Genomic DNA, 429262 nt, shown 5'->3' with positions numbered 1-429262 from the left:
AGACGGGGGCCGAGAATATGGATCCAGTACCGGGATGTTAACCCAGCTTCCACGCAGCCTCAGTGGTGAAGCATGAGGCTTTGTGGAATAACCAGGTCAAGGAAGGATAATAGCTAAGGGACAGATCCTTAGATTCAGGAGCCCCGCGTGACCAGACCATTCCAGAACCATGCCCAGTCTCAGTGGATGCCGAGTCTCTGTGGATTCCAATCCTGGCAGCTTTGTTCTGCGATGTCTGGTCAAGTGAAATATTGTGCACAGGGTGATTCGTGCAAAGTCGCGCTCTCTGCCTACTCTCCTTCTCCTGCTCTCCGAAAAACCCAAAAAAGAAGTATCAGTGTGTGAATTATTTCAGAGGGGTCTGGCTCCCCTCTTGAGCATGGACAATGTCAGGAGGGAGGAAATATGGGAGGGGAAGGAGCTGGGGGTCAGACAGGAAAGGACCCTCCTCTTCTCAGGACCTGTGCTGTGTACATAGGCATGTGGACTGGACTCACGTGGTCCTTTCCAGCAACGAACTTGGAACTCTTTTGCTAAGTTTTGTTCATTTGACTCCCGCCCCCCGCCGCCCCTCTCCCGTCCCCGACGACGTAACTGGAACAATTAGAATAGTCTCAGACACACGTGAGGCAGTGAACGCCCACTAATTTAAAAGCATGCCCAGCGCCTAGGGCAGTGCCTGGCCCAAGGTAGCCACTCAATACATGTTTACTTGATAAATGAGGGGTAAATAAATAAATAAATCAGAACTGGCCTCTGATGGTCACTCCAGCCCCTTTTAACTTGGTTAAACCCGGTGGTGGCTTAGTTGCTAAGTCACCCGGTGGTGACTCTTGCGACCCCATGGACTCTAGCCCACCAGACTCCTCTGTTCGTGGGATTTCCTAGGGCCTGGCACTGGAGCGGGTTGCCCTTTCCTTCTCCAGGGGTTCTTCCCAACTCAAGGATCAAACCCGCATCTCCTATACTGCAGGCATAGATTCTTTACCACTGAGTCACTAGGGAAGCTCCTGATTAAACATATAAGTGTTCATATAGCCAAGTCGCAGGAGAGAAGTTTTAGCCCAGCGTAGACAGAACCTACCTCTTACTTTAAACTTCTCAGAGAAAGAACGTGTTTCAAACCAGACCACCCAGCTGGCCAAGTGTCCCAGGTGCTACACTGGGCTTAAAATGCTCGGATTCACTATGACAGCCCATATGTAGTTCATGTAATTTCCTGATGGAAACCCATCAGGACCTAGCATCCAAATTCAGCAGTCAGCCTGGTGACTGATCAAAATCAGTAGGAATCAAACACATTCTAGAATTTCTGAAAGCTCATTTAGGCCATGTACAAGTTTATTGGAGAGTCGTCTTCATGATGACAAGTAGAAGATCCACATACCTTCATTTTTTACCTATAAGCATGTGGTTTGCAAACCCTAGATTTAAACCAGCTTTAGTTTTCCGCATCTACCATTTTCCTCTCCATTTCAGCTCAGTAAGCGTGGGTTGAACAATTACCACGAGACTAACCTGGTGCTTGGGTGCTCTGGGGCACGGTGTAATCGTTTTATTGACTTGGGAAAACACAAAGACTCAAAATCAATTATTTAAAACAACAGCATGAGAAGAGGCAACATTCAGATGACATGTTGGTTATGAGCACGAAAGGACCAGAATTTCCTCAGCAGTGACACAGGACTGGGAGCCCTGCTGTAAGATGAACTTTCCTGCCCATACCGAGCAGATGTCAACACCTTCAGGGAGCGGAAGGATTGCCTAACAGTAGCTATTTAGTGTGATAATGGCGTTTGATAGTTTGGACACAAACACCATTGTCACACTCCACAGCTCTGCTAAGGGAAATCGGTAGCCGTGGAAGTGTTAATTTCACTTGCACCTTCCACCAGAGTCTCTGAGCATCATCAGAGAATCTCGTCAGTTTCACGGAGAGACCTGAGCAAAGAAAAAAGAGGGATAACCGGTTGGGAGCATCTTGAGCAATGGAGAGAAAGAAAGACGCTGGACTTGCGTGTGCTGCAACACACATGCTAATAAAGGGATCCGTTGCCTGTGATCTGCGGCCACCCGCAACAGGAAGGAAGACTTCCTGCAGAAATGGATGGGAAATCTGGTTGCATCAATTTTCTGAAAGGGCGAAGAGAGAAAAAGAATCCCTAGTGGGAACTGATTTTAGAAAACAAATACTTAGTGGAAGACAACATCATAAACGGTAATAACACGACTGGAGTAATGGATCCTCCCTGACTCTCTTCCTCACCTTCTACCCCAGTCCAGCATCAGTAACTGGGGTCAGCCTTGCAGTCTGAGAACAGTTATGCTGCATGGGGACCTAGCGTTTAGACAAGCTGTGATCCACTCTCAGTATGGCTGTTGGATACAGAGGCGTTTACAGGGGCTCAGATGTCGAATCTCACCGCAGTGGTTTCCCGTCACAGTAGCGAGTGGGAGATGGTGGTGGGGGCTGGGGGCGGGGGGGCAGAGGAGGAACATGGAAAGAGAGAACTATTCCATTGTGTTAATAATTCTCCTTTTCTAGCCAAAGGGAGCCTCTTGTGAATAAATCCTCCTGGTTTACTTGATTTCCTGTTGAAAATGGTTTCTGCCTAATATATGCACTCCTGCCCACAATGGAGCATGAGAGGAAATAAAGCATTTTATCTAATCCTTTCTTTCCCCCAAATGCTGGAAATGGAAAAGGGTAGAGGCCAGTTTACTCTTTCCCCAGGATAACTGAGTTGTTAACCAGAGCCTTGCTTTGGGCATAAAATCAACCCATTCTTAATAACTGGAAAATGAAAGCTTCTGCATTTATTTTTTTTTTCCAGTAAAAATGGCCCTTATTCACAGGCAGGCCTTGCAACAGCCCTCTTCAGCCTGGGCTGTGTGGTTGTGAGCATACCATAAAAGCCACTCAGCTTCTACGGTCAGAATGTTGATCCCTGCCTCTTTTTTTCCTTTCTAGTTTTATTGAAATGTAAAACATATTCATTTTAGGTGTACAACATCAGCGTTTTTTTTTTTTTTTGTTTGTTTTTTTTTTTTTACTGTGTTCATGTGCTTATCTTTCCCTTAAGGACTGACCTCCTTTGGTTCCTGTCTGAGACCCTGGATCACCTTTACAGGGTGCAGAGCGTCAGCAGAGTCCCACCCAGCCCATGTGAGGTCTGCTCTCTTCAGGGGGAATTCTTCCCCTGGGCACTACTCCCAGGACTCCCACTGCAGACTGGCTCTAGAGTTCCAGCTGACCCCGATTGCTACTGCAAAGCCCTGGCATGCTGGGTGCGGCTGCTCATGTGATGAACCATCTCTGGTTTTTCCCCTCTCCTGATGACTTAGCCAGGTTCATCTGCTTTGTCTTTACCTGAGGGACATAGAACAGAAACCCCTCTTTCTGGTCACTCCAGGGATGTACCTATCATGCTGAGAGGCTGCAGAAATCTTAGCTCAGTTGGAAAGAATCATTCACTAGTGACAAAGGTCCTGGTAGGACACGCTTGGAGGGTTTTCTGCCAGACAGACTCCTGAGGTCATTTCACTTCTCAGAGCCTCCCAGCAATGTCTGACCTCACTCCCCGTCTCCAGGTGAGCCCCATGCGGGTCAGTCTTTCATTAACCTGCAAAGACAGAAGGTAGAAGCGTAAACAGGGAAAAGAGAGAGGAGGCAGTGAATGTGTTAATGGTGTCGCCTCCTCTAAACAAACCTCGACTTCTTCGGTCCAGGAAATTCATGGCCAGGAAAAAGTCCTCAAGTTTGTAGAAAAGATTTTCTTTTCTACCCATTTGTAGAAAGGTTTACCTATCAGGTTGTCTACAGGGCACCGTTTATAACAGTAAAAACTGCAAGCAACTGTCCAATTATAAGAGAAGTATGACATATTTACAATACATCCTAGTCATTTAAGGTGATGTTATAGAAAAATGGTTGTTGACTTGGAAAGAGGTTCAGTGAAGAAGTAGTTTGTAAAACCATTTTAAATGCCCTTTCTGTGAAAACTGGTATATATGCCTGGGGCAAACACATCAACTATTAACCCTGGCTATGTCACAGTGGTGGAATTACAATGTGTTTTTTTTCTCCTTTTGGGTCTCTGCATTTATTCATTCTGCAATGAATGTAATGCTTTAGTAATGAGAAAAATAATTAGAATGTAAACATCTTTAAGAACCTTTTTTGGGGGCGTGGATTCCTAATAAAAATTCCTTATTGCAAAACACTCCCCTTAAAATTGGGAGGTTAGAACTCACCCTCTTCTACCCTGCTTGCCAACAAGCGTGAGAAGTTAGCGCTGTGCTGAGAGACGGAGCTGCAGGCTAGTTTCCTAGCAATTATTAGCAGAATGCTTTATTATACAGTATAACTATTTTATGGTATTATGGCATCAATCAAACACATTTATTGAGTGCCTATTATGTTCTTGGCCTTGTGAACAATTTTAAATTATAATGGCCATCATCTTTTATTACTCCTTTGCTTCTGCAGGAGTGGTTGAATTCTGTCCACCTGCAAAGTAGTTTAAATGGGCAAGTCAAATGTTCTCATTTTTTTTCAAATGCCATCCAATCATATGTCACCAATAAAAAAAAATTGCAAGTGGTTAATGCCAGGATCTACTTGGATATAGTTTTTAAAATTTACATAGTCACTTCTCATTCTGCAGGTTTAAAAAAAAACTTTCATATTTTCAAATTTAACCCCTGAACTTAAATAGCACCAGTTAATGAAAAACTGAACGTAGTTTATAAGCTGGTTGGGAAATCATTACACCTGCTATTTCCTATGGAAAAAATGAATCCTTAAAGGCAAAGGGGTTGGAAATTAATTCAGGGTGAGGCATCCACATGCCAGCAGTTTTTTCACAGCTAGTAAAGGCCTTGGGGGATCTTGTTAAATTTCTCTCCTCTGATCTCAGCTCCATAAATCTCCCACCATCTCTTCTTGAGCCTTACTTCCTGAGATTTGCTGAGTCCCAGGCATCCCTAAACAGCTGTTCATTAAAATGAAATTTCTGAGCCGTGTCCTGGGCTCCCCTCCCTCACCTTCCCAACCTGGACAGAATCTCTAGATGTTTCTAGTTGCCGTGGTCAATTCAGATTGCTGTTTTCCTATTGAGCTAGCGGGTATCAAGATCGGGAGAGACTGGATTTTGCTCCTCTTTTAAAGTCAAGGGTTTAAAAAAAAAAAAAGAAAGTCAAGGGTTTGTTTTCTTAAGTGGGGAATAGGCAGAAAGGGGGAGTTTGTTGAGGAGAAGGCCTTCACAAAGCTTGAGCCTCTAGTGAATCCACCAGCCTGTAAGTATTCTGTGGGCATCACAGCTCCCTGAAAGATATCTTGGATTTACAAGCACCCAGAATATCACAAAGCTCCCTGTGCTTCCTCGGGTCAGATCGGGGCGTGGGCAGCCTCCCTGCTCCCACGTGTCGTGCCCCAGGGTCTGAGAACCTCGCAGGGCCGACTCCAGAGGGCTGAGGAGAAAGTGCTTTGGGGACCATGCAGCGTCAGTTCGCTGCAAACTTACCCCTTCAGCACCTAAAAAAGATTCTTAAGAAGCAAGTGAAACACGGAGATGCGCTTTTTAAAATTCCACATTCGCATTTCCTGTCATTTCAAATAGATGTGTTAAACACATCAATTTGAGTCTTGTAGGCTATTATAGTCTAGAAGACAAAAGAAGTCCATAACATATGCCTGAGTCTTGTCATTCTGAAAGCACATGGAAATTTAAAAATAGAATGTTCTTTTCAATAGAGGGCAAGGAAGTATTTCTTTTTTCACTGAAATCTACCTTTTGTTCAGTTGTTCAGTCGTGTTCGACTCTTTGCGACCCCATGGACTGCAGCACGCCAGGCTTCCCTGTCCTTCACCATCTCCCAGAGTTTGCTGAAACTCAAGTTCACTGGGCCAGTGATGCCATCCAGCCATCTGGTCCTCTGTCACCCCCTTCTCCTCCTGCCCTCTCCTGCCTGAAATCAGGGGAATCTGGAAAGCTTATGCATGTATCTATCATGCCTGCTATCACCAGAGGTGAAGAACGAGAATCATCGGGCAAATTCTCAACCAAGCTGGGGTCTCAGGAGACTTTTTTTTTCAATATTGTTGGCTGCACCGGGTCTCAGAGGCAGCATGTGGGATCTAGTTCCCTGACCAGGGATCGAACCCTAGTCCCGTGCACTGGGAGCTCGGAGTCTCAGCTGCTGGGCCGCTGGGGAAGTCCCTCAGTAGACTCTTCTTAAAGAGAACTGCTGAAGTCTGGGGATTCCTAGGAACCAGTGTCATTTCTATGCAGGTGCCCAGCTAATTCCAGTGCTGTCCAGGGAACAATCCTAGTTGGACAGAGGAAGAATTCCAATGTTGGAGTTTTAGAAGTAGAAGAACAAAACATAGGGAGCCTTTCGGCCATGCTTGCTCTGAAAGAAGGGAGGGTTTCTGGTCAAATAAACGTCCGAATGCTAGTATCCTATTGGTAGACTCTCGTTCAAAGGCCTTACGTTATTGATAAATCAGACCATCATAAAATAGAAATTGGCTTCATATATAGCCACTCCAAGGCCAGAAATAAAAGTCCACAACCCCTCCACGTGTGCAGAGTCACTTCAGTCGTGTCCAGCTCTTTGTGATCCCATAAACAGTAGCCTGCCAGGCTCCTCTGTCCATGGGATTCTCCAGGCAGGAATACTGGAGTGGGTTGCCATGCCCTCCTCCAGGGCATCTTCCCAGCCCTGGGATCGAACCCGAGTCTCTCACATCTCCTGCACTGACAGGCGGGTTTTTACCACTAGAGCCACCTGGGAAGGATCTTCTCTCCCTCCACTGGGTGGGCAGAAGCATCTTTAGGAAAGTCTCTGGTTTTCTTAGGCTTTCTGAAGACAGAATAATCATGGCGGATGAATTAAAATGTGGTGTGTGTAACATGACACATTGCTTGGGGGTCTTTTTAAACACCTGGGTCGCACCTCACCCCCACTTCTCACAGTCAGTGTTCCCCCCGCAAAGGAACAGCCCGAATCGCACAGAAGCTTTGGAAGACGCTGGCAAGTGTGTGGGGACGCACTTACCTTCCAGTCCGCGCGGGCGTCTCTCCGCCCTGGGCCCCTTCTCTGCCAGTGGGATGTGCCTTCTGCGGGCTGTGTGGGGGCAGCTGTGGGCGCCAGCCCTGAGCGTCTGGGGTTTTAAGCCTTTCCCCACTCCCTTTATGGGATCCAGGGGTTTAAAGTAAACAAGTTTCTTTCTCTTTCTGATAAGTCACATTAAAGGATCGATTTGGAGGGAGGGAGGGAGGCCACAACCTTAGCCCTTAGTCATCACCACCTTTGGTCAAGCTCGCTAAGCCCGGCGGAAGGCCCTTACCCCTGCCTAACACATTCCCCTCAGACACGCAGGCTTCAACCTGTTTAACTCTTTCTTCTCAGGAAGACTGCAGTCTATTACCTTGCACCTCCTCAGAATTCTAGCTCTAGAAAAGTCACCTGATCCTAAGAGCCTATTAAGCATACCCTTGGCTCATCCTACTTTCAGCTCTTGATCAACATTTGGGAAGCCAGTCTGACTCTCCTCTTGGACCAATCGTTTCTGACGTACTTAGAATCTACTTATTTGTTCTCGCCAACAATTATTAAGCGCCTCCTTATCTGCTCAGCTCTGGTATCGCAACAGTGAGCAAGACAAACGGAGTTCACATTCTGTATTTTTTTTTAAAGATAGATAAAAAGAGACATGCAAAACTAATAACATCAGCAGGGCTGCCTCCCCTCCCCCACCCCTAGCGCAGGGGGTCTGCAGCTGCTACTTGTTAATGTTTCTGATCGTTTCTTTCCCTCCTCAGCCCACTTTGTTGTTTTGCCTTCCTACCCCGTGAGAGCAAGCTGTTTGTCACTCTCTAGTGATAAATGCCGTCTGAAGTGAGGTCTGGTTCTCCTGGTCAAAGCCCACGAACCTCTGAGGAGAGGAGGCAGCCTTCAGTAGCCGGTATGTTGCCATTTCCTTACACCTATGTATGGTTATCGTGTTACATCTCAGGTAAAAGTCGGAGGGCAAGCAAAAGTGTGCTCTGGCTTTTCTTCTTCTTTCCTGAGAACTGATCTCAGGAAATGAGCCCTGAGGTTGCCTCTCTTTTCGGGTCCCTTCCCTCCAACCACTTGAGGTCAAACTGAGCGCTCGCTCCTAGGAGAGACCAGGGGCTCCAGGAGGGCTGGGGCCCCGTGGGGCTGGCACATTCACATGGCAGAAGCCCCAGGTCCACCCTGAAATGGGAAGAGCACCGCAGCGGGCCCAGAGGGGTCGCCCAGGCTCCGGCTTCGTTCGCCGGCTCTGGCCTCACTGTGAGGCCTCGCCAGCCTGCCTGTAGAAACTTGCTTTGTACTTTCAAAAGCTGCTCCTGGTTTCAGGAACTATATATATATATATGTTGTTTTTTCAGAATTACTGTTGACTTTTCACCTTGTCAGTGAGATGAAATCTCAGTCTCCCTGTATAGATATTCTTTCAAACAGCAGGAAAGGCCCCCCGACTCCCAGGCCTCACCACAGGGACACCCAGGTCCCTTTCACCAGCTTCTCTCGGTCTCTGAAAGTTGGTGTGTTTTTGCCAACAGTTTTCCTTTTGTTTGGAAAACCATGATGAAGACAAACGTTCGCCTTTCAGATGACTTCCTTTAAATTCCCAGCCATGGTACTTGCAAGGAGTTTGAATTTCAGAGAAAGGGTACACTTTGCCCCATTTATAATCCTATTTATAAATTTATAAGTTTATAAATTTATAAACTTCTTCCTGCAAATCCCAGAATCTCTGCCTTGGCTGCTTTAAAATGATCTTTTTTTTTTTTCCTTTCTTAAATTAAAGGGGATGCATTCTTTTAAGATGAAATGGATTTGAATCCTGCAAGGTTGAAGTTCAGTGTGGCATGTCTGAAATCCCTGATATTTGTACTCAGGCACAGGCTGCAAAACAGAGAAAAACAAAATCAGGTAACTTTCCACCGGGGCTGCTGGAAGCCCGCCCGCCCCCCGTGGGTGAGTGACTGGTCTTTTCCTGCCTGGACTGCAGGCTTTTTGAAAAGGAAAAGAAGGTAATTAGTTCCAATGAAGAATGCTAAACTCTCGCCATGAAGAAGGCTGAAGTTTGAGAACTGGAAATCCTGGGTCTCATCCGAGATTCTTTACCATTCAAAGTTTTGCCTTTGAAAAACACACCTCATATTTCTGAGTTTCCTCTCCGTGTAGCAAAGCTGAGGATACTAGCTTGTCATTTGCTCTGAAAGCTTAGGCGACCTGGGAGGTGCATTCATCTTTGTTAATGAAGAGAAGCAAAACAAAGATGGACACCGAGAAGCTACCAAGGTCTTGAACTGCATTGACTCACTGTTCGTTTGTTGGCTGGTAAAGAAAAAGAGGCCCAGGGAGCTGAATTTCCCACATGAGGGAAAGAGAATCAAAGCTACTTTCAAACCAATGTCCTAACTCAGGACCCAGGAAAGCCAGAATGTTGACAGTCCTGATTCTATCACTGCGGTCCCACACCAGCCCCTTCTCCCACTGAAGCTCCTGCTCTTATGGGTGGAAGTGGGCTCAGAACACCATTCGGCATGGTGGGGGCAGGGACCTGACTCCTGGGGGGTCAAAGCGGATGGTCATCATTTGAGTGAGCAGTACGTGCTCCCAGAGTGCAGTTACAAACTAGTTGCAGAACTTATTATGCTACTTCTGAGCTAAACATTTCAGCACATGTCCCTGGGAATAGGAGTTTCCTGCTTAACCTGAGTACCATGACCAGAGCTACATTAACAGAATTCCCTAATTGTTGTTTCGTTGCTCAGTCGTGTCTGACACTGCGACCCCATGGACTTATAGTCTGCCAGGCTTCTCAGCCCATGGGATTTCCCATAGCATCTAATATTTAGCTCATTTTCAAAATTTCCCAATTATCTCCAAAATCTCTTTTAGAGCTCTTTTCTTTCTTTTTAAAAGCTATGATCCAGGCAAGATTGATGCCTTGCATTTGGTGGTTCTTTCCTCACTTTTCTAAATCACAAAATTAATCGAGATGCTGTCTAGCACTCTGCCAAAGTGTTCTGTTTCATCCCAGTTCTTCTGAAGGTTGGCCACTCCTCTGGGACTGCTAATGAGACAAGGTGTAGAATGCAGGCCCTTTAACCTTCTGCCTGGCCTCTCCTCACGGCCTCCCTGCTCTGAAGATAAGCAGATACTCTCAGAGTAAATCTTCCTTCAACATCGAACAAGAATCTTCAATGAGTCCTCACCCATTCATTCATTCAAGAAGTATTTGTAGAAAGCCACACTGTCCATGGCATCATTCTAGATACTGGCTGTGCAGAAGCAAAACCTACTCAACCAACCAAGAAAATCAGGCTGAACTGGCCTCTCCCATGGAGTTTACATCCAAAAGGAGGTGAGCCATAATCAAAATGAAGTCAGAAGCGGGTAGTGAGTTTAGGGAAGGATGCAGGTTGAAAGAGTGATGGCCAGGGCCCTACCATTTGAACAGAGAACAGACAGAAATTAAGAGGGAGCCGTAAGGAAGAGGATTTCTAAGCAGAGGGACCTACACGCTCAACTGTGTCTCAAAACGGGAAGGAGGCCTGTGCCGCCCGTGCGGGGGCGCTGGGTCGGGGGTGGAAGATGAGGTCGTGCGGCTGATGCTCGTCTGGTGTTTAGAGCTCCAGCGTGGGCTTGGCTAGCCACTATCCACTGTAGGCAGGCAATAAATGCTTCATTTTAACCACGTTTATTACAGTAACAAAGAGACAACTTGGAATTGGAAGAATTATTCAGAAATTAGTTCCATCTCAAGGTCATTTCCTAATTAATTGAATCTAGCAATTTTTCAGATATGAACACAGAAGACTTTCAAGATGGTAAAGTGTGGGGGAAACTGTCTTTCAAAAACAGTGAAATGCAGTCGTCTGAGTACCTTTTCCTCTCTGCCTATGTTTGCTCATGTTCTTGCATAGTGTCGTTATCGACCCTGAGGTTAAGCTGCCTGGGTTTAGCCTCCAGCCCTCCCACCTTCCAGCTGCGTGATCTTCAGAGAGGCACCGGACTGCTCTGTGCTTCCCTTTTCTCATTGATGAATTTGTCTGAATAACAGTACCTGTTTCATAAGGTCACGGTGAGGATTTAGTGAATTAATATGCATAAAGTTCTTAGAACAGTGCCTGGCACAGGGTAAATAAGTAAGCCCTGTTAAGTGTTGTTGTTATTAAATCCTTAGAACATCTTTGATCTATTTCCTGATTTTAAAATCGAAAGAAGAATCATCAAAGACATAGCTAATACAGGTCAAGGCAGGGACTTGAAGCTCAACTTTTTGGAAGGCAACTCTGCTGTTCTCTTCAGCTTCCCTACCTAAGGAAGCTGAGTTTCAATACTCGTGACTTTGTTTTTCCAAGAGCAGCTCAATTCTGGGCACTGGGGACAAACTCTTGTGCGTCACACTGTTTGTACCCCGGTCCATGACCTCTGTCCAGGTGCTCCGTCGTGTTTTACAACCCACTAACCTGTCACCTTGAGGGTTTCTACACCGGTGAGCACGAGACTGTGGAAGGACAGAGCGAGCCCCTGCTGGGGCTCAACGGGGTTCCCTGAGAATGGATCTCAGCAGCCAGGAAGCTCTGGGCCTCCTTTCTTGAAGGGAGTAGTGGTTGTGATTCCTTCCTGCAAGGGAACCCAGTGCCCAGGCCAAATGCTGAGTCACAGACACAGATCCTCAGGCTAGAGGGGCCAATCTAGCTCTTCCCCTTGCCCTTGGTGACTTTCAAGAAATTCTGATGGCACCATCTTCTCCCATCACCAGAGACTTCATATGGAAGAAGCCAAGTCATTTCATGAAATGCCACATGAAGACAAGATTTAGCTGATGCGTTTATTCATTTGTTCATGGTCTATCCTAGGTAGCTCTCTACTTGGATTTGGGTTGGCATCACAAAATCATCTCTCCTCCATCCCACCTTCCCACAAACACTGTGAAGCTCCTAAGTGTAATCCCAAAGTCATCTAGATGTCTAAGGGTTAAAGGAACAGAGTGAATGACTATTGTGATGTGATTGTGATATGTTTAAAAATAAATACGTATTTGGTCTTCATCCCCAAGTCTGGCACAGAGCTCCTACAACTCTTGAAATTTCCTAAGTGGTAAGAGCTCTAAAGATGCCTTTTGTTACATTAATGGAGTGACTTTTGGAACCTAGGTAACCAAAAGAGGAGGGCTGGTTGCCAGAGGCCCCAACCACATGATTAGAGAGTGGGACTTTTAGGGTCACCCCTGGGCCTCTGGAGAGAAGGGTCAGATCAATAGCCAATAGCCAATGATTTAACCAGTCATGCTATGTAGTGAAGCTTGCATAAAAATTCCGAAGGGTGGGGTTCAAAGGGCTTCTGGGTTGTGTGCATGTCAGAGGTTTGGGAAGAGTGGCTGGCGGGAGGAAGACACGGATGCTCTGTGCTCTTTTCCCGCCCCTTGCCCTGCAGATTCCTTCTGTCGGACTGTTCCTGAGCTTTATCTTTTTTTTTTTTTTTTTTAAATAAGAAACAGGTATCTAGTAAGTAAAATGTTTCTCAGAGTTCCATGAACCAATCTAGCAAATTAATGCCATCCTAGGAGCAGGTTCTGCGAACTTCTGATTGCTCAGAAGCACAGATGACAACCTGGACTTGCAACTGGGGTGTGAAGTGAGGCGGAGGGTGCATCTTGTGGGGCTGAGCCCTTAACCTGTGGGGTCTGATGCTGTCTCCAAGTAGATAGGGTTAGAATGGAATTGTAGCACACCCAGCTGGTGTCCAGGAATTGCTTGCTGCTGCTGCTGCTAAGTCACTTCAGTCGTGTCCGACTCTGTGCGACCCCACAGATGGCAGCCCACCAGGCCCACCATCCCAGGGATTCTCCAGGCAAGAACACTGGAGTGGGTTGCCATTTCCTCCTCCTCACTGCATGAAAGTGAAAAGCGAAAGTCAAGTTACTCAGTCAGGTCTGACTCTTAGCGACCCCATTGACTGCAGCCTACCAGGCTCCTCCATCCATGGGATTTTCCAGGCAAGAGTACTGGAGTGGGTTGCCATCGCCTTCTCCATGAGAATTGCTTGGTGGTGTGAAAACTCCACCCGATGTGATCGGTGGCCCAATCTCAACCACATACTCTGGACAATCTCAAATGAACCCCAGGTTGGCGGTCTCTGTTATAATTTCCTTGAAGGCCAAGGCCTGTGTGGACTAGTTTACAACACACATCCTCGTGTGGAATCCTTGAAATAGAAACTTGGGAGGAAATTCAGAGCTACTTACAGAATCGTCGTAATGCGCCTTCTCTTTCCATTTCCCTTTAGATCTGTCTTGGGCTGAGCAGTTGGGGTGCAAGTTCTGGGAGCTCATGATGGGATTGAAGAGACTTGGCTTTAGAATTACTAACTCTATTGCGATTACATGCATGGCCCCATAGTGGACTGTAGAGATAGGACTCTGGTCAGAGCAGGAGTCTCAGACCTGGCCCCAGCCAGCCTTCTGTGGGAGGGGCACTTTAGAAAGCTGGATCTGGGCTTGGGCCAGACCCTGTGAATACAGAGGTCCCAGCCTACCTCAGTGGTCAGGCTCAGAAGGGTGTCTTTAATTCAGCCAGCCACGGGGAACCAGCAGGCCCAAGGTGGTATTTAGGAGACAGCATCTGCTAATTTTGGGCACAGAGGTGTTGGGGGAGGCACACAAGGCTGAGATCCAAGCTGTGGGGCACAGAGGATCATGGGAGGCAGAAAGGATCATGGGAGGCAGAAAGGATCATGGGAGGCACAGGGGGATTGGGGGAGGCACAGAAGGCTGAGAGCCAGGCTGTGGGGCACAGGGGATTATGGGGGGCACCAAGGATCATGGGAGGCTCACATAGCTGAGTTCCGGGCTGGAGGCACAAGGGATCCTGGGAGGTACCGAGGGCCAAGCGCCCACTGAGGGTGCAGAGGACGGTGACAGAGTGCGGGCTGGCTCTGCTAGTTGCTTGATGTGTAGGTGGGAAGTGGAGAGAGGAAGCAGCTCCCAGGAGCAGGAGTAAAACAGCAGCAGTGGGATTAGTCAGGAGAGGACAGCTCCGGTCAGGGTCTTCGTTCAGAGAGATGTACTGCGGGTAGTGCTTAAGAGCAGGGGATTTGCAGGCAGAGAACCTGAAGTTTGAGTCCTCTTCCTGCACTTATTGGGTGGATTTGAACCTAAATTTGCTATTCTGTAAAATTCAGAAAAGTACACCTACCTTCCCAGACTATGGTGAGGATTAAATGCATATGTGCTCAGTCGTGTCTGACTCTTTTGTGACCTCGTGGACTGTAACCTGCTAGGCTCCTCCATCCATGGGATTTTCTAGGCAAGAATCTGGAGTGGGTTGCCATTTCCTCCTCCAGAGGATTTTCCTGACTCAGTGATTGAATCCGCATCTCCTGCATTGGCAGGAGGATTCTTTACCATGGAGTCACCTGGGAAGCCCGAGGATTAAATGAGATGATATTTATAAAATACTTAGGACAGTGGCTGGCACATAGTAAGCACTCAATTAGCATTATTATTACTATTGTTAGGGAGATATGATGGAGAAAATATTGAGAGAAAAGACATTCAACTGGCTGTTGGTAGGGGCATGAGATGGTTTATCCTGGGAGACCACAGGCCTAGTCCTTCGTGGCTCCTGCTCTCTTTGTATCTCAGACCATAGACTCCAGTGGCTATAAATTCCCTTCCATGCTTTGCTGGGGAAGAAGGACCCTTGGGTCAGAGGTTTGGGGCCAGCTCAGAGGGCAAGTCTGGCCGTTGGTCTGAGCCCCAAGGATTTCCCTCTGCCTGAGGCTCCCAAGTGACCAGGGCAAGTTCCAAATAACAGATAAAATGCAAATTAAGGGGTAGCATTATCCCTGTCTGTCTGTACCCTCTCGCCCAAAACCATTCCTTCTCCTATTGCTCAGATAGCTGCTTTGGCCTCCTCAACCTCTCCCCGCCTTTGGCTTTAGCTGCCAAGAGCCCAGCCTGAGTTGGACCAGACGCCAACAGGACAGACCAGGCAGCCAGAGTCCCCAGCTGCTGGCTGGGCTGCCTACCCTAGCTCCGCCTCAGCCCTCCCTGGCCCTGGCTCACAGGCCCAGAAATGGATGAGTTGTCTTACGCTGCTCCTTGGGTTGTCATCGGCAATCCTTCTGTACATTTCTCAGAAACAAAAGACAACATCCCTTCATCTACTTGAGAGTCTCTTTCTTTCTTGGGTTCTGTAAAGCACATGCTGCTCTGCAAGACAATATAGAACTGGGATTATTTCTCCAAGATAAAAAAGAAAATTTGTTTCACTGAAATCTAATTTAGTCCCCTCTACTTCGTTTTCAAGCTTCTGCACAGAAAATAGCTTTGTTTCAATGCTGAATCACAGTGTAATCCTGGAAGACATTTTCAATGGCAAACTCAAAGTATGTTGTGCCTACAATGCAGATAACGCAGTGCGCCGACACCATGCCCAGCCGTCACTGAGCTCTCATCAATGACAGTGACATCGTCTGCCGGCTGCCCGAAAGCACTGATAATAGCAATAAATCCTACAGGCATCCTAATTTCAGAGATGCTGAAGCGTGAGGGGGGAAGGTACACTTTAATAGACAAAAGACAATTGTTTTGCAAAAATACAGTACTTTAGCAGCTTGTATTTCTATTCAATATTCTATCCTCAACACACTTCCATGTCAATATCTGTATCAACACTCTTAAAAATAATTTTGGATACCATTTTCTTTCATTGTGTTCCATTGACTGAACTTATTATTCACCAAAACTGTATTTTGAAGTAAGGTGGTGTTTCCTTTTTTATTCAGAATTGTTGATAATGATGCAAATACCATGTTTAAAGATAAATAATTGCACACATCCTCTGTAATTGCTAAGACTTTGATACTTAATGTTTGATTAACTTTTTAGTTTGATACCAAGAAAAATGAGCAAAAGTATTTCTTGTCTATGAGATTTAAAGTGTTACAAGGTGATCTTTCTATATTTCTATATTAGTTTCCATGTTAGAAAGTCACTGTTGCAACTCAGCTAATACCTCCTCAGACCAAGAATATCACAAATCTTGTTATATGTATCAAGAAACTCTCTCTCCTCTATTAGACTTGTCAGATTTAGCAACTACAAACATAGAATGTCCAGTTAAATTTTAACTTCAAATATATATATTTTTAGGGTAAGTATGTCCCATGCAATATTTGGGGCTTTCTCATACTAAAAATTATTCATTGTTTATCTGAAGTGTGAATTTCAGATAACTAGGGATGCTATATTTTATCGGAGAAGGCAATGGCACCCCACTCCAGTACTCTTGCCTGGAAAATCCCATGGATGGAGGAGCTTGGTGGGGCATAGTCCATGGGGTCGCTAAGAGTCGGACAAGACTCAGCGACTTCACTTTCACTTTTCACTTTCACGCATTGGAGAAGGAAATGGTAACCCACTCCAGTGTTCTTGCTTGGAGAATCTCAGGGATGGGGGAGCCTCGTGGGCTGCCGTCTATGGGGTCGCACAGAGTCAGACACGACTGAAGCGACTTAGCAGCAGCAGCAGCAGCTATATTTTATATGGCAGCCCTATCTAAACATATCCCAGGAGCCTTAGGATCCTGTGTTACTTAATCCACTGACCTGGCTCAGTTCTTTTTGGAGGTTGAAGGTCAGTGTCCTTAGAGTTACATCATTCCTTGAGCACAGATCAGATCAGATCAGATCAGTCGCTCAGTCGTGTCCGACTCTTTGCGACCCCATGAATCGCAGCACGCCAGGCCTCCCTGTCCATCACCAACTCCCGGAGTTCACTCAGACTCAAGTCCATCTAGTCAGTGATGCCATCCAGCCATCTCATCCTCTGTCGTCCCCTTCTCCTCTTGCCCCCAGTCCCTCCCAGCATCAGAGTCTTTTCCAATGAGTCAACTCTTCGCATGAGGTGGCCAAAGTACTGGAGTTTCAGCTTTAGCATCATTCCTTCCAAAGAAATCCCAGGGCTGATCTCCTTCAGAATGGACTGGTTGGATCTTCTTGCAGTCCAAGGGACTCTCAGGAGTCTTCTCCAACACCACAGTTCAAAAGCATCAGTTCTTCGGTGCTCAGCCTTCTTCACAGTCCAACTCTCACATCCATACATGACCACAGGAAAAACCATAGCCTTGACTAGATGGACCTTTGTTGGCAAAGTAATGTCTCTGCTTTTGAATATGCTATCTAGGTTGGTCATAACTTTCCTTCCAAGGAGTAAGCGTCTTTTAATTTCTTGGCTGCATTCACCATCTGCAGTGATTTTGGAGCCCAGAAAAATAAAGTCTGACACTGTTTCCCCATCTATTTCTCATGAAGTGATGGGACCGGATGCCATGATCTTTGTTTTCTGAATGTTGAGCTTTAAGCCAACTTTTTCACTCTCCACTTTCACTTTCATCAAGAGGCTTTTGAGTTCCTCTTCACTTTCTGCCATAAGGGTGGTGTCATCTGCATATCTGAGGTTATTGATATTTCTCCCGGCAATCTTAATTCCAGCTTGTGTTTCTTCCAGTCCAGCGTTTCTCATGATGTACTCTGCATAGAAGTCAAATAAACAGAGTACAGAGGTGATTATTTCAGTAAGTGCTTCAGATGAACCTAGCTCCAGGGCAGGAATGGAGATGCAGACACAGAGCGCAGACGTACAGACAGAGCGGAGGAGGGGGCAGGGGACCTGGGAGATGCGGCTTGACATAAACACACTGGCACGCGTGTACAACAGCGGGAAGCTGCTGTTCAGCATGAGGAGCTCAGCTCTGTGATGGCCTAGACGGGTGGGATGAGGGTGGGGCGGGGAGAGGCTCAAGAGACCCGGGGATACACGTATACATACAGCGGATTCACACTGCTGTAGAGCAGGAACCAGCATGACTTACACAGCAATTACATCCCAATTGCTAAAAAGCATTGTATTTAAGCTTGGCAGTTCTGTTCCGTGGAAGCTGACATAACCAGGAAGAGCAGGGAGAACTGGGGAAGGACCAGTAGACTCAGAGTACTAATAAAGAGACTTGCGTCCCAGCTCAGCCCTTGCCGCTGTGTTAGCTTCATCTCCCAGGACTTCCATTTTCCTACATAAAAGTATTAAGAATAGTATGACTCTCCCTGGGTTGCTGTGTAAAACAGCAGTGGGCTGATTTCCATGAAAAGGTTTACAAACTCCAAAAACATTGCGAGCTAAAACTCAGGGGGTAAAATCCCATGAGGCCAGAGCTTTAGAAATACTGACTTTCCCCCAGGTTGTGCTTCTGTGATCTGTCTACCAGGATCTGTGCAGCTCACCATCATTAACCCCTTCCCCTCCACACACACAAAGCTGCCGTGAGGGCCCTCCGAAAAGTCCCAGCTACTCTCAGGGATGGTTTAGCTGAAGGTGCGGGCACACAGAAGACCAAGGGGGCAGTCCTCTTCCCCAAAAGCTTCAGGAAAAGCATTCAAGTAGATTCTTGTGTTTTAAGGGCAGGACTTTAATTAGGCCAGGTTTTATGGGATGGCTTATTCAATCAGGACTGTATAAAGGACATTTGAAAATAATCAATAACCCAGACAACGGTTTGGAACCAGGAAAAAAAAATCAATTAAATTAACCTCAAGCATATTGGTTATTTTCGCTGAATTTGTGAATTGGGGAAGATCTCAGCTAGGACCGTCAAAAGGAAGGTCAAACTTCAGCGTTTTGTTAAACTGATGTCTCAAGGGGACTGAGGAACAACAGGCATCAGATGAACCTTTAGAACAGACGGCAGCAATCCCATGGACGGAAGAGCCTAGTAGGCTACAGTCCATGGGGTTGAAAAGAGTCGAACGCGACTGAGCAACTTTCTTTCTTTCTTTCTTTCCCTGGGGGCTCAGACGGTAAAGAATCTGCCTGCAATGCGAGAGACCCAGCTTTGATCCCTCGGTCAGGAAGATCCCTTGGAGAAGGAGATGGCAATCCACTCCAGTATTCTTGCCTAGAGAATCCCATGGACAGAGGAGCCTGGTGGGCTACAGTCCATGGGGTCGCAAAGAGTCGGACACAGCTGAGGGACTACACTTAAAACTGATCAAAATACGTGTAGTTTTGGGCCAGAATAGGCATTCTTAAGCAGCCCACAGAGCCTCAAATCCAGACTTTCTAACATTAGATAATTAATAAAGTCAAAAGAAAAAAAGATCCAGGGAAAAATATTAGCAATCCAGACCACAGCCACATTTCCTCAGTTTAGAAAACATTCATATAAATAAAAACTGAATAATTCAAGGTGAAAATGAAGAAAGGGAAGAATATGAACATGGAATTTACAGAAAAGTAAACACAGGAAAACATGGTTAGCTTCATTCGTCATTATAGAAATGCTGACGAGAGATCAATTCTCAGTGAATTCATAGGTCAAAATTAAAAAGCTGGTCAATATCCAGTATTGGTCAGGCTGTGGGCAAGATGCCATTCTCAAATGCTGTCGCTGGAAGTGTTACTGGTCTACTTTTTAAAGGATAATTTGACAGTGAATTAAAATTGGAAGTACACCCCTCTTGGTGCAGTAATCCTATTACCGGGAATCTATAAACACGGTCACAAAAGCACACTAAGACATGTACATAAAAGTATTCAGTGCAGCACTATTTGTAAGATCGAAAAACTGGAAAGCAGACTGAAAACCGTGTGGCTGCTGTGTCCTGCTCAGTTGCTTCAGTCATAGCCAGCTCTTTGCCACCCCAGGAAGCATAGCCTGCCGGGCTCCTCTGTCCATGGGATCCTCCAGGCAAGAATATTGGAGTGGCTTGCCATTCCCTTCTCCAGGGCATCCTCCTGACCCAGGGATCAGACCCGTGTCTCCTGCATTTCGGGTGGATTCTGACCAATGAGCCACCAGGGAAACCCCGGTGAGAGTGCAGGTCATTCCAAATCGCAAGGCAGTTTGGAAATATCTATCAAAATTACAAATGTGCATAGCTTTTGACACACAATTCCACTTTCAGGAATTTATCCTACAGTGTGCAAAATTGCAGTGCTGTTTATATGGCAAGGTACTAGAACATATCAAATATCTATTAGAAATATCAAATTAACATAGGATATATTTACAGAGCAAAATATTCTAGAGCCATCAAAATCATGAGAAGTGTGTGGGGTTTGTTTTTTTTTTTTAAACAAAACTGATAAAACAATTTCAAAGATCTATTCTTAAAAAAACTCTTAGAACAATCTTAAAGTTTTACACAGTAAAGGAAGCGGTATACCCAGCAGTGCGTGTGACCTATTTCCATTTCAGTACACCCAGGGCGGGCGTAAACTGTGTCCGTGTTTGTCTAGAAGGATGTCTTAGCAACTGCTCGTGATGGTTTTCAGGGGAAGGCCAATGGTGCCTTGTGGTCTGAGCGGTAGAGACCTCTCAGCTAAGACTTCGTCTCCAAAGGCCCCGATAAAGTTCAACACCTTGGCTGAGAGGGTAGCCCATTCATCCACTAGCACTTCAGTGTAGACTAGTTGATCGTAGTCTCAGCCAGAAACAGAAAGGAAAAGGATCAGACAGTAGTAAGATCTGACCCTTTCTGGTGCTGCTGTTCTATCCACAAGGTTCAACATTGAAATAATAAAAAGGCGCACACAGCAGCTGGTGAGAGCACAGACCTAGTGTGTGCTGGGGAGGGGGTCCTCACAGCATGTGGCATCTATAAATGGCAGTTTTGATAGTACTATTATGGTTCCCTTCAGGGTCTGGAGTTTCTGGAAATGTGTGTAGAAGAAAGAATCACTCAGAATATGAGAAAAATTGGGTCTGGGCCCCTCTGCCACGACAGGTTGTATGACCTGGCAAGGCAGCTTTCTGACGCAGTGTCCACGTCTGCAAAGTGGGGCTGGAGTAATAATAGCTGTGATGTTTAAATGAGACGTCATACAACCAACTAACCTGTACATGAGTATCAGAGCAAAGCCTGTGCCCTACTCAACAGTGAAAACTACCAGAGTAAAAAAATGGGGAGAGGAGCTGAACAGACTTTTTTCCTAAGAAGGTGGGCAGGTGGCCAACGGGCACATGAAAAAATGCTCAACATCACTAATTATTGCTGTTGTCGTTCAGTCGCTCATTCATGTCCAACTCTTTGTGACCCCATGAACTGCAGCACGCCAGGCTTCTCTGTCCTTTGCCGTCTCCTGGAACTTGCTCAAACTCATGTTCATTGAGGCAGTGAGGGCATCCAACCATCTCATCCTCTGCCATCTCCTTCTCCTGCCTTCAATCTTTCCCAGCATCAGAGTTTTTTCAAATGAGTTGGCTCTTCACATCAGGTGGCCAAAGTATTGGAGCTTCAGCTTCAGCATCAGTCCTTCCAGTGAGTATTCAGGATTGATTTCCTTTCGGATGGACTGGTTGGATCTCCTTGCAGGCCAAGGGACTCTCAAGAGTCTCAAAGCTACAGTGAAATCACTTCAACTTGTTAGAACGGCTATTGTAAAAGAGACAGGAAATAACAAGTGCTGGAGAGGATGTGGAGAGAAGGGAGGCCTCATATGCTCTTGGTGGGAATGTACACCGGGGCAGCCATTGGGGAAAACAGTATGGAGGTTCCTCAAAATATGAAAATAGAAGTGCCGTGTGACCCAGCTATGCAACCTCTGAGCATTTGTCCAAAGGATGTGAAAACACTCATTCTAAAAGACACTATGCACCCGTATTTACATTAGCCGAGACATGGGAACAACCTAAGTGTCCGTCGACAGATGAATGGAGAAAAAAAGTGTGGTATGTCTGTAAAATGGAATGGTACTCAGCCATGAAAAGATGGAATCTTGTCATTTGCAAAACCATGGCTGGATCTTGAGGGCATTATGCTAAGAGAAATAAGACAGATGTTGTTATTTATACTTGCTAAGTCGTGTCTCACGCTCCTGTGACCCCATGGATGGTAACCCACTAGGCTCCTCTGTCCATGGGATTTCCCAGGCAAGGATACTGGAGTGGATTGCCATTTCCTTCTCCAGGGGATCTTCCCAATCCAGAGATCGAACCTGAATCTTCTGTATCGGTAGGCAGAGTCTTTACCATTGAGCCACCAGGGAGACACGATAAGTCAGATGGAGAAAAACAAACCCTCCATGACTTCAATCAAATATGGAACATAAAAAGCAAAATACAAAATGAATGAAGAAGCCAAACCAAACAAAAACCAACAGAGACACAGAGACCAGAGCAGTGGTTACGAGAGGGGTGGAGCAGGGTGGGAAAGCGTGAAATGGGCAAGGGGGCCGCTATGCAGCGATGGGTGGAAACACAGGTTTTCCATCCACAGGAGAGCACACCCCAGCGCATCAGAGGTAGAAATACAATGTTGCACACATGAAACCCAGTGTTTTAAACCCGTGTTACCTCAGTGAAAAAAAAGACCTGTGCCCAAAGTTCTGGATAGAGTCATTTCTCCACGTCTCCACTACGTTGCCTCTTGCTCTTTCTTCCTCTTTCTCTTGATGTTTAATTACCAGCATCTTTTATTGGAAGCTGCCTCTCCTCCTCTTTAGAAACTGGTGATGCATGACCAGCAGATTTATTTTTGTGAAGGTAACATGTGGCTTTCCCTTTGCTGTATTACGCTGCTTTCCCTTTGGCACGCACCACGCGCTGGCGATGCCCACCGCTGCTCTTTTTTGCTCATTTCTTACTTTTGCCTAACAGATGTGATGGCACGTTTAACTGGGTCTTCTCTCTCCCTTCTCAGCCTAGGGCAGGGGGTAACCTCTATTGAATGCCTGCTCTGATCCATTCATGGAACCTTCAGTGAAAAGTGAGACCCCAGCTCCCAACCCCAAGGCAACCATTGTTTCTTATATGGACTGTGAACATGGTCACACGTCTGTGCATCATAACCATCTTTAAAATACAAGTTGAGGCCACATTATTCTGAACCTAGCTCTTTCATCTCACAGCATGTCTTTAAGATCACTCAGTATCGGTGCGTGCAGAGCCTCTTTCCTTGGCTGAGTAATAGGATGCTATGTGGGACTTTTCCTATTGCCCTATAATTGCAACCAAGGCCCAGAGCTGTCGATGGCCACTGCCAGGGGTCCAGGTGTTCGAAGGGGAGGTCCCATGGGCTTCCTGGCACCTCCTCAGAGGAACCACCCCTCACCCCCACTCCCCCAACCCTGGCCTGTGTGGGGTGAGCCCTAGGGCTGGAAAGAGGCAAGGGGCCAGCTTGGGGCTGCTCACTGTACTTGGGGAGAAATCATACTTGCTAGCCCACCCCGTGCGTCCCACCCCAGGCCAAGTGGGTGGACGGGCGGAGCCATCCCCAGGAAGCATCGAGAGGGCTCGCTGAGGGGAGGGGGCCTGCTGGTTGACCAGCCTGGTGCTCGTTGAGTCACAGGACAGACAGCTCCCGGGAGAGAGCTGGACCACTTGACAAGCCGTCTGGCAGCTTGCGGAAAGGCGGTGGGTGTCAGGGCCCCACAGGGTGGAGGGGCCGTGTCTGGGCAGGAAGGGAGGACAGCCTCACCTTCCCAGTTTCCCGAGCCTCAGTGCTGCAAGAGGATCCACCTGAGCTTTCCCTGAACCTCGCCATGAGGCTCAGACCAGGAGACATGGGGCAAGGCCCCGCCGTGCCCTGGGAGGGGCTGGGGGTGTGCACCCTCCAGTCGGGGCCAGCAGGAGACTAGGCACCCCTCCCTGGCACAGCCCAAGCGCCAGGGGCCCAGGGTGAGGCCGAACCCCACTGCCCTGAAAGCCATATTCACCAGCACTCAGAGACCACCAGGATCTCCAAAGACCCCTCCCCCAGTGGAGCAGAGACCAGGGACCCTGGCCACTAACTAGTCGTCAGGGAATGAGAGGACTCTGCCAGCTGCTGCTCCTTCAGCCCCTAAACTAGAACACGGAGGGGAGGAGGGATGCCAGGAGAGGCCTCACGGCCCCACTCCTGGGGGTAGAGGGAGGGGCCTGAGTCATTAAAGAGGTTGGAGTTTCACAGGGAACAGCGCACAGGCAAAAACGGAGTGTTGCAAAGCCTGCCCAAGCAGGCATAAAGGGATGGTAAAGAGAGCTCCCCAACTCAACGGACGTGCCTTTGAGCAAACTCCAGCAGATGGTGGAGGCCAGGGAAGCCTGGCGTGCTGCAGTCCATGGGGTCACCAACAGCCAGACGTGACGTAGTGACTGAACAGCAAAAGGGAGATTATGCATAGGCTGGGTGAAAGCAGAGACTTGGCGGGGGAAGAGAAATGTTATGTCGACACTCCACGACCTGAGTTCTCGATCAACTCCTTCCGTCTGTGTGTCCCTTGTAAGAGTACATGGAACTTGTCTAAAATGTTCCCCAGATTCATTCGTCTTTTCAAACTATGCTGCCACCAAGTCCCTTTATCCTCCTTGAGCTGTGTCTGGTTTGAGTTACAGCGCCGTGCTAAGAGTCAGATCTGACTTTGTGTGACCCCATGGACTGTAGCTCACCAGGCTCCTCTGTCCATGGGATTCTCCAGGCAGGAATACTGGAGTGGGTTGCCACGCCCTTCTCCAGGGGATCTTCCTGACCCAGGGATGGAATGCAAGTCTTTTATGTCTCCTGCATTGGCAGGTGGATTCTTTACCACTAGCACCTCCTGGGAAGCTGGTTTGAGTTAGTCTCTGGGTAAATTCACATCTCTGAGATGTGAACATCCAGAGCACATCTCTGAACGCAGCCTCTGCCTCTTGGACTGTCGTCCTGACTTAGAATCAAGCCCTTTGGCAGCCAGAAGCTGCGTGTCCCAGACCCACGGGTTTCCCCTTGCTGATGATCTGAAGGTGGCCGGCTCAGCGTGGGGGCGTGTGTGTGTGTGCGCGGGGCGGTTTCCTTTCATTGTGTCCATTTCTGCAAGGAGGACTGAGTCTTCCACACAGAGCACTTCTTCCCACTGCTGGCTCTTTAGCCATATCCTCTCCCTCTGCGTCTCTGGGGCAGAAATGCTCCTGCTGGTGCCCTTTGAGGTTGTCTGGGCTCCTCTGTGCCACGCTGCTGAGCAGAGGGTGGGTGGCCAGGCAGGCCCGTGCGTTTGCTTGTGACATGGACGAGGTTGTAACTTACAGGACGAGGGCCTCTGAATTCACTGATCTGTCCTGGGTGACACCATCTGAGAAGCCACAGCCAAACCTGTATCACCTTGAACGCCTAGAAGAAAACCCGATGACCATTTAAGAGAAGCAAGGAGAAGTCGGTTGCTTTCCAGAGCTTGGAACACAGCGGCTCTACTGGCCGCCGGGCCGTGGTGGCTAAGGGCAGGCCCCATCACCAGGCGCTCTCCCCTCGCTGGTCAGAAACCCTGGAGTCTTATTGCTGCTGCTAACAAACAACAGGGATGCCTTGGTGCTGACGCCCTCTGAGCCTCTCAGGGCGGGATCATCCCCCGCCTTGGAGCTCATTTTGAAGCCCACAGATATGCAGCAGCAGAGACAGACAATTCGCAGTAACATTTAGAAAACCCAGTTTCTAGCCATGTGCAACGAAATGATGATTTAATAGATGGAAATGTCGGGCCCGAATATTTTTAGTCTTCCCGTTGGTGTGTGAGTCATTTGGAGTGACAGATTGCGTTCAGAGGGAGAGCAAGGCTCTTACAGAACCCCACTCCTTCCCTAGTTTATTTCCTAACTTTGACTCTGGTGAACCTTCTCGATGATCCTGTGGGAAGCGGCCTGCAGCTTTCCGACCTCCCGTTGCACACACATCCCAGATCAATCACCCAGAGCTGCAGCTGGGCCCCCCGTGAGCTCACGGGTCAGGTCCCTTAGAGGGAAGAGCAGCTCCCGCGAGCTGGCCCTGCCGTGCTGGCACGGTGCGCGCTTTGGGTGGCAGTGGCTGTTCCAGCCTGTTGGTTTCCGTCCCCACCATCTGCAGCTGGCTCTGGAGGAAGGCTTCTTACTTCAGTGGCCTCAGGCCCTGGGGAGTCTTTCGCTGGAAGGTGGCATCGGCCTCCTCTGGAGCTGGTGGCGGGGAGGGGTGCTGGCAGCTGTGACAATGCTTGGACACCCCCACTCTCGTCCCTCGTTCCCAGGAACGAGGCTCCCAGGAGCCCCAGCGGGTAGAATCAGGGCCTGTGACTCAAGTGGTGCTTCTCAACTTGGGCCACAGAATTTGATTCCCGAGGGGCGACTTTTCACTCCCCGTGTGTGGAGCTCAGCCCCAGAGCTGTTCTCATGGTGAAGAGCAACACCAGGGCACTGCTGTTTCTTCTGTTTTTTGTTTTGTTTTGTTTTGTTTTAATTGTGGCTTCAAATTTCTTTGTTAAAAGAAATATGTATTTGGCTGTGCTGGGTCTCATTTGTGGCATGTGGGATCTCTTTCCCTGACCAGGGATTGAACCTGGAGCCTCCTGCGTTGGGAGCATGGGATCTTAGCCAATGGACCACCGGGGAAGTCCCCCCAGCACCATTTCTGAAGGGACGAGGGCGGAAGGGAGGGGAAACCACAAAGAATTCTTCCTGGAGCCCATGTTATTGGTTCATCTCCAGGGTCTACACCCTCACTAGCCCCAGAGAAGAAATAAAAGGCTGAATGGATGCCTGAGAATGTGAACTGGGAAGTACTGAAGACAAACGACGGGAGACTAGTGAGGGGCTGTGCTGGGTGAGCGGGCTCGGGCGTGTCCTCTCCCCTTGTGAGCTGGGTGCTTCGGGCAAGACGTCTCCCCTCTCTGAGGCTTTGTTTCCTCACCTGTAAAGCTAGGGTTTGGAACAAGTACTTCCTACTGTTCCATTTCTAAACTCCTCTGAGTAGATGGTTGCTATGCCGACCCGTGGCATTTGGCCATTTCTCTCGCTTCGTGTGTGATTCCAGTGCTTTCTTTAATGGCTTAAGCTAGAGAGCAGTTGTCCTTGAACAAGAACTCTGGGGCCATCAAATAGAGGTTGCTTGGTGACGGTCTGTGCAGCGAGACTTTCTGCTCAGCGTGAGGGGAAAGGCAGAATGTTCCAGGACATTCTCTGATGCCCACAGTAGTTCGTAGGTGGGTGGATCAGGGAGGGGCAGACGCACAAGCCTGGAGCGTTTGCTTTCTGATGTGAGCTGTAGGCGTGTGATGGAAGGGTAGAAAGCAGAACCTGGCTTTCGAGATTTAAAGAAAAAATTGACTTTTCCCGACCCCGCTCCGTCCGGCATTGCCCAACACTCTCCAAACACCACGGGAATGCTGTTTGTGTGGAGATGAAGAGAAGCTCTCTGTTGACTTGATTTCCAAACCCTGCCTTTTGGAATTGACACAAGGAGAGGGCGGATCGCTCGGCAGGCTTGACCATCCGGTCAGGCTGCTCCAAGCCCCGATTCCAGCTCTCTGGCTCCATGTCCTCAAACAGAAGCTATTGAAACATGTATCGACAACACAGATAAAAAAGGAGAGGAACATGGGCCTTGAACCCCGGGGCCAAAAGGCTCATTGCAAACTGGTCAGCCTCTCTCTGTGGTTTCCAGCCCCCAGGGGTGAAGGACCACAGCTCTCCTCCTCCCCTGACACAGCTGCTTGCATGGTCTGTCCCCCGCAGGGCACAGGGCCACTTCAGGGACGTGTCATCCGCGCTCCAAGTTGCCCAGAGCCCCAGATTTGCTGTGACTGCAGACGGAGCAGAGATGCCCAAATCAATGCAAAGACAGCGTGGTATTAAAGCACCAACTCTGAAACCAGACCACCTGGTCTGTGCCTTATTGGCTCCATGATCTTGGATGAGGGTTTTCTTTTTTTTTAATCTGTGTACCTTGATTTCCCCACCTGCAAAATGATAATAATAACTTACCTAGTGAGGGTGTTTGGAGGATCAAATGTGTTCATGATTCTAAAGCAGCTTAGAACACCCCCCTGGCACATCGGGTGTTTCAACTGAATCAGAGGTTCTGAAACTTCTGCATAAATGAGAATCTCCAGGAGAACTTATGAGTGGCAATTACAGGGCTCCATTTTCTGAGGGCTTTGGGTGAGAGCCCAGGGTTTTTATTTTCGGCACCTGGCCCTGGGTGAATCGGAGGCAGGTAGGCAGCGGTGCCTAGTCCCTGCTGCGCCCACCTCTCCTGCCTGGGCAGTAGGAGCCCCTTCCCTTGGCACTGGCTCTAACTGCCCTGGGGGCGGCTCGAGACTTTGCAGGTGGCGTGTCTGGGTGCTATGAAGGTCTCCCTCTGCACCAGCTGATCTTTTGAGTTCAGTTCAAGTGATCGTTCTTCCAGGAAAAATTCTTTTTTTTTTTTTTAATGTGTACAGCATTGTAGTTTGACACCTATGCCTTACACAGCGTCAGTCTCAGAAGTCGAGTTAGCACCCACTGCCACGCCACTGACTCCCGTCACCCTGGTCACCCACCGCCTAGTCCTCTGTCCTCTGGTAACCACTGATCTTTCTTCTTATCTGTAAGGGTTTTCTATTTTGTTCATGTTTTTGGTGCTTGTTTTAGATTCCACATATGAGTGAAATCCTAGGGTGTTTTATTTAGCATAATACGCTCAAGGTCCCGCCACATGATTGCAGATGGCAATATCCCACTTTTCATGGCTGAGTAATATTCCGTTGTATGCATATACCAGGTGTCCTTTATTCATCTACCCTTCAGTGAACATTTAGGTTTGTTCCATATCTTGTCTAGTGTAAATAAAGCTGCAGTGAGCACAGTGGCACAAGCGTCTTTTTGAATTAGTGTTTTCAGATTCTTTGGATAAATACCCAGAAGTAGATAGGTGGATGAGATGGTGGTTCTATTCTTACTTAGCCTTTGGAGGAATCTCCATACTGTTTTCAAAGTGGCCACACCAGTTTATAATTGCAGCAGAGGACAAGGGTCCCCTTTTCTCCACATCTTCTCCAACACTTGCTGCTTTTTATCTCTTTGATAAAAGCCATTCTAACGAGTCTAAGGCCATGCCCCATTGTGGTTCTGATTTGCATTTTCCTAACGGCTGCTGGTGCTGAATATGTTTTCATGTGTCTACTGGCCATGCACATATCTTTTGTGAGAAAATGTGTATTCAAATCCTATGCCCATTTTAAAAATTGGATTGTCTGGTATGTTGGTAAGTTGTATGATTTCTTTATATACTTTGGATATTCACCCCTGGTCAGATATACGACTTGAAAATATCTTCTTCCATTCAGGAGGTCACCTCTTTTTTGGGTGATAGTTTTCTTTGCTGCGTGGATGTATTTTATTTATTTTTTTTAAGTTCTATTTGTTTATTTTTGCTTGTGTTTCCCTTGCCTGAGGAGACATATCCAGAGAATTATTGCTAAGATTGATGTCAAAGAGCACGCCTGTTTTATTCCAGGGCTTTTATGGTTTCAGGTCTTCCATTCAAGTCTTTATTCCACTTTGAGGTGATCTGTGTGGCATAAGAGGTCTAAGTTCATTCTTTTGCATGGGCTGCCCACTTTCCCAGCACCATTCACTGGGGTGCGTGGTGCCTGCTCTTTCTCCAGGGCACATTCTCACCGCCTTCGCTGTAGGCTAACAGCCCACACAAGTGTGGGCTCCACTGCTTGTGTGGGCCAGGGCCAGACTGCTTTGGTTACTGTAGCTTCATGTTTGAAATCAGGGACTGTGATATTTCCAGCTTGGTTCTTCTTTCTCAAGACTGTTTTGGCTGTTCAGGACCTTTGGCTTGTTTCTCTATACATTTTATAAATTATTTATTCTAGTTCTATGAAATATGCCACTGGAATTTTGATACAGCTTGCACCAAATCTGTAGATCCTTACCTGAATTTTTGACAGACACTGACCTCTGGGCAGAGTCACAAGCCCTTATCTGCCATTTCAAATTCATTTTTTATAAAGGTGAAGCAATCCCATTTGGGACAAAAACCTTGTCAGATGGCAAAAACCTGACCCGACCTGACTTGGGGCTATTTATAGTGCTTGTTTATCCCATCCGGTGTGTGCGCTCGCACGCTTGGCTGCAGGAATGTTGATGGGTGACAGTGCATGACCCTACCCGCTACCGGCGGCATCACGTAAGGGTGGCTGTTGTTTAGTTGCTAACTAGTGTCTGACTCTCTGCAACCCCGTGGACTGTAGCCCACCAGGCTCCTCTGTCCATGGGATTTTCCAGGCAAGAACACTGGAGTGGGTAGCCATTTCCTTCTCTAGGGGATCTTCCTGACCCAGGGATCAAACCTGAGTCTCCTGCATCTCCTGCACTGGCAGGCAGATTCTTTACCACTGAGTCACCTGGGAAGCTCATTCCATAGGTATGATATCTATATATATAGAATTCTCGTTTGCAGATTCTCTCTCCCTCACCTCCGCTGGGTCACTTCCTTTTCCAAATGCAGAGGTCTCCTCCCACGCCACGCACCAGCCCCTAAAGGACACAGCTGGGCTGCCTTCAGGAATCATCTGCCCCTGTGTCTTTGCTTCAGACGCAGCTCAGGCACCTGAAGGTCTCCAGGGAAACTGGCATCTCTTGAACTAAAGTGTTGCTGACCTACGAGGCTTGAAAACCCTGAGAAGGATGAAAAGCAGAGTGAAAAAGGCACTGTGTTCATTTGCTATTTCTTTAGGCCGCAAAGAGAGTCGGCAGGCACCAAAGCAGCCGGGCCGAGGCGGCACGACTCTGAGCAGGTCCCCTCTGCAGTTTCGGGTCTTTTGCTGACCGTCTGCCTGTCCCCTGTCTTGTTCTTTCGCCAGGAGCCCCAGAGACTCTCTCACAGTCAGCTGGGTCTGGGGTCCCTCGCCAGGGTTGTGAAGTGGAAGATGCTTGTTTGCCCGACCAGTTTGATTATTACTCAGGAGTGGACCAAGGCGGGGAACAGTGAGGGTCATCCCGGCTAAAGCCCACAGATGACCTCCAAGCACTCGGGAACCTGCAGCTTCACCCTGCTTCCCCAGGCACCTAACCAGTTCCCTCTGACCCAGCCTTACTGAGCACCCAAGGGACAGAGAACACTGATGTCACCTATGCTTTCAGGGTGCTTACGGTGATGAGGAGGAAGACAATAATTATACAACGAACCACAGCAAGAGGCAGAAAGGGGCAGAGCGCTGTAGGTTCAGAAGTGAGATGAAACTTCATTGGGTTGGAAGGAATCAGGAAAGGCTCCCTGGAGGAAGGGACATCTGAGAGGGACTCTGAATTTTAGGTAGATTTGGACATGGGGGAGGTCATTCCCAGGAGAGAGAACTGCGTGAGCAAAGGCAAGAAGGAAGGATTGGATGGGCTGCGTATGGGGGGCTCATGTGTTTGAGGGAAGAGAGGGGCAGGGAGGGAAACTGAGTCAGGGACCTGCTCACCCTTGGCTTGGAGTGCTTGACTAGGGGGCTTAGACGTTCATGAGCTAACACTGGCAGCCTTGATGGATGATTTCCGCCGTGGAGGGCAATGATGCGAGCTGGGCTCTCAGAGCTGCGCACACACTGCACGGAGGGAGGGGAGAAGGGCAGGGCGGGGGGGTGTGCTCAGGAGGTCGACTTGGGCAAAAGCTCCCGAGGCGGTAAGGCGCGGAGTGGCCTGGAGGGGAGCGAGCCACCGAGGGAAGCACGCACGCGCGCCCCAGCCCCGCCCCCTCTGCGGAGCCCCCGCTGGTCGGGCCTCTGCTCCCCAGTCCCACCCAGACCTCCTCTTCTGAGGTCCCCGGTCAGTTCCCTGTCGCCAGCTCGTAATCACTTAGGTCCTCACATTGGAGACCTGCCGGCAGTGCCTAACACGTGCCTGCCCGCCGTCCTCAAGCCGTCTTCCGGCCGCCAAGACCACACGGGCCCTGCTTTGTTCCCGCCTCCCCGCCGCTCCTCCTCTCGTGACTGTCTCAGCCTCCAGTCCGGGAATCCCACCTCCTCAGTCTCAGCTTGAAATTCCATCGACCGGCTGATGGCGCTGAAGTTGGTACCTCCAGCCTAGACATCTCCCCAAGCTTCTGCGTTCAACTTTGTGCTTGCCTTGCTCAGTTGGGATGTCCAACAGCTGACTCGGCGTTAGCATATTCCAAAAGGGCCTTGCCCCTGCATCCCTGCCCTTCTTAGGGCCTTTGTGTTTGGTGCGCCTCTGTTTGCACCTGGTCTTCCCCAAGTAGCCACAAGACTCACCCTTGCCTCCTTGAGATCTTTATCCTGAGCCACTGTGACTAATTTATTTTTTGGCCTCTCTGCGTGGCATGAAGCATCTTAGTTCTCTGACCAGGGATGGAAACTGCCCCCTGCGGTAGAAGTGCAAAGTCCTAGGCCCTGGGCCACCAGGGAAGTCTGTTCTGTCCAGATTCGCGTCCTCCCACGCCATCTCCTCCTTCTGTTTGCTTTCTTTGGTTTCACCAGCGTTTAATGCAGTGCACTATTTACTTATTTATGCATTGATTGTCTGCCTCCACTGGAATGTATATTTGTTGGAGGGAAGGATATTTGTTCTGAATGGTTATATTTCCAGTTGCTGCAAGCGTGTGGCACATGGTGGCATGTTTATGGATGGACGAGTGAGTGGAAAGGGAGCTGGGGAGCAAGGCCATGCGAGAGGTCACACTTAAAGCCCCAGGCTGGATGCTTGGAAGACACCAGAGCAGAACACTAAAGACCCTTAGAAACAGAACTCTGGAAGCAGAGGGCGCTTAGCCTGGGGCTGTGTGAGTCTGAGTGACTGGGGGATCTCACGAGGAGGTCCGCGGGTGCTGGAGGGAAGGGTTGAGGGTGCCGGGAGAGGTCGTGGGTGAGGCAGATCTGGTCACTGCTCGTGTGGTGGTGATGACTTTAAGCCACAGGGGAGGTAGGGAGAGCGAGAGAGAGTGAGACAAAGGACACCAGGGATGAATTATTGGGAAACACCTGCATGAGGAGAGTGGCTTGAGAAGGAGAGAACAACCAGGAGAGGCATATGTCATGGAAACCAGGATTGAGCTTCAAGGAAGCACAAACTGTTGACAACAGTGCAGGCTGAAGACGGGGAAGGCGGTGCTGGGGGCGACCCCCTGGAGGCCTGTCCTGCTGCTCAGGTGCCCTGTACGGCCCTGAGCACCACACAGGCGCTGACGGGCAAGTCGTGGATACAGGCGCTGACGGGCAAGTCGTGGACACAGGGGCTGATGGGCAAGTTGTGGACACAGTGATTGACCAGCCTGGCGGTGTGATCAGAGCTGGGCTGGAGTCGGGCTGGCCAGCATGTTGGGCAGCTGGGAAAGGGAGAGAGAGAAGTGGACACGTGCCTTGCTGTGGCGACCATCCAGGCCAGTGGAGTGGTCTGGGAGAGAATTTTAAGGGCTGATGGCTTCCACGTTCAACTTGCAGAGCAAAAAGAAAGATCTGGCTCCAGGTCACCCGGGCCCGTAAGTGTCTGGGACCTCCAGACAGACGGCCGTCGCTGGTGACGCAGGAAGAGCAGCAGCGCATTTCTCAAGGTCACGGTGCTCCCGCCTCTACAGCTAATATTTGCCTCTTATTGACCCAATACCCAGCCTGTTACTTTTTAACTGGAGCCTGGGGTTCAAAGGCCTGACTTTTGTTTGACTACGCCTTCGGATGGGGAGGGCATGTCCCTTGATAAGCTCACCTGATGAACAAGCAAGGATCTTCTGAGTAAATAGGATCTTCTGAGTAGATACAGGCTGCACAGGGACAGGACGGAGGCGGGCCCGAGTGGGGAGAGGCTGGGGGTCGGAGGGAGAGGACCCTGCTGCCAGAGGCACTCCTCTAATTTGTAAGAGAGCTGAACGACTAGAATTTGAAAGACGAATCCCAAGCTCTCCAGCACAAATAGTATTAAAGGGTTTTAGCAATTAGCTTATGTTTATCCAATAGAAACACTTTTAAAAAAGGCACATCCTGGTGCTCCATCACATAGTTCCCGAGGGTAGAGAACCCAGCCCCCCGGTCTCCAGGTATCTACGGCCCGTCATCTCTGTTGGACTAAGGGATGTTCGTGTTGCCCCTGGGTCTGGAAAATGTAGGGCCCTTGCTTTCGAAGGTGGAGAGAGATCTGTCCTGGGGCAGAGAGGCAGTGTGGTCCTGGGGCTTCCCTGGAGCAGGCTGTCTTTGCAGGTAGGGGTTCCTTGTGTGGGGCTTCCCAGGTGGCTCAGGGGTGAAGACTCTGCCTGCCAGTGCAGAAGATGCAGGAGACATGGGTTAGAGCCATCCCCGGGTCAGGAAGATCCCCTGGAGAAGGCAATGGCAACCCACTCCAGTCTTCTTGCCTGGAGAACCCCATGGGCAGAGGAGCCTGGCGGACTACAGTCTGTGGGGTCGCAAAGAGTCGGACACGACTGAGTGACTAATCCACAACATCTCTGTGTTTGCTGGACATTGTGGCTTGAAGCAGGGCCTTTGCCCTCAAAAGCCCTCTTCCACTCACTTTGCTGCGGGCTTCCCTGAGAGCTCAGTTGGTAAAGAATCCGCCTGCAATGCAGGAGACCCCAGTTCAATCCCTGGGTTGGGAAGATGCCCTGGAGAAGGGAAAGGCTACCCACTCCAGTATTCTGGCCTGGAGAATTCCATGGGTCCAAGGGGTCGCAAAGAGTCGGATACAACTGAGCGACTTTCACTCAGATGCCATCAGGTCAGTCTTTACTCCTGTTGGTTTAAGTCTAAGCCTCACCTTTGGAGTCTGTAAAAACATCTAGAACAGGTCACACATTTGGTGTGATCAGTCATGTGCGTCTTAGTGTGAACGAGTGCCTGGGCTCTTCCCTCGGAGAGGAGGTTTGGTGCAGAGGGTGGAGGGTGGGCCAGAGTGAGTGGCTGACGGGAGGCTTTGAGCCAAACCACCTGGGTTCAGATCTCTCCTCTGTAAGACTCTGGGCCTCCTGGTCCGAGTCCTCGTGTGTAAGTTGGCGGGGACAGTATCTACCTTATTAGACTGAGATTTATGGTAAGCAATAGTACTACTATCCCAAGAGAGGAATCATAGACTATGAAAGCTCGGCAAATGGCAGGAAGGGCACTCTCCGAAGGGAGATTGATTCTGCAAAGAGGTGCTGAAGGCTGCCTGAACTCCGCTTCCCAGCCTCCTTTGCGGTTAGCTGTGGCCGTGCGGCTGGGGGGGGGGGGTCTGTCCCTCTGGTCCTCCTCCTCTTGCACAACCTTACACAGGCCGCCCCTCCCCTTGCCTGGGGGCTGCAGAGGGTCCTGAGACAGGGGATGGTGGAGGGGCGTCTGGGAGCAGCCCCTCACCTCCCAGCCTGGAGTTTACCGTGCAGACAGTAGGGCGTGCACTGGGGTGGTGGCTGAGCTTGGTCGCTCAGCCGCGTCTGACTCTCTGCGGCCCCCTCGCCTGCAGCCCGCCAGGCTGCTCTGTCCCCGGGATTCCCCAGGTAAGGACACTGGAGTGTCCTCCTCCGGGGGATCCTCCCAGATCAGGGCTGGAACCTGTGTCTCCTGCTTTGGCAGGTGGATTCTTCACCACTGAGCCGCCCGGGAAGCCCACAATTGTGCAGCAACCCCGATTCCCACAGCTTCTGCGCCCAGTGCTGTGGGGCCCTTACCCTGCTCGAGGGCTCCTCCTGCGTTTTGAGGAGGGTGTGGGGACACCTGGAGTGGCGGTGGGCTCTGGCCCCTGCCAGCAAGAGACGGTTCCCTGAGTATGTTGACCACAACCTCTTCCTGGCTGGGATGAGACTGCGTGAGGGAGACTGAAGCTTTTTACACCATCCTGGTGACCCGGCTCAGGTGGGAGGCTGCCTGGGGTGCCCCTGGTACCCGTCTGTGCTCTGGTCCTCTGCCCCCCCAGAGACCACCCTGCACTCTGCTCCACCATGAGGGGTTTAAGAGAATGAGACCAGCTCAATGTGTTTGCAAGGTTCCCTTGACAACCAGGTTCCCCGCCTGAAGCAGGATGCTGAGGGTCTGACCTCGACCCTGGGCCTGACCTCGCCAGAGGTGGCCTCGAGGCTGAGGGCGGCTGCCCGCTTCCAGCTGGGCTGTTGGTGGCCCTCCTCTCTCCCCCGGGCCTGGTGGCGAGCGGCCCCTCTGCGGCAGACAAGCTGCTGAAGGGAGGAGACGGGGTCAGAGAGGTCACACCAGCCCCCAGGGACCCACGGGGGCAGTGCGAGAAGCTGATCGGCCCCTCCCTGGGGTCTTCGGTTCCCACGGCCATCATCCTGGGTCTCTGCAGGGCCGCCCCTGAGAGCAACAAGTGAGGTCAACTGCACTGGGCACCCGGGGAGGAAGCGAGGGCAAGAACTGGGGACTCACGCGGCCAAGGTCCTTCTGGATCGAATATCTGGCAGTCATGTGATTAAAGCGTGGTGAGCTCCAGGCACGTAGCAGTGCAAACGGTCTGCCTTTAGCTGGTCTGGCTCTTCAGTCTGAACAAGGCCACGCAGGGTTGAAAACTGGTAACTTCACTCTGGGAAGTGTATGTAAAAGTCCCACGTTGCGGGACTGCTTAGAAGTTGCCAGAACGTATGATTTCCCTTTAATCACAGCAAGACCTGCCTGTCGGCTGTCGCTTCAGCATCTTCAGTGTGCAGCTGGGGGTTTCCTTCCCACATGACCCTACACCCCTTCCAAACGGGCCTATCTGTAGACGAACTTCTCCCGCAGAGAAAAGAAGGCTTTCCCCAAGCACTGGGGGAGATGAGCGCAAGGGCTCGGGGAGGAAATGTGTGCCCTCCCCTCCTACCATCAGGTCCCCTCTCTCCAAGGCTGTGTCTGTTCCCACAGCCAGTGAGGCCCCGAGGCTGCAGAGCTGCAGGCGATGGTGCCCCGTGGATGTGTGGAGAGGCACCGAAGGGGTAAGTGGGCCGGATATCCGGCCAAGGAGGGGATTCAGATAGAACAGGTAGCTCAGGCTTCAAGATAAAGTGCAGCAGGCAGACCCAGAGGGGCCAGGATCTGCTGCTGTTGAGCGCAGGGGCCGGGGCTGGGCTGGGACTCGAGGGTAGCCTCTGACCTGCTCTCTGAAGCCCCAGGTGTCGAGGGGGCCTCGCTCCCGAGGCCCAGCTGAGGGGAGATGCCACTTCGCTCGGAGGCAGGGGGCAGCCTCTCCACTGCTTTCTGGTCAAGCTGACTCTGTGACTTGCTGCCAGGATGGACTTGGACTTGGTTGGGAAGGGGAAGGAGGCGCTGCCTGGGGTTGCAGGAAGGGGACAGGCTGATTGGGCCACTTGCCCTGTTCCCCAGGCTGGCCTGCGGTCAGTCCTACAAAGGGAGCCTTGATTCTGCACTTCCTCAGCCCCCACCAGCAGGTGTCCCCCAGGTGGGGCCAGGATCCCCTAGTCCCCTGATGGAGTCCGTCTGGGTCAATAAAAGCCACCATCATTTTGTTCTCCTGTCCAGTCCAAGTCCTACAAACACTCGCTTAGAGACCCCGTGGCCCGGGTTCTCTGGGAGAGCAGTGTTGAGAGGCGCCGTCTTCCGGATGGGGACGCACCAAGGGGATGGGAAGTGGAATCTGCCCTCATACGTCCAGGGGCCCCTCTGGATGTGGTACCCAGGACCAGCCACAGTGATGAGAATTCCCGGATGCCCACGCTTACCACCAGCTTTTACCAGGAGGCTTTGGAGTTTCAGGACTGCCTAGGTCACCTTTGGAGTTCAGAGCAGGGTAAGCGTTTACTAACCCAGCAACCATGTAACTGATGTATGATTTATTCCTCTATTTCATATAAACTCATCATGTGTGTTTCTGAGGATGGCCATACACGAGTTCAGGGCGGCTCTATCCGCCGACATCTCCCTTGTGTGTTCCCGTGAGGCTGGAGGAGGCTGCAGGAACGCAGAAGTCTACCGCCAGCTTTCCAGCAGGACATGGCCTACTGCTAACCGAAAGAGACAGGGAGCGAGAGGCCAGGACGAAATTACATCCTGCTCGGACGCTACCTCCCGGCAGTCTCTGAGGGCACAAGTTAAGGCCAGCAAGAGGTAAGAAAGAGGAACGAAATGTGAGGAGTCCTCCTGTTTTATCAGGGAATTGACATGATAGCTGGATTTTCTTTCTGAGAACCATCTTAGGCTTCATTACTGAGTCTCATTAACGAACATAAATTGAGGGTGAGTTGGAGGAAAACCAGAGATGAAATATGCCTTTCCAGTCATGGACTTTATACTACCACTTGGGTAATCCATCAAGTCATTAACTCTTAAATAAAAGACAGATGGATAAGAATAGAGGTACATCCCATTAAGCTCAACCCATGTGTTCAGGGAAGTCTTTAATGATGTTTTAAAAGATGGGGAACTTCTAGGGAGATGCTTCTAATGAGCATATTATCTACAAAGTTGCAGGCATTTGAATATCACCCCCCAAACAATTAAGACGAAGAAGCTTTAAAGCAGACAACCTGTAATACTTGATGTAGAAAAAGTTCCAGCTTCCACAATCCTTTATTAAATATTTGACAAGTCGCATCACGTCTTTACAATGACTTCATTTTGTCACATTACTCTTTTGTTCAGTCAGGAAAACAATCCACAATCTCTCTTTAGGTCTCTCAAGAAAAACGAAAAGCAAAAGGAATTTGTTCAACAAAACGTTTCTACGTGTATCAAATTCAACTATATTTTAAAGCTATTCTGATTGTGAAAATGAGCATTTAGCCAGACGATGTCTTTTAAAAAATTTCCAAGTTGTTTGGTTTTTAATCACCGTATCAAATAGTACTTGGCTTTTATCAGGAGGTGAGGTTATAATAAAGTTATGAAACATCGAGAATTCATTTGGAATGCTTGAAACTGTTCACCTTAAAAGTCACTGTTTTTTTCATGTTTTGTTTGATAATAGATGCTGAATTAAGAGATGACAGCATATTCTATCATCGTCTCCCTTGGGTTCTCTGAGAGTCAGAATTCTCAGGACACAGCTTGGAGAAAACGGCAGCAGGACTAACCTCACTCCCTTTCAAAACCAGATTCCTCACGGTAGGTGTAAACGCTACACAAATACATACAGGTGTACTTGGACAGCAGATGTTGGGGTATGTGTTACACACGGAGTAGGGAAGGAGCAACAGTTACGCAAAGTTAACATGAAGGGAACCGTGACAATCCAGGTGAAATCAGTCTGAGGGAGACGGGCAGTGGTTTCTGTAGGAACGCAGATTCTGTCTGTGGACACAGGGTCACGGTCATGAGGCTTACGATGCACTGATACACGTCGCGAAGGTAGCACACAGAGGCCTGTCACCAACGCCGTGAGACTCTACCATCACTCGTACAAACACAAAACCGACTGACGAACAGACATGCGTCCTAAACATGCGTTGCTCTGCAGGTAACACCTTTAACGAAGGGGAGGGGTCTAAACGAGAGGTTTTCTTGGATGATTCTGTACCAACAGAAAGCTCTCCTTTCCTATAAAACATACAAGCCCACATCCTAACGCTACAGCTTTGTCTCTGACGCGCTGAAAACACTCTGGGGACCGGGGCGGGGGTATGTGAATGCAGATGTATATACACTGTTCGTTAAGGCTTTGATAAATTAAAAAAAAAAAAAAGTGGTCCAAAGTATATCACATTTTGCTTCCCAGTTTTAAAATCTAAAGTACAAAGTGGAGTTTATTAAGGATTATTTTAAAAAACACATCTTGGACCTAAAATTGGCAGTTTTGACTTACCAGGGTGTACCCCAAAGTCTGAATAAGACAGAGGTAGTGCAGGACCTCCTGGGGGCCGGAGGGGGGTCCCCTGCACGGCTTCGCCCCCTGCCGGCAGGCAGGAGACGACACCGGGGTCTGCCAGGGCTGCGGAGTCGGGGTAAGGAGGCAAGAGGGGCCCAGTGCACGGCTGGGCAAGGGCTTGAGGACTGGTTAACCCAGGTGCTCTCTCTATGGATCCTGACATTTCAGAGGCGAGATACAGGACTTAGAAAAACAGCGGAGTCACGTGAGAAACAATTAGTAACTGTGAGGACAATTAGTAGTTGGCGGCACACGAGCTGTTTTCAAGGGAGCCAGTTTGGACCTGGCAAGTTCGCACGGCAACGGTCCATGCTGTCCATTGAACGGTGTGAGATGCAGAGAGTGGTTCAAGTATTTTGCGAACCATCCTTCTCAGAATCTGTCCCTGCATCCTTATGTGGGAGGAACAAACCATGTCAGGTTGCTTGAAGCATTTGTCATATGGCCTTAGGGTATCTGGTGGGAGCTACCAAAGCACCTTGGTAAGTAAAGGGATCATCACTCCCTGTCGCAGAGGCGGCAGGTAGACGAGCAGACCCTGCCTGGAGCCAATCCCTACCGGGCAGGACTCCCCAAATTCACTGTTAGGCCGACAAGAGAGGGGGCTAGAAACACACAGGACTTTTACAGGTGACTGGGTTAGCTGATGTTTAAAAACCTTTCAACCACATGCAATATTGCAAATTCTGGAACTGACTTCTTAATCTCATGGCAAAATGGCCCATAATGGCTCTTTTCCAGGGGACTAGAGAAACTGGATCCCAGTCATTTCTAGGAAGGCATCACTGTTAGAGCAATCTGGGGTGGCGATGCCATCCTCCGCCCCCAGGCCTGCTGAGCGGGGTGGACAGAGGCCTCTGCTCTGCCCGCTGTGCCTCTCCCTTGCCGCCTCCTGAGGCTACAGCGTGAAGGTGGTGGACAGCGGTCGTCAGGATCGAGAGAAAGCAAGGTACGTGGCCCTCTTAGACAAACAGTGAAGCGCTGAGAGTTGCTGAGAACTGGGGAAGCTTATTTGGATTCAAGGAAGCCAAAGCCCCCAAACTCTAAACCCAGCACTTTCGAGCTGTCACTGAAATCAGATAATAAGGGAGAGATGAACCAAACCGTCATTCACAATTACCGCCTTCCAAGTATTCACGGGGGTCTATTTCGGTAATTCTTATCTGTTCTTGGCACAGAAATGACCTTAGAATGGGTTTTCTTTCGTGTTTTCAGTACTTTGCCTAATTTGCATTCGGTGAACATTCTGATTTAAGAATTTATGAAATGACAGAAGAATCCCAGTTCTTCGACAAGGATTGTTGGATTTCTTCCCTATAATTACACACTTACAAAACCCATCGCAGCACACTGCTCTCCCAGGCTGTGACATGAATCATAAAAAGGAAGCCGAGGGGCTAAGAGAAGAAGACACTTGTTACATCAACTGAAGGGAGAAATTCCCACCAAGAGGTAAAAATAATGAGCAATATGGTTTTTTTCCCCTAATTACTCAATATCTAGGTTTTCTGATCACTATTGGATTTTTAAAAATCAACGTGAGAAGGGAACCCTCAGCTCTGTAGAACTCCACCTTCTTTTAGATGCCAAGGGCTCTGTAGCCCCAACTCAACCTCAAACATTCGTGGCTTCCCACAAGCCACCTGGAAGATCCTAAGTGGAGGCCCTGAAACCACAATTCTTTTGGTCTCATCTACGACTGGCAAGCAATATATCCAGTTTCCCTGGACAGCCGCCACAGGGTTTAGGACAACACAGGTTAAGAAGGACAGAAGGGTTTGCTAGACCCCCTTGCCCTGCCTCAGGCATTCTCTCAAAACACAATTCTGCAACAAGGACTCAAGAGTGGCCAAGAACCTGAATCCTGCAGAACTCTCCACCCCCAGCAGGGTCAGCTGGAGAGCCAGATGTCAGGGCGTCAAATCAAGTCTCTCTGCCCTTTTAATCTAGCACGTGACGGACACAGCTTGGGCAGAACATGGTATGGAAGCATGCAACAGGTCATCGGGAACAAAACCCGGTTAGATTAAGTGTCTAGTAATCTTTGCAGTGGAGTAGAAATCACAAAATGCTTGGTGAGGGCAGGTCTCTAGGCTCAGCTTTACAGCCAGGGTGTAGACACCAGCAGCCAGATTCACAACCGATAGATATTGCACCGGAAAGGCGTGTGCCGAGAGAAGAAATCACACTCAGTGCTATGATTAAAAACAAAGCCAAAACAAAGCCAGGTATGACCTCCATGTGGTACATAAAGTGCCTTCAGAACTGGTGCGGTTACAACAAAAGCCGTGTGTTCAGCTGCCATTAGCAAACTCGCACACGCAGGAGACTGCGCAGGCCCGCTTTCTGCAGCTTCCAACCACTCGGCGCCAAGCTTCATTGGAGTGTCTCTACTACAACAGCAAGGAGGGAAATACGGTAGGAGGACTGTACAGCATCGGGAAGGGCTAAGCAGCCTCTCTCACGAGAAGCGATAGTGCAACCCTGCCTCAAATGTCTCCAGCACACGCAGTTACTTCTCAGGAATAATGGCGTGATTCCTTCAAGTCAACACAGATTTTGTCATGCTATGTTACAATTCTCTCAGTGTGCAGCTATTATGCTAAATCTGAACAACAAAAAAAGTAATATCCAGTTTTCATTCTGAGCATGGAAAAAACTGTCATGATGCCTAATGTTAGAGTATTTGTCTGCAGAGGGATTTTGGACAGAAGTCAGTCTTCCATAGCTAATCCGGTAGGGGGTAGGGCTTTCCAAGTACTTTAAAAATAAAAACATCACCGACATTAAACCTGGTATGAAATTCAAATACAAAAAAAAAAAATATGCTCACTTTTCCAAGTACATGAGACATCTTTAATTGTAGTGAAATAAGATCTGCAAATCGGTCTAAATCATTTTAAAAAGTAAACATGAGTTGTAATACTATACCTGTAGAGTGATTAATTCCATTCGCTGTCATTATAAAGTATGGAAAATATTTATTAAGGGCTTGGCCTACAGAGGCGCAACATAAATAGAATAAGTCCTCCTGAAATGTAATCAGTATACACATCAACCAGTTGGAAATGGGTGGTGGGAAATGCAGGAACGCCACCTGGGACGGGGCCTCCCTGTCGGCCGTGGGCAGGGCGGGGGCAGGGGCTCTGCTCCGAGACCCCTCGCCGCGCGGCTCTGCCAGCGTCTCTGCAGAGTCTGTCAGGCAAATGGAAAAGCGCGAGCAGGACTTGCTCGAAGAACAGCCGCCCCGAGGCAGGCGCGCCTAATCCACCCCCTCGAAGCCTTGGGCGTTTTCCACAGCCATGAGGAGCTTCTCTCGTAAATCTTCGAAGGTTTCATACGGAGGTAAGTCAAGGCGATTAAAGCTGCAAAAGTAACAACACAGCAGAGGTAAACACCAGCATGTCTGCCCGTGAGCTGCACCCGGGCCTCCCCGACTTGGCTTAGGAGCACACTTGCTGTTTGAGCAGGACTGCAGAAGCCTCAGCACAAAAATCCTAATCCAGTGGTGACTGCCCACAGTGCACCCTGCAGGGGGCGAGAAAAGGATCTCGAATTGTCTGTAAAACCTCTCTACTACCGTCGGCCGTGGATCCTAGAAACCCACGCTGGGAAGGGAAAAGACAGGCAAAGTAACTGGCGCACACGCTGAGGCTTCCAAACTGTGGCCACCCGAGGGCTTTCCGCAGCAGGACAAACGGAGGCTGGCTGATGCCCCCCCATCTGCCGCTATTCTAGGCAGTCAGTGCTTCTGCACGCAGCGCCTGCTCTCAGCGCAGCCCCTCTGAGCAGGTCGCATTCCATTCTGCAGATGCGGGTGTTCTGCAGATGCGGGCAGCCGGTGGCCGTGTCCCAGCCTCAGCCCTGACAGCACCGCAGACCTGAGACCGGAGCCCAGGCCCCCGCAGCTCTGGGACCGACACGGAGCAGCCCTCAACCCAGAGTCAGGCAAGCCACTGGCGTGTGGCGTGAAGAGCTGCCTTCACACAAAGCCCCTACACAGCTGGAGGCCTTGGCTAGGGTGGTACAAGTCACCCTGGTGACAGTGAGACCTCCAGACACACGTGGCCTCTGTGAGCAACGATCACACGTGTTCACAGGATTGAGTTCAAATCCTGTCTCCGCCACCTGCAGCTGTGCGGCCTCAGGTGAGACAGTTCCCCCTCTGTTGGCTCTTCTGTGAAATGGGGAGACCGCTGCATGGTCAGGTGCTGGGAGGGTCCGATCACACACATAAAGGGGTCTGGCACACAGCGAGCGCCCACGGGCAGCCACCACTTCACCACTCACTCACCGGTCCCTGCCCCCGCCACACCCCAGGCACAAGGACCTGGAGCCCCAGACAGACCAGGGAGGCGGCTGCTGGCAGGCCTCCGTTGTGACGATGGCCACACCTGCTTGTGGCTTGTCTCATGTGTGTACGTGCGCACACACACACGTGCACGCCTTAGCTCATCATGCTTTCGTAAGCTAACGTTCGTGGAGCGTTTGCCCGCACCAGCACTATTCGTGGTGAGCGAGTGCAAGTTGCTCAGCTGTGTCTGACTCTTTGAACCTCACGGACTATACAGTCCATGGGATTCTCCAGGCCAGAATACCGGAGTGGGTTGCCCTTCCCTTCTCCAGGGGATCTTCCCAACCCAGGGATCAAACCCAGGTCTCCTGCATTGCAGGTGGATGCGGATTCTTTACCAGCTGAGCCACCGGGGAAGCCCAAGAGCACTGGAGTAGGTAGCCTATCCCTTCTCCAGCGGATCTTCCCCCCACCAGGAACTGAACCTGGGTCTCCTGTGCTGCAGATGGAGCCACCAGGGTGCGATTCCTTGATCACCTCAGCGAATCCTAGCATCCACCTGTAAGGTAGGTGATGCTGGATCCCTACTTATAGAGGAATCCAAGGCACAGAGAGGTTAGGGAACTTGCCCAAAACCACCCAGTAAGTGGCAGAGCCCAGATTCAGCCCCAAGCTGGCTCCAAGGCCCGGAGACTGTCAGGCTGCCTCAGTGTCTAGAACTGTGCATGCTCGGCACTGGCATAGGTTTCCAAGGATGAGTAGAGCATCTTCCTGTGTTTTAAAGCCAATGACTGTCAGCAGCAGTAAGACCCGGGCACATGAGCAGGGTGGGCCCTTTAACAACTGCTGAGTGTCTGATAAAGACACATTGAGCTCTGAGATTTTTTAACATCAAAATACACAGTAGAGCAGAACACTGTGCTTCTCAAACCAGAGGTCTCAAAAACTCAGGAATCCTGAAGGATTAAGACGAAAAGATGTTTTCAATGTTTGCCGACCTCAAATGTCATTTCACCAGCAACAAAGACCCCACTCTGCAGCTACGCTTAAAAGAGCCTTTTCCCAGGAGGTGGCTGTTGTCTTGATTTTAAGCTGGTATTTCACAGTCCAGGGCCTGCAATCCTGAGGGGCTTCAAGAGTCTGTGGCCATTTTAAAGACGGTCCATAGATTATTCAAGCTTGAGAAATACTGGAATGATGGGGGAGAGGGCAGAGAGAAGCAAGTCGGGGAGTGTGAAGAGCTGAGGTTTGGGATGTTGTCAGCTCTCGGGGTGTCAGTTGCTCCGCTGCTGAAAGGGGACTCGCAGGACCCACCTCTCAGAACCGCTGTGATGGTGACACAGGTTCACACACAGCGCTTGTTAGGGCGACGCCTGGAACACGGGAAGTGCTCAGTGTTACCATTCCTCTGATGCTGAGACACGGGTCTGGCTCTGGCCTGCCACCAACCAGCTGCATGACCTTCTTACCCTCAGGGGGTAAGCCTTGCTGTGTGGAAGATGTGTGGGCTGAAGGAGATTATTTTTAGGTGGGTCTGTGCTGCTTAGTAAAGAGGAATTTTAAATCCATGAGCAGTGACCTTTGATAGAACAAAGGAATGCAGCCGCTTCATGCTAGACACTCCACAATCATATGCGAAGAACCAGCTCCACCAAGCCCTCGCTCTCCTAGGAAATCAGGTTTTAATCTTGAAGCTTCGTTGTGTATTTTATATTTTCATCAAACACGGAAGAGCTTAAACACACATATGGCTAGATTTTATTTAGCCACATCTGTGGTCGTCGCGGGGAAGTCTGTTCACAGTGAACCAAGGATGAAGCATGGTCGTCGTGTTTCTGTGTTTCAGCAGAAGCCGGGGCTGGATGGGAGGAGAGCCACAGCAAAGAAAAAAGAGGAAATCCCACGTTGCCAGCCCTGGGTTGTCAGTGGATCTAGTGCCCTCCTCGGGGCCTGGGGAGAGCGGCCCTGGGAGAAGGCCCTGGACGCTCTCCTCCTGGGACACTTGACGAGCAGCAGGGCTGCCTTCCTCCCGGGGTTGGCCTCTGTCCTTCCAGAAGATGAGCAGCGATTCTGAACCCTGCCTGTCCTTGCCAACCACCCGGGTGGCTCTGCAATCCCACGGCCCTGGTCATACCAGACCAACTGGGTCCAAACCTCCGTGAGTGGGACCCCAGGGCCACTGTTTGTATTAAATGCTTTCTAGGGGGTTCCAATGTCCAGCCAAGGTCGAGAGACACCGGTCAGGGCCTTGTCTGGGCGGCCCTGTATTTTAGTGGCAGCTCAGCACGTGGACTCAGAGACAGAAGAAGTGTTCAACGGCAAGATATCTGTCTGTGGGTCAACAGTAGGATGTGGGATGAGCACTCAATTACTCGGTTGTCTTTGAAGAGTCTGGAAAGAAAGGGAACCATATTCCCGTGGCAGCAGCTTAACTGTAGCTGTCAGGGTGGAGATTCTAATTTGGGCAGACCTGACTTCAAGTTCTGAGATTCGGGAGCCTGTGAATTCAGACCACAAGATTCCCAAGAACCCACAGGGATACTGCCGTCTAGGTGCAGGGCCTGCCCCATACGAGATGGCCACGCCCAGTGGCGCCGCTGTGACTCCTCTTTGGGAGCTCGGTCCCCATCCTGACCATCCTGGGGCTCACCCCAGCGCTGGCAGCCTTTCAGAGGAAGGCTACTAAGCCCAGAAAACCACACTGCATTCTGAAACTGGAATAGAAGCTCCAAAAGGCCAAAACATTGTCCCCCGAGAATAAAGGCAGACGGTCAAGGACACCAACTGCTCCAGTGATCGAGCAGTTTTAGCAAGACTCAGCCTACTCTCCTGGCGCCTACGGGCAGGGACCACATCCATTCTGCTCGGAGTTCTCGGAATGGTACAAACGTCGGGGAAAATGTGCTTTCCGGCAAGGCGACAGAATCGAAGAGAAGCAAAAAAACCTTGCACAGCCCATTTCCCACAAATGCACCTGAATGAGACCTTCCTCTGAGCCGTGCCGGGCAGTGCGGGATGGCCCAGCGACTCTGGCAGCCTAAGCTTCTTGTGGGGAAGGAGGCTGGGGGGCTGACCATCCACAGGACCCCCTCCACCTGCTTCCTATGAATAAGAAACCAAAGCCTCAGTGGGGGAAACCAACCCGCGGGACCTGGGAGCCAGATTGAAAGCTCCTGAGGTCCTCTCTGTGGGTCTCAGGAAAGTCCTCGAGGGTCCCAGAGACCCTCCTCCTCTCCCCCTGTCCCTTGGAGGCCTTCTGAGTGCCACTGTGCTAAGCCTCCCTGGGCAGGGGTCCTTGGCCGGACCTGTGACCCCTCTCTGTCACAATCACATTACTAAATCCTGGAGACTCATGGGTTCTGGATAGCCATGGAAAGTCTTTTAAAGACCCTGTTGCTCCAAGAAATCTTGTTCATGGTTCTAAACCAATTTAAGGCTGGAATAAGACCTCAGCCTGCTCAGAGGCTGGGTGTTGTCACAGCCACATAGGGAGATGATACAGTGAAATCTCTGCTTCCCAGAATATTTAAGGAAAGAGGGGGACTGGAGGAGGAGCACCCCAGGGGAAGCAGGAAGGGGGGATTTAACCCTTCATTGTCAAACATACTGGGCCTTTCAACTCCTGGTTGAACCTAATCAGCACCAGTATGACGACACTCTCACCTGCATGGCTGACATTTCCCCCTCTAAATGCTCAATGGGCAGGGAGCACAGCATGTGACCCTCTTGCCCAGTATTACCCATGGCTAAGCTTTGAAAAACAAGTCCGTCTGTCGACAGTGGGTGGTTTTCCGTCACTCACCACGTGTGAGCTCTGGGCAGTTTTTCAGGACTTCCCCATTGCTCTATTGTAAACAGCTGAGGACCATTGGAACCTGGACAAAAGAAAGAGAAAACCAAGTGCTGAGTGCTCAAGGCCGCGGAGCGAGACAAGGAGGGGCTGGAGGAAAGGAGGGGAGGGGAGGGCAAGGCGTGCCTGGGGGAGCCCGGGACCCCCTCTGCAGCTGTGACGTCACAGTGTGTGAAAGAGGGGCAGCCACGGTTCTGCACCACCTCAGACCTCAACTCACGTCACCATCAGGACGGAGCCGCGCCAAGCTGAACAGAGCAGACACGACAACATATGGACGGGCAGAAGCTACAGCCTTTCAGCCCAGCCCTGCAAGCTTAAATTTAAAACTACTTCTGGGCGGGGGGCGCTGGTGGGGACATAAATATCATGACCTTTAATATGCAGAGCAGAAAGTGATTTTTTTAATCTACAGGAAACACTGAAGAATCCTGCCTTGTGGAGGGGTGCGGTAAGTTTAACGTTCAGCTTACAACGACATGGATGATTCTGCAAAATCTAGTTGTTTTGGAAAATATACCAAAAAAACAAAAGAGAAAAGAAAGAGAAGAGAGGACCAAACTTATGGTTCTCTGTACAAAAAGTAAAAACAGTCCCCTGCTTTTATACAGAGCTAACTACACAAACAGAGGATGAGATGGCTGGATGGCATCACTGACCAATGGACATTAGTTTGGGTGAACTCTAGGAGTTGGTGATGGACAGGGAGGCCTGGTGTGCTGCGGTCCATGGGGTCGCAGAGTCGGACGTGACTGCGCGACCACAGCAACACAAAGAGCTGAGGATACAGCATGCTGCCACACCCTTCATGTGGAGTGTCTATGGGTCCAGGCAAAACCCACTCGGCTAGAGGCCTGGGGGCAGTCTTCTGGAGCCACAGCCGATACCCAGTAAACACTCATGGGGTGAGGGGAGGGCAAGACCTCTTGGTATCCTGCTCACCATAAAGCTCGGCAAATCCATTCATAGGTACTCGGGACGTCCCTGTGACAAACTGCAGTAACCGGATGCGCTTCTCGGCGTCCATCAGCAGCACAGCCTGCGGACGGGGCGAGGGCAAAGGTCAGCACGTGCCACGGGATGTGCAACGCGGACCGGCAAACCTTCATCCTGCGTGCACTGAGGCGGAAGTCCTAGACGGTCTTCCACCCGGACGGGGTAAGGCCGGGAAGCATTTTTTTTTAATGGCCACAACACTGGCTTCTAATATCAGAGACCGAGGGATCACAATGTCCCTTTCTTCATGTGCCCATTGGTCAAAAATAAGTGGTTAAAAAAAAGGCGAACTCGTCGATGGCACTGAGCTCATGTTTCTGTGAGGCTTGCCGGTCCTCTCAAGCCAATCAGAAACACACGTGATCCTCTCAGCCATTAGGAAACACACACAGTTTGAAAAGCGTCAGCTCCAGGGGAACCCAGGTTATGAGGCAGGATTTCTGACTGTGGAGAAATTCTCTAAAGATAACATTTTAGAAAAAGAGAAACGGAAGCCAGGCTGGGCCTCTGAAATAACCGGTGTATCTTACTTATCTGGATTATTCTAAGAATCTAGTTGGCTTCGCTAGTAAAGTCACTTGAATTGATATTAAAAAAAAAAAAATCCAAAATCAAAGCTGAGTTGAGACCTGGACTAAGATTTTAGGATTTGATGATTCTGCTTTCTTCCTGTTCTCTCTACTTATCTGCCGCACTTGAAATCTTATTAGTAACAGATATTTAGAAATTAAGATAATTCAAATAGATTTCTTATTTCTATAAGTAAATAACCAGCGCTTCCCCCCCACCCCTGGAATTGTTCTTTCAAAGTCAGTTTACACTCCCTTCTTCAGACCTGCTCACTATTTCACTTCTCTCCTAAAATGAACAGGATTTTAGAGAGTAAAATCCTGTTCATTTTAGAGAGTAAAATCACTGACCTTTAGAGAGTAAATCAGATTTCATTTGCATCTCTGATTGAAAGATGTAAAGATCAAAATGGTTGTTGGAATTCACAAAAACAGTTGAGAAAATGGTTTTTTAAACCAAAATGGCATCTTGGAAAAGCCAGCCCCAAAGCATGTATTTGTCCCAAGAAGCCTTTCATTCTTATCCACACTCTGGAGGACTCGTTCCAATTCTCGAATCCAGCTGTCTGCTTTTTAGGGTCACCCTACTCACCGGTTTCCTCAGACAAAAGCACTTGAGTAGGTGACCGAGGAAGACAGCGTGGCTTTCTCAGGACCAGTGAGGACAGGCATCCACCACGGCCACAGAGAGCAGCGGGAAGGGCTCTGTCTGGCTCAGCAGGCCTCTTCCCTCCCCAGCAGGCCTCGGAGCCCCAAACCCAGCGGCGGACCTCGGAAGGCAGCACAGGCCCTGGGCCCCGGATTTACCTTCCAGAACCACTGGATCACGGGGTGGTTCGGGCAGTAGCCATTCTTGTAAATAGAATGTTGTCGCCAGTCGTTCACATCCACGTCGCCAAGGCCACACATCAGCAACTGGAGGAGACAGACCAGAGGTGAACAGGGTGTATCGTGAAAGCTGAAGAAATACACATGGAGAAAAGGCCTTCTCTCAATGCCAGCATCGCGTCACGTGCAAAGCCAGACGATCCAGTGAACTGTAAGAACAACTGAAGGGGAACACGTGTGCCACACCCTACCTGCCGCCTCGGGTCAGAGACAGAGAGGTAACGAGGGGCCCTGAGTCCAAAGCCTGGACGGACCACCGCGTCTCATACTGGAAATGAAAAGTCCAAACTGATCGCCCTCCTGGCCCCTCTGATCTCAGCTCAGTGCCCACGGATTTGCTTATGCTCTGTTTACATCTGCTCGTGACGCTGGCTGGCTGCTCTTCTGAGAGGTTATCTGTCTCAGTGTGTGAAAATACCTCTCCACCCACAACAGAATTTGTACTTTATGATAGCAAGAACGTGTCTTCCCCAGACGGATCCACCAGCTCAGGGCATCACCTCACCTCCTGGCGAGCAGACCCGTCCTGAGGCTGTGATTGCTCCTCTGCCTCACCGGCCTGGGTCCACTTTCCTTACTGTCTAACCCTCTGCTTCCCAGGTGGCTCGGCGGTAAAGAATCCGCCTGCCAACCTGGAGACATGGGTTCAATACCTGGGTTGGGAAGATCCCCGAGAGAAGGAAATGACTACCCACTCCAGTATTCTTGCCTGGATTCCATGGACAGAAGAGCCTCACGGTCTACAGTCTGTGGGGTTGCAAAGAGTCGGATATGACTTAGCAACTAAACCACCATCACCAACCCTCGGCAGGGCAGCTTCCTGTGGACAGATGAGTGATATTCCCACAGAGGCACCAGCAGAAAATGGAAAAACAACTAAACCAGAGGCCTGAAAGGTGGGCTCGTAGGCCTGACTGTGCTCAGAACCTGCTGGATAAACCTGTGAGGTCATTGGCCTCTCCCGGCCTCAGTTTGCCCACCTTTCAAACGAAGGGCTTCCTCGACATGCTTTCTATGACATCATCTACCCGGACATTTCCATTTGAAGGTAGGAGAAAGGAAAGCCAGTCCCCAGGAGCCGCTTCACTGGACGAGAGCCCCCGAGTCCCGTCAGCAGCCTCTGCACAGACACAGCCTGCCTTGTCCTGCTTCCCTTGACACAAAGGTGAAGAGGTCCCTCTGCTCTGCAGACGCCCCGCTCTCTACATCACTCTAAGAAGCTGGCACAACCTGTTGTGAAGCCACCTCCTGCTACCACCGCCTTGCTGCTTTCTGGTGTGCTTCCTCCCTCAACACGACCCCTTCAAGTTCACGGCGACCTCTGCTCTAGGAGCCGTCATAGACGCTCAGGCTCACCTCCGGGCCGAGCCCCCCTCAGCGCTCACAGTGGGTGCACAGAAAACCCGAGTCCTCAGCCGGCCGCCACCCGGGGAGCAGGGTGGTGACCCTCCCCTGGCTGCTGCCACCCCAGCTCTACTGGAAGCAGCAGTTTCCCCGCCAAGCCAGGCCCGGCGGTGAACCAGCTCAGCGCGGCAGGCCTCTGTCTGCCGCATCCCGACCTGCCCTCTCCCAGGAAGGAATACACAGGTAACGGCTACTGTTCCCTGCTCCCCAGTCGGCAAACAGGCCCCCGAGAGACCTGCGGTAGAACTGACCTAAGCTTACTTGCTAGGACACTGCGGATGGGAGAATATTACAATGTCAGCAGTGAAGCAACTTAAATAAAATCTCCTTTATGTAAAATGTTTACAAACCTCCAGTTCATTTTCATCAAAGATTTTAATCAAATCAATAGGGAGCAGTTCCGTGAATCCCTGAAAGAAAAAAAAAAATCACTCTCAATACCTTTCTCTCTGAAAGAGACAAATTTTACAGGGCCAACCAGCTTTGTGTGGTTATCTAGGAAAAAACACATTGTTCCCTGATGATTTATAGCTATCAGTGACAGTATTCAGTGATTTTAGTTCCAATAAAAATAGCATAATCACAACATAAAAGATTTAAAGAGCGGCAGACTCCAGAGGATTCGGGTACTTGAGTAATTCCTAAAACACTATGAAAATATGAGTTGCTGTAAGCAGGCAGCGGATTCCAAAAGCCATTTATGACACACTGCCGGGAGTCAGCGGAGAAGGCGATGGCACCCCGCTCCAGTACTCTTGCCTGGAAAATCCCATGGACGGAGGGCCTGGTGGGCTGCAGTCCATGGAGTCGCTAGGAGTCGGACACAACTGAGCGACTTCACTTTATTTTTTCACTTTCATGCATTGGAGAAGGAAATGGCAGCCCACTCCAGTGTTCTTGCCTGGAGAATCCCAGGGACGGGCACGCCTGGTGGGCTGCCGTCTATGGGGTCACACAGAGTCAGACACGACTGAAGCGACTTAGCAGCAGCAGCAGCTGCAGCAGCCGGGAGTCAGGGTGCCCTCAGACACACAGGCCATAGGCGTGCAAGCGAACCGTTTACAAATAAGGTACCAAAGGCAGAGATGAAACCCCAGAGGCGGCCGTGTGATCAGCAGAGAGGAGACAGGGAGTACAGAGAACCAGCCCAGTGCCCAGCTTAGTTGGTTAGTTATCACTAACTGATGGCTCAGACGGTAAAGAATCCACCTGCAATGCAGATGTGGGTTTGATCCCTGGGTCAGTAAGATCCCCTGGAGGAGCAAATGGCAACCCACTCCAGTATTCTTGCCTGGAGAATCCCATGGACAGAGGAGCCTGGAGGGCTACAGTCCGTGGGGTCGCAGAGTCAGACACGACTGAGCGACTTCACTTTCACTGACTACTGCACTGATCCAGGACGGATGCTCCGTGCTGCTGGCCCGTTTCTGCAAGTGAGATCACCTGGAGTGAGGCCAGCTGGGTTTCTTGTGTAATTAAGGTATGAAACCTGCGGTTCTCAAGAGCGTTCAATACACACGTTACACCCAAGGTCCCAGAATTTTTCCGAGTGCCCTGCCTGCTGCTGCTGCTGCTGCTGCTAAGTCATGTCAGTCGTGTCTGACTGTGTGTGACCCCATAGCCGGCAGCCCACCTGCCTAGGTTGGTGCTTTATTCACTGTGAGCAGGTAAGTGGGTGAGGGATGAGCTTGAGAGCATCAGCCAATGAGAACCCAGCGTCGGTTCAGTGAGAACGGAAGCCTGGAGTGGACACCTGGGGTTTGTTCTCTTTAGGACTTAAAAAGAAACTGCACTTCGGGTCACAGTGAGCCATTTAAAGAGATGACGGACCCTGTTCTCTGTGACGGGCCTCTCCTCGGGGGCCTTGTGGCATCACTGACGTTAACTACCCGGGTCTGAGAAGTAACCGCTTCACACTTTAATAGGGTGAGGAATTGTTCAGCCAGCCACGAAGAAAGAGCAGGGGATTAAAAAAAAAAAAAAACAACGTCCGACCGATGAAGGGGAAGGCACCGCTCCCGGGGAGGGATGGTATGAATGGAAGCTGCCCAGGTCCTCCCATCTCTCAGAACCCTCGGTCACTGCAGCAAAAGGCTGAGATGCTCCCAGCCTTCCCGGGCACCACTGAGACCTGCAGGACGATGGTTCTAGCCTCTGTGGGGGGAGCCTGCCCTCTGGATCAAGTCTGTAAAGGTTTCTCTTTAAAAAACAGTTACAGCGAATTAGAAACTAAGAGCAGCGAAGCTAGAAAAGTGAAAGTGAAGTCGCTCAGTCGCGTCCGACTCCTCGCGACCCCATGGACTGTAGCCGACCAGGCGCCTCTGCCCACGGGACTTTCCAGGGAAGAGTACCGGAGTGGGGTGCCATTTCCAAAGCAAAAAATGGAAGGGCGGCAGGGCCGAGGCTCTCACTCCTGTCCTGGGGCTGGAGGCGGTGGGAGTGGGGTCCCCACACCTGCGCCCGTGTGGGGGCGTGTGATGGCCCCCCGCCTCGTGCCCACTCCCAGGAGGAGGGTGGTCCTCTCCCAATCTCAGGGCGCAGGCCCGGCTCCCAGTGTGCCCGGCTCACCTCCAGGAAGGCGTTCATCTGCTTCTGGACCCTGTTCACGAACCTCCACTGGATGACGAGGCTGCGGGAGGAAAGGGACAGCAGTTAACCAGCCCTCACCCCGCTTTCATCCCTTCCCGCACGGCTGCAGCAGCTGCTCGTCGCAGGGGAGGAGCAGGGCCCGAGGCGGGCCAAGGGGAGGGCGGGGCCGCCGCTGCCGCGCCCTGGATGCTTTCCAGAACAGGGGCACGCGTGGAGCCTCGAGTCTCACTGAGGATTTAAAAAAAGTAAGACTGGTTCTCCCCTCTCCCCTCCACCAAGCCTCAGTTTACCAAAGCTGCTTTATAAATGTGACTGTCCAGAGAAAAGGGAATATGGGCTTTGAATACAAACATAACTGGGCATCATGGCACATACACACAAACCCACGTATGTACATACCCACACTTACGTACAACCATGTACATATTTTCAAGGGGAATACCCAGCACAACATATGTGATTATATGATATTTCATTCTAGTATCCAATGTGCTGGTTTTCAAGGAAGACATACAATTTATCAGCATTTTACCACTAACATTAATACTTTAATACCAACATTTGGAGGACTGGTGGTAAAAAAACCTCTGAGTCACAGAAATCCACTGAAACCATGCTCCCTGTGACAACGTTTAGCGCACAGCAGCATTTACTGCCAGGCGAATCTGCTTTGGAGTCCACCTGAGGCGCTCTGTCGTGAAACAGCACGGGGACCTCGTCACCAAGGGCTCTCACTTATGCGGGCGGTGCGGGGGGGGGCGCCATGGCAACGGCACCCGGGGACCAGCCTGCCGCCCGCTCACTGCTCAGCATTTCGGGGGCTCCCTGGCTGTGCTGTGATCACCAGGCAACAGCCTCCTGCACCGGGGGTGCAGGGGGCACAGAGAAGCTGGGAGTTCAACCCGACTTCTGGCGGTGAAGCCAGTGGAGACGCTGCCTGAGGCCCTGCCCCCGACCCCGACCTGAAACCCGAAAGAATTAACTGCAAAGAAAGACGCACAACATGTATCACGAGGTCCAGACCCTCTGACTTCTGACCCTAGTCCCCCTGGGGTGGGGGGCTGCCAGAAGTCGACTCCAAGTCTGTGCTTCTGAACGAAGACAATGGTGTCCGCCAGAACACCATTTACTTGTGGAGACTGTCCAGTTCAGCCAAGTGCCAATTAACGTGCACAGGCAAGAACTGCAGTATCTTACTTCTAGCCTTTGACTAAGAGTGCTAAGTTTTCAAACTTGCGAGTGGAGAAGTCCGTCCTTTGTCAGGGTCTCTAGGGACTCGACGCTCTTCCCTTCTTCCTAATTAGAAAAGACAGTAGGCTTTTCTCTGCAGATGCTAAGGAAGGATGCTCAGATCCTCGGCCAGTTCTCTCAAGTCCTGTGATCCACTATAATGAGAGAGGAGGCAACCTGGCCTGTTGAGATGATGTTCTGAATGCAAACAAGTTCAGGCCATGGCTGTAACTCACTAGATGAGCAGAAACTAAGACCCTGGGAGCCAGCCACTGTTCCGCTGACCTGCCCAAGGTTAGCGAGGGCAACCTGCCAATCCTTGGAGGGTACCAGAACTGTGTGCTTGAGGCACGCATATACACCAAAGAGGAAAATGCAAGCTGCCCAACAGAGAAGGACCTTCTGGCCACTACAGCTGTCCTAGATTTCCAAAGGACCCAACATTTTGTTCCCCCAATGGAGGCTGAGGTTGAGTAAAGAAAATTACACACGTCAGGAGCGATGTTTCAGCACCTGCCGAATTCTCCCTATCCATTTTAACTCTTTTCCTACACTTTCATCATGGAAGAGAAGTCAGGAGAGAGAGGCAGTATCCTCTCTTTGGTTGTCTCTAATTTTACCCCAACTGGCTTTTGACACTGTGTTCCATCGCTGTAATTCTCAGTTTTAGACAGGACGCCCACCGGCTCCCAGAGTATCTGCTATGTTACTCAACAAGGACCCTTCTCTCCTCCCACTGCTCCTGTCTGGCAGCTCTAAGAAGTCATGACACAAGTCACACTTTCCATCCCGTAATTCAGCATCCGATGAGCCCAAACCAGAAAGGAACCCAGGCTGTTAAGAGGATGTCCACGGCATGCACAAGGTGTTCTGGCGAGGGCAAAAGAAAGGGCTGTGTGTACGTACTCGATGTACTCTCTCTTGTTTTCGTTCGTTACCATTATTTCTGACCCGTTGGGCTTCAGATCCACTTGATATGTCTGCAATTACAAAGATAAAACAACGATCACCATCATGAAGCTATCTTGCATATTATCACTGAGTAATAACGTCTCACTATGAGAGGAACGTAAGTAAAATTTATTCAGAACTCTTTACCAGAAAATGGGCTCTGTGTCCAGGGGAGTATCTAATGAGGCCTTTAAATTGTTAAGATGTTACACGCTTAAAGATGTTATCATCGAAGGCAAATGATTTTATGGTTATTTATGAGTTTTAATTATCCTTCATACATTAGCAACAGTGGAGAACAACACTTTTTTTCATCTGCTATTGACTTACCAAGAAATTTAATTATGTTTCACAGAAAAGACAGGGTACATCCATCAAGATTGCAGAGATCCCAATTTGTTGCTGAAAATTAGATTTTATAGCCGTAAAAAAAATACGTGGAATTTCTTTCAAAGGGGAAAAACACAGGGACTTACAAGAGAGAAGCTGAGGAAGTCAAGTGAGGGATGGACCCACCTGCCCCCGGAGAACCCCCACCTTTCTGTGCATCAGGCACCACCTCGGGCTTCCCCCGTGGCTCAGCGATAAAAGAATCTGCCTGCAGTGCAGGAGACGCAGGTTCGAGCCCTGGGTCGGGAAGATCCTTGGAGGAGGGTTTGGAAACCCACTCCAGCGTTCTTGTCTGGAGAATCCCATGGATGGAGGAGCCTAGCAGGCTACAGTCCACGGGGTCACAAAGGGTCGGACACAACTGAAGGGACTTAGCAGGCACACGACACCGCCTCCCGGCTCCCTGTCCCAGAACGTCCCCGCCTCCATCAGAGCCGCCCAGGAGCGCAGAAAGCAAAGACGCCAAACCCAAGGCAGAGTCTCCTCCTCTGCTAGCCCTGGCTTAACATCCGAGTGGACAAAGCAGTAAGTAGCAGAAGGGAAGGAAGAGTCTACTGATCTAACGGGAAAGTGTTTACTCTCGTGGAAATTCCGGGGAAATAAAGAGGAAAAAAATACCACCCACAGCTCCCCTATTCATGGATAACCACTTTTATATTCTGCTGGGAGTCCTCGCAGTCTTTTCCCCACATGCATCTGGCTATGTCCAGGAGGAGGCCAAGCCTGAGGGAGCGGGTTTTCCAGAGTAAACGTCCAGGTCACATCCCTCACGCGGGATGCAGTCACAAACCCCTGCTCTGACACAGGTCCACTTTCAGCGACCCCACCCCAGCTCCAATACTCTGGCCACCAGATGAAGAGCTGACTCACTGGAAAAGACCCTGATGCTGGGAAAGACTAAAGCCAGGAGAAGGGGGCAGCAGAGGATGAGATGGTTGGATGGCACCACCGACTCCATGGACAGGAGTTTGAGCAAACTTGGGAGATAGTCAAGGACAGGGAAGCCTGCTGTGGACACCCCTTAGCAACTGCGCAGCGCAACAGAGTGCCTCAGCCCTGCCACACACACCCAGGAGCAGACCGGACGTCTCTGGCATGCCTCTCACACCCTCCTCCTGTCAGCATTTCCTCTGATGGTGCGCCTGACTGTTGTTCTTTTTCACGTGGAGGCAGCTTATTCAATCTAGGCCTGCGGATCCTCGGTCTTGGACCTTCCTGTGTTCTTCTTCCTCCTTTTCTTCATTGTCTGGGAAGGGACCTAGCTTCTCTCCCACATGACTGAACCCCACTTTCTACAACGTCAATACGATGCTTTCCTGTCCCCAGTATGGACTTAACTGCTACTGTATTTTTATATTTCTTCAAATCCTTCCTTCCCACCGGGCTCCCTTCCACAGCTGTCTTCCAGCCTGTCCAGTCACCACCCCATCCCCCTCCAGCGGGGATCTGCTCTTGTCCCGTGTATGTCCCAGCACTTCTTGAGGATATTGAACAGTTCTGCTTAGGAAGTGGGATGGCAACAGGCATCAAGATTTTAAGGTGCAAATCCCTTCTTATAGTTACTTCTCTTTTAGGATTTATACCAATGGTAAGATATTGGTACAAAAATGTGTATTTCAGGATTACAGGCCTCATACTGTTTATATGGTGAGATGCTGACATAGCTTAGATGCTGACCACTAGGGCGTGGCTAAAATCTGGTTGGTCTACGGGGCTTCCTTGGTGGCTCAGCGGTAAGGAACTCGCCTGCCAGCGCAGGAGACACCCCACATGCGGTGGAGCAACCAAGTCTGTAACTGTTGAGCCTGCGCTCCAGAGCCCACGCGCCCAAACAGAGAGGCCACCGCGGCGAGCAGCCGGGGCGGCGGGACAAAGAGGCGCTCTCCGCTCACCACGACCAGAGAAGAGCGCCCGCAGAGCAACACAGGCCCTGTGCAGCCACAAATACATAAAAGTCATTAAAAAAAGATGTTTGGTCTATGGAATGAAATCCAGCGTAGCTATTAAAAAATGGTATTTACTGACATGGAAAGCTACCTAGGATTTATTAAGTTAAAACTGTGCACATTCTACAATTCCACTCCTGTAATTAATAAATAAAAATACCTTGTGTGTTTACAGAGAACAATTCTGGAAGATACAAACCAAAATTTAATGGTGATTTTTCTCTAGGTGGTACGAGTGAAGGGTGATTTTAATATGTGTTTACTGTACCGACTTTATTACAAAGATCAATATTTTATTATTTTTATAATCAGATATATGAAATTATTTTTGAAAGTAAAAAAAAAAAAAGAGCAGACTGTACTATCTGTGCTAGGGAAGGAATTGCTGGCCAGGGCAACTCTGGGTCACATGGCTGATCAGGGCCACAGTTTCTCCGGGGGGCAGTGATGGGGGTTCGGGGGCGGCAGGCCCTTCCCTGGATAAGGTGAGTCCTCCCAGAGCCTCAGCTGCCCCCCTCCCTGGCCTCACACACCCCTGTGGGCAGGAACAGCTGTTATTCAAACTCCATTAGAAACTCACGTCCTTTGAGTCAGCGATGCCATCCAACTATCCTCTACTGTCCCTTCTCCTGCTGCCCTCAATCTTTCCAGGCACCAGGGTCTTTAAAAATTCCACTTTTTAAAAACAGTTGTCGTCTTGTGTCTGAACTCCTTCCTTAAGGACCCAACACTAACAAACTAACACAGCGCCTGGCACACAGAGGGGTCAACAGTGCTGATGGAAGAAAACTTCTTTCTTGAAGTCTCTTGGCCCAAGTACGAACTCCTCTCTTGTCTTTGTAAAACAAGACCACGAAGACCAGCAGAACCTCTGGGATGCGGCTCTCACAGAACTGGACCCCACTTCTTTGCTAAGTAACAACTTGGGGACCCACACAGGTCTCCCCAATCTTCTGGCAGACGCTTTAGGACAAAGGTCTGAGAAGTCCGCAGAGACACTGGGTCCAATCGGGCGTGCCGGACCTGGTCAGTCTGGCTGCTTCTCCTCCCGCTCCTGGGCGCTGCTGTCCCCGTCCTCCCCAGGCTCCCCCGGCGATCAGCGCCTCTTCCCACCTTCACGCTCCCCGCAGCTGCCCCTGCCCATCTTCCTGACCCCGTCTTGGAGGAGCCGCCTCCTCCCTGGGTTCTTGGTCTGGCCTCTCCCCTCTCTCTCCCCTCCTGTTTCCAGTGTCTGTCTTTCCCCGGTTTGCTCTCCCCCACCCAGTGCTTCTCAGCCTTTTTCCCCAGTCAGCACCCCCCGAAGAGCCTTTTTAGATGCCACCCCCCCTCAATTGCCCCTTTCCTCTTGTGCAATCTTACCAAAGACGCCTATGGGACACTAGCAGTATGTTCTGTGGCCCCGTGGAGGACACAAGCCATTGTGATGGCTGAGACCTCTTGTCCTCTAAGAACAGGTTTTTGCCCTCAAAGGAGCACTGTCATCCTAACTGGAAACGTGTGCCTTCGCCCAGCTCAGGCCAGGCCCCAAAGAGCTCTCCTGTGCGGCTGCCGCCCAGTCTCTGCCCTGCCCCACTGCACAGCTTCTCACACATCCCCGCGGCGGGCGCCTCGCCCATCAGGCGCTGCTTTGCCCGCGGCGGGCGCCTCTCGCCCATCAGGCGCTGCTTTGCTGGTCCTGCAGTGCAGAGTTTCTGCGTGTCACGGCTCTGAAAGCATGTCTCCTCCCGGTGGGGCACGTGTGTGTGGGGCGTACATGAGTGCATGGTTTACATCTCTGGTTGGTGTATGACGATTGTTAAATATTGAAATTTGTTCACTTGAAACATTTTTAATAGGCCCCCCACCCAGCAGCTCCAGATTCTCACCAACCAGAAAGAAAACAAACCAGAAAAACATGGCAACAGCTGCAGTTCCATTATACAAAGTGACAGCCACCACCAACGATCACGGGCTGAAATTTCTAATTACAGAAGGAGAAAAAGCTTAGAGCACTGAGGAAGGCTGACCGCATGCACATCTCGCTTCTGTGGGAACTTCACTCCACTGAAGGAATGACTTTACTTTTTGGTACAAGGAGGTGTGGGCTCCCTTTTGGGTTAGAAAAACTGCAATGCACTGCAGAGCCAAGGAAACCATAAACAAGATGAAAAGACAACCTTCAACATGGAAGAAAATAACTGCAAATGAAGCAACTTACATAGGATTAATCTCCAAAATACATAAGCAGTTCATGCAGCTCAGTATCAGAAAAATAAAACGGCGGCTTTGCAAAGGGCTGGAGAGGGCAACGCCTGCACAAGCCTCTTGCTGATGTCCACGTTTTGGGCTCAACAACTCTGTTCTGAGCACCGGCCTTGCAGCGGGCACTGTGAGCTGGTGAGTGCACAGCGGTGAGCAACAGGCAGCCCCAGGACAGCCACCACCGGGCTGAGCCGACGGGCGAGGCAGATGTGGAACATGCAACTGTACCAGATGAGACAGATGTGGAACATGCAATCGTACAAATGAGTGGAAAGGCACTTATGGTACCTGCCACAGGGAGACATGAGAGACCCTCTGAAGGACTGGGGTCTGGGGTCAGAGCTGGCTGTCTGAACCGAGGCTGGGAGTGTGTTCCCCACTGAAGGAATGGAATGTGCAAAGGTTCTGAGGCAAGAAGGAGCTTGGTGTGTGCAACAGGTCTCATGGCAGCAGACCCAGAAAGTATGAGAGGCAGCAATGACGCAAAGTGCAGCTGAGACAAGTATGCTGGGCCTGGCCACGCAGGACGTCACGGGGCACATACAGGGTTTGGGGCTTTATCTCGACAGTGACAAAATGGGAATTCTCTGTGTGCTTTCAGCAGAGGAATGACATGATCATCTCACATTCTGCCAAGACCGCTCTGCCACTGTAGGAGGTCAAGGTGGATATAAAAGACCAGTTAGACGTCTACAAGGGGGGGCTTCATGGTGAAGAATCCGCCTGCCAGTGCAGGAGACACAAGTTCAATCCCTGATCCAAGAAGATCGAAGATCCCATGATGCTGTGGATCAACCAAGCCAGTGTGCTACAGCTACTGGGCTTGTGCTCTAGAGCCCGGCGACTGCAGCTGCTGAGCCCATGGGCCCTAGAACCTGTGCTCCACAACAAGAGGAGGCACCGCGACGAGAAGCCCACACCCTACAGCTAGAGGGCAGCCCTGCTCGCTGCGGCCGGAGAAAGCCCGAGCAGCGACGGAGACTCAGCTCAGCCGGGAAATGAATAAAGGTTTATATATGTATATAATAGATATCACTATATATTATGTGCGACCCCATGGACTATATAGGCCATGGAATTCTCCAGGCCAGAATACTGGAGTGGGTCGCCTTTCCCTTCTCCAGGGGATCTTTCCAACCCAGGCATCAAACCCAGGTCTCCCGCATTGCAGGAGGATTCTTTACCAGCTGAGCCAGAAGGGAAGCCATATAATATGTATATGGTAGCTTACCCTCAGGTATTCGTGAGGGGGCAGACAGGGAAAACAGAGAGAACTGACAAATAGCAGGGAGTAAAAACGAACAGGGCCTGGTGAGGGACTGAATGTGGGAGATGAGAGCTAGGTTTCACTCTGTATTTTTTCCAGAATACAAAATAGATATGCTAGTTCCTTGTTAATCAGGCTTAGCTCTCTCAAAAGGAAAGGCAGTACTTTCACAAACAGGCTCCTAATCATCATCTTACTCATCTTGCCAGTCTGTTCTGCTCACATTACTCTACCTGATTCAAGCCAAAGTCAGAAACATCCACATTAAATGAGGAGGCTTGAGAACTGTCTGTAATGAATAATTGACATGAATTATGACGATCATCAGCGCCTTTATCAGAAGTCTACTTAAAACGCAAACATTTTCTGTTTGGTTTGTGCTTGTTAGGTAGAAACAGTTACATTTAACTGTAACTGAGGAAGGTCTCTCAGGGCGTCTGCATTGAATCATGGCATCAGTAATGCCTTCTGAACTGTGTTATTTAAGTTAGTCGTATGGAGTCCTATGGGCTTCCCTGATGGCTCAGCAGTGAAGAATCATCTGTAAAGCAAGAGACGGAGGAGACATGGGTTCGATCCCTGGGTTGGGAAGATGACCTGGAGAAGGAAATGGCAACCCGCTCCAGTATTCTTGCCTGGAGACTCCCATGGACAGAGGAGCCTGGAGGGCTACAGTCCAAAGGGTTGCAGAGTCAGATAAGACAGACCGACTTGACTGAGCATGGATGGAGCTCTGTAAGTGGATATACATGAGACCCTTCCTTTTGCATTTGACAGTCCAAGACTGATTTTAAGTCTTCTTGGCTCTTTCGTCTCCCTCCATGTGTTAAAAATGCAAAGAAGACATACTTTCAGGATGATTAGCCATGTGTTGCTGCTGCTAAGTCACTTCAGTCGTGTCCGACCCTGTGTGACCCCATAGATGGCAGCCCACCAGGCTTCCCGTCCCTGAGATTCTCAAGGCAAGAACACTGGTGTGGTTGCCATTTCCTTCTCCAATGCATGAAAGTGAAAAGTGAAAGTGAAGTTGCTCAGTCATGTCTGACTCTTGGTGACCCCATGGACTGGAGCCTACCAGGCTCCTCCATCCATGGGATTTTCCAGGCAAGAGTACTGGAGTGGGGTGCCATTGCCTTCTCTGAGCCATGTGTTACCCTTTAAAAATTGGCAGTCAAGACCCTTAAAAAAAAGGTCCAGCTTAATAAGAAGTCACCACAATTCCAATTACATTTTGTTTTCTCACACTTGGAGCTTCCGTTACTTCTAACATTAAAAAAACGAGATCAGTTCGGTTCAGTCCTTTGCTCACTAAGCATGCAGTAGGCATCACTACACGCTGGGCCCTGGAGAAATCCAAGAACCTTGAGGGCTCAGGGGAGGCAGCTGGTCAGTGGTGGCTGGAGGTCAGTGTGGGGAGGGCCCCAGAGGTGGGGGGGTGCTTCAAGGAGACAGTGCCACGTAGACTGCGGAGGGCAAGGGGCATCTTGGGGGGCAGCACGGCAGGCACCCGTGGCTGTGAAGGTGGGAGGAAGGAGGTGTCAGGAGGGAAGGTAAAGGTGCGCCGTGCAGGGAAGGCCGTGGCTCACACTGAAGGGCACAGGACGGCCAGTGGAGGAGATGCTGAGCAGAACGGTTCCGCATCCAGGTGTGCTTTCCACAGTGACCACATCCGGAGCACACGTGTGGGGGCATCAGGGAGAGGACTGGAGAGGGCACGACGTGGGGACCAGGGGCCTGAGCGAGGGGAGGTGTGGATGAGGGAAGCGACGAGGACGTGGTGACCAGCTGCACGCAGGGTCGGGACGTGGGAGGAAAGAGGGAAGAGGCCAAGGTGGAGGGGGTGGGGCCACTGATCAGACGGAGGCAGGGGGTGGGGCTGGGAGGAGGAAGTGGCTTTAGTTCAGTCTGGGGACCTGCGGGTCTTTCTGGAGGGAGGAGGGGTTTAAGAGACCAAGGGGAATCTGAACACGAGAGGAGGGGTGTGGACCAGAGATAACAGACTGGGTGAGCAGTGCAGAGGTGGGTGGAACCTGAACCACACGGTGGGTGAGCGCTGGGGTCAGGAGCAGAAAAGAAGCAGGCAGAGGAGCATCCACGTCGTAGGGCTGACAGAAGCAGCTGGTCTGGGAAGAGCGGGAAGGGTGAAGGGGGGAGGGGTGACGGGGGAGGGGCTCGAGGGAGGGTGAGGGGTGAATGGGGCGGGGTGATGGGGGAGAGGAGGGGTGACTTGGAGGGGCTCAAGGGAAGGGGGAACAGAAGAAGGAAGCAGATTAAGGGCAGGAACCCATTTACATTTAGTCCTTGGGGGGCTACTGCTAATCTGGATGGGACACCTTAGTTGGGGACGGGTGTGCAGAAAAGGTCTCCCTCCCCGTTCCCCACAACAAGACTCCCACAGGGACAGGCGGCGCCCACCGTCTGTGAGGAGTTTTGGTCACGAAGCACAATATGCAGCAAAAAAAGGATGGGAGGGCAAACGAGATTCTTAAAGGAATCACTGATTGTTTACATTTATCACAAGGTCTCTCTCATCCCTGGCGTTTGAAATTTTATGAGCCTCAACTCTGCCAGCCAAGAAGGAACGAAAACACAGACTCCCCAAGTCCCGCCCACCCCCAGGCTCACACTCGTGACTGCTCTTGGCTCAAGCATATGTAACATTAATCCTGGTATCTATGTGATCACCTTATCGCTGAATAGTTTTTGCCCCCACACCTCTTTGTCAGAAACTCCTTTTTATCCAGCGGCATCAGCTTCTTTTTTCTAAGACTATGAACCCCAGAGGGCAGGGACCTGATTTCCCCGCCTCACTTATAAAACTGAGCCCAGCATCATGAATAGACAGAGATGTGAACACACTTTTGGGGCGGTGGAGGACACTTTCAGTAATCTCTGATGCAATAAAGAACAAACTAACATCATCTTCCATAGTCAACCCTTAAAATGGGCTCCCTGACCTCATGAACGTCAAGGCTATGAGGCCTGGTCTGGGAGATGGAACTCTCTCTGGACTTTTGTGAAAGGACGGGAGCCGGGGCTGGATAACATCTTGAGAAGACCCTCCCTGGCCCTGCAAGCAGTGTTATCATAGGGGACAAATGAATCAAAGGTAACACATCCCCTAGACAACGTCAGGGTGATGACGAGAATTCCAAGCAGGCAATTTTCATCTCTGAAATTAATCTTTACAGTTAACATAGCCTGAGCTATGGTTTTTTCAGTAGTCCTGTACAGATATGACAGTTGGACCATAAAGAAGGCAGAGAGCCGAAGAATTGGTGCTTTTGAACTGTGGTGTTGGAGAAAACTCTTAGAGTTCCTTGGACTACAAGGAGATCCAACTAGTCCATTCTAAAGGAAATCAGTCCTGAATGTTCATTAGAAGGACTGATCCTGAAGCTGAAACTCCAATGCTTTGGCCACCTGATGTGAAGAACTGACTCATTTGAAAAGTCCCTGATGCTGGGAAAGATTGAAGGCAGGAGGAGAAGCGGACAACAGAGGATGAGATGGTTGGATGGCATTACTGACTTGATGGACACAAGTTTGAGTAAGCTCCGGGAGTTGGTGATGGACAGGGAAGCCTGGTGTGCTGCATCCATGGGGTTGCAAAGAGTCAGACATGAACTTAACTGAGCCACAAGGACAGTACAGGTGCCAAGCAAGGAGGTTAGAAAACCCTGAGCCTGCTGAGCCCCAAAAGACAAATTTCATCATGACAAGGGAACTATCAAAGCAGAGGGAACAAAGTCAAGGTCCCCAGACATCACCTCTTCCCGGTCACATATTTATATCACTAAGCAAACACGGACACTGTATCTAAATTTTAAAACCAGGGAGCCAACATTCACATTCAGATCTACTTTAGCTGAGAAGCAGGTACTACTTCATGCCCCAGAGGCCTTAGAATTTCTCTGACTTTGCAGGAAGAGAAATTCTGTGGCTTCCCTGGTGGTTCTGACAGTAAAGCATCTGCCTGCGATGCGGGAGACCTGGGTTCGATCCCTGGGTTGGGAAGATCCCGTGGAGGAGGGTGTGGCAACCCACTCCAGTACTCTTGCCTGGAGAATCTCATGGACAGAGGAGCCTGGTAGGCTACAGTCCATGGTGTCGCAAAGAGTTGGACACGACTGAGCAACTTCTCTTTTGCAGGAAGAGAGGCAGCTGTAACTGGGATTAGCTTCCTGGCGTGACACTAAGGCGCTGGTGTGAGATGGTGATGAACACCCGAAGCTCCTGGTGGCCGTTTTCAATTGTCCAGCAAAGTTGTGGTGCAGCCTGTGCAGAAGCAAAGACTCTGAAAGTCAAGGGCGAGTGCGGGTGGCCGCCTACAACACATACCTGCCCAAAGTTCTCTTCATCAATGCAGAACATAAGGTCCAGTTCAGTTGGGTCATTTTCTAAGATCCATTTCAAAGAGTTGTAATATTCGCTATCCTATAAAATTGACACAAAAATTAAAATAAAGTATTTTTTTCAAAACAAACACTCATTTGACTTCTTTAAATGATTATGTTCTTCCAGTGTAATTCCATTCACAATCTCAAGAAATGCACTAGTTACTGATATCTTGTTTCCAGCTCTGCCCCACCCAACTCTCCCCTGCTGAGGGTTGTAGTTGGATCCCATCCTCTGAGAAGGGGAAGTGGCCTGCTCCGCAAGGCAGTCAGGAAATCATACAACTGGGCCTGTAGAGCTCAGTACACTCCCTGTCTCTTAAGAGTGAAAATATCAGAGGGAAGTAGGAAGGACAGAGAAAGCCCTAATTAAACGCCGGTGGTTTCAAGCTGTGCCGCTTCCTGGGCTTCTATCACTCTCTGCAAGTCACTGTGAGCAAAATTCAGAACACAGGCCCCAGAGCCTGGGCTCCAAGAAGGAAAAAGAGAATGTGGGCGCCTACTATCCCCGTGGGGGATAAAATTAATTTAGACTTGAAGAGAAACTTCTGTACTCCTAGCTTCCTCATTGCACAGTAACAAAAGCATAAAGCTTAAGTTAAAGGTGAGAGCTGAAGAGAAGCTTGAGATGGGTAAGGTGGATACGCAGAGCTACGGGCCCACAGAAAAACCAGCTGAGTGGCCTCGCATGCACGCTGGCCTTCTGCCCTCCCTCCATACCCAGAGGCTGTGCCGTGGGCCACGAGTACACGGCTCACGGACCCAACTCCACAGCACGCGCAGGCAGTGCAGCGGCAAGGCTGAGGGAAAAAGATGCTTCCTGATGGCCCCAGGGAAACCCTCCCCCGGCTCCCAACCCCGTGGAGGTGAACGGTGGGGTCACAGGTAAATTAAAAGAAAAACAGAAGCAAAGGATACTGGGAAAAGAGCATCGGATTTTGCTTTTACAGAAAATCCTTTCAGCTTTGAAAGGGTCAGCCTAGATTAAAAATGAGTAAGTTGAATGCAACATGAAAACCCAAATCAAAAGTCGGCAATTACTGTCTAATTTTTCACTCTTCTCCTGCAATGTAGTGGTCATTTACCCTTCTTCCATGTCTAGGATGACTTCAAATATTCTTCCCTTATCTACTGTTTGGCCTGGTCCCCTGCCATTTTTTTAGGTTGGAAAACAAAGGGATGACAGACGAGCCTGTAACCTGTTTGGTATTAGCAATTTCAATTTCAATGGGCAATGATGAGGTTTCTAGATGACCCTTGGGTTTAATTTGGTCTACCTAGTCCTGGGTAAGCAGAGGTAACTGAGTTGTGTGTGTGTCCACCGGAAATACCATGACTCTAGGAAATGTGAACAATGATTTGCTTATTTAAAAAGTTACAGAGATCAATTAACCTCTTGAACAACTAAATGTTCCCTGGTGCTCATACTGAACGAGGGTGCCCGTAAAAATCGCTGTGACTAGCACATGGCCTCAACTCCCTTTCTATAAAGCACAAGCAGCTCACGATGTCCACTGGAGTAACCCGTGTTTACTCACCACAGATTCCATGTCATTCAGAGTTATCTGCTTTCCCAGCATCATTTTATAAAACGGTCGAATGAAGAAACCTAAAACGTGGGGAAAACTGGGTTAGTTTCAAATCTTTGATGATGCTGTGCATCAGGGCACAAACTAAAAACTAACCCGCTTTCATGTGAACGAGACACCAGGGCAGAAGAATCGAGGGCTCTCTGCAGCCAGACATGGGCCTGGTGTGCATGGGGGTGGGGAGCGGATGGGGAAGCGGGGCAGTTACACTAACAGGGATTGCCCAGCGGAGAGTGGAGGCCAGAAAGGCTGCTGTGAGACGGCCAATGAGCTTCAAGCACAGGCAGGAACCTGCAGTGCAAATGCGCGTGTGCCCGGGGCGAGAAAGGCACTCCTGGCTAGGGGGGACAAAGCGGGGGCTCGCCGGGACAGTGGCACAGGGTGCCCTGGCTGGCAGGCCGGGAGGGACTGGGTAGTGGACACAGCGCTCCCACGAGGCACTGCAGAGTCTGGGCTGCTGCCCAGGGGCCAGGGGTCACCAACACGCCAGGAGGGAATCCTGTCTGCGTGTCAGTGTCATCGCTGGCGCCGTGGTGGGGAGAGGAGGACAGGGTGAGAAGGGAGCGTGGGAGACCGTGGAGGAGGCTGTGCGGCCTTCTGGGGGAGGAGGGGGCCTGAGCAGGGCGATAGCAGTGAGGAACACCCCCCGTGGTTCCACAGGGGCCCCCCACACCCGTGCCAGGCCGGCCTGTGCTGCACACCTCTCAACAGGACGCGGGAACCTCGGTCCCCCTCCTCCACCTTCAACCCCCATCCTCAGCCCGCCCCAGGTGTCCCCAGGCACCCACCCCCGGCAGCAGCTCCTGCCCCCTCGGGCTCAGCGTAGCCCTAAGACGAGGCTCAAACCCCGCCGGTGTCTGGGGAGGGAAGAAGGTGAGGCCCCAGATGGGGCTAGGGGGCCGACACTGACATGCTGCGTCTCTGCTCTGCCTCCAAGGGCAGTCACGGTCTTAAGGAGCACCTTCGTTATGGGCAAAGCATTAAGAAAAGAATCCATTGATTTACAGAGAACCAGTGAGAATCTTCTGCTTAAAATCTATGATGTGAGTAAGACACCTCATGATAGACCACAGAGAACACTGTCTTATTACCTTCAACACTTTTAAAAATAACTTACCATCTAGAAGTTTCCCATGAAATACTGCCAGCCCAGCAACTCTTCCAATGAAAGTGAAATAGGACAAATGATCTTCATTACAGAGGCCTGAATTGGGATTGATCTGAAGTGTGTAGTTGTCCCTTTTGGGGAGGAAGAGAGAAAAAAGAAATGTAATCAAATCAATTAGTCCTAAAGGAAATCAAACCTGAATAGTCACTGGAAGGACTGACGCTCCAATACTTTGGCCACCTGATGCCAAGAGCCAACTGAGTAGAAAAGACTCTGATGACGGGAAAGATTGAAGCCAAAAGGAGAAGGGGGTGACAGAGGATGAGACAGTTAGACAGCATCACCAACTCAATGGCCGTGAATTTGAGCAAACTCTGGGAGATGGTGAAGGACAGGGGAGCTTGTCCATGAGGTTGTAAGGAGTTGGACACTATTTAGCGACAGAACAATAGCAAAAGAAATGCAAGCATCTGAATTTTCTGTCTCTGCCTGTCAATAGGCTTTCAGACAGATGAGGTGAAAAAGCTAGAGAACAGGGTTTATTTAGAGGTTAGCCTCTTTCCATGACCAAGGACGGAGATCTACTGGAGCTGGTGCGCATGCCCTATTAAGGTAAACCTAAGGAACTGTGGACATCTGACTGTGCTGACTGACAAAAACGTCAGTTTCTTACGGTTCGGCCGAGTACCTTTGGAAGATGAGAAACAGCACAGACCACAGGGGCTCGACAGGGACTCCCTGCCACAGGAGTGCTTAGGTAAGGAAGAGGGTCTGCGGCCATACTCCTCTGGAGGGGCTCGACAGGGACTCCCCGCCACAGGAGTGCTTAGGTAAGGAACAGAGTCTGCAGCCAGGCTCCTCTGGAGGCCACTCTGGGATGTGGGTGAGGTGTGGGTGTGGTCTCTGATCCTCTCCTTTTTCATGGCTTTTATCAGTTTTACAAAATGGGAAATTCTTGGCCAGAGCACTGAGAAGAATACCGAGGCTGCTCTTTTCAAACAGCCCTCAGGAGACTGGCACCAGGGGGAAGACGTGGGAGAAGTCTTGGCCCCAAAGAGCACAGGCTGCTTCTCAAGGTCGACGACTCTCCTACTGAGGACTGGGCCCAGCCTGAGGCTTTGGAGAAGCCACAGCCTGGAGGATGAGACGGGCGGCCTTGTGCGCAGCTTGATTCCCAAGAAAGCCTCAGTCTTCACGCCCGGCAGTGGTGAAACCCTAATGCAAGGGGAAGGCAGGGCCTCACCTCACAGGCCCAGGACAGTCCTCTGGGTCCTAAAGGACGGATCCTCAATTTCCCTTTAAGTAGTACAATGTCAGAAAACTATTCCTGTTCATGAGACAATGACCTTCTGAATTGTGACAGTGACAAATTCCCCGAATTAGCATAACAAATGAACAGTGCTGTTCTTTACGATAAGTACCCAACACATTTTCCATTTCAATTACATGAACCCAACAGACAAGGGAAGAATTATTTTTGGGTGTTCACATTGTACGGTATTTCACTGTGTGGAGCCAGAGTCTGTTCTAGGCGTCAGGGAGGAGGGTGGGCGGGGCTGAGGTCGGCAGTGTTCATTCACCTCACACGAGGGAGCGGCTTACTCTCTCGTCATGTGCTTTGTTGCTCAGTTATGTCTGACTCTTCACAACCCCATGAACGGTAGCCCACCAGGCTCCTCTGTTCATGAGGATTCTCCAGGCAAGAATACTGGAGTGGGTTGCCATGCCCTCCTGCAGGGGATCTTCCAAACCAAGGGACTGAACCCAGGTCTCCCGCATTGCAGGCAGATTCTTTACTGTCTGAGCCACCAGGGAAGCCCAAAAATACTGGAATGGGTAGCCCATTCCATCTCCAGGGGAATTTTCCTGACCCAGGAATCAAACCGGGTTCTCCTGCATTGCAGGCAGCTCCTTTACCAGCTGAGCTACCAGGGAAGCCCACTCTCCCATCATCTCATCTCTCTCATTTATTCATGAGGAATAAACCTGGCTCAGTGGGGGACACATTCTGAAATGCACTCCAGACACTTACGTTGCCGAATACTCGAAGAGGCCGTAGTAAGGGTTGAACATCTCCTTGGACAGTAGGAAGAACCACTCTCTGGCCACGCCCCCGTAGTCCAGACCTTTCTCCGATTCAAACTCAATCCACAGCCTAGCTTTCAGGACATCTGGTCTTTTCACAGACATGATTCTCCGATAGGACTCTTCAAATATGTTATTTCTGTGAAGTTTCATTTCAAACCTGTTTGGAATATCCGCCTAAATTAAAGGAAAAAACAACAACAAAAAAACGGACACACAGTCAGAGAGTAAATACACACCTGACTTCCTAACAGAAAAACAACAACGAGCAGAAATGATGGCAGCCTTCGAATAAACAATCAGGGACAAATGGCTCCAACTGGGACTCTGCCCTTTCTAGATTTTTCTTCACAGACAGAAAGCCTCCTACGTCAGGAGGAGACACACAGCACCCACGAGCAGCTGTCATCCACTGAGTCAGCAACACGTGCTGCGGAGGAAACTACGCTGAGTAGAGACAAATCATCCTGTCCCGCTTTTATGAGCAACTGAGGGGCCCTTATCCACCCGCTGACAACTGAAACACGGTCAGCGCTCTATATTGTTTCAGTCAAAGAAAGGGACTTCAGTCCAGATGATTAAAACCCATAGACAATCCCCACCTAGCCAGGCTGGGATGACTCTGAGCCCTGGTAGGGGCTCCGGCTGCAGGCGTGGGTCCACGATGCTTAGAAGCTAATTCTATTGCCAGGGTGGGGGTGGGCAGACTCTCATGATCAGGCCAAGGGCCACAGCTATTCAACGGTAAACATGAAAATTAAAAGGCACTTGACTGAAGTTGTGAATAACTGCTTCCTGGCTAAGCAGGCCCCGGGTCGGCTCTGTTATAACAATGGATTTGCAGAGTCGGTTTCCAGGCAGAAGGTACCGTGGAGTTTAAGTGCTAGAGTGAGACAGGGTGGGGCCCTCAGAGTCATCACTTATCCTCAGAAGAAACGCAGGTGACTCACAAAGAAACACGGGAATTCCACGGGTTCAAATTTGAGTCATTCTGAAATGGAGGCACCCAGGAGCTCCTTTTTCTTAAATTTTTTTTTTCCAGGAGCTCCTTGATTCGGGGTGATGGAAAAGAGAACAAAACCCTTAGGGGGAGCTCCCCGAGGCAGAGGCTGGGTTCCAGACATCCCCAGTGCCTAACCCACAGCAGAGTGGGGAGAGGGCATAACTGAGGGAGTGGAGCGGGCTGGGGCAGGCGGGCGGGAAGCACAGGCAGACAGGGAGATCTGAGCTGTGGGAGACACACCCCTTTTCCCAGTGAGCCGAAGCCAATCAACAGTGACCTGTGCGAAAACACCCCAGAAAGTGAAGGCACAAAATGAGAAGACTGGGAAAATCCTCACCAGACAGGTGAAACCAAAGTGAAACAGAAAACGCAGTGTTAAAGGATCTGGGGAGATATGTCAGTAGAAAATATAATATTATAATTTAAAACACTGCCTACAAAAAGCCTTACAAGATTTCTTGGTTTTGCCAGAATCTTAATGGGTTTCCCAGTGAGAATTTTTACTCTGAAAATGACATTTGGTCTTAATATGCCAGAATATTATAAATTATATTTATGTTGTACATATTGGAATTTAAAGGGACAGACTTGAACATTTTATAATTATAAATTGAACATTTATAATTTATAAATTTATAATTCATATTTAATAAAACCAAGGTTTTATTAAATAGGGTAACCATAAGCAACTGCATAGGCTTCTCCAAATTTTTTCACTTGGTCCTGAATTATTGTATATCTCATAAAATCGTTTCTATCTTTTTATGTATTACATAAAAAATTACCTTCCGTGATTTAATATGTTTTGAGTTGGCCAAAATGTTTTTCTGAAAGATGATATGGAAACACCCGAAGAAACTTTTTGGCCAACCCAATAATTCTAAGTTAATATTCACTTAGAAAGATGGTAACAATAACCCTGTGTACGAGACAGCAAAAGAGACACTGATGTATAGATCAGCCTTATGGACTCTGTGGGAGAGGGAGAGGGTGGGGAGATTTGGGAGAATGGCATTGAAACATGTATAATATCATGTATGAAACGAGTCGCCAGTCCAGGTTCGATGCATGATACTGGATGCTTGGGGCTGGTGCACTGGGACGACCCAGAGGGAGGGTATGGGGAGGGAGGAGGGAGGAGGGTTCAGGATGGGGAACACAGGTATACCTGTGGCGGATTCATTTCGATATGTGGCAAAACTGATACAATATTGTAAAGTTTAAAAATAAAATAAAATTAAAAAAAAAAGGAAATTCAGATCGGAGATCCAGGTGGATTAAAGTGCAGTGAAAAAAGGAAAGTAGCATTTTTGGTATAGACATAAAAGTAAGAAACAAGTTCTCACTGAAGTAATTTTGGTAACTTACGAATGACTAAGGCAACATTTTTGGAAGACATGTACTCACAGGTTTCTTTAATTTCTTTCTAAAGTAGTCATATTTCTGCTTAAATTCTCTGGAGTAAGGAACAGCCTGGAAGACAAATGTATACATATAGATAATATGAACAATGCAGTTGAAATTTTACGTACACGAAGCCGACGTTCAGAAAGTTTCATGAATCGTGAGCCTTAGAATTGTCACTCCTCATATGATCACTGAAGTTTACATGATGCCTACACACCACATGGGAAGTTCTAGAAATGATTAAGACCATTCAGCACTGACTGAGGCTTTCATCCCTGAAAACAATACGGATGTTCAAGAAATCACTTAGAGATATTATCAGTTCAGTTCAGTCACTTAGTCGTGTCCGACTCTTCGCGACCCCATGAATTGCAGCACGCCAGGCCTCCCTGTCCACCACCAACTCCCAGAATTCGGTCAAACTCATGTCCATTGAATTGGTGATGCCATCCAGCCATCTCATCCTCTGTCGTCCCCTTCTCCTCTTGCCCCCAATCCCTCCCAGCATCAGAGTCTTTTCCAATGAGTCAACTCTTCGCATGAGGTGGCCAAAGTGCTGGAGTTTCAGCTTTAGCATCATTCCTTCCAAAGAAATCCCAGGACTGATCTCCTTTAGAATGGACTGGTTGGATCTCCTTGCAGTCCAAGGGACTCTCAAGAGTCTTCTCCAATATCACAGTTCAAAAGCATCAATTCTTCGGTGCTCAGCTTTCTTCACAGTCCAACTCTCACATCCATACATGACCACTGGAAAAACCATAGCCTTGACTAGGCAGACCTTTGTTGGCAAAGTAATGTCTCTGCTTTCCTTTCAAGGAGTAAGTGTCTTTTAATTTCATGGCTGCAATCACCATCTGCAGTGATTTTGGAGCCCAAAAAGAAAAATCTGACACTGTTTCCCCATTTATTTACCATGAAGTGATGGGACCAGATGCCATGATCTTCATTTTCTGAATGTTGAGCTTTAAGCCAACTTTTTCACTCTCCTCTTTCACCTTCATCAAGAGGCTTTTGAGTTCCTCTTCACTTTCTGCCATAAGGGTGGTGTCATCTGCATATCTGAGGTTATTGATATTCTTCCCGGCAATCTTGATTCCAGCTTGTGCTTCTTCCAGCCCAGAGTTTCTCATGATGCACTTTGCATAGAAGTTAAATAAGCAGAGTGACAACATACAGCCTTGACATACTCCTTTTCCTATTTGGAACCAGTCTGTTGTTCCATGTCCAGTTGTAACTGTTGCTTCCTGACCTGCATATAGATTTCTCAAGAGGCAGGTCAGGTGGTCTGGTATTCCCATCTCTTTCAGAATTTTCCACAGTTTATTGTGATCCACACAAAGGCTTTGGCATAGTTAAAAAAGCAGAAATAGATGTTTTTCTGGAACTCTCTTGCTTTTTCCATGATCCAGCGGATGTTGGCAATTTGATCTCTGGTTCCTCTGCCTTTTCTAAAACCAGCTTGAACATCTGGAAGTTCACGGTTCACATATTGCTGAAGCCTGGCTTAGAGAATTTTAAGTATTACGTTACTAGCGTGTGAGATGAGTGCAATTGTGCGGTAGTTTGAGCATTCTTTGGCATTGCCTTTCTTTGGGATTGGAATGAAAACTGACCTTTTCCAGTCCTGTGGCCACTGCTGAATTTTCCAAATTTGCTGGCATATTGAGCGCAGCACTTTCACAGCATCATCTTTCAGGATTTGGAATAGCTCAACTGGAATTCCATCACTTTCACTAGCTTTGTTCATAGTGATGCTTTCTAAGGCCCACTTGACTTCACATTCCAGGATGTCTGGCTAGGTGTGTGATCACACCATCATGATTATCCTAACTTATCTAACCCATGCCTAAGGTCAGAGGCGGTGGCTGGGAGGAGCAACCCCACGTCTGAGAGATATTATACATAAACTAAATAGACTTTCCATGTGACTTCTGTCTGAATGTGCATCAAGGTGCATTGTAATCTTTTTATGGATTGTAGTTTAGATACGTTATTGGCTACCATATACTTTAACACACAACTCCAAATGAGCTGTACTGTCATTTAGAAAAGACTGACTGTGCTTTAACAATACTTGGGAGAAAAAGTTAACAGCAGAAAGGCAAGTGAACTGATTCTCTTGTCAAGGAATAAAAAACTGAGTAGACAGCATGCTGGAAACGTCCTCATTTTAGGAGCTGATTATTTAGTGGTTGTGGGCAAGGATCTCTTTAGATCTGGAAGGCTGTATCTATGGAGCAGAGGGATGATACACAGAAGTGAGCTCGGTAACTGAGCTAACGTTATTCATTCTGGGATCTCTTCAGGTAAAGCAGTATCATTTCTATATCGTCATTCAAATATTCCCTACTTGTTACATTGTCAGGTAGCTTGTAGTATCTGAGAGCCCTGACTTCAAGCTGTTGAAAAGGCTTACAATTCTTTTTCTGAAGCAGAAAGGATTGGCTTTTGCATACACATAGACAAAACTGGACAGCCTGACACTCAGAAGAACTCCTTGCTTTCTGGAGCAGAGTGTGAGTCTGGGCAAGAATACTTCTGCTGGTATCATTTTGGACTGCATTAATGAAATATACTGATCTTTTGCAAAGGGTTTCCAGACTCCAGACCTTATGCCTTGGCCACACTTATTCCTGACCAGAAAAAGCGAAAATGAAGAGCAAGAGTTTCTTCCCTTTGTACTGCCTAAAGACATGACCACACAGACAATAACTAGGCCAAAACAAAAATAAGTAACTGCTGTCACAGAAAGCCATGATCATGTCAGTATTCTGCCTTGTAATTCAAGAGCCAAAGACATTACATTCATGCGTCTTAAGAGCATTTTGAAGACAACTGGATGCCGAGGGGGAGAGGCAGAGAGACAGACTAGAGGTTGGGGTTGGGAGATGCAAACTGTTACCCTAGAAACGATAAACAACAAGCACGGGAACTATATTCAGTATCCTGGTATAAATCATACATAGTTTATATATGTAACTATACATACATATTTATACATACACTCAGCGTGTGTATAACTGAGTCACTGCCGTACTGTGGAGACTGGCAATACTGCAGATCAACCATACTTCAATTAAAAAAAAAAGACAACCTACACCACCTGTGGTTTGTTCTTCATTTTTAGTTTTTAAGCCAGTCTTTGTTTACTTCTCCACTGAACGTCAGACTTGACTATATATCATGTTTATTTTGGACGGTGTTTAGTCTGATGAAATAATGTATGAATTTTGATTCCAGAAAAGGTAGAGATTTTATCACCATCTGGACAACCACCAACATAAGGAAATGGATACAATGGTCTGACATAAGCCAATAAAGACATTATCATGCTTTTTGCTCTATAGCTTTTTTAGAAGCTACTGTGAGCAACGGGCAATAAAAGCTAAATGAATACCTAAGTAAATGCAAGGCAGGCAAATGACAGAATTCCTCTTACATGAGGTGGTTGGGGAAGGCGGCTCTGGGAAAGAGAAACCTGAGCAGAAACGAGAGTGACAGGAGAGAACAAACCATGACAGTGAAGTGTCAAAAGGAAAAGTATTTGTCTGAGGTTCTCAGGTATGATCAGCTGTGAAGAAAATTAAGCCTGGAAAAAAAAAATGATTTCCTTTTATGGTTTCCGGCCAGCTTCAGAAGCCCAGATTTGTAGGACAGACTCCCTGCCAGCTAGCTCTGTCACATGACCTCTCTACTCTCGAATGCTTGCTCAGTGAAGTCGAAGGACTCAACCAGTCAAATTTTAAGCCTCTTCCATTTCCCCAAATATGTCATTCCCAGTAATTATTTTTTGTTTCCTCATCTGCAAACACTGAAAAAAGGCTTGAACATTCATCACTGTGTATGCAAGTCCGACAGTATCTTAAATGACAAGTTTCCCAAGGAATGTATTTCAAAGTGTTGCCCCCAGCCCATGGTACCTCCGCCCCTGTCTGGCTTATAATCTGCTAGCTGCTGACTAGCTGTGGGTGGAAATCAGTGCTGAGATATTTCTGGCCTTTCTTCTTTTGAGGAGATGATGCATGAAAGCTAAGAAATCTACCTCCTCCTCTAATACTCATATTTTCTCTCTAGGGGTCGTTCTTATAATGGCTTTTTATATCCTTCTCCTAAAAAGATTCCAACAATCTTTGTGATAGAAGAGAATGACATTTCTGAAGAGAATGACATTTCTTGTAACAGACAGGCCAATTTATTTATTCTCTTGTGAAAATCTGGCATCTTATTTTCTTATCCACAACATAACTTTTACATAAACCTATTTAAATAACGAAGGTATCCATTGATTAAAGCTACCCTCTATTAAATAAGGTTTCTTTTTTGAAGAAAATGAAAATCTGACGCTGTGTAAAGTGGGTTCTCAGTATTTGCATGCATCATTGTCCACTACTGACCCTGGAGCTCCTGGCAGAGAAGGGTCTGGGCCTGACACAGAGACGTTGGTAGGGCCAGGAGAGCTGAGGCTCCGGCCTGGATTCTGACGCGGACTTTAACTTTCAGCCACACAAGTAGCTTCTGAAAAAGTGGGAATCACAACTACTTCCCTACCATCCTGAGGGGATTGCTGTGAGTTTCAAAGCAGTTGGTTATATAAAGTTCTTGAACAGGTACAAAGCGTTACACAAGCATGAGATAGTGCTCTTAAGAGAAGCAAGTATGAACAGCACTTCACATTTCCAGGGCCTTTAATGGTGACGCCTGGCATACCAAGAGCATACTGAATCACAATAATGTCACAGAAGGGTCCCTTCTCCCCCAGTATGTAGACATTTTTAAAACCTGGGAAAAAGAGAGAAACTCTAGGTACCAGATAGGCAGAAAGACTCAAAATTATAGAACTGGGGTTTGGACCCAGCCTTGGCACTTGGGCTTGAGTTTTTAATCCTCACATGGGCACACAGAACATGGCCTACATTCTGTATGACCCAGGGGATCAGAACACGGCTCCCTGCACAAGACCCTCATCCGAGAAGCATATAAGAAAATTCTACCCACAGGCCTGGGGAAGTTGCAAGGAAGCTTACTTTCCGTCTGGGATCATAACTGGGAGAAAAATAATAAACAAATCCAGACCTCTAATAAACTCAGACTCCAAGCCTATACACCAGAGTGAGTGTGAGGCCCACAGTTATAGTAACTAAGGGTGCATAAATATAAACTAAACAGTAAACAGTTAGTACAGTTCAGGACATACGAAAGACCCATAAGATACAAAAATGAGTGCATATGCACTTCAAAACAAAAATTAGACACTGAACTTGACAATCACCTACCACTGAGGAGAGTTTACAGACATGAGTGGGAGATTTAATCCCACTAAGACCAGAGGTAACAATAAATGTAAAAGAGGCTATGAGATAAGTATTCAAGAGTGATTTAAAAGCTGCAAGTATGGGTAGAAAAATAAATAGAAGCAAACAACAGGACAGAATAACAGTAACTAAAAAGGCCAAGCACATTTTAAAAGATCAAAGAGAACTTTGAGCAATTAACTCAGTCACTGAAATAATAGACATAATGAACTGATACAGAGTAGATGATAAAAAGCTTAAAAGGTAATTAACTGGGAGAGCTGAGCCTGCAGTATGGCAATAAGACAGACAGAAGATAGACAAGCTCAGAAATAAGACAGAATATGAAATTGAATCAAATACCTGGTATGAGTTACTGACACAGATAATAAAAATGGAACAGGTGCAACGTGCAAAGGAATAACTGCGGGGAACTTTCCCAGATAAAGGAAAGATGCAATCCCCACGACGAAGAATCATGATAAATCCAAAGTAGAATAAATAAAAAGAAACCTACACTTACATTCATGATAGTAAAATTGTAGAAAGTTAAAGACAGAGAAAAATTAAAAATCACTGGAGAAAAGAGAGATTTACTCATCAAAAAATGACAATCAGATTGACAACAAACTTCTCATCATCAGTTATGGAGGCTGGAAGAGGGAAAAAACAACTTCAAAGTACTGAAGAAAAGTAACTGTTGAGCAAGAATCCTGCAGTCAGCTAAACTATCATTTGACAGACAGGTAGGTAAGCCCCTTCTCTCTCACACTCTCACTGAAATTGCTGACCGAGCAGAGGTTCTCAAACTTGGGAGGGCATCAGAATCCTTGGGGGGCGGGGGGTGGGGTTAAAATATAGACTGCAGGGCCCACACCAAAGTTGCTGATTTTCAGTAGGTCTGAGTTAGGACCTCAAAATGTGCATTTCTAATAAGTTTCTGAATGGTTCTGACTCTGTTGATCTATAGGCTACAGTTTTAGAATCATGAACTAGAAGTTAAACTTCATTAAGGAGAAAACTTAACCTGGAAAAAAGTAAATGCAAGAACCAAGGGTAGACATAGAAATTTGATTACATATAAGTAAATTAAACAAACATTGACAGTTAAAAAAAAAAGAAAAAGAAAATGTTAACGATTATTTGGCAAGTTTTTGGTGCTTCCCTGGTAGCTCAGCTGGTAAAGAATCCGCCTGCAATGTGGGAGACCTGGGTTTGATCCCTGGGGTTGGGAAGATCTCCTGGAGAAGGGAACAGCTACCCACTCCAGTATTCTGGCCTGGAGAATTCCATGGACTGTATAGTCCAGGGGGTCACAAAGAGTTGGACAGACTGAGTGATTTTCACTTTCATTTGGCAAGTTTAAAGATAAAGTAGTTTTAAAATTCCTTTGAACAATGGAATGTGGGACTGAGAAGAACAGCACTTTAAAAATTTTTTTTATTTTATATTTTATTTTATATTAAGGTATAGCTGATTAACAATGCTTTGATAGTTTTAGGTGAATAGCACAGGGACTCAGCCATACATATACAAGAATCCACTTCCCCCCAACCTCTCCTCCCTTTCAGTCTGCCACAAAACACTGAGCAGAGTTCCTCGTGTTATATAGTAGGTCCGAGTTGGTTATCCATTTTAAATACAGCAGTGTGTATATGTCCATTCCAAACTCCCTAACTATATCTTAGTTTGTTCGCTAAGTCTGTGAGTCTGCTTTTGTTTTGTAAGTAAGTTCATTTGCATTATTTCTTTTTAGGAAAACAGCACGAAAGTTCCCCAGAGTTGTATATTATCCAGGAAGAGAGACAGAGATTAATTTTGGCATTAAGTCAAGTATGTTGGTTAAAAGTTTTAATGTGAGCACCAAAAGAACAGAAATAGAGAATACAACTTCCAAGTATAGAAAATGAGAGAAAATAAAGACTATTCTATCAGTCCAGCAGAAAGTAACAAGAGACAGAAAAGTTAAGAGACAGAAAAGATATATTAAGCAAATACTAGAGAAGCAGAGTGAACACAGTGACTGACGAAGCCACAATCGTCATGAGAGATTCTGACCCAAACTGACTTGATTACATTTGAAAAGCCAGGAAAAAAGTCATGATGGAAATGGATACTTTGAACACCACAGACTTGATCTAACAGGCATATAAAGAACTCTATACCCAGGAAAGACAGAATATACATTCTTTTGAAATACAAAAAGAGCAGTAACAAAAAATGGTCAAGCTTCCAAAGAAGTTTCAGATATCTAACAATATTCCCCAGACAATATTCTCTGACCATAATTAGTAAGAAAGAGGTAAAAACCCTCCCAAACTCTTAGAAACTAAAAAGTTTATTCTAAATAATTTATAAGCTAAGGACAGAAAGAAATCATTGTGGAAATTCCCAAAAATTTAGAACTGAATTAAAACAAAAATCACTTATCTACACTAAGGTGATGATTACCTAAAAAAACATGCTCTCACTGGGAGAGATACCACTACCTATAATTAAAGAGTAAACAAATCTCTTTTATTAGAAAATAAAGAAACAGAGATCTTCCCTCATAGTAAATCTATCTGGATTTATGATGCTAAATAATTTCCAATAGTAATGAATAAAAACTAACAAAGTTGCATGAAGACAGATGATCAGTAATTGATAGACACTTGAAAAGGCTTCAGAATTATTCAAAAGTCCTCTGCTGCTTGAAAAACAGCACCGTTTCTTGAATTTTCCTTGTTTCTCATGATGGAGAAGGGAAAATACTACTCTGACTTATTGTGACTGTGAATATATCAAAAGGAACCCATGGCAGTAAGGCAGGTATTTGTTAAACTACATGAAGAGTAGCTGATGTCTGTTTTGACACAGGTATTATTAGGCATTTTGCATTAACCAGCAGCAAAGCAGCTGAACAAATCCAACAAGTAGCTAAAGGGAAGTCAGGCATCAAGGTGCATTTGCCCTGTATTATCATCTAAGTTTTCAAATGGACATAGAATTCAAAACATGATTTGGAATGAATCAGATTAAAGTCACAAAATTAGTATTAAAAAGATTTTTTTGATGTGGACCATTTAAAAAGTTTTTATTGAATATGTTATATGTTTTGGTTGTTTGGTCTCGAAGCCACATGGGATCTCAGCTCCCCAACCACGGGCTGACCCTGTACCCTCTGTACTGAAGGTGAACCCTTAAACAACTGGCCACCAGTGACATCCTCAAAACTGGTATTTGAAATACACCTCTTGGTCTCTTAGCTCAGCACTCAATGTAACAAACTTTACTTCCTTTAGCTCCTCTAGTTTTTAAAAGATCCTTGTTTGTAATCTGCTGCTGACTCCAGCATGGTTCCTACAATTTCAACAGTCCCTCCCTGTACGTATGTAACCACTGACAGAAGACTGGTGCATTCTCTGTGACCACAGTGGCCTATTCCAGGCTCCGCCCAGGTGTCTGAACAGGTACTTTTTAACTGCTGAATGACAGGCAGACTATCTGCCTGATGAACATACGTGAGGGGGCTATTAGTGGGTCAGCAGAGGTAAGGATTCTTAACTCTACCAGCTCTGGAGCTCAGCTACAATCTCACCAAACCTCTGCAGATTTTTAGAGCTGGAAGAGATTCAGAATCCAATTTAAATTTGTTAGCACGCATATACTACCTGTGGCCTCAAGAAATGTCAAAACTCTACAAATCCAGGATGAGGTTTTGCTTCATATAAAAAGGAAGGGAGGACATTTTGGTTGTTGTATTTTAATCTACCCTCCTATAAAACACAAAAGAGAATGCTTAGTTTTGTTACCGCTAGTAAGTCATGTTCTCTTCCTTTACATTGAAAGCTCTATGAACAGGCAAATGCAGCAATCAATGTCTCACCCAGAAATTCCAGGAAGGAGGAGATGGGAGTGATGTTAAATTTCCCAAGGACACCAGTCAGGCCCTTGGTACCGAGGGAGGCAGGAATACACAAGAAATATGTGCTTAGATGCAACCAAAATACAATGAAGAGTCAGAACTTTAGAATACTGACCGGACCAGTAATAGCTGGGTTCTGCAGTCTTGGGTCTTCCCACTGAGTAATTTTGCTATCTGAAAATATTGAAAAGAAATAAAAAGGCTTATTAGTTCAAATCTATTTCATGTTAAAAAAATGTTTTAGAAAGAATTATTTCTGGATTTTCCAAAAGCTGCCCAGTTCCCCATCCTGACCCCCGAAGATAAACAGCTTAGTATTTCAGGGTTAGAACAGAACAATAGGCCCCTCTGATACTGGCTAGTTAAAAACAACCAATCAAAAATGCACAACTAAAGTACAGCCATTTATTCACACTTTCTGGCAAACAATCTGCTGGAATTTCAATTATAAACCCCTGTTTCTTCAAGGATTTATAACTTGATCTTGATTTCATTTAATTTTTAAAAAGGCATAAAAATTCTTAGTCCCCCCAAAGTTAACATGGAGACATGATTTTTTCTCTATTCCCTTTATTTATGGTGCTGCACACTGCTTTTGATGAAAAATCCTGAACAAATGAATAATCCATTACATGTTTCACTCCGATGCACAAAAAAATCAAAACAGCTAAGGCAAGCTGAAAAAATGAGAATTAAATACAGCAGAGGAGGATGCCAGAGAAAAGATTCCCTTCTGGCCAAGCTGGAGAGAAGTGGTTCTTTCTCCCAAATGAGTCAGTGTCAGCGAGACTGGTCGATGGCACCTATACCACCGTTTCAGTGGTAAAGGGGGAAACAAACAGGTGCCCAGTCACTTGGGATTTGTGACGGTGCGTTTGGCTCAGTTGGTAAAGAAGCTGTCTGCAATGCAGGAGGCCCGGGTTCAATCCCTGGGTGGGGAAGATTCCTTAGAGAAGGAGATGGCAACTCGCTGCACTATTCTCACCTGGAGAATCCCACGAACAGAGGAGCCTCTCGGCGCACTACGGTCCATGGAGTCGCAAAGAGTCGGACACGACTGAAGCAACTTAGCAAATATTAACTAAAATGACTTTATGGATCGCTGTGTGTGTTGGGGGGGCAGGCAGGGATGGACTCACATGAAGGATATGGGGAGGGGAGCCAGGGGAGTTTTAGGAAATCTAAGTTGGCTTTAAAAAAAGGAAATTACTGGTTTGAGAAGAATATGCTATTTCTGGTATACTTAGTAAGTGGACCGATAAGAATAACTAAAATATTTGGTTTCAGTGACTATCCCAGGAATTTTTTGAAGTCTAGTATGGTAACCAGAGCAGTGGTAAAGTATTAAAATAAAACTACCAAAGCACATGACAATTGCAGATTCTAACAATTCGGTAGGAAAGTTACATGAAATATTTAAATGTTTTAGAGAATGCTGATGGAAGTAAAAGGCATTTTTGGGTTCCTTACTTTGAAAACAGAAGTTTTCAGAAAGTAAGAGGTGCTACTGTGATGCAGAACAAGAAAAAAGAAAACCAAACAAAGGAGAAATACAGCTGAGTAAAAACTGCCTGGGACCATGTATTGACTGGGCACCATTATCAAAGCAGAAAATAATGAACTGCTACCTACATATGACAACTCCCGCTCTGTCCAGATGGGAACACTGAGCTGTCATCCTTGACACCTGCATCTGGATTTTCCATGGGTAACACCTCAAACCCAACTCTGCCAGAGTTGAAGCCATAATCTTCCAACACCAAAGCGGTTCACAGAGCCTTGTCTTCCTTGCTAACAGCATCACAATCCATTCCTGGTGCAAATCCGAACCTGCCACCCCCTGTCCTCCCCTCAACCTTTCACCACGGTGGTCACCACTGTTCCCACCTCTCGCTGAAAAGGCTTCTCTGTGGAGCACTTGCCTCTCCGTGCACTTCTCTCGAGGTTTCCCTGGTCTAGGCTCACTCACCTCTGTTCAGAACTTCCTTTACAGCTTTGCCAAGAGACTCTTTATAGAGAACAAATTTGACCACGTCAGTCCCTTCTGGATAGTCCCTCCGGTGCTCTGGTCTGGCTGTGGAAGGGACCCGAGTCCTGACACCTGGCAGGCTCCTGCTGAACTTGACCCTGTGTCAGGCTGGCTCGTTGCACGCTGGCGGCTTGCAAGCCCACTGTGCTTCTCTAATCACGGTGCCACCCACTTTCTCCCTCCTGAAACCTCTCTTTGTTGGGCATGCCCGACTAAACCGCACTCATTATTTTGGATCCACTGGAAAAGTCACCCATTCCACAAGGTCCTTCTCTTGCAGCCTCCCTCCCCACCTGGAGCCCAGCACTTGGACAGAAGAACAGGCTCACTCCCCTAAGGCAGCACTTAAATACCTCCTGGCACTCCCGACCTACTCGAGCTGAGCCCAAGGCGGACAGGGTCCGCGTGCTGCTCATCTCTGCAGCTCCCTCTCCACCGCTGAATGCATTTCCCAGCACGCAGCAGGAGCTTGGGGTTTTTTAAATGACCAAATGAAGTGGATGGTGAAAACAAACTCCTTTTTAAAACAGTCTAAGCTTTCAGAACTACACACGGTTCTGTATGGTTATCATAATCATAAATTTTGCACTTAGGAATTATCAACATAAGAATGTCGGTGGCCAGTTACCCATTTGGTCCTGAAACGTTTGAACCTAAACTTGCTTTTTGTCTTTGAGCCATAATATTTCAAATCAAGGGGCAAGAATGAAGTAGAAGAATGAGACTTAGTCCATTTAGATACTATTAACGGGTTTGGTACGGCTTCCCTGGTGGTATAGATGGTAAAGAATCTGCCTGCAATGCAGGAGACCTGGGTTCGATCCCTGGGTCAGGAAAATACCCACCCGGGAGAAGGGAATAGCAATCTACTCCAGTATTCCTGCCTGGACAATCTCATAGACAGAGGAGCCTGGCAGGCTACAGCCTATGGGGTCACAAGAGTCAGACACGACTTACTGACTAAACCACCACCACCACCACCAATGGGTGTGGTACGACTGAAACGAGATGGAGAGCACCCCTGGAATCTTACTCTCTAGCTCTGTGTTGATATACAAGCTGCCGGTGGCCACCTACTCAGCACCTGGACACCTCAGGTCTTTAAGAAGAACCGTACAATTCCTGAGAGACGTAGGGCTCAGTTAAGACCTTCCCTTAACCTTTTACACCAGGCTCGAAACATACAAACTGATCAAGTGAAAGCGTCAGTTCCTCAGCCGTGTCCGACTCTTTGTGACCCCACGGACGGTGTAGCCCGCCAGAGCCCCTCTGTTCATGGAGTTCTCCTGGCAAGAACACTGGAGTGAGTAGCCATTCCCTTCTCCAGAGGATCTTCCTGACCCAGGGACTGAACCCAGGTCTCCTGCATTGCAGGCAGATTCTTCACTATCTGAGCAGCCAGGAAGCCTAATCTGATAAATGTCAGCCAAATCAATCAAGGACTCTGAAGACATTAGTATTGAGCATTCATGCTCTTCTGAAATTAAATCTTTAAGATTTTTAATCTTAAATATGTCTCACTTCTCAAGAATTTATGAAGCCGAAAATAAAAAACCTAATGAATTAGCAGACAAGTGCACTGCCGTCTCCTACAGTCAGTGCACAGTCACGAGTCCCAGCAAAGCGGAAGACGGATGACTCTGAGCACCTCCCAAGATGCCCGCTCTCACAGCCACGCGGCGCAGCGGGGATGGCCTGGTCTCTGTCCTGCGGGCAGCAGCAGAACAAAGTGAGATGCTAAATTTTGCTGGAACTAAGATTCGGGAAAAGTGTTTAGAAGGAGAAACTGATTTGGAAGGTAAGGTAATTCCAGGTAATTCAACCCATATTGGTTCTTTGTACCTGATCAAGTGTCATAAAAGAAAAATAGGTATGCTGCATTTTTCAGATTAGACTTTATTTTTTCCAGAAAGGCAATGAATGGAGCTCTGTTTAATTGATATGTACCTCTTTATTACTTCCCATTGAATAAACCTTGACAAATTAGGGAGAAATGGCAGAAATGTTACATTACCAGCTAACATGTGTGCGTGCCAAGTCGCTTCAGTTGTGCCGACAATTTGTAACCCCATGGACTGTAGCCCGCCAGGCTCCTTTGTCCACGGAATTCTCCAGGCAAGAATACTGGAATGGGTTGCCATTTCCTACTCCAGGGGACCTTCTCACCCAGGGACTGAGCCCCGCCTCTTGCATCTCCAGCACTGGCAGGTAGGTTCTTTACCACTGGTGCTGCAAGTATCATATTGGCACAGCTCAGGCCAGCCAGGCTCTGTCTGTGGTCTATATCCTATCACCTGAGTCCCGGGAGTTAAGAGGAGGCGGCTCCCAAGTGCTGTGTGGTCTGGAGAGGAACCGGGAATGTTGGAGAGGAGCTTGGAGGGACTGATTAAGAATTAGGAACCGCCCAGGCATTTAGCAAGTGACTACCCTCTCCAAACCAGGGGCTTCCTGGTGGCTCAGCCAGTAAAGCATCTGCCTGCAATGCAGGAAACCCAGGTTCGATTCCTGGGTCGGGAAGATTCCTTGGAGAAGGAAATGGCAACCCACTCCAGTATTCTTGCCTGGAAAATCCCATGGATGGAGGAGTCTGGTGGGCTACAGTCCATGGGATCGCAAAGAGTCGGACACAACTGAGTGACCTCACCTCACGCTCTCCAGACAGGAGCAGGGGGCAGGCCTTAGGGTGGAGGCACTGTTTGGCTGCTGCCTCTCAAGCCAAGCTCTCTCCATTTTCTAACCACGGGCATCAACTTCCCAACAGCACTGGCACCACCGGCCGAGTCACCACTTGTCAAGCATTTACTTCACCACGCCTCCAGAAAACCAGGCCATGAGTTTTCATATTTCTAATGTATCCCAGTACAGCACTTTGCAATTGTGCTGTGCTTGTTCCTGGGGCCTCGCAGGACATCAGGACAAGCTCTCTTCAGGTTGACCTGGCATCAGATCACCAGCTGGAACACGGCCGCAATGCTGTGTGAGGTCCTTTCTGAGCAAAAGACCAAGGCTGTGTGATGGGTTAAGCCTTTGTTTTAAAAAAATGGTCATTATTACTAGTATCTCTCTTTGAAAAGTGAAATGGTAATGCATGAAAAAACAGCAAACAAGGCTGTCTTTTGTTTTTAGTGGGAAAAAGGCGTGTGACTATTTTAAGCAAATGATGCTAAGAAACAGCAGAATTATAAATAGAATATTAAGGGGAAAGTGGGAGGACACACACATCCTAAAGCACTTGCGGCAGCAATTTCACACTCCTCAGAGCTCCGGGAGCGGCAAAAGCCAGCATCACTACTGGCCAAAGACAAAAACGAGGCCTATGTGCCTTCAACTACCTAATGTTAACCAAGGGTAACACGCAGCCCTAAACATATCCAGGACTTGTACTATTCTGATTGAATTCTGAATTGCTGGGCTTCTTGCTTAATTGGATTGATAAAAACCCGTCAAACTCTGTGCCCCAAAGTTCTCTCTACGGTGCACGGGTGGCTTAGGAACCCGGGGAGAGGACCTGGGATTTGAGGCAGTGACAGGCTCCACCTGCAGGGGGACCCGGGCCAGACCTCCCGGTCAGCTCAGCAAGGCGCTTAGCTGACCAGTGCAGTGAGGTCAGAAAATGTGAGAAACTTGATGAAAGTGAAAGAGGAGAGTGAAAAAGCTGGCTTAAAACTCAACAGTCAGAAAACTAAGATCATGGCATCCAGTCCAATCACTTCATGGCAAATAGATGGGGAAACAATGACAGACTTTCATTTTTCTTGGGCTCAAAAATCACTGCAGATTCACTGCAATTTCAAGCCTGCAATTAAAAGATGCTTGCTCCTTGGAAGAAAAGCTATGACCAACCTAGACAGCATATTAAAAAGCAGAGACATTACTTTGCCGATAAAGGGCTGTCTAGTCAAGGCTGTGGTTTTTCCAGTAGTCATGTATGGATGTTAGAGTTGGACTATAAAGAAAGCTGAGCATCGAAGAATTGATGCTTTTGAACTGTGGTGTTGGAGAAGACACTTGAGAGTCCCTTGGACTGCAAGGAAATCCAACCAGTCAATCCTAAAGGAAACCAACCCTGAATATTCATCAGAAGGGCTAATGCTAAAGCTGAAGCTCCAATACTCTGGCACCTGATGCAAACAACTGACTCATTGGAAAAGACCCTGATGCTGGGAAAGATTGAAGGCAGGAGGAGAAGGGGACAGCAGAGGATGAGATGGTTGGATGGCATCACCGACTTGATGGACATGAGTTTGAGCAAGCTCCGGGAGTTGGTGATGGACAGGGAAGCCTGGCGTGCTGCAGTCCCCGGGGTCACAAATAGACACAACTGAGCGACTGAACTGAAGAAAATGTGAGGCTAGGCAACCTGGTGTAGACGTAATGCTCACATTTACGAACCAAATGAAAACAAAGATCAAAATACTATCAGATCACACATGTACATGAACTTTAAATCTACTTGAAGACTCCTTTTTAACATACATTTTTCAGAAGGTTTAAGGGATATACTAATATGATCCCATGGAGAAACACTCCAATAGGGGGGAGAAAAAAACCCCACAAAACTAATGCCTAAAAGCAAACCTTTATTAGTTTAACTTTTAGTTGGCACAAGACATCACACGTTTATTCACAGGAGCTGGAGCAAATGTCTGCAGCAAATGTACTACAATTTCAAGAAAAGAACTGCGTATGTATTAGTGTGCTGGGTGCAGGGAAACATGCTGTGAATAGAAAATAAGTCAGAGCGGGCATCTTGCCATGAGACCCCTGAAGGCAGAGTTTTAAAAAACGTGACGGCTGCTTCAAGCACTCCTCATTCCATAGATTTCTGACCTGATCATTACTTCTCATCTTATTTTCTATTACCAGAGTATATTTATTAAAAGCGCAAAAGTCAAGGGGTCGTCAATCAGAAAAAAAAAATTTTGCAACTAAAAAAAAAAAAAGTTAATAGGTCACAAGGTCAAACTGGGATGGCTGCTTCAAGCGAAGGCGGGGCATGGACAGTACCGTACGAGGGCACTGAGTCTCTGGCATCGTCCTCGCCACATAACACCTGGCTGCCTAGATGAAGAGTAAGATGATACAGCTTTCACAGCCACATCTGAGTTACCCTCGTCCCCATCTACGTGCCCGTAACAGCGCCTACTTACTGTGGTCAATGTAAAACGTCCGGCCATCCAAGTGGATCCTTTCTTCCCAGCCAGGCTGGTATCAGGGAAGAAAGACAGAGAAGACAAACAATAGCCAGCAGTTCCAAAATCAAAGGCAAAATTTAGAGACCCTACACACCTTCTCCCCAGGGGGTACATTTTGCTATAAAGAATAAATGAAATGGAAACATTTCAAATGAACTGGTGACAACAGCCAGCAACACACTTCAGCGCACGTTCTACAGTCTCAGCTGCACTCGCTGGAGGATGAACAGGGAACAGGGGTTCTTATCTCAAAAGCTTCAAAGGGAAACTCCGGCACACTCTGAGACAGTTGAGCCTGGGGTTGAGCAGTTCATTTAATTAAATGTATATTTACTGAGTACTAAAGGGAGGGGGAAGGTTGATATAAGATGTGAGAGATGGAGGCTATGTCCATGTCATCAGGTGGTTGAACAATCTAATGTAGTAATTCTCTGTTGTGAACTCTCAGGACTCAGGAACCAACAGATCTGGATAATTTTTCCGAGGTCAGTCCAGTGTGCTTTCATTATCTGGACTGTGCCCTCACCTTCTAAACCCTCTCTCCAGTCTCTCCTCTGGGCTCTTTCCATCTAAACCCTGGAGCCCAACATCTGAGGAGTGTGGGACATTTGTATAACCCGATGAATAAAGACTTCACTCTGATCTTTCGAGCTTCAAATTTGGCTGTATATATAATACCATACAGTAGGCAATAGAAAGGTTCTTGGGAAATAATCACCAAAAAAATTCCCAGCACCTTTCCACTTTAAAGTAGTCTTGGAGTGGGCACCACTCCCCACCTTTCAGCCTGTGTAAGGGTTTTTAAAAAATGGGGGGGTGGGGGGTGGGTCAAGAAGAAAGCATGGAGAAGGTTTCATTCAAAATTTAACTTGGAATGAATAGCTCGTTTCTCACTCAGGCCCCAAAAGAGAACTGATGAAAAATTAGATTTATAAACAGTCATCAACAAGGGAGAAAAACTTAAAATATCCGCAGGATAAATGACTTAGAGAAACCTTCTGCGATTACTTATGCCTTTTTCTCCCAGTTTTTAATATTTTTATTCCTATGACTAAATCAGCAGTATGGATGGAAATCAATGGTTGCTAAGCTACAAAATAAATGTGGGCTGCTTAACTCGTCACCTGCAGAGAAAGCCTCGAACATCCCAGCGGCAAGGTGTACCTTCTACTAGCAAGAGGGCAGCCATCCCGACACCTCTCTCAGAAGAGCTATGTGCGCTGTGAACTGTGTAAACTGACTCTATTAAGAACTTACAGACCAAAGGGACTCAAAACACCCGGAGAAGGAGAAGATCACAGGGCTTCCCTATCAGTACTGAGCCCGTGACTCAGTAAACACTTTCAGACTGGTCTGCGGGTCTCCAGTGTACTCACAGGAAGAGGGCCAAGGTCATTGGGGTTTAAGGATGCCTTTGACCGCATGTGTACTGGAAATTTCAGGCGTGGATCTTCCTGAAAGAGAAATGCAAAAGGCAGAAGACGTTAGGAGTGACTGACTGTGAGCAGTACTGGTCCTCCCCTTCGGGAGGTGTGTGCTCCACAGTAACCAGGTTGCCTGTACTCGGGGATGCACTCCTGCTGCGTGGGGGAGGGGAGGATCCCACCTCAGTGTAGGATCCCACCTCAGTGTAGGAAGCCTGACTCCCCAGCTCTCCTAAACGATTTCACTCTTCCTCCTTGTCCTCGATGAAAGGAGGAGAGTAAGAATGTTTAAGTAAAAGGTTTTCCCAAGATGCGGAGCAGATGAAGAGGGAGAGGGTTCCAGCAGTGATGTTACCATGGAAACCAGAGTGGAGGATGCTGGTGAAGACGAGGCCTAGTCCACAGGGAGGGGCTCCCTATGGACCCTGAGCCCTGGCATGAGCGCAGCTAGCCTGTTAACAACAGCCTCTCCATCAGCACTTGAGTCTGCTGTTGCTCCCTTCCACCCTCTCTTCAGCTAAAGCTGAGAGTTTGAAATCTCCTCTGACAGCCCAGGCATGTCCTGCCCCAGGTTAGCTGGCAACATCTTATCAAGTCACATCCCTGTGAAAGAACTTCACTGGGATTCTTGACCAAGTTCTACAAATTAGATCTTAAAAGTTCACAAAATACTTTTCTTAAGGGATACGCTTTATCAGATACCACAGAGAACCACTGAAAGAAAAATACATGCCCTGACATCTTGGGTCATGCTTTGTAATTTACCAAGAGCAGTCAGATGTACGATCCTGCAGTCACCTTGCTAGGAGGTTGGGCACATAATCTCTGCTCCCTTAGACAAGGAAACTGAGTCTCAGAGAATAAGAACTTGCCCAGAGGTTCTGGTTTTGAGTCTAGCAGCTGCCCCTTCACTTATACAGACCCAATTAAAAATGCAGGGCAAGCTAGGGAATCCCTATTTTAAACTCAAAAGACTAGAAAACAAAACGATAACATTATTAACCAAATAAGCCTAATAGAAAAACAAAAAGTCATCCTAAAATCTTAAAAAAAAACAAAACAACCCTGTATTTAAATAATGTTAAAGCCTTTGTTGCTCTTAAAATTACTAAAAGGTTTTCTGCCTCAGCATGTTCCCAAGTCAGCAAGAAAATGAAATAGTTGGTATAAAACTGGGAAAATAATAAACCTCACTTTTTGCTGGAGATACGAAGTTACATATGCTTATATACCAAGACTGTATTAAACATCTCCTGGGTTATGGAGTGTGACTGCTAATGGGCATGGGGTTTCCTTTGGCGGGATGGAAATGTCCTACAACTGATGATGGTGATGGGTGCACATGTGTGTGATGCTCTAAACATCATTCCGAGGTATATTTTAAACGGGTGAATTGTATGGGATGTGCACGATACCTCGACAAAGCTTTAAAATTTTAAAAATTTTAAAATTTTTAAAAATTTAAAAAATTAAATTTAAATTTAAAAATTAAAATGTTTCTCCCAAATGAACAGTATAAACCCTTAGTATCACCAGGTAATAACAAAGTGACAGATTTAGGGGGCTGGCAAGAACAACAACAACAAAAATCACACGTACACAAATCAACCTGTGCTTTCTGTCAGCCATAAGCAAACTGTTAATAGAAGCAATAGATAATATTAGCAGTTTTTGATGGAAATTGATCTTGAACCTTTTAAACGGATAATTAGAGGCCTAAAAAAACTCTAGTATTCTATAGCATACTGGAACACCTACAGTTTAAGTAGATATACAAGTAGCTTTGGGATTTAGAAGGTCCAAAAAGCTGATCATCTGGTAAACATCTGTGACTGTTTTGTCATGCAAAGAGGAAAACCTTAGAATGGTGAATTCCACCAAACAGCTCACAAGGCTAACTGTGAGCTGGCCCAAGTAATGTCCCCACCATGGGGAACCCCGGGCCCCCCACAGCCCTGGATGATGCTGGATTCAGAGAAAGTCTGAGGCTGGGATCACAAGGCTGGGGCTTCTGGATGCTCCATGCTTGGAATTACACATGCAGGCTACTGTGAAAAACACCCAGCTCTTCTGGTAAAGAGCTGCTGATTGAAAGAAGATAAATAGACAAACAAAAAAACAACTGCAATTAAACAAAAGTGACCAACTGGGGATGGGGAAGAAGCATGAAGAATAAAATAAACTGCGTTTCCCAGGTCTGCTACAATGGCCTGGCACGGAACCTGGAACTCAGAGAATGTGAGGGCTGGAGGCACCTGTGTGTGGGGGGCGGGTCACGTGATTCTATTATACTAACAAAAATCAAAACACTGGCAGCAGCTGCCATCCATCAGGCTCTGCGGGCTCAGCCTAGGGGGCCCTGCGGAGTCGCCCTCCCACGGACTCCCCTGACCGACAGAGGGCGCAGCTGGCAGGGCAGGAAAACAGCCAGGCCCCGTGTGAGCCGGGACAACCGGAGGGACGAGTCAGCCGGAATCCTAGCGAGGTCCCGGACAAGGTGAATACGAAAGAGTGAAACCCACGACAAGAACTGGGCTGTTCTCCGTTGCCTCGGCACAGGAGGAGCCCGCCTTCACAGTCACATCAGTATTTCACAACTGCTTCCCTCAGATACAGTTGAAAGGCCCTTTAAACAGACGGCAAAAATCAACATTAAAAAAAAAAAAAAGAAAAAAAAAGTTTCGGGGAGTTCCCTAGCAGTCCAGTGGTTAAGGCTTCGCCTTCCAAGGGAAGGGGCACGGGTTCGATCCCTGGTTGGGGAACTAAGATCCCACATGTCTCCCCTACCTGCAATTTCTTAGTGGACTTATTAAAAACAGATACAGTAAGGGCATGCTGACTGGTTGAAAAGACAGTGGTGCTTTTTCCAGCCTGGAAGGGAGCAACCACCAGGCCTGGACTACAGTGACTTTTATTGGTTTAGACCTGGGTAGAAAAGAAAACAAGCCTAAAACTTAATTAAGGTATAACCTTTCTCATTACGGAAATAAGGTGATGCTTTGTCCTGTAAAAGACATAAATGTGTTCTCACACACATGCTTTGAGCTGCTTCTTCAGCAGAAGAAACAGACACACTGAAGCCCCGTGTAATCTCTTCTCACCTCCCTAGGGGTCTCCCCGAGATCCACAGCCCCCCCATCCCGGTGGGGACTAAGAGATGCGCATTTGACTATCTGACTTGATTGCCGACAGCAGGCTGGCACCCTGCCTCCGTGATTCGTGAGTGCAAGAGGCCCTGTTTTATTAATAGACTCAAAGAGTGTGTGTGTGTGTGTGTGTGTGTGTGTGTGTCCGACTCTGCGACCCTGTGGACTGTAGCCCACCAGGCTCCTCAGTCCATGGGATTCTCCAGGCAAGAATACTGGGGCCAGTTGCCATTTCCTTCTCCAGGGGATCTTCCCGACCTAGCGATCGAACCCGCATCTCCTGCACTGGCAGGTGGGTTCTTAACCACTAGTACCAGCCTGGGGAAGCAAAGGGAAGGTTCCTCTATCAATGTATACAAAGGAGAAGCTTCTGGTTCGTGCACGGGGTGCAGAGGGAAGACGTCCGTTTTCATCCCTCTCAACCTGTCTGACCAGTTTTTCTTTCTTTTATGATAATGCTCAAATCTAAGAATAGGTGTTCTCTCTTTAAAAAAACAAACAAACAAAAACAAAGCAACCCCCAAAGTAACTCAACACAGGTTTTAAGCCGAAAATTATCTTCCCGTTTCTGCCCATCCCTCCACCTTTTGTCAGAATAAACACATATTCAGAGCGTGTGCTCCACAGTCAGCGCTGCGGATGGGCCTTTGTTTAGCAGGGATATCGCAGCCGTGTCAGGACATCCGCGCTGAGTGGGGAAGGGTGGTGACGGCTGGTGGAACTCTCTGTTGCTACCTTCAGGATTTTCATGACAGCAGCCGTGACAAAACGTTGTTTTAACAAATTGAAATTTGAAAATCAGTGAGTCACGAGTATCTGGTCGAAAGGGGCAATGGGAAATTCACACTGGGTTTCATTCAGCAACAATGCAGGCAATAAATAAAGAGGGTGCTATTTAAAAGCAAACCTGCCGAGCTGCGATTACACTGCAGTCATGGCGTGAAAGGCTGTGAAAAGGTTAGGGGATTTGATTACTAAGCTAGTTCAAATTACTAAAATCATAGCTTATGTTGGCAAGCCACAGTGGCTCCATATACTAATCCATCTACTTTTACAATATTCACCCCCTATTTCTGGAGCTCCCATTTCTGGCTGAGGAACTGAAATCCCAGCAATGCTGTAGCAAGTAGAAATGGGTTCAGTAGCAGGACTGCTTACAGGTTCTATGTCCCTGGGGCGGGGCGGGGGAAAAGACTTTAAAACCAATCTCTATCACTCTATTTTCCAAGGAGTTTCCTATCTATTACTCTCCTGTTGCCACAAACCCGTAATCTTATCTTCAGATGAAACTGCTATTTATTATACGTCTGAGAAGTAGTGATGAGTTTACCAAACGAATGCTACCAGATCTGAATTTTAAATTCTCTCTGCAGGTTATTCCTTTACTTCAAAATTGGAGTGGTTCTCACCAAGGGGTGTTGGGAAATGCCTGGGGGCTTCCGAGGTTTTCAGTATGATGGGTGGGGAAGGGGGCAGTGGCTATTAGGATTCGGCAGCAGGGGCCAAGGATGTTAAATGTCCTGCAGTAACAAGCACAGTCCTGCCCCGAGTGCTAAGAATGTCCTCGTGAAGACACACTGTACCATGATCCGTGAGATCTGAGAGAACCTAATCCAATTCTCAGGGGACTGAATTACCATCGTGCCATGGGCAGAGTGTAAATAAGGGACTGAATTACCATCGTGCCATGGGCAGAGTGTAAACGACAGTCCAGGCCACTTGGGCCCAGGTCTCTTCCTTCACATGACACTGCTGTTCTAGCAACTGGGTATATTTGGTGTCTTCTCTAGAAGTGGGAATTTAAAGCATGTGTTGACTCTTGGTCCAAGACCAAGGAGCCAGGGCCAGTGACAACCACCAAAACTCAACCGGATTTCACGTAATCACCAGTTCTAAACAGCAGTGCAGTACATACAAAGAGCAAGCCCAACTCCATTCCTGGATAGTCAGCTGGGGATATAAGGGCAGGAAGGAAAACAAACCTTCGGGAGCATCAGAAAGTCAGAAACCTGAGGACCCACTTCAGATTAGCTACTGGCCTAGAGATGAAACAGCAGAAAAACAGCACTGACTTTAAAAAGAACTCTATGCTACCTTCAATGAGCCACCACTGACTGCCCTGAAGAAAGAAGAGCGAACAGAGGAATGTAGAGATACGCGTACGGCCTTTTCATTAATCTCATTTTTCTCAAAGTTAATACAACACATATACTCTCCCTTGTGCATGATTCAGGGGTACAAGGACGAGCACTGTTATTAAGGAAAAAACTGCGACAAGATGATCACAAAAAAGAGATATCAAATTTACAAAGTCTCCTAACCCACGATTAAGAGAGTGTAATGTAGCAATGGAGTGTGAAATACTTATCTGATGCAAACTGTGAACGCTAAAAGGACACATCAAATAAAAATAAAGATGGGGAATGGCAACACAGATGCAAAAAAAAGGTGACGCAGAAAAATTCTTTGTAAAAAGATTGGAATTCCTAATAAAGTTACAGCATCCTAAGACAGGAAGCAGCAACATCAAAATTCCAGCAATATGGAGCACTACCTTTTTTTCCAAACTATGGTAAACTGTCAACAGTGGAGCTTCCCATGAGTCCTCTGAGGAAAAGGCATCAATACCCAGGGTGGCCGTGAGTCCGTGCCCGTAAATCACCCACTCCCACCAGCCCCTACATGCGGAGTTGAGGTGAAGGCTCAGGAGACCCTCAGGGGATATGCTATAGTGCTAGGAAATTTCTCAGCAAGCACCATGGGCACCGAGTCAGGGACGGATGCCAGACCTCGGGGCGAAAGTGGAGCTAGACAAAGCAGCGGCCTTACCCACGTCGTGGTCTTTGTGTTGTGGTCAATGAAGAAGGGCCGGCCGTTGGGCGCTATCCTCATCTCCCAGCCGGGCGGCAGGAAGCTCTGTGTGACTTTGTGTTGTGGTTTGGGGGAGTTGTAAGGTGATGGCTGTGGGGACTGTGGGTTGGAAAGGGTATCTTTCACAGCCCGACGTACGGGTGAGTCCTTGGCGCCCTAAGGAATAATAATGAGTGTTAGAACTCTCGTCACGCGCTGCTTCAGAGGGGTCAACACGTCCCCGGGGGTCAGGGAACGCTCCCCTCTCTGAAATGGGACCGGGGGAAACGCCTAAAAAAACCTGCGTCTGTCATCTGCTTACTTTAAAAACAATCTAACTGTGATGTTTCCTATTGGTTCAATACACAACAATATTAAGTGAGTATAACCACCCTCCTTTGATAGCTGCTCGGTACATAACCCCAGATACTTTTCGGTAGTAACCATTATGGATGGGGATTTTACAGAAGGTGGAGAAAAACGTGGCCCTGCTCTTAATGAGCTCACAGTCTAATGGAGACGGACTGGCAATTTCTGGAGCAGAAAAAGAAAAAGCTCTATCGATGGAGACCAGCACCTGGGAGGGCACAGTTGTTCACCAGGACACCCACATCGCAGCCTGGAGGAGGCATCGCCCTTTGCCACTCATCAACCTCCTAAACCCGGGCGCAGGGAGCCCGCAGCCATCTTTAAGATGCCCGTCACGTTTACAGCGTCAAAGGTTTGGTCTCCTGCCTTTGTGATATTAAGGGATGTTGCTAAGACCACACAAACGGGAGGGCGCAAAGCGGATGCCCAGCAGTGACTCAGAGATGCAGACACGCGTCAGAAACACGAGGCCCACACGATGGAAGACCCTACAGTAGGGAGGAAGGAAGAATGATCGAAGCGACAGCTGTGTGTAAAAACTCAGCGGAAGCACTGGGATTGGAAAGAGCTGCTGTGCGCGTCTCATGAGGTAACAGGCAGTGAGGAGCGGAACACAAGAATGGAGAGTTCGGAAGAGAGGAGCCCACGTCCAGCAGGGGCTCGCCGTGGCCGCGGCCCCGTGACAGTGAGAATCAGTGAGAGTCCAGGGATGGGAAGCATGGAGTGAGGCCGCAGCACGAGGACACCCCTCACCACGAACACAGCGACGGCCAGAGAGGGGGGCGGCCGCCCCGCGCCCCCGGCGGAGAGAAGAGGGGGTGAGGAGGGGTCAGGGGAGCCGAGTAGCCGTCTCACCTCCAGCGGGGCGGATAAAGTTACTGTTGGCGAGCTGAGGCTACGAGGCCGGCGGATCTGAGGCTCGATTAGGTGGTTGTTACTGTTTGTGGCGGATCCGGACGCGCCGTCTTCTGCGAGCTACGTTGGAGGCAAACACAAGTTAGCGGCGTGCGAGGCGCTCCCTGCGCGGGTGTGGACCCAGTGACAGCGCGGCCAGCGGTCACGAGAGGGCGCCTGTGGGAAGCGTGGAGGAGCCGACCCGGAACAACGGGGCGGGGCGAGGGATGGGGAAACACTCCAGGGAAGTAAGTGAATCACGAGCCGGCAGAAAAACCAGCCTCAGAGAAAAGGGGGGCTGGAGGGGCGCTACCCGCTGGGATCAACAGGCTCTTCCCTTGAAAATCTCTTTTGGTCACACACACACATATATATATATATATATATATATTTTTTTTTTTTTTTTTTTTTTTTTAATAAAATGGACCCTCTAGGGAGAGACTGAGTCAGGGACTGAATTCTTTCTTAGGCCAATACTATGTTTAAAGTAATGCATTTGCAAGAAAAGATCTTCTTTTGACATGGGTTCCGCAGAACGGTACCTAAAACTCGGGAACGCAGGGGTCGTGGACGTCTTGGCTTCTGAGCGCCTGTGACGGAAGCTGCAGGGCAAACCGCATACCTGCACGATAGGCCGAGTCCAAGTTGTGGTTCGATTGTTATGATTGACATAGTATGTGCGTCCCTTAGCATCTTTCCTCTCTTCCCAGCCCGAGGGCAGGCCCGGCGTGGTGTGTACATAGGCCACTGATGGCTGTTTGTGTAAGAAATCATCATTACTGAGTGTCCTGCATTTGCTTTTATCAGCTTCATAAAGTCATACATACCCCGAGGATTAGCTCTGCTAGACACAGTGAGTTAATTCTAGTGGTACCGGAAACACGAGTGTCCGGAAAACAGCAACAGGTTTCCAACAGCTTTAAACCCAGTGTGAAATGAACCCCCACCCAAGCTACAGGGTCAAAACCTCACAGGACCCAATTCCAGGCCACGCAGCCTCCAACATAGAGGGCTGCTGCCAATGTGATCATATGGAAAGAGAAGACGATGCCAGTTTGGTTTAGCTACCAAATTTTACTTCAAGCCACGTAGAGCTTAAAAGATGTTTCAAACTGTCAAACGTTATCGTCTCTGAGAGGGATGCTCTGAGTATCTCTTCCTCAATCTAGCTGCCACAGGGATGTTCTCCTAGCTTATCCCTAAATTCTTCAACACCTTAGGGCCCTTATACTATGTAACTTTCAGGGTCAGGGAGTGGGTGAGACATAGAGTCTGTTTTCTATGAGACCCCCTTTTATACTAGTGACCGACCAGAACATCTCAGCTGCCCCAACCCAGGAGGAGGCAGGCCAGAACTCCCAAGGAACCTGACGGTGAGGCTGTATTCTTCCCCATCTTCCCATGTGGGATTTGTTTCTTTAGAGGGTGAATGGAAGGCAGGCAGCTTCCAGGCTGAGAGAGAACGTCCGGCACTGAGGGACTAGATTTGGACACACCAAAGGAGTCGCTAAAGGAGTCCTGTGAGCTTCTGGCTTATAAGAAGCAGTCTGAAAATGCAGGCGGGATGGAGAAATACTGGGAAAGCAGGATGTCTCCATGACTCATGGAGGCCAAGAGAAGGATGTTTGAGGTCGGTGCTGCCCAGTAAGTCCTGCAGGTATGGACGCTGCATACAAGATCTGCAACTGGGGTAGGGGTGCTGCTCAGGAACAAGAAGCCTTGGCAGACATGGCTCTTGACAGAGTGTAAAAGAAACAAGAGGCCTAAATTCAGGAGTAATCTCTTACGTGTGGTTACAAAAGGGAGCCACTTCCTTTAGGGCCCATCTTCCCTAATTAGGATCTTCTGAACCTCCAGATGTTTCACCAGGTATATTTTGTTTGTTTGTTTGTTTAAAATATACTTTTTTAATTGAAGGATAATTGCTTTGCAGAAATCCGTTGGCTTCTGCCAAATATCAACATGAATCAGCCACGGGCATACATATGGTGTATTTTCTTGATGAGGTTGATGATGTTAACCTCTCAGCCCGGCTTCTCCCTGTGTCCATCCCATCTTTCGTGTTCACTACCAACAGTGCCTCCTGGTCCCCCAGTCCACTGCGAGACCTCGAACTGAAAAGCATGATCAGGGAGGCTGCTGTGGAATCTGGGGACTGCAGGCAAAGAGGCTTAATACTCCACCTCATGAATTCAACAGAACATTCCAAAAAAAAAAAAAAACATCAAAAACTGAGACCATGAAGTGGCTGCCTTAATACTTATTTCTAAAACACATTAACCCAGCAGGGCAAGTGTATCTGCACGACAACTTTGTGCTAAAACCTCAGCAACTATTTCTTGACATTATTCCAGATAAAGTCCCCAAGGCCCCATAATGGTAATTTCAAGACTCTGACAACGCAGCATCCTGAACTAGGTGCAGGGATACAACAAAAGTGGAAGGAACACCAGCACGCAGGCTTGACCCTTCTGTATTAAAGGCAGATGAACCTGTCTATGGCTGAAAGCTCTTTTCGCCCTCCTCCTCTCACTGTGGCACCAACATAAAAGAGCTGCTTCCAGGCTACTTTTTATCTGGGCGGTATGGCAATGGACTCTGCTGACTCGGGTGGAACCCGAGTTGCAACCTAAAAGTTAGTGGCCAATTAGTATTTTTGGCCAAATACACGTTATCAAGCGCTGACCTGTTGTTTACACGAGGACCAAGTGTGTTTTGGTTGAATGGAATACCAAGTGGAATTTGCTGCTTTCTTCCTCCTCGAGTTATTTTTTGGGGAGAGGCAATTAGATAAGCCTTTGGAAAACTCCATTCTGGAAACCTTAAGGATAGTTTTATAGTTATGGTATCCCTGGAAAGGACGTTTATGGGAAGGCTAATAAACAAAAATAACTGGGATGTGTCATGGATAATCTCTCAGGACTGAGGTCTAAGGCTGGGAGACTTCCAGCAGAGTCGTCCAGCAACCAGGTTACCTTCATAGAGCCACAGTTAACAGAACTAATCAGTTTATGGAAAAGTAGGAGTGTCGTAGAGAACATGGCATTTGAGTCACAGGTGCATTCTACCTTCTACGGAGAAGTGACTTGGCAACCTATAATCTAGTTCCACTGATGCAAGACGGTGTCATTAAAATGGCTCTTTATAGGTGTCTTTCCAAATGGCCCTGAAGAACAACCTGTGCAGACGACTCCATTTGTGACTCAAAACAACGCCTCCTGCAGCTGGGGAGAAGCGGGGCTCAGCTTCCATGGAGAGACCGTGGCAGTGGCCCAGCCTGCAGCCAATGTCAGAGTTTCCTGCAGTGTGTGTGCACACGTGTGTGTACGTTGTATGTGTGCACGCTGTGGTGTGTGGGGGTGTGTGCACGCGTGTGTGTGCATTTGTGTGTGTGCGTGTGTGCAGGCGTCTGTACTGCTCCTGCACACGTGCATCCCGTGCCACCTCAAGAAACAATAATGGGGAGACAACTGAAACGCAGCTGGTCAGCTGAACCCAGAATTTCACAGCACTCTGTCTGCATCTACCACTGTCTTTCACAATGTCAAGGAGCCATCTGACCACAGCTTCTGGGTGGCTCCATTGAGTTCATTAAAATGAAGCGCTCAATAATGCTAAAGCTGTAAAAGTTTCAAAACGCTTTTAAAGATGATAAACAGCTTGGTGCTATCACGTATCCTCAAGATTTGCTCAAACCCTGCCACACTTTAACCTCAGTGGAATATTAAGGGGATAACCACCCCCAAACTGTGCTATCCCTTTTCATTTGCTCTCACAGAGTGGACACTGGCTCAGCCAGCTGGACAGTGACACCACCGTGTATTCACTTGTCACATGTCAGAGCTGTGGGTCCGCAGGTGAGAATTGGGGCGTGCTGACTGTAACAGAGACGTGAAAGCCCTGCATGGAGAGAGAGCAACGCCGGGACGGGTAAGGCCACGGGACGAGCAGCTGCCGAGGGGCGGCGGCCGAGGGCTCATCTTTGCGGGAAACACAGTACTCTGGTGCGTTCACATCCCAGCATCACAATGTAACCAGTATTACGTAATAACCAGTATGTCCCAGGGAAATGACCCAAGTGAGTATCAAGTCGATTAAGTAATATGTATACGAGCTCTCCATTTTCCCCCCCTGTGTGTGCCTGCACCCACAGGTAGGTACATCTGTGAGAGCACAGAGGATGGAGGGGTGGGGAGTCCCAGGGTCGCTCCAGGCTGACACGGCACACTTGGGTGTTGGGGTGGACAGGGAGGAGGTATAAAAGATGGGAAAATCCATGGAGGAGATGGAATTGGAAAAGCAAAGGCTATTGGTAACAAGGGCTGGTGAGGGTGGGAAAAAAAACAACCCAGACATGACTGTTTCTCATGTAGTCACAAAGGAGGTTGGCTTACTTGACCCAAAAGATCACCAGGTATGCAGAAAGCCTGAGTAGATAAAACACTTATCTACCCGCTCTTTAAAGATAAGAAACAAAGACCAAACTGCTATTTTTAGCTCACTGCTGGGGGGAGGGGAGGGCACAGGCAAGAAGCGTCGCGGTGGGGCCATGAGGACCCCACTGGATGGGTGACCCTGCCCTGCCAGGTGCCTGGCCTGGGATGATCCGAGCTCAGTCCATCCTGTCACTGGACACCATCAGCTATCAGGACACTCACAGCAGGTCCCGAGGCCAATGAAGCGCATGACGGGGTAGATGCTCACTGGCCCCGCTTCCTGTTAAAACCATTTCATGAAGTGATCTCATCCACCTCGCAGCTCTACCCCCATGGAAATGACTAGTGCACAATAGGAAGCTCTCTAGGTCATCTGGAATTTCTTCAATTCTCCTGGAGGGTGAGCCTGGCCCACCCAACAGGCGCTCTTCACATCAATCACTGCGGCTGGATACCTTAAACTGGCCTGATTTTTGCTGACTGCCACTTCGATTTTCCAGGGTACCATGCTGAGCTGTCAACTCTAACAATGTAACTAGATTGCTCCTTTAAATCAACACCCTGCAGAAAACCAGCAATCGTATATGTATGTAAAGGTGTTCTTGAGTAATAAGCAGCTATAACAAACATACAAAGGTGAAACAACAAGGAAAATTCTTCAAACAGCCACAGCAGCACCAACCTTAAACTATAAGCTAGCCTGTGTTTAGGGATCAAGGAGAAAACTGGCGAGGCACACAGTCATGCGCTACCCACAAACATGAATAACAGGAATTATTTAAAATGAAGAGTACACTTGGCTTAAAAACACTTGGCTTAAAAGCACCGTTTTTTCCTTGATCCTTTCAATTTCTTAATTATACTTTCTCTCTCCTCCTGAATTATATTCATATATTCTCCTCCTGAATATCCATTGTTCATACCTTTGAACCTGTGAGTTGGGGGCCCTGGCAACAGAGAAAGGTCACTGGTTCCTGCTCGTGATACAGAACATCTGAGTCAGCCTTTGAAATGCAGCACTGGGAATGCATCACTGAAAATTCACATGTACAAGTGTGTGCAATCTCTGGGGCTTCCTTGATTTTCCTCCAACCAAAATATTTTACCCATGTCTTCTAAACACATGGGGGAAACTTATCAGGAGTACAAACACTAAAAGGCAGAAACAGGCTCTAAAAGGTTCAGATGAAAACTTAAAGCTTGACAGCTCTTAGAACTACATGGGACTAATTCGTTTTACCCAGTACCTTCAAGGAATGTGAAAGTGAGGTTTTATTAAAATAAGAAATGTGCAGCTCCGTGGCACATCAGAAGCTGCTCTTATCAAAACAAAGAGAAAAAACTGTATGTTTACCATTACCCAAATATTAAAACCGACCCACAGTTTTGCCAAGAATGTCTGAACGAGGTTGTCATTACCGTTGGCGCCTCACCACCAGTGACAGTTGATGAACGTGCTCTCCCAGCTGGGGCACTGGGCTGTTAAATGATAATTTACATCAGTGAAATGCATTCTGGGAGGCCGCCCACTGCTTACTGAATCAGCGATCAGAGCTGGTGCAGCTAGCAAGGCAGGTGACACGAATCAGAACCTCTGCAATCCACCCGGGACAAGCAGAGTGGAGCGACCACTGATGACCAGAAGGAAGCGAGGAACAGGGTCACCTGCCCACCCAGAGAAGGCTCAGGCTGCAGCCCTGATCTGGGTAAACGATGAACTGACAACCTCAACAATGTGAGATATCTTATGAAAAAATAAAGAAAGCACCACAATCGTGCCCCCACTGTTAAACAATTAGCAGATTCTTAAATCTGCTAATTTAAAGAATCTGCCAAACTCAAAATTCAAGAGGCCGCTGGTGATCAGTGAGTTCACAGTTTCATAGAGCACAAAGAAAAAGGGAAAAATCAATGGCTCTTTTGGCCAATACAACTGACAGTGATTTTTTAAAAGGAAAGAAAGCGCCATTAATTCATCAAGGACAATCACAGAATCATCTGAAGAGAATCCCACTGGCCCACCACAGCTGATTGTTCCGTTTTGGGGGGAGGCCTGCGCTGCATCCCAGAAAGGATACTCTTGTCAAGCTTCTGACCTACCAGCCCTTTCCATGTAGCCCACAACTGAATCTAATCTGTTCATCAGTTGACTAATGTATTTATTAATTCATTCTGTAAACATAAAAGACTTAAAAATCTAGGCAAAACACATCCTGTGAAGTTGAGCAGAAATGTATACAACAGGGAAGATGCCATGATTGCAAAAACTGTTAAGTGCAATCTTTCTTTCCCTTCAATTTCAGATGCAGTATTAGTGCTGATGATGATCAAGGATTTGTCATAATAATAAAAACTGGTCAAGGTCAAACATTAAGTTGAGCATGCTAAAAGCACATAACATTTTCTCCTCCAAAACAAGAAACAAATTTACATAAAATTCATTTTTAACGTGTACACTAATACCTCCCCAGGCAGTCCTGGTCTGCCTCCCAATCAGAACATTCATTTTAAGTCCTATATAATTATTAACACCCTTTACATGTCCATATTTGCTGCTAGCTATGAAAACTAGTGGGAAAGTGGAAACAAATTATAGCCAGGTCTTGAGTCAAGGGAGCTGTCTTTAAAGAGAAGCTACAGAAGCTCAGTGGGTTAAGAGTTAAGCCTGTTAGTAATGGAAAGGGCTCCTTTCTGCCCACCCAGAAGAGTTTTTCCTGTGTTCTGGAGATACAGGTCACTTGAATACAGCTTTGGGGACCAAATTAAGTTTTTAAAAAGGAACTGCTAATGTTTAGATCAAGTAGGCGTATCAGAATTGGCATTCACCTGGATGGACAAGCAAAGCAACGGGGTTTTTAGCATTTCCGAGACTCTGGTGGCAGTGGCGACTCTCTATACTGGAAATCCACTCTCCCTGGGCAATCTGCTAGGACATTTTAATGTCTCATGTGTATGGTAAGTAGATTTTGCACAGGAAAAACTCTTCCTTGGTAGCTCAGATGATTTTAAATAAAAGCCGAGAGAGCCAACTGGTGGCTGGAAATGAGTGTGGGTTACCGGCGGGAGGTGAGCCTGCTCCGCGACTGCGTCGGTGACACTGCAGGACCTCAGCCTGGAGGACGGCTCTCTCTGCTGCAGGAGGAAAGCGCACAGAGCATCAGGAACACACACGCTGAGAAACCAGTTTCCCTGGTTTAAAAAACTGACCGCTCAAGCCTACTGACTGCTCTTTAATATTAGAAGGTAATTCGATGAAACACCATAGTTTTGGAGTAATGAACATAATCCTCTAAGTCATCAAGTATCTTTCATTGTCATTCTCAAGTGTCTCGAGCGATAACAGCCAAAAATAAGAGGCCAAAACATGAAAGGGGATGCCACAGGTAATGCTGCTCCATTGATGGAAAAAGAAGCTTTGAGAAGCAGCCTCTGGGTAAATTCCAGTGGGACAGGAATAAAGGAAACGATACTAACCTAATAGTTATTAAACATTCATTGACTATTCTTATCACTGACAAAGAAGCAGTTGGATTCTATTTCTAGGGGAACTCACATATAATCTTAGGCTTCTTCTGAAGGGCTAGGGATTAATACTTTCAGCTTCTGAATGGAGATGAAGTTGTTCAGAACAGGAATGAAGGAAAATAGGTGAGGTTAAGCTAAAAAACAATCTAGAGATAATGTATAATATGTTCCTCTCACTTGTTTGCATAGGTCTATATGGCTTTACAAAAAACAGACTCACAGATCAGCAGCAGGTCACACCTGCAAGTCAGGGGTCAAATGAGCAAGAGGTCTGCACAGGGGACAAGTCTGCAGCATCTCCTCACTTCTAGTATTTTCCAGTGAGGAAAATGGGGTGAGGCAGAGACAGACTCTGGTGGTGCATGGCAGGCTTTTCAAGTCTTTCCACATGGTGAGCATGAAGGATTCATGCTTTAGTAAAAGTTCATGCTATTGTCCTTGAATACAGACTGATTCTGGCAAGCAAAACTGGACAAGAATCTCCTCTTTCCTAAATACTTAATAGTTGAACTGGACTCAACACAAAATAATTCTGTCACTTATACTTCCATCTTAAAGATATTTTATAAACTTAGAATGAAGGAGTTCCCTATTACAAGTCACTGAAATGATGGTTTTCACTTGGTAGACTAAAGGGATACCATTGTTACGGTTCTGGCAGCACTTACTCCCTTTTACAAGGTTTTAAATACATGACTTCCATGCTTATGCTGTTTCCACAGCAACAGTTTTATCAGTTCAAATACCCCATGTATGCAAACTCTTTGTTTCCCCCTGTCCCTTTAGTACTACATTTACATCTCAGAGTTATTTCTCTTTCTGAAAGATACTCATAGAATTTTAATACAAAAGCACATTAACTGAGTAGTCACTGTAACTCCTGATGGGGCCAAAGGTATCTTTTAAAATAAAAACACACAGCTGAAGGAGTGACAGTCTTGTGAGTACCTACTAACTTTTACATTTTATGCAGCCCTCCTGTTCGTTTACATGTGATTCGGCTGTAATGATGATTATTTTTCTAGGACGCCATTTTCAGCTGAGGGACTACCATCATTTACTGCAGTGCATCTGCTGGTTCAGTTTCTCGAGAAATACTGAGACTGCGTTGCTTCTCAATTTTATGTACAAGCAAGAATTTTCTATGGGCTTTTCCTGCAGTTTTGTGTTGTCAAACACAGGTCTTCATGGCTGATTCTGCTGACTCTCAATGGGGCTTAACCCCACCTCAAGTGTCTAGAATGAATCTGCTTGACAGCTGAGAACTCAAGTTCAAATGCTACGCTAGTGGCCGTGTCACAATTTCACAGCCTTTCTCTGGGACTTACAAGATGTCTTCTGTCTCCCATCCTAACCTGTCTTGGATGGATCACTTAACCATCATGCCTTCACCTGTGAAATGAGAATGATAAAGCACACAGAGTATGATGTATGAGATCAACGTGGAGGCCCAATGGCTCTCAGGTCCCACTGTGAAATACCAACTTGTGATGAAGGTACTGTTTCAGGAATCTTTTGCTGGGAAAAGAAATTCTACGAGATTAATGTTTAATAATACAGAAGTCATAGACGAGTTATCTATGAATCAAGAAAGCGCTTCACCTGCTTGGGCTATGTTTGGTATAGTTTTGCTTCTCCCATGGAAGAAGGAACTTGGAAAATGTCAGAATTATTTGGGGGCTAGGAGACCTTGGTTGTTATTTACAAACAAGATTCTCTGAAAAGTGACAACAACAAAAAAAATGATAAATATTCACTCAACTTCTCAAACAAGACCATGACTTACAATCAAAGACCCAAACTGCTCGCCGTTGGAGTCGGGAGTGACCTGCAGCCTTCTGCTCAGCTCCTCGGACAGCTCCTGGGGGCTCGTCCGGGACACGGGCGAGGCCGGTGGCGGGGGCAGCGCCAGGCTGAGCGAATCTCCGCTCATGTTCACTTCCTCTGAAATGGTCTCCCAAGGCTGCCGGGAAGAGACGCTGTGGTGAGTGCTGGAACGAGGGACCCTCTTGTCCCCGCCATGGTAATAGCCATCCTAACTGTCGTTCACATTGACTGAGGGTCTTCCCAGCATCCGTAAGGAAGATAAGGCTCCCAGCCTGATTAACAGATGAGGAAACTGAGGCTGAGGGAGTAACTGGTACCAGGGAACAGTGATCCAAGCAGGCCTGGCTCCAGGGGCTGTGCTCTCAACCCCTTTGTAACAGCACCTCTCTGAGCACTGGCTTGCTTCTAGACTCGATACTACCTGCACGGGTTAAAAAATATCCTCAGGAATTTACCATTTTCATGAATTTTCTTTTACTCTAACCATTGAGGATTCACAATGAAAATACCAGAGATGCTATAAACTGTTAGTAAGCACTGGTATCAATTAACTTTTCATGAATTTAATACGGCATCATCCATTTTGCTTTTCCAGTTTTGATCACTGGAACATTTTGTGAATGATCTGCCTAACATAAGAATGGATTTCCAATAAGTAAACCGAGTTGTTAAGGCAGTACTGAAGTTACGGCAATTACTAATTTCTTGTTCAATTTATACACATTTTCCCCAGAGATCTGCCATAAGCATTTAAGGGTGAACTTATGAACATTTATGTTCACCCCAATTTGTATTTTCTTGGTAATAACCTATTTCACCATGTCAAAACTACTCAAAATTATATTTGGTACCCAAAGAAGTTACAGGGCAGGGTTCCATCAACTGCTCAAAGATGATTACCATGTTGCTGTTTAATAAGATATGTTTAGACTATGGGGAAAAATAAAAGTATAAAGTGAAAATATATTAATTAAGTGCTAAAAAATGTCATGCACTTTCGTAGTGATGTAAATTATGCATGCTCGAAGATGGCCTCTAGAAGCACTTTCTAAGTTAGTAAATACCCCAATGGTCCTCAACTAGCTAGCCGACTGTGCTCTTTTCCTTCAGACAGCCTTTACTGAGACAACATCGGGAGCCCACAGACAGGGGGTGCTATAGGGGTGAGCAGGCGGGGCCGCACCTCAGGGCCCTCCCCGCCCTGGAGCCCGCGGACAGGGGGCGCTGTCGGGGGCTAAGCAGGCGGGGATCTGCAGGGAGTGAGCAGGCGGGGCCGCACCTCGGGGCCCTCCCCGCCCTCGCTGGGCTCTGGCTCCAGGTCCTCGCTGATATGTCTGCGCGAGCGGAAGCGGCGATGCGCGGCCTCCTGGTTGATCTGCCGGATGTTGCTGTCGGACTCGGACGACACGTCCCTGGGCGCACACGGAGCGAGGGGGCGAGACAGAGAACCGGTGTTGATACCTGGCCCTTCAACCCAAGCCCGACACTCACCCAGGGCCCGACATGGAACACGACGTCAGTGCTCTCCCGTTCAACCCTGAGAATCAGCTGGCCACTCAAAGGAGAACCTGCCAACATCTCTTGGCTGGAGTATACTTCCAGGTCGGCTTCATTGAAATAAACACAGTTTTTAAATGCCTCTGCCACAATATTTTTGAGTATCTTTCAGGGATATACTGTAGCAGTACTTTATGGTGTTTAAGAAAGATGAGAAATCAAAGTCCTCCATCCAGCTGCCCCATGAGAAGCGAGGCTTTCTGAAGGAGAATGACAGGCGAGCTCACACTGGTGGCCAGTTAGTGGCGACCCCTCAAGGAGTCCAGCAATGACAAGGCCCCAACTTTTGGTCATCAGCAATCAACCAGTAAGTACGGTGTCTGGAGGACACGTTCCGGATTCAACATGAACTTTTTCAGCCACTGTGGCTTTCATCTTGACAGAACCTCACAATCACGACATTTTTTAAACTCACTTTTAAACTCCCTTTAAACTCTATTTTAAAATTCACACAAACATCAGGCAATTACCTCCCAAATCAACTAGGATCTGAAGAACACTGTAACTTCATAGTCTTTTTTTTTTTGTCATGTAACTCTTAATTTAGGATTTGAAAAGCACTGATTCCGTCTTTAAAACTTCTGCAGTAAATTACAGGCAATTCTCCTTTGGGAGAAATATTACTTGGAGGCTTTTAAAGTAGAGGTTTAAATGTCAAAATGTTTTTCAGAGAAAACGCTTACAGACTCTTTCAATAAGACACCATGATGTTGCAAATTAATATTTCACAGTAGCTGAAAACATTATTTCAGATTAACTGAAATCCAGTATTAATCAAAGGCCCTCATTATCGATTCTCCTTAAAACACAGGTTTTAAGACATTCTAATGCAGTCTCAGACATGCTATCTTCCCCCAAAAGAGCCTACTGGGCCCTGTAACAGTGAACAGCCTGCGATAAGCAGCACTATTTGCAAATAAATAGGTGACTCTTTATCACCAGCTTCTAAGAGTCTGAATAGTTCCACCAAAAATCTTCACAAGTTTTAGCTTTACTGGTAAAGTGACAGTAAGAGGTTGGCTTCTATTTAATCCATATTAAATCAATAACTCTTAATAAAGATCTAAATGACGTTTTGCTGTGTGTACACAACCGATACATAAATTCTTAAAACCTCTCAGAAATACCTATTTTGCATATTTTATAGCTGTATTAAACTATATCTGAAAAAAATGACATAATTAAGGCCACAAAGAAGCTAATTAAAATCAAGGGACACACAAGTATACTAATACAATTTATGAAACTATCAAAACAGAATGATAAAAAAGTAACACTCTCTTAGATATGTTCGAGAATATAATATTATCTTTAGGATTTTACATGGCTACAGTGGTTTTTACAGGATATTCAATTCAATTTCACTTTATAATGGCTTTATTTAAAAACACTATATATAAAAGTTGTATGAAAATTTTATATCTTCACTTGAAATATCAGTTGTCACTTAGTCAACAGCACATGCATGTTCTGGGTTGTAACACTTGAATTGTTACAGGGATTTCGGAGACATTGAGGAAAATAAGGTTTAATATTACTGTATCTGCATTTTCTCTCTGAGAAGTATATAAAATTCTATTATTCTGAAAAGGTTTTTTTTTTTTTTTAAGGGGTGTTTAAAGTCAATTATGTTAATCCTCCTTATCCAACATGCTCAAATAATTAGTAATCAGTGTGAACTAGAAACAACTAAAAAGCATAAAGAAGAAAGACACCTCTGATTCTGAAATTCCAAGTCTGGGCTTTTTTATGGTCTTTAGTGACGAAATGAAAATATTCATACAAGTGAGGCCTTTGGCCCTTAATTAAGCAATTGAATGAGAGGGTTGACGAAACTGACAGGAAGTTTAAATGGTCACTAATGGGAAAATGAACTTTAAAAATAGGTCTGAGCTGACAAAACAGAAACATGATTTTACTGCGGGCAGGGAAAAAAAACCTAAGGAGTGGCTCTTTCAATTTTCTTCATTCATTAATTTCACATATATATTTTTCATTTGACTGTCACAGGAAATATACAAATTAATAAAGACAAGAAAAACCATACATTTATCAAATTCAGTGCCAGTTAAGATCAGTGTATCAGATCATTTACATCCTATCAGTGACTGTCAGTGACAAATGATGACCTGAGTCATCAAGAGATGATTAAATGATTGCTAAGATGGGAGAAGTAGAGTGGTTTAGAAAGAAGTACTAAAAAAGAGTTAAAATGAGTGTTTCACAAGTTCATCTTCATTTATAATCTTAATACGATTCCTTCATCATGTTTTTGAACTTCTGCTTTTAACAGTAAAAAGTTTATGGTTTACATTTAAATAGGACAAGGACAAATCTAAAATTAAAGGTGTTTTAAAAAGCCACTATCTGACCTGAGAGGCCTGGGGGAGTGTTCCGTGGTCACCTTCCGTCCTAATCTCTGCATCCAGTACCCGACAGTTCACTAAACCACGCATCTGATACCCACTTTCAGAAACGACTCATCTGCAGTCACTCATTCAGTTAAAAGCTCCTACTTTGTGTCAGGTGCTAGGGGTTGATCTGTGAAGAGGAAACCACAGTCCCTGCTCACACAGGCAGTAAGAGAATTATGTGCTCTGTGTCCTCGTGGGAAAGCGTCCAGCTTTGCCTCTGAAGGTTGCTGGGGGGAGGGGCACATTCTGGTTTTGTGTTTTTGGAGGGGACTGAGAGGCAGCAGACCCACAGGGCTCAGGAGAGAAAGTCCTCAAGGGCAGCCTGCGTGATCAGACGCTCTGTGTTGATGACCGTGGGCGGCAAGAGGCAGGGAGGGCAGGACCCTGTGAGAACAGCCTGAGGGCACCGGGGAGCCGAGGAGGACTTGGTAGGGCCTGAAGTCTGGGTAAGCAAACTGGGTAAGCACTGAGACTCCCCAGGAGGGCCACCATTCTCTGTAAAATGCAACCATCACTTCATTATCTGACTTCCTCGGGTCAGATATAGCCTTTGAATAAAGACACTTGTTAATATCCGCCCCCGCCCCCATCCCTGGAATGCTTATAGGATTCTGTGAAAACTGATTTATGAAAAAAAAATCATTTTTCAATTAAAACAACATTTTAAAATCATCTGGAGGGCTTGAGGGCTCTGGTCAAGCCAAATCAAGTTAAGGACAAAGAACCTCAAATTCTCAAACGGTTCAACAGGAGGTTATCATGGAAACCAACCCTTTTCCCTCATCTGAGTCTTCTCTTGCTTTCTAGACGTCGTTCCTGATGGGAAAGAGGCAGCCGGTAAGTTGCACCCAGAGCTCTGCAAATGTCCCTTCCGGTGAGCCGGCTGTGCAGACCATCACGTCACTGCCATCTCCCTAAACTACACGTGAACCTGAACTTGGAAGAACCACAGTTTCCCAATTTGTTTCTGGACTCCTGAGGAGCCAGCATTTACATAAGTTACAGCTTCTGTTTTGGTTCAGTTCTACAGGACACTGAAGGTGGTGTGTTTAAAAAAACGTATGAAGTGTTCCCTAGGGATTTCTCCATTAGCTTCACCACTCTCTGAGGCAGAGAAAGTAAAAACTGTTCCCACTTACCCCCCAAACAGAGACTTCGGTCTGCGTAATTATTCATGACAGTGAACATTTCTCTCTATATATCTTGGTTATTAGTCTCTGTGAGCTCCTAGTGGTCACTTTGTTTTTTTTATAGAGATCACATGACACTAGGGTCCCCATAAAGTGTTATTTTCAGATACTGATCTTTAACAAAGGTAGATAAAGGTACTTTGCTCAGGGTGTTGCTACCAAGAATCTTGATCACTACATGTAACCAAGTCCAAGGTGGTTACTTTTTTTCTTAAACTACAAATAACTAGAATAGTCAAATGACTTAAAACAGTTTTTAACAGCTTTGGTCATTGATTAAAGGGAAATAGTAAAAACAAATAAATTAATTAAAAAACCAACGAAACCATTTCCATTTATATTTCTATGTGGAAAAAATTATTACAAAGAAGAGTTTGACATCATCTGGATGTTGGGATACTATGCCGTCCCGGCAGCAATGAGCTGGTGCTCATGCTAGGTGGTCCAAAGCTGCCCACGGGCACCTGACATTAACGAGAACCCACTCAGGGGCTTAGGAAGGACTGGCCTTCACTGTTGCAGGTTCTGCAAGCTTTTCCTCTAAATCAAACACCACCTAGACTAGACTTCTTGGCAACCCTTCCCACCCCCCAGTCTTATGCAGACTACCGCTGCCACTTCTAAAGACAAAAGGGTTATTGACAACACCATCCATCATCTCGCTAACACTTGTTCAAAAACCATCGTCAGCAAATTTCCTTCAGAGTCTGGGTTAAAGAGAAAATTATCTCACCTGATATACTTGCCTGTATACTGAAAATTATACAATTTACTGATAATTACTTCCTTGTCTTGTCTGCCGGGGAGCTCACCTTTTTTAGGATAGCCTTTTCCTTTTACATTTTTAGTACTTGTTTTTGTCTTTTATTGTATATTAATAGTTTTAGGTCTTGCTCTATACTATCATTTAAAAGCAAGCTGCTTCAAATCCTTTTTTACAGTCATGAGGTTTAATTAGTGTTTGCTATTATTAAACCAAAAACTGTCCAGTGAACAAAATAATAATCAATTCACTGTGTCCCTGAGGCTGGCAAGGGACTAGAACGAGGAGTATTACAAACTGTGAGTTAGCAACCCTCCCACCTGCTTCTAATGATATCACGGGGGTGATCTATAAATTTCTCAAAAAGGGGAAAAAAAAAAGTTTTGAGAGGGTTTCTAAATCAAATAATTATGGAATAAAACTCCAAAAAGTTAAAGAGGAAATGGTACAGTCAGTATGTTTGCTGAAACTGAAGAAGGGAGCAGAGATGTAATCACCATGCATTAAGCTAAACCTAAGAAAAATGACCTTGGTTTTACATCTCATAAATCTACATAAAGATGACATGCAAAATAAATTAGTGCATATTCACAGCAGGAGACCATGATACGGAGGCCAGAGCTTCTTTATAACCTGATAGGTTCTGGTAGGTTCTCACACCCTCTACGTACACCAAGAGGACTCCCGCCGCAATGCACAATCACGGGCTTCCACTGAAGGAAGACGCGCTTCCCAGCTTTGTGCACAGGGCTGCTGTGTGGGCACCTGTCTGCAGAGCGTGGGGACGGCTCGCGACCACGGACGGCACTCACATGAGGCTGGGCCGGTGCCACTGGGTGGTCCGGTTGTTGTGGTTGACGTAGTACGTGCGGCCCAGGTTGTCCACCTTCTCTTCCCACCCGGGGGGCAGCGGAGGCGGGGGCAGCTCCTCCTGGTGCTGAGAAGCCGAGTCATTGGAGTCAACGACTTCCCACCCGGGCTGTGGGGCAGAAGAGAGGGAGGGGCGTCAGGCTGGTTCGCTGGTTCCAGGGCATCCGTGCCCTGCGTCCTGGCTCCTGTGGGCTCCGGCAGTGGCTTCATGCGCCATGTTTCAAGAAATTCTCAAAACAAGGCGGAAAAAATGTCAATTCGAAGAGAGTCACAAAAATGCTCTGAGCCATGGCCAACGAACTGCACTGCCCTCCCCAAGGACAGTGGTGCGGGTCGTGACATGGACAGGGATCCAAGCAGCCCCTCACGTTACCTAAGTCCCATTACACTCTTTCATAGTTCATGTTTGTTATTTTGACCTGATGGCCTCTGGGGCTGTACAAAGCCATGCCAATCATATGGGTCACGCTACAGCTGTCGTCTTTTCAACACCTCCGGAAGGTAGGAGGGAGCTGGGAAGATGAGCCTCACAGCACGTGCGTTCTTGCAGATGCCATGGACAGGCCACCAGGAGGCCTGGGGCACTCTTGCTCCCCAGGGAGGACCACGGGAAGGTGGCCCCTGGAGGAGGGGGAGCTCCCTGATGCCCCTCTAGGGAGGACTAGCACGCACAGCAGCCAGGAACAGCCTGGAAGCTGCCTCTTCCTACTTGGCCATTCCCCACCTGCTGCCGCCGCGTCAGCAGCCTTCACAGTCCCCGAGTCAGAGGTACTCTTTTGCAACACATATTTTCGGCATTAAGTATTCCTTCCTGACATCCCCTAGTAAAGTCACTGGAAAATTAACTAATTCACAGTTGGAAGGCTGGAGGAGTGTTAAAAAAAAAAAAAAATTCCTTGGATTTGAGATAAAAATGTGTGGATGTGCTTATGAAATCTTAACAGTCAAGACTACCTACCACCCACTTCAGTCCTTCTCCCAGAGACAGATGAAAGCCTGCACATGAAATACTGCTTGGAAATAGGACCTCTGGGTCTGGGGGGGTGGGTGCAGTTACTTGCCCATAATGCATTATTCACACACCATGTATATGCAACAGCTGCAAACAGATGTGCAAATAGGCCACAGAGAGGTCTCGTGAACGGACATTCTTGGAACACGAGAATGTGTCTAATGAAGCAGCACCGTCTGGAGCCTGTGCTGCGAAGGTCCGATAGGACCCATGGTAGACGTATGTGACAGCAAAGTTAAAAAGTGGTGTTTTCTATTTTAACTTGCCAAGAGGGAACAAAAGAAACTTCCCCTGGAAAGCTAACTGCGGAACGGCCTATCTAGAGGAGAGCGTTTCTAATGCATGCGCTCACCTGCAGGCCAAGCGAGTGAGAGACTTGGAACAGCCTCTACATCATTCACCCACTTTGAAGCAATTCCAAGTGCTACAGGGAATTTATTAAGCGCTGAAAGTCCAAAGAAATAAGAAAATTAAATATGTGGGGGAGAATTTCACACAGTGGTGGGGCTGTTAATAGAACAGGGGTTAGAGCAGTTCATAAAAAGACACCTCTTCGATGATTTGTGTTATAAGGTAAAATGAAAAGCTTACCTTTTTTGTTTTTTTGTTTTTTTGGTAAAAGCAAAATATTGGTAGATCCATGGAAGATGCAAATTCATGAACACATTTAAGTTCCTTCATATTTATAAACATTTAGTTCCTTAAATTATAAAACCTTCATGTAAAATATCCACATGCTCTTACGGAAGGAAAACAAACCACGGCCCGGAGTGCCTGGCTTACCTCCATCTCATCCCGCTGCTCACTGTTCTCTTCATCTTGGCCTCCGTTTTTGGGCATATAGGCCATTTTCAATCGCAAAAATCCCTTAACCCGAGATTTATGACTGCATGATGGAAGAAAAATTTGTTACAAAGGATGTGACTTGGTTTGACACTTCATATTTATGATGCTTTAAACAGATGTAATCAGTTAATATGTTGAAATCTTCCTCAGAGAAAACCAAGGCCAAAGCATAAAGAATGACTTGCAGCCTAAAAGCCTCACCTTCTTGGCCGGAGGAGAAAGTCCTTAAATGTGTAGGGTCGCTCCATGGTTGGGTCTTCTGTCTAAAGGAAGAAAAAGTAAGTTTCGGTGCTCCCAAGGGTCTCGTATGTCGCGTCCACCCACCTGGACTACCGAGAACCCACCTGCATGCTTTAGAATGTGCTCGGCAAAGACAGAGCTGGCTCCTCAGACAGTGCTGACAATTAATCACACACTTCATAGGTCACAGAACTTATCTCCTTAAGACCCGCTAGATGTCACTATCAACACCCATTTTTTAGAAGCCAACCCCAGCCTTCCACAAATTTACAAAATTATAGCTGTTACTGCCAAGTGTAATTTCTAACTGCTGGGTGCAGGCCTCAATCTCATGCTGCTGATTAACTCTGGAGAACCAGGGGTCACTGGTGCCTGCCTGCCTGTCCCTTGTGATTCAAGAAATCTAAGAGTGAGGTTAACAGGAAAATATGCAAGATCAATCTGTGAATGCAATTTTATTTTACTTTTAACATTAAAATATGTCCTCAGCCTCAGATAACTGAAAGAGCATCTCCTCCACAGAGACTGTCCTAGGCAGCATCATCCATCAGCCTTTTGCTGGTGCTTATTTCAAGAAGCTATGAATGTAATTGTGGTATTTATTCATTTAAAACAGAAATTAGTATTTTGTTGTACAAAATCAGAGGTCAAAGCAAGTAGGAAAAAAAATGTTCCTATCTCATTAATTTAAAAATACACCAAGTGGGCTTTATTCCAGGGATGCAAGGATTCTTCAGTATTCACAAATCAATCAAAGTGATATAGCATATTAACAAACTGAAAGATAAAAACCATATGATTATCTCAATAGATGCAGAGAAAGCCTTTGACAAAATTCAACACCCATTTATGATAAAAAGTCTCCAGAAACCAGGCACAGAAGGACCATACCTTAACATAATAAAAGCCATATATGACAAACCCACAGCAAACATTACCCTCAATGGCAAAAAATTGAAAGCATTTCCTCTAAAATCAGGAATAAGGCAAGGCTGCCCACTCTCACCACTACTATGCAACATAATTTTGGAAGTCCTAGCCACAGCAATCAGAGAAGAAAAAGAAATAAAAGAAATCCAGATTGGAAAAGCAGAAGTAGAACTGTTTGCAGATGACATGATCCTCTACATAGAAAACCCTAAAGACACCACCGGAAAATTACTAGAGCTAATCAATGAGTATACTGAAGTTGCAGGTTATAAAATTAATAGACAGAAATCCCTTGCATTCTTATACACCAACAATGAAAAAACAGAAAGAGAAATTAAGGAAACAATCCCATTCACCACTGTAATGAAAAGAATAAAATACTTAGGAATAAATTTACCTAAAGAAACAAAAGACCTATATATAGAAAACTATAAAACACTGATGAAAGAAATCAAAGAGGACACAAATAGACGGGGAATGTAGCATGTTTGTGGATTGGAAGAATCAATATAGTGAAAATGAGTATACTACCCAAAGCAATCTATAGATTCAATGCAATCCCTATCAAGCCACCAATGGTATTTTTCACAGAACTAGAACAAATAATTTCACAATTTGTATGGAAACACAAAAAACTTCAAATAGCCAAAGTAACCTTGAGAAAGAACGGAACTGGAGGAATCAAGCTTTCTGACTTCAGACTGTACGACAATGCTACTGTCATCAAGACAGTATGGTACTGGCACAAAGAGAAATATAGATCAATGAAACAAAATAGAAAGCCCAGAGATAAATCCACGCTCCTATGAACACCTCATCTTTGACAAAGGAGGCAAAAATAGACAGTGGAGAAACGACAACCTCTTTAACAAGTGGTGCTGGGAAAACTGGTCAATCACGTGTAAAAGAATGAAACTAGAAAATTTCTAACGCCATATACAAAGACTCGAAATGGGTTAAAGATCTAAATATAAGACCAGAAACTATAAAACTCTTAAGAGGAAAACATAGGCAGAACACTCTCTGACATAAACCACAGCAGGATGCTCTATGACCCACCTCCCAGAATAATGGAAATAAAAACAAAAATTAGCAAATGGAACCTAATTAAACTTAAAAATTTATGCACAACAAAGGAAACTATAGGCAAGGTGAAAAGGCAGCCTTCAGAATGGGAGAAAATAATAGCAACTGAAACAACTAACAAAGGATTAAACTCCAAAATGTACAAGCAGCTCAATACCAGAAAAACAAACCCCCCAATCAACATGTGGACCAAAGAACTAAACAGGCATTTCTCCAAAGAAGACATACAGGTGGCTAACAAACACGTGAAAAGATGCCCAACATTGCTCATTATTAGAGAAATGCAAATCAAAACCACAATGAAGGATCATCTCACGCTGGTCAGAATGGTCGTCATCAAAAGGTCTACAGACAATAAATGCTGGAGAGAATGTGGAGAAAAGGGAACCCTCTTACACTGTTGGTGGGAATGCAAACTGGGATAGCCACTATGGAGAACAAGGTGGAGATTCCTTAAAAAACTGGAAACAGAACTCCTATACAGCTGAGGAAATACACACTGCACACACACACCGAGGAAACAAGAACTGAAAGAGACACATATCCCCCAGTGTTCACTGCAGCACTGTTTACAATGGCCGGACAAGGAGACAACCCAGATGCCCACTGGCAGACGGATGGATGATGAGGCCGTGGTGCACGTACACAGTGGTATCACTCAGCCATAAAAAAGAACACATTCCAGTCAGTTCCAACGAGGGGGATGAAACTGGAGCCTATTATACACAGTGAAGTAAGCCAGAAAGAGAAACACCAGTATAGTATATTAACACACATATATGAAACTTGTAAAGATGGTAACGACAATCCTATATGAAAGGCAGCAAAAGAGACACAGATGTAAAGAATAGAGAGTTTCTGACTATGTGGGGGAAGGCGAGGGTAGGATGATTTGAGAGAATAGCATTGAAACATGTATATTACGATATGTAAAACAGATGACCAATGCAAGTTCGATGCATGAAGCAGGACACTCAAAGCCAGTGCTCTGGAACAACCCAGGGGGACGGGGTGAGGAGGGAGGCGGGAGGCGGGTTCCGGATGGGGGACACATGTGCACCTGTGGCTGATTCATGTTGATGTATGGCAGAAACCACCACAATGTTGTAATGTAATTAGCCTCCAATTAAAATAAACTAATTAAAAAATTATGTAGTAAGGGTAAACCACAAGTTATAATATTTTCTAGAATTACTATGTAGACTTTTATATACCTTGCAGCCTGAGTTGGATGTAATTGTGTGTAAGAGCAGGGACAGATCTAGGTTCAAAGCCTGGTTATAGCGCTAATAACGCTGTTGCTTACTCTCTTTTAACTTCAGTTTCTTTGTCTATAAAATGGAAATGTTCATGCTTATTATTAGAATGTTGTGACGCTTGAGTGAGTCAATGTATGTAAATCCACAGTGACTGGTATGTTCAAACATAGCAACTATTATCAGTAGGAATAAAACTAATATTTTTATTGAAATATATATAATAATTTTATTAAAAAAATAAAAATATTACATGCAGTAAAACTTCAAATACCTAGGCTCCTTAATTAAACACAATTTAAAATACCTTTGCAGCAAGAGGGACACACCACAGCAAAATGATTTATTATAAATCAGAAGGGCATGTGTGTGCATTTATATTTGTAATATTATCTTCTATATCATTCTCTGCTTTAAACTTTCAATGGCCTCCTATTCTGCTTATAATAAGCTGAAAATTCTTCCTTATGGACCTACGAGGTTAAACGTGGTCTGGTTCTTCACTATCTCTCATCTCATTGGGAACCAGTCTCTGTATTCACCCCCGACTCCACTGGGAGACGGTGAAGGACAGGGAAGCCTGTGGTGCAGTCCCTGGGGTCACAGAGTCAGACATGACTGAGCGACTGAACCATCACCACCCCTCCTGACCTCATCTGTCCTGCATGCATGTCGTCTAACCCCTCCCTCACAGGTCCTTCTGCTGGACATCCCTGACTTCAGACGGCCACGGCGGTCTCCATTTTGCCATCCAAGTCCAGAATCCCAAGTCACATCCTCAGACTTCGCATCCTAAGTCACCATCACAGCCTCCCTTTCTCATCTTCAATTGTCCCAATTTAATTCCACTGTTTTATGTATTTATGCTTATTTATGTATCTACCAGTTTATCATCCTATCACCTGCAGAATACTACCTTGTAAGATCAGAGACTTGGATTTGCCTGCCACTGTATTCTTGGCGCCAAGAGCACTGTCTGGCACAAAGGAAGCACGAAGTAGCTGATTAATTCACCTGATCTCCAGTAAACTGCTAAGGCCACAAAAATCCATCCCCACTAAGCAAAGTCAGCTATATTCTCAAGACTTTTTTCTGAAGTTAGACACACACACACACACCCCCCAAGTCAGAGCTTACAGGGACTCTAAAAACAGAACTGTCCATACACTACACAGTTTAAATGACAAACACCACACAGACTTAAGAAGTAGACATCCCAGGTCTGTGCTCTGGCTTTGCTACCTACAAAGCCACGTGGCCAAGGGCAAAGTCTTTACTTCTCTGTGCCTCAGTGCCCTCATCCATGGAGTGGGGCGGTAACAGGAGCTTATAGAATTGTCACAATTAAATCGATCAACTGAGCTGGTCCATAAAAAGTCCTCACAAGGGTTCCTGGCACACTTAACAAATGTCAGCCATTATCATCATCAGCCAATTCTACATTTTCATGTCACTTGTGAACACTATCAATGCAGTGCTCTGCAATAAAGACAGGGCATTAGAAGATGAGAATTCACCTCCATGGAAATTCTCCAGCATGAACAAGATGGTCATCTCTGACAACAGGATTCTTCCTGGCACTATTCAGTTCCTGCTGGATCCCAGTCCCTGGAGAAACGCCCAGGGAAGACTCCCTGAGAGTGTTGCTGGGAGAAAGCCATCTCAAACAGCTTGATGCTAACAGCACCAGTGGCCAAAATAGATGCTTCTACCGCCTACCCCAGGCCACGAGCATTCAAAAAAAATCTTTTGGTTACACAGCAATTTCACCTTATAAAGATTTATTGCTTTAAACAGAACTGCAGTTACTTGACATATATGTAAATGTGAAAAATAACTTTGTGGGCAAGTGGAAGGGAATGGCCTTATCAGGACCCTAGACTCAAAAGAGGGATGCAATGGCTAAAAGCACCCAAGCCTCAGACTGAGCCCCTCTGCCCCCCTGACTGCACCACAGATCAATGTTGGAGACCTCTGGTCTGATCAGCCTGCAGATCACTGTGCAAGTCACCGACCTCTGTGCGCCCAGGGGTCCCCACCCGTAAAATACAGGGAATGGACAAATGGTCTCTCAAGTCCCTCTAACCTCTATGATACTGAATTCTGTACACTTGAGACAGAACCATTACCCTGGTGCCAGCTGGAATTATAAGAGGGGTGTTTATCATTTGAGTCACCTTCCAGTACAGTTAAGATGACAAACAGTAGTGCTACCATCCCGACGCCGCCTCACTGCAGGAAAGCCATAAACTCAAGGCAGCCCTGGTTGCCTGGAGTGGCACCTGACTAATACAAGAGAAATTCGTGTTTTGAAACAGCTCTCTCTACCTCCGTGTGTTTTCCACAGATACAGAGATTTTGCATCTGGGAGGGGTGATGGGAAAGGGCTCACAGGACAGGGAAGACACTGATAGAAGAATCAAGACAAGTTTCAGAGGTGTAAATGGCAAACACCTGCCAGAAATGTCATTCTGTTGTTAATACAAGTCTTGGAGCTATTTTGGTCTCTAAGTAATTATTAAGGAGAAGTCATAAAATATTGTCTGAACTTTTGGGGAATGACACAAAGAATTTAATAAACATGTAAAAAATGATAGTGTTTCTTAAAAAAAAGGTCAGAATAGGATAGTTATAGCTAAGGTCACTTTTGGTGATGCACTGGAGAAATAAAATAGAGGAGCTTTGTTTCAGCTGCAGTACAGACATCAGGAGAGCACAGCCTCTACCTCCGCCACGTGCATCGTGCTGCCCAAGTCTCCCAGGCAACACACACGTCGTCATGGTCGCAGTGCCTCTGCTTAGTGAGTGCCATGGACAGCTAATGCCAGCTAGTGCCATGGACAGCGAAGACGCGCTTTCACAGAGCTGGATGGAAACCTAGCATCATCTACATGAATACTCTTGTTTTATAGGTGAGACAAACAAGAGTCCCATAAAGGATTACTAACTTATTAAGGTTACCAAGGCAACCTACCCATCTCCAGGCTCCGAGTCAACTATTCCTGAGAGATCTTTTAAAGCTTGACATTTGGAGACTTCTGTGAATAGGAATCTATGTTTTCTTAATTTTCAGATCCGCATAAAAGGTCAGACGACTAACCTCATTTACTCTCCCTGTTTCCTCTCTTTTACTCACTCCCAACCTCAACAGTGGGCTTCCCAGATGGTGCTAGTGGTAAAAAACCTGCCTGCCAATGCAGGAGATGCTGGTTGGATCCCTGGGTCTGGAAGATCTCCTGGAGGGAGCACGGCAACCCACTTCAGTGTTCTTGTCTGGAGAATGCCATGGGGGGAGGGGCTAAGGTCCACAGGGTTGCAAAGAACTGGACACAACTAAAGTGATTTAGCATGCATGCACACTCAATAGTAAGTAAAACGGAAAAAAAAAAATTAAAGATGAGTGGCATATTTGGAACAGAAGCCAAGGAAACAGAGGTCCCTACCATTTTAAATTCCCTGGGTCTATTTCCTATCCTTTTTTCCCCCCTTCCACAAGTAAAACTGGCAGAACTGGCCTGAGAGCCAAGAATGAAAATGACTGACAAGTCAAAATCATTTTCTCTCATCTGGAAGCATTTGATAAAGCACTGGGGAATTCATAATCAAAGGGGGGAAAGATGCTACTTTTCCTTCTCATTATGTCTCTTTACTCCTTCCTGTTTAAGGGCAAACATGGAGCCAACGCTAGCCTCCTGGGGCCACTGTGGTCACTGACGGGGGTACTGATGCTTTAACACGCAGAGTGCATCTTGGCTTCACACGGCCCTCCCGGCCTGGTCTCTCTGTTTCCAGGGGCCTCCTTTGCTTGTCTCCCTGGCAGGAGAACTGCAAGCCGGACCGTCCCAATGGTCCCCAAGGCCCAGCAGCACACACAGTTAATTATCTGGGGACCCAACAGTGGGCAATGGGCTGAGGAGCACTGCTGTGAATGCTCTGAGATGCTCAAGTGCATATAACTTGGCTCGTGTGTCTACAGATGGGTCTGCTCCTAAACCAGAATAAACTGGAAGTAGGCTTGCCCTGACCCTCTGGTCTTCCTGGTAGGCTTCTCGAGGTAGGGGAATTTACAGGTGTGAGTGAGGACAGCTTAGGAGAGACGTTCCTAAGGACTTAAGAGCACGGTTTTACACTGCAAATGCCAGTATCCACCAGCAGCTGTATTCAGGTAGGGGGAAAACTGAATCCTGACTGATAATTCTGGCTAGTGGTAAAGAATTCACTTGCCAGTGAGGAGATGAAAGAGACATGGGTTTGATCCCCAGATTGGGAAGATCCTTTGGAGGAGGCCATCATAACCCACTCCAGTATTCTTGCCTAGACTATCCCATGGACAGAGGAGCCTGGTTGGGGGCTACAGTCCATGGGGTTGCAAAGAGGTGGACACGACAGAAGCGATAGTACGCACATGTAAAACTTGGGTGTGAGAACTCCTCCACCCCCAGCTCTCTCCAACAGGCAGAATTACCAGCTCAGGAAAACGGAATTCAGAACCATACAGTTTTCACCTAAGTTGGGGGAATCTGGTCTGAAAGAGGGTGCCATATCGCCACATGTAGCTTCTAAATGTAAACTTTAATGACTTGAAATAAAATGATAAATTCCATTCTTTAGTCACATTAGCCACATTTCAAATGCTCGACTAACACGTGTTTATGGCGATGGTGGCCCTGCTGAGACACGTGAGGGAGGAACTTGCGTCACTGATTTTTCCTCAGAGATTAGAATCATGTCTATATCAGCAAACATCTGTGAAAGGAATAAATCCTCTATCAGGGAATGGGGCTGTCTGGAATTAATTAATAACCAGATGCCCAATCTGATTCCTCAGAGTCTGAGGAGGCCTAGGCAGCACCTCACTACCACAGGACTGCTCTGCACTACCATCCCTCATGACCAGTGAGACAACTTTCCTAAATTCTTTTACCTAAAATTTGATATTAAACATCACTGAATCCACAGGCCATATAGCCTTGACAGTGGTCAAGTAGCTATTAAGAAAAGAGAATCCATTATCTACCCACAAAATATATTCAAATGCTAGCATCCATTTCACATACTCACACCTGTGTTATCATACAACATTAACTGTGCAATTTCCCCATGAGGGTCCTACACAAAGGATCGAACATACACTTGAGAGCACCTCAAATCCTGGGGTCAAAGCCGTGTCCACTGAGAACACGCCGGCTGGGTTCCACTTCTGCTTAGAGGATGAAGACTGCACCTTCGCCTCTCCTTTTGCGTCCCGTGTGACCCATCCTGAGGACTGTCCTGGGCTCCACAAAGCCGGTCAGTCTTAAGGAGGAGACACGGTGCTCCAGGGCACACTCATCCTGGAGACCCGACACCGGTCTCCTTACTCAGCTGGCTCAGCTCACGCGCAAGGCCTCAGCCCTCTCTGAGCGCTCACTGCTCCACTCTTGAACCGGTGGGTTTCTATTCTGGCCTGGAGCCTTTCCTTCTCTGAAAGCTCACTCTTGCCTCCGCCCAACTCCAAAGGTAAAAACATTCTCTCTACTGACTTGTCTCTGAAGAGAAACACTCTTCTATCCTCTGAGAGCTCCCCTCAACCTTTCAAAACCAACCCATGCCTGTTCTCTCAAACAAGGAACTGCTGGAGCAGGTTGTTCAAAAATTCCAGCTGCACCTCTTAAGAGAATATCAGTACATAATTTGCCTTGACTATGATGTATGTGTGTGTTTTGATATTTATTTATTTGGCTGTACTGGGTCTTTCTTACGGCATGTGGGATCTAGTTCCCTGACCAGGGATTGAACCTGGGTGCCCTGCTTTGGGAGCATGGAGTCTTAGCCACTGGACCACCAGGAAAGTCCCTGTAATGCGGTTTCTACGTTAGGGAAACGGGTAGTTGGGGACACCCATGTGAGAAGCGGCCAACCAACCAACACTGTCTAAAAATGTGAGGTGATTACAGCTTCAGCCTGAAGAGCATGGACAGAAGACCCACTGATGTAGAAATACATGAACAATCTTTCTGCTCAAGGTGGAGACATCCCCACGCTCTCAGCAGGACCGTAAAAGGACAATCAGCGTTCTGAAGGCTCACGGAATCCGTCTTGTGCATATGACCACTTTCGTGGTATCTTGAAGCTTCAGGTTTTTATGCAGAAATAAACAAAGATATTCTAATGCCACTACTGCTGTTTCCAATCTTTGGGAAGGGAACGAGCTTCAAACCTTTCATCCCCAATAGCTCCGCTGAGTAAACAGGAGTAAAGTGCTTGCCGTCACAGTCCTTCACACCAGACCTCCAAGAGCTTCCTGGGTAAGACGGCCTTTCTTGGTCTCTAACAGAGGGTGAGAGCTGCAGCTTCAACACAGCGGCAGGCTCATACTAGGTGGTTTGGGCCACTTTAGTTTATAGACGATTTATGCTATTTGCTCACATTGAGCATTTTTTAATAATGTCCTTGGAAGGCAGAAACATTTGACTTAGTCTCTCTTAGTTGCTATTGTGGGGGATTCCTTGGTGGCTCAGATGGTAAAGAATCTGCTTGCAATGCAGGAGACCTAGGTTTGATCTCTGGGTTGGGAAGATTCCCCTGGAGAAGGGAATGGCTACCCAATCTCATATTCTTGCCTGGAGAATTCCATGGACAGAGGAGCCTGGCGGGCTCCAGTCCATGGGGTCTCAGAGAGTGAGACATGACTGGGCACAATGAGGAGGTGCTACTGAGCTTCATGATGCCCCGTGGCAGGGGGAAGAGAGCCGGAGCACGAGGCCATTTACCTTTCGCCAGGGAGGCCTGGGCCCCCATTCGATAGGTACTGGAACACGCGGGAGTCACCCTTCAGCTCAGTCACGGTCAACAGCCCCCGTCCTTTTGCTACACATTTGAGCAGAGGCTTACTAGCAACAGCACACGTGCTGACCCAGTATCGTTTCTGAAACCAGAGTCTTTGCAGCTGACAAGTTCACTTAGGACCAATAGCATCTTTTCTTTTGTCTCTGTGCCAACCGAGAAAGCCATAACCAAAGTCACGGAAACACAGTCTGTGCAGATGAAGTGCAGGAGAAACAGCATGTACAATTCCAGACAAAGGGAACACACACGTGATTAGAGCCGAAGGATGAACTTGAAAGCAAGGACATTCCAGTGACAAGGAGAAGGGGTTTGGCAGAAGCAGGCAGCTGTTTTGTATGACGTGACAAAGGAAGATGAGATAAGAAAGTAGCTGGCGACGCTGATAGGTACCTGTAGATGGTTCAAGGACACCTGTTTTTACAATTAAAGTGATCTCCTAGCCTCCTGAAAGGACCACCTTCTAGAAGGGGTCATGCTCACAGTATCTGTGTTTCATTTCAGCCTTCTCCACAGTGTGGAGGAAATACTGCCCTGAAAATACCCCGGAATTGCAGACAGAAACTGCTGTTCACTGCACGCGTTATAAAGCAGGCAACCGTTCTTACCGGGAGATGACTAAGGGGTATGTCCACCTGTCCCAGGAAGTCGTCCCGTGTCTGTTAAGAAGAGAGAAAATAATTAGTGTTTTCATCTATTGAGTGAGTGTCAACGTTCTAAAACGTGTTTCTTTACAAATAGAGAAAGGTCCAGGGCCTGACCTGGGAGAGTGGTGGGGATGGGTTGAAAGCAGAGGCCCAGGTGAGCCACAGATGGTTGTTGCCTTGGAGATGGGTGAGCCCAAGGCCTCACACACCTGATCTTCAGCTGGCAGACATCCTGCAGGGCATCGATCACCCAACAGACTGGAGACAGAGCCTGTCTTGGACTTGGGGAGCAGGCAGTCAGCCAGGGAAGGGATACCTGGGATTCCAGAGGGCCTGGGGGCACAGCTGGCCCAGTTTAAAGAGAAGTCGGTAAAGAAACGTTGGGGCCAATTTTCATGAATATTTGTAAAGTGTAATAAATCAAAGAGCTCCTTGAGAGCTGAGTCTTGGCAAAGAGTATAGAAGCCAGTTACTAATACATCTTGTACATTACTTATTAAAAAAATGGCCCTGAACTTTCAACCTAGTAATTACACTGCTTCACAATCTAAGTTCGTGGATTATCTACTGGTTATAATTTTGGACACATGGTACTTCTTCCTATCTACATCTACTGCACAGGCCTCAATGAAAATTTACATGGATAAGCTCACATGTGCCCTTTCAGACTCTGGGAGTCATGGTAAGTCTTAAAGTCAGGGTCAGGGGCCCTGGCCTGGACCCTGGGGTGTCCAACAGGCCATCGGACACAATGTCCTGCTTTAGGGGCATGTGTGTCACAGCCCCCGATACCCAGATGGGCCGCGATGTGAATCGGAAGAAACATGACGATGACGTCCGCCACCCTCGACAACCTTATCAAAAAAACCACAAAAACGCCCACATGCAAATGCCTATCATAGAAAGTTCTTCACAGACATCATCAGACTTGTCCCACTACCAGCTTGAGGAGGAGCCCAAGAGAATCCAGAGCTCCAAATTCCAAACTCTGGGCTCTTATTTTCAGTCTTTACTGTGAAATTTTCTAATTTATAAAATGAACTTTTCAAACGCACTTGAAAAAAATTCTCTTGCATTTAAAAAGTGGCAGCAGGTAAATGTGAACGAGATTTACTGCAATGATTTGCTCCATACTTAGAATGTCCTTTTAAGTAATTTAAAAAATCTGATTGACTAGAAAGCTGTCTATCTCCTCTAGATTACGTGAAGGGTAACGAAAGATCAACATCACCACTGGCTGAGTGTGCCAAAGCCTGAGAAGAGTCCCCACCCTTCTGATGAGGCTCTGTTTTCTTCTATTTCCTCAGATGCATCTGCCTCCGCCCACCATGCACAAGGCCGTGAGGTGCCAAAGATGTACCTCTTAACAAGCAACAGTCAGCACAGACATCTTCACTGTCCAGACAGTTAGGGAGCAGTCCTATTCTGAATGAGGCTGATTTAATTGTGTACGTCAGTTAATTCCACTAATAGCAACTCAGAGCTGTCTGCCTCCTGACTATAGACCGTGTGTCTACCTAATGAGAGTGATGAGGTTCTACGCTTGGCCCTCTCCTGGCCGGCTACTGGTGCTGGTGCTATGAGGGAAAAGGACTCGGGGAGGCCACCATCAGGAGGAGACAGTTTGATCCCAGAGCTCTGTTTCATAATCTGCTCTCTTTGGCTACCCTATCAATTGTTAACTTCAAGTACATTGTCACAAAAATTCACAAAACATCCACATGCCTGCACTGTTTTCCGAGGGAGATGTTAGACTTCTAAACCCATCAGATGAGCTCACCATCTGAACTAGAGGCAGGTGCTGGCCCCTAAGGGCTACAGTAGCAAAGCAGGTGCTGCATCAAGGGCACGCCAAATCCTCGGTGAGCAGCTGTAGTGGATGGGCACGATTATTATGCCCATTTTACAGATGGGGAACCCAGAGACCAGAGAAGTTCCTAGCTGGGTAGACTGGTTCCAGAGTCTGGGCTGTTAACCAATACTTTGTCCTGCATCTCGGTAACAGCAGGACAACTTGGCTGGGCACCAGCCTTGGGCTTCTCCATCAGGATGCTGGCTCTCAACAGTGTGGATGAGAAGGGACTTTGATGACAGCACAGTATATGAAGCTTTGGGGAGGATGGTTCTGCCTAAAATGCCCATCTGGCATGTTATCTTTAACAAAACCTCTTGTTCCAACTTGGCTCCATGCCTCAAAGGAGCAGTTTTATGGATCCCCATGGTACTCGCTGCAAAGCTAGATGGCTTCACTTGTACCTTAACAATCTTTCTCGTTACATTAAAAAATAAAAAGAAACGCAACAATTCCTATAACAGAAGACGACGAGGCAACCTCACCATTAAACACAAGGCTCTTATTTTCTGGTTTACATCAAGGGTAACGGTAATAAAATCATTTTAAAAATAAAATGGGGATCAAGTGTATAGAACAGCACATGGTCCAGAGGAATTGGCTTAAACAAGTGATTCACTGGGCACTGGAACATGCTGGTGAGATCCAGGTTTCAAAACACCCCACTATTGCCAGAGCCACAGACGCTTCAAGCAGCGTAGAGTATTTAGATTAGTAACACTAGGCCAGTGATAAACGCGCCTCCGGTATCACTACTGAGCAGTGCTAGGAGCGACCAGAGAGTCAAAATGCGCGGCCTCTGCGCCACAATGAGAAGCAGGGCCATTTCCAGGACACCAGGGCGTGCTGACACAGCAGGGCCCCCACCTGCGGGCCTTGGAGAGCCAAGGTTTGAGGTCATCACAACATCCTGAGGTCACCACTGCCACAAGATGACCTGCACCCATGTTATGAAAACACAATATTCAAATCATTTAAATAGTTCCCATTATAAAATGACTTCCACCAAGCATCATGTTAACCCTTGTTGTTATTTATTCAGTCGTGTCCAACTCTTTAGTGATCCCATGGACTGTAGCCCGCCAGGCTCCTCTGTCCATGGGATTTCCCAGGCAAGAATACTGGAGTGGGCTGCCATTTCCTTCTCCAAGGCATCTTCCCCACCCAGGGATTGAACGTGCATCTCCTGCATTGGCAGGTGGGTTCTTTACTGCTGAGCCACCTGGGAAGTTCCCCTGCCAACCCTGCTGCTGCTGCTGCTAAGTCGCTTCAGTCGTGTCTGACTCTGTGGACCCTGTAGACGGAAGTACAAAAACCGAAGTAGTATCCACTTCACACAGTGCACACTGGCATTTCTTGTGCTCATTTTAAAGTGGTAAATGCTGTCGATTTCAACCTCAATTACCTGTCATGCTGTTCCAGAGGCTGAAAATGTGCAGGCTGGAAACACAATTATAAATGTTCCCTTCTGACAAGCCATCAAATATTTTCCCAAGGTAATGACAACGCAAACTGGAGCCCTTGAGATGTGTCGCATAAGGGGAAACAAAAATCTATATACCATTACTAGAAAGGTGAGATATACCAGACACTATCTCAGAGTCTGTGCTCCAAATGATGATTAACTACATATAGGCCACTCTCCCCATGCCCCTTTAAAATAACTGTTCCTTTTTAAATAAGAACAGACAAGGGTCCGATGTCCATGGAGAGGTGTGTGGGACTGCCACTGGGCCCCGAAGCCTGGGGACCATCACAGCAGCTCCAGGGAAACCCCAATGCAGCCCTCAGATATTTCTTCTGGTGCATACTGGGCGGGAGCTCCCAGCCTTGAACTGGACACCAGGATTAGCTGTCCTCACAAAATAAATGAGCGTCAATTTCTCAAAGAAAACACCCATTCAAGAAACAACACAGACGGCTGGTCTTCAGGTTGGCACTGCACTTGAAGGATGTGATCTGAATCTTACTATGTACTGATGACCAGAGGTCACCATGCAAGCGCTAGGCTAGGGCTGTGCGTTTCACATCCAGGCTGCAGGGGAGCAGGGGGACTCTGTGGGGAGAAGAGCCTTGAAAGTGAGGGGTGCTGGCAGGAAAAGCTTGGGTCAGCAGGAAGGCTTTTCAGGAAAGGCTGTATCAGAAAGGACCGGTGATTCTCAGAAGGCAGAATGACCCGCAAGTAACATAGGAGCTATACGTGAAGGCAGTGTTTTTGTTTTTAATTGTGAGTTGCAATCGCACTAGTAATTCATAAGAAGCATCAGTGTAATGGAATAGAAAATATTAAGAGTCTCACAGGAAATATAAGTACTGTTTCAAGTAATCTGTTTCAGTTACATACATATATGAATGCATGTCCTAAATTGTTTTGTAAAATTCATTTATTATGCCCTGCCACAATCACAAGTTTGAAAGCTACTCAATATTGGCCAATGAAAACCATCCAGTGCTACCAATGTCACAGAAATCATTAAAGAGTGATAAGAAAACTATCCTGAGAATTTCTCAAGACAAATGCAAGAGAAGTAGAGAGGAACCAGGCATCAGCCGCAGAAAAGGAATTTAAGAGTAAAGACATGGAAAGATTGTTGTTTAGTTGCTAAGTCATGTCCAACTCTTTTGCGATCCCATAAACTATAGCCCCGCCAGGCTCCTCTGTTCATGGGATGTCCCAGGCAAGAATACTGGAGTGGGTTGCCACTTCCTTCTCCAGGGGACCTTTTCTGACCCAGGGATCCAACCTGAGTCTCCTGTCTTGACAGGCGTATTCTTTACCACTGAGCAACCAGGGAAGCCTTATGGAAAGATTAGATCTTCATATATTATAAATCAAGGTAAACCTCCCAGCTCTAAATAGCGAGACAGAAAAACAACCTTTGTTTTGCTGCTAAACCAGTAAACACTGCTTCCTGGTGAGGCACACAGCCCGACCAGACAGGGAAACAGGTTCTATTTTTAGAGTGACTTCTGAAGCATGTACTTTGAATTATTTAAATAATGAATGGCTTGGCAAACTTTTGCAAAAGCTTTTAGACAAAACGTCACAAACGTAGTGACTCTCAACAGTCTACTGTCTGCAGAGTCACCTGGAAGTGGAGATGTACTGAATTTTCGGTGCTGTCTCATTCCTCAAGGGAGCATGAGACGCCTTTGCCGTCACGTCCGAAAGGATGGAGGAATATCCTTTCTTACACATCCTCCATGCACTCCAGTGTCTGTCCTCTGAGAGCAGAGCTGCCGCAGTTTAGGAAAAGAGCATGAGTTTGGTTCCACCCACCCCACGCACCACACGGTCCAACATTTTACCACCTGGTGCCTCTGACTTCCAAGCCTTTCTGACTTTGAATTGTTTCAAAATACATGGTCAAAGTTACCTTAATCAAACAGCCAGGTGGCATTCCACCAAAAAAATAAATAAAAAGGTATACTGATGACAGCCCCTGAACACACGTGCTCTTACCAAAATCCACTCGACATGCACCAGAACACAAAATCCAAGCAAAAGGGATTTTTTTGCATACCGTTTTAACCCTACCAGCCTCTCTGCCATTTAGTTTTTAGAGGTCAGGGCTGAAACCTCCCATTCACTAAAACAGAACAGGGTGTGTCCTGGAGACGCCGGCTCTTATTTCTAACAACAAACAAGACCTCCCCATCAACAAGATGTCAGAGCAAACTCGCAGGACTTTTATAGGCTCCCGTAAACTCACGCTGGGTAGGCGAGCAGAACCAAACCTTGCTGGCTGGATGCATGGTCATGAGCACCTCTATTTTAAGGGACACACTGCTTGAAATTCAGAATTCAAGAAGAGAGGTGGGGAGAGAGCAAAGAACCATCCCGCTGGCAAAGACTACACCAGCTGAGCAGAAGGCCTGGCTTCAACGAGGAGCATGACCAGATCAAGGCAAACTGGGCTGAGAAGCCAGAGCCCTGGAGGCTCCGGGGCTCCCGGCTTCTCCAGGGGTGTCCTGCTTCAGATGGGCTTGACGTCTCCCCTCCCTCTGGGGGAGGGGTGGTGATGATGGAGGAAGCTCAAGGGCACAGGCCAGTCCTCCCCCCACTCCAAGGGTGAGCATCTTCCAGGCCAGGGTTCAGCTGAGGGCCACAGGAATTACAGCCTTCTGCCAAACCTGATACTATGAACTTACGATCCAATAAACTCTGGGAGTACAAACACTGGGGAAGAGACTTGGGAACCAGACGCATGAAATGTGAGCAGCTCTGCTGAGGTCACTTCAAGCAGGGGGTCACTCCACTGTGCCCGGCCTGAAAGGCACAGAGTTGGTGCCCTCACCACCTAAGGATGGAAGCTAATCGGCCCTGCGCTCGAGAAACGAAACAGGAGCCACACCTAGAACGCGAAAACTTGTTAAGTCCCGTTTGAGAAAAATAAACAGGTAGAATTAATTCTAAGGATGTATTTTTAGTTGACCCAAGATATTCAAAATATTATCATCTCAACACATAATCAACATAAAGACCATTAACGAAGACTTTGAAATCTGGCGTAGGTTTCTTGCCTACAGCACACCTCGCTCTGGACCATCTGGGTTTCAAGTGCTTTGTAGCCACCACATACGGCGGCCATGGCGACCACACCTCAGAGACACGAATGGACGGCAGCAGGGATGGGGGCAGGGCAGGGGGCCCGGAAGTGACCGATTCTATCCGGGGTCAAGGGCAGGCGTGACCTCACAAAGGAGGACATCTTCACGCGGGGTCAGAAGCAGGAGGCTGCCAAGGGGACAGATCGGGGTGGAAAGAGGATGCTGAAAAGCTGGATCTGGGGAGAGGCTCGGGGGCCTGAAGAGAAGATCAGGGTAAGGGGGGCCTAGGGGCGGAGGGGAGGTGACGTGGCCCCACGCGGTGATGGGGAGCACGGCACCCTGGGGCTAGAGGACACATGAGGACGTGAGGGAGGGAAAAACTGGCGAGGACTGCGTTTAGAAAGGTCCACGGCCAGCGGGAGGGCGAACTGACTGGAGGAGAGGACTCTGAGGGAGGTGTTCAGGAAGAGCTGAGTTGTTCAGATGAGACCAGGCGAGGGGCTGGACCACGTGGGGGTCCCAGGGTGGGGCTGCTGGTTCACAGCATCCCTCTCCCAGACCATCCTGGACAGCTTGGAGGCTGTTCACCGTGTGACCAGGGAGCAAGTACAGTGATCCCTGTGAGGTCCTGACCGCTGTGCCCGTGGGAGCCACTGTCACGGTCAGTATATGGCCACAGGGAGAGCAATGGCTGGGACGTGACGAAGGCAATCCTGGAAGTCAGTGGAGGCAAAGGCCAGGGATGGGGAGAGGCATGGCTGGGCTTGGGGGTGCCTCCCACCCAGGGCAGAAGGGCTGCCTATGGGGTGTGGGGGCATCAGCCCCACAGGGCCCCTCCAGCCCAGACGTGCTTGGTAACACAGGCTGCGGTCTACAGGTGTGTGTCATTTCAAAGAAGGGAGGTGGCCACGGCCAGACACCCCTCCACGGCCTGGGGCCTGGCCTGGTGCTCTCTCACATGTGCCTCAGAGCTGCCCAGCTGCACAACAGCTTCCCACCAACGGCCCTGACAGGTTCCTATAAGGCTAACTGATCTCTGTCAAAAATGCCCCTGAAGAAAATCTTGGGCATCACTGTCATTCCTTGTGAAAGGAATGGTAAATTTGCTGAATAAAGTATCAATTTTTAATGACTATGACCTGCTGCGATAAGATAAACATTCACATATATTCTACCTGTTACAGAGCAAACTGACCTGACATTAAACTTCAAAGTTAAAAGGAAAATGTGTCACTGGGTTCATTTAATGACACGATACTGTTTCACTTTGCGCTTCTGATCTGATCATGCAAAGCTGTTTTCATTTCTCAAGATTTCAGGATATAGTGATTCTTCGCAGGGTAAGGGTCTCATTCCTTCTCTGGAGAAGTTTAAAAATCAGTTTTTCTGCAAGCAATTTTAACGACAGATTAAATGCATAAAGAACAAGAGAAAGTAAAGATAATTCTGGATTCTGTACTTTATCTGTGAACTTAGCTACCAATAAACTGATTTAATTATCTGATTCACAGGTACCTTCAGTAACCAGGATGCAGGGTAAAAGAATGGTCAAGTGATAGAAGAAAGTGGGCCTAGGGACACCATGGGTTCAATGCCGTTTCTATAGTTTGATTTCATTAACAAGTTTACTGGTCAAAGGTCTTCCTCATACTTGGAGGCATTTGGAACCAGCAGTCTGTCTCCTTGCTTGGCCGACAGTAGTTTGGCCTATGGAATATTGTCCTCAAGCAAAAACAGATCACATGGAACATAAGTGCAGTGTGGTATCTTTCTTGGAATTTTAATGAGTGATGACTCTGAAATGGAGATAAACAGGCTTACACAGGACACTGACTGACTCCCCTGGAGCTCTGGCATCCCAGGTAGTCCTGATGAGTCTCTTTCTGCATTGGCTGCATTTTGGCTGAAAGCCCGTCTCTGGCCAATGGACTCCATCAAAGACTGCCTGGGGGAGAGTTCCCAGTACTCTGGGAACTTCAAGACTGCAGAGTTCCCAGTACTCTGGGAACTTCAAGACTGCAGAGAATAATAAGCTTACATGCAGCTCATCAATCATGTGTCAGAAACTGTTTCTGGCAGGTTGAGAAACCTGCCCCAGGTCACTGATCTAGTAGAGTAGCAGCCAGAAGGTGAACCCAGGCAGGCTGGCTGCGGGGTCCATGCAGCACAGGGCTAACCTCACACTCCATGCAGGCTTCCCCACCCCCAGAAGGCCTCAGTTTGATGTGTTGCAGACCCCAACTCCAAACCCTCTCAGCTTACATTTGCCAGATACAGTCCCTGCAATCTGTAAACTCCCAAGGAACATACTCTACGAACAGTCATGTTCATATTCTTATATGCATTCTTCTCTCTTTACCTGTATTTTAAAATGAAAGTGAAATGAGTAAACTATAGGTTTGAAAGAGAAATGGCAAGGAGCTGACTACTACTCCTCATTCTTTTACTGATCCCTTCCCTCTGCCCCAAAGCTGATCTCTTCAGACTGCAGCAGGCAGACTCCTGAAGATAAACGAAGACTTTGCGGGGGACCCAGGAGGGGACAGTTTTAGAGAAATCATTTTCTCAACCCCTCCAAATGGCCTTTTCCCTACACTCTGCTGCTGCTGCTGCTAAGTCGCTTCAGTCGTGTCCAGCTGTGTGCGACCCCATAGACGGCAGCCCACCAGGCTCCCTCATCCCTGGGATTCTCCAGGCAAGAATACTGGAGTGGGTTGCCATTTCCTTCTCCAATGGAGGAAAGTGAAAAGTGAAAGTGAAGTCGCTTAGTCGTGTCCGACTCTTAGCGACCCCATGAACTGCAGCCTACCAGGCTCCTCCGTCCATGGGATTTTCCAGGCAAGAGTACTGGAGTGGGGTGCCATTCCCTACACTCAATCTGCCTGAAAAGAGCCTCTGTCTCCTGCTGCCTTGCCCTTCCTAAATCTCAACTCCCTTCTCCTGCTTTCCAAAGAGAGGTGTGCTTCTCACCCTTCCTAATCCCACCAGGGCGCAATTTGCTGGGTATAAAAACCTCTGAAACCAAAACGAAGGACAGTTTGAAAAGGCACAGCTCCCAAGCTGAGGGCACAGGAGAGAGACCCCTACCTTCCCTGGAAGAGGGGCCCACAGAATGACAATGCCTTGCACGTTTACAATCCATCCGACTAATTCTCTTGTTTAAGAGATGAAATCAGATGTTTAAGTGACAGGTAATAAGCCTGATATGGCTGGCTCAGGTTTAGCAATAAGCTCTGATTTGGTTAATTCAATTTTATGGCAGCTATTTTCCATAAAAAGAGCTGGGTCTGTGATCACAAGATGAGGAAACCAAAATACTGGATATGTTATGAAATATATTTAAAGCTCGCACACAATACTTCATATACTAAAAATTACATCTTTTGCAACTACTTGACTAATAACTTATTGAGTTACTGATAAATAATAGATGTCATCTTAAAACATGTGTGAGAAACAGTTCTTCAGAATTATTTATTAAGGTTTACTGAGCAAAAAACGTTTGGCGACTAGACTTTAAAGCATACAGTTGATTATAAAGTCAGGCCATTAACTAGGTGGTTATTTAAAAAGTTTCCCTCATTAAGTATCTAAAGCTCATTAAGTATCTAAGTATCTAAAGCTTCCTCCTTCAGGGCGCAGGAATGCAGCCATAAAAACAAAAAGCTTCTCCTTTGCACACTACACTGTTGAGAACAATAGCCTGGAGAGGAAACCTTCAAAGCTTTGTGAAAAAATGAAGCAAATATTTACTTGTACCTTTACATTATACCATTTAATATAAGGAATTGGAAGGATGAGGAGAAATGTCCATTTAAGATCCCAGTAGGTGTGAATTTAAGACCAGAGAGGGGTCCCCTCTTCTCCTCGTTATAACCTGGAAGGACATCCTGGAAAGCAAGGCCTAACGCCACCTCCTCCTCCTGGTCGTCTCTTCAGGACAGAGTACTAGCCACAGTACCTGAGTGAAGCCCCCCTGAGCAGAAGGAGTGCAGTTGACCAGGGGCTCCTGGCCTGGTTGGACGTTACCATCTCCTGGGAGGCTCCTGAATCCCTGCTCCCCAGGCCTCACCTGAGACAACTGCATTTCGAGCAGAGGCCCCAACCCAGGTGAGTTTTAAAAGCTCTCAGCTCACGCTTATTTGAGGCCTGGGCTGACAACCGGTGAGTAAATCTCTTGGTTCTCCTTCTTCTCAAAAGAGCAACTGTGATTCCCTTGACACTGGTAGAATTACACTGATTAGCAAACTGATAATAAATGCAGTCTCCCTTCCTTTGTGCCTCTGTTGTGCTCCCAGATGAGAACCAGCTGGATTGATTTACACATGCCTGGGCCCGGAATGTGGGTGAGATGGGGTGGGGGTGGGTTTCTGGCCGCCCCTGGATGGAACCCTCTGCTGATAGGGCTGGGAGAGTAACAGGAGCAAGACCCACAGGTGCTCGGACAAAGCACAGAGGTCTCGCTGGTCAGGGCCAAGGGCTATCTGCTCGGCATTCTAATGCTGGGGCTAAAAAGACAAGTCCCATTTCAAAACAGAATTGGAGAAAGTGATCTGGGATCCCTCCTTTTGGGAGGGACCTCAAAAGTCATTTACTGAAAAATATCTGAGACTCACCTCTCTGTCCATCCCTCAAGTGGCTGCTCACCCGGCCTGGTTTTGAACATCATCAGGGATTAGAAGCTCACTGGGTTGGCTGAAGACTTCGGACCCATATATACCTAATGTCCCATGTCTATCTAGAAACTGCTGAATAGCCACAGGCAAGTTTCTTAACAACAAAGGTCGATTTTCTCATCTGTAAACCATGGATAGTAATGACTGTATTTTGCATAGTCACTGGGTATTAGATGGGACAATTAGATTCAATAACCTAGGACTTTTCACCCTCAGCATCGCTGGCATTTGGAGCTATATAATACTTTGTTGGGGAGGGGAGTGTCTCTATTCTATGCATTACAGGGTTTCAGAAACACCTGGCTTTACCCACAACATCCGTAATACACAAAAGCAACCCCAGCCCCCGAGTCATGACCATCGGAAATGACTCCACAAACGGTCATGTCTTGGGGTGGGGGTGGATGGCACAAGTGCCCCCGGTTGAGAACCGGTGTGCAAGTCCACTTCCCTCCCCTGTACTCATTCCGCAGGCGCTCACGGTATCTTTTGGGTAATTCTGTAGGAAGGTTCTTATGATCTGGTATTCATTTTTCAACTCCTCCCTTTTGAAGCAACAGGGAAAAAAGAAGTTTAACTTTCTATACCAAGAAAGTGGCAAAGCTGAGATCTGAACACGAGTTTTCTCTGACTTCAGTACTTTCCTTTGTTTCGACATGGCACTTCTTAGGGGCCAGCTAACTCTGGACATGGGGATGGGATGGCTTCATCATTTATTTGAAGAAAAGTTCCATCCTCATCAGTTCTAGCTGATTTCCCTCTCCTCCCTCCCTCCAACCCAAGGAATTTCAAATGACAGATCTGCTAGCAAAGCTTCATGCACAGGACTATTTCCAAATTAATGGGTAAAGCAGAGAGACAGGCAGAGGTCACTGTGTGGCTGCCAGGAAAATCCCCAGGAAGCAGAGATTGAAGGCTGAGCTCCTTGCCTGAGTGAGCTGTGCTTAAGATCAACAGCAGGAGCTACGCCGTTAACAGGAAGGAACTGAAGCTCTGGGCCAGAAATGTTTCCAGACAAGGGAGCATGTTGTAAAGAGCCCAAACTCAGAGCACCCAGTGGGGCTGGCGTCCAAGCCAGGAAGGCCCAGAAACACGGTGGGGGGAGAGTGTGCGCGTACCTTAGGTTAAAAACCACAGGGGAGAAAGATGCCCCCAACACGCCCTTCAATGTCACATCAAAAGTCTGGATCCCTCAGACCACGAAAGGCAGAAGCAGCATCCTGGGCGCCAGGCCTTCAGTCTACTGATGCCTCACAACACAAGGGAAGCCTGGAGGAAGGCTGTGACTTTCCTAAGAATCACGAGGGATGAACACTCAAGGGCTCGCCACGCCGTGCCAGAAGTGGACACACACCCACGTCATTTGTAAAACCCACTAGCCCCGGAGCCAGGAAGAGACTAGCGAGGCTGCTCATGCTGATTTAAGTGTTTACTTAAAATCTGCCCTCTGTAGGGCTTCCCTGGTAGTCCAGTGGCTAAGACCCGTGCTCCCAACGCAGAGGACCCGGGTCTGATCCCTGGTCAGGGGAATAGATCCCGCATGCCAACGAAGATCAAAGATCCTGAGTGCTGCAACTAAGACCTGGCACAGCCAAATAAATAAATATTCTAAAAGTAATGAATTCTGAACCCTACACGCCTCTCCTGCTCCACCTTACCCCGGCCCTGAAACCCACCTTGTTGCACTGTAGGCCCTGCACCGACAGCTCAAAGGAAGTGTGCGTGCGTGCATGCTAAGCTGCCCAGTCATGTCCGACTCTTTGTGACCCTAACCCTATGGATGGTAGTCCGCTAGGCTCTGTCCATGGGACTCTCCAGGCAAAGGTACTGAAGTGAATTGCCATGCCCTCCTTCTGGGATCTTCCTGAAAAAGGGATCAAACTCGAGTGTCTTGTGTCTCCTGCAATGGCAGGGGGGTTCTTTACCACAAGCACCATCTGGGAAGCCCAGGGAGGTACCACTTTGAGAAGCACACAGCTTCGATGCACAGGTTTTAAACTACGGGCGTGGTGCACCAGGGAAAAGAACCCTCAGGGCCCAGGGCCGGCTCCTCGGGAACTAGCGTGACCTCGGGCTCTAAGCTCTCCCTGGACCAGTTTTCTCATCTAGACAATGGGTGATGACCACTTGTTAATTCCTGCTTCATAAACCATCACACACTTCCGATGTCAGTGTGTGTGGAAGGCTTGTGCGGGTTATTATAGAATGGGCTTAAACTGCCTTATATTTTGACAGTTGAGAAATGGGAGGAGTTTGGGGGGGATTCCCTGCCAATAATCAGCCAATGATAAACAAATGGCTATTTTTAGAAACTCGTCTGGTCTCCAGTCAAAAAACTTGCATTTCAAAGAGCTCAGCACAGACAGTCTGAGAAACCCCGTTCCATCCGAAGGGGAGTACAGAGGAAAGAGCTTTAAAAATACAATGGACTGTGGTAAAGCTAATTATCCCTTAAAAAATAAACACATGAAAAAGAAATGTAATGTCAAGGACTGAAGGAAAGCTAAATAAGAATTAAAAAGTTTAGTCTAAGCTTAGAAATGGATTTTTTTTTAATATAAAGATGATCTGCAGTGAGGCTATTCATCAACTTATAAAGAAGTCATAGAGAAGAGTCTGTTTATGTGTGTTGGTTGTTCAGAACATTAAACCCATAATCCTAAAGAAAACTATCATCAACAGTAATCCCTAGACTACACAACGAAGGCTCAGGACATCTATGAAATAACTGCAGCAAGAAGCAACACTAACCCCCTTCCGTTATCCTCTGATGCCACCCCCAGCTTCTCAGCCAACACCTCCCACTAGCTGGGGCCACGAGGGGCCAGGATGAGCCCCTACTGACATCACCACCCTGCCACCTTTCCAAATGCACACCGCTGGGCACTTCGCTAAGTCTCCTGCAGGGACTGGCAGGGCAAGGGTTAACGACTCTCACAGAAGAGGTGGTCATCTTAAATGTTAATGAGAACTCTGCATATTACCCACCATGGTAGTTCCATGGCTTATTTTAATAGGAGTTACGATTTTCCCACAAAGATCTTTCAGTGAAACTGAGGTTGAAGGAATGCTCCTGCTTTCCGCTTGGGATCTGCAGATACCAGCTTGGAAAGCACAGGCATCCCATCAGCAGTTGCAGGGACCCTGGCAAAACTGTTGAGCAGTGCTCTCTCTCTGACCTTGAGTGAGCTCCTTAACTATCAGCGTGAAACGCCATGTGCAAAACTAGCAGCACGCTGAATGAACGAGATGCCTGACAAGTGCGTTAGATCACTGTTACTCTACAGGGTACCTCCCTCCCCAGAAAGAGGCGTGGATTGGAGAGTGTCTACGAGCTGGTCTATGTGTTCACAGCCATAAACTGTACGGAGGTATATAAAAAAAAGGCACATAAAAATATAGCTACATTCCCATGTAATTCCTAACCTTCTCATGGGTCAAAGCTTTGGATTTCATCAAAATTAAACATCCAGTGACTGCATTCCTGGGCTAAAACATTAATTACTGGAACATGGAAGTAGGTATCAATCTATAGGAATGGCCCCAGGAACTGAATACTCTCAGGTAACCAGATATAAAGTAAACACTTAAATGAGCTTTAAACTGGCATGCTTTTATCTGTTCTCTCATTGAGTTTTCCCACATAGCTAAAAGGAAGAAGTAAAGGAGTTACCTGGGGCCCTAACTTACCATGGAATCTTAGATTCCATGGAGAATTCTTAGATTTCTGTGTCTTATCACCTCCATTATAAAATACAGTAATTCTAAGCTTCTTAAATGTGTACAGTTCCCAGAACTTAAGAGATAAACTAACTGTACCTGTTTCTCTTGCCCTTCGTGTCAATTTTGGACACAAATATTAACTCAGAAATTTCAACAGCAGTCTGTAAATCAAGCAATATGTACCACTTTTTAAATCTGAAACTGAAAGAAAAACCTAGAACAGGAGACAGGGTGGTGTACTGCCCAACTCTACTCCCTGGATCACACTTAATCACAGTGGAGCCTCTCACACACAGCAGAGTCCGGAATACACTGGAATCCAATCGTATTTACTAAACCGAGTGGAGCAGGGGCTGTTTTGATTACCATGTGCAAAGCATGACTTCCACAGACCGCCTAGCTTTCTCCTCCTTCTGGGAAGCCGCTGAGGATCAGACCCTGTGTACAGCAGTACTGAGAGAGGGGGCAGTGGCTCTGTCTGACTTTCATTCTGCTCCCAGCCTGTACCATATTTTGATGGTGAATGGATGCAGTTACTTAAGTTTCCTCATCAGCAAAGCGGAAGATGACAACAGCAACACTGAGCGGTGGCGTGAGAACGCACAATAACTTTCATACCGAAAGAACCAGGAGAGCATTAGATGTGCCAGGGCCATCAGATGGGAGGGAGTATTAAACTGAATATATTTCTCAGGCACAAAGTGCAGCAAACACTTCTACTCTACTGAGGCTGAGGGTAGTAACCCTCCTGGATGTCTGCATGACACAATTCATCTGAAGCAACAAACCAACAATTACAATTAGTATGTATGGGACACTTACCCTGGGCCCAGCACATTCTAAGTGCTTCACGTCACTTATCTCCCTCAGTCCTCCTGACAAGCACGCTATGGGCATGCAGACCGAAGCCCGGGAAAGGCTAAGCAGTCTGTGCAAGGTCAGAGGGCCGGCAAGGAGCCCAGGTGTGAGCTCTCACCCAGCATGCACGCTCTCTGAAGAGTCACGGTATAACCGAGTCTTATGTCCTTTCGCTTTTCGCAGGATAAAAAGTCTTCTTTCTTAGCCCAGTGCTAGCTCACCCTCACCCATTCCTTCAGGAGCTAGTCTGTGGATTATGCGTCAGAGCATAAGGGGACCACAATTACATGTTGAGAATAAATTACAAAGCTGAACCTTGCTTTGGATGCCATTCTGAGAAAAACTGAGAAGAGTTACCCATGACTCTTAAAACCGTATGAAGGCCAGAGGTCTTTTCTAAACTCTCCACCACCCTCATCCCAATCCATCTCTAAGACAGGCCAGCAGCATAGGGGAGGAGATGGCTTTTCTAAGCAATGCATTTATGACCTATGTATAACCTGATGATATCTGTCTCAGGCCTTATCTGTAAAAGCTGTCCATGTTTTTCCCTACCTATCCAGAGAAAACAATCGGGGGCATTTCAAAGTCACAGTAATGGAGATTAGCTTCAAAGTGAAATTTTCCAAAGGAAACCAACAAATCCCATTTATACAAAGGCACTGAAAAATGTTTTTGATTCATTAGTGCACACTATTCCATTTCTCTTTTTAGGCAGGCCTTACAAATAGCTGTGACAAGAAGAGAAGCGAAAAGCAAAGGAGACAAGGAAAGATATAAACATCTGAATGCAGAGTTCCAAAGAATAGCAAGAAGAGATAAGAAAGCCTTCTTCAGCGATCAGTGCAAAGAAATAGAGGAAAACAACAGAATGGGAAAGACTAGGGATCTCTTCAAGAAAATCAGAGATACCAAAGGAACATTTCATGCAAAGATGAGCTCGATAAAGGACAGAAATGGTATGGACCTAGCAGAAGCAGAAGATATTAAGAAGAGATGGCAAGAATACACAGAAGAACCGTACAAAAAAGAGCTTCACGACCCAGATAATCACGATGGTGTGATCACTGACCTAGAGCCAGACATCCTGGAATGTGAAGTCAAGTGGGCCTTAGAAAGCATCACTATGAACAAAGCTAGTGGAGGTGATGGAATTCAGTTGAGCTATTCCAAATCCTGAAAGATGATGCTGTGAAAGTGCTGCACTCAATATGCCAGCAAATTTGGAAAACTCAGCAGTGGCCACAGGACTGGAAAAGGTCAGTTTTCATTCCAATCCCAAAGAAAGGCAATGCCAAAGAATGCTCAAACTACTACACAATTGCACGCATCTCACACGCTAGTAAAGTAATGCTCAAAATTCTCAGATTTGTTGTTCAAACCAAGCCAGGCTTCAGCAATATGTGAACCGTGAACTTCCAGATGTTCAAGCTGGTTTTAGAAAAGGCAGAGGAACCAGAGATCAAATTGCCAACATCTGCTGGATCACCAAAAAAGCAAGAGAGTTCCAGAAAAACATCTATTTCTGCTTTATTGACTATGCCAAAGCCTTTGACTGTGTGGATCACAATAAACTGTGGAAAATTCTTCAAGAGATGGGAATACCAGACCTGCCTCTTGAGAAATTTGTATTCAGGTCAGGAAACAACAGTTAGAACTGGACATGGAACAACAGACTAGTTCCAAATAGGAAAAGGAGTTTGTCAAGGCTGTATACTGTCACCCTGCTTATTTAACTTATATGCAGAGTACATCATGAGAAACGCTGGACTGGAAGAAACACAAGCTGGAATCAAGATTGCTGGGAGAAATATCAATCACCTCAAATATGCAGATGACACCACCCTTATGGCAGAAAGTGAAGAGGAACTCAAAAGCCTCTTGATCAAAGTGAAAGTATAGAGTGAAAAAGTTGGCTTAAAGCTCAACATTCAGAAAACGAAGATCATGGCATCCGGTCCCACCACTTCATGGGAAATAGATGGGGACACAGTGGAAACAGTGTCAGACTTTATTTTTCTGGGCTCCAAAATCACTGTGGATGGTGACTGCAGCCATGAAATTAAAAGACGCTTACTCCTTGGAAGGAAAGTTATGACCAACCTAGATAGCATATTCAAAAGCAGAGACATTACTTTGCCAACAAAGGTCCATCTAGTCAAGGCTATGGTTTTCCCAGTGGTCATGTATGGATGTGAGAGTTGGACTGTGAAGAAGGCTGAGCGCTGAAGAATTGATGCTTTTGGACTGTGGTGTTGGAGAAGACTCTTGAGAGTCCCTTGGACTGCAAGGAGATCCAACCAGTCCATTCTGAAGGAGATCAGCCCTGGGATTTCTTTGGAAGGATTGATGCTAAAGCTGAAACTCCAGTACTTTGGCCATCTCATGCGAAGAGTTGACTCATTGGAAAAGACTCTGATGCTGGGAGGGATTGGGGGCAGGAGGAGAAGGGGACGACAGAGGATGAGATGGCTGGATGGCATCACTGACTCAATGGACGTGAGTCTGAGTGAACTCCGGGAGTTGGTGATGGACAGGAAGGCCTGGCGTGTTGCGATTCATGGGGTTGCAAAGAGTTGGACACGACTGAGCGACTGATCTGATCTGATCTGTGCCCAAAACAAAACAAAACAAAAACACCTTGGTATCTTGCAGTCAAGAAATCTAACAGCTTTTCGTATCAGTCCATGACACTCTCCCTGTGAAGGGGACAGAAGATGGCTCATGGACAAAAGCTCTGATGTGGCGCCTTTCCCAGTCATTTGCTGTGCTGGGTGCGCACGCTGTGTGAGCAATTAGCATCTCCGCGTGGGAGGAATCTTTTCATTCTTAAAATTCAGGTAAGAACTTTAAGAGAATCATCAACTCCGGGATGACTGTTGTTCAAACCAAGATGGGCCCTGCCACATGCCTTGGTCAGCCTGATCGTGCACAGAGGGGGTGCACGTGTGCATGTACATTATGGTTTAGCAGCAATAATATATGCACACCTTGTGGAGACGTGATTAAAGATAATGGTTATGACTGTATTCCACTGTCGTCGTTAACTGTGATGGCTACTCAATCCCCAGTCGAGGTACAAGTCAATCCTAGACATAGGCTGCAAAGGAGCTATTTGTTGATTTAATTTTGATTTTTACTGGAAAAAACACACTACACTGCAATTTAAGAAGCCCAGGAAACAAAAGAATGAGAAGATGTTGTCATATAAAATGAAATTCAGAAGCTTGGTTGATATCCAAGGTGAAACAGTATCTCAAGAAAGGTCGCATTTGTCATCATGTCCTTGTCAGAAGGGACCAGGCAGGACAGTATTTGATTACTTAGGGTGGTTGCTAATCAGGGCCAATAAACCCACCCAGCCCACAGACGTTTGTTTTTTTTTTTGGAAAGGAAAAAAGGGGAGAGAGAAGGAAAAGATAAATTTTAAGGCCATGTTCTAAGCACTTTATATGTATTATCTCATTTCAGTTCAGTTGCTCAGTCGTGTCCGACTCTTTGTGACCCCATGAACCGCAGCATGCCAGGCCTCCCTGTCTATCACCAACTCCTGGAGTCCACCCAAACCCATGACCATTGAGTTTGTGATGCCATCCAACCATCTCATCCTCTGTCGTCCCCTTCTCCTCCCACCTTCAATCTTTCCCAGCATCAGGGTCTTTTCAAATGAATCAGCTCTTTGCATCAGGTGGCCAAAGTATTGGAGTTTCAGCTTCAACATCCGTCCTTCCAATGAACACCCACGACTGATTTCCTTTAGGATGGACTGGTTGGATCTCCTTGCAGTCCCAGGGACTATCAAGAGTCTTCTCCAACACCAGAGTTCAGAAGCATCAATTCTTTGGTGCTCAGCTTTCTTCACAGTCCAACTTTCACATCCATACATGACTACTGGAAAAACCATAGCCTTGACTATCCAGACCTTTGTTGACAAAGTAATGTCTTTACTTTTCAATATGCTATCTAGGTTGGTCATAACTTTCCTTCCAAGAAGTAAGCGTCTTTTAATTTCACAGCTGCAGTCACCATCTGCAGTGACTTTGGAGCCCCCTAAAATAAAGTCAGCCACTGTTTCCAGTGATTCCCCATCTATTTCCCATGAAGTGATGGGACCAGATGACATGATGTTAGTTTTCTGAATGTTGAGCTTTAAGCCAACTTTTTCACTCTCCTCTTTCACTTTCATCAAGAGGCTCTTTAGTTCTTCTTCACTTTCAGCCATAAGGGTGGTATCATCTGCATATCTGAGGTTATTGATATTTCTCCTGGCAATCTTGATTCCAGCTTGTGCTTCTTCCAGCCCAGCGTTTCTCATGACTTTCTCATTATCTCATTTAACCATCCTAATAACCCGGAGGGAGGTACCATTATTAGCCCCCTTTTGAAGATGTGAGAATTGTGCTTTAGAAAAAATTCAGTGACCTGCTCACACCATCCAGTCAGCACAGCCAGGATCTAAATGGTGATGGACCCAGGATTTAAACTCGGACTTGTCTCATCTTTTCATGTTGTCTCTGTGAATCTACTGAAGACAACCAGGGTCCTGGAGTAAAACTCAACAGCAGACAACCCTGGACTCTTATCAAAATCATGCACTGCAACTCAGAGACATGTAGTTTCTCTTAAAGTATATACAGAAAAGATCATCATTTTTTAAAGGGATATTATCATGGTTTTCACTGAGATATGTGACACTCATGTAAATTCCAAGTTCCCCAAGTGATAGAACCTAATATTGTAATAGATGGATTCTACTGTAAACTTACATTTCTTAAATTTTCTTATTCTGTATCACTGGTCTACAGAAGTGATTGTGCTTGCTGACACAGAGGAAAATTCAAGAAACTGAATTGCTATTTTACTGGAGAAAGATACTGAAGAATAGACACTCGCAGCGTCAAAGTCCAATAGGAAAGAAGATGACATCCAAGAAGGCATTCCTGCAAGAGGCAGCTTTTGGGAAAAGACCTGGAGGTGGCGGAAAACAACGCAATGGGGAACAGCTATGTGGTGAGTGGACACGGTCGTCTGAGTCTCCCCGGGTCAAGCGCTCACGCTCACAGAGCCATCCTCACCCAGCACACAGGCAAGGGCTCGAGCAACCACTGTCGGTACCACCCCTGGCTCTTGGGATCTAATATGACCCTTTTCTCAGGACTCATTTTACATGCACGTCTTCCCTTCCAGCAAAATCACAAACAATCCCAGGGCAGACACAGTTTTATATATCTGTCTCCCACTGTGCCTAGGCAACACGTGGTGCATTTTCAATAACCACTTGATTTAATTTCAAGAATAGAACGACTCCTGTAGGACAGAATCTGAAGCCTTTGGCTCTCTCTGAAAGCCATCCCGGGTATTGAAAATGGGGTACAGGAAGCTGAATAATGATCCACAAAGACATCAGGTCCTAATTCCTGGAACTGGTAGATATCAGCTTATCTAAAAAATGGTTTTTGCAGATGTGACTAAATTAGGGATCTTGAGACAGATTATCCTGGATTATACAAGTGGGCACTAAATGAAATTGTAGGTGTCCTTATAGGAGGAGCAGGGTTCCCTGGTGGCTCAGAGGGTAAAGAATCTGCCTGCAATACAGGAGACCGGGGTTCGATTCCTGGGCTGGGAAGATCCCCTGGAGGAGAGAATGGCTACCCACTTCAGTATTCTTGCCTGGAGAATTCCATGGACAGAGGAGCCTGGTGGAGTCCATGGGTTGCAAAGAGTCGGACACTGAGTAACACTTTTAATATTTCACTTATAAGAGAAGTATAGGAGGCGACTGAAGACCGAGGAGGAGGTGGCAGTGAGACACAGGAGGCAGAGAATGGAGTGATGTGGCCACAATTGGAGGGATGCTGGCAGCCAAGAACCTGGAGGTGGCAAGGGACTGATCTCCCCTGAGCCTCCGGAGGAGCACTGACCTGTGACATCCTGATTCCAGTCCAGCGATTCTGATCTTAAATTTCTGGCCTCCAGAATTATGAGAGAATTCATTTCTGTGTTTTGAGGCCAAGTCTGTAAGTAAGCTGTTGCCACTGCCACAGGAAACTGATACTGTTTTAGGAAGAGGAGAACTGGAGGGCTGGGAGAGGTCTTGTCCTCGGACCCACAGGGATGTTCTTTGTGAATCCAGCAGGGACTGAACTGCCAGGGGAATCCTGTTCGAAACCAGAGAACATCCCGACCAACAGTGATATGAGACGCCATTCAAACCTTTATCCTGGGCACCACCAGAAATAAAAATGCTATTATGGGTCAAACTCCAATTCTGTGGGAGTGATCAGGACACCTGAAGGTGTGCCCCCGATATTATCTCCCCAAGAACACATCCCTCGGGTTTACACGCACACACCGTGCATTCTTCCTACCCTGCCCAGTGCTTCTGGCCTGTGCACACGTGCTGGGAGGCACTTTCTTTCCGGAAACACAAAGACAAGACAGGCAAAAAAGGAAACACCTATCTATTCCAAACCCCTTCAAAAACCTGCTTAGAACAACTATTTTCCCCCACAAAACGTAAAGGATTCCGAAGGGAATCTCTATTACCTGCAGGTAATTTCCTCTTTCAACATCTGAAGTCCTCCTCCATTTCTATTTGCCTGCCCTGAGAGCCCAGGCAGAGCTATGGCTGACTGTCCTACGTACATGAGGTGCATGCTGAGTCGCTTCAGTCGTGTTCGACTCTTTGCGACCCCATGGATTGCAGCCCGCCAGGCTCCTCTGTCCATGGGATTCTCCAGGCAAGAGTACTGGAGTGGACTGCCATGCCCTCCTCCAAGGGATCTTCTCAACTCAGGGATTGAACCTGAATCTCTACGTGTCCTGCATAGGGGTTCTTTACCACCCAGGAAGCCCACTGCAATCATCTTTCTTTGCAATGTTATACAAAAGCACAAAGCAAAATACATTAATATCCCTTCAGATTCTGAGCTCATTAAACTGTGGTTTCTGAGGCCCCGATCAACTGAGATATTTAAGTACTACTAAAGTACTTTTTTTTTTTTTCCAGTGTTTGAAACTCAAGTTCTTTTTTTTTTTTTTAATTAATTTTATTTTATTTTTAAACTTTACATAATTGTATTAGTTTTGCCAAATATCAAACTGAATCCGCCACAGGTATACATGTGTTCCCCATCCTGAACCCTCCTCCCTCCTCCCTCCTCCCTCCTCATACCATCCCTCTGGGTCGTCCCAGTGCACTAGCCCCAAGCATCCAGTATTGTGCATCGAACCTGGACTGGCATCTCGTTTCATACATGATATTTTACATGTTTCAATGCCATTCTCCCAAATCTTCCCACCCTCTCCCTCTCCCACAGAGTCCATAAGACTGTTCTATACATCAGTGTCTCTTTTGCTGTCTCGTACACAGGGTTATTGTTACCATCTTTCTAAATTCCATATATATGCGTTAGTATACTGTATATTTGAACTATGATTTCCTTTAAAATAAAGCCCCACTGGCCATTCGAATACGTGAAGGTCTGTTGTGGGTGCTGTTTTACTGCTATTGTTTTAAAACCATTTAATAGTTTAAAACCGAAGATAAACGCACAATGTGAAATCACTCAACTGCTTTTACCTCTGACCTCAAAAGTTGAAAGGAAGAATGAGGCTAGTCTGGCAGCTTCATCAGACGTCTTGCTGTGAGAATATCCAAGAAAACCCAGTACCTGTGGCACAGAAGTCGCACACGCTGGCAGCTGCTTGTCTTTGACAGAGCAACCATTTCTGCTCATTTCAGTGCTGCCGTATTTTTATTTAGCCACTTCCTAAGAAATCTGTGTCAACAGCTGCTTGGTTGGAAAATAAAAGACTTAACAATTACACTTCAACTTTAAAAAAAAATAAAAAGCAGAGAGATAAAAAAAAAAAAGACTGAATTTGGAGCCATTCAGTGAAAGTGCTTCCCCCTCAATCCCAGATGCAACTTGTTCTTAAAAAAAAAGAGAGGAAACCAGAATGAATCTACGTCAACCCAAATTTAACAGGCTTGATAAGACAGCCCACCAAGACTTTCTAAAACTTCCTAATCACCTTGGTTATTCAAATTAAAGAAGAAAATATTACCAGAAGGTGGCAGGAAGGAGAATCCTTCACTTTATTTTGGGAAAAAGCAGAAGGTGGGGTGTGCATTTCCATGATACTGATTCATGACCAGATTCCCCAAGTGCTAATGTGAAGGCTGGTATAGAATGGGATGCATGTCACTGAATACAAATAGTGCTGAAATATTTCCTAATACCCAAACCCTTACTCAGGGTAAAGAGATCTTATAAACAAATGATGAAAACTCATTATTACACGGCAGAGAATACATGAGTCAAAAGCAGTGAGATGTTTTGCAAAGACTAGGTTATGTTAACTAAAACTTAAAAAAACCCCGCATTAAATAAGCAGCTTATTAGTACACATCACAACGCACATACGCATGCTGATGCACCATTTAGAAGCGAGAGCTTCACTGTACACAGCTTGGGTTATTAAAATTACTGTGCTTTCTAGTCACACTGAAGCACACAACAATTACCCCATATCCAAAAGCTGACATCTTCTTGCTATTCCAAAAGGGGATTTATTACTTTTTAAAAAGGTGATCTGTTATTTAAATTAAAACCCAGCTAGCCTGGTGCATTAACTTCACTGGCGCTGATTTTGCCAGGAACAGAACAAACCATTTCTCATCTTAGCTTCATAAAATTATTTTATTAAGAAACATGATTCGACTGTTAAGGAAGAATCCAAAAATGCACTTATCCCCCAAATGAAAAACAAACCTGTGCACAGCATGTACTAGGTAGCCACCAACCGAGTTTTCTCTTTCTTTTTCTTTTCTTTCTGACAAGATTCTCTGGGCCACTAGTCTCAAATTCTGGGATGTCACCCAGCTGGATATGATACAATCTAGCAAAATGATTTGGGAAAACAATATTCCTCTAGGTATACCCTCCTCCAAAGTCAGCATTAGTATATTTCGGGCTTCCAATAGACCAAACTTATAAAAAGAGTAAAAAATTACATAGGGTCAATTCATTTGTTTTTAAGATAAATATTCTATGAATCAAAAGATCTCACTTTTCAGATTAAATCTTATTTCATAGGCATTCACTTACTTAGTACCACTGTATTGTAATCCAAAGAAGATTAATACTGGGGAGCTAACATTCCATATACCTATTTGTACTAAAGTGAACATATAATAAATTCATTGAGTAATTAATGAGCATTAATCACATATAATGGAGAAGGAAATGGCAACCCACTCCAGTATTCTTGCCTAGGAAATCCCACGGACAAAGACTGAGCCTACTGGGCTACAGTCCATGGGGTTGCAAAGAGTCAGACACGACTTAGCAACTGAGCTGAGCAATCACATACCATGTGGCACTAGTTGGTAAAGAAACCATCTACCCATGCAGGACACTTAAGAGACCTGGGTTCAGTCCCTGGGTTGGGAAGATCCCCTGGAGAAGGGAATGGCTATCCACTCTAGTATTCTTGCCAGGAGAATTCCATGGACAGAGGAGCCTGGTGGGCTACAGTCCATAGCGTCACAAAAAGTCGGACATGACTGAAGTGACTTGGCACACAAAGTATTTAGTTACTAGACAATATGGGTAAAAGGAAGAAAACCCCTTGACCTCATAAGTGCTTAGAGAAAGGGATGTAGACGGAGACACATGTACAGAATCATCTGTGAATACAAGGTAGGATGTAACGTGAGTCACGAGCAAGGCAAGAATAAAGCTCTGACTTGGGTGGGATGGCCACACAGGGGTGGGGGGGTGGTGGTGAGGGGACCCCTGGGATAGGAGGAGGGACTGGGCGGAGGGGCCCAGGCCGAGGGCAGAGGACAGCAGGAGGCGCCGGTCAGGCTGAGCCAGGGGAGGTTCGGCAGAACGGGGAGACCAGGAGAGCCGAGGCGGAGGGCCACCCTGACACACGGGCCTGGGGCAGCGAGGCCAGCGGCACCTGGGGCATCCGGAGTCCACCTAGAAGGGGACGGGGAGCCACAGAGGCGGCGGGGTGCGTGCAGGACGAGGCTCAGGGGGAGCCACTCAAGGGCAGCTGGTCTGTGGAGTCCCTGTAGCCACTCAGCTCACAGGGATGCGCTCCGTGTGCCTTCACCGAGAGGCCGCCGGCACCCACCGGCCAACACCCAACAGTGACGCATTCAGGTTCCTGTCCTGCTGTCAAGGTGTGAACCTCGGTGCCTCTGGAGACCCTGCAGGCCTGTGACCTTTCACGTTACTTTCTGCACTTCAGGATGACAGGCAACTAATGGCCACATGGCTTATTCAGTCTAGCTTCTTAAACTGGTTCAGTTCAGTCGCTCAGTCGTGTCCAACTCTTTGCGATCCCATGAATCGCAGCATGCCAGGCCTCCCTGTCCATCACCGACTCACGGAGTCCACTCAAACTCACATCCATCGAGTCAGTGATGCCATCCAGCCATCTCATCCTCTGTCATCCCCTTTTCCTCCTGCCCCCAATCCCTCCCAGCCTCAGAGTCTTTTCCAATGAGTCAACTCTTCGCATGAGGTGGCCAAAGTACTGGAGTTTCAGCTCAGTCCTTCCAAAGAACACCCAGGGCTGATCTCCTTTAGAATGGACTGGTTGGATCTCCTTGCACTCCAAGAGACTTTCAAGAGTCTTCTCCAATACCACAGTCCAAAAGCATCAACTATTCGGCGCTCAGCTTTCTTCACAGTCCAACTCTCACGTCCATATATGACCACTGGAAAAACCATAGCCTTGACTAGACGGACCTTTGTTGGCAAAGTAATGTCTCTGCTGGTTATACCCCAAGTAAGAGTGTGGTTTCCCTGATGGCTCAGCGGGTAAAGAATCTGCCTGCAATGCAGGGGACACAGGAGATGCTAGTTCAATCCCTGGGTTAGGAAGATCCGCTGGAGGAGCAAATGGCAACCCACTCCAATATTCTTGCCTGAAAATTCCCATGGACAGAGGAGCCTGGCGGGCTATAGTCCATGGGGTCACAGTCAGTCAGACGTGACTGAGCACATTGCCACTCTTAAGAGAAGACAACCTGGGTTGCTTCTTTTTAAATAAGGAGTGTGTGTGTGTGTGTGTGTGTGTGTGTGTGTAAACTAAGTGCTAGGAAGCTGCTGGCAAATGTTCACTATATTCATGGCGGGGCAGGGGATCCCTGAAAATTCCTGATTCACTTTTTAACAATTATTTGCGGCAATTTTTGCTTTGCACTTAGTTTCACCCAACTATGCTTTAGCTTTAAAAACTGATATATGAAGTCAGCTTACTGGAGAATACCAAAAAAAATGCATGCTGCCTCTCTTAAGCAAAGATTCCACGCCACAGGCCAAATTCCATTCACTGTATGCCAATAAGCTGGTACAGTGGGAAAATGAACCAGACTCCATCATGCTCAGGGCTCAGAAAATAGCCACTTGACATGGACTTGGACAGATTCAATTAGTCCATTTGTGGTGTTGGCTTCATCACACCACACACTCACTCACTGATTTTAACACGAGAACGTCATGCACCAGTCGCAAAAACCGTTCTCTCTTCTCCCTAGACACAGACTCTCCACTTCCTGGCCTCCGGGCAGGCAGGCAGGGCCACAGCTCGTGTCGGCCAGGGCCTCTGGGAAAAGGGACAAGCAGCACCTCCTAATTGGGCTCCTGTGCGACCTTCGCTCCATCTGGGTCTCTGTGTGACCACATGGGTGGGCACTGCCTGCTGACCCGCCCTGGCATGCGGCACAAGCGAGAGAGAAACTTTTGGTGTCAAGCCAGTAAGATCTGGGGACACCCTAACAGACCTCTCTTTCTCAAAGGCCATCACCGCCGGCGCGTCCCTCAGTGGACATACAGTGGACAAATAGGGTTCCGCTTTGTGGGCAGAGGACGAATCTCCATGAGACAGAATATTACACATCTGCGTAAACAAACAGCTCCTTTTCATCAAAGAGAAACTGGCTACAGTTTCAGTCCACATTCCAGCAGTACTAACCCTGTGCTTCAAAGTCACAGTAATATATGTTCTCACTCTAAACTGTAAAGGACATTGCCAGGATTCTTTTCTTACACATCATTTCTAATAACGCCGCCTTATACAAACACTATTTTCATATGCAACAAGATAAGGGATTATCTGGCTATTTTTAGATGCTCTACCCACTCTGAGTCTGGCCAAGGTTGTTTATATACATTTGGAGGAAACTCCAAGCTTTCATGCTGGTTATTATTTCACATTTGTCAGGGGTGAGATTTCGTCAGCAATAGCAATACATCATGCAGATGACGGGAAGTTTAATCTATTTTATCCTGCGTTTATGAAGCCTAGTCGAACAATGGGTTTGGATCTATTTTAGACTATCCAGTCAAACAATGAAGGGGGAACTATTTTTAATAACAAATCCTTTGCACTAATAAAGATTAGCAAAAGAAATCTGGCCAGTGTACTTCCCCACTAAACTTCCTGATTACTAAACTGTGTGATAAATAGTTGGTCTGTTAGTCATTTCTTTGCATTTTCATTCATTCAACAAATACTTGTTTTGTGCCTGCTTTGTTTCAAGCACGTAACAGGCTCCAAGCATCCAGAATTGAACGCCAATCTATGGGTTTATAATATTAATTTATTAAAACATCTATCTGAACACTGGATACCTAGCAGTTGTCGATATTTTGCTTTAATAGTACAGAAAGATGCTTATTAAATGTGCCACTTTTAATTGCGACGTGAGATTATTGAATAAAGAATGAAGTTCCTGAAAGTCGATTAATTAAGGAAATTCTGAGTATCAGTGGGATACAGCAAGACCTCAGGTTCATGAGAGCAAATTCAGTTAATTTACAGGAGAACCTGAAAATTTGCCAAGAGCTGTATAGTTATTCACACTTAGCACAGAGAGATTTCAAAGGACTGTATAACTCTGGTAAGCCTACGATGCTTCCCTGGTGGTTCAGTGGCAAAGAATCTGCCTGCTAATGTAGGAGACTCGGGTTTGATCCCTGTTGGGAAGATCCCCTGGAGAAGGAAATGGCAATCCGCCCCAGTATTCTTGCCTGGACAGTCCTACAGACAGAGGAGCCTGGTGGGCTACAGATGTCGCAAAAGAGGTGACTTAGCAACTAAACAGCAACAACAAGCCTAAGACACGCAGAATCCACAGAAGACATCCTCCTGCCTCAGACACTGAAGACACTCGATGGGGACATGGTGGTGATGAGTGTCCAGTGGAGGCCGCCTCCCCGCGTCGCCGAGGGCATCTCTTGCTTCGGGTCCCGTCGCCATCAGCAGCTGCCAGAGCAGGAGGACGGGCTCTGACTGTGCGTGGCTGACTCACCCCGAGAGGCGCGTGCTTGGCAGACGGCATGCAAGACACACTTTGGTCTGCTCACAATCTTATTTTAAAAGCACCCTGAAGAGCAGATTATAGCCTTCAAAATGCTAAGAATTCCATAAACGGAACAGTCAGGCTCAACCTTTTTCCAACCCAGACCTGACGTCTCGTTGGCCTTGCACACAATCAGCAGTTCCTGAGGCTGAAGCTGCCCCCTCCTCCCTCGGCTCCTCAGCCCCTCCCAGCAGAGCCTTCCCAGGTGCAACTCAGAGTGAGGAGACCAGAGCCAGAGCCTTGAATCTGAGCTAGTTTATTCACAAAGTAATCACCCGTGAACACTAGCCATGTGTTATCACATTTACGTTGGGAAAACATTCACAATGGATAGAGCTCTCATCCCTGCAGCAACGTGGGTCACTCATTCATTTATTTTTACAACTAATCTAGACAAAGGAATATGCAGACTGACTCAGTGGTACTGCAGCAGGAAAGTTTCAACTGACAGAATAAAATAGCAATTCTGATTATAACCATACCTAAACCCAGGATATGGTGCCTAATTATGGGCCTGTTCTTTTGTCAGGGTACGTACATTTGTACCTCTGGATGCGTGGTACAAGGAATCATGCTGAATTTACACTGAGAACACAGTATAACAGGAAAATCGAATGCCTGATACTTCAGTTTTTCTAACTGGACCCAGCACAAATTGGTTAGTTCGCCGAGCTGCTCAGTTTTTAGGTAGCAAGTTAGTAATATTTATCTAGACTGCAGAGAAAGTGATATAATGGATGTTCGACATTTAAACACATTTTCACTGGGACCTCAATATTAAAAGCACCCTCAGTGGTGCTGTTGGTATATATTTGGTCAGCATCTGTTGCTGGGCCTTGAAAATAAAAGTCAATATTTAACCGAAACTTACTTTATTTTGCCAACAGCAAAAGGGAGGTCTTAAGAAGACGATACACTAAACTGTAAAACACAGTTAAACCCCTAAGTTTTCTTCTTCCCTCATAAAATAAAATTCTGTAATAAAACTCTTACTAAATCATGTCAATACCCACCTCACAGCCTTACATAAACTGTCTGATACTTGTCTCCACAGTTTAGTGCTTTAAAAATTTTACTGCACAATATGAAATTTTATGGTTGTAGTCTCTTAAACTAGGAGACTACTTATAATTATTCATGTTTCTGTTTTGTGTACTAAAAAAAAAGTCCTACAATTAAAAGTGAGGAAGAAAACAGAATAGAAGCCGATGCTTTCTGTCTCTTGATGGTTTGGCACACAGATGTGTTCTCTTTAGTTATGAAACCTTAAGGTATGTCACTACATTTTCCACAGTGAACCCTGAGATAAGAGGTAACATGAGCCTTCTCCACGGCCCACTACTAAATTTTTCTCAAAGTTGGTAGAAGAACAGCAAGATTTCAGTGAGAACTACTGGGTGGGCAAATTAGGCATGGATGACCAAAGCTCTACGGTAATTTGACTTTAAAGCTTATTTGCTTGTAATACTTGAGATCATGCTCAGCTGTAAATGAAGCTGGAGTACGAACTAGGCACATGATAGGCACATGACTTCTTGTTTTGTTTTGTTAATGGCTGTCAGAGGACTCGTCCCACCATCTGTGTTAGGCAGAGCAGGCGGGCTCTGCCCTGAGCTTATTCCTTGCTCTTCCAAGTAAAACACAGGCCCGCGCACGCACACAGCTGATGAAAGGACACTAAGCAGAAACCCTAACCCAGGGACTCAGTCGTCTACCAAGCCCAGGGTTTTCTATTTGACCAAACATTACGCATAAGGAAGCAAATGGAAGTTTGCGCTATGAAACTCTTTTTAGACCTCATTTTGCAACACTCTTTATATAGCAAAGATTTATGAACAGCCAGAGAACATGAAAAGCAGTGTGAATGAACAGAGGTTTAGATTCTGCTATGTAAGGTCAGGACACAATTACTTCAATTTATTCAGAAACGTAGTATAGACATGAAGTCATGATCATGAGGGCAAATTCACCCTTCAGGATCCCTGTAGGACCCTTGCCCACAGTCTCACTCTGTGGACTCCGTGGGCAGGAAGCACATAGTACAGGAGATATGTATATTCCACTTTCTTCTTATGGATTTATTTTACATAAACTTATTTCCACTCCATATTTTAAACACAATTACTGACCAAAGCCTTGTCCTCTATTTGTAAGTCAAGCATGCAGTTGTCTGAATTCCTTGGCCGAAGGCAAACAAAAATAAATGAGACTGGAATGTCAGGCTGGCTTAAGAGCTGCCTTTTTGATCATATAGACCTTTATTAAGCTCCTTATTATTTGTACAGGAGAAAGTTAAATGAGGCCAAAGTTATACAAACTTGAACAATGTCAAACTAGAAGTGTCCAGTAAAAAAAGTCAAAGAAGAAAATGTCTTAAAATAGCTTTTAAGTTCTTCAATTAAATATTATCAGCACACTTAATTCCTTCTGTGTAAATGTTAGCCTCCAGGTGTTCATTCTGGGTCGATAAAAAGGTTATCATCATTAAGGTCACAGAACAATATTCTCATACATGCTTGGCCTTTTGGGAAAATCTCTACTGGCCACCACACACGACCTCTGAATCACAGAAATTTCCAAATGCAGGCGATGCACATGAACAACAGCTCACGCTGTCATCACCGCAGCTCCGATGTCCAGCAAAGCCCCAGTGGTGTCCTGCATTTGACTGTTTACCCAAACTGACCCGTCTGAATTAGCAGTACCGTGGGCGATGCATCAGCAGTCAGGTCAACATTCCAAGTTGCTGGGATTATCAGTACCTTCAGGAAATCCTCAGTGTGCTAGGCTTCACTCTTCCACATACCAAAAGAGTTTGTTTTCTATTGTCACTATATCCACAAGATAAAGAGTATGGGCTGTATAAGGACTGTGCGCTATTTTCATAAGGTGCCCTTCTCTTTAAGACACTGTCCACTGACGGAGTTTGTGACCGAGTTAAATGCAAACACATGAACAAAGCTGAAAAGAACACAGTATATTATATAAAGTAGTTTTTAGGTACTTTATATAAAAAGGACAGCACTTTTTGCCGATGCCAAATTAATGTGTCAAACATGGCACATTTACTGGAATATTGCCCATACTGTGGAACACTGAAAACCAGGGTGGTATCTCCTTACATTCGACACAACACAGCACTTGTCTAGGCACAGACTCAGCAAATGTTCATCGAGTTTATTATATGGGCCTACATTATGATTTATATAGTATTTTAGAAATTCAGAATTGTCTATATAAAAGTTCTAATGAATACAACCTCTGTTCTACCCTATACTTAAATAAATATACCTGTGGTGACTGGAAACACTGATGTTGTGTGCCTAACCACGTGCATCCACATGCAAAATGCTCCAGTATTTCTGAAATATTGTATAGATAATTAAGAACTTTAAGGTATGGAAATTGTGTACAGTTACTTATAAAAGAAGTTAACTTTTTTCATAGGTGTGGAGACTGCACCTTAATAAGTAATGTCCTATTTACTGTGTAGGGCTTCCCTGGTGGTTCAGACGGTAAAGCGTCTGCCTACAATGCGGGAGACCTGGGTTCAATCCCTGGGTCGGGAAGATCTCCTGGAGAAGGAAATGGCACCCCACTCCAGTACTCTTGCCTGGAAAATCCCATGGACGGAGAAGCCTGGTAGGCTACAGTCCATGGGGTCGCAAAGAGTCAGACACGACTGAGCGACTTCACTTCACTATTTACTGTGTAAGCAGGATAAGAGCTTATTAAAACATGCTGTCTGAGTAAGATTGAAAGGGTAGGGAATTCCCTGGCGGTCCAGTGGTTAGGACTTGGCTTTTCAATGTGGGGTCCCGGATTCTATCCCTGGTCAGGGAACTAAGATCTTGTATGCCGAGTGGCATAGCCGGGCTGGGGGGTAGGGATGGGGGTAAGATGCTGAAAGAATGAGGAACAAACCCAACAGAAATCTAGTTCATCTAACATTTAATTTCTACATTCTGCTTTCATAAAATCGCTTGATTAAAAAGTTTGATTCTTGCAAAGAATCATTTGTAAGAGGAGGACAGGATTTAATATCTGTAAAACTGACTTCTCCATGTCTAGAACAAACTAGACTAGAATCTAGAATGTCTCTTAAATAAGAGTTAGAAATACCTGGTATGAATGAAAGCTGTCCATTCTATCAATTTTACAGGTAAGCTATTATCAACTGCTATCTTATTTGAGCCTGGTCTCAGATAAAGGCCTCATTGAAAAGGTAGGAAGTAACCATATGTTAGAAAAATCTAGAAGGCAAAACATGGAAATTTACCTAGTGAACTTTAATCTTAACAATCTGGACAATTATGATTGTCCAAACATTCCCAACAGACAACTCAGATTACTGAACACCATCTATCCAAGGAGGAAGAATGACTCCTGATCTGCCTGAAAACAAAACAGTAACAACTTATATTAAGTCCTCTGCTACTGCTAAGTCACTTCCGTCGTGTCCGACTCTGTGCGACCCCATAGACGGCAGCCCACCAGGCTCCCCTGTCCCTGGGATTCTCTAGGCAAGACTACTGGAGTGGGTTGCCATTTCCTTCTCCAATGCATGAAAGTGAAAAGTCAAAGTGAAGTCGCTCAGTCGTGTCCAACTCTTAGCGACCCCATGGACTGCAGCCTACCAGGCTCCTCCGTCCATGGGATTTTTCCAGGCAAGAATACTGGAGTGGGGTGCCATTGCTTTATTTAGACATTCACAGAAGAACTTGATAACATAAAAGGCCACTTTCCCTGGAACTGACAAATAATAAGTCAAGTTTTTCTATTAAGTACTTTAGGCATATTTAACTCATTTAGAGAACATGAATTTATTGTCTATTATCTTTAATACATAATACTAGGTGGTAAGTGATGTTAATTCTGAGCAAATCAGTGAAAATGAGGCAAAGAAAAGGCAAAAAAGAACCAACATATAACCCAGAAAGTTACCAGGCATCTTCACAAACACCCTTGCTAAATTTCTTTCAAGGTGCATACGTGCTAAGAAGCTTCAGTCATGTCTGACCCTTTGTGACCCTATGGACTGTAGCCAGACTCCTCTGCCCGTGGGATTCTCCAGGCAAGAATACTGGAGTGGGTTGCCATGGCCCTCTCGAGGGAATCTTCCCAACCCAGGGATTGAACCCACATCTCTTACATGTCTTGCATTAGCAGGCGGGTTCTTACCACCAGTGCCAGCTGGGAAGCCCTCTTTCAAGGTGTGGGCTGAACAATGAAAACAGAAAGACGTCCAAGGTTTCCAATAAGAAGAAGGGAACTGAAGTTCACCAAAATGACTCTGCCATATCTAGTAATGTGATCATGGCTGGATTAAGGAGATTTAAAGGGGCCCAGAATTAGATTGGAGAAGGCAATGGCACCCCACTCCAGTACTCTTGCCTGGAAAATCCCATGGGCGGAGGAGCCTAGAAGGCTGCAGTTCATGGGGTCGCTGAGGGTCAGACATGACTGAGCGACTTCACTTTGACTTTTCACTTTCATGCATTGGAGAAGGAAATGGCAACCCACTCCAGTGTTCTTGCCTGGAGAATCCCAGGGACGGGGGAACCTGGTGGGCTGCCGTCTATAGGGTCACAGAGTCGGACACAACTGAAGTGACTTAGCAGCAGCAGCAGCAGCAGAATTAGATGGAAAAGAAAAAGCAACACTACTAAGAATCAGTACAAAATTAAGATGAATCTGAAGAAATATGATGCGCCTGAAAGCTGTTATCCAGGGAGTAAGAAAGGAAATTGGCAAAAAAATTCAGGTAACTAGAAATTAATACAAGGAGCCTCACATAACTGCCCTCTTATGACTTCTCCTGGACTTTTTCTAAAGACCAGAAATTAATGGGAAAAAAACTACAGGTGGGTGGGGATTTAATACATCAACAGGCCAACCATACAAGGATATCATCTTGAGAATCTTTCTGTATGTGACCAAAAATTGCAGAGGAACTCTGTTATAATGAATCAGATTGTAAAGAAATGTTCACAGGCTTATTGGAGAGGGAAAACATAACCTACAGCTGTCAGGATAGCTGTGTATAAAGTTTTAGTAATTTATCATACTGTAAATTGAGTTTCTGTGTTTCTTCTGTATGTAAGTAAACAAGAAGCTTGGGGAATTCCCTGGCAGTCCAGTGGTTAGGACTAGACATTTTCACTGCCATGGGCCCTAGTTCAGTTCCTCTGGGGGAACTTATATCCCACAGCCAAAAAAAAAAAAACTCACTGTGCTGAGGTCCCAAGTTGAGTTTGTGTCTGAGCCTCTGTCTGAGCTGGGCTTCCCTGGTGGCTCAGATAGTAAAGTGTCTGCCCGCAAGGTTGGAGACCCGGGTTCGATCCCTGGGTCGGGAAGATCCCCTGGAGAAGGAAATGGCCACCCACCCCAGTATTTCTGCCTGGAAAATCCCATCAATGGAGGAGCCTGGTGGGCTACAGTCCATGGGGCCACGAAGAGTCGGATATGACTGAGCGACTTCACTTTAAACAAGAAGCTTGAGACTAGATTCAAGAGTATTAATTTACCCTTTACCATTGAGGCAAAACATTTTCAGGGTATGTCTTAACCTACTATTTTTCAGCATAGGTATATACATATATTCAGCCTTCATTTAATAAAATTCCAAGAACAAAGATGTACTATCTAACATTTGGTATGTAGGTCTTATCTTTTCAAACACCATGTGCATTTCCTGATTGCAGAGGCCATGTATTCAACTTCAATTCCCCTCATCACAGCCATTAGCAGAACCAGACATATGGAAGGATGTTTAGAAATTGCTAATGACTCCTCTGATATGAAAAATGCAGCGAGCCACTCAAAGCTAAAAGCCATTGTGTCCAAAACAGTCTTTCCAATGACTTAAGTTTCACGTTTTGCTTCCCTTACTATACAGCTACCCAAGCCAATTCAGGGAAATTGTAAACAAAAGTGAAGTGATAATTTATATAGAAAGAAAAACTGAAGCAACGCATCACAGTTGTTTGAATCAGCATCAAGAGTGAAGCAAGAAGGCTGATGAAGACCTGCTCATTTATGACAGGAGTGAAGGGCTTCACCCGGGAGTACGTGCAGGGCTACTTGAGCAGAGCAGCTAATGGTTCTACTGATCGTCTGTACAATCGAACAGAGCGAAAATGGAAACGCACGTCAGCAATCAACTCAAGTAGTCATCTGGTTAAAGAAGAGAAAACATTCTACTATCCTTGGTGTATGATAATCCACTGGAGATACGTGAGACAGAGGCAGGGCCCCCCTGCAAACCAACACAGTGGCATCAGGACCACAGTCCAAGTTCATGGTGAACAGAGAGGATGGCTTACTAGGACCACGGACCTCGTGCCTGGGGGAGGGGCAGCCAGGATGCCGTGTGCAGACGGTTTAAATACAATCCCAAACAACACTGCACTATCCAAAGGAAATGCTGCAACGGGTAAGAACATCACGTTCCTTAGTTCTCAAAGCAAACAGGTTTCAGATTCCCTAAACTAAATACCCTTTTCCACTTCCCCTGACCCTAAGGTGATTATGTCACTCACTGTTCCCTGAGTAAGTCAGGGGTAGAATGGTCCTTTCGCTGAAATTTTGTCTTGAAAATCATCTTGCCATAGACCAATCTGCAGATCAATTTTCATATTAGCTTTCAAGAGAAACTCTGAAAGATGATCTTAAATTACAAAGGAACAGCTCACTGATTCTTTCCAGCTCTCGATTTGCCACTTTGACTTTTGAACTGAATTTTTAAGTCAATTTTTGCCACATTAAAACCAAGAGATGCTTTGCAATTAAATCTCAAAAGCAGGATAAATATGTTTGCCTACAATGTTCTCTTCCAGCGAGTTCAAATTCTGTTATTACTTCTCTTCAGCAAAAGATGAACCAACTGCAGCATTTAACCCCTGAATAAAAAACTTTTTCAAAAAGTTTTCTTTGTTTATATTCATTTCTTTGGTGACTATAAGGAAACTCTGAAGTATTTGGTCAATTAGAACTGAGTATTTCAACAAGAGTTTGGGCCACATGTAATTTCAGGATAACTCATGTATCCACCAAAAAGACTACAATTTACTAACTTTAATCTACTAAATTTAAAACAGTTAAAGGATTTACTAACAGAAAAGTATTTACTAACTTCATGAAGCATTTATTTTGGTGATTATGCAAACAAACAGATATGACTTGCCTTTTTTTAAAAAAGATCCAATAGGGGAGGGAGGAGGGAGGAGGGTTCAGGATGGGGAACACAGGTATACCTGTGGCGGATTCATTTCGATATTTGGCAAAACTAATACAATATTGTAAAGTTTAAAAATAAAATAAAATTTAAATTAAAAAAAAAAAGATCCAATAAAACAACACAAATCTTGACAAAAACAAGATACCATTAGAGCATGCATAGACTTGACTATGAATTCCACCATGCTGAAATGTCAGAATTTCACAGCACAACCATTCCGGGCGTAAAAGGGCATCAAGACTGCATTAGAGTCACGTGGATTTTTTGTGTTTCGAAATATGCCTGAGTACATCATTTCCCTGGTCTGCTGGCTTCTGAGGGGCTCTCTGAATGAGTCTGTCTACTGGAGACAGAAATCACTTTAACACCCATCCACAGGCCTCAGCACCAGAAGAACGTGGTAAGCAGAAACACAAAATCGGAGATTCACACAGTGTAGGAAGGGGAACCCTGCAAAAAGGATAACTGGGTAACCATCCAGCACCTTCTTTTCAGCACTGATCAATTAAATCCTTTGCTCAAAGCATCTACTTGGAATTTTTAAAATTATATAGCTCTTGACCCTGAAATGTACTAGCATGTGTGTGTATGTATGTATGTGATACATGTACAGAGGGGAGAGCAAGCACAAGAATTCCCTGCGACAACACACACACACACACGGAGAAACAGCAGGTCACCAGCGCCTAGAAGTGCCAGCCGGGTACCCAGCCAAGGAGCGTTACCAATCACCCATCGGTTACCCGTAACTCGACAGTGCCCACAGCATTATTCTCTATGGCAACAGTGGAAAAAGCAGGTTCACAATTAAATAGAATATCCAGACACAAGGTTTAGCAAACTAGTTTAAATGGGAAGCATCAATTACATACAAGCTTTTCAGAGCAATAAAATTAAGTATTAGACAAATCATCTCTACTGAGAATAACAAGATGATGCAAAATCAGCCTGCCAAGAAGACCAGATGTTGCCCCAACAATGGAGATAAGCACTGATGGAAGCGCCTGGCATGTCTGTGGATGGACAACCGTCCCTTCCCCCAGGGCTGACTCAAGTAACTCCAGCCCCCAAAGCATTTTATCCCACACAACCTTTTCCTGTATTGATAACCATGTGCAATGGTGTCATAAAGATAGATTATTCATATCACTACTATCATCCCTAAATTTCTCTTCTTACTAATACAGAGTTCCTGCGAATTTATTATACTCTTTGCTTCCAGGACTGAGACACGAGAAATGTCTGCAGAAACCTCCAGGCACGCGGCGCCAGGGTCCTCTTGGTGAGACTTCATCAGACCTTCCCAAAGTGGCCTGTGTTTTGCTCTCCCCAGTAGGTTTGCTTGTCAGGCCCAGGAAAAAACGTTTTAAACGTATACTGATGTGTGAATTAGTCTGTTAATAAGGCAGGAGGAGAAGGGGGCGCCAGAGGATGAGATGGTTGGATGGCATCACGGACTCGACAGACAGGAGTTTGGGCAAGCTCCACAAGATGGTGAAGGACAGGGAAGCCCAGCATGCATGGGGTTGCGAAGACTCGGACACGACTGAGCAACAACAAAGAACCACAGACTGGGTGGCTTACCCGACAGAAATGTATTGTCTCATAGTCGAGGGCTTCCCTGGGGGCTCAACTGCTAAAGAATCCGCCCACAATGTGGGAGACCTGGGTTCGATCCCTGGGTTGGGAAGATCCCCTGGAGAAGGGAAAGGCTCCCCGCTCCAGTGTTCTGGCCTGGAGAATTCCATGGACTGTACAGTCCATGGGGTTGCAAAGAGTTGGACACGACTGAGCGACCTTCACTTTCACAGTCATAGAGGCTGGAAGTCCCAGGTCAAGGTGTCAGCAGGGTGGGCCCGTTTTGTGGGTGGTAAAGGAGAATCCGTTTCAGGCCTCTCCCCCAAGCCTCAGGTAGTCTGCTGACCATCTTTGGTGCTCCACGGCTTCTGCTGCATCACCCTGACCTCCACCTTCATCCTCACATGTAATTTCTCCCTTGGGTTTATATCCGTATTTCCCCTTTGTTAGAGAGACACCAGGCTTACTGAATCAGGACCGATCCGAACGATCTCACCTTAACTGTGTCTGCCAAGACCGTATTTCCGAATGAGGTCACATTTTTTGTTCCTGGAGTGAGGACCTCAACATCTCTCTTTGGGGGGACACAGTTCAACCCATAACAATTAGTAATGGTGAAATGGGCAGGGGAGCTGCTTTCCCAGAAGGGGCGTCTCTCAAGTCAGGCGAACGGTGTGTGGCTGGGGCGCTGAGCGCGGGGACCCCTGTAACAGGGAGGACCGTGTTATTGCCCCCAAGCCTCGTGACGATTAAGGTGGGTAAAAGGGCAGCGTCTGAGTCCTGCAGGCTCTTCTCCAGTACCCCACCTCGCCGCCTCCTGGGCAATGGCAGGCATGCCTTGCTTCTGTCTGAAGTCGCCACGGGGCCTGACGGAGCCGATGATGGGCTGTGTGCCAGCAGTGTGCCATCAGCCACGCTCCTCGCCCCACGGCAGGGACGGAGGAAGCGCAGCACCCCTATGTGCTGACGCTCGGGGGACCTCGGTGACCACACCGAGCCTTGCTCCCCTGCTAACAGATGCTGGACATCTATCGCGAGCAAAACAAATACATCAATCTTCACAGTCTAAGCCACGGAGACTATGTTGCTGCAGCACAACCAAGCTTGAGACAGATGGGATTCCCTACTTTGAGTTTATGCTCTCCGCAGTCCTTTGGGTTTCTCTTTTTTATATGTAACCAGGGGAGGGAAAGCCCATATAAAGTAACAGGCCTAAATGCAGAAAGCTACACAAGTCTGAGCCACCGGGCCCCACCCACTGAGAGCATTCAAACTCAACAGTGACATCAAAGCCTGCCAGAGAGCTAGACAGATCCAGTCCCGAGCAGCTCAGAGCAAAACTCACTTATTCATGCATTCAACCTTGCGGTGGGTGCAACTTTTTAATTTAAATCCACTGGACTGAGGCAAAATGAACTGAGTGATCTTTTATTTAATTTCAATCATTGCAATTATTGATAGTATTTCCCAAACCTTTTATTTTGCACTGAATAACTGTTTAAATTTCCTGGAGTGTAAATTTCAGGGGCATTCTAAAATCAGATTGATGAACAATGAGCCACCTAAGATAATGAGAAGTAGTTAACCCTCCTTTCTAAGAAAGAGTCCTTGCCTCCCCTCTCTGAAGGGCAGAACTGGATTTACCAGCAAACAGACAGCACTTTAACCAGGTTAGAAAACACTCCTTGTTGCCAGAAATGAGAAGATCAGATGGAAAAAGAAGTAAGTAGAAACTACTGCTCACATGGATGTACATTCTGCTGAAATTGTAAAATAGACATGTCCATCAACTTTATGTTTCTTAAAATTCTTACTTTTAAAATTGCTTCAATAGGTCAGCTGTAATATACTAAGGGGGGAAAGGCCTGCCCCCCGCCAGACACTCCCACCTTTACAACAATTTTGCAAAGGTTAGGGGAAACTTTTATCGCCTTGTTTATGAAATGTGGCTTTTCTCAACATTGTTTGTAGGCCTGGAGAGCAGGAGCGGGACTCATTCCCTAAAGATGAGAAAAGATGGTATGAGATGAGTAAGGGAAAAACCTCATGTAGAAGTTGAGAGGAAAACACGATGAGAAACGTGCCAGAGTGGCCGGGGTCACAGAATGAGAGGCAAAAGCACTTCAGAAGGTTTCAGGACTCCCCACAGCAAAGTCAAGCTAATACATTTCCCTGGAGGTCCCACCACTGGCACCAGGGCCATTCCGTCCAGATTAAAGAAAAAAAAAAAAAACTGAATTATAGCAGAGTTCAGGAAGTGGCACATAAGTGGAAAGTAGTTAATTATGAGGTAAGTCATTTTTTGATTATCCTTTAACACCAAATTTCACTGCTCATCTTTTCAATGCTTCTCATATATGTAGCAGAGAATACAAAGTGATTATCTCTGGGGGATGGGACTTCAAGGAATTCTGGTTGGTTTGTTTGTGTTTACTTGTGAATTTTCCCACGATTAATATATATTAATTGTGGTTGAATGAGGGAAAAAATGAGAAAATAATTTGAAAGGACTATTTCTCAGCTTTGTCCTCATTTTCAATTCCCTCTGCCTCTCCCCTCACCCCCACCACCCATCACCTCCCCACTGTGAGTTCCTAGTGAAAACACACCAGCAGCTTTCTAGAAAAGCTTCAGGAAGTCAGCCTGTCTTACACAATTTTTCAGCCGCCAGAGATCTCTGCCTTTTTAAACTGTTTATGTTCATGAGGTTTTTGTGGCAAGAATACTGGAGTGGTTTGCCATTCCCTCCTCTAGTGGGATTTGTCAGAGCTCTTCACTATGACCCATCTGATTTGGGTGGCCCTGCAAGGCAAGGCTCACAGCTTCACTGAATTATGCAAGCTCCATCGTCATCAGAAGGCTGTGATCCACGACAAACCTAGACAACGTATTAAAAAGCAAAGACATCACTTTGCTGACAAAGGTCCATCTAATCAAAGCTATGGTTTTTCCAGGAGTCATGTATGGATGTGAAGATTGGACCATAAAGAAGGCTGAGTGCTGAGGAACTGATGCTTTCAAATTGTGTTGCTGGAGAAGACTCTTGAGAGTTCCTTTGACTGTAGGGATATCAAATCAGTCAATTCTAAAGGAGATCAATGCTGAATAATCATTGGAAGGACTGATGCTGAAGCTCCAATACTCTGATCACCTAATGTGAACAGGTGACTCATTGGACAAGACCCTGAGGCTGAGAAAGATTGAGGGCAGGAAGAAAAGAGGGCGGCAGAGGACAAGATGGTTAGATGGCATCAGCAACTCAATGGACATGAGTTTGAGCAAACTTTGGAAGATAGTGATGGACATGGAAGCCTGGCGCGCTGCAGTCCATGGGGTTGCAAAGAGTCAGACATGACTGAGCGACTGAACACAACAGGCCTAGGCCTATTTGTTCCTCCTAAGTCCTTTCCACATCTGGTCCCCCTAAATTGCCTCTCTGGAGTGCCCGCCAGCTCCTCTTTGTTTATTCAGATTAAACTATTAATGCTACAGCTCAGCTCAGACTTTCCCCCTTTCTCTAGCTGGTACCCTTTCCACGGCCCCTGCTAAGAAAGCCTCCCTAACCTGGCCGGCCTCACGGGTCCTCTTTTCATCACACATGAGGCCAGGCAAACAATGCCACTGTAAGCACAGAGGCACACCCAGCGCCCTGCAGATGCGCTGGAAGGGAGGCCTGTTCTCAGAGCCTGCTTCGCGGATGGAGGGTGTGGAGTCTTGCCAAGAACACTCGGCCCAGCTTAGAGGAAAGACCGAGAAATTCAGAGGCTTTCTCTCCACTCGAAACCTGTGCATTTCACAGTGTATACAATGTGGTCTCCTCTAAAGAGACTCTGACGTACGTACCACCTGGCCCTTTACAGGAAAAATCTGCTGACTCCTGGTAGAGAGCATAAAACAAACTCTTAGTAAACCAAGCAGAGTCAACTGTGTCACGTATCGCGGTCCACATTCTGCCAGAACCTGCACTGACGAAAAATCCTGCTGACACCCTAGCGAACGGCATCTACACGCCTGCTTCACCCACCCCTCCAGCCCTAGTTCTCTGCTCACCCACACACCTAACGACCTACACAGGCCGATTCACCCGAGATACTTCTCTCCTCCTCCAAGGCCTCCTGCTGGAAGGGCCCTCTCTGCCTTCGGCCCACATATTCTTCAAGACTCCACTCCCTCCTCTGTTCTTTTGCAGACTTCAGGCGATCTCGATGGTGAGAGCTGGAGCTTTTCACCCATCTCTGTCTCCCTCTTGAACTCTTACCTCCATAACTGGTACCCACTGCCTTGCATGCATCTTTTCCATACATTTTCCACTTTTAGATCTTTTCCACCTCTCCCCAGACTAGAAGCTCCCTGAGGGCAGGTGCCAGACGACTTTGAACTCCCTCACCTGAACTAATGAACATTTTTAAAGTAAAAGAAGCCCAAGTATATACTTGCTGTGTGAACAGTTGATTCTGAAATTATGTCTTTGAATTCCAAATTTTTCAGCTTCACTTGAGAAGAGACAGATATGTGGACACAGAGAGGTTTGATGGCAGAGACGGAGGGAGGGAGTAGAAGACGGGTCAGCGAGGGCCTGGCAGGGAGGGGGCGGAGGACGTCCTGGCTGAGCCACGGGGATCAGGGTCTAGACAAGGGCACGGGACCAGGGATCGTTTGCCGGGCGATAGGCGGATGGATTCAAGAGACGCACAAGGTGAGAGATGCCCCTCAGTATATGAGAGGCACTGGGGGTTAGCAGAACGTGAGAGGAGAAGATCTGAAGCTCCCAGGATAGCACTTTGGGGCAGCGATGAGGACGATGGATTAGGAGAGTCGGTCTGGAGACGCTTAACAGCCTGACCAGTCAGGTCACCACTGTCCTGAATGAGAGACTGGCCACAGCAGTGGTGGGGGCAAGTCGGGAGGGGCCCTGCAGGGGCAGAAGGGGCAGGCCCGACCACTGGCTGGGTGTGGGTGGAGCACAAGGGGCCTGCAAAGTTTCTGATCTTCCAGTGGCTTTGGCCATACTGAGAGGTCAGACCCCAGCTCCAGACCAAACTGCATCATGTACTGTGAGTTGCAAAACACACAGATTTCCAACCTGTGTAATGGAGAGACTGCCTCTCTGAATCTCATGGGCACACCTGAGCGTCAGTGCTCTCAAAGAAGTAGACAGGATTGTGGACACACTGCATTTTTTTTGGTTATGAAAAAGAAAGCATACTTGATGTTTCTCCAACAACGGCTTTGCAGCTGAAAATAACTAAGCTAGGGAGAAAATATTCCCAGGTTTTCAGTTTTGAGTGAGGCATCGTTCAACATCTCAGCCTAAGATTTCTCAAAGCGGGTCATGGACCACCTGCATGGGCATCACCCGTGATGCTTATAAACACTGAAGTTTTTGACCTTAACCCACACGTAGCCAATTTAACCAATGAAGATACGACAATCATCGAGAAGTAGTTAAGTAAAGGCAAATGTTGGCAGTCTCATAAGCAGCTTTGGGAGCAAAATTTAAAAGCCACAGGTCTGAATTACCTCCTTTATAAAACCCACTGAGAAACAAGCCAAAAATGCAAACGTAACCAATGAGCTGGCCAATAGTCAGTATCTAGCAATTAGTACTGGATGACGACAACTGTCATTAACAAGTCGAGATCTACCACGTGAACAAGAGGCCTGGTCCCCAACCCTTCTTTTCACTGCTGCCAGGCTTCCCGAACCAATCTGACATGCCCAGAGCAAACGACCCCAGCCACAAGCTCCCCACCCCCAGGACCCTCAGCCTAGAGCCGGCTTTTCTCTGCTGCGTCAGGGATTGTGTCAGAATTACCATCCTCTATTTTATCTGTTGCTTCTATTTTCACCAAAGCATTTTTTCCCCCTTTCCCCTTCTTAATGCTCTCTTCCCTCCCCCAGGAGGGAACCCACACCATCCAGAATTCAAACCTTAGCCCCCAGGGCAAAGTGGGCTCAGCAATGCCAAGGCTAACGTGCCTTCCTTTCAACAGCCAAGTCCCCTTTCTCCTCCTTGTCCAGTGCTCTTACCCAGACCTGCCATAAATTCCCCCTTATGACCTGGCTGCCCATCTGCCAAGCAAAAAGCCAAGGGTAGGATAGCCAACCTGGAGCCTGGCACTAAGAAATAAATACTCTCCAGGGAAGAAAACCAACTCTCTTTAGACAGAAACAAGCAGCAGGACATGGTCTACCCCAGCAAAGGGCCTATGCGCAAGGGTGTCAGGAGTGGTAAGCATGGACATCCAACACATCCTGACGATTTCACAGGCCAGGCCCACCTTAGGCACAGCTCAGACCAAAGAGGTGGGTCCTTATATCCTGGAGTCTTCCTTAATCACTTAAGCCTGAAATCTTTCTCAAGCCATCATCTGGGAGGCTGGGGGTGGGGTGGGGTGGTGGTGGTGTGTGGATGGACCGTTATACTTTCTCTAGTAAGCATTTCCTCAGGAATAACAGCATAATCAACCACACTTGTACAGCACATTAGCATCTCCAGAGCTCTTTAAGCGATCTCATTTATTCCTTACAGAAACTTGAACGCGCGTGCTGTCACTTAACAAATAAGGAAGTGGGCTCAGAAAAGCAACATGACCAAGGGTCACAGAAACTGCCAGCAGAGACAAAGGGCCTTAAATCGAGTGCTCTATTTATTTAAAACACTCCAGCAGGGCTATTTTTAAAACTGCAAGCAAAACCTCAACACAAGGCCAGATTTTTTTTTTTCCCTTGCTACTGGACGTGAACAAGAATCTTTAACAAAACATTAGCGTGAAAAAGTGTCAAAAGAGGCCAGAGAGTTAACCCAACCAGTTGCTCCCACGGGGGTAGGGGGGGCCCACATACACCATGGCGACGACAGGCGGCTGAGCCTCGTCACCAGGGACACCAGCGGCCCCCAGGTGATCGCAGGGTGCAGTGGGGTGGGGGCCTCTGCTTCGTAGGGTGGTCCCACCCTTCTCCAGGCGAGGTCAGGGCACGGGTGGGGGGTGTGGCTTCGAGGCAGCAGTGGCAGAAAGGCTGGTGCTCCTCCGTTCAGGTCAGCCACTCAGCCGTGTTCGCCTCTCTGCGACCCCAGGGACCGCAGCATGCCAGGCCTCCCTGTCCATCCCCAGCTCCCGGAGCAGCCCCACGACGTGGAGGTGGTTCTGGCCCCAGCCAGAGGACCGACTGACACAGGTGCCAGATGGCGGTTTCCCCCAAAATGAGCGCTCGCACAGCTTCGTGTGCAAGATGTGCAACCAGGGCTTTGTATCTTTGCAAGTTACTCAAGAAACATGAAATTCCTTTCATGTCGAACCTGTTTTTGGGGGGTGTTTGTGTGTGTGTGTGTGTGTGTGTGTGTGTCGCAGTGGTTAATCACATGGCATGAAGAAAATCCACCGAAGTGCGCAGGTGTGCTTGTGGCTGACGTCATTTGCTGTGATTTTAAACGTTAACAGATTTTGCTTTAGAGCAAACTTTAGGTAAGTGGCATGTAACATGAATCAAATGACTGGGGAAACTAAACTGATTCCACTCACTGAGCACCTACTAAAAAAAACAAGACAAGACACACTTTACCAACAGCTACGGCTACAAGGGCCTGTGGGACGAGGTCCATGACGTTTTACTGGAGCCTGACATTCACTAGCAATTCAGAGGAGAAAGTGAAGACCATCATCCTATATCAAGCCATTTTTTTATGATTTGGAAGAGGTCCTTCACCACCACTTACTAAACTGGATTTTAAAAACTGCATCTTGGGGCAAGGCCTAGGTAAAGACCGCTTCTCTCAGTGCCACTTCTGACAGCATGATGGATTCCTTAAACTACACATTTCTCTTCCCCCTTCGAGTTGAACAACTCCATTCCGACAGCGAGACGCCCACTCGCTCGGCTCGTCGGGGCCGCTGCAGTTGCTGCTCAGCTGTCTGAGCCAGTGTATCCCTGAGCTATGTGGTCAGCCCATCCTGAGCACGGCGGCCCTCCTCCAGCTTCCGGGAAGAGCAGCTGTCCGAGCCCTTCACCCCACAGCCCGCGGGGCTCACCTACATGAGGCGGCTCTGATGACAAGCAAGGGTTAAACTCCCCACGGCTGCATGTTAAGGGAGCTTATCTGTCACAAAAAAAAAAAAAAAAAAATCGACCCAGAAGTTTAGGGGCTTAAAACCACCAGAGCCGTTTAGATGGTCCATCCAGCCTTCACTCAACTGTCGGGCACTTTGGTGGGGATACTGGAAGGCTGGAACTTTTCTCCATGTGGGCTTCTTCACGTGGCAGCCGGATCCTAGAGGCACACACTCCCCAAAGGCAGGAAGCAGAAGCTGCCAGGTCTTTTAAAGACTAAACGCTGAGGGAGCCCAGTGTCCCTGCCTCTGCGTTCACAGTGCTGGCCGATGCCAGGGGAGGGGAGACACACCGCCTCGTGATGAGCAGGGGTGGTGATCCCGGCAGCCACCCTTATCTTCCACGCGGTCTTCTCATGTTTTCTCGAGGAAGGATGTCTGCCTACAATCTTCTGGATTTAACCAGGGTCAGGATGAAATCTGCACTGAAGGTCAAACAGCCGACTACCACTGTAGTCCAAAAACGGAGCATGTTGCCAATTGGAACTTACTGAATGGATAGATACATTAGCCCAACTCGTTACGAGGTCATAAAGCCCTATCTACAATACCCAACTGTCAACAACCATACAGGGTCACGCAAATGGAAAACAAACAAGACCAGCTTACCTTTCTCTGCCCGACATTTCAAAAGTGAAGATGGAATCTAAAGACACGTAAGGAAATCTTTATGACCTCACACATTCCTATATGTCCTGTCTTTAGGGATCTCAGCAGAGGCTAAATATGCGACACAGAATTTAGGAAAGGAAATAAGAACTGCCTTTTAGGGGGAAAGGGAGTTTGAGATTAGCAGACACACAGTACATATCCTATGATGGATTATCAACAAGGTCCTACTGTTTTAGCACAGGGAACTATATTCAATATTCTGTGATAAACCATAATGAAAAACTATATGAAAACGAATGTAAATATGTATATAACCAAATCACTTACTGTATAGTAGTAATTAACACAACACTCTAGATTAACTCTAATTCAATAAACAGAAAAATTTTAAGCGCCTCCCTATCATTTTCATCACAAGCGCGGGCGGCTGCGACAGCGCACTAAGCGTGGCCGAAAGGAGCCACCCCACGTCCGAGGTCAGGGGCTAGAAGCCGGGAGGACCGCATGCCCGAGGGGCGGTGGCCAAGAGGAGCTACCCCGCGTCCGAGGTCAGGGGCGGCGGCCGCGAGTGCCAGGCTGCGACAGTGCAGGAACGGCCGAGAGGAGCTACCCTCCGTCCGAGGTCAGGGGTGGCAGCCAAGAGGAGCTACCCTACGTCCGAGGCCAGGGGCGGCAGCCAGGATGAGCTACCCCACTCCCAAGGAGCTGTGGCTGCGCGGGTGCAGGAGGGCCTAGAGGAGCTATCCCACGTTGAAGGTCAGAAGGGGCGGCAGTGAGGAGATACCTCTCGTCCAAGGTAAGGAGCAGTGGCTGCGCTTTGCTGGAGCAGCCGTGGAGAGATACCCCACGCCCAAGGTAAGAGAAACCCAAGTAAGACGGTAGGTGTCGCAAGAGGGCATCAGAGGGCAAACACACTGAAACCATACTCACAGAAAACTAGTCAATCTAATCACACTAGGACCACAGCCTTGTCTATCTCAATGAAACTAAGCCATGCCCGTGGGGCAACCCAAGATGGGCGGGTCATGGTGGAGAGGTCTGACAGAATGTGGTCCACTGGAGAAGGGAATGGCAAACCACTTCAGTATTCTTGCCTTGAGAACCCCATGAACAGTATGAAAAGGCAAAATGATAGGATACTGAAAGAGGAACTCCCCAGGTCAGTAGGTACCCAATATGCTACTGGAGATCAGTGGAGAAATAACTCCAGAAAGAATGAAGGGATGGAGCCAAAGCAAAAACAATACCCCGTTGTGGATGTGACTGGTGATAGAAGCAAGGTCCGATGCTGTAAAGAGCAATACTGCATAGGAACCTGGAATGTCAGGTCCATGAATCAAGGCAAATTGGAAGTGGTCAAACAGGAGATGGCAAGAGTGAACGTCGACATTCTAGGAATCAGCGAACTCAAATGGACTGGAATGGGTGAATTTAACTCAGATGACCATTATATCTACTACTGTGGGCAGGAATCCCTTAGAAGAAATGGAGTAGCCATCATGGTCAACAAGAGAGTCCAAAATGCAGTACTTGGATGCAATCTCAAAAACGACAGAATGATCTCTGTTCATTTCCAAGGCAAACCATTCAATATCACAGTAATCCAAGTCTATGCCCCACCAGTAATGCTGAAGAAGCTGAAGTTGAACGGTTCTATGAAGATCTACAAGACCCTTTAGAACTAACAACCCAAAAAGATGCCCTTTTCATTATAGGGGACTGGAATGCAAAAGTAGGAAGTCAAGAAACACCTGGAGTAACAGGCAAATTTGGCCTTAGAATATGGAATGAAGCAGGGCAAAGGCTAATAGAATTTTGCCAAGAGAATGCACTGGTCATAGCAAACACCCTCTTCCAACAACATAAGAAAAGACTCTACACATGGACATCACCAGATGGTCAACACTGAAATCTGGGATTATATTCTTTGCAGCCAAAGATGCAGCTCTATACAGTCAGCAAAAACAAGACCGGGAGCTGACAGTAGCTCAGATCATGAACTCCTTATTGCCAAATTCAGACTGAAATTGAAGAAAGTAGGGAAAACCCCTAGACCATTCAGGTATGACCTAAATTAAATCCCTTATGATTATACAGTGGAAGTGAGAAATAGATTTAAGGGACTAGATCTGATAGATAGAGTGCCTGATGAACTATGGACGGAGGTTCGTGACACTGTACAGGAGACAGGGATCAAGACCATCCCCATGGAAAAGAAATGCAAAAAAGCAAAATGGCTGTCTGGGGAGGCCTTACAAATAGCTGTGAAAAGAAGAGAAGCGAAAAGCGAAAGAGAAAACGAAAGATATAAGCATCTGAATGCAGAGTTCCAAAGAATAGCAAGAAGAGATGAGAAAGCCTTCCTCAGTGATCAATGCAAAGAAATAGAGGAAAACAACAGAATGGGAAAGACTAGAGATCTCTTCAAGAAAATTCGAGAAGCCAAGGGAACATTTCATGCAAAGATGGGCTCAATAAAGGACAGAAATGGTATGGACCTAACAGAGGCAGAAGATATTAAGAAGAGGTGGCAAGAATACACAGAAGAACCGTACAAAAAAGAGCTTCACGACCCAGATAATCACGATGGTGTGATCACTGACCTAGAGCCAGACATCCTGGAATGTGAAGTCAAGAGGGCCTTAGAAAGCATCACTATGAACAAAGCTAGTGGAAGTGATGGAATTCCAGTTGAGCTATTTCAAATCCTGAAAGATGATGCTGTGAAAGTGCTGCACTCAATATGCCAGCAAATTTGGAAAACTCAGCAGTGGCCACAGGACTGGAAAAGGTCAGTTTTCATTCCAATCCCAAAGGCAATGCCAAAGAATGCTCAAACTACCACACAATTGCACTCATCTCACATGCTAGTAAAGTAATGCTCAAAATTCTCCAAGCCAGGCTTCAGCAATACGTGAACTGTGAACTTCCAGATGTTCAAGCTGGTTTTAGAAAAGGCAGAGGAACCAAACATCAAGTTTCCAACATCCAATGGATCATCGAAAAAGCAAGAGAGTTCCAGAAAAACATGTATTTCTGCTTTATTGACTATGCCAAAGCCTTTGACTGTGTGGATCACAATAAACTGTGGAAACTTCTGAAAGAGATGGGAATACCAGACCACCTGACCTGCCTCTTGAGAAACCTATATGCAGGTCAGGAAGCAACAGTTAGAACTGGACATGGAACAACAGACTGGTTCCAAATAGGAAAAGGAGTAGTCAAGGCTGTATATTGTCACCCTGCTTATTTAACTTATATGCAGAGTACATCATGAGAAATGCTGGGCTGAAAGAAGCACAAGCTGGAATCAAGATTGCCAGGAGAAATATCAATAACCTCAGATATGCAGATGATACCACCCTCATGGCAGAAAGTGAAGAGGAACTCAAAACCCTCTTGATCAAAGTGAAAGAGAGTGGAAAAAGTTGGCTTAAAGCTCAACATTCAGAAAATGAAGATCATGGCATCTGGTCCCATCACTTCATGGGAAATAGATGGGGAAACAGTGTCAGACTTTCTTTTTTGGCGCTCCAAAATCACTGCAGATGGTGATTGCAGCCAAGAAATTAAAAGACGTTTACTCCTTAGAAGAAAAGTTATGACCAACCTAGACAGCATATTCAAAAGCAGAGACATTACTTTGCCAACAAAGGTCCATTTAGTAAAGGCTATGGTTTTTCCTGTGGTCATGTATGGATATGAGAGTTGGATTGTGAAGAATGCTGAGTGCTGAAGAATTGTGATGCTGAATTGTGGTGTTGGAGAAGACTCTTGAGAGTCCGTTGGACTACAAGGAGATCCAACCAGTCCATTCTAAAGGAGATCAGCCCTGGGTGTTTTTTGGAAGGAATGATGCTAAAGCTGAAACTCCAGTACTTCGGCCACCTCATGCAAAGAGTTGACTCATTGGAAAAGACTCTGATGCTGGGAGGGATTGTGGGCAGGAGGAGAAGAGGACAACAGAGGATGAGATGGCTGGATGGCATCACTGACTCGATGGATGTGAGTCTGAGTGAACTCCAGGAGTTGGTGATGGATAGGGAGGCCTGGCATGCTGCGATTCATGGGGTTGCGAAGAGTCGGACACAACTGAGCGACTGAACAGAACAATCATTTTGAAGAGCAATAGGGACAGCGTAAAGGAATAACGTGTGTAATTAAATAGTTAATAAAGGGACAAAGTATGTAATTAAATAGTTCATCCCACTAGGGGTCTGTAAGTAAAAAAATATGGGAGACCCCTGTAAATGAATGGTTACTCAAGAGAGCAGCTTTGCTTAACCATAAGCCCAAGCAGGCTTGCTTATAAACAAAACCATGCCACAGAAGCACAGGACATGCCCCTGGACAATAAAACAATGGAGACATGAGACACGCATCCTGCCAGCGAGCTCAGCAAGTTAGGGATCCCTAGGACGTGCTCTCTGAACACATAAAACACAGTAATTTGTGGACCTGGCTTGGGCACGTAGGGATAGTAAAACTCCCCTGCTCAACCTGGAGGAGGAGCTGGTGATGGACGCAGGACGTCCACTCAAGAAAGAGGAAGGCGTTCTTCTCTCCCTCCCCACTTCTCCTTCGATTATAAAACTGTATCCCCATGAGTGATCTTGGGGCCTGGCACCCTCCTGCCCACCTGCCTGTGAGCCTCAGAAGCGTCCTATTCTAACAAATCACTTCCCATCTCTCACTTTGCCTCTCGCTGAATTCTTTTCTGCGCTGAGACACAAAGGACCGTGGTACTGGAGGCTCTTCAGAGCCCCCGAAACGACACCCAGATGGTTTGCAGAGGCACAACTGGAGTGAGGAACCCTTTATACATCTCAAAGGTGGTATCAGGTGCTAAGTGCTCTTCCTCCAGAAAGTCAGATGACTTGTATTTTTAAAAACAGCTACTTTTTTTTCCCTAGGCTCCAGAGAAGCTGGATCGAAATTCGACTTTTTTGATCTACCAAGGTGCTTCCACGTGAGCTATGGACAGGACACAACCTCTGACGTGAAGGCGCTGGGGTCTGGGCTCATCTTCAACGGCCCGAGGACCACCCCCTGCTTCCCTCTCTGCGCTCAGTGTCACTGTGATCCCCCTTCGCTCCCCCAGCTCCCTTCACAGGACCTCTGCGGGCAGGAGAGCAGGTTTCTTCTGCCCGCGCGCTCTTCTACCCTCGCAGCTCACCTGTCAGACCCGGCCACACTCAGCCACTGAGAGGGCCTCCCCTGGCCACCCTTCTTCACACAGGCCTCCCCACCACTCTGTCTCAGCCTCCTGTTTACCTCCTTTGGCATATTTACATAAATGCTCACTTCATTTAGTTGTATCTTTTTACCATCTAGCATAACTAGAGTAACTGGAACACGAGCCTCCCAAGAGCATGGCCGCGTCTCTCTTACGGAACACTTGCACCTCCAGAGCCGCATCTAGGAGGTAAAAGGGATTCAGAAGGGTCACGGATCCTCCCTGACCTTCGGGTTCATAAAGGAAGCAACAACAAGCAAACCACAAACTGCTCTGGAGTTCATTAATTTTTTTTGTTAAAGGGAGGAAGTTGCATTAAATAATATTAATTTCCTGCCAGCTTTACCACTGAATTATAGCTTATTCCACAGCTGTTACCTAGAGACTTGGGTTTAGTAAACAGATACTATTTAATCAGTTAAATTTCCAATAAATTTAACACTGCAAAATCTTAACACAAATAAAGATTTGTCTGGGGTAAAAAACTATCCCTGATCTTATATTACATTTTAAGTATCTTAAAGGCATATAAGAAAAATCTAATATATGGAAAAATCAGAAGTAATAAAGTCTTTATATTTTTCATACACTGGAATTTATCGTCTATACCAGGGATGATGTCCAATCTATAACAAACTGCAGTCCTATGTTTGAAGTTGTAATTTGCTGACAATCTCATTTCAAGCACATCCAAAATTAGCAACTAATTCTTTACACATACTTTATTAATAGACTCCTGAAATTCAGAGATAAGAGAGAAGCACACTCAGTGTGAAGTAGGGAAAACATACAAAAAGAAAAATAAAGGCTCACTTTAATACAATTATTATCAGATAAACATAATCAATGAGGTTAACTCAATTCCTACATTTTTATCCTATTCAACAGCAAAAGACACAATATGTGCAATTACATAACTGTTGATAAAATTACTTGATATAATCAACTGTACATCATGGTTTATAATTTGGTTTTCATACTTTACAGAGCTAAAGGGTGACTTTTAAATTTTGACAACTCTTTGGATTTAATGAAAATCAGAAAGAACTTTCCTAGAAATACATCTAGGGGAAAGGCAGCCACTATTATAAAGTGATCTTCGTTTGGCCTTTAAAAAAGAGGAGAATAAATCATTTTTGCTACACACCAGAAACTAACACAACATTGTAAATTAACTATAGTTCAATTAAAAAAAAAAAAAGGAGAATAAACCATCAAACCCTTGAAAGTCCTTAAAATCTGAAGTTGCCGACACATGGTAGTTTAGTGACTCATAAAATCTTTTCTAAGAAAACTTTTCATTGATTTTTTTCATGGTTCTTCCATACAGTCCAGTAGAAAATTCATTAACCCTAAAAGGATAAGCACAAAACCCAGACAGCAATAAAAATTAAGATGAACCACAAATGTGTGCACGAACATAAAAGCAGATGACAGGTTTGCTGGGCCCCCAATCCCTAAACACCTGGGAAGAACTTACATCTCCTTCAGATGGAATAATTGTAAAAAGAACTCACACTGATCAAGCACTAATACACTGTATGTGCCAAGAACTGTGCTAAACAGCTGGCACAGATTCTATCCCACTGCATTCTAAAATCTTAAAATAATCTGATTCCAGACATGCTCCAAGGAAAAACAAGAATAAAATAGGCAAAGGGACTGGAAAGACAAAAGGCAGATCACATGCTTTATTCAAGAAGAAGGACTCAAATCCTTACTCTCAGCCTCATTCTATAAACAATCCTAACAAGCTTGCCTAAACACCTGCTGAGTCGTTAGCAGGTAAAAGGAAGGCAGGTTACTATACTGATGGCTATGCTGCTGCTGCTGCTAAGTCGCTTCAGTCGTGTCCAACTCTGTGCGACCCCATAGACGGAAGCCCACCAGGCTCCCCCATCCTTGGGATTCTCCAGGCAAGAACACTGGAGTGGGTTGCCATTTCCTTCTCCAATGCATGAAAGTGAAAAGTGAAAGGGAAGTTGCTCAGTCGTGTCTGACTCTTCCCGACCCCATGGACTACAGCCTACCAGGCTCCTCCATCCATGGGATTTTCCAGGCAAGAGTACTGGAGTGGGGTGCCATTACCTTCTCCGATACTGATGGCTATAAAAAGTGGTAATTGACGAGCAAGAAAGATGGAAAATCAACATAAGCAGCAAACTCGTCCCAAAGATCATGGGCGTCTTGAGAGCTTTAATGATGATGCAAAATGTATTATATATCTTATTAAGCCCTGATGGCATCATTAAGAAAAACTTCCATAAAGAATGACTACATTATACAATAATCCTTTGCTGTGAGGGTAACAGTCAAAAACAAACAAAACAAAACATAGAGATATGCTTGGAATGCTCAACTTCAGACAGCGCGAAAAGGAGTGCAGAAGCGTGTGAACCGTCCTTGGAGAGCTCACCTGTGAGGCCCCCAGACGCGGCTGGAGTAATAAACACTCCCTGTGCTGGGCGCCGGGCTTCCCGCGTGGCGCAAGTAGTAGGGAGTCCGCCTGCCAACGCAGGAGACTCAAGAGACACGGGTTTGATCCCTGGGTTGGGAAGATTCCCTGCAGTAAGACATGGCAACCCACTCCAGAATTCCTGCCTGGAAAACTCCATGGATAGAAGAGCCTGGTGGGCTACAGTCCATGGGGTCACACAGTGTCAGACATGGCTGGACACACACGCATGCACCAGGCGTAGCAGGAACAGCAGTGGTTTGGGCACCAGGCCTCCTGGCATCAAAGCTCTGCGACCCTCTCCCTGTGTGCCTTCGGATAAGCCATATGCTTGTTTGTTTAAAAAACGAGACACTGGTGCAGCTAACCTATAAAATCCTTTTGCATTTTTAATATTCTGCTTTTAAACATTACAGGGAAGAAAGCACCTATTACCACTTCTTTGAAATTCATGAAGGCTTGACGCCTTGTCAACACTTCCAAGAAGTGGAGTTTTCAAAACCACAAAAATGCACTCTGTTAATATTTACAGAAGGAAGATAACTTTCGTTCCCTGGAGAACAGTCACATTTGCAGGTAAGACCTAACAGGGCAGACCGGTCTTGCCTGTCTAGAACCGGGACCCCACTTTCACCTGCTCGTGGCGGTTGGAAATGCAAGAGAAAATTATTGCTTTCCTTTCGAAGCAATTTGGGGAGAGAAATTTTTCTCCATGTAAGTTGCAAATATCCAACTGTAACACACTGTTGCTCTTAACACGTAAGCCTCCTTGGAAAGGAAATGTACCTTGTGGACTAAGCCACAAAAGGACAGCCCACTTCCAGGATGGGCCACCACACAGACAAATGTATATTTGGAGGGGGTGATGAGGAAAGAACATATAAGAATAAATGCACTACATCAGTATTTACACCAGGGGTGACTGATTAACTCCGAGCCGAGATTAAGGTGGTCACTAGTACTAACTTCTTAAACTAGTTGTTCTCAACCCTGGCTGCACGTCAGAGTCACCTGGGTGCCATCCCCCACTCCCAACAATCACCCACACCTGGCCATGGGGTCCTTTAATGAGCTGGATAATCAGAGTCGATGAGATTCTCCTTACCAAATCGGAATCATCCTTGGCAGATTTCATTCTGTTAGGAGTCTGCCTATGAATAGGCAGAAAGAGCAATACATTGAGAGAACTGAAAAATCTGATGACCAGTGGCTTGTGCTGGACAGAAGGTTAATTTTAATACTTAATTCTTCCTGCTGTGTTGAACTATTCAAACCCCATTCTGAATGCAGGGTGTGGAGAGAAAGGAAAAAAAAAAAAAAAGGCCCTCAGTAGGCCTAGAAATGCTTGTGAGAACCTAGGATGATTTTCTGAGTTGTGAAGCAATGGCTTTTTAAGCTGCTATCCTGTAGATAAAGACCATTTAGTCCTATCCCGCCCCCAACACAACCGACCTTCCCTGCCCCTCCACCCCCCCACCCCAACCCCCACTTCAGGGAAGTCTTCCCGCATCTGTTTTGCTTGGCAACACACACCAGCATTCCAGCACAGGCCACCTGGCCACCGAGACAAGGTTGCAACACATTCATGTGGCAAAATAAGAAACCTGCTCAAAAGGAAAAACTATCTGCCCGGAGGGTTCTGGGAGCTCAGATCAGCGGACTGCAGGGCTCCGCTCCCTAAGGGAGGCGCCTCCGAACCACTTGGTACCCTGGCCCTGACCCCTTCCTGGTCGCGAGGCTGAGACACTGTTCCCAGGCCCGCTCTCTCTAATGGAACTTTCCACTCTCCGAGGCCTCCGTCGGCTTCGGCAAACCCAGCACCTCTGCACAGGCCTGAAGACGTGGGTTCCGAGAAATGAGGAGCCACTTTCTGATGCCTTAGGCAGGACGTCAGCACAAAACACTGGGGCTTGGTATTTCCCTTTGTTTCAACCCATGTTATCAGGGAAACTGTTGCTGGGACAAAGGAGCATCAATTTCCTCAGCAGCGACTTAAGAATACTCTCCCGGGCTCACATCTTCTCCCTGCACCGAGGCTGTGACCGTGTTTCAAGGCCTCCGTCTGTCAAGGAAGCACACGATGAACCAGAGGACAAAAACAATGACCTCAGAAACCGGGGAAAACAGATGCAGCAAGCCCTGCTCCGGGACACGACTTCTGAAAGGCCTGCCTTTCTCTGGGGGTGAGGCCTGCAGGCTAAACGAGCTATTTTAAACGCTGCAGATCTGCTCTGCAGCCCACACATTATTCATCAATGGACAATATGCCTTACAATAAATGCAATCTGCAAATCAGGAGCAGACTGCCTGGTGCAAAAGTGCAAAAAATAAACCCACCCACATCCTGCTGTGACACAGGCAGCAGAAAGCCTCTTGAAAGAACACTTGCTTAAGGAGAATAAATGCTTCCCATTTTCCAGGCCCTGCGCCACCACAGGGACGGTCTCCTGTACTCAGGTCTGACGGTCTGAGAACTGAGGCTAGACTAACCAGCCTGAGAAAACGCACGACTGTTCCAAGGTTCTGGAAGAGGAAACGCAGCCAAGGTTGGGGCTCTGCCCACCCTCTAAGGGGACGGGCGCAGCTCTGAGGCCTCCCTCTTTCCGCCTGCAGGCCCCGTCCAGGAGCCGGTGCGGGCCCTGAGGATGTAAACAGGATCGCACGTGCCATCAGCAGCCTCCTCCCTCCATACGACACCCACCCCACCACCACGGGCTTCGAGGCCTGGACACCCTGTCCCTCTGCACCCGCTTCAGCCCTGTTCACCTCCACACCCATCCTCCTACCTCCAGCCAGGTGCTGGCAGAATAGGTCTGTGGAAGGCAGGCAGGTAGGAAAGGAAGGGATTCACTCAACTCCACATTTGATGGCAAGAGAGGAATTATTCATGCTGATCACCACACGCCCCCACCCCCCCACCTGCCAATTCTTTAACAACCGTTGGCATTAAGAAACAACAGGTTGAAACTTGCTAACTGTGATCAAGGAATTAAAATTATTGGGCAAATACTCAAATCACATCACTGGTGGTTTCTACCTTCAGTCTTTCAAAACATGGCTCCTCCCGCTGACCCACTGAGACAAATCCCGGTCATCTTTCTAGATCTGGTTCCGATCTTCCCCTTCCATGACATCACTTCTGTCCATCATGACCCACAGTGTCCTGTCCTATGTATAAGCATGCCTTAATGGTTGGACTCTAAGAGGCTGGGAAGACTGTTCTGTAGAACTTTCTGTTCAGTGGATAGGACAGCTCAGATGAGGCACGTGTGCCCAGCAGAAGCACTGACTCAGGAGACCCCACACAAAGCAAGCACTGGTACCCGCCACAGGCAGCGGGCGACAGACTGCTCACAGCGCTTCGCACGCTGCACGTTCAAAGATAATTACTGCACGCTTGTGAGACACAGAATATTCTCAAGTATGAAAATAACACCCTCAGTTTCCTCATCTTTAAACTAGAAGGGTTAGGGTTAGGGTCTACATAATTCTTAAGGAAACTCGCATCTCTAAGTTGATAAACACAAAACAAAACACGACCCTTGCTGCATATACCCATCAAAGGAGAGCACTGGACTGCAGGATACAGGAGCATCTCTTGCTAATATAATTTCAACCAAGGGTGTAGGCGGGCCCTTAAGCACACTGTGTTTATATAAAACGATTTTCCGCACTTTGTCCTTTGCTACAGCATCTGGGTATCCTCATAATATATATGTGAACACGTAGATTATTGTATCAGGATTTTAAAAAGAAAACAACAAAACATGGCTTCTACCATAAGAGACTGAAAGTGAAAAAGTGAAAATTAGTCACTCAGTCATGTCTGACTCTTTGCGACCTTGTGGAGTGAAGCCCACCAGGCTCCTCTGTCCACGGAATTCTCCAGGCAAGAACACTGGAGTGGGTTGCCATGTCCTTCTCCAGGGGATCTTCCTGACCCAGGGATTGAAGCTGGGTCCCCTTGCAGGCAGATTCTCTACCATTTGAGACAAGAGGTTAACAAACTTAAATACTGAAATTACATTCAAGTGTTTAAAGTTATACTACAATTAAGCATCTCTTTTTTCAAGTGGAAAAGCATGATCACGAAGTGCACACTGAACAGATACTAAGCTTGAGGTGCTTTTACTCTTGAGAAAGGTACTATAAAGAACCCAGAACGAGGCTGTTAGTATACAGTGTTCAACCCAGCCCAACTCCTTAGGAAAGTGAAGAGCCCCACAGCGGACCTTCTAGCCTGAAAACCTCTCTGCTGTGAAGACAGGCTAGGTTCTTCGGCTGGAGCTCAGGACACGTGTTTCAGTTTTTCTACTCCATCTTGACTTTTCTACTCAGCTCAGTTTTTAAACAATCGGACCACAGCAGCTTTTCTGTCCTCCTTGAACAGTCAAATACCTAGCTGGGTATTTTAAAAGAAAATGGAAAAAAAAAAAACCCTCAAGTATGATAATGAAGCTTTAAAAAGTCACTCAAGGAACTGGATGAGTGATGACATATGTGGGTCATTAAATATATTTTAAAAGTTTGTCAGTTCTGGATTATCCCACAGAGAGTAAGAATAAAAAACCATACATCTATCAAACTATTTGAATCCTTACATACCCAATATAATGACATCCTTACCCTGTCTGAACCTCCCAGCAAAAGGTAAGCAACAAAAGATCACGGATTAAAAGCAGATTCCTCAGAGTTATTAGATGAGAGATGTAAATGCCACCTAACTTGCCCTGATGTATAAAAATGAAGCCCCAAAAGAAGGCTATGTAAATTCTGAAAGGCAAATTCACCTGGGGAAACGCTGGTCTTTTCCCGCCTGGAGGGACTTTCTGCTTACTATGTATAGCTCATAATATTCAGTACAAAAATAAACAAGTTGTTTTAAAGAACAGATAGTTGGGGCAGACACCTGAAGGAATCAAAACCAAGTATTTGAACACTAAGTGTGCCCACAGTGGGCTTCACTTGTAGCTCAGTCGGTAAAGAATCTGCCTGCAATGCAGGAGACCCGAGTTCAGTTCCTAGGTCTGGCAGGTCCCCTGGAGAAGGAAATGGCAACCCACGCCAGTAATTCTTGCCTGGGAAATCCCATGGAGAGAGGAGCCTGGAGGGCTATAGTCCCTGGGGTCACAAGAGTTGGTCAAGGCTTAGCGACTAAACCACAAGTGTGGCCACAACAGTCAAACCAGAGAAAGCAGGGTCCCTTTCAACTCAATTGATGATACTTCCATGACCTTTTCCTTCCCTTGAAGCAGTCTAGTCCAAAGTGTCAGAACAGCCCTTGGTTCTAAAATGATCAGGGTATAAAAAGCAGGCTTGGTGAAATTCAATCTACTTCATCCTGCAGCCTGAAGACTACACTTCCTGTTAAGATGTGGTGATGCCTGGAGACCCCTGAGGAGTCCATTCAGGACACAGCACAAAACAGGCAAGACACTGACCATTTCACTCAGGCCCACCATGCAGCCCACTATTTCACTGCCATTCCCTCTTGCCCAAGGAAGGACAGCGAAATAAGTAAAAACAAGAGATTTTAAAAAGGAACATCCATTGGAAACATCATGCATCCGTGATACATACTGTGTTGAGATTATTTCTGAAAATCTTTCCACCATCTCCATCTGCCCAGAAAAAATCACCAAGCTCCTAAACGACACATTTTAGTGCATATTTTTAACACTCTGTCCTCTCAGGCCTTTTTCACCTTAAACTGGAGCTGGCTGCACATCGTGGGTAGACTGCTGTCCTCTCTTGTGGAGGACATGGACTGTTAGGCTGCCTGGTACGAATCAAGGGAACTAGATGATTGCAGACAGGTTACCAAGCCTCTCAGTAATCACCAGCCAACTGTGGAGTGGGCTTCCTGAGCTGCTTTCGGCATTCAGAATGGAAACTTAGATATTCTGGTATTCGAGCATTCAAGCAACAGTTTCAACACCTTCCATGAATTCCTGCTTTTTCCTCATTTTTTGCAAATGTCTTAGAGTTTAAAAAGGACAATGTATTTCTGGCATTGATCCATTTCAGCATCAATGCAGTTGATTACTTTTATTAAAAAAAATCTGCTTGATCAAATTCCACAGACTCCTATTCAGAATTTTTACCATCTGAGCTACAGGGAATTGACTATTTAGATTAGCCCCAATTAATTTTAAACTATCAACTATACAGAGACACGTAACGTTGATTAAATTTAAGGTAATTCTTACATGGAGTAAATATCTTCCAGTATTGTGAAGTTTTGAGATAACAATTTTCTTATTAGCATGTATTATAAAATTGTAGTTTTAGTTCAATGCCGAAGAACTCTGCCTCCAAGCTTAGCCAAGAGAAGCAGCTGCAGCGTTTATGAAAACCCTCTAAAAGGCAGTATCCAATAAGGCCTATTCCCAAATACTGCCCTCATTTGTAAACCACACAACGTGGAAATTTTGTACAGATAACGTTAGATTCCTGCTCAAAAGCCACAGCCAATAAGAAGGAAAGACAAACAACTGGAAACATGGCCTGGTTTAAAAAAATATATATATACATATAGATAGATACACGCATATACATAGCCAAAACGACATGGCAAACCAGCAACATGTCTGAAATGCCAGCAGATATAACTATGTTTAAGTTTCAAAATTCAATCGCGCAAACACAATTAAAGGTCCTGTTGTCCGAGGCAGAGTGACAATCTAAATGCAGTGTCCTCAAGGCCTGTGGCACCACAGGGCACTGTTAGGCCTTGTGACGCTGACTGAGGGGCAAACACTAGGGAGGCCTGAGATGACAGTACACGGGAGATGAAAGCCAGTCACCGAAGCAAACGATTCCAGGTGTTCCTTAAGTCTCTGTGGCCCTGTGTCTAACGCCCTGTGATCAAAACCCGACTGTTCACAGCAACCGAATTACCTCCCTTGGGGAACAATCTGTACCTTACAGAGATGTGGGTAACAAAGGAAAAGGCCAACACAGCGCCTCACTGGAACCTCACCATAAGCCCGCGAGTTGGGTGTTTTTAGCCTCCTTTTTCACTGACAAGGGAGAAGGCTCAGAGAGGGAGTCTCACCTCCTGGGGCATGTCAGGAATCTGCAGAGCCCAGTCCACTAGGCCAGTGCTCCAAGGCACCCATCGAAGCCGCCATCTCCAAAATCTTCAGCATTAAAACGTCACATCACAGAAAGCACTGAGCTGCTACACAGGTGTTTGACGTGCAAAGATATAAACATATTTTTTAAATTCCCATCCTGCTGCTGCTGCTAAGTCGCTTCAGTCGTGTCCAACTCTGTGCAACCGCTATAGATTCCCATTCTACATAGATACAAAAAATGGTAGATAGAATGTGACACTGACATTAGGTGTGTGTCATTAGTTATCACACCTAATGACAGTTTCACATACCTTCACTGGAAACAGTAAATCAACAGTTTTACCATATGGTGGTCGGAAAAGCTGAGCGAGGCAGTCGGATGGTTCTATTAAGTGAAATAAAGGCCAGCACCGATCCAATTGTGAAGTGCTACAGAGATGTGAGTGTCACCTGCAAGCCCTTTGTTTCCGTGTGTACACACCTATACATTATCACGTACACTTTTCACTAATCCCTCTAAGGTAAATTTCAAGTTACATAATATTGGAACACAGCTGTATACAACCAGGTTGAGCGAGACCACTGAAAAGAAAACCTCACAGAATCCGATCAGAGACCAAGTCAGTGCAAGGACGACCAGCTACTTTTTAAACCTCTACACTTTGGTGGCGGTGCTTTTAAATAAAGAAAGAATGTGCCTGCAATGCAGGAGACCTGGGTTTGATCTTTGGGTTGGGAAGATCCCCTGGAGAAGGGAATGGCTACCCACTCCAGGATTCTTGCCTGAAGAATTCCATGGACAGAGGCGCCTGGCGGGCTACAGTCCATGGGGTCGCAGAGAGTCAGACACGACTGAAGGACTAACGCTTGTACATATTTTCCTAGAATTAATCTTTTAAGGTAAAAAGGAGACACCAACTAATACTAAAGTCAAAAATGTTCTGTAGAGTCGAATCGCCCTGTCTAAAAGAGACCTAAACTAAATTCTCCCCAAACAAAAAGAGCTGGGGTGTTCCTCTGCCATTCAGTGAAAGGAATTGGGAATCACAGAAGATTGCCATGCCGCTTCTGTGACATGTGTATCCACGGGAAGGGCACGGGGGGAAATTTAGAGAACCCAGGAAGAAGTAGAGGAAGCACGCTCTTTCCCTGTAGCCTGTGGAGTGGGTGTCAGAAGTGTTCTCCCCCGCCCCCCGGCCCTTTGATCTCTGTTTACATTTTGAATTCTGTGTCAGCAAGAAACAGAGAGTCCCAGAAACTTTCCAAGGACTCAGTGTGATGTTATATACACGGTGGACCTTAAACATGTAATGACATTATTAATGGGATTAGAAAACCGGCTCCTGAAACTTGTAGGATGCAGAGCCAAGCAGTTGCTATGCACGAAGGCATCGAGCAAGGGCACAGAAACCCTGATAAACAGGATCCCTCTGCCTCAGAGTCACTATCATGCAGTTAGGAGGAATCCAAAACACTAATTCAAGAAAGTAACTAAATTATTCACTAAATAACCATTAAAATGTACAAAGTAAACTGGTAAGGTATCAGCATTTTGAAATATTGTAACATGGTAACTAATAACTCTAAAAAAATCAATTCTATCTTACTTCACAGACTGGGTAGAAAAAAAAAAAAATCAAGGCTCACAAGAGGTCCCTGGAATCTGATTAGCATTTTTTTTTACAATCATGTTGCATTTTAAATTTATTCGTGACAGTCATGACAGGATGTCTGGGAGGCACTGAGCAAAGTTCTCAACAAAATAGCCTTGTAATAAGGTCTAAGGCATGGATCGTGACATCTGAGCACATTCGCAAAAGGAATCTTGAAAGGTTTTCCCCATCAAGAAAGATTTTTGACATCATTCAAAAGACCTGACTGTAATCGATTTTTCATGTAAACTAATAATGAAATGCCCTTCTGTCCAAAGCAGCAGATATTTGAAACGTCAAAAGAGCTTGGTGGCGGCCAGACTGTAGACGCCCAAGTGAATGTTTTCCCTCAAGATAAATAAGGCCGTGGCAGCTGCTGCCTACACTTAACACCCCTGCCCATTTGAAACACGTACAAAGTGTTGAATGGAGCCGACAGTTTTGTTATGAGACAAGTTTTGTTTTTGCTTCTCGAAGAAACAAGTTTTCACTTAAAAGAAAAAGCCAGCTTCCTACCAACCCTTCACAAATTTATAGAAGTGTACAAAAATACAAATTCAAAAATAAAAACTACTATGCTCTAGATGGAACTTACTTTCCACAAAAAGCTCTTTATTCTAGAACTTACATTTCCAAATGTGAAGAAATTTTATTTTCCACTCTAACAGCCCTTGAAAGTTAGAATGGCCCTTGCATGTAAATTACACACAGTGTTTGGTATGTTCCACTTGTTTTTTTAATCCCGGGAGAAACGTCAAGCCAAATGAGACTGTAATTATAAAAATCCATTTGTCCTCAACACCTAACTGCAAAATGATTTAAAAGTCTGATAAGTTGTCAAAACTCAGGATATGCATGTTGTCAATATTCACGTGGTAGGTGGTCCAAATTCAGCATGAAAATATGCTGCCCAAAGAAGTCTACACCTGTCGTGATGGTACTTTCTTGGGATGAAGGTTAGATGCTATTATCAGAATTTTGTTGAAATCTGTACCACTGTATAAAAACGGTATTGGTTCAGACCAAAAATACAGCATTTTCTAATGAAAGGGCTAGAGATAATAAAAGAAAAGGGTGTATAAAAGGGAAAAGAAGAAGAAACGGTTACATTAACAGTTATAAAGTTATATTAACAAGAAAAATATATTGACATTTAGCACCTGATTATATGCCTTCAAAATACTGAAAGACAACAATGGATCATTGATAAAACTTACTCATACGGCCAAAAGTATTTCTCGACACAAAATAATAAAAGATGATATGGTTCCACAGCCAAACTCAGTCATCCACTTTGAAAAGTCGCAATTCCCAACTGAAACCAAACACAAAGTCTCCCAGACATTTCACTGCCATATCCTGAAATCCAGCCGTCGGAGGAAATTCAAGGAAAACAACCCCAACTCAGAATACAAGGAGCTTGTCCTTTGGAAAAAAATAAAGCACGTGGCTAGTGATTAGTAGTAAAAGAAAGCTAACTGGTGAAACTTTGCATCCCATGACCAACTATGAAAGCTGCAGAGTCATCATTTGCCTGGTGGAGTTAGCAGCTGTCTGTCTGTACTCCATTTCACTGAAAGGGAGAGAGCAAGAACACAGGAGCAATGAAGGCCAAAATCTGTTGCTGGGCTTCCGTTTCCACAGCTGGAGGCTGGGCACTTAACTATTCTATGTACAGCAGCCCAGTTTAGACACTCGAGTGGGCAGTGTTCAATTGCAGGGGTGCACAGTCTGACCATTAACAAGCCCCCAGCAGTTTCCCCTCACCTTGGCCTCACAGGCCAATCTGCTTCAAAGACACATTTCCTCCCGGCCCACAACTGTGGCTACCTTTGTTCACTATAACTTAATGGGACCAAAAAAAACCCCCAACAAACCCACAAAGACAATACATTATACAACCAGGGCCGGCCCTGTACAGCTAAAAGGCCATGAGGAAGAATGGGTCCAACTTGACATATGCTTAATTATGAAGCAACCAGACACATTTAACCTGAGATTCTCTCACCTGGATTAGAAAGGATTATTTTTTAAACGCGAGTGTCCTCACAGCTTGTATCTGCAAGCAGCTTTTTAATGCATTTCCAACGTCAACACGCTGGGGCACTGCACATTAACTCAAAAAGTAATGACATCTTAAAAAGTCTTTTATTGAGAAGGGAGGGAAACGGGGGAAAGGGTTGTCTGGATTTTTCAAAACAGAGTTATGAGACTTTGAAGACCTAAGGCTACGATATTTTCTAAAATCGGCTAACTAGTTTCATGGACTTCTACCAAAGGCGGGACCACAAATCGTGGACCCAGAACCCGGCCAAACACACTAAGTTACTCTGGCCCAAAGCAGGGAAAGTCCCTGAAGGGAGGAGGATGTTGTTTATTTTAATTCCGCTGCAGAATACGCCTGCTGGGCTAGAATCGGCCCCTTCCTCGTGGGGACATACGGTATCGCAGGCTCACTTACCGGGGCGCCGGCTCCCGTGGAAGCCGGGCCGGCCGCTGCGGCGTCCTCCTCGGGACTCTGGGGGGCTTCCTCGGGCCCCCGAGTCACGAGGATTCTGAAGTGCTGCTGCCCCGCGTTTTGATCCTGCCTGATCTTAAACGTGCAGCCCTGGCCCTGTGGTGACCTCTCGGCCACCGCCTCGGTCCTGTGGGCATCGGGAGCCACCCTGCGGCCCCGCGGGGGCGCCTCCGGGTCTGGGTGGCCGCGCTCCTCCGGGGGACTCCCGCGCTCAGCCCGGGGCTGCGTGGGGTACGAGCTGCTCCTCTCCAGCCGGATTCGGGGATACCTCACCAACCTGTCCCCCTTGGTGCCGGTGAAGCCGAAGTTGAAGTCGCCGCTCGGCGCGGGCCCGCCGCCACCGGCTGGCGGCTGCTGCAGCTGGAAGACAAAGCAGCGCTTCCCGGAGCTTCCAGAAGCATCTGGAACGTGCTGCAGGGACCAGCGCCTGGGCTCGGGCGCCGCCGCTGCGGGCCCAGCCTGGCCCTCGGCTCCCGAGGGCATCAGCTTCACCGGGCGCACATCGGCGCTAGACGCGCGGTGTTGGACGCGCACGGCCGGCAGCTCGGCCTCCTCGCGGCCGTCGGGGCCCGGCGCTCGGCGGCGGCCACACGTGCCGTTGAGCTGCGGGCCTGGAGCCCCGGGCCCCCCGGGAGGGGAGCCATCGCCGCCGCCGTCGTCGAGGCTCTTGGCCTCCGGGGGCTCCCCCGGCGGCTCCGTGCCCGCGTCGCCGTCGTCGGGGGCGCCGTCAGCCGCCTTGCGCTGCAGCGAGATCTGCACGGACGAGCTCCGCGTGGGCCGCGAGTCCACGGGGCCCAGCAGCTGCGGGATGAACATGGATGTGCTGCGCTTGAGCGCGCCCACGCCTCCCCGCAGGCCCGTGTCCTGCGCTCCGCTCGGGGCCAGCGCGACCGCGCCGCCCCGCCGCGGGAGCGTGTGGAATGCCATGAAAAAGTCGTCTTCTCCCTCCTGGTCTAGGATCTCCGACTCGGGGGCTGTGTTGCTGCGGCAGGAGCCAAAATGAAACCGAAGCCGATGGGCCATGGTGCCCAGAGGGCCAGGAAGGGACAGGGCGAGCGGCAACAACAGGCCTGGCGCTGCCAGCAGTCAAACCCCAAAGACACGAACTCCAAGGAAAAGCGTTCCATCTGCCAAAGCGTGAGCACTGCGGCACCAAGGGCGGCAGATAGCAGAAATAACCCAAGTGGCAAGCGGCATTCCAGGCATGATTGGATAAGAGCAGAAAGCTCTCATCCGCACTGTGACAGAGGGTAGGGTGGCCGGAACCACATGACCGCGGTCTCCCTCTCCAATGCCAGCTTCTGGACTTAGTGGAGTTTTCTTCCCCCTCTCGCTCTCATTTTTTTTTTTTAAACAGCAAGAGCCTGAAACAGCACCTTCCCAGCTGCTGCTTTTCCATCAGACAGGAGTGGCCCCAGCAGGGAGCTCTCACAGCTGACTAAGGCAGCAAACAGAGTCCGAGCCATGCGGCTATAAATCTCAGTGCAGCGCGCTCCCTGGACAGTTCTTTCCAAACCGAGCTGGGCACCCGGGCGCTGTCTCACCGATGCGAGAGAACTGGCACCCAAGGCAGAAGCACACAGAGGAACCCCCTTCCCATCGAACCCAACAATGACAAGTGAAATTGCAGGGGCTGCAGGAAAGCCCTTTCAGGAGCAATCGGATGTTACGTGCCCCTCTTACGTATGATATCACCACACTACCACGATGGAATGCAAACTAATAAAACGTACTATAAATACGATTACACACCCCACAGAATGCGTGTCCCTTTAACGTTAAATAATTAGAACATGATCTACAAGTAACAAAATAGCTGAGTGGAGGGAGGAGGGCGAACAACTTACTGCCAGTTGGGGTCTGCCTCTGGCTACCACCACATGTTTTTTATTTGAAAGATGGGGAGGGCGGGGGACACAATCTCACACATAATATGATTCTCAGATACGGCAGTGCCAGAGGAAAGGAACCCAGCTGGAGAAGACATTCCCCCCTGTATGCCAGATAGCAGAAAAAACAACATCCCCCCACTCAAAAAAAAAAAAGGGGGGGGGGAAAGACAGTTGAAGAAGTGTGTTGCTTGTGGCTTTTGTAATAAATTAACTTAAATACCATGCAGAAAAAAAGTCTGCCTGGAGCTGACTGTTTTCCAGTAAGAAGTCAGCAGTATCACCCCAGTTGGGTTACAAACAGAGAATCTTGTTTCTTTTGAAGGGCCAGAAAGGACCTAAGTAATAAAAGTGAAAGTCCATGTTCAAAAAACTGTCATCGGACTTGTAGCTAATTTGGATATATTCTGTGTGCTTTAAACATACTCTTTTCTGTGAGCCAGAAACATCAGTTATTTTAAAAAAGAGGTTTATTTAGGAGGGAATAAAAAAAAAATGATGGGGGGCAAAGGGGGAATACCAAGCTGCAAAGGGTGACAAAAGTTTATTTTAAAATCCGCAAAGCATGGCTCTGTCAGCAGCCCTGGAGTCCAGGGTGTGGAGGATTAACCCTGTGTTTACATGCATTCAGACCTGTTTTCTAAAGGCATGGGTTTTAAATGCCAAAAATGATCTCTATGAGAGAAATGGAAGCCAGTTTGTTTAACGCGAAAACTGCCAAGCACCACTACAGTCACGTACTGTCTTAGCCGGATTAATAGCCAACAAAGAAAAAGCCACCAGCAGCAGCATTCACTGCACAGTAACAACACTGCCGAGGGCCTGGGGCAAAGCTCGGTACATAAAGCACAATCTTTCAGATAAAGTTTGCATTCACGTGGGGTTTCTTAGAGCTTGGCATTCACTCAAAGCCCTTTTGGGCTTGAAACTCTAGTTTAGGGCTCATGGCAAGGCCATCTCCAGTCATTCTTTTAGATAATGGAAATGGAAAACAAAAATTTTTACAGTGTATTTCTTTTAGTAGAAGGAAAATAATGAGTTAGAATCCATCTGACAGGAGGCAATTTTTCCACAGTGTTGACCCTTTCTTCACCTTCAAGTGTTATTATACTCAATAAATGAGAAAGGAAGAATTAGTCTGTGGCTGCATGTATATCTCCAGGGACTTACTGTTACTCACTGAACGTTTGCTGAATTCAGTGTTTTCTGGATAAGAGATGGAGTGCCAAGAACTGTACTCTCAAGCAGAATTTCTCACTGGATTTAACAAGAAAATAACTTCACACACAGAGCAGAAGTGATTTAGCCATTCAGTACTACTAAGTGTCACCTAAGGTATAAAATGTCAAGCTCGATGCAAAGCCACAGAAAATCCACATATTTTAATAGAAAAAGCTATCAGGATGGTGGGCCAACATCTTTGATTTTCTAATTTGGAGAGTGATACCAGGCACAGGAGATCAAATATGCTCCCAAGTTCCATGCTAAGGGTTAAGGCTTGGCTGTTCTCCACCACTGGCTTCCCTGGTGGCTTAGCGGTAGAGACTCTGCCTGCCAATGTAGGAGATGTGGGTTTGACCCCTGGGTTCAGAAGATCCCCTGGAGAAGGAAATGGCAACCCACTCCAGTATTCGTGCCTGAGAAATCCCATGGACAGAAGAGCCTAGCAGGCTATAGTTCATGGGGCTGCAAAAGAGATGGATATGACTTGGCGACTGAACAACGACAAATTCACCACCACTGGCCCGAGACTTAAGAGACTAGCAGTTACATAATTACATAAGGGCTCTAGACCTCAGTGCTCTCATTTGCAAGGACAGGACATTAAATGAGATATTATAAGTCTCCTTCAGATCAAATATTCTATAAAACTCAAGCTATTCAAGTAGTTCCAGTTGAATTCTGCAAAAAGAAGGGTTCATAAGGACGTTTATTTTAAGCAAATAATATATGGTTAAACCTCTGTATCTATGTTCTACATTCATGGATTCAACCAACCGTGAATCAAAAATATTGAGGAAAGGGAGTAATTCCAACAAGTTCCAAAAAGTAAAACTTGAATTTGCCTCATACAGGCAACTATTTACATAGCATTTACACTGTATTGGGGTATCGTAAGTAATCTAGAGATAAATTTCAAGCATACAGGAGAATGCGTTTAGGTTATCTGCAAATATTACACCATTTTATATTAGAGACTTCAGGGTCTTTGGATTTTGGTATCTGCAGGAGTCACGGTACCAGGCTCCCCATGGAGACTGAGGGATGAGTGGACATTAAGTTTCAGGACATTGAGTTCAGGAACTCAAAAGCAGATTTGTGTACAACAACTACATTCACTTATAATGTAAGGTTCGCCAAAAAGTTTGTTCAGGTTTTTCCATAACATCTTACAGGAAAACCTGAACAAACTTTATGGTCAACTCAATACCACTTCTGAGAGTACATTAAAAGTTAGTATGTATCATGATAATATTCATTTTCATAGTTGCAAACCTTGCCTTGTGATTACTTGCTGTATACATTCTAGGGAGTTAATTCTGGCAAAGTACTTAAAGCCAGATTTGCTTCTGAAATTGCATTTCTAAAATGAAATCTAAGTTGTATCAGTTACATACCTGTGCACACACACAGAATACACAGCTACCTACCATCAATCTATATAAAACGTTATTTGCAGCAAACTGATGCCTCAGGCATATCTCTGGTTCTTTGAAGATACTTTCAATTAAAATACTTTTTAATTTTACCTATTAAATATATTACCTTTTTGCTGTATACTGTTAATTAGATTTTTGTTTTCCCAAAGAGATTTGATACTGAACGTGTCACAATCACGCAGTTTGCCTTATACATAAAAACCCTGGAAGGGTCATTTACATGAGTGATGGCCTTGATCATTATGAACATTCAGCTAGTAATGGGACAAAAATGGTCTTTTTGAGGGACATGTATACCGACAGAAGTACAACATAGATACAGATTCCTAAAGTACGGTGCTCTAAAATATTCAGTTTTTGTAAAAAAATGAAGCCAAAATTAAAGATTAGGACCCACTTACCAGTCTGTTTTCATCAAATACTTCAAACAGGAGTCTGTGATTAGATGGATTTACCTAATAAGGGACAGAAACAATATGTTTTAAATGGGCAGAAATAATTCCAAGGAATGAAGGAAGGGCCTGAAAGAATACAATACTTTATATAACGCACTCAGATCAGCTGCACAGTGTAAACAACCTGCTCTTCCATCAGACTTCTCTATTACTGACTTCTGTATTATTCCATGCCTAATATTTAGACACATCAGAAGAAAATGGCTTGAAGCGCTGCTTTTCTAACATAAGAAAGGATACTTCTAAATGGTTTTTAACAGTTCCTAAACCTCCCCTAAAAAGGCACCCTCATGCCTGTACACCAAGGCTACACCCTCATAAAGGTCTACGCCTGAGAAAATTTCTTAGGCAACGATCAAAAGTCATGAAGGAAATAGTAAAAGGCAGTATTCACCGCTGTGTGCACGCTTTTTAGGCACCATCTCCTTATTAAATAGCAAAACATATGTCCCATTTATTCTCAAAGCACCCTTGTGATGTATACAACTGTTGCTCCAATTTCACAAATGAGGAGTTGAGACCAGGAGGGTAAAGTAACTTGCCCAGGAGCCCACAGCTAGTATGCAGGGCAACCAGGAGCTCCACCAGGCCTGGCCCAAGTGTCTACAGAGCCCACGCTTGGAGCCATTAGAGAAAAGAGAAATAAAAGATAGCCCCTCTTCCAGCAATGGCAGGGTCAGTGTCAGAGCCCCTGGGCTTTTGGTGTCTTTTTGCTTCTTTCTGTCTCTTTCCCCAAACCTCACTGAAATAGCAGGAATCGTTCTTCAGACCCAAGTGTCAGGTGCAACACGTTCTCATTTCTATCACTGTACATAAATCCTGGAAACGACCTTCCTCAGGAAGGACTCCTCTCTCACTAGCAGAGCCCGTGGGGAGTGTGAATCCTCGGATGGCTTCTCCAGGGTCAGAAGGGCTGTCAGTGGCAGAGCTGGGGATGGGACCCAGGTCTCCCATCACTAAGCCTCAGCTGTCTCAGAAGGGAGAAGTGAAGGAAAGAACACGGCTTGTGCTCCTGACCCCTTGGCTTGCTCTTAACCTGGTGATGGAGCAAGCAGGTTGGCCGGGGGCGGGGCGGAGGGTGGGTAGTGTCTGTTTGAAAGCTCAGTGGACCAGTGAGTCCACACGCCGTGACAGGGGCTGGGATGCAGTAGGCACTCAAAAAAGGTCTGTTCAATGAACGGGACAAAGAAGTTGTTAAATGTGCCCCCCTCCCCCTGCCAAATCAAGTTTACGTATCTTTAGGACTAATATAACTTGAAAAATATCTTGAATGTACTAAAATTTTTAGAAATGTGGCCAAGGTGTTTAATTAATTTTTGTTTCCCGCAAACTGAAAGACGTCTAAGTAGTTTGGAGTATTACAAGTGGAAAGCTGTATCTGAGAGTGAGTTACGGGCCAATAACACCTATCTGCCTCCATTACATTTTCGGTCTTTAACAAAGTAATTTAAAAATGTATCTGGTAGTGAAACAGTGTACAAGCCCGTGTGTCCCTCAGTTTCAGTAGAGGCTAGACATAGGAGCTTACCAAGTATTCAAATATCAATGCCATATTTTAGCTCTGAACATAATAGAAAACAGATGTCATATATAGTGATCTATGTTCGGAGCACATAAAATATATAAAATACTGTTGTGACTGAAAGGAAGAAATCAGGACCATTATCATCAGTCTAATGGCAATATTGTGCTTTGGGAATCTATACCACTCAGAAGATCTTATCTAGAATACTTCTGGAGGTAGAGTATTTTTAATAACACAGCTATTCAGACAATTAAAATTAACTCATCTTGAAGAGAAAAAAACATACTTTCCATTAAATAACTGAGCAGCTTAATAGTTTCAAAATTTTAATACCAAAAAAAAAGCAATGACCACATAAACTCACTGAAAAGTAATTTCCATTAATTTACAGAATTCAGTCATTTCTACATGTAGCTCTTCTAGATATTAAATATAAAAGGTTGAGGAAATTTTACCTAATTTGGTGATATTTAAACTTCAGATGTAGTTTTATATTACACACATATGCTCACACTTAATATCTGAATTGTAAAAATTTTCTTTCCAAATTGGAACGTGATTAGTAAATTTCAGGCTTCTTTTTAATCATGCTGCTTCTATTGAGCTTATACCTCACTGAAACAATTAAGCTACTGTTTTAATTTTACTTTATTTTTTAAAGAAAAATTTGCATAGGAAAGCTAAACTTTGCTATTTGGATAACTTTCTTTTTGTTTCCCTCAAAGATCCCCAAATGAAACAAGTCCAGATTTTGTTACCACTAGTTATAGCTTTTAAAAATTTGGGATACACTAGAAAGCTACCCAACCTTTTCTCATCTTAAAAGGAATCTCAATAAAAATTTAGTAGCTGTAACTGAGTGAGTCTGTTGAGATAATATATCAATCTAGTTATCAATAACAATTATGATCCCTCACCCCAAGAAAAGAAAAACTTACTCTAAAATAAAATTCTTCATTCCACTTTGGGTTCAGCGTCTGGAAGAGAAATCATCTTGTAATTTCTTTTACAGTCTTTGGAACGTTAACAGTTACTGGTACAGTGCAGTCCACATATTTGCTTAAACTTTTTTTTTTTTTTCACTAAAAACATAGCTAAGAGATTTTCAAAATGGCAATTAAAGAAGCACTTAAGTTATCTGAGACTATTCTATACACCAAACTAGATGGGGAGGGGATGTGTGTATGAAACGGATAAGAAACCATAAATTTCATGCCATCAACCAGAAAGAATAATGTCAGACGCCTACAAAGAGCCATCACCATGAAAGTCAAGATATTCTTCAAGAAATTAACATTGATATAATTATTCAGTAAAGAAGAAATGGACTTTTTTCACTTCCCTCAACCTGCTACAAATCTGTTTTGGAGAATCATGAAGCAGGTGGCAGAAGGGTGACGGTATTCACTATTTACACAAATACTGAAATCTAAAGACTATTTTATAAAGAACAATATTGATGATCAGATTATATAACATGCAAAAACTGCCCGTTATAAACCGAAAGTGAACTCTTTCTCCCTAAATAACTAGGTTTACAAATATTCACCTACCGATGTACTTCAATCCTCTTCTCTGTCCATCCACACCCATCCATCCATCCACCCATCCATCCATCCACCCATCTATCTGCCTGGCAATCCACATAAACATACATCCTCTGGAAGACTACATATACACATGTGTTTGTGCATTTGGACAAGCATTATGCTCTGAAATGAACACATCTCTCAAAAACTGTATGTAAAAATGAGACTGAAAAATCACCCCCTCACCAAGGACTACAGAGATTTTTTAAGTTAGAATGATATTTGCCTTTATTCATCTATCTTTCTGTAAAAACTAGTGCAAGAAACAGCAAAATAATAACAACACAAAGCATCATAAAAAACAAGCATAGGATGTATACAACACTGAAATGGCATTAAAGAAAAAAAGAGTCAGCAATTTCGCCACCCACAGCTCAAGGGGGAAATCTAACCCTAAATAAAAGGGGCTCACGCTTCTAGTTCCGGATGGAGCCTGGGATGGAAATGAGTGAACGCGAGCAAGAGGGAGGAAGGGGAGAGGTGCTTGCAAGCTCGGGGCTGCGGGGGCTGCAGAGGGCCAGGAGACCCACTTCGGGGAGACGCGGAGGGGGAGAGGCAGAGGACAGGTGGGGTCGGGAGCAGACAGGTGAGGCCATAGAACGCGTGCAGTGCCAGGCACCCGCCCACGAGGAGCAGAGGATGATGCAAACGGTTCTTCAACACCCCGCGCCGCACAGAAATACTAACCGAGCCGGGCACACAGCGCAGCCCTCTCCCGTGGGGCGGAGGAGGGGGCCCTCGCCTCGGAAGGAAACGCGGTTCAGTGCCCCCCGATCGCGGCTCCGGTTCTCCGCTCCTTCTGAGTCCCGCGGGCAACCAGGTCCCCGGCTGCCTCCCCCGCCCAGCGACAGCGCCCAACAGGGAACAATGGCCTCCGTCCTTCTCAGGAATCCTCCCCACCCATCAAAATACCGGCCCCTGCTCTCCAAACTCTCCAGATTTTCAGGGCCAGTCGGAATGCCAGGTGGGAGACACGCTAGACTGCTGTCTCTTCCTTTCACAAAATGACCTGGCAACAGACCCCGGGCGTCTGCACAATAGCAGGAAGAGTTACCATTTTTTAAAAGCCCTCGCGCGCTCCAGGAATTGCTTATCACTGGATGTATTAGATTGTTTACCCCACAAAGATAGGAAAGGAAAAATAACGGGGATCCATAAACACTACTGAAGCACAGATAAGAACAGTACTTTTGGTAGAAAACATGCACCTTCAATAAATGCCCCGAATATTCTGGGGTATTTATTTATTTGGGGATAAATATATGATTTAACAGATACATATAAAAACATGAAGTAGATGTATTAAGATATAAGTATAGATATAAATCTATGTTCTAATGTATTTTATAGATGCATATAAAAACATGGAAATATGAATTAAGGTATAATTATGGAAACAAATCTAATGAGCTCATGCATGTAAAATTTAGAAAAGTGAGGCATACATACACACATACACATACAGTTTTATTGTTAATATTTTTTATTTGTTTCCATGTAGCTAAGCAAGTATTTTGCTTCCTTTGGTAATACCTGTTTTAAGCTAAACCATTCCCGTTGTTGCTACCAAATCCACAAGCCACTCCATTTCATTAAATATATTTTAAATGGCTTTAAATTTCTTTTCATAAACTAACGAGTCAACAAGAACAAATCCATGTTTTGCTTTATTCTTTGCAGGGAAAAAAACTGCTACTGGTAACAATGCTTCTTTGAATACTGCTTTTATAGTAAAAAATCCATCTGCCAATCCAGGAGATATAGGAGACCTGGGTCTGATCCCTAGGTTGGGAAGATCCCCTGGAGGAGGAAATGGCAACCCACTCCAGTATTCTTGCCTGGAGAATCTCCATGAACAGAGAAGCTTGGAGGGCTACAGAGTCCATGGGGTCATAAAGAATCAGACATGACTGACCATGCATGCACTTAACTAAAAGCCAAAGCCAGTGTCTTAGATTAATATTGAAAAGTTTGATCTCTGCTGAATTTATAGATTTCATACTAAGAGAGCTTTAAAATAAAAATACTGCCAGCTTAAAACAAAAACATCTACAAAGCTCAAAGACATAATTAAATCAGATTAAATTATGACTTAAATGATGTTTAATTAAGGATGGGCACTTACCTTTTTAATTGTTTTTGTTTGTACCAAAGCAAGTTCCCGATTCTCATCCGCTACGTACAGTGAAAGTTTCACGTATGGATCACTGCAAGAAAAAACAGGATTATACTTTTCAATTTAAGAATACAAAAAAGAAAGCAGCCATAACCTAACTGAAAATGCAAAAATGTCAGTTAGTGACCCAGTTTATGTAAATGTTACAAACTAAGCAGTAACATTTTCAGCATGCTTACCAGGGAAACATACTGAGAAAAGTTCCTGACCAAGGATGTTTATTTAAAACCAAAACTAACATGAAACTCGTATTCTAACTTTAAAGATCACCTTCTCTATTATTAAGTTAAAAGAATTAATTTGCTGTAGTTTCTTTTTTCTAAGCACATTCAGATTCTGGAAAGATTATAATTAAAATAATTAAAAATTATTAAAAGGCATATAAAATTTGTCCAGATTAGCAAAATCTAGCTCAAAAATTTAGTTTGCATCTTATTTTTATTCTGATTTCCATTATGTTGGTAAAAATTATTTTTCTTTCAGTGGAGGTAAAACAGGCATTGTTTATCTAAACCAACAAGTATCACCTTATAGAGTAAAAGACAGACACATATATAAAAAATTAAAGCCCAGTAAGTCAATAAGAGAGTTGCCCAAAGTTACAGACTGCAGTAAAGTCTTTTTTTTTTTTTCAGTTAACTTTCTTTTTTTTTTTAATTTAATTTATTTGTAGTAAAGTCTTGATTAAATTTCAGGTTTCCTGACTACAAGTTCCAGAGTTCTAATCATTTCCTTGGGAAACTAAAAACTTTTAGCCAGAAAGTATACTGAAAGGATACTTAATGTGGATTATCTACTTAGAACTTGGTAAATCCACTCATCGTATGTTCTAGAGTTGCTCATACTAGGATAGCTCAAATCTAGTTAAGCTAAAAGAATCTGGGATCCAGGGTCTTCTGTTTCACACTTGGAATCCTTAAAATCATAGAAAGGGCCTTCATGTATTCAATCCCCAAATTTTCACACATCTAATTATCTATAGCCGATAATTTATTTTCTTCCAATTTGAGAATTATCCTTTAGTAGTTATACACTGCGGAGAAGGCAATGGCACCCCATTCCAGTACTCTTGCCTGGAGAATCCCATGGGTGGAGGAGCCTGGTGGGCTGCAGTCCATGGGGCCGCTAGGAGTCGGACACGACTGAGCGACTTCACTTTCACTTTTCACTTTCATGCATTGGAGAAGGAAATGGCAACCCTCTCCAGTGTTCTTGCCTGGAGAATCCCAGGGACGGGGGAGCCTGGTGGGCTGCAGTCCACGGGGTCACTACAGGTCGGACACGACTGAGCGACTTCACTTTCACTTTTTAGTTTCATGCATTGGAGAAGGACATGGCAACCCACTCCAGTATTCTTGCCTGGAGAATCCCAGGGACGGGGGAGCCTGGTGGGCTGCCGTCTATGGGGTCGCACAGAGTTGGACACAACTGAAGCATCTTAGCAGCAGCAGCAGTTATACACCGTGACTATTAACTCTTATTTTGCAACATCCAAGGTATTTCTAAAGATTATACGGAGCATTGTAAAATGCTAAAACATTGGTTTTTATTCTATAGCTCAATAAATAGGCTGTGAGGAAAGAGAAAGTGACAAAATGCAAAGTTTAGTACTAACAGAACTGTACTTGATATCCGAAAGACAGAAATCAAGAGTCAGTGAAAAATACTGTTGGTGTACGCCTGTAGTATTTATTGCTCATAAAACGCATCTTAGTGGAAGCTACAACACATCTCCTTAAACACAAAAAAACCCACAATAGAATTTGCTCTGTTATATTCTGAGTAGATATATATATATATATATTTTTTAACATTCTGGTTTAGAAAAAGGTATTAGTTAACCCTCTGTCACTTATCCATAAACCATAGATACTTTTTCACTAAAGGACATCTGACCAGACACACCTACTCCTTCTGATCTGGACACACTCAGCCTCAGAATAAAGACGAATCAAGAGCCAGGATGTAATCTAGGTTTAAAGACCCCGAGACCATCTTCCTAATCAGAGTGATGGTCTGGGCGATGATCAGGAGATTATTTCTAGGGTCAGTGTTTCTCTGGCTTTAGCATATGAGAATTGCTGGGGAAAAGGGACAGTTTAAACACAAGAGTGCTTGGGCTCCAACCCCAAGACCCCACAAAGGTCTAGTAGGTCTGGGGTGGGATCAAAGAACTTGCGTTTCAAACAAACACCCAGTGATGCTGCTGCTCGGGATTCAGGAATCACACTCTGAGAACTACTGCTCCACATGGTATCTGAAAAGAGTATTTCCCAGCTATAGACACCAATTTTCTATTTCCAGCCACCAAGTTATTGCTAAAAAGAGCTCACGGCCTGCTATCTCTGTTATCTCAAGAACAGCTCCCAGTCTGCCACAGAGGTGCACACACGCTCACACACACACACAGTCCCACATTATGGAGAAGACCATGACCTCTGCTGACCGCTGTCTCTTCCCTCCATGCCCCTTGGCTTTCATGATTGCTGCCTGTTACATAACTGCTCTAAAGAGCCAGGCACTCACTCTGATGGGGCATCCACCTTCTTCCTCTAATCACCTCCTGACCTCAGTTTATGCCCCCTTGAAGAGTTCACAGTGAGGGACACATGCAGTTGAGGGTGTGGCCTCTGAGTCTGGGACAGTGTCCCCTAGCCGTGATGAGGAAGGCTTGTCTGCGTCTGTCTTGAGTGTGCATCCAGGCAGAGGCAGGTGCTGGGTGACTACCTGAAGGTCTGACCAGGAAACTTCCTGGAAGAGAATTCAGGGTGAAGAGAGAACCAAAGGCCAAGGTGTGGGAGCTAGAGAAAGGAGAGGAGGGTGCACGTTCAAGGGGAGGGAGCACAGGGCTTGGGTAGGCTGCTGGAAGGACAGGGGGTCCAAGAGCCTGGGGGTGGTGGGAGGGAAGCCCTGCCCAGGGGCTCTCCCTTTCCGATGGCACAGCTGCACCACCGCCATCAACACGTGTCTACAGAGACCACACTGCCGGCACGCTAGTGCTAGTGAGCTGGGGAACCGGTGGGCAACAGCGAGGACTGAATCATCAAAGGTCAACATGGACATTCATGCATAAAGAAGATACGGCACGTATACACAGTGGAATACTGCTCGGCCATAAAAACAAGAATGAAATGATGCCATCTGCAGCCAGCATGGATGCAGCTAGAGATTATCATACCAAATGAAGTCAAAAAAGGACAAATACCATATGCTACCACATATATGTGGAATCTAAGCTATGAGACAGAGTCAGCGACGTAGAGAATAGACCGGTGGCTGCCAAGGGTGGGGGTGGCGAGGGGTGGACTGGGAGCTTGGGATTAGCAGGCGCAAAGTGGCACATCCAGGATGGAGAAACAAGGTCCCACTGGGTAGCACCTATGGGTGCACATATATCCCTATAGAACCTATATTCCTATATACCTGTATTCCTATAGAATGTAGGAACTATAGTCAACATTCTGTGATAAACCAGGAGGGAAAATATGACAAAGAAGGTATGTATATATCTATTCTAGTTGTCATGTATGGATGTGAGAGTGGGACCATACAGAAGGCAGAGCACCGAAGAATTGATGCTTTTGAACTGTGATGCTGGATAAGACTCTTTGAGAGTTCCTTGGACAGCAAGGAGATCAAACCAGTCTATCCTAAAGGAGATCAACCCTGAATATTTATGAAGACTGATGCTGAAGCTGAAGCTCAAATACTTTGGTTCCCTGATACAAACAGCTAACTCATTGGAAAAAGACCCTGATGCTGGGAAAGATTGAAGGCCAAAGAAGAAGAGGGCAACAGAGGATGAGATGGTTGGATGGCATCACCGATTAAATGGACATGAACTTGGGCAAACTCTAGGAAATAGTGGAGAACAGGGAAGCCTGGTGTGCTGCAGTCCATGGGGTCACACAGAGTTGGACCTGACTGAGTGACTGAACGACAATACGCACACATGTATAAAATTGAGTCACTTGGTTGTACAGCAACACTTAACACATCATAAACCAACTATGGTGGTGGTGGTTTAGTTGCCAAGTCGTGTCCTACTCTTGCGACCCCATGCCAGGCTCCTCTGTCCATGGGATTCTCCAGGCAAGAATACTACTTCAATTAAAAAATTAAAACTTTCGTAAAAGATAGTTAAAAAAAAAAAAAAGATTCATGAATGGCCCTTAGTTCAGCTGAGTGAGGATAACACTTTCCCATTTCACCAAGGGGAAGGCTGGAGCAGAAAGGTGCGATACGGACAGGGCATCAAGCATCAGAGAATGAGCAGGGAGATGCCAGCGCAGCCTGAGCAGCCGTCAAATCCGCCTCAACTACGAGCACATGGAACCAGCACCACCATCCCCACTACCACCAGCCCAGCACCCAGCCGCCGTCAAGCATCCATCTGCACCTGACCAATACTCGTATGTAGCATCTCCTCCACTCCCACCATAAGCTTCTGAAGCTGGCACATGTTTCAGATGAGAAAATGAGAAAAATCAAGCAGCTTGTCCATGGTTAAAAAGGAAGGGAGGAGATGGGAAGGAACACAGGCATCTTTGCGCCAGGATCCAACCCTCTGAGTGCACGGATCCAGCCTTCCCGCAATATGCTACGCTGACCACCAACAGAGCTGCCTGAAGAAATGTTGAGGGGCAGGAGTTCTCAAAATTCTGCTGAGTTGGAAAACCTTATGTGCTGTAACTGCCATTATGACCTAATCTGTATCTTACTTATTTATTCATTTGGCTGCACCAGGTCCGAGTTGCAGCATGAGGGATCTTTAGTTGCAGCATTTGAACTCTTGGTTGGGGCACATGAAATCTATTTCCCTAACCAGGGATCGACCCCAAGCCCTCTGCATTGGGAGCTCAGAGTCTTAGCCACTGGACCACCAGGGGGCTGTTTTAGCTAGCTTATCTTATTTTCTTGTCCAACTCTGGTTGGGGGAACAACCAGACTTGGGCGGTGTCTTTACCTTTAAGGAAGATCACACTTTTGAGATCTTATCTCCTCAACACTCCAAATAACCAGCTGCGTGACCTTGAACAAGTCACTTGAGTGCTCTGAACTTCGATTTCCTATCTCCCAAATCAAGAGGCTTGGACTAAATCAGTGGTTTTCATACGACAGATGCAGCAGAGCCCTAGTTCTGTGCAACTATCTCAGGATAACTACAGGTTAGAATTTGCACCTTAATCTGTCTTATACATTGGTTTTTCATATTAGAATTTTTTTTGGCTGGGGTTCTATAACTTAAAAAATTAAAGCCACTGGACTGGTTAGAATATTCTGAACCTCAGAACAATTAGAACTTACTTTTCTTCTTTCACAGTAACAATAGCCCAGCCCATTTTAAGAAAATATGGACTGACTTCCTGAAGATAAACTAGGAAGAGAGAATAAAACTCTACTCTCTCCATCAGGGCATGAAAGGTGAAGTCCACAGCAGTGAGTATAAGAAACCACTCCTGATCATCACTTCAGTTCAGTTCAGTCCCTCAGTCATGTTCGACTCTTTGCAACCCCATGGACTATAGTACCCCAGGCCTCCCTGTCCATCACCAACTCCAGGAGTTTACTCAAACTCATGTCCATCAAGTCAGTGATGCCATCCAACCATCTCATCCTCTGTCGTCCCCTTCTCCTCCCACCTTCAATCGTTCCCAGCATCAGGGTCTTTTCAAATGAGTCAGTTCTTCGCATCAGGTGGCCAAAGTACTGGAGTTTCAGCTTCAGCATCAGTCTTTCCAGTGAACATTCAGGACCGATTTCCTGTAGGATGGACTGGTTGGATCTCCTTGCAGTCCAAGGGACTCTCAAGAGTCTTCTCCAACTCCACAGTTCAAAAGCATCAATTCTTTGGTGCTCAGCTTTCTTTATAGTCCAGCTCTAACATCCATACATGACCACTGGAAAAACCATAGCCTTGACTAGACGGACCTTTGTTGGCAAAGTGATATCTCTGCTTTTGAATATGCTGTCTGGGTTGGGCATCACTGGGGTGATATTTTATACATGTTACCCGCTTCTAACACCTTACGTACCAGGTATCGAGAACACATCACCTGGGCAACAAGCAAAAGAAAAGCATGAGGTGTGGGTGTGCCTGGGGTCAGGCTGAGGAGCAGCGAGCCTCGTCACCAGCTTCTCGTTCACTGTCTTCACCTCAGATGACCTTCATCTGAAGGTGATGCTCTGCGGGAGGGGTGGGAGGAAGACTCCAGCTCCCGAGACTTCTTCACACTGATCCACAGAGGCCCCCCGATAAAGGTGGCAGTTCCGGAAGAACCTACTGCCCTCTGAAGGATACTTATCAGACCCTTACTGTCTCCACACCTTTACTACAAAAGGTCAGCCAAATCCCGAGGCTGATGGTAGGTTATGCTCGAGGCTTCCCTCCCCCTCGCCGAGAACACCAGAAGGTCTAGGAAAGACACATAAAGAAGCGCGTCTGCACCTTCTCTTATGGGGAGTAGATATAGGGTACAGCTGTAAGGGTAGAGGGTTCTGGTTTTTTAATGTTACTTCCTATATACTGAAGATTTTTGTTGCTTTTATTAACCATTAATACATAATACTTTTACAATTAGTAAAAAAAAAAACAAAAAAAATCTGGAAGGGCATGGAGGGAAGTAGGCAAGACGACTGTGGGTCTCCTCCATTGGTGCGTCTTCATCGGTGCCTGTGACCATCTCCACTGGAGTCTCCAGTCTCAACTTCACCAACTCTCTAAGTGACCTTCAGACAGTCACTTAACGACTCTTAACTGCAGGTGGTTTGTCAATGAAATGGGAACAATTCCTAACTCAGAGTATCACTGTAAGGATCAGAGGATATTATGTACTAATATTAGTGCCCACTTCACCAAATACGCAGTATAAGCGCCCCATAAATGACAGCCGTAACCGTGATTCTGTTTTTCCCTCTTTCAAGACTTCTGAGGTTCTCTGTTGCTTCTTCGAAGCCCCTTGCTCCTGAGGTGATGGCGGATCTGACCTGACACGGATTACCTCATAGTATAAATTGGTGCCAAACACAGCACCTTAAGTACTCCGTGCCTCCTCGTGATTCATGCTTGTGGAAGCCCTAAGGGGATCTGGTGGAGATGAGCAAACTGGTCGTCTTATTTACAACAAAGCTCATTGCAGTTTACTCTTGACAACCAGTTACTGGTGTGCAGTACAGCTCGGGCCTGGCATTAACATTCCTCTCTACGAAGCTCGATGCTGTGTGGATTAGAGAAGACATTCTTTTTGTCAAACCTTTTGTTTTCTCTGCTGCGTACTGAAGCTATTGAGGTATTACCTTCTTCTTTTCAGCTCTTCCAAGGAGACAAACTGATATTAGGATTCAAATAGCATCCTAGTACTAACTGAGTAGGGCTTCCCTGCTGGCTCAGCAGTAAAGAATCTGCCTGCAATGCAGGACATGCTGGTTCAATCCCTGGGGCGTGAAGACCCACTGGAGAAGGAAATGGCAACCCACTCCAGTATTCTTGCCTGGCAAATCCCATGGAGAGAGGAGACTGGTAGGCTACAGTCCATGGGGTTGCAACACAGTCGGACATAACATCGAATAAACAACAATACAGTAACTGAGTACTTGCTGTATTCCAGACAAGGACACAGGCATCACAGATAGAAGACACTGGCCCATCTGAATGGGGCACAGAACCTGGCACACACTGTGCCAAGTACTCTGGCACTCAACACTTATAATATAAAGACTGCAGGGCTACAGGCCTGTTCTGATCTTAACCAGGTGCCAAGAATTCAGAGACGGGTCTCATTCTGCCTTCGTGGCCACTAAGCAAAAACAGCACACATGAGGTCATTTCTCAGGCAGAGGTGGAGATAAGACTTGCTGGGTTCCCCATTGCTCAACCTCCCGGGCCACACTCAACAAGGACAGTTAGGCCTGATGTGTCCCTAAAGAGGTGACCCCCCCCCCTCCATCTGAGTCACCCAAGTGCTCTATGATAAACCGCAGAGTGGAAAGGCGAGTCCTGTTGCACCGATTACTTGCTCATTTTTTGCAGACTGGTCTTTGATGAGACCGAGGTACTCTTTTCAAGGAGGCAGGGGAGTGGGGGACCGGGGAAGAGAGGAGGGGGGAGCTGCCTCCACTGGCGAAGCGCTCTGGGGGTTAGGTTCAGGCTGCACCACCAGGCCAGAACGGCGGTGCCATGTCCGCCAGCTAGAAACCTCTCCTTCCGAGAGGCTGGACTATTACGAGAACAGTGAGAACAGGTTTCGTTTTTCAACCATGCCTCCTGTGGGAGCACTCCACCATCACCTGAAGGAAGCAATCATTCTTTCCCATAAAATGAAGTTGCTTAATATGCTGCCGGGACAGTATGTAAAAACATCCCGTCTTTGTTCCCTGTGAGCAAAGAGCTGAGTCTAACTTAGCATATTACGTAACACTGTAAGTCAAATTTATTTTGACTACCTGATGTATGATACACTAAAACTTAGCTAACCCAGAGAAAATTTCATTGGAAAACCTGTATTGCTGAAGGTTTCTGCATACCTTTCCACTTTTACTATCACAGTCAGTGTTACATAAGTTACTAGTATCTGTAATAAAGAAATAATGCAAGACACTCACAAACCAATAAGGAAAAATGTTAGCTAGAAACCGTGAGGTAATAAATCACATGAATATAGGCGATCATGTAAAAATGGAAGTTTTCGTCTAACAAGGGGCCACAGATTCAAAAGCTAACACTTTCTAAAAAGAGGCAGACATATTAATACTCTACTACTGCAAAAAAATTATCACAAGTTTTTCTAGAAAGCAATATGGCAGGAGGTATCAAACATTCAAAGAATTGGTGCCTTTGATTCAACAAATCTATTTCTAAGGATTAATGCCAAAGAAATAATCAGAGATGTAGGCAAATATTTATCTGCAAAAGATACTCATTACAGCATCATATATAAGAAAAAATTAGAAGCAACTTTCCAGTCCAAGAAAGAAGTGATTAAATAAATTATGGTGTAATCATCTGCTAGAATATTATAAACCAGAAAATCGTCATTTCAAAGAATATTTTTCATTGGGAAAAAATAATCATAGTATAACATTAAGGAATACGCACGGTCTAAAACTGTGACTAATTCTATATATATGCAAAAGTAATTGAGAAAAATGGAGCTAAAGTTAGTCCTTCTTTCTAGATGACAACTTTATGAATTATGTTTATTTTCCTCTTTGTGGTTTTTATTTTTGCTAGATTTTCTACTGTGAGCAAGTACTACTTTGATAAGTACAAAAATTATGAAAATAACAATAATAGTTACATATGTGCTTCAACTATAATATACTCTTCAGCAAGGCATGAAACCTTGTAATTTCAAAGTTAGCCTACACCTTAATAAAAAAAACCCAAAGAGCTTCAGATGTTTTTTCCTACCCAGAAAATTGCCTTAAATGGGTGACTACTGAAGATTTTTGAAAGAAATATGCACATACCTTCCAACCCTTGACATTTACTGAAAGGCATGAATTACACTCTGAAATACATCACTTGTCACCAACACTGACAGTAAGTTGCTCTTAAATATGTATGACCTTTCAACAAATGCCAGAAAGGAATGGGTCTACTACAGACAAATGCATTTTTAGTTTTGTCCAAGGGAGCTCAAGAGGCATTAGAACTTTATATTATAGCTTAGGTGGAGGCATAATCCTCCCAGACTTGAAAGCCACCGTAATCAAAACAGCATGGTACTGGCACAAAAACAGACGTGTGGATCCCTGGAACAGAACAGAGAGCCCAGAAATAAACCCACACACCTCTGGGCAACCAGCCTTCACCAAAGGAAGAGAGAATCTACGATGGGGAAAAGACAGGCTCTTTGCAAGCAGTCCTGGGAAAGCTGGACAGTCGCATGTAAATTAACGAAGTTGGAACTCACACTACACACAAAAATAAACTCAAAATGGCTTAAAGACTTAAAGATGTGACACCGTAAAACTCCTAGAAGAGCACATAGGCAAAACATTCTCTGACATAAATTGTAGCAATGTTTTCTTGGGTCAGTCTCCTAATGCAATAGAAATAAAAACAAAAACAAACATATGGGACCTAATCAAACTTACACACTTTTGCACAGCAAAGGAAACCATAAACAAAACAACAACCTATAGATTGGAACAAAATATTAGCAAATGATGCGACTGACAAGGGCTTAACTCCCAAAATATACAAGCAGCTTATACAACTCAATAATTAAAAAAAACAATAACAAAAAATGAGCAGAAGAAGATCTAAATAGACATTTCTCCAAAGAAGACATACAGATGACCAACAGGCTCATGAAAAGATGCACAGCATCACTGATTATTAGAGAAAAGCAGATCAAAACTACAATGAGATATTACCTCACACCAGTCAGAATGGCCATCATTAAAAAGTCTACAAATAACAAAAGCTGGAGAGGGTATGGAGAAAAGGAAACCCTCCCACTCTGTTGGTGGGAATGTAAATTGGTGCGGCCACTGTGGAACCAATTTTTAAAAACTAAAAACAGAGTTGCCATATTGATCCTGCAACCCTACTCCTGGGTATATATTAAAGAGAAAACTATAATTTGAAAAGATCTCTGTACCGCAAAGTTCATAGCAGCACTATTTACAATAGTCAAGTTACAGAAGCAATGGAAACGTCCAGCAACAGACGAATGGATAAAAAAGATGTGGTGCATACACACGGAATACCGCTCAGACAAGAATGAAGTCATGCCGCGTGCAGCAACATAGATGAACTTAGAGGTCATCCTACTAAGTGAAGTCAGAAGGAGAAAGACAAATACTGTACGATATCACTTACCTGTGGAATCTAAAATATGACACAAGTGATCCTATTGACAGAACAGACCCATAGACATAAAAAACAAGCGTGGTTAACAAAGGGGAGGGTGGGTAGAGGAGGGGCAAATTAGCAGACGCAAACCACTCTACACAGAACGGATAACAAGGGCCTATGGCGTAGCGTGGCTTCCCTGGTGGCTCAGTGGTAAAGAATCTGTTTGTAATGCAGGAGGTGTGGGTTGGCTCCCTGAGTTGGGAAGATCCCCTGGAGAAGGAAATGGCAACCCGTTCCAGTATTCTTGTCTGGGAAAGCCCATGGACAGAGGAGCCTGGCAGGTTACATTCCATGGAGTCGCAAGAGTCGGACACAACTTACTGACAAAACCACCATCACCACCACTGTATAGCCCATGAGCTATATTCCATATTCTGTGATGAACCATGACGTCGAAGGATATGAAAAAGAATGTATGTGTGCGTATAACGGAATCACCTGACACCAGAAGCTAACGCAACACTGTATATCAACTATATTTTGACTTAAAAAACAAAACAAAACTACAGTTTGGGCATATTCTGTGACGCTGCTGAAAAACACACTTTTGGATATCTCAGGAATGATTCTGTTGTCTGGAGCAGCTGGTGGTTTACTTCATCCCAGTGCCTTCCCCGTCACTCAAGGCTTGAAATGGCTGGTCAGGATGAACCCTCTCCTCATCCCTTGCCATCTAAAACAAGGTTACTCAGTGGTCCCAACCCTGGATCCCAGGGACCCACGGGGAGCAGGGCGGGGTGGGGAGATGGGAGTACTGTAAGTGAACTGCTTATCTCTGACACATATTTACACAGTTCTGTTTATCTCTATGTAGATATGCACCAGCTCATGAAAATATTTAAGCTAAAACAGTGTGCTTTTTTAAACAATTTTAATTAAAACCAATGTATTCTTATCTTCTGGTAGTATAAATATCATTCAGTAGTATAAATATCATTCATTCATGTCCAGACAGCCGTCAAAGGAGGTTGACAGTTGTGATGTGCCTTTATCTCCAGCATTTTCTCTTATGTGTTTTTCCCATGTATGTGCAATCATAAGAGATTAAGAAAACACTTTTCTTTTATGCTGCTGCTGCTGCTAAGTCGCTTCAGTCGTGTCCGACTCTGTGCGACCCCAGAGACAGCAGCCCACCAGGCTCCCCCGTTCCCTGGGATTCTCCAGGCAAGAACACTGGAGTGGATTGCCATTTCCTTCTCAATGCATGAAAGTGAAAAGTCAAAGTGAAGTCGCTCAGTCGTGTCCGACCCTCAGCGACCCCATGGACTGCAGCCTTCCAGGCTCCTCCATCCATGGGATTTTCCAGGCAGGAGTACTGGAGTGGGGTGCCATTGCCTTCTCTGTTCTTTTATGCTAGTAATAGCTTAATAGAGCCAAGAGAGATAGCAACTCACAAAGTCCTAAGGGAACAAGGCACCCAGAAACTGCTCCCTTATCAGAAATTGTTCAGTAACTAATCCCTCAATAGAGTGTCCATCATTACAAAGGACTGTGGTAGGCACCAAGGGGGAAGGTCAAAGAAATGGGGGGCGGCGAGGTAAATAGATATAGAATCTGCCCTCAAGGAGGCTGTCTACCCCTGCTCCAGAGAAACCAAAGTCAGACAAGAGTGAATGCGTGTAACGCAGAGGTCACCTTTATGAAAGTTGGCTAGGCAGACATATTAAGAATTCAAAAAGTCATAAATTTTTATGATTTTTCTCAGATGATCTGAAATGCAGGGACAATCTTATGAATACAAACAGCAACTTGCAGTGTTATTTATTAAGTGCTTTCTAACTGCAGAGTATTGTGCTTGGTGCCTTATGTATACATCATCTCGAGTCCTCAGAATGACCTGGTAACAAGCAGCCATGAAATTAAAAGACGCTTGCTCCCTGGAAGGAAACCTATGACAAACCTAGACAGTGTGTTAAAATGCAGACGCATCACTTTGCCGACAAAGGTCCATTTAGTCAAAGCTATGGTTTTTCCAGGAGTCGTGTACAGATTTGAGAGCTGGACCACAATGAGGGCTGAGCTACAAAGAATTGATGCTTTCGAACTGTGGTGCTGGAGCAGACTCTTGAGCGTCTCTTGGACTGCTAGGAGGTCAAACTAGTCAATCCTAAAGGAAATCAAACCTGAATATTCATTGGAAGGATTGATGTGGAAGCTCCAATACGTTGGCCACCTGATGCAAAGAGCTGACTCACTGGAAAAGACCCTGATGCTGGGAAGGACTGAAGGCAAAAGAAGTGGGCAGTAGAGGATGAGATGATTAGATAGCATCACTGACTCAATGGACATGAATCTGAGCAAACTCTGGGAGACAGTGAAGGACAGGGGAGCCTGGTGTGCTGCAGTCCACGGGGTCTCAAAGAGTCAGACACAACTCAGCGACTGAACAACGACAAGAAAGCAGGATGTTAGTAATCCCCGTTTCACGGATGAAGAAAGGACGATGTCCTCATACATATGTGCACACGTGAAATGCCATGGAGCCGTTACAACGGGATTGACGAAATACTTGATGTAGTTGCCTGTGCTCTGTTTACAAAGAAAATTTAAAAAATATAATCAACCTATATTAGCAAATAAAATTAAACTATAAAAGCAAGCAAACTTACTGCATTATAAACATATCAAACTATAAAATAGTGTTTATTGCTGCATTTACAAGACCATGAGTGATTTTTTTTTCTTCCTTTCATATCTCTCTATACTGCAAATGATGGGGATGGTCACTATTTAGACTGGAATGCTGAGGCAGCGAGGTGATACAGCTGGTCCCATGGCCAGCCTCTCCCCGCCCCCCGCCCCAGTGAACTCCCACTGCAAGTGGTCCCCCAAAACAGCAGCAACCAGAAAACTCAAGTGACACATATCATACTTATGTCAATATAGTAGGGAGGGGTAGAAAGCACTTCCAACTTTAACATCAACCTCTAAGTGAACAATCGCCTTCCTTTTTAAGTAACAGAGCAAAGACATCTCAAAGAGCCTTTAAAGAAAGGTATATAAACACCAAGTGGAGTAAAAACAAACGCCCTTCCTTAGCATCCCTGTTATGTATCCTGTGGGTGAAACACGCTTCATCGCCACTGCAATAGGGTCTATTTGTGGGGCCACTGAAGTGATGTTTAGTCACCATGTCAACACTGAGCATCTCCTTTATCATCCCTTTAGGGGTTTTTAAAAATCCACTCTGCCAAAGGCGGCCCCAAAGTGTTCTCCCCCATGAACATTTGGAGGGGGGAGCAATTCAAATCATTCATTTATAAGAGAAATGATCCATTTTCCAAACTGGTTAGAAGAGACTGCACGAAAGCATATCTTCTGAAAATGTAGTTCAGAAATACATCACATGACATGCACATCCTCAAACCACAAGCACACAAACAGCAATTATTCAACCACTTGAGTGCTTATGAGTGAATGGCCAAAAGTAGTGATTCATGAAGAGATGTTGTAAATGTGGATTTCTCAAATTAGAAATGGTACAAGAAAGTTAAAACCACTTTGGATCATTTTCTCATGGCATATAGTAGTCTCGTCTCTTAATATGCAATAAACATTACAGACATCATGGAAATCTTTGGCCAAATGAGATCACTATTTCAAATACTACAATTATACATGCCATTAATTTCAAACTCCCATATGACAGTTCAGAGGTACTTTTAATCACTTTCTTCAACTTTTATATGAATGGTCATGTCTGTTACCTTCCCACAACTAGACCAGCATAAAGTGGTAGATAATAACCTGAACCCCTAAGACTCTTACCTCAAGGACTGTGGAAACTATAACCATAGGAATGTGTACAAAACTATAACCAAAGGAGTACGTACTTGTATTCAGACCAAAAATATAGAGAGCTCAAGTTCACTTTATATAAACTTTAAATAGTCCTTAAAGGCCCTGGCTGAACAAAAGTCTATATATGAATCATTTCCTCATTATCTCTTATCACAACCCCACAGACACTGTTTCATGAACAGACATTTGTTAAAAAAAAAAAAAAGTGATTTTTAAACACACACACAATAAAAGAAGTCGTACTATTGTTACTTAAAAGAGCATTTGGTCTTTGTCAATAAATTATTTGTGTGTATTTAATTCATTAAAAAAAGGTCCCAGAAAAATGTCCAATGGGAAATAAATATACTCACAGGACAATACAGAATCAGCATAATATATGCCTGTTTTCAAATTTACCATACAACTAAATTCATATTTCATTTTCAGCTTTCACTGATGTTAAGTATTTATGTAGGTATCCTACTTATTTATGTAACTGGAATAATTAACATAACCCTAAAGCTGTAAGTTTTCAAAGACCAAGTTATGCCTAATATAATTGTAAATTCCCTTACCAAATGCTCCACAGAATTAATTCCTGCCTAGAGAAGTGTTACCAGCTGGAAAATATTCATGTGAAGTGTTTAGCACCAAGGGTAATAAACTTGTAGCAGAAGTGAAGGGGCAGGAATCCCAAGAGGCTGTTCAGGCAGGAACTCTACAGGCGGGGCAAACGCGTTAGTAACAGAAGCAGGAATGAGTCTAAGGAAGAGCTCACTACGCAGGACTCTCCCATGTCTCCATCAGAGAGGAGCGCCTCAACCCTGCCTTTGGGCCCCTGCTGGCAAGAGAATCCTGGGCTGGTTGGTAGTAGGCTTGAATCTAAGGGGTCCTATGGGTCCTAAAGAACTGTGGGACCTAAATGCTCAATCTTCCCCAAAGAAGATCTTAGAAAACCAGAGTCCGAACCTACTATTTAAGCAGTACGCTGGGCTTCCCAGGTGGCGCCAGTGATAAAGAATCCACCTGCCAATGCAGGAAACCTAAGAGACTCGGGTTTGACCCTGGGTTGGGAAGATCCCCTGGAGGAGGGCATGGCAATCCACTCCAGTGCTCTTGCCTGGAGAATCCCATGGACAGAGGAGCCTGGCGGGCTGCAGTCCATGGGGTCACACAGAGTCGGACACGACTGAGCATCTGAGCATACCATAAGCAACATGTGCTCTAAACTCTAGCAGAAAGAGAGAGGAAATGTGCTCGACCTGGTGGCTGTCCAGGCCAGAGAAGGAAGTCCATGCCGGGCACAGGGAGAACCACCACGTAAGATGTCTTGCGTCGCAAAGAACGTGAATCCTATGACAAACGAGGAGGTTGCTGAGATTTATCATGGAAACGTTTCTTTAAATTCAAGTATAGTTTTGGGGCTTTCCTGGTGGCTCACAAGTAAAGAAGCTGCCTGCTAGTGCAGGAGATGCAGGTTCCGTCCCTGGGTCGGGAAGATCCCCTGGAGGAGGAAATGATAACAATCCACTCCAGTCTTCTTGCCTGGGAGAGCCCATGAACAGAGGAGCCTGGTGGATTACAGTCCACGGGGTCGCAAAGACTCAGACAAGACTTAGCAGCTAAACAACGATAGTTGCCTTATGATGCTTTAATTTCTGGTGTACGGCAAAGGGATTTAGTTATAAAACATACAACAGTTTGCCTCTGTTAAATCCCAACTCCCAATCCATCCCTCCACAACCCACCTTTCGGTAACCACAGATCTGTATCACTGAAACATTCAAATATTCCCCATAAGTGCCTCCTCCCCCTTCTTAGAACAGTCTCCTGCTCACCTTTGCCAGGGACCTGTGGAAGACTTATTCATTCTTATGCTCACTTGGCAGGACCTACACTCTGGTGGTGTTTGCTCACAGTAATGATTAACTAGAACAATCTGGAACACCTCGGCATACCCTCCCTGTCGTATGTGCACTCAGACAAGGCCTCCGCTACGACGCAGACACTTGGCTGCCAGCGCCCAGCATCACCACAGCGGCCGGGCTGCCTGTAGAAGGCCTGCAGACGCGAGGAACTCCTGCGAGGAGGTTCTCACTGCGTGCACGCGTCAGGGCCGCCTGGCGGGCTGGGCCCAAGCCCCGAGTTTCTGATGCGGATGTGAGGCTCGACCTGATAACCTGCGTTTCTAACAACCTGCTCACCTGGCACCCCAGTTTGGGAAGCACAGAGGTTCTGCCTTGTCTTCCTTCCTTCTCCAGGACCCAGTGCAAGGACCCCATTGAACTCAGTACCTCTGCCAGCCTCCAGGCCTCCATTCCTGAGAAGACAGGCGGAGTGGAAAGACAGCCTCCTCTCAGCTGGGCATTGAGGGCTCTGCCTGTCCTGCTGGGCTTCCCCTGGCCACTGCCCACACTTCCTGGAATCACAGGAAGGGCAGCTTACAAGGCCGACCTGTAATTACAGTTTACAGTCGGCGCTGCGTTGTTTTGTTCTGTTCGACGTTGGGGGGTGGGGGTGGGAGCCGAGGAAAGGCAAGTCAGTTCTTGTCCATTTTTAAGAACCACCACCTTGTAATAAGAGGACAGTTTCAAGTACCCTGTAATTATAACAGCCCATCAGGAACTCCATTCTAAAGGAAACAGGGTGGCCCTCCCTTGCAATCCAGTGGTCGGGAATCCGCCTGCCAATGCAGGGGACATGGGTTTGATTCCTGCTCCAGGAGGATCCCACCTGCCTTGGCGCAACTAAGGCCGAGCGCCACAACTACTGAGCCCTCCCTCTAGAGCTTTCCACTGCAGCTACACCCTAAAGCCAGCGCTCTGCAACGAGAAAACCCCTGCAGTGAGAAGCCTGTGCTCTGCAACTAGAGAGCGGCCCCCACTCACAAGTAGAGAAAGCCCGCGTGCAGCATCAGAGACCCAGCACAGCTAACAGTAACTAAATACGTGCTTTTTAAAAAATAAAGGAAATGAGGCAAGGGGACAAATTCTGAGGCGTGACCCCTCATCAGTTTGTTCTGAGTCTGGTGGACAGTGATACCCACTCATTTAAAAGTCAAACCAACTCAAACTTCTTGCAAACATACATTCGTGGGACGTTCCTGGTGGTCCAGTGGTGAAGACTCTGAGCTTCCAATGCAGAGGGCTCAGCTTGGATCCCTGGTCAGGGAACTAGACCCCATGTGAAGCACCACACACACACACGCAAAAGATACATTCATAATTGCTCTTAATTATATTTCTTTTTTTAAAAAAAATAAACTATCTCCCTCCACTCTCCCAATTTATAAAGTCAGTAGCCTAAAACAACAGGTAAGCAGACACCAAATCACACTAAATCACCAAGGATTCCCCAAGTCACCATTCTGACTCCGAAGTCCATCCCTTCGTTCACTTCACCTGTGCCCTCAGGATGCAAAGAAGCAACGCTGTTCCAGCAGGACTTTGAACTCGATGCCAAAGTGGAACCAACACTGAGCTGCGTGGAACTAGAAAAGAGGGCGAATTCTAAGGCAGACGACTACTCAGGGAATTCAGCCTTTATTAACTACACAGGGAGAAAAAGATACTTTTAATTAACTGTGGAAGAGCCCTGGGTTCTCAGAGCACAGACTGTTTGACGTCTGCTCTGGGTGCCAGGGGGTCTCGGGACCCCTGGACATCCGAAACAGACACTGCTGAGACCCCCGTGCTGGGTGCTCAGCCACAAAGGTCTCCAAGAAGGAGCTGCCATGCAGATGAGTGAACAACAACTGGGCCGACAGGGGCCCACTTTCCTGGGCAGGCAGGGCACGCGGTGAGAGAAGGAGGACAGCTCACCAGCTCCTGCACACAGAAGTGCTGAGCTCTCACCCAAGCGTTCAGTACGTGCCAAGCACTGTCCTAGACTTCTGTACGCTCCTTCCTTTAACGTAGCTAGGAACATTCTAGACTTCTCAGGGATGGGAGTGATAGTGATACCAGAGGTACCTCGGGGCGGACCCTGAGCCCAGTTCAGTTTTCACTGTAAGACTCTGTCTTTCTTCTCCCGGGCAAGATTTCTCTGAGAGGAAGGCATTCCTGCCGCAGAGGAGGCTAACACGAGACATGGCATGGTCTCGAGAGGTGGCCCAGGCGCCAGCCACTCAGCGAAGCAGCTGCCGGGCCATCAGAGAGTCAGGAGGCCAAGGTCTTGAAACTGGCACCGGCCTGAATGCAGCGAGAAAGGACCAGGGAAACCGCTCCCCAGGTTACGGGCTCCATTGGGTCCCCTCAAAATGGTGTGAGATCCTAATCCCAGAGCCTCAGAATGTGACCTTATGAGAAAAAAGGGTCTTTATAGAGATAGTTAAGTGAAGGGGAACTCATTGGGTCGGACTCTAATCCAGTCTGACCGTACTCTCAGAAGCGGGGAAAACCCGGGCAGACGCACACACTGGAATGAAGACACAAGGGAGACGATGGCCACGTAAGCGGAAGGATGCTAACAAGGACTGCCTCCAACACCAGAGGAGAGAAACTCGAGGAAGGTCTCCCTAACCCTGGGGACAGCATGGCTCTGATTTCGGATCTGCAGCCTCCGGAACTGAGACAATACAGTTTGTTGTAAGCCACCCTGTTTGTGGCACTTCACTCTGGCAGCTTTAGGAAACAAGGCATCCTTTACTGGAAACCCTAGGGGCCAACTGTGTTCCAGAACTTCTTTCTCATTTTAGATGGTCCTGACTATTCCAGTTACTGCATAACATCCCCAGTGGGGGTCTGGGGGGCAGGACCCATCACCAAATATGTATAAATACTTGTATTATGTGTTTTACATAAAACCAGAAATACTCTCAAGTCCATTGAGGTCAGGTTTTGCCACCAAATGAGTTTCCTACAAAGCTACAACAACGTTTTCTTTCCAGGGCTTTTTGGATCTTTGAACTGCATGGGATTATGGACCTGTACTAAGTTCGATTCCTGGGTCGGGACTATCCCCTGGAGGAGAGCATAGCAACCCACTCCAGCATTCTTGCCTGGAAAATTCCATGGACAGAGGAGCCTGGTGGGCTATAGTCCATGGGGTCTCAAAGAGGTGGACACGACTAAGCGACTGAGCACACATACACACTAAGCTGTAGAACAACACTTAAAATATGTCGATGCCACCTTGCCCACCACATTCAGACTGCCCTCCAAAGCACAAAGAACTGCCTATGGAATCCTAGAATTGCTCCGGCAAACAAAAAACACTTCCCCAATTCTCAAATAAATTGGCCAAATATTTAAAGTTCTGTCTTCAAGGCTATTAAACACACAAACAAACCACCAGAGACTTGACCTTTCCATGATGGTGAGTCCTGCACAACATCACCATAAGGCTTTTTAGAAGAGAATTTCAGAAGAGCAGCAAAAGCAATTTGCTTCACAGCCTTATGACCGGAAGGAAAAGCTACAGTCAACTGAGGGAGGGCTAGCTTATGACAAAGCCCCGCCCCAACGGCAGAAAGATGAGCACCACGCAGCACATGTTCCCAGTTACCCAGACAGACACACGGCAGGTCCTCACATCTGGGCCTCCAGGGCCCATGTGCTGTCAAGAAGAGAATTTATAGAAGAACTGAAGTCTTCATCAACAGTAAAAATCTCGACTGATCTCCTCACCAGCATGAACAGCACATTTTCAAAGCAGGATGAACAAGGAGATTTTCCCCTGTATTCAGGTATTTTAAAATCTTCCCTTCAGGTACCATGTTGGATGAGACTGGATACCAAAGGATCTCTAAAGAGAGCCTGGGGTAGGTTCTAGAATTACAGAAGCTGTGTTTCGTACCCACACCATGCCCACCTTGTCAGGGTGTTATAGCTTATGCTACAAGAAGACTATGCTTTATGGATATATGTGTTTCTCCTGTCCCCGTGACCCTAAAGGAGAAAGTACCAAATCATCATGGCCTGATCTGATCTGAAGGTCACGAGGACAGATTACGACAATCTACACAGAATAAATCTACATAGAATAAAACACAACTTTCCCAGAATAACTATGGAGGTCAGATCTCTGGTATACTGAAACTTGTTTCACTTTTGCCCCATGCTTAATCCATCACTGATGAGAGACGTCTTAATACATCTTTTGTTACCTGAACGTTATTGACCAGAGACGTTTCAGTACTCACCTACATAACAAATTGCTGGCCATAAGCACTAGTTTCTGCAAAACAGAACACGTCAGTAATGAGTTAAGAATTTCTATTAGGCAATAAGTGCAGAATCCAATTAAACTACCTTGTCAATAACAGCCATATGTGTTTGAGTCCCCAGATACATCAATCTACCACCTTCAAAGTTAGCCCACTCACGCCTGGTACCTACGCGCTTATGGGAGATCCCTTCTCTCTTCCCCTTCCTCCTGTGGAAGTGCTTGATCTTTCCAGGCTTCAAGCAGCCAGTATCCTTCCTCATCTTCCTAGAACACCACCCTGTAATAACCAGCCTCTCTGTGCTCTGCATTCCGACAGTCATGGCTGTGGAGGCTACTCCTCCGCGATGACTTACATGCCTTTCTGTATTGATTGTCCTTTTTCAAGTGTGTAAATCTTAACACTCTTGAATTAGGTGCACGTCTCTTATGGCCAATATCTACTTCTTAGGCTAGACTGCCTTTTCCATAGGACCTTGCAGAGAACACGCCCTCAGTAAGTATTCCTTCCTTCCTTGACTTCCTACTCATCATATCACAGGGTAACTTCTCCCCAGGGTCAAAGGTTTTCTTGCCTCAGCTGCCAAAACATGGAATTCTCATCACATACCTGATACTGATCAACTAGACACATGTGTTTTCCATGCAAAATTTCCTTTAATTAAACTTCCTTTATTTTTTTCACTTTTCCACAATGTGGGAGCCACAGGGTCCTTTCCTACATTGTCCTGCGTTATAAGCTCAAACTCAAAGAAATAAAACAAAACAAAAAATCTCACAGTGAACCTCATTTTCAGCAATAAAACGACCTAATACCCCAAACTAACAGTAGTGGGGCTTCCCTGGTGGCTCAGAGGGTAAAGAGTCTGCCTGCAGTGAGGGAGACCCGGGTTCGATCCCTGGGTGGGGAAGATCTTCTGGAGAAGGAAATGGCAACCCACTCCAGTATCCTTGCCTGGAGAATTCCACGGACGGGGGAGCCTGGAGGGCTACTGGCAGGGGGCGGGGGGGCGGGTCACAAAGAGTTGGACTGAGCGACTTCACGAATGCCAAACTAACAGTATGACTCACCTTTGATTAACAAAAGCAAAAACTTTTAACAAATGAATCATGCAACTGACACACTCTTGTATGAGAAAGTTAAACATTCAAATCTAAAGGACACAAAAAATGTTAATGGCTGGGGACTAACTGAGGGAGATGATAACAGTTAATTCCAGACACCCTGATTACACTGTTGATAAGCACTTATAAACTGGAGAGTTCATATTTTTAACATGTATCACTAGCTCATTATGCACCATTATGAAATTTTTATTCCAACTGTACAAGTTCTCAGTATTTTTTTCCCATGCTTTTGTTGTCTGCCCCTGATCTTTTCCCCAAGCCTGAAAAGGTTTCCTTTCAAAATAAAGACATGTAAACCTCAACATGGATGTGAATTTTCACACCCCAAACTCTTAAACAGCCTTTAATAAAAGCACATAATTGAGAAAACATTCATTGTAATTAGCCTCAGAATTTTTATTGTAGTGCAGCTGATTCACAATATTGTGTTAGTTTCAGGTGTAGAAGAAAGCCATGCAGTTATATAACGTATTGGGTTGGCCAGAAAGTTTGTTTCACAAGCTGTTACAGAAAAACCTGAACCAACGTTTTGGCTGTGTGTGTGTGTGTGTGTGTGTGTGTATTCTTTTGCAGATGCTTTTCCATTATAGGTTATTACCAGATATTGAATATAATTTCCATGCAGCTGACATGGATGGTATTATCCAACAGTGATCACAGTCGCATCAAATATAAGCCGCTTGTGGATGCGGCTGGAGTCACCACGAAAGTGAGATGCGCTCTCTCTCTTCCTTGGGTCACTGGGGGGAAAGTGAGTTAGATGACCCCAAGCAAGGGGAGCGTGCAGGTAGCACGGTCCTCCTTACAAATGACCGTTAAGCCCTGCCCAGACTGTGATCTGAATGCGAGACACAGCTCTGCATCCTAGCCAAGTGCTGCTTATTAGCGGCTGATTCGATTTACACCCCGTATATTCTATAGTCTGCAATTCTGAGAAAACTTGAAAAAGCAATGAGGTCCTACAGAGAACACAGAAGAAGAAACAAGCCCTCTGCTTTTACGTGATTGGCAAAGAAGTTCTACAGAAGGGTTTCGAGCACTCTGCCAGGCAAAGCATTCACCCGAGGACTCTGTGTTAATGCTCTGTGCTTACGGAAGTGTGAGGTGAGCCCTGACGATCTGCATTTCTAACAAGCTCCCAGGCCAGACTGCTGGTGGGTGTAGCAAGGCTCTAAGGGTGATTAGAACACAGCACTCAGGAGTGAATTGCAGGTGTGGACAAGCGCACGGGTCTCATATAAAGAGCTCAGACCAGGACACCCAGGCCGGAGAAAAACATGTTACATGCTGGTGTCCCCATCTCATCTTTGACTTCTTTTCACTCTACAGTGCTCGCTGGGTGTGCTCACACCCCCTTATTCTCCAAGACTATTAACAGCTAAGGGGTGGCCAAGTTGACTGGAGCTGGTCTCTAGAGCTTGAGCACCAAAGCAAACAAAGGAATCTTCTGGCCATCCCAGCCCAGTGGTGACGTGCCTCACGGAGGAAATCTGCCGCAAGCCTCACCTCTTCCAGTCCACATCTTCTTTATGCAGCCGAATGACAACCCGATTGCCCAAGCCACACCCATGGGAACGTGGTTCTTGGTAACCTCAGAGATAAAGTCCAAAAGAACGTGGCACCTGCAGTCAGCCTGGCTGTGGCTTCTGCCTACCCCTCGGAGATCATCTTCTGTGTGCCTTGCACATTTAGCAAACACTATGCTTTTCCTCCTCTCCTAGAAATGTCCTGATCCCACCGTGCCTGCACCAACCCTCACTCAACCTGAAAGACCCATCTCAGCTGTCTTTGCGAAGGTTTTTTTAATGCCAAACCCACACCTGCTGGCAGAAGACAACCAGTATAGCCGTGGCTTACTTGTGTGACTGTTAATGGGACGGGTCTAGGAGCTCCTTGCAAACAGGGCCATGTCTCGGTCACTCGCATATATGACATTCCTGGCGCACAGTAGGTCTGCCTTAGAGGGTTCAGTGACAACCCAAAGGCAGATTAGGCATGGAGGGTTAGGCGAGAGGGCGGGACACCTTGAGCTCTGTCGTCAGCAGAAACTAAAGTGTCACCACACGTACACGGAGCACGGAGACTTCACGCGCTGGGCAACAGCCATCTCTATGAAAGTAGGATACTGGCCAAACCGGGGCACGTTGGATGGAAGTAGAACAGCCTCGCTCACAATTTCTCTGTTTTCTTTTTTTTCCTCATACCATGACTGAAACAAAGAAATCCAACAGTAATGGAGCAGAAGCTGAAAGTGAAGGATACCTGTTCTGAGGGGGTTTGAACAGGAGGCAATTAATAAAGGATTCAGGTTAAGTAAAACCACAATGGAGCATGAGACCGTGGCATGCTGAAGGCTGAAAAGCAGAGTGGCAATTAGGCAGGGAAAACCCACAGGAGGTAAAACACTCTTCACGTCGGTGAACAACTTGTAAGGAGCTCCATGGAGCTAGTCCCCGGGGGACCAGAGATCTTCGTGTAACAGAAGCAGGGAGCTCGACCCTGATCCATGGGAAAAGCCTGTGGGAAAGGCCGGTGATGAGACCTCCAGAGTCACGAGAGCCACCCAGCCAAGTCCATTCTGCTAACGCCTCAAGATGGTGCGAGGTGAGCTCCAGACAACTCACCTCTAGGTACTGACAACTCAGAAGAAATCACAGCCTCCAGATGACTGAGTCAGGACCCCAAGGACACCCAGAGGCTCCCTTCACAGCCCATCCAAAGGCTGGAGCGTCTGGTTTCCTCTCTGCTCCTCTCAGCCCATTCACTGAGCACCTACGATGCCTCGGGCACTGGTCTAGGCCCCTGCGATTCACCGGGGAAGAAAGGATTTCTTTGTGAACTTCACCCTCCAGCAAGGGGAGGCAGGTGGTAAGCACACAGACGACAAACACTAAGAAGACGAGAGATGCAGTGGCTTCCCTGGCGGTCCGGGGGCTATGACTCTGCGCTCCCCATGCTGGGGGCCCAGGCTGGGCTCCTAGTCAGGGAACTAGATGTTACATGCCGCAACTACGAGTCCGAATGCCACGGCTAAAGGTCAAAGATCCCACGTGCTACAACTAAGACTGGGCACAGCCAGATAAATGGATAATTTTTTTAAAAGACACACAGCAGGCAAAGAGCACCGACATTGGGAGGTGGAGGCAGGCACGGATTGTTGTTCAACTGGATGGTCCCGGAAGCTGTCTGAAAGGGTGATTTTTTAATAACTTGAAGAAAATGACAAATTATTAAGTGGAAGACCCTCACAAAAATTTAACAATTGCACATTTGACAAAGATAGTTTTTTTTTTTTTCTCCTCCTTTAATGGCTGTCCTGGTTTAGTTGATTTAAGGCAACATAGCTGCAGTCCATGGGGTGGCGAAGAGTCGGACACGACTAAGCGACTTCACTTTTACTTTTCACTTTTATGCATTGGAGGAAATGGCAACCCACTCCAGGGTTCTTGCCTGGATAATCCCAGGGATAGCGGAGCCTGGTGGGCTGCCGTCTATGGGGTCGCACAGAGTCGGACACGACTGAAGTGACTCATCAGCAGCAGCAGCAACATAACTGGGGGCTTCCCTAGTGGCTCAGGGATAAAGACTCAGTCTACAATGCAGGAGGCCCAGGTTTGATCCCTGGAGCCCCTGGAGGAGGGCATCACAACCCAGTCCAGTCTTCTTGCCCAGAGAATCCCATGGACAGAGGAGCCTGAAGGGTGGCTGTTCATACAGTTGCACAGAGTCAGACACAACTGAAACGACTAAAGAGCAGCAGCAGCAACGTAACTGAGGGCAGGCGCCCTAGAGTCAGACACCAGGTTTGTTTTCTGGATCTGCCACCCACACCTGGAAATACTCAGATGTCATGATTGTAATCCACTGATCTCACCAAGAGGAGAGTGAAAAATCAGGCTTAAAACTCAACATTCAGAAAACGAAGATCATGGCATCTGGTCCCATCACTTCATGGGAAATAGATGGGGAAACAGTGACTGACTTTATTTTGGGGGGCTCCAAAATCACTGCAGATGGTGACTGCAGCCATGAAATTAAAAGATGCTTACTCCTTGGAAGGAAAGCTATGACCAACCTAGACAGCATATTCAAAAGCAGAGACATTACTTTGCCAACAAAGGTCCATCTAGTCAAAGCTATGGTTTTTCCAGTGGTCATGTATGGATGTGAGAGTTGGACTATAAAGAAAGCTGAGCGCTGAAGAACTGATGCTTTTGAATTGTGGTGTGGGAGAAGACTCTTGAGAGAGTCCCTTGGACTACAAGGAGATCCAACCAGTCCATTCTAAAGGAGATCAGTCCTGGGTGTTCATTGGAAGGACTGATGTTGAAACTGAAACTCCAATACTTTGGCCACCTGATGTGAAGAGCTGACTCATTTGAAAAGACCCTGATGCTGGGAAAGATTGAGGGCAGGAGGAGAAGGAAACAACAGAGGATGAGATGGTTGGATGGCATCACTGACTCAATGGACATGAGTTTGAGTAAACTCCGGGAGTTGGTGATGGATGGGGAGGCTTGGCTTGCTGCAGTCTGTGGGGTCACAAAGAGTTGGACACAACTGAGCAAATGAACTGAACTGAACTGAACCTCACCAAATTACCAATCCTGTACTTTCAAAATAGCAGTAGTTTACAAGGCTTGGTTCTATAAAATGGTAAAATAAATTCTGACTTAAAAATGAGAGTTCAGTGTTAGACGTCACTCAACAGGGCTCCACTTGGCAAACAACAAAACTTGTGTCATGTCAGCAGTGCAGCCACGAGGTCGACCCTCTGTCTCTGTATCCAGGCTGCCACACGTCTGAGAGGGTGGAATAACTCATCCATTCTGGACTACTCCATAGATGTACCTGTCCCTGGCTTCCAACATTGGCAAGAAAAGATAAGCATGCTAGGTGAGTGGAAATATTTTTTTCCAGGAAACATCTTTGCATTCTGGTCTAGAAGATAAATGGCAGCACTGTCCCTTCTGAGCACAATAACCTGCAGCCTTCTATGGGGAGGAGTTGGTAGAGCCTTTTTAAAGCAGGTTTTCTGACCACTATTCCAGTGTCGGCCACAACTTCCAAATGAACCAAAAGACAGTCGTACTGGAAAATGCTAGAAGCTGCCTCGTGAGACAGCGACAGAGGAAAAAAAAAGAAAGGCCTGTCCGGCCACGCCATTGTTATTCCCTTGCTTGGTTATCACACTGACACGTTCCCTTGGTGACTGTTGGCCATTGTTATTCCCTTGCTTGGTTATCACACTGACATGTTCCCTTGGTGACTGTTGGCCATTGTTATTCCCTTGCTTGGTTATCACACTGACACGTTCCCTTGGTGACTGTTGGCTGGAGCTCCCTTCGGATGCCGAGTGGCCCACAGCCCAGGTACCAGCACACACCTGGCCCCTCCTGCTGCCCCGGGCCTCCCCAGCACCCAGCTCCTGAGTGGCCCCCCAGGGGCTCTGTGCACACTTGTTGAATAAATAACTGAGCTTCACCTCAAGACTGGGAAGCCACTTAGAGACTTACTGGCACACTCTTCACCCGGAACTCACCAACTGCTTTTTCTTTCGTTCTCTGCCCACACTTCTCCCCTCCCCTAAAAAAGCAGCAGCCAAGCCAGATACAGAGCACAGCAAGAGGGCGACCTCAGGATGACGCAGGGGACACCTAGGCTGGGCAAGTGCAGGAGGTCTGCAGCTCTGGGCCAGGGAGGGGCAGGAGGCACCCCACCCGCCAGAGCGCCTCTGAGTCTCATCGTCAACTGTGGGTCTCAGCCTTAAGCGGCTTATTGCCTAACTAAGATGTTGGCTTCGTCATCAAAGCTTTCTGTGCTGTGTCATGCTCCAAATCTCATTTTCCCTGTAACATCCCTGCAGCGGGTGATGCCTCATCTCCTGGGGTCTGCGGGTCCCCGGAAGTGACTGGGCCCCGTTTCGGTCTCACTCTCATTCTCTCTCTCTCTGACAGGCATACTTTTTAGCTGATGTAATCATCCTAGCCGTTAAATTCTCTTTTTCCTTCAGAAACAGGGCTCCTCTGGCACGCATGTGCACGCATACACAGGGAAAAATCACTGTGTGGACTCCCTGTGAATGAACAAAGAATTGAAAAAAAATTCTTAACTGGCAAATGAAATCGGGAAACATATTTTTCCCAGTCTGCTTACTCTCACCAATCAATTAAATGTTAATTGTCTTTGATGGCCATCCCCACTCAGCTCCATGCTTAAGGGCAGCTAAAGTTTGTATTTAAGAAAATCAACCCAGTGAAAACAAGAATGAGACAGGGGAAGAAACAGTCAGCCTTTTAAAAAGAATCTGAGCTCCATAAAAACTGCGAAGTGTAAGTGAAAAAGAGGTCTCCAGCACAAAGATACTTAGTAAATATTTGGTCAGGGACAGACTCAAATAAGAAGACAACAAATTATTTTAAAGGAATGAACAAGGATACTCAATAGCCTTGTCGATGAGTTAAGATAGCCACACAAATGTATTACCAGACAGGTCAGTGTCCTTCAGACATACCACGCACGAACCTCACATGCAATCATGCCCTTGAAAACCTCAACACAACGGGGCAAGAAAGAAAAGGTGGGAGACATTAAAATTCCTTAGAGCCCACCACACTCTTTCCTCTAACAAAGCTGGAGACTTTCTTGAGTCTCAAGCTTGTCTACACAGCATGGCAGATCTTGGCCAAAAATCAACTCGCCAAGCCTGTTAATTGAGCCGCACGTTCAAATCAAATCCCTGCCCTGGAAAACGTTCCCAAAGGTCCCAGCCCCAGGGCCACTCCTGACCTCTGCTCCGGAATCTGTGACCAGATGCCCTCTGTAATGTGACGAGGTTTCCAGTCACTGGCCTGAGTCAGAGGCACTTTATAATCACATGTGATCCTGTCACCCACAGCGGGTGGATGAGTAACAGTGAAGCGAGCAGGACAGCTTACATCACTGCAAGTGGTGATTTTTAAATGTGTTTCTATTCAACCCCAGTTACCCTACTAGAATCTATCCTCTCTGAGTTGCCACTTAGTCTGGAGCGACAACCGCTAACTGCCTCTGGGAGGAGATGCCCCATCACACGTCCACGTGCCATTCCAAACATTTCCACGGACGCCTCTGTTTTCCAGGAGTTGTCTTCTGGGCTGATGTCGACGGGGAGCTGGAATTTTCCCTTTTCCCCAGTAACTGCTTGTAAGATGAGTACGCGGCTCACGTCGGTCTCAGCTGAGGGTCCAGCTGGTGGTTTACCTGGGAAGATCTCGTGACGGTTTTGGTGACAACACTAAAGCAGGAAGCAGTTTCTCTAAGATCTAGATCTCGGGCCTCAGAAACGAAGCTGTCTTTGACTCCAGGAGGGCAGTGGGGGGGCTCGGTCAGACAGGCCTGATCCCGAGTCCTGGCCGGCGGGTGTGATGGCGCCTGCGACCCACACCCACACTGGACGCTGAGAAAGCCAGGCCACGCTGGGGGGCACACACACGGGCCACGGGTGTGTCAACTGACCCTCTGCGGAATTTGGAGCCGCTGAAAACACCTGAGAAGCTGGGCTTCAGGCATCACCCCAGAGGTGAATGACCTCAGGAGCCCCTGGGATCCTAGGCGAGAGACCAGTCCACCTGGAGAACCAGAAGTCCTGGATGTGGGCAGCGCGTGAAATCACTGCTAACTCAACACCCATGAGGAAAGCAACCACAGGGAGGAACAGGCTTCCGCCCAGGTGAGGGGAGTGACTTCACCTGGAAAGCGATTTGGAAAAGCCCTCCGAGGTACAAACACTGTCTGGAAAAAATTCAGAAACACAAAACATCCCTCCCACCCCAGGGCAACCGCCATAACCCAAAGTCTTATCAACCGCCTCTAAGATACTGTCAGTAAGGACACAGGGCTCCCCACACCCACCAAACAAACCACTTTAGAATAAAATTCTCACATTCCTCAAGTAGCAAAGCCCTACCATTCTGCTCCTGCCTTCGTTTGATATCTTTTCATTATACTCCATGGTAATAAAAGAATGTCCTAACAGTGTTTTTTAACATAGGTATATATGTAGACCTATGGCTGCTTCATGTAAGGTTTGACAGAAAACAACAAAATTCTATAAAGCAATTATCTTCCAATTAAAAAATAAAAATAAAAAACAAAAATAGAAAAGAAAAAACTCAACATTTAGTTGCAGTACAAGACTCCAAAAAATATAAAACAAAACCACCTTTAAAACAAAACACAAAAAAACACTGTACATGAGAATCATTCCCCCTGCTTTTCTCTGGTCCAAAGAGAAAGCATTTCCTTTTTCTCTCTTCTTAATTTCACCATCGTCCTTCTCAAATTCCCATGGGAATGAAAGTTCACCTTTTCCTCCTCACAAATATTTAAAGGGGATGGGGGAAGGCACCACTACACAAGTTCTTTAAATTCCCTCACAGTTTCAGTTCTTTGCTTTTTTTTTTTTTGATGGGCACCGTCTAACTCAAACATATGTAAACATCATACTTCACAATGTGAACTAAACAATAACTCAGCTTTGGCTACTGGCTTGGCTATTTCATTTGCTGGTACCTTTTTATCATCTTAAACAACTTTTAATATTAGGTACACTTTTTTGAAAGTTACCTGGCTCGTTAATAAAAAGGTGCAACCTGCACTCCAATTCATTTAAGCCACATACCGACATACACGAGCTGGCTAACAGTTTATGAATCATCATCAAACGAGACAGTAAAGAAACAAAACTCACGTGTTAATCATAATACACATCCGTACGTATGAGCAGTGGTAGTGGGAAAATGATAACAAAACCTCAAGGAAAAACTAGCTGAGTATGTTCCAGGCTTAACTGTTTGCTCTCTCCAACCAATAATAACAAGAATAATAATAATAAATGCATTAAGATAAGTCATGGAAAAAAAAAAGATAAGTCATGTAAGTTAAATACTAGTGAGAAGAAAGATTTCTATCATTACCAACCAAAACTTCAGGTATAAACCATAAATCATTTCCTAAGCAAGCCATTTTACGACCTGAGATGTTATTTCATCTGAGGCCAAGTGTAGTGGCTCCCTCTTCCCAGTGAGTTTCCTAAACCAGAAATACTCAGAGAAAACACAGATCCAAAACACAACAGGAAGAAAAACATAACTGTTTCCTCCCCAACCAGTGATTTCTAAATCAGAGAACAACATTCACAGAACTCCAATGATCGACACTTTCCATTATTTCCCGAGGAAAAAAAATATGGGTATCCATTGTGTTCTCATCTTTGGAATAAAAAATGTACACTTTTCTAAACAGCCGAAACAGAGATAAGAAAGCCAAGAGCAGAGAATCAGGACTATTCAGCCCACAATTCAAGTTTCGTTTTTTGCCATCATCCTGTCTATGCAGACATAGAACAAAACTGATCAACTACAAGGAACTCTGAAAAGCACACACAATAATTTACAAAGGGAAATCTTGATGCTAGAACTACTGTTGTAAAAAGTACTATATCAAGCGCAAACTCCGTGCCAACAGCGGATGCTATGCACTCGCATAATAAAAGCAGACAGTGGTGTCTTTGTTCTTACCTATAATTGTCCTCAAGGTTCATGAAAACAAGCCATCTCTCCTGCCGGCAAGTGTCTGGTGGGGCTGTCACTGCAGTCACCCAGTTGAGAGTCCGCCTCAACGAGCCCTGGGCTCCCAGCCTCAGGTCCCCTTGTCCTCACACCTCTGCCGATCCTTGGGGACCACGGGCAAGTTTTAACACAACTGAGGAAGAATGCCCCGAGCTGGCTACTTATACCGGTGATTCACTTCAATGACAGCTAGACAGAAATGCTTGTTGGTGGAAAAGGAGTCGAGTCAACTCCACCCCTACCGTAAGGATTAAGTAACTCCACCCAGCTCAGCAATTAGCTTAAGCAGCCACTCGGTTCCACAACGTGGAGCTACCAGCAGCATCGCTGCCCCCACTGGCAGTCCTCAGTGGGTAGGGAGACAACGCAGGGCTCACCAAACAGGATGGGCAGTAGCCAGCGAACACACAGTTCTGTGAATAACTGTAACCTGGGCTGGGGTGCCTGCTCATTTAAAGCCGTATCCAAGTTTTCTGAGCAGACAGGCATACAGGTCTGTCCCTCACTGTTGTTTGTTTTTTAAAACATTTTCTTTTTTAAATTTTAGTTTTACTTTTCTGCCATGCTGCACAGCATGGGGGATCTTAGTTCCCTGACCAGGGATTGAACCCACACTGCCTGCATTGGAAGCATGGAGTCTTAGCCACTGCACCACCAGGGAAGTCCCTGTCCTTCACCTTTTTACAGTGAACTTTGCGTCTACTCAGTTTCTGTGTGGGAAGCCCCATCATATGAGGCGGGCTGACAGCGCAATCTGTGGGTCTCCCCCAGAGAGCTTAACCAAGTCTTGACGTGGTGAGAAGGCCAGAGTAAACACAGCTATGACACAGACTACAGAGCTTCCCTGGAGGCTCAGAGGGCAACGAATCTCCCTGCAATGCAGCAGGCCTGGGTTCAATTCCTGGGTCAGGAAGACCCCTGGAGAGGGAAATGGCAGCCCACTCCAGTCTTCCTGCCTGGAGAATCCCATGGACAGAGGAGCCTGGCGGGCTACAGTTCGTGGGGTTGCGAAGAGCTGGACACGACTGAGCAGCTAACACACACGTGACACGAACTACAGCACCAAACAGAACTGACGGGCTGGTGTCATGTGAGACAGACCCTCGCTCTTCAGGCCCACCATCCCTGGTGTGCAAGCCCGTTTTGGGGGAACTCAGGGGGTGCCCCTCGATATAGGTCAGGGCAGTGAGTGGGGCCGGCACAGCCCAGCTGGGTGCTCTCCAGCACTGCGTGCTGTGTAAGCGGCAGGCACAGTTCACCCACCTGCCCACCCTTCACTGAGCTCTTCCCTTGGCTCGTGTGCTCAGTCGCGTCTCACTCTCTGAGGCCCCATGGACTGTAGAGCCCACCAGGCTTGTCTGCCCTGGGCATTTTCCAGGCAAGGATACTGCAGTGCGCTGCCATTTCCTACTTTGGCTTGTGACTGGCACCCAATTACACCTCTTTGCTCTTGCTTGAAGCACATCAACAACTCCAGCAGGGGGCAGCTGCGACAGGAAGTGCCCCCACTTGTAGCAAAAAGCTAGCCTTCCACATGAACTCAAATGTTCCTGGTATGTCCGCTGAGAAACTATAGCCTAGACCTTCACGTTTCCCACAGGTGCCCGGTCAACAGAACTGGTCACCAGGGGAGCCGGTGCCCTCTAGTGGCTGGGAGGATCGCTGAAGGCTTGCAGGAGGACTGGGTTACTCCCAGAAGCCCTGGCCCCAAACACCCTCAGAGAGGCACTGACAGGCAGCACCTTCTGCTTTCTAAACAAGAAGAGAAATAGCCCCCAGATTTTCAGTACTGAGCATGTGAGGACACACAAATGCTAAACAGCAGGAATTCCATCTTCTTAATGGTAGCTACAATTATAAAATTAAGCTGTTTTACAGAAAGAGACACATTTAGAGAACAAACTCACGGCTGCTGGGGGGTAAGGGATAGTTGGGAGTTTGGGATGGACAGGGACACGCTGCTATATTTAAAATGGATAACCAACAAGGACCTACTGTATAGCACACGGAACAGAGAGGATGAGAGAGGGGTTTGTGAAGAATGGATACATGTGTGTGCGGCGGAGTCCCTTCACTGTTCATCTGAAACCATTAGACCATGGTTAATCAGCTATACCCCGGGACAAAATAAAAAGTTTAAAAAAATTAAAGCTGTTTCAAATTCACACAATGACTGGAAGGTTAAAAAAAAACACACACACAACATACTACATGAAATTAAAGACAAAAGGCACCTAAACTCCCTTGGATGAAATATTATCCAACTGTTACGGGCTGAGTCGCATTCCCTCCCCAAATGCTAATGTTAAAGCCCTAACCCCAGTTCCTCCAAAAGTGACTGTTTGGGGTCAGAGCTGTGAAAAGACAACGGAGCTAGCAAGAAGTTGCTGATCCAGCGTGACTGACGCCCTTCTAAGAGGAAATTTGGACGGACAGGCACAGCAGGAAGACAATGTGAAGGGAAGGGAGGAGACAGGGTGGCCGTCCGCAAGCCAAGGGGAGAGACCTCAGGGGAAACTGGCCTGCTGACACTCTGAGCTCAGGCTTTTAGCCGCTAGAATGGTGAGACAAGCAATTTCTGTTGTTTAAGCCACTCAGTCTATGGCACTTTCTTATGGCAGCCTGAGCAAACTAATATTCTAGTTAAATGATGATTTCATTCCAAGTATTAATACCAAAAAATGAAGACAGAATTCAGATTTCTGATTAACAGCCATTCTCTCCCAAATTCTTCCTTTGAGTGTTTACTCCCTCCTTGTCCACTGAGGTTCTGCCTTGAAAAAAATGCATGAGAAAACCCTTGTCCTGGAAGAAGAGGGTAAAATGCCTACAAACCTCGCCAAGCCCACTTCTGCCCCCTCCATTCACAGTCAGGCTGACTGAGCAAGGCGTCTCGATCCACATCTTACCTCCAGCTGAAAATCAGCTTCTGCCCAACCTCCGCTAAGAGGGCATCCGAACCTCACAAGTGACGGTCTTAGCACTCAGCTAAGAACTGGTAACAGTGGGGGAAACGCTAGAGGTCTTCTTAGTTCAAGTCCCTCAGTCTAGAGAAGAAGATTAGGACCCAAGCAGAAGACCACCAGGATCTCAGAACTAAATGCTAAAGCAGATTCAACCCCGACACACAGTCCTAATCCAGTAGTTACCAGCCCAGCTCCTGCTACACTACTAAATGATGGCCTGAAATGATCAAATCTCTCCAATCTCACAAAGAAAACCTGCTGGTCCCTGGAGCAGCTGCAGTAAAGAGACGAAGATACAGACACTGGATGACGGGTGGAGTATGGCTGAGGTCAGGGACTAAGTCTACAGGCTTTCTTAACCTGGGCTCCACCACCATTTGAGGTCAGGTCATTCTCTGTCGTGGAACGCTGCTCTGCGTGTTGTAGGATGTTTAACAGCATCCTTGCCCTCTACCACTAGACAGAAGTTCTCCACAGGTGTGAGAGCCAAAAACAGCTCCAGATATGGCCAAGTGTCCCCTGGGAGGCAAAAAAAACATCCCTAGTTGAGAACCTCCAGCTTAAAAGGACAGAACTAGGACTTCCTTGGAGGTCCAGTGGTCAGGACGCTATGCTTCCCATCCAAGGGGCTATCCGTGGTTGAGGAAATAAGATTCCACGTGCCCAGCGGTGTGGCCAAAATATTTTTTAAATAAATCAAAGGACAGAATTCCATGCAGAGCAAAGAAGTTGGTGGCACTGGAGAAGCAGGGGGAAGTAGCTTTTGAGGAGATACAGAAGAAAAAAGGACTGATGCTGTGGGAGATGAGCCAGGATCAAGGCAGAGGGAAGGCACTGAGTAGCAATTTCCCCACCTGAGGGTCTGTTGCAAAACAGAAGTAGGTCATAGGGTCATAGGGTGAAGAGATCAGACAAGGAGTCAGGAATATCCAAGTCTGGGGCCACAGGAGAGCAGAAACAGAGCAGAGATGAGTCAAAGACGTCTCAGTAAAGAGAAGACCGTAAACAGAGTGGCCCCAGCAGGCACAAAACTCGAAGGTTCCTCCTGCAAGTCGGAGGGTCCGGGAAGGGGGTGGGGAGGCTGGTTGGGTGGATGTAATTGGAGCGCCTCAAGGCGTACAGACACAGCACCAAAGACATGCTGCAGCTTCCAAGGTCACTGTGGTCAGCGGTAGCGCAGATCAGCCTAGTCACTGATGCTGAAAACAAGGAAACACGCTAGAATCAGTTGCAATAAAGTAAATAAAAGGCGAAGAAAGCCTAAAGAAGGAGATACCCCTGAGAAGGAAAGAAAGAGCCTGTTGACAATCCAGAGGGCTAAACACCCATACCCTCTGACTTGATTCCAATCCAAGGAATCTTTTCCAAGGAAACAATCAGGTGTGTAAGTTGAGGATCAAGAAGTTCATTACAAAAATAAACAAAAAACTGAGCAACCTTAATGTCCAATCATAGAGAAAATAAATCACAGCTTTCTGCAGGCTCACATGCTCAAGGAATATTTTAAAACATGGGAAAACACTCACCATATAATGTTTAAAAATGTAAGCTATAAAACTATACATGACATAACCCAATTTAGAAATTGTACATATTTACAGGCATACACTTTTAAAGCACCTGAGTCAGTCTCTACCAAGGGAATAGCAGTCGTTATGAGATTTCCAAGGTCAAAAAAAAAAAAAAAAACCGTAAGAAAAGAGGGTGACTGTCCTGGAGAAGCTAGCACAACAGAAGGAGTGATTAGAGAGGAAAAGAGGGGTCCCAGAGCCCAGAGACATCAGAGTCAAGGGCTATGTAACAGTGGAAAAGGAGTGTGCTGAGCAAATTCAGGCCTCCCTGGACTGGGTAAAGAGGAAGGTGCTGGTGTCTTAAGACGGATACATGAGTTTCACAATGTTAGCAGTATGCAGTTAGCAAAGGGGGTGGAAGAAACAGTAGCCTTCCTTGGAATTCCCCAGAGTCCCTACTGGCGAGAGGAGGCTGCAGGAGGCACACCTGTGAAGGAGCAGGTGTGGGTCGACCAGAAGTCTGCCAAGAGGAAATGCTGCTTTGCTGCTTCTGTCCTTGGGGTTTATTCCTCTATATTTAAATTTTAAATATATTAAAAACTTCATGGCAATTCTTTAATTCTCTATTATTTACACAATTAAATGCACAACCTTCATATGGCTCCTAGTAATACTTTTGATATATACTCTGTATGGGAAAACCTGGATGAACTTGAAATGGCAACCCACTCCAGTATTCTTGCCTGGAAAATCCCATGGACAGAGGAGCCTGGCAGGCTACAGTCCATGGGGTGGCAAAGAGTCGGACATGACCAAGCAATGCCACTTCATACGTAAAAAGTAACTAAATAAGTTCATATGAACAAAAGGAATTTTTAAAAGTATGGAAGCTGACTTCCTTCAAAACAAAATCTTACTAAGAACAGAAAATTGGAACTTCAGGGTAGCATTCCAAAGACTTTTTGGTGTTTCTATTTTACTTGCTTTTGGTTTTAATCTTAGCAAGATTTGTCAATCACCAAGATCAGAGAGATTTTTTTTTCCCCTTAAAAGCCAGTGTGAACACACCCATACTCTTTAGTCTTTAAAAATACACTTCTAAAAATAATATTACACGTTTTCATCAAAAGTTTACCACTGTAAGGCAACTATCCTCCAATAAAAAATACATTAAAAATGTTTATCATAAAATATTTGTTAAAAAGCTTGATTCTAAACATTATAGCATTATTCCAAATATATAAACTGTTTCCATATACATATAAAAAATACAGCAAGGAGAAGAAGGAAATAAAATTGTAACCAACAACCTCTCTCTGGCTCTTCAGATTACAGGTGAATTTTGCTTTATACTTAATCTTTTCCAATGTCTACTTCCTTTATACTTAGGAAAAAAAGAATTATTTAAAAATTGCTAAGAATATACTATCACTTATTTATAAAGAATGAGTAACAAATGAAGAATCCACATGCTGGGGGAGAAAAAAAAAATACCAAGTGTCTGTTCTGTTCAAATCCAGCCACAGTTAGAAGAGAAACTGGGACACTTGGAGGGGGAGGAATAAATTGAACCAAACAAAGATGACATGACACAGGCAGAAATCTTTACATAACACAGGCAAGGTTTGGTGACTGTAACACGGTCGTGAATTTCCTCACAAGGTCTTAAATCGAATCCTCCTCACTTGGGTTAGCTTTTTCTTCCAAAAAAGCCTTACAAAAAATGATGAGGTGGGATTTCCATGCTTCCCAGCAGTTAATGCAATCAAGTCACCAGTGACTTTATCGAAACATCTAAAAAGAAAACTGTCTCATCAAGTAGGGGGAAAGGTCTCTTGAATCGTTAATCATCGCTCAGTAAACATCATATCCTGCATTTACGCTGCTCAAGGCATCGGCCAGGACCCAGTGGTGGGTACCCTCCAAGCATTTATAACCTCACAAGCTCACAGACACGCTGCCCAAGTTACGAAGCTCTTGTGTTCCCTCAAGGAACAGGGCAGCCACTCAAAGAACCCAGACACATTTTCACATGGAAGAAATACCTTGTTCTCGGCGGTAGTCCTTTGATGTAAAGACCATCTTAATGCAAATGACTCTCCTAAAGGCCTATCCAACCCTGCTCTCTCTCTCGAGCTCCATTCTCATTTATCATCATCTCTTTCAAGTGTCCACGTGGAGGCCGAAGAGACCCATGAGCTGCTGATTCTGCCTCCACATCTGTTCCCAGCCAACCCTCACATCTCAGTGGTCGCCAGCTGGCCAGTTCTTCAAGCTGGAACTTCCTGGACTCTGTTCTTCTCTGTATCCCTCACACATCCAGTCCATCAGGAGGCCCTACAGACTCGGTGACCAAAACAAAACAAAACAAAACCAGCCATCCCCTTCTCTCCATCCTGATGTTAGTTACCGCCCAGGTGTTCAAGCTGTCCTCTTGCAAAACACGGGCTACCGCAACACCCTCCAAACTGGCCTTGAGGGAGGGCCACTCTCACCTGCAACAGCGGTCACAGCAGGCCACTGCCCTGGCTGGCTGGCAGCTCTCTCTGCCAGCTTTCTGTAATCTTAGGCGTAAAATGCAAATTCTTCACGGTGGCCCTCACAGCCCTCAAGAGCCGCGACTCCTGTCTGCTTACTCCTTTCCGAAGCCCCACTGGCCATATCCATCTCTATCGATCTCGGAAAACACTCAGGTCTGCATGACTCTTGCACCCACTGGCTGTGCCTCCTTCTGAATGCTCTCCCCCAGATCGTGGGGCGGGCTCTTGTCTACTGATTGAGGTCAGAGCTTTTATGCTGGAGGGAGCATCAACTGGCACCACAATTTGGGGAAGCAAACTGGTAACATGTTCCAAAGGATTTAAATCCTGATATTTTTTTAATTCAGTACTTCCATTTCCAGGGAGGTACAGAACTTAATACAACTTAAAATTTCTTGCACAGATATTCACTGCACCTTTTCTTTCTTATATGAGAACAGGACTGAAATGATTAAGACATTGTACTCTGAGAAAAACAGAATGCTGTATATCACATGTGGGAATTTTAAGTGACAAAAAAAACAGGCTATGAAAATCTACTTACATTCTGAGGTTAATTATGCAAGCCTGGTGTGCTGCAGTCCATGTGGTCACGAGGAGTCTGACATGACTGAGTGACTGAATACAACACGTGTAAAAATACACATTCTCTACCAAAAGGAAAATGTCAAAATACTGAGAGTGATGTTCCTTCTGCTGTTGATAGATTTTTTTTTCCTTCTAATGTTATGTGTAACTTTCACAATTACAGGGAGAACACTCTTTACTTTTAACATAAAGAAATAATGCTACCTAAACAGTTGTTAGCTTTTCAAGGAAACACAAAGAAGGCACGTTTAAAAGCACCATGTTAAAATGAAAAGTTTCTCGATAAGATATGCAATAATTCAAATGAGAAAAACAGGGGTAACATATCACAGACAAGGACTCAAATCTCCTATTCTACAGATTTCTTACAAACCAATGAAAATTTAACAACCATAAGGAAAAACAGAGAATGCAAATGAGCACCACACAAAGAGGAAATACAAACACATGAAGAGCTATTCGACTTCACTGATTGAAGATACAAAATATTTCACCTTCCATAACGGCAAAGATTAAAAGATGGATAACATGCAGTAATGTTGAGGATGGAAAAACTTGAACTCTCATAACTACTGAAGTCAGAGAAGCTAGTGTAAAACTTGAGAGGGCAATTCCCCAGTGTCTATAAACATCATACTACATCCTAACCACTGGACCGCCAGCACAGTCCCCCGGAAAGACTATTATCAGTCAAACAGAAACAGGACGAATTGGATGGATGGAAAAACAAACCAGAGCCTCCAAGCGTGCAGGAGAGAGCGGTATGGATGGACATATTCTCTGGGTGCCAGAAATTCAGCAGTCAGTTGATACAAGGGACTGGAGAGACCCTGGGGCAACTGTCAGGGGGATTAACGGTGAAACTCTGCGTCCTCTAGCTTCTCCGGTCACTGCCTTCTTCATGCAGCTGAAAGCAGGAAGGCGGCCCTAAGTCTGGAAGCGCAAGGAGCTAAAGATGGCCAGGAGGGACCCGCAGCAGCCACAGGTGGACGGCTACCTGCGGGCCCCTCCCACCAAGCCCCGCCCAGGGCCTCAACCTGACGCTCACCAGCGTGGGTACAAACAAGCCCACGGGAGTCACAGACGCCAAGATCCGCAGACAACCGAGAATCGTCAAACGTGTGAGGAAAGCAGGCCGTGGAAAAGCCAGGCCATGTAATATCAGGTCACGACCTTGGAAAGGGAGTGTGCAAGCAGACTTGGAAAAAGAATTGCAAAGATGTATAATCGATGTCCTGACAAAATCTGATAGGGTTTCCAGACATCAAAACAAGCACAGGCTGGAAAGAGAAAGAAACAGAACTTGAGGTCTGAGAGGAGGAACCAGGGTTTTTAACTTCAGGCTGTAGCGCGGTTCAGCTTGCTCCACACGCGTGACGCGGGGTTAACCCTCACCACGGGTGGGTCTTCCCCCGGCTTCCTCCTGACCTACCATCATCCACACCAGCCTCCGCTCCGCCCCTCCTGACCCGGAGACCGCGTGCTCTCGTCATCTCCTCCACGTTCACGGGCGAACACTGAGAAGCAGAGTCTGCTTCAGCTTGGGTGCTCTGTGCTTTTCCACTTCTTACTTATCCTGCACTCAGTTTCTCAGAGAAACCCCCTCGAAGCCGATGCTAACATAGTGCTAACCCTTCCCGTTCCATGGTTGCATAATACGACACAGTACGGATAGTCCATTTTTCAACCAACAGGCATTGGTATTTTCAGGATCTTGCCACTAAAATCTTACAATAAACATCCTTTCACAAATGCTTCTGTGTACACACACTTCCATGTTTAGAAGACAGACAGGTAAGGCTGCTTAGGAGAAAGGAATATTAATGTTTCACTTTAATATGCACTGCCAGTCTGCTTTCCAAATAAAGCATGGTGATTCACATTTCCATCAGTATTATGAAAATAACACTATTACATCCATGCTAACAAGAAGTGCTATTCTTTTTTTTTTTTTAAGCCAGTCTGATGAATTTAAAGTAATGTCTCACTGCTGTTTTAGTCTGCAATTCCGTAGCAAATATCGACTATTTTTTGAAAGGTTTCCTGGCTTCTCTGCATTTGCTCTCTGGGAATTGCATGTTTATATTTTTTGTCCGTTCTCCCCAAGCTGTGTTTGTCTTGTCAATTCACAAGTTACAGACAGTAACCCCTTGACTGTCATACGTGTTATACACTCCCCTCCCCAACTGTCTGGGTTGCAGGTACTGGATCTTGCTTTAAACATTCTCCTTCACTCCAAGATTATGCAAGTATCTTCTTATATTTCCTTGCACATTTGAACTGCTGGTTTGCATTTAAGTTTCTGAAGATTCTGGAATTTATTTCTGATTATAATGGAAGAAAGAGGTCCGTCTCCCCCACACCTCCTTCCTAAAGAGACGGTTGTGCCAATACCATCAAATAGACGAACCATCCAATAAATGAGGTATTCTTTTCTCAACAGAACTGAGCTGTTCAGTCTCATGATGTGTTAATTTCTCTTGCTTCAGGATACAGAGTCCTGGGTGCTCTATTCTGTTCTACTGAACCATTTATGTAATCCTGTATCAACACCACACCGATTTGACCGCAAAGACGTTCTTATTAGCACAGTAATAAGATCGCTACTGTGATCACTTCTCAGCTAACTTTGTCCCCTCTGTTCACGGGTTTTACTCTCCATATTTGTTCGTGCTCTTCACAGGTAGTATGCGTTTATTTTTCTATATAAACTTTAGAAATATTTCATTTAGTTTAAAACAAGGAAAACAGGAAAAAACGACTGCCTTGGAAATTCTAAAGGCAACAGCAATAAATGTATTAATTTGGGGGTAACTGATGTGTGTATGGTATATGCTTTTGTTTTACATCCTTCACTACAAAGAGCAGACGTGCCATTCTTGGTCAGTTTCTTCCTAGGTTATTCGCTGCTGTTGAGAAAAGAGATGCGTAACTTCCATTCCCAGGTGCTCATTTCCAAAACAGAGATGTGATCATTTTTAAAGACTTATTTTATCCAGCAATCATGATAATTTTTCCAACTGATTTTAGATTTTTTTCCCCAACATAAGCTCTTGTGTTTTCTAGACCTGCAAACATTTCACTAACAACATTCACTATAACCTCTAACACAATATCAAACTGTACAAGCAGACATCTTTTTATAATTCCTAATTTCAACAGAAACAGTGTTTTGGCTTTTAGGGGCGTGTCTGCTGTTAGTTGGTTTTGGAGAGTAATAAATAGCCTTTAAGTAATTTCCTTTCATCCTTATTGGTTTTTTAGATTATACTGGGTTGGCCAAAAGTCCACTCAGGTTCTTCTGTACCATGTTATAGGAAAACCTAAATGAACTTCTTGACCAACCCAATAATATATTAGGGATGGCTGCTTACATGATCAAACGGCTCCTCTCCTCTGATCTGGGCACAAGCTCTTCTCCTTTAATACTCTGGGGTACAAATGTGTGTGATGGCGATCAGTATCCCTAACACCATCGCCCTAGCATTACTAGGATAAACTATTAATCACGGTGCCTCTGACCCACTCAGGAGTCGATCTGTTAGTAAGTTATTTTGAATTTCTGCATTTGCTTTGATAGATATAACATTTTCTGATTTTCAAGCTTAGATAAAACTCAGCTGGAAACCCATGGAATGCTGATGCCTTTTTCAATAGTCATTTTTAACCACTTTTCCTACCTCTTCTAGACTAACTGGTCTTCTCAAGGTTTCTAAGCTTCTCGAATCCATTCTGGTCACTTGTATTTTATTAAGGAATCAACCTTGCATTTTCAGATGTGCTTCAGAGGCTGCAGGCAGCGCTTCCCCAGAAGCCAGTTAATGCCCCTGGTGGCTCCCTTCTCTTCTGCATTCTCTATCTCTGCCTTTCCTTTACCTCGGATAGGATGAGGGGAGCTTAGTTTACTGGTCCTTTCAAATAAGCAGCTACTGGATTTACTTATCCTTTAAAATGTTATCTTCTGTTTTGTTAATTCTAACTTTTATCTTCATGTCATCTCTTAATTCCTTTTTCCTAGTTCTTTCTTTTTTATTTAGTTGGGTTTTTCCCCCCTAAATGTCTTACAATGCATATCCAATTCTCGTATTTTTCATCTTCTTAAATAATGAAGGTAGTTACCCAGAAGGTGATATGTTCTGCAATGTTTAGAACATTCATGAAAAACAAGAAAAATACCTAAGATGACAATTTTAAGAGCCACAATACAAGTAGGCAGTGGAATTAGTCCACTAGTTGACATCCGATGAGCAGAGGATGGATAAACCAAGGGAAGAAAGAGGAAAAGTCATCATCATTCCCTTAACACAGGCCAAGTTCAAACAAAATTCTATCACTCCCTTACTGGCAGGTTTTCACCCTGAGTTTCACATTTTGGGAAAAGTGATTTAATTCACAGATGGGTTTTTCTTTTTTAACTACCACCAGAATAGATGTTACCATCAGTATACCTTTAGCCTAATATTAAAACGTCTATCTGTAGTCAGAACAATGTTCTAAATCTAGGGCACCAGAAGAGCCCGAGTCAACAAAAATTTGTCATGATCGTGAACTTAACACAAGAATGCGGCCTGTCACATTTGAGCTTCGTCTTCAGGGCGAGTTGATACAAAACTCTCAGGTGATCAGAAGTAAATATTCAGAACCCACTCTGTGCCCAGGTTCAGCAATGTAAGAAGCAACCTTTCCTGTGTGATTGCTTCAGGCGGCAACTCTTAAAAATCGACGCCGAAGGGACAGAGAGAGTGTCTGCTGATCCCAGGGTGAGAGGCTCTGACCTAATTCGACAAGTGTCTGAGGCCAGAAGCAAAGCTGCTACTATTTCCTAGTCCTCACTACAGGGAACTTTAGAAGACTTACAAGGGCCCAATCTGGCCTGGGGAACTTGAAGACAAAGCTCCAAGAAAACCACTTTCATTTATGCTCTACTAATTCAGAATTATTTTTATGATCTGGAAAGAGTTCGGACTCACGTTTCCATTTTTAGACCCTAGGACAACAGGCGGAGAAGGAGGCTAACCCTACTTATGGGAACAAATTTTAGAAGCTCTGACTCATGTGTAAACAACCAATGTGCTAATAATTTATCTGTTGGTTTAAAGCACACACTTCTATTTGGGTTGCCACCCTATGTCCTGGTAAGAACTGAAACCAGAAGGAGGTTTTTTTTTTTTTTTTTTAACGTGTTCTATGTTTAATTTTTTTCTCACTCTGTTCCTGAATGTTTTCCCCAGTGAATCCCAGTAAAGAAAACATTATTATTAAAGCCTCATTATAATAGGAAGTCTTCAGTAATAGGACACAATGTTCTCAAGGATCTCCAAGACTAGTGAGGAAATCCGATTTGATGGACATGAGTTGGAGCAAGCTCCGGGAGATGGTGATGGACAAGGAGGCCTGGCATGCTGCAGTCCATGGAGTCACAAAGAGTCGGACACAACTGAGTGACTGGACTGAAGTTCCCTTTAGACTATACGCACTGTTTCTGGGAGAAGGACCACAAGTTCACCACAGACCACATCCTGTCCAGGTGACCTGTGTGTCCTATCAACAGTCAGATGTCTGACAGCAGTGCCTCTGTGAGCAAGAGGCAAGGTCAGGCTGTGCCTGGACCCCTGAAACATGGCATAGGGTTGGCATGGGGGCCACTGCTACTAAGTCTAAGACACGCTCGGAAGGCACAGCAGGGCTTGGGGGCCCTAGACTGTCAATTCTATACACCTGTATGCATGTAACCCTGCCTGCCTCAACCCAGTCTTCACGGGCCGATGCTACTCCAGAACTATGAGTCACTGGTTCATATTCAAGTCCCAGTATCGGCTATAAACAAGCAATTGTTTTCAACTCTCCAGCAAGACAATCTTTAAAATGAGGTCTTTGGTTGGCTGTCTTTTTTTTTTCTGCACACCACTCTGGTTTTCATCTGTCAAGATGAAAGGGAGACACCTGTGTTTGCCAAAGTTCAATGGCAATCAGCTGCTGGCCATGGTCAAGGAATAATCTGGTTAAGCTGGTTGGAATTTCCAGCTATTCTCCTATTATCCTTTGAAGTACTGAAAATTTCACTTTCTGGTGGAAATATTTCAGTTTCTATTCTTAGCAAACAATTACATGCTAAAGCTAAAAATGAAGAGAGGAGATGGCGGACCTGGAGTGTATTTTCACAGTGCAAAGGGCACGAGGGAAGAAGGGCACTCGGAGGGGCTTGTTTGAGTGCAGGGAGGGGTGGGAGGATCATACCCAAAGGTCACCCCATCTTCCTATCACACCACGGTGCCCAGGTGGGATGGGACAGCTTCCAGCCAGCTTGTTAGTGCTGCTGTATGTGCCTGAAGAGCTCAAGGACAGATGGACCCCGGCCCCTACCCAAACCTAAGCACCTGTAATGCCTCCAGGCCAGCCAGCCACTCTGTGTCACTCCAGTGGTATAGCCTGTCCCCTCACCTCCGTTCTCACTGCCCTCTCTCCGCTTACTCTGTGTCACTCCAGTGGTATAGCCTGTCCCCTCACCTCCGTTCTCACTGCCCTCTCTCCGCTTTCTTATATTATTGCTGCCATAAATCTGAGACCATAACACCGGTTCTCTACTCTCTAATTACTGTGTTAGACAGAGATGGATTCATCCCCTCCTCCAAGAACTGAAATCTGGGAACAGGAGGCGGTTTGGTCCAAGTGGAAAACTTGATGTAACCTTTAAAATGAGTTCACTAAACTCAGCTAACCACACTTCTGCTGCAAGTTTCAACGAATCCTACACTCAGTGCATAAGGGAGCATCATGGATTCCTCTGAGGATGCCCCGATTTCAATTAGGAGGGATGAAAAGAACTCAGGAGGCCTGCACGCAGAGGCTGGTATGGGGACAAGGGCTCATCAGGCTATCAGGGCTCAGACACACAGGAGACAGAGGACCTGGGGCACAGCCCCAAGAATGGCACGCTGGGAAAGAAACTCAGGACATACACAGGGAACACAGGCTGTTCAACTGGCCAGGAACAGAGCGGTGGAAAGGGAAGTGAGAGGGGAATTGGGCTCGACCAGAATATATTCATGGACAGAGGAGCCTGGCGGGCTATGGTCCAAAGGGTCGAGAAGAGCAGGATGTGACTGAGTGACTAAGCACGCACGTGTGCAGAACTACACTCTACCTCAACAGAAGGAAGAGGGCAGGAGACCTTTCTCGCAACCATTTTCTTTCTTTTCTTAATTGCTGGTGGTTTCCATTATTTTCTCCTAAGTCTTCAACCAATGACTAATGGAAAGCCCTGAAATTTCAAGAGTCTACTTCCCACGTGTTTTCTATTCTTATTCGACACCAATTAACTTAATCATCTCATTTCCTTCTCCCAATTTTCAGACTCCATGGAGCCTGTATCAGTTGCTTCTCTCTCTCTCTCCCCTCTTCCCTCCCTCACACACACCCCTCCCTCTAGGCAAAACAACCCAAGCTACTTCTGATGATAAAACAAACTTTCAAATATTTTTACCCGAAACACTTCTCCTAAATATAACTCCCATCATTTTGAACAAGGCCAAATATTTTTGCCAGGTGACTGTATTTATCTTTCTTTAATCTCTGTTATTCCTCTGGCCCTTTGTGAACACAACAGATTACCAGGAGGGTTAGTTACCTCAGTGTTTTTAAGTACTAGCTAGATGCTGGTGACCACTAACCCGCCTTAGTTCATTAGCAATTAATTAAGAGAAATAATGATCTAACTAGTAAGAAGCACAAACGGGCCACAGTGAATAAGGATATCTACCAGTGATTCTACATGCTTACTATACTTGATCTTAGACATCTTAGAATATCTCATGATTACTCATAATATTTATTCAAATAGTTTCACTGTCAACCCAAATATCTTGTATCAAAGAGCTCATGGGCTATTGGATATCTGCATCTGATACACATTCTCCTTGATAATAACATTGAGTTTCTCTTTCCTTTTTATTTTTTAACCTATTTTTTCTATCCTTTCTTCATTGTATTCTTTCAGATTTACAGTTGGAGAGTTTCATGTCATCTGCAGACTATTTGAATTTGATCTCCTTTCTAGTGTTTTAATACCTTCCTCCTTTCTTCAACTTTTACATGACTGACTCTCACAAAGATATATAACACTCAGGAAACCTTTTATGTGATGAATGTTTAACGCTATCAACATTATGGGAATTCTTAACCTAATTTTCAAACCACTAGCTAAAGCTCAAAAACATACGCAATTCCCAAATAGCATGACCTGTCAGTCAACATAAAGTCAAATATCTGTAATAAGAGTAACTTTCATCTATTTAGAGGCCTATTCATTCACTTGGTTGGAGTGATACCGAGATACCCTGCCCAGTGAAGATTTTAAGGTTTCTATTAGTCTAAGTATCTAGAAGTCAAAAGACTTAATCCTCTTTGTATTCCAGACCGTCACCTGTCACATGTACACCAAAAGCAAAAAAAAAAAAAAAAAAAAAAATCTTATAAAAAAAAAAAAAAATCACCTTGAACTACTGAATATTTTATGAATGTATTAGTACCTAAAAAGTGGAGTGCAGATGTTAGAAAGGTCAGTTAGGCCTCCAAATTCAAAAAAGGTTGAATTTTTTTTTTTTTTAATTAGAAGTCATTCTTTGGAACTGATTATTGTCTGTGGCTTTTTTCCCCCCATAGCAGTTGACTTCAACTGGATTCAACTAAAGCAGGATAAAATTTACTAGTACAAATTGAAAATACCGAAACTTTTTCTGTAATTACTTGGGCCCCTATAATTGCAGCACATAGCTGTTATTTTTCAAATGCTGCAGGTTTTTAGGGTCTGATTCACTATCTCCTCAGACAGTCTGGCAAGACTTAATTTATCTGAGAGATCAACTACCAGAGAATTTCATTTAATTATATAAAAAGCAAAAAGAATTTGAAAAATGTTTTACCAGTCACAGTTATTTTAACATTTACTAATTTGAGTGCCGCTAACATCATTCAGGAAAAAAAAAAAAAAGATCGTCTGTTTCTTAGCATAAAAACTGCCTGCCTTTTAAAAAAACTCTAATTCTTGTACATTTACCAACACTGCATATTATTATACTAAAATCTTCCCTCCAGTGTACTAAACCTCAGCAATGAATCTAGATAAATTATTACTTCTGCTTTCCAAAAATTGACCTTTCAAAACTGAAATGTAAGTGAGACTAGAAATACTGAATCCAACAGTAGAAGGATCTTGCTTTTATTAAGACAATGATTTCACCCCTTGTAGTCATTTTAGCTCAGAGAAGGCAATGGCACCCCACTCCAGTACTCTTGCCTGGAAAATCCCATGTATGGAGGAGCCTGGTAGGCTGCAGTCCATGGGGTCGCTGAGGGTCGGACATGACTGAGCGACTTCACTTTCACTTTTCACTTTCATGCATTGGAGAAGGAAATGGCAACCCACTCCAGTGTTCTTGCCTGGAGAATCCCAGGGATGGGGGAGCCTGGTGGGCTGCCGTCTATGGGGTCGCACAGAGTTGGACACGACTGAAGTGACTTAGCAGCAACGGTCATTTTAGCTGCCAATTCAGCTTGTGGACAACTTAGGGAGTAATTTCCAATTAAGTTAATAGTATACATTGAGGCCAAATACCAGTTCTCGTTACAGGTGTGGATATAGATACAGCACACAGCAGTAGTGGTGCAAAAACAATGGAACCAATAATAGTAACAATAAAGAGGAGGGACTCTTACACAACAGCAGGCGTCAATGATGTGAAGATGCAGGAAAAGTCACGAAACAAAAGAGCACTGGCCTGACAATGGAACCAATAATAGTAACAATAAAGAGGAGGGACTCTTACACAACAGCAGGCGTCAACGATGTGAAGATGTAGGAAAAGTCACGAAACAAAAGAGCACTGGCCTGCCGTGAGAAGCACGACAGGATGAAGGCTGCGGATGGAGGCCGAACTCACCAGAAAAGACTCTGCCCCTGAAGAGATCAGCGATGAACCCCTTATGGGCGGGGGCAGATCGCGGCAGGGATGGGCAGACGGGAGGGGTGGGTCGGGAGGAGGGTGCGTGTCCCCCTGTTGGAAGGGACCTTCACCACCCTTGTGGATAAACCACAGCTGTGTCTGACGCAGCCACTCTCAAACTTGACTGTGCATGAGTCATCTGGGAATCCAATTAAAAGGAGGCTCCGAGGACTTCCCTGCCGGTCCAGTGGTGGAGAGTCCGCCTGCCCACCCAGGGGACACGGGTATGATGCTTGCTGGTCCGTGGGCCACACCCGGACTAACACTGCCTTGGAGGACACCTGGCCAGCAGGGAGGGGGGAAGTTTAACCAAGACATTTCACCTGCTGGGTGGGGCACGGAAGCGCTGGGTTCATGGCTCTCCCCTTACTTTCTGGGTCTCTGGTTCTTCGTCTGTAAGAGGAGGAAGATGGCTCCACCTCCCAAGTCTCTGTCTAGCTTTAAAAACGCAGAGCAGGGAGGGAGTTTATAGCCTAAAGAGTCACCTCTTCAACCTGGTGTCCAAGGGGAGGCCAGCGTGGGAGGGAAGGAAGGGCTACTGAAGAGCTAAGCTCCCACAAGACAACAGAGGAGGAACTCAAGGACTTGCCTCTTTCATCTTGTCCCCTCATCCCCGCTGGAATGTTTAGATAAAAATACAAAATGACGTGCACGCAAGGCTATTTACTGCCAAACAATGGACAAGTCTGGGGACAATCTGCATGTCCACCAGCAGAGGACTGGCTGAATAAACTGGGACCTCCATACGAGGTCCTACTAACACATCTGGAAAAATAATGATACTGAGTGAGCCCTAGGACACAGTCCTAAGTGAAGAAATAAACAATCAGGGTTCAGAACAGGATATATGTTCTGCTCCTCTATAAGTAAGAAGGAATACAAAATATATGCATATGTTGAATCTACATTTCCAAAAAGGCCAGTGGACGGAGAACCTCAAATCTAACAAACAACAGTTACCTGTTGGGAGACAGAGATGGAAGGTTGCCTTAATACAATAGTCCTTTAGTTATCACTTGGTCGACTAAAAAAGAAAATTAAATTTAGAAAAAAAAAAAAAGTGGAACAAATAAAATAATCTATCAAGCTGGTGGTGCAATCATACAGAGAAATATTTTTTTACTTGCCTTTGAAATGTACTTTTTTTAAAGTTTTTTTTAACTTTTTGAGTCAGTCTTGGCAATTCAGAGGTAGTACAGCACAGTATAACTGTGTGCTCAGTCGCGTCAGTCATGTCTCTTTGCGACCCCATGAACTGTAACCACTGGGCTCCTCTCTCCTTGGGGTTATCCTGGCAGGAATACTCCAGTGTGTAGCCATTTCCTTCCCCAGGGGATCTGCCTGACCCAGGAGTCAAACCTGCGTCTCCTGCACTGCAGGTGGATTCTTTACACCTGAGCGAGTGGGGAAGCCCTAAAATATATTTTTAATCTTACATCCCTAATGGGAAATAATGCTAATATTGAAAGAATTGCAAAGAAATATTAAACTACATTCAAAAGCAATAAAATGGCAAAGTATTAGTAATTGTTAAAGTTGGCTGATGGAATTTCATTATGCTGTTTGCCATCATGTAGTTTTCCCTGTTATTGTGTATATCTGAATAATTTTTTTAAAATCAACTTTCTAATCAACCTTTTTTTATTCAACATTAACACACACTCACAGGTTGACACCAAAGCCAACCTTTGTCCATCAAGGTGAAAGTCAATGTTCTCAATATACCTGCCAGTGGGAAGGGAGGCTGCCTCCTACTATAACGTATTCAGCATCTGAACAGATCTGACATTATTCAAATACATCTCATATTATCTCATTCCGTTTTCACAACAAAATTGCAGGATGACAATTATGCCCATTTATAGCTGAGGCAACTGCCTCAAACTGATCCAACATCAAGTTCTTCTACTTCCACACCCAGTGCTTTTTGGACAGCCCCTCGGGACCCACACGACAGAGCCCTGGGGCGGCAGCTCTGGGCCTAAGAGCTCTGCCACCGATTTCAACCAAAACTTTAAAAATTCATGCCAGTTTTCATCTACTCCACAATACACCCATGTCGGTTTTCACACGAAAATAACGTGTTTGGGGACATCAAATACGCAGTACAGCAGACCCACGTGTGTGTCCTGTGTCTCCTTACTCCAGTGTTAGAGGCACTGAACTCTGGAAGCCTGCAGTGAGTCAGGGACATCTGTCACCCAGATGCCTCTGGAGGCCTGACACAAAAAAGGGCCCACAGCCCATGCTGGGGGCCTTCCCAGCCTATAGCGTTTCAACCGGCACCTACAAATACACTCTCTGTGGATGTAACTTTTTAACCTGAAAATTCTGTCTAGTCTTTTCGATATATCACCCAGAATTGAGTCATTGCAATGGCAGGCAAATTAAAATCACATGATATGGCTTGAAAAATTGTTCCTACAGATTCGGGTGTATTTTTGGAAAGGGGCACTTCTAATGATCCTAAGAAAAAAGCTAAGAGGCAAACAAGGAATTCAACTTTGCAGCAGCAGCCTACCCCAAAGAGAAACAGAACAGTAACACTTACTGCTGCTGCTGCTGCTGCTAAGGCGCTTCAGTTGTGTCCAACTCTTCGTGACCCCATAGACGGCAGCCCACCAGGCTCCCCCCTGGGATTCTCCAGGCAAGAACACTGGAATGGGTTGCCATTTCCTTCTCCAATGCATGAAAGTGAAAAGTCAAAGTGAAGTCACTCAGTCGTATCTGATTCTTAGCGACCCCTTGGACTGCAGCCCACCAGGCTCCTCTGTCCATGGGATTTTCCAGGCAAGAACACTGGAGTGGGGTGCCATCGCCTTCTCCGATAACATTTACTACTATATCCTTTAACAAAATGACAGCAAGTCTTTAAAGATAAAGGTTTATCCTTAGAACAGACTTAGAGAATTATTGCAAAAATAGTACACAGAGTTACCATTATTCTGTATCTGGTTTCTCCTATCATTAACAAGTTACATTAGCCTGGTACATTTGTTATAATTAATGAATCAAGGTTAATATATCATCATTAAGTAAAGTCTATACCTTATTACATTATATCCTTTTCTTCCCTACTGTCTTTTCCTGTTCCAGTATGCAATTTTTGTTTTCTTTGGATTTTAAAGTCAACCACAGGAAGGCTATTTAAGCAAATATAATAAGTAACAAGCATAAAAGACTAAAATGATGTTTCTCAAGGCATGCGAAACCCAAGAAAAATGCAAAATCGTGAAATCACCACCAAGTCTCAGCTCTTCAAAAGACCAACCCTGATCAATAGCTACAGTAATATCTCAGGGCTTCCCTGGTAGCTCAGCCATAAAGAATCTCCCTGCAATGCAGGAGTCGGGGGTTCCATCCCTGGGTCAGAAACATCCCCTGGAGAAGGAAATGGTAAGCCACTCCAGTATTCTTGTCTGGGAAAACCTGTGGACAGAGGAGCCAGGCAGGCTACAGCCCACGTGGTCACAAGAGTCGGACATGACTCAGCGACTAAACTTACCACCACCACCCACCGTCTTAAGAGAACCTACATTTATCAAGTATATAATGAACTTCCATGTATGAAGACTGAGTTGTTGCATGAAAACACCAACCTGGAAGTCAGTTCTAGGTACCACAAGTGGTACACTCACACTAAGCTGAGCATCATTTAAATCAGGTCAACAAATAGCCTTTCAGGGGCCGAAGCTCACAGAACACCTGTCTGGGTGTGTGAGCCACTGTCCCATTCCCAGGCTTAGTTTCGTCTCATTAAGGCGTCAAGAAGTCAACACATAAAAAATTATTAACCTCGAAGTTTTCAAAGAGCAAGGCAGAGTGATGACAAAAGGTGTTGAAAATGAACACATGACTCACGGAAAGTAAATTCAATAAAAGGATAAAAAGTTCCCCAAGAACTAAATTGAGGGAGGAACCCCATGAGAATGATCAGAGAAGGGAAGCTCATTTTTCTGGGCTAGAGTTTATCTTCGGAGAAGGCAATGGCAACCCACTCCAGTACTCTTGCCTGGAAAATCCCATGGACAGAGGGGCCTGGTGGGCTGCAGTCCATGGGGTCGCTAGGAGTCGGACACGACTGAGTGACTTCACTTTCACTTTTCACTTTCATGCATTGGAGAAGGAAATGGCAACCCACTCCAGTGTTCTTGCCTGGAGAATCCCAGGGATGGGGGAGCCTGGTGGGCTGCTGTCTATGGGGTCGCACAGAGTCAGACACGACTGAAGCAACTTAGCAGCAGCAGCAGAGTTTATCTTGAAAGAGAAAGTGTTAGGCTAAACTGGCTCTTAAGGTCTCCTTCTGTATCTAACATTCCACAGTCGTCTCTGATTACAGTCTCCGCAGCGAGGCTGATGGCAGAGACACCCCTGTCCTGTTCCCGGCCACAGAGGGACTCAGACAGCACAACCACTCGGACCCCTCTCCCCACCAGCGGCCGTGGAGTGATTTCCTCCACAAACGGACAGTGCTTTTCCTGCCTGACCACAGAGGCGAATCCTCTGTTCAGGTTTATAACTACTAAATAATGTTATAAAAAGGCACTTGGCCAATAACGTGAACTGCAAAGAAATGCTTTGTATTGCTGCTGTCTTATATAACTCACAGGCTCCACTAATTTGTCATGAGGAACTCAACCTGGCCCAATGGAGCACTCCTGCAAAAATCCAACTTTTACTCTTTATGAATAGGCTACTCAGAGCATTCAGATTTTCCACAGCATTTCTAATTCTGCACATTCCTTAAGGCAAGGTTGGGCAGCGTCGGCACTACTGTGGCTGGCTGGGGGCACATTTCTTTGTGCTGGAGGGCTGTCCTGTTCACTGCGAAAAGTTGAGCGGCACTGCTGGATTGTGCCCACTGAAGGACAATCAAAAGTGTCCCCAAATGTTGCTAAATGTCCCCGGGGGTGGAGAGGAGGCTAAGTCAATCTTGGCTGAGAAGCCCTTGGAGCAATTCATGATGAATATAAATAAATATAATATGATCCCCATAGCAATGCACGATCTCAACATGGATTACATGACTTCTTAAAAAAATATTTTATTAGACCCTACAGACGAGTATTTGTCTCAGAAAGCATCATCACTGTGGGTGCCCAAAGAAGCAAAATCATGTTTTCCCCCTCAACTGTTACGAGTTAGTACTTTTAATATATAATAGACAGTAAAAATATAAAATAAAAATTAAAAATATATAGGCGTGATGATTTCCTAGAAACAAAGGTCAGAAGCCAGCCTTCACCCTCTCCGTCCCAGGGCTCTACAGCCCGCAGCCAAACCGCACTAGCACAGGGCAGAAGCTGGCCTGGGAAAGAGGCCAAGACGGACAGCTCATGACCACTGGGCGCCACCCAACCCACCCACATGCCGCCCCCGAGGGCCGCGGGGCGTGCTGCCCAGGGTCATTCTGCCGCCACTCCTCCACCATTCAGACCCCACTCCCCAGAAGACAACGACGCCAGGGGGAGAGGAGATCCCGTGGGAGGAGGCGCTGCCCTTACAGATGCTTTCGGCGAAAGTGTTGAGGTTTCTTGATATGTCACTCTGCTTAATCTAGGGGTGGGGTGGAGAGGAATATTTTATAAACAACAGCCAAACAGGATGAGTAAGTTCTTAGGGGAAACCTGAGAGACTGTGGGTTGCTGCCACTGGATTTGTAAAACCTGGTTTTAAACCTTCTTATCGTTATAAAGGTCACTTCTCCTTTTTGTGAGGAAAGGTTCAAAGCTGATTTCAACCACTTTAGCGCATTTTAGCTGTCAGTGTGACCGTGTAGAATTCATCTCCGCAACCTACTTCGGTCAGAAGAAAGGGGCTAACTCTCCACCCTGTAAGCTCCACCCGAATGCCTCTTTCCTTCGTGGAAGCACGCCAACAGGTGTCTTAGCAGAAAGAAGCTGGGAAGCACAGATGGTTGCCAAGGTGACTTGAAAGAGACCCAGGCAGTCAACACCTGCGGCTGGGCGATGCCCATCACCCAACATCACCCTCACCTGGACAGAGGCCCCCAAAGCAGGCTCAGAGGAAGGGCTTACCAGGTCAGCCCTGGATCTCAGGGCCTCAAAGCCACCCAGGAGTGCTCTATCACACAGGCCGCTCTGCCGATGAAGCTCTTTGGTTCCACCTCTTCTGGCTCCGCCAACCCCTCCACCACCTCCCCCCACCAAGGGAAACCACACACTTCAAGAGAAAACCAGCCGTGCCCAGCTCTTACAGGTGGGCAGACAGCGGGCAGAGAGAACCACAGAGGTCAGCCTGTGGGGCACTCACCAAGCTAGATGCTAATCACGGCACAGAATCACTTACATCAAAGATCATTAACCAGGCGCCCAGGCCCCTCAGCAGGGGTGAGAGTTCACAAGCTGCAAGACGCATTTAGATAAAGCTGCAGCCTTTTGTTGCCAAACACCTGGTTTGGGTCATTTCGGGAGAAGGGCACTGCAGTGGCCCCGGGGCGCCCACACAGGGGCGTCCTGGGAGGCAGGGGGCAGGTCCGGCCTGCCTTCCCCTGCTGCTGTTCACCCAGAGCTGCCGCTAAGTCTCTAGGGTTTATTTCCTTTCTTCCTTCTCCCTTAGGAGGTGTAACTGTCCCTTAGCATGCAAGGGAGAGGGCAGTGAAGGAAGTATAAACAGGTAAAGTCTGGGCTGGGGCAGGAGCGGGGGGGTCCTGTGTCTCCTATTTCTCGTTTTCTCCGGGGAAACGTCTCCTTTTAAGGTGATTGTTTCGACTCTACAGTTGCAAGTCCCACACCAAGAGGGTGGCAGGTCCGTCTTCATCAGAGCTGCTGTGGTGCTGTTTCTCCCACCTCCGGGGACCCAACGCCACTCGGCTCTCAGGGACAATAGGTCGCCACCAAGCCCACAGGGTCAGAAGTTCAAGTTCTCGCCTAACAAGGAGCCAGGGCTGTGAAGATTCCTGACAAGTGTTCTTTCTGATATGCCTCAAGCGGCTGCACGTGCTCCGGCTTCTTCCCTTCAGGACTCACGAAAATCAGGGCCAGCCCCCCTCTCACCCTTTGTCTCGGGCAGCCTGAGTTTCTCGGCGTTTATGGACGGGCTCGCCCCCAAAGAGCAAGCACTGCCCTAGTTTCTCCATCCCGGGATCACCCAACTCCATTCTATATTTGCCACAGAGCCATTATTTGCGTCTAAAGTGTCAAAACAGCAAACCACATTAATTCCTGCTAGTGAGATTAACCTCACCTGGGAAGACAATGGGTTCTCGGAGATTAATTTCTGGGTTTGTAACGAGGTGTCACGTGAGTGCTCGAACAGTCTAGAAAATCTAAGTGCCGGTTTTCTTCTCTCTCAAAGGGAATACAAGTTTCTATGTCTGGAGGCTGAGGAACGTGGGGAGAAGACAATGAACAATGATCTAATCATCTGGCACCTCATTTACAATTTTTAAAAGTTCATAACTGATTATACATCCATATAAGAGCAAAACCGTGTAATCTCTGAACACAAGTGAAAAACTAAAGTTAGGAGTCATGTGACTCATCCTCCAGCACTTCCTGTAAAGGTTATAAAACAAACTAGGAAGACATTTATACCCCAGGAGGTAAATCTAGAATAAAGAGGTGGACACCTGTCCCACCACGACCTCACTAGTAGCATCGGCTATGATTTAAACTGAACTTCATGCACAATGAGGTAAAAAAAAAAAAAATTAATAGACGATCTGTCCTCATTTCCCCTGGGGTTTTGTACCAAATTTCCAAACTCTGCATGACAGATCCCTTCCACTGTGTCTATTTTCAACATTTCAGGCACACAGGGATGACAAATGCAGTAATTTATTCATAAAGGGGCCGCTGGGGGAGGGAGGCACCGGAGCAGTAGCTGTATTATAATTTTTCAGTGCACAGAGAAGAGGTTTCCAACAAGGTGAGACGGGGGAAACAATTTTTCACTGTCTATGTTTTGATTACTGAAGCATGCAAAAAAAAAAAAAAAAAAAAAACGTTTTATGGACATGAAAGAGGTGGGGGGAGAGAAAAAGAGAAAGAAAAAGGAACAGAAAGAGGAAGGAAAGAGAGGGAAAGGAGGAGGAAGGAGAGAACGAGACATGAGGAAAGAAGGAACAAACAAGTCTCCAATCCTGGCACATTCAGATTAAAGCTAAAGGATCTATCAGAGAACATTTTCCTGATGTTAATGTTAACCAAGGAAAACAGACTCCTTTGTGGCACTTACCCGATGCCAGGCAGGAAGACCTCGCATTAAAGGGGATAGAGCGAGGCTGGTGGAGATGCAGACGCTGTCGGTTTCCCTTAACAACGGCGGCAGCGAGCAGAAATCCCCTGCTCTGCCCCGTGCCCCGCCGACAGGTGATCAGCAGCCTGGAGCAGGACGTGCCACGTCCGAGGGAGGGGCCGGGGAGGGCGTGGCGCCGCCGCCGCCCAGGTGGAGCCCCGCGGGATCCGCCCGCCCCCGACACTCCAGCAGACAGGTCGGGGCCCCTCGCTGCAGCCTGTCTGGGCTGGGAGCGGATCCCGAAGCCTGCCTCGCTCAGATTCGGAGCGGATTCTGATGTGGGGAAGAAGGAAGCGGCTCTTTCTTCGGAGAGGGCAGAGACTACCACGTCTTACAACATACCGCCCCCGACCCAGCAAAGCAGGGAAGTTAACCCCCAACTCACAGAAAGAAGGGTGCATACCTGCCCACCCCGCCCCCCCCCGGCCCCGCTCCCCAGGTGACTCTGGGGCCTTTAGAATCCCAAGGCACACCGCGAATGTCTTGTTTGGAAAATGAATGCTATTTTCCCCCTCTAGATGCATTGAGAGGAAGGGTGTTCCAGGAAAGAAGAAAGCCCTCTAGATACTGCTGCTTAAGCAATTGCTCAATTGTCATTACATATTCGGAATGAGCATGTATTTCCAGACAACATTAATTTTGGATTCCATCTCCACCACCTTATCAGCTGGGGGTCATCAGGCAAAGTTCTTGGTCTAAAGTGCCTCCCACTTCCTCATCTATAGAAATGGAGCCTTGAAACCTCCTTCAGGGACTGTTATGAGGCATCCCACATGGAGAGACAGACAGACAACCTTCAGCAACAGAAGATCTAAAAGTAACGTCCAAAGTCAACCACAGCCACCCCGTCACCTCCCTCAGCTAAAAACTGACCCCACCCAAGTCCAGCAGCAAACGCTGGTTCTCCTACGAGTTCAAACCAATGTCTCCAGTAAGTTACCGGGGGTTCGGGGGTGGGCTCGGGGAGCCCAATTAAAAATTATTTCTCCACACAATGGTCAAAGAGCACGTGGCCTTTCAGCACCAATCCTGCCAGGGACACCAAGCTGCAGCCCAAGTTACAGGAGGTTTCTGCCCCCAATTCCCTCCAACTTCCCAATTCAAGAGCACATCCATGTTTGAGAGCAAGGAGTGTTCAGGAAAACAAGAGGCTCTTAATTGAGCCAGAAGGTCTTTTTCCTTTAATGTTCCCCTTTAAAAGGCAGTTATTTCTCAAAATGGGACTCACAGGTTCCTTGTTAAGACCACTCTTTAATCTGAGCAGAAGACAATGGCTTGAGTACCCTGTTCAAGGCTACAGCTTTCAGAGACCCTGGCGGGGGTGGGGGCACGCAGAGCTCTGCTGGGCCAAGAAGCTGCCATCGCCATCTGGTGGTGGCTTATGCACACTGCAGTTATGAGCCATGTACCACCCCCGGTCCAGTCTCCAGGAGGCAGCCCATCTGAACCCCTGGTGCTTTGATGGCTTCAGGACAACTTTGGCTCTCCCCAACCCAATTCATCTTCCCAACCTCCCTCACTTGCTACCACCTCATTCCCGCATCCAACACCCAGTGATTAAGTTACCAAGAATGAAATTCCCGAGACCGACAGGGAAAAAAGAAGCAAAGAGCCAGGGTGCCCCCCTTCCCCCCCGCCCCCCACAAACCTAACAGTGGTAAGAGCCAATCCTGATGAAGAAATTAGGAGGCAGGACTTCTGCAACCGAATGAAGAGACCAGCTGAAGACCCAGGATGCATCAAAGAAGAGACAGCCCTGACCAGTGAGCCAGCCAGCCGTGGGTGGGATCCCAGAGGAGAGCATGTGCTGGAAATCCGGTCACACACAAAGGACTACCCAGCAGGTGGCACTTCCAGAAATCACTCTTAACTACTTCCCTCCTCCAAAACCTTCATCAGTCTTGGGTAAATACATCTAAGTCCAGCAGGTCCCCGAGGGCAGAAGCCAACCTTGGGAAGAAATGTGCTGGAGGAAGCTGAGGGCCACGGAGAAAGAAGAAACGAGAAAATTGATAGTTCAATGGTGTCACTGGAATATACTCTAAAATGCTGCCAGCGATTTCTAAGCAAGAACTGAGGGGGAAGGCAACACACGGGGGTTGTATGAAAAGGCTGGGTGACCAGCTGTGCCTTAGCTGGCAAAGTCCTCTCCATGTACCAGCAGCATCTGCTTAGAACAGAAGATGATGCCTCTTTGAGTCACAACAGAACAGAAGAATTCTCGGGACTTTATGCTACTTAAAACGCCCTGCCTTTTCCACCCGGGTTGCCCTAAGATATTATTTGCAACAACTATAAAATTAAGTATCTGATTGCAATTTAGTTCAGTTCTACTCATTAGAATTAGACTCATTCAAGAGGTACATTTTATTTTTCAAAGAGGTTTTCTTTTTTTTAACTCTTAAATGCATTTTATTGCATGAAAAGTTACCTCCTTATAGTTGATTTGACTATTTGTCTCATTTGTTTCTAGCTTAATTTTACTTTAGTCAAAAAAAATGTATTTTTAATGAGTTTGGCCCTTTAAACATTTTTTGGATCTCATTTTTCTTTTTCTTTAAATTGGAGTATAACTGCTTTACAATGTTGTGTTGGTTTCGCTGTACAACAAAGTCAATCTGTGAAATGTATGCCTATAGGCCCTCCCCCTTGGCCCTCTCTCCCACTACTGTCTTTCCATCAGATGTAAACATGTTTGGAAGTGGCTCGTATATAAAATAGCTTGTGTCAAAAAAAAAAAATAGAGGCCACACAGGTCCTCCCCCGACCCACATATACGGGCCTTGCTCTCTCCTTAGACCCTTCACTTTAAAAACCTCTGCAACCAACTCAAGCTGACCACGGTCACACAGGCTGCTGTGTCGTGCCAGAACACAAGAATATCTGACTTGGATACCGCTTCTTTGAAACCACCAGAAGCTAGGCCAGCAGGCTGAAACACAACTCTATACACACTAAGGGATCTCCCCCGCTCCACCCCCACCTATGTTGTTCCAGGCTGAGCTCAAATTAGTAACTGATGATAAGTTCCTGCAGGCCCAGGTCTGTGTTCTCCTGGCTCCCGGCACAGCGCCTTTCAGCGTGAAGAGACGCTGGCGGAACTCCAAGGAAAGTCAGCTATGAGCACCTGCGGGCTACATCCATGCGAAGCAACCCAGCATAAGCACCGAAGTTTGTGCTGGGCTGGGCAGGGGGCAAACGACCCAGTGGACACATCAAAGCTCTTCAAGGTGGCCTAGCAAAAAGACAGTATGGTGGGTGGTCAGCTGTCAAAGGACTGCTAGGAATCACTAAATTAAACTGGAAAAGCCACGAGTCAGGAGACCCAAAACCAGCCCGAGTGAGGCCACCGAGGACCATCTCCACTTGACGGAAGGCAGCTGAGTATCTTAACCTTTCCCAAATCAGCAAGCCTCTCACAGGAAAGTCATCAAGGACTGTGCCTGCCACTGTCTCCTCTTGGGACCCAATCAGTGGTGCACCTGGCTTGCAATCAGCAGTGCTGAGACTCGGAAATCATCTGTGATCCTGGATGTTCATTTAATCTTCCTCTCGAAATGCCTTTCTGTAAGGTACAGCTTCTCATCTTGCAGTGAGTGACCAGATCCCAGGTCTGTGTACACAGGAGCAAAGGCTGGAAAAGCCCAGTCAGCAGCTTGTTCAGCAGCTGTGTTTAAGCTCCAGCCCTAAGCCGAGTACCATGCTGGCCCTGGGGTTTCCGGGGTAGAAAGGCCTGTCGGAGACCACCTCTCACTGCCCATTCAGGACTTATTTTTCTGAAATAAAAAACATCATCTGTGCATACCATTTACCACGGGTTTATGCACTGACTTCTAGCTTAATGTAATTGCTTTGTAATGAGCTTATCGCACCAGTAAAATTTTAAGCTGCTGCACAGCAAGGCCAATGTCTTCTTTAGTAATTCACCAATTACCTTGGAGCCAGCCTTCTTGGAGACAGCCTTGGCCCAGGGAACTTAGCTGCAAAACCTCACTACACACGGAAACGGTGTTTGAATTTTGAAATCACAGGCATCATCGACAGGCCCACCCACCGGCTCAGAGCTTCACTTGTAACATCATTCTGGAAAAGCTTCATTATTTAGCTTCCCCTTAGAAAAATGAGGCTTCTAACCGCAGGAAAGTGTGAGAAACAGCACTGTTGCCTCTCCTGCTGCTGCTAAGTCACTTCAGTCGTGTCCGACTCTGTGCGACCCCATAGACAGCAGCCCACCAGGCTCCCCCGTCCCTGGGATTCTCCAGGCAAGAACACTAGAGTGGGTTGCCATTTCCTTCTCCAATGCATAAAAGTGAAAAGTAAAAGTGAAGTCGCTCAGTCGTGTCCGACCCTCAGCGACCCCATGGACCGCAGCCTTCCAGGCTCCTCCATCCATGGGATTTTCCAGGCAAGAGTACTGGAGTGGGGTGCCACTGCCTTCTCCGTTGCCTCTCCTAGAAAAACCCAAATACACCAGAAAAAAACACTATTCATTGATATCAAGGGCAATGAAAAATCTCAGCCATTATAACTGTCAATAATCCAGTCATCAGAAATCTACTTGACAATAATATAAATTCACTGTTTTAATTCTCTTGAAGGCACAAGATGGGTTTAACTATAGGGGAAAAAGGTCAACTACAAGTTTACATCAACAGATTCTCACTCAGATGCAATTTTCTAAAACTGAAATAAACCTTTTCAATTTCTACAATAGCAATGTTGATTTTTTTTTTAAACAGAAAAACTACACATACACACAGGCAAAGGAAAACAATAAAGACCCAGGAATCTTGTCCTGTGAACATTATTTACAGATTTATATTTTAGACTGTCTTCTATATTTCTACATGTGTAGATTTCTTACAAAAGAAACAGAATCAAATGATACAAAATGATCTGTAACTTACTTTTTCACTTAGTGTTTTCCTAAAATGTTTTCCTATCAATAAATATTTACCAGAAACATCATTATTTATGGCTTCATACTATTCCAAGATATATACCATAATTAAACTAATTTAGATTACTTTAAGAGTCTTCTCCAACACCACAGTTCAAAAGCATCAATTCTTCAGCGCTCAGCCTTCTTCACAGTCCAACTCTCACATCCATACATGACCACAGGAAAAACCATAGCCTTGACTAGATGGACCTTTGTGGGCAAAGTAATGTCTCTGCTTTTCAATATGCTATCTAGGTTGGTCATAATCTTCCTTCCAAGGAGTAAGCGTCTTTTAATTTCATGGCTGCAATCACCATCTGCAGTGATTTCGGAGCCCAAAAAAAGAAAGTCTGACACTGTTTCCACGGTTTCCCCATCTATTTCCCATGAAGTGATGGGACCAGATGCCATGATCTTTGTTTTCTGAATGTTGAGCTTTAAGCCAACTTTTTCACTCTCCTCTTTCACTTTCATCAAGAGGCTTTTTAGTTCCTCTTCACTTTCTGCCATAAGGGTGGTGTCATCTGCATATCTGAGGTTATTGATATTTCTCCCGGCAATCTGGATTCCAGCTTGTGCTTCTTCCAGCCCAGCGTTTCTCATAATGTACTCTGCATATAAGTTAAATAAGCAGGGTGACAATATACAGCCTTGACGTACTCCTTTTTCTATTTGGAACCAGTCTGTTGTTTCATGTCCAGTTCTTGAGAGTCCCTTGGACAGCAAGGAGATCCAACCAATCCATTCTAAAGGAGATCAGTCCTGGGTGTTCTTTGGAAGGACTGATGCTAAAGCTGAAACTCCAGTACTTTGGCCACCTCATGCAAAGAGTTGACTCATTGGAAAAGACTCTGATGCTGGGAGGGATTGGGGGCAGGAGAAGGGGATGACAGAGGATGAGATGGCTGGATGGCATCACCGACTAGATGGACAAGAGTTTGAGTGAAATCCGGGAGTTGGTGATGGACAGGGAGGCCTGGCGTGCTGAGATTCATGGGGTCGTAAAGAGTTGGACATGCCTGAGCGACTGAACTGAACTGAGGTCGCTTTATCTCTTTCTTCATGGTAAACAATGCTTCATCCTTAAAACTCAACCCCTGGATATATAAGGAGATATATATATACACGCACACGTCCTTTGAAATATAAGGATATAAGACTTTCTTCAGTATTCTCTTAGAATTCAAGTATGTTAGCTAATCATCAGGCATGCATGTCTTTCTTTCTCTCTGTTTGATAACAATAATATATTTATAGAAGAAAATTTAGAAAGCAAAAAAAGCAAAAACAACTGATGATCTTACCACCTCGATATGATGTGGGGATTTTGTATGCACTCTTTCTAGTCTTTCCTGTACATATATATTAACTTTTTTTTTTTTGCCTAAAGGAACACTTAGTTTGGTTTTATTGGTTTTTATCTTTCTGGAGAGAATTCCATATAAAATAGTCAATTCCCTTACTTTAAATTTACTAACGTGAATCACAAAATTTTTATTCAATAAATACGAAATAGGGACATTTCCCTGGTGGTCCAGTGGTTAAGACCGTCCACTTCCAGTGGAAGGGGTATGGGTTTGATCCCTGGTCAGGGAACTAAGATTCCACATGCCACCTGGCATAGCAAAAAAAAAAAAGTTTACAACAACAAAAAAGAAACAGAATACACTGAATTCTCTCCCTATGGAGACAGGGAGGAAGAAGACAAGGACGGGAAAAAGGTACAAAACGGAAGAAAAGGCAAAGAGGAGAAGATATAAAACCCCCACCACCCCCGTGGGTTGCAGGCTTCACTCTGAATTCTCACTGCCTTGCAGGCCACACAGTGAGTTTCATGTCAACAGAAAAAGCCAAAACCCCTGGCCGAAGAGCAAATCACCCCTCGCTAACTAGGATGTGGCCAAAATCCCACCTCAACACCTTAATCCTGTTTTCTTACGGTTCACCACTGAACTTGATAGCTGCTGTCCACTAAAAACAAGGCTCAGCCTGAAAGTTGGGAACTAGGTTTCATTGGGGAGCCTTTAAGCCCACCAGGCAGTCTCTCAGATAGCTCTAAGGACTACTGTAAGAAGGAAGGGACGGGCCAGGATATACTGAAGTTTGCAACCGAAACCATCAGTCAGCATCAGAAAGATTGCTGCTCATCAAGTCATTGAGTTCAGTGCTTCTCTAAGCACCGGCTTCCCTGGTGGTTCAGGCAGTAAACAATCTGCCCCCAAGCGGGAGACACAGGTTCGATTCCTGGGTCAGGAGGAGGGAATGGCAGCCCACTCCAGTATTCTTGCCTGGAGAATTCCATGGATGGAGGAGCCTGATGGGCTCCAGTCCATGGGGTCCCAGAGTCGGACAGGACTGAGCAACTAACACTTAACTCTCAGGCCACTGTCCCGTTCTCTCCGCTTCGGGGTGCACAGCGGAGGGTGGATGCTGTGGCCGATGGCTCGATGGGCACGTGGTTCTTTGTTTACGGATGCGGCAGGCAACACTCCTCATCCACACTGCTAACTCCTTCGGCTAGGAACTGTCAGAAAGACCTGTCCTGAACTTGGACAGCTTCTGCAGAGTCCAAAGCTCAAAGCAGTCTCGCTGAACAGGATAAATATGCCCAGGGCAGATCCAGCCGGATTCACACTCACTCGAACTCCAGGCTCAATGTATTGAAATAGCTTCCTTCCCTCCATTCCCCCACTTGTATTATTTCATCTGCTCTGATGTAAAGGTCATCGCCTGTGGTTTCAGTTCTGGTCAGAATGAGGGAAGAAGAGCTAAACCCCAGAGCATCCCAGGGGTTTGGGGTTCAGGTGGGAAAGCAGTCAGAGGTGCTGAACTTTTAAAGACAAAAGATCCCATTGCCTTTCAAACACCAAATAGAGAGAAAGGCAGCAGAAATCCAATGTGGGCTTTATACACAGTCTAAAAATAGACACTTGAGGCAGAATGGTTTCTTTCCAGAACAATTTTAAAGATTCCCAGGAGGTGACAGGTGCTGAGTAAATACCAGATGAAGACAAAGACTCTCAGAGCTGGTGGGGGAGTACAAAGCCCTAGTCTGGCTTCCTGTCCTCTGCCTGGCGCCCTGGATGGCTGAAAGATAAGTCTTTCTTTCCCCGGCCTGCTGCATAACAAAGGGGCCTGGGAGAGAAGGTCAGGGCTCCCTTACCGTGCAGGAGAGCAGTGCAGAGAAAGAACCAACTCCCCACTTCTTTCCTGCCGCACATTCGGATTGGAAGAACATTAAGCTGTGCAACCATTTTCCTTAGAAAGACCATGAATGGATGAACCCGCCCGCCAGACTAGACATCCGGGTCCCTTGTGCAGAGACCGTCTTCTCCTTAGGCGTGCCTGTGTGCTCAGGGCTTTCCCAGTGGCTCAGTGGTAAAGAATCTGCCTGCAATGCAGGAGTCCCAGGAGATGGGGGTTTGATCCCTGCGTCAGGAAGATCCCGGTGGAGGAAATGGCAACCCACTCCAGCGTTCTTGCCTGGAGAATCCCATGGACAGAGAAGCCTGGTGGGCTACAGTCCATGGGGTCACAAAGAGTTGGATACAACTGAAGTGAGTTGGCAGGTGCACTGAAGTGTGCATTTACTCAACTTCCGTCCATTCCCAGGAGTGGGATGCTCTTGGGAAGGTCAAGAGCAGAGACTGAAGGTCCTGGAGAGAGCCCTGGGGCTGGTCCTCGTCACTGGAGCACAGACTGTGCCATGCTCAGGGGGCCCAAGCCCTCACCCTGCCTCTAGCTGTGATTCCAGGACAAACGGATGAATCTCACAAGGGAGTCCTGACACCAGTGTGTTTCTGAGGCTCCCCTAAGGCAGGGCCAGGCATGAGACCTCCTGGCCCTAGGGTCTCTTTCAGCTCTGAAGCTCTACACATGTACTCTGCCTTACATCTCTCCTTCCCCCGTAGGTTAGTGAAGCCCTGAGGAAAGGAGAAAATGACGTGTGTCAGATGTGGGATCACACATCCTCTATGAACATCACTCATGGAAAGGACCGAGTGCAACGTCTGGGCATAATAAAGCTCAATGAACTTACAGCCCAATTGCAGTTTCCTAAACTTCCATTTTTTCCCTTCCTGGCTTACAGGGACAACTGAAAGACTGTCACTCGCTGGTCCTACAGGAATGAAGTCACTGGCGAGTGCTGTCCCTGGCCTTCCATACACCCTGGCAGGGGGTTCAGGATGGAGATCGGGGACGGGGCACTCTCTGCTCTGAGAAAACATAACAGGCCTTCAGGAGAAAATTTTATTAACCCAATTTCTTCCATCTCCTCATGCCTAGAAAAGCACTAAAATAATTCATGGAGACACCTGCTCTTCTTGACTTAGCAGAAGCCTTCTACTGTGATGTGCGTCTGGTTGTGTGTTGCTGTTGCTCAGTCATTAAGTTGTGTCCAACTCTTTGCGACCCCATGGACTGCAGCACGCCAGGCTTCCCTGTCCTTCCCTGTCCACCACCTCCTGGAGTTTGCTGAACTCAGGTCCATCAAGTTGGTGATTCCATCCAACCATCTCTTCCTCTGTTGCCCCTTCTCCTCCTGCCCTCCATCTTTCTTAGCATCAGGGTCTTTTCCAATGAGCTGGCTCTTCACATCAGGTGGCAAAAGTATTGGGTTTCCAGCATCAGCCCCTCAGTGAGTACTGAGGGTTGATTTCCTTTAGGATGCACTGGTTGGATCTCCTTGCAGTCTTTGCCAAAATTACAATCCCCCGATACCAAGCAGGGTCCAGTGGGGCTCCTGGGCACAAAGCCTTTCTGCGTCCCCCATTTCTCTGATAACAGGGAAAGTCATCAATCAGCTTCCATGACCTTCCCTAAGTTCCAACGGGCAGATCCAAATGGTTATTAATTAGGGAAAGGAGGAGATAGGAAACCAACGAGAAACCATCAAGAGCACCCTTGGGGCAAGGTCCTGTTTCCCCATTAAGGGATACACACAACAATATCTTTGAGCTATTCTGCAGATACTGAAACCTCTCCAGGTGGGAGAAGTTAACAATTAACACGGTATGCTGCCCACAAGCATGTAGACCCCAGACCAACTGGAGCATGAAGGTCGACGATGCCGACTCCTACATACCTCAACACCAACCCATCAGAAGAATGTCCACAAGCTGATCACATCCTCTTTGAACCATTACTGTAAAACCTCTCACTATCCTCTCCAAGCTGGGATACATAGTTTTGAGGCAAGAACCAGCTGTGTCTCCCTTTGCCTGGCAAGTAATACATCTATCCTTTTCTAACTTCACCCAAAACTCTCGTCTCTGAAATGTGATTCAGCACCCATGCACACAGAAGAGAAGCTCTTGGCATAGCCCCCCCACCCACCCTCACCTCTCCAGAACAGTTGCTCAGACCAATCTGAGAGCTTGTCTCCCGGGCTAGCGGCCTCAGTAAGTTCCCCAATAAAACTGAAACTCACAGCTCTCATGCCGTGTGTGCGCCTGTGTTCCAGGTGACAACAACCCTAAGGAAATACTTTTTTTCCCTTTACAACCTTTCTTCCCCAGTCCCCACCCTGTGCATCGAATTTTCCATCCAGAAGCTGCGCCTCCTTCTCGGGTTCCTGTCCCCCAGCTCCACGCCACACCTGCCAATGCGGCTGAGTAACTTTTCCAGGCATGAGTGCAGAAACGAAGTGCCCCGAGGAGGACAAACGTCAAGTCATCACAATGCTCCTCTGGGTTCCCCTGGCCCGTCTGCAGTCATCTCATGGGAAGCTGATAAAGGCTGACCATCGAAGACCACCATCCAGAGAGACAGGAAAGCAAGTTTTTTCCTAGAACCCTCACTATGCCCAGTGCTTCCTGCCTACAACAGTCCTGCCCACTGTCCACCGCTTAACATCTTTCCAAGCATCTATTACTTCAAAGATGACTTTCTCACATAAGGACAGGCCTAACCATGTCAGCCAGAGTTCTCTTCCTGAAAGTAGAGAACCAGGGATCTGAGCCCTTTGCCATGTCAAGACCATCAGCGACCTTCAGCCTTTGCTGGTGGCACAGAGCAGGACTTCCTAGCTCATTCCAAACCCCTGGGGGGCTGTGAAAACCGATGCCCACATCTCACCCCAGGCCAGCTGGATCAGACTGGCTGGGGGCTGGGCCAGGGTGCCCCAGGAGCTACGCAGGCACTGTGGATGAGAACAGAGCCTATGCCCCCTGGAGTCAAAGCTGGTTCTGCCACCTCCCTGCTGAGACTTTAGGCAAGTGGCTTACCCTTTCTGATCCTGGGCTTTTCTCCACTGGAACCCGCAAAGACTAGTTTCTGTCTCCTAAGGTTGATATCATGATGGTGATCTAATTATATTGCATAAAACCACAATGTTTCAAAATACAGGTCTTGGACTCTGTTGCTTCATCCATAAATGATAACAAAGGACAGAAAGCCCTCCTGGGAACTTGAAGAGGAAGTGAAGACAGGAGGGTGAGTGAGTCATCGGGTTTGACTTTTTTCCTTAATATAAATGAGTGATTTATTCCACAACAGGGCATTTTAAAGAATGCCCCATTCCTCTGCTCACAGGTCAGGGAGTGACCCAACAGAAGGCAAGTCCTAAACTTTGCCAGAGCCACCCTCTGTCATGAATGGGAGTCTAGAGCAACCATTAAAGAGAGAAAAGAAACCTGGTTGAGAATAAAACCAGCACAGAAAAGGAGAGCCAGCAGAGCAGATGCTGACGTCAGAACACAGGATTCAGCTGGGGTTTTTTTTTCTTTCTTTGTTTAAAAACAAAACAAAACACTAACCTTTAAAAAAAAAATAATGCATTTAATTATGGCCACACCCCATGACACATGGAACTTCCCCGACCAGGGGCTGGAACCTGGGCCCCCTGCATTGGAAGGGTGGAGTCTTAACCACCGGACCACCAGGGAAGCCCCCGGATTCAGCCGTTTTTTAACAGACACTTTTGGTTCTTTTTAATCTTTTCTGATTAGATCAACAAGGGAATGTGCATTCTTGTAACCTCTTCACTTCACACAGGTATGAAGTTCATCTTTTGAATAAAATAGCCAAACTGGGAGGGCTGGCTCCTGTCATTTTAATCAACATTTGCTAGCGGTTACACCCACTTCAATGCCCTCCAGTAACAGATTAAAGGGGAGCCACTTCATCACCCTCATATCAACATACTGCTATTAAAATTCTCCCTTTCTGAAAACATGAGAGCTGCAAAAGCTTTTCCGCTAGAGCTTCCGCCCCTTCTCTTGCTGTAAGTGAAGGTTGCTGTCTCTGTGCGCTTGATCGTCACTGGGATTCCCTCTTCCCTGAACTCCGTGCGTGCTCTCCGATGATCATTCTCCAATTAGGTGACAGGTCGTTTCCTTGATTTGCAGGCCATCATTTTCTAGGAAGAAAACGCGCTCTTTCGCTGTTCTTAGAAACTGGCAGGGTTATCCCCACTCTTTTTTAAGCTTTCTGGCATCTTTTTGGCCATGCACACTCTTCAGACAGAGTTGGCCTGCTCATTCATAACGTCTCTCACCGTTTGTTGTCACTGAGGTGGACCAACTTGAGCCTCTTTAAAAAAAAAAAAAAAAAAAGATTTGTGGATATTGCTAGGTTTAAACTGTGTGTTATGGGAAAGGGATCTTTCCTTTTGAAATCTTGCCCCAGCAACTGTTGCTGACTCCAAGCTCCAGATTAGAAAAGCCCAGCGAAGTGAGCGATATTCAGACCACAGACCCGAGTAACCTCACCCCAGGGTCCCTTCACAGTTGACCTCCCCATCACTCCCGTGGCACCAGCGTGAACATGTGCACCCGCTGAGCGGCACTGCGCACTGCCCTCCAGCACAACTGCCTTGAGACCAAGGTGTGTGTGTTCAGTCGTGTCTGACTCTTTGCGACCCCATGGACTGCAGCCTGCCAGGCTCCTCTGTCCATGGGATTCTCCGGGCAAGAAGACTGGAGTGGGTTGCCATGCTCTCCTCTAGGGGATCTTCTCGACCCAGGGATCAAATCCAGGTCTCCTGCATCTCCTGCACTGGCAGGCGGGTTCTTTACCACTAGCACCACCTGCGAGTACCTAGAAACCAAGGACCATTGCTAATTAGCATCACTGATTAGTGACTGCTGACAGGGTGTGGTTTCCTGTTGCCAGAGATGGGAGAGCGGGGCTTGGAAAAAGAACACCTTTGACTCAAAAAACCAAGACTCTGAAAAACCCTTCTGGAAGACACCATGCTAATCATGAAGAGCATCTTTAAACATTGACCCAGCTCCTTTAGAAAACTGTGAGCCACGGTCCCACGTGCCCCCTCAAGGCCTCTGGGATGGTCCAGGGAGCATCCCCAGAAAGACCTCACCTCCACACTCCAAACCATCCAGGAGGATGCTGGCAGGAAATCATGAGTCAGGAAGCCCTGTGAGAGGGTAAACCCCACCCAACCCCAGAACTTTCCTTGCACAAAAGACAACACCACAGCAGGGCACGTCCCCAGAGATGGCGACACCAAAGCCAGGCACACCTAACCTCCCATGAAAGTCCCTGCTACCAACACAGTCAATCCTGAAGGCTGCAGAGCACAAGCCTTCTTCCCTTCAGTAGCTTTTTCCTCTTTAACTGATTTTTTCTTTCTATAAATGAACATGGAACTCCTCTGACATCAGAAACTGAAATGAATAGACTATAAAAAGGAAGAGGGTGGAAGAAAATTTCTTAAAACTAATTTTTTTTAGGCTAAAAAGGGTTTTCACAAATTTAGAGTGAGCTGAAGTAAAACTTCGGTCATTCACATACAAAGAAGCAAGCTAAAGTGATACCCACAAGGGCAAGAAACAGTCAGCCGTAGCTAAGAAGCCTATGGGTACAGTCAGGAGCTTTGCAGGCAATACTCAACTCAATCTGCTAGACGAGATGCTCCAGCAAGAGCTCTCAGCCAGGAGGGGGCAAGGCGGGCTGAGATGTGGCTCAGGTGATGGTTCATCCGACCTAGAGAGCTCACTGGAGGATGGCATCGCTGACTGCCAGCTAAGGATTCACTCGGTCCCAACATGAGCGCACCTGAATGGGCAAATGTTCGCACTGAGGATGAAGGATGCTCAACAGGTGATCTCCACCTGGAGCATCATTTATAACCAGTAGCAACCAGATTCCGAGGAGCAAGAGTCCTCCAACCAGGACTCCCAGTGGCGGGGGGTCGGGGGGTCAGGGGGTCGGGGGGCAGGCATCTTTCAAGGTGGTTTCCTCTGCAGTTGGCCCAAGACTTCGATGATGAAAGGGGTGTGGAATTTAAGCTCTGAGCAGGCAGGGCCTCAAAGTTCCCCTCCTGCCCATGCCTTCCATGGTGCATGGAACGTTGCAGGGGCTCAAAACCATACCTGGAAAAAAATCAAGATACAAAACGCAAGAGTCTGGCTACAACAAGAGTAAGGTCCTGTGCCATCACTTCTGGCCAAACAAGAAGGCCATCTCTAAACCAAGGCCAGGCTTCTCTGGACCCCGAGGAGACGGTGACCCGCCACTCCACATAATGACTCTGTAGCATTCTCAGACACACTACTTGGCCATAGAAAAGGCTAAGACAAAGATACTTATGAGGGATGAGCTGGAAACGGCCACAGCGTACTGGGGAGTTGAGAGAAGTTCACAGGATTGTAGGGTGGGACTCTCATGCCCCCGCCCAGCCCCAATCTCACACACACGTGCACGGATCTGGGGGTAGGGGGTATGTTCAAAGGATCTACCTCAGTAAGCTTGGGAGCGAGGCAGAGAGGGGCTTTTATTTCCTGTCTCTTACGTGTCTACTGAGACTTCCACAATTAACAGGCACCAATTTCTGTATCACTTAAATATGTAAATTTGAAATTAAACAAGAACAACCCCCCCGCCCCCACCGCTCTGCCTTCCTCATTATTAAACTGGAAAACCATTTATGATGCACTGCCCATTAGCACTGTGGGGTTTCTTTTTGGGGGAAGAAAAAAAAAAGGAACAGAATTGAGCCACCTCTATCCAATTTTTTTTTTAACCTGTTTGTTCTTACTATTTGAAGCCAATTTCCAGCCCAGCTTAAAGGACTTAAAAGCCTCTCGGGCATGGCGACATTTCTGTTGCCATCCTCACTGTTATGAGGGACTCTCTACTTGGTCCGCTCTGTAAAGAAAGCCTCAGGTGGACCACAAATGCTCAAGAGGATAAAATAAAGCCAGAGGGAGGCAAAAGGCAGGGCAAGCTGGGCGAGGCTGTGACCCAGGGTGACAAGACACGTCTCCTGCAACAAGGGTTAACACCCTCTGGACGGCTGAGCCTGTCTGCAGTCCGTGGAGCTCACACCACCTCTCAGACCTCTCCACCGGAAGGAAGTCCCGTCCCACTGAGGCAGCATCTTCTCAGCTGAGGCGGTTTTAGAGCTTTGCTGCTGCTGTGATGACTCACCTCACGCTTTGGAGGAAGGCCTTTTCCAGGGGAGGGGTGTCTGGAGAAAACACAACAGCCCTTGTGCTCATCTCTCATCCCAGCCCTGCTGGGGCTGCGAATGTCAGCTCACAAGAGCCCTCCTGACAGCCCTAATAAACGGGAATGTCTTCAACTGAGAAGGAAATAAATGAGTACAGTGCCATGACAAACGGACACACGATTTTCCCCCTGATCTTTCTCCCCAGTGCCTCCCAATTTTTTTTTTTGTCCCACTGAAAGCCTTTATGGCTTTCCTCGTGGTATTGTGTCTTGTCGGTATTTACAGACATGAAAAAACAGTGCAGGGAGAAGAGAACAAGCAAAATGAGTAGAGAAATGACCTGCGTTGTTTTCTTCTGGGGCTGTCGGAGCCACCCCCTATTCTGTTGAAATAAGCCCTGGGCTGCAACCTGCCCACTCAAGTAGGTCTCCCACAAAGATGCACCCTTCCCAGCCACCAACAGAATGTTATCTTAAAAACCCCCAAGCACACCTGAGAGAAAATTAGCCAAGCTTTCATTAGAAAAAAAAGTTTATTGGTGCTGCTATTGTTCTTCAAGGGTCACTGTCATCAATCTGAAAAGCACTGCTGTCTACATGCATCATTAAAAACTTACCTACAGGGAAGAGATGACAAGAGAAAAATTTTAAAACCCTCTAGTCTTTCCTAAGTCTGTTTTTCATGTCATGGATTGCTTTCATTAACTTCTCCATAGTGCTAAAAACTCCCACAACCTCAGACAGAAGCATATGCAAACTATATTTTTTTAATTTCCAAAGCCAAATATAAATATTTTTGAAACCATCCACACCTGTCTCCCACATGAGCATGGATATACATAACTCTTTATATTACTATCTCTCTATATTAAGAATGTCAGTCTGGAAATTCCTTTCATAAGGAAAAATGCATTTTAAAGGTCTGATCCATAAAAACGTGCAACTGAAAATTCATTAAATCCATTTTCTCTTTGGGCCATACTGGACCTTCATTTGAAAATGTTCATTTCTTCTCAATATTTATTTATTCCTTTATAGTTCATGGCTTTGTATTGTGATGACCTACAACTCTAGGAAATTACTTGGCAGAGAAAGGGAAGGAAAAGAAGGAAATAAAGCTTAATGCTATGTACCATCTACTTTAAAACCGTGTAGAAAGTATGGACCGCTTAAAGTAAAACCTTCATTCCTCTGTATGTCACTATTGAGAATAATTCAAATACCTGCCAAACAAGATTTGAATTTTTAAAATTTAAAATGAACTCCTAAGCATTACTAGATATGAAAATTATTTCAATAGTCCAGAACGAAAATGCACCTGATGGTCTGGCCACCAGAGGGAGCTATAATTCCCCCACACACCTGAGCGTAGATACACAGGATTCAGAAACCTTCATGGTCCGGGACGCTTCACAATGCCTCTCCTCCAGCGAATTCTACAAAGTCAGAGGGGTTAAGGGTGAGGCCCTCCTTCAAATTAAAGGCAGTTGTGGTAGCTTCAACATAAGAAGCTAAAAGTCATGTAGTATGTCCTGGTAGAGGCTTTTTTATGTTACTAAACTGTATAAACTAAATATTGTAAAGAATGAGGGTCTTAACAATACATACAGAACAGTAAAATAAGAAATTATGAGATGAGAAGGTAAGGAAAACCGGAGGATATACTGAAGAAAGGAGGACCAAAGAAAAGGAAACTGACCAGGGTGGGGCGGGGGAGGGAAAGGTGCGGAAAGCGCATGCGCACAGCGTGACCGCCCAGTGACCGCCCAGCACCAGGCCGAGCGGACCACGCGCTGCCCCACACCCGGGCCAGGTGGGCGCGGAGGTGGGGAAAGCCGCCTGCGGGCGATCTCCCTGGGCATCGTCGTGAAGGAGATGGCTGTGCAAGAGGGGAAATGGTGGTCGTCCGGGGCGCCAGAAGCACGGATCTGAGAACAGCTCTGGGGGGCAGGGAGCCGAGGCCAAATAGAGGGCGCAGACAGAGGGCGCCGGAGTCAGGACCACTACAGGAGCGATGGCTGAAGGGCCCACCCGGAGCGGAATGCGGTCTGTTTGAGAGGGAGCACTCTCTTCATGGGGTTTCCCTGGTGGCTCAGCTGGTGAAGAATCCACATTCGCCTGCAATGCGGGAGACCTGGGTTCCATCCCCGGGTTGGGAAGATGCCGGGAGAAGGGAAAGGCTACCCACCCCAGTATTCTGGCCTGGAGAATCCTTGTGGACTGTATCGTCCATGAGGTCGCAAAGAGTGGGACACGACTGAGCGACTTTCACATTCTCTTCATGTGCAGAGGGGCAGGGGAAGAGGACTGACCTGAAAACGTGAACTCCGCTCGGGAAGCCCTCTGCACAAGCAGGAACCAGGAAGAGCTGGAGGGATGGGACAGCCAAGGACAACGCCCCAGGGCCTAACCTGGAGGCCCTGATACACAGACAGTGAAGCCGTTGGCTGAGAAAGATTAGTCCAGAGAAGGAACAAATATTTTGACATTTCAGGCCAAGATACTGGTTTGTTGTTGTTGCAAACAAAAGAGCCTGATTCAGGTACCTGCTCATTCAAATCTCATTTCCAGCACATGCTGGTTCTACTACATACTTAATAACAGAGGGAAAATGAAATCACACTGCAGGGAGCCAGTAACCCATTCTGGAAGAAAGGAATTTGCACATTTTTTCTTTTACAATCTTTTCTTTTACTGTCCAGACTGTGCAGATAACATAGAAAGTCACTTCAACAAAATTAAACCACTGTTTGCAAAGAATTCCCGAGTTTCGAGTGAGTGAGAGAGAGAGAGAATATATAAGCAACTCTGTCATTTTCTCACTAGCAAAAAGAAAAAGAAACTGTGACAAAGTTATGATTCATCCATTCTGATTTCTCAACCAGTTGCCCACAAACTTGAAATGCAGTATTTCTTTTGAATGCTTCTCTACCTTCCTACCATGAATGCCTAATTTCCAGCAATTAAAAATAATAGAGACTTTAAAACAATAATCAGTTGTTCAAAAGGGGAAGCACAACAAGCAACCAAAAACACAGTGGAAACAAACCTTGTAGCTTATTCATGCCGAAGGAATGTCAGCACACACTAACTGAGGCACGGCTGAGCATCCAAGAATTGACGCCTCTGACCGTGGTGCTGGAGAAGACTCCTGAGAGCCCCTTGGACAGGAAGACCTGACCAGTCAATCCTAAAGGCAGTCAACCCTGAATATTCATTGGAAGGACTCATGTTGAATCTCCAATACTCTGGCCACCTAATGTGAAGAACCGACTCATTGGAAAAGACCCTGATGCTGGGAAAGATTGAGGGCAGGAGAAGGTGACGACAGAGGATAAGATGGTTGGATGGAATCACTGACTCAATAGGCATGAGTGTGAGCAAACTCCAGGAGATAGTGAAGGACAGGGAAGCCTGGTGTGCCGTAGTCCATGGGGTCACAAAAAGCTGGACATGACTGAGCAACTGAACCACAACAACATACTTTTGCATCACTGGTGTTGATATTATACAGTAGGAGTGCCAGTTCTTTTAATAATTTACTGAGGAGTTACACATTGCGAATTCCTTATTAAACATTACTTGTACTAAGGTCGTAAGTTTAAGAAATACTCAGCAGAGAAAAGCAGCAGTATTTTATGTTCTGCATCTGCTGGGATTCCTATAAATAAAACTTTATTTCTTATAAATGTATTAATATAAAGCACTGAGAAGTCATTTTCTCTAAGATAAAAACATTTTATACTCATTTGTAGACTTTAAAATCCACAATGCCTATCTAAAATGTTTGACAAGCTTTGGAGAGCAAAGGAGGAAAATCTACTGCCATATCTAGGAACCTGACTCCTCCATGCCCCAAAAGTCAATACTGGCTGAATTCCTGTCTGTCATTGATCAACTAGCAGCTCAACAAAATAGTTTAATCTGGAAATCATGGCCAAATAATATGGGCGCTCCCAGGGCTAGCAAACTATGGCCCACAGGCCACTGGTACATGGCCACGCCCATTCATTTACTGTCCTGGCTGCTTTTGTACTATCTTGAGAAATCGTAGGCCCTGCAAAGCCTCAACTATTTAATCTCTGACCCTTTACTGAAAGGAGTTTGCTGGCCCCTGATTCAGACTGCCTATAGCACTTAGAGCTTGTATTTATCGCTGAAGAACCTGCCAGATTGGTGAAATTTCTAAGCAGTCTTAAAAACTTTATGTTCCACGTTCCTGCCCCAAATATTTCATGCAAAGATGCGCACAATAAAGGACAGAAATGGTTTGGACCTAACAGAAGCAGAAGATATTAAGAAGAGGTGGCAAGAATACACAGAAGAACTGTACAAAAAAGACCCAGATAATCACAATGGTATGATCACCAACCTAGAGCCAGACATCCAGGAATGCAAAATCAAGTGGGCCTTAGGAAGCATCACTAAGAACAAAGCTAGTGGAGGTGATGGAATTCCACTTGAGCTATTTTAAATCCTAAAAGATGCTGTGAAAGTGCTGCACTCAATATGCCAGCAAATTTGGAAAACTCAGCAGTGGCCACAGGACTGGAAAAGGTCAGTTTTCATTCCAATCCCAAAGAAAGGCAATGCCAAAGAATGCTCAAACTACTGCACGATTGCACTCATCTCACACGCTAGCAAAGTAATGCTCAAAATTCTCCAAGCCAGGCTTCAACAGTACGTGAATTGTGAACTTCCAGATGTTCACAATTCTGGATATATGTCCACACACTGGATATAGAAAATGCAGAGGAACCAGAGATCAAATTACCAACATCCGTTGGATCATTGAAAAAGTGAGAGTTCCAGAAAAACATCTACTTCTGCTTTATTGACCATGCCAAAGCCTTTGTGTGGATCACAACAAACTGTGGAAAATTCTTAAAGAGATGGGAATACCAGACCACCTGACCTGCCTCTTAAGAAATCTGCATGCAGGTCAAGAAGCAATAGTTAGAACTGGATATGGAATAACAGACTGGTGCCAAATCAGGAAAAGAGTACATCAAGGCTGTATATTGTCAACCTGCTTATTTAACTTATATGCAGAGTACATCATCAGAAATACTGGAATGGCTGAAGCATAAGCTGGAATCAAGATTTCCAGGAGAAATATCAATAACCTCAGATATGCAGATGATACCACCCTTATGGCAGAAAGTGAAGAAGTAAAGAGCCTCTTGATGAAAGTGAAAGAGGAGAGTGAAAAAGCTGGCTTAAGACTCGACATTCAGAAAACTAAGATCATGTCATCCGGTCCCATCACTTTATGGCAAACAGATGGGGAAACAATAAAAAAAATAAAAGACTTTTATTTTGGGGGGCTCCAAAATCACTGCAGACGGTGACTGCAGCCATGAAATTAAAAGACACTTGCTCCTTGGAAGAAAACCTATGACCAATGTAGACTGCATGTTAAAAAGCAGAGACATTACTTTGCCAACAAAGGTCCATATAGTCAGAGCTATGGTTTTTCCAGTAGTCATGTATGGATGTGAGAGTTGGGACTATAAAGAAAGCTGAGGCCTAGAAGAATTGATGCTTTTGAACTGTGGTGTTGGAGAAGACTCTTGAGAGTCCCTTGGATGCAAGGAGATGCAACCAGTCCATTCTAAAGGAAATCAGTCCTAAATATGCATTGGAATGACTGATGCTGAAGCTGAAACTCCAATACTCTGGCTACCTGATGCGAAGAACTGACTCATTTGAAAAGACCCTGATGCTGGGAAAGATTGAAGGTGGGAGGAGAAGGGGATGACAGAGGCTGAGATGGTTGGATGGCATCACCAACTCTATGGACGTGTGTTTGAGTAAGCTCCGATAGTTGGTGATGGACAGGGAGGCCTGGCGTGCTGCAGTCCATTGGGTCGCAAAGAGTTGGACACGACTGAGTGACTAAAGAACAAAGAGAAGCATCCAAAATGAATTCTGGATTGTGCTTTTTTTTCTTTAATATTTATTTACTTGGCTGTGCCGGGTCTTAGTTGTTGCATGGGGGATCGAGTTTCCTGACCAGGGATAGAACTTGGGCCCCTTACCTCAGGAGCACGAGGGTTAGCCACCGGAGAAGTGCCCGGACTGTGCATTTTTAGAAGCATTACTTTCAGGTATAACCATTTTTCTCCCTTGAATGATGCCATTTTTGTCAACGCAGGTGCACAGGGAGCCGAGAGGGCACATCGTCAAGGCCCCCCCGGGGCTTCACTGAGAACAGGTTGATGGGGCAGCCGTCGCCCAGGGAACCATTCACAGTGAGAGATGCCTCCCTTATCTCTCTGGTCACGTGACTATAGCGGTGAGTGCTCCGCCAGCTGAATGCTGGACCTCCCTCCCTGCAATACCTACTGGCTGTGTTCCTGGAGGCTAGGTTGTCAGCTCCATTTCTGCAAAATAAATATTGTCTTCATCGTCTTACACATTCCGAGACGCTTTCACTTCTGACTCATCTCAAGCTGGCAACATTCCCTTCCTTGTCATACTTTAGTTCCTCACACCCTTCCCCCCGCCCCCAAAGGGAAACCTCTGGGAGACAAATACAGAATAAATTTCAGAATAAAGCAAGAGAAGCGTTGTTGGGGTGCAGGTGGCGGACACAGGCAGCTGAGCAAAGAAGGAGAGGCGGGAACGAGGGGCGGGAGGCGGCCAGGGACGGGGTGAGGTGGAGGAAAGACTTCGCGTCCCCAGGACGAGCGATGTCGGGCAGAAGATCCAAACTTCACCGCCACTCCCCAGAGGCATCGTGGATTTCCGCTCTCACTGGTGCCCCTTGTAAATAATTACACTAGGGGATTAAAATACTGCCCACAGCTCTTTAGCTGCTTTAAAATTTTTTCATTTTCTCAGGCTCCACCCTGGTCAGATGAACAAAATTTATTAAGCATCTACTATGTGCAGGGTGCCTTCATATTTCTGTCTCTATGTCATGTCCAGTGCTTTTGCGACCCCATGGACTGTAGCCCACCAGGCTCCTCTGTCCAAGGGACTTCCCAGGCAAGAATACCGGGGTGGGTTGTCATTGCCTCCTCCAGGGGATCTTCCTGGATCAGGGATTGAACGTGCTTCTCCTGCACTGGCAGGTGGATTCTTTACCACTGAGACACCTGGGAAGCCCTCCCTCATCTTCCTAAAACACATCCAATTCTCTGCCCTGGAGACTCGGGGACCAGACAGCATCATTCATTGCTGCTGGAGGTGAAGGTGAGACATCCTGTAATTTTCCCTCCTCTCTCTGTTAAGCCAGGTGGCAGAGCCCAAGTTCCTCAGATGACAGATGCCAGCACGTTCGTGTGTCTGGAGTCAAGGCAAAGGAGGGGGCTGTGAATGCAGGCTTCTCATGAACGTAACAGTGAGGGTGGTACAGAAAGAGGGCCTGTCTCCTTCACCTGCTTCATTTACCAAACCCAGAAAGACACAAAGGCCAGTTTACAGGACTGTATATTTAAACTGATCCGATAGTCCCTGCATTCCGAATCGGTGCCCCTTCCAGCACAGCCTCTTCAGGGAATCCAGACCATTCTAAACATCCGTTCTTACTGCACTGGCTCTAGGACAGCAAGCCTTGGGGCCTAACACAGGGCAGAGACATGCTGGTCCCGTGCACTGACCCACCTGCCACTTCTCCCATTTCTGTCTGGAAAACCCGGTGGCCTGAATGGCATGCAAATGAAGCCTGGCATATTTTAAAAGGATGCTGCATCTATTCATACATACAAAGACTGGGAGATCAGCACACATTTGTAATAAGTTGTCTCATTTCACCCCAGGTCATCCTGATGCAGCTCTTGATATGAAAATCTAATCAAACTCTTTAGATGGATGGCGATTATTTATCTTTTTTAAATTGGAGAATAACTGCTGTACAGTGTTGTGTTTCTGCGGTGTGACAACATGAACCAGCAATAAATGTACGTATATCCCCTCCCTCCTGAGCCTCCCTCCCACTACCGAGGGATATAAAACTTAAAGAAAACATAATATAAAATAGAATAGAATAAAAATAATAAGTTGTGTGGCTGCTGTGGAAATGTCTTTATTTGGGAGGAAAGGGTGTGATAACATCCTTTCGGGGTTTGGGGGTCAGGGGAGTACGATTAGAATGAACAGCCTGTGAGCGGGATGCTCTGGGCTCCCACATGACTAATTGTGAGAGCTCAGATTTTAAGCAAATACTTTTGGCCCACAGGCCATTAGTGTTGATGCTATGATGCCCAGCAATGCCCTAGATAGCTGAGGCTGCTCCAGCAGGCCTGCACAGAGAGAGGGGCAGGTTTGCGTGGAGCTGGCAGGCCACAAACAGCCTCGGTAGAGCAGAGGGGCCCCGCCTGCACCCAGGCAGGCACTGTGCTGCAGGCAGGTCAGCTCTACACGCTGCAGACCACGCAGGGCAGAGGTCAGCACCAAATGCAGGTCATCCCTCCAGAGGCCTGAGGGCCCCGTCAGTGGAGAAGGCGAGCTGCTCAAAAGATGGCAGGAGGTGTGGGGTCCATGTTGGCCTGAGGTCCCACCCAGAGGGTGTCCACCAGCTCCAGCCACTCCACCTCACAGGAACATGAGCCAAGATGTCTAGGTTGCTGAGATTTTTTTTCCAGAAACCTGTTTTTTTAATATGAAATTTCCCAAACCCATTGGCTCAAAATTTTTATTTCCTTAGTGTACCATGGCTCGTGGTGGCTCAGACAGTAAAGAATCTGCCTGCAATGCAGGAGACCTGGATTTGATCCCTGAGTCAGGAAGACCCTCTGGAGGAGGGCATGGCAACCCATGTCAGTATTCTTGCCTGGAGAATTTCATGGACAGAGGAGCTTGGCAGGCTATAGTCCATGGAGTCTCAAAGAGTCAGACACGACTGAGAGACTAACACGTTTCACTTTAATGTACCACAGACCAAACAGACGCACTTCTGGGTTCAGCACAGAACCCCCACTATACAAACCCTGACTCTATACAAACACTGGTCTCATTGCACCCTAGAAGCACTGGCAGTTTAGCAAAGGGACCCTCAAGGCACTGATGGCCTCGCGGTTTCTCCATCTGTTAGAGGAGGAGAGTTCTCTTGTTTGCTGTTTTCCAAACGGGGCAAAGGAAAAAACAACGTCTGACCTTTTGGGAGAAAAAGCAAAGTAATACTTAAAATTTACATGTCTCTAGTGCCAAACTGTCCCCTCGCCCATTTCTTGTTGGCTACCTGGGGGCAGATTTAATTTGACAGTGGAGGGAACAGACTTTAACCCGGGGATGGATTTTAGCTCCATCAGTTACAGGACAACCAGATGCTGGGTCCTGCCTGATCAAACAGCACCCCTTTTCCTGAACTACAGGTCTAAACTGGATTTGATCAACCTTTCAGATCAGCTCCTAATGTACAGGAAACCCAGGAGAAAGAGGGGCACAGTATTTGATACCAAGGGAAGCAATCAAATGTGGTCAGAGAGACAATGCACTGATCCCTCAAGGTCATTCAAAAAGGGGAGACAAGACTGTTCTAGATTAACAGGGTCTTAAAAGACCTCACAGCTAACTGCAACACACGACTCTCAACAGAATTCTGGGTTAAACAGCCCAATAGTAAAAGGCATTTCAGGGCTTTTATCTGGAGGAATTCAGATCATAGACTAGGTAAGAGAGTCCATCAGGCAATTACTGTTAATTTTGTGAAAACCGCATGGTGGTTAAAAGGAATATGTTCTTCGCTTTTGTTCTTGCCTTTTTTTCCCCTAGAGACACAAGCTGAAGTATTTAGGGGCTAAATGTCATGCTGTCTACAATTCACTTCAGGAAAAAAAGCAACAGACACAGCCAATGTGGCAAAGAGTTAACAACTTAACCCTAGACTGTGGGGATGGGGGTGAGCTGGTGCCACCAAGCTATCATTACATGGCATTAAGTCCCCATTAGTCTCAGCTGCTAGTAGAGGGAAGGACTTTGGCTACATCCCTCCAATGTCCAAGTCCGTATGTGTTTTAAACTTCACCAGCTGCCAAAAGAAAAAAATGACAGCAACTCAAACAGGTATAATGTGAGGCTATACCAGCTCAACACACAATGGAGAAGAAACTGTACTAAAGAAGCAACTCCACAATATGTGTCTTGGAGCCTCCCACACAAAAACTTTTATAAAATTCTCTCAGTAACCTCCGATACCAGATGATACTATCCTTATAGGAGAAAGCAAAGAACAACTAAAGAGCTTCTTGATGAAAGTGAAAGAGGAGAGTGAAAAAGTTGGCTTAAAACTCAATATTCAGAGAACTAAGATCATGGCATCCGGTCCCATTACTTCATGGCAAACAGATGGGGAAACAATGGAATCAGTGAGAGACTTTATATTTTTGGGCTCCAAAATCACTGCAGATGGTGACTGCAGCCATGAAATTAAGACACTTGCTCCTTGGAAGAAAAGCTATGACCAACCTAGACTGCATATTAAGAAGCAGAGACATTACTTTGCCAACAAAGGTTCATCTAGTCAAAGCTATAGGTTTTCCAGTAGTCAAGTATGGATGTGAGAGTTGGACTATAAAGAAAGCTGAGCGCCGAGGAATTGATGCTTTTGAACTGTGGTGTTGGAGAAGACTCTTGAGAGTCCCTTGGACTGCAAGGAAATCCAACCAGTCCATCCTAAAGGAAATCAGTACTGAATATTCATTGGAAGGACTGATGCTGAAGCTGAAACTCCAATACCTTGGCTACCTGATGCGAAGAGCTAACTCATTGGAAAAGACCCTGATGCTGGGAAAGATTAAAGGCGGGAGGAGAAGGGGGCGACAAAGGATGAGATGGTTAGATGGCATCACCGACTCAATGGACATGAGTTTGAGTAAACTCTTGGGAGTTGGTGATGGACAGGGAGGCCTGGTGGGCTGTGGTCCACGGGGTCACAAAGAGTCGGACACGACTGAGCAACTGAGCTGACAGCTGGTTTGTCTTCACCAAAGCTGCTCAATTTGAGGAGCAGCTTTGTGACCCCAAAAGCATTTCACCCACCCTAACCTCAAATAAAGAGTCTGATCATAATTAAGGAGGAAAAAGAGGGAGGGTAGATCTAAAACTTGCATTAAATGTTCCTAATTCAGTCACCACTTAAGCCTATGACTAAAGGTTAAATGCCTCAAGATACAAGCTTAACTGAAAAAGAACAGTTTGAAACCCCAAAGATATTTTAAGTTAAAAACAAACTTAAAAGATCTTACTTAGCAAAGTACGTCTATCTGAAATCTAATACTTGATGGTCTTTCTTCCTCTTGCATGCTCGGTCATGTCCGACTCTTTGCGACCCCATGGACAGTAACCCGCCAGACTCTTCTGTCCATGGGATTCTCCAGGCAAGAATACTGGAGTGGGTTGCCATTTCCTCCTCCTGGGGATCTTCTCAACTCAGGAATCAACCCTGTGTCTCCTGTACCAGTAGACGGATTCTCTACCACTGCGCCACCCAGGAAGCCCCCTAATACTTGATATTCACACACAATTCTAGGAACTTGGTTAGCTACCATCACATACACTGGCTAGTTCCTTAAATATGCTTTTTAAAAACTGTCTGGTCATCAAATCTAACAGTCATCTAATCCAATGGCCCATCTAATAAGCTGAACCTTGGTCACTCAACATGAGTATTAACCTACCATGGGAAAGAACTCTGAAATCAGATAAATCTGGACCCAACTGGTCCCAACCACTCACTAGAGTGGTTTCATCTTGGGCTGATCACAATGCCTCTGAATCCTGATTTCCTCACCCAAAAGATGGAGACAATTATCCCCTCTTTGCAAACTTTAGGCAGATTCTGATTACTTCATATTACACTCCACGCACTGGGCCAGCCAACTCCAGGAGCACTCCAAACTGTCTGAAAAACGTATGTTTAGAGCCTAGACACTTGCTCAGCTCAGAGCTCTCAAACATACTGGTGATATGTAGACTTTGCAGCTTATCTTTTTTGCCTCATTTTCCTTATCTGCAAACTGAAAAGACCAATAGGGCCTGCGGCATAAGGGCTTTAGGGAGAATCCAGCCCACTGTGTAAATGGGTCAGGTCATGCCTGGCACGAAGGACACAATCAATAAACACAGGCCATCGTGACTCGCTCCCCGCCTTCCTCGTACCCCACTTTGGGAAAGCATGGGCCCCCAACTGCACATATCACGTGGCCAAACACCAGGACTCGCTCAGTCTGCCACATCAGAAAGTGCCTAAGTCTACAGCCGTACCACCCTGAACACGCCCAGTCCCGTCTGATCTCAGAAGCTAAGCAGGATGGGGCCTGGTTAGTACTTGGATGGGAGAATGCCCGAAAGGCTTCCCAGGAAGTCAGCTGTCCCACCTCTCCACTGCTGGTGAAGAGCCCAGCTCACCGGTCCCACCTTTCCTGTCTGGACGGACGGCCATGTGCTCCCCAAACCATGACTCACTCCCTTTGCCCCATCCTGACCCTAATACTGAGGGTCAAGGTCAGGGTTTTGACCTTCCATCGCAGTCCCAGCTCAGCCTCACGCCCCCCACACAGAAGTTTCTAGACCCACTGCCACAAGAACGTGTGTTCCCTGCTGTGGGCTTGGGAGCGGTGATTCTGCCAAGACACCAACATCAAACAGAGACCCTCCGTTGGCCACCCTGCAGGGCCCCGAGATGCTCTTCTGACACCAGCCTTTGTGCTCCCTCCCCTTCACTCATTTTGCGTCAGAGTCCCAGGCAGGCTCCCTCCACTGGTCTACATGGACCCTTCGTGAAAATTACAAAAAGTACCTGCCCTGAGTGGCAGAATTGGGGGGTGAGGGCGATGCCTGATGAGCTAATAGCACCTCTGAGAATGAGAAAGGGGACCTTCCTGGAGGAACACCAGGTCACCCTGCACCACTGCTACCATCATTAGACTCTACTACTGAAGTCAAGCCAAGCCAACTGCCCTGTGCAAGATCTCTGGGCTTATTAATGAGACTAAGAGCTACAGCCTCTGTGCTGAGATGAGGGGTCGGGGGGCGGGGAACTGGCGGAGCCAGGATGGCCCAGGGAGGAGAGTCGTTTCCTCCTCTTGGGCTGGGGAGCCCAGCAGAGGTGTTGCCACCTGAACTGGAGCTGGGGAGCTGGGAGAATGGCCCCAGGAAGGATGTGAGCAGACCCCAGGCAGAGGGGAAACACCGCCAAGGCAAGAAGCAGCACATTTCAGGCATTTAGAGGACTGTGGGCTTTCAATGAAGGGGCAGGAAAAGGAGGGGAGGGGAGAGATGAGGTCATTGTCCACCCCTTCTTCAGAATCCACGATGTGCTGGTACCCTGTAAGGCAGGGGGAGTCAAAAATAAGTAAAAATAAACCCTCCCTGTCAGAAGTTAAAAATGTAGTCTAGGAGAAAAAAACAGTTATAAAATGACAGCGATGATGCACACAATGGTCCTTCCAGGTCATAGGGCCTATGGAAGGACGTGACCTGCTAGGGGACTGGGGGGACCAGAGGAGGTGACGACCAGCGGGGTGGCTGGCAGGTGAGGGGGCCGTGGGGGAAAGGCAGGCGGCGGCCCGGGCGGGACCCGAGCAAGTGGCAAGCTGACCGGTGAGGGCTTGACACACCTCCTTACCAAGGGACCGGAAACCGCCACCTTAACAGGAAACTGGGTTTTCAGCCCACAGATGAGGGAGGATCAAACCACACAGGAAGAGTTACCTGTCCAGGTCTGCGCCTCAGCTCAAAACGCTCTGCAGCAAGCTGGAGGGCGAGAGGTGTGGCGGTCAGTGAGTCACTCGAGGAAGCGAGTAGCAGTAGTCCGTCCAGCGGCACGGCGTCCGGGAGCCTCCCGGAGGGCGGAGTCTCCTTGACCCGGAAACGCCGTGCTCGGTCCCACAAGACCACCCATTTCCAAAACGGAAGCGGGAACCCAGTGTTTTCAACACGACTTTACGTCCCTTTGGACGTGTCGCTGGCATTTTACACGTGGCCTGCTTTTTGAAAGAGTCCGATTTTCCTTTGCTCACGCTTAAAAAAAAAAAAGCCTTTCAAAAAGCTCACACAGCATGTCTGTCATAGTACGGACCATAAAGACGGGGTGTCTCTGCCTTGGGCGACCACTGTCTCCATCTGGACCCCGGGTCCTGACGTCCCACTTGATTCAGCACACCACACAAGGGTGTCCCTGTTGAGATGACAGATGATAGGGCTGCCCTTCTTCCCCTGAAGGCTGGGCCCAAAAGGAGGCATCTTTCTCTACTACAGCCATTCTCCACACACACCAACTGCTCAGAAGTCCCAAGGGAGCAGGAGCTCAGTTATCATCTTCCAACAAAGGCCCTTTCAGTCAAGTGAGACTTTGCTGGACGGAAGCTGCAAAGTGACCCTGTGTCCTTGGCACTGGATTGGGAGGATTTCAGGTGCAGCTGCGTTGGCCACCCGAGCCCGGAGGCAGGTCCAGACACTGGTCCTCAGGGCTGCAGCCTCAAGCAGCCTCCGAGGGGCCGGGAGCCCATCCGGCAGGGCACTGGGTCGCCCCCAGCAGCATCACCTACTCCGACCAACACACCCTCCCCTCCCGCCACCCACCATGACCCCCATCCTCAGGCCAAGTGACCTAGACAGCCTCCTGTGACTCCAGACTATAAATCCAAATCCCAACACGTCCAATCCTGTATCATTTCTATCAAATCCAAGTTTCCGACAATGCCACTGATGAAAACTGTCCCTCCTCCATCCATCAGGGCTCCCAGCTCCTACCCAGCCCTCCTCCTTCTGTGAAGGGAGAACTGGGATCGTGCAAGGAAGAGGTCCCCAACCTCCTGGATATAATGCCTGATGATCTAAGGTGGGCTGATGTATGTACTGCTACTAATAATAGAGATAAAGTGTACAATAAATGCAATGTACTTGAATCATCCCTTAACCATCCCCTTCATGGCCTCCCCACCATCCATGGAAAAACTCTTGCACGATACTGGTCCCTGATGTCAAAAACACTGGGGTCAGCTGCTGTGAGGTGCAGAGGTGGAGGGGACATTCAGTGACAGGGGCTGAGGGAAAAGGGGCCTGCTGGGTTGTGGTTCAGGATGACGCGGAGAAAAGGGTCTCACTCCGGGGAGTGAGAAGCACGGAAGGCACTACAACATCGGCCACGCTCACGGCTGTGCCCCTGCCGCCCTCAGGACACATGAGTGGTACCAGTGGATCAGAGTCACCCTGGGGTTCCCTCCGACCCCCGGAAACTGCCCTCCCTGCTCCCTGCTTTCTGCTCATGTACCGGAGGTGACTCGGAAAGAGGTGCTCCAGGGAATGTGGAAGAACCTTCAGGTCACTGGGCAAATGATAGGGTGCGAGCCGGCGCCCTTCTCCTGGGAGGGGCCAGCGTGGAGTGGCCCTGCTCCGTCCCCCAGCTCTCCCAGGGCCACCCACTCACCGGCAAACGGGTCTTTGGAGAACGGGGGCACCTAAGAGAGGAGGAGAGGGAAGGAGGGGGGCAGGCAGGTGTGTGCGGAACTCACTGAACTGAGACAGGGAAGGCAGAACCGGATTCAGAGCTTCTGACTCATTTTCTGGAACCCAGTCTGTGAAGCCGCGACACTGCTTCTTTCCACTGAACGTCTTGAGGCATTATCTATAACTCCTCTCTAATCTGTCCCCGAGAAATGATCCCTTCTCTTCTCGTATAAATGATAACAATTCAAGGCTCAGCTCTGCTTGGCTCTTAAAAGATCTGGAGCTCAAGTCCGCTCCAATTTTAACCTCAGATCTTCTGAACAGGCTGAAAAACATAATCTGAATCCATTTCAATTTTTTTTTTTTTATGAAGAGTTTTGGATAAAACAAAACGAAAATGAATTTAAGGAAAAGTGACTGAAATTTTCCAAATCCAGCTCCTTCCTTCCAAACCCTAACATTTGATGCAGAGTCAGCGAGAACGATAGGCATTTTTTTTTTTTTACATAAAACACAATCTACTCGTCAGTGTGCAAATGCGGAACGTGAAAAGCCAACCAGCCCAGTTCTGTTCTTGATGCTGGTGCCTGTTAAGTAGTAGAAGAAAGATACTGAAAAGAAGCCTCTGTCTCCAATAAATGTCTCGTTTAGTAAGAGGGAAGTGAAGCGTTAGAGCATTGGTTCAGGCGCGTGGTGAGCTGCTCAGGGGCTTCGCAGTCACATGAGGAAGAAGCTGCAGGTGGATGCGTCTCCCAGCCCAGCACCTGGAGCTCAGGCTGGCGGCAGCGCCCCAGAGCGCGTCTTTTCCTGGAGAGACGACTCAGAAAGCTAACCCTCCGTCAGTCATCTGGGCACACTGAAGCATGAGAGATTTTTTAAAAAATATTTCCCCGATATTGAACGTGCATCAATTTTACTTATTTATAGGCGATACTGCAGCATCAGTTTCAGGGCCCCACAATAAAGCAAATATCATCATACACTGAGCCACACAAACTCGGGCTTCCCATGACATATCACACAGTTACTTTTAGTCTATTAGATGTGCAATAGTTATAAATAGTCCATATATTAGTTATTTATAGTCTGTTGGATGTGCAATAGCATTCTTTTTGTAAAAAGTGTAAGTACCTTAATTTAAAAATACGTTCTTGCTTAAAAAATAATGTCAGCCATCGTCTGACAACATAGTTGCCACAAACCTTCCATTTGTTTAAAAAAACAACAAACAAACAAACAAAACAGTACTCTGCTGCTGCTGAGTGGCTTCAGTCGTGTCTGACTCTGTGCAACCCCATAGACTGCAGCCCACCAGGCTCCCCATCCCTGGGATTCTCCAGGCAAGAATACTGGAGTGGGGTGCCATTTCCTTCTCCAATGCATGAAGGTGAAAAGTAAAAGTGAAGTCGCTCAGTCCTGTCCGACTCTGAGCGACCCCATGGACTGCAGTGCAATAAAGTGAGATATGCCTGGATTTCTAATTGGTCATTTCGCCAGGTGCAAGTCATTAGTAACTTAGTGATTTCTTTGCTAAATAAAACTCAAAGCAGGCATGGTGCGACTTCCGTGGGGATCCAGTGGCTAAGCTCCACGATCCCAGTGTGGGCGCCCTGGGTTCGATCCCTGTTCAGGGAACTAGATTCCACATGCCACAATTTAAAGAGTTCTCATGCCGCAACTAAAGGCCCCACACTGCAACTGAAAAAAGATCCTGCATTCTGCAACCAAGACCCAGAGCAGCCTAATAAACAAGTATTGGAAGAAAAAAACCAGGCCTGGTAACAGCACAGCGTATAAAAGAGGTCTGACCAACGGCAGTCAGGGGCTTCAGTGGGGTGTGGGAGGACGAGCTGAGCTGGACAGAACGAGCCTCGTCACGCAGCATCTCCAGGGTCAGGCTGAGGCCCTGAGGCCAGAGCATCACCACGGGCCACCATCCTGGGGACACAGACGATGAGCCAGGGTTTCGACGAGGTGATTCCAGCAGCCAGCATGGCCCTCGTGGTTCAACCCCATGGGGTACCCAACGTGAAGAGGGTGTCCTGAGAGGGGGCCAGCGATCTGTTTCAGCACCACTGGCATATGTGGCAGGCCACTGGCAGCCCTTCAGGATTTAAGAATTAACCTTTCCTGTTTCCATTAAACAGGGAAGATAAATTAGATCAACTTCTGCTATAGGCCAAAAGTTCAAAAGGGCTTTCTTCTCTGAAATCTGGTTCAAATTCTAGCTCCCAGCAGCTCTAATCCTTACTCTGCTCCCAGGTCTTACAACTTATGGCAACACACTGTCAAGAGTCAATAGGGCTGACTGAAAAATACAGGAATACCAGGTGCAACACCCAAATTAAAAAGCTGAAACACCCCAAATGATTAGGCTGCCAGTGCTTCTGTAAATGCCACTGCTGCTGCTGCTGCTGCTAAGTCGCTTCAGTCGTGTCCAACTCTGTGCGAGCCCACAAACGCAGCCCACCAGGCTCCCCCGTCCCTGGGATTCTCCAGGCAAGAACACTGGAGTGGGTTGCCATTTCCTTCTCTAATGCATGAAAGTGAAAAGTGAAAGTGAAGTCGCTCAGTCGTGTCTGACTCTTAGCGACCCCATGGACTGCAGCCCGCCAGGCTCTCTGTCCATGGGATTTTCCAGGCGAGAGTACTGGAGTCGCGTGCCATTGGAATCACCAAATCTCTTAATTCCAAAATTACACATGTCAAAAAATACCCAGTTCTCCCAGGAACAAAATGATCCTTTGTTTCCCTCAGCTAGAGTTGATTAAAAAAAGCACACACACACACACCAACAGGAATATATTAAAATGAACACAAACATATTCTCAAACTTATTTTTCTGCTGCAGAAAAACAGAAACATCTGAATCTAATTTCCTCATTAAACCCATGGGAAGGCCAAGCCAGCCCAGCTGAGACAAGGTCTATACCCCTGCAAGAATGTGGGCCCTGAACCAGTTGCATCTGCATCGCCTACTCAGTCAGAAACTGGTGGAAGGGGGCAGCAATCTCTGCTTTAAGAAGCCGCCCCCCTCCCTCCGGGTGATTCCCATGGATGCCTGAATTTGAAAAGTTTTTGCTTAAACTCCAGAAACCTACACAACAACAAAGCAGACATACCTGGCTCCGAAGATGTCCTTCTTGGCGAGATCAATTCCAGAAACAACCTTCACTCTGAGAATACGCGACTCTCCCTGTTGGAGAGGGGGGAAAAAATAGATTAAAAAACAGACTTTTGATCCATCGTTTTCTTACCCAATACACAAAGTCAATGATTCCTCTTCGGTCTAGTGGTGGGATCTGGAACAAAGCAATGGGTGATTGATCCTTCCTTAGACTAAATTCCAAAGGCAGTATTCCTGTTCTGAAATCCTACAACCCTTAGGATATACTGCAAAGACTGAATAAGCAAGTGGATGTCCTACAACCCTCGACATTTAGAGCAACCAAGTTAATTAAGCACAAGTTTAATTCAAACTAGGTCATGCAGATCAATTATTTCTACCATTGATAGGAAATATTTCCCAGCTGTAGCAGGAACACAGCCGCACACATGAGACCACTGAGATGATGCCCAAGTGCAACAAGATCCCATAAATTCCATAAATAATTCCTCCTTTGAAGTTAATATACATGTGTGTGAGGGCCGAGAGAGGAATTTCACATGGTAAAAATCTCTTCTCAAAATTACAGTTTCAAAATGTCAGTGCTGGCAAGCAAAAATAATGTCTCGTGCCAGTAAAAAAAAAAAAAAAAAAGGCATCACCCCAAATGGAAATGACCCCAAACCATCTCAGAAGCCATTCATTCATTCATCTGCCCGCTTATTCATTCATTCCAATGTTTTCTAAGCAGCTCCGAGGCAGTGCGCATGGAGCTTGGACTTGAAAGTGCTGATGGTCCATTGAGAGGGATGCGCAAAGCGATAGCACAGGCCCACGCGGTGGTGCCATGGCGGGAGAAGGGCTAGTCTGTGGCTAAGGCATTCGGGACAGACGAGACGGCTTACAGGGAGGGGAAGACAGAAACCCAGGGTGACTCTCAGGCTCCGGTTTCAGTCACTAAGTCTTAACATAAATCAAAACAGAGGATTCAGTTGGATTCCAGGTGCCATATGAAACAACCAGATGGGGGGGGAAGATGACTAAATAGATAAATAGGAGAGACACCTAGTCTTGGCTAGATACTTGGGAGTTTTCAGTGTAGAGTTGACAGGTAGAGCTCAAGATGTGTGAGAAGTTATCCAAGAAGAGTGAGAACAAAAAATAGCTCTGGATGGAGCCCCACGTGCAGAGGGGCAAGAGAGAAGTAATCCGAAATTTGTCTACCCAATGTGTTTAGAGAAGACATAGGTGAGGGAAAGAAACCCTTGAGTGACCTGTAGGGTCTGCCATGTCAACGGAGATGAAGGCAGGGTGAAACAAAATACGGGAAAAGGGTGCTGAACCCTTGTCCACTAGCCGCTCAGATCAAGGACACATACGTGCAATTGAACACATTTGAGAACCTTTCCCTTCCAGGATTCTTTACCCCTCCAACCGTCACTCCGAACAGAAGGCTGCTCGCATGCAAACACAACAAGGGACACAAACATGTGTGTCTTATTCCCTTTCCAGAGGCCTGCAGTCAAGCCGGACAGGATTTCACGCTTTCCAGCCTGCGTGAAGGGCTTCCCTGGTGGCTCAGAGGCAAAGCGTCTGCCTGTAATGCAGAAGACCTGGGTTTGATCCATGGGTCAGGAAGATCCCCTGGAGGAATGGCAACCCACTCCAGTATTCTTGCCTGGAAAATTCATGGACAGAGGAGCCTGGCAGGCTACAGTCCATGGGATCGTAAAGAGTCGGACACAACTGAGCAACGTCACTTCACTTCAGCCTTCACGAAAGGATTCAACCAGGTCAGAGATAACTAAAACAGGGCCATACTACCGGACCTACTAAAGCTCCCAAGGTTACACAGCCTTCTCTTGGTCCTTGAAGCAGGTGCTGAGCACGCTTCCCTTTCTCTTACACAGTCAGGTCACCACCAATCATCAGGGATTCCTTCTTAGCATGTTCTCTAGGCTAAGGCTTTCCATTTCTCACAGCAAGCTGTACCTGTAGCCATCATTTGACAGGTCCTCTGGCCAGCTCAGATGGTAAAGAATCTGCCTGCAGTGCGAGAGATCCAGGTTTGATCCTTGGGTTGGGAAGATCTGCTGAAGAAGGGAATGGCTACCCACTCCAGTATCCTTGGGGCTTCCCTGGTGGCTCAGACGGTAAAAAAAAGAATCTGCCTGGAATGTGGAAGACCTGGGTTCAATCCCCGGGTTTGGAAGATCCCCTAGAGGAGGGCATGGCAACCCACCTCAGTATTCCTGCCTGGAGAATCTCATGGACAGAAGAGCCTGGCAGGCTACAGTCCACGGGGTTACAAAAAAGTTGGACATGACTAAGCAACTTTCTTCATTTTCTGGCCTACTCAGCTCAAGTAATGCCACAGTTTAAGTATCTTTTACACGTGGATCAAACTTTGGCAACACACCTGTGGAGAGTTCCTGGTACACCTGGGAGAGTTTATGACCCACTTATAATACCTGTGGGCTTCCCGGTGGCTCAGTGGTGAAGAACCTGCCTGCCAATACATGAGATGTAGGTTCGGTCCCTGGGTCAGGAAGGTCCCCTGGAGAAGGAAATGGTAACCCACGACAGTATTCTTACCTGGAAAATCCCATGGACAGAGGAGCCTAGCGCCCTACAGTCCATGGGGTCACAGAGAGTCAGACATGACCAAGCACTCATGCACACACAAGTACCCATAGCATACCAGTTGAGAACCACAGGTTAAAATGAAATCCTCTTTTGCCAGGCAAAGAGGTTAAGACTTTACTTGGGGGAATAAGGAACCATTCAGAAGAAGAAATGAGGACAAGGAGATGAACATATTTTTTCTATCACCTTGCCTCCCCGTTTCAACTCTGCCATCCTCTACCAATAACAGATCCTGCAAATCAGCAATTCTCCCCGACACCACTGTGCACAGAAGGGATGTTGGCTGGAACCCCCAGAGGATGGATACCATTAAAGGAAAGCACTTCATCTCCAGGCTGGTCCTGGATGCTGGCTGAAGCAGATGTGTGATGTAGCAGCAGGAAGGTAAAAGGACCTGTGAGAAGCGGGGAGGAGGAGGAAGGGTCTGCAAAGCAGTAACTCCTTCCAAAGACCAACTCAGAGCAGCCCAGCTAGTTATGCACTTGTGGCTGATGTGGGGGCATCAAGAAGGGACAAGAAGGGACAGCGTGATGGAAACCGAGATACAGTCAGCCCAGGCACAGAGGAGGAGACAAGGGTTCTGGTTAGAAATGCCCTGTTGCACATCCTTTGGGGTTTTGAAAATCCTGGACAGAGTCCTGGACTTTCTACCAACTCCATAGGGGGTTCAATGGAACCTTGACTGGGTTCTAAGGAATAAGATGAGCCCTGCTAACAGCAGTTCCCTTGGGTTTAACATTGGGTGGATGTTCTTACACTGGACAGACCTTCTCTGCAAAAACATACATTTTAAAAATCAGAGAACATATCTACAAATAAATGAATAAAAATAAGTTTAAATTAATGGATACTTAGAATTTTTTTATGAAAACTGATGTATTCATCAATAAGCTTGAACAACTGTTCTAAGATTTAGGGATACAGCCATGAAGACAGACAGAACCTCTACCCCACCCTGCCCACATTTTAGTGCTGAGAGTGTGCTCAACCACATGGAGAAACAAATCCAGAGGCTCTGAACACATTAAACTTTTGTACCTACACTGATTCAGTAAACAAATTCTCACCTAGGAATCAATCCTAAGAAAATAAACACGGATACATGTACCAAATCCAAAAAAAAACTAGATAAGTCATCAAAGCATTTATGTAAAAGACACAAAAGTAGACATTTAAATATTCATGGCAATTCCACGCAGTGGGCTATAGTACTGTCATTAAAAATGTGTGCACTCTGTCAGGATCTTCATTCATCCCACAAGTTTGTATTAAGCAGCCACAGCTGCGGGACTCATTACCTCGGGATAGAGATGCGACAAACTGAAGCTCCCCCCACTTAAAGTAACCCACAGTCTAGCGAACAGAGAGGTGGGGTACAAGCAAATCCAAACAAACAAGCCAGATGATATCTAATGGTGGTGACTGCTCGACTACAATAGCACAGTTGGAAAAAAAAGCAACCACGAGGAGGGAGGGAGGGAGGAGATCTACGCCTGGTAGCTGGAGAGGTGACATCTGAGCTGAAAGCTGAAGAAGACAGCAGGTGCTGGGCTGTGGGGGGCTCAGGCAGAGATGCTGGCAGCTCCCATCGCCGCAGAGGACAAGTCCAAGGAGAGAGGCTGTGGGGGCGGGGGCAGCATGGCCGGCGGGGTCAGAGTGCGGTGGGCCAGCCTCGTGGGGGTGGGGGGCATAACTGCAACCAGCTTTGGAAAGTTTCAAGCAGGACAGTGACAACATTTGACTTCAGTTTTTAAAAGACCCCTTCAGTTGCTGGGGGACAGTCACTTCAGGGGACCAAGACCAGGAGCAGGGAGACCAACTACAAGGAGATCTGGAAAGAGAGGGCGGGGTTTCACATACGGCGGAGATGGAGAGGGGACCAGATTTTGCCCACAAAATCATGTTCAAAATAAACTATTTGTTTTTTCTTTTTTTTTTTTAAGAAAGTTACAAAACGGTTTATACAACTGAGTTAGAGACCAGCACGTTGTTGAACAGGCTGTTTCCCCTTTCGACTAGGACTGGCAAGGAGACTACACTTCCCAGCACACCTTGCAGTTGGGTGCGGTAATGCGACTAAGTTCTGGCCAATGAGACGTGGGCAGAAATGCTGGCTGCATTTTCCAGACAAGGTCGGTAAGACCCTCCCGCTCACCCACCTCCAATCTTGTCCCCCTTCCCCTGCCCAACAGAAAATTCTGAAGGCCAAGAAGGCGGCGCATCTCCCGCCTCACTCTGCCCCTTCCACCTTCACCTACCGACCCTTCCCAGGCAGTGAAGTGCAGACTTGCAGAGCTTACTCTCACTGAAAGCTGCAGGTTGCTTTAGCTTTTAACCTGCCTTCACAATACAGTCGCATTTTAAAATAAATATCAACTATATATTCAGGCACACGCAAAGCCCTAGAAAGGGTGATGATAAGAATGATCATCTCTGGATAATGGATAACTTCTTTTTGCTTATTTGCATTTTTTTCCTTTTGAAACATTAAATATTTTTGTTTGGAAACTACATTTATGTAGAAACTTCAGAAAATACGAAAGGGGTAAGAACAGAAAATTTAAAATCACAGGCTTAGGAATACAGGTTTCCATATTTTTGAAATGAAGAAACCTTTTGTCCCAAGAAAACACAGCTACATGTTGTATTTTAGCTAACTCGCAAAGGCACAGAGGTGTCTATTTGGAGGATAAGAAAAGAGTTCTCATGTAATATGGAGTCAACAGCTGGGAGATAAAAGGGAAGAGGGCCTTTATTGAGCGCTTCCTATTTACAAGCTGTGGTTGCAGGAAATTTCACTTCGCCCTGAAGGTTAGGAGCGGGAGAGCAGGAAAGAAAATGCTACTCTTAAAAAAAAATAGTTTCTGGATTAAACATCTAAACGTAAGATCAGAAACTATAAAACTCCTAGAGGAGAACATAGGAATGCAAACTAGTACAGCCACTATGGAGAACAATGTGGAGATTCCTTAAAAAACTGGAAATAGAACTGCCTTATGATCCAGCAATCCCACTGCTGGGCATATAAACTGAGGAAACCAGAATTGAAAGAGACACATGTACCCCAATGTTCATTGCAGCACTGTATATAATAGCCAGGACCTGGAAGCAACCTAGATGTCCATCAGCAGATGAATGGATAAGAAAGCTGTGGTACATATACACAATGGAGTATTACTCAGCCATTAAAAAGAATACATTTGAATCAGTTCTAATGAGGTGGATGAAACTGGAGCCTATTATACAGAGTGAAGTAAGCCAGAAAGAAAAACACCAATACAGTATACTAACACATATATATGGAATTTAGAAAGATGGTAGCAATAACCCTGTATATGAGACAGCAAAAGAGACACTGATGTATAGAACAGTCTTATGGACTCTGTGAGAGAGGGAGAGGGTGGGATGATTTGGGAGAATGGCATTGCAATATGTATAATGTCATATATGAAACGAGTCGCCAGTCCAGGTTCGATGCACAATACTGGATGCTTGGGGCTGGTGCACTGGGACGACCCAGAGGGATGGTATGGGAAGGGAGGAGGGAGGAGGGTTCAGGATGGGGAACACATGTATACCTGTGGCAGATTCATTTTGATATGTGGCAAAACCAATACAATACTGTAAAGTTAAATAAAATAAAGTAAAAAAAATAATAATAAAAAGTTTTTTACACACAGGTTTCAGACATTCAGTAAAAACTTCTTATCTTTGCTTCCTCTCAATAACAAGGTTGCACACAGATAAGCAGCCATCACCACTCTGCAAGGAAACACATGACCAGGTATATGACTCATTTATCAGATGTATTGGGCCCCATGCTGAGCAGCTACACTCTCTGAAGCATTTTATTACTTTCATAAAATCTATGCATGACATTTTAGTCCCTGGTTATGACTCCCCAGAATCAAATATTTAACTAAGGTGGATTATGACAATGAAAATATTATCTGGAGATGGATTGTATGAGGCAGAGAAGAAGTGAGGCCAGATAACCCAGGCTATCCCGACTTTGAGGGTTCCTCCCATTCTATTAATCAACTGTCCTGCATTGGTATTTGGTAACAAGGATTCTCTGCATTTGACATGTATTTCTCCTTCCTACTTAATTTTCTAATTCTTCATCGAGATATTAAACAAGGCGCTCAAACCATAAAATGGATGGTATTCTGAAGGCTTATTTTGTAAGTCAGTTGTTTACAATTCAGTTCAGTTCAGTCGCTCAGGCGTGTCCAACTCTTTGTGACTCCATGAACCGCAGCACACCAGGCCTCCCTGTCCATCACCAACTCCCAGAGTTTACCCAAACTTAGGTCCATTGAGTCAGTGATGCCATCCAACCATCTCATTCTGTTGCCCCCTTCTCCTCCTGCCTTCAATCTTTCCCAGCATCAGGGTCTTTTCAAATAAGTCAGCTTTTCGCATCAGGTGGCCAAAGTACTGGAGTTTCAGCTTCAGCATAAGTCCTTCCAATGAACACCCAGGACTGATCTCCTTTAGGATGGACTGGTTGGATCTCCTTGCAGTCCAGGGAACTCTCAAGAGTCTTCTCCAGCACCACAGTTCAAAAGCATCAATTCTTCAGGGCTCAGCTTTCTTTATAGTCCAACTCTCACATCCGTACATGACTACTGGAAAAACCATAGCTTTGACTGGACAGACCTTTGTTGGCAAAGTAATGTCTCTGCTTTTTAATATACTGTCTAAGTTGGTCATAACTTTCCTTCCAAGGAGTAAGCATCTTTTAATTTCATGGCTGCAGTCACCATCTGCAGTGATTTTGGAGCCAAAAAAAATAAAGTCAGCCACTGTTTCCACTGTCTCCCCATCTATTTGCCATGAACGACTCAGTAGCCTGCTCATATAAACTGTGTGTAAACAATGACCAGATCCCCACGCCCACCCACAAAACCTCTTAAATACAGCATCTATCAAAGTGCTTCCTTTGGTAAAAATAAATCTCAAGTCCAACTCAACACAAGACACTAGAATTGACCTTTTCTCCATGAATCTGCCTTGAGAAGGTGAACTTTAATCCTTTATTTCCGATTATATTTTATTCCCAGTTCTTAACAATGGCAAAGGATTCCCACCCCAAAAAGGTGGTATCTGGGTTGCGAAATAGTGGTCTTACTCCACAGGGATCCACTGTGACCCCACATATCATACACACCAGCTGTCCATGTGGACAAGGAAGTCTGGCGCCAGGGTACCTCTTAATTGTTCTCCCCTAAATGAGTTTATGTCTTTACCTTCCATATTCTACAGTATATTTGTAGTTCTAGTTATTATTAACACTTGCAGTAAACACTCTAGATTAAAAGAGATAATTGATAATTCGTATCTAAATTAATTTATGTCTTTACCTTCCATATTCTACAGTGTATTTATAGTTCTAGTTATTATCTAGTTATTATTAACACTTGCAGTAAACACTCTAGATTAAAAGAGATAATCGATAATTTTGTGCCGCTCAAGTATCTAAGTTATATATACATCAACTAACTTTAGTTGCCTTAAAAAAATAAGACAACATGTGGGAAGTGTCCACATAGTGCCTGATACCCGGAAGATACCGTTCATCTCTCCATTCCCACCTGGCTCTTGCCCCAACTAGGAGACAAGATCGTGTTCCAGATGTTTTTGAAAATCCTGCACCGGCCCATCACCCCACATTCTCATCATCGCCAACTCTTGCTATATCCTATCCTCTCTACCTCCTTTCTCCCCTTTCTACCCCAATTCCTGTCCCCTAAACCTGTGCCCCTATTCACTCTCTTGAGGGGTTCGCTGATCTCACAACGCTGGTAACTTTTCTCTCTCTCTCCCTGTGCGTTCTCCACTTTGACCTAATGACACACTCAACAACAACGATGTGTTGAGTGACTCATCTTCAAGGCATTTTCCTAGCAGAAAGGAGGAGCACAAAACTGAGCAAGACGGTCTTCTCTGCTGCTCGGGGCCTAGCAGTCAACTGTGGGGGTTAGACACACACACACCTGAAATACGCCTAGGATACAGGGCTTACACAGAGGAAGAGATGTGTGTGATGAGAACAAAGATGGAGGACGGAAAACAAGAGCAGCTCAACACCAAGACTACACGTCCAGCTCAAGCTCACGTGATAAAGATGACAGCAAACAGCCCCGGCCCACAAGACTATCCGCGGTAGCTGTTCACCAGTGTCAGTCTGACACATAATATATGAAACAAGCGAAGTCCCAAGGATATCAGTTGTGGAAAAAGCTGCAGAAACACTGGATCCTGCACAATCTAAATTCCTTAACTTCTACTAGATTACAGCCATTCTTCTACCCAACAAATAGGAGGAAGTGAAAAGGATGGCCCTCCAGAGCAGCATCAATGTGAACGCACAAGGTGACTGACTTTCAGAAATTATGTTGTGTGGCTTTAAAACAGGTTCACAAATTCTTGAAATTCCTTGAAGAGGGAGGGCTTCATTTCTCTCCCTGGCAAGGGGTTGGACTTAGCCATGTCTTTCTAATAAGACCATGGGGGAGGTAACAGTGTGTAACTTTGAAGATTGTGTCATAAAAAGCACTGTGGCTCACTCTCTCTCTGAGATCATTCATTCGGGGGAAACCAGACACTGCCATGCGGGGAGGACTCTCAAGAAGCCTGAGGAGAGGAGAGGTCCCTGCAGAGAGGAACGGAGGGCTCCTGCCGACAGCCACGTGGATGAACCTTCTTGGAAGGGGGTCCTCCAGCCCCAGTTAAGCCCTGTGATGACAGCCCTCCTGGCTGACATCATGACTGCAACCTCATGACAGATCTTATATGCCAGCAAGGCATGAGTCAGAGGCACCCAGCTAAGCCATTTTTGATCTCTGGATACACAGAAACTAATAATCCTTATTGTTTTACGATGCTAAATTTGGGGATAATCTGTTACACAGCAATAGAGAATTAACACGCAGGGAGAATCCCATGCAACAATGGGCGTCTGATTTATCTCCTTGCTAAACTGAGATTTTCCAGTAATTGGGACAATGTCTCAACACAAGAAAAAGAAGTAAAGGCTACTGCCATAAGTCATACATCGCTGTTGCCTTTTTTTTTTTTGTTAGACAGTCATATTTTCAACCAAACCTCACGGCTGCACTGTCTAATATGGCTGCCACTAGCTATAAAAAGCTATTTTAAATGTAATTAAAATCAGTTAGAATCCAGTTTCTTGGCGACAGTAGCCACATTTTAAGTGCTCAACAGTCCCATATGCCTAGTGGCTATTGTACTGGACAGCACAGAGAACGTTTCCATAATCACAGAAAGTTCTACAGGACGGTGCTGCTCTAAGGGCACCAATATAGGGCAAGAAGGGAGCAGCATCTGAATAATGTCCTGTGGCAGGGAAGATAGGAAAGAAGGATGGGAGGGAGGAAGGGGCCGCTATTCTTACCCTAATTACAACTTAGAACACAGCAGAAGAGTTAAACTATGGGACCCAGCTATCTGGAAATGAGAGAGGCATTATGGTCATCACACGTTCCAGGGTCAAGGTCTCTTTTGAAAGATGAAAGACCAGCACGCAAATTACATGCTTATCAATTAAGAGCTATGAAGACTAATAAAGCAAATACTATGGCGTATAGCACGGTCTTTCTGCATCGAGACATTTTAAAAATCGTTATGTATGTAGAGGCATAGCAGCGATGGTGATTTCACAGCCAGTGTCATGAAGATCTGGGAGTTTTAGCTGATGAGGCCAGAATCATAGCAAGGTTGCAAGTCTTGCAAAATAGTCATAGAAAATGCATTTGGGAGGCAAGAAAAGAGGTAGAACTTCAACAGGGCTTCTCGGTCCCTTTAAGGGAATTATGGACACCCTGGAACACAGAGACAAAAGGCTGGTTTGGACTGAAAACAGTGGGTGGAGTCAGGGTGGCCGACCACCCTAGAGGGAGCCAGACCAGGTCCCAAGGATGCCCTGCAGGCAAAGGAGATGGCAAGATGGGAGGAAAGTCTGGAAACAGTTACATTTGGGCAGACTGGCTGCAACCATATCACCTGCTCCAGAAAAGCAACGTTGTAGCAGAAGACAAACTGCCCTAGAATCGCATTCGAGCACGCATATGATTTCTGTCACTTCTTGAAGCCAGTTCTGCATGGCCTGATAAATGCAGGTCTGTCTCAGGCTCTCCTTTCCACCCTCTCACCAAATGCTGTTTTGACTATTATGCCCTTTGTTTCATTTGGTGACAGCACTGGATGTCTGTGACTTCTGGCATTTCCAGTGGTCACCCCAAGTTCCTTTATCGTCATCACTATTGCACATCGTTTCACCTGGAAAATCCATCCCTGAAGAAGAGATGAGGGAGCAGATGGCCTCAGGGGTCACTGCTAGGCTGAGGAGTCAGCAGCAGTGGGCGGCAGCCAAGGTCAGGGACAGGCCTACTGACGTGTGTTTCCATGGGCCTCGCAGCTCGCATGACTCAAATGCACGCCTCAGCAAGAATGCAAACTTGTGGATAGGTTTTTACACTGGCTCTCAGTTAGAAATGTTAAATCCTCAAATGCCAAGAATCCACAGTAATTCAGTGATGACAGGGGGGAGGCGAGGAAGGTGTCCGTGAACAGCATCCATGGGATGAAGGTGCTGGCGAGAGTCCCACTTAAAGGATGCAGTCACTCTCCTCCACTAATTAAAAATTCTCTTTTTACCAGAAAGACTTGGTAAAACTCCATGTAAAAGGTCTTCAAAGAATCCAGTTATCAATGGTCTTTTTGTTCCAAACTTAATCATAAGACAGGAAACATTTTTAAATTCCTTCCAGATTGCTAAGAGAAGAATTATCTTGTGGTTCTAGTTCTAAAAATGATAATAAACAATTGCACTTTGTTGAAAGCCAAAACTCATAGCTCCAAATCTAAAATTATATATATAATATACATATTTGTATTAAAAAAAAAAAAAAAAAGAAGGCTGAGTGCCGAAGAATTGATGCTTTTGAACCGTGGTGTTAGAGAAGACTCTTGAGAGTCCTTTGGACTACAAGGAGATCAAACCAGTCAATCCTAAAGGAAATCAACCCTGAATATTCACCGGAAGGACTGGTGCTGAAGATCCGATACTTTGGCCGCCTGATGCGAAGAACCGACTCACTAGAAAAGACCCTGATGCTGGGAAAGACTGAAGGCAGGAGAAGGGGACAACCAAGGATGAGATGGTTGGATGGCGTCACAAACTCAATGGAATGAGTCTGAGCAAGCTCCAGGAGATGGTGAAGACAGGGAAACCTGGCGTGCTGCAGTCCATGGGGTCTCAGAAAGTCGGACATGATTGAGCAACTGAACAACACAATACACATATTTTTAAAATAACTCTATACACTTTTTCTGGCTGCACCACATGGCTTACAAGATCTTAGCTCCCCAATCAGATATTGAACTTGCGACCTCGGCAGTGAGGGCATGAAGTCTAACCCGTGGACCACCAGCAAATTCCCTAAAGTTCTCTATTTTTCATGGTAGTCATACCTGACCTCTCACAATAAAGTCTGGATTTCTGCGTGGAGTGTGTTGCTTTGCCAGGAGGAACTGGCAGAAGGTTTGGATTTCGGGAGGCAGAGACTCCCAAGAATCCCCAAGAAGACAATTCCCAGGTGAACCCCATGGCCCCATATCTGACCCTCACCAAGTACAATGGGAAGCAGGACTCATGTCGGAGAGCCCAAGAGCTCTCAGCAACTTGACGAGGGCACATAGGAGCAAAGCTGATTTTAAAAAATCCGGTGTTGTCTGTTAGATTTTATTGTGAAAAAATGGCCTGTTGCGTGGATTTGAAGACACAGGGCTGGTATCTTGACTCTAATTTGTATCTGTTCAACTTGCTTTGCTGTTGTTCAGTTGTTAAGTTGTGTTTGACTCTTTGAGACCCAATAGACTGCAGCATGCCAGCTTTCCCTGTCCTTCACTAGATCCAGTAGTTTGCTCAGACTCATGTCTATTGAGTCAGTGATGCCATCCAACTATCTCATCCCCCGTTGCCCCTCTTCTCCTCCTGCCTTCAATCTTTCCCAGCATCAGGGTCTTCTCCAATGAGTCAGCTCTTTGCATCAGGTGGTCAAAGCAGTGGAGCTTCAGCTTCAGTCCTTCCAATGAATAGAGTTGATTTCCTTTAAGATGGACTGGTTTGATATCCTTTCTTCTCCAGCACCACAGTTTGAAAGCATCAGTTCTTACCTACAATTAGTCAAGTGACCTCGGAGAATAATGAGTGTGACCTCAGAACAAGGGCTTAGTTTGAAGATCCCAACACGGGTTGTGCTCATCTCTGCAACAGGGTGACCCTGCCACTACCTCTGAAGTACTCAAGCTCCAGGACAGGCCTTCAAAGAGCAGCCCAAACAGAAACCCCTCCGGGCTTCTATCTCCTGTGCTCCAGATGGCCCATCTCCACTTCCCTCCCCAGGCTGCCCTGACCACACACAACTCAGAAGGGCGGACAATCAAATTCCAGCTGTGACTCACGGAGATAGCACCCGAATCACTGCCACTGGAACTGTGGATGTTCCCAATCTCTGTGGCCACATACTTGCAGATAATGTCTTGGTTTGGCCCCACAAAGACTTTATTCACTACCAGATAAACCCTCACAAGGTAACTATTCCTAATTCCTAGAGAAGTCTGAAGAGTTTAATAACTGCCCGCTCTTGGGCTACAATTAGAAGCCTTCTTGTGCTAACACTTCCTGACTACATGGAGTCAGCCTGTCTGTGTTGGAAAACAACTAGGAGACCCAGAGTCCCGACACAGAGGAGTGGAGGTGGCAACAAGGAAATCCGGGCTCTGCAAACTGGTTCCACCAAGTCCCCATCCCGTCACAAGAAACTGAAACTTCTGGTCATTTCAGAAATTACAGAATCAGAGACGGGCAAAGTTCCCAGCGTTGAAAGAAGTTATGAATCACATTATAAATTATACAGACTGGGCTGATGGCAGTTCCTCCCTCCGCCAGCTCCACCAATTTGATGCTATTTTTGCTCAGATCTCCTCCTTACTTGTCTTTAGGTGTCAGCTTAAATATCACATTGTCTGAACATGTCCTTCCAGATCTCCAAGACTCGGTAAGTCACCCCTACAATAAGTTCCCACAGGACCTACATTTCTCCTCTCACCATTTTTGTTGCTAGCTTTTTAAAATTAGCTATAACGGCCAATGCCAGGAAAGACTGAAGGCAAAAGGAGAATGGGGCAGCAAGGGATGAGATGGTTAGATGGCATCACTGACTCAGTGGACATGAATATGAGCAAACTCCAGAAGATAGTGGAGGACAGAGGAGACTGGCGGGCTATAGTCCATAAGGTCACAAAGAGTCAGATATGGCTGAGCAACTGAACAACATCATGGCCAAGGACGATGCTCTTGCAGAGCAGAGGCTAGACAGATCTTGGGAAGTAACAAGAATGGTCCACAGGCAGCCACCCAAGGCCAGAGAGACACGAGCCACCCTCTCCCCTTGCTCAGGACTGTCCTCCTAGACTCTAGCAAAGAGCTGGGTATCCCCCATGTTTCCAGGGGGAATGAATCAGGGATATTTATCTGAAATTCTAGAGTGAATCGCTAAATATTTTCTGGACATTTAGAAAAGAACAATCTCCAGTGGAGGTTTGCAAAGAATATAAGATACATGCACGCTTTTTCCCTTTTCTGAGAAGGCAAAAAGTTCAAGGGCACACTGCATACTAGTGAACATGGACCCTGGCCAGCCTTCAACCAGAACACTCTGTATTCTTCTAGACAAGATGATGACGGGAAGGTGAACTGATGCTAAAGTAAGGGTGGGGCTGAGTTGCATCCTGCTGCTAACTCCTATCCAGAGCCTAATCACTGGAAAAGTCTAGGGGGCCCCCAGGGCTTATGTCAGGGGGCTCTTATGATTAGCTCTACTGTGGGCAACATCGTGAGCCAGGAAAATTTGGAGGAGGTTACTGACAGCAGGCTAATCCAATTTGCAGCTGATACACACAGCCAGATAAAAGGTCAGAAGATAGGATCAGAATCCAAAAGATTTCATCAGAATGGGTGACGAGGCCAAAGCTGAGGATGGAGTTTTATGGCTGTGAGCGCTATGTGTGCTTAGCTGCTTAAGTCAATGCAGAGCGCAGGATGGAAGAAACAGGATGGGAGAGCATCACAAGTGCAGGTAGGGGGGTCCTGGGGGGCTTATTTTGTCTTCAGTATGACTCACCTCTGGGACAGTGTAAGCCACAAGCATCAGTCCAGGTCCTGAGCAGGGAGCGTCCGCACCCTGTGCCCCGGGCCAGTGGTGGTACGTGCAAGCCCAAGAGGCATGACTTGACGGAGGTGGTTGCTTAGTTTCTTTAAGTAAATAGGACAAAATCTATGCGCTAGAACACTGAACAACCGTAAGAATGGGAATACACTCTATGTACAGATTTGAAAATCCAAGATGTGCTCTCACATGAAACGACTAAGTGGAGAACACACAGGTGACGCCATTCTTTACAGAGAAAGGGGACAGAAGACGTGTGTGCGGGTACACACGTGAGCGATGTGTCTGTGTGTCATGAACTCTGCAAGGACATCGGAAAACGGTACCACTGGCTGACTCTGAGGACAGAAATCAGATGGTTAGGGACAGAGGTAAACAGGACAGATACACACACATCTTACTGCACGGCCTTTACGCTTTTAATTTAAAACCACTATATTAACAATGCAAAAAATTGTTTTTAAGTACCCAGGATAGTTAATAAACGAACATCATAGGAAGACTTACAAATGTTTGACCACTCCCCTTTAAAAAAAGGGGGCAGATTCTTTCTCAGGAAGGCGGTGAGTTGGCAGAAACCAAGTCCTTGTATTATGAGGCTGCAGAGGACAAGCCCTGACCCCAGGAGTGAAAGCTGCAGGAAGGCAGATGCACCTGGATGAGGGAGGAACGTCCGGCCATTAATGCTGGTCAGATACGGAGCAGGGGGCCTCCCAAGGCCGACAGCTGGCCAGTTAGTGCCAGAGAGACAGCGAAGACGGGACCGCTGCCAGAAGGACCCCCAGGGAGGAAGCAAAGGAAGCAGTCGGTCCCCGGCTTCCCTTCCCAGCTCTGAGATGTGGCTATTTGAGACTGGCATACGGGGGGCCAAAAACTCATCTGAGATTTATGCAAGATCACACACCACCTGAAGCATGTAGATGTATAACTTCTCTAAGACAAAACCCAGGAGTAAGAATTACAGTCTCGTCCACCTCACAGGGAAACACAAGACTGTTGATACATCTGGATGTGTCCTAACTCTCAGCCAGTCTCAAAACATCATGAATGAAAAAACCATTAGAAATGAATGAAGGATTTCCCTGATGGTCCAGTGGTTAAGAATCACCTTCCAATACAGGGGACACGGGTTCGGTCCCTGATTGGGGAAGATCCCACATGCCACGGATCAACTAAGCCCTTGCACCACAACTCTTGAGCCTGTGCTCTCGAGCCAGTGCTCCATAACTAGAGAGCAGCCCCAACTTGCCACCGCAACTAGGAGCCCATGTGCAGCAAGGAAGACCCAGGACAGGCAACAATAAAAAATAAAATTTAAAGAAAAAAGACACGAACTAAGAGCATGTGTAAACAGTATCTTTTTTGGGGGGGGGGGGAGGGGTGGGGTCCTGTTTGTTGTTCTTACTCCACAAAGGATTGATAGCAGATATAACTGGCTCTATGTGTGATGTTTAAAATCACTTTATGAAGAATGGCAGTACTTCTTCTACAACAGGCTGGTCTCAGAATCATTCCAAGAATTAACACAGGGGAAAAGCCAGGTAATAGGACAGGAGGTCCCTGGTTCAAGGAGTAGCCAGAGTTAACTTGAATGCTGCAGGAAAAGCTTAACTCAAACAACAAGGAGGAGAAAACTCTCCAGCTGCAAAGGGAGAGTCAAGGCAGATCTTGCCCAGGGAAAAGCTGCCCATAGAACTAGGCTGTCCAGTCTGAAACTCTCTAAGAAGCCACAGGACCCGGTGCCACAAAGTTTGGAGAGCTGCAGGCATCAACCAAGGGATCCTGGAGGGCTACGAGGTTAATGGCGCTTCTGTAACTGTCAGGGCCTAAGGTGATCCCTCCTGCCTCCCTCCCCTTCTATCATCATCTGAGGCTAAAAGCCAGCACCACACCGTGAGGGATGCTCATCTGTAATTTACCTACGAGGAATCAGGACACCTGAGACAACATCCTCAGGGTCACTGAAGCTTCACTTTTAAAAGGAGACAAGCATGCCGGCTGAACTGATCTCATGTCGGGCAGAACCACTGCTTCTAATAGCTGGGCTTCCTTAAAATGTGCAAATGTGTGTTATCAGATTTCACATTTCAGCTGAGCCTCATTACCCAGCAATGCCACTTTACCACAAGGACATAACTCATACCAGCAACTCATTAATGAGATAGCGACTCTGAAAAATGCTATTTCAGAGCTTATCAGAATTGTGCTAAATTATTTTTTCCTGTTTCCTCCTAAAAATACATAAGATTATTTTTAAATCAGTGCTAACTTTGATTTTTTTTAAAGATATCAAAGTCAAGTTCTCTAGCTTTTTCAAACTACAAAATAATCTCAACTACCACGTGGGTCTGTGCTGTTTCAAAAAAAGAGATAACGAAGTAATGCCAGAACGAAAATCACAAATGCATGTTACTTCCAACACAGCGCTTTCAAAGGAAAAAGAAAATAAGAAGGTTCAGGAAGCTGTTTTTCAGACAGCTGCAGGAGGCTAGGTGGTGTTAGGGTACTGCTGCTACTGCTAAGTCGCTTCAGTCGTGTCCGACTCTGTGCGACCCCACAGACAGCAGCCCACCAGGCTTCCCCGTCCCTGGGATTCTCCAGGCAAGAACACTGGAGTGGGTTGCCATTTCCTTCTCCAATGCATGAAAGTGAAAAGCGGAAGTGAAATCGCTCAGTCATGTCCGACTCTGTGTGACCCCATGGATTGCCGCCTACCAGGCTCCTCCGTCCATGGGATTTTCCAGGCAAGAGTACTGGAGTGGGGTGCCATTGCCTTCTCCGGTTAGGGCGCTAGTTCTCTGAAACACCATGTGAAATATATTTTAAAATATTTATTCCTTTTACAGTAATATTTTATGAAGTTTGATTACTTTCAAATGGCCCTAATATGGATTTCACATAATATAGGAAGGAAGAAATTTCAGTATGAAGTTCAAACTTGCTTTCATTTGTTTTTCTACCTTCAAATGTACACTTTCACGCCTCTCCCTGTATCTGAAGAGCATCGGAAACATAGGCCCTCATAAATATTTGATGGATAGCTGGGTATGGAGAATAATATTTGGCTGTTACACTGGCAGCAGCTTCTGAACATCCGGCAAACTGCAGCTTCCTGGTTCCCAACTGAGAGCTGGGACTCAGCAGGTGTTAAAAGTTAAGAGGTGTGATTGTCACCTGGTTCAGGCCCTGTGGTTTCAACACACAATCCCCTGTTTTCCTCCTCATCCCCAATCCTCGGGCTCAGAAACAGAGTTTTGTCTGAAAGCAGCAGAAGGCTCTAACGAATCCATCAGACAAACAGGCAGGGCTCGCTCTACATGGAAACGAGCTCAGTCTCCATGGAGATGGGCAAGGCGAGGGCCATCGCACAACATTTTCAGTTTAGGGAACTTTTCTTGGACTTGAAGCCTTTCTTAAGGCCTGTATCTCAGGTCCACTTCTTTCTAACAGTTTTTTTTTTTTTTTTTTTTTTAAATTTTTAATTGGATAGTTGCTTTACAAAGTTGTGTTAGTTTCTGCTTTACGACAACATGAATCAGCTATCGGTATACATACGTCCCCTCCCTCCCACCCCGTCACAGAGCACAGATTTCATTCATTTGATCGATCTATTTCCATTTGATGCTATTTCTTTCTATACTTGAAATTAATATTTAATTTTAACACCAAGCACCTTGCACTTGGTTTGACAGTCAATATATCGCTCACCGAGAGACAGACATCCTGGAATGTGAAGTCAAGCAGGCCTGAGGAAGCATCGCTAGGAACAAAGCTAATGGAGGTGATGGAATTCCACTTGAGTTCTTTCAAATCCTAAAAGATGATGCTGTGAAAGTGCTGCACTCAATATGCCAGCAAAGTTAGAAAACTCAGCAGTGGCCACAGGACTGGAAAAGGTCAGTTTTCATTCCAATCCCAAAGAAGGGAAATGCCAAAGAATGCTCAAACTACCACACAATTGCACTCATCTCACATGCTAGCAAAGTAATGCTCAAAATTCTCCAAGCCAGGCTTCAATAGTACATAAATCATGAACTTCCAGATGTTCAAGCTGGATTTAGAAAAGGCAGAGGAACCAGAGATCAAATTGCCAACATCTATTGGATAAAAGAAAAAGCAAGAGAATTCCAGAAAAACATCTATTTCTCCTTTACTGACTATGCCAAAGCCTTTGACTGTGTGGATCACAATAAACTGTGGAAAATTCTGAAAGAGATGAGAATACCAGACCTCTTGACCTGCCTCTTGAGAAATCTGTATGCAGGTCAAGAAGCAACAGTTAGAACCAGACATGAAACAACAGACTGGATCCAAATTGGGAAAGGAGTACGTCAAGGCTGTATATTGTCACTCTGCTTATTTAATTTGTATGCAGAGTACATCATGCGAAATGCCGGGCTGGATGAAGCACAAGCTGGAATCAAGATTGTGGGGAGAAATATCAGTAACCTCAGATATGCAGATGACACACCATTATGGCAGAAAGTGAAGAAGAACTGAAGAGCCTATTGAGGAAAGTTAAAGAGGAGAGTGAAAAAGCCGGCTTAAAACTCAGCATTCAAAAAATGAAGATCATGGCATCCAGTCCCATCACTTTATGGCAAATAGATGGGGAAACAATGGAAACAGTGACAGACTTTATTTTCTTGGGCTCCAAAGTCACTGCAGATGTTGACTGCAGCCATGAAATTAGAAGATGCTTGCTCCTTGGAAGAAAAGCTATGACCAACCTAGACAGCATATTGAAAAGCAGAGATATCACTATGCCAACAAAGGTCCGTCTAGTCAAAGCTATGGTTTTTCCAGTAGACAAGACTTTAGTGACTGAACAACTCCCAGTGCAGGGGGCATGGAATTCAATCCCTAGTTGGAGGGGTAGGGGACGTTTAAAAAAGGTGGCGGGGGGGGGACATTTAAGACAGAGTGTTCCTCTAAGCATTTACCAGGAGGGGCGCTGACTGTGGAGTTCTCTGGGTCTCAGTCATGATGCTCCTTGCAGAGGTGAGGTGTGGGGCTCTGAGAGTCTGAAAGGCGGTGTCTGGGGGGCAGGTTCCACAGCAGCCTCGATGGGACAGGAGGCGGCACCAGGGCACCAGGCCCGACCTGGGCTGCACTTTTCGGGGAGTGAGCCAAAGCCACTCTCCTCTTCCCTGTCAGCTGGGGGAAAGTTACCCTCAGGGCAGCCAGCACTTCCAGAACTACTGGTGCCCTTGAGGTTTCCAGCTTTATCTCACCTTTATTGTTTAGTATATTCATCTAATCATTAAAGAAGGCTTGCATGTAAGGAATTAATGCCTCTTGGTAAGACTTTCCCCCAGGGGGAGGGCGTTTTAACCTTCCTGGGGCATTTTTGAAGTGAAGTCAAGTCAGTGACTCAGTCCTGTCGGACTCTTTTCGACCCTATGGACTGTAGCCCACCAGGCTCCTCTGTCCATGGGATTCTCCAGGCAAGAATACTGGAATGGGTTGCCATTTCCTCCTCTAGGGGATCTTCCCAACCCAGGGATCAAACCTGCATCTCTTGCGTCTCCTGCAGATTCTTTACCACTAGCGCCCAGACGGGTCACTAAATGTGAAGGTCCAGAATCAGTGTGAAAATACAGCGGTCACTGAAGCACGGTCACTGATGGGATGGGTGTGAGAGAGAAGCTGTACTCTGGTGATGGCACTCACCATTGTACGTGTATGCGCGCACACGTGTGTGTATAGGTAGTGGGCGTGGCCTGGACTTGGTGATTAGTATTTTAAGTCATACTGGACACACAGGGACAAGTGTGAATAGTAACGGAGTTGACTCAGTTTTGAAATGAGCCTGTGGAATCTGAGCGCCAAGAGAGGACTATGGCAGAGGGTGGAGTGGGGGACAGTGATCACAAGAGAGCCCTGGCCTGATGCTGACCAGGGCTGTCTGAGGGCTGATGGATCAGCACAGGAAGAGAATGAAATACTGCAGTGTTGGGGGGGGTGATTCAAATATATTTTTCATATATATATATATACATACACACACACACACATACATATGTGATGCAGTTGAGTATCAAAGCATCTATACCATGGGATAGAATCAGCAAGACTGGGTAAATATAAGATGACATAAAGAAAACAATCTATGGAGGCATAAACTGCTTCTACCTCCTCATGAAAACAGTTTCTCATTATAAAAGTTTAATAAGTGCTTTTCAGAGAAATTAAAAAACGCTGAACTACTCAGGCACGGTGGACACGAATCACACTCAAAGTGAGAGGAGTCCCTCCTTTCGCCATGCTGGAGGAACTGTTGGAAGAGTTTGGGTTTCTGTTGGCTCAGATGGTAAAGTGTCTGACGGCAATGTGGGAGACCCGGAGTTCAATCCCTGGGTTGGGAAGATCCCCTCGAGAAGGAAATGGCAACCCACTCCAGTACTCTTGCCTGGAAAATCCCATAGACAGAGGACTCTGGTAGGCTGCAGTCCATGGGGCCACAAAGAGTCGGACACGACTGAGCGACTTCACTTTCTTTCTTTCACTTTCTCCCACACAGTGATTCCTGGTAAGAGTTATTGCGAAGCTTTGAGGTGTTGGAACAGAGGAAGGAGATGAACACTGAGAATCTGTTCAGTTTGGAGTACAGATCCCAGTCTTTCTTCCCGCATTGCTGGCTCAGAGAGAGAGAGACTCAGGGATTCGGGAGGAAGGGAGGTTAGGGTCGGAGATGCGGATCTGGGGCCCCCTGCATTTAGAAATTTCATTGGCACCTCTCACATTTTCTGTCCAAGTTTTCCCTGGCAGAGAGGACTAAGCCTGTCCCTGAAAATGGGAGATCTTAAAGCAGATGCAAACTGCCTGTTTGGTTGCATGATGCTTTGTTTTAATAGAATATTCTTTTTCAAACTTCATGGAGCTTCAGAATCACCTGGGAGTTTGTATGTGCAAATCACTGGATCCCAGCCCCAGGGATTCTGTTTCTGGAGGGTTTGAGTGGCACCTGAAAATAGGCATTTCCACCAAGTGGCCAGGTGATGCTGGGTGGTTGGGGGTCCACACTCTGAGAACCACTGCCATATCCATCAAGACTTTTCGAAGGACTGGTACTCCAGGAAGATGCTCCATGCCAGCCCTGTGGCTTCTCAGCACCTTTTCCTGCATAGAACCTTGCAGGGACCGCACACTGGTCCAGTGTGGGAAACGCATGAATTTCATGGCTCTGAACAGCCACTTGAAGGGCAGGTGGCTGGTGCTCTTCTGCACCCTCAGGGATTTGTGGGGAGGGGAGGAGAAATGAGCTGGTCCAGGCTGTAGAAGGGGTCTGGCTCCAGGGTCCCTCTGAGTGGACCAGTTGTATCATGAGCTTTATCATCCTGTGGATGGATGGTTGGTTCCTCTCATTTGATAACAATTTTAAGAACTTTAAAATCACCCTCATAAGCAGGACAGGCTCTTTATAGATGGACCTGAAGGACAGCAGAGGCCTTGCAAAAGGTATAAAATGTGTCTCTGCAAGGGACAAGATCTCATTTAGAAGCAGGAAGAGTTTGGCATGGGTGTCTCCTAGACCGTGTGTTGGTAGATTCAAAGGAGAGGCAAGTTGGTAAACTGTTCGATTCAGTTCAGTTGCTCAGTTGTATCTGACTCTTTGCGACCCCATGGACTACAACACGCCAGGCCTCCCTGTCCATCACCAACTCTCGGAGCCTGCTCAAACCCATGTCCATTGAGTCGGTGATGCCATCCAACCATCTCATCCTCTGTTGTCCCCTTTTCCTCCTGCCTTCAGTCTTTCCCAGCATCAGGGTCTTTCCCAATGAGTTGGTTCTTTGCATCAGGTGACCAAAGTACTGGAGTTTCAGTTTCAACATCAGTCCTTCCAATGAATATTCAGGACTGATTTCCTTTAGGATTGACTAGTTTGATCTTCTTGCAGTCCCAGGGACTCTCGAGAGACTTCTCCAAGCACACAGTTTAAAAGCATCAATTCTTCTGCACTCATCCTTCTTTATGGTCCAGCTCGCACATCTGTACATGACTACTGGAAAAACCATAGCTTGACTCTATGTCACTGGGAGAATGGAGTCTTAACAACTGGACCGCCTGGGAAGTCCTTTAAATGTCACTTTTAATGTCATTTTTTTTCTCTGTGCAAGCAAGTGTTCCTTTTCTGTCCCTTCCCATTTATGTAATGATACAGCTGGAAGGAGGTTTATCAGAAAGCATCTGTTGCTTTCTGAGTGGTTGCACTCAGGATAAAGGTTCGTCTCCTTGTACATGTGAGACCATGAGCAGTGCATCATCAGGTCAAGGGATATTTAAAGTCTTAGCAACTTCTTACAGCAATCTGATAATGAGATCTTCAAACAGCCAAAGTACGGATTCACCTTTCTTCTAAGAAAGATCTAAGAAGCCGCTATTCATTGGTCTACTGTCACAAAGCCATAAAATTAGATCAGTGCTGTGGGCTGAACTGGGTGTGGCCCTCCTCTCCTCTACTCCCACCCCAAAATCCATATGTTGATGCCTCAAATCCCTGCCTCTGAGGGTGTGACTCTATTTGGAGATAAGGCCTAGATGGAGGTGTTTAAGTTAAAATGAGGCCACTCCAGTCTTACAAGTCAGCCCCCAACAACGTAGAATCACCCAGCCCAACAGTCCCTGATGGCTCAGTGGGTAAAGAATCTGCCTGCAATGCAGGAGACGTGGGTTCAAGCCCTGGGTCAGGAAGATCCTCTGGGGGAGGAAATGGTAACCCACTCCAATATTCTTGCCTGGGAAATCCCATGGACCAAGGAGCCTGGTGGGCTAGAGTCCATGGGGTCACACAGAGACAGGACACAATTGAACAACCAAGCACACAAGGGTCAACGGCGTCAGCCTGCAGAAGCCGTGTTCCAGAACCCGAGCCGGTACAACCACATTCTTGAAGGGATCCACTGCAGTGCAAAGCATCCTGTTTCTCGGCAAGAAAACCCTCCCAGTCCCGGGGCCTCCGGCACCAGCCTAAGCTCACTGGGCTCCACCTGGATCCCGAGACAGCGAACCTCAGCCTCCAGCACGGAGCCTCCGGGGTCTCTGCCTCCAACCGCGCCCACCTGGGTCCACTTGCCCACCCACCTCTGCTCCACACGTCCTTTCTGGAAGCGTACACAATTTGCAGGGCCCAGTGGAAAATGAAAGCATGGGCCCTTTGTCCCAAACTTTCAAGACTCTGAAATTTCAAGGGCGTTAAACCGAGCACAGGGCTGGCAACCAGGCTGGAGTGTGGGGACCTGCGGGGCCATAGCAGCCCTGCACCAACTCCAGGCCCTCCCCACCTCTGCGCCAGCCCATCAGCACCTCCTTGACCTTCATCCTTTTACATATGTTCCCCCTGTGTCCGTGTCACACTGAAAGCATAGCTCAGCACAGAGGACAGGCCCCGGGGCGGGCCAAAACTGAGCTTCCCACCTCCACACCACTGGGTCCCCTGCTGACACAAAGAGCTCACTCTGCCATTCTATCCACAGACCATCTGGCCAACCACCCAACGCCCCATCCCTTCCCCTCTTCAGAGGTGACTCTGGAACCTTCCTCCCTGGCTCAGATCCTCCTTGATCCTGCCTGATGTCAGGGCCCAAGCCCATGGGCACCTCTGTTCACAAATGGGCACGAGATCCACAAGCATCTCCACCCACGCTCCACCTCGGCTACCCAGAAATGCTCTGTTTCTCAAAACCCCCTCTTCAAGCTGCTCGTCTCTCCAACTCACCTTTCTAAAATCAACAGACCAACAATGGGAGGAAGAGCTGAAGTTAACAAGTTAGCTAGAAGGGTAGCTACACAAAGTCTGGCACTGATTTGACACTTTGGTACGTTCTTAGCCCTCACCGTCACCCTGTGAGATGGGCATGACTCCTCTAATCCTGTTCTCCAGGGAGAAAAGCAATGCTGAGTGAGTTTGAGAAAACTGGTCTTGATGGACTTGCCAGTGAGCAGTCCAGGCCCCAGGTACTTGATGACAAGCAGAACTGTTGCCATCTGAGTCTAGGAAAGACAATTTCAAACTTGCCAATAATCAAAAGAATGCAAACAAAAACAAGCATACACTTTCAATCAAGCAGATTGACGACAAGCAAAAACAATAACCATATCCAGACTGGTAAGAGTGTAGAGGAGACAGGTACTGTTAGAAGTCAGATTAAAAATTGATGTAATAGTTCTAGAAGGCAATCTAGTAAAATATCGATATATGACCAGCCTAGCTTTGAGCAGCAAAGACTCTGATGCCAACAGTCCACTTTTTGCAGAAAGACCCAGACAAATAGGCAAAGATGTAGTTACATGAATATTCATCAAGGCCAAAAAAATTCATTAAACATCATCTGGGAATGATTGGATAACTGTCATTATTATTTTTATTATCGCCATCAAGTACTGTCACACCTGGGTAAAGTGATCATATTTTGAGACATAACTTCATTAAATCCTCACAATTCGTTAGATTTTACAAATGAGGAAAATGTTGCCTAAATCATTAAACTGACCAGTCATACAGCTAATGAGCAGTTCAGCTGGAATCTGACTCCAGAATCGGGACCCTAGAGAAAGCATGCAGAGCCGTGTCTAGTGATACAGAAAGATGCCCATGATGTACTATTCGCAGCAAAAATGTAAATTTCATTAGAACAGAGCAAAACTGGGCCTCCTGGGCGGTGCAAGCGGTATAGAACCCTCCTGCCAAAGCAGGAGATACAAGAGACACGGGTTTAATCCCTGGGTCAGGAAGATGCCCTGGAGTAGGGCATGGCAACCCACTCCAGTGTTCTTGCCTGGAGAATCCCATGGACAGGGGAGCCCGGTGGGCTGCAGTCCACAGGGTCGCAAAGAGTCAGACATGACTGAGCACACACAGCAGCACAGAGCAAAACCGGATTCCAGATCGAATTCTTAAAAATGCCAGGCAGCGCTGGCTGTTGGCTGTCTCCACGACTCCCAAGCCACCCTTTCCCTTCTCTGCTGTGGGACAGTGGGACCAGCATCCTACAAACTGCATTTCCCAGCCCCGCTTTCTGGCCAGCTTCCTGCCGAGAGGAGAGAGACATCTGCCCTGCCTTGGTCAGTGCCGCCCTGGCAGCACCAGAGACCCAGCTTCTTCTGTCCTTCAGCGTCCCCCCGCCCTGCCCTGCAGTGTCTGCCATATGTGGACAGCACTTCTTCCGCAGGGGTCAGCGCCATCCTGGCTGGGCTGCCCACAGTCCTGGGTTCAGGCCACTCCAGTTCTGCCCTGGGGTCCCCCAGGCCCGAGCGTGGTGCCTCTTTCCTGCAGATATTTTGTTCTTTTAGCTCCCACCCCTGTGTGGGCAGCTCCCAGGGTGAGGTCCCCTCTGTTGGATGCTGACTGGCAGCACTGCACGTGCGACTCGACACACCATTTTGGAGCTCGCTCCGTGCACCGGGCCCCCCTCCAGGTGCTGGGAACTCAGTACCACCAAGATGGGCCCAGCTCTGCCCTCAGAGCAGCTGCCTCCCAACCAGGATGGTGGTGTGCAGAGAGCGAGGTCCAGGCATGCTAAAACTGCAACTGCTCCTACCTCAGTCCAGTGAGATGGTGGGTCATTTATCCTTCTTTTTTATCCTATGATTTCTGACTTTTCAGTGAACAAATACTTTTATAATCAGGACATCCAATAAATAACTTTAAAGTAAAGTAGATAACCTGATGCTGGGAAAGATTGATGGCAGGAGGAGAAGGGGACAGCAGAGGATGAGATGGTTGGATGGCATCATCGACTCGATGGACATGAGTTTGAGCAAGCGAGTTGGTGATGGACAGGGAAGCCTGGCGTGCTGCGGTCCATGGGGTCGCAAAGAGTTGGACACAACTGAATTGAACTGAGACAACCTAGCATCTTCTCTGAATGCCATAATGCTTCCAAGAGGTTGGTAAATAAGAACAAACTGGAAAATAAAAAGATGTTGCTCTCAATATATAGTCGTAAAATAATATTTGGGGCAGAATATTCTGTTTTGGTCCCCCCCAAAAAATAAAATCAAGAGATTCATCCCAGATACAATTCCAACAACAAAAACGTCAACAGAAGCACTCTGTCTATTTCCAGGTGGAAAACCATGACTCACTAATACCTAAAGGAAAGCTGTGAGAACCCTAGACAGTGTCGTAAAAAGCAGAGACATCACTTTGCCCACAAAGGTCCATAGAGTCAAAGCTATGGTTTTTCCAGTAGTCATGTACGGATGTGAGAGTTGGACCACAAAGAACGCTGAGCGCCTTTTTGAATTGTGGTGCTGGAAAAGGCTTGTGAGGGTCCCTTGGACAGCAAGGGGATCAAACCAGTCAATCCTAAAGGAAATCAACTGAATATTCATTGGAAGGACTGATGTTGAAGCTCCAATACTTTGGCCACCGGATGCAAAAAGCCAACTCATTGGAAAAGACCCTGATGCTAGGAAAGACTGAAGGCAGGAGGAGAAGGGGACAACGGAGGATGAGATGGTTGGATGGCATCACCGACTCGATGGACATAAGTTTGAGCAAGCTCCGGGAGACAGTGAAAGAGAAGCCTGGAGTGCTACAGTCCATGGGGTCGCAAAGAGTCAGACACAACGACTTAGCAACGGAACAAGAACAAAGCAGTGTTTTAGGTCCCTATTAAGCACAGGGAAAGGCCAATTTCCAGATAATGTTAGTTAATTCCCCTCGTACCCAAGTGGGGACAACGCAGAGCCTTATGGTACTAGGCCTGGGTATCTGCAAAATTCTAAAGCGGGCCCTCGAGCCTCCTGTCCTTGGACAGCTGTAGAAATCCTTTGGCTTGCCTGCCACACACCCACCACTATGGCCCCTTTATAAGGACCACTGGCAGCAAGGATTGATCCTACTCCCTGACGATGCCTCCATCCGTCACAGCTTCCAAAGACACGAACACAGGACACAGGCCGGCCCGGCCCATGGGGGTCCCCAGAGCACTAACATTCTCCTGCCCCTTCACCCTGGGGAGCTTTACTGGATGACCTTCAAACAGTATCCCATCATCCCTGGCACTGGGTCTGTGAAATACCGTAACCCAGAGACCCTTAGAGCCTTTCCCAGAGCCAACTGTCATCACTGCTGATAAGAAATATGGAAGGAAACTGCCCTTTTCCCAAAACAATTCTGAAAAGTACAGGAATTTCTAGTTCAAGAGATAATACTGATGCCATACCCCCACCCTTTGGAGAGAGGGGGCAGCTGGGATCCAATGAGCGTGAGTCATCTGACATCACAACAGAGGAGGGGCACTTCCAGCTCTACGACCTCGGACACATGAGGGAGCCTCAATTTCCCTCTCAGCAAATAGAAACAGAATCCTCTATCTGGGAGGGTTGCTAGGACAGCTGATAAGGCACGCAGTAGCTAGGACAGTGCCAAGCACACAGGAGGATATCACCACGGTCATTTCCAACTCAGAACAGGGAGCCGGGTCTCCTGACCGCTAACCGGGTGCCTGCCCACTTTGCACCTCTGACCCAGTCATGTAGTCTGGTCTCCCCTCTCCCAACCTCCATTTCTAAAGACTCTGCCAGCATCCACATACTCATGGCTTGATAGTCAACAAACATCTGAGCTAGAGGACACTGTTAAATGGAGTTAGAAATACTAGAGAGATAACGAAAGATGAGGCCTGTCATTTTCAAGTTCCCCTTTCAAGTTCCTGTCCAAGGAGATGTGAAATTAAATTTTCATTTCAAGAGTCCTCATTATCTGGGCCTCAACATGCCTTAAATATCTGACATTTTAAAATGGCAAGTGGAAAGATCTTTTCCTGAACATGCAGACTCCGTTGAGCCATTAATGAGAAATGTTATTAAATGCAGTTGTCTCTACAAAACAGAGAACAAGGTAAGATTCCCCAAACTCTCTTTTGGACGGCTTGAGTTTCAAACTCTGCCATTCAGACATTCTCTGAGGTTTACAGCATTGGGATCCATTTGTGAGACTGTAACAAGTCAGAGGAATCGGTCAATATGAGCTCCCTAAACACCCCAACAGGAGGACACAAGATTCTTCCTTCAGAAAACCAAACAAAATCACAGACATTACATTAGAATCAGACTTTTAAAATGGGTGGTTCAAATTCAATTAGAAGTTTTGGGAGGCGGAAAAGACAACGGACCAGACGCCTGCCAGCGCGACATTTATCTGAAATTCGCCAGGACGTAACCTCACACTTGCTTTCACAAATCAGGGCTGCACTGTCTTCACAGCCCGTTTCATCAGATGGCAGCTGGGCACATAAGAGCCCAGCCACGCTTTCCAACCACCGGCATGGAGACGAAGACCATTTCACATTTTTAATTTGGAAACTGGGGACAAGAGATGGAAATTTCCCCAATATTCCTATTAGCTACACTCAGTTTAAGTGATATATACAGATAAAACACAAGGATGTATTACTCATAACACTAGACACATGACATACTCATAACACTCATCTAGAGGGAGAAACAGAATTTCTTCATATGAATCCCAATTATTTTTGCACACAATCAGGAAACCAGCGTAAACCATCGCCAAATGAAGCAATACAGCACTTGAAGGTTTTTAAAAGAAAAGACTGTACCTGGACTCTATCCAACAAAAGAGGAATCTTTTTTGCCTCGTTTCCACATCACCCCTGATGTTATAGAGGAATTTTATTTTATTCTCTAATTCAAGATTACTCGTTTCATCATCTCCCCCCTGCCCAAATCAATCTTGCTCTCTGTGACAATACTGTGCAACAGTTCCTGTTTTCGCTAATCAGTAATTCATATTGCTTTCTCTCCTAGCCTTACGGTTGAGAGACAATAAAAGGTGCTTTGAAAACACGTTGCGAAGCCCCCTGTAAGGTAACTAACTGCCCTCATCACCCTTTATCTGCAGGTGAGCCCTCCTCATGCAGGTCAGCACCAGCAAAGCGTCAGCCCTTCCTTAGAGGCCAGAGATGGGGAGACATCTGGCCAAGACCACCTTCCCAACCAGCCCAACAGGAAAGTGTCGCTGTTTCTCTCCTAACATGGGATAAAACCGAGGTGGGAGGTGTGGGGCTCAGGCTGGAGGGGGCCAGATCTCCATTAAACCCAGGGCTCTCTGCCCACCAAACCCATGCTCTTCCACATGGCACTCTCATCAGAACCACAGACCACCAAACAGTCGTCTGCAGCATAACGAAATTCTGAACCCTGCCTCTAAGGCCTCCAAGAGTCTCAGAAAAATAACTGACAACTCTGAGCGAGGGCAACTGCACCTGTTTTATCTCCAGCGGAGACGCACGGGTGACCGAGGGCTGCACAAAGACTCCGTTCATCAGAACTTTGCTACAAGAGGGAGGAGGGGCGGACTGGATGGATTACACGAGGCAGGCATTCCTCCTCTGAGAAAAACACTTCAAACACGCCACTGTGTGTGGTGTGCTCGAATCCTGTGCTCCAAAATGGACAAAAGAATCCATTGATCACTCGACAAAGGAACCAATCTGATTGGAGTTTTGACTGCACGCGGCACTGATCTGCATTTTTGTAATATGATGCAGGAACATACTGTGTGTTCCCTCATGCTCATGGTCCTTTGTGGGGCAAACAGTGGGCTTTTATAAGCCTTGGGAATTATGATCTAATCCAGTAAAGAAAATTTCACCAACCCCAGCTCGAGGGGTTCCTTGGTCTGTGCAACTAATTTTCAGCCTTCACTTTTCATGCACATAATCCCCTGTAGGACTGCAGGCGGGGGACTCTGTTCTTGAACACACGGAAGTCCTCTGGAGCCAGCTGTGGGTGCCTTGTCAACCCATCCACCCTTTAGATGCTGCAGCCTTGTTCAGGCCACCAGCATCTCTCGCCTCGATGACTGGACAAGCTCCTAACTGTGTCCCTGCCTGTCTGCCCTCGCCCTCTTTCAGCACAGTGAAGGCTGAACCAAGGCCGCTCTCATTGTTTATTTGCTCCGTCCTGTTCGACTCTGAGTCCCCAAGGACTGTAGCCCACCAGGTTCCTCTACCCATGGGATTCTCCAGGCAAGAATACTGGAGCGGGTAGCCATTCCCTTCTCTAGGGGATCTCCCAGACCCAGGGATTGAACCCAGGTCTCCTGTAATGCACACAGATTCTTTACCATCTGAGCCACCAGGGAAGCCCCGAACCAGAGTGACGGAGCCAAAACATAAATATAATGCTAACACCCTTTGGAAAACTCCCCCAGCCCCAGGGGCCCTGATGACCCACAAAGCCCCAACCTTCACCTCACCAGCTCAGCTCTCTCCATTCCTCCCCCACACCCCACACGTGGTTGGGGTGGGTTGGGTTGGAGAGGGGAGCCCCACCATCCCTCATAGACTTCCCCCTCTTTTAGAGGTTAGCAAGGAAGCAGATGTAAGAGCACAGCTGCTCTCAAGTTGAGTTCTCGCCACACAGCTGTTCTTACTCAGCCAGACCTATAGGGCTCGACCAGAAAGCAGAGCGACCTGAGTTATTATCAAGTAATAAAGACAAAAGACACCCTTCTGTGACCCCTAAATCTATTCCTAACAACCACAGACAAAGAGGGCTTTTCACTTTCACTTTTTTTTTAAACTTTTTTCACTGTATTTCATTTTTAAAAAAAACCAAATATGCTTGAGTTTAAATATACTTTTCTGATTATGAAATTAATAGAACGGAATATCTACTGAATCTACCAGCCCACCTCCCTACCTCATCCAAAGTTTCAGTTCATGAAGGATTCTCTCCCACAAAATCAACAGCCAAGCATACTGGGAGGCCTGTAACTGAAGGTCTCACGCTCAGTGGGGGCAGACAAACAGGAATCAGCACGCTCTCCTCCCAGCTCAGCCCTAGGACACCTGCAGCAGGCATACGAAGACTGCAAAACACAACCTCTGGCCATTCAAACAGCAAATCACAAGCAGAATTTGCATTGTTCAAGGGCCAAGTATTCTAAGTGCAAGGGTAAGTACCAGCACATCAGCTTTACGGGAGGTCTTTCGGGGACTCCGTCAATCCAGTAACAAATATTGCTGACACTTGTTTTTGCCAGATCAGACATCATTCTAACCTTGAATTCAACATAAATACACAATAGCAGATAGCAAACATTTAAGAAAAACAATACGGGAGAAATTCTTTAAAAAAAAAAAAAAAACTCATCCATTTCTTGACTTTTATCTCCTCCCTGTGAATTAATGAAATCAGGTTATGATTCCATTTTAGTGGCAAACACTCTCAGCTTGGCTACCTGGGGATAACCTGTTCCGTTCGGGGTTGTACATTTCGAGGGAGTTGGTGAGACAAAGAAGCGCCCGCAGGGAGGTACGAGAGCAGTGCTGGGTCTGGAACAGCCTCTCCTCACATTCCTGATGTCTCAATGCCCGAGTCCATGGGCTTCTCTGGGTCCTTCTAGAATGCTCCTGGTCCTTCTCTTTCCAGCTACGTTAAACCTGAAGAGTTTACTCAAACCCCTCTTACTCCATAACCCGTCCCGCTCACTATTTCAAACCGTATCGAAGTCTCCATCCCTGAAAGACCACTGTATCCTGGTCAGGAGCTCCTAGACTGCCACCCCTTCATTCGCCATTTCCCGACTTCGACCTCTTTGGGTCACCCTGTTAGGGGAAACACACTGACTGAAACCACCCACCCTGGCCAGGCACCGCAGTAACCATTTGCATGAGTTGTTTTACGACAGGAGGTCCGGGTAAGGAACCCGGAACTAAGAAGCCTCCACCAACCGGAAGACGTCAGGAAGGGTCAAAAGGAGACACCACCTGTCCGACCACCTCCCAGAATCCTTCTCTCTGGCATCCATCTTTCTGAACAAGGCGTGCACCACCAGGAAGGACTCTGAGCCAGAATGACTGGCTAAAGACAACCCGGAAACTAATCCCATCATCATAAAACCTGAGACTGCGAGCCGTGTGGCAGAGCAGTTCTCCTGGGTTCCCTTCCCCTCCTGCTCTCCACCCGGGTGCCTTTTCCCAATAAAATCTCTTGCTTTGTCAGCACATGTGTCTCCTAGGGCAATTCATTTCCGAGTGTTAGACAAGAGCCCAGTTTCGGGCCCTGGAAGGGGTCCTCCTTCCTGCAACAACTCTTACCTTACCCACAACCCAGCATGAACCTGGGAAGGGAGAGGGCACTTAGGAAACAAACAAGCAACCGCACCAGCCCCCGAGAAAGCAAACCATTATTTGTCATTAAAACCCCTTTATAGGTAGCCTGGTCAGCAGGAGACCCCACTTTCTCTGCTCACACAGAACAGTCATCCCTGAAGCACTTTCTCTGCCGACTGATTAAGTGAGAAAACCGCTTCCCACAGAGAGCCGAAACTGTTACTAACATCCGCAGCAAACACAGGAAACACCCTCAGCATGTGAGCAGTTATCTTCATTATCTACTAGCTTTACCTCTAAGACACAAACATTTCAAACTGAGTTTACACGGATTCCTTTGATCCCGAAGTGGATGTGGGGACTACAGTGTTCAGCCGCCAGGAGGAGCAGGCATTCAGCTTCCTGGCCAATCACTCCAGAGGCTTTTACATCAGTGAGCGCGATGTAAATCCAGTGTCTTCTTCAGGAATCCCTAGGCAGTGACCCTCTGATTAACTTGTGGTCTCTCTGCTGGAGACATGCTCCTGTTCTTCCCACACAAGGTGTGGTTTCTGGCTTCTCTTTCATTAAAACTCTCATCGAAGACAAACAAAAAAGATCCCACAAAGCAAGGGGTGAAGGATATTCAAGCCCACGCACCAGGAATACAAATGAAGAAAACTTTGTCAATGTGTTAATTTCACCAGAAAAGCCAAGAACCAGTGGGGAATTTACTAGAAAGAGGCTGGCTGCAGCCAAGTATGCCAAAGGTTAGTTTTTGTAGAATGCTTGAGATTACAACTTGGAGTTTTACAATCTGCACCAACAGAGGTTCAAGGGAAAAAAAAAGAAAAAAGGTGATTTTTCTCTCTCAGTTCAAGGTCAGATGGCCTCCATCTCAAAGTGAATTTAGAATCAGAAGAGCAAACCAAAAAAGACATCAAAGACGCAGCTCAGCCCTGCCTCTAAGAAGAGGCTCACACACTCATGTACAGCCTAAAAAGCACACTCCCTCAATAGGAAAAACATCACGGCAACCCACTCCAGGACTCTTGCCTGGAGAATCCCACAGACAGAGGAGACTGGCGGCTACAGTCCATGGGGTCGCAGAGAGTCGGACATGACTGAGCGACTCAACAATAAACATTACGACGTGAGGCCAGAATCACCGCAGATCTCACGATACTGAGAAGATGCACCATGTCATCAGTCCTCCTCCACATTCACCTCCCCCTTCTTTCATTTATTCATGGCATTGCAATGGGGCTTTACTCTGGACGGGTGGTATTACGCGTCTAGGTATTAGACGCATAAGATGGCCCGTCATTGCTTTCAAGGAGACAGAAATGCAGAAGCAGGCAATTCCAGCAACACGTGAAACCCTTGAATTGAGGGTACAAAGGGCACAGTCCCCTCACAGCCACACCAGTTCTGAAAGGAGAAGGAGTAATTCTGAAATTCCACTTAAGAAGTGGAATTCCTCTGCTTGATTGGTGTGACACATGAGAGCAGAATTAAGAATATGAAGCTCGACTCTCCCTACCTCACAACCTCATCCCCAAAGGGGAATGCAAATTAATACCTCTCTCCGAGACTCGTTATGAGGATTACATGAGCTCCTACTCTACTCGTAAAGTGGTCTGAACATGGGCTAGCACAGAGGGTGCGCCTAACACCCTGGCTTCTCCACCATCACGTGAAACCCAGATAAGGCAGTTTCGTGTGGATGAAATGGAAAGGGTACCTCTGCTTCATTATGAACATTAGCGTATTAAGGAAAAAATCAATTTGCAATTTAGGAGTTTAGCTTCTTATTTAAATACATATACCTTTTCCCACAAAGGTACACACACACACACACACACACACACACACACACTCGTAAATGCTAAGAGCACCTGATCCAAAGTAACAAGATTTGAGTTCAAGTCCTGACCCACCACTTGATCTGGCACATGGTTTGTGAACAAGTTCCTTTACATTCCACTAGCTCTGACCTCATCTATAAAGGGAAGAGACATCCACCCCCCAGGCCAGAGTCAAGGTTGCTGCTGCTGCTGCTAAGTCGTTTCAGTCGTGTCCGACTCTGTGCGACCCCATGGACTGCAGCTTACCAGGCTTCTCCGTCCATGGGATTCTCCAGGCAAGAACACTGGAGTGGGTTGCCATTTCCTTCTCCAATGCATGAAAGTGGAAAGTGAAAGTGAAGTCGCTCAGTCGTGTCTGACTCTTAGCGACCCCATGGACTGCAGCCTACCAGGCTCCTCCATCCATGGGATTTTCTGGGCAACAGTACTGGAATGGGGTGCCATTGCCTTCTCCCAGAGTCAAAGTGGGGCCGTGGAAAACCCTTGGTGAGGTCTGCAGCTCTGCAAACAGAAGTTAAAACGGTTCAGCAAGAAACTTGAGGAGCTCATTCTCCTAACTAGCCCTTTTGCTCAAAACTTCAAAACGGCTTTTTAAAAAGGTAACATTTCAGTGTATAAAACCGTAAGAATTCCATGAGGGTCAAACAGGATCTCCCAAATAAATCCGAAAAGATACCCAACGCTCAGCTGTCACTCCTTCTCCTTCCACGCTTCGTTTGACGAGTATATACCGACTACTACCTGCCAGGCCTAGAGGAGCACCACGGATCACTGAAATCTGCAGAGAAGAGAGGCCCCTCCACCTGGTTTGGGGAAGCACACTATGGTTTTTGATGCCCCTATTAAACTATTAACCTCCTAAATATGAGTTAACCAACATTCACTATTCAAATTGAATGATTTCCTGATCAATCTGTCTGATCTCACTAAGGATCTCAAGCCTCTACCCTACCATATATATTACAGTCACTTTTCACAAACTGTCTTGTAACTCTGACATTGTCCACAAACAAAAGCGTTAAACCAAAAAAGCAAATCACAGATACTTTCATCACCTTCAGGAAACAAATCAAATCAAAACAAAAACTAGAGAGTAACACCAAGACCTTTCTGACACCCAGAAATGCATCTGGGATCAGTTTGAGGGCTGGCCATATGCCAAGCACCATATATTTATTAATATACTTATTAATTCCTTAAATTTCATGGCTCTCGGTTATATGATTAAGGCACTTTCTGGATGAGGAAACTAGATAATGTACAGTGAGTTAATTAACTTGCTAGGAGCATTCTAGCACAGGGTAACCCTATGGCCCTTGGCCTGCCATGTCCTCTGCCTGCCTTTTGTCTGCAGAAAAACTTTAGCCAAAAAACAAGTTTAATCAGACGAGTGAGAAAATGCAGAAACAAAGGATAACAGTCCAAGAATAAATAGTAATAGTTTGGTCAGTAAGCATAGTCAAGGACCTTCAGTTCCTCTTCATGGGCTACAGATAATATTCTGAGTCAGAGCACATGAGCTGTCTCGTAGGTACTGAAACCTCCATCAGGTGAAAGACATTAACTACATGATGACCAGACTGTAGCCAGGCCATGTGGTTTAGCCATTAACTCCTGTCCGGCTCTTGCCATCCCATGGACTATAGCCCACCAGGCTCCTCTGTCTATGGGATTCTCCAGGCGAGGATACTGGAGTAGGTGGCCATTTCCTTCTCCAGAGGATCTTCCCCACCCAGGGATCAAACCCAGGTCTCCTGCATTGCAGGCAGATTCTTTACTGACTGAGCTACGAGGGAAGCCCCAGCCATGACATAAGCTGCCACAATTCCGAGAACTGGCCTTCAAGGAATGCAAACAAACCAGCTCTGGAACTGAAGAGTAGCTGTACTAAGACAATCAAGATAACCCTGGTCAGACCCCCGATAACCAATTTCAAGAGGACTGTCAGAGCTGACTGCGGTGGTTCTGTGTGCAGCCCCCTCCTTCCATCTGTAAAAGCTCTGGCCCCCTTATTGTCAGGGGTGGTGGGAGGAGTCGGCCTTGGACGGGAAACCCACCCCCACCAGCATCCAAAATAAAGCAAACTTCCATGCCTCTTTACTGGCTTTTGAGCTTTTGAGGAACCAGACCCCACTTTCAGCAACATAGCCTTACCATTACCCAATCTGACTGATGAGGGTTCAAAAGTAAAGACCCTAAATTATTCAAGTGCTCTTTGTTATACAGCAACCAAACAGGAAACCGCTGGCTCCGTGGCAGTGCTATATTCGAGAGTCAGCTCCCATCTGCAAAACAACCTAATCGTTTACATACGGCGTCCCTTGGCCTCATTCCCGTGGGGCAGCCTCACATATAATTCATATAATCCACTCTAAGGAAGTTCCACAGGTCTCTCTCCCTTTCAGTGAGTGGCGAAACAGCACTTTAGGTGGTGAGACAGTAAGACTCAGGATAAGGTTAAAAGGCTTTAGAACACCTAGGACTAGCTAACCCTAACCCTAACAAGAGACTTGGCCAACCAGCACTGAGTCAGGAACTGCCATCTCCTCTGGTAAAACCCAAGCTTTCAGAGTCCTTTCGGCTTCACTCCTCTGCTCCAGAGATGAGGAGAGGGAGCCAGACAAGGATCCAGAGCCGATGCAGGGTTCTGCTGGCAGGAAGAAGCGAGGAGGCCTGTTTCAGAATAGAAAGTGGATGCTCTCTCCCACCTTTTCAGAATGTCTTTATATAAGAACACGTCTCAGGGACTTCCTGGCAATCCAGTGGTTAAGACCTCACCTTCCAACGCAGGGGGCACGAGTTCAATCCCTGGCTGGGGAGCTCACATCGCACCTGCCTCAGAGCCAAGAGGCCAAGGCGTAGAACAGGCGTACAATGGAAGCAGTATCGTAGCAAATTCAATTAAGTTGTTTTTTTTTTTAATGGTTCACAGAAAAAGAATCTTTAAAAATATATACTTCAAAAAAACAAAAAAAAAATCTCAAACAATGTAATCAAATTTGTTGAGAAACTGGTCCAAAATTCTAAGTAGCTCTTCCCAGAACTATCCAAGAACTCCTCAATCCAAGAGTCCAAGGAGCCACTGTACGTGAGATAACACGAAACAGAAGCGCCAAGAGCATGACCTGGTGAAAAGCATCGGGCCACAGCTCCATCAGCAGTCCTGCTGACCGTCAGCCAAGCAGGTCACAATGAGGCCCAGAGGTGAATCTGGTTCAGCGAGGGTCACAGGATCCACATTTGGGTTTGTCTGTGACGCATCTTCCAAGAGTTCTATGAAGAACACATACAAACACAGCTTAATGAGATCATCTGTGGGTCCACTCTCCCCCCAGCTGGAAGGGACTTAAGACTCTAACACTTAATCCCTCCAACTGAGATGGGCCTGAAAAGTGGAAACCTAGTTGGGTCTTCTATCTTAGTGGAGAAGCTTCTAGAACAATGGATGAGCTGGATCCATTAGGTGTTGCCATTCTTTTATCTGATCTTAGAAAACAGAGCTATAACCAATTCCAGGGCAATAGGCATACACTCGGAGGCCAGATGTGGAGAGCTCTGAATCAAGTGAAATCAGCTGCCCTGAATCAAGTCCTGTTTCCCCTCACTGTGGATAACTGAACATGCACGAGGCCCAGGCTGGACATGAACTTCTCAGTTAGACTCCACATAAGAAAACACGTCAACTGTCCAGACGGCTTTCTCAGGACATTCTCCATCAGCAACCTGGACTGAGCCAACGGCATGAATATATACAAGTTCAATAAGGCGATCAGGCACAAGGCTATTTGTTAAATCTCACCTGGGTCATCTGTTTCTTCATTTTACTATTCTGAAAACATGCCAGAAAATCTTACCCCCTGCCAGATCCCCTCTTCTAATAAGAAAAACCTTGTACACGCATGACAGGCGCTTCATAGCTTGGAACTAACCACACTGTACCGGGTGCTCGCGGCCGAGGGGGTTACTGTAGGTGGGAAATCATTAACCATGTACAGTGAGAGCCAGTGCCCAGTAATCCAAAGGCCAGGCTCGGCCAGGAAAAACAAAAGCATCGCTGCCCTCAACGGCCGTGAGAGAGGCTGTGTTTTTACGATCCAGGCATCTCAATGGGCTGTTCAACCACAGAACATTAAGCAGGGAAGGTTTTCAGTTCACCGAATCCCAACATTGCACAGTGATAACAGCAAACACGATTGGAAAGGGAAAAACCTGCACACCCGGAAAGGCCAGGCTGGGTCTCCGGCACCAATTCATCAGGTAATCAGATGACAGAACAGAGGCAACCCAGTGCGAGAGGGAACGGCAACAGGCAGCGCCTGCATTCTGTCTGTGTGACGGAAGCTACCGGTCTTTAACTCAAAATGGAATCTATCATTTTGGACCCCAGTTGTCCAGAGCCTCATCCGTATTATGTATTCAGAGGCAGTTGGACATATAAATTCCCATTCACCCCATAGAAACCATTTCAGAGTACGGGTTCTTCCCCCTACCCCCATCCCCTGGTTAAGTTTCCTGGGAGAAGAACAATTTCACAACCAACTACAACCAAGGATGTTGAAATGAATAAATGAATTATGATAAGAAAGGTACAAAGAAGCTGGCACTTCCGTGCAGCCACATGGCTACATGTTACGCTGTGTTAGTCGCTCAGTCGTGTCCGACTCTTTGACCCCATGGACTGTAGCCCACCAGGCTCCTCTCTGTCCGTGGGATTCTCCAGGCAAGAATACTGGAGTGGGTAGCCATTCCCTTCTCCAGGGGATCTTCCCAACCCAGGGATCAAACCCAGGTCTCCCACACTACCATCTGAGCCACCAGGAAAGCCCATTTCATGCAGCCACGTAACTGTCTAACATCAGAACAGCACCCATTTCACGCAGCCACGTAGCTGTCTAACATCAGAACAGCACCGCCCGCAGAGCTTTTCATGATGCTGGGAATGTCCTACATGGTGACTGTCACATGCAGGTACCGAGCATCTCAAATGTGCCAAACACCAACTGAAGACGCAAGTGTTAACTTTCATTTAGTTTTAATTATCTTAACTTGACTAGCCTCACATGCCTAGTGCTTCCTGACTGGCAGGTGCAGCCCATTCCCAGGAAACGGCAGAGGATGCCAGAACATGCAGTGTTATCAGAGAAAAAGCACAATGGCATCAGGAGATGAGCAGAGGAAAAGGTCATAAGTGGGAGCAGCAAAAAACAGTCACCAGGTCTACCTAACCCACCCCAGGAAGGAAACAGAAACTCACAGTCACCAGCAAGAGAGCATGGACAGGCTGGGTGGGCGGGAACCCCCCCAAGGGGCTGGAGTGGGGTGAGCGAGTGCCCCCAGGGGGATGAGATTCCCAAGAGGGGCTAATCAGCTTGGGTAACTGCTACATGGAAGCCTAAAAAGGATGGAATGACTTGGGAAAAACTCGCAATTTGGAGGCCAGCCTCTCCAAGCAACAGACCTTCCCAGACTAAAGGGGGCAATTAGTGAAGATGGGGGGAAGAGCGTGCAAAGCAAAAGAACAGCAGATGCCAAGTCCCCAAGACCGGAACTCACCTACCCTGCCTGCTGGCAGGAGGGACAAGCCCTGGGCAAGGGGGTGCCCCCACGCAGCTGCTGAAATGGGACCAGCCCAAAGTGAGACACGCTCCAACTGCGAAATACCCGCCACATCCCAAACACCCAGTATAAAAGTATAAAGACGATCTCAATTTTTTTGTGAGTACTGAGTCCACGCTGAAATATTTTTGATAGGATGGATTAATGAAAACATTAAAACTCGCATCATCTGTGGTTTACAAGACTTTGCAGGGGGACCACTAGAAAAGGCGGGGTACACACGTGGCTCGCGTTCGTGGCTCACATTGTCTTTTCTTGGCAGCACCAGGGCAGGGCAGAGAGTGGAGAGGTGGGGCTGGGGGCTTGGGGGCCGATCACAGGAGGCTGAGAGCCAGGCCCAAGCTTTGGGATCCAACTCTGATGAGGAAGGGACGGGATCTCATTTCTCCTTTGGAGAGATGGCTGCAGACAGGAGGTGGCGGGGGGAGGCGGGGAGGCGGGGAGGCTGGGCTGGAGACAGGCTCAGCGGCCACCCCTCCTGCCGGAGGCCAGAGACCTTAGGAGCCCAGGATTAGAGTCACAGTGCTTGGGCTCAAATCTTAATTCCAACACTTAGAAAATGTGTAACTAAGGACAAGCTACTTAATCTCTGTGTCTGAGCTTTGTCATCTGCAAAACGGGATACTAACAGCCTTCCGCTGGAGTTTAAGACATGCTTTGTCCAGCGTTTAGAATAGTGCAAGGCACGTAGTAAGCCCTCAATAGGTGTTCTGTGATTACGATCACTGGATGAGGAATATGAAAGAAGATGGCAAACTGGGTTTTTAACTAAAAAACTGAGTAGGCGATGGGAGGCAAGACTTTGGGTGAGGAGGGGGCAGACTAGGAAGGGAAGTATTGAGTTGGCCAATAAGTTCGTTTGGGTTTTTCCGTAAGATATGATGGGAAAATCCAGAAGAATTTTTTTGGCAACCCAATACTCTTGCTTTGGCCAGGCTGCATTTGAGATTCCCATGGACCATCAAATGGACTGTCAGGAGGGAAACTGGCTCTAAGTGTGAGTTCAGAGGCAAAGGGTGCAGGTTTGTAGTACAGTTTGAGACACATCAACTCACTTGCTGACGTGTGCTTAAAGCTTTGAAACGCCATGGGACAGAGTACAGAAGAAAAAAGGGGGGGGGGCGACCCTGGGCGCCTGGAGGCCTGGAAGGAGAGGAGGAACCAGAGGGCAGCTGAGAAGGAATGATTCATAACACAAGGGAAGAAAAGACCAGCAGAGGAGCTGGGAGGCCTTCCAGGAGCAGAGAGAGCTGTTTCAAATGCAGCTGGAGGAGGAGGAAGACAGGAGAGACCACACGCAGCACCTGGACGGCGCAGGCAGGCAGCAAAGGCTGGTGTCCCACCCAGGTCACAGCCACCGGTCACCCTCGTCATTGGAGGAGGAACAGACAAACTGACAAGCTTGGAAAAAAGGTAAGAAAGTAGACAGCAGCGAACAGAATCTATTCTCGAAGGGATCACCTCCTATCAAGTGAAGCACAAGAGGACAATGGCTGGAGAGGAACACGGAATTTTTAAGGAAAATTTTCAGAGAGAAACATTACAAGGCCTGTTTATATGCCATTTGGAAGAGTCCAGAAGAAAGGAAGAAATGAGTCATCCAGGGGTAAAAAGAGCGAGCTTCAGGAGAGGCATCCTTGAGAACGTGACAGAAGATTCCTTGTGGGGGGAGGGCTGGCCTCAGACAAGAGCCAGCCGGGCTTCAGCTCCTGTGGGGAGCAAGGCAGCAGGAAGAAGACGCAGCTGGAGGGAAGAAGTCTGACACCCTGGCTCCCTTCTCTCAATGAACAAGAAGCGAAGTCCTCAGCTAAGAAGAGGAAGAGGGTGTGGAAGAACTGATGAGTGATCAAAAGTTATGAAAGTTTTCTTGCAGCTGGTGAAATGACCCAAAAAGTGTAGTAAGATGCCCGAGAGATGCCCATGGGAGGTGTGAGGTCACAGATACGATGGATCCAGTTAACACTGTCTTGGGAAAATGAGTTTAACCCAGAATGCGGAGTCTTAACCAGGGCTGGTTGCGGTCTCCTTAGGAAGTCTAACAGAATAAGAGGATCCAAGTGGTCTGGGTATTCTCGAGAGGCGCCCACAAAGTCTAGGCTGCCATCTCAGGGCAAGAGGTGGAGGTGACCACTAATGAAAAGGAGGTGGGGGTCCAGAGAGCCACCAAACTCTGGATTCTGAAGGGAGAGTCTCACGTGGGAAGGACGGGCATGGAGATCTGAGAGCAGGATGTCTTAAATCACGATTCCAGAGGTTAATAGAGACAAGATCTAAAGACAGTCAATACAAAGAGAGGCAGAAAGGTCACCGGAGCTGATGAGGTCAAGAATTGAGAGGCCAGGTTGCCAGGTGGATGGACGGACAATGGTGGATGGAGACTGAGCTTGGGCAGGAAGGCGTCAGAGGAGGAGGTGATCAGAAGACCAGGACAGAATGAGGGAGGAAGTGGAGCTACGGCTGATGGTACAAGTTTCAACAGGAGCTGAAGTTTAAAAGAGGGGAAGGGAGGTCAGCTGGAAATGGCAATAAGGAAAAACCACTCCTTGAGAAGATACAGGAACAGGCAGCCAGGTTTTCACAAGAGCAAAGAGGTGATGGAACATTTTCAGAATGCGGGGAACATGGGAAAGAACGATGTAGCCAATGCATATATTGTAGCAGGTGGCCATACTTTGTAATGGGTGGTTCACCTGGTGGTGAAAAATAGAGCAGCCAGGTGTAGCCTCCTATCTCAGCAGTACCCCAGCACACCCCATTTGCAAAGTTACCACACGTTTCAAGCCTCTCAAGAAGGGCAGGCTAGAAGTATAAAGGCGATGGCAGCCCCAGGGTTCACTAAAGTACATTCCCGACACTTGTCAGTGACTGACTACAGCCAAGCTGGTCACCAGCTTGTTAGAAAAGAACAGAACCATCACCTCCACTCCAGCCCTACAGCAGGACACCAAAGTCAGCCACCACTAGAGGGCGACACAGCCCCAAGACTGGAGCAACTCCCGGGCACCAACTTGGATAAAGCTGTAAGCAGCAGCAGACACTGATTGACATCTCTCTCACATTCATAATTCAGTTACTTCAATCTTGAAGACCGAATACTAGAAAAATACAGAGAGGCCATGGGTACAGATACGCACGGAAAACGGTCTCAAAGGTTTTAATGACCCTATTTGCAAAACAGAAAGAGACAGACATAAAGAACAAAGGCGTGGATGGTCGCCCACTCCTTGCAACCCCACAGACCGCAGCACGCCAGGCCTCCCTGTCCCTCACTATCATCTCCCGGAGCTTGCCCAAGTTCATGTCCACTGAATACCAAGAGGGAAAGGCAAAGGTGGGAGGAACTGAGAGCCTGGGATGGGCACATACATATTATTGATATTATGCATAAAATAAATAACTAGTGAAGACAAACTGCACAGCACAGGGAACTCTGAATGCACCGTGGAGCCCGGACGGGAAGGAAGTCCAAAGGGAAGGCACAGATGTATGAGCATAGCTGATTCACTTTGCTGGAAAGCAGAAACTTAGAACACTGTAAGGGAGCGATGCTAGGCTAAGTCGCTTCAGTCTTCTCTGACTGTGCCACTCCACGGACTGCAGCCCGCCAGGCTCCTCTGTCCATGGGGATTCTCCAAGCAAGAATATTGCAGTGGGTTGCTATGTCCTCCTCCAGGGGATCTTCCCAACCCAGGGATCAAACCCAGGTCCCCCGCATTGCAGGTGGATTCTTTACCGTCTGAGCCACCAGGAAAGCATACTCCAGTAAAAATTAATTTTTAAAAAGGTCTCAAAGAATTTTCACTAACCTGGTCAACAGTAGTTCACCTCTAGCAAAGTAAGGAAGTGCACCCAGAAAGGGTTTATTTTCACTTTTCCGTCCATACGCTGTGTTTCTCAACAGTGCATTCACGCACGCTTTGTATAACTTAAAAATGCATTAAAACTGTGACAATATAATATATAGATACAAAATTTATCACATTAAACAAAACCTTAGGAAGCAGTAAAGGAACTAGAGAGACTCCAAAACAGCAGTGTTCAACAAAGATCTAAAGTTTATCACATCTAAAGCTATATTCTTTTCCAGAGGAAAATAAGGCCCCTGGAGATTAAGTAACGTGGTCAAATAACAGGGGCAGAATTGAAGTAACAGCCGACTCTCATCCCAGATCCTAAGACACGGGAATTCTCTCTGTGCTCCGTCCTCTACTAAACCTTTAGCATTTAGTGTTCAGTCATCAATTCTCTACTTCTCCAGGTCTTCATGATCTGTGGTTGGCTGAACCCAGAGATATGGAGGAACCATGGATACAGAAGGATAACTATAAATTACTCATGGATTTCTGACTGTTCAGAGGGTTGCCACCCCTAACCCCTGTGTAGTTCAAGGGTCAACTGTACGGGGTTTAATATTACCCATGGTTTCAGGTGTCTACAGGGTTCTTGGAAGGTATCCCACATGCGCAAAGAAGGTCTATTTTATCAAGAATTTCCCTACAGAGGGCGGGAAACACAGCTGGCCAGCAAACAGCAGAGTCAGGATTTAAACAGAGGTCTGTAACCTACACCTTCTCTAACCACAGTCCTGAGCAAGTGGATCAGACAGCGTTCTCTCTTTACGTCTCCTGATACGAATCCCATTCCATCCTCAGCCCCTCTCTGCCCTTGCTGTCTGGCTTTCACAAGATTCCGACGTTTCTATCTGGGTTGCCCTATTTAGCCGACATCAGAGGAGGCAGAAAGACGCCTCATGGGCCTGGGTCCTAAAGAGAGCGGGTGAGCGGAGGATTCAGGGACAGGCAGGTCAGACCCTGGCAAGAAGAGCATTTCTTCCTCAAAGGACTGGCAGGTAGAGGGAAGGTCTTCCAAGGTAGGTTAAGGAAGACTGTCAGGTGTCTGATGATAGAGTGGCCAACACTGTGCTGTAATTACTGCTGTAACTACTTAATCATTGAGTATGATTAAGGGAGGACTGGAGAACAGAGAAGAACAGATCTTGGTTCTCAACACAGCTGTTTCAAAGGTTCACCTGTGTCGTTTTAAAAACATACACCAGTGCCCAGGCCTGCCTGCCCCTGGACCAGTGAAATTGGGGTCTCTGGGCATGAACAGGGCCTCAATAAAAGCTTCAAACTTCCCCCAGGCAATTCTAAGGTGTGGTCAGGACTGAGAAGCACTGAGTCAAACCAACAGCTAAGAGAACTGAACTTGGGCAGGATCAAGGGTATGGAGGCAGGACTGCAAACTCTCAGAAGTCCAGCCAAAGTCAGGAGTATGCACGTGTCATACAGGTACACAGCTTGGTGACCTTCACCAGCAATTTTATGCAGCGAGGAACAGAAAGAACACCACAGCAAGGTCTTCCAGGGCAGGCCAGTGGGTCCGGGGTAAATGGGTACGGAGTGGGTGCAAAGGCACCGTGGCTGCAGCTGATACAGGAGACCATGCTGAGCACAGAGGTGAGGCCCGAGTACAGCTGGCAGGCAGGGAGAACCCAGGGGGCGAAGGGACCAGGCTGGGGGCAGGCAGGGCTGTCAGAGCAGCCTGGATGCCTTGTCAACACATGGATGTATCTGAGTGTCCCTACATCCCCACGGCTCTGGTCCTCCCAGATGTTTCTGAGACCACTGGGACCCCTGGGACAGGAGGAGGAGGTGTGGACAGGAGGGAAATGAAGCAGAGAAGTAATGTCAGAGAGAGAAGACTGCAGAATCTAAGAGCTTAGAGGTCAAGCATCTTCAGTGGAAGCCGTGGCTGAATTAAAGAGAAATACTATTGAATTTACTGCGGTAAGAAATGTCAAGGTCAGCGGATAAGCCCATCCACAGGGATATCTAAGACCCTTAGGATGATACAGGGCGTGGGTATGGATAGAAACCAAGAAATGTGGAGGTATGACCTCAGCAGAGTGGAAGCAGGTGGTGGGACGAGGTCAGGACCTTCGTAAGATATCCTGCTTGTACTGAGGGCCAGAGATCATCTGGAATCTGTACCCCGGAGCTGGAAGAGGAGCCTGCCCAGGAAGGAGGGAGGGAGCAAGGTGCTGGGCCACAGTCACCGTAGGGGAAGGAGCAGCAGCTCCCTCAGCTGATGTTGTTCAGTCGCTCAGTCAGTCGTGTCCGACTTTCCATGACCCCATGGACTGCAGCACGTCAGGCTTCCCTGTCCTTCACCATCTCCCGAAGCTTGCTCAAGCTCATATCCATCGAGTTGGTGATGCCATCCAACCATCTCATCCTGTCGTCTCCTTCTCCTCCTGCCCTTAATCTTTTCCAGCATCAGGGTCTTTACCAACGAGTCAGCCAAAGTGTTAAAGCTTCAGCATCAGTCCTTCCAATGAATATTCAGTTGGAAAATGAGCAAATCACACAGGGTTCTCTTCAGCCTTAATGGTCTCAGTCACTCTCTTGGGAAACTTTGAAAGATCTGGTGCAAAAGATGACTCAGCCAGAAAACAGCAATGAAACCAAACAGAAGGAATATGAGTTCCTAGAGTCGTGAACAGGCCTGGAAAGTGGCTGTGTTCTTAGAACTAGTTACTTGGGAGTTTTTTTGTTTTAAATCAGAGGGAGGGAAGATTTTAATTGGTCAAAACAAGAAAAAATGATTTTTTAACTATTAACAAATTTAGCACATGGATGAAGCAGAACTGTTAGTTCTACAAGTAAATGAGACAAAAAAAAAAACCTATGTAAAGCCCCAAGTTTCCTTCACCAACTCGGTTCCGATCTATTCATAAATGTTTTCGACAGTGAACACTCACAGGCCCCTGAAAAAGCAATGATTAACATGTAGGCAATGGATCTTCGCTGCTGGTCCAGTGGTTAAGACCCCACGCTTCTACTGCAGGGAAAAGGTTCAATCCCTGGTTGGGGAACTAAGACCCCTCATGCTGCACAGCAAGGCCAATAAATAAACAAACATGAAGGAAATGTTGAGTGAATCACACGGCACACAGAAGAGTGTGCCTGTGTTGATAACAGTATGTTCCATGAAGCAATTTGTGGTTTCGTTTACCGGAGCACATGTGTTCCATGCATCATGTCAAGTTTTAGATTTATTGGAACTTTCTGGTAACTCTTGCTTGAGCTTTGGGAAATATGCCATGAATGAGAAAGGAAGTGACGTGAAGTCGTTATTGAAGCTGGAAGGGCACAAAGGACTGTGGGCAATGAGCCTCGAGCACGCAGCGCGCTCTTCCCTGGGGGTTGTCACTCATGGCAAGTGAGTGTGCAGCGGCTGGTCTTCTTTTTGTTTGTTTAAAGGGCGAGAAAACACCTGAATAAAAGGGGAGGCAGCCATTAACCAGAGGTTCAGATCAGATCAGATCAGATCAGTCGCTCAGTCGTGTCCGACTCTTTGCGACCCCATGAATTGCAGCATGCCAGGCCTCCCTGTCCATCACCAACTCCCGGAGTTCACTCAGACTCATGTCCATCGAGTCAGTGATGCCGTCCAGCCATCTCATCCTCTGTCGTCCCCTTCTCCTCCTGCACCCAATCCCTCCCAGCATCAGAGTCTTTTCCAATGAGTCAACTCTTCGCATGAGGTGGCCAAAGTACTGGAGTTTCAGCTTTAGCAGTATTTGTTCCAAAGAAATCCCAGGGCTGATCTCCTTCAGAATGGACTGGTTGGATCTCCTTGCAGTCCAAGGGACTCTCAGTGTCAATAAAGAAGGGAAACTTTCTGCATATGTCACAGGCAAAGGCATCGGGGTAACCAAAACCACACTCACTACTATTTCAAACAATTCAAAGGAAACACATTCAGAAACGCGATCTTTCATACCTATGGGACTCAGCTTCATTAGCTTATAATTTTACCATTCCCACTGGGATCTGGCTCCCCAGTAAAGAGTGAAAAATGGCTGCCTGCTTCCTCATAAATAAAGACTAACGCACAGGAGCGACGTGGCCGACAGCCAGACTCAAACGTGTGCTTAAGTCACATTTGAACATGATAAAGAATGAACTGACTACAGATTATCTTGAACATAAGTTATTCTAGACAGTAATAGGGAGAGGCTGGTTTTCCTGCTCAAAGCAAAGAGGGTCTCCATCTTCAGTAATATATGTGCCGATTTAAATCGGCGTGTGGAAGCATGGCCTTACGTGGGCACTTGGAAAAATGCAAAGCAGAGAAGGAAGAGGCTGCGTCACAAACCCCTGGACTAGCGGAATCTCAGTGCTAACTCTTACTTCAAACCTCAAATATTTACTAAGTACTTATTTCCCCTTAGGTATTCGGGGCTGAGCAATGCTTCTTTCCCACCCCACAAATTCCTTTCTGGAGTGTGTGTGTGTGTGTGTGTGCGTGCGCGCGCGTGTGCACATGCGTGGGCTCAGTCATGTCCAGCTCTTTACAACTCCATGGACCATAGCCCACCAGGCTCCTCTGTCCATAGGATCCTCCGGGCAAGAATACTAAAGTGGGTGGCCATGCCCTCCTCCAAAAGATCTTCCCAACCCAGGGACTGAACCCAGGTCTCCTACATGGGCAGGTAGATTCCTTACCACTGCACCATGCTGGTAAGGACAGAGTGCCAAAGCACGCCCTCCACGCAAGGCAAGAAGCAGCATCAACCCTGACGTGAGTTTGGATAAGAAGCCGGCTGGGTCAAGCCAAACCCCTTCCTCTGGTTCCACCCTTCCCACCACAGAAAGACCTGTCCAAGGAGGGATCCGCCTCTAGCTGGTGAGGCGGCCCAGGCCCGTGCTGGTCCTCACTGGGGTGGGCATGGCGGGGGTGGGGTGGGGGTGTTACATCTGCCTGGATCCACGTGACCAAGTCCACAGGCCCAGCCACAGAAGCCACGTCCTCCTGTGTCAAGCTTTGGAACAAGTAAAGGTGATGCTCTGGTCCTCTGTCCCCAGCCCCTCCCCCACAGAGTCTTCCTCAACTTCTCTGATGGGGTGCTTTTCCCGGACCCCTGAGTGCTAGCTGCTGCTGCTCAGGGCAGACGGCTTGGGGCACGGGCAGGGAGCAGGGTGTCCAAATTTAGAGTGCAAAGACTCATCTGGAGAGGACAGTTTAAAACACAAATTCCTGACCCTAGGCCCATAAATGCTGATGCGGCAAGCCTAGGGAGCTCTCAGAAAACTGTACCTCTGACAACCACAGCTTAACCAAAACCACCCTTGAGAAAGCCTTGGGGCAAGTTCGAGGCTCTTTATGTCTGAGCTTAAGAAACCCAGTATGTTAACAACAACTCTGATTTTCCACTTCTGGAAGTGAAATGATGTTATGGCCAATTTAGTGACCCATAGACAATGCTCACAGGACAAAACTACAGGGAGCAATGCAATTCTGAGCGTGCTAAAATAACCAGACACGTCAGCTCATCACTGTGCCCAGCTGGACACCAGCCTAAGTCACTCAGGGCCCAAGGAGGCGTGCCGCGGACGATGCCAGGCCCTCACACGGGGCAGGGACCGCCGAGAGGGGGCACGGCAGTCTGGGGGCAAACTTGGCAGTACTGGGTATGACTGAGTCATCTAAAAATCTTTCGGTCTAAATGCATTTCCCCTCGGATAACCTCCCACCTCCAACCCAAACCTGAAGTTCCAAAGACAGAGTGTTGTCTCAGGCCTGCCAGACAGACACAGCACATTGATTTTTCTAGTCTCTTAGCAGAAGCAAAAGAATTGTGTTCCAAGGTCTGACGGTCAAGGTTGCACAAAACGTGACACTCTAACAGCTAACCTGGTATGAACGATCCTCCCGGCTGTGCTCTCCTTTACCCGCACTCAAGTCCCCTTTGTCCCAACTGCACTGCTGTGCGCCCTGTCCATCCGGGACGTGTGCGCTCTCCTCTGAGGAGCTATTCAACTGAACTGACAAAGAAAACAAGTCCTTCTTTTCTTTTTTCTGGCCACACCACATGCATGTGGGATCCTGGTGCCCTGAGCAGGGATCAAATCCCTGCATTGGCAGTGTGGAGTCTTAACCACTGGACCACCTGGGAAGTCCCAGGTCATTCTTTCAAAAGTCCTAAAATCATATCATAATTCCTGGTTCTCCATTAAGATGGTGTTAGCACCTTCCCCAACCCAAGCACTGAAAATCACAGTCTGATTATTTTTCAAAAACTTCTGCAGCCATGAAAAACCTTTACATTAATCTTGGGAGGACTCCTGGGCCTCTCTCGTCCTGCTTTAACATGTTGCATTCACGAGAAGAACACAAGGTAAGGCTTCGTGCTTCCACAACAAACCAGTCTTCACGAAAAATCCAAACCTAAGCAGATTCCATCTCTCCTAGTCATGGCTTCAAAAACCTCCACCATCCCCCAAGCCACCGATGAATTCCAGGGTGAGCTCAGACACATTCCAGAAGGTATTTCCAGTCTGTGGTCTTAAAGCACCTACTGAGTACCCAGAATGGCAGGGTTGGGGAGGGGAGGAGAGAATCTAAGGTAGATACCAACAGGAATCAAGTGAAAAGACAAAAAAGCAAGCACCGGAACCATTTCCTAGTGTCAGAAAGATGAAGGCTCCTGTCACGGCAGGCAGAATAACGCCCCCAAAGACGGCCACGTCCTAACCCCAGGGACTCAAGACAACCTCAAGCCAGAGAGAGAAGGGGAGTCAAGGCGGGTCACCAACCAACCTTAAAATAGAGTTATCCTGGATTATTCAGATGAGCACAATGTAATCACAAGGGCTCTTCAGAATGGAAAAGGGAGGGGCTTCCCTGGTGATTCAGGGGTTAAGAATCTGCCTTGCGGTGCAGGGGACACAGGTTCTGTCCCTGGGTGGGGGACTCCAATCCCTCATGCCACAGAGCAACTAAGCCAGTGCCTCGACCACGGAGGCCACGCGGCACGATGAGAGTCTGCAGCGCGGTGCAATGGGCCACACCGTGGACCCAAGACCCGGCATGCCTGTGACTGAGGGCTGGTTGGAGGGCCACAAGGCTGGCTTTCAGCACGGCAGAGCGAAGCCGTGAGCCCATGGATGGAGGTCTCCCACGGAAGCTGGAAAGGGCAAGGGCCTCAGGCCTGGAGCCCCAGGTTTAATACAGCCTTGACAACACCTTGATTTTAGCTCCGCGAGACCCACGTGGGACTGCTAACCTACAGAGCTAGGAGATCTGCAGTTCATGTTGTTTGAAACCACCAAATTTGTGTTGGTTTTCTACACTAACCATGGAAAACCCATCTTCAGTGCCACAGGAGGCCTCTGGCTCCTTTTTCTGGTCTATGGTGAGTGCTAGGCAAAAAGACATGGGGGCTTCCCAGGTGGCGCTCATGGTTAAGAACCCACCTGCCAATCCAGGAGACCTAAGAGACTCAGGTTCGATCCCTGGGTCAGGATGATCCCCCAGAGGAGAGCATGGCAACCCACTCCAATATTTTTGCCTGGAGAATCCCAAGGAAGGAGGAGCCTGGCGGGCTGCAGTCCACAGGGTCACAAAGAGTCAGGCATGACGAAAGTGACTTAGCACACATGAGCAGGCAGAAGGGCATATGGACTTGAAAAAGCAAGAGAAAAAAGATGAAGGCTTTTAGAAAAATCTTCCAAGTGATTCCAACAGGGGAAAAAAAAAATGCCTTTACCTTACCAACACTGCCAACAGCAAAACTGTCACTGGGAGCCATACTTCAGCTCCCCGTGTAAATAACAACAAGTCTGCCCAAGTGCAAGAAGCTTGTGAAAACACATTTTCTAATATGCTTGATAAATTTTAATTATGGAAGGGTCATTCAAATATTTAATTAAAAGATAGCAAGGCCCTGAAAGCTCAGAGATGGCATGTCTGCCTTGTCTTTGCCAGTGTGTTTACTACAGATGTTCGAGGAGGTGTGTGTGTGTGTGTGGACAGTCGCTCACTCATGTCTGACTCTTTGCAACCCCATGGACTGTGGCCCACGAGGCTCCTCTGTCCCTGGAATTCTCCAGGCAAGAAGACTGGAGAAAGTTGCCATTCCCCCCAACCCCCAACCAGATCTTCCTGACCCAGGGATCGAACCTGTATCTCTTGCGTCTCTTGCATTGGCACGCGTGTTCTTTACCACTAGCAACACCTGGGAAGCCCGTTAAAGGAGGGATCTCCCTGCAACAGAAATAAGGAGATGCGACCTACCTCGGGTCTAGAAGTGTACATATACACATCTTCTTGGAAAATGAAGACTAAAGCTAGAGTGCTCAAGCCCCAAGTCCGGGGCTCAGCTCCGAGAACACCTCGACCTGGGCTCCTCGGCACGTAGATCTGACCCCTGACCTTCCTACCTCAATCTGTAACTTGTCCCTGCATCCATTCTTGCCATCCCCCCGACCCCCTCCCACTGTAATCCATTTGAGATCTTTTCTATTAAATCAGATGATGCCACTTCCCTGCTTACAACCCTTCAGTGCTATCTCACACCATCTTGAATAAAGTTCAAATTATCTGCAGCTCCACAAGGCACCACCCAATGTGGCTGCTACCTAGGTCTTTTTTCTTCCCAGTGCCCCACATACTATTTCAGGTCCTCCAACCCACCAGAGCCTCCCAGCTTCAGAAAGCCCTCTCCTGCCTCTGGGTCTCAGCTGAAGAGTCACTTCCTCACGGAGGTCTTTCCCAACACATCCCCTGCCAAACACAAAGCAAAACCCAGCGTGCAAGCGCCCAGCATACTCCCGCAGAGAGATTTGCTTTGACAGCCCTGTGTTATTTTGTAACCCCATCTGCCTTTTTCCATTAAGGTCTGCCCCCAACCAGAAGATACTCTCCATGAAGACAGAAACCCTATCTGAACACCATGGCAGACTAGACATTCAGTAAAGCAGGTTCACTCAACACACGAACTCCAGAAGGTTCTTATATCTAAATACTATGTGGTTTTACAAAATAAATATTCAGCTGTATACAATGAAAACCCTATTTCATTTTACCCATCACAAACTGAAGTCAGCTAAAGAACAAAGACAGGGACTTCCCTGATGGTCCAGTGGTTAAGATTCCAGGCTTTCAATGAAAGGGATGCAGGTTCAATCCCTGGTTGGGGAACTAAGATCCCACACGCCTTGTGGAATGGCCAAAAGATACAAAAAAAAATTTTTTTTTTAAAGAATGAAGACAAACAGGAACCACCACCAACATTTCTCAGTTAAGTAAAGTGACAGAGTGGGATTTTTTTGTGGCAAAGCAAGTTAATTCTCATTTCGATTTAAACTTGTTTAAACTGGAAAGCTTCTCAAAGAAAAGCCACTGGACTTGCCAATTGGTTAAGCTGAAGAAACTAACACTGAGCAGAATATCACATTTTAAACTCAGAATGTGGGCCCAATACTGGGAGGGAAGCACTTTCCTATGAAACCCACCCGCTGGAAACCTGACAAATCTGCACAGTTGTAACAGCATGAGTTGCCAACGACAGAAAGGATGTGCAGAGACAGGAGAACAGAACCGGGACAGCAAAGCTTCCTGTTAAATGACTTAAAGCAGCACGCGCCACCGGCTGGGAAGGCTCTAATCAAAGATGAACTAAAACAAGTGTCGGCAGGGACATGGAGGACTCACACGCCACTGGGCGGGGGATGCGGAATGTGCCAGCGGCTTTGAGAAAAAACCTGTCAGTTTTTTCAAAGGATTAAACAAAGGTCCGTCTACTCAAGGCTATGGTTTTTCCAGTAGTCATGTATGGATGTGAGAGTTGGACTATAAAGAAAGCTGAGCGCCAAAGAATTGACGAATTTGAACTGTGGTGTTAGAGAAGGCTCTTGAGAGTCCCTTGGACTGCAAGGAGATCCAACCAGTCCATCCTAAAGGAAATCAGTCCTGAATATTCATTGGAAGGACTGATGCCGAAGCTGAAACTCCAATATTTTGGCCACCTGATGCAAAGAGCTGACTCATTGGAAAAGACCCTGATGCTGGGAGATTGAAGAAGGGAGGAGAAGGGGACGACAGAGGATGATATGGCTGGATGGCATCACCGACTCAATGGACATGAGTTTGAGTGAACTCTGAGAGTTGGTGATGGACAGGGAGGCCCGGCGTGCTGCAGTCCACGGGGTCGCAAAGACATGACTGAGAGACTGAACTAAAACACAGAGTCAGCACATGGCCCAGCAATTCCACTCCTAGGTATAAGCTCAATAGAAATGCAAACATGTTTGCAGAATAGCTCCTACGAGACCATACAAGAATATACACGGGCTTTCACAGTAGCATTATCCACAGTTCAAAAAAGTGGGAACACCCCAAATGCCTAATCAACAAAGCGGTTTTACAGCAGGGTTGTAATAGTTATATTACAGACTATATTCCACACCATGAAACATTATTCGACAGTAAAAGGAAATGAAATACTGACACAGGCTACAACATGCATGAGCCTTAAGAACATGCCGAGCGTAGGAAGCCAGTCACAAAGGACCAGAGAGTGTGTGGTTCCATTTCTGGGAAATGTCTAGAACAGGCAAACTCGTAGAAACAGAAGGCGGATTAGAAACTGTCTCTTTTCTGGGAAGGGGATGTGTGGAGGGTCCAGAGGCTGCCCCCCGGACCATCCCCAGGCCTCTCAGCAGAGATCACTCCTGTGAGTCCTGCCTTGGCACAAAATCTACCTGGAGTCTCATCTATTCTGTTTCTAATTAAAGATGGTCTTGTGACCACACCTGGGCTCAGTGGGGCGGGGGATGTGTGGGAAGGAGAGGTCTGGAGAGGGGGTTTCACTCCAGGTAATAAAAATACTTACAACTGTGCTGATAGTTGCACAACTCTGTGAACCGCACACAGTGAAAGCCAGTGAGCCGCACACTTTAAACGGCTGAGCTGTATGGTTTGGGAATTTTGTGTCCATAAAGCTGTTTTTAAAAAACGGCAAGTGCGTTACAACATTTAGTTCATTAAATATACTTCTAGTTAAAGGCTAACAGTTACAAAAGAAATGTTCTTGGTCAAAGCGACATTTGCCTACATGTTCCCGCATTCACATAGTCACAGGCATATAATGACAAAAAGTTCAAAACTGATTTATAGTTTAGAAAAGGAAAATGAGTAATGTTCAGCCTCTTATAAAACAACCTGAGTTAGGAAGGACCAAGAGATGCTAGAAAAACATCACTAATATTTCAACATCACCTTAAAAGCCTAAAACAATGGTTTAGCTATGAGTGGAGGTCCATCACAACTTAAACAAGACTCTGGTCTCTGCTGACATTGAGCTCACTCGAGGACCCAGGCCCACAGCACAGCTGGGCTGCCCTCTGGACCATCCCCAGGCCTCTCAGCAGAGATCACTCCTGTGAATCCTGCCTTGGCACAAAATCTACCTGGAGCCTCATTTGTTCTGTTTCTAATTAAAGGTGGTCTTGTGACCACACCTGGGCTCAGTGGGGCAGGGAGATGTAATTCCACCATCTATCCTGAAGAGTGAAAAAGTTGGCTTAAAACTCACCATTTAGAAAACTAAGATCATGGCATCCGGTCCCATCACTTCATGGCAAACAGATGGGGAAACAATGGAAACAGTGAAAGACTTTATTTTGGGGGACTCCAAAATCACTGCAGATGGTGACTGCAGCCATGAAATTAAAAGATGCTCGTTCCTTGGAAGAAAAGCTATGACCAACCTAGACAGCATATAAAAAAGCAGAGACATTACTTTGCTAGCAAAGGTCCATCTAGTCAAGGTTATGGTTTTTCCATTAGTCACGTATGGATGTGAGAGTTGGACTATAAAGAAAGCTGAGTGCAGAATAATTGATGCTTTTGAACTGTGGTGTTGGAGAAGACCCTTGAGAGTCCCGTGGACTGCAAGGAGATCCAACCAGTCAATTGTAAAGGAGATCAGTCCTGAATATTCATTGGAAGGACTGATGCTGAAGCTGAAGTTCCAATACTTTGGCCACTTGATGTGAAGAACTGACTTATTGGAAAAGACCCTGATGCTGAGAAAGACTGAAGGCAGGAAGAGAAGCCAGAGGATGAGATGGTTGGATGGCATCACAATCCAACGGACCAGAGTCTGAGCAAGCTTTGGGAGTTGGTGACAGACAGGGAAGCCTGGCATGCTGCAGTCCATGGGGTCGCAAAGAGTCAGACACAACTGAGTGACTGAACTGAACTGATGTTGACACCCCTAAACACCAAATCTCAAGCTCTATTCCTCGGGGCCAACCCTCCAGAGAGAGGCACTTGCATTCACTATCCTTTCCATAGGTACACAATTCCAAATCAAGGCACCAGCCAGCTACCTGTGGGAAAGAAGGACCTGTACTCTCCCCAGGCACCTCCAAGTCATCCAATCAAAGATAAGCACAGTATCTGCTCCCCTCTCCTCCTCCCCAGCCTCTGTATGAATGGCTCCATTATCCACCTAGACACCCAAGCCATCAATAGAAACCCAGAATCATCTCCACCCCAGCCACATCCATCCAAACACCAACCCCCTCCACAGCTCTGGAACTGGTCCTCTTCTCCAGACTCGAGCAGCTGCAGCCCTAGTTTAGGACCGTGGTCTCATCTGGATCATCACAAAATCTTTGGAAAACTCCATCAGCCTGCATCTTGCCTCCGCTCCAAACCATCCTGTGACACCGACAGCTGAGTCTTTCTCAACTGCTATTATCATCGCTGCACTGCCTGTGATCTGCCCCCTTTTCACGTCTGGTCTTGCTCTCCTCTATCCCCACGTGGCACACGGACACGCTAAACTGCCACTTTTCAATCATGCCACGCACCCGCTCCTGTATCTCCAGACACGCTATTACTACTGTCTGAGAAATTTTCCACTCTGGGTGATTTCTCCCCAATATTCAGATTTTAATTCAAGTGCTTGCTCCCCTGTGAAACTCTTCCTGCAAAACTCCTTTTTCTCAGAGCAGCCCTCATTAATACCTGCAGGGCAGCTCGAGCAAACCTGGTGGGCAGTGCTTAGCACACCCTCCTGGTCCCCCTCACCTGGCCTGGAAGCTTGCTGAGGGCAGGGGCTTATCTTTTTCCAATCACTGACTGTTTCTCAGACCTTTTCTTTTTTTCAGTTATATTTCCAGATTACTTTCCTTTACAGGTTATTCAATTCAGTTTAGTTCAGTTCAGTCGCTCAGTCGTGTCTGACTCTTTGCGACCCCATGAATCACAGCACGCCAGGCCTCCCTGTCCATCACCAACTCCCAGAGTTCTCTCAAGCTCACGTTCATCGAGTCGGTGATGCCATCCAGTCGTCTCATCCTCTATCGTCCCCTTTTCCTCCTGCCCCCAATTCCTCCCAGCATCAGAGTCTTTTCCAATGAGTCAACTCTTTGCACGAGGTGGCCAAAGTACTAGAGTTTCAGCTTTAGCATCATTCCTTCCAAAGAACACCCAGGGCTGATCTCCTTTAGAATGGACTGGTTGGATCTCCTTGCAGTCCAAGGGACTCTCAAGAGTCTTCTCCAACACCACAGTTCAAAAGCATCAATTCTTCAGCACTCAGCTTTCTTCACAGTCCAACTCTCGCATCCATACATGACCACTGGAAAAACCATAGCCTTGACTAGATGGACCTTTGTTGGCAAAGTAATGTCTCTGCTTTTGAATATGCTATCTAGGTTGGCCATAACTTTCCTTCCAAGGAGTAAGCGTCTTTTAATTTCATGGCTGCAATCACCACCTGCAGTGATTTTGGAGCCCAAAAAAATAAAGTCTGACACTGTTTCCCCATCTATTTCCCATGAAGTGATGGGACCAGATGCCATGATCTTCATTTTCCGAATGTTGAGCTTTAAGCCAACTTTTTCACTCTCTTCTTTCACTTTCATCAAGAGGCTTTTTACAGGTTATTACAAAATACTAAATTCCCTTTGTTATAAATACTTGTTGCTTATCTATTTTATGTATAGTTTGTATGTGTTAATCGCATACTCCTAATTCATCCCTTCTCCCTTTTCTCTTTGGTACTGGTAGTTTTCCTATGTCAGATTTTTTTTTTTGTTATTGAATGAATGAGAATATTAATCCAAAGCTGACATTTCTTTTCCTCTCTTATTAAAAAAAATTTTTTTAAAGGCCTCTAATTTATCTGCATAACTATATTCTCCATCAACTTTCCACGTTTTTTTTTTTTGGTCTGTATCATGTGGCTTGCAGGGTCTTCGTTCCCAGACCAGGGATCGAACCCAGGCTGTGCTTCTTTGGAAGCACAGAGTCCTAACCACTGGACCAGCAGGGAATCCCGTCCAGCTCCTTGGATAATCGTAAAGACTGTGTCCCACGGGAAAGACAGTACTACTGGAACCTTCACATATATTACTACATGTACACACTCTGCCAACCCATTGAAATATGTATAATTATCCACTTTTCACAGCTGAGGAAACTGAAGCTCTGCCAATTTGTGTCATATGATAAATCTGACAAGGCTAGTAAGTGACAAAGCCAAGATTTAAACCCAGATGGTCTTACCTCCAAATTTAAGCTCCACTACTCCACAATTTGGTGATTAAAATAATAACATTTATTATTAAGAAAACCAAGGCATACTTAGGAATTTTAATTTTAGAAAATTTACATCACCTGTTTCTCTACAACCACAACCTGAAACAACTTTGGAGTCAGACGGCACTGGGACTCAAAATCTCTTCTGGTAAGACTGTCATGACCCAGTCTGTCATAGCACAGTGCCTGCTCCGTAAACATCTGCTTGATGACGGACTCTGATGTCTTTCCAAACAACACACTGTGTCTCAGGCTGCTGTCTATCACCCACAGACAGCTACCCAGTACCTTTTTTATTGGCGGGGGGTGGGTGGGGGTAGGTGGGGGTGGGCATGCCATGCAGCGTGTGGGATCTTAGTTCCCTAACAAGAGATCAAACCCACTGCCTTGGAAGTGTGGATTCTTAACCACTGACCACCAGGGAAGTCCCCTCAGTGCCTCTTCTAATGCACCAAGCTTGAACCAATCATGTGTCGGCTGATCCCACAGCTGGTCTGCTGATCCCAGATCACCGTATCCAGGTGATGCTCCTCCTATCACACAAAGAGCTCCTTCCTCTTTGTCCGTGGCTAGCTACTATGAAAACCATGTCTTGTATCAAAAATCTGCCTCCATTGGGCCTACCATTCCCTGATTCTGCCTTCATATCAATTTTTGATATCTGGGTGTTCAGTTCCTCTGGTTTTGATTACTCATGGTGGCTCAGACAGTAAAGCGTTTGCCTACAATGCGGGAGACTCACATTCGATCCCTGGGTTAGGAAGATCCTCTGGAGAAGGAAATGGCAACCCACTCCAGTACTTTTGCCTGGAGAATCCCATGGATGGAGGAGCCTGGTGGGCTACAGTCCATGGGGTCACAAAGAGTCGGGCACGACTAAGTGACTTCACTTCCACTTTCATTTCCTGTTATGGACTGAATTGTATCTTCTGAAAATTCACAGGTTGAAACTCTAACTTCCAGAACCTCAGAAGGAGACTGTGTTTAGACAGAGGTTGTTTAAAGAGGTACCTATGTTCACATGAAGTCATCGGAGCAGGCGCTCATCCAACATCATCAGTTGGATCAAGCAAGGTGTCTGTATAGGAGGAAACTTGCATGAAGGAAAGACCATGTGAAGACACAGAAAGAAGACAACTATCTACAAGCCAAGGTGAGGGCCTAAAGAAGAAATCAAGGCTGCAGACAAACTTGACTTTGGACTTCCAGCCTCCAGAACTTCGAGAAAATAAGCCTCTGTTATGTAACCCACCCAAACTGTACTACCTTGTCATGGCAGCACAGACAGGGTTAACACGTTTCCTTATCATTCTCCGGCCACGTCAGCCAAGACGCAGAGAGGGAAGGGTTCGGGGACAAGTTCAGATCCTGTCTCAGCCCCTTTCTAACCCTGTGACTTGGGGCAAGTGGTTGAAATTCTCAACAAAAAACAGGCAGGACACCATGTGCTGTACATGACTGTTGAGAATTAAACGTGATGGAGAGTGTTAATGCATTTTATTTCTATAATAACAACTATGGTTTTAAAAAACTTACCATCTGCCCTGCACTACTCTCAACACTTTACATACATTAATTCATTGGATCCTCCACAGATATAGAGAACTAGCGGTTGCCAGTGGAGAGAGGGGAGGAGGAGGGACAGACGAGAGGTATGGGATTAAGTGGCACAAACCATTAGGTATAAAATAAGGCCCAAGAATATATTGTACAACACTGGCAATATAGCAAATACATAACTAGAAATGGAATATAACCCTTAAAAGTTGCAAATCACTATACTGTATACCTGTAACACATATTACTGTAGATCAACTGTATTTCAATTTTGAAAAATTATTTAATCCTCGTAACACCCCTGACATGAGTTCTTCCTCAGCCTGCTTTATAGAAGATTTGCCCAAACTCACATGTGAGAAGTAGAAGGGGCCCTTAGCCAGGCAGCCTGGCCCTGACTGTGACCACCGCCCCTGATTCCTCCACCCAGAGGGCGAGGTCTGCATCTAACTCTTGAATCCCCAGCACCTGGTTCTCAGGAGACTAAACAACTGGGCACCTGTAACCTCTCCAACAGCAGCAGCTTTTAGGAGAGTTTTGGTAACTGCCCCAAAGTGGCAGGTTCCAAATTATCTTAAATACCTAATGGGGCTTCCGCTAAGATATTAAAACCCTGAGCTAGAGCTAAAGAGGCAAGACTTAAGAGCAAATATAAAGGAACTCCCATGACCCCAGAATAAATTCCATCCACAGTTCTGGACACAAGGTCCCCGTCAGAAAACTGACCTGGATGGCATCTCAGGACCCGAGGCCACCCCTGTAGCAGGGACACCCCCGCATGGGGAGGTCATCCCCATGAGTGCCCCCTGACACCTGGACCGGGTTTCCAGGAACAGGCAGGCCTTTCCTCTCGCTGGACACAACCAAAGCCAGCCTGAGGACGGCTCCTACTACTGGGCAACGTGGCCTTTGCTGTGCTGCGAGCCGAGGCAGCCAGCACTGGCTCCTCTGGCACATCCCTTTCTCAGGACAGCTCTTGAAATCTAATGTCTCTGGAAGGCTGACCCCCGGAAAATGCAAAATGAGTGCTTGACAAGCTAAGTCAGTCAACATCACAGACTATGACCCCCACCAGATCATTTCTCACGGGCCACCTTTTGTATTTCTTTCTTCCAAAAAGCACCATTTGAAAACACAACAACAAAAACCCTGGAGTCATTCAATTTGGATCACTAAAACTAAGATGTAGTGAGAGGGTTTGGGCTGTTATGTGCTGGAGTCAGCTTCACAGTGTCACACTGACCTGTGACAAAAGGCCAGGATCAATACCACCTATTTTCTTAATTATTTTCATAATATAAATAAGAAACAGAAGTGAAAAAATAAACACATGGCCCAGGGAAAAAAAAAGCAACTTGGGCCAGAAAACATTACCAATGATCCCCAAGCAAAACAAACAGATTCCTTTGTTAATTTAAAAGATTTAGACTGAAATCTTGATTTTCCGTAACATTCTTTGAAAATGTCAGTTACTCAGTCGTGTCCGACTCTTTCTGACCCCGTGGACTATAGCCCACCAGGCTCCTCTGTCCATGGAATTCTCCAGGCAAGAATACTGCACTGGGCTGCCATTTCCTTCTCCAGGGGATCTAAGTATTTATTAAGCTGCTACTATGCACTGCCAGGTCCAGAAGCCTCAAGAAAGAATAAGACACACTTCCCTACCCTCAAAAGTCTCAGTCTGCTGGGGAAGGTCACGTGCTAACTGAATAGTAACCCAAGCATAGCCAGTACCGTAATGTGGGGAAAGCATGAGATGGGGAGGAGGGATCCTCAAAAGCAACTCCAAAATGAATGAATGCTATACAGCGTCATGAGGGTTCGTGGTGGCATTCCTGGGCATCAGACGTCTCACCCTATGGTCTCTTTGCTGCCAAATTTCCAGAAGCCAAGACACGTCTGGGGTGACCATTTCTTTCAGCTGCCAGTCACATAGCTGTCAGCCTGCCCCCTCCGTGCCCCTCTCCCCCAGGTAGCTGGTGTGTATCCACACCTCGTAAGCCAGGACTTTTCATCAGTTCCCAATGCCTGCTGGAGGCGTCGCTGGCGGCTCAAAGGTAAAGAACTGCCTGCCAGTGCAGGAGATGCAGGTTGGGTTCAGTTTCTGGGTCAGGAAGGGCCCCTGGAGAAGGAAATGGCAACCCACTCCAGTATTCTTGCCTGCGAAATCCCACAGACAGAGGAGCCTGGTGGGCTTACAGTCCATAGGGTTGCAAAAGACACGACTTAGCAACTAAACAACAATGCCTGCTGATCTAGACCTTCCCTTTTGGCTCAGACAAAAAGCGTCTGCCTACAATGCAGGAGACCAGGGTTCCATCCCTGGGTCGGGGAGATCCCCTGGAGAAGGAAATGGCAACCCCCACCAGTTCTCTTGCCTGGAAAATCCCATGGACGGCAGAGCCTGGTAGGCTACAGTCCATGGGTCGCAAGGAGTCGGACATGACTGAGTGACTTCACTTTCACTTTTCCTAGAAGGAGATGAGGGTCCACCAACTTACCTGTTACTATCCCACCTCTAGCTTTCTCTGCTTTTCCGAGAAGCTCAGCACACCTGTCTGCTGTAGAGGACACGGCTCAGAATGCTCGCAGGCAGAATAGTTGTTACAGCAACGATGGGCACATCAATCACCATGTATGCACATGGTAACTTATGTACACAGGAGCCCTCGATTTGTACCACTGTACAAGACCATGAAAATGACCTTGCAAAGTTATCTTATCAATGGAAAAAACCGCAATTGTCCCGTGACCTCTAAAAACTTGTTAAAATATTAAAAACTCTTGTCAGGTTGTAAGTGCATGGGGAAATTTTTAAAAACAGTAAAACTCCTATCATTTGAAACACTGAGCACTGAAATGTTTTCTTTGTTAAAAACATATCATGAATAGTTTAAAAATGCCAGCTTCTTAGAGCATAATTGACAATACAAGGAAGCACCTTGCCGATGCCTTGTACAGTCAGGCGTTTACATCCGAGGGTTCAATATCCTTGGATTCAGCCAACCACAGGCTGAAAACATTTGGTTGAAAAAAATTCCAGAAGGTTCCAAAATGCAAAACTTGAATTTGCAGCGTGCCAGCAACAATTTACATAGCATGTACACTGTATTAGGTATTATAAGTAATCTAGAGATGGTTTCAAGTGTACATAGGTAGATATATGAGGTTATATGCAAATTTATGCCATTTTATATAAGAGACTTGAGCATGCCTGGATTTTGGTATCCTCATGGGTCCTGGAACAAATCAATTCCCAGAAGATATAGGGGGACAACTGTATTTCTTAATTGAATTCACACTAAACGTTTTGAAGCAAACAACCCAAAGGCACTTAGTACATTCACAATGTTGTATAAGCACAACCTCTATCTAGTTTTGAAACATTTTCATCACTCCAGGAAGCCCTGTACCCATTAAGCAGTCACTCCACCCTGAATTTCCCTTCCAACGTTTAACTCCTTTGCTGCATCCTGGTCTTAAGTTAGCCTATTCCCTCGCAATTTTTGACGTTTTTGTAACATGTCACACTGGTTTATCACAGGACAAGGCAGAAACCCTAACACACACTTTGCTGTCTGTGCATGAACTGAGTGTCGTGTGCAATGACCAATCACCAAGAGACTACAGGAAGTGGTGTGATTGGTCACTGACCACAAGGCACATCTGTTATTTCTATAGCGATTTGTGAACTGAAACATGAGCACTAAATTGAGTGTTCTTTATGCAATTACTCACAGTTCAGTTAACACTGGAATGACTGAAATTTGAATTCTCTTAAGGGACTAGTATTATTTAATGCATGGGAGAAGACAATGGCACCCCACTCCAGTACTCTTGCCTGGAAAATCCCATGGACGGAAGAGCCTGGTAGGCTCCAGTCCATGGGGTCGCTAAGAGTTGGGGCACGACTGAGCGACCTCACTTTCATTTTTCACTTTCATGCATTGGAGAAGGAAATGGCAACCCACTCCAGTATTCTTGCCTGGAGAATCCCAGGGACAGAGGAGCCTAGTGGGCTGCCGTCTATGGGGTCGCACAGGGTTGGACACGACTGAAGCGACTTAGCAGCAGCAGCAGCAACAAACTGCTGCATCACCAGAACTGTGCAAAGTGAGGAATGTCTATGTACGTGGGCATACAGGAAATCAAGGGCTTTCCCCGGAGGCCCAGTGGTAAAGAACCTGCCTGCCAGTACAGGAGATGTGGGTTCGATCCCTGGGTCCAGAAGAACCCCTGGAAAAGGAAATGGCAACCCACTCCAGTATTCTTGCCTGGAAAATCCCACAGACAGAGAAGCCTACTGGGCTACAGTCCATGAGCTTGCAAAAGAGTTGGACACGACTTAGCAACTGGACAACAACAACACAGTAATGTAAACTTATATACACACATTTATGCACACTTCATAGATTGTGTATAGTTAGTAGTGTGAGAATGAGCAGCACTGCAGTGACTCAGTGTCACCGAAGAAATCAATACGCAAAATGCAGGGCCTGCACTCCGTCCCACTCAGTGGGTTCCGGACCCACAGTCACTGAGTGCCCAGGAGGCACAAGCCAGCTCAGCCCGACCCTCGTGAAGGGCATCTTTGATCTTTCTCATCCCCTGTGACCTCAGACACCAGATCACAGGCTGGTTTGGGGCCCGGGAACAAAGGCTGAGCAGCTGGAACAGCAATGGCCATGTGCTCAACGTTTCCATATTATATTTGTATATGACCTACGTTATTTGACCATACATATTATTAGAAGGAAAACAAAATGACCTCAACATTGGGCCTACTAGAGGGCCCTGAGCAAGAATTCCCTAAAAATGCATACCATTCACTGTACAGAATTTTTGTCATACATATGCAGAGGCCAAAATTTTCAGGTTATAAAATGGCAAGTTAAGTTTCAGGTTGATGAGCTATTACAATAACTGTCTTTTTTTTTTTTTTTGTCTACTTCTGTAGACAGACACATGGGCTCAGTTCTCCAAGTGCTTGACCCTCCACTTGGTACCGCCTCTGACGCAAGGGATATGTTATCCTGGTGCAGTGTTGGGAGGGGGAGAAGGAGGAGCCAGAGGAGAAAGGAAACTATACACCCAACATTATTTCCAAATGAATTATTGGCAACTTGGAAAAAAAATGTTTAGGAAAAGAAAAACAGAGAAAAGGATAAAATCGGGCTTGGGATGAAGTCACTACATAACCAACCAATCAAGGAACACTATACACAGACTTCATGGTTGTTAAGCTCCCTGGCAGGCAGATCGACATGGGCAGCTCAGTAAGAGGGTTAACCACTTGCTTCTAGACTAATTTAAGATAATATCCCCATTCATTTCATCATGAATAATTCACCCACTTTCCAAGAAGCACCAGATTAAACAGAAAAAAGTCTTCTACACTGGCTCCTCCCCTTCTCCTGGTTTACTGTTGACACCTGCTACAAAATAATTGGCAAGGGCAGAACCAAGCATCTGAAGAAGTTTAAAAAGGCATCTGTCCTCCGACAAAAACTCATATACCAGAAACAGAATTTTGAATGCAGTTGTCGCTCTCACGATGCCATTCTGTGGGCTGCTGACGTGCAGATACACAAACACCTGATTTGCACACGGAGGCCCGCAGGTCCTCAGTGCGATGGAAACACGGTGGCAAAGCGACACTTGAGTAAACCTAGAAGCACTGATTTGAAACCTCAGCCCTCATTACCCAAAACAAAGCATCAGCTCTTCCCGCGAGCAGGCACCCCAGACACCAAATGCAAATTAAGCCAACAGGACAAAACCCGTATTCAGAAGGCGCAGATTGCAAAAGCCTTGTTCTGAGCTCAGCCATTCATGGGCCCTAAGGAGGACACGGCCCGGGAGAAACACAGCTGGGCCACACTCAACATCCCCAGAAACCATGCTTCTTTTACAACCGAAGTGTTTGGTTCCACTTATCTTTCTCTTTAATCAGTTTCTTTTCCTACTTGGCTCTGTAACGATGAAAACTGTCACTTCATCTAAAAGAATGAGACAGGCGTTCCCTGCTTGCATTTTTGAAGCTACAGAGAAACCTCTTAGACTTAAAATCAATTTTTTTTTAAACACCCTAAAAGAAATGTCATACGCTAACATCCATTTCCATTAACTCCTGTAACAGAGAGGTGGGTAAGAAGGTCTTCTCTTAGGTTTTTTCCAAAAAGCCAAATTACCTATGGATTGAGAGTTTGGGATTAATACATGCCAACTGTTATGTATAGAATGAATAAACAAAGTCCTACTGTGTAGCATTGGAAATTATATTCAGAAACCTGTGATAAACCATAATGGAAAAGAATATTTGAAAATGTTTCTGTACGTAAATTGAGTCATTTTGCTGTACAGCAGTAATTAACACAACATTACAATTCAACTATACTTCAGTAATAAATAAGTAAAATAAAGGGGGCTTGATGGTTCTGGGAGGAAAGAAAGTAAGCCAAAAAATAAGGCTTTTTAGATATTTGCCACCATCCACAGGGTTTACTCCCACCAGAGAATATGGCTTACACAAGAGTCAAAATCTCCCCCAGTGGAGAAACAGGAATATTTTAGCCAAGTCTCGGTCTGGGCAGTGTCTCCAGTGTGGGAGGGGTGCTCAAAGAGTGCATCACACCCACCCACAAAACCCGGCTTTAGGGTAACCTGCTGGTGTGGAGGGGTACAGGACCTGTCCTTACAGGTCTGTCCACTGAAGCCTAAGTGTCACCCGGGAAAGGAAGGCCCTTCCCACCAACTACCCTCACGAGCAGGTGCAGGAAATGCCCACCACACTCGTCACTGCTCTGGCCTCCTGAAGAACTGGCTTTCCGAAGCCACCGTGTAACATCATAATCCTCAAATTTCAAGAGAAATTTCCAAATCAACCAGGATGACTCTGCCAGGCAAGCATGTGCCCTTCGCCACGCAACCCCTGCTAGACCTCACCCCCAGCCAGACCTCGGCCCCCAGTCATACCCCGCCCCCAGCCAGACCTCCTCCCAGCCAGACTCTGCCCCCAGACTCCGCCTCCAGGCAGACCTCCTCCCATCCAGACTCCGGCCCCCTCGGGACTCTGCCCCCAGCCAGACTCCGCCCCCACCCGACTCCGCCCCTAGCCCGGCCCCGCTCCCCCACCCAGACCCTGCCCCACACCCCCAGCATCAGGCTGGCAAAACACTCCAGCATCTATTCCGGTGAACACACAGCTGCCAGGAGGACGTGGGGCCTGCCTTCCTTCAACTGAGCAGGCCTCACCCCAGCAATTGCTCTCCTTGTTCTGGCTGCCAGGAAACTGAGAACTACCTGAAATCCATTTCCTAGCCCTTCCTTCCTGGTTCTGTTAATCATTCTCATTTTATTGGGCCTGCACTTTTATTGTAAGCTGTCCCATTATTTTCTACAGCAGGTAGCATACCAAACAACCAAAAGTGGGACATCACCTCTCTGACCTGAGGCTAGGTGTCCTTGAAGGGCTTTTCTGCATTGCGCATGGACCCTAATGTAGCCGCTCAAACTACCCCTCAATCTCAACACTCTCAAGGACCACGCCACACCTCTTTGGGTCTACTTCAAGCTCCCAGGCCAACGTTTAAGGATATAACACTTTTCCATTCACATAGAGATAAGAAGCTGCAGAACAAAGAATAACATGAATCCTGGAGAATCACAGGAACATCATGACTCAACCTAGGTGGACAGATGCAAGAACAAAGGATTCCGACAGTAAGAAGTTTGTCACAGCCAAGGACACCGCCTTCCCGTTAAACATAAAAGAAGTCTGAATTCTATCTCAGATAAGGTGGGTTCTTTGGAACCCTAGTTCATCATCTTCTCAGTCTGCTGGCTTCCTGAATAAAGTCACTGTTCCTTGCCCCAACAACTCGCCTCTTGATATGCTGGCCTGTCATGCAGGAAGTAGCACAAGCTTGGACTTGACAACATGAACACCTCCAAACACCTGTCACCCTCGTCTGGCACACTGTCCCAGGTCTGTATCTGAGACCACTCCTCTCTTCTGATTACCATCTGCAGACCTGACTCCCATATGTGCTACTCAGAAGAGAAGGTCCTTGGGCTCAACTAAACCTAACTTTAGATAGCATGTCACACACGCCCTGACTCACTCCAACCAGATAAAGACCCGAGAATTCCTGCTATTGTGCTGAGGATGCGACTTGGGGCTCTGACTTTTGTCTCCGACATCCTTTGCGAATAAAAGAGCAGGGCACTTGGCCTGGAGCTGCATCCATTCAACCACACAGGTCAGTTGTGTGTTCTCCCTTTACTCCTCGTGGGAACGGAAGGCTTCTCCCACTTGGAATGGCCCATGTGTTCACAGCCTGCTTGCAGACTCCAGATGAATTCTGGCCAAGGATTCAGCAGCTCTGTGTTCTAAACATCACTTAGCACAGAGCTGGCACCGCTAATGCACCACCCCTGACAGTAAGTTACAGGAGTCTCATTTCCCTCCCATCAGAATAAAAAGCCACAGAGCTGGAGGGTTATGTCCTATGTCTTGGGAACAAAACAAGCCATCATGCATTCACCTCATTTTTTCTTTCCACTTTTTTTTTTTTTTTTTTTTTTTTGGTAATTTAAGGAAGATTTCTAAATGGTTTGCCACTTGAGATGTCATGGTTTGATCTGCAGTTTTATGAAGCACTGACCTTAGTGCTCTGAAGATTAGAACCTTAAATGGCTGATGTTAAATCAGTAGAGGAGAAAAACCCCAAGCTTCTACCTGCCACCTGCTGTTCTTCCACATGCCAATTTGCTGCACTGATACCAATTTTGCAAGGCTGAGAAGAGTTCATGTCTGGACACAAACACATCCTGTGATTGATGGACATCAGGACAGACGATCATACGGTTCCACCGTGAGAGGAGTAACTCATGACAGCATGGAGAAGCAGAGGGCTGGCTTCTGAATGCACCGAGGCTCCTTGTTTGAAACAAAACTCACCACAATGCAAAATGTAGCTTTATACAAAAGCCAGGGCAGTGAGTTTCAGATAAAGACAACCACAGAATGACTTTTATCATCAAACCTCACTGTAAGGTAATTCAGCATCAAACATAATCCTCACACAGCTATTGGTGATAAAGTACCCCCTGGAGATGGTGGCTCAGATGGTAAATAAATCTGCCTGCAATGCAGGAGACCCGGGTTTAACCCCTAGGTTGGGAAGATCCCCTGGAGAAGGGAAAAAGAATGGCTACCCACTCCAGTATTCTTGCCTGGAGAATTCCATGGACAGAGGAGCCTGGCAGGTTACAGTCCTGAGGTTGCAAAGTCCATGGGGTTGCAAAGAGTCAGACATGACTGAGCAACTAACACTTTTACTTCTCACTTTCAGAGATGAAGACAACATAAATAACAAGACTCAGACACTAACAGTAGGTTCTACCAGGGAGTTCCACTGGGAAGAGACCAGCTCGTTCCAGTAAAAGCAGCCCCCAGATGTAAACACTTGGCATTCCCGAAGCCTAAGGCCTAAAATTCTACATCCAATGAGACAAAGCTTTCTAACAGAATTTAAAGTGTGTTGGCATGCCTTGTTTTTTTATTTTTGTTTTGGGGGGTTTTCTTTGCTTCTTTTTCAGTCAGACTTCACGTGGCATGTCTTCCTTCCCTGGTGGTTCAGATGGTAAGGACTCTGCCTGCAAAGACTCTTAGTTTTTCACCTGGCATGCAGGATTTTAGTTCCCTCCCAGTGATTGAACCCATGCCCCTTGCATTGGAGTGTGTATGTGTTAGTTGCTCAGTCATGCCCAACTCTTTGCAACCCCACAGTCTGCCGGGCTCCTCTGTCCATGGGATTCTCCAGGCAAAAATACTGAAGTAGGTTGCCACGCCCTCCTCCAGGGAGTCTTCCTGACCCAGGGATCGAACCTGCGTCTCTTGCATCACAGGCAGATTATTTACCATCTGACCACAGAGTCTTAACCACTGGGACTGCCAGGGAAGTCCCAGGCCATGCCTTATTTTATGCTCAAATAAGAACACTAGAAAATGCCCCCAGTGAAAAATAGAAGAAAATATGGAAATGATTACAGGGAACCCACAGAGACATTCAAAGTCCACTGAGGATTTGCAGCCCCACTGTCTCAGCATCCAGGAACCACGTGGGTGAGGGTTCCGTGTGATGCTGGGGGGTGGGCACCTCCAGCCAAATGCCCTCTCAAGGCTGTCCCTCTGCCCTTCAGGCCAGACTAGGGGGGTGAAGGGGGATCTGCAATTAGCCCCACCCACCTGTCCAGACCTTACCTCACCCCACTGCCCCCCACCCTGGGCAAATCCAATTATGCCACATTCTCTGAAGGGGCCCTGGTATTTTCCAGCCTCACCCCTGTGTCCACACTACCCCCACCGCCTGGGATTAACCCCCTCATCCCCACCCCACCTCCATTTTCTCTTCTTTCAAATGCCTGCCCGCCCTGCAAAGCCAGCTCACAGCACAGCCTCGTCTGAAGGGACAGAGCCGCCCCCTTTCCTGGACAGCACAGGCCCCAGGCTGCCCTGGGCTCTGCGACAACACAGACGTGCGCAAGAATGAGTGAAGCAACCAGTGAGCAAATAAATCAGGGAGTGTGCGAGTGAGCAGGTGTGAGGGGAGGGGTGAGCGAGTGGGGAGGGGAGCGGAGGAGAGGGGGCAGGGGCGCGTTTTCTCCCCTGAGGGCACACTCCTGCAGCACCAGCCACTATACAGCCTTTGCTCCCTTTCCCAGCAAGCACGGAGCAGCCAGGCCCTCAGTAAGGCTCCCCTGGATAACCGTGGCCCTCCTCACCCGGCTCCATAACCCTGGGAGCCAAGCGCAGCCTAATAAACAGTGGACAACCAGCCCCTCAGGGACTAAGAACTCAGACCAATGACATCACGTTGGGAGGAAGGAAAAGAATGAGGAATAAGGGTTTCCCCGGTGGTCCAGTGGTTGAGTCCACTGTGCAATGCAGGGGACATGGGTTCGATCCCTGGTCTGGGATGATCCCACTTGCAACTGAGTCCGTGCACCACAACTGTTGAGCCCATGAGTTTCAACTACTGAAGCCCATGTGCAACAAGAGAAGCCACCACAATAAGAAGGCCGCACACCACAACTGGAGTAAACCCTGCTCACAACTGGAGAAAAGCCCGCACAGCAATGAAGACCCAGCACAGCCCAGAGTAAATATATACATAAAACTATTCAAAAAAAACAAAGAGGAGTAAAAACCTCCTGAACTACAGCTTAACCTGTACCACATCTAGAAAGATGTCTGAGTCTATATATATTTACAATCAGTGGACAATCTGAAATTTTCAGGACACACCTAGAGCCTTCTACGCGGTCAGCCCAGCAGTTGGGAGAGCCTCAACGCTCCCTAAATTTAAAACCACCACCAAGCCTTTGTTTTTAAACTCATAGGCCATGAATGGGCTTCCCTGTGGCTCAGCTGGTAAAGAATCTGCCTGCAATGCGGGAGACCTGGGTTCGATCCCTGGGTTGGGAAGATCCCCTAGAGAAGGCAAAGGCTTTGCACTCCACTATTCTGGCCTGGAGCATTCCATGGACTGTATAGTCCATAGGGTTGCAAAGAGTCGGACACGACTGAGAGCCTTTCACTTCAGGCCGTGAACAGGGAAATTCTCTTTGAATTTTTCTTTCAGATTTTCTTTTTTTTTTTTAATTTTAAGTTGCATTTTATTTTTTATTTTTTTCTTTTTTTTTTTTATTTTATTTTTAATTTTATTTTATTTTTAAACTTTACAATATTGTATTAGTTTTGCCAAATATCGAAATGAATCCGTCACAGGTATACCTGTGTTCCCCATCCTGAGCCCTCCTCCCTCCTCCCTCCCCATACCATCCCTCTGGGTCGTCCCAGTGCACCAGCCCCAAGCATCCAGTATCGTGGATCGAACCTGGACTGGCGACTCATTTCATACATGATAGTATACATTTTTCAATGCCATTCTCCCAAATCTTCCCACCCTCTCCCTTTCCCATAGAGTCCATAAGACTGTTCTATACATCAGTGTCTCTTTTGCTGTCTTGTATACAGGGTTATTGTTACCATCTTTCTAAATTCCATATATATGTGTTAGTATACTGTATTGGTGTTTTTCTTTCTGGCTTACTTCACTCTGTATAATAGGCTCCAGTTTCATCCATCTCATTAGAACTGATTCAAATGTATTCTTTTTAATGGCTGAGTAATACTCCATTGTGTATATGTACCACAGCTTTCTTATCCATTCATCTGCTGATGGGCATCTAGGTTGCTTCCATGTCCTGGCTATTATAAACAGTGCTGCGATAAACATTGGGGTACACGTGTCTCTCTCCCTTCTGGTGTCCTCAGTGTGTATGCCCAGCAGTGGGACTGCTAGATCATAAGGCAGTTCTATTTCCAGCTTTTTAAGGAATCTCCACACTGTTCTCCATAGTGGCTGTACTAGTTTGCATTCCCACCAACAGTGTAAGAGGGTTCCCTTTTTTCCACACCCTCTCCAGCATTTATTGCTTGTAGACTTTTGGATCGCAGCCATTCTGACTGGCGTGAAATGGTACCTCATAGTGGTTTTGATTTGCATTTCTCTGATAATGAGTGACGTTGAGCATCTTCTCATGTGTTTGTGAGCCATCAGATTTTCTTTCTAGACGTTTGTGACAGAAGTGGCGGCAACAGTCCGCACTGCAAGCCTACATGCTTCTCATGTGTTGCTAAGACAGCTCCAAAGGCACGGGGTCTGCCTTCACCCCCACACCCCCAGCTGCCTGGTCTCCAGGCCCCCCGGGATCCCATCGCCCCATCCAGTCCACCCGTGGGCCATGTGACCCACTAGCAGAGAGGAAAGCCAGCTCTGCAGGGGTGGCGTCCATGGAGCAGGGACAGCTGGGCCCTGAAGTGTGATCAGCTGAGAAGCAAGGGGCGACGGGGTGCACTTCAGCCAGAGCACGTGGAGCGCACCAGAGCACCAGGTAACACAGGAGCGGCAGGCCAGGAGGGCCGGGGCGGCCAGGTGAGGCTGCCCTGCAGCTGAGAAGGACTTCTCACAAGCTGCACCAGAGACCTGGGCCTTTACTTTGCACAACATGGAGACAGGCACCGGCCACCCCAGTGACAGCACCAAGGGACAAGGGGAGGGGGGCGTTGGGCTTCAAGAAACTGTGCCACGGGCCTCCACCGTTCCGGAAGCGCCTGGGCTGGGGCTGCACATCCCCCGCCAACATCATAGGAGGCGGGCAGCAAGCGGTAAAGACTGGCTCCCACGTGCAACATCCAGTAGGCGTCCTCCAACTGGAACCAACGTCAGACCTGCGTCTACACAACGCAGACCATTTCCTTAGTGCGTCAGCGCTGGTTATGTTTGGACAGTGGATCTGAGCATTCTCCCCCAGCGAAAATCATAGGATGTTTGACCTCTGTGTTGTATCAGCAGATGATACAAAAGGACAGGCCAGAGGAGGGCGGGCCCCCAGCTGTGTCACATGCCTTTACATGACAAAGCTTCTTCCAGTGAAATACCCACCATGGAAATGAACACATGCAGGCTTGAGAGACTTGGCGGTATCCAGCTTCATTTGGGGTGGAGTGGTAGTTTTTTATTTTTTTTCACCCAGCCTGAAGATAACTATTTTGTTACTCCTGCTTTTCAAGAAAAACCTGCTGCGATACCAGTTAGTCTAAGGGACAAGGACAATTATGAAATGTTAGTACTCACCAGCTATGATAGATTGGAAGGCTGAGTCAGGACAAGTACCCACCACCATGCCTTATGCATTTTTCACCAAATAGCTTGCTGTTACTCAAGATCACTGTGGAATGAAGACTTCTTGAAAAATTCCAATGTGAAAAAGCACCAGGCTAGACAGCATGGAATTTAATAACAATCACTATCTGCAGCAAAACCCACGTTGCTGAGAGCTCACAGCCTGTGAGGGAACCTACCTACAACCATCTCTGCTTCACGGAAATGTCCTCCCATCTAAGCAACACTCGCAACAGGAATCCCTGACTGTATCTTAAAACAGAATCTGTTCACATGCTGCTGACACTCCACTGAAAACAGGGAACGCATGGGATCTTTTCTCTCTGGTACTAGGGAAGTGAAAAAGAAAGTGTTAGCTGCTCAGTCACGTCTGACTCTTTGCGACCCCATGGACTGTAGCTCACCAGGCTCCTCTGTCTTGGAATTCTCCAGGCAACATTACCGGAGTAGGTTGTCATTCTCTTCTCCAGGAGATCTTCCTGACCCAGGGATCAAACCCACATCTTCTGTATTGTAGGCGGATTCTTTACGACTGAGCCACCAGCTGCTAAGTCGCTTCAGTCGTGTCAGACTCTGTGAGACCCCATAGAAGGCAGCCCACCAGGCTCCCCCGTCCCTGGGATTTTCCAGGCAAGAACACTGGAGTGGGTTGCCATTTCCTTCTCCAATGCATGAAAGTGAAAAGTGAAAGGAAAGTCGCTCAGTCGTGTCTGACTCTTAGCGACCCCATGGACTGCAGCCCACCAGGCTCCTCCGTCCATGGGATTTTCCAGGCAAGAGTACTGGAGTGGGGTGCCATTGCCTTCTCCGTGAGCCACCAGGGGAGGTACCAAAATCCATGACTTCTTAAATCCCACATAAATCAAAAGGTTGACGCTTTGCCCTGCACCTACCTAAAATGCTATTGCTTTTGTGCTGCTAAACAAACGGCAAGCTCTTCTGGATCAAGAATTTTCTCTCACTTATCTCCTCTTATCACTCCTGCCAAGTGGCTGATGGAGTCAGTCCAGAAAGAGCAATTTCTGCTCACCTTCACTTACTCAAAGCGGTCTAGCAGCATTCCTCAACGACCTCTGAACCTCATGCCTTTCCCCTGAATCAGTCCCCTCAGAATCGTCTTGCCTACTGCTCTCTACCTGTCCTGCTCAGCACTGTGATCTCTGCTATGCCCCTCATAAGACCTGGGCCTTGGCATGTAGTCAGGGCTTCCTTGGTCATTCAGATGGTAAAGAATATGCCTGCAGTGCAGGAGACCTGGGTTGGAACCCTGGGTCAGGAAGATCCCCTGGAGAAGAGAATGGCTACCCAATCCAGTATTCTGGCCCTGAGAGTCCCATGGACAGAGCAGTCGGATGAGCTGCAGCCCATGGGGTCCCAAAGAACTGGACACGACTAAGCGACCAACACTTTCACTTTCGGCACATGGTGCCCCACCAGACCCGCTTCTACTTCCCAATTCCAAGTAACAGATGCTTGGCAATCTCTCTTGCATTCTACGCATAAACCCACCCCCTCATCCCAACCTCTAAATTCCCAGCAGATCTGAATCATCTGGGTCCCACGATCCTATCATTTATCTCGTGTGCAAAACCTCCAGCTGGTGTGTCCACATTTTTAACCATGTGGCCAACACCCTCCAGCTGGTCGAAGTATCTCAAGCCAGGGAGGAAGATGCTGCTGGTGAGTCGTGGCACCTGCCCTGACCCCAGCCCCTCTCATCTTACCTCTCACCCATACCTTCAACTTGGTTCCTAGAAGGCTTGTTTGCCACGCTTGGAGCTGACACAAAGCTACGAAGATCACTTAGTCCGTGGAATGACAGAATGACCAGCTCCAGAGATGACACTGAACAAGTGGATCTGACCTTCCCTACCTGAGCCACAGAGCAACAGTGTGGAGGCATTTGCGGGGGAGCAGTCCCACACCCACCCCGGGGGCAGAGGGGGCCTGGCTCTTCTAAGAGCCCACAGTGCTGAGTGGTCATACGGGAGCTTCTGCGGTCTTGGGCAACATTCACAACAACCCTACAGGCTTTTTTACAGGAAGACAAAATCTCGTGCCATCGTGTATTAGCGGAACACAGCCCAGCAGCTAAGAAGGCAGCCTCTGGAGGCCTCCGCTAGGATGGAAGCCCTGGCCCCTCCTCCTCCTGGCTGCAGGAGCATGGACGAGTTATATAACCGTCTCCGAGATGCCAATGGCTCATCTGTAAAATGGGGATAAAGCTAATACGTACACTCCTGTCTCACATGAAGATTAACTGCATATTAAATGTAAATCCCTGTCAAGCCCTGAGTAGCGGTGCCTGGTACGGAGGAAGCATCGATGAACAGCGGAGATACAGCAGTTGATCATCCTAACCCTGGGTGCTAACCACACACCAGTCCCCACTGGCCAAGCGACACATACAATCTCACTTCCCCTTTGATAAATGAGGACCCAGGGATCCTTTTATGGGGTCCCAGAAGGTTCAACAATTTGCCCAAGGATAGAGAAGTGCACGTGAACGTGACATCTCAGGGACTCCAAACCCTGAGCACTGTCCACTCTGTTGCACTGGAAGGTTCTGGAACCTTCCACAGTGCCAAATTCTGGTCACCACACATGAAGAGAGATGCAAACTGGCAGCCAGTCAGTGGAGGGCCTGGTTCTGGTGGAAAGGGTTCCACAGGTGGGCAGGAAGGACCTGGGAAGGTCGTCATGTGGACATGGGCTCAGCCTGGCTCTCTCTCGGCTCCTACGATGGAATAAGGGTGAGTGTGTAGAACTGACAAGAAGGCTGATCCCTCCTGTACTAGTCTACCACGGCTGCCATAACAAAACACCACACATGGGGTGCCTTAAACGACAGGAATTTATTCCTCATGGTTCTGGAGGTCAGAAGTCCACGATGAAGGTGTCCACACGGCCGCTTTCTCTGGAGGTCTCCCTCCTGGGCTGGCAGATGGCCATGTGGTCGCTGTGTCCTCACAGTGCCCTCTCTCCTGTATCCTGACCCCTTCTTATCAGGACACCACTCAGTCTGGACAAGAGCCCACCCTAAAGGCCTCATTTTAGCTTAATCATCCCTATCTCCACCAAGTCACGTTCTCAAGAACTGAGGATTAAGGCTTCAACATAAGAATTCGTGGGCTGACCTGATTCAGGCCATGACCACCCCTCAGAAGAAGAAAGACTTTGCTATGTTACTATCCCACGTCTGGAATGAGGGGCTTCAGGAGGAACCGGACTCCCAGCCAGCAGCGACACACAAGCATCAGCAAGACAGTCACTGAACAGAGAGGTTTACCTGCTTGGATGCTGGGCCACACCATCTCCACTCAGGCTCTCATACAGACTTTAAGTCCACGAGTCAATGGAGTTTTAGGTCGCTGTTTTCTAAGCTTTTTAAACAACACACCTCTATACAAACAAACAAAAAAATTCTACAAAAAGAACAAGCAACAAAGTCAGAGATTGCAACGGCAGGGCTTCCCTGGTGACTCAGTGGTGAAGAGTCTGCCTGCAACCGCAGGAGACACGGGTTCCATCTCTAACCCAGGAAGATCCCGCATGCCACAGAGCAACTAAGCCCGTGCACCACAGCTACTGAGCTTGTGCTCCAGAGCCAGCAGCCGAAAGGACTGAAGCCCATGCGCCCTAGAGCCCATGGTCTGCAGCAAGAGAAGGAACCCACACACGCCAACTAGAGAGCAGCCCCCGATCTCTGCAACTGGAGAAGAGCCCGTGCAGCAGTGAAGACCCAGCACAGCCAAAAATAAATATTGTTTTAAAAAAGGAAAGGAAAAAATAAAAAAATAATAAAAAAAATAAAAAAGGAAAGGAAGTTGCAAGGGCAATAAGATAAACCCATAAGATATTCTCTGGATAATACCACTAAGATGAGAAAGAGCCATTCACCAAAGAACAGAGAAGGAACCCACAAAGTTCACAGGAGCTTGGGAGCCTGTCACATTGCACTCCCCTCATGATCCAGTGACAAGGACTTTCAGGCCCCCCACTCCCAGAATAATTTACACTTAGAGGAATACCTCCTTACAAGGCCCCTCAACTGTTCACATACAGTTTCACTTGTGAGTCACTCTCGGGAGCTCTGGGCAATGACCACTAAGTACAAACACAGCCTCGAAGGAAGAGAAGGAATAAAAGGTGATGCTGAGGGCATGGCCAGCGTTCCACCCAAGACCTGAAGAACGCCCCCGGGTTCTACAGTTCTGTCCAAAAGGCTGGCGGCTCTTACTTGGAGCTCCTGTTCTCAGTGGATGCAATATCTCCCATTCACCTTTCTGAGATGCATTTCAAACCATCTGAACCTGGGGCCTTCTAAGATTTCAATCTCATGATCTTACGCATCATACCATCTTATTCAGTGCCCATCAGCCACTTCTAAAAGCTTTCTCTCCTAAATCAACAACTCATACTAGTCACATTCTCTTCAGGTTTTTCCTATGAACCAACTAGAATTATGAGATGAAACCTGAATGGAGGAGGAGGCGATGTATATGAACGAGGCTTTCTCTGAGGCCAAATGCTGCAGACTGGAGCAAAGTGTATGTATTTTCTTACTACTAGATGGGAGCTGTACAAAAGTGAGGCTGCCTATGTTTTACTTCTGTATCGACAGCACCTGGAGCAAAGTCCAGCAAACAAGGAGTGCAATAAACATTTGTTGAATTCAAGATCTGGCTTTTCACAAATACATTGGAACATCTCATAGCAAAATATCAAGTAATAAGAGTAGTAATAAGCCAGGATCAACCTAACTGCTATACTTCAACAAATTTCAATTTCAGCTTCTCCCTGGCCAAGGAGCCAACAGAAACCAAGTTTCTGCTCACACTGATGTCTGGAGGAAAACATTTAAGAAGTTATGAGATGGATATTGAGTAATAAACACACACAGCTGCATTTATGCAAAAATGCAATAGTGAAGTCCTCATGGTTCTTTCTTGTGGCCTCTATTAACATAGCGAGGGCATATAAGTAACAGTAAACTTCAGCTGGGTGAGGCCCATTCTAGGCAGAGTTTTGCAAACAAGGGCCAAATGGTAATAAAAAAAAAAAGCACCAATCTAATTAATAGAAATTAGATGGCCTGTCTTTAAAGCAAACCATTCTCATTGGCAAGCCATAATCAACTGAGGTATCTCGCTGAATTCCACAGAACCTGTGTTGGCCAGCCTCCCTGGTGACCCCCATCATGGGGCGATCCTGATGGGGAGGTGAATTTGCCTCCTGAATGCACACCCTTGTGTGGTCACCCTCCACAATAAACAGCAAGGACATAAACCGAGAGGACATTGTGGAAGTGACCGGGGGAGAGGAGACCATAAAACACGTGGCGGCTGGCGCCTCTCTTCTGAACCACGTGCTAAGGACGGACGGCTGCCATGCCGTGAAGGTGTTCCACACAGCAAGGAGCTGGCTCCCTGGCAACAAGCGCTAATTCGCCAGGCGCATACGTGAGACAGCTGGGGAGCAGGTCCTCCAACCCCCTTCAAGCCTTCAGATGACCCCAGCCAAGGCCAGTGTACAGATGACAACCTCGAGAGACACCCTGAGCCGTCACCACCCGCTGGAGCCACTCCGGGGCCTCCTGACCTGCAGAAATGGAAGAATGATGTTCGCTGTTTGAAGCCACTGAGTTTGGACTCACTTGCACTGCAGCAATATATAACTTGTAGAGATTTTGGTAACTGGACTCACTTGCACTGCAGCAATATATAACTTGTAGAGATTTTGGTAACTGGACTCACTTGCACTGCAGCAATATATAACTTGTAGAGATTTTGGTAACTGGACTCACTTGCACTGCAGCAATATATAACTTGTAGAGATTTTGGTAACTGGACTCACTTGCACTGCAGCAATATATAACTTGTAGAGATTTTGGTAACTGGACTCACTTGCACTGCAGCAATATATAACTTGTAGAGATTTTGGTAACTGGACTCACTTGCACTGCAGCAATATATAACTTGCAGAGATTTTGGTAACTGGACTCACTTGCACTGCAGCAATATATAACTTGCAGAGATTTTGGTAACTGGACTCACTTGCACTGCAGCAATATATAACTTGCAGAGATTTTGGTAACTGGACTCACTTGCACTGCAGCAATATATAACTTGTAGAGATTTTGGTAACTGGACTCACTTGCACTGCAGCAATATATAACTTGCAGAGATTTTGGTAACTGGACTCACTTGCACTGCAGCAATATATAACTTGTAGAGATTTTGGTAACTGGACTCACTTGCACTGCAGCAATATATAACTTGTAGAGATTTTGGTAACTGGACTCACTTGCACTGCAGCAATATATAACTTGTAGAGATTTTGGTAACTGGACTCACTTGCACTGCAGCAATATATAACTTGTAGAGATTTTGGTAACTGGACTCACTTGCACTGCAGCAATATATAACTTGTAGAGATTTTGGTAACTGGACTCACTTGCACTGCAGCAATATATAACTTGTAGAGATTTTGGTAACTGGACTCACTTGCACTGCAGCAATATATAACTTGTATAGATTTTGGTAACTGGACTCACTTGCACTGCAGCAATATATAACTTGTAGAGATTTTGGTAACTGGACTCACTTGCACTGCAGCAATATATAACTTGTAGAGATTTTGGTAACTGGACTCACTTGCACTGCAGCAATATATAACTTGTAGAGATTTTGGTAACTGGACTCACTTGCACTGCAGCAATATATAACTTGTAGAGATTTTGGTAACTGGACTCACTTGCACTGCAGCAATATATAACTGATTTTGGTAACTGGACTCACTTGCACTGCAGCAATATATAACTTGTAGAGATTTTGGTAACTGGACTCACTTGCACTGCAGCAATATATAACTTGTAGAGATTTTTGTAACTGGACTCACTTGCACTGCAGCAATATATAACTTGTAGAGATTTTGGTAACTGGACTCACTTGCACTGCAGCAATATATAACTTGTAGAGATTTTGGTAACTGGACTCACTTGCACTGCAGCAATATATAACTTGTAGAGATTTTGGTAACTGGACTCACTTGCACTGCAGCAATATATAACTTGTAGAGATTTTGGTAACTGGACTCACTTGCACTGCAGCAATATATAACTTGTACAGATTTTGGTAACTGGACTCACTTGCACTGCAGCAATATATAACTTGTACAGATTTTGGTAACTGGACTCACTTGCACTGCAGCAATATATAACTTGTAGAGATTTTGGTAACTGGACTCACTTGCACTGCAGCAATATATAACTTGTAGAGATTTTGGTAACTGGAACTGGTGTGCTGCTGTGAGAGAAACCCAAACTGTGTGAGTGGTTTTGGAATCTGGCAGCGGAGAGAAGTTGGAAGGACTCAAAGGACAAGCCTGCAGCATTCTGATAAAGCTTCGTACAACGCTGACCGTCTTTCAGGGGACTGGGACTTACGGTGTCCTGTGAGGGAAATGCTGTTAGAAGTTGTAATGAAAAGAATCCTTATTATTTAGTGAAAGAAAGGTCAGCAGCATTGCTGCCAGCCTGATCTAAGGAAACGTCCAGGCAGAGTGTTGAAGGTGCCACCGATAGAATCTGCATTAAGAACTGAGAACGCCTCCTCAGAATCATGCAGACCAACAAAAAGGCTCCTCCGAAGGAAGCCTGTGGCCCCTCAGTGCTCTCAGAAAAAGCCCAATGAAGAGAACTGCTCATCTTGAAGAGATCAGAGGATATGACTTCTGTCTAATAAAGTGAACCCCCAATAAGAGTCATAGGACATCCACAACATTTTTAAAAGAAGTACATTAGCAAGAACAATCAACAGCTTGGATTGAAATGCACAGAGACAGTACAGAATAAAATTCTTTTGGCAAGAGGCTGAGAAATTTACGCAGTTAAAACAAAGGCTAGCTTTCAGGACTATGACATAGTAATTCTTTAAAATTTTTAATTTAAAATAACTGATTAAATTTTGAGGTTACTCAGCAGTAGAAAACTAGTATAATTAGTAATATACTTTTCCCCCAAACATAGAGTAATTCCCTTGGATTTAAAAATTCATTTTTAATAAAAAAATAGTCAGCCAATTTGTAGAAAATCTGGTTATACTTAAAATATATCAGGCATGTGACCATATGTCCTATATAATATGGCAGAACAAGGAGGGGAGGCTAAAAACCAAGGACAAGAATTGTTCCCTAACTTTCTTAGAAAGTGAAATTGTTTCCTAAATAAGTACAATAGGCCCTCTGTATCCACCGGTTCCTTATCCACAGAGTCAGCTAACCATGGATTAAAAATATTCCCAAAAAAGTCCTACTGTTTACATAGCATTTACATTGTATTTACAACTATTTACACAGCACTTACATTGTACTGGCTATTATAAGTAAGCTAGAGATGATTCAGAGTACATAGAAGGATGTGGTTAAGTTAAATGCAAATATCATGTCGTTTTATATAAGGGGCTTGAGCGTCCACGGATTTTGGTATCTGATCTCCCGGGGGTACCAAGGTAGGATTATAATACATTCATGTCATTAAAAAAAAAAAAAAATACCTTAAGCTGATATAATATAAAAGCATCCGTCTCTCACCCTGACCTCATCCGGCCAGGTTCCCCGTTCTCCACCAACCTTTTCCCACTCCCTCCCCCACCTCCCCACCACACAGACAAAGCACCACAGGCAGCCACTATATTGCTAGGCTTCCTGTCAATCCTTTCAAAGCTCTTTTTGCAGATACAAACAGATATTAACATCTCAGTTTATTTTCTCCCTCCTGACCCAGCAGGTGGTTTATTTTACAGACCATTCTGCACCTCAGAGAGTTTTAAGTTACCTGGAGAGCCGTCCACTCAAGGGTCTCTGACAAGAATCTTATCCTGACGGTCTGGATGATGAATACTATATGGTGCTCAATAAAGTTAGACCCAAACGTTTGAAAGGATTAAAAGCTAAAGAATGTATGATATCCAACAGCTCAAACTTCAATATCTATAAGCAAAATTCTCCAAAACCAGGGAGTCTACCCTCATGCTGTGAAGGTTATAACTCAAAATCACAAGTAGTCAGTAGGAATCTTAACCATTCCTTGCCAAGGAACCAGCTGTAAACTCTGCTAAACTGAACAACATAAACTAACGCAAATGACTAACAAATACACTTGTCTCCATCCAACCCCTAGAGTTAGGTTCCTGAAAACTCCCTTAGGAGTCTCTTAGGAGAATCTATGCTTCATGAGAGTATAATAAGAGATTCCTTTTTCACTAGGGAAAGACTGGTTGCAAAGATTCAGCTTGGAAGAAAACTATGAAAGCTGTGCTTTGACTGAAACAACACACTAGAGTATCAGCAACATTTCACAGAACTTATAGACACTGGAACCTGTATTTGCACTTACTTAATTTCCCTAGTTCATATTACTGCACTGACAAGTGTCAAGGTTCCAAACTCTGAAGTCACCTCCGACGTTTCAGATCTGAACTTTGCCTCTCGGGCCTCCAGCCCCTGTACTTTCCCCGCATTTGCCGCACCATCTTGCACACTCCCCTCCCTCTTGCTAGCCTCTTGCCTCTGCAGCACACCAGCAGAGCAGCCTGGATTAAGTTTCTGGAAGATGCTTCTACTGCATCACCATCAGCTGATCCCAAGGACCCCGCTGCCTGGAGGACCAAGTGCACACCGCTGACTGCCACACACAGCCCTCCGTGACTGGCCCAGCGCACACTTCTATGCACACCCACCACAGTGGTCCATCCTTTGACTCTAGAAAGATCTGCCAGCTCTGTGGCCCATGCCTGTGCCTCCATACACAGGGGTTCCTCATCTCAAACTAGTAACCACCGTTATGGGCTGAATTGTACAATTCAATGGATTTTAATATATTCAGAGTGAAGCAACCAAGATAACTATCAAATTTTAGGACAGTGTCACCACCTGAAAAAAAAGAAAAACTATACCCCTCTTCCGCCCCCACCCCCCCGCCCCCCAGCCCTAAACAACCATTAATCTTTCTGTCGCTACGGATGCACCTATTCCAGGCACCTCACATAAAGAGACTAATATGCGGCCTTTTGGGACTGGCTTCCTTCACTGCACGTTTTTAAGGTCCATCTGTGCTGTGATACATGTCAGCACTTTACTCCTTTTTCTTGCTGAATGATGGGAGGTATGTTTTGTTCACCCATTCATCTGCAGATGGACACTTGAGCTGTTTCAATTTTTAAACTCACCTAATTTTAAAGTCTTACCTCTAATGTGAGCATTAGATGTGGATTCCCTTCCTCTCCAAAACCCAAGACCTCATGTAAATCATCTAGGATGAAGGCCTGGTGTCAAACTGTTAACACAACAAGCATTAGCTATTATCTTAATTACTATGGTGGCTCAGATGGTAAAGAGTCTGCCTGCAGTGCAAGAGAACTGGTTTGATTCCTGGGTTGGGAAGATCCCCTGGAGAAGGAAATGGCACCCCACTCCAGTTCTCTTGCCTGGAGAATCCCATGGACAGAGGAGCCTAGCAGGCTACAGTCCATGGGATCGCAAAGAGTTGGACATGACTGAGGGACTTCTCTTTCTTTCTTTCTAATTACTATGAACCACTGTAGCACTTCCTGTTTATACAACTAACTGAACCCCTTATGATCACTGCCTTTCTGTGCTCATTCATTCAATCAATGAACATTCATTGAGCATCTACTATATGAAGGCACCAAGGCAGAGCTCATATCCTCAGCTGACAAAACAGGTATACCTTCTCTTGTCTTATAAATCTTAATCCAGGGTATGCTACTACTTACTTTTGACTTAGAATTTAAGTTCCTCCTAAAAATGCATACATTCTTTGACTTATCAAGAGAAAACAGTAGTAAATCAAAGGAAAGATCACGATGAATAAAAACACTTCCCAGTGCAACTTGTAACATGGGAAACATTAGGGAAAACAGTCCAAGAATATGTAACAGACAAGTGATACGGGAACATCCACATAATGGAATACTTTATAATCACTTATAATAAAGTTTACTAAACATTTTTTAAAGGAAATGTTTATTTTATAAATTAAAAAGGCAGTGTAAAATGCATAAAGGGTACCGTTTTAATGCATAAAAGAAAATTGGTTATAAAACTACTACAATCATCAAAAAATAACATCAGTTGACTCTGGTTGGGTTACTTGAGATTTTTATTTTTCATGTCACATTTCCACCTAGGAACACATATCCTTAACAACATTGGCATATTTAAGAACTGGAGTTTCTACTTGAATCTGAACACTTGGGAGCAAGGGGGTCAAGGGGAGGAGCGCCAGCAGGGCGGGGCAGTGGACACGGGGCTCACTGCGCTGCACCAGGACTGCGTGTTTTGTTTGTGCGCTTTTCCACGTGTTGCATTTCACGGTAGAAAGACTCAAAAATGCTTACGGTATGCTCCCTGAAGGCAGGTATTGTGTCCAATTAAATCATTACATTTCCCACATACTTTGCACAAACTACTTGGCTTAGATGGTAAAGAATCAGCTTGCAATGCAGGAGAAAGGGTTAGATCCCTGGGTCAGGAAGATCCCCTGGAAAAAGGAATGGCAACCCACTCCAGTGTTCTTGCCTGGAGAATCCCACGGACAGAGTAACCTGGGGTGGCAAGAGTCAGACACGACTAAGCAACTAACACATATGCTTTTGCAGAAACTACTATTAAGTAATTATTACATATTCTTAATAGACACTTATTCAGTTCAGTCGCTCAGTCATATCCGACTCTTTCCGACCCCATGGACTGCGGCACGCCAGGCGCCCTGTCCATCACCAACTCCCGGAGCTTACTCAAACCCATGACCATTGAGTAGGTGATGCCATCCAACCATCTCATCCTCTGTCGTCCCTTTCTCCTCCCACCTTCAATCATTCCCAGGATCAGGGTCTTTTCAAATGAGTCAGTTCTTCACATCAGGTGGCCAAAGTATTGGAGTTTCAGCTTAAGCATCAGTTCTTCCAATGAATATTCAGGACTGATTTCCTTTAGGATGGACTGGTTGGATCTTCTTGCGGTCCAAGGGACTCTCAAGAGTCTTCTCCAACACCACAGTTCAAAAGCATCTATTCTTCAGCGCTCAGCTTTCTTTATAGTCCAACTCTCACATTCATACGTGATTTTAATATAAACACTTAATAAATGCATTATAGGCTCATTCTTTATCTTGAAAAATCATAACACTTACTCTTCTGTGTTAGGTGCTCTTAGAAACAGGTAAAAAATCCAGGTTCCAAACTCCCTCTCCATGAAAACAGCACCTGATACCTCACGAAGTGTAAAACTACAAAGATTTAAAGATCGATTTGCACTCCCAACCCTTGGGAGAGTCTTCTGCCCCCAACAACACGTCACCAAGTAACAGAGCAAACACGGCCAGAAAGTAAGAAAAGCCGAATGTAGAGGAATAAGAACGAATAAAAGCACGTATGATACCAAGATAAGGAAATCAATAAATTAGGAATACAGTACACGTCCAGAGCGAAAGCTAAAGCCATTTTTCAAAGTCCGGATAAACAAACAGCTGAGGCTTTGTGTTGCATATTTAGTCCTGGGCTGCAATCCCTTTCTGAAGCATTCCTTTCTCCAGTGAAAGACACACATTATTTCACGCTCAAATATAAATAGCCTGTCAAATACAGGCAGAGCTTTCTAGATTAGGTAGTTACTGCCAGGTCTAAGGAAGGTATCCTTGGGGAAATGGGCAATTTGAATTCTGTACAAAACACATTTGCTAGAGAGAAATTGCCTGGGAAAAGCAGGAAGTTCAGAAGAGTTGGCCAACTCTTAATTACTTCTCTAATATTAATAATTATTAATATTATTACTCTGAGGTTGAGAGTACTCTGAGGTTGAGAAGTAAGAGTGGGAACAGGAAAATAAACAAAGCGTGTAGTTCACCTCAGGGCAGAGGAAGATACGATGGTTTATTTACGTGTTTTGACTCAGGTCATTCTGCGTGTTTTCAGATGTCATTCTGCACAAATAATAACTCTCTTGCTTTAAAACACGGGCTGACTTTAAAAATTTCATCTGGAAGTTAGTTATCTGAAATTTGGAATCCATATCCCCAAACGCAGATGAGTTTCCAAAGCGAGTCCACATCCATGCAAGCACTGTAGCTAAAACACCACAGGCTTTATATTCATGGATGGCAGCAGATGACAACGCCCTGGTGATACCAACGATCACACAGGAGCTGAAAGGCCGGGACAGCTTTCATTCCTGGAGTTCTGATGCTGAGGCATCTGGCCGCATATGTCTTTCAGACCAGGGCTGTTCCCTGCCCGCCCCTGCCTCTCCCCAGCCCCGAAGCAGCTTTTTCATCCTAAGAAGCTTGAGAGAATGCTCTAGGGGACTGCTGCTCTCCCTTCCTGGCTGAGGTCAGGCAAGGGCAGAGAAAAGAACAGTTGTCCTTGGCCTCCACCAACAGGTCCCACCAGATACCCTGGGAACTTTTGGACTCATCTCACAGGAGCCAGGCAGCTGGGGGGCAGCCCCCCAGGGCCCAGGCTCCCTGGTCAGCTAGTAAATGACTTTTGTTTTTCTCTTTTTCTTTCTTGCTTGCTTATACTTGATTGTTAAACAGCAGAGGGACTTCCAAGGTGGTGAGGTGGTTAAAACTCTACACTTTCAATGCAAGGAGGCACAGGTTTGATCCTGGGTCAGGGAACTAAGATCCCACATGCCACATGATGCAGTCAGAAAATAAGGGAAAAATGGGGGGAAAAAATTTTAAGTCACAGTTTAAAAAAATATATTAAATAAACAAACAGAAACCCTCTCTACAGAGAGCCCCTAGATGTACAGTGATTCAGCTTACAATTTCACGGCTCTACAATGGTGCCGAAGTCATTGGCACCCACGAGGAACAGAGCCTCAATTCTGAATTTCGACCTCTCCCTGGCCCAGTGACATGCAGAACGCTCTTCCTATGATGTGCCCAGCCAGCGGCCCCCATCGCAAGGGAGAACAGCTGATACCCTTTCAACCTACCTGTATCCAGACTAACGCTCTGCTCTTCACTTTCAGTACCATCCTCACCAAGCCACGTGAGACAGGCAACACTTCATCATAAAAGAGGCTTTGTGCTGGGAGATCCTGCCCACATGCAGGCCGACAGAAGTGTCCTGAGCATGTTTAAGGTGGATGGGGCTACGCTATGCTGTCTAGGAGGGCTATTAAATGCATTTTCGACTTTACAATATATATAACTTACAACAGGTTTATTGGGCCACAAGTCCAACCAGGTGAAGGAAGTTCTGTATTTACAGCATCCAAGTGTGGCTTCTCCCACAAACGCGTGGGGATACTTTGCAAGCAAGCAGCAGGTACAGGAATAAGGAACACCCCCCTGCCTGGCTCTGTGATCTAGAGCAACAGAGGTTTTCCTGACAAGAGCTATTTCTTCCACAAGTCACCCATGAGGTGGCTCAAACTAATGAATATAGAGCTTCTCACCTTTCCGGACCAGAAAGGTCTCTAAGGCAATATGGCGAGCTGGCAGAAATGATCCCACTTGACTATCCGTATCCGCTTCAGTGTCTCCGAAGTTGTGAGAACCAAAAACCTCAAGGGTTATGAGGTCAAACCGGAAGCTTTTACCAGAATGCTGAAACTTGAGTCAACTATGGTTGCTTTGAGATAGCCACGCACCTGCTGGAGCCAGGTGTCTGGGGGTGCTCCTCGTCTAAAGGGAATCCTGCGTGAGCACTGGACCCCAGCCCTGCCCCTTTCCCGGGGACCACCGCACCACCCCTGCTTCCCCTCCACCGACCCATCCTCTGGGTATTAAAATGCCCTGCGTGCGTGCATGCTAAGTCACTTCAGTCTTGCCCAGCTCTTTGCGACCCCAGGGACTGTAGCCCTCCAAGTGCCTCTGTCCATGGGATTCTCCAGGCAAAAATACTGGAGTGGGTTGCCATGCCCTCCTCCAGGGGATCTTTCCAACCCAGGGATCAAACCTGTGTTTCTCGTGGCTCCTACATTGCAGGTGGATTCCTTACCACTGAGCTACCAGGGAAGCCTAGCAGTTTAAAACAGAAAAATAACTTCCATAACCCAACCCAGAACAAAACAACTCCTCAATTCTACACACACACACACCCCAACTCTCATCCCTGAAGCTCACAAGTGCCCCCTACTCCAGGGACCCCACCCCCCCAGGATTCCCCTGCAGCCTTCTAAAGCCCTCAGGGGAGCTGGCCAGGTGGTAAAGATCCCAAGAGGCAGACCGCCTGCATGCCATCAAGGTCTCCCAGCTGTGATTAGGAGTAAATCACAAACTTCTCTGAGCCTTGGTTTCCTATTCTACATCATGGAGATAGGAGTATTAATAGTACCTATTTACACCTTTATAGGGTGTTTCGAAAATTAAAAAATGAGTATTATTACAGTCCTGAGGCCAGGACCTGGAACACAGTGACTGTTCCGTGGTAAGTAAATGAGAAAGCGCATGCTCACTCCCACCTGTCAGCCGCTTCCCATTCATCACTGTCATCCCATTCCCAGAAGCCTTTCTTCCAGAATTCAACAGCAGAGAATGCTAACAAGGAATGGATCTTTAAGATCAGTCAAGTTATCTCCAGTTCAGATATGAAGAAATGAAGGAAAATAAGGGACTTCCCTGGCAGTCCAGTGGTTAAGGCTCCATACTTCCACTGCAGGGGGCCTGGGTCCCACCCGTGGTCAGGGAACTAAGTGCCCACATGCCACACGGTACAGCCAAAAAATAAAATGAATTAAAAAAAAAGAAATGAAGGAAATTAAGATGGGAGACATTCCGTAACTTGCCCGAGGATATGTTGTAATTAAACCCCAGAGCTGCGTCAAGATTCCCACGGTGACTCATCAGCATTCCTCGCAGTATGACCAGCAGGTATTTGCCCTGGGTTATGTCTGCCATACACCTCACAGGAATAGGAGTCTCAGCACTTTGCCACACTCAGCCCCAGAGCGCTCCTACCATCTGGGGCTACACAGGAGGCTTTATCAACACTCTTCCATCCATGGTCTCGTTTAATCCAGCACCCATCATAAAGCATTATCTTTCCGCAACCGCAGATGTGAAGTGGTGAAGTGAACGGACCCTTCCAGAGACGAAGTCCAGTTTCCCCTAAGCCAGTGTCTTTTTATTCCCACCATATTGTCTCAGATCGCTGAAAACAACCCAACAAGGAATGGGCTGACCTACGCTCCCTTTTCACCTTCGTCTTCCTCCTCTTCGGCAGGACCAGCGCCAGCCGTGTCTCGCAGCTGACCCTGCCATTCTCACATCAAGAAGAGCTCTCTCCCCTCCTTTTTTCAAGCCCTCTGTTTTTACATCTTGTTTTCCCGAAGATCAGTAAAATGTAAATAACTAGCCAGAGCAATACTAGAAATATTTCATTAGTAGTAAGAGCCAGGAAAGCCATTCTCTATGGAGTCAAATTAGATCTTGGGAAGAACAGCCCTATCAAGGTGGGAGGGGTAGGTTCAAAGCACAGGGGAACTTCTGTGGTGGTCCAGTGGTAAGGACTCCATGCTTCCAGTGCAAGGAGTGCAGGTTCAATCCCTAGTTAGGGAATTAAGATCCCACATGCCACTCGGCAGTACAGCCAAAAAATGCCCAGGCTCCTGGGCCCAGCCCCCACCCTTCTACTTCAGAAGCTCCATGATGGCCCTTGGGAATTCAACTTTGAAAATAATTCCTGCAAGTGATTCATAAGCAAATATTGAACTGTACTCATGTCTGTTGTGTACTTTGAAAACTAACAATAAGATGGGAAGAGGAAACAAGATAAAGCAAATACAGCAGAATATTAATTGTAGACTCCAGGTGGTGAGTAGATGAATGTTTACTGGGTGTTCTTTCAACTTTTCTATAGGCTTGACCCTGATGCTGGGAAAGACTGAAGGCAGGAGGAGGAGGACGACAGACGACGAGATGGTTGGATGGCATCACTGACTCATTGGATATGAGTTTGAGTAAACTCCAGGAGTTTGTGATGGACAGAGAGGCCTGGCAGGCTGCGGTCCGTGGGGTCTCAAAGAGTTGGACATGACTCAGGAACTGAAGAACAACAATAGGCTTGAAATTTTTTTAATAAAATGTTGGGGGGGGTGGTGTTGGGGACTGGAACACTTCTAGGATCAGGATTTGAAAACCACTGAAATAAGAGGGAGTCCAACTATTCCCTTGGTGGAAGGACACCAGCTTTATCTTGATGTCTCACTTTACCTATTATGGAGTGAGCCGAAAGTTACTGAAGGAGTTCAGGAAAACAGAGCCAAACCTCAAAGAGGATCAAGAAGAGTCCGCCAGCCCTTTCCTCCCTCTGTGGCCCTGCTACTTCTTGCTTTGTCTCTTGCTATTCTAGCAAAATAAAACAGAACTGACCACCTGGCCTAATTTTGTCCATTTATTTTCCTGTGTTAATCCCCAACCCTGAGGCACAGTTCTCGACAGGTCTTTAATTCACAGTAGTTGCCAAGTTGCTCAGTCCTGTCCGACTCTTTGCAACCCCATGGACTATACAGCCCATGGAATTCTCCAGGCCAGAATACTGGAGTGGGTAGCCTTTCCCTTCTCCAGGGCATCTTCCCAACCCAGGGATTGAGCCCAGGTCTCCCGTACTGCAGGCAGATTCTTTATCAGCTGAGCCACCAGGGAAGCCCATATGAATGTGCCCAATTTCAGAAAGGAGATTGTCCTGTTAAACATTAAGAATAAAAGTAAAAAAAAAAAAAAAAAATAGAAGTTAAGACTTTGCTCTTCATGTGACACTAGCCACCAACTCTGCCTCCCACACAACTGGAATTACTAGCGCCATGCCAGTCTGGCTCTGATCCAAAATACAATTACCTCCAGGCTCACATATTTGTGGGCTTCTCAATTTATCAAAAAGTCCTGACCACAAAAAAACCGACAGGTAGCTTTTCTACCGAACCACAGTCCAAGGCGTCAAGGGAAAGGCTCCTTAGCCATCCAGTTTCCTATGTTTTCCGAACGGCACGATCATTTCTCTTGATGTCAGCAGTGGTTATTTTCCACGGCGCTTTGTGCCAGCCTAATGATTACTTTGTGTGGCCAGACCAGAGGAAAATCTGTAAGGAAATCCGTAATGTCCAACAACCTCAGGCCAAAAAAAAAAAAAAAGGTCTTAAAACTGCCTCCTGGAGTCTCTTGTTTTTTACTTCCATTTTGCTCTCTAGTACAGGAAATCCTTGTGACTATGATATTCTCTGGCCCAAATACTTTTTATAAATTGTATCTGTGCAAATATATGCCTTCCCTCCTAAGAGGATAGGTGAGATGAATCCATTACAGAAAGTTATCTGAGATACGTGCAGGTTTTGTTATCGTTGCTATTATTTTGTCCAAACAACTGCTTCTCCGTTCAACTCTTCAGCTCTGGAGACGTCCTTCCCTCCACCCCCGTCCCGTCTCTTTCATAGTTTCCAGCACCCTCTCACAAGCCAATCATCCACAGCAACATCAGCCGACGCCAGCTGAAGCCTTAGCGTCCTCTCTTCTATGTGTCCACCATTCGGGCTTTGTCTCCTTGTCTCAATATGCAGCATCATTTCTTCCTTTGAGTTAACTAGCAGAAGACAAGAGTTCAACTTTATTCTCGCTTACTTTGTAAGCAACTGGTTCAACTTTGTGATTGCATACCACCCTTCAGGAAGATGCTTTTTATAGCCTCAAGCTGGTCAAGAGCATCTCCAGGGCATTTCTCTTCACTGTGCTAATTTTTTCTTAGCACCATCTTAGGAGGGTGAGAGGAAAATGACGAGGTGCAAGCAGCAAGAATGGGGAGAAACACTGACACATCCAACATCAAAGAAAGCTGAAGCTCCTGCAAGAATCACAACAGCCCACATCGGCCTCTCAGGATGGAGCAACACTGCCAAGCTGCTCCCTCAATCCGGTGCCACAGAAGCCGACCCTGCCAGGGCAGCAGGGTGCATAGGCAAAATCAGATGCAGAGTTAAGAATACAACCCAAGGCACAAAATGCCCAAGGTCTGCACAGGCCAGATGCTGAAGCCTATGACACAATCTTCTTAACACCCTAGATACACCTGGATGTGCCCCTATCTAGATATTATTTTTAACAGAGTACATCACGTGAAATGTTGGGCTGGATGAATCACAAGCTGGAATCAAGACTGCTGGGAGAAATATCAACAGCCTCAGATATGCAGATAATACCACTCTAATGGCAGAAAGTGATGAGGAACTAAAGAGCCTGTTGATCGGGGTGAAAGAGGAGAGTAAAAAAGTTGGCTTAAAACTCAACATTCAAAAAATGAAGATATGGCATCTGGTCCCCTCATTTCATGGTAAATAGAAGGGGGAAAAGTAGAAGCAGTGACAGATTTTCTTTCCTTTGGCTCCAAAATCACTGAGGACGGGGACCACAGCCATGAAATTAAAAAATGTTTGCTCCTTGGAAGGAAAGCGATGACAAACCTGGATGGCATATTAAAAAGTAAAGACATCACTTTGCTGACAAAGGTCCATATAGTCAAAGATACAGTTTTTCCAGTAGTCGTGTACAGATGTGAGAGTTGGACCATAAAGAAGGCTGAGTGCAGAAGAATTGATGCCTTCGAACTGTGGTGTTGGAGAAGTTCTTGGGAGTCCCTTGGACTGGAAGGAGATCAAACCAGTCAATCCTTAAGGAAATCAGTCCTGCATATTCATTGGAAGGACTGATGCTGAAGCCGAAACTCCAATCCTTTGGCCACCTGACGCAAAGAGCCGACTCACTGGAAAAGACCCTGATGCTGGGAAAGATGGAGGGCAGGAGGAGAAGGGGGTGACAGAGGATGAGACGGTTGGATGCCATCACCAACTCAATCAACATAAGTTAGAGTAAACTCCAGGAGACTGTGGGAACAGGGAGGCCTGGCATGCTGCAGTCCATGGGGTCACAAGAGTCAGACACGACTCATTGAGGTTTAATTCCTATATCATACAATTTGCCCTTTTCAAATATACAATTCACTGATTTTTAATATATTCACAAAGCTGTGCATCTATCACCATTAATTAGATAATGCCAGAAATCTTTTCTCACCCCAAAAGAAACTTTATACCCATTACAGCATACCCTATTCCTCCCTGCCACCAGCCTACAGCAAGTACTAGGCTACCTTCTATCTCTCTGGATTTGTCTATTTTAAACACTTTAAATAAAAGCGTGGCTTTTCGTGTCTGGCTTCTTTCACCTATCATAATGTTGTCAACGTTTCCTGTTTAGTTACTCTACTTTTCAACTCCAGAATTTTTTTAAAAATCTTTATTTTTTTTTAATAATCTTTACTTCTTCATCCACATTTTCTATTTGGTGATACAGCATTCCATATTTCCCTTTAAGTCTCTAGATGTGGTTTCCTACATATCTATCAAAGCAGATTTAAAGTTTTGTGTAGTGTATCCAATACCCAGGCTTCCTTAAGGAAAGTTTCTGTTGACAGTTTTTTTCCTGTGTTTGAGCCATGTTTTCCTGTTTCTTTGGGTATCTTGCAATTTGCTGTTGAAAACAAGACATTTAAAGTAATACAACGTGTCAGTGTGTGGGAAGCAGAATCCAGATTTACTGTTATGAACCCCAGGGTTGTTTGCTGTTGCCATGCAGTATTTTTCTTGGACTGAGCCTATCAAGTCTGTATTTGTGGTTCATATGTGGCCACCGAAATCTCTGATTAGTGATTTAGTGGTTAAGTATTAGTTGAACAGAGATTTCCTTAAATGCTTTGAGCTGATGAATCTCCCAGCCCTTACCACGGGCTTCTGTGCGTGTGCGGGGGCAGCTTCCAGGCTTCGCCAGCCAGTTCATAACTCTGCCTTGTGTTGATCACTCAGTCGGGTCCGACTCTTTGCGACCCCATGGACTGTAGCCCGCCAGGCTCCTCTGTCTACAGAATTCTCCAGGCAAGAATACTGGAGTGGGTTGCCATTCCCAAGAGATCTGCCCAACCCAGGGATCCAACCAGGTCTCCGGCACTGCAGGCAGATTCTTCAACATCTGAGCCACAGAGTCTTCACTTTCTGCTTGTGCAGAACCTCAAGGCCAGTCACAGGTGGGAAAGTAGGGCCTTCTCCAGTATTCCCTGGGCATGTGCAGAGCCTTGTAGATTCCCAGAAATATGTTGGAACTTTATAAGGCTCCCGCTGGACATTCCATCCCCAGGTTTTTCTTTCAGTACTTTTTGATCAGTTAATTGTTGGCCCCAAATAGCAACACCATCTCAGGCAGCCGTGATGAAACAATCGCAACTGACCATTCTCAACCAATGTGCAGTGGAGTGGGGCCCTTACACAAAGTGTGCTCCAGTCAGATCAAATGAAGACAAGCCCTAAGAATGGAGCGTTCATGCGGGCTGTCAGACGGGTGACACTTTCCTGGAAAGAAGCGGGCCTCTGGAGGAGCTCCAGCTTTGTTCTCGCTCACCCAGTGGCTACGAGACTGCTGGTTTTCACTGCTGCCAGAGCTGCAAGGCCACTGGCTTTCACAGCCACCATGGAGCTGGGGCAAGGAGGACGGGATCCACACAAGTTAAAACACCACACAAAGCTCACTGCTCCTGCTGAGCTCACGCAGCTGTTCTTGAACAAATATTACTCTTTTTGTTCTAAGTCTTTAATTTCCAAAGTTTTGGAAAAGTTGATGTCGATGTGTCTTGCCAGTGTTCCCACTGCTTTAACAGAGTAGACTTTCAGAAGTCCTTACTCTACAGTTGTGGAATTCTGAGGCCCTTCCCTGATGACTCAGACGGTAAAGAATCTGTCTGCAATGCAGGAGACCTGGGTTCGATCCTGGGTTGGGAAGATCCCTGGAGAAGGGAGTGGTAACCCACTCCAGTATTCTTACTTGGAGAATTCCATGGACTGAGGAGCCTGGTGGACTACAGTTCATGGGGTCACAGAAGAGTCAGACACGACTAATCGACTAACACTTTCGCTTTTTCACTTATCTGGGTTCCTGTGTAATTTTAGGGAGGTGGTAACCACCATTTTAAACTCAGGATCCCTGTGTCAGTCAGCATACAGAGTTAACACTTCATAGTCATATTCTGAGAGACCAGTATTCCTCCAACAGCATGCCCAAGAAAGATCCTGAAAATTCACAATCAGATCCAACCAAACCCTCAGATCCAGCCAAACTTTCTTCCTCAGGAATCCCTAGGACTGCTTCCTAAAACTGAGCTAATAAGAGAGAAGAATGATTCAAATATGGAGTACTTTTAGTAATAAGCCTCCCACGTTATTAAAAATCTATATTGACTTCAACATCTGAAAGTTGGTTCCCAGTGAGATGGCCTCATTTTCAACCTTAACATCGCTGGTACTCAGCTACTTGAAAAGCTGTGGAAATAAAGACTTTACAAGAGTGCTTACTCCACCGTTAATACTTGCTGAGGAAGGGCATAAAGAGACAGTCATCTTTTCTAAGAAGCCATGCTACAGAAGAGCGTGAAACAATAAGCCAGGGGAATGCATCCTTTCAAAAGGGAACTAAAGGAGCCAGGGCTGCCGAGGCCCCATTCTGTCCCCACTATCCGCATGCATCCGCATCACTTGAGCGCCGAGCCTGGGCCGTGGCCACGCACCTCAGGGACGTCCCTCAAGCTCCTGCCTTTCTTGCATGAGTCATGGGAAAAGAGAAGAGAAACAGTAGGTGGGGAATGCTGACACTTCCCCTGGAGGGTCTATCAGGCTTCTGCAGAGCAAGTCTGAGGCAAGAGATAACACCCAACCCAAGAACATTTAGAGAATCTGCTCACGTGGGTCTGAGTGGCCCGAGGGTCATATTCACGCTTGCCTCACCAAGCTCCCTCACTTTACAAGTAATCGTTTTCCCCTCTTACCAGGTGGCTCCAAGGACTGAGAGGCTCCTCAGAGCCTGGCAGGCTACAGTCCATAGGGTCGCAAAGAGTCAGACACGACTGAGTGACTTAGGACATTTTCCTCTCCGCTGAGACGAGAAACAAATTGGGATTGAGAACAGTGAGATGCTTCTGTCCTTTGTGTTTAAAAATTCTGCAGCCCTGGTGCCAAACGGTGTAGCCCCGTTTCGCCTCCAGGAAATCCCACCCCCGGGCTCAGCTCCCGACCCTCACACGGTCCACCTGCGTCCCCTGCTGCCTCCACCAGCTGCCATCTGGGATGCTCACATTCCAGGCAGGCTGAGAAATGCCAGCTTCCCAAGTCGCCTCGCCTCACCTTCCATCTGCCAAAGGGTGCAGGACATCTCCTTCTCCAGCTTCCACTCCTCAAATAGCTCTGCTGGGACACTAATGACACGTGAGAAAGTACAATACATGCGGCAGTCACGAGAGCTCTGGAAGCCCTGCTCAGTTCCCCCAGAGCTCCTCCGTTCACTTCCTTGCCCAGAGTTTCCTTTCTTAGCTAAAGACCCTATTTCATGGGAACTACAGGTGGACGAGTAATCCAGGGATACCTCCAGGGCCCCAGTCAGGCGTGCTGGGTGCTCCAGGGCCCCCGTCAGGCGTGCTGGGTGCTCCAGGGCCCGTCAGGCGTGCTGGGTGCTCCAGGGCCCCCGTCAGGCGTGCTGGGTGCTCCAGGGCCCCAGTCAGGCGTGCTGCGTGCTCCAGGGCCCCAGTCAGGCGTGCTGCGTGCTCCAGGGCCCCCCGTCAGGCGTGCTGGGTGCTCCAGGGCCCCAGTCAGGCGTGCTGGGTGCTCCAGGGCCCCCAGTCAGGCGTGCTGGGTGCTCCAGGGCCCCCCCAGTCAGGCGTGCTGGGTGCTCCGGGTAAGCCAGGTGTACCCCGCAGCGGTTCCCCCCACCCCACCCCAAGTCACTGCTTTAACCAGAACATGTCAGACCATCCTGTGATAGGATCGCAGGGCTAAGCTGTGGTATTAAGACGGGGGACTTCCGAGGAGGTCCAGAGGCTAAGACTCCACACTGCCAGCGCAGGGTGACACGGTTGATCCCTGGCTGGGGAACTAAGATCCCATACAAAGCATGGCCAACAACAAAAATAACACCCTTCTTTGGGAGCAATTATCTTTATACATACACATACACACACACCCACTTTATCATTTCCTGTTACTGTCACTCTTCAAAGCCTGAGGCCAGCACGGTATTTCAGACATATACACCTCCCCAAAACTGGTCCAAACACTGGCAAGTATGATATGTAAATGCGGGCTTCCTCCCAGCCTGTTTTAGACGAGGACGCACACTGCCCGATGGGAACCGCAATCCAGCAGCACCATCCGCCACCGTCAATCTGCTTCCCAGGAGCTACGCTGTGTTCTGCCAGCTTCTCACTGGATCTACACGTGTTCGTTCTTGGCAGAAACCAAAATGTACTTAGACTTGAGCATTCACTTTCAGAGCATGGGCCTGAGTGTTTCAATTGATAAGCGTGTTAGAAAAGCATTTAAAGATGACAGGCTCTGACTTACACCTTGTACTTTCACACTCACATGTGGGTGTGTAAAAGGGATCTAAGTTCACAAACCGCCCCCCAAAATAAACACAATCCCCAAACAATCTGCAGCATTTGGGGAGAAAACGCTCTCTCAGCCACTGATTTCCTAGTAGCTAGCAATCACCGTCAGAAGTAAAACCCAGAACCTCCTAACTTCTATGAAAATGGAGGCTCCGAAAAAGGATTCCCAAAAGGCTTCAAGAAATGTCAGATGCAACAGGAAAGGGACAAGTAACCTAAGCGACTACGAGGGGAAAACATTAAGAAAATGTGTATGTATTTCTACTGCATAAAAACCCACCAGTAATTTCTCCTCTTTCACTTTTCTTAATGGAGAGTAAGATTTACCAAGCTCCTCTCCTGACTCTTATTCTACAGGTATGAATAATAAATACAAGTGAAGCCACTCAGTCGTGTCTGACTCTTTGCAACCCCGTGGACTGTAGCCTGCTAGGCTCCTCCATCCGTGGGATTTTCCAGGCAAGGACACTGGAGTTGCCATTTCCTAGGGACTGAATCCGGGTCTCCCACACTGAGGACACTCTTTGCTGTCTGAGTCACCAGGGAAAGAACGTGGCCAGATCTTTGGCTGTGACACTAAGAAGTGTCGCATGCTGGCACAGCCGCCGTGGGGCCCTCAGCGCTATTCAACAGTCAGTCATCAGTCCACACCTGGAGTCCCACGTTCTCTACAGGAGGAGCTGCCACTGAGGCCCACACGTCCCATTACATCCGACACCCTGAGTGGTTGGTAAGTGTGTCTTCCCGGGGGACAAACTTAACTTCTAGAAACAGCTTCAGAGTCAGCCATCCTAACTAAGATGAGTCTTCAAGCCAGTTAAGATCATTTAAATAAAGTGTTGTTATAAGGTAAGGAGGCTGAGATGGCTAGTAACCTGGCTGAGAAGGCAGTTTTGACAGAGTAAGGATTGTGACCAACCTAGACAGCATATTAAAAAGCAGAGACATTACTTTGCCGACAAAGGTCCATATAGTCAAAGCTGTGGTTTTTCCAGTAGTCATGTTTCGATGCGAGAGTCGGACTATAAAGAAGGCTGAGTGCCAAAGAACTGATGCTTTTGAACTGTGGTGTTGGAGAATACTATTGAGAGTCCCTTGGACAGCAAGGAGATCCAACCATTCCATCCTAAAGGAAATCAACCCTCAATATTCATTGGAAGGACTGATGCTGAAGCTCCAATACTTTGGCCACTGATGCAAAGAGCCAACTCATTAGAAAAGAGCCTGATACTGGGAAAGATTGAAGGCAGGAGGAGAAGGGCATGACAGAGGAGAAGATGGTTGGATGGCATCACCAACTCAATGGACGTGAGTTTAAGCAAACTCTGGGAGATGGTGAAGGACAGCAAAGCCTGGTGTGCTGCAGTCCATAGGGTCACAAAGAGTCGGACATGACTGAGTGACTGAACAACAATTCAAAGGATTACCAAGGATTTCACAGATCCGTGGTTACCTCATGAAGAGTAGACGCAAGGCCTCCCAAGAAACCACCTTGAAATGCAATGCTCATTTGGACAGCCAATGTCCAACACTGTTCAAATAAGTCGCTCCTTGTTTTATTGTCATCCCCGGCTAAGATAACCAAAGGGAGAAAGGCATTTTTTTAAAGGCAAGAATCCTAAGGTATCAGTACAACTTTAGAGAAGTACAACTACCAGTGTTTCGCTGAGCACCCACTCGACACGGAGCAAAGTCAACCCCAAGTGTTGCCTTCCTTGTCAGGGACTCGAAAGCCAAAAAAACACAAAAAGTTTTGTTCACCCTGAAAACAAGACAACAAAAGCATTTATTGCTTGGAAAATCAGCATGACCATCTGATGGTGGCAATGGAAAGCGGGTTGCTAAGGAATGGAAAGATTAGAGCCTGACTGGCTTGTGTTCTTTAAGCAGGGAAACGTTCAGTATGAAGCTAAAGACGAGACGGGCGCGAGACCAAACAGCAGCCGTGGCACTGGACATGCACGTGGGCCACTGGATGACGGCCGACGTTCTCAGTGCGGGTGGGCACTGGGCCAGGTGCGAACCGTCTGTGTTCTGATGCATCACAGTTGTCTGATGGCAGAGCTGATGGACAAAATACACTGGCTGTCCAAAGAGGCTCCACCACCCACCACAGTAACCATCCCTGCAAGGTGAAGAGTGAGGACTACTTCTGGTCCATGATGATCTTAATGTATTAATACAAATACATTCAAGACCATCGACATGGCCACATTAAGTAATGGAGGGCTCACCATGACTTCTGGGGCTAAAACCAGTCTTGTCTTCACAATCAAGAGGGCATCGGTAATGCCTCTATGTCTCCAGATAACAAGACTTCAGGTCACTGGTGTCTCTGTGCGCTAACAGCACATGGTACAGGAAAAGTCTGAATAATGGGAACAAAGGAAAACAGAGTGAGTAACCATCACCTGGCACATGGTAGGTCAGGAGGAGAAAACCTGTCCCAGCAGCCAGGACATCCGCAGACGACAGCTGGGGCTTTAATAAGTCAGCACCACCTGCCACCTTAAAAACCATGCAGTCAGGACATCCCTGGCAGTCCAGTGGCTACCACTCTGCACGTCCACCCAAGGGGGCATGGCTTCCATCCCTGGTTGGGGACCTAAAGATCCCACATGCCATGTGGCATGGCAAAAAAATACAAAAAAAATTTAAATCAGGAAGTTAATTTGAAGACTCCTGAGAGTCCCTTGGACTGCAAGGAGATCAAACCAGTCCATCCTAAAGGAAATCAACCCTGAATACTCATTGGAAGGATAGATGCTGAAGCTCCAATACTTTGGCCACCTGATGCAAAGAACCAACTCATTGGAAAAGACCCTGCTGTTGGGAAAGACTGAAGGCAAAAGGAGAAGCGGGCAGCAGAGGATGCGATGGTTAGACAGCATCTCCAACTCAATGGACATGAATTTGAGCAGACCCCAGGAGATAGTGAAGGACAGGGGAGCCTGGCATGCTACAGTCCATGGGGTTGCAAAGAGTCAGACATAACTTAGTGACTGAACAAAAGTCTCAATTGAATTAGGTCGGGAATCGGATCTGTAATGAACCTGTGTGTTGGTTACAGTGAGAGTTATGGTGATTTATGCACTATAAACATGCTCATTCCTCCTTTAATGTTTGGATATATTTTAAGAAACATTATAATAAAAATAATTTAAGTCAACCCATGAAATCCTCACTGATGTTCTCTCTCTCAGGAGTGTGTACTTTATTCAGGCCTAAAAAAAAGAAAAAAACACTATATAATTTTTGCCTGCTGTCTTCCCACTGCAGAAAAGGAAACCCATGATTAACTGTCCTGCCTAAGGCAAGCAATATTAGAATAAGGTATTCCTCATCAGGAAATTTTGAAACAGGAAAAAACCACCTAAGCCAAATCAGGTAAGCAATGAGTAACAGTAACATTAATATCGGAGAAGGCAATGGCACTCCAGTACTCTTGCCTAGAAAATCCCATGGACGGAGGAGCCTGGTAGGCTGCAGTCCATGGGGTCGCTAAGAGTCAGACACGACTGAGCAACTTCACTTTCCACTTTCATGCATTGGAGAAGGAAATGGCAACCCACTCCAGTATTCTTGCCTGGAGAATCCCAGGACAGGTGGGCTGCAGTCCACTGAAGGAGTGGACACGACTGAAGGACAGACTGAGTGACAGCAGCAGCAACATTAATATAGTGAAATATAAGTGAAAGAGGTGAGTGAAAAAGCTGGCTTAAAACTCAACATTCAAAAAACTAAGATCATGGCATCCAGTCCCATCACTTCATGACAAATAGATGGGGAAACAATGGAAACAGTGAGAGACTTTTATTTGGCAGGGGTGGGGCTCCAAACTCACTGCAGATGGTGCCTGCAGCCATGAAATTAAAAGACACTTGGCTCCTTGGAAGAAAAGCTACGAGCAACCTAGACAGCATATAAAAAGCAGAGACATTACTTTACCAACAAACGTCCGTCTAGTCAAAGCTACCGTTGGTTTTCCAGTAGTCATGTATGGATGTGAGAGTTGGGCAATAAAAAAAGCTGAGTGCTGAAGAATTGATGCTTTTGAACTGTGGTGTTGGAGAAGACTCTTGAGAGTCCCTTGGACTGCAAGGAGATCCAACCAGTCCATCCTAAAGGAAATCAGTCCTGAATATTCATTGGAAAGGCTGATGTTAAAAGCTGAAATTCCAATACTTTGGCCACCTGATGCGAAGAACTGACTCCTTGGAAAAGACCCTGATGCTGGGAACGATTGAAGGCGGGAGGAGAAGGGGATGACAGAGGATGAGATGGTTGGATGGCATCACCAACTCGATAGACATGAGTTTGAGTAAGCTCTGGGATTTGGTGATGGACAGGGAAACTTGGCATTCTGCAGTCCACGGGGTCTCAAAGAGACACTACTGAGCGACTGATGATATTTTTGTGATTATTCTTCAATACTGGACTTAATTTAGAAGTGCTCTTTTCATTGATTACCCCCTGCCATTTCTCTGTCAAAATGTCCTATGACTACTTCTGTATTATAGGAATGAATCTACACAAGGAGTCTGAAAAGGAAACACCACATTCAAGTTCAGTGTTGTATGCAGTATAATCCAGGCCAGCAACCAGCACACTGTAGAGTTGAAGTCCTCCTTTTCCTCCATTTTTTTTTTTTCTGATTTTCTATGTATACATGAACTCTCCTAACAGAAAGCTAAAGATCCTGCTGTTGGCTCACCAAACTCCTAAGCGGTTCCTTTCCAGCAGCACTGGCATCAGAGTGGAAGGTGCAGCAAACAGGTATCACCCAGAGAAGCACTGCCCGGATGCGGGAGCCCCAGCATCTTTCAGGACAACAGCTCCGAGGGATACAGGACAGAAACTGCACACTGACCGGATGGGCCCGGCAGCTCAGGCGCTGGGTGCTATGAGGCCGGACACAATTATTAACAGGATTGGGGTCCACATGGAGGAATCAGGCCCACACACACCTATCTCGGGCTCAGTAGGGCAGCCTCATTCAGCTCACCACCCAAAGACCTTAAAATGCACAACCATGAAAAGCCCAATGACCTGGCGTTAGACAGTTTGACTGCGAAAACTCTGTCCCTGGGGCTCTATCATCCCAGGCCACCAAGGACGGCTGCCGGGAAACCAGAGAGCCACCACTAAAAAGAGGACAGATATCGAAGCGCCACACTTTCTTGAACTACAGAAAGCCCTCTAGTCAGTTCAGACCACACTAAAACTGACTTGATTCTCAGAAGGCCTCCTTACCTCTAGCAAATCAAGGTGTTTTTAATAGTTCTACTACCTCTAAACCCAAAGTGGTCATGAATGACCCTCCCAACCCCTCCTCCAAGGGATACTCCATAATTAAATCACTGGAAAGCTGCAATAGTTAATATGCACAGGGAAGAAATAGGAATTTATAAATAAATGGGAAGTTATCATTTTTCCATCTTACCTGAACTTAACAGCAGTGTTTTTAAAACGCAAAGATGGTGCATGTGAATATGTGCAGGAGAAAAGCCGACATCCAGACAGTAACTCCTGTGAACTCCCTGCTGTAAGACCTTCGGGACTGGAAAATTCGATCCTATGCAGAGCTGAGTATAAATAACCACCTTCCTTCCTGCCTGCTCCAGTCTGGAGCCAGCACGACAGAAAAAAGGAGCCCCACAATGCAACGTGCCTCTTCCTCTGCAGCCTTGCGAGGAGCAAAACCGCAGGCGAACTGAAAAGGGCACATCTCCGCCGGGACGCCGGAGGCCCGGGTTCAAGTTCCGACTCTGGCCCTCACCAGGCCCTGGGGCTTTGGTCAAGCCACCTACACTTGCTAAGCTTTGCTTTTCTCGTCTGAGAAACGTGAAAAAGAGTATTTAAGAACCCCACGTGTTTGGTGGACGGATTAAATTAGATAATCGTGTAAAACTGGTGCACACTAGAGCAGGGTTTCTGCAACCTGGCACTACTGGCGCTGGGGCCTGCTAGGTTTTTACCGTGGGGGCCTTCCTGTGCTTTGTAGGATGTTTAGCATCATCCCTGGCCTTACGCATGGACGCCAGGAGCATCTCCCAAGTTTTAACCACCAAAAGCCTCTCCAGGTACTGCCAAAGGTTCTGGGGGGTCAGGGGGCTTACCACCCAGTTTAAAACCACTGTACCTGGTATTTAGTAAATAATTTAAAAAAGAGTTTCTCCTCCCATCCAGTAGTCACCTGAAGCAAACCTGGAGGGGTGGGGTGGTGATGGTTATTCTAGAGTCTCCCCTTTTTCTAGTCCAAATGGTCAGTAGCCACATCCAGCGCCATCTGCCTTCCACGTGCCTGTGGCATTTACTCTCTGCCTCCTGCACCCCCACGTGGTCAGTCCCACGGCCACGGCCACCGGCTCTGCCCAGCCAGCTACGGGACCGCCCACCGTGGTCCACCTCCTGTCCGTTTTCTGCCGGCTGCGAGGTGAGCATGAGCAAAGCACAGCTCTACACAAGCTCTCACAGTGCCTCAGGATAAAGTCCCGGTTCCCTGACAAGGTCCCCAAGGCTGTTCACAGATAACCACCTCCTCCGGTGACTCTGGCCACTCGGGCCTCAGGGGTGGCCCCTCTCCACTCCCTGGAGACCTGCCCTGAGACACCCCCCAGGTGCTGGTCCCACCCACAGGCTCTGGAGCCCGAATGCCTCGGTTCAAGTCCTGGCTCTGCCGCTTCCTAGCTCTGTGGCCCTCCAGCAAGTTAGCCAACCTCTTTGTGCCTCAGTTTGCCCACCTGTGAGATGGCGATAAAGTACCCACCTCCAGGACCTCCCTGGTGGTCCAGTGGCTAGGATTCTGCACTCTCAATGTAGGGGGCCCAAGTTCAAACCCTGGTCAGGGAACTAGATCCCACATGCCACACCTAAGAGCCGCATGGCCAAATAAATAAGTAAATATAAAAAAAAAAAAGAATTTACAAAATACCCACCTTCAAGAGCTGTTGTGAAGAGTCTGCAAGTTAGTTTTTGTCAGATATACGCATCAGCACCCAGCACAGGGAAAGTTCCCAACTTTTAACTACTGGCTTATTTTAATCTAAAACTCAGCTTAGATGTCACTGTTCAAAACCTACACCAGTTTTTCCACCCACCTTCATAGCCCAGACTCAACTGCCCTCCTACACAGTTACCGCTACTACCGCACTGACCACAAGGGGCTGCTGTTCACGTGCTTGTCTCAAGTAGATCAGACCCTCCCTCGGAGTGGGGGCTGTGTGTCACTGACCATCTCAGTCCCCAGCACAACATCAGGTCTCGTGCGTGTCCGCTCCATGCAAGCCAGAACCTCAGACTGGACAATCTCATCAGATCAGCCAGTCTAAAAAACAAAACACTTATTTGTTCATGCCATACAGACCTCCCCTCCTTTTTCCTAGTCTATACCATTACTTCAGATTTTCTTCTTAACTATCCTCCTTCCCTAAAATTCCAAGTGAAAAGATCTCCTGCTTCTCCAAACCCCCTCAAAATACAAATACACTCCAAAGAAGAAGGGCACTTTGGATTATTTTACACTGGTTTTTACTTTCCACAGATGTCTTAAAGGCCAAAGGAATCCTTGAAACTGCCATTGCCCAGACCAGAATATCTGCTTGAAACCGTCACTTTGCAGAATTAAGGTCACCTGGCAAAGAAGCACAATGTCCTTGTTGCCCAGGTATTAAAATCACCACAAGACTGGGAAACTGAGATAAAGCAGGAGTTTGGGATTAACATACACACATTACTAGATGTAAAACAGATAAACAACAAAGACCTACTGTATAGCATAAGGAACTATGCTCAATACCTTGTAATAAACTATAACTGAAAAAAATCTGAAAGTATATATACATACATATATATGTATGTATCACTAAATCACTTTTGATGTACACTTGAAACTAACAATATTGTAAATTAACTATACTTCAATTTTTTTTTTGGCTGCACCCCAGGACTTGTGGCATATGCAATCTTAGTTCCTCAACCAGGGACTAGACCCAGGCATTCAGCTGTGAGAGTGTGGAATCCTGACCACTGGACCGCCAGGGAACTTCCTATACTTCAATTTAATTATTAAAAAAACAAACAAAAAAAGATTTGGAACCTGGGAAGTCCCTCCTCCCTGGAGCAACAGGATATTACCAACATTGGGACTTACCAACCCACCTCATCCCATTCATCAAATTGTCCATTACAGGTCACTCCTGCCCCTTCCTGCAATTATTAATCTTTTTGTGTCCTAAGACCAGCCTCACTCTAACAAGACAAGTGCTTGTTATGAAAGAACAATATACAAAATCTAAGACTATACAAGGGCTTCGGTGGAGAAATAAGGTCTGAGAATCCAAAAACGTGAACTGTGAACTCATCAGAACAGTACTTCTCAAGCTTGATGTTTAGTTCAAAAGGTAAAACATTCTCAAAGCCCCTTTCTTTGCTGACTCAAATTCTTCAGTTGATATTTCATTTGTACAAGTGTAAAACTAGGTCTACACCCAATGATGCTCCTTGCCACCAAGCTGGCTCCTTGGAGTTCCACGCAGCTCTGCTACGTCATATTTGATGTCTCAACTCATGTCTCCAACACCTTTTCAACTGCAGACAGAAACTTCTGTTCACATCACCAGGCACACGATGATTTGGCCTTCTCTGGGCAGGAGGATATTGCTGGTGTACTGAGTCCATTCTGGTCTTATCCCCTTAGTGTGCGCGTTCTGAGTCCATTTTGGTCTTTTCCCCTTAGACTGCGTGCGTGCTCAGTCATGTCTGACTCTTTGTGACCCCATGGACTGCAGCACCCCCGGGTTCCTCTGCCCTTGGGATTTCCCAAGCAAGAATACTGGAGTAGGTTGCCATTTCTTTCTCCAAGGGATCTTCCTGACCCAGCAATCGAACTCTTGCCTCCTGCTTCTCCTACACTGGCAGGCAGATTCTTTGCCACTGAGTTACCAGGGAAGCCCGAGCAGGTATGTTACTCTTAACCTAATCAAAACACACCTTTGGATCTCCCCTTTTCCCTTATTATTAGGTAACTGACCACTTAACTGCTCACACCAAAACCCTGGGTGGTAACTCCATATACATCTATCAAGACCCAGGCACTTCCTCCAAAATACACACCAAACCCATCCACCTCACCACATGGCACCATGCCCTTCCTCACACCCCAGCCAACCATCACCTCCCGACCAACCAACCAGTACTGGAGTTTCCGGACTGGTCTCCCTGCTTTCTTTCATGTCCTTCCCACAACAATCCTTTCTCACTAGAGGCACTTCACAAATTAGATCCTGCTACTCCTCTGCTTAAAACCCTCCAATGGCTCCGCAACTCTGCTGAGAAAAACCCAGCCCCCCAAATCAGCCCCTGTAGCCTCTGTCCACACCCCCGCCCCACATGCCCCAGGCACCCTGCTTCTCTCTCTGCTCTTCAAGCCTCTGTATCTGCTATCCACTCACCCTGTTCCCCCAGGTCTGGAATATTCTGTCCACAAACCTCGAGTAGCCATCAACCCCTCACTCAGGTCTCCACTGAACCCCTGTCGTACTGTGGGTTCTTGGAGAGCATGGACCCCTCCACGGCACAGGGTAGGGGGGCACTCTGCCCCCCTCAAGGAGGTGAAATTTGCAAAAAGGCATCAGAGCTTCTCCCTCATGGCCACATGGCAGAGGCTCAGGCCACTCAGCCTCACTCCCCACCCAGGCTCTGACTCTGGGAGGAGAAACGCTGCACTTCCCAGCATCAGAAACCACTTCCTGTGTTTGGGGATTCCCACGCTCGAGTTCCGGGGCCGGCTGGGGCCATCCTCCACAATAGAAACCAAAAGTCTAAGAGGGAAGAAACAGACCCCCCAGCAGTGAGGCGGTGAGCCCAGTCAGAGGCTCCTGCTGGAGTTTTCCCGCCAGAGACACAAGGGAGAGTGGGCAGAAAAGAGGCAGTGGAGGGGGCCTGAGGCTGCTGTCCTTCCCAAGTGCGCCTGCAAGACTGGCTCTGGGCTGGCTTCTGGGAACTTGAATGCACACAGCTCTGTCCACTAACACAAATGTGCCCCCAACGGTGAAGGGTGCCCAGACTGACTGTGCCAACACCTGCCCTCCTCCCAGGAGCTAGAATTTTAGTAGGTAGTATGCACGGGGCAATGGCACCCCACTCCAGTACTCTTGGCTGGAAAATCCCATGGACGGAGGAGCCTGGTAGGCTGCAGTCCATGGGGTCGCTAAGAGTCAGATACGACTGAGCGACTTCACTTTCACTTTTCACTTTCATGCATTGGAGAAGGAAGTGGCAACCCACTCCAGTGTTCTTGCCTGGAGAATCCCAGGGACAGGGGAGCCTGGTGGGCTGCCATCTATGGGGTCGCACAGAGTCGGACACGACTGAAGTGACGTAGCAGTAGCAGTAGGCAGGGGCACTGACAATCCGTTCCCAACAAAAAGTTTGGGCGCTGACTGGGTCTCTAACAAACGCCCTGGGAGACAGCACCTCCTCCACGTGGTCCCAGCAGTGGCCAGAGGAATGGAGCACGCCCTGCCGACCCCCTGGAGGAGGCCTCCCGGAAGCTCCCCGCTGATCTCCGACGTCACTCCGGGCACCTCTACTCCTTTGTGATTTCGCTTTGCTATCCTTTTGCTGCAACCAACTCTAACTGTCAGTGGACCCACTTCCGGGTCTTGGGACTCCCTACGGAATCACTGAGCCTGACAGTGGCTGGGAGGACGCCCTCCACAAGTAGGAAACAGGAGGGCTGAGGCAGTTACAGCGAGAGGCCCGCCACGCGGCAGCCAAGTGGGACGGGGACAGTGTGGGAGGCGGCGTGCAGTGTCCAGGGTCCCTGGGGCCCTGTCAGATGCTCCCTGCGGGCTCTCTGGCTGCGATTCTGTGTGTCCAGCTTCCCTTTATCCTTGACCACTGCCCAGGCCTGACTCTCCAGCTTGACAGGTACTTCTGGGCTATGCAAAATGCCTTCAGTAAATCCCGTTCTGCTCAAATTCATCAGAGTGGGTCACTGTTGCTTGTAATCAAGCATCCCCAACTATCAGACATTTTGTGATACAAACTGCACTATAAACAAAATTGGAATGTCCAAAGAGGGCCAGGGCAGGTAGAGGGTCCTGCGAGTTCCACAATCCCAGTCCAGAGAAGGTTTTTCTGAGCAAAGTGAGTTCAAGTGCCCTGCTCTCTGTTACCCAAAGTTGGTGCCTCTTCATTCAAGACTATTTTTCAAATCACCTCGAGGCAGAAGCGATGGGATGAGCAGGGCATAGAGACCTGTCACTAAGACACAGAAATTCCCAAAGCATAGACTTCATCTGGGTAAGATCACTGGCTGTCATTTACCAGCCCGTGGAATCAACTAGAAGCAAAAAAAAAAAAAAAAAAAACTGGAATCTAAGTTTTCATGGGAGCAATTCTGCCAAGTATTCCACTCAACTGATACTAGCCTTCGGCTGTTGAACCCCCAGACATACCACTCTGAAGTCCCAAGCCCACACCCAAGCAGGGCCCCAGAGGAGGGGGCTCTGCTGGTTCCCATCCATCCAGGTACAGCTGCAGGACATAGGGGTCGAGGAAGACCCTCACGGGGACACACAACAGCAGAGCCAGAAGCGGCGGGACTGGCTGAGCAACGAAAGAGCTCCTTGCTACTCCTGCTCCACCAGCAACCATACCCTGAGATTCCTTATTTGCTCCCTCTCCAAATGAGAGGTTTATTGTAAAATCTTGTTCCTTCTTCGCTGCCGGAGGCTGGATAGATCTAGTGACCAACTACGTCAGAGTCACTAGACATAAAAAAAAACTTTCAGGTGGAGAGAAGTGGCAGGGTATCACCCAGAGATCTCTGCAACACTTAAATGAATATTTGGGCCGCCTCTCTGGGGAAAGGGAGCGTGCAATTCCATGAGGCCATGGACATTTCTGAAGGTGGATGATATCCAACAGGTGCACTGTGGGCCATCACGGCAAGGGCAGGACCAGTAAGACAATAAAGGTAATCCCACCCCCCTCCTTCCCACTGGCTGGCTGAGGGATGCTCAGATCTCAGCTTCTGTGGGCCAGAGAGACACAACGGGAGATTTCCTGGCTGATTATGGGAACGAGATTTTCTTAATCTTAAGCAGAAAGCCACAGGAGGTGATTATCTTCCCTCTGCAAGTAGAAAAAGAGAACAAAGCTCTAACTGCCACTGGCAGCCAACCTCAGACCAACAAATGCTGTGAACCCGGCCAGGCTGAGGACAGAGGAGCAGTGAAAAACAGACTTGATTCCCTGACGACGCCACTGAGCCGGCACGCGTCCTTCGGTCCAGGTGGGAGCTTCTTAACAGACACATCATAACTGAACAAGAGAGATTAAGGCTGCAGTTGCCGTGACAACCACCAAGAATCTACTATCACACACAAGGTTGGCCAACTTTGACTTTGGGGAGGATGAGGGATGCGGGGGAGATAAGCTAGTGAAGGACCTACTACCACACGAAACACACTTATCAACTGGAAGACACATCCTTATTTCACAAATACTAAAGGCCGAATGGGGAGGGGGGATAAAGACACGTCCCAGGTTTGCTGTTACATGGCATTGACCAACCCCGTCCTTCTGTTCGGGAAGGAACCACCATGAAACATACCCTGGGAAGCACTGAGACTTGAGGGACGTTACTCAGCCTGAAGGCAAACAGAGAAGAGCTTCCGGCCACTCTATTATTTTTGCCTAAGACTATGGCTATGTGTAGTTATCACTTTGATATCTAAACACTCAATTTAGATAACACCTCAATGCGGCAATAACATAACGACAAAACCTCTCACTCAAAACCCAAGAAAACAAAATAGAAACAAATTTGAGTTTGATCACAGGCCACACTTTTCATAGTGCACACAGGAGAAAGTTAGAACACTACTAAAGATTCAGACGACTTCTGAGCAACCACAAGACCCTGAAGGATGAAAATGCAAGCCGTACACGTCCATAGTAGAGAAACTGAAACACCTGGTTTGCAAACTGCTGGGTGAAAAAAAGAATCGGATGCAACATCCACTTTTTCTGAAAAAATAACCAACCTTCTACCTCTCCCCTCCGCTTCCCACCATGCGAGGCTCCTAGGAGGCACCGCTGGCAGTGCAATGACCTCAATGTCCTCGGATCCAAAGCACAAAGGGGGCTGCTGACAGAGCATGCCCGACCCAGGAAACACTGCCCAGCTGCCCAAAGCTCGAAGTATCTACATCAGACAGTATCCATCTACCCAAAGCTTGAGGTATCTACATTTGGGAGGTTTCATTTCATTTTCATTTTCATTTTCAGACTCACTCTTACATTAAAGTGGGGGAAGAAAAGTTCGTAGTAGAAATACACAAAACAGTTAGCAAGTAAAGAAATAAAACCCAAAGTAACGGCAATCCCTTTGCCCAAAGATAACTGCCATCACTATCACAGGTTGGTTACATTCCTGGTCATGTTTCCTCTGCATAAACACTTTAAACCACAATAGGATTCTACTGTTGTGAAAAAACAGCACACCCACTGTTCTGTAACCTACTTTTTCCACTTATTATATTACTGACATCTCCATGTTATTAAACACTCTTCGGTCTCTCCCCACCCCTCTGCCACCCTCGTGGCTGCACAATAAATAACATTCTCCATCTCATTTCTCCCAGCAGAGAAGGAAAAGCTTTTAGCTCCAGCTTAAATGTTCTCTTTTGCTAATAACATGCAGACAATTAAGACCCCTATTTCAAAGGCAGGCAGCACAGCCCATATCAACTTCTTAATTATCAGCATAAACATACTGCAGAACGCACAGAGTTCAGCTCCCTCTGGGTTATAGCTCCATCCAAGAACCACGTTCATTTATCCTCAGGAGTTAACAGGCAAGGAGGAGACACAGCCAGTTCAAAGTTTAAAAACCACCTGACTGACTGTAATGACAGCCGCCTCCAATAATCACACACAGCATACAAAGCACAAAAAGAATTAGAAGAAACTATAAAAGGAAGCAAACTGATTCTCAGTTTTGCCTAAAATAAAGAAAAGAAACCCACACTCCTTCCCGTTTCCAAACCAAACTGCCTAAGTTGAAGCTGGCGCTCTGATGACACCCGAAGATAAAACCACTGATGAACTGAGAGAGAAAAAATGGAGGCTTAGAAAAAGCACACGATTCTTAACAGATTCCCATTCTGGAGCTGAAGGTAGCTGGGAGAGTCGTAAGCACACAGAGCTTTGAATTTAGCGGGATGCACACACACCCACTTTGTGAGTGCTCACAAAGCACAAGAAGTCTCTAAGCAGTGTAGGCTTGCTTTCATTTTTCTGGGAAAACCGAAGTGTCTTCCAGCACTAAAAAAAAACAAAACCTAATACATGTAAATAAACTAACACTTTCGATGCAAACATCTCCAGCTAAACAACAGGAAAAGTTAGTAGAGAGTTTGTCTTCTGCTATGTTACCTGGCGGGGGGACTTCCCTGGTGGCTCAGCTGGTAAAGAATCCACCCGCAATGCAGGAGACCTGGGTTCCATCCCTGGGTTGGGAAGATCCCCTGGAGAAGGGAAAGGCTACCCGCTCCAGTCTTCTGGCCTGGAGAATCCCATGGACTGTAGGGGTCGCAAAAGGGTTGGATACGACTGAGCGACTTTCACTCACTCACAGGTTACCTGCCCCGGAGTCCCCGAATTGATGACATCTAATGTGGTGACCAAATGTGCACTGGAAGCACAGATCACAAAGAAACAGTTTAACTCTGAAGCTTAAAACGTTAAAACAGATGTTCACCTGGGGCAACTGAGTGACCTCTGGCCAGGTGGGAGCGCACTGTCCATCTTTTCTCACTGCGGCCACCTCATCACCACAGCAACCCACAAGGGCACGTCCAGCCTCATGAGATGCTTTAAAAGACCCAAGGCGCGACCCAGAACGGCACCTGAGGAGGCCGGGAAGAGCCGTGCCTCGAATGAGGCTGAACAGGGAAGTAAAATTAAACCATGGGAACTGGATGAACAGAGGCGAGACCAAGAATCAGAGGCGCACACACACACACACACACAAAAGATTCACCAGAGGCACATCTCAGGCCTTTGTGGCTGTTCCACAGGATCCCCTCCTGAGTCTGCTCCCTCAGTCCGCAGGGACCGAGTCACACAGAAGATGGAACGCATCGTCTCCACCTGGAAGGCAGGAGTGACCACGGAGGTGACCTGAGCAACTCAAGGATCCACCAAAACTTCACAGCAGGGTATCTTTGGTGGTGGTTGTTTAATCGCTTAAGTCTGACTCTTTGCGACCCCATGGCCTGCAGCATGCCAGGCTCCCCTGTCCTTCACCATCCTCTGGAGTTTGCTCACTGAGTCGGTGATGCCATCCAACCATCTCATCCTCTGCGGCCCCCTTTTCCTTTAGCCTTCAACCTTTCCCAGCATCAGGGTCTTTTCCAAAGGAAGAACAGTGTATCTGGGAAGCCCTGAGGAGTCCCAGGAGATGGGCCATGACCCTAACCAGGAATGGGACTGTTCCCTGGGCAAGTTCATTTCGTTCTTGGGGCCACCCACCCTACAAACCCGGCCAAGGTCCTTCTGCGTAGGATAGACCTCACATCACGTGCAGCATTTTACACTAAGTCACCTTTGAATGGCCCTTTCTTCCTAGTGAGCAGGAGGCATAAAAAGAATACGAAGCCTCTCGCTGGATGCTTGCCTGCCTGCCAAGAAGACACCAAGCAGTGAGTCTGACGACAGCAAGGGAATCTGATACCCTCGCCATTAAACTCGGCCAGTTCTGAATCCATATGGGATTCTGAAATTAGGGACAAAAAGTCGACTAAAGTGTCAAATTTAAATTTGTTACCCCCAAAAAAAAAAATAAATTTGTTACCCCAGACTCGTTTATGTAATATGGCTTTTCTCACCTAAAACTATTAAAATAAAGTTAGCATTCAGGCCACATGGGTTCAGAACAAAGTCTTATGATTATAATGATATCTTACATTTTCATGAAATAAATGTCCCAGATCCTGACTCACTGCTTTTCTCTCTGCTAGAACCTGAGCCTCCTTCTTGCCTCAGGAACCAAGAATATCTCCAGCAAATCAATACTCAGGAGTCGTGACGATTATCAATTCCTTCTCAAAGTCAGTGATGGCCATTATGGAATGGTCTGTGCAACTCAGATGGAATTATTCAGAAGTCCTTATGCACCCAAGAAGAAAGGATGTGAGGCTGGCTCGAAAAAGATCTTTCCTGTGCAATTCGTATGTTGTGGGGGCTTTTCCCCAAATCCAAACGCCTGCGCTTCCCTCAAATGTTGATATGTTCTGGGTAAAAGGAACCTTGAAAAGTCTAGAAAACAGATGATTCCTGATACTGCCCACAGTGAGAAACATCACTTTGTTTTTAGTAAAGAACTGATCTTTTTGGGAAAACACTGTTTCCTAAACCTAGGTTCTTTATCCTCATCTCTAAATTATCCTCCCATCTCTATGTTCCACCAACAAACAACTCCCAAGCCAACAGTAATACCATTAAACAGAAACAGTACAAATATTGCCACCTATAGTTGGAAAACGAAATACATTTGCTTATACTGTGACCTGGAAGAGAAACAGTATACAAACAGAACGTAACACTGTCACACTTCTCACGCCCTGCGCTAATTCTACAACTCTAACACTTATCATTATTATACGATTGATTCATTATTTTAATCCTCTTTTATACAGACTGTCAAAAGACTGTGTAGTCTGCTTTGTTACCAATTCACAAATGTATGAGTAAAACAGAATCACTTAAGCAAAGACCTATTGCATCAAAAAGTCTAAAAACTCAAATTAGGGTCTCTCTTGGTTGCTGCTACTTGTCTAGGACCCAAAATTTAAGAGCAGCAGTAAAGCTGGCTTAAACGTCTTAACTCAAAATTAGAAATTTAATATGATCTCAATCTACCACAGAGGAATTAATTTGTTTCTTCCATAAGTCACATAGTACCATGTTTTTGCTGCTGCTGCTGCTAAGTCGCTTCAGTCGTGTCGGAGTCTGTGCAACCCCATAGACGGCAGCCCACCAGACTCTCCCCGTCCCTGGGATTCTCCAGGCAAGAACACTGGAGTGGGTTGCCATTTCCTTCTCCAATGGGTGAAAGTGAAGTCGCTCAGTGTCCGACCCTTCGTGACCCCATGGACTGCAGCCTACCAGGCTCCTCCGTCCATGGGATTTTCCAGGCTAGAGTACTGGAGTGGGGTGCCATTTTACCGTGATATAAATAACTGCATAACACATAAAGGTTATTAATTAGCAATGAACAAGAAGGTTCTTCCCTTCGGGGGCATGCAGAAGCAGTTTAGCAGGAACTCAAAAGAACTGCTGTGATACAGTTCTAAAACCATTCTTAACATCAAGGATTTCTTCCTTGAGATATTTCATATTTTTCCTGAGGTGTATCAAACATATTGATGCTCCCAGAATCCCCAAACAGCTTTCCAAGGAAGGTTCCTGGGGATGTAGGCACTCACTGCACTGAAAACAAAGATGCTGGGCCCCGTTCAACCACTTCCTTTAAGTTGCATCCTGGGAATTTCCTGGTGGTCCAGTAACTAGGATCCAAGCTTCCACTGCAGGGGACACACGTTCGACCCACGGTCGGGGAACTAAGATTCGGCAAGCCATGTAGCAAGGCCAAAAATACATAATCAAATTTTAAAATAAAATTAAATTTGCATTCTGCATGGAAAAGAAATTGCAATCATCTGAGGACTCTCATTTACCCCTTTATGCTTTTGACCAAAAAAAGTTATTCCTTAAGGACACTACTTTTCAGTGATGACATAATAAACATTCAAGAAAACTAAAACAGAATATACATTAAAATGTCAATTGCTTGCAAATTCTACAGACTCCTGGAAGCAAAGAAAAACCTACAGAGAGAATTTAAAACAATGCGTTATATTGAACAAAAATATATTATATATCATATATATAATATTTATTTAATAATATATTAAAGAATATATATTTATTTAATATTATATTTAATTTTATATATATTTTCAAATTGCTTTCAAATGTCACCACAAAACCCATTCTTTTTTAAGGTTTCTTTCTCAAATGTCAGCGGTAAGGACACAGGTGTACACGGGATCGCCCGTGTCCTGGGCAGAGAGCTCGCTGACCAGCAGGGCTAGGCCTGACTCGGGCACTTGGAGTTGGAGGAAAGGGCAAGGCTCACGTTCCCGGGGACCCAGCCTCTCACAGCGCCCTTCAGACCCAGACAGTATACCCAAACTGACCTCTGAAAGCAGTCCTGTGCCCGTTTCTGCACAGCTGCAAAGATGGCCTGTGTGGTCTGCCAGCAGTCTCGTGAAAACACACGTGGACCACCCTCTGTCGATTAACAGTTCTTAATTACTCACACTTGGCTAGGTCAGGTGGCCCAGGCTGCCCGTTTCTCCTCTGCTAATGCCCACTTGAGAGCCTTCCTCTGGGTCCAACGCTTTTCTCAAAGAAGAGCAAAAATTTAACTAGCAGTTGACTTAAAATTGTTCACAGATTGAAGGGGGACGGGGGAGGGCAGGGCAGGGGCGGTGAATGTTGAAATTGATGATCCAGGGTTATCCCAGGCTTCCAACTAGAGTAATTCAGGAACTCTAAAACACCCTTGTTTTCATATTTCACACCTCTAAAATAATGTTGCTTCATGAAATCAACAGTATATCACAGCTTGAAAGCAATTTTCTTTTTGTAGTGGTGCATGAAATAGCAGTACGTCTTAAAACTGATAGCACCTTGGAGTAAAGACCAGACAATATCCATGTCAAAGGTCAAGCTTATACCTCGTGAAGCGGGTAATACACAGATGAGCAAGATGACTAAGCCAACAGGGAGCAGAGGAGACCGTGGCAACTACACCACAGCTGCCATGATCCTAAGAGCCACAACTCAGATCCACGAACTGCCGCCGGGTGAGAATGTGGCTCCAGTGAGTCAGAGTTTTACCATTCCCATGAAAATTCCCGGGCTTTAAAACACGACACAGACAACACTAAGCAGGGTCCCTGGACAATTTTGACCTGGAAGCCATCAGTTTACAACCCTTGACATTTATGTCTATCTTGCTGCTAAGTCAGTTCAGTCGTGTCCGACTCTGTGCGACCCCATAGACGGCAGCCCACCAGGCTCCCCCGTCCCTGGGATTCTCCAGGCAAGAACACTGGAGTGGGTTGCCATTTCCTTCTCCAATGCATGAAAGTGAAAAGTGAAAGTGAACTCGCTCAGTCGTGTCCGACCCTCAGCGACCCCATGGACTGCAGCCCTCCAGGCTCCTCCGTCCATGGGATTTTCCAGGCAAGAGTACTGGAGTGGGGTATCATTGTCTTCTCCGTATGTCTATCTTACTTTATCCTAAATAATTTAGCTCTGAAGACTTTTCAGGATACTTGGAAGAGAGGGAGCATGTTAAAAATGAGGGTCGTAGACTCAAACTAGGTTCAAATCCTGGCTCTACAACTTATTCTCTGTGAGTCCTTATGCAGGTCACTTCACCTCTCTGAGCCTCCACTCCTCAACTGTAAATCACAGCAGACCTCACTGGGTTTTTATGAGGACTAAATGAGACAGTAAGCATATAAAGGCCTAAAACACAGTGCCACAGAGAATATCCTTGTTTGTATGAAATAAAGAGGGAAGGCAACGTACGATCCCATGTCAGGCTGGCTTTCATCTCTATGCCGTCTGCCTCATTCTAACCATCAAAAAAAAATTTAATGCCATACCTAAGGAAAAAGCTATCAAACTTTCACTCAGCAGAAAATCCCATAAATAAAGGATACATTTTTATGTTGTAATAAAATATTCCAGAAGGTTAACAGCAATATTCACGAGTAGACTGTGCCAAAATGTGCTGCAGCTTGCCAAAAAATAAACAAAAACAAAAAGCAAAAACAAAAAACCACCAAGGAACTAAGCCAAATGCAGAAACTAGTCCAAACTGTTCTGACTCCAAACCAAATCTGATGCTGGGCCCTGAGTCAGAAATTTGGTGAATTTGCTAACCCCTCCAACACCAAAGTCCTTCATCTGATAGCAATTTCAAATTTGATTACCTAAATGGACCTAATTTGGATCTGGTGAATATGAACCATAATTTACCAGAGGAACCCTGGCCAGGAAGGCACAACAAAAAATAAACAGCACATGCGCTCACACAAGCAAAGCCCGCACTTAATCCCTTTCATTGGACAAGCTGGACAGACCTAGGAACAATGCCCTCTGTCTTGGCATCCCGCGGTTTTCTGGGTTAATGCAGTGCTTCATCACCAGCGCTACCTACAGCTAAAGCCTCTCCGTGGCAGGGCACAACTCAGTGCCCGCCAAACACACAATAATGCTTTTCATCAACCTCCAATGAACACACAAACATACGTCTATGAAATTTGCTAGGGACGAAGGCCTATTTTGCTAAGAGGTTTATCAGGTGACTCTTCCACCTGGCAATCAAAGTATCTTCCTGGGTGATGATGACCCACTGAAGGCCATATGAGCTGAAATGCATGCCTTTGGAAGACGTTTGTTCCACTGGGCTCTTAGATGCTCGAATCTTCCCCTTGTTTTCTAACACAGGCTAATTCAGGAAGACAAAGCAAGCTGTGCAAATTCAACCATTTCTTGTTAATATTCTACGAAGGCAATCCCTGATCTTCTGAAGGGTGACATGACAGCATGAAACCACCCATAAAAAGCAAATACGGCACACACGTGAAGTCATCAGAGCCACCCCTAGTAGGAGAAGCTGAAATGGCTGTGACCTGTCTTTTGGAATATAGTGTGTGTAGAACAAAACAGTACCAGCAACTTGGCCATCGCTCAATCAATCAATATAATGTCTCCATCACCTCCTGCTATTCCCCATACAGCCCCAAATCCCCCTCCAGCAACATGAAGGAGTGAATTCAGTCATACTATACACATACATACACACACACACACACACACACCTCGATTCTGTTTACATTCCATCCTTCAGTTTCACCCTAGACACCAGTCAAGATCACCAGAATTAACTCACCTAGATGAAAGTGGTGAGGTGCTCTGGGTCGATTCTGACACGAGCTGTAAATGCAGACAAAGCACAGACTACACTGACACGTGTGTGATTCATTTACCCACTTGCATTTCCCAAAATGCTCATTTAGAAAACATTTTTTTTTCCAGGATTTTAAGAGTAATCATGTAATTAAAAAAAAAAAAAAAAAGACCTAAGATGAGAGGCAGCCGTCTTTATCCCCCACAATACTTCCTGCCCCTTTGTTTGGGAATGTGTATCTCACCACCTTTCTAAAAGCTCACTGCCGGCCCTCTATTGCTGCTACTAATTAAATAGAGAAGTAGAGAATGAAAGAGAAAGCTCCTCAAAGAGAAAACCAGAGGAGAGGAGATCCCCCTGGGTAAATGAAACAAAGCTACTTTTCATCCATCCCCTCGGTTAACTGCACGGAAAGGGGGGGTATTTTACAAAAGTCCAGCATGGCAAAATGATCGGAAATGCCAATCACTTGCTTTGCGATCACTCTTTGATAAAATCAATACCACAGCAAGCATACCAAGCACCGTTAAAGGAGGGAGGGGTTGAAACGTACCCCCGACACTTTCCCCACCCTAAGACACCTATTCCATTACACACGGAACGCGCGCGCGCGCACACGTACACACACACACAACCAGGATAGGAAAGATGACGGGAGAGAAGCCATAACATTGTCGAGTCTCAGATAAGAGCCTCTCTATTAACCCCACCCCTATCACCAGAGAAAAAGGGGATCTCAGAAAAGAAAGGAGAGGGAAAAAAGAGAAACCCAGAAATCCTTGAATTTGCAGGCATTAACTTTTCATGAAATGCACAACCAGGATAGGAAATACCTCCCCGCTGAGTAATGCCTCATGGGTTGTAAATTCACCTCTCGAAAGGGGAGCCAGACCTGAGAGCGCACCGGCCAGATGGCCAACCCCTCCTACCTGCTCCATCCAGCCTGCCCGTCACGCCGCGCCGGCGACAGCCTCCCACCCCTCTTTTTGGCAGCGCAACACACCAATAAGGGCCGAGCCTGGCTGGTCGCGAGAGGGCTGGGCAGTGAGTTAGCAGGATCGCCTCAAAAGGGGGGAGTGGGAACCCGCGAGCAGAGACTGAGGGTAAAAAACAAAGCCCTTTCTAGGCAAGCCGACAGCCTCGGGGGCGTGGCTTACTTAATTGGCTTCATCAATAAAAAAAGATCAATGGAGCTTCCTCTTTCCACCCACCCCAGAGGTGCTGGATCCTAAGGAAGGGGGAAAAAAATGGCAGGGCTGCAAGCGTCCTCCAAGTTTCCAGCAGCACCTGCCACCATGCGGGATCTCCCCCTCCCATCCCAAAGACTCCGAAATGCACTCTCTCGGCTTCAGACTGTGCAAGACGGAGGGTGGGACACGCACGGCTCACAAGGTTTCACCCGCTCCCACCGTAACAAGCACACACACACGCAGCAGAGCACTTGCTGACACCATCATGAGAAAGTTCCAGGGGGGTAGACAATCCAGGTTTCCGCCGCGGCCCCGGGCTCCCCCGCGCGGCGCGGGTCTCTCCAAACGCGACACCCATCATGGACTCCAGGGCTGCAGGGGCGAGAGGCGGAAAGTTGCCCCACGGCCCCGGGAGACGCGGCACGGAGGACAGGGACCCGCGGGCGCAGAGCCGCACGCGCCCCCCTCGCACCCAAAGGCGGGGAGCGCCGAGGGAACCCCAGCTCGCGCCGCTTTATTTACCAACAGTGCGCTGCGCCGGGGGGAGGGGACGCCGGGCGGAAGATTGTGAGCACCCCGCCGGGATCCCTGCCCCCGGACGCGCCCGCCCTTGGGGTGCCCCAGCAGGCGCGCGGGTGGCGGGGGGGGAGACGACCGTCCAAGGGGGTCGTCCCAGTGCCCACCGCCGGCCGCCGCCGGGCGGGAACTCCCCGGGGAGTCCCGCGGGGAAGGGAGCGCCGCTCACCTCTTCTTCCGAAAGTCCGTAGACCGGCTCCCCGAGCCCGGTCGCCATGGAGCCGGCGCCCCGCGCGGGATCGGAGGCGCTCCCGGGAGGCTGGGCTGTGGCGCGTCTGGGCGGCCGGGTCTCCCCTCCTCCGCCGCCGCCTCAGGGGACTGCCGGCCCGGCGCCGCAGGTGAGGGGGCCCGAGCGCTCGCGCCTCGGCCGCTGCCTGCACCGCTTCCTCCCGGAAGGCTGCGGACCGTGCGCTCCCGAGAGCGCGCCGTGCAGCGGGCGGCGGCGGCGGCGCGGCGCCCCTGGGCTTCCCTCCTCCCGCGCGCCCGCCGCTCTCCGCCCCTCGCCCAGCCCGCTCCCCGGGCTCTGGAAGCCGGCGCGCCCGCCCCCGCGCCCGCTCCCTCCCGGCCCCCGCTCTCCCCGCCCCCTCCTCCGCCCCCTCCCGCCCCGGCGCCCGGAGGGGACCCTCCCCGCCTCCCCGGGGCGGGCATACGCGCCCCCCAAGCCAATCACAGGCCGGGCTGGGGGGCGGGCCGCGGGGCTGGCGGGGTTCGCCCCCCCACGCCCACCCCGGCTCCCCACTGGCGCCCCCGGCCGCGGGGCGGGTCTCCGAGGAGCGCGGGCGCTCGGCCCTGGGACCAGACCCACCCTCCTCTCCGCTTTGGGGGAGCGGGCGCGCTGGGCATTTGGGGGCGCTGGAGACATTTTCTACAAGAAAGTCCCATTTCTCTTCCCCGAGGTCTTTCTACGAAGAACCCTGGGCCCGCCGTGACTGTTAAAGGGGGTTGGGGGCGAGAAGATGGATGTTTCTGGACACCTTTAAATTCTTGGCAAACCCCGGCAAGCCCAACTTGGCGGCTTTGTGGGCGCCCCGGAGCCGGGCCGCGCGGCCGGGGAGAGGCTGCCCCGGCGTGGCCGCGAGTCGCCACTGCCTGCGTCAACCTTGCCTGGAACAAAACCGACCCGGCGCCCGCTCTGAGTACACGCCCACCCGCTAGAAAACCGACAGCGTGGCTCTTTGAGCCAAAGGCCACTCTTTTCGTGATCCGCAACGTGAAATCGCAGACTCAAGTTTAAGGTTATCCTCTGCAGAGGCAAGCTATTAAGACGTCGTATTAGCCACGGTGGGGTTCTTCCCACGTCCCGGCTACTGTTTCTCCAGCAAGCAGTTCATTTAATCCATCAGATGTATAGGAACGCCAGAGACTAAAGAGAGAAATTAGTCACTCGACTTTTTCAGGAAGCCTGTCCTTACATTTCGTGGTTAAGTACAGTTGTGGGTTCAGAAAGGAAACAAAAGTAGAACATGCTATTTGCCTTTGAAAAGAAAACATCAAAGTGCCCTCTTTGGTATTCACAGGGTGCCTTTAGGATTTTCATTCAAGTCAGTTGTTTCAGAAAGAAATCACGTGGTCCCAAAGCCTCCCTGCAACCGAGCCCGACTGCTGCTCCTGTTCTAAGTATCTAGCTCGTTTTCAAACGAAGGGAAACACCCGTCCTAATGGAAGCTTTCCTTTGCCTCCCGACAACATGGCTGTGGCTTAAAGTTGTGCGAACGCTGGATTTTCTTTCCAGACAAAGCCCCTTGGCGTCAACACCATGCTCAGAAGCCTTCTCCCCACATGTGAGCCAGTAAATCACAGGCCTGAGATGCCACAGAAGCCCAACCGAGAAAAAAAAAAAAAAAATCACATTTATGGAGGAACAGTTAAAAAGACCATTCTCTGTACCTTCTGTCCAGGCCAAAGTTTTTTGACCTTTTCAGATCTACATTATTTTTCTTTTCATAAAGATTTGCAAACACACACACACACACAGGCCCACACGGAATTCCCCACGTGCTCTTCAACAAGCCTGTGATTTCTACAGGAGTTAACGCTCCTTTATCCTTGCTAGCCAGGTCTTCGGCAAGTTTTGTACGGTTTTTTCTATGAGGGGAAAGGTAATCTTTTTTCAGATTTTAAATAGAAACTTGTAATTTCTAATTACACAGGACACCCTTCCCACACCTTGTATTGAAGTGGTAGTCGCGCAGTCGCCTCGGATGCTTTGCAACCCCGTGGACTGTAGCCCACCAGGCTCCTCTGTCCATGGGATTTCCCAGGCAAGAATACTGGAGCGGGCTGCCATCCCCTTCTCCAGGGGATCTTCCTGACCCAGGTATGGAACCCAGGTCTCCTGCGTTGTAGGCAGGCTCTTTACTGGCAGGCAGTGTACAGTTCTGGACTTTATCTCGAGGTGAGGCTCTATCATCTGGGAACTCCAGGGGTGTATCCTGCTTCCCCCCCCTGCCCTGTCTCCAGGGTTCTGTGCCCACGCCCCCACCACAGCAGTCTGCACCTGCCTGCACTCTGGGGTCACGTCCTGGGCTTTCCCTAAGGCATACTATGAGAAACTACAGCATGAAGCTTGCCTCACGTCATGTGCTGTAGAGGTGTTGATAAAATTGTGATCTTTACCATTTAGTGTTTCCTGTAAGAAGACTCAAACAAGATATTTATTTCAGACCTAGGAGGAAAAGCCTGGTTTCTTCCAAGGAACTGGTAAGCTTTTGCAGGATGGATGGAGACAAGAATTATTTCAACTATGTAGTTTTTCTAGTTACTTTGGCTACCAGGAAACTCAGGACTCATTTTATGGCCCTGAGTCATAAAGTGAAAGTCATTCAGTCATGTCCAACTCTTTGCGACCCCATGGACCATACAGTCCATGGAATTCTCCAGGCCAGAATACTGGAGTGAGCAGCCTTTCCCTTCTCCAGCGGATCTTTCCAACCCAGGAATCGAACTGGGGTCTCCTGCATTGCAGGGGGATTCTTTACTGAGGTATCAGGGAAGCCCTGAGCCATAAAAGAACGCCATAAAAAAACCAAAATTGATCCCTTGTGTAATTATGTACCAGCTTTTCCCCAATATAGTGGTTCACTACCCCGGATACACGTTGTCATCATCTGAGGAGCTTTAAAATGATCAAGAACCCAGTGACAGGCCTAAGGGGCTACAGTTTCACTGGTTCAGGGTAGGTGTACAGGCAGTGGTAGTTTCAGGAGCTTTCCAGGTGATGCTAATGTCCCCGTAAGGTTGAGAATGAGATGGTTGGATGGCATCACTGACTCAATGGACATGAGTTTGAGTAAACTCCAGGAGTTGGTGATGGACAGGGAGGCCTGCAGTCCATGGGGTCGCAAAGAGTCGGACACGACTGAGCGACTGAACTGAAGGTTGAGAATGGCAGCCCGGGCCAGTGGTTCCCAAACTTGGCTGCACATGTCTAAAACCACTGCTGTGTACCTTCCACGCCCATACACTCTGGTTTAGTAATGCGGGGGGTACTAAGTGTGCATCAGGAGTTTTAGAAGCTCCCAGGTGATTCTAATTAAGGCACAGCACCATCTAGAGATATCTGGCTTAGACTGATACTCTTTACCTGTTTTCCATGATCCTGATCTTTTCTTTTTCAGTTTAGAGAAAATTACATTTTTAAAAAACATACTTAAATCCTTTGTGGATGTAAACAAATGTACTTTGTGTGACTAGTATCATGGAGCAGTTTTACCCACCCCCTACCTCTCTGAAGTCTCAGATTAGCATCCAGCTTCTTGCAGGAGGGTAGTTCAGAGCACACAAACCTTAAGAGAAATTCGTCCAGAGTCTTTCCCGAAGTGAAACTGCCGTGCATTCTTCAATCGATTTCACGTCTACCCAACAATTATATGGCTTCCCTGGTGGCTCAGACGGCAAAGCGTCTGCCTGTAATGCAGGAGATCCGGGTTCGATCGCTGGGTCGGGAAGATCCCCTGGAGAAGGAAATGGCAACCCACTGCAGTACTCTTGCCTGAGAAATCCCATGGACAGAGGAGCGTGGTGGGTTATGGTTCATGGGGTCAAAAAGAGTCAGAAACAACTGAGCGACTTTATTTTCCACTTTCCAACAATTATATAGAAGCAAACTTGGAGATCCTTCTCTGAAATTTGTTTTATTTTGTTCCCTTCGGAGGCTGCCTTTAACATCTTAGATGTGATATTGTGGGTGTTTGGTGAATGCTCTTTACTTGGATCATCAGAAATGAAAAATTAGCAAGAACAATTTAAAGTACAAGGTACAATGGGTAGTCACAAATAGGGAACATTTTAATGCAAAGCCTCTTTACAAATCACCGAGTTGGCTTAGCAAGCTATGTATATCTCCATCAAGTCTGGGAAGTTCCCCAAGCTGGATAACACACAGTGTCACTTATCTGCATGTTTCAGGTAAATAACACTGCATTTCTTTTCTCTTCAATTTTTGGTATTTTGTCTTCTTTAAAAAGAAAACTCATGAAGCAGACATTTTGAAGATGGCCCTGTACCTGGAAAACCCGATGTCATCTTGGGACTTAACAATGTTCACTGACATATAGAGGAATCTCACAGATTTAAAGCTTTTAGGATTATATAATAAAACATGCTTCAAACTTTCTACAAATAGCTAGGCTTTTTAAGAAACACATTTTGAATACCTATATGTTATTCATTCTAGCACCCTAAAGATAATAAAATTTCTGCGGTAGAGGAACATAATTCCAATTTTCTCCAATCTGACAATATACCTGCTTTTTATCTGGCTTTTTCCGTGTATTAATATTTCTGAAATATTTGATTTGTTTCCACATTTTACTGTGTTTTTTTTTTACATTTTAATGCATGTTTTTTATTGAATTATGCTATTATTATTGTTACTTGTTTTTTTATGGTATTGTTTCCCTCTCCTAGTTGGGATGTTAATCACTACCTTTCTGTTCTTTTCCTGTTTACCTTGGACACCTTACATACATACCTTGCTTGGCAAGTCAAAAGCTAATATCTTAATCCCCTATCTGAACAATACAAAAACTTTAAGGCACTGCTTTTGATCATCAACTCTTTCCATGGTATTACTATCCAATTTTGTTCTGTTCATTTTTTTAACCACATTAGATATTTTTGTACACATTTTTTTTTAGCTTTACCACTATATTTTGTGGTTTTTTCACTTCTTAGACATTCCTCTGAGATTATTTTCTTCTTTAAGGATATCCTTTTAAATTCCTTTAGTAAAAGTCTCATCGGTGATAAACTTAGTTTCTGTTTATCTGAAAATGTCTACCCTCGTTCATGCAAAATAGTGAAACATAAATTAGAAGCAGACTCTAAACCACTGTGAAATGTAGAAGGAGGTAAATATTCTTAATGTGACTGGGTTTACCGTCCCTACCACTCTGAAGTGTCGGTTTGTAAATGAATTTATTTGGGGGTTATTGAGCAGATGGAACCACCCTTAAGAAAAACCACTCAATAGGCTTATCCAAGAAAAAATGGTAGTCTCATTCTCAGCACTTCGAAGATACTATTCTTCTGATTTCTGGCTTCCTTTGTTAACGATGATTGGGCAACTGTTAGTGTAATTATTGCTCCTTTGCAGGTCATCTGCCTCATCTTTTGTTGTTTAGTCGCTCAATCATGTCTGACTCTTTGCGACCCCATGGACTGTAGTCCGCCAGGCTCCTCTGTCCTTGGGATTTCCCAGGCAAGAATACTGGAAGGGGTTGCCCTTTCCTTCTCTAGGGGCTCTTCTTGACTCAGTAGCTGCTCTTTATTCTTGGTATTCTAAATTTTCTATTATTTGTCTCTATGTGACATTCTTTTTATTTATCGTGCCTAATTATACTTTGCACTGTGGGTTTAAATCTTCTGTCCTTTCTGGAAAATGCTCCCTGATCATCTCTTCAAGCACTGCCCTTTCTGCATCCTGTGTCTGTCCTTCCGGGACTCCAGGTAATCCGATGTAGACCTTCTCGTTCTGTCCTGGATGTCTCTTAACCTCTATCACGTACTCCATGTCCTTGTCTGTTTGTGTTGCACTCTGACCGATTTCTTCCCCTCTCTCTTACACTTTGCCAAGTAACTGTTTCATTGAGTCTAATCTTCTGTTGAACCCATTAGTTGAGTTTTTTATTCAGCAATCAAAATTTTCCTGTCCAGAAGTTCTATTTAGGTTTTTTTTTCAAATCAGCCTCCTCATTCTTGATAGTTTCTTATTTTGAGTTTCCAAGTTTTATTCCATTAAACTGAATATCTCATAACTAATTATTTTATATTTGTCTAAGGAATGTCTAAAAGTTTGGAATATGTCTTCCATGGCTTCTCCTGACTCTTGCTCACTGTGACTTCATTCTATGTGTGTTTAAGGTGAATTCATTTGGTTGTGATTTTATTTGGTTAATCTTTTTCTATGGAAATGCAAAGTGGTTTTGTGTTTGTTTCTGCTAAGGGCATGCTACCACCCTGGGACCACTCTAGACCCTTTTGAGAGCTTTGGTTTCATATAGAAGTCTGAGATTCGCCCACTGGCCCTTCAAATTAGTCTCCTCTCAACTGCAGTGTTGAACAGCATTTACTTGCTACTTTAGGAAAAGGAGTCCGTCAAGGCTGTATATTGTTACCCTGCTTATTTAACTTCTATGCAGAGTACATCATGAGAAACGCTGGACTGGAAGAAACACAAACTGGAATCAAGATTGCTGGGAGAAATACCAATAACTTCAGATATGCAGATGACACCACCCTTATGGCAGAAAGTGAAGAGGAACGAAAAAGCCTCTTGATGAAAGTGAAAGTGGAGAGTGAAAAAGTTGGCTTAAAGCTCAACATTCAGAAAATGAAGATCATGGCATCCGGTCCCATCACTTCATGGGAAATAGATGGGGAAACAGTGGAAACAGTGTCAGACTTTCTTTTTCTGGGCTCCAAAATCACTACAGATGGTGACTGCAGCCATGAAATTAAAAGACGCTTACTCCTTGGAAGGAAAGTTATGACCAACCTAGATAGCATATTCAAAAGCAGAGACATTACTTTGCCAACAAAGGTTCGTCTAGTCAAGGCTATGGTTTTTCCTGTGGTCATGTATGGATGTGAGAGTTGGACTGTGAAGAAGGCTGAGCGCCAAAGAATTGATGCTTTTGAACTGTGGTGTTGGAGAAGACTCTTGAGAGTCCCTTGGACTGCAAGGAGATCCAACCAGTCCATTGTGAAAGAGATCAGCCCTGGGAGTTCTTTGGAAGGAATGATGCTTAAGCTGAAACTCCAGTACTCTGGCCACCTCATGCGAAGAGTTGACTCATTGGAAAAGACTCTGATGCTGGGAGGGATTGAGGGCAGGAGGAGAAGGGGATGACAGAGGATGAGATGGCTGGATGGCATCACTGACTCGATGGACATGAGTCTGAGTGAACTCTGGGAGTTGGTGATGGACAGGGAGGCCTGGCGTGCTGTGATTCATGGGGTCGCAAAGAGTCGGACACGACTGAGCGACTGAACTGAACTGAACTACTGCATTTTTCTTTGGTTTCAGCTAACTTTTTCAGGATGGAGGGACATGGAACACTGAATTACTGATCAGGGAATATTCACTTCCTCACCTTCACAAGGAGTAAATGCCCCTGCCCCAATGATAATGCACTTGACCGTGTAACTTACTTACTTACTCTAACAGAATATGAGCAAAGTAGCTCTGTGACCAGTTCAAAACAGAGACCATAGAGGTTTTGCAAATTCTGCCACTCCTTATGTGCTCCCGAGCTACACCATGGGAACAGTCGGTCCTCTAGCCTGGGTTCCATAAGGACGCACAGGAAACAGACCTGAACTTGACCTCCAGCCTGGAGCGGGGTCACTCAACTTACACCTGCCAGCATGCAGTGTCATGAACTAGAGATAGATTTATTGTTTTAGCCACTGAAGTTTTGAGATTTTTGCTACACATTATTATCAAAGCCAAGGCTGACCGGTATATGGAACCTCCAGGCTTTAATTTGTTACTTACTGTAAGTCTAACAATACATTTTAGAAGCCAAGATAATTTACAGCAGGAAGACCCTTCAGGGTAATTAGAGCCTGTAAGCTAGCTGTGGAAGCTCTAATGACCTTATTTAGTAGACAGGCACTTGAAAGTTAATGCTGTTATGTTTTTCTACGTAAAAGAGGCAGAGTCCTATTTGTTCTTTTAAATAATGCCTTTACATTCTGATTCCCTTCCCATTGACTTAGTAAGCTTTAAAATCAAACACCAAATTCTTCTTTCCTAGAAGTTTCGAAGTGTGTTAATTACTTTCCTATGGCCACTACAATAGATTTCGATGGCATAAAACAATAGAAATGTGTTCTTTTACAGTTCTGGAGGCCAGACGTCTGGAATCAGCATCACTGGGCTGAAATCAACGTGTTGGCACCCTCTCCAGAGGCGGGGGGCCAGTAGGGTGGGGAATGGGTTGGCGTCTAGAGCCACATTCCTTACATTTCTCTGCTCTTAGCCCTTCCCTCTTTCTTCAGATCTGTGTCTCTTGTTTGAGGTCATTACATCACCTTCTTCTCCCCTCACTTTCCCTCCCCTTCCCCCGCCTCCTCCTTCTTCCTGTTATCCAGTCGCTCCCTGCCCCCTTCTTATGAGGACAGTAGTGACCTCATTTAGGTCCCACCCAGATAGTCCAGGATAATTGTTAAAAAGTGTTACTCAGTCGTGCCCTACTCTTCGGGACCCCGTGGACTGCATCCCGGCAGACACCTCTGTCTATGAAATTCTCCAGGCAAGAGTAACGTAGTGGGTAGCCATTCCTTTCTCTAGGGGCTCTTCCCAACCCAAGGATGGAACCCGGGTCTCCCATACTGAAGGCCGATTCTTTACTACCTGAGCCACCAGGAAAGCCCCATCTTAAAATCTTTAATTATGCGTATACACTCTGTTGCTGGGTAAGGTAACATCACAGGTTCCAAGGATTAGGACCTAGATATTTTTGAAACCCATTTTTCAGCCAACCACAAGAAGTGTGGTAGTAAATTTCAGTCTGCATTTTTTCTGGACGCCACAAATGCTCAATTATTTGTGTCCATTTTTTTTGGTAGAAAGGGGGTGATTTTTTTTTTACCCCTCATCACACTGCATTTTCATTTGCCAGAAGCAATAAATTATGTCTTTTTTACTCTGTGTTAAAAGTTCTGAAACAGCTGCTCTAATGAACAATTTTGACACGTTTATTGATTTTTTTAAATAATAATCCAAGTGACCTGAAAACTCTCCACTTAAAGGGTGAAATACATCTTTTCCTTTTGGAACTCCTTTACCCCACTGATAAATTTTAAAAATATGCTTCTAAAATGACTTTCTCTGCTTTCGTTATTTGTATTAAAAATGGGAAAGATTGGGGCAGTCAGTAAACAACTAAGTTGTAAAGCTTTGCCTCACAAGGGTTTGTTTCTCTTCTCTCTTTCTTTATTTTTGGCTGAACTGGGTCTTCTTGCTGCCCCGGGGCTTTCTCTGGTTGCAGGGACGGGGAGCTTCTCTCGGCCACGGGCTCTAGGCCACGAGGGCTTCAGCAGTTGTGGTGCACAGGCTTAGTTACTCCCTGGCATGTGGAGTCTTCCTGGACCGAGGATCGAACCTGCATTCCTGGCATTGGCAGGCGGTTTCTTAAACACTGGGCCACCAGGGAAGTCCCTCCTTAGCAATGTTGAGAGAACTTTCACCTGTGTGCTAGAGAAGGGATGGAGTGGCAGGGAGGGGGCCTTGGGATGATTCCTCACAGAATGGAAAAGAGAAAGGTGGTTTCGCATACTGGAAGTCCTCTTGAATTACTAGTGGCTTCGCTTTACTTGTTAGCGATGGAGATAAACCAAACCAACCCACACAGCTAACGGCAGTGGGTAATCATCCTAGGCTTTCTCAGTTTTCCCACCTCTCACCTCCAAATGCAGTCCCCAGACTGCTCGCTGTCGTCCCTTCTCCCACCTCTACCCCTCCTCCTTCCAGTGCTGTGGCCTGTTCTTTCCGTGTCAGCGGTTATGTCATGATTTAATCCCCAACAGATGACTCTTCCACTTACTCTGGATTCCACTCACCAGCATCGCTAGGATATATCCCAGTGACTGTTTCCCAGTCTTATCAAGTCTATATGATGGATGTTGGTAAGCAGCTGCTTTGCTTGCCATGGATGGCAAAACTTGAGAGAACAGGATTGAAATACTGAAAAGCAAAAGACCAAAGGTTTGACCACACACTCTGTGAGCAGGATTGTGGAGAAGCAAAATTCTCCCATGTTGCTGGTGAGAATGCCAAACAATCTCTGTGGAGAAGACTGTGTTCGTATCTGACAAAAATTCCACTGGTAACATTAATCCAGCCTACTTCTAAGACGGACAGCATTGGCAAAATATGAAGTGAAATGCATTTGAAATATCAGAAGGTTGGAAATAACCCCAGATGTCCATCAATAGAGAAGTGGTGGAATCAATTACTGATCCACACAATGAAGGATGATGTAGTTGTAAAAATAAATGAGGATGCTCTCTGTATACAGATATGAAGTAGCTCGAGGTTATATTGTTTAATTAAAAGAAAAAGCAAAGTGCAGAATCATGTTTATCCTAGGATGCCATTTAGATGCAAATAGGAAAATATGTTTGACTCTAGAAGTACAGAGAATATCATAAGGGTTCTGGCACTTGACTCTGCTTGTCTGTACTTGGCTTCATTCTGCAGCCTGGCTCTTTCTGTATAATAAATGAGAAGACTGCCTGCAGCCCAAGCTGTTCGTCAAACCAGGGTAGGTCCAGCCTGAGTCACTGTCCCAGCACAGTGTAAGGGGGGCGCGGGGGATGGAGTGGAGTAGTCGACAGCATCGTCTCATGTGGCATGAGAGCAGGGAAGGAGCCCAGATGAAATGCGGTCATTGAACGTGCAATGACAGAGAGGCCCACGCATCTTTAAGAACGGGAAGAGACAGTCTCAAAGTATGTCCAGATTTCAAAAGTCTGCAAACTACGGAAGACAGTAGATATCGGAAGCCTTCTTCTCTGGAGTATCAGCTGTAAGAACATTTCTTAAAACTTCACATCCAAGAACTCAGGACAATGTATTGAATTCATGTTTGGATTGCACCATAGTCTGCTTCTGGTTTCCCCACTTCATCTGCTAGATTTTTCAGGGAGTTTGAAGCCTGTCACCTGGCAACAAAGCAGGAGTTTGGAAGGTGAATTCTGAACTGTAAAGGTGGAATAAAATCACCAGGACTCACGCCTGTGCTAGGACAAAACAGCTTTGGGTGTTATGTTTCACACCCAGAGAGCTCTCCCTTGGCCCCCAGAGAGTGTGGATGCCTCTGTGGAATTCTCCTGGGCCAGCCGTAATGGA

At 46.6% G+C, this 429262-nt stretch overlaps 1 protein-coding gene and 1 non-coding gene across 12 annotated transcripts; one reads left to right on the top strand and one right to left on the bottom strand.

The window, feature by feature from the left end:
- Positions 1-38253: 38253 nt before the first annotated feature.
- On the bottom strand, positions 38254-418419 carry NEDD4L (NEDD4 like E3 ubiquitin protein ligase). 11 transcript variants are annotated; one of them, XM_070361948.1, is made up of 32 exons: positions 418073-418419; positions 296410-296483; positions 205070-205151; positions 202294-202332; positions 199777-199830; positions 128261-128311; positions 117517-117578; positions 117253-117355; positions 115400-115566; positions 109943-110075; positions 108623-108799; positions 106369-106443; positions 104731-104790; positions 99498-99629; positions 98837-98956; positions 97592-97789; positions 91569-91646; positions 90148-90202; positions 90005-90058; positions 83084-83142; positions 73771-73836; positions 71308-71537; positions 69285-69406; positions 68117-68187; positions 66523-66618; positions 56293-56366; positions 54136-54196; positions 51918-51977; positions 50083-50190; positions 48653-48749; positions 47663-47735; positions 38254-42931 (listed from the first exon to the last, which is right to left on the bottom strand). In XM_070361948.1, exons 1-32 carry the CDS (start codon positions 418118-418120, stop codon positions 42829-42831), a joined length of 2982 nt encoding a protein of 993 aa, XP_070218049.1. In that variant the 5' UTR covers positions 418121-418419; the 3' UTR covers positions 38254-42828. The 11 variants fall into 11 exon arrangements, with proteins under 11 accessions (XP_070218049.1, XP_070218050.1, XP_070218051.1 ...); XM_070361949.1 differs by lacking the exon at positions 90005-90058 and having other exon boundaries at positions 418073-418418; XM_070361950.1 differs by lacking the exons at positions 296410-296483; positions 418073-418419 and adding an exon at positions 236621-236851.
- TRNAE-CUC (transfer RNA glutamic acid (anticodon CUC)) lies at positions 401850-401922 on the top strand. Its single transcript has one exon. It is a non-coding gene; the product is annotated as a tRNA-Glu (tRNA).
- Positions 418420-429262: the final 10843 nt, after the last annotated feature.

The sequence above is a fragment of the Bos mutus genome, chromosome 24 (genome assembly GCF_027580195.1).
Source record: "Bos mutus isolate GX-2022 chromosome 24, NWIPB_WYAK_1.1, whole genome shotgun sequence".
Taxonomy (NCBI): Eukaryota; Metazoa; Chordata; class Mammalia; order Artiodactyla; family Bovidae; genus Bos; species Bos mutus.
Note: the sequence above shows the minus strand (reverse complement) of the source record. Positions and strands in the feature narration are given on the sequence as shown.

Bases quoted from the DNA above. Each gene is read 5' to 3' on its own strand.
- NEDD4L (XM_070361942.1), bottom strand. From the start codon at position 195,849: ATGGCCCATCGGCTTCGGTTTCATTTTGGCTCCTGCCGCAGCAACACA. The intron at 115,567-117,252 runs GTAAGCCAGGCA...TCTGCCCCACAG, and splicing joins AGCAGCGGGATGAGATGGAG to CCCGGGTGGGAAGTCGTTGA. The intron at 47,736-48,652 runs GTGAGCAGGATA...TCTTTTGTCCAG, and splicing joins TGGATTTGCCGAGCTTTATG to GTTCCAATGGTCCTCAGCTG.